This window comes from Netta rufina, assembly GCF_964035555.1.
Source record: "Netta rufina genome assembly, chromosome: 2".
NCBI lineage: Eukaryota > Metazoa > Chordata > Aves > Anseriformes > Anatidae > Netta > Netta rufina.
Genome location: NC_140124.1, coordinates 31,661,340 through 32,231,505, shown reverse-complemented (window position 1 = coordinate 32,231,505; position 570,166 = coordinate 31,661,340). Strand labels below are relative to the sequence as shown.

At 37.9% G+C, this 570,166-nt stretch overlaps 3 protein-coding genes across 8 annotated transcripts in view; 1 reads left to right on the top strand and 2 right to left on the bottom strand.

Moving 5' to 3' along the window:
* The window catches only part of LOC311207152 (histone deacetylase 4-like), a gene marked incomplete at both ends in the record, with an annotated part of 105,794 nt that extends 94,323 nt beyond the window's left edge, over nucleotides 1–11,471 (bottom strand). Inside the window, 2 exons of the mRNA XM_084283053.1 lie at nucleotides 164–219; nucleotides 11,415–11,471. Of these exons, the coding sequence (XP_084139179.1) occupies nucleotides 164–219; nucleotides 11,415–11,471 (113 nt within the window). The remainder of the gene's footprint in view (nucleotides 1–163; nucleotides 220–11,414) is intronic.
* Nucleotides 11,472–82,806: 71,335 nt separating this feature from the next.
* On the bottom strand, nucleotides 82,807–376,783 carry HDAC9 (histone deacetylase 9). 4 transcript variants are annotated; one of them, XM_084282895.1, is made up of 13 exons: nucleotides 376,548–376,783; nucleotides 344,951–345,066; nucleotides 178,616–178,678; nucleotides 128,113–128,354; nucleotides 127,014–127,164; nucleotides 124,469–124,595; nucleotides 122,380–122,501; nucleotides 105,985–106,116; nucleotides 103,139–103,254; nucleotides 97,122–97,244; nucleotides 94,555–94,765; nucleotides 93,964–94,181; nucleotides 82,807–85,335 (listed from the first exon to the last, which is right to left on the bottom strand). In XM_084282895.1, exons 2-13 carry the CDS (start codon nucleotides 344,970–344,972, stop codon nucleotides 85,015–85,017), a joined length of 1,848 nt encoding a protein of 615 aa, XP_084139021.1. In that variant the 5' UTR covers nucleotides 344,973–345,066; nucleotides 376,548–376,783; the 3' UTR covers nucleotides 82,807–85,014. The 4 variants fall into 4 exon arrangements, with proteins under 4 accessions (XP_084139021.1, XP_084139022.1, XP_084139023.1 ...); XM_084282896.1 differs by having other exon boundaries at nucleotides 124,475–124,595; XM_084282897.1 differs by having other exon boundaries at nucleotides 127,014–127,155.
* A 51,456-nt stretch (nucleotides 376,784–428,239) lies between these two features.
* SNX13 (sorting nexin 13) lies at nucleotides 428,240–495,663 on the top strand. 3 transcript variants are annotated; one of them, XR_014619358.1, is made up of 26 exons: nucleotides 428,240–428,334; nucleotides 449,258–449,370; nucleotides 454,159–454,261; nucleotides 458,828–458,917; nucleotides 459,316–459,437; nucleotides 461,614–461,735; nucleotides 461,885–461,986; nucleotides 462,640–462,728; nucleotides 463,097–463,180; nucleotides 465,858–465,996; nucleotides 466,722–466,810; nucleotides 467,923–468,022; nucleotides 468,979–469,172; nucleotides 470,740–470,844; nucleotides 472,184–472,316; nucleotides 474,819–474,856; nucleotides 478,471–478,540; nucleotides 481,042–481,214; nucleotides 482,994–483,101; nucleotides 484,002–484,112; nucleotides 484,816–484,977; nucleotides 486,134–486,205; nucleotides 488,354–488,499; nucleotides 490,238–490,306; nucleotides 491,424–491,553; nucleotides 492,073–492,212. XR_014619358.1 is itself a non-coding variant. In XM_084306844.1 (26 exons), the coding sequence occupies exons 1-26, from the start codon at nucleotides 428,323–428,325 to the stop codon at nucleotides 492,318–492,320; spliced, it is 2,874 nt and encodes a 957-aa protein (XP_084162970.1). In that variant the 5' UTR covers nucleotides 428,240–428,322; the 3' UTR covers nucleotides 492,321–495,663. The 3 variants fall into 3 exon arrangements, 2 of the variants coding, with proteins under 2 accessions (XP_084162970.1, XP_084162969.1); XM_084306844.1 differs by having other exon boundaries at nucleotides 481,075–481,214; nucleotides 491,441–491,553; nucleotides 492,073–495,663; XM_084306843.1 differs by having other exon boundaries at nucleotides 491,441–491,553; nucleotides 492,073–495,663.
* The last annotated feature ends 74,503 nt before the right edge of the window (nucleotides 495,664–570,166 follow it).

The following is a 570,166-nucleotide window of genomic DNA, read 5'->3' as shown; positions in this document are numbered from 1 at the left end:
AAAAAGCTATATGATCTCTGAGGCCATAAATCTGCTTCTGGGAGTACCTAGAAAGCCTTTTCAGTCATCTGCTAACAATTACAGTTCTTCAGAGACATGCACAACACAGGTGATTGCCAGTAACCTTAGTGCTCCAAGATGGGCAATATTCCCTGGTACTTACATGGCTGTTGATTCTTCAGCATGATGGCCTGGGGGCCTTACAACAGCAAAACCATTCTGTAAGAACAAGATAGGTTTTCAATTATCAGCTTAAAAAAACATTTGACTCAGTGCAAAACAGAGCAGCAGGCAGACTGGACTGAAATGTATTTGAGGCTCTTAAGCACTTTTTCTGTCCAATCACCCTTTCATAGTATTTTGTCAGAAATAATATTTTTGAGAATAGTGGCATATAATCTTATATAAATATGCACATGTGCATACATACACACGCACACACACAACACAACCTAAACAGGAGGAAAAGAAAGCTGTTGTTGTCAATTCCGAAGTCAAGAATTCAAATTTAAACATGAGCAGAGAGGACCAACCCATTCTTGATCTAAATTCATGTAACCTTACATTGTTTGAGATTGAGAAATTTGAACTAAAAGCAGCTTGAGGTATAAATTTTAAATGATTACTGTGTTGACCCTACTTCCTATATGGACTAAATGATAAATTCAGACACACACACACACATACAAATCCTAACAGTAGAAAAAGGACGGCAATGAATATCCCATATTTCTGCAGACTATGAATTAAACTTGGGAACTTGCCAGTCTCACAAGCTTAATACATTCCCTAAAGTCAATTTCTAATACACGTTCTGAAATTGTATAGAAATGTTTATAAAAGACAGTAGTAGGATTAGTGATGATCAATATTTTTTTTGCTACTGGAGATAAAAGAAAAATGAACTCTTCCCACTTCGTGGTGCAGTAAGGTAAGGGGCAAATGTAGAAATACTGGTAAAGTAGCTCTGTTCAGAAAGTTAGATTATATATTCAGGAAGCAGTGCATCATAAGGTGTGTATTATCAAATTTCTCTTTAAAAAGCCAGATTCAGAAGTAACAACATTACTTCATCAAATTTGCTCTTTATTTCAACTAGTCAAGACTGTTAATCTCTTCTATTCAGCTAAGGTGAAATATAAATTGGTTATAAAATATAAGGTGAAATATAAATTGTTTATAGATCAAACACAGCATCAATAAAAAAGGCATTGTGGTTTGCACTAGTCTTCAGAATCAAACCAGCTTTACACTCAGCTAAAATGCTGATCCTCCTGAGTTGCTTTTTACATAAAATATGACTTAGAGAAGAATTCTGTAAAGATGTCTCTTCTAGCATTTATGAAAAATAAAGTATGTGTATGCTGAGGAATGTACAGATGAATAAGTGAAAGAACACTCAGAGAAGAGGGCATTAGTGGAAAGAGCTCTATGCTACCCGTACTTTGTTCTCTCAGTACAGCTGCCCCTCAGCTCACAGATCATTATTGTCTAACTTTATCAGCAACCCCAAAAGATCTATATAATTAAGATTGTTGTATCTGGGAGAATTTTATGGGGGAAAATGCAAACACAAAAAAAAAATTGACACTGCTCTTTTTGACATAACATTTACTCTTTAGACCTCTCTTCTATTTCCTTATTTTGACAACACTGTTTGGAAGTATTGTTTAGTTATAGCTGGTTTATTTTCTTCTACCAGAGTTTAAGTAAGCTATTCTGGTTCTCCATGGGCATCTAGAACATTTACTTTAGTGTTGCGAACATTTATTATGGTGTTTTTGTTGATTTTTTTAATGTTGCAGTAAGTTCACTATTCACATTTAGATACAATGCATACATTACATTGATAAGGCATATAAGGTAATCAAATTCTACCAAACACTGAAAACTAGTTACCATACAGTTTTAACAGCAACTTTCGTGCAATTGATAAAACACTTCGTTTCTTCTACTTTTAAGATTTGCACAAACACACCATGTATTCGCACAAGAGAACATGAATTCATTTAGTTAGGCAATATTTAAATACCAGACAGTGAGCTCAGAACAGTAGACAGAAAGGCAAAAATCTGCTTTAAAGATAGAAAGATTAACACAGAGGAATATGTTGAAAATGAAGCCAACACACATAAATTCAAAGCATTTTTGTACAGAGCCTTATTTATACTAGGATACAGACACCTTATATGTAGACAGAACATTAAACTGACTGACAGACATGAACATTAGAAAAAGGATTCATGTCTGTATTATGTGCTTACCTCTAGTAAAATTTGAGGGTAAAGAGTAAAGCCTGAATAGTCATATTCTAAAATCTGTACATATTTGAACAACGAACAAAGGGAAACCTGCTGAAACTCAGTTTATAAATTGCAATAAATAAATAAATAAACAAATAAATAAATAATAAAATCACAAAGATATTGCAATATATTGCAGAATTAGATCTTAAATAAAAACTAAGAAAAAATATTAGACTTTTTCCAGTCTCCTTATTCCAGAGTCTCTTGGCTTCCAAAGAAAAAAGGTGTACATTGCCATACTGTGGTCTCATTTTATTTGGTGATACAGTTGATTATTTCTGTAGCATGCTGGGTCAGAACATTGAGCCGCATCATGCTTGGGCACCTACTATACCTCTTCCTGGACCTTGACAAAACAAGCACTCAAAACAACACAATAACACAGTTGGTTGCTCCACAGTTTGGACTATCTACAGCAGAGCTCCTCTGGTGTTTCTGTGACAAAAGGAGATAAAACCAAAGCTAGGAACTTTTTCCCTAGAGCAACACGTGGTGACTATGGCAAGGTGTGAATCACTCTTCTCCTGTCTGGACAATGGGAGCTTACTCTGCCCAGATTCCAAGTGGACCAAAAGCCACCCAGCCAATGGGGCACTCCGGGCATGTTGAGAGACAGGCTGGAACTACTGTAGACCATATGACCTTCACAGGTCCTTTCTAACTTCAACCACTCTGTGATTCTACTTAGAAGTTCACAACTACATACCTTTGAAAAGAAAACTGTCAGGAAAATACCTTGCACTAGCTGATTGTAGCTACACGTTACCAAGGACAGCTTTCTCAGGAACCTCTGTTTATTTCATATGGAGACCAGGTACCTAATTCAGAACCACACTAGAAGCTCTACATTCTCCAAAATCAGGTGTTAAAGTCTCTTATTTTCTACATGTCTACATGTAAATCCCTTAACAAATACAACCCACAGGTCTTAAAATTAGCAGTGCTTTTACGTGGCATTCATAGCCACTTGTTTTTCATGGAAGGGTTTATTTTTGTTTCACTGTGCACAAGCATTAGAGTCAGGAGTGAATGAAACTAATACTTCATTTTTTTGTTGAAACTGCTTTAGTTATTATACAGAAATGTATCCATTCCTTCTGTCACAATTGATATTCCTTATGTTTATATGTGTATATATATATGTACATATATATATATATGAAATGGTGTCATTATAAAGTTATATAGAATGGCATTTCTTTAAATGTAAAAGGTACTCCATAGAGTATACCTGACAGGATGCAAACCCTGAAGTGGCCTTAGTGCCATCTTTAACCTTCTTACTATCTCTGACTCAGTTAACTCCTACAATAACAAACATCAGGGCTGCTTTCAACCCCAGCTGCCTACAAAACTCCCTTGAAATGGTACCCTGAAGAAGATAACCATATTCTTACCAGGTCACTTCTGCTGTAACATGATCCCAAGCTATGCCATCCAGCAGGGAGGGTAAGAATAAGAATGGTGTAAGAGCGAGGCAATCCTCAGGTACCTGTTTGGGACAATTTTACAAGCTATTCATACTGCCAGAGCAGGAGCCAGTATCTGGCCCTGGGGGTCTACGAATGCAGTGAACAAGAACCCATGATTTAACACAGCAGTGTTAGCAGCATGTAGATTTGCCAAGAAAACAGTAATGGACATGAGGGAATACCATTTTGTCTTGCAGAGGAAGCTAGCAGAGGCCAAGAACACAAAAATGGACATTAAATGTTTAACTCTGATGGAAACAAAGAGTTCCCTGTTTGCTTTCCTGCAGGTCTAAAAGGATTGCACTGGAGAATATATATGAAAAGTTGGTGCTTGCAGGCTGACATATATACAACTGTGACAGCCTCTTTAGCCACAACTAGTGTGAACTATATTGGGAAAAAATGCAGACAAACAGTTTTAACAACAGAGTGGTCATGGAGATAGGTTGCATACCACACATATAATTAAAGTTGTACTACTATATGAAATAATAATAGTAATTCAGATATAAATATAACCATAATTGCTGGGATAAAGTTTCTAAGAGATAGTTCCATATAAAATTTTGTAATTTGGTAACTTTGTAAAAGCAAAGAATATAAAGTACTATCTAAAAAACTCTGTTGGTAACTTTGATGGTTGTTATCAATCGTATCTCTAAAATAAACATTCATTTATGACTGTTCTTCCATGCTACACATTGTTAAAAATTCTGAGTCTGAGTAGCAGGAAAAAAAAAAAAAAAAAAAAAAAAAAAAAAAAAAAAAAAGCTTCCCTTTGTAGCTGCTACAAATTGCTTAGAATTTTTTGTAAGGCAGAGGGAGAGTGTTACAGAGCAGAACGTGAGACAAGGAGGTAGAAATCTGACCCGATGATCTCTTGAGTTCCCTTCCAACCCCTACAGTTCTGTGAGTCTGTGATTCTGTGAAATGAAGGTAGGGCAGAACGTGCACGAGAGCTGTCTAGGAGCCACCTGAGCAGAGGGCAACTCCCAGGAAAGGAGATTTTCCTACATAACCAGAAGAGTTATGTGGTATTTGCTGTTGTTCCAGCATGAATGGAAATTTGCTGGCCTGAAATACTACCAGAGGAAGGACACTGTAGGACTAGGAGGACACTTCTCACCCCTTTTCTTTTGTTATGTCTTTAGAAAGGTAGTTCATTGTAATTTTGGTCTAATAAAAGCAGTAGAGCTGGGAAAAAGGAATGAGTGACTTTTACATGGAATACTATAAAGACTAGAAAATTATGAGGTGGGGGGTATTAATTAAGCTAATCCTGTTTATTCACTAGACTAGTACAATTTACCTTATGATTCTTCCATAGCCTTGTGTAACAAAGACCTTGAAGTCAGTAATAACCAAGCACATTTGGAATGAGAGTTTCAGGTTCAAGTTATTCAGGAATCACAAAGACAGCAGAGTAACAATGACCAAATGCAGGAGATTTATTTTGGTATTGATTCAACCTGACATATCAGAAAGAACCATTCCAGGAATGTATCAGATTCTGGTTCGGAGGAAACTCATTTCAATTGCTTTTATTCTGTTAAATGACCCCTGACTACCAACAGGGCAACCCTACACATGTGTGTGCTTGCACTTGCACTTGCACACACACGATAAGGAAGAAAAGGAACTTGTACTTCTCTTGATTCAGCTGAAATAGATGCAAGATCTCTCTTAATTTATGTCTTTTTTCTTGAGTGCTTTTTTTGCAGAATTGCTTCTTAATTCATTCAAACTTTTTTTTTTTTTTTTTTTTTTTTTTTTTTTTTAAGGAATAACCATATGAAATCTACCAGCTCTTGACAGTTTACTATGTAGGTCTTTTCTGTTTCAAATTTGTCAAATTAAAAATATATGGCACTTATGTGTTTCTATCACAGAAAAGAGTGTTGCCATCACCAATGTTGACATATTTAAAGGATATTCAAAGTAAACTATAGAATAATCCTTATTATGGGTACTGTATTTAAAATAATTAATTCCAGCTTGTAGTAGTACTGAATAGGAACATCTGAAACTGGAGAAAAAAAACACCAGAAATGCTCCTTTTGGATTTTCACTAGTACCACAGTCTGCTCTGGGACTGAGTTGCCCATTCTGATGAAAATTAATTTCCCAGTGCATAGGGTGGTTCTTATTGGATGTATACTTTTTAAATTACATTCCTCACTGATATCTTTTCTTTTATTTTATTATCTGCTAGTCAACTGTAAGATATAAAGCAACAGACAAAGAAATGCAAATTTTGTTACCAAAAAAGAAGATGCATTTAATATTCACAAAACAGACCACAATAAAACAACTGTTATAAGAACAAATAATATTTTGAAGGACATTAGACAGCAAAGTACAATTATTACAAAATTATCATACTAACATAATCACTTATTTGACTTTTGACTTCTTAGTAGTATTAGATGCACCTTAGAAGTACCTGCTGCACAGGGTTGGGGAGAGTTTCTTTGTGCATAGATGCTTATGAGTGAAGTAGCACACTGGGCAGGAGGTGAGGTGTGGTGAGGTGAGGTGTGGTGAGGTGAGGTGAGGTGAGGTGAGGCGAGGCGAGGCGAGGCGAGGCGAGGTGAGCATCAGAGCTGATGTATGGGAAGCAGGAGGGGGCCTGAAAAAAAAATGGGAGGGCAGGGAAGGATGGCATCTCCCAGTGCCGCCAAACCATTAGGCCACATGGTCCTCAAATCTGCTTAGTTATTGTCGGGCATTGACTGGGACACTGTGAAGTGAAGCGCTGCCTTCATGTCCTACAGAAGGTTTGTATAGCCTGAGTCTCCATATGCACCATTTCCTTCTCCTTTTCTAGCACATCTCTATTGTGGCCATGCAAGAGAGGAAGGAGATCCTTAAAAGACAACCCTCCTGTTATTTTCCATAATGACTTCAGAAAAAAAACGCTCTCTCTGCAGATGGAGATTTTTAGGACTCTCTTTCTGAAGTAACTGACCTTAGTTAGAGACTAGAGACAAATATTTCCAAGTTCAAAAGCCATACCATGTGCAAGAAATCATATGCAGGGCACTACCTGTATTACTTCCCAAATCCCAAGAAATATATCATAAGACTTCTCTTGTGTGTTGAAATTATTTATTAGGTATATCTAATGTCTACATTGGAACTACAGTCACCCAGTTCCACGTACTCCACTCTACTAAAGGTGGTTAGCCAGCATAATAGCAAAAATCATCTACACAAATCTCTTTGGGAAATGGGAAAGGAGCAAAGGCAGATAGAGCAAAATCAGTTAGATGGGAGAGCTGTGACAGTGATGACATAAAATATAAATACCCCATCAGCCATCACCAGGTTTCCTCACTTATAAAAAGCTTGAAAAAGGGCAACCTTCATGTAATCTTTAAGCTCATCTCATCATATGGTAATATTGTTAATATGGCATCCATCAAACATGCAAATAAACTCATGAAAAAAGGAAAAACATAGCATGTGGCTCAGTAAAACATCACTTTTATCATACTACATATTTCACTGGTGTGATTCTTTATTCTCTATTAAAATTATCTCAAAGGAGTATCAAATTGATCTCAATGAATGCTCATTATATTATTAAACAAACCCAAAAAATCCTTAATTTTGATAGGTGATTTTACCTACCTGATATAATCAAATTAAAAACATCCTGAATTAAGTCTCCCCAGAGAAGGGGATTGTCTTGATTAACAATAAATAAATAAATAAAAACAAAATAATAATAATAATAGAAAAACCAGCCTCCCCCTCTAACCAATTTACTTTTACAGCAGCAGCAGAATTTCAGTAAACCCTATTGTTTTACATCCTTAGCACTGTCATATTGATGCTTTTGCCATTTGTCAGGAAGATCAAAGAAACCTGATGTCTCACAAGAGGTTTGAACTATGGTGGAGAGAACTCTAACTCTTGGCAAGTTTTTGAACACTGTCCAAATCAGATGAACAAAATGTTGCTGTTCTGAAGAGACCTATGTGAAATGGGACTGGCAGTCTCAGGAAATTCAGAATAAAGTAGAGAACCTTTTGCCTTGTGTACTACTTTGACTCACGTCCGACGGTGCAGTGACAATTGCTCTCAGTTGCTCTGTAGGCTCACAATTGATTTTGTAGACTTACTATTTTTCTTAGCAGCACATACTTACAGCATAGAGCTACTACTATCACTTTATGCAAGCAATGTCAGCAGAGACTTGAGTAAGCATGGAAATTGAAAAGTTGTTTCCTTCCTAAAATGGAGTTTAAATGTCAGATGCCAGTCAGTATGGGACAGTCTATGTTATTTTCTGTACTCCAGGCAGTGAGGAGGACATTTGTCTCCAGTACTGTAAATCCTGTGGTGGTTTGTTTGTTTGTTTTTCTAAATTGACTGCATACATACCCATAAAATAAAATATTATATTCACTTTTATTTTAGGAAAACCTTGTTAGACTTTACAAAAATACATGCATTGATTCATCAAGCTGTAAGAAATGTTTGAGCAGCTTATACCCAGCTACACTGACAAATTTGGCAATTCTTACATCTAAACAGCACTTAAACAAATTACTTCAATGTCTCATTCCCGAGGCTTCTTGTCTCAAACTTTGTCTATGCTATAAAGTTTTACTCTAAGGTTACCCTTATGTCTCCAGAACTGTTTCAGAGGAAGACACCTATGCTGGGCCTGCACCAAGCCTGTTGGAGTTTAAGAAGCATTTGGACTGTGCACTTAGTCACATGGTCTGAATTTTTGGGTTGACCTGTGTGGTGCCAGGAGTTGGACTTAATGATCCTTGTGGGTCACTTTCAACTCGGGATATTCTATGATTCTATGATTCTTTCTCCATTGCACTGGGTAGATAATCCACTGCCTCTTCTGCTGCAGTCTGAATCACTGCCCTGTGGGAATTCCCTGCTCTGTATTTTAAGTCTGCCACTGTGAACTGCAGGACATGCAGCTCTTCTCAGGCAACTGTGGGATTTCAGAACAAATCTGTGTGTCCTGTCTCATAATTTAGTATTTTTCTTTAGATGACATCAAACTGACAGTGCACCATCTGATAACAATCCATACTATAAACTGCCAGGGAAAAATTACAGCATGTTTCCTTACTTGCTCTCATCTTGCTGTTTACATGCTGCAGAGCTGTTATAGCTTATGCACAATTCTGGAAGGCCTTTTTTGTCATCCAAAGATTCTGAAGCTGTGGCAGACCTTTCCAGATTCCCATCACAGCTTAATCCTCCCACTCAGGGCTCACAGTACAGGCCCCAGATGGTTACTTCACATGCATATTTGCTCAATGAATGAACATGAAAGTGGTCAGCTTCACTTACTTCCTCTCAGATCTTTACAAGTATGTTACAGAATTGGCATTTTACCTGTACTAGAAACAGCTGATCAGTGCAACACGTATGTTTCTAGAGGAAGAATTGCAGCAAGATCGAAAAGCAATATATAAAGTCATCATAAATGTAGACTGACACATACAGATCTGTAGGGCTAAAATCTCACAGCTACCTAAATTCTCATGTGAACACCATGTAGAATGCCTCAGAATACACTGCAAAAAATCCCTTGATACAATTTACTATATAAGAGTATTGAGCAAAATCCAGGTTTGTATGCAGTGACAAAGTAAACATTCGAGGATTCTGCCCAAAAATATCAGGATCAGTTTATTTCCAGAACTTCTGCTAGCATGTTTTTCTTCTGTCAGCCAGGCCTTAATAACTTTTCCATGGGTTTCTTTCATTCTAAATTATAAACACCACATGCAGATTGTTAGTTCATACAGTCAGCATAGTGGCACGTAAGCCACTGGACTTCATGCTGGAAGTACAGTAGCAGGTTAAACGCGTATTGGGAATGGCATGAGTATTGCTGATTCGCTTTCACAGCAAATGTTTTCCATTCCTACTTTCCTCATGATTTGGGGTAAACCAGTGACTTGGCACATGTTTTGAACAATTACCTATGTCTCAGCTGGAGGAGGAATGAGATTGTTCCAGTCCTCTCCACTGCAGATGAAGATTCTATTTAGGATCAACAATAATTTTACAGTAAACTACAAATTAGTATTAAATTTAAAGTATTTATTTACAGTTTGTTGCAACTCCAGCAGCAAACAAGGTCTCACAGTGGATGATGTTTGATTCTTTCCATCTGTCCATCACACAGATAAATAATCAAGCACAATCACACCTTGGAAAGACACCACAAAAGCACAAAGATAAACAGCATAGATTCTCAGCAGACACTGCTTAGGCTAACTGTGCACAGGGCATATCTCACTATTCTTATCAAAATTTGCTTGCATATCATCTTAAAGACTGACTTATGTCCTACAGTCACCAAAGGCAAAAAAAAAAAAAAAAAAAAAAAAGGGTAAAAAGCCCTACTTCCCTTTCATTAGTCTCGTTGTGTGGGAATAATGTTTAGTGAGTTGTGTATTGAATCCTACCGAACCCTGAAAGCTGAAGTGCCCATCAGAAAAGATCTGCGAGATCCCATATGGACATGCCTCTCCCTGATTTGAGATTTCAAAAATTATAGCGTCTTGGTGTAGCACCTGGCTGATGATTTCAGTATCTGAACGCAAAAGTTTAGTAATCACATTTGACTGGGTCAGAGATATAATACTGTATTTTAACTGAATGCTCCTTTACATACCTATATATTTTATACCTCTTTATATATATATATGTACACATAAACATATGTACTCTTCACCTAATATGTAGCTAATGTATTTTGACTGAAATAAGACAGATATAGAGGAAGAAAATTCCCAAGTTCCATTACATTTTGGAATTTTTGGGGAAAAAAAAAAATCATTGTATAATGTTAATTCTAAAATATTTATTCCTATCTTGATTTTGCAAACAGGACTGAATCCATTAGTGTTTGGACTGGAAAGAGTATAAACAGTTTCATTAAGGAGACGTGTTAGCTCCAACAATGTTTATTGGGGCAAGACTGCATCCAGGCTGCATATGGTGTACCTTTAAATAGGGCTGTTAAAATACCAAATAAAATGTCAAAGTCCGTCAGGTCTGGAACTTTTATAAATTGTTTAGACTGGGGATAATTTGGGTTTTGTACATCATTCTTTGCGGATCGTGCAGAAAGGAGATAGGGAAGAAAAGCTGTCCAGGAAGAACAATGAGGGACAGTCAGTGTGGAGCTGCCGACGGGAAGGTGTATTCTGGATCATTACTCCCCTCATCAACAGCGTCCCTCTTCCCTGACAACCTGTTTGCCCACCGATTGCCTCCCCTCTCTCTGGGTGGTATCATGAGGTCATGCACGTGACTAAATCATATTAAAAAGAAAAAAAAAAAACAACACACACTTCAAAAGGCAGTTCCACAGCAACTTGCCAGCTACATGCACGCAACAAGTAACTTCACCTCAGGCTGTAGCACTCTGAAGAAAACAGCACTACTTCAGAGCATCAATGGCAAACCTGTCTCCTGTGAGGCTCAGTGGCCACCTCGAGGAGCCAATGGGGCTGCCACACCTTGGTGGCCATCCTCCCTCTTCCCCTCCCGCCACCCAGCAGTGCGGAGCGGGCGAACAAGGCCTGCCTTCAGCCCCCCTGGACCTCCCTGCCTCCCACCCACCGCGTGGCCCGGACCTCACCTTCAGCTCCCGGGAGGCCACGCGGGCCGCCAGCTCGATGACACAGCCCACCGCCATGCGTGCCGCCCCAGCTGAGTGCAGCTCGTTCCAAACGGTGTCACTGTCCACCTGAGCAAACAGCCGGCCCCAAGAGAAGGGCAAGGGAGAGAGGGAGAGGGAAAGGGAGAGGGAGAGCATGAGAGAAAACAAACCCGTGAGGGAGGGCTGGCAGCGTGACAGCCCGTGTACAATAACATCAGTCTTCCGTCCGGGCCAGCTGAAAGGCCTTCTGGACATGGCTTTACTTATGCTTTTTCTCTGCACGGGCTTCTCCAATGGAAACACATTCCTGTCATGCCTCGCTGCCATTCCCTGTTTAGATTTCTCATTACAAACAGCATTACATCGGCCAGGCTGGGCCTGCTCACCGGCCAGTGGACGCCCTGCACCGGGTCCTTACATTGGTGGAGATGGGGGGCTGCCAGCGAGGGACATAAGGTCCCACAGGAGAAGCCACTGCTGTCCCAAAAAAGCATGCCGACAGAAACTGACCAGCAGCCCAGATCATGATGTGTTTTAAAATTAGCAGTAAAAGCTTTTCTTTCTTACCCAGGCAGGCATCATTTTTAAACGACTGAAATCACAATGATTCACTGTTTAGCTTAATTTCACTACTTACCATTGCCATAGACAAAAAAATAAAATGAAATAAATTGAAGTACCACCCTTGCTGTATCTCCAGTTTTGATGGACTGCTAAGTTTTGACTGAAAGGCTTTAGATCACTCTTTATAACAGCTTAAACATTATATGAAAATATAAATATAAAGATAAAATAAAGATATTTTAATTGTAAAATATAAATAAAATATTATAAAGACAGCTAAGCAGTACTGTTCTACAGCTTCAATCAGTAACCCAATATTTTACTTTTGAAATATATTTTTAGTAACTATTTATTTGCAGAAACAAACAACATAGTATAGATGAAATGTTGCATATCCCTTTTATGCTACTATGCCAAGCAGACATGCTGGTGTGAAACAGTCTGAAAAAAACATCTAGAGAGACAGCCAGACTTCCTTGATGCTCCATGGGAAGTGCATTTAGTAGTATCATACTGCACAAATTTATCATGAAAAGAGAAACGTTTAGGGATAGACAAAATACTGTGGCAGATGCTATTTGGATAACTTCCAAGTACACTGAGACATAAGTTTGAACCAGAAGCTTCTGTTCCTAATTTCTTAAGAAAGAGAGAAAGAGAGAAAGAGAGAAAGAGAGAAAGAGAGAAAGAGAGAAAGAGAGAAAGAGAGAAAGAGAGAAAGAGAGAAAGAGAGAAGGAAGGAAGGAAGGAAGGAAGGAAGGAAGGAAGGAAGGAAGGAAGGAAGGAAGGAAGGAAGGGAGGGAGGGAGGGAGGGAGGGAGGGAGGGAGGGAGGAAGGAAGAAAAAGAAAGAAAGAAAAGAGAAAGAAAAAAGAAAGAAATTAAATAATTGAAAATGGATGCAAATGCTGCTCGACTGTGGAAGTTCTGAGGAATTCTCTGATTAGTCATTTGAAACAGAAAGAAGCTTGATCTTCTCTCTACACCTGTCAAATGTCTTCACCATTACTGTTACAATAATATTATATTTCAAGCTACTAAAATGATCATGTTTTTCAGTTTGCTGGACCTGAATTTTCTATCATTTTGATCAGTTTTGTGTTCATGCAGCAGAACTAATGAAAATAATTCCTATTCACAATAGGCCTGAATAAAAAGCATAGACTGTTCTTGCAAAGTTCAGAATAACAATAATAACACATTTTGTTTTCATCTGAGAATCTGAAAAAGTTGTCTAAACACAATTAAGCATCATCAGCTTGATACAGGATGATTTATTAAATTTGTTTTGCAGACTGGTAGCCTGAGACACAAATCAGTAGGTAGCTCAGGAAATTACAGAAAGAAACCAGAAAGAAACCAAGTAGTAAAAATATCATGACGTATTTAACATTAGGCAGAACTTCAGGTTCTCTCTCTGCTGCTTTAAAGCAACTGTGAATCAATTTTATTTTTAAAACAAATAAGGAAATAAATAAGTAGAGGTCATTGGTTAAATCAATTTAATCAAACCATAATAAAGTTTGAAAAATACACTGCAGTACTTTAAATAAAGAAGTATCAACAAGAGGGCTGGGAGGGAGTACTTTCTTGCCATTTTTATGGCTAGCAAATTAAGGATAACATGAAGGAGTGGCTGATGAAAATGATTCAGTGGCAGCTGCTCGGTACACCAGGGCACAAGCAGGAGTCTGCATCCTCAAAGGGACTATGATTCATTTCCAGGAAGGCCGATTAAGTTAAAATTGTAACCACAGCTTGAGAGTACCCACCCTTCAAGACAGTTGTCTGCTCTGACACATGAGACGGCAGTTTCTCCAACTGCTGAACACCGAGTATTGGCCAGAATACGGCATTTATCATTTTCCGCTTTCAGCTAAGTGTGAGGAGACTGAACCAGGACAATGAGACCAAATATCTTCTACTACAATATTCCCTTCATTACAGAATTGTACCTGGACTGGATGTAAATGGGCAATCAGGAGACAAAATAGCATTTCTCAAGGAATTTTTAGAAATGACCCCCTAAAAGTACACAGGAAATTCAGGATATTTTAGCTGATCTCTTGGGGAATATTGTAGTTGATCTTCTTCGCATAGTACATACAACAAACTGCAAATTCTTAAAGCCAGAGTTAGCCAACTGAAGCTGCATATCTTAGTACAGAGTTATTATAAGAAAACTAACATACTGATATGAATATAATTACCCTGAAAAGGTAAAGTATTATAAATTTGGATGTTAAAATCTGCTCCATAGTCATGCAAAATTCAGACTGAATTTTTGAGGAATATCTCTTGAAGAACAACCTAGAAAACTTTCATCCTACAGCCAAAACTTTAGCTGTCACAACTAGAAAATATCCATATGCCATTCCATTTTATCTCTCTATTAATGCAATATATTACCTTAAATATTACAGGTGCTTAAACAGAGATTTTTTTTTTTTTTCGTGTTATTCGATTTTTTTGTTTGCAACTTGCTGTTGTAATACAGTGATATAAGTGGCAAATCTGTTAAAATTACAGCTACTATCTGGCCTAGTTGTCATGCTGTATATGAAATACAACTATGTAAAATCCTACTGGATGTGCTTTTTATTCCTGTGAGATGAAATGATTGGATTTTATATGAGTAAAGAGTATAGCATTATGATTTCTGGTTCTCTTTCAGGTATAGATCGAATTTATCTGACAGTCATCTAGGTGCTAAGTATGCATAACCTTGTGACAAATGTAATAGCTTCTAAATCACAGTCTATGATAAAGTCAGATGGAATTTAATAAACTTTTTTTACTTTTTAGTTTGTCTTTTTCTTTTACTTTTGTTCTGTAAGTGCTTTGGAGTAGCCTAAGAATTTAATAAAAACTCAATTGATTTTGGATTTTTTTTAGAGGAAGTTAAAAAATTACAGAAAATATAGATTTGTAGTTTGGTTCTAACAGAGAAATTCTGCTTAGTTACATGCATTATTTTAATTCAAGAATCCTTTCAAAAATTGTCAGTGTAGGAAAGCATTTGGAATATCTAACCAAAATGAAAAAGAATGGTTTTTCAAAGCCTCAAAATGTCAGAGGTAAACTATGAGCATACCACACATTTCGTTATCAAAAAGCCTATCACTACTGCAGCTCTTCAAAGAAGGATTGTGCATGATAACAGCTAGAGCCAGAAAACACAAGCCCTATCTGAATACTAAACTTTTAAACACACATATGGATTTACTTCAGTCTGAGTTTCCTGAATAAGCAGTGTAGGCTGTAGACTTTTTCAAGCACATCTAGTATAGCTCAATCATTGGCATGTGTAGCAAAGCTAATACTCTGTAAAGCTACAGATGATAGAAATTAAGCTACCTGTCCCTGAAGTGGATGTGGAGGCATTAAAGAGGAAAGGAATGACTTAAGTGAAAAGAAATGTAGGTAACTTTTCCTGAGTGAATGCTACTAATGTTTCAAGTGCTGTGTGCAGAAATACCCTGCTTTACACAAAAGAGAGAAAGAGAGAAAGAGAAAAAGAGAGAGAGAGAGAAAGAGAAGAAAGAGAATAGAAAGAGAGAGAAAGAAAGAGAGAGAGAAAGAGAGAGAAAGAGAGAAAGAGAGAGAAAGAGAGAAAGAGAGAAAGAGAGAAAGAGAGAAAGAGAGAAAGAAAGAAAGAAAGAAAGAAAGAAAGAAAGAAAGAAAGAAAGAAAGAAAGAAAGAAAGAAAGAAAGAAAAAAGAAAGAAAAAAGAGAGAAAGAGAGAAAGAGAGAAAGAAAGATAGAAAGAAAAAGAAAATGAAAGAATATGAATAATATGAATGTTTCCTGCAAGAAGTACCAATGTGATAACTTGAATTTCACAATGAAGACTTTAAGCATACTGAAAACAAGCTAAGAAACAGCAGAGATGTAGCAGATAGAAACCTTGTACTGTACCACTTTCAGGGCTAGAATATTTCATGTTAAGATAGACTGACTATAAATTTGAAAGTTACCAACTCCTTATGCCTTCATCAGGTAGTGGTATGTGTGTGTGTGAAAATGGAGAGGAAAGACATGGAAAGGCTTCTGAGAGGGAGACTGTTTACATAAGGTCCTTTCTGAAATCCCCGTATTTGCTAAAACTGGAAAAGCTACATGTCCTGCTACCTATAATATCTAATCTAGTAATATCTATCTAGAACCTCAGAGAGGCAAAAAGTGGCATAATAATTCATCGGCATTCTTATAATATATTTATAACTGTCTTTTTTTTTTTTTTTAACTTGTCCTTTCCCCTGCACTCCTCATCCTCAGTTGTCCTTCCTCCAGAAGTGTCACAGGATCTGCCTAATGGTCACTGGATCACAGTTCTGCTGACCAGATATATTGCTGGCAGTCTGACAAACCCTGCTACTTTTCACACCCTGTGTGGTTTATTCATTTGTATGAGTTATTTCCCTTCCTTGAATAATTAACTGTGAGTTCTGAAGTTGTCTTAAATACACATTCACTGATAACTAGGTGGCAATATAAAAGAGAGCCAAAGCTATTGCTCTACGATACATTCTGACAAGGCATCCTAGAGTTTCATTTCTCTCTCTGTCACACACACATGTACACACACACACACTTTGTTATTCAACACAAATGGAGCTTCCACAATGGAATTCTGATTTCATTCCTAAAAGGAATTGAAAATATACTAAATCTCACATCCTGTTCTGAATTCTCTGCACAGTTGTTGCCATCATAAAAATCAAAACCAGTCCTCCAAGAGTTACCACATGTCCCTGTCAGAGATATTCTACTTATTCTCTGAGAACAGTTCAAAAACACAATCTGTCATTTACCTGTTTATGGAAATTTTGGCCAGTGATAGCAGTGCTATGTGTACACTAACCTGCACAACAAGCTAAAAAGAAGCAGTTATTCATAGCAGTTTAAAAATATTGTTTCACCTCTCAAAGAGCAGAGGTAGGGCTCAACTATTCTTAGATGGAAGTTAATTCAGTATGCATTTCTGTTGCGATATTTCAACACGAATCTGGAAAAACTACTATATAAAAAAAATGCTGTCCTTAGATATAAATGCTTATAAAACTGTGAAGTAAATAAAACCTAGTTAGCTAACAACATTGTAGCTATTTGCAGTAAACAAACTGATTAAGCCCTCTGCAAGGAATAATATGTGAGGGTACAGAGCTATTTAGTGATACCACAATTGAATAAAACTTGTGTATTGCAGAGCAAATTCCTTTGTTTTAGTTTTAAAAGCATTCAGTCTCACACTCTTCCACTCATGCCAGAGCAAACATGTTTCCATCACTGAGTTTTTTCATTTCCCTGGCATGAAAATAGAAATGAAATGTTTTCCTGAAGTGTTGCAACCTCTAAAACTTGCGTGTGGCATTTTGCTCTTATTTCCAGAAACAAGTCTGCCATTCTTGGAGAGAGTTAGTGCCAGTGAATGCCAGTATATAAGTCTGGAATATGTTGCTCGTGACCACGAGCAGTGCAGTTTCCCAGGTGCTACGCTCACAGCTCTCACTTCCCACTCCTACAGATGTACTCATGGTCATTCATCACCTCTGTGATTTCCACTAAGAAGCAAAAGGTCCTCAGCGTGCTTCTCAGCTGCTGTTTCATCTCACCATGACTAAAGAAGCGAAGGTGCGCACATCATCTCTGAGGAACAACCTCTAATGAATGGCCTGTCAGCCACATCACTCAGTAAGGAACAAAGGAGAAAAGGCTGACGTCTCTTCCATAAATCCCCCACAGAGGAAGTTTGTGAAAGTGGGCTACTTTAGGAAAAATATGTACCAAGAGCTTCCTTTATTTTTACTGTTACTTTACAGCTGTATCAGAGACTTGTTTTGTCAAAGGCCTTTCCAACTGCTTTAATCCAAAATGCCTGCCATAGGGAGTACCCAGAATATCAATTTTTCATACTTTCAGTATGATTTACAAACAAATTGTGAAAGGGATGCAATCTTTAGACTCCACTGGGATGAATAGTTCAAAGGATCTTCACAGATCATTGCTTGAACAAAAAAAGGTGGAATTCACTTGGTTTGCATTGGCTTCTCTGCTGTGTTTGAGTTGTAGAAGAATTGTTGTTTGAGTTGCAGAAGAATTTACCATCTACAATAGTCATGGAAATGGACTTTTAAAAAGAATTTTAGCAGCTATTAATTCTGACCTCAAAAGCCTCTTACAGTGCAATAAGGAATGTTGACAGTACCTCTACCTTCTACATGTAGGATATATAACATTTTCAAGTGTTACCTGCCAATAATGATCTAACTTGTACAGCTATTATAAAACAAAATCGATTTTCAGAAAATACTAACAAAACATTTCTAAGCAGAAAATAAAAATTGAATCCCTACCATAGTTATTGATGGAGGTGGTCCACCTCAGATAAATAAGTGCAGCACCCCTATTTCCTTACAAAGGGAGTTCACATGGAGGTTTGTAAAAAATCAAGTAAATATATGATGTCTGTATTTAAAAACAAATCTATTTGTATTCAAAATGAGAATAAGAATAGAATCAGCCTAAATCAAGCTGAAAGCTGAACACAACAATATCTTCTGAAGTAGTTTTATTCATTGACTCTCCTAAACTTCCTTTTATGACAAGCATTTAGAATCTCTGGGTCTTAGAAAGCATGCATTAAACACCCAAAAGGATCTCAAAACTTTAATGAAACAGCAATGTGTGGATCATTGGTAGGGGGAATGGAGGGAGGATGGCATGGATTAGATGTGGATTATAACTTGTTTTTAGACAAAACTCATAAATAAAACACTTAGGCCCAGATTCAAGTCTCAGATATGTGGCATATATCACCAGATGCTTGTAAAAATGTTACTGCACTTACAGACCTAGCTCTGAGTACTCTATTAATTTAACTTGACATTTGTTTTAGGTTTTAATGGATTAGTGTGTGAAAATGCTTGTGCAACTGCCTTCTTACGTTTGATCATGCAGTTTCCAAGGGTTCATGAGCAAACAGATAAAACAATGTGTAGCTGGTTGTAATGCACACAATTACAGGAAAACAAGTTTTATATGACTTATTTTTTTTTAAATTGGCAATTTGTTGCTGAAAAAAAATTAGCAATACATAGCACTTTAGCTTTCTTCTTGGCTGTAGATATGATCTTTCTGTCATGGGATGCTATGGAGCTCTTCTAGAACCTGTGTTTATTCAGACAAGTAGCATATCAACATCTCCTCTTCAGAGATTTTTTCTGTCCATCTTGGAGGCTAAATTCTGTCAATAAAGATGTGATGTGCTTTTAAAGAGCACATGTGAATTCTCCTTTCTTTACTGAATTCCCATCAAATTTAATTGCATATATGGAGAGTGAATTTGTATACAATACTTTTGTATATAACACTATTCCACTATTTACACTTAACATAAATACATATATGTTTAGTATATATATATATGTTTAATATCCTAGGAAATAAGAGAGCTTCTTTGCATATTGCTGGCCTTATGTAACACAGTAATTAAAAAAAAAAAACACACACATGCAAAATGAGGTAAGATTTTAAAAGGATTGATTTTATGATAGCTCATTAGCTTCAAAATAATTTTATTTCTTCTATGTCATGTGTCTTTGTTTACAATTTGAATCTGGTCTACTACCAAGCAAAAATGCTCCTCTGTTAAAAACTGGAAAATAAATAAATAAATAAATAAATAAATAGACACACAAATTAAAAACACAAATTTTCTAAGGGACCAAATTCTGCAGATGACAGGATTACCTTTAGCACCCAAGTTAGCAGATTACCACTCTTGAGCTTTCTATCTTCACCTGCTCCAATTTAAAGCAGACTGAGACATTTCTAAAATAGGCCTGCCTGCAGTGATGTCAGGAACTATGTCTCTCAGATGAACAGTTTTGCTTCTCGTTAAACATCATGACCTGTGGTATATGACACCAGGCCACCTCTGTGCCACGACTGGACAAGAACAGGACAAAGTATCTGCCTTTCAGTCTGAAGAAATTGTTTCCTTTTGTTGTGGGCACCATATTCATATGCTAAATACAGCATCCCCACTCTACTAGAGGTGAGATACCATTGCATGTTCCAGATCTGCAGATGAAGTCTCTGCACCTTGCTAATGGAGGAATATCCAATTATTTCTTCTTCTGATCATCCAGATTTGCATTATCATACTTCCTTTTTTTTTTTCTAAAACTAATGTGCCTAAAATTAGGAACTTAGTTGCTTAAAGTCCCTATCAATGGAGGGAATCAAGTACTTCCAGACAGTTCCTCAGATCTTAGATGGACTGAGTTCTGCTCTAATGGTGCACATGTCTCTCTAATGGCTACACAAATAAGCAAGGATAGCCAGGCTCTTGCTTTGGGTGTTTCAGTAGCACATCTAATAATGCCTGTGTAAGAGAGCCTCAGTAAAGTGAGAAATGGTTCATTCCTCCAAAACATGGTCCAGTCAGTTCTAAGCTGACCTGAACTGTCACAAATGACAGGGGTATGACACCTAAAAGAGTGCTTGCTAGAGCAACTGGGAGTACATTATACCCTCATTCCCCCATCCTGTAGATAGCCTATATAAGTTTGTCTGGAAATGCATTGAGTCTCCCATGCAGACCCCTGCATGCTCCGGGCTGACAAACCTCCAGTCCCATGCCTACTGGCCTTGCATCGCACTGTGGGGTGGCATCAGGATGACTGTTTTCACCACATATTTTGATTACCTCTGCAGAAAACGTCACAGAGTCAGAGCTGTGTAACCCTGAGTCCTGAATAGTCATGCAAAATACCTTAATGAAAGTACAATGCTGTTGTGAATTTGTGTTGATTAAACCTTGGAATTTTTTAGGGATGATGGAGCCAGGGAGGCTTAGGAGATAAGTCTTTTATTCACAAAAATCTCCTGCAATCTTCTCCAAATTGTTACAACTGGAAAATATCAGGAGGTTAATAAGGCCATCAACACATGCTATATCGATGATTTCAGAGTGGGAGATTTCACACTGGGTAGCTGAGCTTCTAGGAATTACTTTCACCAAACAAGGAAACAGACTTAATTTTGGTTGATATTGTGACAGGATTATGCCTGTGGAAGGACACAATTTAATTGTAACACCTATGTGGAGGTGATGTTTAGTTTGAGTGCACAAACCATACTGAGTCTGATTTCATTACAGCCAGATTTAGATATCAGGAGAGACCTGCAGAACATCTAGGATCCTAAAATCTGCAACAAAGACACAGTGTTATCAACAATACCTTCTTAATTTTTACACCATGGTACCAGGTTGATACCATTCATTCTTATAAGAGGAGCACTAATTTGTAAAAAGTAAAGTCTGAAAATTCTTGCTGCACACAGACTGGTGCGATCAAGAGAAGGAGAAGCAGCAGAAAACAATTTGTTTCCTGGTTGACTTACTAAATATGTGCACTAGTGAGATATTGCCTTTCCTCTTGCATTCTTCGTGTGTGGTCAGGACAAAAAGAAGTACTGTCCACCTATCACAACATGGAACGCTAGGGAGAAACTCCACATTCAGAAGATTTAGAAAGATGCTACGAATATTTTGTAGGATTTGGAAAAAACATGGAGAGATTGTATAGCTTCATATTTCTTTTTTGATTGTTACAAGCCAAATTCTTTTCTGGTATAAAAGATCTAAGTTATATTCCAGTTAATGAAACAAGACCAGCTTATCCCAGAAGAAAAACTCATTCCTGTTCTGCCACAACAGCAAAATTAGAGAAAATGCAATGGACTTTCCCAGTATGTAGAAGCCATTCTTAGCTACTCAGATGGCTCAGCAGTTAGTGCATGAGCCACTCTGTTCAGCTTTCTAAAGATTTATTCTGCAAAAGTCTAATTTCTTGCAGGGTGCTGTTCTCCCATAGCTCCTCCTCTTGCAGTTTAGAGTTCTGACTTTACACATTACAGGTTTGGAGCAGTGTCTTTGAGGGGGAAAGAGCAGGGGGGGATTGGATAACTGCCCAATTTTATATGATAAAAGTGAAATTCTCTTCTGTCTGCAGGGCAATCCCCAGGGAACAACGTATGAAACCCACACTTAAATAAAATCATATCCTGTTTGCAAACATCATATTCCCTTTGCTTCTCAAGTAATCTGGACCCATAAACCCCAGCACAGCTTGAGAGCCCATTCCTCATCTAAACAAATGCCATAAGCCCCTTTATACTTTTACAACCATGTCAGAAAATAATATTGACTGCCAATAGTGATGTGATTGGAGTTGCCTCCTCTGAGCCATAAAAGAAGCAGTCTGTTATCAATTTCTCTAAATGCATCAAGGGAATTATGGGTCGGTTCAGTTCCAAGTTATAAATGACAATTCAAAAGCCGCAGAAGTGTTTGAAGCTGGGAGCCGATGATGACATTATCATAAAAGCCTGCTCTTCTTTACTTTTGTGGTTTTTTTTTTTTTTTTTGCCTATCAACTAGGCAAAAAAATATGGCTGAGAAATGACTTCAAGATTTCTTCACACAGCAGCAGGTCAAACAGGCAGGAAAACAATCACTATTTTTAGTGACAGACTGAGGCAAGGAGATGAAACTTGCTCACATTAAAAGTAGATTTCTGCTTTTTTTTTTTTTAATTATTTTATCATTTTCACAGCAGAACAGAAGGGGAGGAATCGCAATAGATGCATGCAATGATTAAATGATCAGTTATATCTCCAGTGGCTATTCACAGAAGAGAAATTGTGGAATTGTCTGATAATTTGCAGAACCAAAAATAATTTGTGATTATTCTCCCCATTTGGCCATTTCACCTGCAATCTACTTACCTCCTGGAAAACTTTTCTCATTCCAAACCTCTGACCAGCTGCAAGAAACCATCTCTTATTATTAAAACCACTGGACATAGACCTGCTAATCTCTCTCCAGCACAAGGAATTACACCCCTACAGTATTAGAACTTTTTAACCATAGTTGGTCCAGGTACAATGTTCAACTTGAAAAAAGAATAAAAACTACTATTGAAAGACAGAGGTCCCATACTTCAGTAGATGTTATGTTGCTGAATCTGGATAGTCCTCTGATTAAAAAAAAAATATATATATATATATATATATGATTTATGCAAGAAATACTGTTATGGACAAATTTAGGTTAGATAAAGCCTTTTTCTTCTCCCTCTGTGAAACCTGCTCAGTTTGGTTGCCAGTATGAGTCACCTTAGGGCTGTTAGATAGGGAGATATTTATTAGCTGTGTAGTTTCTTAGTTTCTTATTCTTTATTTTTCTTCTGAAAGCCTGGCATATACTTATCCAAATTCAACAATAACCCTGATTTAAGTAGTCACTATCACTGCTTGAAAGCAAATTAAAATGCTTACAAAATCAGTAAACAGTAGCTTTACATGTATTTTGTATTGAAGCATAAGATTCAGAGCTGTGATGAAAAAGGATCAGAGAATATTGGAACTTTGTTAGGGACACTTCCTCTTGTTTACTTTGCAAGATGCTTGAAAGAGCTTTCTTTTACTACAGTCACTGTGATATTGAAAGAAGAGGATCCCTCATCTTGACTGCAGCTTATTGGTGCTGTTGGGACAGAGATAACAACAAAATCAATAATACAGCAGAATTCAGGGTTACAGAGATTGGTTGGATCTTTAAGTCCTGTGGGAACAATGCAAGCCATCCCAAACTCATGCCAATAATCTTAACAGCCCATCAGCTCACCATGTCTGCAATGCCTATGAAGTCTATATTTCAGTCCTTACTCCAAGAGTAGTTTACATTTTGTCCAGTGATTCTTTCATGTGAAATATATAAGCTTTGTGGAACAGAGGCTTGGAGCTAGGACTTGACATTATTTATGCTAGGTAAATTGTACATTTAGATATACCACCCTTACTCCTTGCTCTGTCTTAATGGCCCGGTGCTCTTTCCAACAGTGGCACAGCTTCAGTGTGTGGCATGAGGGTCCCAAACCAGAACCAGACTATGATTTCCACATTGATAACAGCATCGCTTAAGAAATGGGAACTTTGATATTAAATCCAGCCTGGCAGTGAAGAAGAAGAAGCCTAGGTGTGACCATTGCCTGTGTGAGTAGTTTAACTACTAATGTATTTAATAACAGAAAGGCTGAAAAATAACTGCCAGCAAGGTCCGCATGTGGTTAGAAGACAGTAGAATAAAAGATCTCAGAAAACCATCATTCAGGAGAGAGCCATAAAATCTTTAAAGTCTTCTGCAAGAACTGATGTCTCTTTTTTTTTTTTTTTAATATTTTTTCTCCCTGGATTCTTTAGTGAACAAGTAACCAATTAAGCGAGCAAGAAATTAAATAAAATGTAAGAAAAAAAATAAATTTTAATTATTTTCACAGTCTTTTCATGAACTATGTCCTGATCTTACTGTTTTACATTGATTACTGCTTCATACTATTCAATTAATTTAAAATCTACAAAGTACCAATGCTTCTTTCTTTCTACCATCTTTTTTGAAAGTAAATATAGGAATTGCTTTCCAGACAGTTTGAAGTAGCTTTTCCCAGAGCTCATCCTAACCAATAGACAGCCAAATATCACTGAAAGTGAGTTCCTAATCTGATTATTTACCTTGAAAAAGGTCACAACCCATTCCCTTAGAAGAGCCCTACAGCAAGCCTGACAATAATATGTAGAAAGGGAAACCCAACTAGAAAAAAATAAATAAAGTATAGATTTCTACAACATGTTCTTTAATCCAATTTCCATGATTCCAAATCAGAAATAAAGCAAATAGACCCAAGAATGTACAGATAAATTTAAGTATTTAAAAAGGTAAGTTATACTGAGCATTTCTGACTTATGTTAACTTTAGAATTGACAGCATACTTTTATTATTGAAAGTATTTAAAAGGATTTCAAAGCCTATATCTATTTATGATTTTAACACTAACTTTAACACAAACTAATGCCTGAATAACATGTTTAATAGAAAAATATTTTATTTAATTTTCAAAGCCCACCATGGTCATATTTACTTTCCAAAGATCACAGAAAGAATTGTCAAGGAATTCTGCATCACCTCCTCTTTGCTCAGAAGTCTGAACAACATTCTTTCACAACTTCATTCATCTCTTGTTCAACTCTCCATAAACTTCTTGATAAAATTCAATAACTGTGAGAAACTACCTTAATAACAATTGATTTCACCTTTTTATATAGAAAAGTGTGTATGCATAGGCATGTGTGAATATGTACACACAGATGTGCATTTGCAAGTGCATGTCTGCATGTCTATGTGTAACATTAGCCGGTCCATATACAGAAATGATCCCCAAGTTTCAAATACAGCAAGTTGCTAATCACTAAGTTCCAAATTTTAGGCAGAATCCTCAACAAGTGTAAATAGTAGGGGAGCTTGAATGATTACCACTTCTCGATGCTTTGTTCCTTAACTCATAGTTCATAAATCCTCCAAAATTACTAAATTCTGAAAGTTAAATTGAAATTATTATCTTTCTGTGTTAAGTTCCTACAACACATGTTTTGTTTTTCAGGGATATAAAAATAATAATAAACAAACAACTATAAAGAAGACTACTGTGGCATAGAACTTATCCTTTGTAGAGGATAATAGTAAATAAAACATTAGAAGTTTGCATTGGAAGTTGACCTATAGTTCTAATTGCACTCCAGAGATTGTGGCTTTATTTCTGTATAGGGAACATAAGGGAACAAGGGAACTTAAACTTATGTGCATCATCTAGGCAGCCCATCCATATCTAGTAATATCAGCATTTTGATATTGCTAACATTAAAATAATAGTAAATAATGGGTGCAGCTGGACCAGATATGTAGAATACTGCTATGTAGGAAAACAAAAACAAAATCAAAACCAAAACTAAAACCACCTATGCATGATGCCAGAATCAGTAGATATGCTCCATTCTAAATGTTTTTCAATAATGTGGATGAATTCATTACCTAGTATTGCAGTGCATTTTTATGCATTTTTTTAATGCATTTTATGCATATTACAGATTTTTTTCCACTGAGTTCTAATACTCACTTGCAAGATTATTTCAGAATAAATCTGTTTCAAAACAGGCCATAAAAAATGCTTAATTAATTTATTAGTTTAACAGAACCCAAGGAATTTTCTAGCAACTAGTGAACAGTTCTCATCATGCTAAATGTTAGTGTTGATAATTTTTTCTCCTCTCTGAATAATGCAAAGCTATATTTATTTTCACTTCTTCAAAGTTCATTCTGTTACTTTTCTCAAAAATAGATCCCATAAAAAAAAAAAAAAAGGACAACTAAGAAATGTACGTTTTCACAAAATATGTTCCTGTCTAACTGCTCTATATGCTTATCACAATGTATTTTTTCTATGTCTTTGAGAATGGTATGATAGTGTCTCAGATTTTATCTCAAGATTCATCATCAACTTCTCATGACTTTGAACTGATACAGCAACAGTGCTATGGAGCTCATGAATATATGTGCCGTGTGCTTTCCCTCTTGCAAAATAAATAAATAAAACTCTACTTACCCCAAGTCCCCCACAAGGCAACAAGGAAAAGAGTTTTTGAGACACGTTTCCTATATATTAAAGAAAAAAAGAAACAATAAGCATTAGTTATCAAAATTTCATTTAAATACTGGAACAATAATCCCTCTAATATAATTCTGATTTCTGAATTTTGGTATCACACAGTGAAAATACCATGTATTCAAACAAATAATATCAATAACACTTAGAAAGCAAATCAGCCATGTTGCATTGAAATTACTCTTTTTCAACAGTGACAAATCTTAAGATTGGTAAATGATAGTTTCAAAGGAGTGTATAAGTAATGCTCCAAACTCCACAGATAGTCACTGTACTACAGCTAGTAATTAACCCATTATCTTTAGTCGCTGAAAAGATAAGCAGCTTGTCTAAGTTAGTCATCTCAGCTTCTTCTACAGCCAGTGGAGTAAGATAGGCACCTCTGCCCAGCCTAGATGACTGAGGGGATGAATTACACTTGAGAAGTGCCTGCTTCTTTTCACTGACAACAGAGGGAACCTCATTAAGCTTTACGTGTAACTGATGAGTAATTTTTAAACTTCAGCTCTCCTAAATGTTTCTGCTTTTAAATTTGCAGTCTTCATCTTCTACTTTGGCAAAAAAATCTTGCCATTTACATTCCATCAATGAACAAGTTAACATTTTAAAACATAAAATGAAATACTAGTTGGTTCTGTACTACTCAGAAAATGTATTATACTAAACGGAAAAAGTACTTAATAGATTTTAGAATCTGTTTTCTAGCTTAGGATTTACTTCAATATTTAGAATTGCTTTTTATTAGTTCATGTTGCTTGTTTTGTTGTTGCAGTTGTTTTGGTGATGGTGGTTATGTTTTTTGTTGTTGTTTGTTTGTTTGTTTTTGTACCACTAAACTAATTGTTTGTCTTAATAAGGACAATACTGAAACCGGGTAAGGATCTCAGGATTTGATGCAGTTCCTATTGAAGTATGTAAACTGATCCTAAGGCAGCTGTGGAAGAGAACATACGCTCTTCCCCCACAGTATCACAGAACTGGCTTTGTGACTTTGCCATATGGAGGAAGCATTAGATAGTGAATCACTCAGGTTACCTAGAGGAGCCACCCATTGTTATGGAAGGGGCAAACGCTGCAGATACTCATATTCAGCAGGTGCCAATGAAATGTACAAAGACAATTATAAGCCATCATCTTTGGAGTATGAGAGATCGGACTGCAAGATCTGAGATGAAGAAAGTGCTTTACCCTTTGAGTAAAATCCAAGATGCATTTTTAACCGACCAGTGGCCTTTGATCATTTTGCACAGTGTGTGAGAGAAGCCAAACAAAACCTCCTGTGGAGCTACCAGGGGAAATGCAGGTGCAGCAGCTATGCAGAGCATTCTCATACTGTGAGTCCTAATGGCCCCAGACATGCAAGGAAATGTTCGTTGATGAAGACCGTCAGAGCAGAGGTATGGGAGGAGTTTCCAGATCCCTTGCTAAGCAGATCCAGGGACCAATGTGAACAGCTATTTTTCACTTTTTACTGTGGGGAAGATCAAAAAGTCTTGAGCAGCTAACTAAAAAATTAATGCTGTTAAAGTGTCAGGAGACATTAATGGAAACATAAGCTGAAATCTGAGATAAAAGAAGGCATTTTTAGAATATTGAATGACTAGACCTTTTTCTTAAATTCCATTGCATAAGAGAGAACAGATGAATTCTCATTTATCTCCGTGCAACCAGGCACATTGTACATGGTAAACACTATTTAAAACAACAAACACAAAGTGAAAACAGAAAAGCAGATGGTGAGGAAGGACACTAAAATCAATCAACAGATAGTACTAAAGCAGGGAAAAAAACAAGCACAAATCCTTTTCAGTGTATCAAGCAACTTGCCAGGATATTCACTTCTATTGCACAAGAGTCAAAAAAGAAGAAGAAGACAGACATTGCAGAAGAAAAACATCAAGATTTCATGAAAACATTGGGAAAGATTCCTCTAAGAGAGTGAGACCAAAATTTAGCTACCATCACATAAAGTAAAGAGCTCATAACACTCCTCCATAAATGAAAATCAGCAGGAAAAAAAGCAAAGCCTGAAAATGAATTATGAGAATTTCCCATTATGTTTAGAGATGATGCCTCAGCAGAATTTGTTAAATAGCAGATATTTCCCAGCATCACCCTTCCTCACCCCGAGACACTTCCAGAGTAAAATAATAAAAGAAAATCTATATTGGAATACTTCAACTAAGATGAAAGACAAATGGCTTTGCATCAGGACAGAATTTGCAATAATCAACAAATTGCTTTAGAAAAAAGGTCTTTTAGAGAAGATTCACCCCAAAAATGTGCAGATAAAGTTATAAAAATTATCTAAGATTTGTACTCTGAAATGTAAAGCCACAAAGGCAGTAGCAGTTGTTAGTCAAATTGTGTGATGAGGCACCCACCACTGAAGTCAGGAGGCCCCTATGGAAGTCAATAAAGCTGTTTAGGAGATTGGCAACTGGAGGCTGGGACTCTGATGAGCAAGAAAAGTGTTGGGCAAAAAGCTGTCTTTAAAAAAAAAAAAAAAAAAAAAAAAAAAAAAAAAAAGCGTTCACTCGTGAAAAGGCACCATTCAGTAAAAAGCAAAGTCAGTTTGAGAAACATGATTGTTTTCAGTGTCACCCCTTGAGAATGAAGCCATTTCTTCTAAGTTGTCATTTTTTGACTGACTTGAAATTACAATTGCACAGACACTCTGTAAATGCATCCTTTAGTATTTTAAATGCTGCCTCACTGTCAGGGATGTGTTGACAGTATATTTCTCACTTTTAAAAACTTGTAATCATTGGAAACTTACTTTTTAGAAACACTTCCTTAATTATTGTTGTAGAGGTAAAAAGCAAACAAATTTGTAAGAGCTGCTTGGTAAATGTTCTGCCCTTGAGCTTATTCAGAGAGGTTTGAAAGGTTGTATTCTGTCACATGAAACCATAATGTGATGTGACACACAGTCTCCATATTAGTTTCCTTCATGTCAAGAAAATGTAATGCAACATAACATGTTGCTTAACACACCACAGTGAAATACGATCAGTCAAAAGCTTAGCTGCACAATAGTGTAAAAATAGAAGTGATCATTTGCAATAGCTGTGTTTGTAAGACCTGTTTTGGGGAAAATCAAGCCAAGAGTTCAAGCTAGTTTATACTCTGAAAGCATTAAGAATATTCATAATATCTGTGTACATAATTCTCACTGATTTCAGTAGTTCACAACCATTTTGCTTTGCAGCCTTCCAGAACAAAGTAGGTTACCTGAACATGGAAATAGACTTTTATTGACAGATAGCACATTTCTAGTTTTAGTCGTACTTAATTTCATTCCTTCAAGTGCTTCTTTTCTGTTTGAAAGATACAGAAACTGCTTGTTAGCAAGGAAAGACCTTCAGACAATGTAGATGTAGTCTTCTGAACAGCAAAAAAAAGGAACAAACACTTTTCTGAGGCTTAAGAGTGGAGAACAAAGTGTGCCTCTGTCTTTTTGGGTAGGTAGAAGAGTAAGGGAAGGAATGAAACTCTTTTCATTAAGATGCAAAGCCATAATCCGATGAAACAATTTCTGCAGGAAAAAAGATGAAAAGGAGGAAGGAAGGAAGGAAGGAAGGAAGGAAGGAAGGAAGGAAGGAAGGAAGGAAGGAAGGAAGGAAGGAAGGAAGGAAGGAAGGAAGGAAGGAAGGAAGGAAGGAAGGAAGAAAACTTCCACTGAAAATAGGACTGTTTTATGAGATGATGTTATTGATGACAATTTTTATGAGAAACATTTCCTTTAGATTTTTCTCCTTTGCTACACATCATTTTGAATTTTTATGCTATACCAAGATGTTAATTTTAATGTCAGCATTGGTTAGGTTCAACCTCACAGAACTGGGGACAATGAAAGGTGGAACAGTCACACTGCATTTTGGAAAAATTTAAAAGATAATTAGGTTCTTTTATACAAGAGTATGAAAGCTCAAATGATCAGAGCTTCCAGCCAACAGAAAGAAAAAAAAAAAAAAGGCACATGCAAAAGCATGTGGGAAGGGTGTTTCGTTGACTGTTGTCTCAGTAAAAGGCCATGCGAGAGGCAGCAAGAAAACATCCTACAGAGACAGACGAGGGCATTAAGCCAAGGATACACTCAGAATATATGCTAGGATTGTGATTTTGATATAAACTCAGAAAGTAAATGTTTTGGACTGAGTGCCAAATGAAAAAGGCAAGGAGTGTTGAGTAAAGAACAGTGGGCAAATAAATGGTTTTCTAAGACTAGGTAAACAAAGTCTTCTGCATTCTTTATACACAGGCAGAAACATAGCAAGAATATATGGGTACATTATTTTTTTCACCTCATTACTGATACTACACACTGCATCCCATATGCTAGTCAACCACTGAGATACAAAATGGGAACAAGATTTCATATAAATGTATGTTATATTAAATAATGTAGAAGTTAAAATGAAATGAATCAAAACTGTCACAAGCTAAATGAAATGCTGGACTTCATCAAAATGTAATATTTTGACAATGTTGATAATCCCAAATCAAAATGTTTCCAGTTTTTAATGTTGCAGGAATTTAGTGCTTTTTCTTTAAAAAAAAATAAAGATGAGGATTTCCTACTTTGAAAACTCCATCTTCTGAGAATCTAACATATTTCAGCTTGAAGAAGGTGCATAAACTTAGATAACATTGTGATCAAGACATTTTTCTTATCTACTTTTATGATTCACTGAAGCAACAGTATGCATTATAGAAGGAACTCTTTCTAAAGCAAGATAATTGCTATGTATTACTAGAACTGTGACAGCAATTTCTTTTGATGGCTAGTATTGTTTTTGTTTGGGTTGGGTTTTATTACATTTAGGAAAATCTCTATATCTTAAAGTGCTATAAAAATAGCTGAGAATGTGTGTTCCATCTAGTGTGCTGGGATTTAGGGGCAAGATTTCACTCACACATTATTTCTAAAATGCACTATTTGTGTTTCATTTCAAATCCTCTGTAGCAGGTGTGACAAGATGCTCTGCTTCATGCTCCAGTCATGACAGAGCTCAATTTAACCCTGCTTTGCTACTATGAAAGTGAATGTACATACACTTTGGCTGTGTATGAAGATATTTGATAAGAAAATCTTGTCAGTTTTATGCCATTCTGTATATCCATGGGTCCATTTAATATTTTAATGTCTTTTCCTGGTTATTCAGAAAGATATTGTATTCTGCATAATGGCAAAGCATTAAAATAAAGTTCACTCGGTAGCAAGACTCAGACATGGTATCTGCAATCAGCAAGGCTGAAATCATTGAAATAAAGCAAATGAGAACAACAAACAAGCAATTCTGACAAGCAAGTGTATCTTAAACTCCCATTTTCAAAGCAAAGAACACAAGGAGATCAAAGACCACCGTGTTCAAAATTGCCATCAACCTCTGATGGAGAGCAAATTACAATAATGGGTTAACACTTCGACGGTTTCGAAGCAAATGAGGAGAAACTTCTATTGCTGCTTTCCAGTCTGTGCATTTTGCTAATCTATATTTGGCTTCCATTGTAACATTCTCCTTCCACACAGCAATGCATTTGGAAAAAGTGAATTTTTGTCACACTGCTTGCCAAGTATTTTAAACTGACACCAGCTATGACTAATGACAGTGCTGGAATGTGCTGTTCTCAGTAGAATAGAGGCCTGTACAGACCTAGGAGTTTCCTGGGGTCCAGCTTCTGTCTGTTCAGGGGGCTGGTGCCATACAGCAGTGAATGATGTTCAGAGTGAACCAGCTGTATTTCCTCCAGACTGGCTTTTCGACCTCGAATTCGCTGAAAGAAAACAGCAGAGGCCTACAATATTCCACTGACAATATTTAGGGGAAAAAAAAAAAAAAATAAAGGTCCAAAATAACATTTAGTATGATTAATAATGGGTTGAAATTGCGTCATGCAGGAATGTGACACTGATTTGTTTATTAAAGTAATGCTATATGAAAAACAAATGCGTGTGTGGTTTATCACAAATGCTTCTCTTAAGTCTTAGCAGAGTTAACTTAATACAGGGTTTCACATACAAGGGAAAGAAAAGATTCTGACTTTTTCTACATTATTTTATGAAATGTGAACCAAAAGTAAGATATTTTTTAAGTCAGAGAGTTGGCTAGAAAACTTCTAGTTTAAAAAACAAAACTTTATTCACACTTGTAATCTGCAGATGTGTTTTGAGTATGGATTAATGTTTTTTGTGTTATTAAAATACCTGCAATTTATGCTGCTGGGAGAGCATGATTACAGTGAGGAGAGCCAGAGAGAGGAAGAAAATTAAAGTGTAAGCTCTTCAATAAAATATTTCCATATCTTTTTTTTTTTTTTTTTGGAATATGTTTGATCTCCCAGGATCATTTTTTTGTTGCAGATACTGACTCACTTGCTTTATTATGTTTTTGCATGTGGAGTTTGTCTCTTTAACTGTTTCACCAGCTTGTACTCTCCCCACTTAAATCAGTGTTAAAAAGGGACTATTTCTAAAGGGACTATCAATTCTATAAATTTAATCAGTTTAGATAAATAAGGCAGATAGGAAAGAAGGAAGAAAAGATAAAACTAAAACTTTCTTATTCACCAGGTCTGTTCCTTGTATGTATTAGGAGTTACAGAGTGTCATGGAAATATTTACTTCTCTGCCTGTGTTAGTGCTTTTGCAAACACAGCAACATGAAGCAGATTTTGTTCAGGTTTGGGCATAATAAACAGCACTGTCAACAAAGTTCAGGTCCCAAGATCATCTTTCCTGTTCATAACACAAAGAGAAAATGGACTGTTTTTAACGTCTTAGACTCTGTTTGCAGAGCTGGTCATTATGAACATCTGGGGCAAAACCTCTCACAGGTTTGACTGTGGATCTGCCTGACTGTAAAGGTCTACAAATAAACAGGTACAGGAGTTATCTAAATAGAGTGACCTAGTTTTACTAGACTGATTAACCTGTTACAGAAATATTGGTCACATCTAGTTTTTTTAGAGTTTAAGTTGTCATTCTTATTATATCCATCACCTACTCATGCACATCCAGAAGCAGCAACCTCTTCACTAGGAGAAGAAAGCGATTTCATAAATATTAAAGAGAATGTGAGGACAAAAAGAGCTTCTGGGGGATGGGTGTGGGGATGTTAGGAGAGAACCAAGCACAGTTTATACTGAGTTAGGCAGTAGCAATTTTTTCTAAATAATCAGGCAAAATGTCCTAAGAGTTAGATCTAGATGACTGGGAACAAGCTCCCCTCCAGGGAAATGGTGGAAGCCCTATTTCTTGTAGTGTTTAGAACTGGACTGAATACAACAATGGAAAAAACATTTTAAGGAATGATCCAAGAACTAAATGACTTAATAAACCCTTTTTTCATCACTACTTTCTTCAGGCCTCTCCCAGTCTCACATGAGAATTTGTAGCAGTGCACTCACATCCTTTTAACACACAGTTGCACAATCAAAATCAGCACATTATGTTACTTCATGGAGTCAGTGCACTCTATAATAGTTCTTCTGGGTCAGATGAAGTATTTTTCTTCACAGGCGAGGTGACTGGTAACATTTATTCATTCATCCATTCTTATTAATGTCTATGTTTCTGATCAGCTGCTTAAAATCTTTATATCCAGCTTTCAACAGCAAAACAGGGAAGGAGAGTTAGTGTCTAGGACAGCTAAAACAAATGTGTAAGAAAAGTATAGGGGTACTTTATGAAGGTGACATCAAAAAGTCATATATTTATATAACATATACTCTGGTCATATATTTTCTACAAGTTACACAAAAGCTCTATAGGACATGCCTAAGACAGTTAACTGTCTCTCTCTTTTTAAGTGCTGTTAAATGCTGTACCATTTTAACTACGAGAAGACCCACAGCCAGACACCATTCTTATAACGGGGAGCTCTGTGGTATTCTATAGTTCTACACTAACTGGGTAGGGTCTCTAAATGAACCCCAGAATGAACCAGAGTGGACAGTATTTTGCTGAGGAGCCTCCTGTTACCCAATATTGCTAGCCAGATTCTCTAGGAAGACAGAGGCTGTGTAGAAAAAAGCTTGTTGAAGAAACCAAATAGCATCTAACAGCCTACTTCAGGCTACTCCTGACAGTAAGGTCCTCAAGGTGCAGCCAACAGCCAAGCTGCCCTTTCTCCAAGGCTTCTCCAGCTACAACATTGAACATTAGCAAGCACGTTTCATTCACACAGTAAATGGCAGGAGGAAAGGGAAATGTAAAGAGTGCACATCTGCACTGTTTCTGCATTCACACCTCCTCATTTATTGTTCCTTTCATCCCACCTTTGCTGTATCTCTGCAGGTCAATCCATTTTGAATAGAATTAAAATTCTAACTATCTAAGTTTCCACACACACAAACACACACACAAAAAGTGATACTAAAATGCCCTGTAATAATAAGAACAATTATTCTTACACAATGATGTCAGGATTTAGCTGATTTATAAAAGCACATGCCATAAGTCTATTACCAGAGTCTGGAATCATATAACTTCAGTTATGTAAAGCAAGTTTCTGTCTCTTGCTGGCATGAGCTATTAGACAACGTAACATATGCATCTGTATAGCTTTATACGTACATTTTTATCCACATCTTTTTTATTTTAATATGTCCTTTTTCATTTTCTTTGCCCTTAGTAACATCAAAAGACTAAAGTGTACTAGAAAGCAGAAAAATGACACAAAGCTGATGAAAAAGGTGAAATAGCATAGGAGAACTTTTGGACCATATTTGTTTCATTTGGGGAACTTGAAAGGGCTTGTTTGGTCATACATCCATAGTAGAAAGGCAAGTCATTCTTTTCTAATGTACATGGCAATCTGTGTGTTGGCTCCCACCTCTGCCATATGCAGGTCCCCTCATCAGCACACACATTTGCACATCTCAGAAGAGCAAAATGCACCTAAGCACTTCAAAAAACCAGTCCAGAACCAGAAAGCTATTCTCCCCACAACAGGAAAATGTTTTCACCTTTCATAGAATTTAAGGTCAAAGAGGACTGTCTAGTCTGGTCTCCTGATTAAAATATATCATTAAAGTTTCACATAGATAACCTCTGTTAACCTAGGGATTTTGGTTAGACTTTCAGCAGACTAAACTCTTGCATAGTTAGAGATTCAAAAAGACAAAGGTGACACCGCCTATCTCTCTCTGCTAAACTAACAGGAATTGTTGACATAGCTTAAGCAATATTTCTCACTCAGGTCTCTCAATGTATGATGACCAATGCCTTTACTGCAGCTATTTGTATGGAGACAGTGTCTCAGAGATTCTCTCAGGTTACTCAGTTTGTAAAGAAGGTCTTCAGAGTGTTTCTTACTTTTCTGGGATTTCTCATAATTGTTAAATTCTCTCTTATTTTGAAAAAAATACACAGAGATAACATGGATATTTTGCCAGTCAGTACACTCTCTCTCTTCTCTCTCATCTCTCATTCTTCTCATCTCTCATCTCATTCTCATCTCATTCTCATCACTCTTTCTCTTCTTTATGAGGAAATTGCAGGTATATCATTCATACACACACAGTTATTATCTTCATGTGTTTTGGGCTTCCAGTGCCTAACCTGAGTATGTTCAACACTGCAAAGGATTTTGCTCTTAAAGTGTCTTTATAGACTTTCCTGTGTTATTTCTTCTTTAGTGGTAAACTGAGGCTCAGGGGATGAATTTTTTTTATATATATTTTGGTCCATGTGATCTGGCAGACTCAAAGGTTTGTAAAACTTTTAATTCTTTCATTCAGTCCCCTTTGGTCCATGAGATGCGGACAGCAGAAGGTGTAAAATTACCCATATTCATATCAAATTCCACTCTGAAAAGGAAAATATTGCTGGACCACCATAGGAAGGAGAGGTGAGAGCATGAAGTGGGACCTTGTCTACTTTTCTTTTCTCTTTCCTTTCCTTTCCTTTCCTTTCCTTTCCTTTCCTTTCCTTTCCTTTCCTTTCCTTTCCTTTCCTTTCCTTTCCTTTCCTTTCCTTTCCTTTCCTCTCCTCTCCTCTCCTCTCCTCTCCTCTCCTCTCCTCTCCTCTCCTCTCCTCTCCTCTCCTCTCCTCTCCTCTCCTCTCCTCTCCTCTCCTCTCCTCTCCTCTCCTCTCCTCTCCTCTCCTCTCCTCTCCTCTCCTCTCCTCTCCTCTCCTCTCCTCTCCTTTCCTTTCCTTTCCTTTCCTTTCCTTTCCTTTCCTTTCCTTTCCTTTCCTTTCCTTTCCTTTCCTTTCCTTTCCTTTCCTTTCCTTTCCTTTCCTTTCCTTTCCTCTCCTCTCCTCTCCTCTCCTCTCCTCTCCTCTCCTCTCCTCTCCTCTCCTCTCCTCTCCTCTCCTCTCCTCTCCTCTCCTCTCCTCTCCTCTCCTCTCCTCTCCTCTCCTCTCCTTTCCTTTCCTTTCCTTTCCTTTCCTTTCCTTTCCTTTCCTTTCCTTTTCCTTTCCTTTCCTTTCCTTTCCTTTCCTTTCCTTTCCTTTCCTTTCCTTTCCTTTCCTTTCCTTTCCTTTCCTTTCCTTTCCTTTCCTTTCCTTTCCTTTCCCTCCCCTCCCCTCCCCTCCCCTCCCCTCCCCTCCCCTCCTTTCTAAAACTGTGTTGATCAGTATAACCTAATACCAGTCATGTGCATGTAAATTATGGCCCCACAGGAGCTACGTAAATACTTCCTCTCCATAGAACAAGTAGAAAGCAGACACCACTACCAAAACATAACTCAGTCTTTCTTTTGTCCCAAAGGTAAGGCAGCTATGCTTTGTTCTTTACAAAGAGAAAATTCCATCATCATCATCATCATCATCATCATCATCATCATCATCATCATAAACTTAATGGTTGTTTTTATGCCAGTCTTTTTAGCTGCCCTGTTCTAGGGCTGTATTTCACAGCTGTCTGTTCTACATTGGTCAACTTTTACCAAACACAGAACAGATATCTCAGAAACATGCACAACACTGCTAACCTAATGAAAAAATATTATAGCCAAACTGTACTTTCCCAATACATTTCTTAAATACCAAGACTATAAAAAAGTCCAGAACAGAGGGTAATGACTGCACCTTCTTGCCCTGGGCTCAGTCAGGGACTGGTGTCTCAGGTCCCACTCTCTAGGGCTGGCTGTGATCTGAATGTTTTTCTCTTTCAACTTGGGAAAAACAATGGGGGAAGTAATCTATCCATTTGGAAAAATTATAGTATTTTAAACAAAACAAAACAAAAATAATAAAATAAAATATTCCAAAAGCTAGAACTTGATTCTTGATTTAGCAAGAATCCTGTTAACATTGTTTGAATAATTCTAGAGCTCAAATGTCTATGGCTAGGAAGACAAAATACAGTCTGGAGAAACAGGTCCTTTTGGCTATATATGCAGCAGTAAATTAAGCAGTGTCAGGAAACATTCCCAGGCAGAGGAACACAATCATCTGTACTATTAAATTGCTAAAGTGGTCCTTCACACCGTTTTGGCAGAGCAGCAACTAACACTCTCCCAAAAACCTTGCAGACATGGCTGGGGCGCTGGCATGGGCCAGGGAGCATTCCTGATAGTATGAACATGGGCTTTTCTATGCCAGTTGGCCACAGTGGTGAAGAACAGTCCCCGGCACATTTTATTTTGTAGTGAAGATACAGTTTTGAATAGCCTAGTCAAATGTTGTTATGAATTTACCAAGCTATATTTTAAATTTGCTATATATGAGGGCAATGTGAGCAATATATACAGTTAGTGGGTAAAGTCTATATTAAACTATCTAGATTAATCTATTAACTTCAAAGAGTCCAGTGTCAGCCCAGTATGTATGACTTCCATTATCCCATGCTCAGCTGGCAATGCCTGGCTTCTCTGTGCTCTTCATCTCTCCAGGACCAGAGATATGAGGTGCATGAGAGAGGTTAATCCACATTACACGGTTTAGAGACCATGTTTTGTTCCCTGACAGAGATAAAAAGATCATATAGACATAGATTTTTCATTTATGTAAAGGTTTCTTGCTAGAATAAGAAAATAGGCAGGCCACCCCCCAGCACACTTCTGTGACTAAGGATGCACATGTTGCAAGGTAAGAGATCTGTGCTATACCTGACTGAGCTGGATTTGATCCTGGAACTTCTCATCAAGCAAAAGTGGAACTGCAGTCCATTTGTGGGATACTTTTTTAATTAAAAAAAAAAAAAAAAAAAAAAAAAGTTTACAGTTGCTGTAGAGAGTTTGCTGACTGGCTGTTGCAGGTTGCTGTTCCTAAGCTGTCCTTCAGACTTGGTGCATGAGACACTACATGTGGTAAAACATCCCCCCATCCCCGCACTCCTTCTGACAGAAACTCTGGGAAACTATATTGAGAAATTATATTAAGAAATACTAGTGTCCATGAGGGAGTATTCGGAAGTCAGGAAAAGAGACAGTGCAGTTCAAGTGATGCTTTGGCTCTGCAACCTCAACTTGGTGTATTCCAGAACACAGTTTAATGGTATTAACTCACTATTTCTTGAATAATGCAATAACCACTCCTTTAGTGACATGAGTCACATATTCAGCTGAATAACTTTTCTAAAGAATCCAAGTACTGTTGAACCAAATTGCTTCAACCCTTCTATATTTTTAAAAGTGAGCAGGTTTAAGGATGTGCTTGATATCAAGCAAATGGTAGAGAATTCAGTGAAGCAAAGGATGGATTACATCATCAGATATAATCCTGCCTTTCACTACATAACAGGATCAAGATAAACACCAGTTCTATGCATGAACTTCACACAGAAGTTCCCAAGATTTTATCATCACAGTTTACATTTTGACAGCTCATTTCACATTCCAGCTTCATTTCAAAGCACACAATGGGAGTCAAAGTCAACTGAATGCCATTCAACATGAAATTATTTATTTCGTTTCTGCCCATTCTCTGGATTTTGTAAGACCTAATGGGCTATAATTCAATTTTTGAAATTGCAGAATTGCAAGGGAAAGCCGTAAGTCTTCCAAGAAACTAGCCTGCACCTCAGAACTAATCTATACTACGTTACCAATTTACCTTTTCGAGACCTATACAATTTATTATTCAGCAAAATCTGTTTATTGATAAAGAAAACAATACATAGTGGCACGTTGCATTTTACCTGTTTGTCCTCTTTTGTCTTTTCTGTATAGTATGGGTCCTGAGTCAATAAGGTATCTAGGCTTTCATTTAGTAAAGCACTCAACTGGGTGTTTAACTTACTCAAGTATGTGATCCCGTCAATGAAACCACTTGTGTGATATGTGGCCTTAAGGACCTTGCTGAAAGAATGTCTTCTTGAAGATTAAAAAAAATTATCCAAGCTAAAAAAGAACAACAGTAGCCTGTTAGAGTGCTGCCACCTAGTTAAATGATTGTATACAACAAATCCTTTTCTAGTCCTTGCAATGTCTCCCTGCCCAGTATACTAGGCAAAATACTCTTTGTGTACAGCCACTAATAACTAAAAAAAAAACAGGGGGTGGGGGGGGGAGCTATTATACCTGTTCCACTGGGTTTGTAAAAACCTAAGTATTTAAAGAAAAGTAACTAAAAAAAAAATCAAAATAAATAAATAAATATATAAATAAATATCAAAACCAAAAAGAGAGTATATGAACCCTGACAATTTGGAGATCCTGAAAACGTAAGCAGACTTCTGTTGAACTTTGTTGACTTGTGCTGCAGTGCCATAAGCACCCTCATTTGCCACAGGTTTCTGCAGAAGTTGACAGTGCTGCACAACTGGCAGGAAGCCGTGAGCGGTAGGAAAAGTTGTTTTTCAGTAACCCAAGACATATATTAACCTGAGAGCCCATGTTTGCTTTAAGCATGATATTTTAATACATGATTTTTTGAGGGAAATCAAAATAGAAGAAAGCTTTGCTGTTGCTTTGATGTTATCTAGAAGATTGCACTTGAATGCTTTGTTTTTTTTTGACTTGGCACCCATTGTATTCCAGAAAAATTACAATGCTTTTGAAAACAGTTTGTAGCCTGAAATAAGACAAGATTCAATGTGTTTATGGAGTGATAGAAAGTACATGTAAACAAGCAGTGCTCTATACTACTACAGAAGTAAAATTGTTAGTTGCTTCAAGAAATCGGGGACTGTTCTATTGAAAGTTCTGCAGTTGCCATTTGATTCTGTCATTCTAAATTTCTATATCAAGGTGAGGAGCAGGGTTACACCTGAGTTTTAGGTTTTTATGCATATGGATATGACTTCTATGGCGCAAATTATTTGTTTTCTGCTTGGAAAGTGTGCTTTCTGAAAATGTGCTATTTTAATATCACCAGATAAATCCAAATAATTTGATGTTAATTCACTCTATTCTTACAGAATTAAGACAGATTTAGGACTTAATAATTTTTCCATTTACTTTAAAAAGTCAAGTATCTGGTCTTTATCTTTTATTACCTCACACTTGTTTAGCAACCCAGTTTCTTGCAGCCTTGACCAGATGCTTTGGATCCTTCCAGCATGCTCGGGGTGATTAGCGTAGTTGCCACACATACACTGGTGCTTCAGCATCAGACTGTCATATACAACACCTTCAGTACAAAGACAACACAATAAGAAACAGTGAGTAAAACAAATGCAAGTTATATAGTCTCATGTCACGCATACTCCAGCACATCTAGATTTTATTTGTCAGTTGGAGAAAGATGAAAATTCTGGATCTTAAATGCTATTTTCTTTGAGAGACTGTGAATGTTGACTTAAAAATTGTATCTGTCATAGTATAGTATAGTGTACATACATATAAAAATAGTGTTCAAGAAACTATACTAAAAACACAACTGTCAAGAAGAAAGGAAATTGGGTGGTGCCTTGTTAAATCTTTTATGTCTAGAAAAAAATGACTAATGTTACTGAATCAGTTATTTTCTCTTTATTTAGTGGATAAAGCCAGTTAAGGTTGTTAATCAACCTCTGTACAAGAAAGTATTATTTATTCATAGCAGTCTGAGGAAAACCACTCAGAAAAACAACTTTTAAAATAATTTTTACAATGACAGTGCTACTTTGTATTTGTAGTGCTTAACTGACACTATATTAAGTCAAAAGCATATCAGGTGGAAATTTCAGAGAGATGCAACAGTGGCAGCCAGAGTCATTTTTCATTAAAAAGAAAACTTCCACTCACTACACAATTAAGACCAAATCCTGTTGTTAGACTGCAATGCAAAGTTCCTTTGGAATTTTCTATGCTCATTTATCCAAGGACAGAACAACTTTATACCGCAGAGGTATCAATATCACATTGCTCTGTAGCTGTGTGTTAAGAGCAAGAGAGAAATTATAGAGAGTAGGCTTGAAAAGTAAGCTTCAGTTTTCAAGGCTCTTAAACAAAGTCTAGGACACTGAAAAATAATGCTATTTATTTACTTATTGTTTGCATGTCCCTCAGAAATGTCTGGAACAAAAAATACCCCCGTGAACCATTTTCATTTGGGAAATATTTGGATTTTTCTTCCCCTTACAATTGAAAAGGACTCAAATCAACAACTTCTTCAAGCTGCAAAACTTGGCACTCAAAACTTCTTTCTTATGTGCCATCACTGCTGGGATGCCAACACAGTTCTGGGAAAATTGTTTTAGCCTGCTACTGAAAAGTCAGCCAGTGAAGAAAATACAAAATTAAAGTCCAGATTCAACAACATGCTCAATACCACCCTTACTCAGCAAAGTTCTTGAATGGATATTGAACTTTATTAAAGTGTTTAAAAATTCTGCTGAATAGGAGCCTGTATACATTGTGGGTAATGCAAAGTTAAGGTTCTGAGAAAATTCAATTAGAAGCCAGAATTTTTAAATTATGCTGCTCTAGAAATATTTATGCTGTCATATTACTTAGCTCATGCACTTTAGAACTGATCCTTTGGGATTTTGCTATTTAAGTCAAAATGATAATATGACAATCATGTTTAGCATAAGGAGAACACAAAAATAATACCTACATGTAGCATGACTGGTTTTATGCTAAACGGTTATCCAACAAAAAAAAATAGTGCATTGGCAATGAAATCTTGTACTTATTTTTTTGGTTTGTTTTCTTTTAAACAATAAAAAAGAACCAGTGAAAATCTGGAACTAATAAACTAATGCAGCTTAAAATCTCTGCTGGCATTGCCAAAGCAGTTAATAATTTCTTTTCTCTGCAGTTATTTGCGCTGCACAGTTTATAAGCTTTGCTGCTCTATCATCAGGTCTTATAAGTTATTTGAAACACCAAGTGTGCATGCAAATAGATGCATGTTTACATATCTAGCTTTCCTTTTCTTGGCACCCAGAGCTTTAACTTCTACTGTCTATTGCATACCCAGATTTTACAATTGGCAGTGGTCATTATAATATTAACTAAGAAAACCTTCCCTCCCATCCCCCTTACAGGGGAGATGTTTAGATGCTAAATGGACATGCATTAGGATTTCCAGAAGCACTTAGGCAAAGCAGGCACTTATATGCAATGGACTTTGATGGAAACACTTGTTGTTAAATGTTGACAAGAGTAGTTCGAAGTTGAAAGTATCTCTTGTCTGCCACTCTTTCAGCCATCATATTATTCTAATTATGAGTGTTCCCTATACACTTAGATTTGCATAGTCCAAACTGCAGTTAATAAAAATAAAAAATATATGTTTTATTATGTTAGTATTATACAGAATCAAGAAATTATATAATAATGACACTTTTTGAATACTATATCAGGGGTGAAACCAAACAGCGGTTTTGAAGTGAAATGCAGAATGCTTACGATGATATAGACATAGGTATACATGTATGATATAGGTATAGATAGATGGATGATAGAGATAGATATAGATTAGATGATATAGGCATAGTATAGATGATATAGATATAGATGATATAGATGATAGATTAGATATAGATATAGATGATATAGATGATAGATAAGATATAGATACAGACAGACATAGATAGACATAGACATAGACATAGACATAGACATAGACATAGACATAGACATAGACATAGACATAGACATAGACATAGACATAGACATAGACATAGACATAGACATAGATAGATATAGGCATCCCTTCCTTAATGCATTAATATTTTTACCCAAATAGAAAATAAATGAAAATGTAATTTTGTTGTATGTGAATTACCTTGTCCAAATGAAAAATCAGTTTAACTGGTCAGGTCAGTATTACATGGTAGAAATTTATATTCCAAACTTTTAAATAGCAAGATATTCACACCAGAAAGTGCAAGAAATTATTTCTAAACAAGATTATTTGACTTAAGAAAAGACTGAGATATATGTTTTCATTTATTGCAAGCATCTACATTGATTTAGGATGTGCAAGTAATTCTGATGTATGGCTGCTGGTCATACAGCACATGTGCTTGGTACAATACCACAATGCAGCAGTAGAGCTTACTGCTAAAAATAGCCTGTAGGATTTCCCTAACAGGATTCAGCCAATAATCTCCCCACCCCCACAAAAGAAAGAGAGGGAGAGGGAGAGACAACTGTTTTCAATTGCAGACTGCTGTGAAATATTAATAAAAGATGGTTATTCTGTCTCTCTAGAAGAAATGCCTACAGCCAGATTCTGCTCTCGGATTCCTTGTGTAAATTTGAGCAGCTCCACTGAGACTGATGGATTTATTCTGGATTTACACCAATATTATTGAGGTCAGAATGTGGCCCTGATGACAGACTGGAATGGTGGCACCACTGAACCATATTATGATAGAGGACACAGGACAAAATAAATTGAATTTGCATTAAGTTAGAAAAATCAAGATCTCCCTAGTGAGGAAGCCCAAACACTCATTTTTCACCAAAATTCTTTATTTGGGTCAACTTCTTTTAATAATATTCTGAACAAAGGGGAGATCAGGAGACCTGAAAATTTGTTGGCTAACAGAATGCTTTCAAGAAAGTAAAAAATCCTGGAGAACTGTAGTATCAATAAGAAAATCCAAGGGAAAAACATCTAATTAACTTCAGAAGAATAATCTGAACTAAGTAATATCAAATATTGTTTAAATCATCTAGGTGAGCATCAAGAACATTTTATATTTTTTCCATCTTTAACTTACTATTTGCACACATACTGCATATATATTGTACACATCTCTCACAACCATCACCTTTCTGATTCTCTTCAGATATTTGGCCAAGAACATTTTCTCTCATAACTAATAATAATACAGGCTTATTTTGATGCTGGTGTAATGTTTTGCAACAGCAGTTTTCCTTTTACCTTTTTTACTCTTCTAAGCATATTTGTCCTTAAATAGGAAAAGATGCAATATGAAATAATTAAAATCATGGAGGTGTTTTTATTTTAATTTCTAAGACCAGAATTTGACCTCACTTTGTGATATAAGAGAATTTTCACCCTTTCTACCCACCCAGTCCTTCTTTGCAGTTTTAAAAAGGGTAGTGTAGCAATTGCTGTAGGTAATGGCTGGTTTCATTTCGTGCTCTCTTAATGGAGCAAATCATAGAACCATAGCTCAGACTGGAAGAGGTCCCTAGTCCAACCCTGTGCTCAAAGCAGGTCAGCGCTGTGACCAGTCCAGGTTGCTCAGGGCTTTCATCCCAATGCAATTAGGAAAGTCTGTAAAATAATAGATAAAAACCCTGTCTCCTTTTCGTTTTTTCCACTGAGTAAAGAATATGTGCTAGGACACCACCCAGACTCAGGAGAAATGATTCACAAATGAAGCTATTCTGTAAAATATCGTACCATATCATACCATAATACATCATGTGTTGATACTTTATATATATAACTCTTCACAGAAACTGTATTGGTGTTGCAAGGCCTCTGTACAATGTCAATCCAAAAATGATACTCTTATAGTACAAAACTATCTTCAACATACTCAGAAACTGCACTGATAAAGGTTATATATGTCTGTAAGTCTGAAGAGTGTTAGAGAAAGGGATTTTCTTCCAAGAAAAGTAATGCTTCGTTGTGAATCCAGCAGTTGTAGGCACTGTTGGATTAGCAGACTGGTCATTCAGCCAGGAGGTATACATGTAGGCTGGCCAGTTAGCATAGGCACAGTCTGGAAGCAGGTATAGCACTGAACTATGTTGTCCTCAGCCAGTACATGGGGGATATAAACAAGAAGTGAAAGAACAGACAGCAGAGAAGCATAATTGCTATGAAAGGAATGAAGTCGTAGGGAGTGTGGGAATGGGAGGATTTTCACTTTAATAAGAGGTGACTATTTTGAAAAAGAGGTGGAAGGAGAAAAGAGACTTAGCAAAAGAAAAAAACAAGGATTCAACAAAAAGTTGTTTCCTATTTAGAGAAAGACGCTCAATGAAGTATTGAGAATCTCAGGTGGAATTAAGCAATACTGGTTCTCTCTTTTTCTTTCCAGTGCTGTGGTTCATACAGCAATGATTTACTAAAAGAACAAGGTTAAATTGCCTGCCTGATCTTAATATGCCTTGACTCTGCATATGCACTGTCTGTATTTCCATTGTAGAACCCCATCAGGCTCCCTTTTGCTGAATTGAGCCATTTGTGCCTGGTATGTCGCACTTCCCAAAACCATCTGCACTCAGTGTCTGTCCTACATCATTTCATTTCCTCTATTACTCTCCATCTGAAATTCACATTTTCTCATTTAAACAGTTCCACTGGTGATGCCACAAATCCCTGGATATATGTTACCTGCCTGGCCCTGCTCCCCTATCTGGGGATTTATAACAGGAGGTGTCAATAAACTTTAGCAATCAGACTCAAACAGCAGCCTTTAAATTTGCAACCCTATTCAACTTTTCCAGTGAAATTGCAGATTTCTGAACGGGACTTTGAAGACTATACACACTGAGCTTGCTTTTGTTCTCTTATGTGAGTCTTTCAGAATGAGTTTACAATGTCTTGGGGATTCTATGAACCACAAGAAAAACAGTGGCCTGGCCTAATAATACTGTCTCTACACAGCTGGTCTTTTTGCAGAAACTCATGGAAAGTGAATTAGCAGGTTTCTATCTGTACTGTCCAAACGTTTCTTATCCAACAAGTGAAATTCCTAAATTGACTGTATACGTTCAGAAGAAATTCTCTTTCATTTTTGAATGTCACCTTGCACCCATTCACCAATGCTTTTGGGACATCTCTTTTTATTTTGTTTTTGTTTGTTTGTTTTTTTTTGTTTTTTTCTTTAAGATAATAATCTTTTGCTTTCCATGTTCACATTCTAATTTGAGAGGCAAGAAAGCACACTGTCTCACACAGACACATACAGTGCCCATTGAGGACTCCATCCTATATCAGTCCATGGTCATGTCCTCAAGAACTGTTAGGTTTTAAAGCATGGCAAATTCTGCCAACCAATGCAAAGGAATAACTACTTCCAAAAATAAAAACCTGAATAAACAGTATCTCCAAGTACTATTTTCTCTTGTGCACTCTTGTGCACAGAGTAAGTGAAACTTTACTTCTAACCATATTTTAACATAACATAACCATGTTGTGCTGATATGCAGGCTCTTAAAAAGATGGCATATCTTGCAAGGTTAGGTTACCTACGAAAATGACTTTTTTTGTCATCATTTTTCTTCCTTTCACTGATTATTTTGAAGGTCCTAACCCCTCTGCTTCAGACAGTCTAGGCCAGACAGATAGCAGGTGCTCCCTAAGTGATTGGATTACGTTGGGCCTGACCAGAAAACCTGACTCTGTAGAAACTCCACACAAATGCTGAAAGACACCAAAGCTGTAGTCAACATCACTTTCCAGTCAGTGCTACGGTTTTTCTCTTTCTGTAGGGAAACCATCCTTGCAGTGTAGACTGACTTGTCAAATGAAGACGTTGAGAATTACACTGCAGCTTTCCTACTTACTGGTGGTCTTTCTTCAACTTATTGGTGGTCTCTTTATGAAACAGAACATGAAGAAAAGAGCCAGAGGATGGGGAAATGAAAGAAAAATCTATAAATGACTTAAAGGCACAAAAAATGCACCTGTTGCTATATTGCCAGAGCCAGTCAATGATAATAATTTATGACTGTGTGAATATTAACCCTGTGATTTATCAGCTGCACTGGTTGACTTGATGCCAGTACAGCATCATAAAACCAAGGAACAGTAGGGCTAGAACTGAATGCATTGCTGCAGGAGTTATTCAAGGCATTTAAATCTGTTGATCCCACATGAACAAACGCATTTGCCCTGCCTATTAAAAATAGTCTTTAGGGAATCCTACCAGTCGTGTAGACATGCTGGCTGGGCTGGTCCATGGCTGGGTGAGGTAATGTGGAGTCAGTGGGGGAAGGTGGGGTCCTGGACACTGGCCGATGTTTATCTAATCCCACCATGCCAACTGTAGCCATCTGAGCCTGGTAGATTTGCAACTGGTGGACACGCCGATGCGCCAGGAACTCCTGTTGCCAAGAAAACAGCACAGTAGAAAGAAATGTGAGATGGGATCAAGTAAGACACTGAGGGAAACATGTCAACAAATTAAGTTCATTAGGTCAGGGCTGTAATAAACGGTGTGGAGAGAAAAAAAAAAAAAAGAAAAAAGAAAAAAAAAGCACACCTAAGACCTAGTCAATAAATCCATTCAACAGATGTTTTCACACTGACATTGTGGGCTGCTGTCTTTGCTGGAGAGGAGGTGATGGCAGGCAACCTGTCAGTTCTCCCTGACAGAGGAAAACAGAGTTTCACATGCGGAGTTATAAAAGACCAAGTTTTTTCTAAGATCTTGAATATATAACATGGTGTTAGACTATGCACTTTATGATCCTATACAAACAAATTAAAATCAAATCTTCTTAGAGCACTGAAAGCAAAGAGCAGTGTCCGTATTACCCAGTACCAAATTCGCTGAGGAACCGTGAGGCAAGTTTTGACAGAGGGCTTGGTTCCCAGAACTGCCTGGAAAACAGGAACATTTTGAACATCGGTATTCACGAATAATTTAGAAATCCAAAGATTTTTAAGAAAGATCACACTTCAGGACTTTTTTTTTTTTGGTCATAACTGCTTTTGTCAGTAGGCAGTGCCAAACACTTCAGTGAAAGGAAGGCAGGAATGAAAAGACTGAGACAGAGCAGAAAGGCAGATGTCAACCTTCATCTTGTTTGTCAATAGATGACAACTTCAGCTGACATGACAAAGGTTGAAATGCTGGCCCTGCTAAGTCAGTAGGAACCTCGGCATTCAATCACTCCACAGAACAGGATTGCTTCCCAAGCCCCGTTTTTTTTTCCCCCAGTTTCTATTTTTTTGTGCATATGGTCCTAGAACCTCAACAGAAAGCAAATGCAGGAAAGAGATTTCCAAGCCAGTTTGCAATATAAATCCAGTTGAAGTTCACACTTCCATCTTAGATTTACAGACACTACTTATCCTCACCCAGGCCTAGTACATATATAAACACAGGAATATATACATGGTACATATGGATTTTTATTATTATTATTATTATTATTTTAAACCCAGTAACAATTAGTGGTGCCAAAAGCTGCCATTCTGGGGCAGATGAGGCTGCCATCGTTGGGCGCTGGGAGAGGCAAAGCAGAGGTTGTATAGGAAGGCAGGCAGGAGCACCCTAGGCCTACCCCAACCCACCACCAGCTGCAGACTGAATCCACAGCATGTGGGGTGCGAGAATGTCTGCCCTTCATGCAAGGAAAGAGGCCTTTACGAAAATGAATGCTCATCAGAAACAGCTGAAACTGGGAAAAATGCTTTACAATTCAGCCTCAAAACCCACATTAATACTGAGGGTCGCCACTTCAGTGGAAAGACAAGGTCATGGGAAGGGTAAATCACCTGAGACCTTGTCAAAAGTGACTGAATAAAGAAAGAAAATATGAGTAAACAGAAGAGGTTTTACAAGAAGTGTCTTGGTCTGGGGTCATGAACCATTTCCCTTTCTTTAAATACAGTCCCCAACTATTTTTTATTTTTAAGTGTATGATGACAGGATGGTGTTATATATTCCAGAAAATATCTGGAGACATCTGAACAGGTCTGTGTATTCCCTTTCCTTAAGAACATAACAGAACATTCGGGAATTCTTTCTTGAAATACCTAAGTGCCTTATTTTCTTTACTTTGCTTCACTAATTATTTTCAGAGGGGACTTTTTTGATCTCTGAGGTATATACATCTTTTGTGAAGTTTGTTATGGGTGCATGCAATTGGAAAGGAGAAGTGAAGAACACATGAATGGTCACGTGTTGAATATTTTCACTGTGGAGAACAGAAGTAGATAAATTCCTTTGTGAGGATTTACCATTTACTTTCCTCAATGCTGTGTGAGTGCTCAGCAGTGAAGGCGCAAGAAGCCCTTTACTTCGTGTGGCAAAATTGCTTCCTGCACCTCAGCGTAAAGTGGTGACAGCAGCATTGTCCCTGATGCAACTGTATCCACCAGCTCTTGACTACTTTTCCAAAGCATGAGAGCTAGCCAAGCAGTTTGGAAGAAGCCATGCTCCTACCAAACTGCAGAGACCCCTCTTCACACACAGTTTTACTACCATATGTGAAATCAGCAAAGTGTTTGTTATTTCTGGTGCTCTCCTAGACCTCATAAGTTAAATTCACTACATTTATTAAATAGATGATATCTGGTAGTTCTTCAGTCTAAGGGGTTTTTGAAGCTATCTTTCAGTGTTTACACTAACTAATGACAATTCATTAATTAAGCCCACAGTTCTGATAATTACTACAGTATAGAAGACACTAGTAATTTTTCCCTATTGAAATGTTCTTCAAGCTAGTAAGGGTGCATCTGTGCCTTCTGGCAGTTTGCACTAAGCAGTGTTATTTAAATATACTTCTGAAGTAAATCTTCTTGGAAATTCATCTATCACTGGGGGTTCATACCGAGCACAGAGATTTCTGTTTAGACTTTCCTCAGTGCTGATAGACTCAGAGCTCCAAGCCTTGTCTGCATTCTTTTTACTTTCAGAACTGAACTTCACTTGTATGCTGCCTGCAAAATTATATCCAGTGAAGCTGTAAGTTAGGTATTCAATCAATGTCTAAAGTCTAATATATTCAGGTGGCTGACTTTAAGAAACTGAAATAAGTAGTTTTATTATTTATTTATTTATCTATTTATTTGGCATCCTGAAGAAGGGGAAACCAATGTTTTGGAATACCAAATGTAAATAAGTCATGAAAATGTTGCTTCTTTCACTTATAAAAAGATTAGGTATTTTTTTCTATATAATCAATAAAAATAACACTATTTTCTCAGGGATATGAACAAATGAGGGTAATTTTTTTAAATAGTAATCAACCTTTGTGAACAATACCTAAAGGCCAGCCAACTATACATTTTCGCAATTTGTCAAAGACCAAAAGGAGAGCCTGTTCCTGTTCTCTTGCTTTTTTTCTGATGAACTGTGTTTTGCTTATATCATTCCACCCTTCTCAAATGAAAGCAGACACATACACAAAATTTACACGTGTTTACCAGCATTATCAGCCCAGGGAAGGACAAGAAATTTCTGGATGGTTAGGTAGAAGGCTCCATAACACCTGCTTTAATTTTGGAGGTTACAGAAAATGGTTTGCCTGGGAAAAATTTTTAAAAATTGTTAAAAGCATAGTAGTTTATCTCACAAGGCTTACAATGAGGTTTGCTTACATCCTCAGGTGACTTCCACATTCTTTAACTGTAATTTTAAAAATGCTAGACATCATCAGAGTTTAGACTTTAGACAGAGTTTAGACAGTGTTTTAGCCAAAGTTTTAGCCTAACTTCCTGATTTGGTTTCATTTTACAGATAACAGGCATTCACATACATATTTTCCAGCCATCTATATATTTATTCTGTGAATGTCTGTGATACTCTGTGTCACAAGTGGATTAATGCAAAGAGTAATGTGGATAATCAACACGCTTATCTGGCTCCCCAAATGCCCACCTGGCCTTTGGAAGGGATTAGTGCCACACAATGAATTCATCTTTGGGTTTTATGTGCTACAGCACCGCAAACACATGTCCACCTCTCCAGCAATATGACAAAAGCAGTATTTGCACATCTGCAGGGTTAGTGATTTCTGTGAATATGTTTGGAGCATTTCTTAGGTAACCTGAGCTGTGCCTGCCCGGCATGAAGCCTGCTAGTTCCAGGTGTCTGAGATTAGTTCATTAGTAGAGGCAAGCAATTAGGGCCTCGGCTGGAGCAAATGGAGGGCCTTTCTTCATCTTCCCAAGGAACTAGCTGAGGCCTCAGTAATTATTTTGAGGAGGATATTTAGAATCAGTATCTAAAGAGAGGATGACCTTTTCAGTGGTATGGGAGGTAAATATTTGTTATTCTCTTTGTTTTGCTATTTGTTTTCTAGGAGGACCTGGAAGTCATTAGGATTGGTGTGAATGCTCCTTATGCATAGACACGACTTCTATGTTTTAGTGCTTAAGGATGTGTGCGTTTGGAGGATTTTAATAAAAGTTACTTTCTTGTTTTACTGGCTCTGAGAACTGGTGACCTGCAAGTGTATTTGGTTGGACTGTTAGATGGTCTATGTTGGGTTTTAAAGTATGGCTGAGTTATCTATGATTCAGTGCCCTTTTGAAATATGTCTTGTGCAGAAAAAAAAAAAAAAAAAAAAAAAAAAAATCACTCCTAATTTATTTTGCTGCTCTGTTTTTTTTTTTTTTTTTTATTCTATGTAATTTAGTTTGATATGCTTATGTGTAGCTTAACTGCTGTTAATTGTCCCAGAATTATGGTATAGGCATAAAAAATCCTAAGTATGTATGGATATCTACACGTTTCTCTTCAGGACTTATGCTTTTGCTTTTTTTCCTTGCAATAGAAAACTTCACTCAATAAGTTCAACATCTGTAATTCCTAATAGCAAACTTAATGCTTATAGAGTCCCATATATTTGTGGCCAGGCTTATAGCTCTCTATTGCTGTGCCTCTAATGGCACTCTGCTAGGTATGAAATGTGTACTGATGTATAGTAACTGCTAAAAGTCATTCACACACTACCTGTCCTCTCCAGTCCCCCCTAAAACCTTCAATATTACTAAACTTACGATGCTTTTTCCTCTCAAAATGTTTCTTTGAATCTGTTCTCTAAGGTTATTTTCCCCTATAATTTCCGTGTTGTCTCCTGAAAATTACCCAAAGGTCCAATTATTACTGAAGAGGAAAAATGCATTTGTGCTGCAGGAAGTTTTGCCCTAAGTGAAGATGAAAATAAAACTTCCTTAGCAGGAAGACCTGCTGCCTTCCAAGCACTTCTCCTTCCTGCTTCTTCTTCTGAAGGATATTTCTGGCATCTAATCTTCTACTTTGTCTCATCCAGCAGCTCCTGTTGGAGTCCCTTTTCCTTAGCCTCTGTCCAGATCCCCTGTAGCACCATGGGATCAGAGTAGCTTCAGGTCCTGCCACCCTCAGTACTGCCTGCCTTCCTTCCCAGTGTTGTTGTAGCTGAACGCATCCAGCCAGACAGCCTGTACTTGCAGCAAATGGCACTCAGCCCTGCTTTAAGGTGCCCACGATGGCAGCTTGTGACCCAAATCACCGTATCATCATTCAAAGTCTGATTCAGTCAGAAATTGTGAGTGCCTAAGAACTTCTCATGCAGTTCAGGGGTAGGTAGTTGACAGTGCTTCAGAAAGTATGGACTTCATGAAAATATTAGTAGGGCTAACTTTGGTGGAGGAAAAAATGAAGAGACTGATGACTTACTAAGCAAAGAGTATTGGGACAAAAGGAGTTCTAGGTCAGCAGAAGCTGTAGTTCTTTTGACCCAGTAGTTCTGTGAATTACTGTGCTGCCTGCTCTCCTCAAAAAAAAGTTGCCCTCAAAAATGAGGAAAAAGTAGCCCATGAGATCATCTGAAAATATTTGTATGTACAAATGTGAAAGTGCAGGAATTACTTATCTCTGTCACACTAGACAACTTAAATATGTATAGGTGGAGGTCTTCCTTTAAATTGCTCTATCGCTTAGGTAGAACACATGACCAAGAAAGCCTACCCATACTATTTTTGACAAAACCACATGTAAAGCCACAGACTTTCATAGTCATCACTTTCAATAAAACTTAAAAAAGATATTGCCATCTGAAATATTGTCAGCCGCAAATTCAGAATCAGCATATTTATGAAAAATAAATAGCAAGTACAGACAGATTGAATAGGTAGAAACTGATTTAGAACAAACAGAAGAATAGACAGGAAGACATATGGCAGCTAACCTTGAGACAGGGTTATACTGGCTCACAAGTGGTCAGGATTTTTACAGCAAGAGAAAACCCAACTCTATAAACTAAGAACACAGTGTTGACTATGAAACGGTTAAACAGAGACAAAGTCCTATCAAATGAGTTTTGGGTGCAGATACAAAACAGTGGAATGAAATCCCATACCTAGGCAAAGAAAATTAGCCTTGGCATAAGGTTGCTGCATAGAATAAAACAGCCACATTGGCTTCTGCCTTTCCTTGCATTCCTGAAGACTGGGGAAAGGCTTAGTCCAGCTGTTGCCAAGGCAGAGCTTAGGAAAAGGGGTGTCCCTACTGCAGTGACTGCTTAGGGCACGGTCACCACTCACCAATGGCTTTTTTTTCCTTGCTGTTTCTGGGGCAGTAAAGCTGCTGCTGCAGAGTTCCTTGCCCCTTCCCTGCCATCCTTCCCTTCTAGGGAAGGAGCACTTCTGGGTTGGCAAAACACATCATTAAAACGTCAACACTTTTGTCTTGTGGGACAAGGAGGAGGAGAAGAGCCAATACTACTAATGTAGTGACAAGAGTGTGCTCCTGCATTAAGTCATGTGGGAGAGGACATCCCTGCCTCACGTTATGTGACAAAATGCATGTTTGAGGGCTGGTGTCACATCCCTTGCCTTTGTTTTTAGGACATAATAGCAGGGTCAGGACTCTATCCCTTACTCTTACTGTTGCACTGGGAGATGGGTGGGTTGCTGACCTATGGTCTCAGAGGGACAATAAAGGTTACTTTCCCTAGATAGGGAGCTTCCAAAAATCTGAGCATTTATCTAAGTGAGAAATTGATGTGGCTATGTGGACTGAGGTGTTATCCCTGTGAAGAAATGCAAGCCAGGAAGTTGAAGCATGGCATGATTAAGAGGAAGGGACTGATGGGAAATCGTATCTGGGAGTGACAATGAGATGGATCATGAAAGCTGAATACTTTCTGCTGGTGAGAAATCCAGGTGAGCTTTTGTTTTTTCTCCCAGTTCTAGCTCCTGTGAGACCTGCCTTCACTCCTGACATTGGAAGGTACTTGACTTCTGTCACTTCTGCTAAGTGACTCTGTTGTGTGTGCAGCACATACCCAAAGTAAATGCAGCATCTCCTCAAAAACTCACACTTCTGGGTGAATCTTGTCTTAACCCTCTGACTCTCACAGAGATCTAAAATTAATACATAAATGATTGGGGGTTACAATGAAGGGGAGAAAGGGGTGATCTGAATATCTTGTGCACTTTTTTTTTTTTTTTTCAAATCTCTTTAGAGGATTCTTGTTTCTTTATTTACTATAAATAGCACAAGGCTTTCCTGAAGTCATTTGGTACTTTCTATAAAAGAATACAGAGAAGTGCAGAAATGAATACCAATGAGAAAATACTGTTGTCAACATCTTGCGCTAACTTTCATTATTAACAAGTGTGTTTTTCTTTCACACTGAGGTGAAGAATAAATAGCCTTCATATTCTTAGCAATTAACTGTTACTGCCACCTAATTTTAGTGGCTTTCCAACAGTCATTCAATTAAACTGTTAGTTGGCCAAAACTAATTAATGAAAAAAACACCTGTCCAACCTGTTTCATTGTTCCAGGAAATGTAGACCAACTCTCATCAATGGTATCAGCAAGTCAGCTTGGTGTTCCTTTATGCAAATCATTTCAACCATTTTTCTGTTGTTTATGGGAACCATGTTTCTTAGCAGACTGTATGTTTTCTTTTTAAGTGAAATATTATTATTATGGCCTGCATGCAGAGAAATAGTGGCTTCCAGGCTAAACTCAGCAGCAGCCCTGCTGAAGATCTGTGTTTTCTACATACTTAAGCAGATTTTGCTTTGGTCTAACAGACGACTCTGCTGACTTCAGGTTTTATTGTAGAATAAATTGAAGTTATTTAGGTATAATATAAAGAAAAAAGCATGGAAACCCTTGTCATTCAATATACAACACGTATGCACCAATGCAGAGATGTATAAGAATATCACAGGGACATATAAAAACCCTCTGCAGGTATCTTTTCACTTTTATGGGTGTACATGAAGTCAGAAAGGGAAGCATCAACTGACCCTGTGGCCAGCAAGAGTAGCCAAGGTGTTTTATCAACTCTGTTCTCTCTTCATAGACCACATTCATAGATGTTGCGTCGTCACATTGCCCGCAACACAAGCTCTTCTGTACAATCCATCCATTTCTGCTGCCACCTGTGTGACATCAGGGTTGTAACCTAGTGAACACCAGGTTCCAGTCCTTTACTGGAGGACTTCTACATCTCTGAAGATTTCAGAGGGAAAGATTGCCAAATATCACACAGTGTGGTAAAAACATCAGCATACTTCCATTCTCCAATATGTTTGTAGTAAGAATCACAGTTTCTTGAAAATATACACACCTTTGAAAATATCCCCATTTCAAAAATACCTTTTACTCTGCAATACTTATCTCATCACTTCATTGATTCTGACATGCAGAAATTTTGGTGTATAGTGAAATGGTGATATAACTTGAAACTTGACAAAGTATAGGAATTGAATATAGGAAGGATGCTACAGATGAAAATGAGATACTATGTATTTTTCAGATCTATGTACTTAGAGTAATATATATTTATTCCATAAATATAAGGGATGTTCTGTAAATATTTTCTGCAATCAACAGGTACAGTCCGCTCTATTTTTAATATAGAACAAGACCAAATTACAAGTAATTAGAAGAAAAACATACTAAGCACCTAAAGATTACTTTTAAACATTTCTTGAAACTAGGGACTTTCCAACTAAATCCTTCTCAGCATAGGTTTTACTTTTTTTTAACAAGGGTTAGAACGGCCAGATGGGCAATTTGAAAATGGGGGAGAAGCCCTTATGTTTGCTGATTTAGGAACAACCAGAGGATTAAAAAGAAATGTGGAACATAATATGTGCTAACACAGCACTAATTCTATAATGCAGACTGCAAAATAAATTCTCCAGATTCTCACTCCTTAAGAAAATTTTGGCTCTCAAAATGCAAAGTACAATTCAAAAAGACCATAATGCTTATTATATTTCATGGGAAAAATGAATGAATTGATTTGAACTATGAACTTGCTTCATCACAATGTACTTCAAAGATGTGTCATCTAAAAAAGAACTTAGGGGCTAGACTGCTGGCACAAGGGGGTACGTAAAGGTCTCGGTACACCTAAAAAGAAGAGAGGGGTAGCAGTATTACAGAATCCAGAGGGCTGAATATCATAAGCTGTGATCACTTCTGTTCTCTCCTTACCCTGTCATCTTTGTGATAACACTCTACTTTTTTTTCTGGTGTTTAAAATTTGAAAGCTATTTTGCTTGTATGGTCAACTATCTTCCATGTTCCTTTTTGCCTTTATTCATTTTCCAGCGGAAGTGGAGTCTTTCATGAACTCATGTAATCAGAATCCTTGTCCATCGTAAGATATAAAAACTGCAAGAGCAAAAATCACAAGACTACAAAAAAAAAAAAAAATCTAACGAGAGAAGAGAAATGGGGAGAAATAATATTTGTCCCAGTACAGCCCTTCTGGGTCTTAGTTCACTGATTTGATCATGCTACATAATGATCTTTCCACTGCATTAGCCAAGATGGTATTTTTCTCTATCAAGAAGAGATCTCTATTCAAAGCATACAGGATTCACCTGCAGGAAAATAAGTTTGCATGTTTAAGAGATCAGAGGACAAAAATTAGAGACCAGGGGTGTATATTCCTCATCTGGGCCCTGTTACTCCTTACTATGATTTTCATCCTTTCTGAGACAAGAGAAAACACAGAAGTCTAGGTATATTGAGTAAAATATTCAGGACTGCCTAAATATGAAACAAAAATCATGTTCTATTTAAAAAAAAAAAAAAAAGAAAAAGAAAAAGTCATTTTTTCAGGGGATGTCTGCTAAGTATTCAGAAGCACAATCTTTGGTTTAAAGGCCAGCTAAGATAGTGGTATCTCAATTTGTATATATAGGAAGGTCATCTCCGTTTCTGGTGCAGTCCCTAAAGCACATCCCTGAGCATAGCTCTACAGAAGGGCATCCACATGCCAGAGATGTTCTTGGAGTCAGTGGATGAGCAAGAAGAGCACAAGCAGTCAGGAAGGGGCAAGTGAGCCAGCTGGGAAGCCTAAATCCAGCATCCTATCTGTGTGGGTGCAGTCAAAGAGCAGAGGTCTTCCAGTAATTCTCAAAAGAAAGGACCTGACAGCCAGCGGAGAAGGTCATCTCTTTCACTAGAAGGTCATAATTATATGACTACATGCATTGTAGCTCCATTTTTGTGGCCAGACTGGATTATTTATGCAGGTCTAAGTCTACGTAGACTAAAGGACAACCAAGAAACTTATTCTGTGTTTTCACTGGGATATCTGAGAGGAGGCTTTGGCACTTCAATAGCTGCTTCTTAAAGCAATGCCCACAAAGAAGAGAGAGTCTTTTTGCAGCTACACAATTCTGGGAAAAAAAAAATGTACTGGAAAATATTGCAGAAAATCAATAACCACGGATTTAACTACATCGCATGAAACATCGGAGGAGGGAGAGGAGTAATCCAGGGAACCAGTCAAAGCAGAATGTTAATTCTAATTGTTGTATTTAGTTGGCCTTGTCTTGTGACAAGTTTGTTATTATGCAGATTTCCTACCTGCCACCTTCCATGGGAGGATTTTGCAAAGTGAAGTTATGCAGGCAATTCCCCTTGCTTCTTACCTCTTTATTCCTAATTATGTTGGTCCTGTGTTCACTCAAGATAACATTATAGCTGTCCCCAAATACCTCTATATCTGGGACCTGTGACAAATGAAATCATTTGGTGCTTGGAAATATTTGTTTCTGTGTTGCAGGACTGTAGCTGTGCTTCCTTATTTGCCAGTGGTTTATTAGCTTTTAAATCTTTTTTTCAGGCATAATTTCTTAGGATTGTTTGTTGTTGTTGTTTTTATATTTGTGTGGTTTTTTATTTATTTTTTTTGTCTTCAGATAGATATATAATGTTACATGAGATGTATTTTTTTTTCTTTTGAAATACATATATTATTATACTTCTTGCCTCTTTCCTTCTTTCTTCCTCTATAGTAACTTTTGTGTATATGCATGCAAATGTATTGCTTACTTGACTCAAACTTATAAAAGGCTAACCTATGAAAATAAATTCTAATTCATCTACTACATAGAGAATATTTTATGTGTCAGAAAACCAAGGTGTAGAAAGACTGAATTATGAATCCAAAGTGAACTGTGATTACATATCCTGAATTCTAAGTCCTTCCTTTAACAATTACATCTCTAATAATTGCATTACATCAAGAATAGTCTCTATTTCTGGTTGTTTTAACTTGGAAATATTGTAGCACTGTGGTTTTCAGGGTTTCTTATTGTGACAGGTAGTAGTAGAGGTACAGTCAGAAGTTGTTTTGTTTGTGATGGATTTGGAAAAGGGTAGGAGAAAAGTCAGAGCAATGGAAACTATAAAAAATATTATAGCTGTTAAGCACTGAACTGTTACAAATTAGTGCATCCCTGCTCCATAGCTTTAGGTGGATGCAAAAAAAAAACTATTAAGCAATTAAACACTTAATAGTAACATTTACAAAGGGGAAAAAAATTGTTAGGTTGTGGCTGAGCTTCTGACTTCCAGTGACAGGTTTTAAAAATATCCCTGGTTTTCATCAAAGGTCAGATTCACACATCCAAATAACTATTGGACGTTGAAATGTACTATACACGTGGATATAATTTAATTCAGAAGAATCTGACTGCTGCTACCTGGCCTTTTTTGCTTATTCTTAGTCAGTCTATGGAGAATTTAGAAGCCATTTACTTTATGGTTGGAAATAAGAGACAGGGTTGTTTTTTGGTTTTCCTCATGTATGTGATGGAGCATCCATCTGAGCTATGATCCAGCTCTATTATTTTTCCCTCTCTAGCCTGGTTTTAAGCCTTGATGATTGTTGCTGTCATACAGCAAGACTCCTCACTATCGTAATACACTACATTCTATACGTTACATCCTGACCATTTGGGGGGGGGGGGGGGGGGGAGAGGGTATTCATTGTTTTAGGGAGCGGGTTCTTGAAGTCTCAAGATTTCTAATGAATTTTTTACAAGCATGTTAATAAGCTGGAGAAGGCTTCTGAATGGAGTGACCATTGCTCACACTTGATGTCTAAACCTGAGACGTGAGTTGCATCACCTAATATTTGTATTTTAATGAGAACAAAGAGAGTGAGAAGTCCTGAGCAGGGTGTGATAGCTGGCTCCCTCTGGCTTTGAGAAGTTTGTGACCCTGGTGGCTGCCCTTCCCCTAAGGGAGAAAGTGGCCAGAATAGCCTCTCCTTTTCATTTAGTAAAGGGTTACAGAGCCATGCTGCTGAAAGAGTTGCACTAGAGTCTGAAAGCTCTGAATAAGTTTTGGGTCAAGTTAGGTTGTTTTGGGAGGATTTGGATCTCTGAAGATGTTTTGTTTCCATTCTTTGAATTAAAATTTAAGTAATTCAAATGCATAATCCATCTCTGAAGAATGTTCTCTTAATCTTGTCTCTTAAAAGAAAAAAATTTTCAAATTTTATCTGTTACTTATCAGCTGTATGAGCTTACACCAGTCTTCTAACATCTCTAAGCCTTTGTGTCACGTTATCTCTTCCTGGCTTTATCTAGCCCAGCTACTGAATTTTCAAGTAGTTTATCCTTTGCAGCATGAGGGTTCAGTGCTCAGCACTAAGGGTGCATAACTGCAGTTGTAGATCTAAGGCCAGAATACACTCAAAAAATGAATGGGAGTGGGGAGAGAATATTAAAATAATATTAAGAATAATATTAAAAGAATATTAAAGGCCATTCCTTCCCCCCAAAAGCTATGAGTTTCATTTAGTTTATTCTAGCATTTTAACTACCAGTATAGGTCCAATTGCATTTCATATTTATTTAAAAAATAAAAAGGAGGGGAGATACAAGAAACCAGAGCAAAAAATTAAATGGAATGGGGGTCTGGGTGGTGGGGCTATACGGAGAATCCAGCTTTAACAGAGACAAATCACACAGGCTTAGTAACAGAATTTGGATCCAGCCACTGACTGTCACGGCCTAGAAATGGTCAGAGCAGCACAACTGTGACTTTTTAGACATTTATACAGAGTTAGGTTCTGTTGAGTGATTCTGTAGGTCTCCCTGCAATGAGAGGGAGGGACCCTTTACTTGATTAAAAGCTTCTAAACTTTGGACTTCACTTTTGTTGTAATATTAAGGCTTCCGAACCTGTGCTTATTTTGGAGGGTTTCTGTTTACTGCTGTATTTGCTATAAAACAGTGTGTGCCCTCTTTATGTGTTGTCTTTCAAAAAACACGGTAATTAGTTGCTGCAGAGTAATGATGCTTGTGGTAGCCCAATGGCCGGGCAGAATCTGCTGAGAAAGCAGGGCTGACTGCGCACCAGTGGTGGCACCCGCCCACCACTGACCACGGTCACCTTTTGGCAAAAAGTCACTTCCATCAGGCAGGCCACTACAGGGCACTGGCCGCGAGGCAGTAAAACACTGCTTGGAATAATTCTTTGCAGATGCCAGGAACCGGAAGTTTCAGGGAGAAAAATGAAAGCCATTCACTCTTCCAATGACACGAGCCTTTGATACCACAAAGTCATTTGGACAGAGAGCTCCAAGGTCAGGAAGGCACGTAAAGATTGGTGATTAGAGAAATACTATATCAGCAAAGTGTGGCAAGCTATTAAAAGAAACTGTAGCTTTTATGATTGTGTTGCTGGAGCTTCCCCAGGGCTATTTGTATTAGATATTGAATTAAGCATAACTTATTTAGTCCCAGCATTCCAGAAAACATTTTGATGTCAGCTACTGAAGGAAAGTAAACACAAGGAGGAAGAAACAGTTCTGATCCCAAACAGATAAAAAATATTGTAATTTAATTTTGTGAACCCAAGCATGTTAGAGCATTAAGAAAGAGGAATTTTTAAAAGGTTGATTTAACTTAAAATACTTGGTTGATAAAGGTATTTAGTCACTGTGCAGCTGGGGGAGGGAGAGAGGAGAAATGGATGATTTATCACCTTGAGTATATGCTAAACCTTGACAAAGCATGAATGCAGTTTTCTTTAGACATTTTCTTCTAGAGCACATTTTATGCACATGTGTGATTCTCATCTAACGCTGTCAGCTTGTGTGTATGTTAGACCAAACTGTTTGCTTAGCTGGGCCGTTTGCCCAGTGGATGTTCTGATGGCTGGTGACAGGGCTTTGCCTGCCCTGTACTGAGCAATTAGGAGTTTTGGGGACTGTAATTCAGGAATGGCAATATGGCTGTGGATTTTTGATTACCAAGTGAAGAGTTCATACTCTTATCTAGCGGCTGATTGTCAGCACAGAACTGGTCTCATAGCTCAGCTGCTCTGGTGTAGGAGTCATGTTTGTTTATTTCTGTAAGAAGAAGGCAATAAATCCATCAAGGAATTCTGCTAAAGGGTCTCTATTCTCTCAGGATAACATTGCAGACCTAAAGAAATCACAGGTATAAATGTAAGGTCAGGTGTGGTTTTCTTTGATTTGCCAGAAACTACTGTTTATTTAAGAGAGGGGAAGTATGAGAACCTAAACCTCAAAGTCAAGTACAGCTAAACCCCCCTAACACACAGGGGAGACATCTCAAGAATAGCTCCTTGGATAGTTTTTTTTCATGTCATTGTGGTTGTTCTTCAGTTATTAGATATGTTGGCTATTTTTTTTTAGGTCATTTTTAGGTGGGGGGTTTCACACATGTAAGCTTGTTTGTTTAAGTGGTGCAGAAAAAAGGACAAGGAACATAGCAGAACTAGCATAGTGTTACAGATACCACTTTGTAGATATTATCTGTCCATAGATATTGTCCAGGAAACAATCTGTACTGCCTACTACCTTGCTTTGACCAGATATATGAATGTCACTTCATTTTGGGCACTTCTTTTGATTAGCATAGGTACAGTTCAGTGCTCCCATACTGCTGCTAAAATAAAACTTTTTTTTTTTTTTTTCCTGAAATGATGAAATTCTGTGTTTCTGTGTTCAGAATCGGAAAGCTCTTCAGTGTGAGATGAAGAGTAAGAAAACTTTATCTCCTTGCTATGCATATTCTTTCTAATCTTTTCAATACAAAGAAATTGTTCAGTGTCACTGGAATATCCCAGCTCTGCAGGTTACATGTTAATGCCCACTTCTCCCAGACAGAGGATCATATTCCATTTAGGAGTACAAATGTTATGATTGCTAGTTACCAAACATGCCATGTAGGACTTGGCAACTAAGAATTTCTTCATGTGTCTCCTCACACATGAAACATAAGAGTTAATAAAAAGATTTGCCACAGATTTTTCATTTTACTTTGATTACTCAGTTTTACATACCTGTCCTAATTTTTGACATATTTAATAAGATGATTCCAGACTAAATTCTCTACCTTGTAATTTGTAAATTAACACTTTTAATCCATTGCTAAGACAGCCTAAAATTCTCAGGAATATAGCTACTGCATTTTGCATGTAGTGTAGGCAGATTTTAAACTTTTTTGGAAGACATAGCTAAGAAAGAAAAGGACTTGTTTTGTTGACAGCTTGTCTTGAGGAGACTAATTCATAGCTTACGAAAAAGAAAACAGAAATGAGCTTTACCCTGAAGCTAGACAGAAAAAAAAAAATACATAAATTTAATAGAAGAATCTAAGTTTGGCTATGACTGAAGCACTAGATACAGCCAAATCAGATTTTTAGATCAGACCGGCCCATTGAGCTGAATGCTGTCTCAGACCATGGCAACAGGGGATGCTATTTAATTCAAGTGCATGAGCTTGAATTGGCTGCAATTCATTCCCCCCATACTCTCCTAGCATCTTGAATTTTTGTTCTGTAGATGTCAGAGACACATCCCTGCCTTTTCCCTTTACTATCTATGATCCTATTGTCCATGTATTTGTCTTCTACTGTTTTGAACTGCTGGCAGCTCCACAATCTCCTGTGGCAACAAATTCCACGAGTTCACTACTCATGGTGCAAATTAAAATTCTTGTCTGCTTTAAACTTCTGTCCTTGTAATTTCAGCAAAAGCTCCCCAGATCTAGTATTGCAGGATTTGGAGAACAACCATTCTTCCTCTGTTTTGTCTGATGTTCTTATGACTTTGTAGGCATCTCTCTTAGGGAAGATTATCTGTAGCAGAATTAGGGATGCTTACACAGGTGAGTTTGTGCATATTTTCAGCCTTCCACAAATTACCTGTCTGCTCAGCATTTTCAAAAATGCTGCTTTAATTGATGTTCATACTGCACTTGGCCTGGTGGCTCACCTGTGGAGCAGGGTGGGGACACTGCTGGGTCCTTCCCAGTCCCAGCATGCCCCACATCTGCCCCATGCTCTCAGGGTGAAGGAGAGCCTGGCAGCCAGCCAGGGAAATCTTATTGTGTAGGTGGTATTCATTGGGGGATCACTTGTGAGGTTCATTTTAGATTTATTTGAATGTTCTGGTTTATACTGCCATGGACTTGTATGTATGAAAGCCCCACATTTAATAGTAATGTGTGAACTTTTCAAATGTTTTCTCTACACGTCTACTCTAAACTTTCAATTTTCTCTTTTTCACCTTTTTTTTTTTTTTTCCCCCATTGTATTTTCTGATTATACCCATTGGGAGACTGTGATGTCTCCTTGCACAAGACATTAGGGTGTCTGCACTACTACTTTCAAGCTGTATGCAGTACAGCTTGCAACTATAATGCAGAGTAGTCAAAAAAAAAAAAAAAAAAAGAAAGAAAGAAAAAACAAAGGTAGAGACTGGCACTAAAGCTAGGGGGTCTATATTATATATTATGCAATATTAAATATTGCATCCTTTTCTCTCTAATATTTTCAAGTAGGAAATAAGTCTCCTTTCTGTTGAAAGATAGTTCTGCCTTTGAAGACAGAATAACGTTTACATAAATGGTAAGGTCTTCTTTAATGTAGCTTTCATTATCTCCTATGTTCCCCCTTTCTCTGAAGGTCCAAGTGACTGATGTCAAGATCAAGGGAGTCAATCAATGTAGATACACTCCAGGACCCAGATAGCACATAAATCACCCTTAGTCCTAACCACAGTAGACACCTAACTGAAGGACAAGAGTTTACATATTTGCTGTTCTTGTGGGGGAGGCTAAATTTCCCAGCCACTTACCTCACGGGAACCCCTCATTCATTAACCAATTGGGGTGCTTAGTATCACTTATCAAATAGGCTAATCAAAGTTTGAGAGAAACCAGCTCTTGACCACTTCTTGCCCTCTAAGCACTCCAGGGCCACCTCCCACCCCTGGACTTTTATCTAATTAAAGTTAAAGAGGGGAAAATTAATCCATGGAAGAAAATGAGATAACAGCTACCATAGCAGACCATCCCAGAGTCTGGTTTGCCTTTCATCTATTGCTACCTGACAATTAACTCTTCAGCAACACAGGAACCCCATTTAATGGGAGCAGAATCCGTTCCTTCACGCAGTGTTGGGCATTGTTCTTATTCTTATTTTCATGTTCAGTATTCACTGCTCCATGTTGGAGCTCCTCTACTTGTACTGGGTGCGGGTGGATTAGAAAGGTCATCCTTTACTCTCCTTCTCTCAGGCTTGACTTAGTGCTGTTTTCACTCGCAGAATACAAAAGTGAAAACTGTAATTTATTACAGTACTAGCAATTCAAGATGTTTTGCTTGGATCCTGTCTTTGCAAATGGTTACCAACATTCCAACCTTTCTTGCTTTTGTTGGCTACTAGTTTATAATCCTCAATTTCATTCTCTAAATCTGTGTTTAAAAAGACATTTCACAACACAGGGTATTTTGTTTTATTTTGCTTTTTTTTCTTGTCTTTTTCTTGGAAAAAGTGTGGAGTGTCCCCTTTGCAAATTCACTGTGATGTTTTGGACAACTTTTTTCCTGTTTGGTGCTCTTTTGTTTTAAAATCTTTGCTACTTTTCTTAAACCTCCTGATTGTAAAATTTCTGGAACCCAAAGGATCTTCCTTTATGATCACTTGAATTTTTCAGCAGCTGAAGCTTTGGCACTGTGAATCGCAGAAATGAATTGACTCCAGTAAGGCAGCAGCAGTTGGCTACACTGCCAACACTGCTACGACTTGCACTTTATGGGGTACTTGTGAGTCCCCGATGGAGACCATGCAGGATAACATGGGAGGTGACAGCAAGCCCCAGCAGCACCTGCCGGGCACTAAGTAGCTGTGTGCAGGGCAGCACCACCACACCACCCTCCTCTGGCTTGCAGGCTTTGGTGCGCTGAGGGAGCAAGCAGCGCTCAGTGTTCTTTCTAAAAATACTCTGATTTCAAGGCTGCATTTGTATTTCCAGCATCTTTAGCAGGAAACGTTGGATTTTAAAGGCTGTGGGATAGGCACATGTGGCCAAAATTAGGAGTGTTGAGGAAATCCCACTTAGAGTCCACACTGTCTGTGTTGTAACTTGCACCTTCAGGCACTCAAAGGTGGATGAGTTAAAGTAGACCCACTTGGGCTTTTGTCTAGAGACTTAAAAATGGTTTAAGTTATGACATATTTATATTATTTTGAAACTGGCCATTGCTATTAGCATATTGTGGAGTGTCATTAAATACCTTACATGAGTAACATTAATATTGTCAGTATGCAGTTCCTAGCACTTAATAACATGTATCCTGCAACATAGTTAATTACTTGCAAATGGAAGTTGTAAAGGATAATAGTGTTCAAACCTTTTAATTTAAATCAAAAAGAAGCTCCAAGCATGCCTTTCTGTACTGATCTCTTCCAAACTTTGGGAATATTTTAGTCCATATCAATGTCTGAACTAATATCTGGCCTTTCCTTTAGCTACCTGAACTAATCCATCAGACCTACAATTTAGAACTATGACCTGCAGCTGTTTGGTTATGGAAAGGACACTGGTAGGACTTTTAAAGCGGGATAAGTGAGGCAGTGAAAATGAGACTCAGTAATCCCCCTGTATTATAAGGTATTTTGCACAGGGTGGGAAGAAGCTGGGACTTTGGCGTGCTCCCGGACCCCAGGCAGCTCAGTGCCGCCTGTGGATGCAGGCAGCAGTGAAGTGCCTGCAGACCCCTCCTAGCCCTCCAGTGCCAGGGCAGGGACCCAGTTTAACTTGGATATCAATTAATACCAGCTGCTTTGCCTTGCAATGTGGACCTACTAGGAACTGGTAATAGCCATAATCAGGAAATGCTCTAGAGAGAATGATTCTGCCCTGTGAGGGGGACAGGCTGTGAACTGCAACAGGTCGTTTCAATCTCTAATTTCTGCATATTTCATTTATACAGGGCACTGAAAACTTGAATTGTAGCTAGCTTTGGGCATTATTCACAAGAGACAGATTTGATCCAGTGACCCAAAGGCGAAAGGTTCTGTATTCGATTAGCAGCCCCCTACCAGTGCAGTCCCTCACCGAGGTTTTTATGTCAATAACTAAATACCACTAACCTTTACAAGCTACATGGTAACGTTTCAGTCTCCTAATTCTGAATCATTTCACAAGCAAAGGGAAGTTCAGGTTTGCGTTAAAAATGGAACTTCTTTGACAGCTTGTTATTAGATATTTAGGAGCAGAATTATTTTTGAAAGAGAGGGAGAAGAAAATCAGTAGATTACGACTCAGTGGGTTTAGGAGTGTCTAAAAGGCACTGCCCTCAGAGAATATATCAGGCACTGCTCCTACACTGCTTTTCCCACCCTCTCCTGTGACTGATTGCTGCAGAAAATTCTTCTCTCCCCCTTACTGGCAATTTTACATCTTCTACTATATTACCCACTGGAATGTCCCTTGGAATTCCACCCAGGATCCAGAAGTTAAGAGAGTCTTGATCTTGATACTACTGAAACTTGTAAGTAAGATAAAAAGCATTTCTGCATGTATTTTTTGAGCATGCACAAAAATGTGTACAGGCTAAGACGATAGAATGCTATTTCCAGCTTCTATTAACAGTAAAAATGTGGAAATAACCAAAAATAAGTTACATAAAATAGCATTTGGAGATCAGTATTCCTGTTGGAGGAGGTCTTGATATATTTTTTTCTTTTTTTCCTTTACCTACAAGCCAAACATCACTAAGCCAGAAACCACCAACCAGTACAGTCTCACAGTAACAAGATATTAATAGCCCATGGAAAAATCAACATATAATTTTATATTATGGTGCTTACTACAGTCCCTGTATTTTATTATTCATTTATTTATTATTTTTTTAGTTCTGACCTAACTGTAACACAAGAAAAGGTGGTAGAATGACATACATAAGTGTGTGTTCCTTTTAATTTGTAATATATTCAAAATATGGTTGGAAATTTCCTATATGATTTGTTTTAAGGAACATTCATTTCAATCTTTTATTACAGCAAGCTAGGAATTTCACATACAAATGTAGTTGTTGCTTTCCACTTGAACAAGCCTATCATCCTTTAATATAGAAAAAGCATGTAATAATCCTGAACTGAAACATCTTGCCCCTCATGAGGGGGCTGTCTGTGGGCCTGCTTTTTCCATCTTTAGTTATACGGGCTCCTCTCGCACATGAGCTCCTCTTTATTGTTGTTGTTCGTGCATACGTAAGTAAACACACAACAGTTTTCATTAGATATCAGAGAACACACTTGCATTTTACTTGTATTGATCTTTAAGGAAGACACCCACATACATACAGGTAAGTAGGCATTGTCAGAATAGATGCCTAAGCACATCAGTGCTTTTACTTTAAGGTTAAAATGACAGCAGAGATATTCATATAGATCGTAGCAGCCAATGACCTGAACTGGGTTGAAGCATACCTAATGACTGTCTGGTCCTTCTTTATTTCTATGCATGCTCTACTGTTTCTACTGATCTTACTTGTTGTCCCTTCTTGTGCAAGTTCCTTTTGACATCAGTGACTTGGACCTGCCTATTGCCACATTTCCTAATGCATTTGATATTTCTTGATATTTCTTTATCCTCACGCACAGGCCACAGAATACTTTTGAATGGCATTGAACAATCTCTTGATGTCAAAATGCCAAATCCAGGAACTTGCTTGTTAACAATTTAATGAGAGCCTAATCTGGATTCCACTATGCCCATCTCCTCCTTGTAGCAGTATGCAATCAGATTAGCAAACTTTCAGCATCTCTCAGCCATTCCCTCTGAAGCTGGTTCAGAAGTGCAAAGCTCTTCCCTGATTTCAGGAGTGTTAAAATAGCAGAAAAATCATCAAGCACAAGAGAAGGAATGCAGACACAGCGCCTCCAAAACTTGCCTTCTAGCAATAAAAAGCAAGCTTGAAAGGAAGAGTTCATCCAGCAAGAGGGGTCTTTAGGATAAGGTGCTACACATATAACACCATTGTCTCAGGCAAGCCAAGAGCTGTGCTCAGTGTGCAAAGGAAAAGCTTTCAGTCAGAGCAGGACTTTCAAAGAATTCTAGAAATTCGAAGTGATGCTGAGGAGCCTGAGGAAACAAAAAGGCTGGTGGAGCTGAATTGCAGGCTTGCTCTTAGGACTCCTTGGATCTTAAGGATGCTTTGCTCATGTTTGTATTCTGATCCCAAGGCGAGATTAGACACTTGGGAAAACACTGTGTTAATCTACTCCACGGTGATTCACGCTGGTCACCAGACTGGAGTGAAGTCCCGCTGAAAAGTTTTAAAGCTAAGCAACAATATGGGAAGCAGAGCCAAACCAGCAGTGTTATTTCTAAGGCTCTGTTCCAAAACTACTGTCTCGTCTTCAAAAGAGTTCAATTTAATACTAAAAATTACCAAGATGTGGGGTCAATAAATCTTTTTTAAAGTGATAAACCACAAAGTGCCCCATGAATTGATCTACTTCATGCTGCCATCTTCCTTTTTTTTTTTTTTTCCATATACCCAAGTACTTCATTCTGTTCTCTCCTTGAAAATTGGAGGATTTGGGTTTCTCCCTCTCCCAAGATAGTTATCATTGGCCAGTGCATCAAACAACTTCTAGTGAACCCCAGCCACAGAACAAATATACCACCTACCAAACCAAAGGCGCCCTATTCAAATCACAGGCCCATTTGGCAGCAGCTCCTCTCATACCATTATATCCAGAGCAAACCATAAATCTTTTGTCTTGGACACTACTTGCTACCTCAGGCGTGTAAAACTAGCTATTACAACAATTTTAGTAAAATGATCAGCTGCTAGAAAGGCATTGTGTTGTATGTAGGTGTAAAACATTTCACTAGGTTAGTTTCATATAGGTCTATCTTTCATTTTTCACAATTCAAGTCCTTCCTTCTAGTAAGCTTGAAGCCTTTTTTTTTTTTTTTTTTTTTTTTGTATCTGCTGGTCATGTTTCCTGTTTGTTTGGCTTTAAGTTTTCTGTTAGACTCTTTTCATTTTGTTTTGTTTGTCTTTTAGTATGTTTTCCTTTTGCCTGTGTGGTCTCTTGCATTCCTTGTGAGCTCAGAAACATGTCTTACAGGACATTTGCAGGAACTATCACTGCACGTGATTCAATGTGAGGAAGAAACTCCCCATTACTGCCTTAGCTAAAATGTAGGTTTGAAAATGCAAGAGCAAATTTGTATCTATCAAAATCAGATTGAATTGTTATAGGACATGTTTTAAACCTAACTGGTTTAATGGAATTTAGCATAGTCTGTAATATGGTAGATTATTCTAATACATATTCTAGTTTAGCACACAAGCAGAAGTTTTAAGAAGGCACTTAAAATGCTAATCCAAACAGAGTGATTTTGGAGTATATGCAGAGAGCTTTCATGGCAACTGTCAAAAGGCACATATGTGTCCTAGGCAGACCTGAAGTCTGGATGCTGGCTGGTTGGTTGTTCTCTCAGTCACCTTTTGTACCACTCCTAAATTCTTGCTAATGCTGCCTCAGTAATGCATGGGAGTAAGAGAGGAAAGAAGAGTTTGAAGTATTTGTTTACCTCCAGGTAAACAAAACCTCCGGCTTTACCTCCAGGGCTGTACAAAGCTGCATATGTTACTTTCCACCTTCTGAACTTGGTTCAGATCCATTTGATTGCTCAGGTGCTTTGTCCGTTGAGGCAGTTTTGCTGCCTTTCAAGTTTCTTGGGGAAAGATTTTTTTTATTTATTTTTTCTTCTGCTGCCATCTCTGATCCAGCTAACTAGGAATGCTACAGAGCGAGTGTGAAATGCCATTAGGTCATAATTTCTCATCCATAAGTGTAACAGGTTTAACCAAGCTCCTTTCTTCCTAAGGTTCACAGCCCAGAGAAGAGGCTAGCTCTGAATGATATAACATCATATAACATTGAAGTCCTTATGTCAGAGGACTTTAAAAGTGATTTAGCCCTCCCCCCCCCCCCCCACCCCTTTCCATTCAAAAGCAATGTATAACCTCACATGGTGTGCTTCTACAATGAGACTGAGAAGGGAATTTGCCCTGCACAGGTAGTTTATGAACCAACAGGATATTTTTAGCACAGTGTGTCATGGACTCAGGTCTGAAGATATGCTGCTTGTTTTGCAAGATATTTCTTGTCTTGCCTGATTTTGAATACTCCAGCTAACCTTCCTGGAGCCCATGCTTAGCCACAAAAAGAAGAGAGCTTGTTCCTTTCCTAAACAGTCTTTGGAGGGAGGCTCAAGGGTGTTTACTGACAAATTTAAGAAACTGCAGGAAATCAGTGAAACAGAAGAAATTTGCATAAAACTCCCATCTAAAATGAAATATAAGAGCACAAAATTTGTAGAGGAAATCCAAGTCTGAAAAGTAATTGCACTTGTTTAGATTAAATACAAGACAGCATTTTAATAAGAAAGCAAAACCTCTGGCTAAAGTGTTATTTTCCAGCCTTTCTCTTATTTTATGTTTAAAATTAGGTGGATTCTCCTCAGATCCACAATCCCCAATAAATTAACCTGTCCAAATAACACATGCACAGGATAAAACTATATCTTTGATTTTGATTGCATTGCTTATGGTTGCAATTTAGGTGGTCTTGATTCCAAACGTTTTTGTTCCTGGGGACTTGGACACCCTTAAAGTGCTGAGAAAATCTCTGTTCTTACATGGATCTAGTGAAGTTGTTGGTTGCAAATATATAAACATGTTTCTTTTTGCTGATAAATGATAATTTTTCAAATATGGTTCTATGTCTATGGAGTATCACTGTTCTTTTATAGGGACTATGGACTTGCACTCTTGTAACCTAGAATTTAGTTTTGAATGGGACAGATTTTATCTGTAAATATAATTCCTAAATATCCAACAGAACTACAGGAAGTGTTAACTGAACTGTGACATACATACAAATAAACTGACATAATTAAGGCAATATAATTTCTTAAAGTCTTACAAATCAGCAATTGAGTTTGTATCTCATGGCCAACTTGATATAACAAAAATAGTTTATTAACAGAAGTACCTTGCTTCCTGCTCTAGAGCTATGTTAGCATTGTGTTGACTTCACATTACATGACTTTACCAGATCTTAGTAGCAGTGCTTGGAATTAAAATAGAAGAAATTATGCTAAAATAAAAGGTTGCAATAGGATGTGACATTTAAACAGAGCAGCACATCCTGTTGGACAAGGAGGCTTACCCTCCTTGCTTGCAGGTTCCCTTCAACATGAATATGGAAGTACTTGGCTAATGTGAAAGAGAATGAACCAATAGTGCCACAGTCACTGGGGATCTGGTTTTAAACAACTGCATAATGATGAAGTGGGTTTGTTTGGTTTTTCCCAATATAGATTACTGAACTAAAAGATAATTCTTAATTTGCTTTGAGTATGGATAGTACCTTATCACACTACTAGAGAACAGACAGATTTTAAAGACTTTTTACTATGGCCGTATACGATACTCCTTAAATTAAGTATATCACAGGTTGCATGTATATATAGTTAGAGCACATGAGCAAATGTATTATAAATCTTCAAGACAAATCTTAATAGAGCAAGATAGGCATAGGCTATTTTGCTGACATAGGCAAAAATGAAAGTTAATTGGAAAGTGCTATCACTCCACTTGCATATCCTAATGCCCTTCTGCATTATGTTACATTTAGCATAATTCCAACCTCATCCATTCTGTGATTCTGTGATTTGGAGGAACTGTGATTCTGTGATTTTTAGAGTCCCACTTTTAGAAATGACTCTTTCCACAAAAAAACTCTTTCCACACACCCTTATGGAATGTTCATCGTTCCTAACTTAAAAACTGCAGCAGCCTTATGGATATGCATGACAGTGCTTCTGTGTCTATTTCTCCTCACAGTTTTTCATTTTTGGACTTTAGTACACCTGACTCTTCTATTTTTTTCTCTATGCCCAGTCTTTACAGGATCACACTACAGATGCCTTGTAGTATCTTAGCACTTTTTTCTTTTCAAGGCACTGGGGGTGGCAGGCAGGGAGGGGAGGAAGGGGGAATGTTCTTCGCAAAACTCCAACCTATTAAGTTCTTCTTCAGTTTCTTCTTCTTCTTTTTTTTTCTTTTTTCTTTTTCTTCATTTTTTTTTTTTAAGTAGAGCTATCACCAACTTGATAAATTACAACACCCTAAAGGTGAGCTACAATCCATGTTTTCTATAGATCATGCAAAGACATGCGTACACACTGCTAAAGACATATACAAAATACAAGATCCATCAAAATATATAGTGGTGAAGGCAATTCCTGTATAACATTTTTTTAGTTGTTTTTTATATTCTTCGAGTGAGAAACAAAAATATATATGAACTGTTATACGGGAAGATTGGAGCATATGCTCACACCTGTTCAGTAAGTGGGAAGTAGTGTCATCTAGTGGTTAGCTCAAAGCTAAATGGGACAGGAGCTGTAATTCTGTATATAGTAACAAAAGTTTAATTCATGCGTTGCTATACTGTGTAACTTAAAGGAAATTATTTCTGTCTCAATGATTCAGCCAGGAAACAAGGAAAAAGTAAAGCCAAGTGGAAATCATACACAGAAATATCAGAAATATATCAGTTCTGTCCCATTCTGTTCAAATGTATGCTTTTTCTTTTTTTTTTTTTTTATTGCATCCTATCCCATCCCTTACAATGTTCTCCTCTGATGGTGCAGACCTACTGAGACAATTTGACAGACCTTCTGTCTAACCTCTTCCATGCAATATAGGTTGAGAGCTACTTTGGCAGGGCACCAGTACATTACCATATATAAAGATAAGTACGTTTATGTTGAAACTTACAGTAACTGAAGTTAGTTCAGTCTTCAGAAACAGAAGAATAAACAACTCTATTTATGCATAGAAAAGCTTTATAAGATGGAACTAGCTTCATTTCAAAGCTGCTTCTTATTGTTTCTTCTTACAACACGATTGTTAGAAATCGTGTAGACTACAGTAGTCCTTAGTATCACTGCTGGGTGCAGGAAAACATGGACTTGAGCACGTGCTTACAGCTGAAAGAAATGGTAGTGTTAAACACATACTTAAAGCTAAGTGTGTGATTAATTTCTCTCTTCTCTCCACATTTGGGGTTTCTAATATGAACAAAGTATTCTCTGCTTTTAATTTTTAATGTCAAAAGACTTAAAGTTCTAATTTACAGCTACTTCGTATATAAAAATCACTGTAGGGTGTTAACATAAAAGCCAACTTGGACCTGGATGCAATGTTATTAGCATGATTACTTGCTATGAAATCTTAATGAGAGCTTCATCCATTACAGTTTCATCTATTAAAATTAAAGAAACTAAACATCTACTGAAATAGTTGAATGAAACATGTTAAAATGGAGCAATTATAAACAGGACTTTTCCAGCTGCCCTTGCTAACAGGCAACTCTAAAATAACAGCAATGCATGTCTTAAGTTTCTGCTAACAAAGCTGATTTCTGACCAGAAGGCTAGAGTATTCTTTTTCATCTATTAAGGCCTAAAAGTGACAGTTCTTCGTCATATCCCTAATATTTCCTTTTCAGCTCACCGAGGCCAAAATGTCATCTTTTCTTGTAAAACAAAAAATCAAAGCCAAATGGTTAAAATGCAAAGTTTTGGTTAAACAAACAGTCAGTATTTCAGTGGTTTTATCTGCAGCCTGCAGAGCAACTAAACAAAGCCAAGATATTGTCCATCTCTTTGACAGACAAAGAGCCTCAGAGGTCCAGAATGACATGCCCGGGGCTGGCACGTGATTAGAGTAATTAAATTAAATAGCAGGAAACATGTTTTCCATATGCCATTGCCTGGCCACACACAAACTGTAACAGTAAATCTTTTATATTACATTGGTTCAGGGAAATGTATAACCATCTTAAAAATGTGTGATGCCCACAAAAATAAAGTTAAAGGGAATATAGTAGCATATTCAACTGGCTCCCTGGCTTTGGTCATTGGCTTGAAATGTCGAACAAGTTCATTCCTTATTTATTTATTTTTAAAGGCACAGCTCAAAATGCTCTGAGCATGTGAACATCCAGGAAGCATTGCTGGGTTTACACCGGCGGGTAGTGCTGGTGCTCTGATTCAAAGGAAAAAGAGTCTCCAAGTAAAGTTAAGAGAAACATCTCGGGTACCTTACAACGTGAGGTTCTAACACATTTCTCTCAGGCTTTTGCAATAATCAGGCCCTCCAAATGTGTATTAAAAAAGATTTTTTTAAGTTGTTTTCCACAGCAACATGATCTCAAATTATTTTGTTTTCATGGGCAGTTTTTAGGAAAGACAGCATGTTTATCCATGCCATAATACAGTCAGAGTTGCCAGTCAGTGGCATCAAGTGTCATTGCTCAATTTACTTGTAGTTGACCTGTTAAGATCACCTAGAACATTTACTAATCTCTTTTCAATTCATCTTTCAGTGGTTGATGGTGCCAAATTAAATAATTGTTATTTTTATTATTTTGCACAATAAGAACAAGGTTGCAAATCATTTTAGAAGGAACTTTTAAACAGTGATGTCACTGTTGTGTACTTGATGTCATTGTGTACTTAGACCTATGAACCAGTTCTTGAGGTTTTTGGGAGGTGACACACAGGAACATTTACTGTAAATGATAAATTCTGTAGACTGCATAATACTCTTGACATGAAGAGAATTAAGAATTTGGGGAAAACCATTTCAGCACACAAAAAAGCTGTCCTTTAAATTAAATTTTAAAGGAAAAAAAAAAAAAAACGCTTTCTAGTCCAGTATGTATTGGATAATTTCATAATATTTTTAGGTATTCCATCTACACTTTATGCATTTCCTTAACCAAGAATGCTCAGATAAGCAGTCAGTTTCTGATACTAGGTTCAGAACTGAATTGGAGTGCTAGGTTTAATAATTGATAATAATTCAATGAAATTAAAATACAGACTTTGATCTGGAAAAATAAATGTAAACTTATGTTTAAAAGGTAGGATAACAATGATGATAGAAAACTGATGCTCTTGACTCAATCTTTACTTACTACAGTATTTCTCAAATTATTGAAAGTTATTGATTCAAGTTGTAATAGGTATGAACAATTAGGAATTGGAACTTTTGTTCTTATACACCTGTGAATGCTTTCTTTACTAACTAATCTCATTTATTTGATCTGGAAAAGATCTGGCCAGGAAGAGATGGACCTGTTCTCTGAGATGAGGAGGGCTCTTAAGCCTAACTTTGAGAGCTGCTGTTGGATGTTTTATTGTCTCTTCTTCCTGTCCTCATCCTCTCCCCACCATTGCTTCCCACAGAAGTGCCAGAACAAGGAAGATGCCTTATCATCTGCCTGCTTTCCTGCTCTGTGGCTGGACATGGCCTCCTGCCACTGTCCCTTCCCTGCCACAGAAGTCAGGTCCCTCCACAAGAGACCCCAGCACATTTGTGAAGCAGCAGTTACTGAAGGTGATTGTGGCCTTTCTGGAGATAATCTCATTTTTGCTAGACCCCTGTGGCCTTAAGAAGGCAAATTCAAAGAGGTCTGCAAAGGGTCTGATGCACCTGAGGATGCCTGCAGGTCTGCCCTTGGGCTATGGGTGGGAGAAGGGGCTGGGGAAGGCTGTGGTGAGGAGTAATTTACTGAAGGAGAGTAACAGAGGGGTAGCTTTGTTTGCACCTGTTCTTGTCCTGCAAAATGTGTTCTTGGAAAGCAGCTCTGATTTTCAGGCTCTGGTGCTTCCTCAACACTACCTGTTCAGCCAAGTGCTGGGAGAAGCCACTTTCCCTATGGCCCTCCACAACTGTTTCAGTGGCACAGAGAGAACTTAATCCAAGGAGTGAAGTTAGTAGCATTTCTTTGTCCTTGTAATGCCATTGTGTACTTAGACCTATGAAGCCAAGTGAAAATGTGGTCCAGCAGCTCCTGTCAGTGTTAACAAAACTGACTTAGTTTTGTCCTCAGTGAATTGTTCAGACCAAAGAATTTGGACAGCTGTGTGGGTTTTTTGTTGTTGCTGTTTTTCCTCTGCCCTGGTCTCTCAAATTATCCACCCTATTCCTCATTCCCAAGACCTGTTATAAACCCCAAGGACCTCCTCTAGCACAGCTTCCCACATGCTAAAGGCAGGGACCGAGCACAGCGGCTGTTTCCCGTGGCAGCAACTGGGCAGGTAGTGTCTCACCAGTGATGGTGCAGCCCTGTAACAGTGACCTTGGGGGATGGGAGGGGGGGAACTATCAGTACATGAATAAGAGCTTGCTGTGTGTCAAGCATTAAGCGTTCTTTCTTGTGACTTCCTTAACTCTGAGCTGAAGCTATCAATCATGCTGTCAGAGTATGTAGAGACAGTAGAGCTGATCCTGGTAAGATGTAAAGAGCTTAGAAAAATCTTCCTTCTCTGTTAATATACCTACCGATTTTTGACTATCTGTCTGTAAGTTAATATTCAGCCTCTCGCAATGACACTAAATGCGTTGTGTGGCCATGACAGCAAGGAGAAGCAAACACTGATCCCTTTCTATAACCGACCAGTTGAGTTCACAGTATCGCAAAGGTTAATGCTGCATGCATTTTGACCAAGGTCTGCAGAATCCATGACAAGCCCTACTTTTTACAGAAGCAGCCATGGCAGAACTATTCAAGTAAGATATCCCTGGGCTGAACCTGTGGTGATAGCACCTGTATTCAGTGCTGCAATTTGTTTTTCTGTCAGAAACACTACCAGAGACTGATTTGAAGTCCTCTGCATAAAATCAGTAGCTTCATAAAACTAAAACTTACAGAAGCTAATGCAAAACTATGATAAAAGACCTGCACAAATGCAGGTAAATGGAGAACAAAAACATTCTATAAAGAAAAGAAAGGAAGATGTCAAAGGATGTGCTGTTGGCACCTACAATGCCCTAAGGCGAGGTGTCAAAATGGACAGAACAAGAGAGAACTGAGGGAACCCTGATGACCACCTGTTCCTGTGTGCAGTCAGGTGGCTGAGTGAATGAGTTCTCTGTGTGTGGTGACTTTTAAGCTTGTATTTTCAGTAGAGGAAGATCTAGAAAAGCAAGCTTAGGAACAGCTGTTCTCTATAGCTATTCTTCTGTTCATAGGAAAGAGCATTTTCCAACAACATTTCTGCCTAGTGCTACTTTTGGCTTCGCTCAGTAACAGAAATCAGCTTTAAAATCTGCAAACTGCCACCTAAAAGTATCCCAGCACCCTTCTCAATGGGTGTAAAAGGAAAAGATTAAAGCATTGGAGACCAATACAAATGCTTTAGCTGAGCAGTACCTTGCTAAACCCTCACCATTGCTGCACTCTTGTAGCTGTAATTTTCACAAGCTTCTTTGCTGAGGAAATGCAGGCCGTCTGAGCAGAAAGACCTCGGCTTCCTGGAGATCCAAAGGTCACAGGCCAGGCCATGAGAGGAGACAGATTATGAACTGCCTTCTGCATTAGAGCACCTATGTCTCCAAGGCATTCAGGCTGAGCTGCTCTTCCAGGGTGTTAACCAACAGATCTTTATTAAGACTTAGTCAGCAGTGTGCTGAGGAGTGCATGTATTTACTGTCATATTTTAAGGGAAGGAAAAAATGAAAACTTGTGTGTGTGCATGCGCCTGTCTGTCAGGGAGAGAGAAAAACATTTGGAGGTCAAAACAGAGCTCTTCCAAACACAAAGCATTTAAAGAAGTAGCTTTCCAAGAACACATAATCCTCTTCAATGAGAATAATAATAATAATAAAAAAACATGCTGTCTGATACAGGAAATGATAAATTGCCCATTGGTATGAAAGTAATATCATCTGACTGTCAAAATGTGAAGTGATAATTATTGGGATCTGCACTTAACAGGCTTTTGATTCACGCTACTTATGTACCCCCAGTTAAGTAATTTTGTGTGGTGTTGCCCCAGCAGTCTTCTTATGTGCTGCTTTCACTGACAGAAGTGGGCAGTACCAGCAGTACCAAAGTACTATACGTAAGCATCTGAAGAAGGAAAAGAAGCATGCATAATTTTGGATCAAAAAATATAAGCACTATCGACATTATTCTGAGCTGCTATCATTAAAATGAAAAACTTTGCTAATTTGTAATATACTGATAAAACATTTGCCATATGGTTGTTCAGACATCTCAGTTCTCAATTTAGTTATGCGATAAAATAAGTCTTATTGTCTTCTGTAACTGCAGTGTACAATAGCCAAGACAAACAAAAATAGCAATCATCTCCTTGGCATTAAGTAGATTTGATACTTCCTGGAAAAAAAAAAATCATTTTCACATTCAACTGGGAGAGGCAAATTACTTGTAGAAATTCTTATTATTATGCCTTTTCATATAGAATTAGCATTAAAAATAATGAATTATTCTTCCTGTAGCATTTGATAATGAACAGTTAAAAACTTTGTGGACAGACCCTTAAGAGCAAAGAAGACACAAAGCTGGCTAAATATTCAAAGGCTTCATGTAAATGAATGAAAAAATTTCACAAAGCAAATCCAACACCACAGTTCTCTCCCTCCAACCTCCCTAGTTCTCTGGGATAGTCAAGGCTCAGGTATGAATCAAGTAATCATAATGCTAGCTTGTGTTATTTGGGGGTTGTACTGGGCCTGTGCACTCACAGAACTGAGGAAGGATATTACGGTACAAGGCTAGTGTTTCTCTTACTGGATGGACAGTTGCAGGAGATGACTAAGGTAGCCTAAGGAAAAGAAAAAAAAATGAATTAAGCTAGTACAGATCAGAATGACTTGTGGTTACAAAATCATTTAGGGAGGGTAGAAGGGAGCAGAGAAGGTGGAAGGTCTCTTTAGAAGTCTGACATTATTCAAAAGTTACATTTCCATTTCTCATTTCCCTTCTGGGTCTTCACAGCACTTATCAAGGTCAAAAATGCTGCAACTTGCCATCAACATGTAAGAACCAAGTGTGCAGCCAACTTCCCTTATGATTCAGGGCTATGTACTGTTAGAGTCAACAGAGTTACTTCACAGCAACTATGGAAAAGTAAAACCAAAGCCACAAAGGTGCCAAGCTAGATTCAAACCATCTCATTTAATCAGCTAATTAAGGCACTGAATTGGTTACAAGTAAGTATCTGGTCTGTCAAAGCAATTGTAGTTATTAAGGGCCCCGTGTAGTCACGTCAGAGAACTAGGCACCGCTGAAGTATGATTTCAAGTTAGTGAGCTAGTACCCTTTAACTTTCAGCTGCTGCTGAACCAACCCTTGGGGTCTCTAATAGTTGTGTGTGCCTACATGTAGCCATTTGCTACCAGCATGTAAAGCCAAAGTCAGCCCATATGGGCTATATGAGGTATGGGGCCAGCTAAGCAACAGGAGCACGACATCTGAGTCCAGCGGACCAGAAAGCAGGACGCATGTAGAAGATACCCCTTCCCAGCTCTGCTTGTGCAGCAGAATGAGTGAGCATGGCTGGGAAGCCCAGAGCATCCCCCATTCCACCTTGCAACTGTCTATGTGTTTTGGGATGGTGTTTGCTTTTTCGTTGTTGTTGTTTGTTTGTTTATTTTCTTTTTTTTTTTTCCTTCCTTTTTATTCTAATTCTAAAGTAGGCTGAGTTAAAAGAGGGAAAAAAATGCAAAGTGCAAAATCTACTAAATGCAAAGCACGGAGTCTATCAGTTGCAGTTATGAAATGCCACAAAAAAATCAACAGGATTCCACTAGAGCAATGCAGAAGATAAAATTATGATACTTGCCTTTTGTTTGCCTGAACAGTAATTTAGCATATAATGTTTTACACTATATTCTTCTGTTGAGAAACCAGGTACAGAAGCACTGCTACCACCCAGATGATGGGAACTGCATAAGGAAATCAGAAACTAAACAAATAATTGAAAAGCAAACAAACATCTCTTAAGTGGATAAGTAGGACGTGCTGCTAGTGGGACAGAATACAAGAAGGAAATTGCCTTAGCTAATTTTGGTTTCAAATTGTGAAGTATTCATAAGGGGGAGAAATAAGTAAACATTTTTAGATTGGTGCTTGGAACTAATGTTTATAGATAATACCTCAGAATGCCAGTGAAGACAAAAACAGGGTATAGTTAGCTTAAATAATATACAGAAGTCTTAGTGATCTTGATGATAACAAAGATGGAATGAAGATGGTGCATGAATGAATTGCTGAATAGAGAGGAGGAGTAGTGGTAGTGTCTGGAGTCCTCCTGTTTTGCAGAGGCATTCAACTTTTAATCCTCTTTTGTTAACATCAGAAGATGAAAAAGGCTAACATCCAGTAACCCATGTTTTTATTGAGTTTATAAATATTATGAAGCATTTTCCCTTGTTTGGTAGTAATTATGTCTAAACTGGCATCTACAAACTGGCTTTATTTTTGTGGACAACAGGACAGACTAAGCAGCTACTGTTCAAAAAAAAATAAAAATAAAAGAGATGCACATTATCCTGGGAAAAAAAAAAAAAGTCCTATGGATTATATTACATTTTGATTGTTTTTTACATTATGGGTGCTTTGATGTGTGGTAAACAAATAATTTAGAAAAAAATGTAGGTGTAGCCTCCAAACCAGGAATGCTGTCAACTGAAAGCATTTAAGACTGCTCTTCTAATTTTGACGAGTATTTAAACAAATGGCATCTCGGTAAAATCACTGTCAAAAGCAAGATCTACTTGCAGGCACAAGATTCAAAATACATAATAATCGACAGGGCAAGCAGTATATTGTTATTCTGTTAATGCTACTTAAGATTTCTTAAGCTGAAACTTTATTTTCTTACCAGTTTTTTAATGTATTACTGATAAAACATTACTTTGCTGTTGGATCACTTAAATAATTACATTTGAATTATGAAAATATTTATTCTCACATCCTTAGGTTCCTGAAAACATTACATTTTAGTTAAAATTCTACCAGAATCAAAGCAGCTAAAAGCTTTTCCTATTTAAATGAACAGTTGAAGAAGTTTGAAGGCAATGATTTTCCATACTCTTTTGATAGTAATATTCATGTACTTTAGCAACAGAGATAGTTACGTAGTACAAAATGTTTTTCTCGGCAGATCTGAAGTAAAGTTCAGGAAATGTCACCAAGCAGTAAAGCATTTAATGTCTTTAAGGAAGTGATTAGCTGTTTCTCTGCTGTAGGACTTCACTTTCTCCCACAATTGCTTGAAAGTCATCAAGTTTGTGGATTCCCTTTTTCCCCACTCTATTTACAGATGGATTCTAGTTTTGCAATGGTCTTGAGGAGTCTCAAAAAGGTGATTATAAACTCGGTTTCAACATTTTTATGGTCATAGAAATTATTTCAGTTTGTCCAGATTTTGGATAATTAGGGGCAAATAAACTGGACTTTCCCTTTTCAATATGATACTACATATGATCACATGTTCAAGACAAATGCCATGATGGGAAAATGAGCATGCATCGATACTATTTCCACATTCACTAGAATTTATAATGGCCGATGTACGATAAAACAAGAGACTAAAAGGAAGACTTTGTGTAATCATTGTAAGAATAGTGTAATAAAAACCTTGCTCCTGAAAGCTTCAATTGTTTCAACAATGTGTAGCAAACATATTTGGTTATACAAAGCAAAAGCACAACTAAGTTATCAACTTTACACAAAGTCAGATATCTGAAAGGGGATCTTTTAAAAAAAACTTTATTTGAGAAAGGAAGAGACTTATATCAGAAGGCAAAAAAAGGGAACATACAAACAGAATATATTTACAACACAAAACAAGAGATCACCTCTAAGGGTGTAAATTATAATAAATACAGTAGATTTAAAATGTTAGAGACAATTATCAATTAGAAATCTCTGTTTTTTTAAACCCAGTTTTCCTTTTCACTGGTTCCAGGTAGTTTCTCTATTTTAAATTTTATCCAAATTTGAAAGATTCTGAAATTAAAGCCCACTAATGTATTGTGGTTTCTCACCTGAATGACATTATAAAAATATCTTCTGTCCTTTGTGAATACATGTTTTTGAAATGATATTGTACAAAAATCTTCTCATTGCAAGTTTCTCCCCAAATAAAATGTATTTTAAAAGATGCACTATCCCTTTTGATGAAGCCGAAGTTAGGTTTCAAAGAAAATTAAAACTATATGGAATGGGAAAAACATAAAATTTCATTTTTATATAGTTCACTTTTTGAATGTGAATGTGATTTTTTCATCCAAGACGGTGGAAGATTTATGTTCAAATATAAAGCACAAATAAAAATAACCTATATTTTGTCAATTAATTAATATATCATTCCTATCTAAGATGATCTTTATGGTTTGGGAGGCCTTTCATTATATAGCAGCTATTTAGTCATTTGTTTGGAGATCTTCTAGGAAAAAGGATAATGTATCTTTATAAGTTGCAACATTTTGTAAGAGATTTAATAGTATTAGAGCATAATGTAAACAACACATGCTAATAACATTTCAGAACAATTTCTACATTTGGCAAAACAGCTATCTCTTTTGAAACAGGATACTGCACCTTAAAATACCTTAGCTTTAGAAATATAAATATTTTTAATAGAAAAAAAAACTGACAAGGATTCCAGGTCAGTTTGGGATTATCCATATTAAAGGGGATCTTAATACAATGAATCTTTAACTAGCTTAACAAAAGTAAACCTATAAAACAAGGTAAACATATCAAAAGGGAATATGAAGGAAATGTTTCACTGGAAAGCTTCCTTAACAATTTCCCTACTCGCTTTGTTATTTTCTTTGACAATAAATCAATTCATAGAGCGCCTTTAAAAACAGAGAGAACACTACCCCGTTTCCCCCTGCCTTACATTCCTCAGCACATGAATCACTTGGGCTTCCTGTTTCCATAAGGCATTTCCTGCTCCCCCTCTCAGAATCACTTTTCTGCAGGAGAACAGCAGGGACCTGACAAAGTCTTGACTTAAATAAACAGTGCCTGCCATTGCATCCAGCACTGCTCTGTCTGATTTTATAGCAACAAAAGGGACACCAGCTCTCTGAAAGCACAGACTGCACAAATGTGCTTTGCTCTTCAGCGTTTGTAAAATACTGTCAGATAATTTGAAGTTTCCTCCTGCTGAGTTGGCATTTTTACACTGACCTTATTTTAGGATTTGTCCGTAAGACCTAATAATAAAGTTAATGCCATATTGTATGATTAGTCTTTATTAAAAAAATAAACAAGTGATTGGATATCAGACAATAATGATAACAGTTCTGTGCTTTTCCTGCAATACCGTAGTATCTGATTGAAACCTAATGCTGTGTTTTCCTTCTTGACAGTATTTGCATCTGCTTCATTTAAGAATGTCTCTGCAGACAGTATCATCAAATACAACAAAATGAAAAATCAGGCAGTGCAAAAACTGAAAACAATGCAATATTTAAACAGTGCCTTGCCTGGCATCTTTACATCCTTCTTGTGCACTTCTCTAACTTACAATTTGTACTCCAGCCTGGGACCGCTTATATAGCAGTCAGTACCTGTCTACTGGGGGAAAAAATACCCTATTGTTAACAGTGTTCAAGACTACATTATGATACATTATATACAGATAGCTGAAAGCAAAAGTCAGAGGATTCAAAATCAGAGAAGAATGTTTCATCAATCAGGTCTGGAAAATAATTCCAGCAGTAGCTGATCTCAACAAGCTAGGTGATAACAAGTTCTCTTGCACTAAGAGTAATGTAATCCTGGGTTAATACAAATTCTATCGTCTATTATGCAGTTATGTAGAGCAATTGACTGCAACAGGTATTTTCTCCATTAGTGGCCATAAGGATGAGCTCCACTATGTCTTTAAATGTGCATACAACACCTCTTCCTTTGTTAAATTCTTTGAATGGTAAATCAGAATTTGCTAGATCAGTGAATCAAAACACAATCGCTTATCAATGGCTAAAAAAATGCACATGATGTTCAGATAATAACCTTAATTACAAATCCTGGAGCTAAATCTTTGCCTATTACCTGTTGCATAAAAGCAGCTTGCTCCCCAGATTCCATTTGCTGGGTCTGAATATCCTCATCACTGTCCGGTGGCTCCTCTTTGACCTTCACAGCCCCAACCTGCTGTCCTATTCTGTCATCCACACCAGCACTGCTGCTCTCAGCCCTAATGCTGGCACCGCTAGCGGCAGCTCGCTCCTCCTGCATCGAGTGGTCTCCATGAAGCTCTTCTTCAGCTTCCTCCAGGTGACTGCCAGGCTGCTTGAGCTGCTCAATGGACTTAGAGAGCATCTGGAAAAAGAAGGAGGGGGAATGGTTACTGACTGTTTTTACCAATGCCAAACACTGGGAATCACCTGATTTGCACCAGCAAAATTACAGCTTCTGCAACAAAGATGCATCACTAAAACATTAATTTACAGGTGAAAAAAAGAACCAACATTCCTAAGTGAAAGGTCACTTGTTATTCTGCAGTTGAAAATATCATTTATGTAACAAGTGCTATACGGTAATGCTAATTAAAAATAAGGCGGACTAATTAAAACATTACTACATGTCTGTTGCATTGTTGCAGCTGGTAATCAAAAGCAATTAGTCTCCCTTTGTACTCTTTCTGAAACAAAAAATGGGTAAATTTATATAAATACACATTACAGTTAATTTTTCCCAACATAAAATAATAAAGGAACTCTTTAAGAGAGAAGAAAATTAGTATCTTGGTTAATATTTTGCTACAAGCAAATTAGGGAATGCTCACCGAGGCTTCTCTATCATTTGCTGCATGAAGATCCACAGAGGAGCAGTGACAAACAAACGGTGTCAGTCACCTCTCCTGTGGCACAAGGAGACAACAAGGATGCCTGTCCCTGACTGGAAGGACTGCAGCTTTTGTCATGTATGGTACAGGTGTCCTTGTTTCAGCAGTGACGATATAACACAGCTACCCAGGCAATACTGTTTTTACACCATTAACTGCTACTGTAAAGCTTTACTGAAATGTCAGATGCCTGAGTGTCATAACCAAATATAGTTTATTCTTTATGCTTTCTTGTTTAAGATGTCACAAATATATTCCAAAAAAAAAATCCAAATGTAATCCAAAAGCCAAACTGGAAATAATAATAAATAAATAATAATAATAAATAATAAAGAAGCCTTGTTGGAAGAGGCATAAATCAGACAGATAAGTAAGTATCTACATGACCAAATGAGTAATTATCATTTATTCAGCTGGCCCACTTGATTTTAAGCAAATACTGATTTGTATCACCAAGGCCAAATATACTTAGAAGAACAAAACACTATACCTTCCTCCCTTCTCCCATCTGTCTGCCCCTTCCACAGATATCAAGTCTTTCAAACTGAGTTTTTGCTGGGTTTATATGCTGAGTAACTGTATGGCTTCAGTACAGATATTTTGTTACAATTGACTCTGGTCTAGTTCTTTCATTCTGCTCACTTATGCATATAGAAAAATGCCACCACAGGGAAGGGCAGCATTGTCATGTGAACTATGATCGAGAAGCTACAGCTGGACTCAAGAAACTCACACAAAGGTAGCGATGATATCTGAACGATTTGTTTTTGCTGTCCCAGTGATGCTCTGACACATACACCTCACATCAATGGAGAAAAAAAATCCACAGTGGAAGTCTACAGGCTGTAATCACAGCAAACCTTCATTTTTATTTTTTTGGGTGGGGTGGGGGTAATGGGAACATAATGGTTTACTAAAAAGAAACAAACAAAAATCCCTTTTCATTGCTCTTGAAACTGCAAAATCACAACACATGTATCCTTCATGCTGCAGGTGGCATGCTCTGAGCTGAGGAGTTTTCATTACTGCAGCTAATGCAAATTTTCTCCTTTTATTAAGAAGAATCTTGACAATTTATCAGATGAAACCCATAAATCTTTTCCAGTTGTTTGCCAGGGGATGACACCAACCAGGAAGGCACTGAAGCTCACTGCATATATTCAGATTGGGTATACTACTCCATTGCTTACTTAAACATCTGCATATGATCCCTGTCCATTCCTCAAGCAAAAAGAAAAAGGGAAGGCTGACTGGCCAGTAAGCAAGTACAAGCTGAAACATCTGTGCGACAGATAATCACATACAGCCAGGAGAGTCACTAGTGCTGATCCATCTGTAAAGCATCCCATGTGCCAGTTACTTGACATCAGGTGGGTTATTCTGGATGGAAAGCCAACAGAAAAGGACTGCATGTTGACAGTGAAGTTAAGACATATTTAGCTCATTACTGCTCTCCTTTTATTTTTTATTTTTTCACTTTAATGTCAGGCTCTTCTTCATGCTGCTGCATGGCACAGATCTTCAGTGCTGCTGAGCTTTCTGATGTAACACATTATGACCTGCAGTATATAATCTATATGTGGAACGCTGCAAATGCTTTTTGCATGCAATCAGCAGGGAGATACAAGCACATATAAGGGAACTGTGAAGAATCGTGTAGTATTTGCATGTATTTCAATTTGCAGTGTGCCTGTCTTAGCACCCACTCCCACACCATGGAAGTCAGGAGGAGATTTGCTCCAGGCTATGGTGACAGGAGGAGCTAAACAAATCTTCTAAAACTTGGTGGAATTGTCTTTTTTTTTTTTCCCTCTTTTTTTTTTTACAATAAAATTTACAAAGTACATAAATATTGTCATCTTTCATGCAAAGTCTTATTAAAAACATCCTTTACATTGTGACTTGATGGCAGAATTGAGAATGAAACTAAGCCATAGGTAAGGAAGCACTGGAATCATGTCCTCTCACATGACTGAGCCTGACAAAATGGGTGGACCGCCTTGGGGGCAAAACCTGAAGAAACGCTCCTGCTGCTCAGTCTGCTAAGCCATATCACCACCATGCTTTCACAGTTGTTAATGTGGTTTTTAAAGACAGCCCCATCTTATCCCAGTAATTACATTAGTATCGTTATCAGGAGACTGTTCAATTCTCCTAAGTCAGAAACATCTTCTTTTATACTATATAATACTATGTATACTCCTAGCACTACTGCAGAAATTACATATCTGGAGACATGAAAAGATAACAATTTAGGATCAATATTTCTATCTTACATCTCTGCCTAAAGCAGAGAGTAAACCCTGAATGGAACACTGCTCAAGTTCTTTCACAATGCAGCTGGATCCTTCTGCTTACACTTAACATTTAAATCTTTCTCTTTAAATCTCCACTCACATTTATTTATTTTTTTTAATTCTGAATTTATCTGTAGATACATGAAGAACTTTTTCCTGGTTTTAATGTACATTTTTCATTCTGAGAATGTGATTGCTTAATCTGAGCTTTAGTAAGACTATGTTTAAAAATAATAACTAAAGAGTGGTTTATATTTAATGAATAAATTAGTTGTACATATTGTTCTTCTTGAACCAATACACATTCTTGTAATTGGTATTCCAAGTAAAAGAGTTACTCAAAAAATGGCTTCTTTCTAATGTAACCTATATTTTTTCCCCTTTTATTTTCAGGAAATTAAACTGTAAGGGATATTCATGAGCCAAAGTAAATAGTGGCAGCAGGAGAGGAAGCATTTACAGACATCAGCTCTATTGTATAGCTGCAAGAGTCCGAAAAAAGACATCAAAAACAATCAAACTTTCTTGGCTGTACCGAAAAATGGAAGACAAAGCACAAATAATCTGGACACTGCAACAACCACTTTACAGGGCCTTTAGTTGCAGCCACTTTCTTTGTCTCCTCTGTAATAACAAGCTCTTGTAAAATGGACTATTTTAAATAAAATGTGTTTACAAAGAGACAAAGCACAACATTCTGATGCACCCACCACATACATTTCTTTCATTGATTAATTGTTCTTTTTAAATAAATGGCTGTCGTTTCTAGGAACTCATTTACATACTTATGGAAAACACTTTTCTCCTTCTGTGCTGTAGCTATCAGATTACATTGACCAGCTATGTAAGCTGTTAGGCATACTAAAATGACTTGGCACCTGCTTACTGTTTTGTTACCCATGCAGTACATTCCTAAGGGATGCATTTAAACCTTCAAGATCATTTTTCTGAATTATGTCTTAAACATTAGTTCTCAAGAAAGGAGAAAATTCTCTGGGCATTTCTAATTGTTGCTGCAGTCTTGTCCACATAATCCCCCACTATAAGCAATATTTGAAAGAAGAGGCGTGCTACCTCTCTCACTTTCAGAAGATGCTAGTCAGAAAGGTAAGCTGGAAAGCCAAAATCTTAAATTATAATCTATTTAATGAAACTAATGAAACTAATTTATTCAAGTTCAATCTGATCAAAACAGTCTTTCTTATTTCATTAAATATCAGATGAGTGAATGATGAATCTGTGGTTAACTGTCTCTTTTCAATATTCCTATTGATGATAAATAATCTTAATTTTTCTGTTAACTAATCAATAGAAACCTCCGTATTATTTTTCATTTTTTATTAACAGACAGGTCAGTTATGCTAACCTTCCAAAGCACTATTGACCTTTAACTTCTTATAGATTTTTTATCATCTGCTTTTTACTTCACAGTCTTGCCCAGTCACTGTTTATACAAAGATGCTTTAAACCTGTTAATACCCTGGAATGAAAACTGAAATTCAGGCACTCCTTATTTAACCTTTAACATTGTCCATACTGCTTCTGCACTTTAGTGCACATTTAAAACTGGCCCACTATTTTAACCTTCATTACTCCAATATAAAGGAGGACTCTAACATTGACAAATAATTGTGTATAGTCAAAATGCTATCACCACATTTTTTAAAGAACACTTGTGGAGGTCATTTGAAGTGAATGAAGTTAATTCACTGATCAAATGAAATCTTGGTCCCAGTGAAGACAGTGTTAGTTTAGCTTTAGCAGGGGCAGGACTTTATCCATAATACACAATTGGTTTTGTTTGTTTGTTTGTTTGTTTGTTTGTTTTTCGTGTTTGTTTGTTTGTTTTTAAAAAAAGAACAAAAAAGAAAAAACAACCAAAAATCCCACCTTTTAAAGGTAGAGGGCTTTGTTCACATGCTGTTTACATTAAAATTTCTGATTTTATAGAACTCAGACTTACTCTATTGGTTTTGCACTTGTATTATCTCAAAATCTTTTTTTTTTTTTTTTTTTCCTGCAAGTGGCAGCATAAAAGCTTTTTAGATACAGATATGCACAAATAAAAACAAGATTTTAGGATTTTTATTGTAGTAGCAGTTTTTCAGTACTCAACTGCAATAATTTTAGCTGGAAGTTTCAGACTTTGGACTCCCTTTATTGAGCAGAATGAAGTTCTACAATAGTGATCAAAGGGTCTTATGAGGAAATAAGCTGTCATTTGAACTGAAGTGTATTAAAGCTGACAACAGCAAAGTCGAGCTTCCCAAAGACAAGAGGAGTTCAGGTTACTGCACATTCATTATCATTTTTTCTCCAGAAAGCTGGGACGAGCGTTTCTACCTATTTTTGGATGTGATGTCAACTTTTGCAGCATGTTTTTAGAAGGTCAGCATACTAGATCCCGCAGGTATAAATGTCAGGCTTCAGCGCAGACGTATACCATTTCCCACATCAAAAGCCTGGCATATGACAGCTGACCAGAAATAATCCATAGGGGATCTTCTCTTTGTTATTAAGGACAGAGGCACACCTCTTGGCAATGATTTGTTTCTTTTCAGAATGGAAATGATCCAGGGGAATTCTTTACCTCTGACCTATGTCAGATTTTGCTTGTTATCACCCTCACAACAACACAGGCTTGAAGCACTTGCTGCTGAAGTATATTCTTTTATCAAAGAAAATAAATCACTTTTTAACACAAGATAAATAAAAGATCTATGGGGTGGGGAGAAACTGTTGCTTTCTTCCTCTTTTTGCTGTTATAGCAAGATTTGCCTATTTGTCCACCAAGAAGATCTGACCAAAATCACTTTTCAGGGATTGCTGACACATGCCATATCATCACATTTCAAGGCAAAAATTCAAATAGCTGGTTCAGTTGAAATATATGACAGCCTTAAGTACTTACAGGGTCCTAAACATAAGGGGAAAAAGGAAAAAGAAATGGAAATTAAATAGAATGTATTAACTTGTTCTAAACTCTTGATCAATTGGGATTTCATAGTCCTGTCAGCTTAAAATGGTTCTCACCTTTCTAACCAATTTTTTTAAGAGAATGTTTGAGTACTCCTAATTAAAACATTTTTTCAAGACTGAAAAGGAGGGAATCTGTGCAGATATGTGTTTCATTATATGGCCTATGTTCAGAACAGTGAGGAAAGAGGAGTGGAAAATAAAAACATGTATTCACCTGATACATGCTCAGACTTGTCCTAAGAAATGCAAAGATGTCTTTGCTACATGGTGTAGAACATCTCATTCTACGGTTCAGGTAAGCCTCCTTTGCAGAGTTTACATTTGATTGTAAGAGCCACACAAAGCTGTTAGCTTAAATAACAAACAAAAAACTGCAAATAAAGGTAAGGTAAGGTAAGAACAAAGTATATCCCATCCTGCTGGCGGAGTTAAAAAACCTTATGCCAGCACAGATGTTCAATCCAAACCTTTAAATTTAATGGGTTAAAAAATATAATTTTGAATTCAGTACTTAACAGCCACTCCCTCATTTGATCATTTCTCACTTCCTTCAATAATGGCTACCATTAAATGCCAGTTTTTAAAAATCACATTTATTCTGTTAATTACGTAAGAGAACACCTGGCTTTCCATATACTTGCAGAAGACAGATGTATGATTGGAGCACGGTCATTTTCAGTGGTATTCATCAGAACAGTTCTTCTGGGAATAGTATGGTAGAAGAATCTCTTTGCTACAGACAGTAAAAAAAGTCTGATAAACCACCCACATCCTCACATAATCCACTGCTTCTGTGGATGCAGCATGATCCTATCCCTCCTTAGGTGTTTGCTGCTCTGATGAGTTACTGTGCTCCTGATGAAAGCTAGCTGCTTGGGGAGTAGAGATAAGGGAGACTGAGCTATCTGGGCAAAGGAAGTAAGCTAAAGACCCTGGGATAAAGATAAATTTCTACTACCTACATTCGCATATAGCCTATACTGTAGAGAATAAAAGCTAGGTTCATTAAGTTTTAAGAGAAGCAATTGTTTTGTCTCTTTATTACAAATACCCATGTGAGAATGAATGGGGATGTCAACTATGTTTTGGGAGGGACTTGTTCTCAATATTTAGTTTCATAAAAGTTTAACAGGAAAAAAAAATGTTATTGAAACAACCATCATCACAGGCCAACCTCACTCTTTTTAGTTCTTTTCCAGTCTGAATCTTGTGAGGTGCAATGTATCCTAGTAAAATGTGACTCAAGTTTAATTTTGACATTCAGGAAAAATGGTCCTGTCCTGTAAGTCACAGTGCATATCCCCAAATGCTATGGTAGAATGTATGCAGATAAGTGTGACCTAACACAAACATGTCAATGTGGTTCTTTGCTTTGTGAAGAATGCATGAACAGTAACTGATCAGTTTGCAGTGGATACCCACAAACAGCATAAAGACTCAGTACTTTACTGGTAAAGATTCTTTTCAAACAGTTGAGGGCAGGTGAAATATTTTCAAAACCTGAGGCTACAAGATATGCCATCTTGATTAAACATATGGAATGCATACTCAAAGAAAAGCCAACTGGAGTCCTAGTTGAGTAATCAAAACACCCAAGCTGAGAGGGGTTAACATGCAAGGATCAGCTCTGAACTTTGAAGTTTTCTGGTCTTCATTTTTTCTAATTAAGACAAGATTTAATAACCAAACCACTGTACAAACTATGTACTTAAACTCTAGGTTTGTTTCTAATTTTGTTGGGAATTCTTAGTAGATTCCAAAGAATCAGTACCCCCTGGGAAGTTCACCCTTGTAAGATGGACTGACTTTTTTTTTTTTTTTCTTTTCACATAGGTACAAAGACCAAATACTCTGCTTTTCATCTTTTCTTCTTTGCCACTAGCTCTTCTATATAGTTATCACATAACTTAAACAAAACAAGAGAAGTAAAGATGTGTGATATTTGAATTATTCAAGGAGCTCCAACAAACAACTTTTGGAAGGCTATGCAGTAAGTGAAGAAAAATGTTCTTCAGAGAAAAGCATTTAATTACTTGAATATCTTCATTTTAGAGCAGGGAACGGCATCACATTTGTTGTAGAAGCATTAGCCCCTGATAAATCTACCTAGATATTGCTGTACTTTGTTTATTAGTGAATGGTCCCTTTTCTTCTTTCTTTCTCCTCAGAAAAATGTGTTACTATACAGGGAAACAGGGACACAGTTCAACTTGTATCTGATATTAGTAATAGCAAATTCTTCTCTTTCTCCTTCACTGGCATTTTTTTATCATATAGCTAACAAACCATTATGTTATTCATGAATTTACATTGAAGAAGCTGATTTGATAAAAGATGATTACAAATTTATTCAGATTGTCAATATATTTCTAACACAAAAAAGATCAATTTCATCAGCTGGTTGACTTCAAATGAGTTATATATTTATTCCACATAATATTCCACAACAAATGAGCTTAAAATATGATTCAAAGGCAGCTGAACTGAATGATTTCTGAAACTGGAAATGACAAATAAAAAAAAAAGCTGGATAGACAGCCAGTAATCTTTATGGCATAATTTACCATTTGGCAGGAAAGCATCTGTAAATAAAACTGAAAGATGCTTTGATACCTATTTCATTGAACTGTATTCTTATTGGTGTCAACAAGCATATCAAAAGCTGAAAATGAGGACCTATATAAAAGTACACTAACTATGCATAAGCAAGGTAATCCTGCAAGAACCTGTCTATTCTCATCTACCACATGGCACTGACATCTATTATGTTCCTTATTAGTTTTCAACATTCATGTTCATTAGAAATTCCTTACTTTGGGAACTCACCTTATTCATGTGGATCTGTTGCTGGTACTGTTTCTGCTTCTCCAAAAACTGTTGATGTTGCTGCTGGATGACCAGCTGGGCCAAAGTACTTTGAGGAAGAGGAGCTGACTGGGTTCGATTCAGTGGCCTGTGACGAGGCAGTTTGTGGGCAGCTCTTATGCCAGGTGAGACTCTTTCCTTCGCTGCTAAAGGAGACTGTGCATGAAGAGGAACTGCTCCTGCAAAAGAGTGACATTTCACTCCAGTGTAAAGAAAAACAAACTACTGGTTCTAATAGAAGAGAAATCTCTCAGTAAGAAGAGCGGTGTATGTTGCAGAACTTAGCATTAGCACTGATGCAGTGGGACGTGTACCACATGCCTAGCCATGCTGGGAAGTTCAGCAGCTGCAAAAGAATGTGATGAAGTAATCATTTTCTCTTTTCTGTAATCATGGAATTCTTTCAGGCTAACGAACTCAAGCAGAATCACTAACGTGGGAAAAAAATATCTATGCTTTTCTCTCCCACCCTTCTACTTTTCACAACAGTCAGAATACAAACGTCATTAAAAATATCTAAAATGATTGTTGTGTTGAAGCTTTGATCATTACCAGTCACAAGAAGTTTTTGCTGTCTCATTTGTTCTTTCAGTAACAGATGTTGCAAGAGAGCCTGGTGGCTGCTATTTGGCTTTCCCTCCAAAGCAACATGAGGATGAGCTGAAGAAGGAGGAATGCTCCCCCCATACTGTCCAGCCAAGGCCACTCCTTGTCTGAGCGTCTGGGTCTCTCCCTTCTGCTTTTCTTTGAATGATGATGAAGCCTGTCAAAAAACAATGACACTCGTAACTGTTTTTCATTCACCTGGCCATTTCCTGGCTATTTCCACTTGTCTTACGGTATGTTTTCTAAATGCAGAAAAAGTAGTTAAAATCCCTCTCTTACACGTTGATTCTGAGATGAAAAGGGAGGGGGAAGAAGCCTGTTAAATGTAGCACTGCAAGAAACTAAATAACTAAAGCACTTGGAAAAATTCAGTAATGAAAGCCAAAGCACAAGGAACTACTAGTCAGAACATTATTAATGAAAAGACGGGACCTATCCTTAAAATTCCTAAAGGCCTTTCCCAGCCTCGTGCAGAGGAAAAAAGGGAATCAGAGGAAATAGTTTCCACTGAGCTTGGAATAGGCAAGGCTTGGTTTTCACATAACTTTCCATCAGACAGCAAGCCAATCAGCAAAACAAAATAATTACCTGTAGTAGTGGTAAGCTATTACTTTTCCTGAAGCATTCCCTGACTCCCTGAAGGACAGCTCAAAACTTTCACCATTTGCAAAGTAAATGTGTACAGTTAAACTCTGGTCTACTGAATTATCAAGAGCTGTTGTGTGTGTGTGGCCTTTTAAAGTACCCTTATAAATTGCACAGTTATTGATTTCAAGCTTTTTGTAAACTTTGGCCGTTCAGGATTGCAAATACTTTAGATTTCTTTGTTCCTAATAAAAATCTAGTTTTAACAAAATGTATTTCAAGGGTAGTCAAGCTTGAGTAGTAATTTTTACAGTTAGAATAATTAACAGAAATAAGTGTGTTGAGGCTTGCTCACTTATGGTATGTCACGGTAAAATAACATCTCTCTGATAATCTGAATTTCGCATATTGTAACAAGGCAAACCAAAGTTTATACAAATTTTTTGGGGGTGTATGCTTACTTTACCCTCTGTCATTATCCTTCCCTGAAAAACGAACACCTAAATAAACTTTACATTCAATTTGCAACTACTTAGTCTGGTAACAGACATAAACAATACATGCATAAATTAACCCCTTTATTTTTTCAAATGCCAAAAGTAATATTTGGTGCAAGCTGGTAACATCAAAAGTTCTCATCATTTGAGTGAGAAAATTAAAGATGTTTTCATTTCCCTTTTCAACGTTATAAAATTTATTTGAAGCTAGTTATATTTATGTGAAATAGCTAGGAAATTTTTGATGATATAGTCTGGAAAAGTAAGCACTACTTTTCATGTTCAGTTCAAGTTTTCCATCCCTTAAAAACAATAACTTGCTTATAAATATTTCATGAAAGACTTCAAGAGCAGTGATTTAAAGCTTGCACAATTTTACACACAAAGTTCTATCTAACGTTAAAATGTTGGACTGCAATAATATGCTATTGGTGAGACATGAAATAAAATGTAAAAGCCATAAAATGACATGAAACTTTAACCTGCAACTAAGTTTAGCACTGGAATTAAGTAGTACTTCTAATAAACCATAGTAGACTGTACATATATATGCTTTTTATATTCTGGAAATCTAGAATATTTCTATTTTACCAATTCATGTTCTGTCAAATATGAATTGCTAGAATTTCTTCAGAATTTATACAGTGTTGTAATAGAACCATAATATACTTATATTAGAATTTTTACAGGAAATCAGGAAGGAAAAGTTTTGACCGGTAGCAAAGTTTTCAGTTATTTTACTGAGTCTCAGATTTCACCTACAGATTACTGTAACTTTGGCTAGATCTAAAGATCTTTATCCATCAACATGGATTTCCATACATATTGTATCTGTTTTCTTATACATTTCACATACTAATTTAACATTGAGCTCTAAATAAAGTTGATTGCTACAGACTGAACAAAGGGCATATGAATATAACTAGTCATTAAATGTTGTTTATATATCCACAGATTTAATTTATATGATTGATAGTACACCCCTTATAAAACAAACCCACTTGCAGGAATACAGGGTTCTTCCACTACCACACTTCAGCCCAGCTTATGTTCCTGTTAGCATCTCATTATAAAAAGTTACAGGTGCTGTACTTTACCAGGTAGGAGTGATCATATAATTTGAACATTTATACTAAATTGTCTCCTCATGTTTTTCTCACCATGTCTGAAATCTGTTATCAGATTTGCAGATATAAATGCAATATATATGGCCTATATTTAGCTAAGCTCCACACTGGCACTTACTTGTGATTAAGAATGACTATTGCTTTCAAGTTGTGCCCTTAAATTTTCAGAAGTTGCCCAATGCAAAGAAAGGTCTGTCTCCTACTATCAATTGCTTATGTTACAAAATGCTAAAAAAGAGAATAGGCAGAAAGTAGGCTTTCTGGGAGCAAAAGTAGACAGTAAGGCTTTGGACTGGTCACTTACAGTGATTTGAGTTTGTACTGCTGGAAGTCCCAAGGTAATGTTGGGCAGAGAAGGGGACGTGTACAGACTCAACAAGTTCACTGATTCATCCTGAATCAAAAGGCGTTGCTGTGAAACCAGATGCTGGAATAAAGAGAAAAAAAACAAAGTATGTATAGTCTCGAGGCTTTTTATCTTGGCTATTTTATTCTGATTGTGCATTGATAGCCAGTTATGTATCATGCATTGGTTTGCATCCCAATGGGGTTCCAGATAAGTACTGTCCCTGTAAAAAAGCTATTGATATTTCCTTCCTTAGGAAAACAACTGAAATACATCTGGGATTATACCTTGGTTAGTAAATCAAATTCCTACTCCATCCCAGAATCTTGAGGATTCTTAGACCTTCTCTTCTCTTGTCAACTGCACTTTCACTATTAGAAATTCAGTGAATTTCACTATCAGAAATTCATTGGCTAAATTAATTCATTGGCTAAATTTCTGAATGTCTTTATCTAGCCAAACCAAAGGTGTCATGATTATGGATGTATTAGATGTCTACATTGTTACGGTTCTTAAAGTTTTGTGGTAAGGTATGAAACGTATCCTACCTGGTTTATGTGTTAATTTACCCATATTGTGATATGAGGATGTTTCAGGCACATTATTTACTTCCATTGACATGGGAATCTTGGGTAGAAAGTGAGCCACATTGTCACATCTGATGTTTAAAAAAATATACTCTCTCTCTGCATATACACAAGAACAGTGTCCCATCATTCTCTGATGATGATGATGATGGTGAACCTTCTCACAGCCTTTCTAACTCCTTTAAAGTTAAGATCTTTAACACTTGCTTTGAATCCTTGTGATATAATTTTAAAGGATGTGGAATTGCTGATATATTTTTAATTACTGTCAAGTAAAAACAGACATTCTACAAAGATCACCCTCTGTCTTTCCATTTTAGATTCATTGGGAAGAAACATAAAAAAATTGCATTACCGCAACAGGAATCTTTTTGATGCCTTTGCCTTTTTACTTTAACAGTCATGTTTTTCAACATGTGGTCTAGTATAGTTGCTTGAATTATATTTTCTGTTTAACTCTTGCTTCCCTCCCAGAACTTTAACACAATAAGACCTACAAAGGTCTTATTAGACTTAGGAACTCTGGCATGATATGGTCCCCAAGGGAACAACATCCTTGAAAAGGAATACCCTGTGTAACAGTATGACACAGTGACTGCTTTCTTCCCAAACAAAAAGCATATGGGACTCCAATAATAGACCACCTCCAAGAGGGATACTGCACACTCGGGCTTTGACTAAAGTAAATATAATAACTTGTCAAGCATGTTGTGGGGAGCTGTAGATTTTCCCCTGGACAAACCTGGAATATCAATTAACTCTGTAAAATACTTTGTGCTAATACAATGCAACTTCAGACCATCAATGAAAAGTGGTTAGGCACAAAAACACAGGATGTTATTGCAAAACATAACCTTCCTCATATAGTTTGTTTGGAGGTATGACCTATCACTGAGACAATAACAGTAGAAGTCTATCTCTGTAATTTTCTTTTGGTACCTAGGGAATCTCAACAGATAGCATACGAAACAAAGAAGCTTCACTTGTATATTACATTAAATCTTGGCTAACAGTGTCTTGCCTTGATAACATCCAACTTTGACTATGATTAAAACCAAATATGTCAAGACTGTGGAGATATAATTGAGGAAGACTACAATGATTTAACTGGAAAAAGAAACCCACAGCACCTCTGATGTGCTTTTTAGAAGATCATCATCAAATTTGTACCCACTGCAGTATGTACACAGAGACACTTCAAAATGCATGTTTCCTTTCTGGTTTTCAGTACGCCACCATTACCTTCTACGATTTGAACTAACACAACTGTGACAGTGTTTTTGACAGTAAAACATATTCCCACACTAAGATCAGGCATGACTGTTACACAAGGCAGAATCAATCATGTTATACATGTACACCATGGGAGGTTAATGTTGAAAACAGGAACTTATTAGTTAAGACTACTTCTGTCAAATTTTTAATACCTCTAATAATCAATCATTTTAATTTTGGTAACTTTGTTTTTTTAATAGTTTCAATAAAAATTAGCCTAAATGCCAGTAAAACCTCATCTCCCAACGTAAGTTTAGCAGCCCACCTGCATGGATTAGAGTCCAGTACATGCTGCAATACAATTACATGACCCCAGCTGCAAATTCTCTTTACACAGTTGACAATACCCTGAGATGGTGGCACAAACTGGAGTTGCCAGCAGTGTCGCTTTGCAGAACAACGGCTAAGTCATGGTCCTCCTTCTCCGTGCAGACTTGATGGTTTGGACTGGCACCCAAATTATCCCCAAAACAACTGCCTTACTTGCTCCTCCATATACATACTCTCTGGGCCCATGGATCCTGCTCCCTGATGCTTAAAATAGCCTGTCAGCCTACTTACTGTCTTTCTTAAAATAGAGGTATGATAACAAAATGTAACAGTGCAGGATGATCAACAAGTACCCATATTTAGTTATCATACTTCTATTTTGCTGCCAGTGCCTGCAGAGAAGCAGGAACACCAACTTTGTGTGTACATGTTTATATGCACATCTAGACATTAGATGGGGAAGGGGAAATGGTTTGGCTTTAATACTTGTAAATTGTGAAGCTAGACTAAGTTTTTTCATAGCTTTGAATATTCACTATTACATTCTTATTTCTTATTTTGCTAATTAGACTCTCTTCATGTACAGTTGAAACAAACCTCACCAGCTGGTCAGAAACGCAGACAATTTGCCTCTAGCCACTTGCGAAGCGTGCCATATTGAGCTGAGAATTACAAACACAGGGCTGTGGGCTTGCACAGATCAACTATACATTTACCTGCCATGTATGTCATTTATGCCTCCAGTATAAAGTGATATTCTAGAAAATGCTGCTCTCCAATGAGCAAATGAAAGAGAAAGAAAACTATCTGGAGCCCACTGACACCATGTGGAAGTCTGTCATTGCCTTCAATGGCTTTTGACCAGGCTGTGTATGCCCAAAATTAATAATTTCTCGTGTCTATGGCAGGTTGTCCCTCTGAACACAAGGGACGTGGCTGTGCAGGGGATCAATCCTGCTTGCATTTCTCATGCAAGTACGATTTAGCCCCAGCACAGCAGGTGACCTGAAAATGTACAGCACGCTACATGAGACAAATAGCTACTGCGGTGAACCTTGATGCTGCTGGAGAGAAGTGGGCCTAATAAAAATAGCATTTTATTTCTAAGGCGCAATTAAAATCTTGAGTTTAACTTTCAAGTTTCATATAATGAGACCAGTGTTTTAACAAATGGTACTGAAAGTATCATTAGGGGAACTATGATAGTAAAAGATTATCTGCAAAAATGTACCGTTTGCAGTGCACCTTTATGCATTCAAAAAAATGTAAATGTCTGCTCACCAGACTGTCTGCTCCAGAGGGTAAACCATTTAGAGGTCTAGCTATTCAAATGGATATGTCAAGAAGACTTTAAAAATCTGTTTCATTACTGATAATGCTCTAATTCTGTCTATGCACTGGAGTGTAATCATTTACGGTATTGACTCATGTTTTACTGGTAAATGGCTCTGTCATAGCAACCTGTTTTTCCCCAGCAAAAAGTGTTTTATTTGCTGCCATGAAAACCACGGCTATCCACCCACTCAGATATGAGCACAACACTTACTGCAAATGTCACAACAACGATTATGAAACAACAGCAATGTGAGTCATGCAGAATTACAGCAAAACAAGTGATACTTTGGGTGATTTTGGAACACTTATCCTATTATTAGAAACTTCTGTACTTTATGTAACTGATGAAAAATGAATTAGATATATAACCTTGGAGAGCTGGCAGCTAATGCTAAGCTAGCAAAGCAATATGTAGCAGTTTGGTTGCTGTTAAACTACCAAGGAAAATCCCACTGAAAACAAAATGCACTGAAATTGAGATTTATGGAAAAATGTTAGAGCCCACAGGACCACAGTATTAACAGTCAAGTAACCAGAGAGGTAAAGAAATCCCTGACTAGATCCAGAAATGGAAGTCAGTAGTTTCAGTTTTTTAGCCCACTTCCAGCTAGCTAAGTGACTGACACATTAATTTCCAGCACATGGAAATTAACTTTAAAAGGAACTTTTTAGGCTCATTTGAAATTCTGGATTGTGTGGAACTAAACCTACAGATGTCTGGCACAGTAATGGCAACTGATGTGCAACAAAGTTTTGTATTAATAAACAGAGTATAACTTTGTTGGTTCTTGGTACAGCCTTTCCAAATCTCCCCAGATTGCCAGTCTGACTGGGTTGTATGCTTGTCTTTACAGTAGTTCAACACTGTGGGCAAGTGTCGAGAAACTAAAACGTGCAAAGTAACAAGCACTGTAAGCCAGTCTGCGTCATTATTCCCCTTACATTTTGTAGTATTCTCAAATCAACACAAGATCCAATTGAGTAGGTTTTCCTGTTTTATACAGCATTAACATCTGTATATGCCAAACTTCTAACTACAACATTCCCAATATTAAAATATACCATTTAATTCTATAGAACTAGGATCTGATCTTATCTGAATGATGGATCTTGCTCTGCATCATTTACATTTTTTTGCAATCACATACAGAGGGGCTATGAGGCAAGACCACATGTTAGCCATCAATGCCATTTTTTTTCTTTTTGGTTACGGGCCAAAGAGAGGCTACTAATCAGTGTGCAGAGGTCACCCACCTGCCCCCTGGATCATAGTTCACACACACAATTAATTCATTATGGGGAAAAGTCACTGCTGGAGGTTGAACTGCCCATTCTTTTTTTTTTTTTTTTCTTTTTTTTTTTTTCTTTTTTTGAGGTGAGTGTCCTGCCACTGACCTGGAGAAATAGCTCCATTAGCTAAAACTCTGTTAAATCACGTTTTCTTATGCAATTTTTTCTAACACATTGTATAAACCAATGATTAATAGAAAATTTTACCACCAAAGCAAGAATTGCTATATGTAGGGGCACTGGACACAGGATGTTTCTGAATTTCTTTCTCTCTTAGTTGTATTAATTTATTGTCCCTTTACAATATTGCCATGGAAAGCATGACTTAGGCCTGATGTCTATGGTAAATGAGGTTTATCACAACTGATTTACCATCTGCATTCCTGTCGTTATAGGCACGTAAGTATGAAACACAATAATGAGTAGTTAAGATTCCTTCCATGTACAATCTAGCTTCACAAAAGAAGTGTCAAAGACTCCTAGCAAATCAGTTACATTGGTAAGCACTGAACAGATAAAGAAACTGAGGTACAGCAAAGGCAGATGTGAAAAAAGACTTAGTCACTTAACACTGATACTGTACCTAAACAAATCTACTTCAACAGCATCTGAACCTCGGATTGCCTTATCTCTTACGTGTTAGAGTCAGCAATGATGAAGTCAGTCTTTCACATGTGAAAGTTCTTCATTAGCATTCACCACTGTGCACTTCTTCAAATTATCCCAGAAGGTAAGCCAGATTTCCTCCCACCCACAGCAATATGAGATCCTGAAAACAGGTAAAGCATTGCTTTTTTGCCTCATCCAGGAAGAGGGCTGCAGTGACACTGTAAACACTGCAGTGATTGTTCATCTCATGTTCAACTGTTGTTGCCTCATTAGTTCTTCATCCCCTTGCTCCCCAATATCTTTCCTAATATTCTGCAACACAGATGCTTCCTAATTCCTTCCATAGCCTTCTCCAACTTCTTTGGTAGCATCACAGCTGCTTTTGTTTAGGCTTCTGTTACAGAAGAGTCTCTTTATTTGCTGGCCTCCTTTCTGAACACATATGTCATATAAAACATACTCTCCTGTAAGCCTGCAGTGTCCTAGTATCTCTGATGATTATAGCTTCTGCAATTATTTTGCTTGTACGTATCATCAAACTGGAGTTTCAAATCTCTTCAATCTTGCCATCTGAGCAGTCAACTACCCAATAAAGAGAAAGAGTCTTACCTCAGCTTGAATGCTAGATGGCAAAACTGAGGTTTCACTTTCTGTTATACTGCTGGTCGGACCATTGCTTGGGGAACTGGGACCTGATCCAGGGGAGCTGCTACTGACTGAGGATTCTGGAAAACAGATGAAGCATACATGAATTCATGGTTCACACCAAAAAACACAACACTTCAATTAACTGGATACACTTAATGGCACAGGGTGTTTTCTTTTGCTGTTGAAAAATATCTACCAATTATGAATGGGCTATTTACTTACACTAAAGTTTTTTAACTCACTCTCCTTTTCCTTTGTTTTACAGTGCTAACAAGGAAAAATACTCTTGGTCTTTCTCTTTCTGACCCATCTGCTTTACAAAGGGTGAATTTAATTATTTAATCATTTTCACAAAGATGGTATGATGCTCAGTATCATGCAAGGATAGACACACAGAACTTGTAAAGAGTGAAAAGGAAATAAAGTATTTTATTTTTAATTGAGTCCTGCTTCTGTAAGAGATCAAAATGACAGAGATAGTAGGCTTGCAAAGGTCATGATAACATACCATCAATTCATGAGGCCTACTGCCATCCCCTTAGTCTTTAAAAAGGGTGCTGTTGTAGCCAAATTTTTACATATGCAAGTAATAATGACAGAATATACACCACTTTCACTGCATCTTTAGTACAAATACGAAGGAATATTTACCACATACAATAATCTTAAAATGGCATTTTAAAGGCTATATGTTATCTTGATTTAATATTTCCCAAGTTCTTTTAAAGATAACGGGGAAGAGTCTAATTGTGTGTTGCTGCATTCAGTCATTCTAATCCTATACTGATATAAATGAAAGTTCTGCACATGGGAACAACTAACAAGGATAAAGATGAAAGAATGTGGCATTAGTAGAGATAAGGCTATTTCAGGTGATAACCTTCAAATGCAAATCTTCAGGAAGTTAAAATAATGAACAACTAAGTGTGGCAGTAAATATTCTAAGGCCAGTTCTTTGCTTCTTTGCTCTTTCTCAGTTAACTTGCAAAAATACATCCTCATTTTGACCAAAAGTAACAGGAGATTTCTTTTGACCAAAAGTAACAGGTAGTTTCTTGGACCTGTTGCTGTTTCTTGCTAAAGCTGATTTCAATTTACTGAAGTGAATCAGTACCAAGCTACAGTAGCTGGTAAGGTAAAGTTCTTTCCCTGTTTTCTCACTACTTTTCATAGAGCAGTAGAAACTTTTTTTCTTTTCTCAGTTTTTGAATAATTATAATAGTTCTTTTATATAAATAAAGGGCTACTTTTAGTTAAAAGAATTTTAAAAAGGAGAAAAAAGCTTCAGCCAAATGCTGCATCAGGGAAGCTCTGTTTATGAAAGGTAAAAAGTGTCACATAACAGATATTGTTAATTACAATTACAATCTGTAATGCTGAGAATTATTGTCAGATCCAGAAAGAGAATACTTTTTTTTTTTTTTTTTCCCTCCAGGTTTCTGTTTTGTCAATGGCTGCAGGAAAAGAATATTCTGCGTCAAACATTTTACTTTATACTTTTCTTGCAAGTGTACAAAATATAAAGAAATCATCTAAAATCACCTTTCATTATAAGATAGTGGAGATCAAGAAGCTCATAACAGCATCAGCAAATGGAAATAGTACATTAGTTGTAAAAATTCTAATGAATAAGAATTTCATTTATGAGGACATCGAAATGAATTCATTCATTATGCTTTATACTTCCTTCTTGTTGTGTCATAATTCTGATATACCAAATGAATTAAGTCACGTTTGACAGTTCAGAAACATTTCATTGTATAAGCATACAGCCTGATTGTAGTAACACTTGAACAAGCCATGAAGGTACCAAATACTAATGTGAAGTCAAAGTAAGAAACCTCAAATGTTCTTCTCTTTCAAATCAACAATTAAGGTCTTGACTCATTCTAGTCCTGAGCACCAAAATGAGAGAATTTTAGACTGTTTAGCAGCTGGGGTGCAATTCTGCAAAATAATATATGTGACAAAGTTATGACTCTATAATGTCAAACAGGTGAAAGAAAGCCTTGGCATCCACTGTCAAGGGTAGGAAAAATATTGAAAGAAATACTACTTTATGACAAATTTTTATTTTGCTTTTTTTCCCTCTATCCCTTTATATTCAGAATCCTATATCTTTACACGCTAAAAGTTTCCTTTCAATTACCAAGAATACTATCAGCTGTGGCCAAAAATACGTCACTCAGTATTTAAACATTTCAACTTGTGCTACTGAAAAAATAGCTTAGTGAGCCCTTACATCAAAATGAACTGATTGACATTTTCAAGCAAGAGAAACCAGCAGGATAGGACCAAACACAAGATTCCAAAATGGTCTGCGATTAACCTAAGTAACATCAGACAGGTGTGTTTGTGCCTGCTAGTAACATCTACATTTTCCACAGGAGACAAGAAGTGGGACATGCAAAACTCCAAATGCTCTCCATGTACAGAAGACACAAATTAGGGGAAGATGCTATTGTTTTCTCATTTAATATCCCATACCATCAACAGTTTACCGATTATTTGTTCTACCTGTTTCCCAAGCACTGTTTTCCAAACTGGCTGGAAAGGTTGGCTTTCAAATAGACAATGTCTTTTTAGTAAGTGGTAGAAAGCTGAAGATTACAAGTTATTCATACATGGCAATTTCTTTAATATGCTTTTCTTGTCAGCAGCAGGAAAGATTAAAAGAAAAAAAAAAAAGACGATGCATACTTTTGTTTAGTAAACAATTTAAATTCCAATATACCACTTTTAGGAGTATTTTATATATGCCTACAAGCAGTCACAGTTATGACATAATTTCTCTATTCTGACATTACCTGTCACCTCAAAGAGTCGCTTCTTGAATGAACTGACAACGTTTCCATCCTTTCTCCTGAGTAAAGGACTGCTTCTCCTTTCCGTCACCTTTTGTTTTAACCTTGAACGTACCTTCAAATTGGGCTCTGAGGCTGCAGATGAAGAGAAGAAAATGAATGATTATAAAACAAATTATTACTTTACCCAGACATCATTGGCATTCCCTATAGGACCTCATCTGGTCCAAGGAGAGCTCAGAGGCAGAGATTTTACTGCCCATTATCTCCAGTCATTCTGCTGATCCTCATACAACTCCATCTCAGGCTGAAGGCTCAGAAAGAGAGGAAAGAGGCCAAAAAGCTTTGAATTCCAGTATTGTTACCACTTTCAACTTCACCTCCATTTTGCCCACCCCTAGTCCTCTCTTCCAAAACAAGTTCAAAATAAACATGTATTGATGAGAATGCCTCTATTTCCCGCCTGCCTATGAGACAACAGCAGAGAAGAGAGGAGAGAATTGTATTTTTATGTCATTTCTTTAACATCCTTAACATTAAAGCAAAATAACAATTTAAAATAAAATAAAATAAAATAAAATAAAATAAAATAAAATAAAATAAAATAAAATAAAATATAAAATAAAATAAAGCCTGTATTTAACATGTAGTTTATGCAGTAAATTCTGATTTCTTCTCTTTTCTGCCTCTAAACATTTTTGATTCCTCATATATTCATGAATTTAAGGCACAGACACTAAGCTATTAAAGCAAAATATTTCAGTGGATATGCTGAAAAAGGCAGAAAAGAATTTTAATTATAACACATTGAATTAACTTCTTTTCCTCCCTAAAGAACTAGCCATTACTTTTTTTCTCATTCCATTTCAACTCTAAAGTTACCCATTAATTATCATTAATATCATTAGTATTAATTAGAGATGACTGAAACTTGTGTTCTACACCATTTTAATCTCTCTTGAAGGTGAAAACTTGGATGGAAATACACCTTGGAACTTGGAACATTATAATTGGATTATGGCCTGATGACAGAAATAGAAAGAAACCTCCACTGCTGCCTTTTGATTTCTGTTAGAAATATAAATTATGACAAGACTTGCTGGCAGAACATTTCTTGGTCAGCAATTTTAGGCCCAGATCTTCAATGTTTTCTCAGTAACACACCAAACAACTAGATTTATTACAGTGTCCTAGGAACATTTACACAGAAAAGCATACGGTCTGAAAATGAAGAAGTAGGATTGCTTCCCAGAAAACCTAGGATTACATTTAATGCACCTTGGGCAGGTTCCACCTTTGTTTCCCAAATGGACACAGTCTTTACATGCTGAGACCAGAGATGAAGTTCAGCTATGCTTCTTATTTTGTGATATTTTTAGCATGATGTTTCATGTACTCATTTATCTGTTCTTATAAGTAAACCCTCTATCAAACAGACTGTTAAGAGCTAGTGAAAGATAATCGTGGAATAGACTTTGTTTGTGTTTCCCCTTCTGGAACTGAGGCTTGGCTAAGCAGTATCTCAAAACAAAGAGAGCTGAAACTGGAATCAGTTCTCTCTCCTATGCACCAACATAAATTCAGCCCCAAAGAAGGAGCAGGAGTTAGCAGAAAAACTAAATAAATGAAATCTTCACTCAATTCAACATTTTACCGCTTGTCATTCTGGGACAGGAACTCACAGAATCACAGAACTTCTAGGTTGGAAGAGACCTCAAGATCATCAAGTCCAACCTCTGACCTAACACTAACAGTCCCCACTAAACCATATCCCTAAGCTCTACATCTAAACGTCTTTTAAAGACCTTCAGGGATGGTAACTCCACCACTTCCCTGGGCAGCCTGTTCCAATGCCTCACAACCCTCTCAGTAAGGAAGTTCTTCCTAACATCCAACCTAAAACTCCCCTGGCGCAACTTCAGCCCATTCCCCCTCGTCCTGTCACCAGGCACGTGGGAGAATAGACCAACCCTCACCTCGCTACAGCCTCCTTTAAGGTACCTGTAGAGAGCAATAAGGTTGCCCCTGAGCCTCCTTTTCTCCAGGCTGAACAAGCCCATCTCCCTCAGCCGCTCCTCGTAGGACTTGTTCTCCATACCCCTCACCAGCTTTGTCACCCTTCTCTGGTGCTCGCTCAAGCACCTTGATGTCCTTCTTGCAGCGAGGGGCCCAAAACTGAACACAGTACCCGAGGTGCGGCCTCATCAGAGACGAGTACAGGGGGACAATCACTTCCCTAGCCCTGCTGGCCATGCTGCTTCTTATGCAAGCCAGGATGCTGTTGGCCTTCTTGGCCACCTGAGCACACTGCTGGCTCATATTCAGCCAACTATCAACCAATATTCCCAGGTCCTTCTCCACCTGGCAGCTTTCCAACCAATCCTCTCCCAGTCTGTAGCTCTGCTTGGGGTTATTGCGCCCCAGGTGCAGGACCCGGCACTTGGCCTTGTTGAACTTCATATAGTTGACCTCAGCCCATCGGTCCAGCCTATCCAGATCCTCCTGCAGAGCCTTCCTACCCTCGAGCAGATTGACACACGCACCTAACTTGGTGTCATCTGCAAACTTACTGAGGGTGCACTCAATGCCCTCGTCCAGATTATTGATGAAGATATTAAAGAGGACCAGCCCCAGCACCAAGCCCTGGGGAATGCCACTAGTGACTGGCCTCCAACTGGATTTGACTCCATTCACCATGACTCTTTGGGCCCGGATATCCAGCCAGTTTCTAACCCAATGAAGCGTACGCCAGTCCAAGCCACAAGCAGACAGTTTCTAGAGGAGAATGCTATGGGAAACAGTGTCAAAAGCCTTGCTGAAGTCAAGGTAGACCACATCCACAGCCTTTCCCTCATCCACCCAGCGCATCACTTTGTCATAGAAGGAGATCAGGTTCGTTAAGCAGGACCTGTCTTTCATAAACCCATGCTGACTGGGCCTGATCGCCTGCTTGCCCTGCAAGTGCTGCGTGATGACTCTCAGGAGGATCTGCTCGATGAGCTTCCCTAGCACTGAGGTCAAACTGACAGGCCTATAGTTCCCCGGGTTCCTTCTTGTAGATAGGCATCATGTTTGCAAGCCACCAGTCAACTGGGACCTAAAACTCAAACGTATGCTTCTAATTCCAATCCTTGCCCAGTATGTAAGATCATGAGTTTGTTTCCTGCTGTCCTGCTCATTCCCTCAGTGATGAGGACATGAGAAATGTTCATGTGGGACCAAAAGGAACTGCACCTCTGCCAGAGTGCTGCTGTGACCTGCAGTTCCCACAGCCACTTGCTCCCTTCACCAGATACTCTGTCACTCTTGGCCAGCTCTCCCTTTAAATATCTTATGAATTGAATACATTTCAGACAAAGATACATAGGCTAGAAAAATCATGGAAATCTTTAATAATAAAAACATTAACAAGAAATCTTGATTTTATCTGTTACTACCATAATTAAGACCAATGGTTCTTGTACCAGAGACTTGTTTGCTAAGACACCATTTGGTATTAAACTGAAAATATAACAGTGGGCTAAGTTTACACTACATGCTTTCATCACAGGTCTCATCCAAGTATGATGACATTTTAAGAAAAGGTGCTGACCCCACTTGCACTTATGGTTATTTTCATTTGTACTATTCCACAGTCTTAATATTTAGAAAATATTTCTATATCCATGCCAGAGTAATATACAAACCCTCTGCAACATTTACTGGGGAGGTAATCCACTCACACATGAATGTTTCATGCTCACAGTGCCTTTGTGTTTATACCACACTCCCATCATAATTCTGCATCCCAATCAATAATAGGAATAAGAGGAAGCAGACTTTGTTCTCAGTGTCTGAATTTATGAGGCAGCTGAGAAGACAGACTTTGTATGAAATATGACATATTATTTTAAAGTGGAAATAACCAATCTTAAAGTGAAAATGGATGAAGAGTGACTTTTAAATTATACAATAAACCTTCCAAGACAAAGCTAAGGGTTAAGGATTGCGTGCTTCAAATGGGAGCCAGTCTCCCATGAGAAACTGCCAGCTGCTAAGACAGTACCAGCTAGGACTCAAGGGCTGGCAATAAGTATTCAGATTTCAGTGTGCTCAGTATATTTAACCAATTTGAGAATGTCTGGACAAAGTGTAGAACTGGAAATTGGGTTCTTGATATCTGTCAGTGGCTGGGCCATTGGCTTGGTGTATGCACGTAAAGACGACTAGACCATCATGCCCCACTGAAGCTGAAGCAAGCTATTGCTGGCTGCAATGGGTACCGATCACTACAGCAATCCTATGTGCTTCAGTGTGTTCCTACATTCCTACTGTAATAACACATCTATAATTGTCAACTCTCTGATGATTGCTAAAAACACAAAATTAAGTATTTTAAGCCTCAAGAATATAGCTATGGATAAAAAATATAAAGATACACATACGTGTATACATGTATACATATACTAGCCCAAAGCTTATACATGAGATTATTTCTAAATGACTAATCCTTTTAAATCTGAAATGCAAACAAGTGAGCGAAGTGAAAAAATATATATTTAAAAAAATTAAAAAACATTTTAAAAACAAATTTTAAAAGTGTATTTTAAACATTTTTTTAATTTAATTGTTCCCCTAATATTTGCAAGGCACTTGGAAAGACTTAGCTGTGAATGCTGAATAATAATAATTAAACTGACTTATGTTTTAAATGACTATTTGGTTTGATACTTGAACTCATAGTTCTTAGAACTGGTCTTCAGAGGGAACTGTTTAAAATAACTTACTTGCATTAGCCACCCCATGTGTATTTCTACTGCACGTATTAGCACCTTTGCTCAGTTTAATTAATCCACTGTCAAAGCTGACTATGTTCATCACCCAAAGGCATTCTCAGTGTAGAACAGGAGTGTCACAAGGGGAGCCAGCACCAAATAACTTCTGAGGCTTAAACTTTACTCACCAGTTTGCCACAGAACAGCTTCCTCAGGGAGATACAAGCCCTTAAGCCCTAAAGAATTAACTTTTTTTTTTTTTTTTCCCCTCCATTAATACCACAAAATCATTGAAAAGCCCTTCATGAAGTCTATGACTTTATGTGGTAATAGGACCTCTCTGAAGTGCTAGAGGTGCTGAAGGCAGTGGGGTTTGTTGGGTTAGATTTCTGCCACTACAGTGGTAGAAAACCAAGAAGACAGAACGCCAGAGATGAGAGAAAAATGGGAGCACACAGCTGGGAGCGGGGCAGGTGGGGAAAACAGGGCTGTACCTTCTATGGCCATAGGCCAATAGATTGGGCCACTTATCTAAAATCCTGCTAAAAGCCAGCATACATCTGATGTAGGTCTAATTGGTCATTATTAGCCTAACCTCTTCACTCTGCAAATCTTTGCACTTCTACTACATTTAGCATTTTGGGACAACTAATAATTTGTTCCCACTTTGGGAAAGGAAAAATATATTAATTGAGAGTGTTTTGTAGGAAAGCAAACAAAACAATACAGTGATTTTCTCTGAAGGTTGCCAAAGCCCATCTCATGGACTTGATGGAAATCAGCTGATATCCATTTGAGTGATTCACTCATGTGGATTTCAAGAAAGACAAGCCTGAGAACGACTTAGTTTATGCAACTCTGTAGCACAATTTGGAATAATAAGATGTGACAGTAATATGGCTTGTTCAGAGTTTCTTTACTATTACATGGCTTAACATCTCTTTTTAGTGCTAGTAATAATGAATCGATATTTCTCTTTAAATGACTTCAAGTGGACAACAGCTATGAAAGATGCAGAAAGTATCAAACAACAACAGAAGATATAGGCAATACAAGAATCAATTACCTAACTCCTTGTCATGCATGACTTGTAGTTATATCTACAGAACTAATAATTTTGATAATTCTTCCTAGGTGAAGATGAAAGATAGCATCTTCATGATTTTTGTCATTTTTTATGGTGGCTTGAAATAGCAGAAAAGAAGTATTTCCATTTTAACTGTTTTGTTAAAATGGAAAATATACAGGCTCCTGTATGGCCACATACTAATTTAATTACAACAACCATCATTGCTCAGGTGAAAGAAAACTATTATCTCCTGAGTAACGTGATACTGAAACACAAGCATGAGAGATATGAAAATGATTCAGTATAGTCATTATGTCATATACTGCACTTTGCTTAATATTAGCAATTTGCAGATACTAGCATTAAAGAATACAGCCTGGGGCTAGGGTGCTCCCAGACAAGCTGAGGTTTTCTTTTTAAACGGGGCTTTGCTTCACCATTGTATTTTTTGTTGTTGTTGTTTTTTGTTTGTTTGCTTAATTAAATAAACACAACACACACATATTTAAGAACAAGCAATAAAAATCCTTTCTGTGCTTGGGGAGAGTACATATATATATGAAGGGAATGTGAAAGATAATAACATGCTACTTTCTGATGGTTCCAGGAACACAGTACTACTTTTGTATCAGAAAAGCGTGTGCCAACTTCAAATCAGCATTTAATGAACCCAGGCAGGAAATGGGGGATGGGAGAGGGTGTATAGTGAGCAGGTCCTCATCTTAGTTGAAAGCCATATATAGGAAACCTGAAGAACAGAAAGTGAGCTTTTGTCCAGGCTTCCAAAGGCTCTAAAGTGAAAGCATTTCCTTTTCTTAGCTGGTAGGCTGGCTTGAAAAAGCTGTGGGGCAGTTGAGGTAAATGATACTAAATTTGGCTACAAAGAGTTCAACCACAGCACAAGCAGAGTCAAAATTCCCATTTTACTTGAGAAAGATGAATTGTTCCCTATTGCCCAGGCTCCAACTGTTATCACTAAGATCATTTGGAAACAATAACACTGACTTCTCTAAAGTATTTAAGTCAACAGAAACAACTATGAAACAAATACTTCATGATTTTGAAGTAATTCTAGCTCTTCACTGGTATTCTCTGTATCTTTAGTTATCATTTTTAAGGTGTGAAGGGTCATATATTAAATTGATTCAAATATATTCTGTGCTATACTTCATGCAGAAGTTATCCCTGACTTTTTCCTGCCTTATATCTACCAAGTGCCAGTAAAGGAATACTGTCAAGAAATCTTTCCTTTCCCCTTTCCCTTTCCTCTCCCCTCCCCTCTCCTCTTTTATGCTATTCTGTTAGAGACCCATGCACAGATGAACATTATGTACTTTACAACACACAACCATGACAAGTCTGTGCCTGAGAAAACTTAAAGTGTAAATTACAGAAGAAAAAAAAATGGATTGTGTATGGGTATAGATCTTTGGAGGTACAAGAGAAAATAATGAGATGATACTGGTTAGCATGATGACTGGCATTGCCAGCATACCAGTGGCTTAACCTTTGTCAAGATTCTTTCTAGCACTGAGACAAATGAGAATTTTCTAGAAGATGCTGAATGTGAATAATGAAATAAATTTGAGATCTCTGTGGTGATTTCCTTTTAAGCAGGAGGAGCAGAATGGGAGAAAACATACTGTGAAAGTATCTTTATTTTGTGGGTTCACTGCATAACAGAATGGGTTCCTTGTTCATACTATGGGTTCCCCTTCACCTTGGTAATATACACCAATAACAAAGCAGCCTGCCTTTCTGTGCTGTGCCAGGGCCTGGAGATCAAGGAAGAAGTCAAATCCCCTTCACTACTGCAGCAAGAACAGCCAAAAGAGGCATATCTAAGTTCCTAAGATCTTAGTCTGAGAGCAGCGGGTTAGTGAGAAATTTCTCAGTTTCCCCATCAGTGATATAGGCACTGTGAAAGGCACAAGAAACTTTTCATGACATCAGAAAGGCTAAATGAGGAGATAGTCTGGGCTTCGTCACCAAAACTATGAATGCAAGCAATTTCAGACAGAAAGCTGGAGAGGGAGAGAACACAGGTGAGGGACCAAAATTGCTTCCAGCTTCCCTAGCTGCTCTGTGGAGAGCTGTGAATGAGTTTGTCCTTCTGAGGGCCCTGATGGTCTCCCAGCCTTTCCCCTGCACCACGTGATTCTAGCAGACATGTAAATGTTCTCTGTTCTGCATGGAGTTTCAGACATGTGCTCTGACTTCCCGTAGGCAGCCACAGACTGTTTCAACCACCTCCACATGGCTGAATATACTAGACATAGGCAAGATGACCAGTGACTTTTTGTTTTCTACATGACCGACTGACTTTTGCTGTAGGAAGCCACATTCCAGTACAAAACAATACCAGACAATAAACACATAGGGCATTCTTCTCTAGGAGTGGATTGTGAGATACCAGTCTGTAGTATAGTTTTCTAGACTCAATGGCTTCTAAATTCTGGTCATTTAAAAACACATTTCTGAAAGAGCTTTAAATTAGATTCATGAGACAAAAAGCCATTTACATAACCTCTCTAAAGCTCTTCCAAGAGCTACATGGACCTGACCGCTGGGTGGTCCCAACCGCCAGTGCACCAGATACAGAGGTATAGGACGGAGACACTTTGTTTTTCTGGCTTGCGTCACCTAATGTGTTTTCAGCCTATACAGAAACTGTTTCCTGTACAACCATTTGCTTTAAGGGGAATGTTGGTCATATGTGAAACCCTTTAGTCCTTTGCTTTATTTTACTTTTGTAAAAGGTAGAACACTTTATTTATTCAGCCTAAGTTAAATATCCATTCCCCAAATAAAAAAACAGCTTCAGTGAAACACATGGTAAAACAGCTAATTAGATTAGAGGGGATCTCTTGACTCTTCAGCTCTCTTCAGGCTAAGGAAGCCAATTTAACGAGATTAGCAATTTTTCATTGATTTCCTAAAGAAGGTTCAAAAATGCAATATACCCTGAAGCCATTTTGAATATCTAACTTTTCCTTCTTATTCACTGTAGTATTTATGGAAACAGAAAATTGCTGTTTCATTATCCATACAAACAAGAATTATCTTTCTAGTAATGCTTTATTGAGTTAGGTGTAGGAATTAGAGCTGGATGCATTTAGCCATTTAGCATTTAGCTCATTTGAACACCCAGATTTAGTTATGTATGATCAGCAGTCCTGCTGGTTCGGTCTTGATTATTGGGATTATCAAATCCAGTCGATTATTCTTGTCTCCACTTCTGACCATATACACCTGCAAATATTGCAAATTGCACTCTTCATCCTAAATCCTCCTCTGAGGATCAAACCTCTAATTCTTCCGAAGGAAAAATTACTTTCTCCAGTGAAGAAGTGTCAGAAATAATCCTCTAAGTGTAACAGTCCAGACTTTTACAGGACCACAGTTTGACCCCTAGATACTAGATGCATGATGTATTTCTTATAAAATAATTATGTTCACTACTAAGTTGTTCCCCAGGCCCCATTAAAAAAAAAAAAAAAAAAAGTTAATAGGGTGATTAAATCCCACGGACTTAAATCTATGAAAATATCCATCAGTGATAGCTCAGTGATGGCAGATAGAGAGTGTAATGTAATATTTTGTCAGCCTTCAGAAATTCCTGATTAAGCCCCATCATCTTCTCCCCTACATGTATTTTCAGAGGACACCAATTTCATCCATAGATAAGAGTGGGACAGGACTAGATTGCTGAAGCATACTCTTAAGGGTTGTCCAAAGGCAGAGCAGAGTATCAGCAGAGGGACTCCGCTACAACAGTACTGGATGCCAAGATAATGACAGCACCAAAAGGCAGTGCATATTGTTTTCCTAACAGATGAAAACTCTGGCCACATTCAGCTCAAAGGTAGGAAGGCACAACTACACTGAAGACAAATGAAGCTAAATTTGGCCCAAAAGTTGTCTGGAGTTTAAAAGCATGTTTGTCTAGCTTCTGCAAGCAAAGCTGACTTTGTGAAACCATGTCTCCAAAAAAAAAAACCCACCTGTTTAAAATCTTAATTAGACATTGATATTGCACCTTAACAATGAAACTGAATTAAAACAAGTTTACTTTTAGATAAGTTCTTTATGCTCTGGGATATAATTCCAGTCCCCTACAACTTAATTAGCTAAATATACAATGTAACCTTCCATCTGGTAGAGTAATTTAACAGGAATAATTGTGCACCACCATAACTCAACGAGACACTGAGGAAAACCATTGAAATGCTATTTCCTTTCCTTTGGAAGAGAATTATGTACAATTTCAGCATGCTTTGCATTTCTAACAGTTAAAGCCAACAGGGAGGTATCACTCTCATTTATATTACTTTCCCATGAGAAAATCAAAAGCAAAGTACAAAGCTTATGCCGTTGTTCATGAATGGCTCTGTAATACTTACTTGGCTTTAGCCAGAACATGTTATTTGGCAGCTAAAACCTTTAATTAGAATTGTGGGTTTGAACAGATTTTTCAGTGAAACTATGTTTTGCAGGAGTTTGGAGAAGTGCAATCTTTACTAACCAACGTATTCTATTTTGGATGATATGATACCATGTGATTTCCACTTTTTGCTTCTCTCTCTGTTTCTCTTTTTGCCATCTTTTAGATGTTCTTGTTTATTTTTCTGAAAGTTTTCAATTGTCCCTGTCCTAGACACAGTAGAAGAAAAAAAACTTTGAAGTCAGTAGCAAACAGTCCTGTTTGATTTGTGTGGAACAAAGTGCTTCAAATTTTATGTATAAGATTTTGTAACTTATTTATCCAGAAGGAATAGACTTTCAAATACCATTAAAATCATTCCACTTCATTTTCAATGGACACTGTACTCTTAAAATCCTTCGTATTTTAGGACTGCTTTTTTATTTAAGCTATGTTTCCATTAGGTTCAAAAGTAAAAAAGGTGTCTAGTATTGGATTACCTACTTACCAAAAACATTATGCAAGCTACTTGTTAATGCTGATTTATAAAGTGTTTCTGAAAACATACATAGTTTGTGTAAGAAAACCTTTAGGTAAACACATGATGGAGAACTTTGCAATTCAATTTTGGCTACCCATTGAGCAGCAAAAGAATTTGGACAGCATTTAGAGCAGGACTATATAATTAGATAAGCCATCAAGAAAATTCAGAATTTAGCACAACAGAGCAATTAATATCAAGGGAGAAGGTGACATATATACAAGTAGCAGGATTTGTGCTAAAACAAAAACAGAATGAAAAATCTTTATCCAGGCCATCTTGAAATTGAGTAAGAATAATCACCAATGTGCAATACCTTGTTTTCCTGCAATTAAAACTAAGTACTAAATGAAGTATCCTAGAGGAACTAACTTGTGCTAATGGAAAGACGGTGATGGTCTTTATGGGAATCATAATAGAGATGACTCCTGTTGAATCCTGGTGAGGCCTTGGCAGGCATACCAAAGCACACCAATGCAAGCTCTGTATTCTCTGACAGTGTCATTCAACCTACCCTAGCATTCATCTGTATTTTGTTTTAAGCTATCTCAGAATATTTTCCCTGCCACTCAAGCCAGAGTGACACAGTACTGCTTCTCACCCCCATTGTACAGAACTCTGAGGGACCTAGGACGATGGCTGCAGCACGGTGCGGTAGCTACAACAGTATTACATTTCCTTAGAACTGTTGGCTTCCAAGGGCTGAACTCAACTTTGGTCTATCCATTATACGAATCCAGAAGAAGCTGCTAGCAACAGTTTACTTCAAATTCACTCTTCAACTATGAGTGAAAGTTGCTTTCAACTTATTGATAGTGAATTTAGTGAATTATATGGGAACAGAAGTCAAAAAAGAAGGGCTAACAATCAGGATACCTCTTCTTTTGTATCTTACACTGTGGTAAGTGCTGGTGATTTTCTTCAGTCAAATCACCTAGCCCAAATTTTTCAAGACTGCTCATTAACTAAGGAAACCAAGGACTGCAGGAAACAGGAATGCTTAGCATCTCTGAAAAGAAGAATAAAATGAGGAAAATTATATCATGTTTGCCTTCTTTCCCTGCTTCAATGAAGAAAGTGCCTCTCCCATTTGTTGTGCTTGCTCATAAACTAAGAGAAAAATAATGACTCTCTCTACTGAGCTTGACTTCTTCATTTTGGCAGACAGGATAATTGAGGGTTTGTGATCCTCTATGCCTATTTTTTTGTACTGGAGACCAAAAGAAATCTAGCTTTTTCATATGCTCTTACTTCACAGGAGAGTGTTTTCCTAGAAAAGGCAAACAGAAATGAAATTTGGTGTCATGAAAGGGAAGAGGAGAAAACCATTTCACATGTTCTTCCCAGTTTCAACTGCTCCAGTAAATTACTGAGTCACTAAGTGCAGAAAGAATGATGGTAAGGAAATATTCGAATTAATTTCTTCTTTGAAACAAAACAAAACTAAACTAAACTAATCAAAAACCTACATGTACCGAGTTCTCATTCAGAAATCTTTCACTCTTATTACACAACAGCTATGCTGTTATTCTACGGCCTAATCAGGTTAACCTAACGTGGTTTTTACAAAGTGATCTTGATGACTGTGCAGCACAGCCTTCTTACTCCCTTTCATCACGATATTAAGCAATCCTTCATCTCCTCTTCTTTCCTGTATGAAATTACCTATTTTTCCCCCTCTAAGCTAGAACTTTGTACTATTTGCTATTTAAAAATAAAAAAAAATAAAAAATAAAAAAGTTCTACATTTCCATTGAGCATGCTTCCAATTTTTGGAAAGTGAGCCACAAACATCTCAAATAGTGCTATTGTGAGTGTTCCTCAGATCCCTGAGCAAAATGCGAGATGTAAGCTTACAAGGTCCATAAGCAAAGAAAGATTCGACAGGCATAAAACCAAAACAAATAGAAATAGTGATTCCCATTCCCATTCATGATTGTACTAAACTCATGAAAGAAAAAAAAAAAAGTTTATATGCTGTATGTATATGACATAAAAGTTTATATGCTGGAAATTTCTTCCACCAAGAGACAAAATGTGAGGCAAAATACAGAAATTCTACCACTAGCAACATTTTAGAAAAGCATGCATCTTTGGTTAGGGAGCTAACCTTTATTGTCATTTACTGGCCTTTGCTGGTTTGCATCAACACTTGCATACAGAAAATGAAATGCTACAGATTAAAGAAAATGCAAATATTATGGCCACTTGCCAGAATTTCTGCATTTATTTCAAAAAGGTTAAAAACAAACAAACAAACAAACAAAAGTTTTGCTAGCTTTACAGAAACCTCTTCAAGCAGGTATTTTCCCAGATAGATAGACAATTGAATGATGGAGTTCAGCAATCAAAAGTTCCCTATATTAAATGATCAGGTTTTCAAAGTGCACAGCTCCCATTAGAGATCTTATAGCAGTCAGTATGAATTTCAAAAGTGTTCAGTAGCTGGGAGGAATTTTCAAACCTCTCTGGGTAATTTAGACACATTAGTCTCATTGAAAGTTAATGAGCCATGTGCTGCTCAGGCTTTTGGGTGCTTTGCAGAAAACTTACATGTTACAACAGGTATCCATGGTGAAGTCCTGGGCATTTTAAAGCTTTGCTCTTACACTACTTGGGCCAAATTCTGCTCTCAGCTACAGATATGTAGCTTCTCGTAATAACATATTTATCTGTTCAATGAAGCAATAGCTTCCCTTGCTCTGCTCTTTTTGGAAGTCTGTCAGCACAGAGCATCAGATTGCAGCTGTGCAAAGCTACATGTCCTGGTATCGAGCCCCTAGGACAGCCCCAGTTCTCCATGCAGCAAAGCTCTGTGAAGCCTGCTGCTGACAAGTTCTGCTGCATCCTGGAAAGAAAGGATGAGAGGTACAGAGTAACCACAGCCACTGCACTAGGATGTTAACCCTGGTACCTCACTGTAAACATAGACAGCAAGATTGTTATGCTCTTCCCTAGTTACCTATGTGTCCTATTAATCTAGATGTTAGAAGAATAAAAACTGGACAGAATACTTTCCTCTTAACCATGGCCTATCTACATCCATTTCAAAAAGATTAATAAGGAGATGCCACTTCAGGACTAATTAAGCCAAGGTTAAATAGATTACTGAGTAATTAAGCAAGAAAATCTGAGGATTTGCAATGCCTGTGTGAGACTCAGTGTTCCCCTGGTAGTGAATAACATATCAGGATGTCAGAAAAGAAGCATTCAGCTTTGTTTCTCATTAATCTGATCTTAGAGCAATCAATCCAATCAGACTTATCTTCCAAGGGCATTACATCAAAGTTGAAGAAGAGAAAGATACCTCTATATTCTGGATTATGCTTACAAAAAAAAAAAAAGAGAGAGAGAGAGAGAAGCAAACCAAAACTGTGATTAAAGCCTTAACATATATATTCCTTTCCAAAGACTGAAAAGAATGTGAGGTTTACTTTCACATGAATCACTGACTTCATGCAGGTTCAGCACCATAGAGGGTTTACCAGGAGCCAGTGGCAATAAGTGTTCATAGCCCAAAGGAAAGGAAAAGAGGTTCACCCCTTGTGGCAAAGGTCAGATTTCTGCAGGCTTATAGCCTGTCCATATATGAGTGTTCGTGGGACATCTTTGTCTAGTAAGGTCCCATGAGGATGACACAGGCTCCAGGATGTCCCCTCTGCCTGGAGGATGGCCCTATAACCACTCAGATAAGTTTAGGGTCATTTGATTTGTGTCAATCTGGTTCCTGTTGCTTTTACTCTCAACCTGATGAACAATCATTGGAACATTTGTGGGGATGTTGCTGAAGGCTGGAATTACAACTCCAGGATAGAGAGAGACTGAACTTGTAAACAGGACATTTAACAGTTGCTACTTTCATGGTTGCAGAGAGCTATCAAATACATACCCTTGCTAACATACAATATGCTGGACACTACATTTCTATTTGCTTATCAAATTCACTATGTAAATGACATAAAAATGGTTAGGCTAATGATTATATTAGTATTTGTCTATTTATTCTGTAGATATCTTTTCAGAGAGTCATCAAGTCCTTTATCCAATTTTGTAACTGATGCACTGCATGCCCAAATATTTGGAATAACGTATAGAAAACATCTGGATTTAATTATATTATAGTCCTCTTATGCAGACAATGGGAATTGAATTAAGGAATATTTTGAAACCCCCACAGAGATATAAAAGTATTAGCAGCTGCACGAGAACTTTACTATTACAGTGTTTGAAAATGTTTTGTTTTACAGATCAACAGTCTGACACATCATAAACATCAATCATAACATTTAAGATATATAAACATGGAAGAAAAATTAAAACTTGCATTTCAAAAACATGTAGATAAATTCACAGCATTTAAAAGATGTAGAGTGTATTGTTTTGTTTAAAAAATGAAAATGTATTGCCTATTGGCACAGAACATATATGTTGTACAGTAGTATTAAGCAGAGAGACATATAAGGGCTTATTGTGACCAAATTGCCTGAATCACATTTTTATAGAATCTTGTTATATTACCACATATTGTACAAAGATCACATTAAATAATTCACCCAGAATAAATTAGCATTTTGCTTGTCATTCTTTTGAAAATATTTGGGGATATAACATGAGCTTAGAGAGTCTGCCCCAAAGTATTAGATGCAGACTGAGTTTTCTTTCTGAATGCATACTGCTTCCAAATGCTGCTTCTTTTCAAGTCAATACCAGTTTTGCAGTGAGTTTTCAGTCTCCCAGTGGCTAAATCACATTCAAAGGCTATTAGCACAGTAGGGGGTCAGACTTTCCCTCTGAATGTAACTATATCACTCAACAGCAGACTCATGCAATAAGCGATCTAATGTTTTCTTTTCTTTCTCTTTTTTCCCCTCTTAGTGTATCCCTGCATTCCTGGATACCGGTCACTGCACCAAGAACCTGAGGCAATAGCCACATGGACTCCACCATCATCCTTCTAGCTTTATGATGCAGAAAAAGACAAGTCTACAGTTCACCTGCTGTCAAGAAAAACAGTTCATTTGCTAAATCCTTTGAAACATTCTGAAACGTTCAAATGAACATTCTATTGTAAATTATTATACATTCCTATGTGTAAAAAACACATACAAATGTGTGCATGTATATGTGTGTGTATGTAGATACACATACAAACTTTGGCAATCAAGGTGACAAAATATATTATTCCAATTCCACCTCTTTCCATGAATTCCCCTCACAATGTCCTGAAAAACTTTGTCTAAAGGCACCATACCATCTGAAGACAGATACTGTATCTACCATGCAAAAGAGAGACAGTTATTAAACCCAGAAGTTATACTCAGATAAAGAAAATAATATCATAAAGATCCGTGAAATGATGGTTTGATTAGAAACTACACTTATCAGGACTGAAGCTTGCACTAGCTGTTAGTGTTGGGAAATACTGACTCTTGATACCGTGTGGTCAATCCAACCTTGTAAAGATACAGTCAGGATCTTTGAACTTACCCTTAGTATCATCCTGAACAGGCTTTGTGGATTATAATATATGCCTTGCTGGTGGATAGCCTGGTTAAAATAAAGGGTGGGAGAATTACTGGGTAAGAGGATCGAATAAACTACTCTAACTCACCCGTTTTACGGAGTGGAAAATCATCCTTGGCATCCTGTGCTCCTGGTAAAGTGTATTTGTACGGTGGCGAGGCCCCACTCAGGGGTGGAGAGCTTTGATCCAGTGAGGTATGGTGGGCAGCCCTGCAGCAGACACAGAGGGGTCACAAATTAGCAGTCGCTGAGGTGACCAGCAGTAACTATCTACACATGTTGTACACATGTCTCAGCTGTGTTTATGTTCTTGTTCCTCTAAGTGTGCACAAACCACAGGCTCATGTAACCAATTTCACTTTTACAGTAAGTTATGGAACTCCTCGGGATTCCCAAGAATGTGCTTTTTGCACTCATTATAAAACTCACATCGGATAAGAGTCATGTTGACCTACAGACAGGATCTGTCACCAGTTTGGGGAATTGACCATTTTAGATTGTTGCATTTTAATATGAACCATCTGAAGCACAGCACAAGCCATTTAAGTCTTGTTTATTACGTACAAATAGATGTGTATTGACCCAGCCTTTTCTAACAAAACGTGGGTGGATTTTCAGGGTGGGATGTGTGTGTGTGTGAGGGTGGAAGGTGCTGTTGGTATGTAAAACAGAAAAGAATAATGAGTTACTACTATCTGTTGAAAAAAAATGCAAACTATTTAGACAAGAGGAGACGGGGAAGCTAAATCCTTGCACTTAATTTCATTTTGGAAGTTTTCTGAGTACACCACTGCAGCACATAGCACTCACATCAGCAGAGAAGCTCCAAACTGAAGAACACTTGCTGACAATTGCTGAATGAAGGAAATAGTGTGGGCAGATCTTTCTGGATGTGGAAACAGCAAATTGCAAAGAAATTGCATCATTTGGCCTAGAGACAGGTTTTTATTTTTGGTTGATATTTTTATTTAGAGGGAAAGAGGGGAAAAGGAGGGAAACTTTCATACTTTGTATTTATCTAAACCTCATTTTACTTGGCCTCTTACAGAGCCTCTCCCTTTGTTTTCAATGTAATGTGGCTAATCCAGTAATACTATGTCTCTGTCAAAGAGAGTCACTACTGAAATGAGGCACTACTTTCCCTAGTGTAGCAGAAGACATCCCTCTGTAGAGCTTCTAGTTCTCACCCATCTGAAGACTCAGAACTAAGCTCACACTATTAGTCCAGAAATCTTACTCAAGAGAATTTTCACATTACTTGGAAGAAATTATTTATTCTATCTCCACCAGAAACAATGTAACTGTGTATTAAATCATGTTACCACAATGTTCTGATTAGCTCCAAATGGGAACTCCTTCAGTAATTCTTTTTAAAAAGAACAAGTACTAGAAAAAATTCTAATGTACTATATGCATTTCTGTTTGTCCTACTGAAGGCCAGCTTGGGGATAATGTTGAAATCTTTTGGAAATGCAGTCAGATATTTTTATTATTATTTTATTTAATGACTTAAAAGAATGTGTCTGTTGTAATCAGGAAGTTAGTAAGGAATTAATTAGTTAAAAATAAAGAAAATAAATTAACTCTTAGAATAGTAGTATATGCATTACAGGACCCAACAAAATCACTTGTTTCAGTGGCCTAAGCAGGTTCTTATCAATGCTAAGCCATTGTCAGAATATGTAGTTTTGGACACTGAAATCCATCAGAGTTAGAGAAGTTAAAAAAAACACTATCCTTCTCAAAATCCTTGTGACTTACTTACATCATACAAATAACTTCACTGGAAGCCATCTCTTCATGAAGAAACAAGTTTTGTCACTGATTCAAAATCCAAGCAGATCAAATACAAATTGTTTTAAGTACAAAAATTGAAGAGACTTGGGAAAATATCAAGTGTAATTGGAAAATCGTGATGGCATCAAGAGATGAAGCAGTTCAAATAAAAGGTTTATACAAATTTCTGACACCATTGTGTTCTGTACAGCTGTCATATTATCACTGCCCACTTAGTACTCTTCAGTTCAACAAGATATGTCAAACTTTTTGCTAACTTCTTGGCTGAATTTTCATCTTGTTCTAGAGTTAAACTCTTAGCATCCCTGCTGGAGGATCTTTCTGACTAGTTTAAGTTGATACCTCAACATGGGAAGGAAATAGCCTAACACTGAACATACGTGTACCAGAGCTTGGGGTGGCGGTTCATGGAATGATTCTTCCCATTTGCTGGAGAGTCTTTTGTTGCCGATTTACTCAACAGGAACTCTTGAAGTTTCTGCTTCACTTCTGTACTGGCCACTGCCCCTATGACACACAGAATTAAACATATCTAATTTTTACTTTAAAAATTACATTTTTAAAGAAAACAAAAATTCTATCACAAAACAAACAAAAAACAAAACAAACAAACAAAAAAAAACAGTCCATATCCTTGCTGCTGAAAGTGCTGTAAATTAAAAAAATATTGGTGGAAATCAGTCAAAATGAGATAACATTTGGATTAGTGTTTCTCTATAGATGACTGAAGTTGGTCGTAACCCAAAAATCCAGTGAAGTCATAAAAGAATCTTTCATCAGTAGATGAGGCCAGTTATCCAAGACCAGATATATCTAAAGAATTTAGAGCATTTCCTAATTCCCAAATCCAAAATCAATGACAGAACTAAAAAGATAGGAACAAAAGGACATTTTGAGTAAGCAGTGAAGACTGTTTTTTCTTTTTGTAAAAAGATAGTAATAGCACAGCAAATCTGCCCTTTGAACAGTTTGATTATGAGCAGAATTCTGTAAAAAGAGCCAAAAATGAGCCTTTTTATTCATGCCACTCAAGAGCCTCTACCTGTGATGTCTGAAAGATGGACTACAGAAACATGTTGCAGTTGATAACTCTACTCTTATGTCACAAAAATGACAGAAAGACAACGTAACAGAAGACATACTGCATTTTGACCTCTCTCAGTCACTAGCTCAAAAGAGCAAAATCAGCAGGGCACGTCAGTGTCAGGTTAAACTATTGATTCCTACTTCCAGCATGGGGCAGGCTTCTTTACTCAGTCATAATATTCTTTGAAAAAAGGACATAAAAAAGGAAACAAAAATTATTTCAGTTTTCCCCAAACAGTGATAAAAAAGGGAAGAAAAAAATGCTTCTTTGAAAGTAGTAGCACCAGGAAATACTGATACTCTAAGTATTTGGTTACCCAACAGCACAGCTAGCTGGTGAGCATGTCCCCCAATGACCTTGTTCCCATAAAATATCTCTGCTACCCCTCAGTTTCAGATCCTAACTCCACTTTTTGTGTGTTTCTTCCCTCCTCTACTCGTTAAGTAGATCAGCAGCATCATATGCCGGGGCTGGGCTTGGGGGTCACAAGTGCTGCAAGAAATCAAACTGTAAAGGGAACCATGGAGTTCACGCTGCTGCCCATCCTCTGGCATGTAAGTGTAAATGAAGTCCAACTGTTTGTATGGATGCTGATTTTCACACTATCTATAGGATCCTTGGGGCTTCTTCCACCCTTGCCATTCTGGGTCATTAGGCTGGTGGTTTGAAAATTACTAATGTTGCAGAGAGCAAGGAACCCGACTAGACCAGGTTGAAGAGGATAGAGGAACAACTTCAGATTGCTAATGCTCCACCAAAAAAGCTTTCTGCAGACAGAGGAACAGATCTACCCCTCGCTTTTCCCCAAAGAATGTGAAAATAACACCACCACTGCCACCTAAACAAGAATTATTTGAAAGCTCTGTTTGACAGCGATATAATGCTTTCAGGGATTCATTGTTTACCAAAGTAATGTAAGACCATGGACACCTTAATTTCTAGTCTACAGTATGGTATACCCACAGCTGTTGAACTAATACAGTTTTCCACCCAAGAAAAAAAGGCAAGAGTGTACGATCCCCCTGAGCATTATGTACAACACTTTTCTCGTTTTGTCTCTGTTAGTTAATATATTTTGCTCAACTAGGAGGCCAAATAACAGTGTCTCCTTGTGGCATCTTCATTTTAAATACATTCACAATCTATTTTTGCAACATAATTTTTAAGCTGACCTGACAAAAAAGAATTATTTGTATCTGTCTCCCTCTAGTGAACACCAAATTCCAACAGCATCCTTTTTATCTGTCATTTACCTTACAGATATGTATTAGGTAGAAATAACTCTTTGCTGGGTCTCATGAAATGGTATCAAAACCAAACACAAGGCAGTTTGAAAACATTGGTCTTATAACTCAGGCAGAAGTATTCAGATGTCTCAGTTGAAGGTATTCTTAAACACTTTGTTATATTTTCAGACTTGAAAGACATTCAGACAATGCTCAAATTACTTGATCAGTAACATGGCGTGCTGTTTGGTAGTGATTTCTGTATCTAGAAATAAGCTCTTCAGAGAGAAATTCTCAAGTGAAGCTTTATGCTTTCAAATTCCTTCTGATTTTATAAAAAGAGCTAGCTACTTGAGAGGCATATATGCAGGTCTGCCAAGAAGGTGCTTTCCTGAAGTTCTGCAAATCTGCACACAAAAGAGCAGTGTGTTTTTGTGGGTGCAACAGGTGGCTCTGCCTTTCTGCAAGCACAGCATTGACTACTCTGTAGTTGCATATTTCATACAATAATAGAATTGCTTCAGATCCCTGTTCATTGTCCACTGCAGCTGCAAGAAGATATAAGGGAATATATTAATTTCATATTAGGGTTCACGGTACATTGGTGCTTACTTTCTCGACCTCTTTCTTTGCCTCTGAGAGGAGGAAGCTGCTGTTCCCTGCGATGCCTCTCCAGCTCCTGCTCTTGTCTCTGCTGCTCCAGTTTCTGCTCTTTTTCAAGAAGTTCTTGCTGTTGTTTAATGGCTAGGAGTTCCTGTTGTAGCTTGCACAGAACAAAAAGACATGAGAAAATGCAGTTTTCAGTGTTTTCTAGGTCAATTCTGGCCAAAATAACCCCCTTAAATAACTAAGTATTAGTGCTTTTCTGTGTGCTTACACTTCTTTTTACCTCCTAACTGCCTTTCCAGTCTTTTTAGCAGCATAGTGCATTACCAGCTGTCACTAAAATGAACTCTACTATCAGGTAGCAGCTGGCTGCTGTAGTTACTCATCTTCCTCTTTTGGCAAAAATGCATGGAAACTGCATAACGCACTTTGCCAGTGTGTCACCAAATCCTGGCTGCTGTGCTCAGCTGCATTTGTCAGCTTTGTCCAGTGGAAATTTAGCACGGTAATATAACAGCAAGTAGATCAGAAGAAAAAAAAAGTATAAATAAAAAGAAAGGCAAGATCATAAATTCACAGCCAAAATCCATTATTGCAGTCCTACCACTGCACAAATCTTTTTTTTTTTTTTTTTTTTTTTTAATGTCATGTGAGGTAGCTAAGAGAAGGGTGAAAACACAAAGTTTGCTTGGCCTACCTCTGTTTTACAAATACAAATGTTATGTACTTGTCTATTGATATGATTTGTGGGCATAAATTCAGACAGCAGCCAAAAAAGCAGTCTTTTAATATACTCAAAATTGCTCACACTGAAAAGACAGCCATATTGAAGTCAGGCTGAAAAATTAACATTGTGAAATTGGTAGTTTGATTTTTTGTGGATTTACAGGCTTCATGAGTTTGGGGAGTGTTATAATACAACTTTGATCTGCTGGGAACAACTTGCTGGCAGTTATTTTGCTTGAACATGCTTCTGTTACCCAAACAGAGAGGAAAAAGCACTCACACTCCATCTCATAGATACAGGAACACTCCCTTTAGCTGAGTCTGTCTCAGCATATTCAGTTTGCAAATATACTGAGGGAAAAATTGAAAATGTTGCTACCTTTATGTGCTCCTGCAGCTGGGCCTGATGCTGGCGGGTCAGGTTTTCATGCTGCTTCTGAAACTCTGCAATCAGCAGTTGTTTCTGAATTTGCTGCTGCTGCTGGATCAGAAGTAGCTCCTGCTGTAGCTGCTTTTCACGCATAATTGGGTCCACCATGGGAACCATCATCCTGAGATCGGTTCGCAAGTCTAATGGTGAGATAGGCTCTAATCCCACAGGAACCTCCGACTTCACATCCACTGAGAAAGGAAAACAACAAAATATATACATGTTAAATATAACTGGAGAAGCAGAATAGAGATTATTCTTACTGGGTAAAAGAACAATTTCACTCAAAGACTCCTTCAATGTACAGAGCCAACATTTATGAAAACTATACAGTATGCAAACTTCTAATATTTCTACTAGCAACCAGAGATTTTCCAAACCATTTTATCATTTTCCAGAAAATGTCTGGAAAGAATATTCCTGGATTAATATTCTGCTGAATAGATTAACAACCAATTCACTTCTAAAACCATGTCTCAGCCTTCAGGAGCATTATTTAGTGAGAACCTCCCAGACTCTAAGAATGCTTAACAACAAAGTGTTCTGGGCACTTCTTCAGCTTGATGTGAAGGCCTGTAGTTCTTTCTGGGTTGAAAGACATTTTCTAAAAGAGAAAGCTAGCATGTAGATTATCCAAAGATGGTGTTACAGACAGATAGCTATTGCATATAATATACCTGGTTTTGTAGCAAACCCACAGGAGTAACACACATGAAAATACAGGAAAATATTGGACACACAATATGAGAAGGATTAATACAGCTTTTTGGAAAATCACCACTGTGCTTGGAGTAGATTAGACACCGTACTCTATGCATGTCTTGCAAGAAAATTAAAACACGTTAGATTATTTCAATTTGCAGCCATAATGTTATATATTATTAATCCATCATTAAAGTGAAGAATGAAGAAGCCTGTGGGCTTCCATCTCCTGATTTAAACAGAAAGAACGGAAAATCAGCAGAAGAGAGAGAGATTTGATGATTTTCAGTATAATAATTTTAAAGCTCATGTTTTCATATTACGAGATGAGACAGAGCATAACTTTACCTGTTAAAAAAGAACAAAAAAACTAGCAAGTATCATTTTTACAAGAGGAAAACAGCACAGGTCTGCGACAGTGCTTAGCAGTTCTGATTCCATCCACTAGAGGACAGTGGAATACAAACACATTAACTGCAATTCCTGCTACTCAACCAGAAAAATACGATTGTTAACTAGAAACAAACATGACGTCAGGAAATGACCAGACTACACGTTTTTCTCATTTTATTCTGTTATACCTGTATTTGTATTCCACGAGAAAACCAAAGGGAAGCAGTGAAAAAATCTAGCAAACAGGAGCAATAAAGCTGCAGAAGTCGAAACTGTAGCAAACAGACAGAACTGAACTCTACTGCACAATAACACCTACTGGCATAAAATATACAAACATACAACATATTTTTACAAAAAAATGTGAGGCACTGGATTTGTTTTACTGACCGTATTCTCTCATGGTCAATATTCTGGAAACATTTCCTAGGTGTTTCTTTTTCTTTTTCTTTTCTTTCTTCTTTTTTTTTTTTTTTTTTTTTTTTTTTTTTAATCCTAGCAACTGTGATTGTAAACCTCAGAGCATAATTTGTCTTCTTAACCTGTTACCCCAATAGAAAGATTGTGTCTAAGTGCTTACTTTTGTTCTGAGACTAATCACTAAATTATAAAAAATCACCTTTAACTTACAAAAACTACTCTTGATTATAAATAATTGCCCCAGACCAAGAGAAACGGACAGGCAAAGCCCCAGCCTTTCATCCCATTTATTCAGCAGCAATCCACATTCCATTTGTCTAGACTAAATATAGCTGCGTTTATACAAGAAATCAATAGTGCTTGCAGAGAGCAGAGCAAAGACATGAATATTTCATCAAACTCTGAGAGAAATGGCAATCAGCGAACTGACAGTGCTGTGCAGGCTCACTGCCCCTCCAGATAAGTCTCCGGCACTTGGACAATGGCTTGCTGCCTGCAAGTCACAATCTTATCATAGGCGCTCTGCTATTTTTAACATTAATTGCAATGTAGGTGACAAAGACTTATCATGTTTAAAGTAGAGAGATGGACTTTCTTACAGCTTCTGTGACAGGATAATAAGCCTTACTTGGAGCAATAATAGTAACCGGAGCCGTGCAAACCCTGCAGGGTTTGGTTTGCAATAGTGTTTGCAAACTGAACCCTGCAGTTGATTTTGCAGATACTGGCTACAAATCAACCCCTACAAGTCCTCATGGCGAGTCAGTCTGATTACACCTCCTACTCCTGCTGAGCATCCCACCTCTTCATTCTAAGAGCTCTTCTCTGTAACTGTGAGGGGAAGACTTGAGACTTTTCTAACAATGGAAATTTCCTTCCACAATTTGTAAAATGGAGAATTGAAAGCTGGGTTTGATCAGATACAGATTTTCAAGAATTTTTACACACTCAAATAATAAATCTAATACTGGAACACCTAATTCATCAGATTCAACTTTAACTCGTGTGTTAACACAAGAGAAAATAAACATTAAAGTATTCCTAGAAACTTGAATACATAGAAATCTATATAAAATCTTTCATGTCATTTAAAAGCCAATGTTTACTGACAAATAAAGACAAGCAGTATTTCCTGTCATAAATATTGCTAACATTAAGTTTACCTCCAATTCTACTAATAACTGTTGACACAGCAGCTATTGGCTTTTGGTGGTAATTGCTGTCTTAAAACTCTAACAGTTAATAGTGACATTGATAATAGTTAACCTCCTCAGCCAGATGATTCTCAACAAGTAGCCATAAAGCTACCAAACAATACTGTGTTATCGCCTGCTACATGGGCCTGATGCCACAGGCCATTTACATTCTTCTAACTTGTTATCAGCTGACAAGGAAGAGACAAAGAAGCCCTGTGGAGTTACATCAGTGTGAAAAATGTGTAATGGAGCAGAGAATCAGAATCAGTGTCTTTAACAGCTTTGAATTTTAGCTGAAGCATCTTCTCCCCACCACCCTGATACAACTGTAACACTAGACAGACCAAAGGTGATGCAGAATGTTTATTCTCAACAAGGAAGTGTGTACGTGTATTTCACCCCATCCACACTGGGATAAATGTATTTTTGGGGTAGAAAAAGAAATGGCCTAATCACCACGCTCCACTTTCAAGAACTTTTCACAAGAAGCAGTGGGATGTAGAACTTCCAACAACTGATGCATCAAGCTGTTAGCCAAAGAAGGAAAAAGATGGGTAAGGAAAGAAATATATGTAATAGGTTCATAAAGACCACCTCCACTTGAAGGAGCCCTGTTTTGCAGGATTCCTGGTGCCACCAGTGCAGCGAGGTCCTAGTGGGTACAATTCAGGGTGGGACACTGCCCTGTTCTCTCTCTGCTGTGGTCTGGAGATGATCCTTCCCAACATCTCTGCTGACTACAGGGCAAGCCCAGGGAGTCCCCTCTACAGATAACTAAGGTCAGACTCTCTTCTGAGCTCAAGTTAGCTGTGGTGAATATGACAGAAGTCTGCCGAATATAAACTAAAAATGAAATGTTAGTGTCAGCAATTCCAGGAAAAACGTTAAAATTTTAGCAGAAAAATACTTAATTTTCAGCTATAAGTAACTGCAAAGGCTTCTCCCCCCCCTTCTTTTTGTATAAAAACTCAGTGGCCTTTATCTTGAAATGTAACAACAAAAATAGTCTCGGGAAAACTTCCATATCAATTATATTCCATAGTTGCATTTCCTGCAGTGCTTTTGATATTCTGTGTAAAGAAAATAAGATACTTGGAAAACGTCATGCTTGTTGAGTATATTTAAAGACTTGTAGCATATTTAAAAAGAGATAAAAGAGCTTGTTTTAACCCTGGTGCCTTGTTTTTTGAAACAATTTCTTAAAACGGGAATCACTGAAAAACGGTAAGTCTTTCACTAAGAGATAGCATTTCAAGCTTGTTTCTAGTGACTAGCTTCAATTTCTGCACACTGGTATATTAAAATACATGAGTCTTATGAATCACAAGTGCTAAAAGAAAATACCAGGAAATAAAGCAGCCCACTTCTTTTTTGTTGGCAATTACCTGTCTTGGCAGACATTTATGCCATCTTTAAAAACAGGAACCTAAAGAAGGGCTGCTGCAATCAGTTGAATTGTTGTCATTCTTCATTTGAGATGTAATGAAGAGTTCTAGTAGACTTCCTACCAGAATACATTGAGTGCATTTTTGATTCTTACATTAGGAGAACTGTGTTAATTTGCAGGGACTGCAGGGACTCAAATTAACCCTTTCACAGTGGAATTTCTCACACATCTGACTATGCTGTTGGGCTAGGAGAGGGAGGCAGACAGGAGAGAAGAACAGGGAATTAAGCTGGTTAGACTCTTGTTCCTGCTTATTCATCCAAGGCAGCATTTTACTTGAGAAGCAGTTAAGGTTTATGAAGTGAGCAAGGAGGCCTACAAAAGTTGGAATGCTAAACTAAAATTACATGTGACAAGAGACAGAAGACAAGCTCCTCCAACTAACAATTTCAGTATTAGGCAATAAAAGTGTATTCCTGAAAACAGACAAAAACAAGTAAAATTTTGAAGAGTAATCCTGCCAAGAAATGAGCACACCACATCCCAAACATCAACTCAGTGAAGTATTACAAAGAAAAGAGAATGTGAGAGCAGTTTATACTAGTGCTACTCCTTTGAACTCTCTTCTACAAAACAGAACCCACCAGAAGTGCTTATTAAGTTATATAGTACTTTGCATAGTTTTCATATGCTTTTCATAAAATAAAAACAAACCAGAATAGTTTTGCACATTTTAGTGTAAAAGAGACTGCCTCCATTTGACCTCTTCATTCAGAGAAAGTGAAAACCCCTCCTGTTTCAGGATTAGCCACCAGTAAATCATGACGTAATCAGAAGGCTAAGGAATTTACAGAAAATAGGTTGAAATAGTGGAAAGATGGAAGATCCACTGCAAATGAAGACAATGCATTATATTTGCGTTCCAGTTTAAACACAGAATTCTCTAGATTTATGTACCACATCATTCAGGACTTGAAAAGCACTGATATCTGGAAAGCCATAAGACACCAGTAATGAAGCAGAGAAGGGGCACAAAGAAAGGATTTAAAATTTCTGAGTACATTGGGGCAGAGCTTTCCCTGTTGAAAAGCAGTGTTACAGGAACATTGCTCACTCTGTAATCTAAGAGCAGTCCTGGCATAACGATAAGGCACTGCTTGCCATCACAGCCAGTGTAAATAAAGAGCTAATAGAGCAATGTGTCAGCTGTGGGCATACTGGAAAATTAAGTGAGCAACTTGGTTTTGAACAGCCATGACTAAAGAGGATGGAGTCTGGCATGAAAACCACTATAGCAATTGCTTAACATACTAATTTGCAGAAAATTTTCCTAATTTGGAGCCTACTTCCCACAAGTCACAACTTTCTGATGGAAGCTGTGCCACTACAAGACCTTCACTACAGAATGCAGGAGCTAGAAGTTGAAATTTTAAGAATAACCAGTACAGAATCAGAAGTCAGATGTTCAATAAACTGTGAAAGGTTAGGTTACCTCCCATGGTATGCTTTTATCATTCCAGCTTTGGTGACTAAATTCTTGTACATCAATTCTCAGCTGGTATAATCTGTCATCCCTCTGTTGACTTCAATATAGGCGAAGCTTCTTTATGCCACCCGAGAAGCTTGATCCAGAATCTCTCTCACGAGTATAGGGGTGAAGAAAGATGACCTTGAGAGCATCTCATTTTAATATCCTTAATGTGACAAAAGCATCTGGATTTTGGATGGCAGTTGGATTTTGCAATATATATATTTTTTCCAATATTTAAAATCAACAGGTTTTTTTCTCCATTCTCAAAATTAAGCTAAGGGGTCCACCCAAATAAAAAATAGTGCCATTTATATTTCACTCAATGTTATTAAATATTTTTGATTAATTACACTTCTTTAATCACAGTCTGGATTTTGGTTGTCACAGGCAAGGGAAACAGAAAGGAGACAGTAAATACAAACGGAAGACTTTTTTTCAAAGGCAGCACAATGCATTTTTATGGCAGTTAAGTACCCAACTGCAATCTGTACTTTTAAAACTTCCTCACTTGGAAGGGAAAAACACAAGAAATTAACATATATTGCAGATCAGAGAAAATATTTTATGGTTATTTTCTTGGATTATACTTAAGGACTCAGTAATCATTTTAGCAGCACTATCACAGAATTAGAAGTATAAATGAACTGTCAAATCTGATGAGACACTCAACTGACTTTATGTTATTAAGGAGAAGTGTAATAAATTAGACTAGAAATGCATTCCCTTTTGTTCTATAAAAGGCATCTTATCATGATTATACCTTTTCCCCATTTCTTTTAAGTGTTTGCATACATGTCATAATGAGAAGTAAAATAAATGCAAACAGTGATCTGGGCTTTGATTTACCATTCTCTTATTTCCCCAGGGCCTGGAAAGGAAGCTCAAACAACCACAAACTTCTAAAATATCAGTGAGAGGCCTTGAAATACCAACACTGAAGTTACAGCTAGCTGGCTTTTGTAAAAAATCAAAGGCTTTATTATATTGATTTACTAAAATCAGATTCCTTCTCTGCAAATACGCTTTTGAGTCAAACAGTCATAGCAAACACAAACATAAATGCCATCTAATTTGTTATAGCCAAGAAGTTTTTTTTAATGTTAGTGTTTGCTGTTTCTTCTACAGTGAATACATGAGTGAAAGTTCCATTTATTAGCCTGCCAGAGTTCATGCAAATATCAGGCCAACCACTTCTGTCGGAGGAGAAAAAGCAAATGTGCCCAGTAAATCACATCAGAATGTGAAACACTTTTAAACTCAAACCTGAGATGATCTGTTATCAAGAAATCCAAGCTGAGCTATATTTGGGTTTCTGAGTTACTTTATATTTCATCTGAAGAACTGTTACACATGCATTCTCTGCACTCATCAGCACAAAGTCCCATGTTCACTTTCCGGAGAACGCTCTTTGGATATATGCAAGGAATCTGAATATCCTGAACTCTGGATACTTCTGCTGCAGGCAAGAGAAGAACAGGACAAAGACAAATGCATGCGTAGTTAAAAATGTAGAATTTCTACATAGCTTTCTTCCAAAATCTGTGGCATACTAGTAGTATTATTAAAACCACAATACATTGGTGTTAATGATGCTGTTAGTACATGGTATGGAGTTAATCTATTTGACCATAATGTGTCCACACCTGTGACGAGGGTACACAAGAAAAGATAGGGAAGATTACAAAATAGCATTGCTTTAGCTGTGTATCTTCTACACATGGATCAGTACCACCCCCAACCAGATCATACTGAGGATGATAAACAAGGTTTGATTTGCAGTAACACTGCTTTGCAGTTGCAGAACATAGTAGGTACAATCCGTGTCCAAATCAACAGGTGCCAGCTTATCTGCTAGTCACTTCATTAAATCATTACAATTAATTATCAATAATAATTAATTAATAATCAATTAATAATCAATTGATTAAAATGCAAGCATGTGTGATACGAAGCTGTGGGCATGCACTTGCATACATACACAATTCTTGCATCATATCCTAAAATGCTCAGAAAAAGCAAAGAGCAGACATGACACAAAAGATACTTCTCACCTCCTTTTTCAAACCAGATGCTACATACACAAGAAAAAGGTGATATGCTTTTAGTTGTATCAGTATTACTATACATTAAAAGATGGAGTACGAACCCCTCCAGGATGCTAAAGATGACTGAAAGAGCACCATCAGATTTTCTAGAGACCTGTTACCATCTTTTCCTGATGTCCTATTCAGAGACAATATAAGGCTTTTGCAGGTGGTACCAAATACATCCAGAACATAGATTTCCACTTACTCTGCTTACATCTCATCTAGACTTGTGAATGGTGCAGACATTCTGCTCCCCTTCATACCACCTTGCCCTGGACTGCAGCATAGTCAGGGGAGTCTCTCCTCCTCTGCTAATATAATACTTGCACAAATAAAATGAATAAATAATATTAGATCACTGACTTGCCATTTTTTATAAGTGCAGCTGTTGGAATACTGATACCTAGGAGCAGAGATTACAGCATGCACAGAGAAAAAAAAGAAAAAAAAAAAAACACTACAAGGAAAGCAGGGAAAATGAAAGGTAAAGAACAAAATCATAATGGTAATGTAAAGCAAACCAGGTAGTTTGTTAGGCTGCAGAATTGAATTAGGAGTGGCAGAAGATGAAAAAGGACATAAAAACAATGGCAGTACAGCTGATGGGAATATTATGCAGCTGTTGAGACACAAAGTTGGATGGATTAAGATATCAATAGACAGCAAAGATGGGCTGCTCTAAAGAATGTAAAGGGGGGTTCTGGAGGAATATTCATCTTAGCTTGATGAAAGGGTTGTGAAGGTTTTAAAGGTCTTGATTTAATCTATTTTTTTTGCTGCAGACAGAGCATATCTTTCAGAGAACAACCTTGACTACCATGCAGATGGCCGCATTTCCATTACTAAGACATTACATAAGGCAGGCTCTCCAGTAAAAGAGATTACATAAAATATACAAAAAGCATTATGAACTCATAATCAAGGAAATGCCAGTCTTCCAGGATGCTTACTTATGTTTTTGGCTTATTAATGTGAAGACAGTTTTGATTTTATAGTGTATAGATTCTAACCATAACTATTTGCAGAAAATAATAACAAAAAAGAAGTGTCTCTCTCTCCCATTCTGTCAGTTGGGATTTGGAGGAATCACTTGAAAAAAGGAGACAGACATCTCAGGTTCACAGCTGTAATCTAAATATTATAAAAATCTTCCATTTTATAACAAAACGGTATCTTGGCCGAATGATGATGAGGATGATGATAATAAATTAGCTGTTTACTTCTAAGATCCAATAATTTTCATGAGCTGAAGAAAATCCCAAACTAGAGATGTAATATCTAGTTCTTGTACTTTTGTGACACACGATCATCAATATTACTCTGCTTATCTCAATTCCTCCTTTCCTATTTCGACTCTTCTCACCACAGTAAATGATTCCAATCCTACTGTGCCCAAAGTGTTAGCTCACTTTGACAATATACTTGGGTTCCTTGGAACCATGTGATGTAAATATCCTCCAGGATTTCCAAAGCTTTCAGATGGCAAAAGTACCACCAACACTGCACTCTGTATGACAGAAAGAAAAAATATTGCTATTTTCTATAATAATGTAACACTAAACATAAAATAGTATACATGGGCTGTACTGTCCAGACTGAAAAGATCTCTGGAAAACATTCTCCGGAATGTAAAGGCCTGATTTCAGCCACCAGAGGGAGTCAATCTTATTTTCCAAGTCAATCAGAACATTACAATGAACCGAAAAAGCACTGTGAAAGGTAGAAATTACTAATAGCAAAGTTTATATCCATGTATACTTGGATACGAAACATTATGAAAGTAAAGCTTAACTGGGATTTAGTTTATTGATATATAAGATCACTCTTTTTCTTTAAATGTTCATTAACAAAATTCCTATTAGTACATGACTTTGGACTAATTAGATTTTAAGGATTCAAATACTAATATTTGACATCATTAGAATGATGCATCATACTTCCATCAAACTTACTATTCTTTCTTTATTTGACTTCAAGTCACTACCATGCTTTTAACTTGGTTTCAGACATATGCTGTCTTGACCCAAAAGTGCAAATACAGCAGTATGTCTTCAATTTCTTTACAGTTAAGTCATCTTAATCAGCAGGTAGAATTGTGGACTTATGATGGCGAGTATAGGAAAGAAATTGACATTTCTATTTACTCTTACAAACAATTGTATTTGTAATTTTTGAGCAGTGGAAAACCAACCTATAGGGATCATTATGATAGTACTGTTATTTTGCCTGGATACATTTTCCATGATTATTATTCTAAACAAATACCAAGTAATAGTTTTGCATTCTGTAATATTCCAGAAAGTAATGCAACAAGACATTGCTAAGAAATACGCCTCTGTTCTGTCAAAAGAAACAACAGTAACAGAAAAAATCTACACAATTTTGATGCAACTTAGTAAGTACACAGTTAAGAAAAAGGGAAATACAAAAGTTATTACCCAGTTTTCTTTTCCCACATATCAGTATTTCCATTTCTTACTAGTGGGTTGGTTGTTTCTTTCTTCATCTCAACTCATCTGAGAAGCAGACCAGTCAAGCCAATGGGTATTTCTTCATTCTCAAATGAAAGATTCTTTCCTAAGCAAGTTTTCCCAGAAATTAAATTTTATAATAAGAAGTCTAAAAAAATCGGAGGGAACTCTACTCAAATTTTAGAAATTTGCAGACCAGGCGTGGAACATGCATACTAAAATGACTGCTTAAATGGAGTCAAGCATTCAAAATTACTCTTCAAGAAACACTTTGGGTCCTTTGAGAATCTCAGCCTAAATCATTTAAATAAAACCTAGTCATATTGAAACCTCCACCTCCCAACTTAACACATTAATCATTCAGAATAGAAATTCCATCTCATCAGAATTAAGACAAAAAAAAATAATCTTAGCTCACTGCAGTTTAGTTCTGTTGACTGAGCCTTTGAACCTGGCTTTAAATGTCATCACAAACTGAGATTCTGCAATACAAAAAGCAACACGAAAGTAGATGCTCTGTTTCTGTACTTTAAGCAGAATGTTTTGCAATCAGTGAGACAGAATTAACAATATGTTATGGAATTACTGCATCAGGGCATTGCATATTAGGATTTGGAGAAAGCAGCACAACTCATTTAAGTTTTGCCATGGAAATAACCTGTCATGCTGACTGCAAATCATTGAGACAGCTTGGTACCATATAGAAATCCAACATGTTCACTTTATAAGAGAAAAACTGGAATAGTCTGAGACTTCATCAGTGCACTGCAGAAGGCTGGATCCTTAAATTTTCATCAGTGCATCTTAGTTGCAGCAGCAGTGTTCCTTACTAGGCTCTTCTGTTCAGTATCATTTATTTTCTTTCTCAGAAATGTGCATATGGCCTTTCAATCTTTGCTTCGTTTCCATAAGGAATTACATCTGATACATTTGGGAAATGTTTTTGTTGTTGTTGTTGTTTTGTTTGTTTGTTTTTTTCCTCTTCCTTTACGCATTTGACAAATTAGGTGTTTACTAAACAAACTATTAAAAGCTTCTATTCTAAGGGAACTATTTTCTTTTGTGAATATTATACTCCACAAAGCAATTTTAAAATAACAAAATTGAGCAAGAATACAAGTATATAACAGAAGTCAATAAATGTTACTGTGAAGCACTTCCAACACTCTTAGCCAAACAAAGACCTTGACTTAATCCTATCCATATTTTTAAAATTCTTCCTGGCTGCAGTAATCAGCCTGGTTTTGAGTTTTCTTCTCTCTTACTCAGAGTGTTTCAAAAGTTCCCAGGAAGTTATTTTCAATAGTTTTAGTACATAGAAAACACTATAGAGTATATTAAAAGAAGTAGGAATAAAATGCAAATAACTTCTGATGTGTCCAGAAAGTACAGCTTCACTTTCTATGGCTTTTATATTTATGTCATGCACATTTATATTTCTCAGAATTACAATGCTAAGAAATGGGAAATTATTTTGGCTAATAAGGTTATTTACACTAATTTTTAGATATGCTTGTGTTTGGTATTCTTCCCTGAATTAGTATCTGATGGTAAACACATGAACTGAAATTTCTACTGTTATGGATTTCCCTGTAGACAACCCTAGCCCAGAACTCTCTGTTAACAATAATGTTTAATTAATTGAATGTATGCTGAGACCATGGTAGTATATCCATAAACCATGTTTAATGAAATGTCATAGGAACTGAAGCTGAAGAATATATTGCATGAAGCAGACTTCCCCCTGTTCACCAACATAAAACACCATTTCCTAAAACTACCACAAAAGCTACACCACCAGCAGCTCCTCCTCGTTGCAGACAGAAGCACCTCTTCAGAAAGCACAGGCCTAGACATGGCATAAATATTTAGAGAATTACTAATAGTCATGAAGAAAAGGAGGGTCTAGTGGTGTCACTGATTTCACTTACTCCAAGTATGTGAATGCTACTCTGACAATTCAGAGCTATGCACCTGATGAAACACCACAAAGCAAAGCCGATACCCGATACTATTACTTTTCACTTTCTCCACAACTCAAGAGTCCCAAAGTGACAAACTGATCAGATCTTGGCTTAGAAAGAGCTCACTTATACATCCATAAAATTCCATTTAATTTCCAATCATAACTACATCTGCCAGAGGAAAAACAAAATTAAATTGATAGTCAATACACACGGAACAGGGTTTTTCAAGTATTTACCTTAAATGCTTTTTGAATATAGGTAAAATGAATGGCTTACCTTCCAAGACAAAAACCATAAAAAACTAGCAGATGACCTTTTTAAAAAAAAAAAAAGGGAAATGACCAAACGTCACTGTCTACCTACCTTTTAATTCACCTACCTCCAGAACTTGCACTTTTTTTTATACACTTTTGTTAGCTTGCTTCACCTCACCTTAGAGGTCACTCGTAAAGAGGCTAATTTCAGACTGCTATGAAGTTGCTGAAATCCCACTACTAATTACAAGAAGGCTGACTTCAGACAGTGTCACACGATAGTTATCAGCTACCTCTACAAAGGCCACAAATGAAATGCCATAATGCTGCATGACTTCTGGTCACAAGGCTGAACAACTGTAGATCCTGAACTCCTTGGAACAAGAAGATCAAGGATTCTTTGTTTGTCAACAGTGACATATATGACCTAATATATATGACAACATTTTGTGCAAATACGTTTATACTGACAGCATATTATTGTGATATAAGGAACAGACCACCAACACTACTAGGTGGGATGACCCCTTCCATTGACATTGGCAAGCTATTACAGTGAACTGTTTACAAGTAAATCATTAGGAATCATTTGACGTCCTTTTGTTGAATCATCTTACATCATTTTTGCTGCCAACCATTTAAATTAAGCTTCCTGAAAAGTTTAACTTTTGACTGGAAATTACAATCTACAACAGCATCTTCAGCTTTTGAAGCCCAAACACAAGCCAAAGGACCCAGTGATATAACCACATACACAGTTTAATATCACAATAAATGCAGTACAAAAATCAGTATTTAAAGTCCCTTCTGCCATTAAAACCTCCACATTAAACCCACTGAAACAGAGCCTCTTGACTATCATCAAATAATAACCTTTCAGAATCATCTGAAAACACACACAAAACCTTGCCAGTCACTCTGAAATCTGGCTGAAGACCCCAAAGCTCCAAAACTGAGTGAAAATACTCAATGCTAATCTGGAATAGTCCAAATATTCTGAGAAAGCACCTGTGTGTAAACTACATGAAAGATTCTTCAGAATTTAGTCAGTTCCTGAAAAATGGCTGTCCACATTGAGCTACTCCAGAGCACGGCACAGCAGGTAGAAACTGGTGCTCACTTCAGTTATTTCTGCATGAGATCTTCAAGCGATATTCATCTTCTTCAAACCTATCTTGTACCTTTCCATTTTGGACTGGCTATTCACCTTTCTCTCAAATAAGAGACTAGATGGAAGTTTACCCACTAAACCTTCCAGCCCCTTAAATAAAGTCCTCTGCTGAAAATTTACAGTGCATCTTTTCCTCTTGTGTGTGTTTGGTTCCACGTGTTTCTGAGTTCAAAACATTTCTACAACATCAAGATTATTCTGATAATGTCAAGCAGGCTCACATGACACAAATTTCAATGCAGCATCCACCCAAGCTTAAAACTCTGCTGGCTCTTCTAATTCTGATATCAAGCTAATGGATACATTAAATAGCTATCAAAGAGACTTCTACAACCTCCCATATGCAGAAACTGCTATAGCAAATTTTCCCATTATCATTATTACAAAGACAGAGAAAAAATAACTTACTTGTAAAGCAAAAGCCATTCTGATCTGAGAAGTATGTCTTTTTCTGAAATAAACGTTACTCGGTTCTAAGAATTCGCACAATTCATTTCCTTTGCTCTTCCTTGACAATAGCTATTTAGAAGAGATCTATTTATTCCCTAGCATATTTCACAGTTCCTGTTTCTAAATGAGAATCATATTAACAAAGGGTAGAAAGACACAAACATGTCTCAAAAAAGCAAGACTGATTTCTATAATGCTCACTGTTGTCTCCACAGGAAAAAAAAAAAAAAAAAAAAAAAAAGCAGCACCTTCAAAGACAAGCATTAACGCAGTTAACCTTTCAAGGGCTACTGATCTTGCCATGAACTTGCCAAAACAGAGAGAAGAAAGTAAAAAGGTGAAATGAATAATAAAAAATAATTATTTAGTGTATTATGTACTATATTTACTGTGTATCTACTATGTATTTACTGTGTATCTGCGATATACTATATTTACTGTGTATCTACTATGCATTATTTACTGTATTATACTATAAACCACTTCTAATTTCCAGAGGAAATTAGGCCTTATTTTGACATAAGGAAATGTCAAACAAAGAAACAGATTTGGAACTATTACATGATAGATGATTGTACCTTTCCTTCACCTATTATCGTTATATTAGATTAAAAGTGCTTCTTCCTTCTTGTAATACAGTGGACTCCATGGTAGAATATTTTCAAGATGCTATATTGTACTTTCAAAAAAATAAAAAAATAAAAAATGTGGCAGAGTGAAGGGAATTTACTTCCCAGAAATCCACTCAGTGCACAGTTATTACTTGTCTCATTATGAAAGTTTGCTATTTTCTGCTTCAGCTAAACCACTTATGTTCTATTTCATACTTCAATATTTACAGAAAAAAAAATCATATAAATAAAGATAAAACTTCTGAAACAATAAAGAGGACCACAACACAGACAGCAAAAAGAACAAGAAAAATAAATGAATAAATAAATAGGTGGATCATGAAATTCAATGCATTTTTTTGGTGCTTTTTAAACAGGTACTATATATGTTGCTCCCTTCCCATGGTCTTCATAAGCTCTTTGCCACCACCTCCAGGTATTACTTTTGACTATGTAACCTTCACTGGCACCTCCCACGGTGAAACTTTACTGGTCATGGCCACTGAATTGGTGGTGTATGTTGGCATGCACATGCAGAACTGTTTTAATCCCTTCCCTGTGGTTTCCTTTTCCACAGTAGGCTCCCCAATATTCCAAGGCACAGTCTGAAGCAGTATAAACTTCCTGCTAAATGACTGTGGTTCAAGTTCTCAGCCCAACCTTGGGCAACAGGGACTGAACCACAGTCTCCTGAGTACAGAAGTATCAACATGCTACTGGAGTTTTTGAGTATAGTGGTTAGTGCATTGAAATACCTGTATTTTCTAGCACGGTACATTCTTAATGGTTTTCTTAGGCTTTTTGAATCTGTAGCTTGCACAACCATAAAAGAATAAAATAAAAACACAAGCCCACTGAAAGATTCTTCTCAAAACATGGTTTAGCCACAGTATAAACTCTACTGCATCTTCGTATGCCATTAAAATAAGTAATTTGCTTGAAAGTAAAACGATTTGAAATATATCCCCAAAAGTGAAATTCTTGATTTTTAATTTATATTTTATGAATATGCATATAATTTTATATTCATGTTATTTTTAATATCATCTATTTTACCATTAAAACATGCCACACACAAACACACACAAAAAACTCAGTCAAAAGCTACAGAAACATTGGCATCAGTGCTATCCCAAAACAATCAACAAAAGGAAGAGCAACTGACAACAATGGTGACATCAGATTGCTCATTTCTGCTTACTGAAAACTTTTAGCCTCAAAATCCATATACGTGCACAACTGATATACTCAACTTTATTTGAGTAGTTAGTTTAATATCTATATATAGATATACACAAAGCTGGATTAAGAATTGGACACCATAAAGCGATGCCAAGAGCTGCAAAACAAAGAATCAGTTATCATACAAGAATAGAGGCTCTTCTTGCACAATGTTCCAGTTAATGGTTAGTATGGAGAGCTAAAGAAAAATGGCTCAAATAAAATTATTATTCCTAAATCTGAAATGAGCATAAAATTACTCCTTGTGGAGTTAAGCTACTCCATACTGTGTGTAAGATCCCCAGAAGTCCTTGCCAGCCCTCCCAAGCTTGGTTAAACAATACCAGATCTGGTGTCGTAATTTTCTCTGTGAAGAAAAGGAGGAGCTCCCTGTTCTTTTTTTTTATGAAAGGAGGCAGGAGGCTTGCTAAAGTCATTCTGTGTGGGGTGTGTGTCACAATGACAGCAACGTGTGGTATGTCCAGTGATGGTCCAGGTTGTCTTAATAAACCAATCTGCTTTATTAGAGCCTGCAACCAAGCGTGAGCACTGTCAAATAACCAGGAGATGTGTAAGCAGGCAGTGCATGGAGTTATTTCTTCAGGGATGAGGATGTCTCCTACATCGCTCACTTCGCTAGTCAGGGGCAACCTTATCGCTCTCTACAGGTACCTTAAAGGAGGCTGTAGTGAGGTGGGGGTTGGTCTGTTCTCCCACGTGCCTGGTGACAGGATGAGGGGGAATGGGCTAAAGTTGCGCCAGGGGAGTTTTAGGTTGGATCTTAGGAAGAACTTCTTTACCGAAAGGGTTGTTAGACATTGGAACAGGCTGCCTCATTTGCCTGGTGACTCCACCAGGGAAGTGGTGGAGTCACCATCCCTGGAAGTCTTTAAAAGATGTTTAGATGTAGAGCTTAGGGATATGGTTTAGTGGGGACTGTTAGCATTAGGTCAGAGGTTGGACTCGATGATCTTGAGGTCTCTTCCAACCTAGAAATTCTGTGATTCTGTAAAACATAATCTCGTATTTAATGCAATCAAGCCAATTAACACCATATGAGCTTTATTTTAAAACATGTTGAGTTCGGTAGCCTCGGGAGCAGCCTTCATTCAGCAGTGATAAAACCACTCATACATTGGACAGAACTCTTACAGCACAGTAGCACCACTTGAGATCAAAAAATAGCCAGTGTTAAATGATGTTGACAACCTCTAGTAGCATCCTCCCAGCCACTTCAGTGACCGTTTCTGCAGCCTGTGAAAGACAGAGACACCAACAAGAAGCTAGTTTCAATCTAAGTAAAGAAAACCATCTGGCAAGAACTCTCTGTCATCCCACCACCAGGCTGTTAAACGGCTGCACTGAGGCCGACAGCTCCTGGGGTTGCGTACTGGGGGTGGTGGGGTGAGGAGAGGGCTGCACACACATCCGTTACCACTTCCCTCACCTCATTGCCAGACAAACCTCTGTTCCCCCTCTGAAATCCAGAGCTCCCTTTGTACCCTCTTTCTGCATTTCCCTGCTGGATTAGTTGACATGGCACAGAGTCGGCACGTTTGGGTAAGGACAGAGCCATGGCAGTTGTGTTGGTAACTCTTAATCTTTCTAAGATTCTGTTTGGGGTCCCCTACAAACATTTTCTTGCTTAGCTGGCTTTATGGCACCAGCACACCTGGTAAGGCAGGAGAATAACCACAATGTCTTCCTTTGTGAACCATAAGGGGCACAGAAGTGAGTCGTAGAAGGGACAGAGCACAAGAAATGGTAAGGATTTACTGTGACAGAGCAATGGAAAAGGACTCCAAACTGCTTATGTAAGTCCCATGGCTCTAATGGACTCCCACGGTGAGGTATACTTTAAAGTTTGGGTAAACTGGACTGAAATGATCCACATGTACCCGATGCTTATCTACACTGATGAGCCAGTGTGCTTTTTCTGATGCGATAGATACATATTTAAGGGACAATTAATTTTAAGTCTCTCTCTTCAGCCTGAAGATGTAAATGAGGAAGACAAGTAAATATGTATTGCTTTCACTTGAAATTCCTGCAGATGTTGCTCGCAGCTGGCCATTAAACCTTACGAGAGTACCCACCTGTAGAACATGTCTCTTATTAGACCAATGGCCATCTCACACTATTTTGCTGATCTATGATTCTACTAGGAGAGTTATATTTTCATATGGCATATCATTTCTTCTGAGAGAAAAGCTTCAACGGGTGAAAAGGCACTGAGGGAAGTCATGCGTTTAACCCCATCTCAAGCAAAAATGGGTTGGGCCTTCAGTCAAACAGATGCGCAAAGATCTAAAAAAAATTATAGCATTTATGGAGAAAAAAGCCATCTGAAAGAAAATCTGTGCCTTTCATGTTAATTCCTAACCCTTCTCCTGCCCCCTTTGACCCATGCCTTGAGCAAAGGATTCTGCTTAGAGTCAGTCTGCCAATGCTTTCCAGGCAGGCCCCTGAAAGCAATGCTACCCTGTGTGCTCAGAAAAGGCAGACTAGCGTATAGCACATGGCCAAGATACAGACGCTTTTCTGCTCCCCCTCTCTCTGCAGGGACAGAACAGGGAAACAATGGCAGTGATAAATCTACTGGCAGATGCCACATTTATTCACACTGAGAGTGTAATTTCCCTCATATGGGCATTTTGCAATCTCTGTCTTATATGGGCAGATATGTTTGCACATACGCAAACTAAAATCTGATTGATCACAATGGAAATTTCCCTGCTACTGTATCTTAATACTTGGATTGATAAACAATAATTTGTGGTCTCTGGAAATGATCTTATGAAATGCCTGTCTAGGCTTTAAACTGCAACTTTCAATTACCAGTTTAATCTGATACCAGTTTAATGTGATACTTCAGCAGATTTTGCAACTATTCTTTAGTCAGAAATGCTATCACTTTATGTTACATAGATGTAGGTTTGCTCTAATGCCAGTTTCCCTTCTGAAAACCACCATGTGATTTGCTTTTCAGATCATATTAATTAATCCTTCATTGGATTAAACTGCTGGGGTTTGTTATTTGTTATGCTGTTAGAAAACAGCTGGGTTTTACTAACTTCAGTGTAGTTTGCATGCAACTTAATATTACATCCATTACAAAACCCTTTTAAAGTTTAAAAAATGGTCTGTAATCTGAACGTCCTGTTGCATGGCATATTTAATTTATAAGCACTTTCATCTGTAGACAGTTTTTCCCATCACGTTTTTGTTTCCAGTTTTGATGGCAAACTACAGATAACAGAGCAGTCAGCTCTACTGTGAAAGCAAAGATACAGAGTAGATACCATTTGCTCAGGCAGGTATGCAGAACACAGCAGAAGCTACAAACAGTTCTGAGCACAACAGCTCCTTGTGGATAAAAGATAAAAGACATGACTTCTTCCAGTGAGTAGTAACTGTACATGACAAATAGCTGCACCATTATTTCAAGAAAATACCACAAAATAGGGAGCGATACATGGCTGTTGTCCACACTTCTCTTTGTGACCATTTCAGTGGTGTTTCTATAAATACTGCACATAAGCAGCTATAAAGAGAAAGACTTTAAAAATAGGTCATAGGCATTAGGAGCAGATTATACAGCACAGGTGGGAAACAATGATTTCTGGCACAAGTACAAATTGTGTCTGTGTGCAACATGTGGGAAGCCTCCATCAACACAAATCAGCTGCCACCAGTACTGAATGAACTCAAGTAATTTCAGAGCACAGCATGCATCTTTGACACAGTTCTGTTGTCTTCGATAACATATTTCTATATCTCAAGGGAGTAAAAAATCAGAAAAGAAAAATCATTTTTAATGTGGGTTGTGTGAATAGTCCTGTGAGGTGTGCCCATTATGAGACTGCACATCCATCACTGCTAGAGGTACTGGCTAAGAGAATAAAGAGAATTCCACTGAAAAGAGACTTACCATTCCTAGAAAACACGGTCAGAGCTGGGACAGGTCATGTAAACAGTGCCTCTAAGGCTAATTTCCTCAGGGAAACCTAGCTTGTGAACACTGAATAGTACAACTGGTACAACTGGATGCTCATGAGAACCTCAGCTGCATAGCCTTTGCTCATCCATCCATAGTGGGATGTACACTAGATAAATGATGGCCACCTCATTTTACAACAGAGAATCCTAAATGCTTTCTTAAAAGGCATAAAATAAGAACTGTCCTGTCTGTCTGCCTCCTCCCAAGATGCATCTTTTGGACACATCATTCTTCTGTCTTTGTTCTCTTGTTTAGCCTGTTCTCTTTAAAGGAAGCATAAGAAAGGAGAGCATGGCCCCAAATAAACAAGAAGCCAAATATTGCCACTCTTCTTGTGGGTGACAGATGACACTACCTTCCAGTATTGTCTCATGAGCATGCTGGAAATACTTCAGTAAAATTTACCATTTATAAAGTTCGATACATTTAGTATCAAGAAAAATATGACATATATCAAACCCTTACTCATATAGTTTTGAATTAGCAGCTTTTCCTTTACAGCTAGAAACTTATTTCTCATTCCTTCTGCTTTTGCTTTCCACCCTGTCCATAAGGCAGAAGGGAGAAAAGTCAACAATGTGTAAAAAGAGCATTTGCCACCATTCTAATACGTCCAATGTGAGTATCCACAGACAGATTTACAGAGGAGAAGCTGAAACTCAAATTAAGACTCAAAGAATAACATAACTTAATTCCCCATTCCCCTCTGGTCATTTTATTTGTTTGTTTGTTTTGTGTTTGTGGTTTTGTTATTGTTTTTGTCATTGTTTTTTTTTTTAAGGAAGAATATACTGGGAGAGTATGCAGAACACAAAAAAAGAGTGTTTTGTGGAAAACCAAATCTCACGCATGTTTGTATACAGCCAAAATTGTTAACAGTTGAAATCAGTTTGAGATTGATCACCATGCCTAAAGACACATATGCAATAGTCCCCTTAAGACACACCTCTTAAAGGAGTAGAAAGATTCCTCACATTGTGTTTAGTCACTGACCAGGATGCCATGGCCATGGTCTTTGGCAGGAAACCATGTAGAGGAATACAAAAACCACAAATATTAGCAGATCAATTGCCAGGTGAAAACTGTTGCAGAGACGACCTATTCCTTAAAAAATGTTTGTTCAATCAGAATACAACTGATGTGTTTTAAAAGCTTTTTCCTGAATGGATCTCTTTGACATCTATAAAAATTTAATTTAATGCAATATATTGGCTATTTTGGCTGTTGCTACAAGAACTCAGTTAAGCTAACTGTGTTAATATTTTGTTCCATAAGAAGACAACCGGTCTAAAAACTTAAGAGAAAATATTAATCAACTGCATTGAACAGGAAAAAGTAGTTTTACGGCTGTTAGTCTATATCAAATATTGAATCACAAACGGTTGTTTTCTATAGGGCATTTTCTTCTCATCTGTTCCTCAGCTCCCAGCCACATTGCCTGCACTCAGCCAGCTTCTAATTCTCAATTTCTAACATTCAACAGTACCTCGGTGTTCCAGTTTATGCTGTCAGGTTTGTGTCTTTCCTACCCAAGAAAAGCAGGAAAAAAATTGAGCATAGGAATGACAGATGTCCCACTGGTACTTGGATCCAGGTCCAGATACAGCCCACAGCAGCCAAGAATCAAACTGTTGGGCTCTGAAATGGAGCTCATTCAGTACAGATGAAATCTACAATTATCTACATAGCTCTACTACTTGCATCACACAGAAACTGTAATTTTACCAAGGGTCCTGTATCAGCCAGATATTTACAAAAATAAATACAATGCATTTCTTTAATATTTTATATATTTTACTCTATTTTTTTTTTCTAATATTTTATATAACTTTTAACATATCATATAAAATACCATGAACTTTTGCTCTTAAATACGTACAACTACGTACTCCTAAAGATCAGCAAACTTTTCAATGTGAGCATCACACATGAGCCACAGCAGCAAAGTACCTGCTGGGCATAATCCTTGCCAGGTTGACATACCTGTAGTTAAGCAGCTATAAAAGTCATTCAGCTTCAGGAACTAAATATCTGTGAGACTGCACATGAAACCCCACTGAGTGCCAGTGACTACATAGGCCTGACACTTGACTTTCTGCATTTTTATTTTCAAGCTACTCTCCCTCAAAAACTTCATCTGGAACCAAAAAATTGCTAGGCTGTACCATCACTAGTCTTGTACATTATAGTCAAAGAAGCACATGCCACACACCCATGAACTCTGAATTTAGAAAATCTGGGGAAAATTCTGACTGCACTGAAGTGAATATAAAATCTCACATTTACTTCAGCAAGGATGAATTTAACACATGCTCAGAATAACTGGAGAATATAGTTCAGATGTCACAGAGATTTCAATTTGGCAATGATGGAGTTTACAAAACAAAATTCATCAAGTTCAGTGAAATTCTTTCACTAGGGGAAATGAATTACGCAGTAGGGCAAGATATGAAAACCTGAAAAAAACATACTAGATTTTTTTTCAGAATTTGGTAATTGTTACATGGAGGTAGATGTGTTTAATTCAGATGAAAATCTGATTTGCATGATTCCTGAAAGTTTCAAGAAATATACTTTGATTTATTCTTTGGGCAAATCTTTGACATTAGTTGAAAAAAACAAACAAACAAACAAAACCTTATTTCTGTGTGATTTAGAGAAACACAATACAATATGTTTGAAATCTCAATGTATATTCTCCATTAAAAAATCATTTATTTTGGAACTAATTAAGAAGGCAATTAAATCCTTCAAAAATCATCAGCTAAAAAAAAAAAGTTTTTTATTTTTCTTCTAAAAGCATTAACACTAAAAAAATTACAGAGGATTTTATTGGTAATACGATTCAAGCAATGCTGCAGTTAAAAACATTTACAGGCTGCAGATATAACAGTTGATACAAGGCACTTTAAGTTATTAAATCTTCTCACACAGTCTTGCTTCTAAGAATGAAATGCTTGGCAGTGTATGATGCCAAAGTTCTCATTTTTCTACTGAGAATTTAGCTGGCATGTATCTTTGGAATTGGCCTATATCAGTTGAAATTTAGCTGCACTAGTACTTTTCATTGCAAGACATTCACAGTGGAAGAGATTGTACTTCAGCAGGTTATCAGTAAACCCTTCCTGCACGGTTTTCTATTCAGAAAACTATGCTTTATGAATAGACTAAACTTAGTTTCCTCCTGTCTACTGTGTATGGGGTCTAAATAATACTGCATGTAAAAGACATGTCATAAAAATGCCACCTGGCCTTTCTGGACAAAAAAGAGTTCTGTAGCTGTTCTGTAAAAGACGTGCACAATTATTTAGTTGGGAAAAAAAAAAAATTACTTGGGAAAACTAACAGCAGTCAGCAGACTGACTGCTGAAATGGAAACTATGTGAACAGTGTGGCTGGGATGGTGATTCCACCCTTTCAGTCTCAGGGATGCGCATCCCTGCCATCTCATTCTTTAGCAATTTAGCCTTGAACAATAATGCATCCTCAGGTGATCAGATCCAGACATAGAGAAATGTAGAGGTTTCATATTTCTTGATGGTTCTAGATAATCTAATGATGACAAAACACACCAAATATTTCATTAATTTTCCCTTTTCTTTTATTGAAAGCCTAATACTTACTTAGTCCACTGTCATGTTACAGCTTGATACACTAATTGAGAGAAGCAAGGAACGTGGTATTCCCCATGCTATCTGCTAGCTTCCCTGAAAAGAAGTCTGAGCAAGTCTACAGAAGGTACATCACCATGCCCATTCAATTCTTTATTTTTTTCATGTGCCAACTGCAGGTTCGGGATGTTTTTCCAAGGATATTAGAAGGTCATTTCACAGAGATCAATAACAAGGACAATGTATTTTGACTGGCATCAACAACCTGGTTAAATTCAAACTGGTGCTCTAGAGATGAAGATCTCAAGATTACTACCAATCCCCTGAGCTAACCAGCATTCCTCTAAAATGAACTTGTTAATTCTGCCTTAAACTCATTTGCATTGCTCACTTCTCCCACTGCTTTCACCAGTGTTTGACATTCTAAGCAACCTCTCCTACAGAAATTCTTCCTTGATGTCTTATTGACAAGACAGCACACCTGTATAAACTCAGTCCAAGTCTTTGCATTAGTTACAATCTTAAACTGCTGACTATCAGAGATCCCATTGCTTTCCTTTGAGAGTGCTATATGCAGGGTACCTCTTTAAGTTCTGTTTAGCCTCCTTTCTTTTAAGCTATGTAGGCCGTTCATGTCCTTTGTACTACAAATAGAACTGATACAGTTAATTGAAGGCATCCCTGCTGCTGAATTTAGCCTGCTAGTCCGGTAGTCTGAAACTTCAGAGGAAGTTCCTCTAACACGGAATGAAAGGCTACTTTAATTTCCTCTGACCCTGTTATGGGCCAAAACTTTTTGACAGAAAGGATTTATTTTTTTTTTTGATTCACTAGGAAGAAGCAGTTTTACCCTTCCAGCAATGTTTTATGCTTCCAGCGTTCACATCAAGCAGAAGGTGCATAACTTACTAGCATACAAACACCAGCATACATGTATCCGATCAGAATGCAGAAAACGTATGCCTGTACATCTAGAGGAGAGATTCCTATAATCTTCTGCTTCCACGGGGATTGTTAAAAGGTGGCATAGTTACGATTCTTTTGTGAGTGCTCAGATTACACTGCAAACGTGCAGCATGATACTCATTCCAAAACTGGAAAAAAATGTCAGCAGTCTCTTTCCCTCTTCATTTATGTGTAGGCAACATTTACCAGATCAAACTATACTATCAAATATGGTTGTTCTTTCCTAAGGAAACAGGAGGTAGTGCTAGTGAACGTGCTTGTACACATAACCAGAAAAATAACTTAAAATCTGCAGAAAAAGATGCAATTTGCTTCACAACACTTGAAACTACTTTTCTTGAAAAGCATACTTTAATTCTGCTATTAAGTAACTCAATATTTTTTAAGTAGGAGTGCATTCAGAAGCCTGTGATTCTGGCAACACTGTTTCCATTTTAAACTATTCAGAATTTCTAGGGCTGTGATATTTTGCTCCAAAATAATACTGAGTTTGGAGGTCTTGACCCCATCTTCTCAATTGCTTTTGCTAATTTAACAGAAAAGGTTTTGAGGTTAGGACTGTAAATACCTAGCTGCTTTATTATCCTGGATTATTTTCTTTTGCTCCTATCATTTAATATGTCTGCATTTCTGGAAATATTTTTTTCGAGGTCAAACTGTAAAATGCAGTGGTTGCTGTCAGTAATTGGGGGTGAGAGGGTGTAATTATGCATGACCAAGTTGTTTGATTTATAAATACACTTTCTCTGAATTTCCATTAATTACTTCCCATTGAAATTTCCTAAGAATTACAATATAGAGAGCATCTGTATGGGGAAGTTTGAGTAAAGTTGATGAATGTAAGCCATTTTATGTAAACTGGCCTCAAAAAGGATTTATGCTAACCACTAAGCCTTTTCCAATGCAAGCTTTCCTCTGCAGGGCTGAGTTGTGGAAATTTTTGAGAGAAGAGGGTAAACCCAACTACCTACAGCACACTGCAAATGAATGACAGCAGAGCACTCTCCATAAAATATTCTCTTTTCCTGTTGGCACCATATAAAGTTGGGTCCCAATTTGAGGACTTAAAAAAGAAAATCACAAAACAAATGCCCAACAACCCTTTAGTAGGTAATCTTACTCCAACCAGAAATGTGCAGAGGAGAGGGGCTATAAAGCAAAGCCCTTAATTTCAGATGAAACATGGATAATTCTGTGAGTTGTTCTTCCTTTCTGGATAACCAGATAAAAGCAGTTGCATAACACCTTGAACACCTCGAAGCTGGAGGGGTTTGTTGCCTATCACCCTGCAACACCACAGTGTCAGCCTTGGATGTCTTGGTCTGAGGAAAGCAAACCCCAGAAAAAGCCAGAGCAAACCACCAAGACGCCCTGAATATTTCCACTGGGCCATGACACCAGAGTAGGGGGGTGGGTATGTTTTGTTTTAATGAGGGCTGAATATGAGTCACATTTTTGCATGTTGCTCAACACTGTGGATAATGTTGATAAACAGGATGATTACTGCACTAAAAGGACATTTATAGAAAAATTAGCACAGATGGGGTGAAATTATAAATATGTTGTCTGGACATCTGTGTCATTTATACAGAAAAAAAACTGAAGTGACTGGTAATTACCCACATTTAGTGGAGCAAATAAGGAAAGCTTATTCAATATGAAAATAATATAGTACGCCTTTGGCCCCCATCCAGCAAAACTATATAGGCAACAAACCTTTAGGCTCAGACTGGATACTGTCTGAGTCTTGCACAGGCACAAACTAGCACTGGCTTTCTCCCATGGTGAATCTACAAGCTGAGAAGTATCAACTGACCAGCTCATTGACTAGCTTCTCCATATTACATATACTCATCCGTAAGCTCAATAGGCTAAAAGACAAAGCTTTTAGAAATCACAAATAATTGGAAAAGGTTTACCAAAATTATATAATGTGAAAAGAAACCACAGAGAAGAGCTGAAGGACCTTTAGATAACATTAGCTTCCCTACAACATCTAAACTCTAAGTTATACATCTTTCTTCAATTCACTATTGCTGCTCCCAAAACTGCCTCTTTTTTTTTTTTTTTTTAAATGAGGGTGGCCATGATTTTTCTGGTGTTATTTACTTTCTTGAAGAATTTTTTGCTACTGTAAATTTCCACAATACTCAGAAGATGATAGAAAGACTTCTCTAGGACTTTTAAATTGATGTTAAGGATTGATTTTGGATGTACTTTCAGTCACAAACATTTTATTTATCATTTAGGGTGATGTGTCCTTTGAGCACAACTGTTTATTTCAGAAATGGCAATAAGAAAAATGAGAGGTGGAATCCATTTCAAACATAACTCTCTCCCTCTAAGACATCAGTTTTCCAAGGGATGCTGTGTAGCATCCATTATATTTAAAATGGCTTCTTCTCCTCTAATTGGATTCCAGATGATTATTTTTGCCAAAAAACAAAGGTTTTCTATGTTCATAAAATAATTAGGCCTGATTGCAAATCAAATTATCCAATTTCAAAGGCTTGTTTCCCTCTCTGAAATGCCTGTTACAGACAGACTACAGATGACTAAGCCTTGTGTCATCTTGTGGCTTTATTAGGAGAATGTTCTAAGTCCTTCACTTTCTCTGTAATCAGAACTATAATTTCTTCAGGTTATTTTAAGATCGAGTTATAGCTAAAGCAGGAAACTCAATTTTATTCTGAGCTCCAGACATGTCGACACAGCAAAGCAGGGCTCCAGTTTTATAGGCTATCTCCTTACATAAAACCAGCCTAACACTGGTATTAAATTTGAGTTCTCTACAAGATGCACCATGCTGACTACTATCAGATAGCTCTGTATTCGTGGAATGAAGAGTGGCACAAATGTTTGTTTTCATAATCTGTTTATAAGCTGCCCTTGTAGAAACAATATAGGCTCAGTATGGTCACTTCTTTCTCTCTTGCCTATTTTTACACAAATAAGGAAAAACAACCCTGTACCCAAATGAAAGAGAAGAGATAAAACAGCAAATATATGCCCTCAAACTACCTAAAGACAAGCTCAGAACATGTGTTTCCATTTAGCTCCTCAGCTTTGTTAGTGGCATTTTTTTCAGTAAAATCCCAGTAATTTATAGAATTCTTTCTACTGAGGCAGGCTATGTGCTCCTAATTCTGCTAAGATACTTAATCATGATGTAAGCTATTATATGTAAGCTGTTATATAGTATAAAGAAGGGACAATTGCCCTTCAAGGCTATCTATCTTTAAAATGTAAAAGCATCTAACAAAAGCTTTAAGAAAACATACAATGAGCTTTAGAAATCAAATGTGTGATGAAATGTAAAAGCAAATTAGCAGCGACACTGCAGCCATGAGGTTTTCTTGGGGCTGTGGAAAAAATAGAACATGGTTAGTACTCCACTACTTTTCAACAGCCTAAAGTGGGCCTCACAGCTAAAATGTCATCTCACATTTGATTTTCTATTGCCAGGCTACAATTTAATTAACTCTTTGTTGTCAGTATGCTATTTGCAACTCAATAAAATATCATTCCTCTTTCTGCTGACTTCTCACCACCACCAGAAGAGCCTGAAGTTGGTCACAGTATTAACAAGTTATTTCCATCTACACCCACTACTTTCTGCAATTTTCTTCTCTCTGCTTCCCCTTTTTCATTATTTCCCTGCCCTTTTCCCCCATGTTGTAAAATCTGTCTCCAAATTCTTGTTTTATATGCTTATCCTTGATGTCGTTCATAATCTCTTTCTGTTCTGCACTGTGTATTAAAAGTACACAAAAAGGAACTCATGCTAACGAAGGAACTACTCACTGCTCCAGGAATAAAATGCTGTTCTGGAACAAGACTTCCCAGCGGGAATCCAAATATGCTTTTTGCCTTTCTATCTCGCTTTCACGTCTACGGCTTATTACCACTGGGTGAAGGAACATAGCTGAAATTTGTTATTTATCACTATTACTGTTGTTGCAGTTATTATTGTTGTTATTACTATTAATACAATGTTGCCTATTCATAAAGCTTTAGACTAAAAACTAGAATATGTCCCTAGTGGGAGCTACCTGAACATGAAAGAGAGGGAAAACAGAAAAATAGAGCTCCTTGCTCTCTGTATCCCTTCCCCTTCCTTTGTTGCTCAGAAGCTGTAGGCACTATAAGAAATCACAACTGTAGTTCACATTATGAATTCAAATCAGCGTTCTCAGTTCCAATACTTTCTTTAAAACTACATAAATCATAAACTTACAAAATGAAAAATATTACATCTAATGAGCCCAGGTATAAAGATATGAACGGATTCCACAAATCTTGAATGATTCCAACTCCAGCTTACAAAAAGGGATCTAAATCCATATGAAAACTTTGCTTTAGAAGTGTAGCATGCTTCATAAATGAAGCTGACCTATATAAGGCTATGAGATAACCTTCAAAAGGTAGTCCAAGTGTCAGGAGGACACTTCAGTACATGGACTGCAAAATTGCTTATCTGCATGTCTAATTTAGAAATATGATTACATATAGTACAGATTCCAGAATTGTTATCTAGAATAGCAATTCTTATCTCACTCATATTATGGGAATCCCTATGCCAATGCAAATGTTTCAGGGATGATCAAGTAGAGTCAAAGCTCATTCACGTATCAGCAAATGATATATTTAGTTAACCAGAGGCCTTATTTCACTTAATTTGGTTAACGCTTTTAGTAGTTGAGCACAGAATTGAGAGGGGTGAATTTAATCAAGGAACTTCACTGCATGGTTTGTTTTAATTCAGAAAGTGAAGCAGCTCTGAACAGTGACCACAACAGAGAAAGTACTGCTAGAAAGCAAATGGAATCGGCAGTCCCTGACATGAGCATTACCAATAGCAAACACTTCATTGAGTTTTCACTGACTCAAGCTCATTCAAATGGGTACATTCCTGCCTCCAGGTAAACCGTGTATAAGCCCAAAGCTTCAATGTTCTGCATGAGAAGATAAGTACTGAAGGTAATGAAAAAATTGGTCATTCTGCTTCCTAAACAGAAAGCATGGAGACAGAACAGTAGTTCAAAAGAAACAGCTAAACAAAATGTTGATGTGTCTGTCTTTACCCTTACCTCTCCTTAATAAAGTAACACTTACACATGCAAGACTAAACGTACATTCTGGCTGCTTGAAAGCCTAACCTCACCATGCAGCTCAGTGAAAGATGAGCAGCAAAATGTCACCTCAGCATGTTTTACAGGAGCACTGAAGCATTCAAAGTTCCTCCACCCTCCCTCGCTAGAAACTAACGCTATAAAAATGACTGCGCAGTGTAAGAGGAAGATCTCAAGAGGGGCCAATTTCCATTAATTAGGCATTCCAAATAAGAAGTGCAAACAGTAACTATATTTTCTCTTTAGAATGCAGGCAGCTGCTAATTAATTTACTAAAGAACACAAACATTCTTCTGCCTGTCAGTACCGATAGTGAACCACTGTTCCTCTGTTTTCCTGACTATTAGCAACATGAACCTGGTATGGTTTAGGACACAATCAAATCTGCATCCAAAACCATGCTGATTAACTGGAGAGAGGCTGACAGTAAATCATTTTCTCATGACTGTTTGGAAGTTTTCATTAACAGATTCCCAGGAGAACATTTCAGCTTCCTCTTTCTCCTTTCCTTCCTTCCTCATCCATACCACATCAGAATTACCCTGTTCATTACAGCTCTCTTCAGGTTATTGGAGTCAGCTGGAGAGATATTATACTTAAGCTGCCGCCCTAACTTAAGAAGGCAACACAAAGTGCTATTAAGAGGCTGGAATGCTGGTAGTTTCAGGGTTCTTGTGCTACCATGGTCACCTCAAAAACACAGGAAAGGACAGGACAGGACCCTGTTATCCTGAGGCAGCGGGTTTGGAACAAGCCTATGGTCATTACATAGCTTCAAAGAAATTGTGATGAAAGTAGAAAGCGTTTCCCAAATGGAAAAATCATAGTAAGTGTTTTCTTTACTTTATATAACCTCTAGGTGTTCCCCAGAACAATTATATGATTTATAACTACCTGAACAAGTGGCTTAATTCTGCCAGACCCTTAGTTCTCAATTCTGCAATGTTTAATACCTGGAAAAACACTTTTTGGGTGCTTTTACTGCTATTGCCAGCTAATTATGGAACCAAAGGAAACATATCCATAAATATTTTAATAATATACCGAGAATTAATCCAAAACAATAGAAAACATGTTAATGAATAAAGAGGGATAATACTTGTTTCCATGATTTTTCTGAAATCGTTACGAGTGAACCAACAAAATAATGGCTTGCATGTTGTAGAAAAGCCACTGGAAACAAAAACAGTTCAACAAGAACTGATAGTATTTCTTAGAAATATTATCCTATGCACTTGTTTTGTATCAGTTGCTTACTCTCAACAATTCTTACCCAAACAGGCTTTAGCAAAATTCAAAGCAATGATACATTGAAAGAAAATGTTAAAACTCCCAGAAACCATATATGACATTTTGATGAAGCAGAGCAGAAAGCTCAGCTAATTGTTCCTTGCTTGTAGTGAAGCTCACTTCACCCTATATAAAGATAAATCATTTTTTGCCTCACATAAACGTTTGTTTTTTTAAAGATGAAGAGTCATTTTTTATATTAACTATGGTAATAGAATTCTACTCATACTGCATTAAGATCTCCTGTTCTGCCTTAAATAATAGTACTACACAATGTAAGCATGTTGAAACCTCAGGCCCTTACCTGTTTAAAGAGGGCACCAAGTATTCATGAACACTTGGTATTTTGTACACTCTGGTTCCCATCCATAACACAGCAACAACAATCCCCCACATTTCACAAAAAAGGTGCCATGTGAATATATGAAAACTTAAGGAGAGTTGCAAAAAGTGACCTCATGAAGAAATTAATAAATTTTGCATGCTGAATAGGATACACATGTAGTGAATTTAGTAACTCCTGTTGTCAGGCATGAAAAAATGAAGTTATAGCAACACTTTTATCTTTCATTCACTCTGAACGTAAGTAAGGCAGAGGTCCAACAGGAAAAATATTGATGTAATTACGTGGTCCTTATTCCTACTGGCTTCTTGCACTGTTGTCCCTTCTTGGGTTCTCCATTCACTGTTTAGCACCTCAGTCTTACCTCCTGCTGCTGCTTCTATCATCACTCATTCAGTCCCCCCCACTTCCTACTATGCCCTGGCTTCTCAAGTAGTTGAGTCCTCAACCAGAGCTAGTTTCCTTGGCTGACCAGTTGTTTCACCCCATTCACAGTTTGCTTTTCTCACCTTTTCTCCCTTATGCTTTCAGTTTCCAACTGGTCTTTCATCAGAATCTACTCCCTACCATGTTTTGTGATTGAAGTAGAGTAGGCTCAAGGTACCCCAGGCTCCTGCCTTTGTTCAGGTGCCTGTGATTGGATCAGGGCTGCTTTCCATTGCCTGGTGATGAATAACAAGACTGCTAAAAAGGACAACACAACATGCTAATTGGAGACAGAATATCTTGACATTTTATCAGCAACATGATAGCAAAACTTCTACAATTTACATACAGCCATCAATAATAGATTTTCACAAAGTTGCATTTTGGCCACAAACATGCCAAGTTTGATTTAAAGCCCAGAGAATACCAGAATCTTTTACTCCAGAATACTGATGGAATTTTTGAAGGCCAGATAATTCATTTTTGTCTAACTCCTTCTTCAAAAATGCTTGAAACATTTTGGCCAAAAATAATGGGTGAGGGACAGCCACATTTTAGCAGACAGCAGAACGGCACCTTTAAAAGTCTCACAAATATTTCATTTCATTCAAAACTAAAAAAAAAAAAATGTTCTAATAAACATTCTAACAAATGTTAGTAGCAAATCACACTAGTCCGAAAATCTCAAAGGCTGTTTACAAGTAAATCTCATCATTTTTGACCACAAGTACAATAACTATTCTGTTCTAATAAAAAATGTGTTTTTTCATTCACAAAAACAAACAAAAAAAAAAAAAAAAACAACAATACACTGATAAACTCAACTGTAAGAATGAAATTGATGCTGAAAGGAAAGACTTATCAGTACTTTCCTGTTAACAGATGGCTAAAAATAAAGTGTAACAGATGTAATGCATGGCGTATGGTAATCTTGCCACCTTGCTGTCCCAAAATGCATTTTCCCTTGGCTGTTGAAAAGTTCAGGCAATATAATTCAGGTAACTGACAGTTCATCCATCCATTTTAAGACCTCATATAAACTTGTATCCTAAGGAATTAAATTCATTCACCTACAAGTTCTTTGTAACCATGAAACTAGAAATTATTTTCTTCTCCATACAGAGGTACTTCCTCAAAATATATGCTTCTGGTTAAAGGAGTGTTATTTCTACAAAGCCCTTTCAAAGATCGAAACCAGTTTAAGATGACAATGAACATCCAACCAAGTCAGCAATGCCACTAGAAAAAATCATTTGAAAAAAAATAATAATTATGAATAAATTTATATTATTTTGAACTTTACATATGTTATTACTCCTACAGGTTACAAACAGATTTCTATGGAATTTGTGTTAATATAGTATCTAAAACAACATACACCAAATTGCTGAAAGTTGCTGTTGAACTGATTGCATGTATAGCAGATCTTACAAAATCTGTTCCATTTTGAGTTATAACTGAGATCAAGACTCATTTAAGGAAGAAGTTCTCAGTACTTGGGACTTCTGCTTTCTGTTCGAGCAAAGATCTGGTGTCGTTTTCAATGAGAGCAGAAAGTATATGACTTCATCATTTTATTATAGTATTGTAATCATTCTTAGCATGTAATCAATACAAACTCTTTATACAGTCTTTTAATTTAACCTAATTCTTTAAAGGGATCTTTTCTTGACCAGACATTTTCAGAATCAGTCAACCAAAGGTTTTCTATGCAAAAGCCTTGTGGAGTGAGTCTATGTATAATACATACCATTTCAGATTGATGAAGAATTGAAAGGGTCTCTAAACATGTAGTGCTAACTAGGCATAACTATTTTATTCATAACTTTATTTATCAAGAATTTATTTGCACACTCCCAAAAAAATAAAGAATAAACTACGGCTCTTACCCTACAATGAGCCTGGAGTTCTTCCCAATGGCATGACCACAGTGTAGTAATAAAACAGGGACAAACCTTTCATTTACTTCACTGCTTACCTGTAGCAAGGTAACTTCAGCAGCAGGGAGCTCAGCTTAGCCTAACCGCCTATCTAATTTCCTTACTTCTCAAGCAGAAATAGCTGCAGTGTAGACATAGGTGCCAAAAGAAATGCATAAGAATATGGAGCACAGGCTCCAGGCTCAGCCATGCATGCCAGCCCTGAGGTCTCAGTTCTACAGATAAAATATTTCCTGAAAGACTGAAAAAACATCCCCATGTGATTTTGTTCTTTCTAGAATAAGTAAGAATAATATTAAATTTTATACTTTCCTTTTCAAGTTAGGAGAAGTACATAAACCTTCACACATGCACATTTGCTTTTGGCCTACGTTCAAGCAAATGAAATTTTGAATCAGAGGGTAACTTTTTCCTGAATATTTTTCTGTAGATAAAGACAGACAATTGAAAAAAGATGGTAATTTAATCCCAGGCTTGACCAGCAGCCAGCGGCCATAACCTAAGAGCATTAATTTTGGAAACACAATCATTTTTTTTAGATTTTTGACCAGTTAGATATCTATTCATATCCCTGTGAATAATTGATCAACATCCTTCATCATTTAGAGACAGTCACAAAATGAAGTGGACAGGAACTCATCCCCAACTACTGGACAGATAGTCTTTCTGTATATCATATCAAGCAAGCAAACATGTCCTAAATGAGTCTGCTAGAATGCTGAAAGTGACTGTTATCAGCATAACTGGGAGCTATTTCTATTTTGTGATTGCAAATCATCCAGTATGAATGAATTCTACAAACTATGTAGATAGGCAAAATGCAAGCAGGACTTCTGTTTATTTGTTAGTTTTGTTTTCCAAATTATACACGCTTTTTTAAACTCTTTAGATTTTCTTAGCTAGCAATTTTCCCCCTACAAGGATGGGTTTCATTGTACCAAAGCAGCGTCCAAGCTTCACAAAGGTGTTACAATTAACTCTGTAGCTTTGCATGAATAGAAAAAGAATATGGGAAAAATACCAATAAAAAGAAAATTAAAGAAAAAATTTGACTCCCTCTTCTTTAACTTTGGGAAAGGTCAATATGAAAAAAGGATATTATCAGTCAAGAAGGTGAAATGAATAAACAAAGTGATAAGGACTTTTACAGTGTAAGGCAGATGCCTCCTGGCAGATGAACACATTAAAATATTTATGGACAGCTCATTCAAAATAAAACAAACATTAAGCACTGAGATGTGCCACTATGCATGCCAACTTCTCATCTTAATCTATTTTCACTTACTGAAAATTTGATGGGCTGCAGATTTATTTTTTTTTATTCTTTGATCTGAAAAGTCATAGTAAACATGCAAGTACCATATTAATATCCTTGGGAAATAAACAGTTACTTTTTAAAATTAAATTTAGCAAATTTGAATTTCCAGCATGCCCCAAGGTTTTCTTTTCTCTTTTAATGCATAAACACCTCATACCTAACATAAATAAACTTTACACGTGTATGACATCCTCCAAACCAAAGAATCCCAAGCCAGATTATAAACATCTTCATCTTATTTCCTCAGTGATAGGAGAAGTACATTTGTGTGTATCTGGACCACTGCATAGCCACTAGGATGTTTACCATCTTCATCTTTCTCTGCTAATGTAAAGTCACAATTCAGGGAATCCCAAGAACAGACATCAGTAAACTTTGCTATATACTATATGGGTCATTCCAAAAAGAAACATGAGAAAGCTCTTCTATAGCACATGAGACACAACCTTCCCAGCTTAGAAGAAAACAGATGAAGAAGTGACAGAGGAAAAGATTGTGGTGAGCCCTGTGAAGAAAGAAAGAATACGAAATGCTGTGCTTTATATAGGATGCAAGCATACAGCTCTATACATGAAGTTTACATAAATTAAACCAGAACTCGCATTTCCTAGCAGTCAAATCTCCTAAAGGCTGGAGCTTTCCCAAACTGCATTTGTTTCATCTGAGTGAAATTAGCAGTACCCAGAAAATTGTCAATATTTTGACACCAAGATGTAAGATTTGAAGACAGTGGAGTGAAATGAGGCAAATTACTCCAGGAGGTAGCCAGGGATGATAGGCAGTTACTGCTGATTTTCAAAGCTACAACCAGCAGTCTTCTAAGAGCTTATCTCAAATCCAGGGGGGGCAGAGGTATCCAGTCTATGTAACAGCACATCACCAGTCCTGCCCACCATGTGGGGTACTCCTTTTCCAAAGGGTGGCCACTGAGTGGAAAAAGATACTCTTCCAGTGTTGCCATCTGACAGAATAGAAAATGTGCTTTTGAGAGTGCAGCCAAGAACGGATGAAAAAAGAGGTGGCAAGTATGAAATCAAATTCCTACCCCTGTTGCCTTTCACTACACAGTATTTTATTTCATTTTTTTCTCTATTACCCACATGATATAATATTATAAACTATTTCATTAAGACAGAGATTTTTAAAAGCTGAGAAAACTTACAGCTAGGGCACATAGAAAAAAGAGTAGGCAAAAGAACTAAGTATTAACTAAACATGGTGAAAATGGCTGAGAGATTAAAGGCCTATGCTCTGAGCTATTGAACAGTGGATCCAATCCACTGCTAGTTAGAAATCTCAGGCTCAGGTGTGTCCAAAAGCCTCTAATTCAAGGGCAGATCCTGCCTGACTTAACAGCAGTGGAAAGTTGTGATGGGGCTAACAGCTTGAGTGTGTAAAGCTACTGAGCATGAAATCTTGGGCAGAAATGAACATTAATTATGTTCCTTTCCCTAAATAAATAGACATACAGTCCTTGAAGCAACACAACACAAACAGTTCTACATGATCTGGTCAATGTTAACTAAAACATATTTATTATGGATATAGATTACTACAACTAAAGCCAAAAGAAAGTTCCTCAAAACTGCCACTGAGAAATGAATTACACATTAGACAAGGCAAGACAACACAGTTGTATTGCTTCCATGCTGTAACATTCACATTGGCATAATGCAACATTTTGTCTGCTTTCATGACCCCTAAGAAGTACAAGAATACTTGAAAAGTCATTCATCTACTGAATGATCAAGTAAGTGGTATGTTGTTTGTAAACATCCAAACATCTCTCTACAGTTTTCCACCTTTTCTCAGGTGATTCTTCCCTCTGTCTCAACACCCAAATGATGTATCATACACCACTTCTTGAAAGAACCCTGTGGTCTTCCAGGCCCTTATCCGTGGATCAGATGGAGTGGTGCAATTTTAAATTGCAAAGTGAAGTTTCCAGAATTAGGAAGCTCCACGGACACTGAGTTAAAGAATGAACAATGCAGAGCACGTACTGTAATGACCTGTACTGGAACTGCTATTGTCCAGAGAGGTCCACAGCTGGGGTGGCTGCCACACCAACGAAGAGCTGACTTGCATCAGTTCTCTCTCCTTTTCCTTCTCTCATGGCCATATGTATTAGGGTTCAATTTAAAGCAGGCCAGCATTCCACTTACGGAAGTCTTTTCATTCTAGTGAAATCAGCAGTGCGCAGCACACCGCCAGTTTTCTGATATCAACATGTAAGATTCAAAAGCTACCACCCCATCTGGGGACTGAATAGAGAAGGACTTCTTTCTTCTTACTAGAACAAATAATAGCAGATGACCATGATTTGGATTAAAATAACATCATTTTCTAATCCCACTATGAAATGAGGTTATGACTGATCAGCTATACTTGACTAATAGTGGTATTTTTTACCCTTTATCTGGTTAAAGCTGCACAATAATCTTAGAATGAATGATGTATACGTGCTGTCTTCATGGGAAATTAATACATTCCATGAAATCTGGGTGTTATAAAACATAACAGGTAAGAAAAAATATGTTTGCATCACTAAGTATAATCCTGTGAATTTTGTAACACGACTCCATCTACAAGCAATTTTAATCTGTAGCTAAATAGCTGTAGTTGGTGCTTTAGGTACCACTTCAGCCTCCTACCTTAGTTATTTATGTCTCTGCTCTCAACAGATCTTACTGCTAGAAAAAAGTTCTAACATCTAACCTAAACTTTTCTATTCTTTGCTTCAGGCTATTATTCCACATTTTACCATCTTTTGAGAACAAATAATTCCCTTCCTTCATTTATATTGTTACCTTGAAGTTATTTATAGCCTGTGCCCATGTCCCTCAAGCTCCCTCTGTTATAGACTATAAATATAGCTCCCTTAATCCCTCCTCATATGTTTTATCCTCTGGTATTTGTATGAGATTTGTAATCTTTATATTTTTTCTTGATTTTAAACTTTCTGGACCACAACTAGACACAGTATTGCAAATAAGTGGTGAAACAAATGCATTGCGTTCATTGTAAATACGATCTCCTTATACCACTATAATTGTGAACACGTCAGCCAGGTTGAAATGCATATGCTATTGTAATTGCTTTCATCTCTTGATATTTTTAAAACAAGTTGTTTTAAATTTAAAATTTCTAAACGTTTTGTCTGAGCTTACTGATTAATCTCACAAAAGATCTAGCAAGAATTATTTTAGCCAAACAAGAGTAATGTTTAAAAAGAAGAAAGGGAAAGGGAAAGGGATATTCTTTCCCCATATGTTCTTTCAGAAACTATATCCTCTGTTAACAGCAACAGCTGAGCCAATTTTTGTTTAAATTTTAATCTCACAGGCATTTAGGGAACAAATCAAGACTGATGCAAACTGACTTTGTAGGATGCAGTTATGAGCTTTGAATTTTAATTGCATGCATATTTTGAGACAAGAAAGCAAAACAAATTCTTTCAAAGGGTTAACAAAATGGGGACTAAAAAAGGGCCTGGTCTTCAGTGGGACTGTGACACTTTGTACCAGACAAGGATCTGTTCCACAGACTGAACTGGACTTTCAGGATGTCCTTAACAGGGTGCCTCACAGGAGTTTGTGCTGGGCCTTGCACAAAGTTACAAGAATTCGATCACTGATCAGAACCAGTTTTAAAGATAAAAATCAGAGGGAAAATAAATATTCTGTTTGAATTAGGAGAAGGTTGATAGTGCAGTGAGGTTACAGTATTTTTTTTTTTCAATAGAGGCCTGGAAAGAAGAATAATGGAAAAAAGATTGATTGGGTTAAACCTGCAGATGAAACAAATCTCTTTAGGATACTTCATGGAAGGCCCTGAGGAATGCCAGAGGTCCTCATAAAACTTTGTGAGTGGGAAGCAAAATAAAGGAGTTCATTTTTTTTTTTTTTTGGATGTGCACAGCAATTTCTTTTGGGAGGAATGAGTGGAATATACCTTAGAACTGCTTTATTAACCTTAATATAACCTTAAAAACAGACGGTTGTCATTGTAGACAGCTGGGTGACAACATGCAGTCACTGTAAATCAACACTCAAAACTGAAAATAGGAAGCACAGAAAGTAGGATAAAAGTAAGTTTTCATATTCCTCAATGAGGATTTGTCATCAGGAATATTCCAGTTTGGCTATCCTATCTCAAAGGGAGCCATGTCAGAAACAGGAAAAGGCTAATTGGATTTAAGATGATTAAGAGCTTGGAAAGACTTCCCTAAGAAGAAAGAGTCCGATTTGCACTTCAATGCTTTTTTCTTTTTGCATGGAACACATACTATTTATATCCACTTTAGCATCCATCCATCTGTATTGAAACAGGAAAACCATATTATAAATGAGAATATTTGCATAACTATGGGCCTTCTGGGGAGTGCAAGTAAGGGTTATATAATGCCAAAGTAGACTTAGTGAAGAAATGTAAAATTAATCTATACAGCCTTTTTCTTTTGCAAAAAGCAGCTACTGTCTTCTGGGTAGACTTTATAATTGTATCCATAATCTTGAAGTTCAAACATCTGAAAACGTGATCTATAAGGAAAGCTGAATTTTCTACTCTCTACTGGTATTTTGGACAATCAATTCTAATGCCAAGTTCTGTCAGCTGACCACAGCACATTATCTCTTACATAAATGTTAGTAAGCAATATTTCTGGGTTAAAATTCTGTCCCACCTGCAACACAATTTGTGGCTGTCCCCAATTCAGGGGCACAGACCTTCACAGCAACAGCCATGAAATCTCCCTCTGCTTTCAGATTGTGTGCTTTGTGCGTGACTGTGAAGATCACAACCATTTTGAAGAATTCTGATCCAAAAGATGCATGGTGCAGCTGGGCTATAGACAGCCCAGTGCCAGGCCTGAGAACCTAACTGTGCATCAAACCCGAAATTATACTCAGTAAGAAATGAACAGTAAGAACTGCAACAATTATAAGGTTCTTTTGTACTAAGTTTGCTAGAACGTCACCATCAGTTAGAGATATGGTATGGTTTTGGTTTACAGAGATCCTGGTATCGAATGCCAAGTATGCAGCAACCAGGTAACAGCATCAAAAGAAGGCAATTTTTCCTCCCATAGCTTGAATTCTACTGATTTCCAGGTTGTCTTGGAAGGATAAGTGCATACTGGAGCATTCTTGGGTTACAAAAATAAGGGAGGATAGGGAGGATTACGGATGGAGAATGTCTGGCAAAATATTTTCTCCTCAGAGAGAGGAGTAAAAAAGAGAGTGAAGCAGAAATTGCATGCCATGTAGGCTTTCCTGGAGAAAGCTGTTTACATGGCACTGCAGCCGAGCTGATGCAGTTTGGGGATGCAGATGGCCTCCATAAAACTCCATCTTGGTGCAGGTTGCTCAAGTCAGCACAGATGTCATTTTCTACTTAATTCTTAGCAATGCAGGGCATTTTCCTTTCATGCTAACATATGAAATGTGCCCTATAGATGAGTAGAGGTAATTACCAGCTGCTTCACAGGGACAGCATTAACATACATTCCACTCAATGACAAAGTGCTATGTAGTTAACCAGAGTTTAACAAGGTGTTAATTGGGCGTGAAATGTTAGCCCCTGTCCTTTAAATGTTGAGAGGAGCGAGGGGCTTATTTTCCAAACACTGAAGACTTCTGAGACAGCAGTTTCACATGGAAGTATAGATGAAGTTGATCAAGACTGTTCTGCCCTCCTTCCTCCCCCCATGGCCCCTCCAGCCCCAAGGATGGCCTTCTCCTTCCTCACAGACAAGCAGACTCCCTAGCTACCAGTCACTGCCAGAATAAAACCAACAGCACTAATTCCTCGAGGGAATAACAGAAGTGGGACCTTCAGAAGGAGCTCCTCAAGTCTTTGGGACTACATGTTGCTGCTGAAGACCTCTGGACACCTGCAGCTGGAGAATGGCAAACAGCTTACAATGTCTGTGGGGTGCAAGTCCCCCTCCTGTGGGCTGCTAGGTGTGCTGGGTGAGGCAAAGCACTGCCTGAGGCACTCGTTTGAGCTCACATGAAATAACCTGTGGAACTCAAGAGTTCCTAATTTTTTTGTCAAATTTTACTATAGCCATATGTCTAAATGTTTCCAGTGATGGAGGAAGGAGTAAGAATGGTGGTAAGCCTATGTACATCTTACGTAATTGTATATGCCTATCAGTGACAGGAGAGAGGCATTCTCTCTTACACAAGTGTTTAGAAGTATAGCCTAGGGTAATTTTTTTTTCAAATAATATTCCTATTTCTAACCATATATTTTCTGAACAAAATAGTTGTGTCGGTATTAGCATCCTTCATTCACAGCATCATTGTTACTTAATTCAGTTACATTAGTATTCCTTGCTTATTTCTTTGCCTATAGCCCTTTGATGTGGTCATTTGTAATTTCCCTTCTTTCCCTAGTAAATTCTCCAGCTGCCCCATTATCATTCTGTGTGAATTGCATGAGAGGGTAAAACAAAATAAAATAAAATAAAATAAAATAAAATAAAATAGCACAAAACTCAGAAATCTGCCTACAATGGTGATTTATTGCAAAAGCTCTGGTGAGATTGCTCTGCAGGTTCTCTAGAAAAGCTGAGCTATATTTGGGGGGTGGGATCTAGGATGGTGAGATGGAGCAGAATTTGTAGCATGTGCATAAACAGATTCAGTGTCCCACATCTCTCCCTCTCCCAAACAATTTACTTATTCTCAGACCAAAAAAAAAAAACCCTGAAGAATAGTCTTTATGATGGTTTGGAAAATCCCTGAATACCAGCCTACTGCGTGCCTACATACAAGAGTAAAGTGCTCTTAAGTTGTTTTTAACAACTGGAAAAAACAGTTTTATGGAAATGTCTCTCATTTCTATTAAAGCTCATTGTTTTCTTAACTGTTTTTAACTTTTTTTTTTTTCTTTCTACTGGTTTCATTGATAGTGCACGTGCTTCAGTGCTTCATTCTCCCCTCATTTCCTCATTTCTTCCTCCTACATAGCTCCCTTACATCTCCATTCATTCTCCAGCCTCCCTCACAACAGCATTTTAATATAGGAAGTACTTGTATAGCTAATCTCTGCACTGCTGCTCTATTTATAACATTCTTTGATATTTCCTTCAAATCACTTTCCTTTCTGCCAGTCCTTCCCTCATGCAACTTGAAGAAACATAGGCAATCAAGAAGAACTCCTTCTATGATAATTGATAATAGTATCAATTCTTCAAAGAAATGATAGAACAAAACTTTGCTCTTCTTCTGAAACAGATCCTGCAGGAAAATCAGTGACAGCAAATAAAAGGATGCCAACTTTCTGAAGTGTGTGTGGGAACAAGGAGATCTGTATTCTGAGCCTGGAACGCTGTTGAGCATATGCACAGCATGGGCTGGCGAGCATCTACTGGACTCCCAAGGTGAATTTAGGTCCCATGAGATTTCAGCAGCTGCTGTACAAGGATTTTTAAGATGAGAATTTTAAAGCATCTATGGAATTTCTATACAGTCCTTTAACAAGATATATCTACACGTAAAAGCACGTATGCTCATATAAACACACATACTCATAATTTTCCTTCTGCTATTTCTTACAATGTTTTGTGCCTAAAAATACTAACATTCCCACTATTTATTTCAGCAATAAATCCCCACAAAGTAGGGATTTTATTTCATGATTCTTGGTGAGACTGCCAGATGCACATTCTTTTATGCATTTTATAACTTCAATGTCAGATTCAAATCAGAATATCAAAAAGTTTAAAGTCCAGGAGTTACTTCTTTTGTGTTTGTAGGAAAAAAAAAAAAAAAAAAGAGAAGGCTTGGTAAAAACACATGTTCTTCAATAAAGATGTTGGTTTAGAGATCAAGCAAATTGATCTAAGAGAGTTGATCAAGAGAATTAAGAACTTATGTTCTCCACAAGGGAGTTGTGAACAGGTAAATAAAAAGCCATCACTAATACATTTTACCACAGTTGCACAGGAGGGGCAAACACCAGAAAGAGTCTCCCTAGAAGATGAAGAACTAACAGCCTGCGTTCCCTACTTCCCCTCACATTGTTACTCTGCAACGCCAACAGGGTGGTGGCCTTGGGCACCAAGACAGAAAAAGGAAATTTGGATTAAGAACAGAACAATGGGAGGAAAATATTAAATTAACATTAAGCTTTCTCTTTATTCCATTCCGGGCTTCATAGAAATTGAGTAGCTGTTATCCCTCCCTCAGCACACATACCTTCAACCACAGGGATCACGAAATAGGACAATAATCTCTGATTGTAAAAACATGATTAATAAAATTGGCATTTTAAAAGAATTCATTCCACCCTTTCTCTCGTCTCTCTTTGATGACACTCAGTGTCATTACTAGAAGGAATGAGTTACCATTAGCACAGAGCATCCTGCATTTCAAGCACATTCATCAACAAAGGGCTTGAATTCTTGGAGCTCTTGTCATGTTAGTACACTCCAGAAGCAGAAAGGAGCTTACAACCAGGAGACACAAAACTTATAAAACAGATGTGCTGATTAGACTAAATGCCAAAGTACCTTTATAGTTACATATGGAACTGCAAGTCTGAAAAAAAAAAATTAAGAAGTTGCTTATTATGTAATGGGAGAGCTAAACCAGTACCACACTATTCAACCACATAAAGGCTCATACTGCCTTTGCAAACCTTCTGACACCAGTGACATTTTGAAACAGGATGGATTAGCTGCACTTTGATTATACCCAGAATGTACACAGAGGTAGAAACACACTGCTCGTTTAGAGCAGAAAGGTGCAGAAGAAAAGATGGAGTTCATCAGTTTATTATAATCCATTAACATTTCACTGTTTGATTAACTGCCAGCTTCCTGAGCAACAACTGCACTCGGAGGCTGCACCAACACCCAGCTGAAGATCTGCCACTTTATTATTTTTGTTGCTTTTTATCAAACTGTCAGCAAAAACTGTCTCCTAGTTAAACGTACACAGACACAAAAATCCCAGTGAACGTCCTGAGGGGACAATGTGCCTTACTGCGCTTTTGAATGACAGCCCTGCTTCAGGATTAAGGTTTTCCAGTAAGCAGATGTGTTTGTGAAGCAGCCATGAAGAATGGTTTGCTAAAAATGTGCCAATTTGCTGAAGCTTCCTGTTAGTTCTGTGAAATGTATTTAGGAGGCTAATTAAACAGCAGGCATTGCTTTTATGTAACAAAATGAGAAGGGTCCATTTTGGAGGAGCTGTGCGCGTATGTGACATATTCACGCTGAACATGGAGCTTGACAGTGCCAGTCCCTAAAAATAGATCCTGGATATCCTTGTTCTCATCACCGACCACAAGCCCGTCCCCTTGGCGGCTGGGTGCATGGAGCTGGCACCCCATTCCCTCCTCCAGTGGAGACAGGAGTGCTACCCCGAGGTGCCTCTTTTTTAGATGAAGTGGAGAAGATAAAAAGGATGTTGCATCTGCTGCACACACACGTTTGAAACAATATCCTTGCCCCTTAGCAGGCAGTTATCATGTTGTTTTGGCAGCAGGAAGGAATCTGTGGTTTTTCTTGAATGTTGCTCTTCTTTATTTAAACTACCAGAAATAAAGCAAAAATGACAGAATGCTCTGTCTATAAATAATCATTCCGGTGTACAGTTATATTAGGAGGTAACTCAGATGGCATGATAACGCCTAACAGGCTAATCTTAGACCTATAATGCCATAAGATGAAAATAACTAGGCTAAGAATAACTGACCCAGAGGAGTCAGGCTGTTAAAGAGATCCACTGAACAGGGCACTTTAGATTTTCATGCATTTAACAATAATATCTGCCAGCTAGTTTCCCTATAATATTTTGGATTGTACCCACTGTATAACAACAACACAGTATTTGGGAAAGGTTAAAGTGCAGTCACACCTGAAACCTTGCCCACCTTCTACACCAAACCCTGAAATTAACCTGCATATACACATATGTGCAAATACACACAGGAGGAGTGAGTAATGTTTGCAGACTAGCTAGCTCAGTGCTCTGCTTTCTCACAGCTCTTGCTTTCTCTGCAAAGACTGTGCAGAAAAAAGGGGCTGGGCAGTTGATACAGAAATAGAAGTCTGATGAAAGCTCTGGTAGTAGGAGCAGTTACAAGTGTTCCTCATATCCAAAACTAATCTTAATGAACTAAATGGCTTCTATAAGCCATTTTACACAAGGAAAGACTGGATGAAACCACGTTCCTTTGAGCACTGTGTAAACAACTACATGTAAGAAAGCTGAACAGTTAAAAAAATAATCAGCTAACGTAAAAAACTCTTTCACAAGAAAATGATTAAGCTCAACAGACCAAGAGAGGGGAGCTGCTGTTCCAGTGCCAGGGCTAGTGAACCTTTGTATCTCATGTAAAGTTTAATGATATCAGGAAAGGAAAGAAGCTCAAAGAGGTTTTAAAAACAATTGCAGAACAATTTTATTTACTTTCCAGAATTTGTAGCTTGCTATTCTTGTAATTCTTGTACTTTGAAATTCTTGCTTTAGTTCTTTTCCACAATCTATAAATATATCTTCTAATGCAAAGTAAGATTGTCAGGTAATCATCACTTGATTCCAGAAGCTGGGACTTAAGGGAAAAGAGGGGGAGGAGGGAAAAAAAGCAACACTACAGTGTTAGAAAACACACAAAGTTAGCAACATTGGTTCGCATTCAATCTTTTTCCAAGTAATGTAAAGCAGAAAAAGCAGCCTCATTCCATTTTACCACACTCTTCTCCAAGTGAATTGATAATCAAAGTCTTGTCCAGCACCTGATGGAGCAAAGCCTACACCCCATGTCAGTACGACTGTCACTACAAAAGGACTGTGGGTTGGCATTTCTCTTCTCGTAGTATTAATTAAGGCTAAGCCATGCTCTTCTATAATGAAGAATTCAAATATTCAAGCTTCTATAAAGAACTAGCTCCTTTCCTGCCTCGCATATTTGAGAGGCATTGAAAACAGTCTCTCTTAACTGCTGCTGCCTAGAACTTCCCTGAACCGAGCTGTTTCACACACTGTTTTTTCATTACCCCGAAGAGAATCACAAAGTAAAAGATCTGCATATCCTCTGCTATTCTCACTCGCTCTGAAGAGTTATTGCCTGAAATAACACATGCATAAGATTTTTTTTTTAATCCGTAAAAGTTCTCATTACCTGATTCAAATATGCAAATATTCCAAGTTATTCATGTCTACCAGAGCAAGCCTTTGTAGGAATTTGCTTTTTGCAATCTCTTGACGGGAACTGTTGAACAGATGAAAATTTTATTTGGACAGAAAATAAAACAGGACAACAAATATAAAATATTCCCTGAAAGCAATATAAACGCACACATACAAAGGTGTATGCATGGTCTTGCAGCCACACCATAGATACCACATGAGATAAATTTTGTACATTTCACTGTGGGAAGACATCTAAAAAGGACCTGTCAGCCCACATATGACATGATGCATGTAGCACCTATTCTGTCATTTATATTCAAGAGTCACAGCTGGAATTTCCTGATCAGTGCAGAGAATAAAATACTCTAACTACGTTCACTTACTACATTTGCAAAATCGCAGGTAATTTGCAAGCCTGTAGGTACACTAAGTCAATCAAATTAATCATTGCAAATTATTATATTCCCTTTAGAACAGTTTTGCTCTATAGATCCCTGAGCCTGACAGGTATTATTTTCCTTACTTCACAGAAGGGGAAGCTGACGTAAGCAGGATTACGTAACTTGTTCAGGTCACCCATCAATTCGGTGACAAGCCAAGGCTTTAAGCTCCAAATCTCCTTGAACTCTTGATTTTTCAACACTGCTGCTTTGGGCAGGAAGCAGAGCATGCCTTATCCAATAAAAGCTGAGGTAGAATTTAGGAAGGCCAGTGCAAGGGTATATGTCAAAATATGGCTAGCAAAGCAAATGTAGCAACCTTACCCTTTGGAAAAACAGCACGGTATACTTAACCACCAGAGGTTAATAATCTTGGCATTGCTTCTTAAAGTCACACAACTACAGATGCCATGGCTGGGTAGGTTGTTTCCTCTTCTTCATAAAACTGAAGTCTACCTGATTAATGCAGTCCTGTATTAGTTATTTATTTGCCACACGTGAGTGATTCTTCTTGCCATGGACTATGCTGCACCAAAGGCTTTTTTTCAAGGGGTTACAGTTTCTTATCCATGTGGTAGGATAAGAGGCCAGCTGAATGCTAGATACCATTGCAGTATTTCACATACAAGGAAGCTGAGACTTTTTGTGCAAAATAAAAGCAATAACATAGTTAAATGGTACCATCTAAATAAGAAACTTAAGACTCCAGATCTTTTTGTTTTTGTTTTTTTTTAATCTTGAAACTAAAATAATTGCAGTATTAAATAAGAATGTATCAGCATCATTTTCTTAAATAACAATGAACCATACTTACTGCTGCATTTTAGAGCAACAGTACCATATGGGAGAATCTAGTTCAGTCTTCTCAAGATAGCTGAAACTGCTCTCTGCAGTGAGGTGTAGGTGTCTGCAAATTACACAGCTTCTTGAGTCAGTGCCGATCTGGATTGCCCCATTCATAATTAGACTTTTGATTGGTACCTATCCAGATCATCTCATTCATAGTATGATTTACAAGCAGGGATGGAGACAGACAGGCAAAGCAGTAATTGAGGGAATACCAGAAGAACTGCTTTCACATGACAGAAGTATTTCCTACACCTGCTATTGTCAGAAATTCCTTAGACAGTTTGCTTTGCAAATATGTATCCACTGCCCATTGAATCTGTCCTCTTTGGGGATGACTCCAGTCCACTTAAAATTAGAGCTGAATAATACATGCCCATTGCATCTGGAAACTAGCAAAGCTAAAGATCCATTGAGAGCTTAAGTTGTGCTTGTTCCAAGACTTCAAGAACATTAAGAGTGCATGCTGTAACTGTTCAGGGATCTTTCTTAAATATGTGCAACTTTTTAATCCATGCAATGCATATAAGTGAAGATAACTTTAAAGTAAATTGACAAAATTAAGGTGACTGATTTTAGCTACTCCAATCACTAGAGCACATTGTTATAGTCTGCATAATCTTTTCTCTCCTATACACAGCACAGGCACAATACATAAAATGTTAACAGGCCTGATCCTGCAAGACCCTGAACTCAAAGGAACTGAAGGTAACAGACAGCAGCACCAGACTTTGTGGTTTCATGTGACATGAATTAAACTGCAGACTATGTACATAATATCAACTACTTGTGGTCTAGCTGCGTATCTTAAAAGCCAATAGAAACACCGTAGAATATTTTGTGTTTTACAGAGTATGTATTTAAACATATTTTACCTTGATAATGTTCTTGACTACATTAAAAAAAAAAAAAAAAAAAGCCCTACTCGGTGCTACAGAGGAAAATGTATACGTTATATGGACCTAAGGTAATATCAGATGAAAATCAAATGTTACATGATATTCTTGTCTCCAGTGTAGAAAAGCAGAAAAACTTACAGTAAATTACCTCCTTTTCTTATGTCTCAAATAAGGAAATTGCTATTACTCGAGAAAAATTAGTAGGTGGTTACAAGGTACCATAGTGAGCTTCAAAAAAAAAAAAAAAAAGTTTTTACTATGTCAAATTAAAGAACAGGTTTTCACTTGTACACACAGATAACAGATACACAGACAACTTTAATTTGACATAGTATATATAGTGTTTAAAAAACAGGAGGGAGGGGGAAGTGGTCAGTCTAATCTCTGTGATCAATACAAAAGCACTGGACACCTGCTGAGCTGTCCAGGAAAAGCAACGATTCTTGAACAATACATCAACACTGAAGTTTGCAGAACTATAACACTTTCAGAGAACATTCTGCTTTTATGCACTGTCTTAGCTAGAGTTTTCTTGATCATATTGGTAAACGACTCTTTCACCTGATTTCTGTCCTTGACAAAAAAACTGCAATCAGTGTTCAAAATCTATTCTAAAAAGTTAAAGAAATAGCAAATTCTCTGAGAGATCCGAAAAGAAAGAAACCAACCGAGCTGCTTTATAAATGAAGAGAAAAATCACCAATCTTAAACATTACCAGTTGGAAGTCTCCAGTCCCCTTAGGTACTCTCATTATTTTAACATGCACTTCATGCCTCTTCAATGTCTCATTTGCTCCTTCAGCCTGTCATTATTATGAGGTTTTATGACTTTCTGAATTGAAAAACACAAATTATAAGGTTAAGACACATCTAACTCTTTCCTAAGAGGAAAGATATTGCCATTTGACACAATCTCTCACAATTTATTTTAATATCTGAAACCGTAACCCTGCTCTTCAGTTGCATGTAAGAAAGAAACATGAGTAAAAGTTCAAGTTCTTCTGTAAAGCAGGAAAAGAAACTGTTTCCAAAAACAAACAAACATGGACTCAACAGGTGTACCAAAACAGGGAATACCTGAAAAGACCTGTGGTATACACTGTATTTGTGCTTAGAAGTGGGAAGCACTGACAAGTTTTGTTAAAAAAAAATAAATTAATTAAAAAAAAAAAAAAAAGAGAGAGAGAGAGAGGGAAAGAGAGAGGGAGAGAGACTAAGACTAAAGTACCTGTAAACAATTCACACTACAGTTTACTTACAGGTACTCTATAAAGACAACTTGATGAATAACAAAGTGGGAAAACCTATTACTGAAAAAATATAAAGCAAGTAATATTGTACCTCAGTCCAATGAGAACAGAACTGTAATAGAGTTAAAGAGAGAAGTTGAAAAAGTAACCTGAAATTTTGACTTTTTCAGACTGTCTAAAATTATGTTTCATCTGAATGGCTACAATTCTTCTGGATTAATCCATTTACAAGGCACCACTTGCAGGTCTCAAACACAGCTAACAGACAAACTAGAAAATCAAGGGACAGCTTCAAATACAAGAAGAATTGTTCAATTTTCCATCACAGCAGCTTTGAAATACCTTCATTAAAAATACATCCAATTTACATTTCAGTGAGTCATTACTTCTGACTACCATTGTCAGGTTCCAAAATATTTTTAAAGTAACAAAATAAGCCATGCATATGGAAGAGACTGCTTTAGCATTCTTTTAAAGTAACCCTGTAATGAAAGCAGAATAGGATTGATATAAAAACCTCCTTGTGTGTAAACTTGAGAAAATGAAACTCACAAAAAGACGAAATCCTGTTTACAAAATCACATATGAAGAGAATTGCCTGTGACGGGCTCTAACTGCAGCCTCCTGATCCGGTCTGTCTGATGAAGCCTCTCTCTGAATAAGCCCATACCACAAGCCCCATTTTGCAGTCACACAACAAAACAAACTGAACAAAAAAGGAAATCCCAACTATATTTCAGTTGTTAGCATTTTGTTCTTGCTGGAAAGCAGCACACTGAAAGAGGCGAACTCCCACAAAAGCAGCAGCTGATATCTAACATATCGTGGTAGAGATAATTATTTAACAACAACTTACATAAAGCCCACAAAAATAAAGTCAGCTCTTTATAGGAGGGGAGTTTTCTTGTTGTGATGGGCTGTATTTTATCGGTAAGCCACGGTGCGGGCAGGGGAGGCAGGGGTACTGAGCTGTCTCTTACCTGAGCTGATCATACTGTGCATTCTTTGCTGAGCCAAGAGCTGTTCGCGTCCAGAAACCCCATCTGAGGAAAAACACGATTCACTCTCGTAAATTGTCTGCAGCATATTCCAACCAGTCTGCACTTCAGCTACATGAGAGAGTCATCACTGCACTTGTACAGGGGCGTCAGGCACGACCCTCTGCTGTCCTACCTCCTCCAGCCAGGCTTGTCAGACAGCACACTTCGGTAATTAGCAATGTGTAAGCATTTGTACAAGTATCTACTAAGAGAGAAAAGACAAAATCCACTTTACACAGCTGCGAGAGGGCAGGAAGCACACGCTGGACTGTGCACCCTGAGTTTGAGCACTTGTGCTCTGGAAGCCAACAGCAGGTGGAAGAAGAAATGCAGAAGAAATATCTCGGTGCTTCAGGCTTTCTCGTGTGTGTGTGTACGTGTGTGTGTGTGTGTGTGTGCGGGGGGGAAGGCAGCCTCTCGCAAAGCACACCCAACGAGCACGTTTCCAGGGCTGCCGGCCCCACCAGGTTCAGTTCTAGTCACCCCACTGTCACGAGTGCCTCTCTCCCCCGGCCGCCCCTCGGCCCGGCTGGTGGAGTTGGCCGGGGCAGTGACAACTCATTTGCATTCAAATCAACAACAGCGTGGCCCAGCGGCGGCAGAAATAGAACAATGGCTGGCCTGAGCCAAAAATAGGTCAAGCGCGGCCGGGTGATTGGAGCCTGCATTAATGCGTTTAAAAATACCACAGCAAACACAGCTGTCCAGTCTCTGTCTTTCAAACTGCAATCCTCCCTCATCCTCAAGCATAATTAACCCTTTCCTGCTGCCAAGCCTATTCCTGTGACAAAAAGCAAGGGTGGGTGGGAGAGCGCCCAGTCGGCAGCGCTCCTCGCCCCCCACCCTCCCCTCACCCGGCAGCATTGGGTGAGAAGCGAGCAAAAAGAAGAAAAAAAAAAAAAAAAAAGAAAAAGAAAAAGAAAAAAAGGCCTCTGTATCGCTTCCAAAACAACGCTGGGAGCTCTTGCTCGCAGCGTGGTTTCTGCCGCGCCCACGCACAGCAATCCCGCGGTGCTATTTTTGCTGCCCGCTTCCCGGGCTCCGCGGCCTGCAGGCGGCCGGCGGGCTGGGCAGGCCAGAGGCGCAGGCCCATGGTGACGGGGCAGCTGGGCTGCTGCTCACGGCTATAAGCAGTGCTTCCATATTTAGCACGCCTGGTACAGCGCTTATAGTCCAGCACCAGTTGTGGCACGGCATATTCGACATGCCTGCCTACTGTGCGGCGCTCTGCTGGCATACTGAAATGTGGTTCGCGTTTATCTTCAGCAGCGTTAGGCAATTTGTACTGCGCCTCTCTCAGTTTGACGAGGCGATGTGGTTTCAGAATGGCAGCGTCTGACTACAGATCAGAGCAAAGCACCATGCTGCTCTATGTCCTGGCAGGCTTCACGCATGCTCTGTTAAGTTCATTTTTTATAAAGACATTTCAAAAGTTGCATAGCTTTTTTGCTGATTAATATACCCACATGTAGGTAAGGAAAGTTTCAGTTCACTGTTACCAGTGATACTTTACCTCCTTGGCATCCTGCTCTGCAATATGCTGTTTGCTACACAGGTGACCAACGCCTGTCCCTACCTACCTATACAACTCCTGGCCACACACACACCAAAAATTCTGAGTCCCTTTCCCTGTCCTGGCCATGGGGAACTGACGGTGGCAACAGGAACGTGAATACTCACTGGGATCAGGAAACCATTGCAAAGGTTGTCTCGGAGACTTCTAGAGATCCACCAAATCCTGAACTACCCCAAGCACCTGTGCTTGAAGATGCAAGGACAGTGCATAACACCTGAAGCTCAGTTCTGCCTTTCAGCCAAGAATTGGCTGTCTGCTGTTCAGCTAACACAACAGATTGCAGTGAAGGGCAATATTTTTTTTTTTTAACTTGTCACAATTCTGCTATCAAAGAAAAGATTTTCAATAGCAAGGTACTGTGACATCACTAGATGATATTTGGAGATGTAGGACATCTGGGAGCTGTGAAGCTCAAGGCTGCTCCCTTCATCCCAAACCTTCTCTTACTCCATGTGCCAAACAATCTAGACCTGCTGAGGGCTGGGATCTGTTCCTTGGACAAATGGAGACTGCAACAGCTGACAATGGGATTTTCCCTGTGGGATCCTTAAGTTAGCACCTTACACTGCTCAACACCCCCCTCTCCTCATCTTTCCTCTTCACCCAGCTTACTACATACACACATGAACTTTACTTTCCTTTACTGTACTTTTCCTTTACTTTTCCTTTTTCTGTAAAGAGGAAGAGTCCTCCCAGACAAAAGGCAAAGAGGAGAGGAGTACTTCTGTGGAAGCAGAAAAGCTCTGCTGACAGCATAAACCCAGCTCTGCAAAGGGGCATCAACACAGGCAGGATGCTACAGTGCAAGCCAGAGGATGAGCAGCACATGCATTAGGTCATATTGACAACTTGGTATCACGAACACTTGAAGTAATACTCATAGCACTCTCAGGGCCTGTGCTATAAAGTTATCTGGGATTCAGACTACTCAGTAATTGATGATTCCAGTTGGTCCCCAGAAAGGCTGGGTCTCTCTGCTTCATCCATGGTGCCCCAGGGGTTCCAGGTCTTGGTGCTGCTCCCACAAAGCTCCAGGAGACCTGCTTAAACCCCTGCAACCCCATTGATGCTGGAGCCATTTCAGCCTCTAATAATGTTAGGAAGTGGATAACCTGAACTGAGAAAGCTGAAAAAGCAAATGTTCATTTATATCTTGAGAGAAAAAAAATCAAAATGTTTTGTGGGAAATACAAGGCACTTGCATGGTGCAGGGCAGATGTCTAACAAGGGTGCAGGGGGAATCACCAATCTTTCAGCAATCTTTCCTAACACAGAAAAAGCTTTTTATAGACAGAAGTAAATAAAAAAAAAATGGAATTGCTTATGCCCTTGAGCCAACAAGAACATGACCCTGTTTAGTGATTCAATGCCTCAAAATAATTGAGTCTCGTATTACAGGGAAACACTGCAGGAATAAGTTAAAAACAGGTCATAACACAGAAAATTCTGGAGTGTGGGATCCTGGTATTAGATACCCATATGTGTTTTTAAGTCCTTGTATATGTGGCTGCATTTTTTAAGACAGAAATCACAGCTCTGACTGATTAAAAAAAAAAAAACAAAAACAAAAACAAAAAACTATTTTCAAGAGTAGAAAATGTACATTCAGATGTTTATCTGCAAGCATTCTTAATTTTGGTATATATATTTTAAAATGACAGATAAATTATGCTGCTAGCTAATTCACAGACCATAATGACTACTGCATCATGTTTTATATTTGAGATTACATATAAATATATATATATATAAATATTTTAATTATGATGTCAGTCATCCCAAAGGTAGGGCATTTACAGTTCCTCCAGCTTGGGATCTTATGGGCCTTCTTCAGAAAATCACTTTGGTACATGCTTAGCTTTAAAACACTTGCATAAATCCATGCCTTTTCAACATAATATTTAAGCACATGCTTAAATTCTATGGATTGCGATAGAATTTAAACATGTAGTTAAACGCTTTGCTGAGTCAGCCCAGTCCCTAACTATATGACCGTATGGTTTTAAATAGCTCCTTTAAAGTCCCACAGGGGAAGGAGAAAGGCTTCATGCCTGGAGAAAACCTGGTTTTTATTTTTTGAAGCTATGCATGTTATAAGGTGGCATTTTAATACAGGAACATGAGGTTTTTTTCTTCCTTATTTTTTCAAACACATTTCCTAAACTTGGAGAACTTTAATGACACTAGAGGTAAGAGTAAACTGTTGAAATGATTTAGCACTGCTGAGGTGACTCTAAATACAATCAGCAACTTTATGGAAAATATAAGGTATGTTAGTAGCACTAAGATCTCATTACAGAGGGTTCACAATGTGTTTCTCTTGTTTTCCTTCTGAGTTGCTAAAAACAAATAAATATAAGGAAATTAAACTGGGAAACAGCATTACTGAAACATTAAGACTGAGAAATCAAGTGCCCAAATTAGAAAGAGCTAAGATTTCTACTGCATTATTAACTCAGCACCACAATAATTAAGTAGCACTTTTCTGTTCCTACTTTCCTTGTTAAGTGCAAACAATATATTACTGTTTGTTTTTAGCATATCCCATTTATCACTCATGTTCTTCTGAAGCTTGGTTTCTGGAGAGCGTGGAAGATAGCTTCCTGACGCAGCTGGTTAGTGAACCTACCAGGGGTGGTGCCCCACTAGACCTTCTCTTCACAAACAGAGAAGGACTGGTGGAGGACGTGATCGTCGGGAGCTGTCTTGGGCAGAGTGACCACGCAATGGTGGAGTTCACTATTCTTGGCGAGGCCAGGAAGGGGACCAGTAAAACCGCTGTATTGGACTTTCGAAGGGCTGACTTTGAGCTGCTCAGGACACTGGTTGGTGGAGTCCCTTGGGAGGTGGTTCTGAAGGGCAGAGGGGTCCAGGAAGGCTGGGCGCTCTTCAAGAGGGAAGTCTTAATGGCGCAGGAACGGTCTGTCCCCACGTGCCCAAAGACGAGCTGGCGGGGAAGAAGACCGGCCTGGCTCAACAGAGAATTGTGGCTTGATCTTAGGAGGAAAAAGAGGGTTTATAAGCTTTGGAAAAGTGGGCAGGCCACTAAGGAGGACTTTAAAGAAGTAGCGAGGCTGTGCAGGGACAAAATTAGGAAGGCCAAAGCTCATCTGGAGCTCAATCTGGCTACTGCCGTTAAAGATAACAAAAAACGTTTCTATAAATACATCAACACAAAAAGGAGGACTAAGGAGAATCTCCATCCTTTACTGGATGCGGGGGGAAACTTAGTTACAAGAGATGGGGAAAAGGCGGAGGTGCTCAATGCCTTCTTTGCCTCAGTCTTTAGCGGCAATACCGGATGTTCTCTGGATACTCAGTACCCTGAGCTGGTGGAAGGCGATGGGGAGCAGGATGTGGCCCTCATTATCCATGAAGAACTGGTTGGTGACCTGCTACGGCACTTAGATGTGCACAAGTCGATGGGGCCGGATGGGATCCACCCAAGGGTACTGAGGGAACTGGCACAAGAGCTGGCCAAGCCGCTTTCCATCATTTATCAACAGTCCTGGCTATCAGGGGAGGTTCCAATCGACTGGCGGCTAGCAAACGTGACGCCCATCTACAAGAAGGGCCGGAGGGCAGACCCGGGAAACTACAGGCCTGTCAGTTTGACCTCAGTGCCAGGAAAGCTCATGGAGCAGATCCTCCTGAGAGTCATCATGCAGCAATTGCAGGGGAAGCAGGCGATCAGGCCCAGTCAGCATGGCTTTATGAAAGGCAGGTCATGCCTGACGAACCTGATCTCCTTCTATGACAGAGTGACGCGCTGGGTAGATGAGGGAAAGGCTGTGGATGTGGTCTACCTTGACTTCAGCAAGGCTTTTGACACCGTCTCCCACAGCATTCTCCTCAAGAAACTGTCTGCTCTTGGCTTGGACTGGCGCACGCTTCGCTGGGTTAGAAACTGGCTGGATATCCGGGCCCAAAGAGTCGTGGTGAATGGAGCCAAGTCCAGTTGGAGGCCAGTCACTAGTGGCGTCCCCCAGGGCTCGGTGCTGGGGCCGGTCCTCTTTAATATCTTCATTGATGATCTGGACGAGGGCATTGAGTGCACCCTCAGTAAGTTCGCAGATGACACCAAGTTAGGTGCGTGTGTCGATCTGCTCGAGGGTAGGAAAGCCCTGCAGGAGGATCTGGATAGGCTGCACCGATGGGCTGAGGTCAACTGCATGAAGTTCAACAAGGCCAAGTGCCGGGTCCTGCACCTGGGGCGCAATAACCCCAAGCAGAGCTACAGACTGGGAGAGGAATGGTTGGAGAGCTGCCAGGCAGAGAAGGACCTGGGAGTGATGGTGGATAGTCAGCTGAATATGAGCCAGCAGTGTGCTCAGGTGGCCAAGAAGGCCAACGGCATCCTGGCTTGTATCAGGAACAGCGTGACCAGCAGGGCGAGGGAGGTGATCGTCCCCCTGTACTCAGCTCTGGTGAGGCCGCACCTCGAGTACTGTGTTCAGTTTTGGGCCCCTCGCTACAAGAAGGACATCGAGGTGCTTGAGCGGGTTCAGAGAAGGGCGACGAAGCTGGTGAGGGGCCTGGAGAACAAGTCCTACGAGGAGCGGCTGAGGGAGCTGGGCTTGTTCAGCCTGGAGAAGAGGAGGCTCAGGGGCGACCTTATCGCTCTCTATAGGTACCTCAAGGGAGGCTGTAGCGAGGTGGGGGTTGGCCTGTTCTCCCACGTGCCTGGTGACAGGACGAGGGGGAATGGGCTTAAGTTGAGCCAGGGGAGTTTTAGGTTAGATGTTAGGAAGAATTTCTTCACTGAAAGGGTTGTGAGGCACTGGAACAGGCTGCCCAGGGAAGTGGTGGAGTCACCATCCCTGGAAGTCTTCAAAAGACGTTTAGATGTAGAGCTTAGGGATATGGTTTAGTGGAGGGCTGTTAGCGTTAGGTTGGAGGTTGGACTCGATGACCTTGAGGTCTCTTCCAACCTAGAAATTCTGTGTGATTCTGTGTGATTAGCCTTCATTAATATTAATACTATACTTTCAACTTTGGCAGTTTTCTTACCTGTAAATGAATTCTTACATAGACTCTTCTGCCAGATTGCTTCATTGTATCATATAAATATTACATACAAATTAAATAAAGAGATGCTATGGAGTTTTTAGTTAAATGCTTAAGTTATGGTACTGCAAATCTTACAGGTGTCCCATACAACCTTCCTTCAGTCACTTTTTCATCAGGCCAGCATTCTGTGAAAAAACATCACATAATACCATGCACCAATTTGAAACTAGTGCATAAACTAGTGGGAGCTAAATTAAGTTTGTGTAGGTAATACTAAATCTGGACTACTACAGTACCGAAGTTTTGAGTTCTATTCTCTGCAACCAAAACAGCTCCTAACTATATTTTGTACATCTAATTACCAGGATAAAAATAATAATAAAAAAAAAAAAGACCTATTGCAAAGAACAGATGTTTCTGCAGCCACAGTTCATTAGGTATCATAAGTACCATGTGAAACCCAAGCATCCAGCGTAAATTACTACAGCTTATGCTAGAGGATTAACTACATTAATGAACAGCAGAAGACTATTACCACAGAGCAGCAGACAGTTTGGGAGCAGAAAGAAAGCAGTGAAGATGCTCAAGCACCCTGGGTTTGCTCCCTCCTGGAGCACATTCCAGGCCCTCGGGGAGTAAAGATGGATAGTTTGATCCATGTGTTCTGCTTGGAAAGATGTGGTAGTGCAGGGACATCACTTAGGTTTGTGTGCAGCAGCTTCTTGGCATTGCCTGTGCAGGCATACATGCTGCTTTTTCTTCACAGTACCCTGAACCCACATGATGTGCATTTTTCAACTGAGGAGAAAACTTTAGTTCTAAACACGTTTAAGCTCAATTCAAGCTTCAAAGGAATTTCCTGGGACAAAGAAAAGCATATCAATAGCTTCAGGGGATTTTATGACAAACAATGGGAGGATAAAACTTCACAAAGTTTTGAGAATAAGGAGTGATGCACTAGGTAAATGAATGGGTCTCTATCATTGCTTTATATGACAATACAGAGAGCTGCTCAGCTTTCTCATGTAAATGAGCTAAGGGCTTTTGGAACTAGCTCTCCTGGTTGCTGATTACTTATCACTTCGTTTTCCTCTGAAAATATGCCTTTCCTTTCACATAAATAAGTCTTCTGAAAATGAAGTCCTAGATTCAGGACAAGACCTCAGCAACACATGCTTGACTATAAGCACAAGGCTAAAGTTAGGCACATGCTTAAGTGCTTCATAAATTCAAGGGTACTTTCCTGCATCAAAAAGCTCAACTAATTTAACATACACAGACAGAGATCAAGTAAACAAATAACATTTTGGATAGGAAATGCAGACACAATTCAATTATGCTACTGACACAGTTATTTAACGGGTTGGAACTAAAATCTAAATCTTTTGCAAGAAGGCTGAGGTATATTGCATATAAGCAATACAATCCCCATAGCCAAAAGCAATGTCAGGTATTGACAAATAAATGCCTCAGACCAACAAAGCATTTTGCCTCTTCCATGCCATAAATGAAGCAAGCAGAGCCATGAGCAACACAAGATTTACCAAGTGTTCCATGATTACATCCAGCTTTCTTAGACAGACACGTGTGTGTATGTGCAGTGAGGCTGGCATGTCTAGCTGCTCTCAACACACCTGGATGGACACACATAAAGTAGCCCTGGAGCACACAGCCTATGGCAGCCTGCAATACATTCAGCCTACCTCAGGCATTTCAAGCTTGTTGCACACACACTGAGCAAATAATCTGTGCCTCCACTGAGCATTTTGCACAGGTCAGCTCAACAAATCTGGACACTTATTTCTGGACTGCAGGCTGAAGTTCTTATGGCTGGAGAACCAAGATGCATCTTAGCTCATAATACATGTATATACATGGATGTAAGTGCTTTTTTGGTTTTAAGCCAAGAAACGTAGACCATACTTGCTGCCCAGAGAACTGTACTGTGAAAATCAATGGCTATGCAAAGGATTTAGGATCACAGCAGAAGATAGCCAACTGAATATGACCTCGTAGGATTACACCATGACCAAAAAGGTTAATAAAATCCATGGATATAGAAAGTAGGCTATATTGAGTTAACAGCATTGAGGTGATATGCATATACCAAAGAGAATACATGTATTTTAGGGATATTGTAACTTGTTCCAGTATAGGTACTGAAAAAAGATTGCTGAAAAATTGAGGATGGATAGATACACTACAAGAATAAGATAGGTTTATAAAACCATTGGAAATCAGAAACTCTAAGATACTAAGTCCAGAGGTGTAGTAAAATGTTCTCTATTTTATGAAACAAGGGTTTTATGAAAAATCCATCAGTTAGAAAAAATCAAGCCAGGAGTGGACACATATTTTAAACATACATTTTACCACTGCAGCAGCTTTCACATGAGCTTTATATCAAGAGTGGCCACAGCTCTGGAAAGAAAGCCCTAGTACCTCTGTAAAGCAAACTTTAGGTAGGTTTTGCTGTAGAATTCTAAGTTATACAGATCAGAGCTGGTGATCATGGGGGTACCTACCAAGAGTAAGTACGAATTATTGCTTAAGTGATAGGAATAAGAAGACCTATATAGAATACTTTTTCCTACATCAGAAACTTTTATTCTTTTAAATCACACTCTACTGAAAAGAAGAGGTATGTTCTTAAAAAAAAAAATCCCAAATAATTCTCTTCCTATGAAATTTGATGATTTTTACAAGAGTATCATAATGGAGTTCATTGTAAACATCTTGAAACAAAAATGTGTCTGAAAAAAAAAAAAATTAAAAAAAATCAACAAAACAAACAAACAAACAAAAAAGCATTTGCTTTGGTTTTGTATTCAAAGTTGCCTTTTAAGTCATATAATGAAATGTCAAAAGAAGGATCTTCCACATCCAGGCTAGGATTCACTGAGGAACAAGGTAGCTTTTACATAATGTGCTACAACCACACCACGAAGCTACCTATGTAGCTGGGACAACAATTTCTCTGTTAAATTTTGAAGCAAGTCAGAGTGCGTTTTTGTTAAGTATCAAACAATTTATGTTGTCAGAGAACTGAAACTGCAAATCACTGGAAGCTTAGCCTAGAAAAAAATATTTTACATAAAAGACCAAAAAGTGTCTTTGCTGTGGAGCAGGTCTGAGATGCCAGGCTGGGCTGCTCAGATCTTGTTCTCCTCCCAGCTCATCCACCCTTCACTTGGGAGCACTGAAGCACATGGAGATGCAGTGTTATAGGCACAAACATGCCTCTGAGAGCTGTAACAAACTGGCTGCTTCTGTGCTATGAAAAGGTCACATCACATACCGGTCAATAATGTTGTTATGAAACCACATGCAACCCTTCTGGGTAGTTGGACCAGGGCAGAAGCTAAGCCCAGTTCTGGATCCAGTTTTCATCTAACCTCCTTCCTCATCATGAATTCTGATTAGGAACAGACCTGCAGTGTATACTTTACCAAAATGTTATTGATATGCCTGCTTAGGAGTTGTTCTTACTGTCCCAGTGAATTTAGGTCACTGCAAAAAGGATGAAACCGTGACTTCAGTGGGTGAACTGTAGTTGTTTTGCCTCACTTCAATAGAACCAGGATTTCTCCCGAGGAGCAAGATGATCTTAATTTTCCTTGTGAAATCAAGAAATGTATGAGACACAAAACAGAAAATAAATCAAAATATAATTGAACACAAGATTTCATCATTTTGAAAGGAAAAATACCTCACACTTCAACTAAATATAGCCTCTTCTTCCAACTACGTAAAGCCCTTTGAAAATTTTAATGCAGCTACTTACTGTAACTGAAGATACCTTCATAATATCCCACGGTACTGCCACAGCATGTTACAAGCCTGAGTATCTTTACGATTTTTGTAAATACACATAATCCAACTGGTTGTTCTAAGGCCAAAATCAGCCCCAAGAAGGCTGATTTCGAGTTCATTTATCCAAACAACTCAATCTAAAATCTGCTAGGCAGTCTGTTCCAGAGAGGGGCCAACACAAACGGCCTTCATCTGCCCCTCTCTGGCCCCAGGCTGGGAGCAAGAAGCAAGTGCTTATGCTCTCTAGGACAAAGGGACGAGGCTGGTTCCAAGTCCCAATTTCCTCGGAAAGAAAACTGTTCACTAAATCTGCTGAATTGATTGGAGCCTCAGAGCACTATGCAATGGCTAAAAAAAGCACAGGGCAGAATTAATTATTTCCAGTGAAAGCATGGGTTATCTGGAATAACATATATTGAATCCACATTCAGACAACACTCTCATTCTAATCAACTCTGATCAGGTGTACTTCCAAGAGCCTGGGGAGGTGCAGCTCCTATATTTCACTTCAATCCAAATAGCTTTTGGGAAAAGGCAGTCCAAAAATGAATGAATTAACAAAAAAATAGCTTGCAAAAGCTGAAAGCTGAATGGCACAAGCAGAGATTGTAGACTATTCGAGAGGAGCTTAAGCTTCTGAGTGGTCAAAATGTAGAATCAAACTTGGACTTGTGGCCTTCCTAAAAATAGCACAGTTTTATGAAAGTTGTCTGTGCAGCACTTCATTTTCTGTTGGTTGGTACTCAAGAGAACAGGACAGCAGGACATTTGATAATGGCAGGAAAACAAACAAACAAACAAAAACAATGCAATCAACTAATCAGATATTTTAAACTCTCACAGAAGTCAGGGCTCATGTAAATGATCAGTCATAGGTGAGCTGGCCTGTCCATGCCATTACTGCAGTTCGTTTCTAGCCCCTTGCTAAAGCAGCTGAAGGAAGTAAACAGCTAAGGACAATTTCCATGAGATGTGTAATATGTTTTTTCATTTTTAAACTGGAGTTAATGCAATCAAAGTGTTATCATAAGTCTATGAAAAATGGAGTATGTTTTTAGCAGCCTTCAAAAGGCTGTTGTAAACAGGGTGACAGTTCCAGCTATAAGTAACCAGAGACAAAAGCTAGACTTTTCAAGGTAGTATGCATCACTTGTGGACTATGCCCAGAGGAAAAACAAAACAAAATGAAAACAATACCTAGCTTTCCTAGTGTATCTTTAGCCTTAATAGTGTTCTCAAGCTCCTCTCCTTACCTCTGGCAGAATTCCAGTGAAAAATAAAAGCTAGGAAAATGAAGGACAAAAACTTGGACATCTAAAAGTGCACACACAGTTGGCAAATATTTTATTTGCCATAAGGAAGACTTCTATGTCTCAGAACATAAAAGAAAACAACTGAAGGTATTAGCCTGGTTTTATGTAATCTGATAAATGACTGCAGAAGATCTGGGCACCACCTTAACCAAAAATAGATATATTGTAATAATAAGGCTGAAAAAAAATCCATGTAAGTAAATTGCAAGTGTGATGAAAAAGGCTTAAGTTTGGTCAAACTTTAATTTTCCCTTTTTAATTGCCAGTAAGAATGCTTCTAAAAATATCATACTTTTGCTTTACAACATTAATTTGCTTGCTATTCTGAACAAATGCATTTCTACATTTTTGGACTCTAGATTAATTTTACATTTAAGAAATAATTTATTTGAAATTATATAGAATAGAGTTTTATTTCGAGAGCTTCAAAGAAAATGTTACTATAAGCTATATAATCACAGCATTCTCTTTCAATCAGTATTTACAGGTATACAAAGTATATTTTTCTCAACAGGCCTTACATGTACAAATCTTGTGTGTGGGGTATAAAAATATAAACAGATTAAGAATACACTTTAAGCCATTGGTATCACACACTGCAGCTCAAATACTAAAGTGAACATACACTGACACAAACAGAAGATTAAAGCTGAAAGGTATATAAGCAAATGTCAAGCTTAAAACATGTGATGATTAAGTATTTTATCGACTTGGGACCTAAGTCATTACATTCACTTTTGCTCATTTAGTGTCCTCTCAGCTACAGCTTAAAGCCTCCAGCAATTCAGACAGGCAGTATGTTATTCCGAGACCCATCAGAAAATGAATGAGTTGGGGAGTTGAGCAACTAACTATATTTGCAAAGGGAAATCTCCAAGGCATACCTACCAACAAGAACTACTCTAGGATGGTTGCCAACAGAAATATTTCATCCGTCAGTCTTTTATAGTACTGTGGCTTCCATCTAGGGTGTTTTTTTTGCCAAGTTATTTAGCCCTGCAGACAACAGCAACCAACAAGTTTGGTAACTGCCTTCGTTTCTCATGCTCTTTTTGTGGCACTCAGCTGTTTTGTGATACTCTGTCTTCTGATCCAAAGATCTTGAGCTTGGCACAGGATGCTAAGGGGTTTTTATGTGTCTTATTGTGGTGGGAGGATTGAAAGAAGGTATAGTATACAGGTGGTCAGTAGACCCTTGCTAGCGACTAATACCCCCTGCACAGTGACCTGCAGCTGTGGAGGGCTGGACTGAATGATCTTAGTGCAGTGCAGGAGTCAGAGAGTAGTCATTTCTCCAGCACAAATGCTCTGATTTAGGACATGTGTGCTATTAAATCCATCAAGGGAAAGACTAAACCAAACCCGCTCCTGCAGTCTCAGTACACTGCTGATCATTCAAAGGATGATATTTGCCTGGATGGGACAAGGGTTTCACTGGTGACACCACATTAAGGACTTCTCTACGTGCTCCTGCTCTGCTTCTTTCCTTGTCCGGAACGGCAAGGTTTCATGTTGATTTACTTGCTCATTCTAAAAGAAAGCAAATCGGTTTTCCAATGCAGCCTCAAACCCACAAGCAATAAAAGAAAGATCCCAAAGGTACTAGCAAGAAAAGCAAGAGCTCTTCATTGTCACCAGTTCATCCATGTCATCAAGCCACAAGTACAGTAAGTGTAGTTCAAAGTATTTCCAATAGGGCTATACTGTCCTTTCTGTCCCAGAGCTCTATTCACAAGTGGCATGACAGGCATTTAAGAGGATTTGCATCTTAAAGAGAGAGATAACTCACAGACCATCTATGCATCCAAGCAAATATATATGATCAACATAATTGACTACCCAAACTCACAAACTCACCATCATTTAAAGACAGGAACAAGGTCAACAGAAGATGTATTTTGAAACTATAGAAGAAAAAAAAAAAAAGCCATAAAGCTTTAAAAAAACTTCAAGTTTCTAACAAATTTTATTTATGATGGTAAAGATCTATATTACATTATTCTGTAAATAAAGGTCTCCTTTGTCTTGTAATAAAGGTCTCCTTTGGAAAGAACAGCATTATTCAATTAATTTCTACATAGTACAAACTCTCCACTTTCTGGTCATGTAGAATATGGAATATCAGTCTCAGTAACATCTACAACTTCTGCATTTGCTCATGCCTTTACTTTTCCTAAGTTTTCAGACTAAATTCAGGCCAACTTAAGGCTAAGTCTTGACTCCCCAGTCTAGCCAACAGACTGTTTCCTCCATATCTTCCAATGTGCACATGCAAATCTCCCCCACCTGTTCGTAATTTTCTTGTCCTAGAGAAGGCAGCAATCAGAGCGTACCATTGTAATCAAGAGGACAAAGGGACGTTCCAGACTGTGCTGGCGTCATCGGAAAGGCTGATAAACAATCTATATCACTTGGCCACCCTGTTTGCTAACTATCATCTGTGCAAGAGAAAGATGATAAACAACAATGTTTATTATATGTTATTCTGCTTGACACACAGACTTGAAGTGAACTGATTTTGCTCATCTTTACATTCAATAAATCAGTTCTCAGAAATTAATTTTGGATACAAGATATGATAATATTCTATCCAATCAGAAAGAAGATTGAACCCATGTTCTGTTTGAAAGCATGGTGTCACACAAAATAAAACAAATCAGCCTGAACACATCTTGTGCTGTTCATCATCACATGGAGCCAATAATCTATTTCTGACTAGCGTGGACCATATTTGTTTCCATATTTGACAAGTCAACATTAGTCTCTTTACCTGAAGCAATGCAATTCTTCACTGGCAGAAAGTGACATCTGCATCAGTCTTCATATGGCAGTACTGAGAAGGAAATTTGCATTTAATTTGCATACAGAAAGGAAACACTCGCTAAATACATACTATACCCTAGTGATTTTTTTCATTTGGTTTGAGATTCCAGACACTCTTGGTGTTTCTGGTCCCCCTCTGTCAACCAGGAACAAAGAACAACGCATTTCACATTTCTACCTGGAGGACAAGCAACTTAAAGGTGCTCAAACATTGCAGAAGCAGAGAACATATATATTCTTTAGGCCAAAGTATTTGTGCCAAAATCCCTCTATAGCACCCTGTCAGTTAGGAACTGGAAAACTGCATTTTTCCACAGGGAACTGCCAAGGCTCTGTTTACGTCCTATGACTGACAATGCTTTTAAAGCCTATGTTTTTTCAGATAGCTGATTATTACCATAATAAAAATGCATGTGATTTCCCAAAACCACAAGAGGAGCTGTTTTTTCCTCAAAAGTTAGAGACAAACAGGCTCATGCTTTCTTTCATAGTAGAAAAGCTTTTTGTTTTTATTTATTTTGTTAACCTGCCCTTCTCTTCAGAAGATTTGAAGTGGTTCTGTAAGCAGAACACTTCAACTTGCAAAAATTCATGGCTAAAGAAAGAAGTTTCTGCTGTCTCTCTAGGTTCTCAGGTTTACAACCTGTAGATATTTCCATTCACAAAGAGAAACAAGACAGCTTAGCAGGTTGTGGCAAGCCATCTCACTGATGTACATAACAAATGCCTGATGTGAAAGATAAAATGTTTAATTTAGTTCAAAATAAGAGCTTTAAAAACAAACAACAAAGTTTGGACAAACATTTCTGTCTTTGATCCCGTTGTACATAAATAAATTACTGATATCATCTGAAGGACTTTTTTCTCCATTCAGCTGAAGCTGTGCTCACACACACCTGCTCCGTTTGCTTCGTCTCCAGCACAGAGCTGGCGCAGTCAGTTCATTTGCGTCCTATTTTTGGCACGAGGATATTTGAACAATGATTGACCAGGATAAGCTGCCTCTGCTCTACTAACCATTAAACTAGCCGGTCCTCTTTGTACCCTTCCTATGGTTTTGAAAACCTAGGAGTAAATATTTCTGTTGGATTTGCCTTTTTAAATGGATGGGAAAAACTGTTTTGCTGTGGGCCCTATCTTTATAAATGTAATCTGTTCCTTCTGTGTTTAATACTCCCACCACAAAAGGATGCTGTTTTTCAAGAGAAAATTAGTAACTGATGACCTTTTTTCCTACATCTTTCCTTTTTTACCATTTTTTTTTCTTTAATTAGTGCAGATGCACAACTGCCCCGCACTCCTCTTTTAATCCCATCTTTTATTCAGTACTGAAATACTGATTCCCTCCATGTTTCACTTACTAAAATCTCAGACAAAACATACTGCTGAGGTTTCCCCATGCTATTCAGATCAGATTGATCAGATTCGAATCAAAAGATCGAATCACTGAGACAACAAGGCAATACTTTTCTTCCACACCTGAATGTGCACAGAAATTACACAGACATACATAGTATTTCCACCCAGGCTGAGAAAATGATTTGGAAGAGCCTTCTTTGTTGTGCTGATCTGCATCTAGTTCCCCCCTCCACCAGAAAAACGAAGAGGCTAGGGCTCTTTGCTGTAGTTGTTTTGCCACTGAGACTGCTACCACCTCCGTGCTACTTTCCTCTCCTAGAGTCCCTGAGGCAGTCTCCCCGCCTGCCTGCTCCTGCAACAAAAGCTCTTCCAGTGACCTGCTACCAGTTAAGAAAACACCCCGCAATCATTAGAAGTCATATTTATTCCAAACCCATTAATTCAGACTTCATTTCACAGGGTTTTGACTGCCATAATCGCGGCGTGCTGAACTCAAACAGCAAATGCAAAGCGCTCCTCAAACAGCTAACGTCAACTGTTTATCAGGTCTCCCATTCTTTCCAAGCATAAATAAATGTCTCTCTTTTGCTGTTTTCTCTCTTGTATTTGCTTTCTATACTTTTTATAAAGAGCTCTCTACAATCTCTCCTCCCAGAAGCTTCTGATCACTAATTCTCTGTTTTAATCTTCTTCTGTCTATATTTATCACTATATTTCACGACTTAGTCTGTTACTCTTTGATCCTGTAATACACATCATACCCTGCAATTTCTTTATTCCTCTTATTCACAGCCTGAACATTCTGCATCAAATACAATTCAAAACATGTTCCTTACCACTTATTTTCTTATTGTACTTGCAGACTTTCATCTTTCCTCAGTCCAAAGAGATGCTTCAGAATTGTTTTCTCAACTACTGAAAGTCTTCTTTTCAGTTCCAATATTCAAAGAAAACTTCAATCGCAGCCACTTTTGCCACGTCTCATTCCATTTTTTTTGGAGAGGACAATGGTGGTTACAAGCATTCTTAAATCATCTCAACAACATGCTTTAAATTTTGTTGCTGCTAGCATCTTGTCTCTTGCCTCCTGAAAGTTTCCAGCTTTTTATATGCTAATGAAAAGGGAGAGACCTTTCCAGTTTTGCCACCTATTCAAACAGCAGAAGCAACTCTTGCTTCAACCTTTTTATTTTATAAATTGATGCAATACCAGTGAATAGGCAACAGAAAGAATCCAAAAAGCATCATTTTCCAATGATTATGAAGACTCAACATTTCAACACTGATAAAAATGCACTGACAACATACTATGAGCCTTGTATACTTAAAATTCATCACTTGCAATCATCTCTCCAGAGCCAGTTTTATCCTTTGTTGTACAGAAAACAGAGAGGTATGAAGCCCTATTTTTGGCCAACATGAAACAAAGATATGTTTTTTTTTTTTTATTCCATGTGAGAAAACACTGTTTTCCCACAGTGCAACATAAAGGGAGCTGCATCATGAATAGAAAAGGAGGAGGAGTGGGGAGGTGGAGGCAGAAGATGGGTAGTAACTATGGAACTTGGAAGTTTGCTAGAAAAACAAACACAGAAAAATGGCAGTTTGGGAAAAACCACATTGTTTATCAGTCTGAGACTGACCAAGATACAATGACTTGAAAGCATATGATCAACCTCACCAAACAAGATGAGCTTGCAAAGCATACAGCAAAGCTTTGTGAATACATCTAGGATCTATTTTAAAAAAAATTCTTTTTCTCTTCAGTATTTCTTCAGCTTTCTATGGATACTTTTCTACCTTAAAGCATGATCAAGGCAACCAAGGCAGTAACACTGCTCATGGAGCCAATTCAGCATGTCTCTGGGCTATCGCCAGGCCAGTGTCAGCAAATTCACCACCACCCTTCCACTATTTCTCATTTGCCCCTCAGCCTGCACCATGCTGTACAGATCCCATGCATTTCAGTCACATTCTTCCTGTTTTGGCACTCTTACACACCAAAAGTGATCTACTAAATTTGGTCTACTAGGTTTTCATTTCAAATGTCTGTTCACTTGGGGGATGTGTCATACTCCCCATTTTAAGGAACAATGCACATGGTTGGTGCTACAGGAACAAGGAAACCATTCTGAAGCCTCTAACAGACTTGCTTGGGCTTACGTTCACATAGGATTGAACCGATCTCACAAAATTCATCATTTCAGTGTCTGCAAGAATGGCACCTGTCCTCCTTTATTAGCTGAACATTGATAACCATCAAGCATTATGCCAAACAGTAGAAAGCTAAGCTACTCAAAAGGAAGGTATAACAGCAGCACAGAAATTTTTAAAAAAGCTCACGTCAGTGACTCAGTTTGTTTTCATGATGGAACAAACTTTCTAGAAGCGACAATAACACAAGTGAGGTCTGTCATTCTACCAAGACATTCTACCCCCAGTGTTTACAGGTGCTTTATACCAATTAAGCAAAAAATAGAAAAGAAATTACTAGGTTATATTATAAGAAAAGCTTAAAATAACCACTGTGAGCTAATGTTAGAGGCATGCAATGAACTAGGTTAGGTCACACCTACAACATATTATTGCCTTCGGCTCTGACATGTCCTTTATGAGTTCTACAAATACAGTGGTAGAGCTGGTGAGAGGAGCATCAGCTGTAAACCTTGCATCTAGCCAGCCATTTCTTTTCTCCCTCCTTGTTTTCCATATTTGATAAACATTAAAAAATACTATATCAATTTTCTACTCCATCCTTATTTAAAGAAAATTCTGACACTACAGCTGCAGAAGTTCTTGGATTGATATTTTCTTACTTATGTGAATAAGAAGTCAGGATTCCAGCAAAGTCATCCCATCACCTCTGTTGCTTTTATATTAAACACATGACTAAAGATATGACTGTTGTCCTAACCCCTTCCTCACAAACATGGTCACATCATGTCATAAAAGATGGTGTCACACCTAAAATTAGAAGCAAATCTCATCTGTGATGATTTTAACACTGAGCCTAACCTTGAGAAATGTTGAGTGCCTTCCAAGAGGTACAGGAATATGGATTCAAGGGTTCTCAGCAGCATACAGATTTTGATCATTGAATGGCCAATCAAAAGACAACAGTAAAATGAGAAGAAAGAGAGAGAGAGAAATAGAGATTTAGAATAGGTACTTCAGGAAAAGACTTATACAAGACTGATATCCATTTATATATAATACTTGGTTATTGTTTTTATGAAGACTAATATGCTCTTTAATTTTTAAGGTTTGGTTTAAAATCTAAACTAGTGGCTGACAGGCCCAAACCTGCTCAAATTATATTAAGCCCTGAAGGTCTGTGGGCCATTTGACCCACAGAAAAAATAATGGCATTGCATATTATAGATAAATTTTAAATGACCCTACTTCAGTGTATCATGTGACAGGCTCAATAGAATCATTAGCTATTTCTGAATTACACCAGAGCACAAAAGTATGGAAAAAAATTATATTAGAACATGGAAAACTAACAAAGGCAGAACTATGAAGATGCCTACCAATTCCTACTACTTTGCAATTCATCAAATGACACTTCACATTCTTTTCTTTGTCTTGTCTTGTCTCTTCGTTGTCTTTCCACTTCAAGTGCAAACTTTCTGCACAGCTCAGTATCTAAAGCCATCTGTAAATTACTCAGTACAGTCAGTATACCAGATTAAAAATGATTATAATCATTTATAGCAATGATGTCACAAATCAAGGAAGATTGGTATAACATTCTAAATTTAATCATTCATGGTATCAATTTTTATGCAAATCACCTCAAGTACAGCTATTTGTAATACAATTTTATTTCTCTTGAAGAAATAAATTCAAAGAATTTCTAGGTTGGAAGAGACCTCAAGATCATCGAGTCCAACCTCTGACCTAACGCTAACAGTCCCCACTAAACCATATCCCTAAGCTCTACATCTAAACATCTTTTAAAGACTTCCAGGGATGGTGACTCCACCACTTCCCTGGTGGAGTCACCAGGCAAATGAGGCAGCCTGTTCCAATGTCTAACAACCCTTTTGGTAAAGAAGTTCTTCCTAAGATCCAACCTAAAACTCCCCTGGCGCAACTTTAGCCCATTCCCCCTCGTCCTGTCACCAGGCACGTGGGAGAATAGACCAACCCCCACCTCGCTACAACCTCCTTTAAGGTATCTGTAGAGTGCAATAAGGTCGCCCGTGAGCCTCCACTTCTCCAGGATAAGGTCACCCCTGAGCCTCCTCTTCTCCAGGAGGAGAAACAGCATCTGGGTAGAAACAGCTGCTTGTGTCAGGTATAATCGTTTCCTTACCAAAAGAGCATAAATGTGAGCCACAATGCTCCTTTGTTGTATGAAACAAGTACTTTTGCAAATATGTATTATTTTCTTAAAATAATATTCATAATTTTCTGCAGTATTGCCTCAAGTCGTAGAGAAATATCAACATCTACATCAGTGTATTGGAGAGTGCTTTTCATTAGTTGGCATGGAATTAGTACTGAACTTAGAATTTTAACCTTTGTATCCCATCTATAACCAGTTACTTATGCAATCTAAAATTAACCTAATGAGTATATTTTAGTATTTTGACCTAACAGATTTTTATTTATTTATTTATTTACTTTTGGTATAAAATGTCATAATGCTGGTTTTGTAATTGAAACCATACTGCTTTACAAACGTTAAGCCACTTCATTTTGTATTTTTTTCTTAGCTCTAAGAACAATGCAATAAGAGTCTGATTTTGCTTTAATGGAGTAAACATATGCAGGTGTCATGTCCCTAAAGCACTCATGATCCAGCATTTACTTTGCCTGTGTAATAGTGTTACCAAGCAAGAAGTGCCAGCCTGGCCTTTGTAAGGAGAGCACAAAGCTCAATTATCAAGCAGCCAAAATGACTGGAGGTAGCTTTATCCTACTGGGAACTGTGGTACCCACTCAGGTGAAAAGACCTGCAGCCTTGAATTAAAGGCTAGGTACAGCTGTATTGGTAGGTGTATGAGCAATATGAGATGGTAGCCAAGGAGTCACCCATAGCCACTAACCAATCCTCAAGGTCAAATGTTCAGTATCAGGTGGAGGCAAAGACCTAGAGGTCCTGACGAACAGCAGAACTAGATTTTCTTTCTATTATTGCAATGCAGTCCCTAGTTCCATAAAAAACTTTTAGCACATGCCAACCACACACAAGGACCCCTAAAACCAAGTAGTAGATGCACTGATTGCTCACTATTTGGCACATCCATTTCATTGTCTATGGCATGCTTTTTATTGTCACAGTCAATAAAGATATCTTAGTCATTTGACCTCACTATTTTCTGGTTTTCTATCTTCCAACAAAAAGCAACTTAATTGTTTGCTAAATTAAAATAAATGAATGCTTTACTTGCTGTAAACTGTTGAATTTCATGCCTTCCTCTATCCCTAACAACACTATGAATCAAATAATCTCTTTCTAGCATTTCTTGTTTATTTTCTCAGTTTTGCGTAGCAAGCACCATCGCCAGGCGTGTCAGGTAGGTGCTGGTGTTGCACTGTTTTAACTGCTGATGGAAGAAAGCCATCTTTCATTGGAGTCATCTAAAATTTTACCTCCCATAAAATGTCTCACTGCAGCTTACACATACCAACTGTTTCACTGCAGGGAAGTCCCTTGTTGAACACCATGCAAGGACATTATGAACTTGTATATATAAAAAGTTGTGGCTTTTACAAACACAGAAGCAGAAACTGTGAAACACCAGAACCCCACAAAAGAGATGCAACTACAAATGGCAATTGCCTGACCTGAACTGTCAGGTCCTAACTGGACGTGGTCCAGTGACACTACTGCCAAAAGCAACAAGGCAGATTTCTGTTTTTTCTCTCTCTTTGTTTACTTTTAACATTGTGTTTAAGTTAAGGTATAAGAACTAAATAGCACTACATCATCAGAAAAAACATAGAGATTGTGTGGAAAAACACCAGGCTGAAAACACAGTACCAATGAATCTCACCTAGTTAGGAAAGCTTGAGAACAAGACAATATCCTTCAAAATACTGACATTGTACCCAAAAGAAATTTATAGAAAGGATCGTAAACCCTAGTCAATTAAATACAGGAACACTATAAAGACTAATCCCACCCTAAAAGCATAAAGAACAGGTAGCATAAACACCAGTAATTACAACCACAAACACACGAGGTGTAAAATGACTGTCAGTGAGCCTCTGTAGTCCTAGTTAACATTCAAGATATGACAACAGCATCCAAAGATACTGCTATTGCAGCAAGGTGAAATGAAATCTTTGCATGCCCAGTGAACATGGGCTCACTTACAATCAGGGATAAGTAGTGAAATGGTAAAGACTGCTAATGCTAGCAAGCAATTTGGGATAGTAAAGACAAGAGCTAAAAGACAGGACTGCAAAAAAGAAACTGAATGGGCAATAAAATGGCAAATGAACTCAAAGTATGTAAAGAGAAAGTGATGCGCACAAGAAAAGCAAACCGAGCTTCACATATAAAATGACATTTTACAACCACAACCACTCAGGAGTGAAATCTTAGATTTGCAAATCCTTCCACAAGATAACATCTGCTGAGTGCTCAGAAGTCAGAAAAAGAACATCAAAAAATCTAAAGTGGTACTAGAAAAGGAACGGGAAATAAAATTGTCAACATCACAGCACCAAACAAATCCACAGCATACCTTGACACCTCGTACAGTTTGGGTCCCCTCATCTTGGAAAGCATATAGGTGGAATGGTAATTGTTCACAGATGGGCAGCAAGGATATAAAATAATGTCTGCATGAGGAACTACTAATAGAGAATTCTCCAGGCTTGGTAAAAAAAAAAAGGGTGATTTAGGAAGGATATGATAGAAGTCCGCAAAATCTTGAGTAGCATAGAGATAGCAGACAGGAACCAATTGTTCATTGTCTTTATTTAAAAGCACTATGTGTCATCAAAAGAAACTCATAGAAAATGGGCTAAAATGAAGCAAAATGATGCAGTTTTTTTCCCCAGACTAGATCCAGACCCAGGGAACTCCTTGAAAAATGATGTTATGAATACCAAAACAAGTCCTCTGAGGTGAAAACAGCTGGAAGTTGTGAGATTACTGAAGAGTAATGTTCACCCCTGACATCTATTCACAGCTAGTTCTGGAGACAGGACACTCAGGTCTTCACGGTAGTGTATCACAACAGCACAGTAAGGAACCTGTCTACAACACTGCAGCAGGACACTTTCCAACACCATTTTCAAGAGTACAATCATGAAGACAGCATTCTGACAGTTTGATGGGTGCCATCACTCAGATAAGAGAATTACACATTCAAATGCCTTCAGCCAAAGCCACCTTAAGGTTGAAAGAACCGTGCTGAAGGAGAGGTGGAGTTTATTGTTCTTGTATTTAGTCAAAAATAAGCAGAATTCTTATCTTCCTCACAAGGCCTATTTTTGCTTGTCTGCTTCAATGTCTGAGAGGGACCAGTGAAAGCCACGACACAGATGCATCACAGCACCTCACAACATATAACTGCTCTGTCAGAAACTCTCCACTCCCACCTGCCATTTTCCTGCACTGTTCCCAGGCAGGCTTTGGGTTCTGGACAGGCCTAAATGCAGTAAAAGCTGCTGGAACCAAGCAAACCCAAGGACACATAAACATTATAGCTGAGATTGATGGCTATAGAAACTAGCACATGTAATGCATAGAACAAGACTGCACAAACACTCTCAGTCCAGACATATGGCTGTAAAGACAAGTCTGCTGCTGAAAAAAAAAAAAAAAAAAAGCATCTGGACTGCTAAGATAGAGTATCTGTGTATCACTTCTGTGTGACAGAGCATGAGAGTAATCAACAAAGAATGACTAAAAAATTGTGCTGACTTCTTGGGAAGAGGCAGTGAGTAAGTGTCCATGGACGGCTATAAGCAATCAGGTTTCAGGTACAGTTTTATCATAGTAGAAATGACCTCATGTTTACAGTGTGATAAAAAAAATATATTGTACACTAAGGAAAAAATATATATTTTTGAAATTCAACTACATTTGATATTATTCAACCTATTTATAAATGTTTGTAAATCCTCAAGAGATCCTAAACCTCACGAATACAATAAATGCAGTGCAATCTGGATCAAATGCCTGCAATGTCATCTTTCAAACAAGCTGTGCCTTAAGACACACTAAGGTAATGGTTAACACACAAGTTTTGCTAAGCTAGCCATCCTCATTCATTTAATAGCATCTCCAGCCGTTTATGGCAACAGAAATATGTTCCCATAACTCTGCACTAATAATTAACTGTGATGCCATTAAAGTCCTATGCTTAGGGCTCCAGAGGGACGATGAATCATGTATTCACATTTTAGCCAGGAAAATAGTTGCCTGGTTGCAGGGATGCTCATACCTACTGCAAAATAATTGTAGGGAAAGCATTAAAAAGCAGAGAAAACCAAAAAATGTCATACACCCATAACATAATTAAGGAACTTGCTGGATTACCACAGAACTACAGTTAAGAATTACTTCAATTTTTTGTTGCAAAGTATTAGCATGCTTACTAATATGCTGAGGAGATATGATTGCAGATTATAATAGAAGAACATATGAGTACAGATCATTACAGAGAAACCATTTGTTTTCATTCTGCTTACTAGCTGTACTAGTGAGTTTTTTAAAGTTAAACTATGCTTCTATGCATCTATAAATAATAAAATATAAGAAATATGCAAGTAAACAAAACTCTTCTCTGTGACTGACGTTCACGAAATTGCACTGCATTATTGAATCTACAGTGGAGACAGATAATTTCCACAGAAAGTCCCATCACAAATAATCTGCAAGCGAAATAATTTCATCTGTCTATGTCTTTTGGCCTAGGAATATGGAATTGTACCCATCATGCAGTATGCAACTCATCATACATGCACAGACCCTGTGTGCATTACTACTGTTTTTCTCTATCTGAATTCAACAGTTAAAATTTTAATTAAGAATTTAAATTTTCATATATACACAACATGCATGTATATATAAATAAAAATGGAAATGAAAGTGCTTATAAAACTTATGTTACATGTATATATATGTAAGTATTTTTATCCCACAAGGTTCAAATGAAAGCTTGAGGACATGACAAACACTCAGACTGAAAATAAAAATAAAAATAAAAATAAAAATAAAAATAAAAGCAGAAGGGGAACATAAGACTTTTTGAAAGATACTTAAACAATATATAATTATTCAGTTACTAGCTTCTGAGCTGACTGATTTTTGAGGACTGACTCATGGCTTTTATTCTGGGTGGGCAGCAAAGCCGCACTGTCTCTCACACATTTCCTTAACCGGACTATGAAGTCAGAGCTGAGCAATGTAAGATACTCTCATACTTTTCCAGGAATGAAGAGTGAGGGCTGGCAAAAGAGGCACAATTTCCTGCCATGTAGTGCAGACTTTCACCAATGGGTAAACCTAAATGAAATAAGCACTTTTTTTTCCCTCTTGTTTTTATATAGTCAACAAGAATAAGACAGAGACTGTTTTGTGTTCATCAGAGTATGTAGATTATTTTGACTTGATCACATACATGTACATGTACTTTGAAATACCAAGTCCTTGTCCTCTAAGCAGAATTTAGGTAAACACACATTGGTCTGCTTAATTACCTAGCAGCTGCTTAAAAGGGACAACCTACTATCAGGCCACAGAGTTCATGCCACACGCTGGCTCAGCTGCAGAGCCCACAAAGCAACGAAGTAGCACGCATGGTACACTGCTGTCCATCTAAGTGTTTTTGCTCATGAGAAGATCTGTGTTTCATACAAATTCAATTGTCATGGTCCATCCAGAACTAGCACAACCCAGCTTTATGGACACGCAAAATAAAAACTTCCCCTCACCTCAGACTTCTCCACTCAGGGTCTATCTGGGGCTGAACTAGATGATCTCCAGAGGTATTCTCCTACCTCAAAGATTTTCTGAATCTGTGATTATTTCCAAACATTGAAAATATATCTTTGCAGAAATCAGAACTTACAGAGACCAGGTCCAGCAGCATACCATGCATGAACAGCCCTTTTTTCTCACAGAGAGAGCCTCCATCTTTTGTGGTGCACCACATGAGTGGAGAGACCACCTGAATGCCTCTCAAAGGAGGACTTACACCTTAGATGTGTACTTAAAAGTTCATGGGTATTATACCCCATTTATTTATTTTGTAAGTAATATATGATGGTGGGCCAAGCATGGACAGGTTTATTTCAGTTTTAAAGCAGCCTATTTTAGTTAATTTAAACACATAGCCTATAAATTCAAGCAATGAATAGACCGCCTGCTCCAGACCTAGCTGTGCTGTTTTAAAATGCTAGCACTCCCATTGCAATCCAGCAGCTGGAGGCCATCACCTGCAAAACTCTGCTAGCAGAAGATATTTTATATTTCCTTTTTTTCACTCAAGGAGAACACCAGCCAGATGACCCCTCAGGATGTTTCAGATGATTTTGCCTTTAGTGAAGAAGTTGCACAAGCCTTTATTCTGGCAAAGTTCTGGAAATAACAAGCCCTAGATGGACAGCAACCAGCACCTGGCAAGGACAACAAAGCCTTCAACAGCACCACCTCTGGTAGAGTAGACACAGCCATCAGCTGAACCAAAATAAGCTCAATTTAAACCAAACAATCTGTCAGAGGCTTAAATTCAGACTTAGTTCTTTTTGAAGTACAGGCTTAACTCTATTGACATAAAAACCATTCAGTGCAAAACTTTTCACACAGATAATCACAGATAGTCACTTTCCTTGATCTGAGTGGAAGAATGATCTTATAAACCATCTGTGGGGCAACCCTATTACAATAACAATCAGGGCTTCCTATCTTTCTCGATCAATGTACAACTGCATAAAAACTGGAGAAAAAAAAGTTTGGTGTTTTTCTGAACTGATTCAGGGTACCTGCTTTCACAATTCACAAGCAGTACAGACCCTTACTTACAGAAGTGTTGGAACCAACATTTTCAAATGTTGAAATGTTTGTAGAGCTTAGGGATATGGTTTAGTGGAGGGCTGTTAGCGTTAGGTTGGAGGTTGGACTCGATGACCTTGAGGTCTCTTCCAACCTAGAAAATTCTGTGATTCTGTGATTCTGTGAAATGTAAAGTGGAACTTACTTTGAGGGAGAAAAACATCAGTGACATATTTTAAAATTTGGTTTGGATCTTCTGTTTACATTTCCACCTTGGGAAGAGAAAATTAGCTGTTTTATTATAAGTCTGTATTTTTTTAAAATAAATTTTATATGGCAAATATTTACTATAGTTATGTTAAAAGCCTAAAAATTACTTTGATTTATTTACTTTACATCATTACATCACCTAGGGATAAATTATGCTCATGCTGCCAGGACTACAAATCAATGCAAAATGGTTAAGGGGAGATGGATGAGATGAAAGCTGGGAGGAGACTGAAAGCACCACTACTGCGGTCATGCCCCTCGGCCCCCCACACCCCTTCAGTGTCAGAGCTGGCTGCTCTCACCCCGTCACAGCTGAGTTATGCAAGGCCCTGGCTCCACTAAGCACAGGGATCTTGACTTTGCTCCAGAGCCAGCAGAGCCGGAGGGCCTGGAGCTGCTCTCCATCCCCAGCATAGCGCTGGCAGCGGACGCATCTATTCAGATTCCACTCATTGGGATTAGAGTCTTGGGATTCCACTTGGAGGCTAACACGCACACTGCAGCACCAAAGATAGCAAAGCTGCCTTCATCACTGCTGTGGACTGCCAAAGACTGGCAGGGAGAGCACATCCCATAGCCTACTCCCAGGCCTTTCATGCAGCTTTGTGAAGACCACGCTGTGGCCTTCATGCTGCACCATGGTGGTTCCTCCAGGCCAGACCAGGCCTTGCGTCCTGCAGGTGGTGTGCCTGGTGGACAACGGCAGCCATACTAGTCAGCCTGTTGGTGCTGCTTCACCTGCTCCCTGTTAAAGAGCTAAGACGTTAACTGATGAGTTCAAGTACAAACGCATGACCTCACCGCATGAATGAACTCATAAGACAGCACATATATTTTTAGGACAGAATATTTGGAAACATTCGGCACTGGTCTAATTCTGTTCCCACTGATTCCAATTCTACTCTTCCAGACACTCTACTGCCAGGACATTGCTTACAAAAAGAACCTGGAAGAAGTCTACATACACTCAGGCTGTGTCATCTTGATTTTTTTATTTATTTATTTATTAACATTTTAAAAATTAAATTAGTTCATATTTTAATAAAACCTATATTTGAGAATAAATTACTTTCCTCCCTTGTCTTTTAAACCTCTTCTGCTACAAGTGCAGATGTGAGTATTACTGAATTTGGAAGGTCATGGAGTCATGATAGTTTACACAAATTGGAAGCCTGCTTCAAAATACATCATATGATTAATCATGATACCAGACTTCACTTTAATGAGAGTCATGAACTTTTCAGCAGCAAAATCAGCATCTGAATTAGTATATGAACACTTCATTTTAATCATACAAATAAGTAAGCTGAAGAAAAAGATAACTCATCAACAATTGAATTATAAATATCCTCTCCAGTTCACCAAAACCTTTGTGGACAACAATGAAGTATTAAGTAAAGCAACTTATGGTAATTAGATTTAGATTGCTACTTAAAGAAAGTTGTGACTCAACACTAATAACTAATTTTACCTTCTGTGATTAGTGAAAGCTGATTAGTATTAAGTATGTTATCTGCTGGCTCTGACATGATTATTGTCTTTACAAAAAAATGCCTTATTAATTTTGCTGCAGCTACATATTTCTCTTCTACAAATATGCTCATCAATGCAGTAAGTATTCCATAACCCTTATGTTATTAAGCTCTCCTATAACCTGCAAAACTCATGGGTGATCCTGTGTAGAGTTCAGGAGCTAAAAAAGAACATAGAAAACAATCATATATAAATTCACTTCCTTCTTCAAATTTTTAAACCTTAGAGTTAACAACTTATTTATGGAGACCTTAGCAGCAGTATAAAATCATACAATTCTTTTCAGCTCTCGGTGCAAGCGGGTGTAATTCCTTTCTCTTCAACGGCGTTTAGTCTTTAACAGTGGTTGTTTGAGGTCCCTAGGAGAATTAGAAAGGTAGAGTTGCTCTGATATGTCTTCTTACAGTAGCTCAGAATTTCTCAAGGACAAACATTTAAACTTTGCTCTGGAATTAAGGCATAAAGAAATTTCCCTGGGCAGGGAGTGTCTACCAGTGAAACGCTGCTCTAGACCCTTATGTTGCTTTGCAAAGGGAGATCCTTAGCATCCAGGGAGCTCAACGAGAAAGGGGAGACTCATCGAGGCTGTAAATTCCCCCCCATACCCAACAAATGTTCATGTCCCTTCTAGAAAACATGATGGAAGCAATTGTTGCAATATTATGATACTTCTCCCTCTTTGTGTTCCCCTCTTTAATGCCTCTTCAGGTTAAGTTTCTGTGAATTCAACCCCCACTTCACTACCAGCATGTTCACACCTACGCCTATACTGTTCTTTGCACAGCTGAGAGAGTTGTAGTTCTCACTCAGATGAGCACAGACTATAATGCAAAACCATTCTGGAAGAGGAAAAATCCAGCTGTTGCAGCGTGCTTCTCTATGACTTACCTAGGGCTGCACATGGCTTATTATTTTTTGTAACATTTTCTTACTTATCTAGAGATTTCTACTGCTGCTTTATTGAGTGTTCTATTGGATTACACAGGTGATGTCCATCCAAACTGAGTCTCTTGATAAAGTGTATGGACTATGTCAGTTTTACTATTTCGGGTTTACAGTGATGTAAATGAGAACACAGGCAGACCTTGGCTTCTACCTACAAACATAAGAAACCTTAACATTTATGCCTCTTTTATGATGTATTTTAGAGTTAGAGAACAGAACTGTCCCCATAGGTTGCGTTCCCCTCAGGCACCAATTCTAAAATCAATGACTGAATTTACAGGGAAGGAAAAAAGCAAGAGAAAAGGAAAAAAAAAAAAAAAAAAAAAAAAGACCTTTGTAATCTTTTCAGATCCCCAGTGGGCAACCTCTATTAGAGCACGTTTTATTTTCACAGACTAAGGTCCAACAACCATGACGGGCATGTGAGCCCCCATAAACTGTACACACTGGTTCCACTTCAGTGAAACCGAGTGAAGTGAAACTGGCAGGTTTTCTGAAGCTCAAATAAAACTTATGTTCTTGTACTAATTTAACTGAGTACCTGAAAACTTAACCTATTCAAAGCCTGCCTCCTCTGCCATCTGCTGGAGCCCTACAATATAAACTCTGACATACCCTACTATAACATATAAAATCTGCCACAAGGAACCCATTATTGTGATATAAGAGAAATTGAGTGCATGATCTGATTATCAAGAATACTATACAAAATTTAAGCAAGCTTTCATCTTGGAAACAGCAGTTAGGTGAGCATCCCAAATCAAATAAAAAGTATCCTTCCAAGCACTTCAAATTAATGAGTATTAAAGAGAAAGCCATGGGTCAAACCTCTAGTCTTTTTCACTATATATAGCCCATTACTCTACTGTAGTTCATAAAGTTACCTGAGATGTACCCATCTGTAATTGAGTCCAGACTGTTACATTATTTTCTGCTGTGTTTTTAAAACAAATGTCAAAACCAAGTTTTAGAGTATAAGCTGCATATTACCCATATGCCTTGCAGACCCCTGTAAAAGAGCCTGTATGCACTGGTGTCATGTGGAAAATGCATTCCAAGCCATACATTTCAGAATCATTTTCACAGGCATGACACAGATTGTGCTAAATCAAAACAAACCTCTCCTTTAACAAACGTGCCAATGTGTCATTCCTGATGCCCAGCCAGACTCACTGCTGAATTGTTACTGGCAGCACTAGAAAAGGCAAAAATGGACAGGACTTCTGCATAGGCAACTTGACCTCCTCAACCATAGCACGCCAGACCTCCCAGAGCAAAGCTACATTGAGGAAGAAAAGCTGGAGGGAGGCAATTCTTGGTCCCGAGCTGAGCCTACAATGTCCCTGGCATCACAGGAGAACCTCCCTACTGCTGTTGGTCTTGTTTGAGAAACAGGGTGCCTTTTTTGTTGTTGTTGTTGTTGTTGTTGTTTTCTAAAACATTTCAGAAATGATCCTGTATCAACAGAGAGGCTTCAGCGCCTTCAGCTCCCAATGGTTTTAACAGAGCTTTTATCTCCAATTAAACCATGGTTTTCCACATTGCAAAATAGGGACTGAGAATGTAAAGAAGCCACAGTTCAAGTTGCCCAATGGGTTCATTATATTATCCTGTATTTGGCTCCTTAGAGTTGTAAAAGAACTTAATCGTTTCCCTATGCAGCTGTTTGCCTCCAGTTATTTTCAAGGTGTAGCAGAGCAAAGTTGCAGCTAAAACAGCTAAAACAGCTGTTTGGTGAATAAATCTGTGTGGAGGGAAAAATTGTTTTGCCCATGAAAAAGTTCCTGCCACTAACACTTCCAGCATTTTAGAATCCACAGTTCCACAGTCTTAGAAATAGGTATCAGAATTTGCCAGAGAAGATATCACTCATCCAGAGAGGTCTTTTACTGTTCCCGCCTAATATATATGTATTTTTTTCTTAAATTACAGGTCTGAAAAGCACTTTTTGAACACTGTGAAAGAAAAAAGGCTTTCTGGAGACCAATAAGAATTTTTTTTTGTTGATCATATAACTAAGGTAGACCCAATTTAAGCAGGGTATTAGGCCAGATGACCTCTAGAGGTCTCTTCCAACTTATATTTTTCCTTGTTTCTGTGATCTGAAAAAGGGCAATCCATCTGAGACCGGGTTTACTATTTGGCAATGCCAGAAACTTATGCCAGAAATGTGAACCAGACCATGAGAATGTCTGCTGGCTACTGGCTGTCAACTGGAGGAACTGGTAAATTGATGTTGTAGAGGGGTTTGACCCTGCCAAGGTCAAGTCTAAAGCAAGCACAGTCTAAAGCAAGGGCATTGTGCCAGACAGGATTTTTCTTTTCCCAGTTCAACATTATGCATGCTCAGCTTGAAGACTGTTTCTCCAGCAAAGCACTACTCAGTACACTACAACGTGGCCTTTGCCCAGGGCTGCAGCTCCTGCCCACCCCAGGACGCCCTATGGGGCTTTCATACCCCTTCCTCATGGCATACCATCTGTACCCTGCCTATACAGATGGTTTTTGGCTCTGATATGCCAAACACAACCTGCCCGTGGGCACTGGTTATGCCAGACCCAAGGCAGAAATGGGAAGGTAATCATACTGTAATTTAGAAATCTGAGTGTCCTAAATAACAGCAAGGATTGTGAGTGGAGTAAGAGCTACATGGGACTCTTACAGACTGGAGGCATGGTATGTAGAAAGGGCATGACATGAAGGGATGATGAGAGAATGGCAGGTTTAAAATGAATCATGAGAAGATAGAAGTGTGGCCATAAGGGGTAGGGCAAAAGTATTTAGCCACAACTCAAGATACTGTAGCAGAATGTTTTCATTCAGGAATTACAGACAACTCTGAATCTCTTGGAAAAGATCAGTCTTGCTGGCATCCAGTTCTTGGCTTGCAAATAGGAATAACATAAAACCAGTTTCTCAGAAAGACAGTGATTTCCATACTCATCCTAATGGTCACAATCATGGTGTTTACTGTTGGGTGGGTACCTACACCATGACAGATGTCTTTTTTTTTTCCAAATGTACTCTTAGAAAATGTAGGGAGTTACAGAAAAAAATGCAAAGAAAGTTAAATACCCCAGTGCTACGATGTGTAGCAACCTTTAATCACAAGGTGATTAACTTGTTTTTTCTTTCACATGAAACATTTTCCCTTCCTGTGAAAGCCTAGTGACATATTCAAACTGCATGTTTGGCCCATGGTTGGTGAGCCACCTCTGTGCTGCCTCAGTGCAGCCTTCTGGTTGACAGAGAAGGCTGAGAGAAATTTCCTGTCTAGAGGGCACAGGCAAGCAAAAAAGCCTTCAGTTCCCTTTACAGGGGAATGACACTGGCTGGAGCAAAAGGCTAATGCAACATGCAGTAGCCTCTAGCTAAGAGCTGATAATCACCCCCTCTGCTATCTCTCAGGTGATGGCACCACCAGCACCTCTCCTCACACAGAATCACAGAATTTCTAGGTTGGAAGAGACCTCAAGATCATCGAGTCCAACCTCTCCTCCATCCCAAAATGGAAAGGGAGCTTACCCTCCCCTCCCTTAGAAGAAATTCTAGGCGGTTTTAGCTAGCTGTTTGCACAGCCATTAACACACAGCAAGAAGGGAGCAGCCAGCAGTACTGCCTCTGAGCTGTTAATTGTCATGGTTTCTGTTTGGTTTATTATCCACATTGCTTGCAGGCAAGGAGCTCCTGTTTCCCAGAAAGCTGCTGCTCCACGATGTAAAGGCACATACCACTCTCTCCCAGTGGCCGCACTGTGAAAGAACAGCGGCCTCTTCGCAGTCCCATGACAGGCAGAGCCTAGCGACGTATCTTCATGCTAGGGATGCCCAGTGGGTGCAGGCAGGCTCCAAAACCCCTTGAGTAAGGTGTTAATGCAGCAGAAAGGAACAGCACTTTGCAAATCTGCCCTTGGGATCTCTTACTGGGTGGCTGGGAGCAGCTCTTCACAGACCTTTCTGCTCTGCAGGGACTGTTCTGGGACTCCCACGTCTCCCCGAGGTAACAGACAGCTTGTGCACCCTGCATCCTACCGCAGGACCCCAGGAGTTGATGCAGTAAGTAGCAGGACTTACTGCAAAAAGGACCTTTCTGGGATATGGCATGTAATCTAAATTTGTCCCTAGTGGCTCTTGTGTCTTCACTGGTTTATAACTGAATGAGCTGGAAGGGTTGGCCTGGGGTTCCATGCTGATTTTCTGCTAGAGAGTTATAACTGGAACTGACATCAAATGGATCTTATCCGATACAAACAGCTATAATACTGTTAAGTGCTTTGGGAAACAGATACTTTAAAGTTGCATAGTTATATTGCTATTTTAGCTGGCCTCTGAGGCTATGTCTAAACAGCACAACGCTGTGCAATTCAGAGATACCCCGTCTTAATATAGCACAACCACAGTGCTTCGCTCAGGCTAATTTGGGAAGCACAATGCAGAACATCTTATTGTATAGCTTCTGGTAGGCTATTTAGCTCAACCAGAACTTGCTGAAGTAATGCAACACAGTTTGAGTTTCCTAGTTATAAAAACAACACCATCTTATCTTTTAGGGACATTTTGAGAACAAATTCATCTGTGAAAAACTTGGCCAGAATGGGCAATATGCACCATCAACAAATCCTACATGTCACCCAATTCTGTATCCAGTGCTGGGCTGGAGGGTAGGTGATAAATAAAGTTAGAACTTTACTGAACAAAGAAGCAATAAAAGATACTTGCAAAAACAATCTATGCAGCTAGGCAATCTATCAAGAATTCCCAAACAAGCCAGAGTCTGCAGGAAAAAATGAAAGTCGCAATAATGAAAGTTAAATGGCTATGTTTAAGACAAAAGGAGGAAAATGAAGGGTACCTGGACAATCAAATTGCTGCTTAAATCTTCTGTTTTAGCATTTGACTATTTCACTTCTCTTTCTCTCCCACTTTTTTCCTGGTTTCACATGGCTATCTCACACACATACATAACTACATCATATTTTCTAACTAAGTATATCCCCTCAACCTGACCAGAAAACAGAAGAAGGCTGTTGTTTTCAAATTTTATAGTGCACTCTTTTTTTAAATCTACATTGATACACAAGGTTTCTAAAATTAAACCGAATAAAATCTCTATTTCCTCTTTGGGGATATTACAGTCTTATTTATTAGTACTAGTGCTTTATTCTTCTACAACATTACGTCTGGCTCTGAAACAGTTACACAGAGATGGTTATCTATAGATCAGGGAAGCACAACCTTTCCTCCCACCTCCCCCAGTACAGGGGTCACAGAGTCCTCACCTGGCACTGGATTTAACATGACAGGTGATAACAGAAGTAAAAATAACTTGTCAGTATTCCCTTCACAGACAGACAATTACTAGTTTAAACACAGGGATGATCTGTTCTTAATCACAGAAGATTTAAATGCAAGAGAATACAAACACATGCATAAGTATACCCCAACAGATACACATATATATACAAATGCACGTACACACACACACATTACTTAGAAAAGATTATTTTGGTCAGAAATCCATGTTGAAGTTGGGGCTAACATCAGCTTTAATTAAAATCAGCTCAGTAAACCTGATACTGGATTTCCAGTACTAAATGGAGGTTTACAGGGCTTTAATTAGGATATAAAGGCTCTGTTCCCAGTGGAACAGATCCTCAGTAAACCCCTCTGCTGTTGCATTATCCCCAGCCCAGCATGCGTCATTAGGTGCCTCTGTCTATTTTAGCCATATTAATGTGTTTAGGCATATAAATCAGTGAATTAGCACAAACTGCTCCAAGGCTTCAAGATGACGGAGACAGCCGTTTCCAACACATCAGCTTTACCTCTCACCTTGCAGAAAAATAAATACTGCAAACCAACCTTGCTAGTTTCCTATAACAACATACTGCATTTCAACAAGTTTATAAAGCAAACAGAAATATTCTTTTAGATGGCATCCACAGACCAAAATCAACTGCTTAGGCTGTGATTCACAAGACAGACCTGCTCTCGAGACCGAGTATACTCCACCCTTGCAAACAAAGAAGTTCAAGAAAATACTTTTCAAGCATCCTGTACTCTTGCACCTATAATTCTAAAGGGAAAATAAAATGATAAATCTAGATAGAAGAATCCTTTAAAGAACTATTGCTATTTAACCATTTTCCTTGTTCAGTGTTCTTCTAAAATGGGCATTATTAAGTTTTATTACTGCTGACAGATACTTTTCACCCAGAGTGCCCTGTTTTGACAATATCCTAAATCAGAAAATGTTATGTCACCAAAAATCACTGTGTTCTGTAAAATGCCAGGTAGCATTCAAACTTCACAAAATATTTCAAAACCACTTGGAATTCATAACAGGACAAAACTTACTTTGGCTTCACTCCAAATATTTATTTCCAAATGGGTAAAATACAAGGAGGTAATAAATATAAGGTAAATATCAATCATCAAGTCTAAACATGTTACTTTTGATATGGCCTGTCACAATAATACTTTAGGGGAATTATATACAACTCAGTCGTAGTACATAGACAACATGTTGATTGAGAAATTCCTTAAATCTGTTTGTAGCCATAGAAAATCAAGACCTTACAAAAGCAATGGGAAGAGAAAACAGTGATAGCTCAAGCTCATTACTTGTGCACCGCTGTTCTGTAGGCCTCCAGAGGTTTTGGGGTCACTGCTCTGGACATCCATACCTAGTAGTCTCTGCTGTAACCACGGCACAATACAGCACTAACATCACCAATTTAGGGACTAATCAAAAGCCAGTTCTTAATCTATACAGAAAATGGTTGATTAGTCACTGAGCTAATTAGCCTGAGTTGGGTCCTACACTGTTACATACAGTCCACTGCTTCAAACCTAAATTGGTTACTTACGTGAGTACTTCAAACTGGTCATATAAATTGTTTTTTAGCACACTTAACAAAGACTGTTTTGAGAGCCTTTAAGACTCAAACACACATTAGATTCTCCATCACTTCCCCTTTGTAGAGGATGGAGAACTATGCCCTGAGATTTTATTAGCACCGTTCCCTTGTTACAAAGTAGAAAAGTGTTGTGGCTGTTCTCTTCCACTCTTCAAACCTGTAGTAAATCACTGCCTTTCGTTAGTCCACATCTTCTTATTCCATATCGGACCTCTGTTACATCCAATAGCTTAGAGTGATCCTCCTCACTTGCCAAAATGAAGGTCACCACGGCTAGGGGTGCTGGTGCATCCCATAGCTAGGATACGTAAAGAAGATGCTCAGTGAGGCCTTTGTCTTCTTTTGCACTTCCATTGTCATAAAAAAGCAACCATGCAAAAATCTGCCAGTATGTAACCCCTTTTTATTTATTTAATCTCAGAGAAAGGAGCTTATACTGATGTTAATACACCTGCCTTGAATATGTTACTGTCACCTGATCAAGTAAGAGTTGATCAAATAGAATATATGGGATACTACTCAGTTTTGATTAATCTTGGATGCTTTTTAATAGAAATTGTATACATATAAATATATATCCGCAACAACTACGATAATTATTGGGTGAGATTTGTAGAACACGGGTAAGCACAACATATCAGAGTGCCAGTAACTTAAAATGAAAACCAGCTGCAGAGGTTATTCTAGCGAGGCCTACTGATCCTGGAAACAAGACGGGGTTGTAGGGTTAGGATTCTGTGTGCACCTACTGTCACAAAGGTATTTGTTTGCTTTTCTACTTATGACACAAGTTACAGTTCATGGCATAAACTCTAGTACCTTATTCTGAATGATGTTACGTGATGTCACACGTTTGGCAGATAGGAAACCTTCTGGTTCATAAGTAATTACTCCTATTTTAGCCTCATGACCATGTTTTACACTACTCAATTTAAAGATATTAATAGAAATCAAGATCGTTTAAACTCTTTAACATACCCTGGAATGTGCAGCTGTATAAAAAAATCTGCATATTGACTGTTGCCTGACTGCTGTTGCCTCTGCCACTAAAACTTAATGCTTTAGGGCTAAATTATATGCATTTCACTAATAAAAGTTCAGAGCCTAAATCTAAAAAGAAAAGAAAGATAAGGGGTAAGAGACATACTTAAAGCACATAAGGGTAGAATCACTTTTTCAAGACCACTTAGCGAAGAGGAGGAAATGCAAATGAAGTCAGGTGATTCTGATTTAGAGTCTCCTGTTCTATTCATTGGATAATAGGTTTTCCAAACTGCTTTTCCATAGATATACTTTCCATAGTATATCCTATGCATAATTAGCTGAAATACCAGCTAGAATCTTAAAGGATCATTAATGACCTCATAAAGGAAGCAAATAACAAAAAAGAAAATGAGCAACATTATTTTAACATATGTCTCAATCATATTAGCAACTTTTTAATTTCATTAGTACTTGATAAGAACTCCATTCTTCTGGTAAAAACATAAATTGAGTACGGATTTAAATATCCATCAGGAAGCTATGGAGCTTTCTGCCAATTGAGCTTTGTAAGTTTATAAATTCAGAAAGGAACACTCAAAGTATTCAGACAGGAAAAAACAACAATAACTAAAACACTCTAGCTACAGTTAACACTTGGAAGCATGGTTTGAGTATTTGATATATCAAAATAATGTAAATATTCTATTTACTAGTGTGAAGTAGTCATGAAAAATGCTGTGAACATTTAATTGCTACCAAGCATATAGAGAATCTAAGATATTAATTTAAAATATTCAATTACCTATTGAACAAAAATCTATTAGGATGCTGTTGTGAGTGTAGCGGCTGCTTGTTAACTCTCCGGCATGGCAATAAAACTTGGGCAATGAATGTAATTGTACCAGGGATCAAAGAGCTGAGCTCCTACTGAGAAGCAAGTGTATACACTGCCAATATTTCATCATTCAGAGTCACTTTCGTTCCTCTACCTAATATGAAAGCTATAAAAACAAAACAAAAAAAAACTCTCGAACTGTTATTGTTAAAGCCAAAAACTAATTAGTCATTGCTTTCCAAAGTGTTATGTGAAAAGTTTCTAGAAATAATGGGCTGCATTCTCGAATTTTATAGGTTTACCGAGTCTAGTGTTCTCTGGTATTTCCTGTTTCCCTTGCTAGGGAAGATTGAGTCAAGTTTACAAGTCATCTTGAATAACATACAAGCCTTTCAATAAAGGAAATAATTTGTAGATTCATAAAGTATATGCTTGAAATAAAGACAAGGGTGGTAAACAAAGGGAATAGCAAAACTTTTTGCTATTCTTTTCAGAACTAAAAATCCCACTATTTTAAACCTTCTAACACCATACAATTTTCTATTTCTGCAGGGTTAGGTGATGCACTCTTATTTTTCCAGTGAAAATATCTGACCTTGACAGCAGTAACATATGAGATTCCAGTGGATATAAATCCACTTAAGTCTAAAATACAATTTATATATGTTAATGGTCACATTAATGCACACATACAGCATTTATAGGTTACTAATAATACGGAGAACTATAAACAGCTTTCTACCTCCCTTGTGCGACATTTCAACCAAAGATCTCAAAGCACGATGACACATAGAAAGACTTCAATGCAATCCATGAAACACCTACATAAGGTACCTTTACCTTCTTTCTTGGCAGCTATCTGCGATGGAAACAGGATTAAATGTCATGACTTCATCAAAACCCTGAGCTGCTGATTCAGACCCCTGACCTCACACTGTTAATGGGACTCAACTTTAATTGACTTTATGCTAGGATTTCAACTTTTCAGATCATTTGACTGTCCCAGTTGTTGATCACCTTGTTTCCATTTTTTAACATAGCTGAAAGCACCTCTAGAAGAACTGCAGCAAGAACACTGTTATCAAACACTACTTCAGTGTTTGATAACAGTGTTTGATAACACTACTTCAGTGTTTGATAACACTCAGAGAGAAAAATACCATCTTTGATAAAAACAGTTCCTAAATCAGACAACACAACCTGAGTTGTGTTTTGAGCTACACTCAAAACAGACAACCTGAGTTGGTGCACAATCACAAGCCAAATTCACTAATGAGATCTAGCAGCATCACAGCCCGAGTGTACAGCTGTCATCAACTGCATTTCACTTTACCTTACCTATAGTTTACATAGTAATTATGAAAATAAACTGATTAAGAAAATGCTCTTTGAACATGAGATATGTTAAAGCTCTGTCTATATCCATGTACAAGTTCATCTGCCAGCTTGCCAGTATTTTCTGTTCTTCATTGTGTTAGCAAAAAGCCACAAATTCTCCAAGGACTGCATTCAAGGAGAATGGCTTTTGATTTTACTTAATAAAGAAAATACATGTAGGTGCATCTGTATTCACTTGCATAACTAGAAACTACACAGTAAAGATGATGATAATAATAATAAGCATAAATTATTAACATAACTTTTCCCCCCTTAAAATTGTGTATTCAACTCTCAGAGGCTTAAGCCTGAACCCAGCTCCACTTTAGTCTAATAGACTCTACTGCCTCTTATGCCAACATGATAGAAGTAGCAGGATTGGTTCCAAAGGGGAAAAAAAAAAAAAAAAAAAAAAAAAAAAAAGTAGGTGAAAAAAAGACAGCAAACAGGGCAGTTGGGCTGATAAAAACTCAAAATAGATTGGTTAGTGATCCAAACATTTAGGCTCATGATTTGTATTTCTAATAGATGCTTTTGTATTTGCAGACTAGTAAACTACCCAGAAAGTACCCAGAAGTGTATCAAACTCGTAATACTTTGGGTAAAATCAAGTTTTTCTGCAGAAAATCTCTACATCACAAAAATGTCTTCATCCTCTAATGTAAGCTCCAATGTCATTTTTACCAAACTAATCTTGTCCTTAGGAAGAACCCACTTGGTTTTACTGTGTCATACATCTTGTGTTTTACGTACCTGACTCTCTTCAGTGAGTTCATAAAAACAACAGCTCTAAATTTATTTCTGGCTGATGTACATTCAGACATGTTCACATCTGCATGCAAAGGAGGGGCATCACGAGCTCCTCACACTTTGTACATAGCTCTGCAAAGACCAGCTCCTACAGACGTAGAAGCATTTGGTCCATGAGCTCCTCACCAGAACTGCCTCCATTTGGTGATCTGGCACAACACGGGCAGTCTTACAATATGTGACAAAAAGTGAGAAATCCATAAAATGTCTATGCTTTGTTTTTAGCACACAGTGCCTCTAGGTTTTAAATGTTCATAAAAAATATCAAAATATTTTTAGAAATGAAATCCAAGATACCTGTTTTGAATAAACTGCTGTGTTCTGAGGTAACTGGATTGTAAAAACAAATATAAGTATTAATAAAAATGTTCCAGCAGCTTAAATCTGTTGTAATTTAGTAAATTACTGTACACCCACCCAGTAGTTTTGTGCTATAAAGTTATTTTGGATTTTACACCAATGTATTTCTAGCAGCAAATCTCCACTGCAGACCATTTATTTGACCTCTTTCTAGCACAGATCATGTTATAATACTGAAATTCTTTATGCTCCTAAAAATAGCAGTGCACAGATTCTGAAATGATTAATGACAGTTAAGACTGTTGTAGAAAAATAAAATAGTGTATACATCCATCCATCTACTGAAACCTGCAAGATTATTTTTCCTGTTCTTGGGTGAGGATATTAAATTTCATAAGAACTCTGCCCTTCCAAGATTGTCAGAATGTCAATAGCTTTATACAACATTTGTTCTAACATTTAATATAATACATAACTGCCTAGAGGTACTAAAATACAGACAGTGCTTTAAGAGTGGTTTTGTAAAGGTATAAAGAGGAATGTCAGACATGAGTTTATTGTGAAAGTCTTGAACTCAGAGATTCAGGACTGAGATTTCTGCCTTTTTCACAGCAGAACACAGTTCAATCTGCTTGAAAAAAAATCTTAAGTATCTAGCACTGCTAGGGTGGATGCTTAGAATTTTACTTTTTTTTTTTTTTCTTTTTCTTTTTTTTTTTCATATAAGTGCCAATTCATGGTACAGAATTAAAACACTGATCTCTAGAGTTGGTATCCAGAGATCTCTTATGCAGGTAACAAAGAACCACATATTGTCAGAAAATTAAGAAGATGAAAGCATATCATAGGACAATTGCTATGCTATGAGAGCATAGAGAAATTACAGTGATATTAACAGAGAATTACACAGAAATGCTGTATACTGAAAGGAAAAACTTAAAGCTGATCATATGCCTCCACCTGAATCTGCAGAAATGCAGTGAAGGTAGGCACCCACTGACTACCAGATTCAACTGATTAGTGAAGAAAAACATAATGCAGTACCCTGGAGTATATGCCTAATTCTGAGGTGGACAAAGCGATGTGATACAACGTGCACTCTATGCATCTTAACACCACTTCTTTCTTGATTCACTCTTCTGATTCAGAAAATGGACATTATCACTGCTCAGGCATATTCTGCTTCCTAACCATGTTAGAAAACAAAACTGGCCTGATGAGAAGTCAAGATGCCTAAAAGGAGAAATACATGTTCAGCTCGCTAAGACCAAGACTACCTCAGTGACACGAGCTGGATGTCAGCTGTGATTTAAGTGACCACCTATTCCAGTTTCTATCAAAGAAAATGAGAATTGTGGCCCTCCATTTTCCAGACACAGACCACAGCCCTCCACTTCTTGTCTAAAATGAAATGTGCTCTAAAGAGACAGAGGTTAGGGAAGGATGCATGCAGCTATCCCATGGCTTTACAGATCCATCAGCATAAACCCAAGACCAGCCTTTTTGCTGTTATTTTTAACAGCTATTTTGCTACCTTCTAATGGACAGCTACACCTCAGAAGAGTGGAATAGTGGGGAGCATGGAAGTAATATGGCCCTAGACCAAATCATGCACATTTGGTGTATGGACCAGCAGATAGATGTATAAGAGATGCACAACTGGGAAAATCCTCACATAGCTCACATAGCAAGACATAACTGAGTAGACAGAAAACACCGATGACCATCGTTATTTTTCCTCTGATTCCCTTGTATTGTACTCCACTGTTCAGAAATTCTGTGATTCTCTGAAATGTTATTGTTCATTGAGAACAGGACGGAATAACACAACCTAAATGCATAGCATTGAGATGTGAAACAACAGCAGTCCTTTCTGTATGGCTAGGAGGAAACAGAGTGTTAGGAACTTGATGGTGAAAAGTTAAACAGCAAAACAAAGCAGGGAAACAAACCAGGATCATTGACGTGCACATGAAGTTCTCCTTCATTACAAACTTGCTTGCTGTTCATTGCTGGTAATGTGCAGATGACATTACACTTGACTAAGAGCTTTTTTGTAACGAAGGACTGATTTTACAAAGTATTAAAATTATAATGTTGCTGCAGGGAATCTGAAAGACAACAAGCTGAAAGCCATTAATGGAAGAACAAGTTCTGAATTCATTCACTCTTCATATCACACACAGCCATTTAGCATTTGAGGAGCAAATTTTACTGCTTAAATAATAGAATTTATATGGACCCTAGATTTTTTACTTCCATTTCAACACCAGCCATACCTGCAAGCCTCAGAATTTCTTTTGCAGGCCTTATGGTTTCAACTCAAATTAACTGAAAATGAGCATACATTGAACATGTTTCTTTTAGTAGATCCTGGATTTTATAAGAAATAACTAGTTTTAAAGGAGGGGAAAATGAAGTCTTATATTAAACCTGGTGAAACTCTTGCAAATAACAAAGATAATACACAATAATTAGTAATTATTTAAATATCAATGTAACGTTAATGCAAAATCTGATTTATAACAATGGAATTGCATCAATAATTATTTAATCAAGCTAGGTAAGCTTTAGGTGCATTTACATGGCTTTTATTACAGGAATTTGAAACTGATTTAATTAAACTCTTGCAACTTTCCAAATATAGCAATAGCACATACAATTCTTCTTGGAAACACTGTTGCCTATAAGCACCTTTAATGCACATAAGCAGTGCCTCTGAGTGCTATTCATGGAAGTGTTTTCTGAAATGAGGCCCTATGGAATAAATGTAAAAAGTAGTACTCTATTTTCTAGTATTAAATATAGCTGAGAAGCGTGCAGTTTCTGAATAGACATTTTATTCTGTGTCTGAAAGCTAGTGCTTTGTTGGTGGCACACTTTGAAATTTCTGGAATCCATTCATGTAATACTGGGAGTTGTTCTCATTTCCATGCCATGAAACGTATAATGTTTCCTACTGAAGGAAAACGAATATGCTCAGTGAAGAAATATATATCTTTGGGGACCATCCTTTCAACTTACCTTTTTGTTTCAAGATGATAATTCTGAGTATTTTTTTTCTATCTTCACAGTTGTTTAGACGTATATTATTCTGTAGTGAGGTGTTGGTTTTCTACCTTAAATCTTTGTATTTTTTTTAACCATATTCCAAGCAGTTGCTTTTCGGAAGTTCTATGAAGATCACAAAATAAGAAATAATATGAAGCTATGTTTTATATAAACTCATGATAACACCTGAGAACTTATATTTTCTTCCAGGATGGTGATAGCATACAAATACACTTTACACAATCTTTAGCTTTTTGTTTCATAGCCACTGAATTTAAAATGACTAAGCAACATTTAAAGGACGAATGCAAGATGTTAATCCTTCATTTGAATTGTATTAGAGAAAGCTATACCTTAATAAATAGCTTTAGCAATTTATAAATGTAAATGTTCTTTTGTTTGTCTGTTTTCAAAGTACAAGTGGAGACATACAGTTTAAGTTCTTGCCATATTTGTAATAATAAAAGTTAAAAGCAGAGAAAAATCAGAATCTTTCCAACAACCAAAATATATTGCTATGTAACTGATCACCTAAAAAAAAAAAAAAAAAAACACCTTTCTCAGAAAATCTCATATACTAAGGTAACAAGAAGGAAATATGTCATAACAGGCTTTCTGTGATTTTGTATAAAAAGGACTTAAATACTTCTAGCACACTGAGTATTTCTGTTTAGGTTCTAGCAGTAATAGACTCACTGCCAACTTGTGCATTGATCCTCACTAGAACACAACTTATGTTATAAGAAACGTGCACTGTAAATTTAAGGAAGGCTTAGGAAGACAGGTTTGTTCGTTTGTTTTTAATCTGTATAGGTCAGTTTTACTGCATGCATGGTTGTTTATGTACCTTGAAACCTCCTTAAGTGCTACTATAACAAAATTATAAATAAAACTAATAAAACACATGTTAAAGTGTACAGCTTGATATAATTCAATTATTTTCACACCCAAAAGTGTGTCAAGAAATCATTCTTGGAGACAAAATAAATCTAACATTATCAGTGAAGGAGATATTTTACTCATTATTCAAACTTTGTGATCATTGGGTTGTTCTGTAGTTCAGCAGAAGTCAATATGTTTTTCAGAGACTGCAGCCACAAGAACAGAAGATTTGTGAAATATTTTGCACTCATCTGGAGCTCCAATTCTGATGATGAACTAAGATATGTCTTACACATACCTTTTGTCCTTAGTAATCTAAAGATTTCCACATTATGCAGGTGGACTTATTGAAGTTCTGGTAATTCTCAATATCATTATTTTTTGTTAAAGTTATCAGGGGAAGGAATTATATTGGGCCAGTGACCAAATATAAAACTGGCGCACAGCCTAACCTTATGACAGTAGCTTAATTTAAAAATAATTTGGCTGTAGTCACCGGTATTACAGTGACTGGTGTTACGTAGACTAAGAAGAAAATTGGGTCCTATGCACCCAGAATCTATAATAAAGAGAAATTTATTATATTAAATGGAAAGGAAAAAAAAAAAAAAAAAAGAGGAGGGGGGCAGATTAAATATACTAATGGCCTCTTGTAATTATAGAGAAACAAGCTGTATAAACTGGAGAGTTCAAAGACGAGCCAATAAGGAATTCAAAAGTACTAAAAAACTGCAACGCAGTGCTTTCATATAGCCTTTGTCATACCATGGGCAGCCTGACAGAGCTGCAGAATCTGAGGCACGCAAGCAGTTCGAACATGCTCATTCCCTTATTTTCTATTAAATATTTTTATTAAATGTCTAAGTATTTTTTTCTCTAATTCTTGAATTGCCATGCTTCACACTCCAGGTTCCCTCCTAGCTGTTCCAAATCAATAATCAGCATTAGAGTTTGAGCACAGACAAGAAGGAACAGATCAGATTTCACAGCTGCCCAGGGAGGTAAAAATCTTCCCAGTAAGAAACTTCCAGTAACAGTATCTCTCAAGTGAGCAGAAAAGTGAATTCATTTACAGAAGCACACAAGCAGAAATATCCTGCATTCTGCACAAGAGGCTGTGAAGTTCCAGCACCAACACAACCGAGTAAGAATGTGCTAAACTTCAACCATAAACCTCTTTAGCCTTTGCCTTTAACCACCCACCTTTCCTCTGAAAGCTAATTAGAAAGGCGCTTGTGGCTTTTGTAAACCATTACAAACAATTCTCTGCATGGTTTGCTGCTGGTTTTGATCCATGTATCAAAGTGATTATTAGGAAAAAAATAAAAGCAAGTCTCTCATAAAAAATAAATAAATTAAAAATTAAGAATGGGGGATATTTCTCACTAAATATGTATGATACATAATAGAAGAAATATCTTTAAGGATGTTTACCTTACATGAGAATGAAATCTACCACTCATACTAGGTAAGATGGAAGCGTGGATGGAAAAATATTTACATTAAGTACTTGAAGGCCTTTGTTTTATCTTAATGAGTCATTACATCTGACAATGTCACTATTTTGAACTGACAAATACACACTAAATGAATTCAACATGGCACAACCGACCCAACGCTATCTCTAAACAGGAAAGCACCCTTATTAAAAAGTATTAACAAGCAACATTTTATTTGGAAGAGGGTCTAGTTATTTCAAATGCTGTTCAATATTTTTATCCTTCATTTAACACTGCAAACAATGTAAAATCTGAATGACAAAGATGAATGAAGTGTTAATCGCATCCATTTCAAACAGAATAAAATGGATTTTAAAACAATCAGTTGAAGAAGTAGATGAGGCCTTCTTAAGACACCTAAAGAAGTCTCAAACTCACACATCCTGATACTCAAGCAGGAAGACCTAAACCACCCACTGTCTGCTGGAGGGACAGCACAGCAGGGCACGAGCAAGCCAGGAGGTGTCTGGAGAGCAGTGGTGGTTACTTCCTGACACAGGCAATGGAGGAGCAAACAAAGGCAGGTGCTCGGCTGGATGTCATACTGACAAACAAGAAGCAACTGGTCTGGGATATGAAGGCCGCGGGCAGCCTTGGCTGCAGTGACCAGGACATTGTGGAATTCAGCATCCTGAGGAAGGAACAAAACAAACAAGCAAACAAACAAGCAGAACTGCTATTCTGGACTTCAAGAGAAGAGGCTTTGGACTGGTCAGGGTGTTGCTTGGAAGAGTCCCATTGGACATGGTCCCAGAGAGGAGTCTAAGAGCTGGCTGATTTTCAGGTATCACTTACTTCCAAGCTCAGGAACAGTCCGGCTGAAGAGCAAGAGGTCAAGTAAAGCAAGAGGACAGTAGGAGACCTACATCAATGAACAGAGAGAGCCTGACAAAACTCAAACGTTAGAAGGAAGCATAAAAGTAGAAGCCAGAATGGAAAACCCTGGAGGAATACAGTGACATTATCCAAGGACACGCAGATGGGTTGAAGAAAGCCAAAGGCGATCTGGAGTCCAATCTTGCAAGCCACATGTAGGGCAATGAGGTCTTCTACAGAGATGTGAGCTACTAAAGAAAGATTTGGGAAAATGAAGGCCTCTTAAAAAACGGAACATGGGGCCTGATGACAAAGGACATAGAAAAGGCCCAGGTACTCAAAGCCTTTTTCACAACTCTGTCTAAGATTTCTCCACAGGAATCCCAGGCCCCCAAGAAAACTGGGAAAGGCTGGAGCAATGCTGGCTGACTACCTGCATAAGAGGATCAGGTTAGGGAACATTTAAGCTAACTGGCCATACAAAAGCTCTGATGGGATGCAACCAGCAGTTCTGAGGCAGCTGGACAGTGTTGAGGGAGGTGATTTTTCCCCTCTGCTCTGCACTGGTGAGACACATCTGCCTCCAGTTCTGGGGATGAATCTCCCAGTATAGGAGAGGTACGGACATAGTGGAGCAAGTCCAGCAAAGGGACACAAGGATAATGAAGGGACAAGAGCATCTCTCATATGAGAGGCTGAGAGAGGTGGGAGTGTAAGGGACAGCTCAGGAGAGTCTTATCAATGTGTACAAATGTCTGACTGTGGGTGGGCTGTAAAGAAGGTGGAGCCAGACTCTTCTCAGTAGTATTGGTGAGAGGACAAGAGGCAATAGGTACAAACTGAAGCACAGGAAGTTCCATTTAAACATAAGAAAAGACTTTTTTCACTGTGAGGGTGGTCAAACACTGTTACAGGCTGCCCACTGAGGCTGTGGAGTCTCCACCTCTGGAGATACTCAAAACCTGACTGAAGTTGGCCCAGACCAACCTTCTGTATCTAAACCAAGCTGCCTTGAGCAGGGGGATGAGGTTATATGATCTCCAGAGGTCCTTTCTAAACTCAACAACTCTGCAATTCTGTGACTCTCAAATTCACTGTAGCATTTTATTGCAGTTGGAGCAGGCAACAGTCCTACCCTTTCACTTCCTATGCTCGATCATGCCAGGATTTAGAAAAATGGCCAAACCATCAGCAGAATTTTGTGCAAAAGGACAAACTTAAGCTCAAAACGAATCATCATATTTAATACCACACTGCTTTTGTTAAACCAAAGGAGGCACCACAGAGCCTAATTATTTTTGCCATTCTTATCCATAAGCATTACATTTGTCAGTGTTCACAGAGAAAATCTTTAATGAGATCCATAAAGATTCTTTAATCAGCTTATATTGTGAAAAAGTATTAAGGTCTCCACTTTCACAACAGGCACATGAAATATATAGTTTTATGATATATTACTAGCACAAGAACTCACCTCCCCCTTTTCCCTGAACCACCTGCAATTTTTAATAGTCATATATCGCCAGGGTACCAGAAACCCATAAAAGTTTAACCTGCCAATTAACAACTAGGTGAAGTTCCAGCCTTGTACACAGTATTTTGATTGCTTCCAAGAGCTTTTCACAAAATACAGAAGATATCGCTACAAAATTACTAGCCAGAGTTTTGATCTATCTATTTAAAAAAAAAAAAAATAAAAATAATTAAAAAAAAAGTGAGTAGGAAGAGAAAAATATAAATGAATTATGTATTAAAAAAGCAATCTTTTTATTTATTTATACAGGACAGTAGACCCACCGAAACAAACTCTAGATAAAAAGTACTTAGAGGAAAGGGGATTAAAAAAAAAAAAAAAAAAAAAAAGGAAAGAAGGCTTTTATTCTAACATTGCCTCTCAAATTCAATATAGAAAGCAAGGGCAGAGTTTAGGTATTTGATGTAAGTTAATTGAGATATTAGGTATGCTGCTAGAGTTTTCAAGTTATTTCATGATACTGCATTAAAGAAATAATGAAATCAAATAACATCTTAGTTGTCAGTAGTTCTCTAAAAACTAATCAAGAATGTATAAGCTTTCAACTATTTTTATGGAAATAAATGTAATTGGAAAAAAAAAATATATATATATATTAGTTAAATCTGGGCTATATGTCCTTTCTCTGGTGCAAGCTTTAATAGACCTAGTTTGTGGTAGGGGGTTGATTAAAGAGATGGAAAAATATTAGGAGAGGCCCACAGAATAATACATTCAAACAATACTCAACTATTTAAAACTTATTTAACATTATAGCAGTTTTCCCAGAAAAGGTAGCCTAGGAGCGATAGCATTATCAGACTGTGTTCCAAGATGCACCAAAGTGTAAATTGTTTTGGTGTTACCATTGGTAATCATGGGTCTTAAGTACTGACCAACACTCAGGTTAAGGCTATGCAATAAAAATATATCCACCTCTGAAAGCTAAGATTTAACAGTAAAGAAAGGAATTTTAATGTATTCTAATGAAAGTAAGTTATTTGGAGAGATGTGCAAGGATGAGAACACATGAGAATGAGGAAGATAAGAGCAAGAGAAGTGATAAATTGCTTAGGACATAACTGGAAGGACTTGAAGAAAAAATGGAGCAGCAATGGGATGAAACTGGATGATGGGTGGAAAAGAATTTGGGTTTATGGGACATCTTTCTACCACAGAGACGCAGGTACATAACTAAGTCCATGGAACTACAGGGTTACAACTGAACACTTGGCAGCACTGACAGGGGACCTCCAAAGCACAGTGCAATTCAACTGCTGCAGTTACCCGTTGCCTTTAGGTCAAAAATGATTTGAATCTGGGAAGTCAAAACCACCAATATTATGGAAAATGAGTGTACACAATTTACAGAAGCTAAATGAATAGCCCTGGACAAGTCCTAGAAGCACTCTGAATGCAGGTGCAGGTCCTTTCTAATGCTCCACTTGATGAAGATAAGGGTGCACTGCACCCAGAGACAAGAATTTTTATTTTCTATCAGCATCATTGATTATAAAAAAGAAACAAACAAACAAAAACACACCAAAAACAAACAAACAAAAAAAAGTAATATCTTTGTGATAAAACAAGAGCAAACTTTTCTACCAAGAAATCCAGTGACAGGACAAGGGTAAGCATCTTTCTGGGAGTTGAACTGATTCTACTATACAGGATTCTCAACATGGTTTTCTTCCCCTCTTCATATCCCTTTTTTCCATTATTCTGTCTTTGCAACAAGTAATGAAGAGCTTTAAAACTTGAAGAGTGTTAGGCAGTGATGAACTACCTAGCAATTTTAAAGAATCATTATTAGCACTTTTCAAACTGCTGTGATTTTTGTCAGACCATGTCACAATTTAGGTTTACTGTGCAATATCTTTTAAAAGATCACTTTTTTTTTTTTTTTGTCAAAAGACAGCCATCCATTACCACTGGACACCTTGTGAAAATAAATATCAACTGAAATAATGCCCAGCAACTAATTTGAAATAGCTATGAAATCTGTGATGTACTCAAAGTTTCTTCCAGTACATTAAAACAAAAAATCTAGATTCTGTTTCATCAATAAATTTTCTTAGTAAATGCTTGGTGTCTCTTTTTGTGTGAATTACCATAAAATCAATATTTGTAGGAGTCAGGGTAGAAAGGATGCAGTTATCATACTGAAAAAAGAAACAAACCAAACAAAATGAAATCTCATAGGCCAAAGGTTTTTAGACACATTCTATAAACCCTAACCGGAAATATTCAGACTTCATGTTATTTTTATCTACTCTCATTTTCATTATTATAAAAAAGGGGGTAAAAATAATTTACAAGTACAGACTAAAACAATATTTTATAACAGAAAAGCAAAGATGTGACTTTCTGATAATATCTAATTACCATTCACTTCGTTCTAGATTTAAGTTTTTAGTTTTTAGAGGTACATACGCTATTACTAGTCATCAATCCCATTCACAATCCAATTTAAAAAAAATAATAATACCAGTTTATGTTTATATTTTGGAGAAACAGCATTTCAAGAATAATCTCTTAGAGAAACTCCTAGCATCTTAGGAAAGGGTTATCAGAAGAATGATGAAAAGGAACAAGAAATACCATTTGTTTTCCTTATCTAGATGTTCAATAGCAGTTTTAATTCATAACTTCTGTGAATGTTCAAGACATTTTAGATAACTTTTGCCAAGTTTTAAGGACTTGGCATACTTTATTATGTCTCATCTATAAGCACTGTAATTTTACATACAAAACACTATTTTTATTATTATTATTACTGTTATTAGTAGTAGTATACAGTGCCAGTATATAACATATGCTTGATTCAAGTCCTCCCAAGTTTAATCTAAAAAATCCCAATGGTTCCTAAATAATAATTTGTCAAATACATTTTTTTCTGAAATATAACTTAGATAAGACCAACATCATATATGAAACACAACAGTGGACAAAAGAAACAAAGCTCACAACTTAATATCCTTATTTCATCAGGCAAGTATCATGAAGGTTAGATTGATTACCAGGCACAGAAACTGTCTACATGAATTCTGCTTTGATTTGTGGAAGCTCTTGATGTCACTTTAATTGAGGCACAATGATGACAAGAAACACAGCTCTCATCACACCACTGCAAATGAAGAAAGCGAGACCAATCTATCCTTGGTATAGGGCACTCTGGGTGAACAATTTGCACAAAAGGTAGCACAGTCTACATTTACGTGTTTCTTCTGTTTTATAGAAGATGGGAATTCTGTTTTGATATATGTATCTTAGATAATTTATTTCATTTCACGTTCAAGAAAGAAAATGGATTATTCAGCTTAACCATAGCATTCTTCTCACTGCCAGCTGAAGAACTGCAGAAATTAGCTCTGCCACACACCAGTGACCTGCCTAGTCATTTTTCAGCTTCATAAACAAGTCAAAGGGAAAGGAAATCTATTTTTTATTAACCAGCTTCTAAAACTAAGCCATTTATGCTTCACTCTGCTGAGACCCCTAGTCAAAGGAAAAGAAAGCCAACTGCAATAAGTTTACCAGTAGGTTGCTTTATTAAAATCTATAAGGTGAAATTTTTCAACGCAATCAAATCATCATAAAATATGTTATGTATTTATGATAAATTAAACCATTATTACACCCCTTTTCACTATAACACCACTCTTGGGAGTAAGGGATATTGTAGGTTCCAAATATGTGTTATTGTAAGGTGCTGTTCTACTTAAGGTTAAGTTGCATTTTCCATTATAAAACCCCATTTCCAGGGGTTTATTACTCAGCCGTAAAAATATGCTTGGGGCTGAAATATGGTATGTAAAGACTCAGCTCAGAAGCAATTTTTTCAATGAACTCTCAAGAAAAAGAAAAAAAAGACACATAGTCAGTTTAGCCAATTTTGAATTTTAGAAGTGACAGAAATTCAAAGAAAACCTATACCTGCAAAGTTTTGAGTCTAGACCTGAAGTATTGAGCCCCAAAAGCTAAAAATCATCTCTTAGTTGAGATCACAATTCAGCTGCTCTGCCTAACCAATCCCAGTATCCCCCATAGCAAAGCAGAGCAGCACTATAATACCTGCACATAATACCTGCAGCACTATGTACAAAGGATGCTTTGTCTGTCCTCTTCCACAAATATTTGAATTCTCTCTCAAATCTTTTTCCTTTCACATTCATCTTTTTCAAAAATGCAATAAAATTTAAACAATTTTTTCATTTGAATTTTGAAGAGGAAATGCAAGATGCTCCACTTAGGCAAGCACAAATAATGACTTTGTCAGGGCATTTTTTTAAGGTATTAGTAGTGGTGGCATTAAGACTTAAAAAAAAAAAAAAAAAAAAAAACCACAAAAAAAAAAAACAGGCAGTTAATTTGCCTTTATTTACTTTGCATTATTAAGGTGACAGAGGAATGGATGTCCTGGGCACCACTACAGGTTCAGTCTTATTCAGCAATTCATGAGTAGATATCTAGGAAAGAGTAAGAACAGAACAGATGCACTCTTTTTCCAAACCCCGACTGTTCTCCACTCAACAACATCTTGAGCCAGATGTGCCCTGTGATGTATTTAAAACATTGCAAGAGAAAAAAATTCATGGTGTCAGTGTACATAAAGATTCTGCATATTTCTCTGGAGATTCTGAGTCTGGGAGTATTCTCTATTTTTAGTACATAAAACACTAATGATTTATAGCAATTCAATCTGCAATATAAAGTCAGATACACCTGCACACCAGTGTGTGACCACACGTTTGCAGCAACTCAAATGAACATAAACAGGCCTGATTAAAAAGGCAGGAAATACCAGAGTAATCTTGATGGCACAACTCTCGTTCTAATGCCCTTGCATATGGGTATAAATATTGCACATCTTTAGCCATACCTTTGCATACTGTTTTTTTCCCACAGAACTTATGACACATTTGCTTACAGTAAATGCTGCTCTATTACATATTTAACTCTTTCCTCTTTGATCTCCAGATAGTCTTTATTCACACCTTACTCTTCAGATTAAGATGTAAAGTTTCTCTTTACAAGCTTGTTACATTTCCTTACAGGCTGCAGTTCTGTGATTCACACTGCAGCTACACGCTAGATCTGGAGTTTTGCCAAGCTTGGTGATATGCGTGGAAGATCACAGATTGAACAAAGCAAAAAGGAGCCACTCCTTGTGTTCACCAGTCTGCAACACCCATAATGCTACCTCTGCCCTGAAGCAGCAGGGAGCATTTATACAGCACTAACAGCGCCAAGCACAGCTGCTGCACCCTTCACCTGCACTGCAACTCTTCAGCACTTCTCCAGGTAGCACAGGCAACTCGGGATGGGCGCCAGAAGACACTGCAGCTGGCACAGTGGTTTCTGTAATGCTGCCTGGGTGCCTGCCGTGACAGCAGCAGGGACAGGGCCCGACTGACTTCTCAGCCTGCATCACTCACCGGCATCATTCTGAAACCTCTGCATGTGTGGGCTACCACAGGCACCACAGCTACCTGAACTAATGAAGTAAGGGCAGCAGAAGCAGATGAGGCTTCCCGAGGAGGATGAGCTGGCCACCTCTTGCCTGTTGCTCCCTCTGATATTTGCTGACAGAAAATGTGGCAGCACACAGATAGTCTGGTTTCTGGTTCTGGCTGTGAAGCAGATTTCTGCCTGTTTTACTCTACTTGCTGCTCCCCATTTCTGTGCTCTGAGCCATCTTTGTTCCAGTTTTCTCAGACAAGCTTATCTCCTGTCCAAGTCTACTCATCTAGCCAGTCCCAAGTGTTCATCCTACAGCTTCTAATTGCAGTGTCAGCGTCCCTGCCCAGGCAACCATGAGTATACCTCCACCACGTGTATCCCCTCCTTTAGATGCCTTGCCACTTCCAGCTATCTCAGTTTCTCGATGTTCACAGAGAGGCCTGTTGATTTTCCCTGCTCCAGGCTCTTTTCCTAAACTGTCCCAGTGTGCTCCATAAACACAAGTTTTTCTCTTTTTTTCTACCTGCAAACCTCCAGCATCAGTTCTGATCCCTGTCTCGATATATTTTTCTTTTTCCTCCTGAGCCTTGTCCCTCAGGAGATGGAAAGACCTTCAGCCAGCAAAGCAAAATGGAGGTGTAATGCTCAGAGGTCACATACAGCTTTTATACACCGAAGTTTAAGATGCCTTTACTAAAGTAAACTTTTAAATATAGACAAATTGTAAAGGGACAGCTTATACCACTTAAAACTGTATTTACACTTGTCAGTTCATCTGCTACAGGTTTCAAATTAACCAAGTGTCACTGCAGACAAAACCTTTCTGTCACCATTTTTAAGCGTACATGTTGCCCCCAGTGACACATAGCCCATGTTGATTTAACCGGAGCTGCATTTCAGTGAGCAAGTCTTTCCCACCCTGCAACACACAAACACATACCTGTCACTCTGAGACAAAACGCGATGTCAATGTAAGTTCTTAAAGATTACAAGGCCCCTTGTGAACGGTTAAGCGGAGATTATTTAAAAGACTTAAATACACAGAAACCTGACACAGTCTTTTTTAATGGGCAGGCAGACTGTTGTTTATTTAGGTTTTGAAATCTAGTCTAAATTAGGCTTTGAGAAAGAAGAAAGTAGCCTAAATTTCAATTAACAGATTGTCTTCCACTACTCAAGGGATAATTTGAGCTTTAGAGAAACACATGCATAAAGTAAAACCTAAAGCATAAGCACTTCCTCATACTGTATGTATTGTTTTGCATCTTGTGGTTCATCACCGGTATTAGAAATTTACTTGTCTAATTCCATTTTAAGTATATCTATATAAAGATATGACCTTACTACAGTATCATACATCAACTCTTTCAGCACTGTCTAGCTTATCAGCAATTAGAAAAACCCTCATACAATGAGGCACAGGAAACAAGGAAGCCTCCACAGGGATATAGTGCAGCACAAGAAGTATGCCAGTTGCTAGCAATATGAGAGAGAGTGACACTACTGAGTAATATCAGTACTGAATTTGGAAATGTTTTGGCTGCAATTATGCAAATCTGTGACTGGGACAGTCTCTTTAGATGTATTGGGATAGTTTTATGACAAAAACGTTGTGTGGAATGCCCATTTTCTTAAAAAATACATGAGTTGGTTTATAATAACAAAGTAAGATTTCAAGAGGATCTTTGTTTCAAATTTTTCATTCATAATGACATTAACTTCTCACAGACTGAGGTACTGCACTGCATCAGCAAAAAATACCTAAATAATGCTAGTTAAGAAGAAAAACAACACCATATTATGGATAAGAATAAGGAGTGTTTAAAACTGAATTAAAAACTAGACATACAATAGTGATTTGATATTCAAATAAACTAAAGCCTAGTCAGAAGAAGTTAAGTATTTTTTCCTCTTTAATGATTAGCATGAAAGAGCATCTGCACACCAACCTTAATAGCAGAAAGTAGCAGGAGAGAATCTTCCCAGGCACAAAAAATTAATTCAGGTTTTTAACTAATACGGATGTCTGAGTTTGCTGTGTACCTCAGAGACAACAGAGGGCAAGATGTCTCTCTACCAAAGACTTGAGAAAGCAAACCAACTGAATTAATACTGTCTTCGTATATACAACTCCTTACAATATTTCTTTTCTTTTAAAACATACATATTCCCAACACTGTATGCAGAGTCCCTACTTACAAGAAAAAAATATATATTCATAAATATATAAAATCCATATATATGCATATAATTTCAAATTTGTTTCTATTCTAGTTGAACCAAACAACTACTACCAAAACACATACTACTTTGATTTGTGTGTATCTATGTATCTCAGGAATGCAGGCCAAAAGTCCAGAATTTAAAACCGTAATTTGGTTGTCATACAAATCTTGACATTTAAGGATTACAGGTTTTTAAGCTTTGTGGCACATTTCTGCTACCATTTGGGAAAACAGATTTTTTTATTTTTTTTTTAATTTCATATACAGTGCATATTCAACTTACTATTTTTCTTCACTTTTAGGTTACACTTCATTAAACACTTCACTACTTCAATGCTCTAAACTGTTGTACATCCATTTTAAAGCTCCATTACTCTTGTGAAATCGTATTATTCTATCTAAAAAGGAAAGCAAAGAGCTATGGATGATACGGTACCTCAGCTAAATTAGTAGAAGTTTAACAGAAGCCAGTGGAAACCAGAATTCTTCGACCCTGAAGCTTGCAAGTGCACACAGTTGTGTGGGATTAAGCAACAAATCAAAAGGGAGTTAGATTTGATTGGTGAATTAAGTCTGGAAAAAAGATGGTTAAATTAAAATATATTTATTTTGCTAGTCTTTCATTTATTTACTGATAATAAAAATATATATTGATAATAAAACATACACAAAACATATACTGATAATAAAAACAAGGTCATCATTATGGTGCCATGCCATTTTTCACCACATCTTTCAAAAGGCTGCTCTATTAAATATGATTTCCACTGGTAAAAAGGCAACCTGCAATCGTCAGTATGCTCTGAAATGAGTAAGTACCCAGCAAGTAGGAGAAGCAAATTTTAAAAAGTCGACGTGTGCAGAAATACTTCAATAAAACTGTCCACCTTGTCATGCTGAACCTCTGCTTCTGTAGTAAGCAAGTGTAATTCTGCTCCCCAACTCTGCCTTAACAAGAAACAAGCTGGTACTGATGGGAGGCTCTCCTAAGGGGAAAGCAGGAAAAGTCTAGGGGACATGTTCAGAGTGCCGGTAACCCTTCTCTTTTGGACCAGCACGTGCAAAGAACATGCAAGGTCCCACCCAAGCTCCGTTCCAGGAGTTCCAGGCCAGTACCAACCAGGAGTCCTGTGACGTGGATGGGAAAGGCCATGCCCTCCTTACCCAGGCAAGGACAGAGCCCATCTGTCTGCCTTACATTATCCATCCCATTTGTTGGGCTCCCCACGGAAAGCCCTGCTCACGGGTAGAATTTTTTACTTGATGGATCGCTCTGTAGAGTTCAACCAAAACCCTACATATTTTTAACTTGCTGCCTTGCCCCATCTATTCAAAGCTTGCTGGAAATTCCCCCAGGGTGTTCTTGAGCATGCGAGCTGCCCTGGGCAGCTGCCATCATTACATGGCTGACAACGGGGGCCTTCAGGGATCATTGATACAGACTCAAGCCCCATCCACGAGCGGCCAGCAGTGGTAGCCTGCCCTGCTTGTGTCCCTTGGCTTGGCACAGCAGTCCCCATACCATATCAGTCACTGTTCCATCACTCGGTGTTTGTCAAAAACACCAAAACAATTGGCCACCTAACAACTCATACTGTCCACACAGTCCAAGACTGAATACTGAAAACAGAAACTGCGTGGACAATAAGAAAAAATAAAATACAAAAAATAACAATATGTTTAACATACCATATTTTCATATTTACTCCAGAAGCTCTGTTTTTAAAGGAAAGGAGACTTCTGCAAAACATGCATTGCAACGCTACAGAACTCAATGAATTCACAGCAGAAAGGTCTCAGACTACATGTGGCTTATAGTTATTGCCATAAATTTTGATTAAATGTTTATGAGTCAGTTGAAATATTAGAGACGGGATCTTTTTGCACTACAGGGTGCACAGATATAGTATAAAATGCTCTAGAAATAATGGGGATTGTGTGTTTAAAACATGATTATTTATTGTTACATCGATTTATTATGGCAATGGTTAGGCAACCAACTGAGATGGGAACACCATCAAGTGAGGCTCTAGCAAAACAGAGGGGGAATAAAAAAACACCAACTTAAGGCTCTTAAGGGTGGAGACAAAACTGATGTGAAAGTCAAAGGGGAAAATCAGCATATTAGCTCTGTGATATTTAAAAAAAAAAAGAAAAAAAAAAAAAAGAACTGAAACACTGAGATGAGATGACTTGTCTAAAGTAATACTATGCGCCTGTGGTGGGCAGAGAGGCACTTACACCAAGGGACAGCCCAAGTCTGAAACTACTGTCACTGAAAGGGAAGCTTGGTCTAGAAGCGGACAACATTATCCTCCTGTTTTAATTGGAATATTGCACTCAGTAACTTTCACTTTCCAATCCCCTTTAATCAAACATCATATTATGGTGCCACAGACAGCAAGATGCTGTTTCAGAAAAATGACTTTTACAGCTATTTAAAAACTTCCCTTGTGGTAAAGTTTGCCGATTATCAGGGTAAATGAAGGGAAGTCCAAATTCCAAATGTCCAAATGCAAGCTACTATGAAAACAAGAGTTGCAATGACTTTAGGATTTCTGTTTTTTACAGTTTCCATTGCTGCTGACTAGATGCTTTTTGAATCAGAATATCTTACAAGTATGGGTTTGATCTAATGAACTCATGGCTGGTTCATCTAACTATCCTATAAAACCCAGCCTGCTGAAACCAGCTTCGAGAGATATTCCTCTCTCCTGTAATTCTCAATTGTGCACATACAATATAGTGGTTATATTAAATACATGTTTCATAAGTTTGCTCTGTAATTATTTGCTTGTGCAGGAACAGCTTGGAAAGTTTACGTTGTTAATTATGAGTCCATTTCTAGATATTTATGTAAGTGAAATTACCAGGATTTCCACACATCTGTAAGTTCTGTATGTTCCTCTGCACTCTGAACAGAACAGCGTTTCTCTGGAAAACTTAGGGTGTAGCTATGCATTTAAAGACCAATCTAATAAACATATATAGGGTTCTGCAAGCTACTGAAAATGTGCATATCCCCAGTTTGCATGCATGACTTCACAATGCATACAGTACAATTTTAAAGCAGAAAAATTGTGTAAGAATGCTTTTTCAGAAATAATAGGAAAAAACAATGTTGTCTTGTGTAGCCATGTTGTGTAGCCCCACCCCATCAAACACCATCAGCTGAACAAAGAACCATTACTGAGACCTTCAGCACAGCAAGGTACCTTGCTGCGCCACCAAGCAGCAGCACTGCTCCTGCACCCAAAACTGTTATGTGGCCAGGCCAGGAGAATGCACCACTGTTATACCATGCTGGATTTGAAGGCACAATTAGCAGGAAGCCTATTATGGCTTTCTGTTCACATCCAGTAATCAGTAGAGTTCATTCCCCCTGCGCTCCTCTACATGGAGAGGCAGACCACCAACGTGCCCAGGTACTGAGGTTAGTCACAGAGGTGGGGTTTTGGCTGCCCTTCCCTTCCCTTGAGCATTGCTGCAGCTCTGAGCTCCCTAACTTTTCTTATGTTGCCTTCCTACTGCTCTTTCTGCTACTGCTCAAGCAGTTTGGGCTTCAGCTCCTGGAAAGCTCGTATGCAATTATTATTTAATCAATCACCCAAAGTTTTCCCCAGCCTTACAGTTGGTAAAAAACAAGTGGCAATTTTTAATACTGTATAGTTCCAATAAGGCTAAAAAAAAAAAAAAAAAAAAAAAAAAAAAAAAAAAAAGAATCTTTGCATCTGGCACAGTTTAAAGCATCTTATAAGCAAAGGAAGTATACAAGCTTCTCAAAGTAAAAACCTAAGAATTGAATTGTTCATCATGGGAAAAACTGGGAAACCTAACAGATGTAGCAACCAGTTGAATCTAGAATTGCAGATATAAAAACATGTGCATCTACATAGGCATGCAGAAATGTGTAATCGTATTTAGATATTTTTTTTTTTAATATACCTGATGCTAAATTGAAAATAAGCAGTCCCTGGAGAAAATATGCAAATAAATAAATCCCTTATTAGCTAAGTGTCAGCAACAGTGTTAGTGAAATCCTTGCAAGTGACCCAAATTCATTTCAATTTCTCTCCCCCCACACACTTTTTTTTTTTTTTTTTTTTAAAAAAAAAAAAGCAGTGGGGGAAAAAATAAATCATTTAGTAAATAGTACCTGGATCCCATAAGCTCTTTCATACTATCATGTCTGTATTAAAAATATTTTTGGAAATCCTTGAGTACATTTCCAGTATATCAGAAGTAAAGAAGACTGTCAGATACTCTTATTAGTCAGTTGGAAAAGCCAAAGCAGCCCAGCAGGAGGGAGAAATGTTATACTGATATGATTATGAGTCATTGCAGTTTTGGTTGAATCAGGGCCATTTATTTGAAAATCTGCTGCCCCAAAATGTTTCCTAATTTGCAACCTTCCCCCCATCCTCTCCCCCCCCCCCCTTTTTTTTTTAACTGGATATCTTATATATAAATTTGTTTCCATCACTTTATGCTCAGGAATTTTCTGTTGGCCCTTGTCTAGCATGATGCCTATAACATCCAAAACAGAGGGCTCCAGGATGTCTGCCATAAGAAAATATACTGGCTTGCTTTATTTTTAAACATTAATACAGTTGGCAACCATGCGGACATGAATGACATGATTTACAAGTTTGTGGGCCAGACAAAGAAGGATCAAAAGATTATCTGCAAGCAAAGAGTCAACATTTCAAACTGAGGAAATAGGAACAGAAAAGGCTCATCTGTACACGGACCAAATCTTTTCAACAGCCCAAGGTAGGGGAGAAGAGAGAGCAGGAACTCTTCTACACCAGCTCCCTCTGCAGGGGTTGGGCTGCAATCCCGGTGAGTGTATTTCACCATCAGAGCTTATTTCATGTAATTTCTGTGTCTGGTTGGGAAACAAATGCACGACTGGGCAGATGACTTCTAATGGCTGGAAATGAAATCTAAGAGGAGTATCTTTATTTTTTTAATATAGGTAAAAACACATGAACTCAAGTGTCTACAGATTGAGTGCCTATGGCTGTTGCTCAGACCCTTGCCGTCAAGAAGTAGTACATCGAGATGTATCGGTACTCTGAAACAAAGGTCACTGCTCTGACTATGGCAGGAGCAGTTTTTGACTGAATAAATTAAGCTACCTACAGCAGCACCCCTGAAAAGCAGTTAGCCATTTTTTACTTGGTGGCATGAACCTGGTGAGGCACGTCTCATGCATTTAGAAGCATACATGTACCTTAGTTATTTCTCCAGGGCTTCTTCCAGACCTGCCATCAAACCATAGTATACACTAGAAACACAGCACTAGAGAGGGAACTGAGCAAGAGTTTTATATTATATGTTCTGAACAGTGATGTCACTTGGTCATTTTCTCCTGGCTTCCAGGTCTTCGTAAAAGACATCAGGCTCTTCTTTGTGGTGAAGATCCTACAAACTCACAGAAATTGCCAGGAACAAGCAGATGGGGACAAAACCACATAACGTATCTACTGGTAAGCTACAGACCACAGTCTGGAGAACTCAAAAAGCATCAATTACTTTGACTTTGAAAGACTCTTTGAGAGACATTTCTGACTCCTTCCTGTACTGGCCCCGAGGGAAGAAACAATTCTGTCATTCTGCTCTTAGCCCAGCACAGGAAGTGAGAGACTGCTTCACTTACACCATCCAGCAGGGAAAAGGAAAAGAGAGAAAGCACAACCTGAACCAGGATGGGAGCCGAGAAGGATACTGCTGCCAAATCAAACACTTCCCAAATGCTGGAACAGAGCACAAGCCTAAATACAAATGAACCCTGCTGATTTTATGATTTGCACAATGAAGATTATCAAGGTATCACTTCAAGGCTACATACCACTTATAAACACAGCACTGAAGCCTTTACAAAGCCCTGGCAATTCTAGATAAATTTATGTTATTAAATCACTTCTTCCCAAGGATTAAGTTGTTGCTGTTTGCAGCTGATCATCAGAGATTCTTGCTCGTGCTTCCCAGTTTCTCCTTTTCTGTACCCAAATAATTATTCTCTGACACAGGAACTGGAAAAATTGGTCTCTTCACTCAAGCATTTAAACAGTCAGGTCTCTAGGGAAAAGTAATAAAGGAAAACAATATTAACTGGATGGAGTGAACTCCAACCAACAGCTCCCTCTGTCAGCAAATTTGAAGACAATCAAGAAAAGCAAAAAGTGAAGTTGTTTTGGATCCAAAGGCACTGTGAACTAAAAGATGAATTTTCCAGTGGTAGCAGAAAAAAAAAAAACAATACAAGTGCAGAGACATGAGCTTTGAGTTTATGATGACAAAGAATATTATAACACACAAAATGTCTCAACAGAGTGTATCTTCTTGGCTTACAAGTCATTGAAAAAATACTGTACTCAATTGTAATACAACACTCACACCAACAAGAAAAAGGAGTTTGTATTTGTTTTATAAAATAAGAGATAAATTTAACTATGGTTGCATCTGAAGGACTGTCATCATCATCTTCTGCAGTATGTAATGGCACACATTTGTAGCAGAGTTTGACTAATTTTACTGCTAGAATCACACATTTGCGGAAACATCCAGGTTCATAGGGACATCTCTAGTCCAACCTCCTGCTCTGCAGGGTCAACTCCAAATTTCGATCACATTGTTTAGGGCTTGATCCCACTTGGCACTGAAAACATCCAAGGGTGGAGGATCCACAACCTCTCCAAGTTTGCTTAATTATCCTTGGAGATATTTACATTCCTTACATCCAGCTGGAACTTCCCCCGTGTCAGTTCATGACAACTGTTTCTTGTTCTTTTGCTAAGCACCTCAGTAAAAAACCTAGCTCCATCTTTATGGTAACCTCCTCTTAGATGTATCAGAAAGCTGCTATTCCCACTTTCATCCACACCTTTGCGAAAACCATTTAACCAACAGTAAGTCTCATTGGCAACTTACAACAATGAGTTTATTTTATTTTATATTTTATTTTATTTTATTTTTTGACATATAACTTACATTGTTTGCATTCATTTACACACAGAAAATAAACATATTTACCATGAGGCTATGTGATTCATCACACAGACATCTCCAAACATCTGAGTTGGCTTGTGCATGTTACATACTACATAGACACATAGACAAATCTACCTACCCCATGCACATGATCTAGACAGCATAGTGATTGGGCACCTTGCATTTTGAAAGCATTTCACCTGAGACCTGAGCAGACCTTTTCAGTTCTGAAGCAGCTTTCAACATTCTGGAATAAGGAGCAACTTCAAATACCCATTTGCTTTTTTTTTTTTTTTTTTTTTTTTTTTTTTTTTTTTTAAACAAACAAACAGTAAACCAACATCAGAAATGTTTAATCAAAATATTTTCCTCTGCTTTCAACCGTTTCCTTTATCCACCCACATATGGCTATATCTCTTGACTCCAAAGGATAACATTAGTAATATAGTGTAACAGCAGCAGGCCTAGAGCATGATTTTCTCATTTTAAAATGTGAGATTCTAAAACTTACCAGTGAAACACGCATACATATTTTTAACACTTTGGAAGATCCACTATGTTGATCCAAAAAGTTGTGATATGATTCAGAAATCTATTTTGGTTCATTTAGGATTATGTTTATGACACTCTCTAAGCCCTACCTTTGAACTAAGGTACTTATACCTTATATAAGCACAAAAAATAATACCTCTAATACCATTTAAAGCCCTCTAAAATGTTTATTGGTTTCCCTAATACTTGGTGAGTATATAAAATACTCAATTGTGAAATTGAATGATTTAAGGCTTTTAATAGCTCTCCAGAAGGAAAAAAATAATAAAAATAAAAAATTGTATAATTTGTCTGTTGCATTTCCTCTTGTAAAAAAACATACCTATCCATTTTTCATGCAGATGTACCCTGTACTCTGAAACAACTCTTGTATACACTGTGTGTAGATTCTGGATTCACATTTACAGCTGCATATTCTCACACGTGCCATTTTTACACAGCCTGTACTAACACATAATTAGAATCCTAAAGAAACCAATTTACAGGTTCCATGTATGTGCAGGGCACCACCACCTTCACAAGTACATCTCTTCACAGGAACGGCACAAACACAAAGTTCAACTCTGCGCTCACAGAGAGAATGAACAGCCAAATAGATCCCATTTTTACTGTTTATTTTTCTTTCTTGAAGAACAACATATTGCAGCATGCTCGTGAAGCTGCATGTTAGAAACTTTCCCTAAGTGTAACTTACATTTCTTATTCAACCTGCACAATACTTTTGATTGTTATGTGCCCAAAACCACACAATCTGAAAATCTCCAATTTTAAGTGTAGTTAAAAAGAACCTTTTCCTCATTGACATAAGTGAATCACTGATATATGCCCCAGCTCAGCTCTTCCAGGCACAAAAGACACTCTACCACAACCTATTGCACTTTGACTTATGTGCCTAAAGTGTCCAAATGCAGGACTTCAAACTGACAGCTCTGATTACCATGATGATCTTCATTAATTCATGAATATTATCAACCATACTAGGAAAGTATTATACACACCTGCAAATATTTATTTGGCCACGCATCTGTAGATAGATGCAATTTACTGTTTCTTTCAGCAAACTCCGTTTTGGGGAATAAACATCAACAGAATTTTTCTATTCTGATTAGACACCCCTTTATTCTACTTGCTCCTGAAATCTTTAAACAAAAAGAAAAGTTCTCCATCATTTTTGTTTTGTATTTTTCCTTTATGAAACCCATGCAGAATTAAACAGAAGAAATAACATTTTTGCATACACACATATTACTGCATGTGTGCTATTATTTACACAAGAAAGTCACATGCTTATTCAGGCATCTCAGGAATGCTGTACGAAACCCTGTGCACGGTCTCAAGCACCCAGTCTACAAGAGAGGAAACCTGTGTTTGCTTTCATAATAGTAAATCAACTTGTGAGGGACATGGCAAAATTCTTTCTTACTGGTCACCTGTTAGCTACTTCTATACATTAAGCATACAGAAGATATATTGTTTTTAAGAGTACCATTATATTTTTAACCCTTCCAAACACTAAATATGAACCAGCCGCAGCACAAACACTCAAAACCCTACAGACAGCAGCAATGCTGCCAGCCCAGGTAACAAAATGATGGTGGATTCATTCTGCAGTCTGGTCACTCAAGGCCCTTTCTATCAAACCATGAGCATCCAGGAGATTGGTGCTAGCCACCATGACCTCAGGGCCTTGGAAAGAAGAGGCCGGGTGGTGCTGGGGCTCTGGCCTGGAGCTTCCCAGGGTTGGCACCCGCTGGGAACGGGGCGTTAGGGCAGCACAGCCTGCACGTGTAATGACTGGCGGCCTGCTGGCAGGTGACAAACTCCTTTTATGCCCTTTTCCCTCTGTCTTCCTGTGCTTCTTCCTCCCTGATCCACCTTCATCCCTCCCCAGGGATCATCCCTAGGGATTAGTCCGGTTTGGCGAGGGGATGGCTTTTTAATTAGCGGGATTACAAATAGCAAAGACTGGTGGATATTCAACATAAACACGCTCCCAAATGCACAGAAACCCAGTACCCCAGCAAGACACCAGCAGGGGCATAGCAAAGACGTGTCAAAAACATATTAGAAACAATGGCAAGTTTATTAATGATTTAGATTTTGACAAAACTGTTTTCATACACAAGAGCTATTTTAATAGGCAAGCATCATGGACTTAACACTTTTGTCATACACTCCTCATGACAGAGGCTTGGCACTTGTCACCAGCTTATTTACTACGATTATGTCACAAGCAGACTAAAATAGAAGGCAAAAAACTAATACATCTAAAATACATTCAAACTATGGGCCTTTATTTTAATGAAATTAGGACTTTGGATTAAATACTTAATTGCCTAGGGGAAAATCTAGTCTAATAAACACTGAACTCAGTGGCATGTTGAGGATCTAATTTGGTATGCAACAGCAGCTGAGAGCAGGCTTTTAGTGATAAGAGCTGTAACACAGAGACAGAACAGAGAACTCTGCAGCATCAAGTCTGCCAAAACCTTTCATTTTGTTAACTGAAAGGTTTGGATTTTATATCAGATTTTAACTATTCAACACAATTTTCATTCTAAGGATAAGAGAGGACCCCATACAAGAAAGTGTCATAAATTCCAGGATGTTTTTCATACTTTTTTTTTTTTTTTTTCTTTTTAAGAAAAATAAATACCCTCCCAAAACGTTACCCGGTAGATCTCAGCAGAAAACAGTAAGCAAGGGTATAAATATGTTAACAGTTTAAAAGTTTATTTGCAAGCTCCATAGTCCTAAAATAGAAACAATATATTTCTTAACTTCCTCACCCATAGATAAGTAGAATTGCAAGGAACAGCTGAGGAATGTTAATGATCAATAAAATAGATTTACTTGAACAGTTCAAAGTTTGGGAGGGGTACTGAGTACATACATCCCTTTCAGAACTAATTTTGCTTAAGTGATTTAGATTATTGAAGCGTCATTTATAGGACGCCAATTCTCTCTCACATCTCACTTTTGAGAGAACTAGCGTGACACAAAACTGACATTTCAAATACTGCAGCAACAGTTTATTTCATAAGCAATCATATAATGCACTGATCTACTCGAAGAAGTAACAAAGAAGGCTCACAGCACAAGGAAAAGAAATGCAAATTTGGTGCCAAATTCAGTCTTGTCATGAAATTTCTCAACAAATACTGGAACCTGAACATCATATAAATCATTCGTTCCTGTCCTTCTCTATTCCTAAAGCTGAATATATACTCTGAAACTCCCAGGCTGGTACACCATCATCCTTCCAAAGTAAGTCTAGATATTGGCAATGCTGCTGTTAGTTAATATAATAACTAATTCCATTTACAGACAACCATTCTGGTTCCTTCTTCCTTAATCCTGTTCCTTTGAGAAAACGGAAGGCAATTTGTTGTGCCTTTCACTATCTTTCAAGCAGCTTAGCTATACAGAAAGGGGAAGTTGATCTAACACAGTTGGTTCCACTCCACACCTTGAATAAATACAAGTTATAATAAATATAATACATTTCAAGATTAGAAAAGAATGTGAACATTTCAAAACCTACAGATCTCTTATTCAATTGTTTTGCTTTATACTTACTTGTAACAAGGATTTCCAAGACCTTGACGTTACTTTTAGGGTGAGTCCACTACCCTCACACACACTCTGCTCAATTTAATACTGGATCCTAAAGAAGACCAATTCTGAGTTCAAATACAGTCTCAAAACTGTACTGAGATTAATGGGATTGCACAAATTTTATCTGAATGTAAAATGTCACCATCTAGATTTTACTTGAATTTAAACTGGAAGTATTGTTTTTACTACAGAATTGCATTTCACCATGTCTATCTGCATTATTGAGTACTACCTGCATTTCCAAATTCATGTTAGTATTGGTGTCAGCCACAGAGAAATCCTTAATCCACTGGAAAAAATAACATATCCTATTTCTGTAATAAATAAATAAATAAAAAGGGAAAAAAAAGTGGTGGTGGGGAGTAGAGTAGAGGATTGCTAATTGAATTACACAACATATTTTAGGTATCATAAGAATTTTGCATAGATATATTTTCAGTTTGGGGTACAAGTAATCCTACCAATTCATACACAAATATTCATATTAACATATAGTGCATGCCTCGATGAATTGTTGAATATTGAACAACAGACATATGAAGCAGCATTCTCACTTCTAAGAAAGCAAAATAGTCAGATGTGTTTAATAAGCCTGTTCTATTTGTTTCTGCACATGAATTCAGGAAAAACAAACCTTCAGAACTACAGTAGCTTCCTGAGTGGATTCAGTTCCTTACAAATGCATTTAGTTCATTTATTTATTCCCTCTAACAAATTTTCCAGGCGTCTTAATACTATATATATATAATATATATACATATATATATTAGATACATAGTATAGTATATATATAGTATATGTATACTGTACTGTATATAGTATATATACAGCATATATATAGTATATGTATACTATACTGTGTATATGTATATGTGTGTATATACACACACATACATATAGACAGAGAACTATGGCTAACACTGATTAAAAAATACAGACAATTCAAAAATACGAAGTATCACATAAGAATAGAGAAAACTGGCTACAGAAAGAGAATTGGAATATTTTACATAAGTTGAAGAAAGCCAACAAAGATCACCTCTTACTAAAGGGTAAGGAAAAGATTGTAGCTTAAATTAAAGATAGCCATTGGAAAAAGACCAGCCAAGAGGCTGAAGTGAAATCATCTCATTCCACAGCAGTGAGCTGCTTGTGACTCAGAAGCTTTCTGCAGCTCCTTGTCTAATCCTTTTTGTGCCTCGAGCTCCTGAGGGTCCCTGAGCCTTAATATTGCACTCTCTGCTTCCTCACATGTGTATGGTCCACAAGTGTTTTCACAGCAACACAATACTAGCATTAGCCCAATACAAAAACACCCAAGTAGAAAAGTGTTTAAGTCTGGAGCTGTATTAAGTTAAAATGTAATACAAGTAAACGTCTCAGTGAATAAAAGGTCTCTGTAATAACTGTTAATCATCACGCATTAAATTTACATTTATCATAATAATATTCATTACAATGAATAAGCTGATTTGTTAATAATGCGGATGTCACATGCACTTCAACAGGTTTCCTTTATTCACTAATAACACGGCCGTTATTTTAAAGTGTTTCCAAAAACATTAATGCACAACGTTAATCTGAAATCCATACCTCAGTTATTTTCACGAAGCAACTGGCAAGGTTTGTTTAGGAAATTTCATGCCAAGCTTCAGAAGTGTGCACTCTAACCTTCTTCAACACATAACTCAAGACAAACACTTTCTTCATGACAGACGCTTCAAGAGATCAAGGAATTGAACAAAGGCAGGGAGTGACATGAAGCACAAGTTCTGGACCATTAAGATGAATGGACAGATTAGCTGGAAAATTCATAATGACATGTTGGGCTAGCTGAAGGGGCTCTGTTTATGTAATTACAGCTTTGGTGCTTAAATGACAGGAAGCTCCGAACAAGCACTTTGCATTAGCACCCCTGCAGGAGCGCTTCGGCAGGGTTTCTGCATGCCCTTCCATCAGTGCCCACCAGTACAATTCACCTGACATCTCATTAAAGGCTTGAAAGTGTCACCTACCAGAGGACAAATGGCTCATTAGGCACACCGATCTGCGCCAAATGAAATCTTTATGCAAAACATTCCAAGCAACATCCCCGTATATTGCCAGCAAGGGCTAAATAAAAGTCAAACAAAGCAACTCCAAGGGAATGCACTCTAACGCACCACAGGCAGCTGCTCAGTCCACGTGTGTGATTTACGACAGATTGCAAGACAAAATGTTCTGCCTGCTTTAAAGGAGCGCTCTATCCAGTGTATCTGAGATATAAAAACAGAGCACAAGTTCTTTGCTCTGAAAAGAAAAATCAAAGCTTCTCTGCATGCAGAAAAAGCCCCCTGCACTGAAGCCTACCTTCTCAATTAATGTTTGCAGCAACATTAAGAACACAGTGCCAGGAATTAAAACCTGACTGAGATTTCTCATTTAGTAATGTCACATCACGTTCTAACAGGCATGACACAGACTGACTCACTGAGTTACTACAAGAGGAAAATTATCTATGTCAGCTTGGCAAAACTAACTCAATCAGAACACCAGAATCAAGGAAAAGAAAGATCTTTCGAATTTGAGCACAGGTGCAAAGCTTGTTCAGAAAAAGGTGAAGCTGGCTCAGAAAAACTAAAATATATTTCAAAAGTTAAGAATACCCTAGTCCAAGATTTGCTGAGTACAGATTGCTGCAGGACTGCTGTGTAAAATGAAGCTACTCAGAGATTTTCCATGTTCATCTTCTCCTTCTAAAATCGTGAATAATGTACTGACAGAGAGCATCCAACGAAACAGAACACCTGTCCACATCCTACTGATTACCTCTGTTTCTGTTTCACAGTCACATAATTTCCTTACAGCAAAACCAGCATTAGCTCATGATGAAAGGTAATATGTGCACAATATGTGCAGAAAATGATAGGAATGTTGGAGAAAATGCCTTAGAGCAACATTTATCGATTCTCATATTTCTGCAGTAACATCTGATGATCAGTTTGCCCCTGCTAGTCTTAAATTCCATGAAGCTACAAAAAATGAAGAACTGAACAAAAATATCCCAAATATTAGCATTAATCTAAGCTGCATTAATTATGAAGCACATTCTCAACTTTGTAGCTGCAGTTCCTGTAGATGATGCCTTTGTAAGGGACATTACATCATGGAGAGACTGAGCACAGGCACTCACGCCCACATCGATAGACCAGCCACTTATGAGTTAAGAGACTACATGGTACTTCAGGATGTATTTGCACAAGTCATTTTCCTGCACAACACACTGAACCCAATACTCCGTCATATCACAGATCAGATCTAAATCAGAATACAGATAGCTGTTTGTGTTTTTTTTTTTTGTTTGTTTGATTGTTTGTTTTCCAAACTCTAAAGCCCTACAAAAGATTTTTCAGAACTCCCATACAGCTTAAGAAGCCCTGACCAAAACTCACCCAGCACTTTGCTTCAGATCTGAGGATGCTGTAGGTGCCCAAAGGTGTCTCTCCACAGAAAATACCTCTCCCCGGCCCAAGCTGTGCAGCGCTTTCATTAAGCCTAATCCCTGACTGGCCCCTAAACTAAGCAGAACAGCACCCAAATCACCCTAACAGTTAGGCATGCTCTGTATAACCAGCAGACAACAAAATTAAGCTCCACTCAAAAACGCAGTCATAATGGCTTTCTTTTAAAAATACATCTGTCACAAAAACAGAGTTTTGCTTCCAGATTTCAGCCAACTTTCACATGAAAGTCCAGTTCAAGCAGAAGTGGGAGACCCATGTTCAGTTTGCTCCTCCTGGCTTTAGCTGAGCGGTGAGGGAAGATCTAGGTTCTGATGTCTACTCATATGGTTATTCTCAGTTTTACTACTTCACATGAAGTTCAAAAGCAGACAGAGTTGCAGCCCTGCTGCAGTTTTATTTATTTATTTAATAAATTAAAACACACATTTAAAGTCTTCAGTTGTATCATACCTCTTTTGAGCATGTGTTAGGATTCTGGGCACTGAAACTTTGGTTGCTATAAAATCTTAACACTTAAGGAAGCTGATAAATATAGCTTGCAATGTGATTATACTGAAACAGTTTGTTCCAGTCAAATGGGACTCTTGACTTGACATTCCAATTAAAAAAAGAAAGTGACAGAAGAAACATTTCAGTGCCACACTTTGGTATTAAGTCAAGGATGAGCAGAATTTTCTCTTTTTAAGACAAAGTAATTAGAAGAACCAACATTTTATCTATGGCAGTTCCTTGTGTTTTCTATGATTTCCTTTTATTTCTAGATTAAATTAGACAAAAGCTTCCCAAATAGATAAAAATAAACTCTTTGTCATTTCAATGACTACACAGCCCAGCATCAAGTTCACTGTATTTTCTGTTGGTGTTTTTAAAAAGGAAAAAAAAATACATTTTAAAAAATCTTGAAATAGAAAAAGACCAGCACTTCTCACACAGCAATAATAATGCTTGAAGAGAGCTGATAAAGCTGAGGTTAGTGCATAGCAATACCAAGTTACTTCTCATAATGAACTCTTCCATGACCTTCACAATTCTTTTCTGATAGGAACGATCATTCCACTTTGTTGGTCAGGGTCTTGAGAAACAGGCACTTGGCCTGATGCACATTGCTCGCAAAGCTGGGCAGTCCAGATCATCTGGACAGCTTAACAAAACAGGCTGCTTTCTCACCATCAAAGTGCATCAGACTGAAGGAGCTATGGGTCCTCTGGGACTTGCCTGCAGCGCCGGTTGCACTCCTCGGGTCGGATCCCGTAAAGGCAAAATGCATTCCAGCAAGCAGCAGTCCGCCAGTGCTGAGCTAGCATTTGTACTTGGAGCAAAGCAGCTGGGGAAGGGAATCGGTCTTTCAGGAAAAAGAGAAGTTGGCTAGGAGCTCTCCTGGTGAAGGACTGGCATGCACACACACACAACTCCTCTCTCTGCATAGCAGAGGAAATGGCACATTAAAATCCCTATGTGAAACACAGGTAATTAAAAGTCCTGGAGGCAGTATATCTTTTAGTATCTTGAGCAAATTCTAGTGCCCTAATAACAAACAAAACCCAGCCATAAAGCAAAAAGAACTTAACTTATTATGAACCTGGAGCTCTCTGACCTCACCTCGGTCGCTGCCAGGCAGGCTAGGCCAGAAACAACACGCGGTTTCCTCTTCCCAGTTGAAGGAATCTGAATTAAGAGCTTGCAAAAGGTATAGGAGGAAGCGTCTCATGCTTGCACATCCTGAGCTTAGGGATGCAGGTTAAATTTGCTGCCGTTACACACAAAAAAAGGAGCTGTGAGGCATCAATTCAACACCTGAGGACTCTGGCTAAACACTCATCAGTGCCAGGCTATCCCAGGACAGGCTGCCAGTGCCCAAGCCACTGGCATGCAGAGGACAAGGCTGGCTTGTGAAACTTTCCATTAACTGACAAACAATCTAACTTCCCATTAGCTAACAAACAATCTGCTCTCCACCACTTGGGCACTCTGAGTGATGCCATCAATTCAGTTCCCTATGCATTTATTTGTTTCTAATTAGGGGCTCTTTAGTGTATGGCACTGCAACAAGAGCTTACTGAAAAGAAAGCAGTAACAGGACTAATTCCCCTTAATTTGTCATCTGCACCATTTGAAAGTGAATGTAAGAGACAGCCATCCACTTTGCTATCATTTTGTCCTAATGCAAATGCATGCAGATGGTTCAGGTTAATGAATAACTGGCTTTTAAAGATGCCACAAATATTTGTCTGAAAGCATATGATGATGAACATGTAATTCCACCGCTCTCCCCTCCAAACCATTACTCCTATTCAAGAAGATGGGAACCGATACAAACTTTTCAACAAATTATTCTCATCGTATCTGGCTCATCACATGAGCAAGCGTGCCCACAGGAATGCCTACGTTCAGTTCAGTTCTGCTCCCAAGAGGCAGTTCCCATTAAATGCTGATTTCAGTTACCAAAAAACTTCACATCCACACCACTTAATACTGCTGCACTACATTGGGTAGCTTTTTTGTCTCATCTTTCACTGTTGCTCCCTTAAAAGACTGAATTGTGAGACTGCTACCAAGGACAAGACATGTGGCTTAACCATCTGCAGCAGCTACCAATGACCTTTACCTCTTCTGTGTTACGGTACCACCAAATTGAAAAATCAATCAGAAGAGTGCCAGCAGGTAGACAATGCCATCAAACACCTGTTTATACCATACTGTGGAAAACAGCTCCATGTAAATTATCTTGTGGACATGTTCAAAATTTACTTTTTAGAGAAACTTTTTTCTATGTGTCTGGATGGGGCCCTCAAAAATGCCTTAAAAATCTAATAAGGAGCCAGGAATTCTTGTGGTTTCGTTTCAATTCTGCTACTGACTAGTTGTGTGGTCTTGGAAAAGGCACTTATCCTTTCCCTGGGTTTTATTTCTCACATATGGTGATATTAATATGCAATAGAAACTAAGAGCGTATCGTATGCGAAGCTGAGAAAACAAGTTAACATACACAGGGAAAAAAAAAAGCTGCTATATATTCATCAACATAAATTCAATTTTAGCACTATCTGAGATTACTGTTTGTTGGCAGATGAAACCATTACTGTGAATAACACAGGGCACGGGAGAGAAACCCAACAGCTGCCCCGGGCTGCTCACCTGCACACGCACTCTGACCCACCTGCGGCTTGACATGCACCTTCTTGCTGTTGCCAGCCGGGCAAGGGGCTCGCCACCAGCAGTCACCAGGGAGGAGGCGATGCGTTGCAAGATGATTTATGCCGCAGTGCTCACAGCCTGTGGTGCCTTTTGCACATGCCATTCATAACCACAGCTCCCACTGCCCAGCCCTTCCTTGAGGAGATAGCACCATGAGTAAGGAAGAGTAGTCTGCGTTTCACTACCCTTGCTGTGTTTCACTACCCTTACGGTCAGCAAACTGCGTTACCCCAGGGATCAGCAAAGACTTTCTGACTTTGCAGGCCAGAAAACCAGGCTGTGGTATTCATGTGGAAAGCATGTGCACATCTCTCATTTCTCATTTCTGCATTTTACTGTAGATAGTACTAATTTAAAATATCAGTTGAACACACATGCTGATTTTTTATCTCAGTAAAACTTAGTACAATGTGCTGATACCACGCCTAAGTTTCCCACTCTTGATTCTGAAAAAAAAAATAAAATATATATATATATATATTTTGTGGAGAGCTGGAACAGTAAGTGACCTAAAGACTGAGAGAGAAGCAACATCGTCTACATGCAGCATACTATTAATTTCTGAGACTGAGACGAAGTGACATAGTACAGGTCTGAGGCTTGGCAGAAAAGCTTCTGATCCTTACCGAATCCTACCAGATGCTGCTGAGGAAAGGGCTCTGGGATTCTCCCTGAAAGACAGTTCCTTTCCAAAGGAAAAGACACTTGCAGACCTTTTCCTGGGGAAAATGATGATTTTGCCATAGTGCAATAGTGGACTTCAGAAAAGCTCCCTCTCTGTCCAGGGATGAAAAGGGTGCATTTGAGACAGCCTCAAGCTGCCACGCAGCTGCACGGCTGGACAGCCAGGTGTGAGCAGGGCTGTGGCTGCCTCACAGAAAGATTTGCTACTGAATGCTCCAGGAGGTGTCAGTTCTCTTCTGGAACACATAAACCTTTCTAACCGAAGCTTTGTTTTAAGCTGGTGAAATTAATTTCACAGTAAAAAGTTTCTTTCCTGGACCCACTGAGAGCAGCTTCTGAAGCCCTGGAGGAATGTCTCCTATTAGATCTTTCAAAGGAGAGAGCAGGCAGAAAGTCATGACAACCATGCTGGGAATCACCACAGCATTTAAATACATACTGAGTAATAAGAAAATTATTTTCTAGGTACTCCACTACAGCAAAATTCATGCACAGGGCTTGATTTAAAGCACGCCTGTTTCCCTGTGAGGATTCTCTTTAACCTGCAAAGGTCAGGGACGGTCTCTAAGCTCATTAGGCTACACTGGAATATGAGCCTGAGGGAAAAAGCTTTTCTTTCTTCCCATTGTAAATTCTTTCACGCATAGATAACTAGCTATTTTTATAGAAATTGTGAAAAACAATCATATCTGAGATGTCATAATTTACCTTAAGGTCCATGAAGCCTAGAACAGCAGTGTAACAAATTTTTAAGGTAGCAAGGAGGACAAATCATATTTCACACCAGCAATTCTAAAGAGATCAATTTTATTCTGCCTAAAATATCCCTGTAGTTCCCAGGAAAGCCAGCTGTGCAAAAAGACTCATTTTATTATAATTTCCAAAAGAAGAATAGTATTCTCATCTCATTTTAGAGAAAATGAAAAATGACAGGGTTTCATTATTTCCTACAGGATTTTGCAGCCCTTAGAAACCTCTCCATTAAAGCATAAATATGAAAGAAAATGTTTTCTGATGCTGTTAGGAAAGTCTGTCACCAAAGATGTATATTATGCTGAAGAGAGTTCATACCATGTATAATGAACAGTTCTCAGGGGAAAATATGCTATTTAGCACCACATTTTCACATGAAATTCATATTCATTATCTCTGTGTTGTGAAAAAGCCTTCAAAGAACATTTAATCATTAGCTAATATTATAATGATTATAAAGTTGCAGTTATATTATAAAGGAAATATGTCCGTGCATCTAAAGACTTAAATGTTTCAAATTCGGGGTATTTGCATTTGGCCTGTTTCTTCTCCAGCTAAAACATCACTTTGGGACAGACACACTGACTTAGCACCTGCTGCTGAAAGCAATTCCCTAGACTCTCAGAGGTGTTCCCAGTCACCACTGCAGAGACAGCACGGCACAAGAGATAATACATTTATGTTGCCTGAGAGGAACAGACCATAACGTTCCGGTCCTGTTTATAAAAGTACTCTGCAAATGTTAGCATCTTTCCTAAACACACCTACATGTTTGTATCTGTAAGTAGATATAAATATCATGGTGCACCTGATATTAGCGACCTGCACATGTGCCGTGGACTGCATGGACTGCCTTGAGATTCCATGCCACTAAAACCCATGAATAAAAAAAAATCAGTTATTTTTGTATAAATATGTATGTATGCCTGGGTGCTTCTGTTTTCAAAATGTCATTATGCACTGTGACTTACTGCCTATTACATCATTTGTTGGAATAAAAAAACAATTCAAAAGATTTGGTTCTTCTTTCTAACCAAACAGATAAGATTTTTGCATACAGAAGGATGAGAACAGGAAATAGCAATTTAATTTATCAGGGATACCTATGATCACTGTTCAAGTGACAGGCTAGGCACTCTATTTCTAAAACTAAATTTACGTCTTGCTTCAAAAAAGAGCTGTAACATACAGCAGAAGCTATACAGTCACCTTACTGCACCATGGATGTATCGTGACCAGAGGGTTAAAGTGTGATACCACCACGCAGGCCACACACAATCAAAATTAATAAAATCAAGCCTAGTCTATGCCAAGGCCACTGCATTTTCAGCAACTGTTTAAATGAAAAAGGTTCATTTCACTCTCTTTTTAAATTTATATTGCAACTGAGCTTTCTTAGCATTAAATCTTGTGCTGGAGACGTTTGCTGGGCGAACGGGCGAACTCATCTCATTCAGAAACGCCACCAGCAGCCGACCTAACACGACGCACCGGCCGCCTCTGACACCAGCCCCAGCTCTGCTCTTAGACTCCTGCCTGCTCCCAATGCTCCTTTCCCCTGGCTTGCCACTAGCATGAAGGAAAGTTTCATAAACAGTGACATGTGTTAATTCAAACTAAATACAGGACAGCAGTTCTTTTTAGGCAGTAAAGTCCCGTCTGCATATTTTCGCTGTTGCATAATTGTTACCTTTAGCTCATAAACTTCAAGGTCAATTCAAGGCCAAGATTAGGTGTTTAGCACATGGAGCTAAGAAATGCTGCTCTAAGTAGCAGACTTTATGAATCACAGCATTTTGTTCTCGTTTGGGCTTTTTGTTTTGCCTTGGCTTTATTCTTACTATCTGGCAGTTTTTAATCCAGCTTCACAAAATGTACTGTTATATGGTACTGTCAAGCTAAAAGTACAGTTTATATACTTGGAATGCAAGGCTAACATATTTCTGTCCTCCAAATTCTACTATTTCCCCTCTAATAATCACATCAAACCTTCAAAGTTGGTTTGCTGAAGAGCAGAAACCCAGCCACCAAAAGAAAGCAGTATTTATTCAGAGCTGGTATCAAACATTGCAGAAATTTATGCAGAGTAAGAACTTTAGTTACAAAGATTACACCAAATTGTACCTTCATACAGAAAGCCATGATAAAGTTTGTGATACGATTCCAACAAAATACACATTAATTCACATTGCTCTGTCTCACTTCTAAATGTTAACTGCATCACAGCACTAGAAGCAAACTGCTAGAGGAACTTTTTCTTCTGCTCACATCATGAATATTTTACTTTGTGCAGGACAGAAGCACACTGTGTAACATTAGGAAAGACACACTAAGGTAATGAGAAGAATACTAAGAAACTACAAGGGAGCTCACAAACTAAACAACTCCTTAAATCTTTTCCGAATCTCCACACAAAGGTAGTTTAGAGTGGTGAGTGGTACTCCACTGCCTCCTGTGTGCATGCTCTTGATACCCAAGATGCAGCAAATAATGTCATCAATTTCCTTCAATTACCTTGCAAAGGATTAATTTGCACTCAGGGAATAAAAGGTTGCGACAGCAGCTTTTGGATCACTCAACAACAGAGTCCAGCACTTACAGCCAGACTCAGAAGCTCATGGCAGAAGGGAAAAAATTCATTTGCTTGGCGCTCTTTAATTCTTTGTGCTCTAATGAGAGACCATTGTGATTTACGACTAAATAGCACATATATTTTGCTCAGGAGAAAAGCCTTTCATAACCTGCTCAGTTCTGTGGAACTCAGGCGCTATGAGATCTAAGTCTGCTCATAAACCTGGTGTCCTGCTGAAAGCAATTTGCTAGCCTTTCAATTAAAAGTGGTTCTGTGTGCTGCTGTGCTTTCAAACTACAGGGCAAAGTGCTAAATAGTGCATTAAATGCAGATTAAAAAAATATAAGAAAGGAAACGAAAAAGCAATAATGATGGTGCACAAAAGTAATTAGTAAGTAGTTAGTAGTTGTTTTTTAAAATGGGGTCATTTACAGTTAATTAAGCATTCTTTTCCTGATTTGATTACATAAAGAGTTGGTCTGCAATACTATAGCAAATGAAGGTCACTGTGGCTACAGGAGAAACCCTATATGCTGTGACAAATCCAATAACCATCAGGGTATTTGGTTCATAGAAATAAAGCATTTCTTAAGATATTTTGCTGATTTGCTAAGGTATGGGGAGACATTTTGCTGACTGCGAAGCCTGACATTCCCAGAAGGAGATCTATTATATAGTGAAGTTCTCACCAGATTTGCTTATGGGATGGGAGTCTGGTGCTTAGGAAGCGAAGGATGCATGGACAGGTTACAGGGATTACGGTTCTAAGAAGTGAAGAGGAACAGAGGAGAGAAGCAGAAGGATGAAACTTCTTTCCATTCTCCGCTTCTACTTGTTGAACAAAAAAAAAAAAAAAAAAGGTGAAAAAAAGGTGAAAAGTAGGATTTTTCCTTATGGCTAGATAAACTGCAAATATAAAAATTACCTTCAGAAATTGTAATTATAGGTGGAAAAGAGACTGTTGTCTGTAGTGTGTCTGCTGTAGTGTGTTTAAACCTCAAGGTAATAAAATAGGAAAAAAAAAACGTATCAGAAGTAAAAAGTTAAATTTACTCTAAGAAATAGTTCAAACTCGATGTAAAAGTTTATCATTGCAGCTGTAAAGAAAGACTTCGAGCTCCCCCTAGGGGTTTCTACTTGCTCCTTCACAAATACTTTTTTTTTTTTAAACATATCCCATATCCATTAACACATTTTTACAACTGGGGAAGATACTTTTTGTTTGTTTGTTTTTCTTTTCCTGTGTGAAAAAGGTACTAGGTATAATAAGCCGTCCTTTTCTTTACCCTGAGAGCAAAAAATTGCTCTTATGCATTTGATCTTAAATCACAACCACCTCCTAATTATTTGTGAGAAAACTTACTGAACCAAAGCAATTATGTCTTTGTCTTTAGAATTAATAATCTCATAGCTGAACATTGATGTGAACCACTACTAATTAATTTTTCTTCAAGCAGTAACACCCGTCATATAATGCACTTCTAGTGTTTTGTTTTGTTTTGTTTTCCTGTACAATTGCTCCAAATAGCGCTAAAACACCATTAGGTCTTGATTTAAAATTACTACCTTTATTTGTGTTTGAATCCTATCAAACCATACCGAGGAAATGAATGAAGGACTTGGCTGTAGATCCTATTCTAAAGATTGCTGTCTAGTTACATTATCTAATACAGATGACAGCACACTGATAGTACACCAGGAGGAAGTTCATGGCCCTAAATTATGGAAAACAGTAACTAATTGTAATGTGTTATAAAATATTTCTTCTCTCTACAGTTAGGAAAAACAAGGTAACAAGGCCTGAAATTCAGGGTGCCTCTTTCTACTGCCTCTCACAGGCCACAGAGCACGCAGGGCATGCACATTCTGCCTCTTACAGAGCGCAGGTAGGACAAGGCAACAATGCCTCACCAAAGATGCTCTGAAGAGATGTTATCAAGCCCTCTGAAATGACTGCAGGCAGGTCTCAGAAATGTCAGCACAGGCTCATTTCTCTGAAGTGCGTGTGTGTGGATACAGCCTGGACCATTTGTGCGAATCTGTGAAATCGATCACGTTAATTTTGGGCACAGCACCAGCTGCAGGGTAAAAGGTTAGGAAGTACTTCCAGTACGAGTATAAAAGTGAACTGAACAAAACCAAGCAAGCTAACAAGTGCAGTGAGAATAAAAGAATAACAGCAACACGATTCCATCCCACTGTACTGCCAAACGTCTGTAGCTTACTGAACTCAAACCCAAGGAGAAGTGCTGAAGGCCATGCAGGGAAGACAGGGCAGGCTCTCAGAGCTGAGCAGCAGCAGCACGGCAACAACAAAGCCATTGCATGCATGCCCGCTTCACTTTGGGGGATTAGTGGGGGGTCAGGCTCCCAGGGCCGCACCTGCAAAGCTCAACACTATGACATTAGCTAATATCCTGCATAAATCATATTCCTTCTGTTTTAAAAGCAAATAAATAGCTGTGCACGTGTCCTTTGACCTCCATTGCTGGGAAACCCATGCAGTTTATCTTTATGGCAACAGAGTGCATTCACTGAGCCGCTGCTGGCAGGGCAGCAAAAATTAAATTCAAAGCACTTGTACGCATAAAGATATACATATTTAATCCTTAAGAAGTGGCAGTGTTTTTAAGAAGTGTGAAATAAGGAAATTTAAAAATATATAGTGGACCATATATGTGGACTACACAGTGAGAAAGACAATAACAAAACTCCTCGTAAGACATTCACGGTATATCAAAAAGAAGTGATCCAAACCATACATCTAGTTCAGGAGTTATATGAGACTTCGATCTTCTTTCATAATATGAGGACAGAGGTGAATCAACTTCTCCCTGCCACAGCTTCTGTAGTATACATAACCATAATATTTCATTTAAATCCAGGCTTGGTTCCCAATTAAAGGTTCAGTCTATACGCAAAACACTATAAAAACTGTTATTTGTTCTTTATCAGAAACTTGCAAATACCAAATATAGATGTATATTTGCAAAATATTTGTGTTTTTAATATACGGAATAATATTTACCAGAACTAAAAACAAAACCAGAGACAAAAACGAAAACAAAATAACTACTCGCTGTTTAGTGTAGTGATACAGTTCAATACCCTAACTCATTTTAGAACTCTTTTATAAGAGCTTTTAAACTTCTCAGATAGCAAAGTATTTCTCATTTGGCTTGCAAGTATATGCAAAGACTCAGAAATCAGTCAGGAAAATAGGACAGAACATGAGCTGCAGCTTTAGGAAAGCTCTAGAAGTCATTGTACAAAAAAAAAATAAAAGCAGAGCTGAAATTAAGAAAACAAAATTAAGAAGGAAATGTCATTCATATACCTTCCTTTCACATTCAAACTAAATACCTAACCTGCTTAGGTGCATTGGAAAAGCACAATGGGGACCTACACATGCATCCACACATGCTGAGAGATTCTGGTAATCAGTCAGGTAGGGAAAGAAAAAAATCCAGTAATTGTAGTAATTAATTCTATTGATGTGTAATAAGTGCATAATATGTTTTGATGAAAGTGTGCATCTCATATTGCCAGAGCATTTATGGCAATATAATTTATATAACAGAAAGTAATATGTTATTTTAAGTAACAAAGTGATATATTAGGTAGTAGAATCCAATTATTTTCAGAATTAGAAACAATGTCTGCTTTATAAGTTTAATTCTCTTTTTTTTTCCAACTCACAAAAATCTCTGCTAAGTAAACAAGAATTATCATTTATATTTTTCAATATAAAGGATTAGCCATTGAATAAGCTATATAATTACATTTTAAAAAAAAGTGCGTAAGATACACAAAGTAACACCAAGGTCAGAGTAGCATTACCGTAATTAATTTCAAAGTCAATGCATTTGACCAGCCATGCTGACCAACGAGAACCCAGCCTGCTTATGAAAACAGAGCCGTGAAACAAGATTAGAATAAAATATATCCAGGTTTCTTTTTTGTATGGGATTCAATTCCACTTTGAAGTTAAATAATCTGCATTGTACTCCAAGATTACCAAAGCTCCTTTGCATGGTGCCTTGGTTCAGAGCAGCAGCAGGCAGTGCAGGGCTTACAGGAAGGGAGCAGTTCCTCCCTGCAGACAGAGAGAAAGAGGGGAGCACAGTCCTGAGTATGATGCAGAAGGCCAAGAGTTCAGCACGAAGGGGTTGAACAATTTGTCTAAGATCCCACCGGACAGCAGCATTCTTAGGACTGTAAATACGATTTGGGGATTTAAACACCACAGCATGGTTTTTCTCTCTATTTTATTAGATAAATCAACAGCATACGTAAAATATGACCTTCTGTTACATCACTACAACTTACTTTGCTCAATCAAAATCAATTTAATGTCATCAGCTTCTTTCTTTCTACTTTTTTTCTTCCCCTCTCCATAATTTCCTTTAAATTAGATTGAAAGCAAAGACTTGATACAAAAATCTGTTTGAGCACAATGAAAAGCACAATGATATCTGATAACCTGAAAATCTCAAGCTAGCTTCAGGCATGAGTGGGCTTTAATCAGAATTTGGCAACTGAAACGAATTTGCAGCAGTCTATATGAATCAGCCCAGATGGTGGGTTCAGTGATAAAAACAGAAATAGCAATAGACACGCAAAAGGTTCTCTGAGGCGAAAGCAATGGGACTGAGTACTGGATTTTTTTCTGAAGATAAATCTGTGGAATTCCCTCACCCTAATTAGTTAGAAATATATATATATATATATATATATATTCTGGAATATGTTTCTTGTTTAGAACTTAATTTGCTGACTAAAGCACATTCCCAAACTAAATTCAGATAACTAATAAATGAAACTAGAAGATAGGCAGAAAATCTGAGATGACTTCTTGTCCCTAAAGTACAAATCAATTTTAATTCAGTACTGCTTAGGGACAGAGCTTACACGAGCTCATTTGGTTCAAGACTATGGATTTGATGGATAAGGCCTTCTGCTTGTTCAGCTGTAGAAAAGAGGAATGCAATCCAGGCTGATGGTGAAAAAAGAGTAAAGAAAACTCCATAAACTGAAGCTTGAGGAATTTATGACACCCTCTGCAGAGATAAACTTGGGGGGAAAAAAAGAAAAATGAGAAGCATTATGACTCCTGAACTGAGATACAAGTCAATAAATCAATTAAATTATCATCAATATAAAAACAAAAGTAAAACACAAAAAGAAAATAAAAGAAAAAGAAAAAGAAACACACAAAAACCTGCCAGAAACACTACAGATTGCATACTGTGTTTTTTTCATCTTGAGAATTGAATTAAGAGAGTCCCAACCATCTCTGCCACAAACGGTTTGTGCATTCACACAGGCAAACATGATAATCTCATGCTATAATAAACAATAATTCAAAAATATTTATTTATTTTTTTCCTCCTAAATGGCAGAGAAACTGATTTGGAGTGCTTTGAGAAAGCTGCACCTTCTGTCAGGCCCAAGAGCCAGTGTGTCAGCAGGGCCGCCCATCTCTCTGTGGACACCTCCATCCCCTTGCCAGCCCACACACTCAGGCTCTGCTGCTGCTGCCTCACCCTCAGAAGAAGCTCCACGACTGTCACAAAGGCAGGGCTGGGGTGCAGGCTGCATTTGGTCTCATTCATCTGCGGTAAGGCACAGACCAGCAGCATTTTTTGCAAATGCTCAGTCCAGGAATAAGACCAGCAGAGGGACCTGTATGGCTGCTCAGTGCTGCAGTCCCATGCAGTGCCCGATCCAGAGAGCAGGCCGGGGATGGTTCCAGGCTGAGCACGGCCTGGGATCTTTTTGTGCCCTTTCTGTTGGTACTATCCTATCAGAAGAGGCTCTCTCCTTCTCCCCTGGACGCCGGAAGCCTCAGCTGCCTCACCGCGGAGCAGCCTGCTCCCCAAATGATCAGCAGCACTTTAGGAAACAAGAAGGCACAGAAAGCAGCCAAAGACTTACCGTGCCTGTCAAGCCAAAGCAGCAACTAATCAGATCAAGCTATTAAGGCATCCTGGTACACATTAGGAAGATGTATCTCAATGCTTCCTTACCATATTACAACAAAAGTCAATAACCCATGCTTCCAGCTCCGCTGTCAGGCCTGTCACCACACCACCATAAATTCAGCACAAGGCTTTAGGTACATAAATTCAGCACAAGGCTTTTTTTTTGATTCTGTTCTCAGTTTGGACCCCTAAGAAGTTACCACGTGCCTTAATCTTACAGCCTGTACCACTATACTTTCTCCAAGTCAGGCTCAACATTGCCCCCTGTATTTGCAACTCGGATCAAACAAACATGCAGCTCTTACCAGGCAATCATAGCCACAATGCTGCGGGCCAGAAAAATGGTGCTTCGTAACATGTCAATCCCCAGAATTATCAGGGAAGTAAGGAAACCATCTCAGTGCTAAAATAAAGCACTTGAATCCTGACACAGTCAATAAATAGAGTAATTCACCTGAACATGGGGAATTACCCTAACAGCCATGCAGAAAGTGCTTCAGATGGGCCCTCCGAACAGCACCCCAGCAGCTAGTCACTGGGATTTTGCATTACAGGGACCCGCTACAGAAAACTGACCTTTTGTGCAAATGAAGGATAAATGACAAAGAGAGGGCAGCAATGATGGCTACTACGTGATTTTGACCTGTTGAAACCGACTTGTAATTTGCTCTTACCGTTCTTACTGTCATTAGCATTATTGGAGTTTAATACTAAATATGTCCTGGTACAGTCCTGCTTAATAAATATCTTAATATCTTTTTAAAGCACCACAGACAATTTGGAGATGAATTCATATATATATATATATTTCTGTAACAACTAGCTGGTTGTGTTAAATCACCTGATCCCTGTCAGAAATTTCAGTTTAGATTCTCCCCCCCCAGTAACACCACTACGAGTTCTAGCAACTAACCACCAGATCCTTGCTCAGCACTCAGCATACATTGGATAAAGCAAATTTAGACAAGATACAATCCATGTGTCTTTGACATAAAACTAAAGAAAGTTCCAGACATCTGCCTCAACAGGATTTTGTTCAAAAAAGCACTCCTACGTACCAGTTATAAATATACAGAAGGTTATATATATTTATGCTAGAAACATGTATTCGATAAAGATGACCTTCTCTGCAGACTGAAATTGGAAAAGGCTGGTGTGGGAACGTGAACTGTGGAAATGAGAAGGGGAGCAGACAGCATTTTGTCAGATCAGGACTTGCGTTCAACGCAAGGACTACACCAGTGCAAACCAACTAGAAGGATCTGGCTTCTTTCTCCCTTGTACATTTAATAAAGCACAGAACCATGCTGCCTGTAGCTTAACTACCTATGGTGATGCCCCAGCCATCAGCTGCTCACTATGCATACTCCAGTGACACCTCAGCCCCGTGGATCCCTCCCGCCATGGAGCCAGGCCAGCCGCATGCCAGGTCCCATGCCAGCCAGGAGGCAGCGCCCATGGTGCCTATCCACCGTCGTGGTCCAAGCTTGGTACCAACAGAAATACAATACTAAAGAAAATAAAAATACAAAAAAAAATAAAATAATAATAATTAAAAAAAAAAAAAACACTAAAAAATACTAAAAAACAAAAGTTAAAAATACATTTTAAAGTTTTAAATAAACAAAAAACAAAACAGCATTTTCCAACCTTCCAGTATTTATAACTATACCAAAGCATTACATTTGTGGTTACCAAAAGTTAACCAAAGTTACCAAAAGTTCAACAAGGCCAAGTGCCAGGTCCTGCACCTGGGGCGCAATAACCCCAAGCAGAGCTACAGGTTGGGAGAGGAATGGTTGGAGAGCTGCCAGGCAGAGAAGGACCTGGGAGTGATGGTGGATAGTCGGCTCAATATGGCCACCTGAGCACACTGCTGGCTCAAGAAGGCCAGCGGCATCCTGGCTTGTATCAGAAACAGTGTGACCAGCAGGGCTAGGGAGGTGATCGTCCCCCTGTACTCAGCTCTGGTGAGGCCGCACCTCGAGTACTGTGTTCAGTTTTGGGCCCCTCGCTACAAGAAGGACATCGAGGTGCTTGAGCGGGTGCAGAGAAGGGCGACGAAGCTGGTGAGGGGCCTGGAGAACAAGTCCTACGAGGAGCGGCTGAGGGAGCTGGGCTTGTTCAGCCTGGAGAAGAGGAGGCTCAGGGGCGACCTTATTGCTCTCTATAGGTACCTCAAAGGAGGCTGTAGTGAGGTGGGGGTTGGCCTGTTCTCCCACGTGCCTGGTGACAGGACGAGGGGGAATGGGCTGAAGTTGAGCCAGGGGAGTTTTAAGTTAGATGTTAGGAAGAACTTCTTTACTGAAAGGGTTGTTAGGCATTGGAACAGGCTGCCCAGGGAAGTGGTGGAGTCACCATCCCTGGAAGTCTTTAAAAGACGTTTAGACATAGAGCTTACGGATATGGTTTAGTGGGGATTGTTAGCGTTAGGTAGAGGTTGGACTTGATGATCTTGAGGTCTCTTCCAACCTAGAAATTCTGTGATTCTGTGAAAATGCACTACAGGAAAACTACGGTTATTAATTCAGCTGTACGAATGGGAATTAAACTTAACAAGATTTGCTACTCTTATGGCAATCTATGACAGGTAACTAAATATGGCAGCAATTTTACCTGTTGCCTTCCTAGCATCTAGTGCACAAGCAAAGATTTTTTTTAATTATTTTTATATTATTATTATTATTATATTACGTTATTATATTTAAATAAATAAATAAATAAATAAAAAGAACATTATGTTTCCTCCCTTTTCTCTTTTATTTTCTTTTGAGTGGATAGGTTCCTCTGAACACAACCTTTTCAGACTGGCCAAACAGCGCTGGGAATTCTCCTGGGGCTGTGGCATCCCTTCTCTGGAAGAAGGGCTGCAAAAGGTTCAGCTGGCAGTGCCATGGCCCTACTGCCAGGGAGGTGGCAGAGGGGACAGATCTGTATCTAAAATGCTCTTCTTGAAAAGAATCATCACCGATAAGCATTTCCATTCAGTATTACTTAGGGCATTTTCCCAGATTTGGGGCTGCATCTAACCCATATTCTTTTGGAGGAAACACAGGTACAATTATCAAACACAAATAATATGTGTAGGGACTATCCAATGAAAGTTTGAAAAATTAAGGGGAGGAAAAAAATCAAAAATATTGCACGTATTAGAATGAGTTCCAAAAGAGTTCTGACACCATCAGAAACAAAGCAGGGCAAAAGAGTAAGCAAAGGAAAGGCTTTTGGCACTATTACAAGACCTGCCTTAGAAGAAGCTATGGCACAGCTGGAGTCTGCATCAAAAGAGGTTTTGAAGACTTGGGGGGGGGGAGGCAGGGGAAGCCAACGCTGTGGTATTTGCCATAGATCTAGTGAAACAAATGACAAGTGAAGGAAGATGAGAACGTAGCCATTGGAATAACAGAGAAATCCTTTGAGGAGGACAGTATTTTGCTTTGTTTTACTTTTGTATACAGAAATCTTGAGTGATGCCTGTCAATAAATGGCTGAAGAAAAGAAAAGAGAAAAAGGAAGCTGAGGAGAGGGAGGCAGTTCAGGCTGGGCTACAAAGAGGTGAAGTAAGTAAGGGATGAAGTTTAGGCCACAGGGGAGCAGCTGGAAATCAGTTTAGAGAAGATCTTCCAAAGTGCCTGGAAAGAAAAGACACGTGGAAAGAAAAACTTAACAGAGGGATAAACAAAGACTGGAACTCATCTGCCTTTAAAGATACTGAGACCTTGGCAGAGGATAAAAACTTAACAACGGAAATAAAAACAGGGAATAAGCAGTCAGCTGCAAGGCCTGATGAGCTGTCCTTTTGCAAGTATTCTCCAAAATTAGCAGCAAGAAATCATACGCTCTGCTCCCATGATATCTTTGCTTGTCTTCTTGAAATGGTGCCTACCACTTCAGCATCATCCCACTGCAGGTCAAGCAGCCAGAGCCCCACAGGCAAACCCAGCATGGGTACTCTGGAGGCTTTGGCACAAAATGTTGGAAACAGCACAAGGGCTGACACTAACCCTCCGTCCTACAAGCCAAGGAGAGGAAAATAGTAGATACATGCACATATAATACCTTGGTATCGGTAGAATTGGGTTTCTGGAAGCTGATCTTCAGAAAAACTAGGGAACTCATCTTCCTTTCAACACTTTAATGCAGCAAACATTTTTCAGATGTAAATATGCTGATACATACAGTTTCATTAACAGGCATTTTCTTAATTTATTACAGCAACTTTAGGACTTAACTTGCAAAGGGATTTAAAAGTTGCTAAAACAGTCTTTACAAAAACTCAGACTTTTTTTCTTTCTTCCGTTTCTTTTTCATCCAAGGCTTTTTAAACAAAGCAAGATAGGATACTCTAAGACCTGATATCCACAGTAGTTACTTTGGAGGGAACCTAGATTTCAATAGGATATGAGAAGCTCCTTAGAAAGAGAAATGTGTGTGTTAATTTTCTCAGGAGGGGAGAAAATAAGACAGTTGTTTAGTTTACCATATCAAAAATAAACTGTATCTTTGATTACAGTTCACTGTGGGCTTAAAACTAAGCAGGAGGGATCCTAGTTAGTAAACATCACCTCGCTCACTCTTAAGAAGCTTAAGAAATGCCATCACGAAAATACTTGAGTAAGTCTATCAGAATAAGTGAGATAACGTATGCATGCTAAACTCATGCTATAAGAAAGACTAATCAGAAAACTGTTTTTAAACATTTGAAATCAAAGCAGTCCTTCTGCAATGGACATTTGCTAAGTCTCGCCTTTGGACCATCTGTTTAGATACTGTTACACAGGAAAAAAAGGAAATTCTCTTTTTGTAATTTTGCAGATTTTAGGTGATAATGATGAGCCTAGAAAATAATCTTAGTGCTCCAGATTTTTTCAGTGTCATTTCAATACAACTTAAAGTACCATCTGTAGGTTTTTCTCTGTTATTTGATGATTTTGCTGAAGGCTAAAGAAGAATAATTTCCCAATCAGTCCTCTACACATCTCTTTTATGGTGGTTTTACCCTGCTGGGCAGGTGAACTCCACCATAGCTGCTCTCTCCCTCCCCTTCCTCAAAGGGAAAAAGGAAAAAAATACAATGGAAAGGGCTCAAGGGTTGAGATAAGCGCAGGGAGATCACTCACCAATTATGGTCATTGACAAAACAGACTCAGCATAGGGAGATTAATATAATTTATTGCCTATCACTAGTGGACTAGAACAGTGAGAAACTAAAAGCAAACTAAAACCACTTTCCTCCCCTTCTCCCTCATCCCCCTGAACAGTGAAGGGGAACAGGGCATAGGAGTTGTGGTCAGTCTCCACCACTCCTTCACAGTCACTCTCTGCCCCTGCTCCCCATGGGGTCCTTCCCACGGGATGCCACCCTTCCCAAACTGAGCCTGCAGAGGCTGCCCACAGGCAGCAGCTCTTCAGGAACTGCTCCCACATGGCTCCGTACCATGGGGTCCGTTTGTCAGGAGCAAACTGCCCCAGCACGGGTCCCCCACAGGTGGGTGGCAGCTCCCCCTGGACCCCCTGCTCCTGCATGGGCTCCTCTCCACGGGCTGCAGCTCTGGCCCGGGGCCTGCTCCACCAGGGGCTCCTCCATGGGCTGCAGCGTGGAGATCTGCTCAGGACCCATGGGCTGCAGGGGGACAGCCTGCTCCACCAGGGGCCTCTCCACAGGCTGCAGGGGAACTGCTGCTGGCTGCCTGGAGCACCTCCTGCCCTCCTGCTGCACTGACCTTGGGGGCTGTAGGGCTGGTTCTCACCCTTCTCTTCCAGCTGCAGTTGTGCAGCAGTTATTTCCCTTCCTTAACTCTGCTCTCCCAAAGGCCCACCCAGCGTTGTTCCCTGTCTCGACTCTGGGCAGTGGCAGGTCCCTTTTTGGAGCTGTCTGGATCTGTCTCTGACCTGACATGGGGCAGCTCCTGGGCTCTGCTCACAGAGGCCACCCTTGCACTGGTGTCAATCATTGGAGATTTGGGATAAAGTGCTAATTTCTCAGATCAGACTTAACTTACATACCTACATACTCCAAATAAGAATTGAGACATTACTGCTTTGACATCCCAGCAAGTTCAATGGGACCTTGATATGCCATTGAAACAAAAATGAAAGAATATATTGTTGGGAAAGAGAAAAACGGGCAAATGACATGATGGGTGTAGAAATGATTCGTTTGCCCCCAAAAACTATTACAGTCAAAAGGAATAGTCTGTTCTCATGATCACAGCTCTTATGCAGGATGAGAAAGCCACTTTTGTGCAAGTAAAAATGATAGAATGCCTTTAGGAGGAACCAATATAACAAATCATAACCAATACAATAAGCAATCTAAAGAACCAATATTACAAAGCACTTTCACATAAACCGCTTGCTCTCAGATAATGCAGTTACTCAGACTGGGGTAGCTTCACAGTACCCTAAAACACTGAATTAGATAATACCTATTCTTCTGTGGACTATTCTTTTCTAATAAACATGCCTTTACAACAAAGTAACACATTCAGCTAAATCTAGAAAGAACTGTAATGAAAACAAAAAGACTTAAGCACAGTTAGAAAGCAGAAAAAAATGGCCCTGAGGTGGGTATGGGCATTACCAGTAGCAACCACCAGCAAAGGAATGAGTGAAAAACAATTTTATAAATACCTTGTAGAAATGTGAGGAAAGGACACTTGAAAAGTTGGCTGTGTTAACAGCTCATCTTCAAAATTTGCACAGTGTCATCTGGAAAAAATCTGAAGATGTGTAATTTTTTTTCATGGCCACAGTTCAAGACTCAAAAATATGTATTTATTCATTCTTCAAGTTCCACTTTTATGTTAATGCTGTGCACCTTGAAATCACATTAGATTCAAAAGAGCAAGGTGACTTTTCTATTTGAAAAAACACTTAATTGCAATGGCTACCCTGTTAAAGAGTTTGGAAGCATCCAAGGGGACTGCTTTGAACCCAGCTTTGCACTGCCCCACAGAACTGCAGCTGGCACCCAGGCTGGGCTTAGGCTGTAGCCCTCCACCAGTACCATCGCAGAGCCCCATTTCCAAGTGGGCCAAGTTTCACCTACACATCTCTGTACAGAATGCAAGCAGGAATTTTTAACCTCACTCCAAGTGACACTTGCCTATGGATGTACTGTCAATAATAAGCAAAGGTTCAACAGTGCTAGTATACATGTGATTCATACACACAAGTACCTTTTGCTAATATTCCCTAAAGGCCTTTCAAATTGCAAAACACTGGTGTCTATAGAGGGGCCTTTGTAAAAATAATAAAATAAAATAAAATAAAATAAAATAAAATAAAATAAAATAAAATAAAATAAAATAAAATAAAATAAAATAAAATAAAATAAAATAAAATAAAATAAAATAAAATAAAATAAAGATAAAAAACAAAACAAAGCAAAAAAGCTAAAAAGTGTGGTCGGAACAAAAGTTTCTAATTACTTACAGGTCAAGACATGACAAGTGACTAACTTGCATTTCTGAAAGTTGGATTGTTTCATTCAAAGCAGCTAGATAATTGCATGAAGTTTTCCAGAAGACTTGCTCTGAACTAGCCAAATACCCTTTTTAAACTCATAAGTGCATTCTTCATAGAAAACAATAACGCATCTGCAAGTGTAAAGAACAGTCTGCACAAAATACTTGGCTTCCATATACACCACATATATACAGTCCATTCGGGTGCTACATGCCGTTCTTTTCAAAACCTGGCCCGTAACATAATTGTGTGTTTCACTTTTATGCGGAAGCATCACTTTTATCCTTGATGAACGAAACAAGTGCACTGCATGTTGTAATTAGTCTGTACTCAGCAGGTTTCATTGTTAGAAAATAGATCACAGAAAAGATGGAGCTCTGTTTATTTTGAGCTGTGGAATTTAAGCTATAATTGCCTAATTAGATTTCAAAGCCCGCTGACAAGCATGATCAAACAGCATTTGAATATTTAATACAGGCATGGAAATGACCCCTATATCAGATGCCCACATCTTTAGTGATGAACAATTAGGAAATATAAAACTTGAAAAGTTTTAATAAACACAGCCAACATTATGATCACTACAACAGCTGTTGTGTTTTTAGGATTTATATTTCCTACATGTGGTTACTTGTGGACAAGTAACTCCTACAATACAGACCAGATTTTCTACAGTGGGGGGAAAAAAAAAGGAGGGGGGAGCAGTAATGTAGCCCTTTCCTTCCTTTTTTGAAAAAAATCTTGAAAATGAAAAGCCTTCAATCTCTGATATTTAATGTAGCATCTTCTTTGTGATTTAACTTCACACACGCATTTCAGAAGACACAGATAAATTCAAGGACTGACTCAAAAAAAGTTGTTAATGGTGTAACAGCTAACTTGTGTCTGGTAAGCAGACTCAAATGCAAAATATAATGATAAATACTGCTCTCATTACAGGGCATGGAAAAATTAGTCACCTCTGAGGGCAAACCACCAAACCACGGTGGAGTCAGAAACAGCGTGAAGCTAAGAGCCACCTAAGATGAACAGACACTGCCTGGGTTACTTTGTCCAGTCCTTCTCAATTAAAAAGATCAACTGAACATTAGTTTAATTCCAGTAGGTGCTCACCAAAACTCCCTACCAGTCTGCTAGAGCATCACAAGCCAGGAAAGTATTTGCGATGAATGTCAGATTACATGCAACAGATCACAAGCCTCAAAAGCAGCAGTGTGGTAGAGTAGACAAAGAAAAAAAAAAAAAAAGAAAAAAAAAAAAAAGAGGGGGAGAGAGAAAGAGAGAGAGGAAGAAAAAAGAAGCAGCAGAGATGCTGCCAGTATCCTTGTAGAAAATTTATTACATGAAACATGCCTGATGATCCTTGTGAATGAACAATGCTCTATGCTGTAAAGGAAGGAAAATGAACCACATTCACTCCTGCCAATATGACTCAGAGGAAAATTCCTTCCTACCCTAAAAAATCAAACCACGAGGCTGACCTGAACACACGCACACAACGTGCCCCTCAGCCAAGCCTCTGCAGAACACAGCCTTTGCTCTACCTGCCTGCTTTGGCAAAGCACATCAGCAGAATGGCCTGTGGGCCTCACACCACCACCGCCAGGTATCAGGTGGTTTACACCATCCTGCAGCCCAGCACAAAGCCCATACGGTAACATCCACACTCCAGCTGTGAGTCCTTGCAGCAACAAAGGAAGTGTGACGGCCAAGGTCAGAGCATGGAAGGGACAACAGAGCAAAAAAATTACAAACTCTTTGCAATTACATTGGCTTGAAGACACAAACTTTATTCCCATCTTTATATTCCTACTTTAAAAACACAACACAACTCATTTTATTCATTCTGAACACAGGAAGGTGCTTTGCTGTCCGCTGTTCACCCTGAGGTGCTCATGTGGAAATCAATGCAACAGAAGAACGCTACACAAAATCCCACACTTGGGTGCGACTCCACACAAAATCCCACACTAACCTCACTGCCCCATATGAAAGTATACCACCGCTGTCCTTTCAGCAACATGGCTTCCTAAATTTTTCAATGAAATATCCATTGAAAAGGGAGAAAACAATATTGTAAAAGCAACTGCCATTTACTACTAGCATCTCCCACCACTGCCACTTTGGTTTACTTGAAGAACCAGAAGAGTTCTGTCCTCTGCTGTGGCTTTTAGCAGTACTATATTATTCTTCAGAAACTAAGAGAAGTTGATAAAATGCAGAAAAGGAAAAGCTCAACACCCTATAAATTGGCAAACAATGCTGGGGACAAGAATTAGTTCCAACTACACACACAGGGCATGAATTATAGAATGTTACTCTTTTACTTTGTAATCTTGTTCGTCCTAAGAGCTTTTACAAGCTATTTATAGTTACAATTAAACGTGTGTGGTGTCTCAATGTCCTCTAGAATAATTCTACTAACAATTTAATTACTAAAAATTCTTTTTGTCATTATGCTGTTAACATCTGAGACAGATAACAAAAGCATGGGATAATTAGATGGGGATATTTAAACCAAATGGAATTCATGCATTTATTACACACTTGGATGCCTGTCTAAAATTAGGTAACTAATCTGAGTATGAATGATGGAATATAACAATGATGAAAAACAATTAAAAAACAATACAGAGATAAACGCAATGAGTTTTTCCTTTTTAGTCATAAGTGCCATTTCTATTCCTGATTATAAAAGCAGCCTAATCTGATTTCCTGTTTGGTTTATGACTACAGGCTGGCAGCAAAGCACATCGTTAATTGATCAGAAGAAAATATTTCATTTCTTCTAGTTTATGTTGAGGCTTTGATCTTAATTTCTCTTGCGATTTCTGCCAGGATTGTTTGTCATACTTTAGCAAAATCCATGAGCCACATAGGAGATGCTAAGCTTATATCTAGGCATTTGCTTATGAATAATCTTCCTATAGTCTAATTTACATAATTTTATTGTTTAGTGGCTTCTTCCTGTGCAGATATATTACTGCCAATGCAACTGTACTTAAACTGGTGTCAACGGAGTCTGCTTCTGAGAGTCATGGTTTGCATGTAAAAACCTACCCTGAGCTAAAATACGGCATGTATCACAAAGCAACGCCTCAGAGGTAATTCATTTCACAGAATGTCAGGGGGAAAAATCAGTTTGGCTATATTAACCTGCAGGAATGGAAAACAAGAAATAGAAGCTGGAGATTCCTAGAGCATTTCTTATGTCTTCAGAACCTGTTGTTTTGTTTATTTTTAGGGTGGTAATGCATGCAAAATTCTGCCTTTGTGCTTACGATACTTAAGAAATAACGATTGAAATTGATAATTAATATTATGTTAGCTTTCAGCGTCAAACTGAATATAATGGGAAAAGAAATCACTATGTGTTTTTGTTTTGTTTTGTTTTTTTAAATAACTGAGCTTTTTTTTGTAGGATTTTGTCCATCCTAAAAACTTACTGTTTTTCAGAGCTGTCGATGCAAACATCACCTGTTAATGAGAATACAAAATATAAAATATTATCTGCATCACAGGAATGCTTTCTGACCTCATTGCCCAATAATGCCCAGAAAAGAAAGTACCTATAGATTTTGCTTATCTATTGTTATCTGCTACCATCTTTCAGAATTATCTGCATATGCCTCAGTGTTTAAAAATGTTTCTTCAACGTTAAACACCAGGGAAACTGAGACACAATACACAGAGCAAATGACTCGCACTTGCTAAAACACCAAACCCCTTTTGTTGGCCTGGTTTAAGTGACAAGTTCTTGGTCAACCTCCAAATGCCTTGGAATCTAAGAAACTGGTCCAAGCTGATCCCAGGGCAGTGCTGCCACTGAAGGGAATAGGCTTGAATAAAGAAGAAAGGCCCACGAAGGCTACTTGAGAACCAACCAACCTCACCTTCCTCTCACATCTTAACAACATTTCTAGATTCATTCACACGCCTCAGGACTGGACAAGAGCATTATCAAAACTGGCACTGAGATGAGGCAGCCAAGCACCAGGAGAGGGCATTGTGCTTAGGGCCCTGAAATTTTCTGTCACTTAGACTAACTGAAATACTTACTGTCCCTTAAACTTGAGGATGCAAAGTTAAATTTTGCTTGTTCTCATAGGCTTTGAACTAGTTCTTCATCTAAAGCAAAACAGAAAATAAATGTGCTTTAATTACTGATTTTGTTGCAGGAAAAAAGAAGTGGGAAAGCTGAAAGAAATAAGCTATGCATATAATTCAGATATTTCAATTCGCACATTAAGAACATATAAGCAAAATCTTATGAAGATACAACTGTCTTAGGGTACATCCACATGGCAAACTATGGACAAGCCTGTCTCTTGCCCTGCTTTTGAACTGCTTAGGTGTGATGTTAACCCTGAGTTATTAACTGTGACTTTTCAACACAGCACGTTACTTCAAATTTGGCAAGCAAATTTGCCAACTTGGAGATTTGAAATGCAGTTCCCAAATCCTTTGCAAAGAGCCTTTGCACCAGCAACAACTGGTTAAAGATGGTTTTTTTTCTTTTTTACTTAACTTAATGTTAAAAGTGTGAAAAACATAGTAGAAAGTTATTTAACAGCAAAAGTTGAGTGTATTGAGCATAATAAATGAAGCACTGTAAAGAAAGAAATTCGTCATCTCACCCCATTGAGACCAGCTAATGGAAGTTATATGATTCTTTGAGGAACAGGTAATTGTATGTACTTTGGCAGCACAATACAGTAGGAAAAAGCTTTAGATACTAAATACATTTTCTGGCTATTCATAGTTGAAGCTAAACTTTTAAATCAGTATTGCACCACTCTCTTCCTTTGTATTTCCTACTGCAGACATTTTTTTAATGTTTGTTTCCATGCTTTGGTGTATTTCAGGTTTATTGACAATTTTTTTTCTCACAAAGGACTCTTTCTTCCTTTTGTTTGTACAAGTGAACCACTTGGTAGGATTTCCACCTCGATGGAGATTCTCTGTTTTGAAGACAGAATTTTAATTCTTCATACCAAACAAAAGCTCTGTTGGAAACAAACAAACAAAAGTGACAAAACAGACCTGTATAACACCCACCTGGCTCTCAAGAGATACCTCTTTGTATAATGAGAACAACTCTGTCTAGTAGCTTCATACAGCACAACCATATGTCTTCCTTGGTTTATCTAATGTTACAACAGATATTCAGACAAGTGAAGGCTAAATTTCATGCTTTCACGTTCTCATACACCCTTTATTTAAATTATCAAATGAATCCATGCAAACAGATAAAGAAAAAAAAAAAAGTGAGTACTCACAGATAAATCATATAACACTCTTGATATTAGAGCTAAATATTCCTGGCTCACGTGGAGCACAAAACATCCTCAGCCTAAATGTTTACATGCAAACTCATGTACAGACCCAGCAGTATACTGGCTTTTTTTTTTTTTCCCTTCATTTTTCTCCATCCTGCCTCTCTGGAAATCTAACAAGACATGGGAAAGCCTCAGGCCAGAAAGATTAAGATGAAACATCCACGGGAAAATTCTCCAGTTCCAAATGGCACAAAGGAGTTGCCATTTTCTGGGTAGTCAGATATAAGTGCACACCACAGCAGGTTAAGCTAGGCTGCACATTTACAGATTTCTGAATATACTGCTTAGCCACTGTTACTGTGATAACTAGCACAGAAAGGTTCCCTAGAGCCTTTCAAAAACAGTGGGCTTAGGTCTTCTCACAGACAAGTGAATGCCTTTATCTACTCACTTGTAAAATTGCATGTATAAAACAAAATCCTGATAAAAACTTTGAACTGACAAAGTCTAAAAGTTTTGAATACTATTAAAAAGTTCAGGGAGACATGATACAGGCTACTTTGCAAGAGTGAACTCAACTGAAGTCTTAGGGAAAAAAATAAAAATTAAAATTAAAACTAAAATGCAAACAAAGCATAACCTCTCTCAGTATGGCACTACACCTGGGCACCATGTTTATAAACAAGACAGAAAGTGACAAAAAACAAGCAACTGTGACTCTCCTGGATTTGCTTTTGTGCAAGAGTTACACCAACATCCAAAGGAAGGATCCCTAAAACCCTACAATGCAAGAAATTACCTATTAAAGCAACACTAATGTTTAGGTCCTGTTTCCAGTACAGCCTCAGGAAGAGAATTACAGTTCTGGAGGATTTTTGGAAGCAATCTGGTACACTGACTCTAATTTTAAAATGCATGAAGACAGAATATATCATCTGAGCATTACTAATGCTATAGAACATACAATTTAGTTTTCTTTCCTCTTAGTATTTAAAATGCTCAGGTTAAGTTATGAAACGTTTATTCATACTGATACTCCTAATATTAGAAATATCTTTAAAACAAAGCTTGAAAATGTTTCCTTTTACTAATTAACTTGCTTTTTCTTCTGTATTTTTAAGTGTGCCAGAACTTTATAAATATGTTTTTCTTATGGACCCAAATGATGCACAATATTTTATGATCTTTTAAATAATGTTTATTATACTTTTTGCCTAGTCCTTAATCCTCATTTCAATAAAATAAAATAAAATAAAATAAAATAAAATAAAATAAAATAAAATAAAATAAAATAAAAAAGAAAAATAAAATAAAAATTACAAGTATGTAAAATTATCCTAATATTGATGAACTAGTAAATTACAGAAACTGCCTTTTGGTTTCTGATTCCATGTGAGCACACAGAATCTTTATCCTACAAGCAATGTAATTTGACAGAATAATAATGCAAAAAAAGTTATATGGGTTTCCAGCATAAAGCTGTAACAACTTCAAGATGATTAATTTTGCTGAGTTAATTTAAGCCAAATGAAAAAACCTGACCTTCAGAAAAGATAAATAATCTCTTGGTGAAAGTTGGAACTAAAGGTTGACAGCGTTCTGAGGTTAGTGAACAATTGTAAGCTGTGTGGCAATTTGTTTCTGCATAATGCAGAAATGAACACAGAAACTTGATGTAACTTCATCACATTTTACTGTAGGGCATTTATATGTTAAATTGTACCCTCTGATAAAATACAGAAAAAACTGCTGAAGGAAATTAAAGATTAAATATAATCCTGTCTGCAATTTCCTATCTTAATAATAATAATAATAATAATAATAATAATAATAATAATAATAATAATAATAATAATAGAGAAAGCACATCAAGATGATCTTTCCAGTCTTCATTTCCTAAACCAAATTTCATTTTTTATTCTAATATTCTACTTTCCCAGTTAACAGATCTCCCTATCAACTTCTTATCTCTCTCTTAAAACTCCTAATATACTATTTTCTATTACTATGAAGACTCCCATGACTACCACATTATTTCTACAGTACCCATTAGAGGCAGTGACGCATGCAGTAGCATTCTTTCTTCCGAGAACATGCCTGCCTTTTGACAGCACTGAGTGTTTATGAGTTATGACTACTAAATCAACAAAATACATTTAAGAAAATTCTAGTCTTCTTTCAGCTAAAAAAGCATTCAAAACAGATCTGGAATAAAAATGTGATTTTTTTAAACACTTCTTTAATATAGTACAACACAAATGGAGTCTGACACATTACAAGTCCCAAGGCACTTCACAATTTTCAGCAAAAGCTGACAAAACTATCTAGTGAGATGTGACATAGAAAACAGATTTTATTTTTTTTTTTAACTATTATCTCATTTCTTAGCATAGCTGCTGAAACTCAAAACAAAGAATAAAGCAAGTTATAGAATACAGCAGCTATTGGTACTGAAATTCAGAGAACTATTGAATTCAGGGTTAGAAGTTGGCAAAAATCTCCCTTCAGGGCAAAAGCAATTTACTCAAAGACAATATTACAATCCATCTTTTGTTACATGAACTGATTTCTTACAGAACATTGTTAAAATCCACGTACTACATAAATAGATAGCTTTAACAACAGAAGCTGTATACCAAATACATGCAGAAACTAACCTGATTTCCATAGGGACAACTGTGTGAGTAGCAAGGGCACTTTTTTTCTATCTGGTCTATACATGTGTCCTCAACAATGTGAAATATTTCTTCTACACCTACAACCTATATTTCTTCAGAGAGAGACATCCTTTTGTTTCAACATTCCTTGTAGAATAAGAACAACAAAAAAGTTGAAATTTAATAATAGCATCTTCATTCACATACATACATACATATATATATATAATTTTTGCAAGTATTTGGGACATGAAGGTAAATAGTGAAAAAGTCACCACCACCAAAGAAGTTATAACGAGAAACAGTTTCTAGTCCCAGATATTCCCATGTCTGTCTGTCTCTTCCTCTGCTACACAGAGCAAGTCAATGTAAAGCTGAGACCTGGATGGGTAAAAATTTATTTCACCTTTATTACTCCAAATATTTTACTAGTTGATACGCAGAGGAATTTTTTCATGTAATATCAAAATACTTCTTCCTCTGAAAAAGTAGCACTGGACAAACCAGTATAGAAGTGAACGTGTCTGTGTATCTGAAAAGTCATTGTTAATTGCTGATTGTCTGACACTTAAATATGGCACCAAAAATAAGACATGTTTTGAATAACATTCAAGTTAGACATAGAGATATTTGAGTGTTACACAGTGTATCCACTGTTGACATCCCAAAACACACTTTTCTTGTGTTTGTTCTGCAAGTTAGCTCAACTGCAAATTGGTTTGTTACATCTTAGTTATCCCACCTTAGTAACTAGAGACTCAAATTCCAAATGGAAGACCAAGAGTGCAAAACTGTCTTTGAATGTCATCTAATACCTACTGAATTATTCACTTGCTGGAGGATATTCATTTGGGCTGGTGTACATCACACATGAACATCTGTTACTATTCCCAGACCTTCTAGGCCACAGAAAAATGAGTGTTGTAGCTCTAAGACTTTCATATCGTATTCATTAAGATATAACAAGAGCCCTGCTCTTGCTTAAAGGTAGTGATAGAAAGGGATACAAATAAGGATTTCTCACTGCTTTTGTCATTTCAGAGGTATGCAGAAGAAGCATCCCATACAGAGTAGGACTCTTCCGTCTCTTGTTCTCTGAGGAAGGAAAAATTTAGCACTGCTGAGCCCTTCTGCTTCTAGCAAAATTCCAGTACACATCCTAAAATGTTCTTGTGTAGAGGGACAACAAGAAACTTTGGTTTACTCCAGCTATTTTTTCCACACATAAATGAGAAGCGTATATACATAATGGAAAGTATGGATTGTTTTCACTTCAGTGTTTGACCATGTGTCTAGCATGAAAGATAAAGGTGCAGACATAACAACTATTTACACAGCAAATATGTGCAAGAAACACATTAAATATTTTTATTGAAGAGCAGCAGTGCATTTATACCACCTTCAGATTTCTTGCACTGGACTACAGCAAATGTTAGTAGCCAGAAAAGTTGACAACAAGGTAATACCACCCCTTACAAACTTGTGTGGCCCAGAGGTGTTTACAAAGCTTCATTTCTGTGTTCACTTAACATCATGCATAATCATACCCTGGCTTGTGATTGAAACCCTTAGGTACAACTGCAATATAGCTTACAACCACCACCTGCATGCTTGTTTAATTATAATGAACTGCCTATAATTAGGCAGAAAAATGGCTGAAGATTTACCGCTGAGCCAGCTCTTTAAGATGCTTAGTCTGGGGTTTGGTTTTTGTTTGTCTGTTTTGTTTTTTAATTTTCTTGCTACCATGAAAGCATCTCTTTGTTTAATGAAAGTTGATCATTTTGGTAATTAAAACCAAGTAGGTGCCTTGCAATTCTTAAACGCACTCCACAAAGCCGGAAGTTAGATGCTGTTTTCAAACAAAAACTTAAAATAAAAATTGTAGCCTCTGATGAAGTTCACAAACACGTACATAATCTTACATGCTGGGAATGTTGAATTCCTCCTTAAAAACTAGGCTAATACCTCTTGGAAACAGAAGTTTCCATACATACCCTACTTTTTGATGATTCCTACATAAAAGGAGATTCAAAACTGAAAAAAAAAATACATCAGTGTTTTTCTTTTTACTAATAAACTTTCAATCTAAAATGGGGTGGGAAGGGAGTTGAATCTTAGGTCAAGAGGTTTTTTAGACACGTTCCTTTACTTGTCTTTGTACTTCTAAAATCACAAAAGGTACTTTAACAAAGCTTATTTTTATTCATCCCTTAAAACCAGCCTTCTGCAATGCCTCCTTGCCCAGCACAGGACCCCTTCCCATGAGAACACAGGTGTGGAGGGGAGGCGCAGGGGGAGGAGGCCTGTGCCTCACAGCTAGGCCCACATACGCCTGGTGACGTATGTGTGTTGTGTCTTTGCCAGCACTTGCAATGTGGCCCATTTGCTGGCCAGTCACCATATGGCAGTATTGCTAATTGACAGAGAGAGAACATTTCGCCACAAGCTCATGCATTCGCAAGGATCTTAAGTCATGTTAAGTTTCTGAAGTCTCCTAATATGACAAAATACTGATAGCTCCACATGTGGTATGGGGGGGAGGGAGAAATGTATACAGTGTATACAAAACCAATTAGTGCATAGGATAATCTAATGCATGTATCAGAAATAGCTGCAAAATAAACAATGGGAATAAAAGAGTCCAAAAATAAGCATTTTTAAAAATTCCATTTTCCTCAAAATTTGTCTTTTATTCAGTTGTTACTACCAGTAACTACTACTGTCATTACATGTTTAGTATGTTCTCACAACTAAATGTCATTTCCACCGCTTTACAATAAAGCGGTGGAGAAGGAACTAGAGTTTATCCATTCTGAAGTTGGATACAGAATGGGTAAAAAACAATCTAAACCAGAAGTGTCCTGGACAACCCTACCTCAGACACCCTCTTGTGACTCCAAATGAAAATGTTACAAAAATGCTTCTGAAGAAGAGCTCCTGGAGAACAGTAGGACAGGTTAGGTAACTGGTGGCAGGCTTAGTTTAGGCTTGGCTGGCTCCAGAGAAGTTTCAGAGCAGGTCTCAATCATCATTAAATTCGGAAGTACCTGATCCTGTCTAAGGACACAGAGTGTGGTCAAACAGGGAGGAAGAGGGGGGCAAAAACTGCTTGAAATGAAAAGCAATCTGTTTAATGTAGATGACTTCTTTATTGTTTTTTGGTGTAAGACAGTCTTTTCATTCAGGAAAGAGTACAGCATATGAAGCAGATATTACAAAGATGTTCATTACTGAAGATCACTGAATAGGTTTTCATTTGAGGAAGTGGTAATCTGAGAACCTCAACATCTCAAGAGTCTTACAATATCACACTTAGATCTGCACCCTGAACTCAAGCTGAATGTCTTCTAGAAAGATGATAGTCTCACTTCATTTCTTCCATTGTTCATAACAGTAAGTGAAGAGTCTCCTCATAATTCTAATCCACATTGATTCAGAATCAGAATTGGTGCATTTCCAGATTAAATTAAGAAACATTTACTCTTTAAAAAAATGAGAGTGCATTTTGCTGCCTTCTGCACCAACACTCCTTAGGCATCCAGGCCAGCCATCATCCCAGGTGGAACCATCCATTTTACAAGGCTTATTTTAGCACCTTGCAGCACGAAAAGCTGTGAAGCGATAACTAGGCAACAACGTGACCCTCTGATAAAGAGAAGTATTTATTCAGCAGTCTTGTACTATCTACCTTTCACAAGCAGGAAGCCCAGTCTGTCTACAACAGCATGTTCCACAAATAGACACAGGCTTTGTGCCTCTTCTGACGTTGTTTTCGCTATGTGGTTGAATACAGCTCCCACCTGAGAAAAGATCTCTAACTTACAGACACTAGTGAAATGCCACACACACCGAGGGCTTTGCTTCAAGCAATGCTAAAGCAAATCAAAGTTTATGCACCCTGTAGCATTTCTTCCTAAATTTGTCACAGAGCTACAGAGCTTTCACTGCACAAATTTTTTAGTATCAGACCAAAAAAATAAAATAAAATAAAATCAGAAGCTTTATTAATCTATGGAGTCTGAACATCATCTTTTCAGATTATTTTATATGAACTGAAGATCAAGTTTTTAGATACATCTGACAACAACACCGGCTTCAAGTTTTGGATTCTAAGCCACTGCACTAAGAGTTTCCTCCTTCACATGACACAACTACCCCTTGAGTCATTTTGCTTGAGAAAAATAAACCCACTTAAGGATTCATAAAGTGGTGTTTACTGAGGTTTTTCAGCATAGCCTACCCTTTTACCTTGTGCTCTGGTACTTGCCAGATCCATCTGGTTAATACAATCTGGTGAACTTGCAAAAAATAATTCCATTCTTTGGCTCAGCTGGTTTTCTGCCAGTGTTGTAGAAGGGACTGCCTCACTGAGAAGTCAACTGAACAGAGACAGTGCAGAGCACAAGGGGGCAAAGGGTGGCAGGACTGGGACTCCCTGCCCAGTGGGACAGAGATGTTCTGCTCCTTCTGGCAATGGGTGAAGTTCTCAGTCAGAAGAGCTGGTCCGTACTGAAACTCTCTCACCTTCCATTTTATCCAGTTAAATCACTACTTAAAGGTCTCTCTCCAAACTCCTCGGGGCATGCTGCCAGTCATTCCAAAGCCCAGACAGAACCAGACACCACTGCCCAAGCCTGACAAAGACCTCAGCAAAGAGAACTAAACAAAAAAAGATAAAATGAGATCATTTGTTATTAAGGGAAGTCTCCCAGGGCTTGAAGATTCCATGACATTTGGCTCCTGTCAATGTTACACCACACCATCATGATGGATTATCCCTAGAGCAGAGCATTTTTGTTGAGGGAAAGTTTGGCAGGTTCCAATTGGAATGAAAGAAAAGCAGCAGGATTCCTCTGACAGCAAAGGAAGCAGCAAAGTGATCTGACTGGAACATGACCTGTCTCCTCCAGAAAGTGCTAGCAGGTCAGTCCCCCTGCAACTTTGGCAAGAAGTTAAAACTGCCTCCTATAGCAGAAAGCCTATAGGTAGCATGAGTGAAAACATTTCCTGCCCAAGTTTTTATCATTCTCAGCATGAAAAAGTACTGAGGAGCAGATCTAGACTACTGTCCCCCAGTACTGAAACTCAGATATCCAGATCATACAGTGTGGGTATTCCTCACGACAAGTTTCTCCATGCATGGCCACTTTTTGTTTCCTGTTTCTAACCATTTCTTAGATGTTTGCTAAATGCATTTCATCTTTAAAGAACTCTAATTCTAGTCTCCTGTCTGCCCTTCTCCATTATTTTCTCTAAAAACACCTGTCATACATGTTTTAGGCTTTGAAGCATGTATACAGACCTCAGGTTCTAAGGCACATATTTCTGACTGATTTCACTCACAGTAAAAGGCAGGGCCACCATTTTCCTCAGGCATGGTTTGCACCTGGGGACAGAAACCCTGCCCAGCGAAGACTCCTCAAAATACTGTGTATGAGCAGAGAAAACTTCCAAGTTAAAGGCCAAAACTTGTTTTAGGTTTGCTCAGCTGAGTTGTCCTGTTTGTCCAGTAACCAGGAAAAAGCAGCCTGGTTAAAAGGCCGTCACGGAAGTGGCACAGGTACACATTGCCCAGAGCTGGACTACTTAAATTATACTTAATACTATACTTAAATTATACTTCCTGAACTACTTAAATTATAAATCAGAAATTGTCAATATCATCCTGAACCAGATGATCAGTTGGCACAACTCTACGTCTGTTATAAGCCAACAGAAACCCTGTAACTAATAGCTATACAACTAACTTCATGTTGGCACCACTTAACACACAAACAGATTTTGTGGTTAAGATAAACTGATAAGAGAATATTCCTATAATATTGGAACCAGCACAAAGAACAAACTTGCAAAGTGAAATACAGGCCACCATAGAATGAAAGTTTCTTCAGAAAATAAATTAAAAAAAAAAAAGAGAGAGAGAAAAGGGAAAAGTGTGTCAAAAGGAGCATAGAAACTGGCTACTCAAGCAGTAGGAAACACAACTGAGGTCAGGCAATCGCACCTGGGCACCTGCCTGTGCAGAGCCCAGCACTGGGATCTGTGTTACTTCTCCCTGTGGGAGGAAGGCAGGCAGATCTCCTGCACATGTTCACAGCCCAGCTGGGGTCCACTGACACTGCTGCCAAGCCTACTGCTGTTGTACAGTTCTCCTACTTCCTACAAGGGGATGATACCAAAACTAAATTTAAGAGTTCCAAGTTGCACATAACTCATTTTCTACTTTAATTCATTTCTCTCTGTAACGATACCCCCAGCCATTTCAAAATCGCAAATGGTGAACATCAATTCCTTTTACCCAAATGGGCACCTTAGATAAAGTGCATCATAAATTCATCCAAAAAGCACTCAAAATAATTAAATCAAGACTGGTTGCACTGACAATCAGGTTTACATAAAACAAACAGACTGTAACAGATCACAGGTATAAAACATACTGGAGCATGATATTTAGAATTATGGAAGATGTATAAAATAGTGTAAGATAGCTATTATTAGCTAATAAAAAGACAGAACAGTTATTTTGAACCCAATAAGTGGGCTTCTTAACAAAGCATCCCCATTGTGTACCTTTCATATAGTTGTTTCAATCTCTAATTACGCTCAAGATTCAGAAGACTGAACTCAGACTGAGAACAATCTTTCTGTAATACAAGGTGATGCGTTTTTATCATGATCAGGAGTCCATTTCTTACATATATTGAGAATAGTGCTCACATTAGTAACTCAGAAAACACACAAATCTTACAACATTATACTCCAGGAAGAAAATAGTATTCGTTAAAAAAATATGTTCAGATTCATCCAAAAACATACTGTGAGCACTTATGCCATTTAAATTTTTAAAAGATTTATCACTGTTTACTGTTCATTTTTTTTGTTTGTTTTGTGTTTTTTGTTGTTGTTGTTTTCCACATGTAGATGCAGAGAAGCCCATATGGTATATGTCCTCTTCCCACACATTCATACTAAAAAATTGCATTCCACGTGCAACTGACTTGTGGCACAAATTATGGTACTGATGGGAAAACCTTAAGGAAGGTTAGAGGATAGCAAGCTTCTGCTAACATACACTTAGCATAAATAATTGTCTTTTGACGGATAAAACCAGACACAACTACATGAAAGATAAAAGCAGGAATATTTAGTTCACTCTTCCTCTCTTTCAGGTGTGAGTTCATCATCTTTAAGAATTTGTTTCCATATTCAATATTTACTTAAACGTAGTTTTCTCTGTACTTTTCAAGACTAGAACTAACACTGTCTTTTGAAGTCAATTCATCCTTTAAAGAAATGTAGAATCATAGAATATAAATTTCTATTAAAATCCTTTGATTTGATTCAGACAATCAAACCATAAAAACTGTCATAGCAAGAGTTTCACTACCTTGCAGAACATTGGCTAGCATAGGCACTGCTTAGTGTTTGGAAGAAAAATTGCAGAAAGACACTTGCACTTGTAGAAATATTGTTGTTACATTATGTGGGCATGCACCCATGTACATAGACACAAGGAGGAGTCAATCTTGTTTCCATGTCAGCCTTCCAGTGACAACATCCATCTTATCTATGGTATCATCTGGGCTCTGAAATACAATGTTTAAAAGACCCGTATTTCTTCATGTTCAAAAACCTATCTCATTAAGAAGGGTTAAAACTTAAAGGCTTTGATTCTGCTGCATGTTCCTTTTGCAAACTCAACCTGTCCATACAAAATATATAAATCTATGCTTATTACAATTCCAATTAAATTAATATGTTGCAGTTAAGATCAATTTGAATCTATTCTTTCTGAATATAAACTGTACATCATTTGAAGCTTTAAATATATTTTCCATCCATAAAATAACTGATCTGCACACAACAAAACACATCATGAACATGAAAAAACAGAATACATTTCTCATCTCTGTGCAGGCTACTACTTCCTTCTAATTTCTCAAAAGCATTTGTATGGGTCCTTAGATACAATCATAATTCTGAAAACAAAACTAACAAAAATGGTCTGTGGAAGGTGCTTTAGACATCCCTAAAGAAATCTCATGCACAAATTCAGCATGGTTTTCATTGGTGGTGCATTACAACAATATACTGTTGTAAAGCAGTTACCACTACTGGAACAAATATTTGGCAGCTGTAAAAGAGTGGGCACTACAGCGTGCACAGAGTCCACAAAAACAGCATCACTAACCTGTACTATGCTATTTGTTAGAACAGAAAATCCTGGAGCCCAGCTCCAAAAATCAATTTCCCAATGTATTTTGAATGTTTTTTTCAGTACTTTGGGGTGGGGAAAGTAAAGGAGGGAGAGTTTGGAGAAGAGCAAGTTTTTTTCTGTAAAGCCATGCTTCATCCACCTGCACATTACATCAGGAATGCACCTACATTTAGGACTCTTTAACAAAAAAAAAAGTGTCATCTATAATTAATATGCACACGAGAATGGGACTTCTAGGTTAATACTTTGCTACCTACCTCAATTAACATAAAAGCAAATACAAAGGCATTACATAGAACAATGAGTATCCTGGATTTTATAAATCCTGAAGTTGTTCACACAGATGTATTTTTTTTCAAAATACTTTTCATTCTCCCTTTTTAAATTATCCTGAATAAATGAAGTATGCCTGTAACACAATGAGCATATCAAGTCCTAGCTCCAGTTCATTCAAGTATTAAAGAAGTCTGAATGTGATATTTTTGAAGACAATGTTATCTTTAAGTCTTTCAAATTTTTTATTACTTTGAAATACTTTTCTGAGATTGAAGCAGTTTCTCCCATCTGTCAAAATATTGCCAGCAGAATAAAGCTGGTAGTAATTTGTCAAAATATTTAATTACAGAAACTATCTTAAAATCAAAAACTATCTTTAAAAAGCCCAACTCCTTGAGCTACTTAGAATAAGCTGTCAAAGAGACAAAATGTTTTCAGAAGAGTTTGAAGGATTTTGCTATATTCGTGATAAAAGTGTTTAAGCAAAAGACTAATACAAGTAGTAAAATATATAGACAGCGAAAATTGAGTTTCCATTACTTTCCTACAGCCACAGTTTACCATATATACCTTACATAATGAAACTTGGAAGAACAGGTGCTCCAGTGAGATATATATATACCACTATGCATACTTATCTCCTCTTTTACCTCTCCCTAGCAAAAACAAAACACAAACAAACAAAACACTTCTCCATGAAGACTTTCAACATTAAACCACCAAGAAAATGCAAACATCAGAAATGCTCGTTTTCATGACTCCACTATCGAGCCTTTGACATGCATATTTTATGAACAAAAAACGCTTGAAGACAATTAAAGCTATAAGATTAAACATTCCAAAATTACTAAACTTTGTATTAGGATTGTCTTCAACATCTTAATTTGGCTGTTTTATTTATATTCCTTACTGTACAAAAAAAATGAAAAATAAAAAATAATTCATTAAGTATTCACATGCTACTTCAGATCCTTGTATCAGGGATGAACGTTACTCACTTAGCAAACACCTTTTACGAATCTTGTTTCCTATTCAGTGATTAAGGTTCCAAACAGAGGGTATGGAACACTACTTAAAACCTCCTTTGAAACCAAAATTATGCATATCACTCTAAAATACATCATGCGTTTGCATCATCCCTACAACATGAGAGAAACCTCTATACTACAGGTGCTGAGTGGAGTCAACAGCTTCATTTTCGGCCCAGTTGTCTCCCAGTCTGGCCATCTGCAGCAAGTCCCCCTCACACCTACTCGGCCAGTTTCACCACTCTGCTCCCTGTCCCAGTCTCCTTGCCCAGCCAGCACCACTACCAGCCCAACTCTCAGACCTAACATCCCTAATAACGTGTCTGGTATTGTTTCAGTTCCCAGTGGGCGCTTCTCCTAGAGTCTACTCTCATGGACCCTTAACAAGTACTTGCTTCCTCTACCTTTATGTGAAGCGCAGTTGTTTTTCGAGCCACCTCTCACACTCAGTACGCCTTTTAGACTTTAACAAATGTGTTTGCTCAAAAGCATTGGCACTTGGCATGCTTTGAAAGAAAGGGAAGCTTTTCCTGAAATTTCAGCTTGATTTTTTCCAGGCTGCACAAAGGTGCCTGACTTGAAATTAGAGTCAAAGGCTTTTACAAGTTTGACAAAATATTTCAAAATAAGCAGAAGAAAATACTTCAGCTCTGCTGTAGGCAACAGCCAAAGCATTTGGCTTCAAATTGGGAGTATCTACAGCAAAAAGCTAGCATGGAAATTTCATCCCACACAGGTAAAGTGGGGCAAGCACATAAGCAACTGAAAAAAGAATTTCAAAATTTGCAGTGCTAGAAAATCCTGTAACTACCAGGATTGTCAACTGGTCCATCACGGACATGGTACGTGTGCAATTATGAGAAATAAATGAATCCATGCAATGGTCAAAATGGAAACTAAAACAAAACTATGCACCCACAGAAATTTTATCTAAGCTCTTCTCTATACAACATCTGCCCATTGCTATAATTTTTTTTTTTCCTGAAGTCTTAGCGCAGGAAACCACTACTGTCACAGGCAACTGGCTTTCTTGAGATTTCAGAGTTTGTTTATATACCTGATTCTCTTTAAACTACTTGAAACATTTTATAAGAAATTTACAGAAACGCAAATTCATTTTTGTGAGCTTTGGCACAGACAAAACCTCTGTATCTCACTGCACCTGTGACAAACACAAATACCCTGCTCTCCTCGCAATGGGTGAGGGGGTTCTCGCTTAATGGAAATGGCATCAGCCCTCTGTGACTTACTTTATTATTTCTTTACTCAGCCTAGACTACTGCTTCTCCAAATAGCAAGTCACTTCTGAACTGGGAAACACAACCCATTAGACCAAGAAAGAACAAAAGCCCGAAAACTGGGACGTGCCCGACTATCAGGATGCCTTATGACCTGTTCTCCTGGTTTCTCCCCTGCCTCTGTTTGCTTATCCCACGCAGGTGCTGTGGGTTTGGGCTCTGCCTGGTGACCACCGGGTACCCCCAGCTCCTGTTCATCCTTCCTCCAGGAGCACAGCTCTACACAGCACCGCAGTCTTTGAAGGTAATCCACGCAATTTATCAGTACCTCAAGAGCCTTTCCAAGCAATATTAACCTCCTCAGGTTGTTACACATTTTAGGATTACACAGAAGTCCTTTATCAGATCCTCTCTGAAACACTTTCCAGCTGTATGCCTCATTTCAGTTTACCTCAGAACTAAACCGAAGCTTGAAAAAGTCCTTGAAGAATTGCTTTTTGCTTTGTAAAAGACAAAGAAATCCTCAGCCTGGGAAAGTCTTGGCTTTCCAAAAGCGTCTACCTTGTGTCTGAGAGGCAGAGTAGACACAATTGCTATCCAGTGAACCTTCACATGGAGGGCTGCCAACTATTTCATACAATATGAGATATCTCTTACAATCTTTTTTTTTTTTTTTTTTTTTTTTTAAAGCACAGATTTTATAAATTTGCCCATATTTTCCTGCGATGGTTACATACTCAGGACTTTCTAGCAAGCTCTTTTGAAAGCACTTAAAGGATAAAGAAATACCCACCAACAAAAGAAGTGGGCTTGGCAACACACACTAGTGAGAAGCAATTATCTATTTAATGGCACTATAAAAAAAGGTCCTGGGATTACATAACTTAAGCATTACCCTACTTCAGAAGGGCATCTAATGTGTGTGACTCCACATCTCCACATGCTATGTTAAAATCTATGCCTTTTTATTTTCTTTTCAAGAAGATTTATTGGAGGATGGGGTGTTTGAAAGCCAAAACAAGGCTTAGGTAATTCACATATAATAGTTACCCTGAGAACCCTGAAGTGACAGCAGCACATGCCCCAAAGTGCCACTTTCAAGGAATAACTGCAAAAAAGCCAGAACCTGCAGTATGCAGCGTTAGGCCCACGAAAGCAGGATTTGACTTTTGAACCCATTTTGGGGGGCGGCCTTATCCCAATACATCACTATAACAGACACTTCCAGAAATTATAGCAGTTTTGCCACTAAACTATAACATTTATATTACAGCATGTTTTGGATGAAATAATTAGCTAAAGCTAATCAATTTTTGCAGCTTACAACAAATACCATTTTTCTTTTAAACCCATTCATTCTTACACATTAATTTCTAAGAATCATACTTGAGGGGTGAAGATAAAGGGAAGGTATAACTGCTTGAAGCAGTTTCCCTGAGAGCAGTCAGATTTTTAAGCTCTTGCAAAAGCTACTTATAGCTATGTATTAAAAAAAAAAAAAAAAAAAAAAAATGTGGGGGGGACTAAAACAACACATAGGTCAGGACATTTGCATCTCAGCTATATTTTCAAAGATTCTCTTTATGTAGATATTTAAACATCTTTCAAAAATCCGTATGTTGAAATTTCTGAAGACAGAGCCATATATCTGTAGTGGGTTTACGTGGCAAGGTTTTGGTAGCAGGGAGCCATAGGGGTGGTTTCTGTGAGAAAGATCTAGAAGCTGCCCCATGTTTGGGAAGGGCCCCATTGTTTTCCAGATCCGAGCCAATAAGCGATGTTGTTTTGCGCCTCTGTGAGAGCATATTTAAGACAGGGAAAAAACGCTGCGCCACACAGCAGCCGGGAGAGTGAGAGGAGTGAGGAACAGCCTTGCACCAAGGTCAGTGTAGAAGGAGGGGGAGAGGTGCTCCAGGCGCCGGAGCAGAAGTCCCCTGTGGCCTGTGGTGAGGACCATGGTGAAGCAGGATGTCCCCCTGCAGCCCATGGAGTACCACGGTGGAGCAGGGCTCCACGCTGCAGCCCATGGAGGAGACCACGGTGGAGCAGGTGGCCCTGCACCGACGGAGGCTGCCGCCTGTGGAAGACCCCTGCCGGAGCAGATTCTGGGCCGGACCTGTAGCCCGTGGAGAGGAGCCCACGCAGGAGCAGGTGATCTGGCAGGAGCTGCTGCCCGTAGGGGAGCCAGGTTGGAGCAGTTTTCTCCTGAGGGATGGACCCCGTGGTACGGACCCATATCTGGAGCAGTTCTGGAAGAGCTGCTGCCTGTGGGAAGCCCACGCCGGATCAGTTCATCAAGGACTGCATCCCGTGGGTGGGACCCCACAGCACAGGGGACGAGAGTGACCGAGAAGGAGCGGCAGAGAAGAAGTGCTGTAGACTGACCATAACCCCCATTCCCCCGTTCCCCTGCGCCGCTCGGGGGGAGGAGGTGGAAAAGGGTGGATGGGGGGGGAAGGTGCTTTTGTTTTTTTTTCTCTTTGTTTTCTCACTTCTCTCGCTTGTTAGTTGTAGGCAATAAATCTTACTATCTCCTTATGCCGAGTCTGTTTTGCCCGTTACAATAATTATTGCGTGATTTTCTCGTCCTTATCTCAATCCTTGAGCCCTTTTCACATATTTTCTCCCCATTCCTCTTTGAGGAGGGGGAGTGAGAGAGCGGCTGTGGTGGAGCTCGGCTGCCCACTCGAGCGGAACCACGACAGTCTTTTTTGGCGCCCAACGTGGGGCTCAAGGAATTTGAGATAAGGATGATAGTTAGTAGAAGTAACGGGCAAAAATATGTGCAGGATGATTGTTAGGAATGTACAAGTTGTGAAGAATTTAAGAAAGCAGTAACTGTGATATGTTAGTGTGGTGAAGGGACGAGGGGTGGTGTGTGTGTAAAATGTCCACCTTGTCGGTGCTGTGATGATGTTATGTTTATTTTGGTGTGGTGAATTCTTTTTCGTTTTGATTTAAGTGAATTTTGTGAAGGTTGTTGTGATAATTGTAAAGTAAGAGTATATTGTGAGTAATCTTAAATATGCTTTTAACAGAGGCGAGGGGTGGAATGTAGTGGGTTTACGTGGCAAGGTTTTGGTAGCAGGGAGCCATAGGGGTGGTTTCTGTGAGAAAGATCTAGAAGCTGCCCCATGTTTGGGAAGGGCCCCATTGTTTTCCAGATCCGAGCCAATAAGCGATGTTGTTTTGCGCCTCTGTGAGAGCATATTTAAGACAGGGAAAAAACGCTGCGCCACACAGCAGCCGGGAGAGTGAGAGGAGTGAGGAACAGCCTTGCACCAAGGTCAGTGTAGAAGGAGGGGGAGAGGTGCTCCAGGCGCCGGAGCAGAAGTCCCCTGTGGCCTGTGGTGAGGACCATGGTGAAGCAGGATGTCCCCCTGCAGCCCATGGAGTACCACGGTGGAGCAGGGCTCCACGCTGCAGCCCGTGGAGGAGACCACGGTGGAGCAGGTGGCCCTGCACCGACGGAGGCTGCCGCCTGTGGAAGACCCCTGCCGGAGCAGATTCTGGGCCGGACCTGTAGCCCGTGGAGAGGAGCCCACGCAGGAGCAGGTGATCTGGCAGGAGCTGCTGCCCGTAGGGGAGCCAGGTTGGAGCAGTTTTCTCCTGAGGGATGGACCCCGTGGTACGGACCCATATCTGGAGCAGTTCTGGAAGAGCTGCTGCCTGTGGGAAGCCCACGCCGGATCAGTTCATCAAGGACTGCATCCCGTGGGTGGGACCCCACAGCACAGGGGACGAGAGTGACCGAGAAGGAGCGGCAGAGAAGAAGTGCTGTAGACTGACCATAACCCCCATTCCCCCGTTCCCCTGCGCCGCTCGGGGGGAGGAGGTGGAAAAGGGTGGATGGGGGGGGAAGGTGCTTTTGTTTTTTTTTTTCTCTTTGTTTTCTCACTTCTCTCGCTTGTTAGTTGTAGGCAATAAATCTTACTATCTCCTTATGCCGAGTCTGTTTTGCCCGTTACAATAATTATTGCGTGATTTTCTCGTCCTTATCTCAATCCTTGAGCCCTTTTCACATATTTTCTCCCCATTCCTCTTTGAGGAGGGGGAGTGAGAGAGCGGCTGTGGTGGAGCTCGGCTGCCCACTCGAGCGGAACCACGACAATATCTAAACAGAGAACTGCCTAATGCAACCTATGAGGCTGTTACACCTCCTTGCTGCAAGGAGCATTGCTGGCTCCTGTTCGATGTCCTGTCCACCATGAACCCCAGGTCCTTCTCTGCAAAACTGCAGCTGGCCCCCAACCTGCATTGATGCACGGAGTTATGCCTCCCCAGGTTGAAGTTCAACAAAGACAAATGCAAAGTCCCATGATACTGCTGGTGGCCCACTTCTCCAACCTGCCACGGTGCTTAGTGAATCTGTGAAGCAGTATTAGCAACAGTTATTGACCCCTGAGGCACACAACTGACTGGCCTACAGCTGGACCTTTGGGCAGCAGGCCACAACCTTTTCAGCCTGTGAACTCCGCCAGTTTTCAGCCCACTTATCTATCTGTATTTCTCCTTTTATCTGCATAAATGTCATGAGAGACAGTTCTGAAAGCCTTGCTAACGTCAAGAGAAACATCATCCACTGCTTTACCCTCAACCATTTTCCTAAGCATTGTATTGTAGAAGGCTATATGAGGTTGGTCAAGTATGACTTCTCCTTCGTAAATAAATGCATGCTGATGACTCCCAATAACCTGCTCATCCATCACATGTTCGGAAGTGTTTTCCAGGATTATTGGTTCCACCACTTTCCCAGGGATCAAGGTGACGCTGATCAGACCACAGTTCTCCATGCTCTCCTCTTTGCCTTTCATGAAGGAATGACACTTACTTTCCTACAGTACTCAGTAACTTCTCCTAAATACCACCATCTTTCAAAGATAAGCAAGAGTGGTCTAGCAATGACATCAGCCAGCTTCACCATCACTCATGAGGGCATCCCATCAGCTCCCATGGACTTGTTTGTGTTCAGCTTAAGTGTTCCCTGATCCTTCTCTAGCCAGTGGTAGCCTTCAGGGCTCCAGACTTTCCCACTGGTCCCAGATTGGGACCTGGGATTCCTGAAGGTCAGTCTTACCAGTAAATACAGAGGGGCAGAAGGCATTGAGTATCTTGGCCTTTTCCATGTTCCATATCACCAGATCCCCCGTGTCATTCAGTAGTGAGCACACATTTTCCTTGTTTTTCCTTTTGCTGCTGATGCACCTGCAGAAGCCCTTTATCCCTCTTGTTGTTCTTATTCTAATGTCTCTTGACAGATTCGATTCCATGTGAATTCTGGCTCTTCTAATCCAGTAGCTCTGTATTCCTTCAGCCATCTGTCCCTGCTTTGACTTCTTGCATGCCCGAGTGCTGAATGTCCAAATTCTGTTAGTTTGTCTGCACATCAGGATTGATTGTTCCTGAGCTTGAAGAAGAGATCGTTGAAAAAGCAACCGGTTCTTGACCCTTCTTTCTCCCCAGGACTGTATCTGTTATGTCTACTATGTCTAATTCCCAGGGTGGTCCAGGAACTTCCCAGGTACTTATCTACAGAGATGAGGTAAAGGACTTATTTGCAACTTAAGGACTTAAGTTGCAAATACTTAAGTATTTGACTAATTACTAAAGGAACTTGCCATGCGGGAATTTGGAATGGTTCTAATGATTCCCCTGGGTAGGTCCTGCTGTGCCTTGACAAACTCATCTGCTTCCAGTGTAGATTAACATCTTGAGTGGAGTCTCTGCCCATTCCAGAGAGACATTCAGGCAGCTTCTGCAGCAGAATTAACTAAATTGTATGCAGCTAAGACACTTGAAAATAAACTGTTTCTGCAGATGTAGAAACAGCCACATACAACAACCTTTGTAGTTAAGATTTAGGAAATTATTTGTCCATAATTTGAGATACTCCACAGCAATGGATCATGTGTGTGTTACATAGGACCATGAGTCAGCTGAGCTACAAGAATTCAGTCAACCCATGGTTTGGGGAGAGTCACCAATCCAGCTGAAGACCCCATTCAAGAAGTCACCATCCAGACCAGCAACTGGGCACTCTGTTCAAGAGATCTGTTTGTTGTGGGAGTCTGTGCAACATCTACTTTGGGACACTCCAATACCATTTTTGTTTCATTTCGCTTTGCAAGCCCATGACTTGAAAAGCCATCATCAGCCATAGACACTTCGTAATTTATGCTATCTGGTTACTTACAAGTGTCAATACTTTATTGGCACCTGAAACGTCAACACAGCAAACACAATATGGCTGCTTGATATAGGAACATTTATTGTATTGCATGCTACAGGTGTAGCCAGTAAGCCAGACCAAAAAATTAATGTGATCAAAGTTTACATATACAACGAATGAATCGCATTCCGGTTCCAGAAGTAGTATTGCCCTCTGCATTATATGTTTATACTACTATGCTATTATAGTGATCTGAAAAACAAATATGACGAGATATGCATACAAAGTACTTGAAGAACACACTTAAGAGGCATACGCTTGCAAACAAACCTCATTTTCCAATGAAGGAACGTAAGCAGATCACTGCCCTTATAAAAAAAAATTACAGCTAGCCACCTACTTGGCATCTGTGTTGAGATAGGAATAATAACTTGATATGTGACTAAACAAAGAGAACAGAAAACTAGAGGAACACTGCTATCGTTACACAAGTATGTAAATAAAATGTACACAGTTCTGCAAACAATGCCTTTTATTTTATCACTGTATCTATTCAACCTTTTCCTTTCTCTACTCCTGACAATACTGACAAAAGAAAAAAAAAAAAAAAAAAAAAAAAAAAAAGAGAACAAAAGCTGTATAACAAGTAATTTTCTAAACATTCCACAGGTATTTTTAAAAATAACAGAGCACACAGATAGATTTCAACATCAGTTGCCATGGGTGGTCATTTAGACTTTCCCAGTCTATTTTTCACTTCACTTTTAATTCATTTCACTTTTAATAAGTTCTAAGTTCCTGAAAAACCTGCCATACAAAGTTTAGTTCTCTATTTCCTACCAAGAAATATATGTGTAATAAATTAGTTTATGAAAGAATCAAGGATAGTGTTTTCAGAATAATATATTTTTTGGTAATTTTACTAAGTTCAATGAAGTGATTTGGCATCAATTCTGCATTCTTTTACAAACCTGAACCCAAAGAAATAATAGAAAGGAAAAACAATTTTAAAAATTTTAAAAATTTAAAAATCACAGAGAACAAAAATGGCTTCACACACAGTGAACTCAGAGATAAATTCCAACATCTTTATCTGCTTCCACCACAATCTCAATCTTGTACTACACAACTACAGAGTAAATTAAAAATAAGTGGTTTTGACAGCAATAAAACTGTTCTTACCATATTTCAACTTTCCTTCAGTCATGTAACTCACATTATGAAATTGCAACTGAATATTGAAATAGCATTATAAGAAGTAATTACGGAATTTTTATATTTTTTGCTTTTTAAAAAATTCAATACATGGATGGATACACAATTGAAAAAATCTCTACCTACAGCTTGAAAATATTTTTTTCCTCTGCTAAGGCCTATTACTTAGACATTTATTACTGGAGATGATTTTACAAAGTAACCATCCCGGTTAAATCCAGGAAATAGTTGAATTTTTCAGAATATTTTCATAACATAAAAATGATGTAATATTATTTTCATTGCTTAGGTTATGGGCTAAAGTTGCACCAGGGGAGTTTTAGGTTGGATGTTAGGAAGAACTTCTTTGCCGAAAGGGTCGTTAGACATTGGAATGGGCTGCCCAGGGAAGTGGTGGAGTCACCATCCCTGGAGGCCTTTAAAAGACGTTTAGATGTAGAGCTTAGCGATATGGTTTAGTGGAGGGCTGTTAGCGTTAGGTCAGAGGTTGGACTCGATGATCTTGAGGTCTCTTCCAACCTAGAAATTCTGTGATTCTGTATTCTGTCCATTTACTTCTCCAACCATATATATTTTTTTTGCACCCTGTCAAGTTTATGAACTATGAATTCCTATTAAAGGCAATTAGACTGGGAAGGAAAACTTAACTAGTTATGCCCAAAATGGCATTTTTAAATACAGTAAAAATTAAAACGAATTGAAATAATGCAGAAGAACTCTATTTGAAAAAAAAGCATCTCATTTATTGTCATTACCAAAAGCACTGAACTTGGACTGCAGTGTGAATAACTGAATTTGTAACACTGGGCTGTGATTTCAGAGTCAAAATAAAATGCAGTACAGAGAAGTATTCGTCAAACAATGTCACATATTAAATGTACAAATAACTGTAATCCAGTACTGCATTCCTTATCTATAATAATACATGAAGATGAATGAGGCAGAAAGAGAACAAACAAAAAAAGAAATCTTTCTCCAGAGGCTTACGGTCATCCTGTGTGATTAGACAGCTCTCCTAAGGACTGACAGTATGCACCCCAAATATGTTTTGACTCAGTTTACTGTAGTACAAGAACCAACTTTGAGGAAAAAATGCAAAATGTATCTAAGTATGATCACCATCAAACACCTTGAAAAAAAAAAATGAAATTCAGAAAGTGGGGTGGGAGCCTCTAAAGCCAAAAGATCATGTTTAATTACAAAAGGCAAACTCAAGAATTTATTATATAGATCTTTATGAGTCTTTACCTAATCCACCCCCAAACTGGGAGTTAGCCATTCTCATCTTAGGCAAATTACGGTGATGACAGACAGGTCTTTACCACCAATGCCCACAGATAAATTCTAGGTGAAGCAATGCAGAAGACCTCTATAAGATGTTCTTCCTCTTCAACTCTAAATGTGCCATTTCTTACTCCTCAATATATCTTAGGGAAGGACTGTCTTTTCCAGAACCATTTGCAGCTATTAACTATTTTGAAAGAGAAGTAATTAGGAACTCTCTCAACAATTCCCAGGTAATGCACAATATCCTGTTCTGTCCATCCCATTAACAAATGCTCATCATGGGACGGCAGATAAATAAAGAAATGGGAACTGTAGAGTCCTTTCCAAACCATTCTGGTCCCTCTGCAGTCTAGCTGGAGGGCATGGTGCTCTGTGTTCACTTGTGTTCCACTTGCCTCCAGGTTTTTCCTAACTAGAAGTCACCTTTGCCTTTTGGGGACACAGCTGTTTATACCCTGCTTGCTATGTAGTTCTTTATAGAACTCTAAAAATGAGAAATAATCAAAAGCTTAATTTCATAACAAACAACTTGTTAGGCTCTATTTGTGCCATCTGACTTCAAAGGGAGGGATTCTTTTTAATCAACCAAGGAAGAAAAGAATTTGTATGCAAACAAAATTAAGCTCTTGGTAAAGCATGGCAGTTGAATGTGGATTCATTAAACAGAGAGCTGCATCTGAGGACTAAATTAGGCACAGAGAATAGAAAGGAAAAAAAAAAATCTATATCTTAAAATGTGATAGGGTCCATTTACGCTCCTAGATGAGATTACTTTTCTCCACAATACATTACCCAAAGGCACTTCTAAACTGAGGGAGTATATTACACGGTCCTAATCAGAACTTTTTTTCTAAGTAGGTCACAAATATTGAAAGAAAATCTGGAAATCGTATGCACTGTTAAAAAAAAAAAAAAAAAAATCCTGAAAGCAGTATAGCCAAGGTGCTAATCACTTTCTAAAATATAAAAAACCTTCTGCATAAACATTAAATGTAGCACTTTAAAATGCACAGTCATACACCTGAGGCTGTTCTTTCACTGTCATTTTAATTCCGTTTTTAATAACCAACTGAATTTTAATTAGAGGAATGACTTTATTTGCATATATAGTTGTTTAACTTCACAAAGACAGACTTGTTTAACATTCAATTTTTTTTCTGACATCAAAACATCCCCACTTCCAAATGGTAAGGCATATTTAGACTTTAGGAATACATTCTTTGTTTAAAAGAAAATGAGGAAACCAGGATAGTTCTTTTCCTGTTTTTATTTACAATAGGCAAATTATATCTTTCAATAGCTTTGACTGAGAATGAGACATCACAGGGAAAAACAGTGAGGGTACCAGCACAACTGAAAGAGAAATGGCTTTCCTAACAAAACTTCATAAAAGATTGTTTTGACTTCAGGTTTCTACTGGGTTTATGTGGCATGGTTTTGATAACACGCAGGCTGCAGGGATGGCCTCTGTGAGCAAAGCCCAGCAGCTGCCCCATGTCAGGTCAGAGCCAGCTCCAAAAGGGACCTGCCACTGGCCAGAGCCCAGCCAGGGAGCGACACTGGGTGGGCCTTTAGGAGAGCAGAGTTAAGGAAGGGGGAAAGAAACAAAACAAACAAACAAAAAAATATATGTCTGAGAGCAGGAGGTGCTCCAGACATGCAGCAGCACTTCCCCTGCAGCCTGTGGAGGAGCCCCTGGTGGAGCAGGTGGATATGGCCTGGAGAAGGCCACGACCCATGGAGAGCCCCTGCAGGAACAGGCCCTGGGCCAGAGCTGCAGCCTGTGGAGAGGAGCCCATGCAGGAGCAGGGGATCTGGGGAGAGCTGCTGCCCATGGGGAACCTGTGCTGGAGCAGTTTGCTCCTGGGGGATGGACCCTGTGGATGGAGCCATGTGGGAGCAGCTCTTGAAGAGCTGCTGCCTGTGGGAAGCCCACTCAGGATCAGTTTGGGAAGGGTGGCATCCCGTGGGAGGGACCCCATGGGGAGCAGGGGCAGTGAGTGGCCATGAAAGAGTGGTGGAGACTGACCACAGCCCCCATGCCCTGTTCCCCTTCACTGTTCAGGGGGATGAGGGAGAAGGGGAGGAAAGTGGTTTTAGTTTGCTTTTAGTTTCTCACTGTTCTAGTCCACTAGTGATAGGCAATAAATTATATTAATCTCCCTATGCTGAGTCTGTTTTGTCAATGACCATAATTGGTGAGTGATCTCCCTGCGCTTATCTCAACCCTTGAGCCCTTTCCATTGTATTTTTTCCCCCTTTCTCCTTGAGAAGGGGGAGTGAGAGAGTGGTTGTGGTAAAGTTCACCTGCCCAACAGGGTATAACCACCACAAGGCTCCAAGCATACAGCAGTTACATACTGTCCCATATGTACTGTTCTATACTGCACCTAACTGCAAATTCCCTCAAAAACAAAAAATCTCTTTACTAGAGTATGTCTTCTAGTCATTATTCTAGATCCTAACTGAAGATCATCCATTGTTATCTTCATGTCTTCTTTCAAACTATGGAGTCAAAGTGTATACATGTTCATGGACAGGCACAGAAGGGAAGAGTTGCCATGGATTTAAATGGAAATACTATTAACATCTTTGCAGGAATATGCAGTAAAGCTGACTGCCTCCTGGGCTTACTGAAAGCTGTTTAACTTCAATCAGGACAGCACTAAACGCTAGCTGCTAAGAAGTTCTAGTTTGGGCATAGAACCAGCACAGCTCACTGTAAGCTTGGGATGCAGGCAGGATGATCTTCCAGCTGTCTGCCACATGGAAACAGCAAACTCACATCTGGCTAAGAAGGATGTGCTGACCTACTGATGTTATAGCTATGAGAACACAATCAGGATTATGAATTTTGCTATGGTAAAACTGATGAGGGAATGATGACGGGAAGCAGCTGAATCAATTCTGAAACAGATTTAGTATTTGAAACATGGCTAATTTTCATAAAAATGGGTTAGAAAGATAACTTTCGGGGACAGTATACTGCTGTACTTTGGACTTGAAAATAGAGCCAAAGTAGCTCCCTGAACTAGGTGAGATTTAGAAAGGCCCAAGGGAAAGTTGCAGCTTTGCCACCCAAGAAAGTAGCATAGTCATGTAATGGATACAAACTGCTGAAAACTCTATTCCACAAAAATGAAAGATAAATATATTTCTTTAATTGTTTGTGGGTTTTGTCTCATTAAGAAATAAAGATAAATTTGGACAAGGAATAGTGTGTCGAGGTAATTTACTGTATCTCACAGAAAATGTAATAAAATACTACACTTACATGCATATAGTCTGCATCCCTGTTATGGTAATTCTTCGCAAATAGGACAGTAGATAACCAAGATCCTCATCTAATTCCATAAAACCGAAGAGAGTCTAGAATGCTGTCTTGCAGAAGGAACAGATTATCACAGTGAAGAGCACAAGAAGCAAGAAATATGAGTGGATCCTACCTACATACACAACACAACATCACCATGCAAGTACATGCTTAGTTTATTTTCCTCAAATACATAACCTGCAGGCTATCCATGACTTTTGGTTTTATGTTTAAGAACCACACATAAATAACAGAAAATGTAATTTTTAAGCCTGAATCAGATTCTAGAACGATTCTGTATCTCTGCCATGTAATTAACTTACTGTGAATCAATTCAAAGCACTAGAGATGCTTTTGTGAAATAGTATATTTCCACACATTTGTTCTGGTCTACACATGTGTTCAAGTATGATAAATACCCTACATTAATTAGCAAATAATTAACTTAAGATATAATACTCCTCAGCTGACATACTCCAAGTTTTGCCATGCCTTCATGGAAAATAAAGCAGTTCTCCTAATTCCATCTCCACACTAGGTACGTAAGAAAGATGTGCATGATATTAGAGAGAAAATGGTTGGGTTATAAACAACAAATATTCACTACGGAAATATTGCATGGCATTTTCAGACAAACACATGCCTAGGAAAAATATATTCTTCAGAATTTTTGCCGAATTATTATTAAACAAGGTTCAGCTGCATGTTGAATTCAGAGTACAAAAAAGGATAAACCTGGTTCTCACAGTCAAGTCTTCTCCACGTTCTGGTAAAACACAACAGAGGGGGAAAAATACAAGAAAAAACTTCATCTGTCAGTCAAAAATTCAACTGGCATAACTTTACTCCCACTTTGCCGCATATTTTCATATAAAAGTTCATCCTTCCAAGTTATCATGTTAGTAATCTTGCTAAAATATTGGCAAACAGAAATCTATAAGATAGTTAAAAAATAAACTAATAATAAAGTCACAATCTCTAAAACATGCTTATGACCTCACATCTTAAAATTCGTAACATTTCTTAAATGATGTTGTCACCTGCCTAAAATAATCTGTTTCTTTTCTTTACCTTCTCCCTATGAAGACATCCACGAAAGGAGGTGGAAGCATAATACCAAGGATTAAACTAATAATGCTGATCACTGTTACTCAACAAACTGTACTGTTTATCTCCTCAGTGAGTATTTTCTACTGTATTAAAACGATGTCCAGCAATCTTTGCCTTAGTACAAAATGCATAGAATTTGTAAATAGATCTTATAAGAAACAAAAGAACCCTCGTGAATCGTACAATCTCTTAAATAAATAGAAGCAATACAATTTCTTATATGAAAAAGACTTGACAAACTATAAAAAAATTAATGAAAATACACAATTACCAGGATTACAAACTACAGAATCAGCAGCAGGATTGTTTTCATTAATGAAGCCAAAATTAATTATAAAAGAAATAGGAGAGCTCTAGTAACAGCCTTGGTTAAGAGTATCAAATTAATAAGCGTATTTTTTTGAAAAAGTAACAGCACTAAGGAGAGGTCAGAGTGATAGCAATTATCAGCATCTGTTATTTCATATTTGCTATATTAAATCCAACTGTAAATATGGAGCTTTTTACGCTTTCTCACCGAGTTGTATACTCTCCTGCTTCCTCTACTTTCAAACAGATTGCAATTACGCCTCCTACCAGAATATTTGACAAAAGTTATGATTAAGAATAAAAATGACTTATCAACATTTATGACACAAGAGACATCATTACAAACAGAAGCCCAAATAGGACAAATGTTTTCCAGCCTCCATTAAAATATTCTCAAGTGGTTACTTGAGGATTTTAACTCTGTTCCTACAGAACTTGTTGATACAATTACAACTATTGCTGTTTCACTTCATCTTCCACCAACACTTGGTAGATAACTGAATCAACAAACTCCTCTGATGCATCATAATATTCAGTGAACTGTATTATTTAAAATTATCTAGTAACTCTCAAAAGTTGTACTGCCAGACCTGCACTGACGTTATCTGAGTTCTAGAGGAAGCAGCTTGGAGAAACAGAGAAGCTTTAAAATGCTGCTACTTCCTACAAGCTACAAACCCTCCAAATCTGACTAATTTGGGCTTCATAACCACAGTCTTCCTTTTGGATTTAAAAAAAAAAAATGTACTTAGAACTATAAAAGCCCACTTTTATTCTAAACATGATTGAAATTATCTTTTTATCAGCACAGGAGCACTGGTACTGAAGATTAGAGTGCACCTTGGAAATGATATAAAATCCTAATCATGGCTCCTGCATTACCTGCTCTCCACGGTAACTGCAGAAGACCACAAATACAGTATGGACCTTTTAAGTACCTGTGATGGGGAGTGACACATGAAACAAAGGAATGTGTATTTGCCACAGAGACATTCAGATGGATCTCCTGCGTACCTCATCCTATAAACCATGAAATTCTGGACAGCTTCATTTCTTTCACATGCCTTCAGAAACAACTGCACAGATTGAGTGCATTAAAGACCCCACCACCGCCATTCCCCCCATCTACAGAAGTACTATGCCATCAGATTTTAGAACCATTACTTAAAGTACCCCAGGTGCCATCCCACTCTGAGGAGTGGTAATATACAAGATGTCATCACAGAACCACTGAATAGCCCAAGCTGGAAGGAACCCACAAGGATCATTGAGTCCAGCTCCTGGCTCCACACAGGAGCACACACACACACGCACAGAAAAAAAAAAAAAAAAAAAAGAAATCAAACCATACACCTAAGAGCATTGCCCAAACCTATTTTGTACTACGTTTATTGTTTGAAAAACAAACTGCAAAAGAATAGGAACTAGAGGAGAAAAATCCTCTACCAGCAAGCTGTACCTGGAGACAGATTTCAAAAAGTGGCTTTCCTGGCTTGAAGGAATTTTCTCCCCTTCCCATCCTCAAATACTCAGAGCTCAATGAAATTCATTCATTTCAGTGACAGTTAATCAAACAGTTAATATGAACACTAAGACAAGCACACTTGTTAAGACTATTAATGCCACAAATATTGGGATGGATAACATAGGAATCACTTTCTAGGAAATTTCTGAGACAAAATGCTGGATTGGAAACAGTGGTCTTACACACAGGAAAGCTTCTGGGTCCCAAAGGTTAGGCTCTGGTAACACAAACAATAAAATATTCAGACTTCTAAGCCACGAAGTCTGTTTCTAATACCAAAAAGAGAGAGCCTCAGGAACAGCTGTAAGCATGTCTGAATGCCAGAGAGAAGAGGAAAAAATGTTGACAACTCAGTAGCTTAAAAGATAAGCAACAGGTCCTCCACACCATTTGGCTAAAATGTCCTGTTTTTAAAAACAATTGCTTTTTGCTTCCCATTTCTCAAGAAACTTGGTACTAACATTATAAAATTTTCCTCTACATACAGAAGAGCTAGGAACTTATTTTTAGCCTGGTTTCCTACGGAAATGAAACTTATCCGTTAAGCCCTCATCACAATAACTTCTGAATTCACAGAATGATTTCTGCCAAGCCTGACACGGTCCAAAACATACTACGTTCCCAAAAATGGCAGCTGGGAGAGGAAAGAGATTTTATTAGTGATCCTTCTGTGGGGTTTACATCTAGGGAGGACAGACACTTCCCTCAACACACAGGAAACCAGCCTGCTTCAGCTCTGTCACTTGGGAGTCTAGGTGAAGGGGGAGAGGATCAGGCTGTTTGCTTCACTGGCTTTTGGCTCTAATGAACACTGGGATGACCACACATCTCCATAATTCGGGCATGGCGACAAATGGAAACAGCATTGACCAAGCCCTTTGCTTTGTGTATCTTGTCATAGGTGCACCAAAGCTCTAAAGAACAGTGCAGATTTGCTGAGGGTCTGGCATTGAACACTGCAACACAGAAAGCTCTTAGGTGCCAAAAATTTTTTTAACGATGTGAATGAAGGGAAGTTGAAGAATTGCAGGAGGACCCCACATTGCGGGCAACTGGGGATTAATAATATTAACTTCAGTGTTAAAGCAGAGGGAAATATTTAGGGTTAAGATCTCTGCAAAGCGAGCTTATTTTGTTTGTCACTTAAGTAAGAAGAAATGGCTTGCTAGCTGTACTCATTTTGTTCAGATGGCCAATACGGGTGACTTCGAAAATCAACACATGCTTCAGCCATTACTACCCCTATAACTTGTGTGCTGTTTAGATTTTTTTTCCCTCTCCTTACAAGACTTACTGGATGCTTTGCTTATGGCTCTCCAAAAACATTGATATTAACAATAGGTTAGGTGAAAGCCCTTTTATTACAGTAAAGCCACGTTCTAGGTCAAGTGCGGCTGGCTAACTCAAGGTTGTTCTGAGCTGAATCTTCAGGAAATGGTCCATCCTTTCCTCCTGTGCAAGATTCAAAGGGAATCGCTTCTACTCCTCTACAGCAAGAGAATAGAAACTGAGGTGTAGTAATTTCAAAAGCTTATTTATAAACCTCATGAAATTCCCAAAATATTTGGCTTAATCTTTTTGTCTTTCAGAGCGAATATCCAAATGTGATCAGAAAACATAGAAGACATTTTGAAAGTACCTGTTGCAGAAATTGTTGAGCATTAATGGGAATAGAGAGCTTGCAATAAGGTAATTATTAGTTCAGGCTTTGAATGAAGAACCTAAAAAAAATACTGGCACCTTTTAAAATGATGCATTCCATCGAAAAAACACCTGGCTTTTTTTTTTTTTTTGGTTGGTTGGTTGATGTTGTCTTTTTTTTTTTTTTTTTTGGGGGGGGGGTTGTTTGTTTGTTTGTTTTTGATTTATGAGGACAGGTATATCATTTTAAAGCTGACAATACATTTCACATAAATCTATTGAGTAAATAAATATACTGAAACACAAGCTATCGCATCCCACTAAATGAACAGTGCTAAAATAGAGTATGAACTATTATGTCCTTCCCTAGTTTTGGGGTATATTTAGCCACTTCACAGATACATTGCAGATAAGACAAAAAGAAATAACTGTTACAGCTGAAACTCCAGTTAGAGCTTTTTGCTCAGTACTGAGAATCCAACCGAATTCCCATTCGGACCAGTAAAAACAGGCTAAAGCCTTAACTATAGCTCTCTTGAGACACTAGGCTTTTACTTCTTACAGTTTGTATCATCGACTGACAATTCCATGAGCACAGCAAGATTAAAAACAAAATTCATTTCAGTCTTAAATATCACATCAGGTTATTTAGTCTTATTTCTAAATATACGACTGAACAGCATTTGTTTATTTTAATGTATCATATATATGAAATATACATAAATATACCTAACAGGCACAGTCCAAAAAGAGCATCTACACCTGTGCTTTAGTCTAATATTTAGGATTTTTAACTATGATAATTACTACTAATAGGACCCACAACAGAAACCACAAAACAGGAATTTTCCAACTACCGAGTAGTAATAGCAACCAGCATACATGACTGCAGCTCATGAAAGAACAGCACAGAACAGCACACAGTACTTGAGAGAGACATGGAAGCTCATTTTACACTCATTCAAAAAAGTCATTTAAACCACCTTTCTGACCTTACAGGCTTGCATTGTTTTTTTTTCAACTGTTATTATTACTTCAGTAGTAAGTTTGTAACTTACCAAGGGATACACCCTTCTGACCCTGCATGAAGAAAATCTGCTGTTAAGGCAGGAACTTAACCGCCTAGATTTGTTTACTACAAACAACACCACATTGTACCATATTCTTTGTGATTATGGAAAACATAAAGCAATACATCTTAATTCAGATTTAAATCACTGAGGATCAATTCCAATTCTAGTTTCAGTTTAGATCTTAAAGGAAAGGAACTTACCAGCAAGAGCGTACATTGTCTCATTTTTGTAACTCATGGTGGTTTAGAAAGCTAGCAAGGCTGTTCTAATATTAAAAGCAACAATGAAGGGAAGTGGTTAGTCAACTAACTGGTTCTGTTATTCCCTCCCACTTCTTATAGCAGCAGCACCTAACTATGTGGGCTCATAATTCAGCTTACCATCCCAGTTCCTCCTTTCATTTTTTATTTTTTTAAAAAAACAAAAGTCATACCAGTTTTGTAGGATTAGTGCTGTGTTTAAAACCAGATGTAAAGATGTTTAATACTCAGAGCCACAATAAAACACTAGATACAATATCCAAGCATACTTGGGGGGGGGGGGGGGGTTGGGGGAGGGTGTGTAGAAAAAATATCTCATGTACTTTTTTCTCATTGCTGCTTTGAAATGAAGCTAATAAAACACAGACCATTCTGCATTAGTGGGGATGGAGGAATAAATTATCTGTATGTATCATTAGTCAATTTACCTAACAGAACTGATCCAGCTGACTTTGGAGTCTACGAACAGCAATTTTTAATGTAAACTACAAGCCAGAATGTATTACACAACAGAGTACCATGGCATATTGAGGGAAAAACAAAACAAAACAAAAAACCACCAAGCTCTTGGCACCCTTCCCAAACACAAAATTAAACAAGAGGGTTCAGATTCAGTTCTGCAAACCTCTTCCTTAGCCAGACAGGTCAGTGTTCAGCAATAAGAATGACTCTCCCTCAACCTGTGAGTAGCACCGCTGCATTTACCTTGGGCTCAGTTCCCAGAAGGTATTCAGTGCTCTACACAAGTTCCTGCTGACTCCCACAGCTCTCCTCTCCTTTGGGAATCACTTGCTGATTACTCTGATAGCACATCACTGACTGAATTGTACTAGTTAAATCCCAGGCTAGAAAGCACAGACCCATCAACTTCTCAAAAGCAATGCTTCCCCAGAGGAGAAGAGGGTGAGATCCTCACAGTCTTGTGTTTCAACCACTGAACAGGTGTTTATACACCTGTACATGAAAATCAGATGCTATCTAACAAAATAGTGGTATTTTATAATCACTTCTTATAGGTAAAAGTGACCAAGGGTAACAAGAGACAGAAAACAACTAAAAAGGACACCCTTATGTTTGAATTAATAAGATGATTTTTGTCTTAAAGCTCCACCTTATATGTATTTTCATGCCTGCACTGTATGCTTCTTAATTCCAGGTAACAATCTGGTTCTTTGGAATTCACTTCAAATTCTGATTTCACTGCTGAGCCATGATTTTTTCTAAAATACAGAGCTTAACACCACATGCAAAAGGAACTCTGAAAGAATTAACACAACCTCTGTGTCCTGATTTAGTAAGCTCCTTTAAACACTGTGAAAGAATTTCTACTTTTAGCAACTGTATTTGAAAACAAAAAAAAAACAAAAAACAACAACAACAAAAAAGACATCTTCCTTTGTTTTTGTGCATTACAATAATGTAAAACAGCTAAACACAAGCTGGTTAAAGCTAAGCCACAGAAATAGCCCTAGTTTATTTTTACATTTTGTGGTCTAGTGTTTTACTCAATGCCTTCCTTCGGCGTTTCTAAAGCACATCAAAGATTCAGTGCTGAAACAATCCAGTTTTTCAGGGTTTTGAGTATTTGAGATAAATCACAAGCTAGATCAACACTCAACCTTTCTCCCCACTACACAACATACATGTACCAAAAAACAGCACTTGAGCAAGCCACAAGGACTGCACCTTCTGTGCCTCCTTCCCCTGGCATCACAGGCACTATCCCAGCCAGCAGCCTACAGAAGCTCTCTGGCTTTTCTAGAAAGAACAACCTCACAAACACCCAGCACAGGCTCTATCGTACTTCCCCTGCCTCTCACATTTCCCTTCTCTCACCCATAGCTAGGGATTGCTCAGCTAGCATGCTGGAGAAGCTGTATTTCAAAAGAACTTTCATCGTGCCCAACTGAAGTGTGTTCTGCACACATCGTTACTCTCTTTCACAGCAGGACACTCACCATAGCGTTTTAGTTTCATCTTGCCAGCAACAGCATTTAGCTAGGTATTGCCAAGCACCATTTCCTGTAGCTTGACAATGCAAACGACCTTACAATATCTAAGAAATTAATAGAGCTATTTACTTGCTAACCAACCTCTGTGGAACCATTTTCCCTCTCCTGAGAGGACAAAGCAAGGTCCGGACAGACTGAGACTCTCCACAACCTGGAGAAAATGCAACTTGTAGAGGTTATGGGACAGCACTTTGCTCAGGAGGAGTAAGAATGTGGACCAGGTGATGTCTACTGTTCCTGACAGTTTCCTGGTATAGTAAGCAAGTATTTCACACTCATAACTGCTAGGGGTCTCCCCTTCTCCCTATTAAGACTGTCCCAGAGTTTCACTTTGATGGTAAAAGCCACGTATGGCATGTATTTATTCCAACATGCATTCACTCACAGCTTGGCTGTTACCATTGTTAACACTAAAGATGTCCTTTGGCTTAAGCACAGCTTCTCTCTCCCTCCTAATGGGTGCACTGATGCAAAGAAATCTGAGCCTGATAGATTCGGAGCAATTTTGAGGGCTTTCCACCACACTCATTCAGGGAAATTGAGGGTGGGTTGCTGTATCTTTAGCCACATGCCAAGAAAACGTCTTCTCTTAAGGCTTTTTAAACATTCCTTTTCACTTGTGAAATAATTACTACATTGGCTCATCCAAACTCAAGGTTATTTACATATTTTTAGCATCTACTGCAATATCCACGTGTCGTGCACATTATGCTAAATGATCATTAACACGCGATCAATTTTCTCCTTTACTCCCTCAGATATACATCTTTTTTGACAGTCCACTGAAGAGGAGAATTAACCCCCCTCTTCACTTTACAGGATTTCTGTCAAGCTACTTCTTTAAAATATATGAATATATATATTTGAATTTCTTAAGTTACTGAATGCAAGTAACTCCTAATACAGGAGATTTTCACATCAACATTTAAAAGTACACTAAATACAAATGACACATTATTTATGTTATTCCAATGGATAATTATTTTTCCCTTTTATCTCCTTTACCCAGGAGGCATTGCCTTATTTTCCAAGTGTTTGTCATTCCTACTGCACAGACACTTGTCTTCAAGTCAAATACTCAACCAGTGGTGCTTCATTTACCTCAAAGGCTTAAAACAATAACAAAAATAAATAAATAAACACACACATGCTGTGGAAGGTGACAGCTGCACAACATTGTATTTAAAATATAGTTTAAAAAAAAAAAAAAAGAGTATTACTGAGTGGTGGACAGCTATGCTAACAGCATAGCCCCAAGGATTCTATACTTGGATTTTCTACTACTGGTTAACTCATGGTGCAATGCTACTACTAACATTATAATATGAAAAAGGGTTATTGACTTCAAATAATGCCACATCATCTAGGCATCTTTACATTTTTCCCTGGTTTTCTAGCTGTTGGTGATCCAGAAATTTCAATTGTAATGTGCGACAAAGTAGTCTGTAGTAAAATCTAGAACAGAATTTAGATTACCCAAAGGATAAGACCCCCAGCTGGAGTACACATATATGTACTCCTTTACTGACTTCAATTGAACTGTGCTCATTCAGCCTCATCAAAGAGGGAAAGGGAAGGATGACTGCATATAGGTCTTTCATCTACTCCATAGTCAGTGTAATATTTGGTAGCTTACAGAATACACCTCGTTTAAATCAAAATAGCATAGATGGAGTAAAATAGAATAGAACAGTCCTGTTGGAAGGGACCTTCAGAGATCCTCTAGTCCAACTGCCTGACCACTTCAGGGCTAACTGCAAGTTAAAGCATACTATTGAAGGCATTGTCCAAATGCGTCCTGAACACTGACGGGCATGGGGCATCAACCACCTCTCTAGGAAGCCTGTTCCACTGTTTGACCACCCTCACGGTAATTTATTTTTTTTTCCTCTAAACTATCCATTACTTCTGAATTTACCTTTTTCCATCTAAGCTTTTGCATAAAGGTCTCCCTGAATAGGGAGCTTGGACTAGAGGTTTAAAGGTCCCTTCCAACCCAAACCATTCTGTGAATCTACCTACCATCACTACCTGCACACTTTGAAGATATGCTTTCAAACAAGTCTATTCAAACACTCAACATTCCTGTAAACACAAAAGGGAAACGGTGCTTTATGTATGCTAACTATACCTCAAAACAACAAAACTACACTTAAAATTGCCCCACAAAAGTAGCTGTCAGATTCTCTCTCTAGTTACTAAATCAGTAAATTGTCTTTCAAATCCCCATGAAAAGCTTTCAGTACTTTCCCTGAAGATACACAAATCTGGGGTCTTTGGAACTCATAAGAGAAGCAGAGCTGGCAATCCTATTAGTATGCCCTGCACACAACTCCTCTCTGTATCTGCTTCTGCCTTTCTACAGATTATAAGAATCACAGCACAAGATAAAGCAGTTGCTTAAATCACAAGAACAGGTCGAAATTACTAATGCTATGTATGGATTGCATCACATGAAGTGGATACTCTTGTCTCTAGAAAAATCAATACAAAAATCCTTTCATTATCTGCTGAAATCTCAGCATTCATTTGCAAACTAGCTTATTGAGTAAGCTTTAAAACAGATATAAAATATTCTAGGTAGAACAGTAACATACAGCTTTCTTCATTAGTCACAATATATACATGTATATAGCTAATATATATGCCACATGGCAAACATGCCATACACCAAGGGCACATTACACATTTTGGTGCAGTTAACTATGGCGTCTACTACTAATCCATTCCACTTCGAAATGTGCAAACACTGCTGTGTTTGCTCACATTTCTACATTAACACCACTGCAACACAAAAAAATAGCTATGTTTTTCATTTTGAAAAAACACATCATAAAATAGGCAAAGCTTTGTTTTACATATTAAATATCTATTAGTTAACAGTTACACCGGAAGACAATGTAAATATCAAGCCATTTCCTAAAAAATCATCCTTGCTCTCTGAAGAAATCATTACAGTTCTTCTTCCCATTTTAAATAAAAACAAATAAAGATATCTAAACTGTTCCAATCCCCATTTAGACCAACTGTTATACATTGCTGAAATTCCTTGAGGAAGTGCAACTTTTACAAATTTGGACAGCTTGTTTCATTTCCCTAAGCTGTTTCTTTATAATGTTTGCCGAAAGGGTGGAGAGAAAAGAGAGGAAGAAAAAAAAAAAAAAAAAGATTCTACAAAAAGGTGTCCATGGGGACAAGACAGAAATGTTATAATTTTTAAAACTGACCTTTTACTACTAAACAAAGTTACAGTCAATTCAACAGACTGGAAAAGGGTCCTAATTCAGTTCCCCAATGTCACTGTTGCACATCATAATATGTGTGATACGTGCTATGATGTAGCCCTCAGACAGTCACAGAACTTTATATTCTATAAAAGTTCTGGGGGGTAAAAAATAAAAATTAAAAAAAAATAGTTTTCCTATTCTCAAGGTCCATGCAGCACTGCGTGCAGTAGCTCTTCTTGAGGTTGAGAACTCCTTCAGAGGAAACCTCCAGAATTACTGATGTTACAGCTGAATCATCCCCAGCTGTACTTTTCAGGACTACCTTGAGGCTTCTCTAACATTCAAATAATCCTAGCCTTCTCCTACAATGAGGCTAAATAAGCACTAGATTAGATGAAGACCTTCTTTGTTCTGTTTCACGTTACTCAAGTTGAAAATTTAGTTTAGAAAAATAACAGCGTATTTTCGGAGTGTAGAAGACAAACCTAACTCGTGTCTTGATCATGTAAGGATGGGCCCCTCAAGCTGTTCCAGGATGGAGTTGCTCCAAGATGGTTGAGTGCTGCCCCCTCAATGAGTGATAGTCACAAACAAGTGTCTCTCTACCTTCTTATGTTGTTTATGTTCCACTGCCAGAAGAGAAGACATATTTTGTAGGTATTTGTTCTTATATCACAGATTCTCACTACATGATAAGACTCTAAGGATGCCAGAACTTCTAAACCTATTTTAGAACAAGTTAATTTTCCCAGATAATGTTTTCCGTTATGATCCAACTCCCTGTTACCTCCGGTAATACAATCAGGGCCATTCCCCACAAGTAGGTCTTAAAAAAATAGTAATAACAGATGACCAAAGCAACGTATGTCAAGCTATCACAAAGAATTACATGTTGAAACTTTTGAAGGGAGGTAACTACTCATTTTAAATCATACCATTTTCAGAAACTGAGGTTTACCTATCAAAACACATAGAATTAAGCACCTTACGCACAAGGCCAAATCATTAATAACAAAAGCATAATGGTTTCTGTTTAATACTCAGTGATGTTTCATTTGCCAAATGCTTATGCAATGCAAAATCATCAGTTTTACATCTGTGCAGAGTTATTTTGAGTGTGAAATGGTAATACCACCTTTTGTAACACTACTATTAACAACTCTGATCTGCTAGATGTTTGCACGCACTCAACTTCATAATATGTTCTAGATGCTTCCTTTATTCTCAGTGTGAAAGAAGACAAATCAAGCATTAAAGGCTGTTTATGATCCCATAGCTAAAAATGACCGTCACAGGATGCTAAGAGTGAAACAACATTAAACAAGATTAGATCAGACAGGATGAGATATTTTGCCCTCTTATTCTGCACATTTCAGAGTATGCAGCAACTCTGGAAATCAGCCAAAATACTAGAATGTAAAAGTTACATGGGATATAATTTCTCACTCGAGACTACACCATTTAAGCTGTGTCAAAAATATTCAAGTTGGCTTCTGGGACCTTTTAAAAGTTTCCTTTAACTCCTAGATGACAAACTGAAAGTATGAAAAATGGCATAAAACATGTTACAGAGCTGGTATACAACATAGCTGCAGCAGTACTTCAAAAAACTCAAAGTGATGTTTTATATTCACCTTCAGTTGCTGTTAAGGTTTCAATTTTTGGATTACTTATTCCAGATACACCACTCCAGTGCTTTAAAGAACCTAAAAATAGGTCCTCAAATTGTGAGTCACAAAACCAAGAAAAATAAAATAAAATTAAAATCCCTGGTCAGTTTGGAGAGCATTGACCTGGTACATCTGGAAAATCAGCATTCACAGGAGGAAAAAGCAGTGCAGAGGATAACAGACTCCAAGTCTGTTATTTCAGTGTGGGTGGGGAGGGAGATAAAGGACAAGTGTTGCTGCACAGATTCTACAACTACTCTTCCCCATGTTTTTAACATATGGCATGGATGCACAAAGCTCCAAATGAGGAGCGTTTTGGATAGAGCTTTTCTTAAATCACAAGAATAAACAAGTAAAATAGAGTACTAGCAATATCCCTATAGAGGAAACACACCATGGAAAACACTTTGCTTCCCCCCCCCCCGCCTTATCATAGAAAAGGCTTTTCCACCTTCTCTCCAAAGGGTCAGAGAGCATACTCCTATGGCTCATTTTAGCCAAAAGTGTTCAATAGGACAACTCCATAACTGTCCAGATTTCTCAGCTGGCTGAGGCAGATAGTGATATTTTTGTGTTCTCCTGCCTTTTTGCCAATAATTTGCTTATTTTTAAGTTCCCAGACTGCATCTGAACTCTGTATTAGGCTGAGGTCCAGACATCCATCAGCTATTCCTCTGCACGCTTATTTTCACAGGAAATAAAACTGAGTATGTAGCCCAGCCAGGAAATGTAGCACGTACCAAAAGCACCTACAGAACAGATCCTGGATATAAAGAAAAATCACTAAATCTTTATTCATTTACCTACTTATTTTACTTTATCTTTTACAATTTGAAGACAACTCCAGTAACCAGACAGACACTTCTGCATTAGAGCACTAACATTAGAGCACCTTACCTCCCATGCTTCCCTTTTTTGGCACTACTTTAACTGCAGCGATCACTACGAGCTCCTAGGAAACTGGCCTCTCTTTTTCAGGGAATTGTAAATGCAAGAGCTAAAGTTACTAAATTTACTAGTCTCTCATACTTTCAGCATTACAGAGAAAACATCTGAAAAAAACAGAAGAGGAAAATCCCTTACAGATTTTTTTTTTTCCCTTCTTTTCTCCCAGTTTCTCTGTAATTTTCTGTGTCACTGTTGGAATTTTCCTTTACTCCTTGTTTCTCCTCAGCAACACAGGTAGTTTATACAGACACTAATCAGATCAGGCTGATTACTAAGAGAAAGAGGATAGATGTGAAAACAAATTTTAAACTATTCGGAGATGATATACCTAATGCCAGCTGAATTCTTTAACCTTGCCTTGGCTTTTTCTCCTAAATCCTGTGCTGCTCTCCTTTGCATTTCTTCCTCTTCTGAAAGAGAAGTACTGCACAAATCCATCTTGCTTAGGGATGGCAAACGACAGCAAGTTGGCATTTAGAATTTTTGAAGTGTAAGTGGTTCAGAAAAGAAGGAAAAAATTTAGTGACAAATCAAATGAGAACTAATTTTTGATGTGCAGAGACTTTCATAAGGTCTAATATTTTTAAACTTACCTCCTGCAAAGTTAAAATTTAACAATAAAGATTATATTGTACATAATCACTCTCCAGCTTTCAAAAAAAGAGTTTTACACTGACCACATAGAACTTAAGTGGCTCTATGCAGATTTTATTGGCAGTGCTTTAGGTTCTAGCTTTCCAAATCTAATTACAACTTAATCTAATCTCTTTTTCTGCTCATCAGTAGGATTTTTATGTATGCCGATCTCTAATCATTTAAGGAGAAACTAGGAAAAATAAAAAACATTCAGAAGTAGCAATTTTGACTGTCAACTTGCACTGTGTTCATTTTTTATTTTTTTTGTAAAGAAACTAATCAATTCCATGAAATAAAGTGACTTCTGTGGAGGAAAATTTTAAGCCTCAGAGAAGTACCTCAGAGCTTTTTTTTTCTCCGTCTTAAAAAAAAAAAAAAAATGCACAAAAAAAAATCTGCCATTATCTGCTGAAGCGTGGTATACACTATATTTTACAAGCTGAAGTTGTTTTCCTGTGTCTAAGCACATATAGCTAAATGCCTTCTCAAGTAACCTGTGAGTCTGTTCCAATGTTTTCTTCATTTTGAATTCTAACAGGAGATAGCTGCATTTGGCTGTCAGTGTCTTTAAATAGTAAGCAAATAGTATGTGGTTCTGCAATGTACCTTTCCTGTAAGTAAAAAAAAAAAAAAAAAGCGTGCAATTATTGCTGTACGGTACCCTGTATATCAGTGTGCAGTCTAATATAGAAGTGCCTATTATCTGTACCGTTACAGACTACAAAATGTGCGCCTTTAAGGCAGTGCAGCAATTTATCAATGATGATGCATCTTTAAATAACTATGATAGAAGAATGAGCATTAAACAACTTTTAATGGCTGTATACACAGAAGACTGTGTGGCACTAAGCCACAGATCTTTCTCATCTGAAATTTATATTTAGATCCATAATTTCTTTTATCTGTATACCAATTTCTCATTGTTATAGAACATATGCTCTTCCTCAAAATAACTTGCTATTTTTGTACTATTACTCAGCCGCATACTTCCACAAAGCTGCAAGTGTTACTTCAGATAAACTTAGAGACTTTTTGGCCAGTTTCCACATTACTTTAATGACAGAAAAAGAGTACCTAATGAAGCATGCTCCTATACCTCTCCACCAAACTTAAGTTTATTTTAAGTGAGGGCACCAAAACCCGTTTTTTAATCAGTTCCCAATCAACTGGTGGGGACAGCTGAGAGGAAAAAGGACGAAGTTTTACACGTTTTCCCTCTGGTCGACGTCTGTCAAACAGGAACGGTCTCATATCCTATCTCCTAGTAACTCTAATTACTTTTTCTGCTATTGTAAATGTTTCTGAATGGAAAACAGTAGTGTCCCAAGTTGTAAGATTACCTCACTAAAGGGTGGGTGAAAAAGAATGCTAAACATCCACAAGATCTAAAAACCATTCACAAACCTGGTAAGCATTTTTCTAAATCTTTGATCCCATCATACTCAGTGACAGCAAGTTAAACTTCTCATGTCTGAGGCAAATTCAAACACTAATATCTGCATAGCATCTGAATAGCAATTAGTTAAGCAATGGTAATTTGAAAGCCCTAGTATTTACTTACTCTTTTTTCCTACAGGATTTGAAAAATAATTTGACCGTCTCCCTCCCCATTTTTAATCATCACAATAATTTTGAATTTGTACAGATATTAATAAATAGGAATTTCGCGTGACATAACTAGCTAAAGTATAATACTATTTTCCATTCTAGATATGCATACATAGCTTACCCCCACTGTGTTTTCTTGTCTATTTAGAGAACATTGTGTGGAACTTAATCATATGAAGTAAGTAGTATCACTTGTTCAACCATATCGATTGTACATGTTCTACCCGATACAACTAACAACTACAGAACAAGAAATTTATTATACAGATATGTAAATATCTTCTAAAGTGCATAAATATATACATGAAAAACTAATTTTGACAAAGTAATTTATTTGCTCCTGATTTTATAAGGTTCAGTCTAAAAAGGGCTCACTAAACCAAATAACTGGACTATTGACTTTCTGAAGCTCCTCTATGAGCAAGCTACTAATCACTGTCTTGATAGAGCTCCTACATGTTTTACCAGCCTTCAAATACCAAGAAAGTTTTCATTTGTTTAGGGATGTTGAGAGGACACATGCTACTTTTAAGAATTCCTTAAAACTTCAGCAGAAGAGATTTTGGACACAAGAATTCTGAAAATCGGTTGCAAATGGTTTCACTTTACCACATGGTGACTGCCTCAAATGCTAGTTGCACAACTCCAGTCCAGCAGAGCCCTTGTTCTTAGAGCAGTTTCTGGACATTACACATGAACAAATAATTTATGAAACTTTGTGCACTTACCTTCCCTTGTGCGTGTCTTCACACCTTTTAACTTCAATGTTTTTAATCTATTTTCCCACAGTCCTCAAAGCCAATAATCATTATCCAAGGAAAAGTTATTTACATGTACTTAACAACAATGGAACTATTCTTTCACAAATATATTTCTACTAGCACTGCCCTCTCAATACCACCTATCCCATACACTACTCTCGTAGGATTTTCTGTATTCAGAAAATGACGCCTGCTACAAACTAGCCCACTCTATGCAACCCACCAGGGTGTGAAAAACTCTGACGGGGGAAGTTGGCTCTGTTTGCCCAGTGGCATGGAGGGAGCCCCCAGCCACACACTGACCTGTGGTGGTTTCCACTCTTCCATGTTTAGCTTAGGGATATGGTTTAGTGGGGACTGCTAGCGTTAGGTTGGAGGTTGGACTCGATGACCTTGAGGTCTCTTCCAACCTAGAAATTCTGTGATTCTGTGATTCTGTGATGTTCTTCTCCACTACACACACCACTGTCAAGTAAATTCCCTTACTTACATAAACTAGCAGAACAAAAGCAAAACATGTAATTGCCATGCTGTTTTAGCCATCAGAAATACTCCCTCTTACAATGATAAACTCTACGTTTATCTCCATAGTTTATGTACCTGCAAGTCAGATTACTGCCTCACCTCACAACCTAGCCGGGTCATTAGCATTTAATAATTGTCATTAATCCACCTGCAGCTGCACAGACCCAACCAATCTACAGCATTCTTTGCTGCCTGTACCCCACTACTTCACCTTGGAAGCTAGTATGTTCTGTTTCTACAGAAGAATAATAGTTATAAACTGAAAACTAAAGTCAACACTACATGAGGTATTTTTTCTGCTTTAGTACTGTTGGCTACCAGAATAGATTTTCAATATTAGATGCTAATGGATAGTTACGAAAAACAATTTATTTAACAGCATAGAGTCTTTGCAGGGCATATTCCTGTGAACAATTCTTTTACTAAGCAAAAGGGAACTCCAACAAAAACACAACTACCACTAAGACAGAAGACCATTGTCTACATACACCTGAAGCATCTCACAGTCCTAAATGGGTCCAACTGTGAATTAGTAATATTATATGTATATATAAAATAATAATATAATATAACATATATATTATATTATTATAAACATACATGTATACATATAAACAATTCTAATATGTAAGTATATATATGAACAGCGTAAAGAGCTAATATTCAGTTATTGTAACTATTCATTACTCAAAAGTAATAATGCTAGACATCTAAAAGAGCCTTCGAACTACTTGGTACTGTTTTCACAGTTTCTTCCATTAAGTGATGAAGACATGGACTTGTGTTCTCATTTTTTTTCTTTTTAAACAGGAATGATCTATAAAAAGCTTAGTTTAAAACTGGGAAAACAACAAAGATAATATGCAACAACAATTGTTTGTTAGATCATGTATAAGATAAGGTCAATATCTTATCTTTATCAATATTCATAAGCAGACGTCTAGGGAAAAGTAAAAATGGGATGTGTATGATACTCTTCTGGATACTCTTCCAGACTCCAAATACCTTCTACTTAAGGATCTTTCTGAGGCTAATATGATCTCTGAATATTGTGTAACCATGCATTTCTCACCATGTAGTTGTCCAGACTTCGCTTCAACACAGATAAATAATTTTAGCTCCAGCAATATCCTCAGCAAGGCTTTCCACCTCTGTTGACTAGGAAGAATAAATCTGTTTATTTCAAACCTGCCTCCTATTCATTTGATGAAGAAACAGAGAAAACTAAACCATATCAACCTTCTCCCATGCTATCTATGACTTTGCAGGCTTATACCAAGGACTACTAAATTTCTTATTTCCTTATACAGAAAGCTCTTCCATAACAGATCATTGTCTTTTTGTACTAAAATTCTTTCTACCAAATTCTTTCCGAGATGAAAGAAACAAAGCTGCACACTGTACCATTGTCTAGGAAAACCTTAAATTTATATACTGGTATAACAATGTATTCAGGCTTGTATTTTTTATTTCTTTCCTAATAATTCTAAGTACTTAACTCACTTTACTGAGTACTACTCATTAGATATTTTCATGGGAATATTAAAATCTCATGACTTAAAATCACTCCTTAGTGATTGCACTATTTTTGGAGCCCAACACATCATACACAATATTACAATAACCGTTCCTCATGTACATTGCTTCCCATTCATCCACACTGAATTTTATTTGCTACTTCACTGCTCAAATCCAAACTGTTTTTCTCCAATTCTTTACAACTGCCTCTCATCTTTAATTACTAAATGGCTTCACGTTACCAGCATAATTTCCTGCTTTAGAGCTCAGCCCCTTCTGGGGTTAATTAGAAACTGCTGAACAACATAGGTCCCAGCTGATACCCCTCCAGAACATACTTTGTAACCTTTATTTCTGCCCATGTCCTACCTTTATCCACTTTCTCAGCCTATCTGCCTCAGTAGCAAAGAATTTTCCCTCATATACCAGTTCAGATCACGTTTCCTTAAAAACCTTCACTACCGTCTCTCACAAAAAACTCTTGAAAACCCAAATAGACCATACCGCCCAAATCCCCTTCACCTACATGACTGTTGAACCCTTCAAAAGGATTTAAGCTTTTATTACAGTGAAGCTCTTTTTCTACTGTTGTTCCTAAGTGCATCTTTTTTTATTCCACTCTTCCTTACAGTCCCTGCTGTCTTGTCCAGGACAGGGAAGACTTTTCTACCAAGTTTTGTAGGATCTATTTCTTCACTGAGGTGAAGATGGACTGGTCTTAGCAAACCATGCTGCTGTGCTTATTTGTGCTAACTGAAAACCTGAAATCTTCCATCTGAAATGTTAGTTTGGTCAGTACCAAGCTGCAAAGTACCTCAGGAGCTAACTCATACCATGCATTTAAATTATCAGAAAGGACTACTACATGTATATTTGAATCATTCCAAGTTAAACACCTGAAAATGCCAATGCATCTCTTATGTCTTAAAAAATAATAATAAATAAATACCACCAAAAACATATTCCATTGCTTCTGTATATTTTAAAAGAACATATAATTTAAAAGTACTTCAGGAAATTAATATTGCTTATTGCTTTCTCACAGTTGTATATTTGCAATGAAATAACACAGAACTTCTCAACTACAAACAGTTCAGTAGATACTGGAAAGATACTGATTTGAAATGCAAATAAGTATTAGGAGTTTAAATAACACACATTGGTAAAATGTGAATATTTTAAGTGAATATTTTTACATTACATACAGATACTGTTTTCCACTTACAAGAAAGCTATTTTTTTTCTAAATTCATACTCAGCCTGCTGCTGAATAATCCTGATCACTGTTGTTAGCTTGTGCAAGTCCTGCATTTTTTGTAATTATACTTTCTATCAACAAAGTATGATAGAGAGACAAAATCCACAATTTTGAGTTGTCATTAGGAATATTATCAAAGAATTTAAAAAGTAGTTTTATCTCTTCAAGCACACAGAGGATATGCTGGAGGCATGTATAGGAAGTATTTGCATTTCTTTTACCTTTCACTTGTTAACTTTTTCAGTAGATCAGAATACAAGTATACAGGAACTGAAAAATAGGAAAGTCAAGTTCTATTAAGCCATTTTCAACAAAGTTATTTTAATTTACTCACAATAGAATTGCAAATAAATATTTCGAACGCATACTGGGCACAGAAGATTGGCATGAGACAACTAAAATTATGACTTGGAGGTGGGGTTGAGAGAAGTATCAGTGTGGCAACTTAGGAAAAAGTCATCCTAAGGATCCACGGATCAGATAAGCACTGACAAGGGTCAAACTGCTGTTAAGTCAAGCGGTAGCATCAATAGTTTTCAAACTAATATTAGAATCTTCTGTAAAATGATACGACTCTTTCATCCAAAAGGCCAATATGCAAAAATATAGCATCATTTTAAAAAATGTAAGGAAGATGAGAACCGTTAGGATATGTTACTGTTACAAGGCTGAGATGGCCTTGGATCATCACAGTTAATGAAATTACCTAGATACCCACCAAAATAAAAAATACTGAAAAATTAACTCTTTAGCATATATAAGAAAAGACCCAGAAAGAGATAATCTTTTCCTTTTCCATTTCTGTCACCATCATAAACCCTAAATCCTCAGAGATAAAGAAATAACATGCACTCATTTCTTTTGAAATTTTATTATTTAAAAAATTTGACACTACTAAAAGATATGAAGAAAATGTTTTTTATATAACTTAACAAGTATATTTGAAGAACAGTCACAAAAAAAATCTCTCAAAATTGGTTTAAAATACAGGTAACCAAAAAAAAACAAAAACAAAAACAAAATACATTTAAACAGATGGGACAAGTTCCAATCGATGAAAACTTCTAGAGCCTCTTCTACTACATCTGCTAACAAAAAGAACAGTAACATGGAACACCTACAATAGCTACAGCTTTCTAGGCATACATAGCATAAACAACTCAAGTAACTGTAAAGCTGACAGTTAAGAAGAGGGTTGTATTCTTATCTTATATAAATTCTTAAACCTTATATTGGTTTTCCAATTGAGCAATCAACTTTAATACAGATTATGAAATTGATAGATACCAGGGTGAGGGAAAAACAAGAGGGTCTAACCCTGAAGTGGTTCCAGCCTAGCTTTCAAGGACACTCTTCCAACGAATGTGGAAAAAAAAAAAAAAAAAAAAGTTCAGTGAAATCAAAAGAGGATGACCGTGCAATTCAAACAAGGCCTCTTTTAGGTAATGGAAAAGAAATAGCCAGATCTCACATAGTCCTAATGAAACAAGCACCTCAAGAAAGCCCAAATATTCCCAGGGCTGTGCTGGGTCTATTAAGACAGTGAAGAATGCTTTTTTCTGAGCACTTTGGTTTGACTTCCTCTCAACAAAACATGGAAAAACTCAGCAGCTCTTAATTGTAGTTACAGACTGTTCTGTAATTTATTCAAATTATGAACTACAAATAACCAATTCAAGTGACTTGAGCCAATTCTGTAGTCATAGCATGACACAGAGTAATTTTTCTGGTTTCAGTGTGATGTTAATGTGGATCTCCTGAGGCAGTAAGAACCAAACATGGGTGAGTAAAGGGTTATGCTTATTGTAACACTGTGAATTTAAAACAGGAAAAAAAAAAAAAAAAACATACACAATAGCAATTCTTTGAAATTTCATCTTAAATGAAGAAGACTTTCTGATGAACATGAAATGCATTAAAACAATCCAGATTTCCTTTTAAAGAAGAGTGGTTAGACCAACTAAACTCTATTATGGATACTCTTTCAGGATTAAATTAATTCAGTGTAGCTTAGTTCACATCCAAAATAAATTAAGATAAATTAAATTATGGAACTCTAATTTTGAATGCATGCTGAACAAGGTTTTAATACAATTTAACTACCCACTTCGATTTATAATTCTAGTTACTGTAGATTAATTTTTTGGAGTGTTCTTGTGTAAACAAGCCCAAAGATCTCAGAAATGGTATGCAGAAAAGATTGGATAGTTTTAAAAGCATACACTACAGTTATGTAAGACCCCTTATAAAAAGCATTAGCCTTTACAGTTTTCTCATTTTTTTTCTGTTTTAAAAAGAGGCATTTGCATTTAAATTATTAGGTTTGGAATAAAGAATTTCTCCTTTCTGGTGGTAGTGTTAAAAGAAGGACAAAGCTGTATTTTTAGACTCACACTAAAAGTAATCTCAGAGGGAGATTTCCAGCTAAATCTGGAAACAATCATAATAGCCATGTAAAATTATTTTTATATAGGAAATTAATTTAGCATTTTCCAAAACAACATTTTTTTCCCTTAGAATCTGAAATGAAGTAACGCAGAAGTACATACAGTGAAATCTGTGGTCACTTTGCTATTTTCACTGCTTAGCCATCTTCTTCTTATCTATATACAGGCATAAACTCATCCTAAACATAAGAAAGCAATATGTGAGATTTGTTTTCATGTACAAACTCAGGTAAGTAAAATAGTCTAAAATTACCCATTGCTCACAGGAAATGCCAAGCCTATGTTGCTTATAATAATTCTCAGGCTGTGCACTGCAACTAGGAAGGAAGGAATTCTGACCTAAAGATGGAGGTCAATGGACATGACCTGGCTGCCGAGGATGCGGCCCAGTCCTCGCAACCTTCCCTTACTCTGCTGAGGCCACGTCTGAAAAATACTAAAGTGTCATGATTAAAAAAAGGAAGAAGCCTGAAGGGGTAACTCAACACCTGAAGATATTCAGTATGGGTTTCCTTACTGAGAAATAATTTCTTAAATTTGGAAATGAGCTCGTTTAATTCAATTAACAAGAAATCTTGCAAAACCACTAATAAACCAATATTTAAACTATTGGTGTAAGCTGATTGCTGTAACAACCTAGGGTGCATGCCACTATGCTCAGGGATTTCTAGCACAGAAAAACAAGCCCTGAACTGAAGACTAGTAAGAGAAAGCAACCTCTCCTACTACAAGGCTTCCTGCTGAAGGCCCCTCAGTCTACATCTTAGCATGGTCAGTGGTAGACCTGGATTTAAACAGAAAAACTTAACATGTTTCAAACAACTGAGAATCAGTTCAACCAAAAGTTATTTCCAAACTTTAATGAAATTCAGTTGAAATTCAGAAAAGAAAAAAAAAAAAAAAAAAGCATGCTAAAAACATGAGAATGAGTAAATTTTGCATTGCAATGCCTTTTATATGCGGCATTTGAGAAGAAGGTTAATTGAGTTAACCAAGTTAACTGAGTTTTAAAAAGTTAGAGTAAAATCACCAGATCAGAAGTAAATGATTTGCTCTAAATTGGTCCAAAGGTTTCCTCTTTTGCTCTTCCCAACCCTAAAAGCAACCTACTCCTACAGAACAGTTTACTGCAAAGTAAGTCTACTGAGACAGCAGGCTTCTTTGCTTGTACCCAGTCAGATCTGCTGAGCAGCACAGTCAGTGGAAAGCTAATTCTATGTCTAACCTTAACCTTTCCATCAGATAAGTGGGAAAGGGAGTACTAGATATGCAATGTGTTATTTCTCTCCTCTAACAGGTTCTTAATAAAGGAAATGCTGAAATCTCAACAATGAGCTCAAGGGAACTCATTTCCCCTTCCTCTCTAGCTCTCCTGTTTAGGAGTGGGTCATATTTATCCTATGGTAAATAAGACTGGGAACCATTTCTAGGTCACTGACAAAACACTGAAGTGCGAAAGCCTGGAGCGATCAAATCATCACAGAGCTTTTCCTACAGCTGGGATGATCTAAATCCAGACATTCATCAGTTTAAGATTGCATGTCATGTATACAGCTACTTAAAAATTCATCTGCACAGCTTTATCACTTCTCCTGTCAAAAACTAGTAAATTCCTATAATTTGATTTCAACCTAAAACATCTTAGAACCTGACTGTAAGTGTTACTATTTTAAGATCCACTTGTAAAATGAATTTGCAATCATGTTCAACCAAGGACAGATTTGCAAGTTCTTAAATCACTATTTGTTTCAGCCAATGATCAAACAGACCAAACAAGTGCAATTAAAAAAATATATGTAAATTAACCTATTTTCAAAGCACTTTTTAAAGTTATTTTCATATTGAAATGTTTCCAGAAAGCTTGTAACCTAAAATTCTGCCTGACATCAATTAGAATAATAAAGTACAGGCCACACAAAAAAGGATTAATCTATTTACCACAGTTCATAAAAAAAAGATAAATCTCATGATTCATGAGCATGACAGGTGCAAAAGAATTAAATGGCAAGAATGCCACACTACCAATTTCAGATAGCTTTGCATTGTAGATACATTTAATTATAAATATTTGGGGGTGGGGGGGAACTTATGTTGCCCAACCATCACTGAGCTAGTCCAGGTTGCTAGTGCTGTCTTCACAGACAAGCTGGAATTTTTGTGTGGTTTCTCATAGGAGCCTTAAGTTTATGAAATTATGACAATTTGTGTGGTAGACACTGAAGTTGAGGAATTCCAGGAGATCAGATGAAGCGGGGAAAGAGAAGTTCTTACTGAATGTAAAGGAAAATTTATGGAGGAAAAAGCATTTCACTCAGAAAATGTAAGTATGTTAAAAAAGCATTAAAAAACAATCAATCAAACAAACAAACAAACAAGAAAAACTAAAACATCAATAGAACATCCAGGTCTTAAGTAAATCCAGTTATTATGGAAAACATAAAAAACTGATGTGAGAAGAATAGGGGGATATTTAATCATTAAATATGACTGCTTCAAGCTAGCTGTAGGTAATTTGTGTCAACTGCCTGAGAAATAGGCACCTTAACCAATTCTGGTTTTCAGAGGCCTTACTTATACCACAACTCATTTCTGGATCTCTGCACTTTGGGATCTTCTGTCCTCATCTGCTAAAAAAAAAACTGATCACTACTTTCCAGCTTTGTACAGCCTGGCTTTTGTTACAACAACTCCCAATAGAGGCTGCTTCTTGAAATGCATTCTATTTCCTTTGCCCAGGTTTTCATATAAACATAATGTAAGCCTAGTCTGACAAATCCTATGCTGAATAGCAATATAGCAAAGTAGGCTATGCTTCTTCCACATTGCGCTCCCCCAGCTGCAGATTAGTAGACCTTGTACACAGAGTTAGGATGCTACAGCAGGGCATGATATTCACATTCAAGCCCCTCATGCAAAGCAGAATTTCCTCCCCTAGATTGTTGCATGTCAAATAAAGCAGACTTGAGCTTTGGTTTCTCATTTCCTAGACAAGTAACTTGTCCCCCAGAGCAGGCAAGCAAACTGTGGAAACTGGCAAGCCTTGGAATAGGTTTTGATTTATTTATTTTTTTTCCATCAGTTAAGCAAAAATACTGCAATGAACCCTGCCTGAAATAACAGAGGCTGTTTTTTTGACGTACACTTGCCAGGTATCACTATGACATGCTTACATTTTGTGTAATGCTTTACTCCTACAAAGTTACACCACACAAGTCCCACTAATCATTAGGCCATTGATTTGATTTTAGCCATTCTCCCATTGGTTTCAGTGGGATTGTTCCCAGAGTAAAGTGCTGTTGTACAAAGATGCACAGTCATAATCTGGTCCCTATCAAATACAGCTGTGAGCAGCTATTGTGCATGCCTTTGAATTTAGTATTATGTAACCTTCCTTTGGCTTACCCATGTGGAGAAATATTAAAATAAATTAACATTTTACTGGTTCTCTAATTGGAAGTGTCTGTTCGAAACAAATATGTTTATCAAACAGTTTGACTGGGAAAATACATTACTGTAGCTGTAGTTACCCAAATTACATGCTGTCTAAAGCAAAAAGGGCAAAAGCCATCTGGCTCATATAACTTACATTTTCTAGACAGCTTGCAGCTGGTTCTGATTAAGCAGCATCTCAGTACTCCCAGCAATCTATTTTTAACTCTGCTAGTTTATTTTTAGGGCTCACACATCCAAGGCACATGGTGTTTACATTAATAAATGAACAACCACCTACAGTTAAGAAAAGCTTTGTGCAATTCTTGTGGCACAGTCACTGTGCGACATGGGTGGATGATTGAATAAAACATCATGTGCACTAATTAAAGAGACCTTGCTCACCTCTGGGCTCTTTGCAGGACTGCAGAAAGCATCTCTAGAGAGCCTGAACGGCAGGAAGGAGAAGAAAGTGCTAGACAACAGGCTGATTTAATACAGAAATAACAAGCTCCTAGCATGTCCTAGTGGTAGAGTACCTGCACCCTGGTCCAAATGCTCAAAAAAATATATATATTTTTTTCTAATTCGATTCTATAGATTACCTGGACAGCTCAACTCTGTATGTTATGCAGTCATTTGTGTTAGGTAGCATACTGTCCCTGCCATCTAAGAAAATTAATACTGGACAGGAAAACAATGCATAATTGTTCCTACTAAAGCCCTGAAACTGTCAGAACAGAGGATGTTGCAAGTCCAAGAAGTACTGGCAGACCAATTTGCAGATTTACATATAAACACACATACATACACACACACATATACATACATATATACAACATCATCGTTTGACGGGGGAAAAAATGATCACTATCTATCTATAAAGAAAGTAAACATAACTAAAACTAAAACTAATCCACATTGTATTTTTTTAACACTGATTCTGTTTTGCATGCACTTGCAACCTATTTTATTGCCCAGAATATCATGCATAGTACCTGCAGCCTCCTCCACCTCTGATCCCTAACCATGGGAACATAAGCGGACAGCTTGAGGTGACAAAGGAAGCTCAGAGGGAGTGCTCCCAGAGGCAGGCTCTAGACGGAGTTATTCAGAAAGCACTCTCGGTCTGGAAAGTTTAAGGTTTCCGTTGTTTCCAGAAATACTTCCCAGAGGTATGAAAATAAAAAGATAAAGTAATCCATGTATCCCTTTAGCAAGCAATTAAAGGAATTTGCTCTTACAGTCTACATCCATTGAGCTACCTCGGCAATATAATGGACTTAGGAACTAATGCTAACAAATACATTCCAATCCCATCAGTGGGAATGGTTTCAGCACCATAAAGTACTGACTAGCTGTAAAGTGCTAGCCAACTTTTAAATGAACCTCAATTTCAGCAGCACAGGCATGCTCAACACCAGAGAATTGTCCAAGTTCCCTCACAACACCCAGGACCGATGGCAAAAGGAAGTGAGGCTATTTCCCAAGGAAGCTCTTTAAAAAAAAAAACACTACTCCTTACTTACACTTTAGACACACCTATTCTCATGCATTCTCACGTTTCTGTGTGTTTTTTCTCTGTACCCTTTTTCTTATGACCTTGTCCCTACTCTTTTAGCCAAATCCAGTGTTCACCTCTCCTCTATGACATCTTTTAGGGTTTCCACTCTTAACTTTTTTTCCCTTCCCCGTGCTGCTTTCTTTTTTAACCCCTTTGTCAACATCTTTCTTCCTAATCCTACTCTACATGCAAATTCTGATTTTAGTTCATTATTCAGTTGACTGGCTGGTGCTTTCTTACTATTGCTGAAAGAAGTATACTGCTAACTTCCCTTGCAGACGGATCTGCACCCCAAAGACAGCTACTGCAGCCATCTATTAGTGTCTCCCTGACAGAGAATGCATGGTGCCTCTATAAGGCTATAGGTACTCCCAGTCAGCCCATTGAAATCAAAATGTTACTGGTCATTTGTCACAGCTTCCTTGGATGCTAATGAATTAAAGTGATTCTCAGAGGAATAAGCTTTCTTGCATTTTTGGTGTGGGGGAACAAGTAGACCCCTCAAGTGCATCCAAGAACACAGTGCAAAAGGCATATTCTAATGTACCAGTTTGAAAAGGTAAACAGAAATAACACAGGGAAAACGCGATGTAGTAATTTCATATAGGTACACTAAATTTTGAGTTCCTCTCTCTGCTTCTAGGCTTTGTGAGAAAGATGAACAGAAGAGACAAAGCACTCAGTGGCTATTTCAGGATTACCCTGTCTTTGTTTACTCTTACTTTTGTGGAATATGTCCACAAAACCTTGTCTAGGGCAACAGCTGAATGTTTTGACACAAGAAAATGAGATTCACCAGGACCTGAGACAGCTTTTGAGCAATACCAGAGTGCTGTCTGCACCCACAGCAACTACTGAAATCTGAGTTGGGGATATCTAAATGAGCTGTATTCAGTTGACCTCACTAAAGATATACTTCAAGGCTTAAGGAACAACACAAGCACCCTAGGGGAAGGTGTGAAAAATATCTCATGTCTGTTTTCTTCATGTAGCTTGAAGTGTGTATGTTGTGCACTGGCCTTTATTGCAGGGTATTGCCTCAAAATACTACTGTCTCAAAACACAGACTAGCTGCAATTTTTATTTATTTATTTATTTATTTATTTATTTTAAAGCAGGGGTTCTGCTCAGCTTTTATTAAATAGCTTCTGTAGAAATACACTCCTGGCATCATTATTCAGATTCAACTCCCTCTATTCTTAACAAGGAGACCCTGGTTAAATGAAAACAGCATGTAGGCCGTATGTTCTAGTAAGACAAAGGATTGCCAGTGCTGTTCCAGAGTCAGCAAGCTGTTTGTTGACATGGTTAACAGCTTTTTTTGCCCCTCTGATTAGGGAGTGATGTGATTCACAGGACACTGAGAATAACTAACAGCTCTGCACGCATACAGAAAACACCTTTTTCATCTACCATGCCCCAGCTCAGTAAACTTTCATGAATTTGCCACTCAGATCACTCTCCATTACCAAGCAGAGCAATAAATACAGACAACATGAAACATCTATACGCGGATGATACGGACATTCAGTTTTGAAAAGCCTTTAAATTCATCTCTGCAGAGAACAGATGTAGCCTTAAATAGCCATATGTGGGGGAAGCCAGATGTGAGCAGCTGCCACCTGCACCACTCATGCCACAGCAATGTCCTAATTATCTAATTCTAATTCTAATTATCTTAATAAACTGGGGGGACTCACAGAATAAATAAGATAAAATGCAAAGGCAAGAATAAAAGAATACATTTTGTGTAGAGGCAAAAATAAAAACTCATGAACAAAAATAAGATCCATCAAATAAATCCCAGAAAAATAAACCAATAAATACAACAGTGGGTAATAGTAACCCTGATCCTCCTTCTGTAGTAAAGTGCTCTAAAAGTTAACTGACTCAGCAGGAGAAACTATTCAAAGAGCAGGCAACTCTCCAAAACACCGGTAAAAATGGAAGAAGATACAGGAGATGCAAGGTAAATATTTCTGATACTTCAGTATCACCACCTGGAAAAAGGTGCCACACTTTCAGGTGGCAAATGAAGAATCTAAGACAGAAAACTGAAAAAGAGTACAAGACTTAGCAGTATGGTTTATGAGAAATGGTTAAAGACATTGATTTGGACAATCTAGTAAAGAAGAAAATAAAAGAAAACCTCAACCTAGGAAAAGAACGCTGAATAAATGCAGGAGGACAAGGAAGGCAGTGATCAATAGTTCTCAGGTCTGCTGATCAACCAGCACTTAATGAAAATTTGTAACAAAGGGCACTTTAGGTGGGAGCTGGGAAACACTAAAATGACTCAGTGCTTTGTTTTGCCAGAAACTGCCAACGTGTCGAGCCAAAAACTCGTAACATCCTATATTCACTGACGGGAGTTTTGACAAATCATGTCAGGTTGCCTTCCTTTCTGCCCAAACTCCCAGCCAGAGGCCGTCACCTCCATGACCAGCATGCACCACAGCCCCAATGACTACAGGCCTCACCGAAATCAGGCGTTCCCCTAAGAATATAGATGGCTGCTTAGAAAAACCATTCCTATCAGGCTCTGGCAGCCCTCCCCAACACTCTCGCACACTCACACACACCCTCTGGCACTCTCTCCCTCCCCCTCAATCTCTCACTCTCTCTCACACCCATACGCACACACTCACACTCCAACTCACACTCTCACTCATTCTCACACACACTCTCATTCATATTCCACTTACACTCCAGTCCATGCGCACGCACAACCACAGTCCTCTCAGTCACCCACTCCACTCACATTCCAGTCACACTCATACTCTGCTCACACTCACACTCCACTCAGACTCCTCTCATACTCCCACCCCTCTCATACTCACACACACATACTCCACTCATATTCCATTCACACTCTCACTCCACACACCTTCATACTCCATTCCCAAACTCACTCCACTCACATTCCCATTCATATTCCACTCACACTCTACATAAGTTCCACTCACTCACTCCACTCTTACTCCCACCAGGCACTATTGAGGGATTACATGATTGCAAAATCCTCTCCTCCAAATTTAAGCAGCAGTCCAAAATAAGATTTTTGTGTGTGCTGATCTATTTCAGACCACAACAAACTTTCAAAAAACTTCTCAGGGCTTACAAAGCATGCATGTCTAAACTGCAATGTTAAACAGACATAACTAGTAAAAATATAAAGAATCTTATGTTTGTAAGTATAATTGCACATAGAAACCAGTCATCAAGGGGGACTCTGGAATCCATGCTACTGATAATTTTTAAGACAGGTGTTTGCCCAGCTTGCCCAGAGAGGATCAATGGTTTTTAAAATATGCCTTGAGACAGGTTCAAACCACAAAGTCTATTATTTCAGCAGAGCTTGGATCCAACCCACAAAACGCACAGCACAAAACAGTCTTAAGTAAAGCTTGGTTCCCCAAAACTAAATCATATTTCATTGTTCCGTTAGACCTTCAGTTTCTATATGGTACAAAGCAGTATTTAATTTCTCAATTAAGATATTCCCTACACTATAACATTTCAGAGTTTCTAATGAAGTTTTGAAATTATCACCAGCTTCAAAATTAAGATGCTACAAAATAGTCCTGCTTGTTATGAGTTACCGGATTTGCAAACTACCTGTTATAAGCGTTACAATTATCACTGCAGAAACACTTATTCTGCAGAAACACATCTGGGCTGCTAGAGACAAAATTAGGAGGTGGTGTGTGGGTGGGAAAAAAATAAAGTTGGCAAACACCTTTTTAGGGTGCTCAGTATAATCAACATCTATACAGCTTATCTAATGAGTGAAGAAACTAAAAGAAAGTTTGAAGGCTTAACATCTTGAGGCTTTATGTTATCTGTTGTGTCTTATCTAACTTTCTGTATAATACAAAATTTTATATTTTAGAAACAGATCATTACAAAAATGTTATAAATTCATGCAGGAGAATATTACCTGCATAATCTTTCATAGAATCACAGAATGGTTTGGGTTGGAAGCAACCCTAAAGATCACCCAGATTCAATCCCCCTGCCATGGGCAGGGACAACTCCCACTATACCAGGCTGCCCAAAGCTCCATCCAGCCTGGCCTTGAACACTTCCAGGGCTGAGGCATTTCAACATAACAAGTTTCACATACTTCTAACTGCTTGTGTTGCTTAAGTCCTAATGAATATTAAATGCCTGATGGCCGGATACTGAAATATCACTTAAAAAGCGGTACACTGACAATGTAAACTTGTTGGTCATTTGAGCTGAAGGATAGAAAGGGTCCAATGAGCCTCCAAATTGTGCATGGACAGAACTGGCATCTTTAACATCCGGAAACCAGAATGACCAGTAAAGTGAGGATGTATTAAGAAGTTATTTGTACTGCTCTCCAGCTTTACCTAGGCCTAAGTCATTTTACAGTTCTGGAGGCTGGTCATGCTTCTTTTTCCTGCTCAAAAATCACAAAAATCATTTCTTTCAAAGGTAGTGCACGAGCTGCCTTCCCTCTTCCTTCCTTACCTTGCCAACAATATTGTTTCTGTGGCTATGTAGTAAACCACAATGTATAACCAATCCAGGCTGAAAAATACCTTTTTTGTCTGTCCTCGGGAGCTGAGCTGAGCCTGGATCAGTTCCCAAATCCGGTTCACTGTGGCTGCATGAATAAATACACCTGGCATGACTGAACAGTCAATGAGAAGAGTGAGGACAACTGGCTGGCAGTCACTAGAGCTGCCTGTTCTAGCACTACCATTGAGAAAGTCCTTTCTTAAAACATAACCTCCCCTTGGTGGCTTCCAGAATCACAGTTTCCTTGCTCAAAGCCTCCTTGCTGCAGGTCTCTCCTACACTAGAGGGGAATGAGTGCTGTCTTCTCCCTCCATCTCCTTCTCCCCACACTAAGACGCACAATGGCTCATGACACCAAATCATTTAGTACTCACTGAAGTGAATCAGCGACCTAATGAGTGAAATCACCCAGGAGTAAAATAAGTTTGGAGCTGTGCAGGGAACCATGAGCATCTCCCACGCTACTTGTGTTCTCAAATGTAAGAGCTTTAAGAGCATTCCAAGCTAAGAATGACATAAAAAATATATATATATTTTGTTGTTTACCTAGATGCTCTAAAAGCAGTTCCCCAAATCTACACCTTACAGTTCTGAGGGCATTTTCTGAGCCTCCTTCAGGTCTCAGACTTAATTTCACGGACAGCAGAGCAGGCTCCTGTGATGGACCTGCATGGCTCTCAGCCCAGAAGTGACCGTGAGTCCGACCCCAGCGGGCTGGCTGCCAGAGGTGCAGCCCCACCAGTCCCTGGGCCACCAGAGGCAGGCAGTGCCCAGTAGGGCACTTCCCTGAGGAGAAGGCCAGAGTACAAGGCTTACATAGGAGCTTCTATGCTCCAGGCTCCTCCATTTAAACCCAGTTACCACAAGCACCTTGACACCTGAAGCACCCTGGTCAAGCCCAGGCATTTGGCAAGCCTGTAAGAAGACCGCTGTTCCTTCAAAGGCTGTGAACAGGAAAAAGCTGTTGACTGCACTGAGTTCCCTTCCAAGAATACAAGAGGTAGGACTGGTCCCACAAACCTGGGCATTAGGATTTCCCATACTTAACACAGCGTGAAGAACACTTTTTCTGTATGACAGTCCACCTCAGTAAGTTAGGAAGTCCAAAGATGGTAGTGACAAAAAAGAAAATCTAGGCCTTCAGCCTTCTGGAATTGGATTACAGCATTATACGTGACACTTGACAAAATTAAGCGTGGCACAGTCATTTTCTGAGGTGAATGTTGTCACATCCTGACACAACTTCCACCCCACCCCCAGAAAAAAATCATATGCTTAGGGAAGGTCTTACAGCTTAAGTTAAAGACGTTGCATCAAGTGAAGCCAAACTTCACTTGTATAAGTTTCCTGCTACCACAGAACAGTTGAAGGGAGGTTACAGGCAGTAAAGAAGCAGAGGTAGTTAAATATCTCCTAGCTTTCCAAATTCGTTTTGTATGATGACAGAGTTCTCTTCAGCAAAAACACATGGATATTTTGTCATTTATTCAGTACAATTGAAGCAACTTTTAGGTGACTGTTGGGATTTCAAGACTGTAAAGACGGGCCACATAAAGAATTAGGCCCCCATCGTTATCCAGCATATTCCAATGGTTAATTACCAAGACTGCTGAAAAAAAGTGGAAAAATTTCTAAACTGAATTTGTCTAGCTTCATCTTCCAGCCCCAAGATCTCATTAAACCTTCCTCTGTAAGATTAAACATCTTATGTACCAGAAATCTTTTGCACATAAGTACTTCTATATATATATTTTTTTATATCGCAGTCTCTCAACATTCAGAAAAGAAGACAGACTGAATTCCTGTGGCTTCTTTCAATAACGTATGTTTTCCAGACCCAGTATTATTTTGAAAAATCTTTTTGAAAGCCCTTTTTAAGTGTTCCTATCAGAATTAGAACCAGTACTCTAAGAATAGGTTTGTGCACTTAGTCTAAAGGGAGGCTGAAGGAAAAGTTTAGCTTGACCTTAACCACATCTCTTCTTTGTGTTGAAAAGAAAACTAAGACATATTCACTGCTGTTTAATCCAAAGCTTATTTCCACTCCCTCCCCAACACCAGACGCAAAAGCATTAGTCTTCACATTTGGCTCTCATGTCATAACAAAGTCCACATGCGTCATTGGCTACCACTGTAGGAGCTTCATGTTTTGTGATTTGGGGTGTTTATCATGACTAACAAGTCATAATAAAGCATCCATCTGTACAGATAGACAGTGAAACATTGATAGTGGAGGACTATCACGTCAGGGACCGATGAGAAGAAGCTGAGGAAGCAAACCTTGTTTAGTTTGGTGAGAAGATGAAGAAGAGCAGCCTGGAACTACGTGAGGGGAGACGAACATCACAGAGTCACGTTTTTCTCACTAGCGTTAGATGACAGTAAAAGGCTCAATGGCCACAAATTCTAACTTGGAGGCTCAGGCTTCTTCCCAGGAAGACAGCATGGTACTGGATCAAAACGCCTAGGGAAGCTCTGCACATCTCCAGCCCTTGAGGTTTTCATCACTCATCTAGCCAACACTGTGACTAACCTGATCGAGAGTTGGCAACAGTCTCACAAGGCTTCTAATGACTATTTGATGATTCTGCTCTTAAGTGCTATATTCTTTCCTTCTTTCATTTGATGATAATCCGTATTTTTTGAAAAGAATCTACTTTATCAAATAGGGTTATAACACCTTATATAAGCAAGTTTATTGCAGTATAATTTTAGCTTTACCAGAATTTTATTTTTTTTTCTCTAGATAATTGATAAAATATTGAATAATGTTAAAATAATAATAAATTCCTACAGAAATCTCCTCGGAAAACCTCCAGGGGATGACAATTTTCCCCATGCACAATGCTTTCTGAAATCTGTTAGCCAGTCTTTATTTCATTTAATGCTGTAATGATTTTGGATAGTGTTATTTTAAACAGATTGTCACTTACCACAGAAGTCTAATTATATTCCTCAACAATTATCTTATATCAAGCAAGCTTTCTACCACCAAAAAAATTAACCATTTGTTTGATTTTTTTTCCCCAGAGCCATGTTAGCTGACATTAGTTACAGTACCGTATTTTCCTTCTCTATACAATGGAATCTTCTGAATTGCCTTTCCTAAGGTCACTCAAAAATATATATAATTACCTTTAAGTATATGTATGTGTATTTAAAGCAAAATATATTCCTAGATTTATTTTATAGCGTTCTGAGATCTGTTTTAGAACATTTAAAAACCTGTTTAGACAATTGTAATAATATTATTTTAAGTTACCTATTTGTCTGGTTAGAATTAGCATCTGATTTTCAATATTTGAGTATTGAAGTACAATTTTTTTCATTACTCTGAGAGAAAAAAAAAAAAAAAGTAACCTCCCCAGCTGACATAGAAGTATTTATTGCCTCTTCCACACTTCAAACACCTTTACGCAGTGAACATCACCACAGCAGGCCAAATCTATTGAAAAGACACCACTAGGAATAAATGATTTCACTTAGAGTAATTCTTTTACTCTGGAACTGTCCCATTGTACAGTTTGCCCCCTGCCCATGTGGGACCAGATCCTTTCCCATAACAGCTGTACCCTGATACTTAGCAAAACCCTGCAAAATCCCAGATTACATACACTGAAGATACATCCATCAGAAAGAAGTAAAAACTGAGACATGGGGAATGTTTTACAGAATATTTCAGTGGATTTGAACGCTATTTCTAGAGGTGTGTATGTTGTGTCTAAGTGAGCACTAAGAATAAATTATATACTTAAAAGTGAGAAGTTCAAATGTGTAATAAAAAAAAATCTGAAATCTTTACAAGCTTTAGAAACCATATTGAAATTAAAAGTTAAAAACTTATTAAAAAACTTTCAAGTTTTATTCCCAGAGAGATTATTTAGCCGTTAAAGTGCTACTGCTCTAAAAAGTAAGGCCTGTGCTTTGGCTGCACAGACTGAAAAAAACATTTATTTTGAAAGACAAAATCCCAGAGAAAAACACTTGTTGGCCAATATTAACAACCAATTCCTGAAAAGAAAAGGCAATACAATTTTAATTTTCAAGCATATTGTCCATTTGAAGAGACTGGAATTTATCATGTATGCATACACTAACATTTGTGCACATATATCATGCTAATGGCATATTATATCGTAAAGAATGATATATACACAAGGTTATATAAAAAATTCTCCAGATGTGTAGCTAAACTTAATTTGCAGAAAGCAGCAACTACAATATAGTGTCTACAAAACTTCTGTTGTCATTTACTTAAAAATGAATAGTTAGCACACAAAACCCAGACCTCTTAAGACCCAGACATGCACAGGTGTAAATGTAAAAATGAAAGCAGAACCATGTGACTTTAATTATTACTTTTAATAGTACATGTCATAAATTACTTCTAAGAGAGAAACAAGGAAGTAGCACAATGTATTTACGAACTTTAGAAACTAGATAGTAAACAAGACTTTTTTTTTTTTTTTTTTAATCTAATGCATATACAGAACATTTATTCATTTGGTTGTCTTCTGCATAGATTCCAACTACAAAACAGATTTTGGATTCAAAAAATTTTGCACCCAGGTTTATAAGTTATTCAGATTTTTATCTGGAAGCATCTGGATAAGGACATTAGGCTGAAACTAATATGGAAATTAAAGTATAGAAAGACATAGCAATTCTACAAACAGCAACTTCTTTTGGATTTCATAAGAGGACAAGTAAGATTTTATATAAGGCTGAAGCTGTTTTGAAACTGTAAGGAGACTGAAGATTTCAAAGCCTCTGAGCTGCACATCTGGGTTGTGATTTCCATTGAAAGGTTAAAAAAATAGGGAATGCAGTAGTGTAAGAATCCTTCTTTTACGCTTTTCATAAAGGCTGGGTTTTTATTCTTTTCTGATATATTAAAAAGCTGCAGTACTCTGTCACTCATTTTTTTGTGGCATAACTTCACAACAGTGTAGGTAACATATCAATTAAAAGATAACGTATCTATTAATCCTGAAAGTTATCAGACTATATTCAGTGAATTCTGGTGAATTCACCTAAAATACATTTAACTCAGCTTTTACATACATGGTTTGTTGTTGTTGTTTTTTTGTAAAAAAAGAAAAAGAAACAAGGATGCATTCGATTGCATATGCATTTGATTCCTTATGCCTGTAGTCAGAGCCCAGAAAAACATTTATGTACTCAGCTTCAGTGGAATGTAAACACTTACACCCTTTTCTGTATGAAGAAGAGGTTTGTCTTGTTATTTCATTAACTTTTTTTTTCTTTTTTTTTTTTTTTGAATCAAAGGTCTCTTAAATCTTTTTGTAAAAAGACTGACAAAATATATTTTACAGTAACTACATACACAACCACTCATCAAAATATTCTTTATCTGTTCAATGGCATCCACTGCTGGTTCAGAAATGCTTAGTGGACATGAGTGTAAATTTTCACTGTGTTTCATGTAGTAGTGGAAATACCAATTTGGAGTGTTTTTTGTATGTAGTCTTCAGGAATATAAAATCACAGAATCACAAAATATTCTTTGTTGGAAGGGATCCACGAGGATCACTGAGTCCAACACAAGAGCATGCAAAAATCAAACCATATGTCTGAGAGCATTGTCCAAACTCTTCTTGAACTCCAGCAGCTCGGTGCTGTAACCGCTTCCCTGGGGAGCCTGTCCCAGTGCCCCTCCCACCCTCTGGGTGCAGAACCTTTCCCTAACACCCAGCCTGACTCTCCCCTGTCCCAGCTCCATGCCGTTCCCTCGACATGCCTCCCTAGACAGCAGAGCTCAGCACCTGCCCCTACACTGCCCTCATGAGGGAGCTGCAGGCTGCCATGAGGCCTCCCCTCAGCCTGCTCTGCTCTGAGCTGGACAAACCAAAGGACCTCAGACACTCCTCATATGTCTTGCATTCCAGACCCTTCACCATCTTTGTCATCCTCCTTTGGGCACTCTGTAATGGTTTTATGTCCTTCCTATATTGTGGCACCCAAAACGCACACAGCACTTGAGGTGAGATTGCACCAGCGCAGAGCAGGGCAGGAGAATCCCTTTCTTCGATGGGACAGTAGTGCTGTGCCTGATGCACCCCAGGATATGCTTGGCCCTCCTGGCTGCCAGGGCACACTGCTGGCTCATGTTCAGCTTGCTGTTGACCATAACTCCTAGACCCCTTTCTGTGGGGCTGCTCTCTAGCCTCTCATCCCCCAGTCTGTGCTCCTATCCAAGATTGCCCTGTCCCAGATGCAGAATCCAGCATTGTTCTTGTTGAATTTCATATTGTTGGGTGACTGTCCAGCTCTCCAATTTGTCAAGATCTCTCTGCAAGGCCTCTGTACCCTTGAGGGATTAAACAACTCCCAGTTTAATGTTGACTAAGTACACCTTCAAGTTCTGTGTCCCAGTCATTTATGAAAGTATTGAAGAGAACTGGGCCTACAATGGAGCGCTGCAGAACCCCATTGGTGACTGGCTGCCAGCCCAACATAACCCCAATTGCTATAATCCTTTGAGCCCAACTCAACAGCCAAGTGTTCACCCACCATATAACATTTATATATCTGTATGCTGGACATTTTGTCCAGAAGGATACTGTGAAAAACAATATTGAAAGCCTTGCTGAAACTCAAAAAGGTTACATCAACTGTCTTTCCTTGGTCAAACAGGGGGATGATCTTGTAATAAAAGGAAACTAAGTTAATTAAACAGGACTTTCCCCTCATGAATCCATGCTGGCCATGGCCAATGACAGTATTGTTTTTCAACCACTCCCAGAATAGTATTCTACATAATTTTACATGGTACTGAAGTGAGACTGATAGGCCTATAATCACCAGGGTCTTCTGTCTTGCCCTTCTTGAAAACCGGAACAATGTTTGCCAGCTTCCAGTCAACTGGGACCTCCTCAGATTCCCAATACCATACTTGAGAGAGGTCTCACAATGTCATCAGCCAGCTCTTTGAATACCCCATAGATGTATATGCAGCCAGGTGGAGTAGCAAATTCTGTACAAGTTCACAATTATATGCAGTCAGATGGAGCAGCAAATCCCACAGAATATGAGGAAAAAGACTTATGAAAAAGCAGAGAAAAGCAGAAGAAAATAGGGGGAGTCAATTCTGCAGAGGAAGAAACAAACACTTATTAAAGAAACTTCAAATTAAAATGTCAGAAAAGTTATGCAAAAGCAGGAACTGGCAGAATTCAGTACGCAGCTCCTCTCTGTTCTTCCCCTCCTTCCCCCACTCAGTTCATGAAGAAAAGTAAAATAATTTCAGATTGACTACAGCAACAAGCAGGTCTTACAAAACACTAAAGACATGGAAAAATAAGTAACGTTGTTGAAGAGCAGAAAGAAGTGTGAACAGTCATTTCCAATATATTAAACATCAATAATATGTCAGACTTTGATTTTAACTCCATTATTACAGATATAGTAAAGAGGTAATTTCATCTTAGTTGCAAATAAGTTTTACACATTTTGAACATGCTATCTTTAGCAGCAAGCCTACATTGATATGCTTTTGAAAACCAGCAAGATCCCAGGGACACTGAAAAACTCTCTTGTTCCAACTAATGGTTAGCTTTCCACAACATCACACATCCTATTTAACAATAGTTTGCAGTAACTAGAAAACTGCTGGACAGTGCAGAGTTCTAGGTCTTTTCTTCATCATCTATTAATATTACTCTTCATCACCTCTATTAATATTACTTACCTCTCGTTCCCAACAGAAATGATTTTATGCCAAGTAATTCCATGAACAACTGTAGGGTTTCTGGTTTTGTTGTTAATGGAATAGATTTCATTTAAATATTCCAATATTGCTTTTAATTTCACAGTGAAAAGCAAAGCACAAAATCAGAAATCCCTGGACTTATTCCCTTTCTCAGGAAAAAAAAAAAAAAAAAAAAAAAAAAGATTCTCATACCCCATGATCTTTATCTTTACATAAATATTTATAGTCCACCTAATAGGTGCAGTTATTATTTTTTAAAAATCTGGGTAAGAAGTGCTATATTAAGTCAACTTTAAATGATCTATTCAGAAATTAAGCAACCTTTGCAAGGGTTAGACTCCTTAGAAACTACGCTGGTATTTACATAACAGAAACAAGCCCCAGCCACACAACGATGTTAATGGAAGATATTTCAAAGCATTAGACAGAAGTAAATAACTGCAAAATACATCCATGAGTATTAATTCACCACTCAGATAGTATTTAGTATTAAAGAAAAATAAGTCTCAAAACAACAGGTTAGCTATTCCCTTTAAAAACAAATAAATATTTTCTTTGTCTGTCTAATGATTTTTATACACACAGATCAGTTCAGAAAATGCAATGGCAACAGGATGTAAACATTTCCTTAATGATCTTACAATTTATAACAAGCAAAGCAAACAACCAAACATCAGTACCTTCCCCTGTTGGGATTCAGCATTTACTTTATAGCTCTACAGATTAGCAAGAGCCTGGTCCCTTAAGGTTCAAAGAGTTTAGATCAATTTAACAGGTTACAGTGCTGTTGCAAGTCAATGTTGCTACACAGGAGACCTATTCATTGCATCATCATACAACCTAAGGAAATACTTATGTGCACTGGTACTGCAAACAAATCCTATCTAAAGGGGTTTGTCAGATAGTATTTGAATAAAATGTGTAATGCTTACATATGCCACATCAGGTCTTTCAATGGTCTTTCTGACAATTTAAGTATCAAGGGAAAGCAATTCTCAATAAATATTTCCTGTACTTACTGCACCACAGCACAGAGCTTCTAGTAATAGAAATGCCTCAAGGACTTACAGATCATGTTGTAAAAATGCAGAGAAATTTAGTATAATACACAGTACTTGAAGCTTCCTATAGCATTTCAGAATTTTTCACTCCCAGAACAGGCCATCTGTGAAGTTGACTGACCTATAACATTCAGTCACAGTAGCACTGCTTTACTGTTTCGCCTCTCCCTTTTTTTTTTTTTTTTTTAAAAAAAAGGTATATTTATCTTCCGTGTAAACAATATTTATATGAACATATATAAACTATCTATATGCACGCTAGATAAACTGTAGATTAAAAAGTAGAACTACCATGCTGTTGTAATCTGCCATGACTTAAAGTATTGATGTTTACAATATGTTAGAAACAATTTAACTGGCCTTATACTGAAGGCACACAGATTGGTATTTAGATGTAGCACAACAGAAAAAGTGTTTTTAAATACCACCTATTTAACAGTTGACACACTGTTTTTCAGAAGGACCTGTAATGTTCAATACACATTCAATACTTGGTACACCCTTAATGAAACGTACTTAATATTCTTATGTTCAGCGTATTGCCCATTCTCTTATTTGTGCACTACTATTTAGAGCAGACTTTGGGGATGGAAGTTTTAATTTTTCTGTGAGCTATTGTATCCTGCTCACAGCTCTGCTGTCACTTCCTGGACTGCAGTGAGAAGTCAGAAGATTGTTATTTTGCAGTGGGAAGATGAGCTAAGGAGTAATTAGGATTTTTAAAATAAAATAATAATTGGATGCCCAGTGTGAGATTCTAGTGGCTTTGCATTATAAGGGAACTTCTGTACCATGTCATGCTTGAGGTTTAGCCATCTAATGTGAAAAATCATTACTTAATAGCTTGTGTATAGCCCCTTAATAATTCAAAGTGCAGATTTGTTCCTGTAGAAGCAGTGCATAGTCTGCCATGTTCATATGCCATTCTACCTCTTAAGAACTGTAGAAAAACTAAGATGTATAAGAGAGATTTGCTACTAACTTTTTTTGCAGCTAATAACTGTCAGAAAAAGACAGAATATCAACTTATAAAAATGATTTAGAATGGACGTATACAATTCATGTATGTTTCACATACGTGGACAAATAAAAATAAGAAAGCATAAAAACACTACTTGTAGTAAAAGGTAAAAGCAATACAAATTCACTCCAATTACATTCTGTGCAAGCTTACCAACAAGTTCTTTTTAAAATCTGATGTACCTGAAAGGGCTAACCTAGCATGCAATAATTTTTTATTCAAAATTGGCAACTCACTATGTTGCTTATGCTGTTGATCAGTGTTTCAGCTATTTCTTAATCTACCACATTCCATCAGCAGGAAAGATAAAACCATGATCACTAATTCTGAAATTATTCCAAAATATTTCTATTCTGCAGGAGAATGCTCTAAGTATGGCCAATGAAACATAAGTGGTAGATTCATTAAGCAATCTTTAAAGCTATAAAATTTAGGAAAATCTTATCATCTGGTGTGTGTCACAAGATTAGCATGCTTTGTTTTGTTTTGTGTTTTTTCTTTTCCACTTTCAGGTCAATCACTGGCTTAATTTTCCACAGACCCTTTTGTGTGTCAAAAATAGTGAACCTGTTTTCACACTTAATTAATTAAAACAAATAAGACTCAATATGATGCACACTAAAGCAATGTCAAAATTGCTGATGTAACTCAGTTAGGGATGTTGGATACTGAAAGTCTAGGAAGAGAGACCCCTAAAGGCTAGATTTAAAGATATTTAGGCATCTAATCTCTACTAAAAACAATGTTTCTGAGCTGTCTAAACATAAGTAACTTGGGTATAGTGAATTTTTCTCCTTTATTCAATTTAAAATGACAACAGACAGGAATACATATTTGCAATATGTTTCTTCAAGGGATGAGAATATTGGAAAATTTACTTCCTTCTTCTGAAAGCTAATTTCACTTCTGGCTATTGTTTCCACAGACCATCTACTGCAAGAAAAGAATCATTAAAAAGATGCTAAATCAACTGGAGTATCTTGGAATTTTGGGAAATTTAGGAAAGTTCAAAATTATTTCATATCAGCCACCAGTGGGATACATCAAAAATAAAGATATGCCTTTCTACTGAATGCCCCATGCTGCTTTCTATGGATAATTCACTGCCTGAACCACACTGCACTATAAGAAAAAGAGGCCTAGTATGAAACCCAGCTGTTTACTCAACGTAAGAGCAATTACTGCCAATTTGCCAATTTTCAACTCTACAATCAACAGTTCTCCAAGAAACCCCAACAAATTACATTTCTATGAGATAGGACATGTAGCAGATAAATACAGCTTACTATTACAGTGTTTTCCCCAATGCTTTTATAAGCTGTTTGAACAAAACCAAAGCAGTCATAAAATAAGCCACCTGTAAAGGGTTATTTTACCAACTGTACTAGAAATAGATACTTGAAGTGTGGGTGAATGAAGTGCGAACCATATGCGACGTTGCACAGATTTGAGATGGGGACTCTCACTCCTCAAAAGGACTTAAGTCAAAGCATGTTCCATATGCAACATTCTTCTTTGGAAGTTCGAGCATTGGCTACAGATAATAATGGTTCACTTTCTACTGCAGGTTCACCTGCAGTAACTCACTTTTGAAGCATGAGATAAAGATCATTCAGAAACCATTGTTAATTATGCATCTATAAATGAGGAGGCTCTGCAGAAAATGCCCAATGTGTGCAAATACAGCTTTAGAGCTAGAAATGAAAACAGAATACCATCTGCACTCTTTCTTTAAAGAAGGCAACTGTGCAAATAATCCTTTAATGATTAAACACAAGTATTAAGAATTAAAAATGTTAAGATGCTTATTCACGTCCAGAGGCAATTTTTCAGTTTATTAATAACATTTACAAAAATATTTAGACAGCACCATAGAATTATGCCAGCTTTAAAATTTATCTGAGATAAGGTACCCCCCAAAATAGCCTTTTCTTCATGAACAGCCTTCATCTTGTTTTATAGGACAGTGATGTCCTATAAAGTGCAGCTGGCATATCAGTCACTTGCCAAATCCATTCCATCAACACAAAAGTTCTGCACATCCTAATGCAGGACAGTGTTCCGCAGGAGTGAGATATAAAAATAAAGAAGCAAACTGACCTGGTTGTGTTGTGGAGCTCATTGCTCTTGATGGAATGATAACTTGTTAACGCTGTAAAGTCAAACTGTGGCAGAAGTTGTTCAGATTTTGAGATTTTGCCTGAAGTGGAGTGAATCTGTATAAAATAAAGAAAAAAAATTTTTGACCTATATGTTAACAATATGCTATTTTAAGGGATAATAATTATGTCAGCCACACTTAAACAGAACATCTGAAATATTTTTCAAATCTACATGTTCTTTCATATACATTTTTGCTCTAAATTCTAAAGCAAGGGACCACTGAAAATAAGACTAAAGCTAGTATTTTTCAAGCTTCAGGTTAGTCTAGATACAAATTTCTACTATAGTTCATCTGCAGTCACACAAAAATGTAAGAAAGTAAAGGTTGAATTGGTTGTTTATTTTTTCAGTAAGATCAGGGAATTTTAAAACCTGTAAAGTTTGAAAGATTGAGGAAGAAGAGGGAATACATCTTTGCAGCTAAGCAGCAGCCAATTCATAGTTTTACTGCAGACATTTGCAGTCAGCCTTGAAATGTGAATGTGCAGAATCAGATCAGTATTCAAAAGTCTTTCTGGAAAATGTACTACTTCCTTTATCTCCAATGTTTATATAGTTTAGAATTTGTTAAAGTAATTAGCATAGTTGAATGGATCTCCCACTTACTAGCTAATGACATCTCTTGACACCACCAAGATAGTTGCTAATAGTGTGGGCTGCTCAAGAGTAGGGCAAGGAATTTTTTGCAATTTCTCTGAATCTTCTCACAGTCCTACTGCATTCTCAGTTCAATGCAGAAGCAGAGGCAATAATGTTCCTCTAATATTTCCTTCTGCTGAAAGTTTAAAGCTGCAAAGAGGAGGCTTTCAGGAAACTAAAATATATTTTCATTCAAGCATGATATACGCAGCATAATGGCAGAGAGGAGAAGGGTGTAGTGCATTACGATGACTGTGACTACCCTATTCAGCCACTGCTCCTGAAGCATCGAAGCAGTCAAAGATATTCTTAGTACTGAATATCTTAGCAGCTTTTGTCACTTTTTTAAACCACCAACTGCACATTTAGTTTCAAGCTGAGCTCAGCCAAATTTTTAGATTGTATATTGTATTTTACAATATAATTATAATATAACCAATTTTAATCATTTAAGTATAGCATCACTATCATTTGAGAAAGGGAAAAAATCACACATTTAGATACATAACTTCTGCTTTCGTGTCCACTAAAGTAGCCTGTTCAAACAGTCATGTTATTTGGACACATCCAATGTTCCAGGAGACAGCATCTGGAAAACGTAAGATTCATGATACTTCATGGAAATGCTGAGTCTTTTTCTTTGCTTACCTTGTGCATCAAGTTTCATGAAACATCAGATGCAACCACTATTAAACTGAACAGACTCCACTGTTAATCTAATCCAAAACCTCTATTTGTGCATATCTTTACGCTGACTGAGGCAGGCAAGTTACTTCCCCATCTAGCTCCAGGAAATGTCAGTGAGTACAAGTGCATAATTTAGGCCAGCAGAGTTCCAGGATCATTATTTAATTTCATAGAGCTCATTATTAACTTAGCAGCTACACAGATAATGAAGAACATTGTCCATGAACCCAACAGCCATTTATTCAGTATCCAGACTCAGTTGTTGACTATGTGGTACCTCACAGAAAGTAGACCTCACAGGAAGTGTATATTGATGTTTAACTGTGGCCTTTAGAATGAGTTTTCAGTAGAGATTTAAACTAAACATAATAGAGTCTGAACATCACATTTTGACAACATTCTAATGAAAATGCTTCTATGATCACCGTAACTAAAACTACTCTAACTTTAATTCACTTAGACCCTCACAGATATTCAGATAATATCAGATATTTTGAGCTAGTATGAACAGAGATTAAGCAGTCAGTTCAAACAGGATTCTCAAGCAGCTAAACTTTCACTTCACATTAACAAATCTTCACTTTTTCCCCCAGTAAAAATAACTGCATGTACTTTGCAATACCTGTACAAGACAGCAAGATATCAGTAGACATGCCTAGCATGTTCCTGTCAGTGCGGATGCTCCACACTCCCTCAACACAACAATGCCACCCATCCTGAACTCTGCATTAGGGATACCAGTTTTGCTAAAACTACAGAAAAAAAAGCTGCTTTATAGGTCTCCCATACCTTTCTAGGGCAAGAGCATTTATTCCTGGTGGAGAAAGATGAGGTTAGGGAAGACTTAAACAAGGCAGACATAGATAAATCTACGCAAGCTGATGAGACGGATGCTCCCATGAGTGCTGAGGGAGGTGGCTAATGCCACTGCAAGCCCACTCTCATATTACCTTGAAGTCACTGCCATCAAGAAAGGTTCATGAAGACTGTTAAAAAGCAAGTATTACTCCTGTCTTCAGGAAGGGCAATGAGGAGAATATGGAGAACTACAGACCAGTCAGCCTCACCTCAATTCCTGGGAGCAAATAATCAAAGAAACTATTTCCAAATACCTGAAGGAAAAGACAGCGATGGGAAGTAGTCAACATGTATTTATGAAAGAGAATCATGCTTGGCCAGCCTTATAACAATCCAGATTAGGTGAGAGCAGTGTCTGTGGTTTATTTTGACTTCAGCAAGGCTTTCAACTCTGTCTCCCATACCATTCTCACAGAAAAGTCAGTGAAATACAGATAGGTAAGTGGACAGCAAGGTGGGGTGAAAACCAGCTGAGCTGCCAGACTGTGAGCTGCAGCCCAAAGTCCAGCTAGATAGCACTCTAGTGAGTACCCCAGGGACAGATACTGGTGCCAGCAGTTTTTCACCAAGGACCTGGCTGATGGTTCAGATCATATACTCAGCAAGCCTACCGGTTACTCAAAACTGGAAGTTTGACAGAGCAGATGCTTGTGCAGCCATTCAGAGGGACTTCAATGAGCTTCAAAGGGATGAGGGGGCAGGCTACTTGGGCGGTGTCTGTGGGAGAAGGTAAAGGGCTGCCACATACTGCTCACAGCTACTCCAGCCAGACCTGCAGCGGCCCCACTGCAGGCCAAAGCCAAGCCTCTCACTGAAGTTTGTGGAGCCTCTGTTTAATCATACTTAAGGGCAGAAACTGTCATCCAAAGAGAGAAGGGGTGGGAGGCAGCAAAACAGTGAGACACAGGGGGAACACCAAGGCCAGCAGAGTAGGAGGTGCTCCATAGCAGAGCAGATAATCCCTGCAGCCCATGGAGGACTCACAGAGAAACAGACACTGCTGAAGGAACTGCAGCTTGTGGAGAACCCACACCAGAATAGAATGAGAGAAAAGGAGCAGAGAGAAGCTGCTGCACCCTAAGCACAGCCACCCCCTCCTCACCGCCTCCCTGAAGGGACAGAGAGCAATTTGTGGTGATAACAAGGGTGGGCAAAGAGGCACAGGGAGTGAAGTTAAGCCTGGGAAAGGGGAAGGAAAGGTGTTTTCCCTAAGCATGCAAATGTTTGGAGGTTGTAGTGCTTGTTTCTCAATACTTAGTCAGCACTCACACATTTGTATTAACTGGCAATAAATTTGTCCAAACTGAGTCTGTTTTGCCCACAATGATAGTTGAAGAGTGACCTCCCTATCTTTATCTTGACCTACAAGCTCTCTTGTCCCTGTTCTTCCTATCCTCTCTCCCATCCTGCTTTGGGGACTAAGCGAGCAGCTGGGTGGGAGTGTGACTGCCAGCTGGGGGCAACCCACCACAGTGGGCCAAGAGAAATTTCAATGGAAAGTGCCAAGTCCTACAACCCAGGGAGGAATAACCACACACACTGCTACACACTGGGGGCCAACCAGCTGATGGGCCCTGGGGAGAAGTTCAACAGGGCCCAGTAACATGCTCTTGCAGCAAAGCCCAGCCACATCCTGAGCTGCACTATGTGGTGTCACCAGCAGGCCAAGGGCAGTGATCCTTCCCTTCTAGTCAGCTCTGCCAAGATGGTTTCTGGAGCTGTCCAGATGCATGTCCAGCTCTGGGCTCCCCAGGACCAGAGTCACACAGAAATACTGGAGTGAGGAAACACTGATGATACTGAAGGCACTGGAACATCTCTCTCATGAGAAGAGGCTGAGAGCTGGGACTGTTTAGAGTGGAGAAGAGAAGCTCTCAGGGAGAGCTTATTAATGGGTATAAATGCCTGATGAGGTGAGCATAAAGACAGAGACAGGTTCTTCTCATAGACACACAGTGACAGAACAAGAGGCAACATGCACAACCTGAAGTATGGGGAATTCCATCTAAACATCAGGAAACATGTTTTCCGCTCTCAGTGAGGCCAAACACCTCTGTGACAGGCTGCCCAAATTGTTTGTGGAGTGTCCATCCTTGGAGATCTTCAAATCTGACTGTACACCATCTGGAGCAGCTTGCTGTAGTTGACCTAGCTTTGAGGATGTTGTTGGACAACATATCTCCAGAGGTCCCTTACAACCTCAGCTACTCTGCCATTCCATGATGTGGAAGTTCAGAAATTTTCCCTTCCAAGACCACCATGGACAGCACCACCAAATATTCATTGAGGTTAAACCTGCTGAGAATAACTCCCACATAATAAAGCATTCTGCTGGGATCCCCATAAAAAGATTTCTGCTAATGAATTTTGTGAATTCAACTACATCAGTAGTCTTATATTTTATGAAGTGATGTTGGCATCCTGCCCAATACTCTTCATATAGTTCCTGTAAATCCAAAGCTTTCATTAAGCCAAGTGCTGTTGTTCAGGTTCAGCTTTAACAACTCCTTGCAACTATGATACAAAGTTCATGTGACAAAGCTCACATTTAGAACCCTGAAAAATTCAACATCATCATGTGCAGAATTATACCACAACAGACACTCTTATTCAAATGCACTTCTGCTGATAAGCTGACATGCTTCATTTCTTTCCTTTTACGGAGGGAATGTCATACTGTAAATGAGACAGCATGAACCACAGTGCCACATACTTTTTAATGTTAGCACTGAACCAAAGGAAAAAAAAAATAGTGCTGGCCACAGTAGATTTAAATTCTATGTGGGATACTACAGCCCATGGGAGATGCATTTATACTTTACTTCTACCCACAAAAAAAGAAACAGCATACAGCTCCCGATCTGTCAAATCATGTAGATAAGTAAGTGGTTCCAGGATTCAGTATAGATTATCCGCATTCCCTAAAGCAATCCACTTTAACTAGATGATAATTCATCTCTTACTTTTTTAGCCAAAATAGAATCACCTAGGTTGGAAAACACCTTCAAAATCAATCCAACCACTGACTTAACCTACTGAGTCCCATCACTAAATTATGTCCCTTACGCCACAACTTGGCCATAGCCAATACACAACAAATTAACTTCTACCTTCATATGTGTCACTGGAGGTAATGTGCATGTGACTTGGATGCACTCACCTAGGAACAATGATCCTGCTCCTATTCCTTCAAAAGGAATTAACTTAGTAGTTTGTGTACTCCAAGGACTGATGCAGCTTTGAAATTGCTACAGAAGAATGCTATGAAACAGAATTTTGATCTTCATGCCCAGTGGCCACCATAAAGCTTACGTTTCCTATGGCTATAAATAGATGCAACGTTTTCAAACAGAAATAAGCATATCAAGTTAATACCATTCATTTAAACTGTCATCTTTCACTGTGCTATCCCAAGACTATATTCACTGACTACCTTTCTTCTACCTCATGCCTATACTTCAAAATTCTTTTGGGAACTGGGTTTCTGAAACAGAATACACTGAAAACAAAGCAACAGAATTCAGATAAAATAGATATTTCCACTTCCCTCTTCCCCAAGATTAATTTTTCACATACACTTTTGAAATAGTTTCATAGGCACATAGTTTTCAAGACTACCTCCCAATGACATCTTCCAGATCTTTCTCTTCCAGCAGGGTTCTCTATCCCACTCATGTCTATTTGTAAAGAGATTTAGAAAATCAGTGTACAAAACCTTGCAGATAAAAATACAGAATGTTACATTTCATTAGGTTTTGAACATGACAGGTTCCCTAGTAATCTAATTGATTCTCTGCTGGATATACTGTTTTAAAATAGCTTTCAATTAATTATTCCCAAAATTGTTGTCTCATATTTGTGATAAAAATGCTGTAGGTCATTCACCTCAAGGATCACAAGAAAAGCACAGTAGTCACTTCTTCTCACAACAGCTTGTGTGTTAAAAAACTAAGCATCTACAACAGCTGTGAGAATTAATACAAACCCTGTTGTCCATTGAGCAGTTTAGCAAAACACATGATTTTAAAAAATCTGAAAGAAAAAAAAAAAAAACAAACAACAAAAAAAAAACCAGCTGATCTCTACAGGGCATGAGTAACGTAATGGTTAAAAAAGAACACTGCTTCCAAGTGACAGTTTTGTTTTATTTTGCACAAAAAGAATTTTGAATAATATTCCTACTATACATAGTGAAAATAAGAAATTAAAAATAATCAACCTATACATCTCATAAAAGGTACTGCATAACAATATAAAGACTGAAAGACAAATTACAGTAAACTAGCACTAAATTCACCCACATAAACCAAATGCAGAGTACCAAAATTCAACCCTTCTAACTTCATATGAACCTTCAAAGTTTGATGGGAAAGTGAGCTGGTGTATGGAAAAGGAGAAAATTAGGGTCAACCTTGTCTATAATTCACACCACCATTTCTTAATACAAAGCCCTTAAAAGCATCACATCAAACAGGGAATTTGTTACTGATGGCTGTATCTTCTGTTATTTCATTTTTACATTTGGTTTATAAATATAATGTAAGAATAAGGTAGAGTAAAGCCATGACTATATGCAGCATAAGATGATTGGGTAGTGACCTTTACGGCCAACTATAGTACCGATTTCTTAGCAGCATTATCAAAGTCTAGTCCAAGAGATACTGGGGTATATAAGCCCTTTCAGTGGGAATTTAAGGCTGCTGTAGAACAAAGTTTTCAGTATCCAGAGCTCAGTACAGGATTAAATATTTTACAATAAGGTATTCAGGTACCTTACTCTTAATTAAGTATCTGCTTCAAAACTTTTTGAAGTCAATAGCAACTACATATGTCGACAGGTTTGGTATTAAAGAACTACTCCAGCAGCAAGTTCTGGACTGTCAGACTTTTACTTCCCTATTAAAATCATGTTTGGCATGTAATGAATGCCTAGCAAAGTAGGTTTTTTTTGTTTTGTTTTAAACAGAGCCTGTACAGAATTCACAACTAGACTACCATATAGCCAGTTGTAAATCACAAACATGTAAATATACTGGGTGGCAGGTGATGCACCATGTTGCGCAGAAGGGCAATTAGGACCATACAGTCCCTTCCTCTCCTACCAAGAACATGCAGCATATGCAGGAACATGTAGATGCCGATGAACAAGAACATGATGGTGATGTGTCTCAGTGCACATCAGCTGCATGCCCACAAAGCCACCAACCTCTCCTCCTACCCATTGGAACTGGGCTGTCTTTGCTGGATGTGGAAGTCAAAGTGCCAGGAAATTCACATTATTTCTTCTGAAATATGATATAACTGTACTTTTCCAGTATGCATGTACAATATCACACCTCACATGCTGTGAGCATACTGCTCATGTGGTTTTCAGTGGGAAGCCTCAAACTTCCAAGAAGACAAATTCTGCTTTCTGAAGTCCTCTCAAGCTAGCAAGAGAACCACACAAGCCATTTGGTCAAGCTTTTTTTGTGTTCACCATTCACAGATGAAGCAAGAAAGATTTCCGAACAGCAAGATGTGATGCTGCCTTCCACCAGAAATGAGCCTTAGGCCTCCATCATCAGGATCAAATAGCATGCTGCTAAGCAGCTGGCTTGACACCACAACATATTGGTACCAGCATCTGCTCGGTTTCCCAGTGAAGACAGTTGGCAATAGGATCTGTCTGTGAAAGCAACCTTTTTTTTTTTTTCAGAGACTTGCACAAGCAGTGTGAGCTCTGCACCAACACCGACACTTTAGTCAGGAGATATTTGAGGGAGGCAGGACTTCAATAATCAATGATTTATTATCAATTATGATCAATAATTTATTCATCCACTGATAACTCCCCCCCCCAAAAAAAAAAAATCTCTAAAAATGCATGAGAATAAATGTAATCATAAACTATGAGAATTTTTAATATCTGGTTATACTAGAATACAGAAAGGAAAGAAGGAAAGGTCATGGCCTGTTTATTCTAGGTACTCATACACACAGAATAAACCATAGACTTTCCCTTCTAGATAACTCAGATAAACCTAAAACATAATAAAGTAGATGCTACTTTGCCCTTTACTTGCAAAGACAGAGTAAATAAAGAATAGGGGAAAATGTCTTTACCTGAAGGTCCTCATCTACAGTTACCTGAGAGGCACAGTACCTGAATATGAGACATATCAGAGCACCAATACTTCATACAGAAACACACATTTGCATTTCTGCAACATATTTATTTAGAATAACAGGCTAAAACTCATGAAACAACAATTATTCACATACGTATGTGAGTCTGTGTCTCAGACAAACTCTATAGGAAGAAACCATTATCTAGAAGAGGAAGCCTCCAAAGGGAGTCTCAGACAATTGCCCTCTATATGAATCACTCTCACTCAGATCTTTTAAAAAAATATTCTCTTAAAGTGATAAATTCAGATTAACAAGAGAAAACACAGGATAGGGGCTATAGGCACATAAGAGATGTTAGTGAGCTTAGTAGGAAATAGAGGCCACTTGTACGTGTTTGTTTTTTTTTTCATAACTGTGATGCATTACAAGAGACATCCAATGTTATTTAATATGTTAAAGCAGCCAAGTCAAAATTTTCCATTTAAAATATATAGAGAAGTAAATTTATCTGCTTAGAAGCATCAAGCTGATTGTTGGTTTTAAGTTATAAAGAATCCTCTGTTTTTTGTTGCTTAATAGCCAAGGATTTTTCAGTTCATTGAAAAATTTTCAGTCAAATTTTCCACGGGTAAAGCATACGGATAACCGGACATTCTCTAAGTTTTTAATATATAAACTTCTGATGAAATTTTATATTTGCTGTCAATGAATTTTATCAAAGTGTGGAACTATTTTTATACTAGTTTCTACATATATTAGGCTTCAATTTTGACTTCCTGATGTCTAAACATTTCACTAATGCTATGCTTTTAAGAACTTGTCCTTTAGTGGTGGATTTCTTTACAGTAGAGCTTTGCTTTTCTTCATAAGATAAATTTACAACTAAAACTGATGTAACAGTATGGTTCAGCAGGGACTAAGCAACACATGGAAGTTTGATCAATACTTTGGCATTTCCCGCAGTTAAATGCAAGCCAAGAAAACAGACTTTCTCCATCGGGTAGTTAAACCAGATCTCAAGCAGAAGTTATTTTTATGCAGAATTGGTTTTCTATGATTTCACCAATGTCACTGAAAAAATAATAATAATCAAACATTATATTTGCTTGTTTATAATTTGATAACATGACATAACTTTCATATAGGAACTTACCAGCCACAGTACAAAAGAATTATTAGTGCACCCAACTGATGAACTGAACTCATAAAGCAAAGCTTAGGAGAAAATCCTGACCTCTGCTGCAAGCCCACACTGCAAAAAAACATTTTTAAGTTTCATGGAAACTAAGTCTTCTTCAGAATGGTTATAAAAAAAAACATTCTAACCAAGTTCTTGTCAACTCTCTCTCACTGTCTGAAGTTTGAAAAAAAAAAAAAAAAAGACACCAAACTTGTCAAATCAACTGCCCCCAGCCTTTCCCTCATCAGATACTGTGGGCGTACACAGTGTCACAGATGTTTTAATGCAAATATTTACGTACATCCGGTTAATCACACACAAGCTTACAAATTCATGTATCTCAGACATGTTTGTCAGTTCCAAGAAAAATGTTTTAAAAACATATCTAATGATAAGCTACAGGCAAATCTCACTTATGAAAACAGGTCTCTATCCATTTTCTTTTGCACATAGTTACATACATAAAAAAGAATTAATTTTCTTCTTATCAAGTGACTCAGTTTCCCTTCTTTTTGCAGTTATAACTATAGCAAGTATTTTAGTTTGAAAGATTTCACACACGCGGTCATTTCAGTTTCAACCACGTGGACTTGTTCTTTCAGTGCTAGAACTTGATTTTGAATTGCATATTTAATATACTCGAAACCTCAAGAAATATCACAGCTGAAACCACTAGGTCTCGCAAAGACTTCAGAAAAAAAAATTTGAAAAGAAAAACATCATGCTGCACAGCAACTACAACAAAAGAGCATGTAAATGCAATAAAACCTCATTCAATTCAGGTGAAAAGAAAAACACAAGCATATCTGAGGCTCAAAAAGCTCAGCACTTATTCTCACTCAAACATAAGCAATCCTGACTGCATGAAAACAGTTTGAATTAAAATGAAGTTTTGGCAAATACATCAGGAGGTGCACTGCAAAATACTGCATCTGTCATTAAAAGAGAGAGAGAGAGAGAGAGAGAAAATGCATAAAGATGTTTAAACACATCAAAATTTTATTTTTTTTCTTTCTATTCTGCTATGAAAAACAACAACCCAAATACCCATGGAACAGAAAACATCTTCAAACAGATACACTAAATTCAGTTGTTGGCCCCCAGGTTTTGTTAAGTTTGTTATTTCAGAGCTCTTAAATGTGAAAGGAGGAGTTTGGTGTTTCTTTTTTATTTGTTAGGAATGAACAGGTAGGAGATATCAACCAGTTAACCAAGCACCAAATTCATTTTATGCTTCAATGAGACTGTATCCCCCTTGCTTTTGTCTCTAATAGATAAAACAAACAGCAAAAGGACTATCTCCTTGTTAAAAATAATAATGAGTGTTCAGCCCTGTCTTAACTGATAGGTTATATAGCACTGTCTGTGACTTATCCAAATCTATCATAGGCAGGTTTTTGGTTGTTCCTCCCACCATTAATCACAGGCATTAGATAATATAATGATTCTAATTACTGCTACAAAGCCTTGAGAGGCCAATAGCATCTGAAACTGATGGGGAAATATGTCAGTTTAAAACAAAACAAAACAAAACAAAACAAACAAAGATTTTCAGGTTGCAGAAGCAACTTTAAATCAAACCATCACCTGTCAAAGTAATGTAAACAAAGATAATGTCAAACAAAATAGGACATTTCTTAAGCCTTTGGGATTTGAACAAAAGTGCACGTACAGATTAGCGGAGGTACAGAGGCAGGAAGGGGACACAATAGATGGTGGAGGTGGAAACACAGTGTGGTTTCCAGCATATGTTTTTTTTTGGGGGGAGAAAACACAGCAAACAACTTTTCTCCTGTAGCTCACAGAGAGATGGATGTTCCATCCATCCAAAGAAATCCAAAACTGCAGTCACAGTCTGTAACTCCTAGCACACATATTGCTCCATTCTGAAAGAACTGGAATTAAGAGAAAAACACAGATGTAAGGTTTGTGAATATGCCAGGGAGGAAGATGGTTTTAGCATTTTACAAGATATTCAATACAGAATTTAACAGTCCAGTTTTCAGAAAGATCAGGTTTCTAACTGATAGAAATACAGTTTCTACCTACCCTCCGTCCCCTTCCTTTAAAAAATAAAAAAAATTACCTGGGTATCCAAATGAACCATCGCCTGCCCTTCAAGCATAAATCACTTTGGTAACTGCATTTCTATAGAAAAGGAGAACTTAATGAAAGTGGCCAGGGATTTTTTTTCACAACAGGCAGGAAGCATAAGAAAAAATAATTAAAATTATAGCATTATATTTGGATTTACTGCCAAACCCATGTAGCAAGTAAATCCAGATGCACAAACAGGAATAGATTTTATGTCCTTCTGCTGGCAGAGCTCCAACAACCTGTCCTCAGCCCCTGACAGCTCGTACAGCTGCAGATTTCCTGCCTCAGCCTCTTGACGGCAGGCACTTTGCTGCAGTTTTTGTTAGCACACCTACCAGACAGCAAATTCAACTAGAAATGAGCCTCGCCAGAAGCTTCATCATAATGTTCAAAGACATTATGCATGCCATACGGCGGACTTAAAGAGCAAATAAATATCCCATTAAGTATTTTCCAGTATATCCAGATTTTTTCAACTTTTTTTTTTTTTTTTTAATTTTTATTTTTAAATAGCACAGTAATTAAATTTGTCCTGAGCTATGGGCAACTTCACGTTCAGATTTGCCTAAACAAAGTTACTTTAAACTAAAACCTAACAAAAATATGAAAGCAAGAACAGAAAAGAGATACCTAAAGGAAAATGCCTAACCTATTTCATCACAAAATAATGAAAATTATTTAATAAAGACATTTGCTTAAATAAAGGCATAGACATTCACACTGAAAAAGTCCTTTATTTGACTTCAGCTATGGCTGTACTTATTGGCAGTATAGAGTTTGAGCTTAAAACTAGTAATTATAGAACAACCACACAGTCCCACAACTAGAAGAAGCTGCTTTCCTCATGAATGTAAACATCCCTAACCATAGACCTGTGGCTAAAAGATCCTGCATAAAACCGGATGAGGTCTCCTGAGAAATGACTTCAGTGACGCCATCTCCTTTCAAAACCCACTCAAATTTCCAAGTGAGCCAAATCTCAGGTCATTTCAGGCTCACAAAACAAGAACCGGGCTCATGTGGCATGAGCCTTCTTTTAACTCAGGATTGAGTGTAACCACGATGCGCTATGAAGGATTTGTGACTAAAGATGTTTCTGATTAATAAATTAACTGTAAAAATTAAGAAAATATATGACCTAGTTAAGTGACCAAAATAAAATAAAATAAAATAGTAACCTTCTATTTGCCCACAGAAAGACATTTGAGTATTCTGCTAGTTCAGTGCAAAACACCAACCTGGCTTCCTGGTAAAATTAAGAACTGTTTTCATGGAATTGATACTATCTTGGACAAGTACGTTCAGTTCACATTTAGTATGCTTCTAATTTGAGTAATCTAAAAGAAAGATTAGTTGATGCATCTGCTAAAATTTTAAAGTTTATAGATGCTGTGAGGTTTAACACTGACGAAGCAGCTACTAGTGTGAAATCAAGAGAAGCCTCGGTGATTTACAGTACTCCTAGCACTATCACACACAAAAAAAAAATCCATAAGAAATAAAAGAGTAAGCACAGAATTGACCCTATGCTGACAGAAGTCAACAGCACACAGGCTTTTCAGGACTAAGAAGTAGGCCTGCAGATGCTGCAGCTGCACGTGCATTTTATTAGCACATTAACTGTTCTAACCATTTGATCACCTAACAAAGTTGCATTTATTGTTTTTTTTTTTCCTCCTCTTTCCTGCTTCTCCTCAAATCCCCAGAAGATAGAAGAGATCACTGACAAAACTGTCTAAGGCTGGCTAACTCCATCATCAACATCACTTCTTTCTCCCTTCTCCCCGTCTGTCTCTCTTCTCTGCCTCTCTCCCCATTCTTCTCTATGTGTCTTCGTCTCCCTCTGCCTCTCTCCCCCTCCCTCTTCTCCCTCTTCTTCTTCTTTTTGATATAAGTAGGAAGAAACTTTGTTTCTCAAAGGCAGGTAGAAAGACCTGCGGATACCCAAGAATAAAAAACAACCCCAAAGCTGAGAATCAGCAGGAAACAGAAGAGGACATGGAAGAGGTTATAAGAATTTGCTGGGCTGCCAGAAGATGATGTTTGATCTTGAATGACATTTCTGAGTTTCATCCCAAAACTCGCCTTCAGCTAAAGCAGTCGATTATGATAAAAGGACAAGGAAAAGAAGCAGTAAGTGAAAGTATAATGGTGTTCAAAAAATGCAGAATCTTCATCCAGCAATAAATGGAAGTATGACAGCATCTGCTGAGGAGAAAACAAGGGAAATAAAGGAGGTGCAAGGCAACTCGTGTGGTAGGCAAGTCAAAGAAGCCCCATTTCCATGTACTTTTTCAGTGGTTAAGTAGAGAAAGACAGCAAACATCTCCGTTTCAGTAGGGGGAAAGCATTTTCAGGGGACGTGAAAATTTATATTAATCCAATAAGAAGAATCTGATCCTTCTGAAGTCTATAGCAATGATCCAATGTGCTACTCATTTAATGTTGTAACAAATATTTATTGGCATAGTTCCAGTTTGGGACAATAAATAAGACACTTTTCTGGTGTCTACTGCTTCTCTCAATGTTTCATGCTTCTTTTCTTCTTACTTTGACAAAAATAAAAGATCTTCACATGAAGACAAAAAAGCAAACATGAAGAACTCATGAAGAAGTACATTGGCTTTGCTCTTTTTCTAGTCTCATGACTAGAAAAAAAACTGTGGCAGGGAAAAGTAACATGCTGATAACTCACCAAAAAAGCTTGTTCATGATGCACTCCATATAGCAAGAGAAATAAGTAATAGGGTCAGAAACAAAATTATAGGCTTTTCTCCCATGGTACAGAAACTTTCCCACGTCAGGGATATCTGCTACTACTATAAGTGAAAAAGACACCTCTTCCTCAGGAAGGAGGGACTTCAGTGACCTATGTTTAGGCAAGGAAGTCATAACTAACTGTGAGAATTTGCCAAAGAAAATGCATTACAAACTACAGCGGCTGTTCTGATGAAAAATATGCACTATTACTGTTTCCCTGCCACAGCCAAACCTCAGTTAGAGAGAGAGGGATTGAAAGCTGAAAATCTGTTCTTTCAAAATGAGATGTCAGTCCCATAATAAACACAACATAGAATTGTAGATCTTATTTCGCTGATGGAAATGTTATTTCCACTATTAATGTTTAGGATATTAAGAGTAAGAAATAAACCCTTTCATTTTGATTCTATTACAACATACACTTTTGAAATAATTTGGCTGTTGTCATTATCTCTGGACAGCTCCCTCTGTCAAGGAACAGCACTGTTCAGAATGCATTTTGCATCTTATCTTACATCAAGCTATAGGCCTTGAATACATCCCCTCTGTATTCTGAAGAGATAAAAGTAACACATTTTTTCAGGTAGATCTTTACAAAGATTCTCATCATGTTCTCCCTCCTCAATCATTTTGTAAGCAAGGTGCTTCTCACCCTCACCCCAACAATTGTGTTTAAGGGGAATTAACAGATGCACAGCTGCCTGCATCCTACTGCAGATTTCCAGAGTGCAAGGCTTGAACCCCAGCAATATACACTGACGCAAACTAAGCACCACAAAAAGCTTGTTACTTTTAATCACTTTGATGGAAAAAGCATTATAAACGTCCATTCACCTCCTGGTAAAAGAAAAATCAGAAAAAGCTATCTTTCAACAGCACAGATCGTCTCCTTCCTTTCATCTTCTCCTCCATACCACTTACCAGGACAAGAGCCTACTTTTGACGCCTATACAAAAGCAGAAGGAGCTACGATAGCAATTCTACACAGCAGTTATGCACTGTCCAATGAGCGTTTGCACTGGTCTGCATCTTTCACATTTTAATTTTTCTTCACTATTTTCACGCAGTCAGAGAGCACAGGTATCAGCAATGAAATCAAAAAGCTGTGTTTATACACACTTTTAGGTGCATTTCACAAAATAGCAAGAATAAGAATTGTTGTAAGGGCCTGGCTTGCAAAATAAGAATATGCAATTCCAGTGACCACGTTGCTGGGGGTGGACAGTTTCCCCTGCCTTGGAAATCCAGTCCACACACTGCATCAGAACTGATCTGCCATCTCTATTATTATTATTATCTATTATTGATTGTACTAGAAAAACATTACTATGTAGTATTTAAGAGAGAAAGAATTAAGATATAAAAAATAACCATCAAATACATCTTAGTATTTCACAGATTAAAGTATACCACCCTTATTTTTTGTCTTATTTGAAATTAATGAGCACCATACCTTATTCACGTCTAGCCAAGGTTTCACAGAGACTATTTGAGACCACTGTTAAAAATGTTGGAAGCAGAAGAAAAGAACGGAAAAAAAACCTCTTCTAGTATTTTTTTAAGAAGTCTGATCACGTCCATAAGCAGAATCCTCCAGCTATGGAAGAAAACAGAACGGTAGAGTTTGCTGGCAGGCAACAGAGAGCGTGCAAGCTAGCTGCACGCTCCCTCCAAATCACTTGTATCTCCACTCGATCTCCAATCCTCTTCATTTATCCCTTGTCTCCTAGTCTCATTTAACAGCCATTAGTCTCATGTTAACACCCTACAGTCACAGCCCTCTTCCAACTTCCAATTCTTTTTAAAAAGTCACCTAGAAATCCTGATTTTTATTTAAGCAACTGAATGTCAGCCCTAGTCTTCTCCTTAGACTATTTATAAATAGTTAACCTCAATTTTCAGCAGCAAGAGCAGAACCAGGCTGACATGACTTACATTCCTCTCAACTCAGTGATGAAAGTTAAACGCAAACCCCAAGTATTTTTTGAAAATACTACCAAAAACATTTTAGAGATAAGGAAAGGTCAGATAGGACAGGTCTTAAAGGTCAGAACTTTTAAGGACTGTAAGCTCTGATGACCAAGGCTCCCTCCTTTTCACTACCTGAAGGAGTCTTCCCCTCAAGCTTGGGAACAACTCACAAGAATCTGATTTAAATCTCATATTGACTTAGTTTTTGGTATCTTACAGATTGACTTCATGGTACTGATCATTATACATTAGAGACAGGACTGAGATATTTTGATGTTAATAATTATTACTATAATTATTAATATTTATATTTTATTATAAATTGATTAATAATATTTCAATGTTAATTATTACTTTTTGTTTACAGTACTTTTGCCTCACTAATTTATAGAAGAGTTTGCTAATAATTTTATTACTGTCTTGCCCTTAAGAATTCATGTCTAGCCCTTTATATGAAAATTATATGCATCTTTTAATTGAGTTAAAGTAGTTTTAATTGGAAACAATAATAAGGGTTCTTCTCTTTCCTACTTGCCTACATTTGTGCATTATTTTCTACCTCAGAGGTAAAGCTCAAAGTTAATAAATTGACATGGCTCACTTACAGGAATTATTGATCCTGAACAATAGAAGTAGTTTTTATAATCATACATCTGAAGACTGCAATATGCCATCAGGAATATTTGGTGAAGTATCTGCACAACTATGACTAAAGAGTAGCTTATAGACATCTTTCGGGTCCTTTTGCTGGCCACAACATGTGCTCCAGAAGTCAGAGCTATTAGCAATGCTCCAAGGGGTAGCTGGCACCTTGGTGACTGTTACCAACAGTTCCAAGGCCTTTTTCAACACCACTTCTTCCAGCGATCAAACTCAACTCTGCCCATGGCTGACATATCATTCACTTGAACACTGGATTTCCCATATGGATTGCTTTGATTGTGGCAGAACAGTAGACAGTCTAACATCGTATCAGAAGCACAAACAGCGCAGCACCTCCAAACAAAATAAAATGTACTCTGGTTCTCTTGTTCAGACATGCTGAATCCATTTTTCAAACATTTCTGGTTAATTGCATTATTCTTACAAGCTCCCATCATTTGGAGCAAAGTGAGTTAAGCTCTCCCTATTTTTATATTCCATGTTCCTGTCTCTCAAATTTTCCCTACTATGCACACTGCCTGATGTGTTGACTTACTATAGTCCTTTAAAGGAGTTTGCCTAATAATAATTAAAACTTGACTGATTTTTGGAAAGGGTCAATGTAATCATTACACGTTGTTCTATTCATAGTGCTGTGGTCTTTATCTGCCCCTTGGGACTCACTACCTGCATTTATGCAACTGTGAACACATTTACAATGTGCATTCTTTATGAGACTTAAAGCCTTGATCAAACAAGGACAAACTTTGTTCCAAGTCATCCAAATAACAATCACTGAAACTAAATATGAACATGACGTTAGGCGTATACCTAACTCTCCTCCTCTTCCCCCCAAAGAATACAGCATAATCCCAGAACCAAAGAAAAAAACAACAACAACAACAACAACAAAAATTTATTCAATTACAGAACAATATTTGAGCCCCATTTTGCCCTTAACTGCCTCTAAGAAAGAAAAGAAATGCAATTGCTGGCATAACTGTGTTATATAATAAAAGGAACAGCAAGTTTATTACCTGAAAGGGACTAGCTAACTATACCAACAAAGGAATTGATTTATTCTCTTAAGGGGTAACATACTTAAATGCAATTACATCTTGCTGGAACTTAGAACAATAGTAAAAAACAGAGAAAATTACATCTAAAAAAAAAGGAGGGGCAACTGTTCACAGAATAGTACCATAATCAAGTTGAGTTGAAAATATCAAAAATAAAAAAGCATCTTTACAGTACTACTTATACAGCACACTGAAGCCTAGTATCTGTCATAGACACTTTGAAAAGTGTCAGTTCTTGGTTTCGCTTGAAGTACTTGAGTGTATAATGTTCTGCAGGACCAACTTCTAAATTATGAAATCTGACTTTGAAAGGAACAAACTTCAAAGTAAAAGACCAGATTTAACAAACACACGTATTTCTGAAAACATCAAATCACAGTGTGGATTTACACATGAAGTTTGGTTGCTGACTACATTTGTTCACTGCATTTTATATTCCATTTGCGGTGTGTGACACCTTCCCTTTATGTTAGTTAGCATTTACATTAAGTGTGAAAATAAATGAAAAATGAATTTGACAGACAAGAACTCAAGTTCTACAACAACACAATGAGGTCTCACCATCAGTGGTATACAACCCTGATGAGTTGTTTTTTAAAATTGATACAAATACTGGATGATACTAGACCATCCTTAGCAAGAGTTATTTTCTCTACAGAGAATATCCACAAACTAAAGATCATGGAAAAAAAAATAAAAAGAATTTAATTCAGAGCAATCTACCTTATAAAAAGAAAATCATATTGTACGTATGTACAATATATCATATTCAATAATATTTCGTGTATGTATAGTAACAATGCATTGAGATCTTTTCACAAAATTGTTGCAACAGATGCTTTAATAAATAGCTGCTTCAAATTTTCATTTAGCAAATGTGCATTTGCTGAAACCTGTTGTAGCTATATTTTACTACTTTAATATACTTTCGACTACAGTAATTTTGTTTTAGAAATATATGAAATTTTAAAAAGAAAGAAATTCAGCTTAAAGACCTGCAAAATAAAGCAAATGAAAAATGCTGAAATATTCAAAATTGCAGATATTTTAATATTTTTTACAAAAAATGGTGCATTAATGAGTTCTAAGACAAAAATTTTTCAAAACTCATAGAAGCACTTGGGAGAGAAAAGTAAAATCTCTAAGAATTTCAGCCCTAAACACTGATTCACCAGAGGCTATGACTGGGACAAAACACAGTATGAACTGCTCCAGGGAGAAGTGACCCCGGGATGAATGCTTTTACAATCCTTTCAGGAAATGGAGAAGGAGAAACTATGTGGGAGAAAGAGAAGAATTTACAAAACAGGTAGCTTGAAAGATTAATTTGAAAGACAAAGTTGTATTTTTTGAAAAAGCATTAATCCAGGAAAATTAAAAGCTTGCTTGGAAGAAAGGCGTAAAGAGCCATTTATTTTTTCATTTGGTTGCTTGCTTACTAGTATTTTTCATAGCAACTGGAGGTGAATATGTGAAACCAGTTAATACAAACCATTGATTACAGGTGCTTTTTTAAAGAGTAATAAATAATTTAGAAGCCTAAACCTGACTCAAGCTTGGGTTCTCACATACCGATCAATTTAAAAAACTGAATCAAGGTGTTTTTTCACATTATAGCCTGTCTTCATGTCTACATTTCCGGGTATATCTAATCTAAATGGGATCTGACAGAAGATGCCACAAATCAGAAGATGCACATCAATGCCACAAAAGAAATGATAAATTGTTACAGTCCCTCTAAACAGAGAAAATAAGTGATATGTTCAGGGGATAGCACTATACAATAAAAGGTTTGCTGCCGCATTGCCAAGCCATCTTATCTTACCTTCCCCTTAGCAAGCCTCTACTCAATGTTATGTATGAAAATCTGAAGCAGCCACTTCATTTCTAAAAGAATTGAAGACTTGGCTCAAGTCAGGAAGATACAGAATTTATAGCAATAACCAAAAACGTGGGAACCACATTTGGAAGCTACTGGTAAAATTTCATGTTCATACACCAGGACCATGAACAATGTCAGGCAATCCAGAACAAGGGACCATTCTAAATTGCAATTTTAAAAAGTTCAACATCTTTAATAGCCAGAATTTTGACCACCTCATCTGTTTCACACCACATCTGCTCCTTCCGCGAAGCCCTATATGAAATGTTCAGAGGCTGCCAGCAGTGTGTCCTACAGCATCATCAGGTATCTTCATAATCTCCAGACACAATCTCCTCCTGCCCCAGGGCATTCTCTAGGATCCACACTAGAGGCCCAGCCTACAAACAAGTTCTAGGTCCTCAGGCCTCTCAGACAAGTGCCCTGAATCTCATTGACTTCCACTGAGGATGAACTATATTAAGTTTGTGTCTCTAGCTTCTAATTTTGTCAGCTGGGTGGAAAGGAAGTTCAAGGATAAAGCTTAGTCAGCTCTGCCTAGAGGTCGGGGCTGTTTTAGGTATTTGCCAGACAAGCTGCCCAAACAGCTATGCCATGGGAGCTGAGACCCCAAGAAGTCAGAGTTGGTCCTTTCCCTGCCACCACCTTCCCGAGTCCCACTGTGAGGCCTGGAGGCTCTAGAAACACCAGTTCTCCCGGCACTCTGCTGGAACTGCCTGTCTGCGGCTCAGCAGGCATCAAACTGCTTCAGAAATGCAAAACAGTAAAACTTCTTATACAGCAAGGCCTCCAGGCTTGATTTCAGACCAAACACAGCTGTCACACTTGAGGCACTGCTATGTCAGCTCCCTCCTGCCTGGGTCTGGCTGGGACAGATCATCAAACGAAGCAGCTTTGCCATAAATAGAGAGAGTAACTACTGGGAGTTTCAAGTGTCCACTCCAGTCTGAAGGAGGGAGGCTTGAATCAAGAGTGTCTGGGCCCACTTAGCATTCAGCTCAGTCTAGAAAGGCGTGAAACAAAGACGTGGCCTTATGGCACTGCTTCAAATCTGCTGTTGACCTCCTGTCGCTAGGTTCCTATCCAGGATGTGTTTCACAGCCTTCAAAGTCGAAGATCACAACTGACCCGAGACACCTGTGTCCCCTGTGTCTGAAATATACCAGCCATCATTTAAACCTACTCTCATGGCCACGAGAAAGGAAAGGATCAGAATCATGTGGGAAGTTACAGACATGCAGAACAGAGGCACAGGGAGCAGACTGTAATGCAAAACTGCTTTTGAATGTGTTATATGAGTGGGACCTGGTCAAATCTGGGTAACATGCTTCCCTGCCTCATGGATCATTGGGCAATACTGCCAGCACCTTGCATGCTTGGGTATCTCAAGGAGTCTACAGAGCTGCAATAGCTTAGAAGGCAGGCCTGAGCAACCAGAGGACAAAGCTGTATATACAGGGAAATTAGTCCTATAATCAAGAGCAATTTCATCACAACTAAATTCAGACTCAAAGTTTTTGGAGTGGTGTCAAACTTTTCTCTGGGCAGGAAGATGAATCCCAGCCTTCATGAGCAGTCACAGATGAAACTCTACGTGCTTAGACACAGTCACAACATCCCGCTTGATCTCAATAGTATTTGGGCCTACTGCACAAAGTAATTAGAGGGTTATTGAAATTTGAATAAAATTATAAAGAAACAAACATTCTTTTTGCATGAGTAACACAGAAAATGTCCTCCTCCACTACTGCAAGAACAGATTCAGATTAACTGCATTTAACCATATTGTAAAGAGGAAAGTAGAGTTTATCACTTTTTCTTAGAGGTCAGGCCACAGTTTCTTCAAAGCTAAAAAAGTACTGAAAGTGTCCTTCAGCTTCGATTATGTAGCTGACTTCAAATTGTCTTCAGTGCTTATGCATTCAAAATTATAATTGCCTTCTGGGTTAATATGAGAAAAGGGAAAATACATCCCATCCTATAACAAAATAGAAGATTTTACAGCCTTATACAGAATGGAGGGCTCTTTTGTTGATTCCTTTTTTGTCTCAGGAATTATGCATTGAATATTAAATAAATTCTATTATATTATTAACTTGAGTTTATTTCCATTGGGGCTTGAAAGATGACTCTTTCCAATTAAAAGCTCAAGATCAAAATGGAGTGGGCCTTCAGAAATTCCAGGATCAGGCTTTGCTATTATGTGATGCCATTGCCTATCTAGGTATAAGGTACTCAACTCTGTACATCTTAAACATTTGCAGCATATGATGGGAATATGGTTATTTTCCCAGTGACCTGATTTAGCTGGTTAGCAATGATCCCAATTTATCTGACTTGCTACGTATCTGTGAAAGGTTCTTTTTCCACCTGCAGTACGTAAGGTATTGCTATGACTCTTGACCAAGCAAAAAATCTAAAAAAAAAAAGAAACTCTGGAACAGACCCAAAATGTTGTGCAGTGAAGAACAGTTCCATAGAGACCTCTTCTTACAGTTTCTAGAGTGAGGTTAGAGGCAGGATGGAGATGAAGAGTTCTTTGATTGCATATTCACTTCCTGTTCTTCCAAGGTGATACCTCCCTGGCAGTAACGTTGGTTGGCTCCGAGTATTTTCTAGTTGTCACCAACCACTCTGATCTAGATTAATCTAGTCGGTTGTTGCAGCCTTTATATCCAATTCCAAAGCCTCCATTTTCTTCCAGGAAACATTCACTCCCATTCAAATAGTTAAGATTTTACTGTTTTTATTCTTACATACGATTCTTAGAACAAAACTTGTTTTCTCCCTTTACTACAGAATTGCAATAAAATCAGTAAAACTTCTATTAATTTTGGGATGCATTGCAAAAGAAAAAAAATATATCAATCAATGTTAAGTGAAATGACAGCTTTCCAATTTATTACCATCAGGAAATGGGAACCACAGCACTAAACAAACTTGCAGTTACTAAAACAAAGAGCTTCCTCATCTATTCCAGAGGATAAAAATAAAATATTTTTCATTCTCTAAAACTTCCTTTTATTTCTTCTGGCATCATTACTCTTAGTTTGTAAGCAATAAATTTTGTAAAGATGGATGCAGAACGAAACATATCTGGTTTCAAGTACCATTTGTTATGTAGCATTAATGCTTACTGCCTTAAATTTTATGTTTATAATTCTAGTGATGGCACAGCCAACACTACGCTATCCAACAGTAAATCTACAGAATTCAGATGTAGATCATACTTCACAACAGAAACACTATGATTAGTATTTTTCATAACAAAAGGTGAAGCTTCTGTACTCAAGTATTATGTTTTGTAATACATAATAAAACGGGTGGAAAACCTAAAGTTACACACTGATTATTCACACTAATCAATTAACCAAGTCTTTATTAATAGTTTCTGACAAAAGCTCTCTGATGAAAAAGGGAAATTTTATTTAAACAGTGCTTATTTTCCAGAAACTTAAAACTTTACAGGAAAATTTCCACCAAATTTACATTATGCTTCAGATTTTTACAATTACACAAAGTATGAGAATCCAATTACTATTAGAATTCTGAGGTCTGGATGACTACAAGGAATTAGATTGAATTTAGTATAATTAGACTGAATCTCTAGCTAACACATTTTCAACCTGATACAAGTCAAATTCTGACTTTTATTTACCTTGATGTGTGTCAGTAATATTAACTCCATTAATATCAGTATAGTTAATTATTCCTTTGCTCAACTGAAACAACAATATTAGTGGAAAAAGTCTGCAGACATGAGAATAATTGCTTGCATAAGAAAATCTGTTTTCAAGATGAAAAGTGCCTTTGCTTTGATTTGTATGGGCATAGTGCATCATTCACATCGCTTCCTGATGTAAAACTTTAACAAAAGGGGGAAAAAAAAGGCAACTATGAACAAAATAAATTAAATAGATTAGACTTCAGTTCTGGCCTTGGCAATCTGTATATGCAGTTCCCCTTCACTTTAGAATGTGACTATACTCCATAAATGACAAATTTTGGTTCTTTTATTATCATGATTTTAACACATCTAGAGCAGGAAGCTATGTAGTGTTCTCTTTCACAAAGAAGAACAATATAAAATCACAGTATACATGTAACAGCAACAGGGACCCAAAGTGAAATACTTTAGCTTACAAATCACATAGCTAACCAATTTCATGCAAGAAAATCATCCTCCATCAGAGTAAGCAAGGAGAATTTAAAGTATTTTTTCATCTTGCTTCCTTCTCCTTTGATTATATTTCTGTAGCCTTAAAATATGAAAAATAAGCCTTAACATTTTATCTCCTGAAATATTTACACTGAAAACTCTACAAAGGATACTTTTATTTTTTTTTCTAAATAAATTGATTACTTTGCTTCATTATCTATACAGAAATGCATTTTGATCTTTCTGACATTTCTATGCACAAATCTTAAGTTATGGTCCAAACGTCACCTGAAAAAGGAAGAGGCTCAGTTTTGCCTCCTGTCCCTTCTCCAAGCACAGACAGTGATACAAACATTCCACAACAATGAAAGGAGCGATGAGAAATGATGCGTGCAGATTTCACAGGGAAAAGAACATCCCAGCAATGCTCGCCAGAAGTATAGATGGACATTCTGAGGATATGTAAGTGGAGAGGGTCCATTGCAAATGACAAGGGTCAGAAATGAAACCCGATTTTTCACTACAAAGTCAATCAGTGCTTTCACGTTTCTCATATGCAATTTAAACAGACTGCATAAAAACTGCAGTGAATTCTGGAAGCAGTTGTTTTGCTACTTTACAGCCTGGGGAAAAAAAAAAAAGGGGTTAATTTGTCAAGTCTCCCATGAATACCAGCACACCCAACTTGCATGTAATCCGAACACACTGGAGAAGCCACAAGCTTGTGTTCAGGCAACAATAAGGAAAAGTAGTGACGGAACCAGCAGAAGCATGTATACATATTGATGTAGGGAAAACGGTCTTAAGAGTGCATGCCAAAATCCTTCACCACTATTTGAAGGTAGTAACTGACAAAAGATAGGAAAGACCAATCATTAATTATTTTTATATGTTTTTGTAGCTCACAGAATCACAGAATGGACAAGGTTGGAAGGGACCTCTGAAGATCATCTAATCCAGCCCCCAACCCCACTGCTTTGGTGGTCTAAATTAAATCATTTAGACATTAAATCACTTAGCTAATGACTATATCAGCACTTAACTACTACTAGCTTCAATCCCAGCTTTCGTGTTCCCTGCCATTTCTGCTGCCAGTTGGGAAAGAGATGACCACACTCCAGCCTTAAGTCAGTCTCAACCACGAACAGGGCTTTCAACAAGCTCTCTGTATTATCTTACCTGTTTCTCCCCATACAAATACCCTAAGAAAGATGAAAATTTTATGTGCAAAGGTGACATCCTGACCTCATTATAGTCAGTGGCAAAACTCCTCACCGGTAAGTAAAATCCTTGCCCTTTATAATCAAAGTCCTAAGTCTGCCATGTCCTGCTTAGCAAATCGTTTAGAAGATACCCCTTCCTATCAACCTCTTTTGTAATGTGCATTTACCTTGTGACCTGAATCAGTATCAATGACATACATTAGCATATAGGAAAAAGAAAAAGATTGGCTTATCAGCTCTAAGAAGTGCTAAAAGAAGTCTCATCACAGTAAAAGGCTGGTACTGCTCCAGCCATGAGCACCTCACTGAAATGCAGTAAAAACCTAGGCTTACACACCAATTCATCACATTAACCCTGCAGCTTTTTCAGTAGTTTCTGATGAAAGCTTCTTGACCAAAAAAGCAAATATTGACCTCATTTTCTAATCAAAGGGAAGCTCTGCACTCTCATTCCAAACAATTAAAAGGTAACAAACAGCATTTTCTTACCAGGACTCTTAACTTATTTCTTTCATGAAAAAAAAAAAAAAAAAAAAAAAAAAAAGGTATAGCCATTCAGAGTGGGAGACAAGGCATGTATGATGGCACACAATAAACACAGACCCTTTATGTTCTTTCAAGCAACTTTGTGTAAGAAACCTGGATTTACTGAGAGCAGCTGAATATTCCCTTTGATGTTTACGTCACTCACAGATCTTATTAAGAAACTAATGTCTGAAATAGGAGAACTAACACCTCTAAAGGGTTTTACTCAGCTTTTCTTCATCGCATTACGTTCAGCAGTGCTCTGTATTATGTGCAAATCATCCACCTTCCAGCGACGAATGAGCACATGCAAGAGGAACAGACTGTTATGCTGCTACCGCAGGCTGTATCCATTTACAAACGGAAATACCTTCCTCTGGCTTGGACCTTCATTTGGACTCCTATCCAAGTACTGACTGTCAGCTCTTCAGCCCAAAGGTTCAGGGTCCCAAATCGACGTCTTCACTCTGTTCCTGTTGATGAGATTGAACTCCAGGTGCCCTCTGTTCCCTACCTACTCAGATTTTTAAGCTAAGGAAAACCAGGTATGCAAAGGCAACATCTAGCTGGAAACCTCCAGCTAAATCCCTGGTGAGGATGATGCAGGTCAGCTGAACAGACCTAAACCACATTAGAGGACTTTATAAAATGGAACTACCATTCCTCACAAAGGTCCTGTAACGATTATGTTGTGATATGCAGATACTTGCAGTACAGAGTAAGGAATTGTTTCATTATCTCAAATAGGTTGCTGAATTATTTAATGCTTGTGTTTTTGCTGTTTAGAGTTTGCAGTGATACACTTATCACTCCCAGATGGTATGTTCTGTCTTAAAACATTTTAGGGGGGACTTGGAAAGATTACACCAGCTGCACTTTGAAAATTAACAAATTCTTTCCTGCCTCTTCTATTATTTTCTACTGAATATGATAAAACTCACTATTCTAATACCAGCTCCTACTCCTTAAGAGGGCAAAACCCTAGACTCCATGTGTCAAAACACTGGGAAGCAAGCTGCAGCTCCTGGCATGGACACTTTTCTTTCCCTGATCACGACTGCAGCAGCTTTCCTACCTTGTCTTCAGTTATGTTTGCAACAATAAATACATGTAAAAACGACACAAACATCCATGCAGTTTTAGCTGTTGAATATTATTTCATTTCATCTTGCTGATCTTCCCATTTATAATACACTTTCATGAAATTATATACCATATGTATTTATATCCTAAATAAAACAGCTTAGGTTATTAAAGCTTATTAATCAATAGGTTATCAATCAATATTGATTATACTGTCTATCAAAAGAGGAAACATGAAAGGTTAAAGTTGTACCTGTACCTATTGTATGTTGTCAGCAGTATGTACCGTCCATTTTTAAGCTATGAACAACTAAACAGCTATAAATCAGGCAAAATGCCAATAAGTTGTACACTTTAAACACAAAATATAGTTACTATGTGCATGCTGCTTAATTTCCATTTGGAATTTAGTGTTTCAAAGTTTTGCCTTGGAAATCTTACTTTCATGCCAACAGTTCACCCACCTCTTGTTAAAGCAAGGTTTCAGCTCAATATTTAGGCACACTAGAGACTTAATAATAAAGGTCAAAAACTCAAGTAATTAGAGTTTTGTATAATTGAAACCCTAGACATAGGCTGTTAATGTCATTTTCTTCATATGTGGCTATAAAAGAAAAATTTTAATACATGAAAAGTATGTTAGAGTAAAATTCCAATGTCACATTACTAAAATAACATGATTCAGGAACTTTTCTGATAAGAACTGTCAAATAAACTGTTTCTACTATGTAAGGTGCAATAACAATTTCTTCAAAGCACATAATCGCTTTTATTAATTTTATGGTCTCAAGACAGTAGAATTCTGCTCTGTGCCTTATTTGTACATTTTCAAAATCTTGTGCTATTTAGCAATTGGTACATTTACCACCTTGGAGTTTTAGGAGTCCCCTTTACTCAAGCACTACACCTTATCTGGAATACTGCCCCCAGTTTTAGTGCTCCCAGTAAAAGACAGATGCTGGAGTTCAGCATAAGCCACCACAATAGTCAGGGGCTGGAGCAGCTGCCCTGTGAGGAGATGCTGAGGGAACTGTGTTTGTTCAGCATGGGGAAGAGATGGCTTTGGGAGGACCTATGAGCAGCTTGACAGTGCCTATTAGGTTACTGAGAACATGGAGCCACGCTCTTCATAGATGTGCACAACAGAAGAACATGAGACAACAATCGTAAGACTTCAGAATATTTGCAGGTTAGGGACAATGTGATCAAGAACTGTTATTGCTGTTCTTTCTAACCCCCGCTGTTTTTCTTCTATGATTTTTTCTAAATAGCTTTTGAACTCATGTTAACTGCATAGATTTCCTCACAATCTTTTCAATTTCCCATGAAACTATACAAATTTCCTCCTGATCTGTTCAAATTCCCTACTGCCTGTACCCACACATAATGCTATATAAAAATGTTATATAGCATTTCCATGTTATATAAAAATGGAAAAAGTTTGGATACGTGCACACAGGGAAGTTAGATCATACCTTAGAGTGGAAAGAAGTTTAAGCCAGACTCAAGGTATTAAAACAGTATTTTTGTACAGAAGTTAAGCACTACCTCATTTCAATTTTTAAGTTGCTTGAAGAGGAAGATACAGAGTAACATGTATTTACTTCATAATATTACCAATGTTGCTATAATAAAGTCAACACTAGAACAGTCCTAGCCAGCATGGGCCAAAGTTCACAATATAATGCATTCATTCCAGGTAAGTTACCCCAATCAGGAGACAAATTTTTCCATCTCATATGATTATACTAATCCACAAACTCAAAACCAAATGGAATAAATGAAAGGTGATTTCATCAATAGACGTTAGCTCTAAAAATGCCTTACTTACATATCAATTCCAGTAAACAGTCTAACCTTAAGTGATTCAGTAATGCAACCTTCTCCGAGAAAATGCTTACTCCTTCGGAAATCATTACTGAAACTTCAAAGCATGACAATATATTTTATCATGGAATAGTCCAATGTTCTGTCTCTAAGTGTGAGTTATCTTTTTTTATTTTTAATATAATTCATTGAATGTAATATGTGCCTTCCTACTTAAATGCAGCAACAGACAGAACATTTTCTTGTACAGACTTGGAGATATTGGAAAACTCTGATACATACTGATTCTTTTAACTTGAATTTCTATTGAAATTCACGTACACCGTATGCATATAGGGAATAGCATAAAATTCTCAGCAAATCCAGCCCAAACCTCTTCTCTAAAAGGGAGAAAACCCTCACTTCTGAGAAACAATAAGCTCACTCAGCTTCATGATTCAGCCATGACTGTAAACCAGACGTACTTTGTATTGCAGCTTGTATACGCAGACCCAAGATAGCTTTAAATTAGCTAGTTTGAATGCTGAGGAATATAAAACAATGGTAGTCTGCTAGGATGTCTGGTCAATCCGTGCTTAACTTACCATTTTGGAGATCACTCGGCCACATTCCAACTTTTTTGTCATTTCTCGTCAGTTGTAATAGTTCACATACAACAAGATTTGCTTATTTTCAAAACTACGTCTCTCCTACTAAGCATTAGGCAAATATGAAGAACCTACATTTAGTCACTCTCTGTATTCATGGTAATTCATACCAGGATTCATATCATTTTCATGATGGAAAAATCTGAATTTGATCAATATTTTCAGTGTCCAAACTATATTTTAACAGCAACTTCCATGGGAATATCTAGGGTAGTGAGACAAACAGCTGAAAATTATTTTCTGCTTTAAATGTCTTCTAGAAAGTAGACAGGTTTTATGACATAATCTCTTTTTAATGTTTTTCATAATAGAAGATATACCATTCTATTATAGTATTATTATTTTCTTGGGCGTTTTGTTTGTTTGTTTGTTTGTTTTTTCAAAGAGAAATGGCTGCACAAAATTAAGCATGTGTTGGGACTTTAGTAGTCGGGACAGTATTTCACTTTTGTATTTGAACTGCTCTCAACACAGGAAGAGAATGCCAAGCAGAAGACACACAACAGCTTACAAACTACTTGTCCAGTTTCAGCACGCATACTGTTCTTCATTTGTGGGGAAAAAAAAAAAAAAAGGTTAATGGAAAACCAAACACCACTGGTTTGAAAACTGGCATTTTAATGTCAGGTTGAAAATAGTTGTGTGTATTAAACACAGACTTTGATACCAAAATGAAAAGCAATCTGACACTGAGAGCGGTGTTTTGGGTAGGCTTAACTAACTATGGTGTTGCATTTGCATGAACTTGGTCACCATCAAGCATAATGGCATGGTTTCCTCTTTTAGGAATTCCCAGCTGACAATGCCAATTTCATACAAAGCAGAGCTATTGCAATATTTATATGAAGAAGCTGGCACCAGCGCTAGGTAAATATGACTGACTAGCTTTCCTCTGGGGCCATGACATGTTTTTTTCCTAACATTTTGGGTCAGATCTCTGCCAACATAATGAAAAAGAGGTGTCAAAATAGTGCATAATTGTATCGTTGACTGTGGAAAGCTATATATAGTTGAGATTTATATACGTTATACATATAATGATGCAACTGGAGTAGTATGAGGGGATGGAACTGCCTTCCAAGAGCGCTCTGGTCCTATGACAGAGAACAAGCCCTCATTTCTCTCTGAACAAAGTGGGCGTTCTGGGTACAAAACAAACGTGGGCTGAGGCCACTGATCCAGGAATGCACTGGACACTAGGGAAGAATTTAGAAACAATAAATAAAAAAATAATTTAGAGTATCGAAAGATCTAGGGAAGCTGTTGGGGATCGGTGAGGGGGGAAGACGGAGATGAGGGAGGGGAGATGGCAGAGGGAGTCAGGAGAGGGCGTCTGAAAAACCTTAATGTTGAAATACCTTCCTTTTTTGTTCATGGAGTTCTCGGCAAAGCACACAGGCCTTTGTGTGCCTGCAAATTATACCCCGAGTAACTGTCACAAAACTATTCTTCTGTCACAGCGACGAAATGTCACGGAACTAGAGCTGACAATGTGGAAAGACAAATATGCTTTAAATTCCTTGCTATCCGTGCCCGTGCTTATTCCGTGCTGTTTATGACAAAGATTCTCAACAGCTTTGGGGTTAGAAAAGCACATTCACGCATTTTCACATGTCAAAAGGTCGCCACGATTCGCCTCAGCACTTCATGCTCCGCATCAGGCTTGTTTTAAACACTTCTTCCCTGTTTCACCCCCGTGCAGTTTAAGGATGTTCTCAGACCTCCTCAGAGCACTCCGAACTGCAAACTGCAGCGGGCTCGGGGGGAGTCTCTCAAAGACGAGCACACATTCTGTGTGGTGTAAGGAGCGTATTTCTATTTCCCTACAGTGCCGATAAGCACAACCGATTAACTAACGCTGTGTTCCACCGCTGACTAACCCCAGCCACCTCAGCACCAGAGACCCCCCGACCGCCCCCCGACCACCCACCCCTAGCGGCTCCGGGGGGCACCGAGGGGCTGAGGGGAGCCGGGGCAGCCCCGCTCCCCGCCCGGCTCCGGCCCCTCACGGCCAGGGCTGCCCGAGGAGACCGGCCCCGGCCGCGGCCCCGCCGGGGGAAGGAGTCAGCCCGGGCACGGGGAGCCTCGCAACTTCCCCAAAGCTGCCCGAAGCGCCGCGGGCAAAGCCGGGGGGCGCCGGCCGGGGGATCCCGGTGCCACTCACCTTCCCGCGCCGCCTCCTTCCTTATCTCTTCGCTCGCGGGCTGCAACTTCCAGCGCTTCCCCCTGCTGCCATCTTCTAGGGGGGAAAGGCCGGCGAGGAAAAGTTGGCGGCGGCGGTGGGGTCAGGGGGACATCGCCGTGCCGTGCTGTGCCGTGCTGTGCCGGGGCAGGCAGGCAGGCAGGCAGGCAGGCAGGCGGGGCGGCGGCGGCAGCTGGCGAGGGGCTGCGCGCTGCGATGGCAGCCCCGTGGCGACACGGGGAGGATCGGCTAAAAATAGCCGCCCGGCAGCCGGAGGGGGGAGCCCGCCGGGATGCGCCGCGATCCCCAGCGCCGCCGCTGGGGGGGCCGGCGGGCTGGGCTGGGATAACACCGCGGGGAGCCGGCGGTGGGGGCAGCGACCCGGCTCCGGGGGTACCGGGAGGCGCCCGGGCACCAAGCCGGGGAAGGCGCGCTGTGGGGCGGCTGCACGGGGCGGGCGGGGTCCGGCCCCGCTAGGGCGGCGGAGGAGGAGGATGCGGCCGGGCTCCGCCTGGGCCCTGCTCCCCCCTGAGCCCCGGGGCTTCTGTGTCCTCCCGCTGAGGCTGTGACTGGCTCTGGGAGGTCTCTCGGTATCTCATGCCTCTCGCCAGCCTGCCCTTCCTGTCCGTACCTGCACCTACGCCTCGCCCTGTGGCCTCGGCCCTCCTGTCAGGCATGGCAGAGGTGTGCAGGGAAGGGTGACGAGGCATGGTGGCATGGCTCTGGGCTGCCATCGTCTGCTGTCTCCACCGTGACATTTGCCATGTGGCATTTGCCAAGTTGGCATGTGTAGGCCTGGTGTGGTGGGTTTCAGCCCCTCGGGCAGTCATAAACTGAGAACATTGCACGTTTCTGCAGTGCCGCTCAACTGTATTCTGATTGACCTCTTGCTTTTAGGTCTTTTTGCCGGTCTTGATGTTTCTTGATGTCTTCTACTCATGATGAGGATCCTCATCTTTCTGAGCCCACATTAGATCTCTTTTATGGTAATGACTGACAGTCTTCAGAATTCCCTTTTCCTAATAATATTTCATATGGCATTTGAAGCGCTTTAGTCTATTGCGTATTACCTGCATTTATTTTTAATCTATATTTATGGATGGATGTATCTTGGTGAGAGATAGGAATGTCTCCATTTATTTGTCCCCTTCTAGGAAAAAGTTAGCTTCAACACAGTTTAGTTTTTGGAAACCTAAGCAAACCAAAAATTTCTTAGCTATCTTCTGCCTAGAGGCTTTGGAATTTGTATTTGTATTTATATACTTCCACTTGCTACTATAGAAATTTCACAGTGTTTTACATAATATTTTCAATTTTTTAAGACTGACTACATATTCTTTCCAATACAGTGCAATGTTAAGTACAATGTCAGATGTTAGGTTTTCTGAAACAAATGCTTTAAACTGTTGTTTCCAAGAGTAGTGAAAAACTAGCTAAGACTAAAAGATAAAGCTGGTAACTAAAGGGGATTTGGAATTTGGGCCTGAATGTTATCAATTGCTCAAGGAACATAACAGGTGAAAACTCCAATGTGGACAGCAGTGCCTTTTGTGACCCTCAAAATAAGTCTCAGTTCTCAAAATTAGAAATAAGTCTGCGACTATACGTGTTTCATCTTGGAGATGAATCTCATTATTTTCCTTTGATTTGCATTTGAGCTTGAGGATCAGTTTTAAAGGTATTGCTAGATGTTGAGTCATGGAGCACCACATGGCAGGTCTGGGTCCATACTGGCTGATGAAATCACACCACACTGTCTCTCTGACAAATAGATGCTCTTCAACCTGATACGTACATTTGTTTCATTATGTACTCTTGTCCTCTCTCTACTCAAAGCAAGCATAGGCATTATAATTATATTCTAGAGGAGTAGTCACTATTTTAACGCTTCATTGGAAACTCATGAGCTCAGGCTGGAAATGACAGGTTTCTCTGAGACACCTTCAAGTTTTGGTGACTGATGCGCTCACCCTACTCAGTTCCACTCAGTGCTAAGTAATATAATGAAGTGTTGCACGGTAATATTCAGGCAGCCTTTATCTTACTTTTGCTAGATCCAGAATTCCTATGCCATTCCTCCATTATCAACTCCTAATCCTACTGACCAAAAATGATTTATGGGTTTGACTGATTTGCTGGAGTGGATATGTGTATCCGTTTTTTTTATATGTAGTGTTCCCAATTTTATCACTGTCTTTCTGAGATATTGCAAACATTTACTGGAAGTCAAAGGGGTGAGAAAAGGATGTGGCAAGCCTGCATTATAATTTGTAAGTTTAATTTATAAAACCCAAGGTGAGGTACTGAATTCCTTAGAACATTCTCATCCCTAAAATGAGACTTACATCATTCTTTTAGCTTCATCCCCACTGTATTGTGAACTGGTGTCTGCTGACCATTAGAGCCTTGATGACCATCATGTCCACCTTAATTTACAGTAACTGGGATTTGGGATGGAAAAAGCTTATATATTTTTCACATGAAAGATGAGTAAGGTAATTTTTAAGAGGGCCACAAAGGTTTTGGAAACCACACAGAAGTAGAAAATTATCTTCCTCATGGTTCCTCATGAGATCTGAATACTTCTATATGGGACAGTGAGAGAAAATCCATAATAAAAACTTTACAATTCATCTAACATTCAGTTTTATGTTCTATCCAACTACTTCCTCACATGAAAAGTTTGAAAGGCCTATGAGGAGAAAAAAAAAACAACAACACTTTTTTTCAGTCAATTAGAAACATTGAAAATATTGAAAACAACGGAAAAGCTAATGTATACAAAATTCTGTAACATTCAGTAAATCATTTCTCACATTGATTTTTTAGTGTTGTTAGTACTATGGAAAAAATAGCTTTCTGAAGTTCCATGACTTCACTGGAAACTTAGTTATTAAACCTTAGGTATTAAAAAAACACTGAGGTACAACACTCATGAAGCAGTACTTAAAACCAGGAGAGAGATGACAAGCTAGTCTGACTCATTTATCTGATGTTGTATGCCAGCTCTTTGCTGAAATAATTACTCCTTTTTCATGTGTTTCTGTTACTCAACTGTCGGACAGCAGATCATTTTCGTTATCTCTGGCAGTCAACAATTTTCAGTCATTTTTCCCATGGTGCAGTCTTGCAACACACCTATGTTGCTAGTCACATCCAGAGCAGACTGTCAAGACATACTTTAGAGAGATGACTTAAATTCATCTTTAAGTTCAAAGAAGCAACCACATACTTTCTGCGTAAGACAAGTAAGTACCTCAGACTTAGCTGATGTTCAGCCTTTAAGTTCCTGTCAAGTTTTAAATGGAACTCATGGCTCTCTGCTTTTTGTCTTCAGAGTCCTGAGAAGTTCAATTCATACTGCTCTCCTCTGTAGAAATCAATACCAGCTGCCTCTCATCTGGCCCCTTTTCAGCTGTATCAGTCGGATGCTTCAGGTCACTTTTTTTTTTTTTTTTTTTTTTTTTTCCAAAGGGATTTCAGTACCTAACCAAAAGAAATCAACGGGTACCTCACATTTTGTGAAGAACATCCATGCACCATGTGCCTAAAGTATGTGGTCCCTTCTAACCATCATTGTGCAATTCTCTCTATATGCTTAATATATATATACACTAATGCTTACAAGAGTGTCTATTGTTGCAATTATTTGTATTTTACTAGAAATGTTTACATTCATTTTCTAAAACATCAAGATTTCCTTTCTTCTCTAATAAAAATATTGGAATTTTGCTGGGGTTTAACTTATTTGTTAGATCTGTTAGTGTGTCTGAGAATTAAATGTCTTCTTTTGGGTAAGACTGCTTTCCTTTTAGTAAGTATCTTGCTCAGTGGGTCATAAAGATGAAAATCTTAGGTGTTTCAGATCGGGTATACTTGTCGATTTCGTTTACAGAAAGTGTTTGCTCTTTTCCTGAAAAAAAGAACAGTGGTTTGGCTGATCAGGCACTTTTACGTAGTTTGTAAATAACCACTCAACTGCTACAGAAGTAGGCAATGTAAAGAAATCAATGCAGACACCAACATTCTAAATATAATAGAGATTTTTGTACTATTATTAAAAATAATAGTTTTATGTATACTTAGATATCTTTAAAAATACATTTATTGCGCACTGGAGATAATTTAATGTGCGATTAGCTCTTTCAGTGCCTGGGCTTTCAGGAATGTATACACATACCTACATTCGATAGGACTATTCAGGTGGTTAAAATTAAACATGTTATTACCCTTTTTTTAGTGCCAGTGGTTAGCCAGTATTTGGAAATTTGTGGGTTGTTTCTTAGAAACATGATAGAGTCATGTATTTTTTGATCCAGACCTATTTGTATGCAGAGAATATAAACAAATCTTGTCTCCTTGGATGTATTAAGTATGAAATGAATGACAAGACCCAGCTACTTGCTCAGAATGCCAAGCCCTTACACTGCCTTTGCAGAGCAGCACTGTGCCCCAAAACTGTTTCTTTCATTCCCATTAAGTAAAGGTTTTTAAGTCCCCCCTAATGCTGTGGGGAACTGCATAAAAAGAGGATCCAAGTCAAAGGCTTGGATGTCTGTTCAAAGATTTCCTGGTAGCTTTAGACTAACCAGAGCTGAGACTTTTCCTTGCTTTTCTAGGCTGTCCTTCATTCTTGATCCCGAATCCTCTGTGTCCTACCTGCGTAAGCCGGTATTTTCTTGTTGTTCTAATTATTGTTCTAATTGTCTACTTAATTTTCTGATGTCCGTGCTTCCTGCTAGCAAAGAATGTACAGAATCACAGAATCGTCTAGGTTGGAAGAGACTTCAAGATCATTGAGTCCAACCTCTGACCTAACACTAACAAGTCCTCCACTAAACCATATCTCTAAGTTCAACATCTAAACGTCTTTTAAAGACCTCCAGGGATGGTGACTCCACCACTTCCCTGGGAAGCCCATTCCAATGCCTCACAACCTGCTCAGTAAAGAAGTTCTTCCTAATATCCAACCTAAAACACCCCTGGCACAACTTTAGCCCGTTCCTCCTTGTCCTGTCCCCAGGCACGTGGGAGAATAGACCAACCCCCACCTCGCTACAGCCTCCTTTAAGGTACTTATAAAGAGCGATATGGTCACCCCTGAGCCTCCTCTTCTCCAGGCTGAACAAACCCAGCTCCCTCAACTGCTCCTCGTAGGACCTGTTCTCCAGGCCCCTCACCAGCTTCATTGCCCTTCTCCAGACTTGCTCGAGCACCTCGATGTCCTTGTAGTGAGGGGCCCAAAACTTAACACAGTACTCGAGGTGCAGCCTCACCAGAGCTGAGTACAGGGGGACAATCACTTCCCTAGACCTGCTGGCCACACTGCTTCTTATACAAGCCAGGATGCTGTTGGCCTTCTTGGCCAGCTGAGCACACTGCTGGCTCATATTCAGCTGACTATCAACCAATACTCCCAGGTCCTTCTCCACCAGGCAGCTTTCCAACCACTCCTCTCCCAGTCTGTAGCTCTGCTTGGGGTTATTGCGCCCCAGGTGCAGGACCTGGCACTTGGCCTTGTTGAACTTCATACAGTTGACCTCAGCCCATCGGTCCAGCCTATCCAGATCCTCCTGCAGAGCCTTCCTACCCTCGAGCAGATCGACACACGCACCTAACTTGGTGTCATCTGCGAATTTACTGAGGGTGCACTCGATGCCCTCGTCCAGATCATCGATAGATATTAAAGAGGATCGGCCCCAGTACCAAGCCCTGGGGAGCACCACTAGTGACTGGCCTCCAACTGGATTTGACTCCATTCACCACAACTCTTTGGGCCCAGCTATCCAGCTAGTTTCTAACCCAATGAAGCGTACGCCAGTCCAAGCCACAAGCAGTTACTTGAGGAGAATGCTGTGGGAAACTGTGTCAAAAGCCTTGCTGAAGTCAAGGTAGACCACATCCATAGCCTTTCCCTCATCCACCAAGCGCATCACTTTGTCATAGAAGGAGATCAGGTTGGCCAAGCAGGACCTGTCTTTCATAAACCCATGCTGACTGGGCCTGATCGCCTGCTTGTCCTACAAGTGCCACGTGATGACACTCAAGATAACCTGCTCCATGAGTTTCCCTGGCACTGAGGTCAAACTGACAGGCCTGTAGTTTCCCGGGTCTACCCTCCGGCCCTTCTTGTAGATGGGCATCAAGTTTGCTAGCCATCAGTCAACTGGGACCTCCCCCAATAGCCAGGACTGTTGATAAATGATGGTAAGCGGCTTGGCCAGTTCCTCTGCCAGTTCTCAGTATCCTTGGGTGGATCCCATCTGGCACCATCGACTTGCATATATCCAAGTGCCGCAGCAGGTCGCCAACCATTTCTTCATGGATAGTGAGGGCCACATTCTGCTCCCCATCCCCTTCTACCAGTTCAGGGTACCAGGTATCCAGAGAGCAGCTGGTTTTGCCACTGAAGACTGAGGCAAAGAAGGCATTAAGCACCTCTGCCTTTTCCTCATCTTTTGTAACTAAGTTCCCCCCCACATCCATAAAGGCTGGAGATTCTCCTTAGTCCTCCGTTTTGCACTGATGTATTTGTAAAAACATTTTTTGTTGTCTTTAATGGCAGTAGCCAGATTGAGCTCCAGATGAGTTTAGGCCTTTCTAATTTTGTCCCTGCACTGCCTCGCAACATCTTTATAGTCTTCCCAAGTGTCCCACCCTCTTTTCCAAAGATCGTAAACCCTCTTTTTCCTGCTAAGCTCAAGCCACAATTCTCTGTTCAGCCAGGCCAATCTTCTTCCCTGCCTTATCATTCCCAGCCTCAAGTTCCATGACATCCAAACTCTCTCTGATATAGAGAGCCACATCACCACCCCTTCCATGCTGCCTGTCCCTTCTGAAGAGCCTATAGCCAGACATTGCAGCACTCCATTCATGAGAATGGTCCCACCATGTTTCCGTGATGGAAACCAAGTCATAGCCTGCCTGCCACACAATGGCTTCCAGCTCCTCATGATTGTTACCCATGCTGCATGCATTAGTGTAGATGCACTTCAGCTGGGCCATTGCCTTCTCTCTCAGCCTTGCCATTGTTACCCCTGGCACAGCTTTAACAAGCCTTGTTTCAGCCCCATCCCCTTTCTCACCTAGTTTAAAGCCCTCTCAATGAGCCCTGCCAGCTCCTGGCCTAGGATCCATTTTCCCCTTAGAGATAGGGACCCGTCTGCAGCCATCAGGCCGGGTGCCGAGCAAAGCGCCCCATGGTCAAAAAAAACAAAATTTCTGTGTTGGTACCAGCCTCTGAGCCACGTGTTTATCAGGTGGGCTTTCCATGTCCTCTCTGTACCCCTCCCTGCCACCGTAGGGATGGATGAAAACACCACCTGTACTCCCGCGCCATCCACTAACCGTCTCAGTCCCCTAAAGTCCCATTTGATGGTCTTCAGGCTTCTGTCTTCAATGTCATCACTGCCAGCCTGGACTATTAAAAGAGGATAAAGTCAGAGGGGCGAACCAGGTTGGGAAGCTTTCTGGCAATGTCCCTGACCCTGGCCCCAGGGAGGCAGCAGACTTCCCTACGCTAGGGTCAGGCCGACAAATAGGTCCCTCTGTTCCCCTGAGAAGGGGGTCGCCCACAACAATCACCCTCCTTTCTGTCCTGGTGGAGGCTGTCCTGAGGCCTGGAGTCGACTTCCTCGCCCTAGGCATCCTCCTGGGTAGACTTTCTACCTCTTCCTCAGCTACTTCTGGAGAACAAGTCCTACGAGGAGCGGCTGAGGGAGCTGGGCTTGTTCAGCCTGGAGAGGAGGAGGCTCAGGGGCGACCTTATCGCTCTCTATGGGTACCTCAAGGGAGGCTGTAGCGAGGTGGGGGTTGGCCTGTTCTCCCACGTGCCTGGTGACAGGACGAGGGGGAATGGGCTTAAGTTGAGCCAGGGGAGTTTTAGGTTAGATGTTAGGAAGAACTTCTTCACTGAAAGGGTTGTGAGGCACTGGAACAGGCTTCCCAGGGAAGTGGTGGAGTCACCATCCCTGGAAGTCTTCAAAAGACGTTTAGATGTAGAGCTTAGGGAAATGGTTTAGTGGGGACTGTTAGCGTTAGGTCAGAGGTTGGACTCGATGATCTTGAGGTCTCTTCCAACCTAGAAAATTCTGTGTGATTCTGTGTGATACTGGTCTCTCAAGCTCCAGGGCCTCAAACCTGTTGTGTAAGGGCACCTGGGAAGGTGGGGCCGGTAGGGGGAGGGCATCGCCTGGGATGTCGAGCAGGGACCTGTTTCCATTCCTCCTCGACTTCTAGGTGCCCTCCCTCTGCCCGACAGCAACAGGGCAGGGGGTCCACCCCCGTTTGGGGTGTCTCCCTCCGGTACCTGTCCTTCAAGCTGTGCTCCACAAGTCTTATCTCCTGCTCACACTCCCTGATATCCCTCAACCTCTCGGCCTCCTTGAGTTCTGCCACGAGGTGGATCAGGTCGTCCACCTGCTTGCACCTCACGCATACAGCCTCTTTGCCCCCCGCAGGTGGTAGCAACAGGCTCAGGCACCCTGCACCCCGACTCCCTGCACTCAGAGACCTGAACTGCCGCAGTTTTGAGCGGACAGTCGGTCTGGGTGTGTACAGACTTCCTAGAGAGAGCACTGTGCCTGGTGTACACCAATGCAGCTGAGCTAGTGGTAGACCGCCGTTAGAGAAGGCGTTTGTATGGGCGGGGGGTAATGCTCTGCCCTGCCTGCTCGCACTGCCTACACCAACTGCCACGCCAACTGCCGCGCCACTCCCTTCTGAGGCGCCACGCCCTGTTTGCCCGTCCTGGTCACCGCGCTCCCTAGGGGCAGCTTTTGAATGGCCGGGGAGGGGGCGCTGCTGGCTCCGCCTACGCCTCGTTCTCGCCTCGTTCACCTCCCTCATGAGGGCTGCCAGGTCCTGGTAGCTCCCTCGAGTGGGCTCGGTGCTGGAAAAATGAGCCCCGCCTGTCCGATCCACCGCTCCGCTGCAAAACGCGTCTGCCCCAGAGCCGATCGCCTCGGCAAGTACAGTTCCAACAAAGGAGTGTGTCTGTATTCACACCTAATTGTACAAATCTTAGTTTACAGATCTGAGCACCCACTTCAGCCTTGCCATGACTATCCACAATTTGGAAGGCAGTTTCTATTCTTTCTGCCATTACTAAGCTAGCAGGCATTAAAATAGTCCTTCATTTACCCTGAATAGAAAATGGATTTTATCTGAACAGGGATAGACTGTAACTATATCAAGAACTGCCCACAGCTCATAAATATATCTAGCTTAAAAAATTCCAGTATTCATCAGTCTTTGTGAAAATGCTAAATAAGTAAAAAAATAAAAATGCTTGGCCTTTGTACTTGGTATGTCTTATTTGTTGCTTCATAATCATTGTTAGAAGACAACGAATGTTGTAAGTGAATATCTTTAGTTCCTAACTGAACTAGTTTTTTAAAAAACAAGCTGTATTTAATTTGAGAAGAGGAGCTCTGAGGAACACGTTAAAACTGACCTGATCATGCTGTTTGGGGTGGACAATTACGTCTGTTTTTGTCATGCGCTTATTACAGTTAACAGCGTTAGCAGATATAATAGGTTGAAGGAATGAATGAGCCTGAGATTACACAGACCTTTCTTACTGTAGTGATTCATCAGGTAGGATTTGTTTCAGCTTTCTGCTGTATCATTATTTTTTTATTATCCCACGCTCTATAGTGATGACAGAGAGGTGATGGAGAACAGGTGGAAGTTACTACTGGGAGTCTGTGTCAATAAGCTTTGTGCATGATGGTGACTCACTGATCTTCAAGCACATCAAACAGCTGCATGTGAATATCTGAGTGAGTCTTCCACCATTCCGAGTGAGGGGAACAAAACAATTCAGTGACATTATTACTTCTTGCTGTGGTTTCTTACCTCTTGTTCTGAAATGCCAATAGTAGTTTTTCTTTCCCAAGATCCCATAGCTCAGCCATGAGGGCAATATGAACCAGGATGTCCATGGAAAGAGAACTTTTACTGCACAGTTCTCAGCTATGAAGAAGGATTATCGTTGACATGGTTTTGGCTTTTCCAGCTGGGGTAGGTGAACAGTGCTGTAGATGTTTCTGTTGTCTTGGTTGACTTAAACATTGTTGTGGCATTAAATTATGTATTTCATATTTCATAAACATTAAAGTATGTATTTCATATTACTGGTTGACTTCCATGGCTATGGAAGACTGTTAATGGAATAAAAATTGCCCCGTAACTCCTAGGCAGGTGGTGATGAAAGAGAGGGGCTTAGTTATCTGTTACGAACTTTTACAAATGCAGTGTATGCTCCCCTCCCAGGTATTGCTGTCAGGCTGTGCAGCTCCCCTTTCAATTTAAGATAGGGATGCAGGCAGCCTGCTGTTATCAGTTTCTACCTGGTGATAACCTTGTCAGCTCCCTTTTGGTATTCACATATTATCAACCAAATAACACTGGTTTCTGAAAATGACCAGTTCCACTTACATTACATGATGTGTTGAAGGGAAAAACGTTTGTGACTGAGTAAGAGAAGGAAGGAGCTGTCAACCCTGTTTTGTGATTACTGCCCACAAATGTTCTCACATTTTACTTCAAAAAAGTGTTCTGACAAAAATATTAGCACTAATAGTACAGTATGCATATGCTCTCAGCGTATAAATAGTGCAGCTTCATCTGATGAGATAGCTGAAGGCTCTATCCAATGACTTTAATGAGATGTGAGGTTGCTCAGCGCCACACGGCAGGCACTCGGCACGCGTGAGGAAGGCAACATGCTACACTTACAATCACATGAGGTACGGAGCACCATCAGTTCTTGTCAAAACCAACTAGTCACAGAGCCTCGCTGCCTGCAGCACTGAGTCTTTCCTTCTCCAACGGACGTCAAGAAATGTTTCTTTATCACACTGTCTCAGCATCCTCCAACAGACACATCCTACAAACAGCAATCTGGATCAGCATCTTGCTTTCACACAAGAGCTGGAACTCATTTGGCCTCACTTAGATGACTGCATTACCCAAGGCTCCCTGTTCAGGCAGCAGAGAGAGATACCTCAGCAGAGCAACGCTTCATTCAATTATAGGTGCCCAAAATGAGGTGAGGTGGATCCCACCTGAGGTGTCTACTGCTTTTATTCATTCCTTACAAGGTTTGGTTTTATTACATGAAGGCTTACAGGAGAATTTTTATCAGCCAGGTTGACAGGAGATAGCCCTTCTCATTCATAGGTTGTCAAGGAGAGACATCTCTACTATGATTCTGGATTTCTAAAGTTAATATCCAATTAAAAATGCATATGCCATCAAGGCAATGCATTGTGTTCAAGACTATCAAATGGATACTCTTTCTATAATTGCAGCATTTTGCAATTTTAACACTACAGTATGGACGCTGACAATACTAATGCATTTGATTTTACAACATTGACAGTCTCCTGATGAATCTAAATGGCCTAAGTTATTTCAGTGAAAAGACAAGGGGTGTCTTTTACATGCAAAACAACTCCCATTAGTGATTAGCCTATTTTAAATATCCCAGTCTATTTTTTTTTGTGTGTGTGTGTGTTTACTATTGTGTATCGTTCTTTTATTTTTGGTTGTTTGCCACAATTACTGTTTCTCAGCTAAAGAAATCCGAGAAGTAGTGCTGATGAGAGACCCACATTTATCTTTTATCAGCCTACCATTTCTTTCACACATAGTCGAATAACTTTGTAGAGGTCACATGTACTTGCTGTACTGCATGAATGCCCAGTTTCTGAAAGATTTCACACAATGTATTTTACCCTGAAGAGAAAAACGTACTTGCTCCCTGAATACCACCTATTCCGTAGAGGTAAAACATTCAGGGGGTTGGAGGTTTAGTTATTCTTTTGTGCTAATGATTATTAAAGAGAATATTTATAAATTGTGCTGTGTAGCATCTTACAAGATTTGTGTCACATATATACATAAATTTATATCATATCCATATGATCTGCATCGTAGAGGTATATTTCGTATATGTATGTATGTATCATATTTATACATGAGTATAAATAACATGCACATACATATTCCAGGTTACAGCTGAGAGTTGGAAAGCGTGCATGTCTCTGTACGAAGTGAGAATTTTTATCTCAACCTACTGTGGCCTTTTTCCTGGAAAAAGGAATTTAGGAGTATAATAAAACTCACCTGTACATAACCTCTGTAACTCCTCCTATTCCACTGAGGTACAGTACTAGAATTACAGAAGCAGAAGAAAATAGAGAAAGCCTGTTCTTTCTGTATTTGTCTTTTGTATGTAAGGCAAAGGAGCTATGATTTCTGCACTAAGCCTTTTCTGCATGCAGTGTAGCTACTGGAGAATATTCAGGTCTGTTTGGAAATAAGGCCAATGAAATAGCAATAGCATTATTTGTTACAGAACTCATTTTGCATATACATCTATTTTCATAACCTTGTTTGAATGTAAGAAATGTTATGTTTTGTTCATGAGGAATACAACTGTGCAATTTAAGTAGTCACTCCAACTAAAACTCCAGAAAATCTTAAGCTCACCTGTAAAGTTTTATATTAACCAAAGATTTCTTGATTGGAAAGTTTCTATTCGTTTACTGTTATTTGTAAATAAATAAATATAAAAATATTTGTCTATGTGAAAAAGAGAAAGTGATCAATAATAGTCCCTGTAAAAATATGCAGAATATGCCTGGTCTGCTTGTGACTCCTCAGACACTGACTGAAAAGAACAGGGTTCACTCTGACAACCATGAGGTCTGATTAGTTTGTGAGATTTTTTTTTTTCCCTGCTGTTCTGTCTAAAACGAAACTCCACAAATACATTTTTCCTGTGTTTTCTCTATTGCTCTTTATTGCACTGAGATCACCAAGCATCTTGATAAATTTAAGATGTCATCCTGTCACAGCAAACTGCAAAGATAAGCAATGGCTATTATGTTTTCATCCAGAGCCTGTAGACTAACACGCAACTCTTCAAAATTTGATTGCATACTGGGCATGAATATCCTCCAGCCATGCTGCGCATTTTTGGGCCCATACTGTGGGTAGCAGTGGAGAAGAAGATTGTATTTACCAGCAATTGCAGGTAGTTTTTAATGGTAGGCTGAGAAGCTGAAATACAAAGCATCCTCCTAATCCAGCTGTGGGCAGCTGGACTGTAAAGAGTTTTATAGTAATTTCTTCACTATTGAGTGCTTCTCTTGTGGTTTACACCAAATCCTTTCAAATATAGGTTCACAGAATTAATTATCCAAATCTACAGTATAGTAACGTGTTTTTCCTCCTGATCTCAATGAAATACATCAAGTTTCGATAAGACCTTTTTTGCTCTTGGTTTCACAATGCAAACCATGTAGGACTTGCTGAGGAGCAGATATGAATGCTGGAGATGTGATCCCTCATGCTGCCAATTCCATTCAGATTCCTTCACCTAATGGATGGCAAAACCCAACCCAGAGGGCTGGCATGGGGTCCTGGGCAGGGTGAGGGAACTGGGGGAGGGAGGCAGGGGCAGTATAGCTCAGGGTCCTGACAATGCAAAAGGGCTTCCAGACATCTGCGCCTTCACCTGCTTTAGCACTGACATCAAGGAATGAACTAGAGGGGTTAAACTTCCCCTTCTCATTGAATGCCTTTTTGACCCAGGTGGCCTCTGCCACCACCCTGGCACTAGGAGCAGAAATAGTGACAGAATGGCATTGTAGCCTTTCCTTTCCCCAGCATCAAAGGCAGTGCCATCAGCTAGGACTTGTAAGTCTTTTTAATATGACAATTTGGCAGTCAAGATTTTGAACAGGTTGGGCATAGAAATACTGATATCCCTGGGCCTTAAAAGATCTATCTGCCCCGAAGGACAGACATTTATTGAAAGAAGGCTTAAAGTGCATCCATCTAAAGATGAATATTTTGCTATTGCATTTTAGTTTTTGTCAAGTTCAATTAATGGATCCATTACAAATATTATCCAAGAATGTGTTGCTTATCTTTATGGAGGATATCTTTCTTTATTATTTTTTTTCTGTAATTAGAAATGCATGAATACAAATAACAGAACAAGTCTGACAAAGCCTCAAATAATTATAATTCTAAAAATTAGTTTCCTGAACCCTAAAAGGGGCTGAAATTGCTGGTATTTCTAATTTTCTGAGAGTCACTATCACAATCAGGATTATTGCATAAAACTGTAAAATTAGATGGTGTGAAATCAATTACTTAAAGATTACCTTTTGAAGTAACAAACTCTTTTTTATTCTGAATGCATACATGCAAATATGACATTTCCTTGAAGGTGAAAATACTCCAAAATACTTCTCAAATAGGCAAACTTTTTGTAATATTATCAAAAAGGTTTCACCGGTCAAGTGAGTGAGGAGAGAGACTGTCAGGTAGAATTTATTCACACACAGTAAGTTAACCTCTGAAATCAAGGGGAGACCTAAGAAGTCATCTCAGTTAGGAATTGAACAAATCAAAAAAAAAAGCTGTGGCTATCTTACTTTTTAGCAGCTTATGAGTAAATTAATTATGTATACCTGAGGCATCCTGTAATCTTTTGACCCTTTGTATTTTTTAGTCAAGTGAGTAGAAGGGAGGATGCCTAGAAGCATATGGCCCTGTTCATGAAGATCTCTGAGATGCAAGACACAGGTCCCTGTCTCAAAACAGTATTCGTGTAGAGTATAAATGAGCCAAATAAGTCTGTTGTTTTCCCAAATGAGGCAATAAATGCTGATGTCTTGAAGCACAGAAACAGTACATTTATTTTCACATTTGTGCTATCGCAAGCTTTTATTTGGATGCATGTCATTAGGCCTAAGTGAATGGTCTGTAACTGGAAAGAAACAGGAGAGCTACCCATTCAGGATTCAAGGGCTTAAGCTGTGTTACTCGAGGCAGACTTCCACAAATATTTCTGAGTATTTTATGATCTTTTGGAATGAGCACAAGTTCATCTATCTCTTGGTTACATAATACTGCCACTCTTATGAAAATAGAAAGTAGAAAAACTTCAGCTCTGCAAAAGGTATAGCTGCCCACAGTGTTCCAGTTTATGGGCTCAGTCCTCCAACGCAACGAGCACTTTGGTCCCAGTCCAGCAATCTCAAGTAGCTGCCTTGCAGTATGCACGTGAATAATTCTGCCATTCTACACTGCTATAGCTAAATGGAAGAGTCACAAGGTCCTGATACCGTAGATGACATTTCTTCTTTACTATCTCTCAGAAACGTTAGAATCACACTTAACGAATTCACTGGTATTTTATACGCCATCATTCATAAAAATTAGTCTACAGCCTACCATATTCAAGTGTGGGAGGACTACAAAATGGGCAAACAGATTTTTTCCTCTTACCAGTTTCTTGCAGGAGGAGGAGATGCTGCCAGAAGCTTCAAAGGATTATTAGAATTTGGAGCGGGGGCTAAAGGAGGTATAGTTCCCCTCTCTACTAGCTGCACATAGCGTAGCATACGCCGTATGTCACCTAGCTGGGAAATGCTGCCTAGCCCTTTCCTATCTCTTTATTGGGCTTTGCAGAAAGGGTGCATGCAAAGCTTGTCAATGTCAATGCCGGTTAGCAGAGTGAGGCTGGTGCCGTCAAAAAGGCTTATGCTGCACTTAGAAAATGTGACATTTAGGCTGCTCCAGCACGCTCTCCATAGGAGCTTCTGAAAAAGTTCTGTCTGACCCTGCCAGGACTCTTCCATGGCTCTGGGATTTCTCCTCTCTTTCTTCTCCCCATGCCATTGGAGCTGTTAACATCAGAAACACTTCAAAATCCATGTCAGGCTTGGCTTTAATGACACCCGTGTAGTCTATCATCATATGAATTGTGCTTTGTGATGCACATTATTATTACAAATACATCATCAACATTTTATACATCTCATGATAAATGTGGACTTCTGCATTATCCCATTTTCTGCATGCATCATGAAGTGGCTCCCTTCAATCATTATTGTTACCATCTATGTTATTTGCTTTCTTACTATCTATCCATCCATGTATAATATGACACATTTCCAACAGTAATCTCAGTATGAAAACACCGAGAGCTTTAAAAATTTCATACATCTCCAGAGCACTGAAGGTTACATTTTACCTAAAACAATGTTCAGATGGCTGTCAAAAAGGAAAGTTAAAGTGAAATGTCAAAAGCTGTAAGGATGAAAAGCTGCACATGGTAGATACAAGATTCAGTGCACGGTAACTCCCTCTTAATAAACAAGCAAAGATCTATTGGAAGGAAAATTTCCTTGCATTTGAAATTTAACTGCCAACCATCCACATCCTACACATAACTGTCATAAAGGATGTCTAAATCTGTCCTCATTTATAACATGTGTTGTGACAAGATTTGACAGTCTCTGAAAGAGCTATAATTGCCACCTAAACATCCAGCATTTTGTCAACTGCGATCATGTTTAGGGAAAGCATTTATTTCACTTAAAAAAAAAAAAAAAGCATTTTTTCTTTCTGAATGAGATGACAGATTTTTTTTTCTCTTTTCTCATTAGGGGTTGCAAGTCAGATTTAAGGATTTTTGTTGTTGTTATTCCTTTTTTCTTTTCAGTATTTTTCCAGTGACAGAAGTTGGAACTTTTCAGACTAAGAGAATGATGATTAGCTTGAGGAAACCAACAGCAATTGAACAGAAATATTGTAAGCACATCTATAAAGATACTGACACTACTGAAAATTTCAGAATGTCAAGCTGATGTTGACGGGCACTCAGCTGAACCAAGGTGAAAAAGAGGAAAGAGGATCCAAAAGGATCCTAGTATTTTCTGTTTTGTTACCCTGAAGAAATACTATGTAATTTTTGTCCACTGCATATAGTCTTTCTGAGGCACACACAAACATAACTGCAGGATGGAGACAGGAGCTGTTGGTCTAAGAGCAGAAAGCAAGCTTTGGATGAAGGAAATGTGATGCTTTGGGGGCATTAACAGCCTGTACAGGAGGGGCTGCAACTAAAACACAGCCTAAACTCTTACCAGGCCAGAGTTTGTGTCTTAATTGCTTTCCTGAAGTACTGAGCACTCAAAGTCACCACTACCACAGCAAACACTCCCCAGCAGCATTGTTTTCACTCACTTTGGCAGCACTCACGGTTCTCTTGTGTTTGTTTTCCTAAAACAATCCAGCAGTCCAATTTGATTCACAGGAACGCTCACAAAAAATAAACAGTGAGCTGTGCTTTTGTGAGCACTGGTACCAGAGCTGGTAGTTTTTCACATGCGATTTATGTTGTGGTGACACAGAAGCAGGACTACATGCAAAGAGGTGTCCCCAAACCCTACATCTAGCCTTGCTTGCCTGGCCTGCCCTTACCAAGTGTGCTGGCACTAAGAAATGCGTGCTATGTGGCCTGATCGTACCGTACTGCGATGGGGTTTTAAGGACATGCGGGGCAAGCTCTTCTTCTGCTGGCTGCAGGGGTCAACAAATGTACTAAATCTTTCCTCCTGACCGGAGCTTGACTTAGAAGCGTACTGGGAAGTCAAAAGAAAAAGACATGCTGTTTTGCTGTTGGCTTTACATCTGTCTCAGATTATATATTCTGCATTTATGAAGAACTTTCCAGTGTTCTTGTTTCAGTGGTGTTGTGTGCTTAGCACAGCCCGTCTCCTACCTATATGCTATTGCAGATAACACAGTGGAACTTTTGACTTCTATCCTTAGGTAGCTACTGGGCTCAGTGGAAAGTGGAAGAGAAAACATTAGCAATATAGGACAGAAGCAAGTGCTGACACTGTGGTCAGATATCCAGCAGCTTCAGGTGTCTGTAACTGAAGATAGACGAATGCCTCAATTATTTGCCAATTAGTAACACCTTCTGAGAAACAAGGGTTTCCTCATCTGGCTATTGATTTGCACTATGCAGTTTTTAAGCATTAGCATCCTGAATGACCTAGAACCACATTATTGGTAGAGGAAATCTGGAAAATAGAGAGTAGCGCAAGAAGAGGGACTGAAAGGACTTTCTGGGGCAGCGAGAATAAGGAAGAAAAACCCAGAACACATGGAAGAACCTTGGCAGGGAAACAAAAGGGATATCAGGCTGGGATTCTGGGAAAAAGGGTGGGGAGTTCTTGACAGGGCAGTGGACAGAAGGAAGCAGATTTCAGGAGACCTTTAAAATGGATGGGAACAAAAAATGTCATGCAAGGATACGAGGAGTCTCTGATAAATAAATGCTCAGCACCTACTGCAACTGGAAAGTGAATGACAATACCCTTTTGATCTTAGAATTCAACCATTCAGGTTTGATCATCATACTTATTGCCAACAAGTACCTATAAGGAGAATTGGTTAAAAAATTGAAAGATATTTTTTGTATTCTAAACAGGTTGCCTTTCTCTGGAAGAGAAAGAATATTTCTGCCCTTTACTGGTAAACAACGAGCAATTTAAAAATATTATTTGAGTTTACATTTTTAAACAAGTGTAACAGCTGTGCAGTTATTAAACAAAACATTGTTTCTTTCCCCGTCTTTTTGTTTTTTATGATTCCTTGCATTATCTATTTTTTCAGGTAGAATCTCACTCTGTAATGGGAACAAATCCAGGAGACAACAGCTAGCAGAAGCAATTTTTGTGAAGTCCCTTCTGAGAGCATTTCCCACATGACTCTGTCAAGGTATGCAATTAATATAAAAACATAGGTCATATTTCCAGCCTTTCTAGATAATCTGGCATTCTCCCTGGGGTACGTGTGTCTGGTTAGCTGAGTAGGGAGGAAGAGAAAGTCTTTGATGTGCAAACCTGTGCAGCCAGGTCAAGGAACACAGTTAAAAGAAATCCTGCTTGTGCTAAAACAATATCCTAATGACAGCTAAATAAAGGCTTTTGAACTTGTAATGGGAGCTTCCATTAAAAGAAAACTTAAAAAAAAAAATACATGGAAAATTCCATTCTGTACTCTGGTAGAGTTTTAATGGCTGAAGCCTTCACAGTGACAGAGGGTAAACTCTGTTCCAATGCTAATGTTTGTGTGCTTATTATTCCACTGTGAGAGACTGGTAATCACTATTTGCATTTAGCTTTCTGGATCGGAAGCATATTATGCCATTTCATCTGAGTGCACCTTTTTCCTAATACTGAACAGCAAGCATTTGGTTGTAAGAATAAGACTAAAATAGCTGTTTTGACGCTTAAATGGATGAAGTTGTGCAGCTCTGAATGCTAATCAGCTGCAGGTAAAAAATGTTTCCTCTTGTGAGAGTTTGCTAAATGTGCTAGCTTGAGCTAAAAATAACCAGCTGACCTGCCCTCATCACAATCACCTTGCAGAACTTGTTTCTCCTTGCATGACTGAAGAGCAGGTGATATAGTCATAATTTTAAGGCAGAAAGAGGTCATTTTGCTCATCTAGAAATGGGATTAATACTAGCACACATTTCTTTACCTGATATGGAAAACCTGCTTTGTGAATCAGCATTTGCACATAAAAATCATTCTAGTGCAAGAGCCGATTGAGGAATTCTCTGATTGTTCTTTGTAACAAACCACCACTGTATTAGTATACGTGCTTAGCATTCTTGTATGTTGCTATGATACATAGATGCTAACTTGAGGCAAAATGGTGCCAGCAGGCTACTGACCATCCGAGCAGCAGAGGGCCTGACATTCGCTATCTGCTAGGAAGCGATGGGAAGGAGTTTTGGGTCTTTGCCAGAGGCATCAGCTAAGTGTCCCTGCAACCAAGGCTTCTCCATGTGAGATAAAAGCTGGTCTTGATGGAAATGGAAAGACAGAGGCTTGCTCACAAAGGTGCTGCAGAAAGGGAAAAGAATTGGGAAATACATAACATACAATCAGTAAGATTGTCAGATTCAGACATATACACACTAGAATGGGCCAATAATGGCTTAACAAAGAAGAAATTGCATTTAAACTAGAAAAAAAGGTTATCTGAAATCCGTCTGTTTCTCGAGTACATTTGCCCCCCTTTCATCCCCTTATTACAGGATGACTTAGCTGCTATTTGAAAAAAGTTTCACTTTCTGTTTGCCTGTTCTGTTGCAGGGAATGCAGCTGTAGTTGTTTATTGCTCTTAAATACAGTGGGGATTGCACTTTGTGACTAGAAAGATGACTACACAAGAACACTGGCAACAAATTTGTTTTGAATCCTGCTCTGCAAATGATCTCTGTAAGGTGAAATTGCATTTCATTGAAAAATAGTGTCATGGATACAGGAGTACAGTTTGTCTTTATCATGTTCTTTTTTTATGTGAAACTTGATAAACTTGGAAGTGAATATTTTCATACGCATGTCAACAATATTAAGTGGAATGCAATTTCTTTTCAGTAAAATGCTGTGGGTGCTGGATTTTAGGAAGTAAAAGATACGATCTCAAAAACAGGGCTTCAAGAACCTCAAGATGTTATCTAGCCCATGCTCCTATTTTAGATCCACTTTGCCTTAGCATTGTTGAGAGAGGTTTTGCCTTGCTTTGCTCTCAGAAACATCTAATCACGATGGTTACACAACCTCTTATGACATCTGTTTGATTACTTGATGACGTCTGTTTGATCCATACACCTAGAGTGGACTGGCCTAATTGAAGCTTTCCTCTGATGCCTTGCAGAAAGGCCTATTCAGTTAGGAGACGTGCTGCAGCCTACAAGACGGCCACTGCCCTACACCAAGCAGAAATATCTCAAAGCCCCTATCTGATAATCTAGCCTCCATGAGCTTCTGGGAATTATCAGTGAATGCTGGGCAGATCCTCATCTTACAAAGCAAAACTTCTACAGCTTAATCCGTCCAGAACGCCAGCACCCCATTTATATACTAATGTTCTATCTTTGCAAAGACATAACACAAACAGTGTACTGCTTGCAACGCAAGCCACCCACCATGTTACACAAAAAGAGACAAAGCTGATGGTAAAACCATTTAAATAATCACGTACCATTTTTAAGGAAATTGAGACTCAGACTGTGGTTTGAAGGACTGAAAATGAAAAAAAAATTGCATGTAAAATAAATAAAAAAATAGAACTGACCATAAACTTGAGATGAAATACTCTCCTATATTTGTCTTTTTGATTTCTGCATATTTCTCTGCATCACGAACAATCCTAACAGAATATTCTTTTGGAAAGCTGGATGTATGTATTTCATCGCTTTCCTCAAGTAACTTCTTTTTTTCTAGATTCTTTCTCTCTGCTCTACATGCAGACATACAGAATGGAGACTCCCAATTCCCACTTTTCATAATGTTTTGGATTCAGTCAAGTTCTCAGAACAAATCTTAATGTTCTTTGATGTACTTAATATTCCACATATTAAATACTATAGGAAATATTAATTACAGATACATCTAATTAAGTCTGTCATCTCCGGTGTATTCTTTGCTAGAGAACAAACAGGTCTTGTTTGGATCCTCTGTGACGAAGGGTATCAGAAAAAGAGGCTTTGTCCAGACATAATTGTGAAGAGATGCTCCTCTTTCCCCTGTCTTTCAGGTACATACATGTTCATGAGAGGTTCCTCTCCTACATTTTAAGCCCCAAACTTCTTGTCCAGTCACCAGTGCATTAATAATGCATTATTTCCTCTCCGTGAGTCTTCTACATCTTTGCAGTTAAGTGTCAGTGTATAAGCTTGTGGAGCACAACGATATCTGAACTCTTCCTATTTCTTTGCAAGTTTTAATAATTCTTAGACGTTTTTCCCCATAAGAGACCCTGAACCTGTTAGAGATCACATTCCCTAAAATCAAGTGTCTTGAACAGAGCAGCTGTTGAGTCTCTAAATACAAATCCCATGTAGACATAAACCCTCCTTCATATTTTATAGAATTTTACCTGCTTCACAGAAAACTGCAAATTTTGATTAAAAAATACAAGTTTCCTTAAGTTTGAAATTTCTGTTTTTCCAAGAGTGTTTCTGTACTCTTTTGAAGTTTGGGATTAAAGTTACTGGCATTTTCATTTTTAAAATTATAAAGGCAAATGACAGTCCTGACCTCTCAGTGGACATAACCTGTACTCCTTGATCCCTTCAGACTCAATATTGGTTGCCTGTTGTCAAAGTTATTTTAGATTTCTTAGAAGAAATTTGGTACATAGCTTTGTTCAAGTGTGAACCTTTCCAGGAAAAAAGTCATATAATTCCCAGACCCAAACAGAAGCTTTCTGCAAACATGGCAAGTGTTAAAGAGATTGAATGGAAGAAAATAAAGGGCTGAAGATTTTGCAGTTCAAATTATAATTTATTGAAAGACAAGGGCACCAGTCTTGAAAGTTCCACAGTCAGACACAATGGTGGTTCACATACAATGTGGGGCTTACCATGCTTTGATTTATTTCTGTGAAGAGAAACATTTTTAAAAGCTGTAAACAAGTAGCATGATAGACTAATTAGTCATGCAGTACAGCACTGCTCTTCTGTAGTTTATTTTCAACAGTAATATTAATCCCTACAGAGCAGATGTATTAAAGGTGACCTGAGGTTAAAACAGAGAATACAAAATAATGAAGTAGAGCAGTAGCTGATAACCTGGAGAACTTCCTGATTTATAATTCTGAGAGAGGTTGTTGTGGGTTTCTGCATCAACTTCACACAAGTCTGTTTCCCCTTTCATCAGACACTCTCTGATCATGGTGATGTTTACTTTGCATTAATTTTATCTGCCTTTGGAGGTAATGTAACTCTGATAAGAGCCAATTAGTTTTGCACCATCAAGAAAAACAATGAATTGTGACTTGGCAAAACAAAGATAAAATTAACCATTTGCCTAAATGGTACTTTCTCTTTGTTGTTTTCTCATAAGGCTAGCTCTGTAACGTTCAGCTCCATGAACAAAATAGCTCAGGATATGCAAGTTTACCTAAAGTAAAACATGTTCTGAAAGGAACACTACACTAATGTAGCACCACTGCCCAGTAATTCAATGCTAATTTTCCACAAGCCATTAGATCTGTCTACAGATTGTGTTTCACACACATGAATAAATGATGCAGTGAGAAATAAGCTAGCATTTCAGTTCTCGTGGCTAAAGCTTTTTAACTAAGAAGTAAAAGGAGTTTGCTGGGAGATGCTTTTTCCACACGAATGTAACAATACTATCTTTTACAAAAATATTGTTGCAAGTCTTTTGCAGGGGAGTAAGTCAAATTGCATGCTGGAGTGAAGCAAACGCAAATCAATGGACAGAAAAGTTTGCAAACATTTTTGCAAAAACAACATTTATGGAGGAATCCAATATGCAACTAGCTTCTCAGAATTATAACCACAGCTTTAATACAGGTAAGCTGTTATTCATATTTACAAGAACTATGAAAAGAACTATGCATTTTAGATGTTAGTTTAGGGTAGTGCCATATTTATAAATGGCATTGGGGGAGACATACAGCAAAACACAGATTTCCTAGCAACCTATTGGAATGTGTGTCAAGTTTTTGTTTGTTTGTTTGTTTTTAATACAGAAAATGGAGAAGACAGGTAAAGGGAGATTCTCCCAAATGTAATTAGGAGCAGTAAAGGGTAACTAGTAAGAATAGCAAGGTTTCTGTCCTTGTCAAGTTGGATGAAAAAGGTGAAACTGAAGAGTTCACAATCCTTAGAAAGTGAAGATGGAAATTAACAACAGGTACACTTCAGCAGACGCAGAGATTTGGTTGATACAATCATAGTGACATAAGGAAATCTAAGGAAAAAAAGATCAACCTAAGGAATAAGTAAATAAATAAATAATATAAAAAGACCCTGGGGGGCGGGGGAAAGGAAAAAAAAATGTAAGCAGAAGAGGTACTTACTCAGATAAATGACATTAAACAAAAATAGCACACATATACATTATCCCAAAGTAGAGGAAATATAGTAAGGGTAGAAAGAAACATACCAGCCTAAATAACAAATTCCTCAAAAAAATCAAAAATTTGAAGGGAACATATGATGAAAGAAAGGGAGAAATTAGAAACTGGGTTAACTTGTAATTATCAGAATAAAAGAACACAGACGGGCAGGGCAAAAAAATAAATAAAAATAAAAATAAAAGAAAAACCAAAGGTAACAAGAAATAATTTAATAAGCAATAATAAGGTGATGAGCAAGCAAAATACTGGTCTGCTATTGAACAAAGAAGGTCAACATGTTTTAAGTCTTCTTTAATTAAATGTCTTTACTAAGACAACCAACTGATAGCAAAGGCCTCGAAAATTAATATCAGGAACAGAGGAGTAAGTTTTCAATTTTAGATGAACTTCACCATCAAATACATAAAAACCTGATCAACACAACTGCAAAACTTATCAAGTATATTTAGAAATTCATGAATGACAAAGAGACATTTCTAAGTGACTGGAAAACAAAAAGTATACATAATGCCTATGTTCAAAATACAATAATGAAAAGGGCTGATAAAGTCTAGAACTGTTATTAACTTTACTGTTCAGAATAATTATGATATAAAGCAAAAGATCAATCTTTAGGATACAGAACTGAATTTTAAGAAACAAACACAAACTGCAGACAACTTGACGTTTTTACAAAGACTTATGTCAAACTCACTTATTTTCCTTTATAAAAGGCCTTGCTCTTAGGAAAATATATAGATTTCCTAAAACTTGGTGTAATGAAGAAATCCCACTGACCAGCACTATTTTACATGGAAGCAGGGCAAATGTGGTCCAGGTGAAACTGCCATAAACGGGTGCAAACTGTTTGTGTAATATATCATAAAAGACATATTTTTCACTGGCAAAATGAAGGGACATAACAAATGTAACGGTGGCCTATCTCACATTCTCATCAATGCTTTGTGCAGCCTGGATGGTTGAATAGAGAGTTATACAGCAAACTACTGTACCTGAGGAAAAGACAGTCCTAGAAGGAACTGCCTGAAGAACAAGATCAGAACTCAGAAGGTGTTGACAAATTACCAGGAAAACCTGAAAAAAATGTGAAATACAGTAGTGAAAGTGAAAACATCACACTTGGGCAAAAAGAGTGCAAAAATACGCGATGTTTAGATAATGTTACTTTGAAGTGGGAGCTTAGAGATATATGCTATTAAAAGGTGAGCATGAGTTAGCAATATCACTGCTGCTATGAAAAGGCCAAACATCACATTGAAATCAATTAACAGCAACAGACTGCAGACCTGGCATAACATTCCTACTCTGCTCTGATAGATCGATTAACCTACCTCCCAAGGTTGCATCTACTCCTATTTATATCAGTACTACCAAGTACTACCAAGTACTCTGTTATAATATTTTCTTTACTTCATCAGAACAACTATCCTTGTGAATCCTTGTGGTGTTGATTTAAGGCCAAAATTCTGAGAAAGGCCTAAATTATCCAACTACTGCTGAATTCAAACAGGTTTGTGTGCTGATGGTTTCAGAGAAGTTCCTGGAATGCTGCTGCTTTGTATATCAAGAACCCAGTGGAACCACAACTCAACAACAACAACAAAGTCACTTTTGAAAGTATCAAAATATTTTAGTAATTAATACTTGCATTAGCAAGGTTTTTTTATTATTATTTTGCTTAATTACTTCTGTTTGTGGTATATTCCTATAGCCCAATTCACAGTTCAGACTTTTTTTCATTTGGGAATCTCCTTTTGTGTAACAATTACTACATTTTGGTCTCATTTTTGTTTCATTAAAGCCTGTGTTTCTCTGATACATGGCACTGCTTCAATGAGACATTTCCTTACCTTTATCTTCTGTATTTGTAACAAGAGTTTAGAAATGGCCAAGTCCATCATTATTAGAAGAGCCATTGTCTCTCATTTTTTGTGTGTTATTTTTCAAAAAAATATATTGGAATTAAACTTATTTTTCACATGTTCTTTGAATTTTTATGTATTAGAAACTTTCATATCTTCAAAACAGTCCTGAGACCAGTAATAGCCTAAACTGGTAAAGAAAAGTTACATTGCGTAGCAATTATTGAATACAACTAATTAATTCACTTTAGAAATGGTACCTAAAAAAATGCAAAATTCACCCACAAAACTATGACAGGCTTTATTTTGACATTAAATATTTCCATTTAATAGGCAAATTAGGTCTCTTACAGTTCCTTACTTCCATAATAGAGAACAGAGGGTTACACGGAATAGCCTAAGTAGTGATCTGGGCAGAAGATAATGGTTTCAGAGAAGTTTTTCCATACTGAAGTTTCAGCATGAGAAGAGAAAGCTGTTCTTCTAGAACACAGAGTAATTTTATTTTTTTTTAATTTTTTCCTAAATTTCAATCAGAGCCATGGAAAATGAGTCTGCTCAAACAATGAAGCTTTTTATTAGCACATCTGTAAATCTATTTGAAGATGTGTGCCTCTTGAGGAAATCTGCAGTACGGGAAAAGGTAAGTACACAGGGAGAAAAGGGGAAACCCATTTTGTTGATCTGAGCTTATTTACCTTTTTGATGATTTCTGAGTATCGATGACAAGTTCCTAACACTTCCTAGAATCATTCTAGTGTGAAGTCAGGGAGTTTACATGTTAACAGAATGACATTTAGGGGGAAAAGCAAGACAGAGGAAAAAACACAGTAGTATTTAAAGTAACTTGGTAGTTATTTTTAAACAATTAGCTTGTTCTGTGGATGTTTGAGCCTTCTCTAGCTAACTTAGTTTTAAAAAAATATCACGCTGTTCTTCATGTAGTAGAGAATATACTGCAACTTCATCTGTGGAACCAGTAGAGTGTCATGTTGTTTTGAGGAGTAATTGTAGTGACAGAACAAAAAGAGTTGTTATTAATATTAATGCTTAAAATAGTTACAACCAGTAACTGGAGTGCTTTATAATGAGAGTGCCTTAAACTACGGAGTCACCGTTCCTGGGGGTGTTCAAGGAGAGGTTGGATGTGGTGCTTAGGGACATTGTTTAGTTGGTGGTAGGGGGATGGTTGGACCAGGTGATCTTGGAGGTCTTTTGAACCTTAATGGTTCTATGAGAGGGCATTCGTGTAAGGGAATAACTAACTTTCTGAATCAGGAAAAGAGATGTTAGAAATGCTGGTAATGAGGCCCTTTTGAGCCAGAAACCTGTGAGTTCAGGATTTTGAAATTTTTGAGGCAAAACCAAACAAACAAAGAAACGAGAGCAGCAAGTGGACTCAGGGGTGTGCTATTCTATATGGAAAGTCTTTAAAATGTACTGGAACCAAACTTGCCAACCTTCAGATTCCTCATGTTTTACAACACCACTGCAAAAGCCCGCAGCACTGAGTATGTAGTATGATAGAGAACTGCCTCTGTGATTACTCTTGTTGTCCTCGAAGTCTAATAGTTTAGTTGGTTGTAATGAAAAAACAGAATCTTGAAGAGAAAGATGTTTCATGATTGCATATAAGGAGTTAAGGATAAAAGTAGATTGTATAGCCTGACTTGACTTCAATTTTCTTAAGTGAGGAAAAAGATAGGAAAGCCAAGCTTGCCTTAGGCCAACTTGGTGGAAGACTCACCTCTTGGAGAAGATGTCTTTTCCCTTAACAATCTTGTTTGAGACACGGTACATTTACATGCATTCTTAAGAACTGTTATGTGCTTATAATGAGTAAAGAAAGACCATTTTTAAGCATTCACAGCTTAAGAATAAGGAGAATAGAGCATATTTTACAGACCTGTCTGAATTTAGGCATCAATCCCCCCCTGACCAGACTTTGGTAATGGAATACATCTAGCTAAGATTTACAGAAACATCAAAAACTACTTAAGATTTTAGGTACCTAATGTGTTAGCTTGGTGCTCATGTTCCAGTAGTCCATGTAGATTGTGTACAGTCCACTAGGCCTTTTTCAAAAAGAGTAATAATTTAAGTTAAAGCACATATTACTGTATTACCTTATTAAATAGAGAATGTCCTTACTTTATTTAAAGCATTTAGATTCTGCGCCTGAGATTTGAGGATTTCAGTGGTCATCCACAGAGAATTTCTAACTCAAAATGGAAAAAAAATCATGTACATGTAAATGGCTTGGGCTACTTGTATTCTCTTGGTCCTTGCATCAATCTGTAATATTCCTTAGAGTCATCATGAATCTCAGTTAGACAAAGGTTTTGAGTTAGATACACAACACTGCATTTTGAAATGACAGATACAGCTTTCTCAAAAGTAGTCTTATGAAGATTACTTAAGTGAAAAAAAGAAAAGAAAATCCAAGATTGTCAGTATTATCGGCAAAAAAAAAAAAAACGTCATGTAAAAGGATTGGACGCAATTGCAATGGAGATGGTGACACAGTTTCTTAGACTCTCAGCTAATCCCCTAAACACTTAGTTCCTTCTGAAAGCAATATTAAGCTTTCAAATATATAGCTGTTTTTAGCAATACTGAACATCATTCAAAGTATATTAAGTCTGAATTACTGTCCCAAAAGGAGTCTACTAGTTGTGGCAAGTATCAGGCAAGTATCCCTCAAGCTTTTGGTGGTACTTTATCATCAAATTAATCTTCATCTCTATAAACACAGCATACAGGAGTTCTTTCAAACTTTGTGACTGTCATGTATACTGATGCTCAGCTTTTATGTTTGCATAAAAATGTTGACATTACTCTTTTTCTGCAAATACTTTTATTAGATATGGTCACGTTCAAACAAACAAAGAAAAAAAAACCACAACACTTTCATTAGGCTGCCTCCAAGTAAAACAATGCTCATGTTTTATTAGTTACTAACCAGAGCTCTGCCTTAGCTTCAGTAGAATATGCTGAGTACTTTGATGTAACCAAAAGTAAAGTGACAGTAATTCAATATCAAAAGTTATCCATACTGTCATCTGGGCTCACAGAGGAACTCTCAATTGAGATCTTTAGCATCAACAGTAAAAACACTCCAGCAGGTGGAAAACACTGCACAAGGAGAATGGTAAGCATGAAAATGACATTTAAGACTAAGCTGGGGACTTTTTCCAATCAACTCTAAACCAAACAGCTAGCATATGGTATACCCTGCATATGGATTAGACAGAGCATACAGACATCTGTTCCCACCTCACTTACAGGTGCTGGAGTTAGTGAGCCTGATCTGGCCACAGCTGAAGTCACTGAATGTGTTTTCACAGCCATTGAGTACAGCAGGATGGGATTGTTTGCTATTGAATCAATTAAAAGCAACATTAAAAGTTTACAGTTTCCTTCTTTTTAATTCCTTCTCTAGTGTCTGCTTTCAAAGTATAGTAAGTTAATACTCTTCAACCTAACTTTGAACATTTTCTTTTAGTTCTGCTTCTTGCCTTTCTATTCACTTGTATTTCTCTGCCACATGCTTTGCATTTCTTATTTTCCCTCAGATATCATCTACTTAGATTATTTCATAGAGTCACAGAGTAACAGAATGGTTTGGGTTGGAAGGGAACTCAAAGATTATCCAGTTCCACCCCCCTGTCATGGGCAGGACATCTCCACCAGACCAGGTTGCCCAAAGCCCCATCCAGTCTGGCCTTGAACACCTCCAGGGATGGGGCACCCACAGCTTCTCTGGGCAGCCTGTTCCAGTGCCTCACCACAGTGAAGAATTTCTTCCTTATATCTGATCTACATCTACCCTCTTTTAGTTTAAAGCCATTACTCCTTGTCCTATCCCCACACCCCCTGACCATGAACCCCTCGCCAGCTTTCCTGTAGGCCCCCTTTAGGTACTGGAAGGCCACTGGGAGGTCTCCCTTGAGCCTTCCCTTCTCCAAGCTAAACAACCCCAACTCCCTCAGCTTGTCCTTACAGGATGGGTGCTGCAGCCCTTTGATCATCTTTGCAGCCCTCCTGTGGACTTGTTCTAATAGGCCCACATCCTTCTTGTGCTGGGGGCCCCAAACCTGAACACAGTGCTCCAGGTGGGGTCTCCAGAATAAACTCCAGAGCTCCAGAATAAATTGGAGTATAGCTTTCAACTAACATGTTAGAGTACTAGTAGTGGTTATCTAATGATAGCATCCTAGCATCCTCTACCTGATTGTATATAGGCTGCAAGGACTTTGTTAAATGACAGCTGGTCATCATTGCCCTGCACAATCAAAAGGCAAAGAGCAAAACTGAAAGATCCAAAATTGTGCTTAAAACCCCATTATCTTTTGCAATTCTAGTGATAGATAATAACTTTTCTAAGGATCAGTCTTAGCTGCTCCAAAAGCTTATCTACTTTTTCACATAATATGAGCATCAAACTTCCATAAAACAGATTTGATCAGAGTTGCTGGAGAACTGCATTGGCTTATCCATATTTGGGACCAATGCAGCGTTACTACACCATCACTCACCCCTTACTAATTGTTTATAAATCCTCTGTATTGTGTCTGATTTATTTTTCAAGTCTATGGGGATGTCATATCCTTAAAAAGGAAGCAGTTTTACAAAGAGTTCAGCAAGTGCAAACAGATAAGTCAGTTTGCTGTGTACACATTCTTGTTGGTGCAATTGGCTTGCAGAAAGCCAGAAGAAAAGGTTGCACTAGAACAGCAAATATCCTAGCAAGGGGCTGCAAAAACATGTGCAGGTTGCTCAGGAGCAGCAACCAACATCAAGTACTTGAAGCAGGAGCAGAAAGAATATTAGAGGTTTTCAGTAACTACCAACTGGTTTGAGCCTATATTTGGTTAAACAAAAAACAAAAAACCAAACAAAACAAACAAACGAAAAAAAAAAAAGTGGCAGAGTCTTTAGAATCATGATCAGGCCATTCCCAGTCATCTCAGATTTATAGGAAAATCTTCAGAAAACATTTGCAAGTCATACCCTCTAAAACCCATTACTCAGTGACCTGATTCTGGGAAAGAATATATAAAAATCAGGAGAGCTGTTTTGACTCTTTGACTTGCTTTTTCTTTCCCTGTTTATAGTGTTGCATTTAAGAAAGCTTGCTAATCAATATGCTGTCGCTAAACCTAACATTTAAAAAAAAATGATGGAATAAACTGCCACCTAGAGTTAAAGCCTTGATATTAATGCTGGTTATATTTATATTCAAGATAGAAGCTTTAGTATTTCAATATTCAGGACCTATGTACCTCTAATCAACATAGTCTTTGAACACTTCCAAAATGGGTACAGATTTGTCACAGATTACAAGCTGAATGGGATGATGTGCATGATTTCTTGACAGAAAACAATCTATTTAAAAATCACTAAGGAACTACAGATCATTATTAGCATGTTATTCTCACGCTATTTGACAGGAATATTCTAAATAATAATGGAGATCAATAGAATGAACAAGTGTTATTGAAAATAAGGTGCTATTCTTTATTTTTTGACACACTTTCAGTCTGTTGGGACATATCATTATCACATATCATTAAGTTTCTATAATTTCATCAGCTGGTTTATTTGACCATCAAGACATTTTAAACCCAAGAAATATCTACTGCCCTTTATATTCTGAGTTGCATTTTGACATTTATAAACTAAACTATTACATAAGTATCTTACATGCTGAAAAATTGCATTAACCTGTAGAAAAGTAATCTCTACATTAGAGCAGTTGTGACAGCCAAGGACAGCAGGTAATCTTGCTAGTGAATGTTGTCCAAACAATGCAGAGTCCTAAGTGAACAAGTTTTCTCGTGGTTGGAGGTGCAGTAAGTACATTAGAGGCATACAAGCCTGTGGCAGAAATCAAAATGGAACTTGGATCACTTTGATACCTTCCCTCACACTAACTCTTGTCCCTTTGTAAGACAGGCTTATTACATACTACCCTTTCTAGACTAGTTTTCTGATGCAGTAAGGTTGACCAAGTCATGCTGCATGCCCACAAGTCTGGAAGCCTGTCTCTCAGGAAGACCAGAACCCACTGGCCTCTACAAACTGAACTGGAAAGAAGATAGTTCAATGCCTGCAAGCTTTGTAGAAATCTAAGATTGAGTTGAGGGGAGAAACCTAAGTTAATAGCCACTTCTTTAGGAAAAACTAACAAAAACTAGTTAGTTTGTTTGTTTGTTTTTTCCTCCTCTTTCACACCCAAATGATCAGCTTTTGCATAACTCCAAATAAGAGCTAGTATGAGATGCTTAACTCTAATCTGATTTGCTGTATGGACAGTGAGTTTCAAAAGAATGCAAGAGTACTGGGGCTATTGCAGCAGAGGGAGGCATTAGGAATAAAACACAAACCCATAAAAAACTAGAGAGCTTTCTTTCTGCCCTCAGCAGGATTTTTTTTGCTAGTTATTTCCTAATCCTTACCTTCTTTTTAGTTAAGAGATTGTCACCACTCAAATGGCCTATTAAAATGAAATCCAATCAATAAAATAGTTGTAAATTATAGAAAATACCTTGAAAAATTGTGTGCACAATATTTTTCTAAATGAATAAAAATCCAATAGTTATCTATAAATAGTTCACTTCAACAGAAAAAAAAATCCAGAAATATTGCACCAAAAATTAATGTTTCAACTAAAGATCTGAAGTGCTTTTTGCATGTAATCAAAGCATGTAATCAAAGGCTGAAAAAACAGCCAAGATTGTTTTGACATTGTAGAGATAGCCTCTGAGAGCTCATTCCTAGCAAAGACAGGTTGGTATGCACCTAGGCTTGACAGCTGAGCTGCAGTTATTGATGCATGGGTCAACAACTGGTTGTGCAGCTAATGCTCATGACAGGGATTCTGCATTTATGATAAGCACATTGGCTGAAGTGACCATGACATTAAAAAAAAAAGAAGAAGAAGAGGAAGAGGAAGAGGAAGAGGGAGAGGGAGAGGAAGAGGAAGAGGAAGAGGAAGAGGAAGAGGAAGAGGAAGAGGAAGAGGAAGAGGAAGAGGAAGAGGAAGAGGAAGAGGAAGAGGAGGAAAGACAAAGCCCATCTGGAGTTGAATCTTGCAAAGCACATGCGGCATATAGAGGGCAACAAGGTCTTCTACAGAGGTATGAGCCACAAAAGAAAGATTTGGAGAAATGTGGGCCTCCTGCTGAAAGGAGCAGGGACCTGATGACAAAGGACATGGAAAAGGCCCAGGTACTCAAAGCCTTTCTCACAACATTGTCTTTGCTGCTAAGATTTATCCACAGGAATCCCAGGTCCCTGAGACCAGTGGGAAAGTCTGGAGAAATGATGGTTGGCCATCTGTACAGGAGGAGTAGAGGAGGATCGGTTTAGGGAACATTTCTGCAAATTGGACATTCACAAGTCCACAGAACCTGAAGAGATTAACTCAGGAGGGCTGAGGCAGCTGGACAGTGCTGAGGGGGGTGATCCTTCCCCTCTGCTTTGCCCTGGTGAGACATGTCTGCCTCTAGTCCCGAGGATAAATCTCCCAGTACATTTCATGTGAGAGGCTGAGACAACTGGGACAGTTCAGCTTGGAGAAGAGAAAGGTCATGCGAAGAATCTCATTGGCACGTACTCTTGCTTAAAGGACTAATGGGAGTTAAACTCATTTGTTTCTTTATAAAGGTGGTAGTTTAAGGTCTTAACGTGCATTTAAATAAGCAGCAATGTACAGAGGCAGGGCTGTAGGAAGTGTAGTAAAGAAGCCTTAACTTTGTTGGCCTGTTCTATCTTACTGGTAAAGACAGCCTACTACATTATTGTTAACTATCCCATTAATAAGCCTATTACACTTACCATAATCAGGCAGAGGGTCCAAAATAATTATGTCACTTCTTCTAATTAGCAAGTTTTACTTTTTTGAATCTTCTCCATGAAGAAGATTACTTTTTGAATCTTCTCCATGTCTTTGGGTCTCAAAAAAAAATCAAGTTTGAGTGAGTACTCTTGTGCAAGTCTGCTGGCATGTGATTTTACCATATCTGACTGGAACAGAAGTTTTCAAGGTTTTATTAGTTTCAGTAAGAACACCTAAGATTTTTCAGAACTGATCTATTTGGAATGAATTTTATATTCAAACTTAGTGAATTTGGCCTTTAGTCCACCATCCAAATTGAAATACAAGCAGCAGTTATGTCATTGAAAACACTTTTTCCTCATATAAAAGTCTGTCAGTCTAATGTATTGCTATAGGAGACATTGATTTTTTATTTTTTTAAAGGAAAAATAAAAAACATTCATTTAGAAGCTTTCATGTTCATATTGCAGAAGCATCTAACAGCCTTCCTCTAAATTGCCACTAGGTATAAGCTACACAGACAAAATAATATGATCCCTTTCTCAAATATATTTATTTTTTTCCCTCCAGCCTCTTCTGAAGTCTGCTAAGTTCTGTCTCACTGTCTGTACCACTCCTTAGCACCTATAAACCTGACTAGCATTATACGTTCCCCCTTCAACAATGGGAGTTAAACCACAGGAAGTTTGTTTCTATGGTTGGATAGCAATAGCTATTAACTACTTCAAAGTAAGTTAATTTGTGCATATCCACTGTATGGTCACTGTATGCTGGAAGCACATCTTTCCTCTGTAATGGCTTACAGAGAACCTCAAAGCCACTTGTAAACTATTTCACACAGTAGATGACTTGTTGTAACTGTGTTAGTTCCTGTTAGAAAGCAGTTGTGCAGCATTATGTCTGTCACCAGCATGTCAGAAGCACTTGCATAAGACATGCTGTCACTGCTGCTGTATCAGTGATCATTGTTTGTGAAGACTTGTCATGTAATCAATATTAAAGCAGTAAAAAGAATGTACCAAGTTCACTACAAGCCCTTAGATGTCCAAAAAGTTGCATCTGCTTTCACAGTTGAAGGGAAACAGCATAGGGAAACTTGTTCAACCTATGTCACGTAATTATTGTTTATCAAGCTGTAGTTACACAGTAATAACGGATGGCTTCTCTACTTTAGGCCCACTCTGCTTTTAAGCATTTTCTGCTCATACACATTCCTTTCCTTTCAGTCCTCTTAATTTTGTGTTAATCTGGTAACATTGAATAGACTTAGACACATGCTAGCAGGTAGTCGTTTTCACACATTTGGAAGTGTTTGCTGGGTTTCATTATCACTACTATTTATTTATTTATTTAGTAAATAGAGACGCAGGATTAGCTCCAGTAAAGTCCTTGCTTAAGGGCAGAGGTTCATCTGTCTGGCTTCACAAGCCCAGCTCTGCTTCTCCAGGCACCAGTCAACAAGGTGTACTCGACTTCAGCGTTATCACCAGACAAAGCTGACCCCGTGCTGGGGGAGCAGAGGGCCGCAGGACCTAAGCCTCGGAGCCCGGCTGCGAAGCACAGGCCTGAGGCCGGGCCCCCGCGGTCTCTCTGCGCCTCGGCGCTAGGTGGTGCTAACGGAGGCCGCAGGCCTGCCTCGGCTGGCAGCCGGGAGCGCGGCCCTTAAGGAGGGTGTTTAGCAGTAATTAAGATAGTTAGGAACGGAGCAATCGTGTCTCCCGGCCCTCGCCTGGCATTTCATGTGTTCAGAATCGTTCCACAAATAAAACACTGTGATCCGGACTTTCACGCTTCAGTGGAGATCAGATGCATAAAGCACCTTTTAGCTATACTTCTTGGACATGCAGCTGCATTTCTCGGCTGCTCCCCATGAAGTAATTCCTTCCACATTTCCCAGGTCTTTTAAATTTAAGTTTCACGCTGGAGTGACCCTTCTTTGATAGGAATTAGTTTTGCTAACCCAAAATATCCTTGGCACCCATGAGGCCCTTGCACAGGAAGCAGCGCTCCACTCAGACAATTAGGTTCAGCCATTTCAGTTGCTTTACTGAAATGGAAAATTCATTGTGTGTTCTAGCATATTCCACAACAAAACAGTGCCCTGTGTTTTCCAGCACTTCATGCTGAATTCCACATTGTAAACAAATCATCAGTACGATTCACAGCCACAGTATAAAGCCAACATCATTTGTCAATGAGTGACAAAACACCCAAGACCTTTTAAAACACAAAGAAGTATATCTAGTAACTTCGATTCTTCTAGCAAGGCAAGCTCTTGCTTATTTTACTCACACTGCTCCCTCCCCCCCAGCTTTCTTGCATGCTACTGTGGAAATTTAGATCAGGCAATAAATTAGTCGCAGACTTCTAGGTAGGGAATTTGTTTTATTAGCTCTGCTCTGAGGTGTCAGGCAAGAAGGCTTCAGGAGAAATGGTTTGGTAGCATGCGGGGAGAACTGATGTTTTTGGCATAACTCTGCATCCATTACAGTCAGTGGCACAGGACTTAATTTTCAAATAAGAGACAAGACAAAGTTATGCCAAGTTTTTCCTTCAGTGTTATACACTTAATAAAATCAGCAGGCCAAAATGAACATTTGTTGTTTCTGGCATATAGAAGTTGTACATTATGTAATACCTCCACTGCCAAATACTTTCCAGTTTGTTCAATATAATAGGCTTGAAAAAAAAGCAAAGCTCAGATTTAATATTAAGCGGATTCTTAAATAAAAAGATGACTAATTGTTACTAAGTCAGGAAAGAGAAGTAATTGGCTAAGTCTACTAAGACTTCATTATATATCAGAAACTTCTCAGATAAGCAGAAAACTCCCAATACTCTTCCAGAATTAGAAGCATGCCCCTCTTCCTATTTTTAAGTGGTATGATGAAACCTAAAAAGACTTACTACCTTCTCCTTTTATAGGTGGAATTTTTATTCTAATAAAGAATAAAATCCAAGCCAGGAAGTTATGGTAGTCAGCAGACTGAGCTGTAAGCTGTCAAAGAGCAACAATAGCAGGGCTGCATCAGGAGCAAGGGGAGCTGGGGAAGAGTACAGCACAGGCAGGGCTTCAACCACAGGGCTCGTTCCCACCACACCACAGCAAGGCAAGCAGAGCAGTAAAAACAAACAAACACTACCTCAACAAACAGGGCTGAAAACAAGTATACTTGCAGTATAGCTCAGGCAGAGAAATCAATACCGTAGGCCAGAGCTGAAATGGTGGTCTAGGCCAGGAGCAGTGGCCATGTGTATGAAGGTCCCAGGCAAAGTCTCATGTGGCAATTGCACCTCTTAGGGCTCCCAGGGCCCAGGCATGGAGCTTCTGTCTACATTCTCCAGGAGAACTGCTCTGGTTGCTGAATTACAGTTATCTTGCTGAAAAAAAGTGTAACTAAAACTATTCCCTTGAAATGCTTAACTGATATGATTAAAGAACCAGAGAGCCTGTGACATCCTTTCAGGAAGAGAACTATCCTAAAAAGATAATTGAACATAGGTATATTTGTAAACATTAGCAAGACCAGCTGGGACAAAGACTGTAGAGAAAATATCACATCTTTCCTGTTAGTTATTATCTGTCTTGAAGCAGAGAATGCAATTTTCAGGCTTTAAGAGAGTTCTTACCAAGCAATTCTAGTAACTAATAAAAGATATCAGTCTTGAAAACACTTTGTCACAAAATTTATAATAACTGTGTTATTTGGCCATTGTTATCTGTTTAACTGCAACTCTACTAGGTATACTTTCTGACTTTTAAATAATCTTGTGAATTTATACACTTATTAGAAGCTTCCACAGTTGATTGCACAGGTTTTTATTTTTAATTTTTAGTCAGTTCCTAAGCTAAGCATAAAGGTAGAGCCGTCACTGTGGAAGATATAATGTATTAAATTAGGTCTCCTGGGGGTTGTATGGGAAAGAGAAAGAAGATAATGAAAGAAGAAAGGACATTCAGATGGATTGTTATAAAGTTGGCAAAGTAAAGAATCTTAAGGTATTTCTGCACTAATGTTAGAAGATTGGGAGAGCTGCAGAAAACACTACAGATTTTCATGAATAAACATAATTATAATTGGATGACAGAGACAATGTAGAATGAGCCTCGCAAGTGAAATGCTCCTCACTGACACCCTGTACTCTAAATCCAGGCCCTGCATTACTGTGGAAAAAGCAAGCCTATTGTATTACATCCTTGGAGCCATACATTAATGGGTCATCCCAGAATACATATCCAGGGAATATGATCTGACTTCACATTAGAAATATTGATTCAGAGGCTTATTCTTCTTCAGCATTTGTTGGTCTTCCAATTTTGTACTAATTCAGAATCATAAAAGTAACCTGGTATCACTTTGGGAACCAGCACATTAAGCTAAAATGAATGGGCTTTAAATAAAATATGCTTAGAATTACTTGGATATAATTGTTTGTGTTTTCTATATAAAACAGCATGAGAAAATGCTGAAGAGAGTCAAAAGGTAACTTGACTTTTTTAAACTTAACTTTGCCTCTTTCTTTTATGCTTTCCTCAGAAAAGGAGGGTTATGAAATTGTCCTGCTTCTGTAAGCTCCCCTTCTGGTAATTTGCATCTAGCAGCAGCAACTACAGCAAAAGCACTGAGGTTTCACAGTTGGTGTATGTACTCAAGTTTAGTGGGAAAAAAAAAAAAAAAAGACACCTAGAGAGAGAAGACAAATGCTAGTAATGATTCTTTAAAGAGAAAATAAGAAGATGTGAAGAATGCAGACATTTTTCCTATGTAACAGAAGCTGCTTGGCTGATCTGTCAGGATCAGTCAGAACACGTGTAACTGTGCTTGTCATACCATGCGCTTCATCTGGTACAGTACCTAAATGCTAGTCTGCATAGCCAGCAGGTAAAATAAGAGAGATTAAGGTTATGCTGGGTGTTTGGTTTACATTTGCAAATGATGGTGGATTTTGTGTGATATTGCTACAGAAGAGGTTAGCAAAGGTCTTGGAGAAGACCAGAGCTATGCAGTGGGTGCCCTATAGGATACTAGGGCAACATGAGCTTACTGAGAGAATATAATATGCAGGACTAGATCATAAATCCAGAAGAAACCAAACATTTTCATTTCCACTGCTTTTAAGGCAGCTTATTTTGCTTCTTATAACTATGGTTTGAAAGGTGTTCTTTATCATAAGAACATCAAGAATATTAAGTTTTGTGATTCAAAGTTTTTAAGACTCCCCATAACTCCATAGAAGTTTTAAAATTCTTATATAGGTACATGACTATAGGCACAAAAGTGCCTATCTACTTATTTTTGACTGCAGTTTACCTTTAAAGTGACATTTTGGTACAGGGATGATGATTATTTCCTAAAATGTCCTCCATAATAAATGTAAAAGAGGCATATAGTTAGTCCTATCTTTTCTTAGTCCTTTAGAACCTGGAAAATCTATTGCTAAATCAAATGCTTGTCAATTAAAATTAGAACAACAATAAACCAAACTCTTTTCCTAGTTCTTACACTAAATAGTTTCACAGTGAAGAAAATTTTATTTCTTCATCACACATCCTGAATGTATTTGTATACAGAATAACTAGAAAAGGCCACATTACAATTTAAAACATATTTTTACTGTAGAGTTATTACAAGAATATCCTAATATATACCTTTCATAGGCTACAGGAAACAAAAATATGTAAAAGTAGCATGTAACGGTATTACTGCCATTCCTGTGGGTGTTCTGCGTGCACCTTTTGACTTCTTTTTCCAGATAAGATACTGGACAATATTAATATGCAAGGACAATACAAGGACATTCAAATTCATGAGTCAAAATCATAAGACTGGTCTACAATCTGAGATTTTTTGTGTTTTCCTTTTTTATTTCCTTTGATTTGCTTCCTGGTCATTGTATCACATTTTCAAGGTTTTATCTTCAGTCACAAAATTAAGAAGCTTATATCTTTTTTTTCGTTTTTTTTTTTTTTTTTTTTTTTTTTAAAGTATAAGTCTTCTGTATTCTTCACATAAGTAAATTTAAGATCTTTGACAAAAGTTCCTGAGACTTGTGAGATTCATGAGACAGAATATACTTTTATAGTGCTATATAATATTTTGGTTTGAAGTGTCAGACAAATTAAAAAAAAAAAAAAAGATGTAAAATATCAGGTGGAGCACGTCCTGTAGAGTTTGATGCACTTTCAGTTCCTGTAAACTTTGCACTCTGGTGCATTTGGGACTTCTGAAGGCAGCACTAGGTCTCTGCTAGTCCATGTAGATTGGCCTGTGACTTCACAGTTGAAAATGGGGTGAGAAGCAAATCTTTCTGGTGACAAAGAGCTACACAGGCTGGATGCAAGCACCAGGTATCCTTTAAAACTCTTCAACAAGTAGTTTTGTGAAGTTGAGTACTCTAAGGACCTAGGTCTCTAACATAAAAAGCTGCATCTGAATGGAGGACTCAGAAGTACTCCAAAATACTTCTAGAGTTGCTAAAGAAAGAAAACAGAAAACCAGGCAGCTGTGACCATTGACTGTATCACAATGTGCACCATACTGTTTAGACATAGACCAAGAAACTGCCCTTTTCCCAACATCTGAGACATTTATACGGGTTGTCCTCCAGGAAGATTCTCTACCTTTGAATAATGTATGCAGTACAACCTTTCTTTTCATCAGGACACTGGTGAGATTTTCTTCTTTACCTGGCCATTTTCCAAGCCTTGTAGAAACATATTTATTTTTAGAACTCTAGTCCTAAATTAATTTGGTTGGAATTAGCCAAAGGGCTCAAAGGTATTAATGAAAAACAGAGGGATAAACATGCATGTGTGCATGCGTGCATACTCATACAAAGGTGTGTATATGGGTATGTGTACATCCCATTTGTGTGTACATCTGTACACACACCTTTGGTATCATATAAAAATCAATCTAAAAATACAATTTAAAACAAACCCTTCATAAGTAATCTGCATGCTATACATCAGCAGGAACATAAAGAACAGCTTACTATTTGGTCTGGAAAAATTCCCTGCAGCTTATGAGAAACAAAGTTGAAATATAGCATTAAGCTTATATAGGAAAAAAAATTATTTTACAGTCCTAGTAAGATGGTTTGATTATGTGCAAGTCCTAGCACAATAAAAGATTCCTTGTTTGCCAGGTAACATCATGGTGGTCTGTAATAAACACTAACATGATACAGCATGTCAGGGATCAAAGCCTCATGGAATAACTCGTGGAATCATAATTACTGCTTTGATTCAATCCAAGAAGTTAATCTAAAGCATTTTTAAAGACATTCAAGCATTTCAAAGTAAATATTTTCTGAAAGCAACACAGGAGGTCATCTGGTTCCTTGTCCTTCGTCCTTTACTTTGTGGCACACCTATTTTTTATATTGGATAAGAAGCACGTATACAACATACCAATCCCCTCATCACAGTTTACCTTCAGTACTACTATCAGCTGTATCGTATTTTAGTGGAAATACACTTATTTTTCATCAGCATCCTGTTTTGCCCTTAGTATCTTGTACATGATTATAGTTACAACATGTTTAAAATGTGCAGTCTTTTAAAATGCCAGAGTTGAACTGACAGTTTTGCAGAATGAGGTCATGGTTATGCCATCAGTTTAACATGATGAAATGCCAGCTGCTGTCAAAAAGGTGGCCTGCACTCCCAAACTTGCCTGACTGCACCCTGTTAAAAGCCTCAGTGGTTATAGCAGCACAAGGAAGACAATGAAAGTGAGCACTTGGGTGCACAGGAAGACAGTGTCAGTTTAATGTGAGTGTGTAGCCATCACTGCAGGCCTCTTATTTGCGGGGTGTTAGCAATAGAGATATAGTTTCACTTGTTTCTGTGAAATATTTCATACAGTTGGGGTACTTTTAAAAGTTGTATTTTCCTTGTAACAGATTTCTTTTTACTAACTAAACAACTTAAAAATACTTATCATGATGAAAGTACATTGTATTATTCTGACCAGTGGATTTTAATGAGAAAACTGTCAAATCAGTGCTGATGCCTACAAACCTTGACACTGACCTCAAGACAATTTATGATCTGCATAAAAAGTTGTGTTTTCCCTTCTTCTTCTTCAAGGGAAAGACCTATCCCAAATATCTATGAAGTCAGTGAAGAGCTAAAACCTACAGCCTCTTCAATAATCTATACATATATAAAAACTGTACCTGAATAATTTGGGGGTTGTGTCACTCACAGCAGTAAGCATTGTCTTACACATTAAAACTGGGAGCAGTTAGCCTGCTCTGTGCCCAAACTCCTGAAAATTATAGTTGGCAATCACAGGAGTAGGCGCATATGCAGCTGAGCCAACAAAATGTTATCTTAAAAACAGTTCAACTCTGAAAATTAAATGTCATTCCTAATTGGAAAACAAATCACAAAGTGCCACTCAAACTATTTCATTCTGTATGTTTAAAAAGATTTTTTCCACGTCCCTTTTGCAATCTTTTAATCAGCACCTGTGTACTTTACATACATGATGAGAATAATAAGTACAAAGAGAAAAGAAAAAAAAAGTTCTGCAGGAGCAGATATAATTCTGCTCTCTCTAGCTAGTGTGCAGCAATCCAATTCATTCCAGACTCATTCCAATTCATTGTAATTCATTCCACAATTGAACTCTACCTAATGCAAAGATTTCAAAAGGGGGTTACAAAAATACAACAGCTTCTGTATAACTATCGCAATATCAGCTATGTGCATCCCTATGAATTAATGCAACTCTATTCACAATTCTTACCTGAGGTAAGACAAGACAGGTATCTTTATTATCTCAGAAATAAATTTCTTGTGGGAGCACAGCTCTGTGTATGTATTGTTGGTTTTGGGTACAGAATGCTGAAGTAATAAAGAAGACTTCTGGAAGACTTCTGGAAATCTCCAGATTTCTCAGAAGAATACTGATGGCTTGTCCTTTCAAATACCAATGTGCTTGTGGAGCACTGTTGGGAATAGAGCTATCCAATCCCGATCAATAGGAAGATGATGTATAAATATGTTTTTGTCACAATCCTACAGACACTTAAGCACATCTCCTTTAGTTCTGCATGGAAAACAATTGCAGCATTTATTCCAGTGGTAAGTTTAACAGATAACAAAGGTTTTGAAAACTAAAAGCTTTAGGAGTAGCAAAGAGATTTTTTTTTTCAAAGGCTTTGAACCAGGGAGTTTCTGTATCATGAAACAGAGATGTATCTTCTGACCTTCCCTGGTTTCCTACAGCTTTAGGATTCACATGAGTAAGCAATTCTGTGTCAAGAGGAAGGAAGAAAACTTGCTTGCCTAAAGCAGAATCTTTTGTCAGTGCACAGCTTAGACACATGACTCCACAGACGGTGGCTTTAGGTACAAAAAGAAAACCAACCACAGGACCTGCTGTAGTGATGAAGTGTGTCATATATTTGGCATTTCTAATTAAAGCTACTTCATATTATGAAAAAGCTATACAGGTTAAAGATACAGAGATGGCATTTACTGACTCCATTAGCAAGAACGACTGACATATTAGATCCAGCAGTGCTTTGGGTAGCTAGCATAAGCCTTATCCCAGAGTGCCTCTCCTCAAAGATAGAAGCTCTTTGGCTTGAAGGAGAGGCAGAAGATGGACGAGGCCTGGCAGTTTGCTCGCTCCCCTGGGATGGTTCCCTCCCCAGGAGCCAAGCAAGAGTCATGAGCCTGGATTCATACTCAATGGGGGAAATGGGAGGTATTTCTGGAAGGAATACGGAGACATTGCTGCACGGGAGGAGACATAGGAAGGAAGCATATTACCAGTATGAAAAGGGAGGAATAGAAGTAAAGAGAGCTTAAGTAATGGTGAAGAAATCACAGGGTGAAGAACAAAAAAATGACAGTGGGTGAGCAGAGAGCGTATGGATGGATGAAGGTGAATACCAGGAGACTTTGTAGTCCAGCTGTTTATTTTCCACAGCTGGACATAGAGGGACTGTGTTTAAAATAAAAAATCTTAAAATTGTGTTGTATTATTCTAACTTGGTTTTGTTTCTTTCTCCTGAGATTTTTTTTTCCTAAATGTGTTTATAGGGCTGCTCCTGAAAAGTGAAAAAAAAAAATGTAGTGCAGCTGATTTATGTTTTGTAACTGGAAATTCTCTGTTCCAACCTTGCTCTTTGTCATTGTTGTCAGATACTTTGGAGCTTTAATTAGAGAACTAGCTGCTGTTTGGGTTTTAAATCTGGAAACACTTACATATATTAAGTAAGTTCTTAACTGCCTCTTGTATTGAGGAAAAACTTCAAGTAACTAATGTTTTTCTGAACTGGCAAATTTTTAGTTGAACAGATGAAAAAATTCAAACTAACAGTGTTAAGACATCAGTCACAGAGTAGGACAGAACACATTTTTTATTTTTATTTTTTAATTTGTCTTCTGAGTTTTTCTCTCTTTCTTTCCTTATTCTTCTGAGTTTGGAGTAAAATGGGCTTTTTTTTTTTTTTTTTTTTTTTTTTTTTTTTTCTGGCAACAACTATTTCATCTCTCAAAAGTGAAATTGTGATCCTTGTAGGAATCTAGCAAAAACAGGTTTGTAGAAAGCTGTTAATCAATCTGTATCATTCCAACATCTCTTATCAGTATGATGACTAAGCAGATCTGAATTTCAACGCAACACTGCATTGCAGACTCCTGTGCACAGCTGCTTAAATGAATTTAGCTTAGTCTGTAACATTGCAATCTCAACTTTGACTCCAGAGTAGTCTGGGTCAAGTTATGTTTATATTCAGTGTTTCCAAATAAAATCTATGTGATCATATGGTAAGTTTAACACAACACTATACTCTGACTGCAGCATCTGTACTGTTTGTAACATAAGGCAGAACTGTGTCCTTAGCCTGAAAAAAATGAGATAGCCTTTGTTAAACTAACTGACGTCATGGAGGAAAGGAAAGAGGAAACATATTTTAGGCTTACAAATCCTTTTTCAAGTTGGCATTTCAAGAGGATCTATTTCAAGAGAGACTGGAAATTATCAAGAAATTTTGGGATTTAATATGGAGAATTTTACTGTTCTACTTCAGGATATGCCTTTGCTGCAAGGATTAATATTTGAACCACTGTAAAAGCTCAGATTATGTTCTTAACTTCATGACCTTAGGTGTATTGCTGAAGTCATGGCAGCAGCAGTGGAATTGTTTGTTCCAATTCTTTCACAATAGACAGTGGGTAAACCTGTCTCTCTTTCTGGGAACTGGATGTAAATTATGAGAATGGACAAGTGGCAATTAGCCTTCATAGTAAAGTGAAGGAGAAACCCACACAGAAAAGAAGGCTTCACATCACACCTCCCTAAGGTGGCTCAGGTTGATAGATGAGACACTTGATTTATTAGAGTTGAATAGAGTGTCTATTTATTAGAGTTTATATAGAACTTTAAATGGAAAGGAAATAATGGCAACATTTGAGTAAGAGTTGAAGATAACAACTCTTTGGTTTTTATTTAATTCTTAGTAGCTTGCAGTGGCCTTGCAGAATGTCTACTAACTTGTAGAGGGATTGATACAATCAAAAGTAATGGTAAAATAAATAAAATAAATAAACATCTTGTGAAAATCTCAAGGAGAAAAACATGATCTCAGTGATAAAACAAACAAACCGTAGTACTACTGAGAGGTGTAAGATCTTTAGTCAAGGGCACATTTTGTATATAAAATACAGCCAGTGGAAGATCCTTCAGAGTGGCCTCTCTGACTATGCGTGTAACTATGAGGGAGAGGAGTGCCCAAGGAACAGGTTTTTCTGGTGAAGGAGGGACCTAGTAGTCCTGGTACCACATGAAAAACCATTTGGAGTTGACGTAGGACCAGTTTTCAACTCTCCTTCAGGGGAACAGCAACCAACTTGTGGTGTGAATTACATAGGAGAAAATATTCTGGGTCTAACTTTAACTAAACTGAGGGAAATGCTGTCATTCAAATAAGTAATGACGGTACTCCTTGGTATTGTCCTTTTGCTAATGTATTACCAGCAGCATTTCAATTTCAGGAATCTGGACTTCCTGAGGCTCTTTTTGATGATTAAATTAAATCTCTGCATTTTGTGGTATTTTTTGCATCAGTCTTTGTTATGAAGAAACTGCCATAAGTGTGCAGAAAAACAAAAAACTAGAAGAATGAAGCCAATCTGCAAAGTGACCTCAAGGGTCCGAGCAGCGAGAGCGTCAGCTGTGAGAGCATTCACAATACTAATAAACTCCTTCACCCGGAGAGAAGACACAAATAGCAGTGATGCACGATGGAAAGAAAGTCTGATAAGCCCTCGAGTATCCTCATGGTATTTGCCAAGTCCTACAAATTTATCAAAACTTACAATATTTAGCTTCTCTCTTTGAGTTTGTGGAGCCATGTTATTAAATGCAAGTAGAAATAACCTTTAAAAGAGTTTGTAGCCTTTATGATTGCAAAGCAAACTCTGAAAATATGACTTGACTGCTTCTTAAATGTTCAGGAAACAGGGAAAATATAAACAACTTTAATTTCCATTGTCATGATTCTTCAAGCCTGGCTCTGAACACCTAGGGTTGTGAGGCAATGCTCAGAAAACACCTCTTAAAGTAAAAAAGTATAAAGTTTAAAGTATAAAGTATAGACAGTTCTAAACCCCTTATTTCGGAAGCCTTCTGTTTGTGTGCACTGTTGTCACAGAACATCAATGGCCAGAAGCTAAGCAGCTGATGACTAAGTTCTATATTAAATTCTGAGATGATTCTAGGCCTGTCATTACAGACTTCTGAAAGAGACACCAGTATAATTTTGAGACTGTTTCCTTTATATTAAGAAATATTGTTTATCTTTATTCTAACAATTGCTTAGACAATTAGAACTGTTAAGGAAAACAGTGTCTGATTTAGTTAGAGACAACTGCTGGAATAGCAGAAAGTTCACTACAGTGAAGGAATGTAGGCTAGCAAAGGCTTTAAAATAAATTTCAGACCCCAATAAACAACTCTAAGAACCTGAACAATGGGTAGATATTGCAAAAGAAGAAGCAGGAACTACATGTGATGCTTCTTCAGTAATTATTTATTTACTGCCCAATATTCACATACTATTGTTTAGATTGGCCCTTTTGCACACGCCTGTGCATTTTCTGTCTGTGCTGCACCTTGGCGAATGCTGATAAACCAGAAAGTGTACAAAATCTTCGACTGGAGGTTGTAGAGCTCTGAGCCTGATCAGAACCTTATCTGAACTTCTGGCAGCTCACACCAAAAAGCTTAGAACAGGCAACATCCTGCAATAACAGAATATTCAAATTTCACGCATCAAAGACACTCTGAATTCCCCCTTCAATCATGTTTCTGTGTAGTCATTTGCTCTTACAGAATTCAACCATAAAGCAGAACTGTAAAGCATTTAAAAACAGCACTGCTTTTAAACAATGGGACTGAACACCTGAAATGTTTGATGACAAAAAACTACTCTTCAGACCTCCTGTGTCCTACCTTCTCTCCCCTCAAAAAACAATCACAAACCAAAAAACCCAAAGCAAATGCCAACCATTCTGCCAGGCTAAACTATGTGAGGCCAAAATTTGGTTTACATTAGTTGATTGTGGATAATGAAAGCTAATTTATAGTATATGGAAATGATGCTGTGAAAAATCTATTGTGGACTTTAGCAAAAGATGTGAAACTTTAGGATTACTAATGAACCTAGAATAGTCTTGTAACCACTTTAATGAAGCTGCTTAGTAAAGCAAAATTGGTCTGTTCATGCAGTCTGTCCCTCCCCCAGTGCTGGCTATTGTTTCCCCTTTCCTTGGTCTTCATTTGTCTTCTAGTATAAAACAAGAGGACGTATCCTTTTGCCCTCCAAATGCAGGTTACTGCTGTTTCAGAGGGTATCTTAATGGCAATTAGGTCATTGATTTCATTTTTCATTAGCTGGCGAGCTAACAGTTATTTAGGTTGTGGGACTGCCCTCCTTTTAGTAGTGCAAAATAATTTGTGTTCTTTTGTGCTTCTCTGCAAGTCAGCAGAGTTGCTCTTTTATTTCTAAATCTTGCCTGTGCCCCTTCTGTGTATGTTAAATCCGCCCCCTCACAATTATATTTTTGTCTCCAAGCTTGCCTTTCAACTTAGTGAACTCGCTATGTTACACTTTACAAAAATCTTCATAAACTTCTAGCTGGAGAGCCTGTCAGTGGTATCCCTATCTCCTTCCATTGTATTTCTGATTTTAATTCTGCATTCACACATAGTTTTGGTAGATAAACGTGCAGTTTCCAGTGTCTGCAGTGGGATTTCAAAATGTGGATCCAGAACATCACAACAACTAGCTGGGCTTATAGTCAGTGAAAACTGTAATCATGTAAAGAACACCGAGAAGTTTGGCAACAGGTAGGAGCTGTTTTATAAATATGAAACCCTTTATAGTCATTAGCCTTAAGGTACAACTGTATCTGACTCCTTCCTCGAATTAAGCATTTATAGTCCTATGAGAAAGAAAATTCTCTGAATACTTTAAGGAGTGACTGGGAGCACAGTCTTTCTGCCAGGTTTGTATTTGATCAGAAATATACTTGCCATAACACACTTCTTTGCAGAGTGCTTGCAGGTTTGTGGAAGTGACAATAAAAATAATGAGTGCACCGCTCTGCCTGGATGAGCACAGTACTCGTGTGGCTACAAACCTTCCGGTAAGTATGCAAGGTCATTGCAATGCTGATCCCATGGTATATCTGTAAAGAATGCACAAGGATAAAACATAAGGAATACGGCTCTTAAGGATGACTCATCAAGTTTAATAGCAGTATTGTCACTTGAAGATAGTCTCAGGAAAACAAGTAAGTGGTCAAGTGTTCCTGGCCCACCAAGTATGACTGATAATCCTTTAAATCATCACTGAAGCCTTGTTTTCAGACCTTCTCATACTAATTTAGAAACACTCTCCTCCCCAGAAGAAAATAATTCATAACTATGTTATTTCAGTTTATTCCAAGAATGGAAGTAGACAATGTAACTCTTTAATGCCTCAGTGTTGGGCAGCTTCCTTTTCTCGTGCTCCTTTTTTCTACTCCCAGCAGACTACTCTCTCAAGAAATGCTTCGTATCCTCTTTCCAAGCTGCTGCTGTCAGCTCTCCTCTTCTGCCTCAAGTCTACCTTTGTGTGGTTCTGTCCTTCTTCACAGCCTCATTCCTGCTGTTGCAATTACGCTACCTTTCCCTTTTGAAATTGAGTTGGTGTTAACCTAAAGTGAAAACAATGGACTATACCACTAAGAACTATTTTGCAACAATATTAAGGCTACGCCAACACGTGTAAAAACAGGAAATAGTTTTCAGTACCACTATAGGTAGTTTTTTTCCCGTAACACATGAATGGAAGGTGCTTCCCTGACTAGTATGCTTTTGGGCTGCTAAATAGCAAGCAGAAGTAGCTGTGAATTCAAATTCAAGTACAAAGTATTAATTATGACTACATCTTCGTCAGAAAAAAAATATAAAGATTTTTTTTTTTTTTAAAAAAAAAAGATAGTGGTGGATGTAAAACTGTGATCTGGAATTCTATTTTTGGGGGGTGTAGGGGTAAAGGGTGCTGCTAAAGGGAAGGGATGGGATGTGACCCAGGCTTGAAACTGATGTTGAAGGGATGCTGATGCCTCTATGAGGAAAGGAAATGTCTTGAAGGACCTCACAGAAATTGTGAATGATGTTATACCAGAACTTAACAGCATGGTTAGGCTGAAATAGGTCTCTTCCTATAAACTGATAGGCCTTTTTAAAAGTATGTTTGTAAGGGAGTAGAAAGACCTTTGAGATATAAGGATTTTCTTAGTCCCTTCCCCCAAAACTGTTTGAAATAACAGCATCAGAATTTACAGATTAACAAAGTACATGCTACATGCAACAATATAATTCCTATTATTTGTTCTTAGCTTGTAACCTTTAGAAGAACAAACAGTAACATTTTTGTAAGGTTTGCATAAGACTGTCCTCTTCCAGCATCTACCACACTTAGGATATATACAGTTTTGCAGTAAGTTGTAAAAGGGGATTAAGTTCCTTCTGAATAACTCACCTTATGTGCTTAAACATACAAGGTAAGAGACATTTTGTTTTGCTAGACCATCATCCTGGTTCAACTCCAGAAAAGCTGTCTTTTATTTATATTCATGTTAAGTCATGAGACTTTCACATCCTGTTTACCCCTTACATTTTATAAGCTAGGTAATTTATCTTATCACTGTTCCTTGCCCAGAGAATGCAGTTATGACTAAGTGACATAGCAAACAGTGTTTTAAGTATTTTAATTCTATTTGTACCTAAACGTGGTTTTGCATAATTACACAACTGATGATTTACTGAGCACTCTGCTATATTATGAGTCCCTTTGGGGTTTCCTCTACCACAGACCAGAGCACAGGGCATTATTTGGCTGAACTGGAGTGTGATGAAAGCTGTGATTAGAGAACCATAGTTATATACGTGTCTTCCAAATAAACATCTACAGCATGCTTTATTTCTGCATGTAAATAAGTGCTAGGGGTCTAAAGCAATAAAGTAGATATTTCATAACTCTCGTTGCTCAATGGTTTTGAACAATTTTTAATTTATCAAGATGGTGAAATACCATACGCAAGGCCACTGCATGGTTCTGTTATTGTTAAACATATTCTTGAAAAGAGATTTCTGTGTGCTGTGAGATTTGGATTTTCTCTAAGGAATACACTTGAAGAAGAGTAATGCTAACAACAAACATTCAAACATGCAGAAGAATTTCAGAAGTACATAGCTTAAAAAATACTTTAAAAGGTTAATATTTTGGATTATTTAGAAAAGGCAATGAATATATGAATATACCACAATGAATATCAGGAGACTTTTTTTTTTTTCTTTCTTTTTTTTTTTTTTGAAAGTTCAATTCACATGACTAACAGCTGGGTCTCTGCAGGGGAAAAACACTTGTATGAGTAAAACTGAAACTTGGTAATACTCATGAATAAAAGCAAGAAGTGGGCAACCTTGAGCTGCTAAGTATTTAAAACCCCCTGTGAAAACTTTTACAAAGCCCAGCAGCCATAAGAGCACCCTGTCCCCCTTTCCACCTCTGCAATAAACAACACAGGGCCTTTGCTTTTTTGCTTTTACTTGGTGAGAAAAGCAACTGTAATTGATTTTGTTTGTTTGTTTGTTTTTGTTTTTCCTTCTTCTTTCCCACATTAGAGTAGTGTTGTTGCTTTTCTTTCATCCTTTCTGGTAATCATTACTATTTGTTTTGTATGCATTTTCTCTTACTGGCAATGCAGAAGAAATCAAACACGTATCTCATTTGTATTCCTATCAAGCTAGTGCACCTGAGATTAGCTTAGCAACTCTGAAACCTAGTTAAACAAAACCAGAAAGACCATCAGAACAGTGTTTAATGGAAAAGCTACAGATTTCACGCAGTAACCTTCCTTCACATGTATTTGAATACCGAGCTGCGAGAGTGTGCTCTCACAGGAGCAGAAGGAACTATGCTGGCAGTACGTGAGGCGCAGGTTCTGCTGTGTTTCAGTTCCACAATTTTTGTCGCTACTTAACGATAACATCGGTAGCAAACATATAGAGGTTTATTTTGTAACATCTAGTGCAGGGAAAGGACATGCAATGCCGCATGCCCTAATGGAGTGCTGTTTGGTCAGAAATGTGAAAGAGCGTTTTAATTGGTGACTGATGCTTGGCACCGAAGAGCTCAGAGGAAAAGTAGAACCGCTTCTCGTCGGGGACGGGGCACAAAAACTGCAAAGCGCTTTTGGAAACAACGCCTCAAGTTCTGCTGCCCTCAACTTCTCCCTTGGGCTGCCGACTACTTGAGGCCGGAGCAGCCGAGGCCGGGCTCCCACCGCCGCGGAGGCGCTGCCCGCCCCGCGCCCTCCCCGGCCCCGCATTCACCGGCTTGCCCCGGTGCCTGGCGGCGGAGCCGGGCTGCCCATGGCCCCCCCGGCCCAGGTAGGGACAGCAGCGGGCCGGGGACGGAGGAGAGGAGGGAAGGGAGGAGGGACCGGGCCCGGCCGGGGGCGGCCCCCATGGGCGGGCGGCGGCGGCGCACGGAGCCCTCTCAAGATGGCGGCCGCTCGGGGCCGAGCTACCGGGGCGGCTGCGGGGCTGGGGGCGGCGGGCGGCCGCTGAGGGAGGCGGCCGGGGGCTCGCCTGGCCGCAGGGTGGGGGGAGCTTTCCGCGCGGCCGCCGGCCTTCACCATGCTGCGGGGCTAGAGCCGCGGGGACGCCGCAGCGGGGTAATAATGTTAGCAGAGGTAAGAGCCCTGCCCCGGCCCGCCGGGGCGCGGGGGGGACGGGAGGGCAGGGAGCGGCTCTCCGCGCGGCTGGGCGGGTAGCACCGCGCCGCGGCCCCCGGGGGACGAGGGGCTGCTGTCGGCCGGGGCCTCTGCTGCTCGAACCGGGCAGCGCCGGGCCCCTCTTAACACCCTGCCTCCGCCCCTCTCCTCCGCCTGGAGCCGGCGGGGCCCTCCCGGGCCCCTTCACCCTGCCCGGCGAGAGGCCGCGGGGCGGCGGCTCGGGCAGGGAGAGCCGCACCTGGCCGGGAGGCCTGCCTAGGCCGCGCCGGGGGATGCGCCGCCCGGCCCCCGCCGAAGCCCCTGCGACCCGCCCCGCTGCGGTGGCTTTGCTTAGTCAAGGCTCCGCGTTTGCTTTCCCCTTCCAAAGGCTGAAGCCGAGCAGTGCTGCCCTGGCTGGAGTTCCTGGCTGTAGGCAGTGGGTGGAAGTGAGCTGCCTCTCCCTGCTCGGGGGTCTCAGCCCCAGATCAGACAGACAGATATGAGACAAGTCTGTATCTGAGGGTCTGCGTGGGTCAGGAGGGGCTCCCGTGCCAAAAGGGAGGCTCGCGTTTCATGTCAGTCTCATTATGTGAGACTCACCTCTGTACTTGGTTTTCTCTCCAAAGACGGATTGATTTTCTATTTTTAATCAGTCAACAAGGTGTCTGGCACACAGACGCCTCCCAAACGTGATGACTGCGTTACGTGTGTTATGTGTTTTGTAATTTATCGCTTGATCCTGCGGTGAAGGTTATTTGTCCAAAAATAAATTGTCTTAAAACTTAAGCATCTTACAGGATGAAGACTTGCCTTCTGACACCTGGAAAATTTAGCTTTGCTTTCCTCAGCGATAGCTAAGGAAGTACACTGAAGCTTTGAACGTGCATCAGAGTTTCAGGGCATTAGAAATGTGGCTCTGTGGAGTGATGAGCTCTCAAATCTCCCCAGGAGGGTAACATCTGCCAAGTGACTTAAACATGTAAAAATACATGACCTATTTTTGCATGCGGGGTATGTGGTGGGTAGTCAGGGTTAATGGTCTGCATGAAATAGTGCTGGTAGGGATGATGTGTACAAGCATTAATACTTGTAATTTAGATTATTTTAAGGGTGTCATAGAATGTTCTGGGTTGGTGCCTCACACCTGACTTTTTGTTCTGTTTGGTGATGGCCTATTTCAGGACACTTTATTGCCTTGGGTTTGAAAAATCTTGTTTAATATCACCCATGCTGCTATACCAGTGCCACTTATTCCATTGGCTTTTGGAGGTAAAACCTGAAGCTTGTGTGTGTTATGACCGATTAGGATACTTAGCCTTGGTATCTGGAGGACTGGGTTCTGTTGTGTTCTACTTCTTGTTCTCATTACAAAATCTTTGTAGACAAGATGTTTTGAAGCATTGCAGGCTTGGTGTCTTCCAAGAAAACAAATTTTTAAAATTTTGGGGGCGTCTAGCAAAGTTGTAGGCAGGCTTTGATTGCTTGCCTGAACAGCAGTCATGGGGAGGAGTTCTTTAAACAACCAGACAGCTCTGGAATGGCAACAGCAGTGTTTGCAATTTAGAAGCAAACGAGAAAACTCTTCTGACATACAAACTGGAAGGAGTCCTTCTCAGTGTGCTTTTTTTGGCTGCTCTGATGGTGACTTGAGTGACTTGGTAACTAAATCACCTTGTGAAAACTGTGTGCACGCCTGCGAGCTGTTTCACACTTGGCAGGAAGATGCAGATTGCCTCAAGCCTACTGATGCATATACAGTTTTCTATAAACACTTAAGTATCCTTTTTAAAAAAAAAAAAACAAAAACACTTTATTAGTGAAAAGTTAATTGGAATATATGGTGGACTGGCATTAGAGTAGGACAGTAGGGACAACTGCATGCATCTTTAGGCTGCCAAAATTTATCTTAATATCTGGGTGCAATATTTCCTAAAATACGAAGGCTGTACTAACTAACTTTAGGGAGGGTGAATGCCAGACAGCCAGTAGGTCTTTTTTTCTGTCACAGAGTAACTGTTTATTTAAAAGCATACAGTGAAGTGAGATGAGAAAAAGATTTAAAAAAAAAAAGCTAATTTGGTGGATTTTTGTGGACGTGGGTAGTTTGCTACTGCCTAAAATGGCCAAGATCACCGTCGATTTTTGGGTCATTAAAAACTTGGAAAAAAATCCTGCTAGAGCTGCTACTTTTATGAATTCAATATAATTAAGCAAAATATTTAAGTTTGCATTTTTAAGTGTGAAGAAGAGGCAGGATCTGGTTCTGCATGTGCTGTTATCGTACGGTTAAAATGTAACTTAGTTTCTCAGAATCAGCTTCCTGCATCCTTTGACTGTATATGCAGACTGCAGCAGATTCAGGCCAGTTCTGATGCGGTTAGAATTAGGGCCTTGTAATCAGTAATTTCAGGGGAAGATCGTGCTTCCTGTCAGGAAAAAAATGCTGGGTAGTTGGTTGGATTTTTTTTCCCTTACTGCAGGTCTTATTTTAGTTGCATCACAGATCATATTGTTGGGTGCCAGACACATGCTTATTTACCTACCTAGCAAAGGCTGTTCCCCAACTTTTTGTCGTCTTTTTGGGCATTGGAACTCACTTCTGCGGTCGTGTCAATGCGTTCTGTCTGTAGGTGTTCAGAGTGCTGCTGCAACAGCTGTTTCTCTGGTTGACCTTTCTGTGTCTTTTCACTTGTTCCCTTTTTCTTGCTCATCAGATGTCTCCTTTGCCATTCAAGACTCAGCGTGGCCTGTTCCCACGCGACTTACTGCTTCAGCACTCAGCACTGGTTTTCTCCTCTGATGAAGCCGTGATGGACATGAGTTGCCCTTGTCCATCCCTGTGTTTTCAGGTGGCTGCCTTCACCGTTCTTGACTTCTGTGCAGTGGCAACTGTACAGCCCTTGGCACAGCAAGGCAGCAGGTGTTTAACAACTGTGGCTTATGCTGCTTAATTTTATCTTAAATTCAAATGGGGGCAAAATAGGATTTCAGTGAGACTTAATTTATGAGAAGTTTCAGAGCTTGTTTAAAACTGACAACCTGCAACTGAGTTTGCAGTCAGTATTGCCTCCCTGGAAGCATAAGCATGCTCCTCAGTTTTTCTACAGCTTCTTCTCCAATGTTTTTCTTATTAAACTGGTTTGAGATTCTTAGTGATGGCATCCTTCTGAATTTATCAGCAGCTAAATTTTCAACAGTTTAGTTCTCATTTTAGCAGAGAGACTTTGCAGTCACTAGCTAGTGACAGTTGAGAAGCTTTCTGAAATTTGACAAAGTAGGAAAAGTTACTTTTTCTTGTCTGCAACTGAAAATAAGCAATATAAAATGAGCTCTGATTTGTTAGTATTTATTGCAACCAGACAAGATAATTCATTAACTACAGGTAAGCGATAACGATAGTTAAACTACTTTATAAATAAAAAGTATGTATAACAAACTTTTATTGTTGTTGGATTTTGATGGGTACTAACCACAGAGAGCTGTTTTTGGGGAAAACCAAGGAAATTAGCCTGACTTTAAGAATAAAGATTGACTTAGCAGCTTGTTTTAACTTGCTTTAGAATAATAATGAATTAGCCTTACTGAAACAGTAGCACATTGTAATGTATATGTTCATCCAGCCCTGAAAGATGCAGGACACAGTTAACTGCTAAACAGCTAAAGGCTGTTAACATCTAAACCCTTTGGACTTCATAGCGGCCTTCTGGTACCTAAAGGGGGCCTACAGGAAAGCTGGGGAGGGACTCTTTGTCAGGGAGTGTAAGAATAGGACAAGGCTAATGGCTTTAAACTGAAAGAGGGTAGATGTAGATCATATATAAGAAGGAAATTCTTCAATGAGTGGTGAGGCACTGGAACAGGCTGCCCAGAGAAGCTGTGGATGCCCCATCCCTGGAGGTGTTCAAGGCCAGGCTGGATGGGGCCTTGGGCAACCTGGTCTGGTGCGAGGTGTCCCTGCCCATGGTAGGGGGTTGGAATTAGGTGGTCTTTAAGGCCCCTTCCAACCCAAACCATTCTGTGATTCTATGGCTATTCTTACATAGGTGGTCATAAAGTGATTAGGTTTAATGGAGTTTTGCATCAGTTCTAAAATGTCATTCTGTGCAATTCCCCAAAACAGTGTGGAAGAGGAAAAGTGTGAAGCTCCTTAATTCAGTAAAAATTGTAATGGTTTGCCTGGTTAGATAGCTTAAGGAGCTTAAAAGTTGATTTCCTCTGTTTGGTAGTGCTCTAGGGAATTATCTCTGGTTTAAATATGTTTGTCCCTTTATCCCCACCCTTATGGAGATGACGAAGCAGGTTTTCATCTGAACTAACATGAGGAGCATTGCTATTATTAGAAATGAGAAACCATTGGAGTTGTGTGCAGGCTATTGGCAACACTTTTAAGAACTAATATTTTCAAGTCCCATTAACACCTTTCACTGTCACTTGGCTGAAAGCACTAAGGCTAGAATAATAGAAAAATCAATTGTAATTGGCACTTTCAGTTACATGAGGGAGAAACTTCAAGAAGCGCAGGACATCATGATCTTGGGCTTAATTGCTTGTTCTCTTTTTTTAATTATTATTCCATAAGTAATCAGTAATCTTTCATTTCTGAACTGAAAAAATGGGGCACTATTTCATGATGTAACCATATTGGAATATTTTGACAAGATCACTAACCTTGTTTACATGATTTCTATTGTATTATACTTTAACTGTGTAATTTTGATTATGGGTATGAGATGAAGTAGACATTGGCTTATAACGTGAGTAAGCATGGTTGGTGGGTATGTTCAGCTAGGTGACTTCTTTTATAACTGTTATTTATTTTGGAAATAAAGCAATTTCTATCCTGCTAGAGTTCAGTAGTATCTGTCAAGCATTTTACTCTTGCTCAGAAGCAGAAATAGCTCTGAAATCTTTAGAGAAGAGAAGTAGATTTCTGAAGGACTTAGCGTTGCTTGGTGTTTTAGATATTGCAGGGAATGTGATCTCAGTGAAAGCTCTATAAGACAACTTTACTTGTGAATTGAATCAATTGGCATTTTAAAAGCTCCACAAATTTTCAACGGGGTTTGTTCAAGGAGGATTTTCTAAAAGTGCTTCATAAAACAGAATACAAGTTTGACTGCAGTGGTTACTTCAGTAGTATTTTAGTCTGAGGTCATTTCATCAGTGGCCCTGAAACTTCTAGACTCTTGCAGGTTTGCATAGTTTCTCAGACAGTGAGCATGAGATTTAAGACCCGTTTGAACCTCAGTAGGAGTCAGTCTGCCTTGCTCAAGTCGGTTCTGCTTGCTCACTTTCCATTGAAGGCCCTTCTTGCATCAGATGGCAAACGTGATGCATATACTGCAGCTTGGCTTGGCTAGAAGAACTCTTGGTATTTCGAACTATTATCTACCAAGAACTGATCTTTGTTTCATGGGTGGGAGTAGTGCTATGATTTTTTTTTTTTTTTTTTTTTTTTTCCAAGAGAAGGGTGATATGGCCTAGCTAAAGGTTCACCGGTACCTGTTGATAACACTGGTGTCTAGAGCATTCAGTTAAGTATTTCAATCTAAGTTTTGGGTCAGAAGATGAGCTACAAATGTTTTCTTTCCAAGAATATTCATGAATTTGGGGTCTGGATTTGTACAGAATTAGCTGCTTTTATTACCATGTGATTCATATTTATCGCAGCTCTTCCTCAGCCTTTCTTGCCTCAGTTCTGTGTTTCTGAGAGGAATGGTATGGTCTGAGTTCCATTTTGTCCAAATCTGTTGGTGTCAAAATGTTATTATTTCATAAATATTGCTATTTTAGGATCATGTGTTTCTGACCATCCATATATGTTTGCAACCCTGAGAGCTAGCTTTGCTCTGCACTTCTGCTGGTGCCATATAAGGCACTCTAGGTTAGGCTCGAGCAGGAAGTTTGCATTGCTACACATCCTGTGGGATGCTCCACGCTTCCACTCTTCCTGCTGATGCTGTCAGGCAAGGGCCAAGCCGAAAATACTCTTGAAGTTCATCGTGAGATTCTTGTTACAGCTAACCAACTGGTTATGAAACAGTGCCTCAGACTTGGCATAGCTTCTGTCATAGCTCTTAATCAGCACTGAAGGCATGGGAAGAACGTGCCTGATGTTCCTGGTCATCCTATGGTCAGAATCTGGCACCCCAGACCACAGGCATGAGCTGAAAATCTGGTGCTCGAGGAAAGAAGTATCCAGCCTGTGTAACTGTAGAAAGAGTGTTTGTTTTAAAGTATTGCTGATCATAAAAATGATCTTGGGACTGTTTGACTTAAGGGCACAGTGAAACCTTGCTCATTGCTGTTCAAGGAACAGCTGCTTCAGGCTGACCAGAGATATCTGAGTCGCCTTGGGTCCTTTCTTCTTTGTGAGGCTGACACCTCTTCACTTACACCTCTGTATTTCATTATAACAAGTCCAGACTTTGTTTATTTTCAGAGTTTTCTTGAGTGTTGTATTATGGCATCATATAGCATCTTTTCTGAAGCATATCTAATGATTTTTGTGATGTCTTGAAAATAATATGATTGGTAATATTGCTAGTTCGTTTGGTAGATGAGGAAAGTGGATGTGCTTGAAATTGCACATGTATTTTTGTGTGCATTTTTTTCCTCTAATGCTATGCTGAGCATTTTTTCTAGCATATGTTGGCATATTTGTTAAAAATTTTTACTTTATTTTTTAATATCCCTACCTGTTTGAGGTAGCTAACTTCTTTTAACATAATTTGAAGATATATGCTCTTTATAGTATTTTGTGTATTCAAACAAGCATTTCTGATCACAGTGCTAACAAATTGGAATTTTATTCACTTATGTAAAGAAAAATCTTTTAATATGGTGATCTCAAAGCTTGGGATTTAACATCTCATTTACAGATTACATCTTAGGGTACATTGCAGAACAACTAAAAGGGGGCTTACTTACCTACTATGGTTCATCTGTTGCTTATATATAATTTTAAGATTATTGGGGAGAGATTGTTTTGTGTGAATGTAACTGTCATTGTTTTGATAGAAAGATGTGTCTTTATAATGGTAGGCTGCGGGGAGAGTAAGTCTTTATTTTAATTTTTCATTCTTTTTTTTCTAAATTGAGTACTCAGTAGTTGTGCTAGACATAATTTACTTGCACTCTTTGTGTACTAGCACTGAGTGCTTGTATAACTAGTGCCTTGTTTATGGCATGACGTTATCTCTTTTTTACCTCATGCTTGTGTTAATTTGACTTTCTTGTGTTAATGATGAAATAAGTTTTATGTATTTACACTATCTGGACTTTGGATAGTATTGGTCTTGTCTTTCAGTTGGCAATTGCCCTACTACATCTTTTTAAAGAGTTCTTGAGAAGATGATGAGTTAGAAATAGAGACCAAAGGCAAACTTTGTTTATATAAATGCTCCAAAGCTCTTCCCTACTTTATTTGAGAATATAGTAAAGGAAAAAAAATACCCAATTATTGATGGTCTTCTCTTGCCTATCAATTTCTTTTATTTTTGCTTTAGTTTACTGATACCTTCTTTTCTCTTGTTTTCTATTTGAAATCGTTTTCCTGTAATAATCTCACTATGTTGATATTTTGCTTGTGCTCTTCTTAATTTCTCTCTTGATTTCTAGAGATTCAGCCGTAACCGTGTTTTTTCTTGTTCTTCATTTTTGATGCATTATGCAAGGTATTTTTCTGATTTCCAAGGATCAAAGTAACCATGCTGCTGTTGTGTGGAGTAGTATGAGCTGGTCTGTGAGTGCTGCCACTTTGCTATCTGTGTGGCTCTTCATTTATTTATTACTTATCACTCTCATGTGTTTCCTTCCTCTTTATTTTTCTTCCTTAAATGTTTATCTGTTTTCCTGCTGATGTCACGGGACAGGGCATACATTTTTCTCTAAATGTATTGCATGCATAAAGGAATTTAAGGTACTGAGTGCCGTTTCATGTTAGAGTTGAGTGGATCTAGTCTGGGCTGCCGCTAAAGGGGGTTTTCCCAGTCCCACCTGGTCCAGCTGGTGTGATGCTGCTTCTTGTGTCAGGTCTAGCAGCTGTGCAGGAACCACGTGAGGAATTTTTCATCAGCCAAATGAGGAGTCAATGGGAACACAGATATTGACTCCCCAATCAACAGCTGTGTGATCCAGTGCAAGTGAAGTGCATTGTGTGCACACAGTGCCTTCCTGCATTTACTTCTATTTAGATCTAAAATACAACTAATACCCAAAATAATTCCCGTCTTTTTGAAAATGGGGATCATCCTTGTTCCTTCTGTGACTTCTGAAAACATCTGTGCCTCTAACATAATTACGAGTGAGGTGAGCTACATCCACTTTAGCAAGAATTTTTATTATTATTTTTTTTTAGTGTTCTTGATGTTGATAATGGCTGAGGTTTTTAGATCTCTTCCGTAAGCTTGCACCAAGAGCTGGATACTCAAATTACTCGATTTCATCTGTTGGAAATATTCCATGCTCAGGTACTGGAAATGCTTGTTTGAGAATGAAGTGTTCCAGGGAGTTCATAAAACTATCCATCTGTAAATTTTATTTACAGATATTCATGCTTGCTGTCCCCTTCAGTGCCACAGTGGGCAGTGTGTGCACCATGGAGCTGTCCAGGATGTAGCTGGCACAGTAACTCTGGGCCCAGATTGTGCCTGAGAAAGGAGAGGAGGCTGCTGAGGCTGAAATATTTTTCAGGATACTCAGGCTCTGTGCGTACATAGAGGCCAAGTGGACAGAGGCAGAGACTCAGAAGAAATTATAGGAGGTTTCTGTCTGCTTACACGTACCTTGGTTTCTGAGCTACGCACCGCAGCCCACCAGCAGTGTTAAGTAGCAAATCAGTAAGCTGAACCCTGCGAAGTTTAAGCACTTCAGATGCGGTGGGCAAAATGGGTCTGTTGATAACAGTCAGCACTCAGGAAAAAGTGAAAAGTGCACAGAAGACCAGGGAAGAAATGCTGAAAGTAACCACATTTACCAAAAGGAATGGTGAATTGAGTGGGACTTAGAAGTCAGTGGGTAAAGCAGGCAAGCCATAAGGACTGAAGGAGGGATTGGGAAAGGGGATTTTAAACACAGGAGGAGGAAAGATTAGGAATATTTGTAATCGATATTTCCCTTACATTTATCCCACTGATAAAGGCCATAGGATTCAACAATTCTTTTCCCACTGTTAAATAGGGACTTTTTTTTTTTTTTTTTTTTTTGGTCAGGCACTGTCCATTCTGCAAAGAATTAGACATCAGCTGCTGCTTAAAGAAATTGGAATCTTTTGATGTTGGACTACTGGATAATTTGGACATGCTGATCTCATTTTTTATTTTACTTTTTTTAATGCAGCTGGATGGTATTCTGTCCAGAAAAATAGTTGCAATGAACTGGAAGTTTAGAGGATTGCTGTAGCTTTGTAAAGGTTTTTGTCATTTTGTATAACATCATTTTTCATGTTTGTCTTCATCTAGAAGCATTCTTTGTATAAAATTTGGCTTTATGAGAGCTCAGATGTAATGACTAGTGAGAACTTGTAGTGAAAGTGTTTGTATCAGTTTATTTTTGGTATCTTGGCAAGAAAACAGTGCATTTAAAGAACTGAAGTAAGTTTAAACATAAGAAGGGAATAGTGGAGTAGCAGCATAATAGTCAGAGAAAGGTTCTAGTATTCCTTTAGTGAATTTGAGCTGCTGCTTACGATGCACTACATTTGCAGCCTGGATCTGTTAATTGGCTACCGGAAACTGCTTCTTTGAGGTTCGTCTTTTCACATCCATTTAGTTTTGTAGTTGAAGCTAATTATCATCGTGTTTAAAAAGTACTACACATTAAAAAAGAAAAAATCGTTTAGCTTGGAAAAGACCTCTAAGATCATCGAGTCCAACCGTTAACCTAGCAATGCCAAGTCTACCACCAAACCATGTCCCTAAGCACCACATGTACATGTCTTTTGAATACCTCCAGGGATGGTGACTCAACTACTTCCCTGGGCAGCCTTTTCCCATGGCTCACAACCCTTTCAGTGAAGAAAATTTTCCTAATACCCAACCTAAACCTCCTCTGGCGCAACTTGAGGCCTCTTGTCCTATCACTTGAGAACTTCTTGTCCTATTACTTCTTGCTCGGGAAAAGAGAGTGACCCCCATCCCCACTATAAACCTCCTTTGGCGTACTTGTAGAGAGCAATAAGGTCTCCCCTGAGCCGCCTTTTCTCTAGGCTAAACAACTCCAGTTCCCTCAGCTGCTTCTCATAAGAGTTGTTTTCTAGATCCTTCACAAACTTAATTGCCTTTCCTTGGGCACATCCCAGCACCTCAATGTAACTTCTTGTAGTGTGGGGTCCAAAGCTGAACACAATATTTGAGGTTTGGCCTCACTGAAGCCGACTACAGAAGGACAATTGCGTCCCTGGTCCTGCTGGCTACACTATTTCTGATACAAGTCAGGACACTGTTGGCCTTCTTGGCCACCTGAGCACACTGCTGGCTCATATTCAGCCAGCTATGGACCAATACGCCCAGGTTCCTTTGTGCCAGGCAGCTTTCCAGCCACTCTTCCCCCAGCCTGTAGCATTGCATTGTGTTGTTGTGCCCCAGGTGCAGGACCCGACACTCAGCCTTGTTGAGCGTCATACAGTTGGCCTCAGCCCATCGGTCCAGCCTATCCAGATCCCTCTGCAAAGCCCTTCTACACTTGACCAGGTCAATACTTGTGCCCAACTTTGTGTTGTCTGCAAACTTACGGAGGGTGCACTTGATCCCTTTGTCTAGATCACTGTTTGAAGAGAACTGGCCCCAATACTGAGCCCTGGGGGATTCCACTACTGGCCGGCCTCCGTCTGGGTTTAACTCCAGTCACCACAACTCTTTGGCCCAGACCATGCAGACAGATTTTTACCCGTGAAACGTACCCCTGTACACGCCTTGAGCAGCCAGCTTCTTCAGGAGAATGCTGTGGGAAGCCTTACTGGGTCAAAAGCCCTATTGAAGTCTAGGGAGACCACATCCACAGCCCCTGTCCACTGAGTGCATCACCTTGTCGTAGAAGGAGATCAGGTTCATCAAGCAGGACCTGCCTTTGATAAACCCTTGCTGACTGGGCCTGATCACCTGGTTGCCCTGTAGGTGCCATGTGATGGCACTCAAATATTGGGGGACTGTTAGTAATTTTTGGGGAACAGCAATTAGACATAGTGAAGGGGAGATCATCGCAAGCAGAAGTCCAAACTGAAACTAGATTCGGTACTTTCAAAGGTTGTATTACTTCCCAGTCATACAAATAGGGGTCAGAATATTAATTAGGATCACCAATAAACTTTTAAATCTACCAATCCCATGATGGTAGAGCGAGTATATGGCTTCAGTACATGGATGTACTTTGTTTTGGCAGAAAATCCCTTATGGTTGAATTAAATATTGTGTGTTGGTTTCCAGGTTAATTTGTATTGTAATGGAGAGGCCAAAATAGTACAGAGTACTCCAGATGTGATCTCATGTTGAGATAGAGGATCTTTTCCCTGGACCTGCTGGCAGCACTTCTGCTGATAAAAGGCAGGATTCTGTTGGCTTTTTTTTTTTTCCATAAGGGCTGTCTGCCAACTTGCGTTACTGTCCGCAAGGACCCCTGGATCCCATTCTGCAGAGCTGCTTCCCAGAGGGCTGGCCCGAGGCCTGTATTATGGCATGGGGTTATTTCATCCCAGCAAGCCTACAGTTGTTTTTGTTGAATGTTATCAGGCTTTGTCAACCCATTTCTCTAGCCTGTCAACATCTCTCTGAATGGCAGCTGTGCTCTCGTCTGGTGTTGTATGCAGACTTACCGAGAGAGTACCCTGTCCCATCATCCAGGTAGTTAATGAGGATATCAAACAGTGGTGGTTCCTGTATTGGTCCCTGAAGGTCCCTGCATAGTTACTGGCTGCCCACTGAACTTGGCACCACTGATGAAGTTTTTGCATCCCATCATCCAGTCTTTTTTTTTTTTTTTCCTTTGCTTATCATCCACTTATCAACCCATAGCTCACCAGTTAGGTGATAAGGAGACTGAGGTATTATGCCTTGCTAAAGGGAAGATGCACAACATTTGAGGCCCTTTCCTTGTTCCCTGCATCATAAAAAGGAATGGAGTTGTCAGGCATGATCTGCCCTTGCTAAATCCATGTTGGTTGCTTGCAGCCTTCCCGGGGACCGTGATGAGGATGATGGACCTATATCTTCTCTCTTGTCCTGGACGGACCTTCTTGAAGATGCCCTTTTGCTGCCAATATAATTTGAGAGAGTGTCTGTGTTGGCCTTCAGCTGAGCTCTGACTTTCCTGATCCAGTACTGCCTGTAGTTAAGGTGCAGTTTGACATCACAGCTCAGAAACTCAAAGGTTTCTTTTCTGAGCCCTACATTATTGTTTATAGTTTTCTTCCTTTTTAATAAAGGAAAAATGACTTTTTTTGTAATGGTGGTGGAGTGTCTTTTAACCACAAAATAAGTCCACAAAGATGTGACGTGAATGGCAATAGTTAGAGATGACAGACTTGACCACTAGGGACAATGTGGAAATTAATATTTGGTCTCATTGAGGTGTCTATTTCAAGAGGAACCCTTCTGGCAATTATGGTAGCTAATGTGAATTAGCTTTTTTTTTGCTTATATTCCTTCACATCTATAGCCTGACCCACTAAGGCAATTAGAGTATCTTATTATATTTAGCCCAGTCTCAGGTAAAATACTGTGAAGTTACACTGCTAATTTAATATTTTAAAGTAACTTTTTATCTAGATAAGGAGTGTTGATTATTTGGGAACCATTAGATTGTGTTATGTAACTTTAAAGTTAAGAAAGAACACAACTGGACGGTGAAATACTACAGTGCATCCAGAGCAGCTTCATCTTACAGTAAGAGTTGTAAATGAGTGTAGTTCAGGGGACTCTTGACAATTGTGCTGCAAGTATCAAATAACAGATTTAATATATTACCAGCAGGTTAAAGAAACAAACAAAAAACTTGGGTGACTAATTTTATAGTCAGAGTCCTAATAACTAAACCATTCTGGATTGTGTGTGTGTGTATACAAATATATGTGTATATATATGTTATATATACAATTTATTGGTTAAAATCATACATATCTACAGATAGGTCATTAAAACATGGTTTATTAGTGATCTACTTGTTGTATGGGGTTTGCTTGAGAATAATTATATTGCTTAAAGATGCTTCTGCAAAATTGAAGGTATTGTCCATGCTGTGTTTCACACTTGATGTTTTTAGGACATTTTTCAGGAGTTATTTAGGAATGAGCAAAACAGAAAAAGCACAGTTGGTGCTGTGGTGTATAGTTCTAAAAAGTTCATCATCTTATGGAATTGAGCTTATTTTCTCCTTCTGTGTTGTTGACAAATTCTGCATTTGTGGTGAAAAAAAACACTTTCACTTTGTTTTGCTTCCTGTTTTTATGGGCTATTGTTTATAAAGTTTTTGAGGTTTCCTGAAGTATCAATTGCATATAAACTTTTTGAAGCCAATTTTGTCTAAGATTATGCAAAATAGTTTCATGTAAGCACTGTTGTGAAACCGTGATAATTCTAGGGAAGAAATACTGGATTTATTTTAAGAAAAAAAAATTAGTGTTCATTAGATCTCTTATAATCAGTTTCTTTCCACTTTCTTCTCCATTTCTAAAGATCTCAGACAAGAATGGCCTTTGAACATAAAGCCACATCCTGTGTCATTTTTGTATTTAAAAAATTATTGAATGTTACTTGATAAGAGATTCCAGTTCTCCCTCTTTTTCTTCTCCAGAGTTTTGCACTAGCAAGACCTGAAATAGATGTAATCTGTTTATCCAGAGGCTGAACGTAAAACAGTGTAGATTATCTCACTGGTTTGAATTCAAGCTTGCGTTAGAGGGATTACTTTGTTCTCATGTTGGATCACCTAAGGTGATCGTGTCAAGCAATAAGCCTGGTCCTGTTTGTCTGGTCCTGTTGGATCCTTCCTGTCTGTTTTCCTTCTGGCCAAACTAAGCTAGATACAAGTCAGTAAGGATCACTTTTTGGAAATCAAACTAAAAATGACTTCGTGTATGTCGTTTCTTCTTAGATTTAAGAAACTGTCTGAAAGTGGGCTTGCATCTCCTATTTCTCATCATTATCCAAGATGCTGAATTGCGTCTTCTAACCTGTTATTCCGTGTCCTTTTGGATTAGAATGTGGTTTAGAATTAGGTTTTTACTGCAAGCCTGTGATCAGAAAGTGTGTGTCTGTGTGTGTGAAGGTGGCCTCTTGGTTTTCCTAGTTACATGATAAATATTCTACTTTCAAAATTGGATTGTGTGAAACAAGGCTTTCTGTCCTTTGTAGTTATTTCTGCTTAGATAAAGTAGCTGTTAGCCCAGAGAATAAATGTTAGAGAAATGAAGGTTGGTTCAATTAAAATAATTAAAAAAATCCACTTCCTAATTTCATGTTGTCATCAGAAATGCTGGTAGAGCAGGTGTGAGAAAACAAACAAACAAAAAAACAATAAAGCCCCTTGACTCATTAATCCAGGCTGTTTCACTTTGATTTTTCACTTTAAAATGAAGTTTTGGGATAAATATTTATTCTTTCTGGTAGAAGCAGTGTTAATCAGAAGACTGTTCTTTTTCTTCATCGTCTTACACGCACAAATTTAATCAAAACATACAACATTATTTTGCTATTTTAACCAGTAATATTCAGCAAGAAGCCAGTTTTTATTTTATTTTATTTTATTATTTTTTTCTGATAAAAATGAATCGCAATAACATACATGATAGCTTTTAAACTTTTTATTACACACTGTGTTTCTGTTGTATAGTTGTGTACTTCAAGGTGATGTTAACATATATTTTCATTTAAAGGTTTGCACTTTTGAAAATGAATGTCACAAATCACGGAATGAGCGCAGTGATTGTGGTTTTAGGATGCAGCAGAAGTTATTACCTGTCCTGGAGTGCTTTGCTAGACCAACTGGTGTAGCTGGGGGGACAGGTAGGGGAACACGATCCCCAAAGCTTTCCTGGCTCAGGCATTGTGAGAAGCAGCAGGAAAATCTGAGCTAAACAGAGCTAGACATGGCTGCTCTTGGATTAATCCAACTGTTAACCAATTAAACCATTTGACATAAAAAGCATGCCGTAAGCAGAACAGGATGAGCTGAGGTGGAGCAGGGACAGATGGACTCCTGCTTAGTACAGAAGAAGGGAGTTTCCAGCCTGCGTAACCAGGAGGGATCAGCAAGAGTACTGCACTTACCCAGAAGATATTTTTATGGGCCTAATTTTCCAAAACTTAACATTGTGTAATGTTCTTTATTTAAAAGATGATTTGTTTATATTTACATCCTCTAATATTTTAGGCTTACTTGGGGGAGGGAGAGGAAAAAAATAAACCTGGATCAACAAAAGGAGAACAGAGTATATGAAAATCCTTCCCTTCAAAATTTTCCCAAGAGTTTTCTTCTGAGTACTGCAGCAGTAAAGTGTTGTATAGATTTCACTGTAATTTTTATGTAGTCTGAGAAAGCCTTTTGGCTTAAGGCAGGAAAGGGCAAAGGGATGACACAGAAGAGATTAAAAGAAGAGACCTTTAGTGATGTTAGGAAATAGGGATATGCAGACCTCTTTTCAAAACCCCACTTGACATGTCTTTCACTTTGATTGCTGTAGATTTGGCATGTATTAGGAATGTAACTACAAAGTTATTAATGGTTTATTTTGCACTTGTTAAATGTTTCTCCTGGTAGTATAACATAACAATTTCACTGCAGATGAAATTGGTACTCCAGTTGGTACTGCTTTCCAATTCTACTTGTCATGCTTGTGAAGACACAGTAATTTGAATCCTAAAATAATGTTTTTAATCACTTGACAAAAATGACACTTGCCTTAATTATAGAAAGGTTTATACATGAACACATTCCATTTACACTTAAAATGGAAGTTGAGTGAAAACGCAGATGTGGAGAATTAACAGAAAATTAAACTTGACATCTACTGTATATGCAGTCTTTGACATTTTTTTAATGTGAGCCCACAGGTGGCGTTGAATACATTTGGCAAATCATCATATTGAAAAAGTACTAAAATAGCAAAGACTAGTTTGCTTATCTAGCTAGGTACTTGTCACCTACTGCCATTTAAAAAACACTAATCGGATATACACAGATATAATCAGATATACACAGTAAAAGAATTGCAAGGAAGTGTTTTTGTTTTTAAATGACCATGTTCTTTCAAAGGTCAGACTATTCTGTTGCAAGCCTTCAATTTGAAAGCACTCACAGGGGCAATCAGCAGTGGTACAGGCCTTTTGGATGCTACAGCTGTGCCGTATGAGTAGTCTTCTGCCAAAGCTGTAGATGGACAAGTAGGTGTTTCCCGAGCCCAGCCTTTCCAGCCATTTTGTCTGTCTGTTCTGAAAGACACAAAAGTGTCTGCTGCTTGGTGGCAAAGGGGAAGGCGAGAAGAAAGGAGCATCTGTCCACTGGACATCTGGAGCTGTTTTTGCATGAAAGAAGCAGCACTTAGGTATCTGTCAGTTGCAGTTGCAGACAAAAATTGACGGCACCAGTTTAAATGCAAAATGAGCACAGCTGTACTTTCCTCAGCAAATATTCAGTGAAAGCTGTATCAGGGCTGAGGGTTTTGCTTAAAGGTGGGTTAGAAGCAAAGCTCTGAAAGCTTGTCTACTGGACTGAATGAACAAGAAACCCACTGAAGCTACTTTAAAGTATAGTTTAAAAAAAAAAAAAGCATAGTAGTTACGTATGCTGTTGTAGTAACTCATTGCTGTTGTGGCTGGTACATTAAAACCTTGCCATGCTTCTGCTTGACTTGCTTGCAAAATAATCTAGCTAATTCGTAAGTAGTGGACTATCATGTGCATAACTACTTGCATACTAAATTACAATGGGATATTTCTTCTCTTAAACTGTTTTTTTTAAGACTGTCTAGTCTATAAATTGTACATAATTTCTAGGCAGTGAATCTTATGGATATACACAAAGTCCTGCATGGATGGTGACATAGTCAGTCTGGGCTCAGTTGTATCAGCTGTAGGTGTGCAACAGGAGCCATCAAAATGCTGCGTTAATTTGAAAGCAGAAGCCAAACAGAGGAAAAGCAGAGGTATATAAGAAAGCAAGTTTAAGTACTTGTTTTAGTAGGTATCTGAATTTTTTTTGTTTTTTTTTTTGGGGGGGGGGTACATTGAGTGGGGAAAAATGAACAAAGCTTAGTCCAAAAAAAGCCATGTGTCATTGATAGTGTTGTCATCTGCATTGCCTGAATCAAGGTTGTGAATATTCACCTGACTTGTAACTAACGAGGCTTTCTGGTGGACAGTTTTTGACTTGCAGACAGCCCTTTACTGCATTTGATGTTTATTTTGCTGAAGCAATTCCAGTCCATGGAAGAAGACGACTGTATCTTCTGTGGTGCTGCATTAGCTCCTCATGGGTATGACCTTACAAATACGCTGCAGAAGTCTTTCTTTGTAAGAGTTAAGACACACAAGAGAGGGAGCTGCGATGGTGGGGTGAACATATGGCATCTTGTAGGGATGGTAAACCAGTGCATGTCCAGCTGATGAGGTGGAAGCATTGTTCATCTGGAACAAAGAGTCTTTGTCTACGTGTGCCTGTGCGCTCACACAGTGTGCACACGTATGTGCATCCCACAGGATTAAGGCCGATACTATCTCTTCAGCCCTAGGCAGTTGACCAGAGTTGCGTGAAATGCAGTAGCTGAAACTTTGACAGTTTGGTTTGGAAGGGTATGCTCCCAGCAGGGGACACTTCTGCTTCTTTTAAGGGGTTTTGGGGAGCTGCTACTTAAATGCCAGTGTTATGGCATCTTCATGAGATTGGTGTACTCTTTCTGTTGAGAGTGACAAATACCTTACAGCTAGCTTCAGTAGGACTAGACAAAGCTTCATTCAATTTGTTATTTTTTTTTATATATATATATTTTTTATAAATACAGCTTATTTGGAAAGAAGTTCTACGTATGGGGGTATGACTTTTTATTTTTTTAATACCCCAGCTAGTTTCACCTTACTTTCTACTAAGGTAGTACCAGCTGCATAGTCATATTTGAGTAATATTAGGACTTTCTTTGCTTTTCATAGTTGCTTCTGATGTGGTAAAGGAAATTTAGATTTCAATTTTCTTTGGGAGTCATGCTGCTAATGGCCCTTTAAGAAGTGTGAGGTTACAGGAACCTTTATTTGCAGTCAGCCTGAATGGAACCTTTCTCATCGCTGCATCCTTTTGTGGATTTCTGAGAGAGACATTCAAGACTATACACCACGTGTCTAAAGTGCATAAGAATTGGGCCAGTATCTGTTGTACTTACTGCAGTGTACTGAGTTGTACGAGTTTTAAGAAATCCTATTAAAATACCAAATGAGATTTGAATCTCTGTAGCCATATGCTAAATTGCAAAGCTAGGGTGTAGGACAAAAGGTCACTGTTCTATCTATTAGAGTTAGAGAACTTTCTTTGTTAATTATGCATTCATCCAGCCCTGAATATGCACCCTGCTATCTAGTTTAATTAAGTTTTGTTAAGTCATTTAGAGTGCTTATCCCATATTTGGTACTTCAACTTTTTTGAATAATGCCATTAAGCATACTGATATTATGATATAAAAAAAATCGTGATTAAATGTTATCTTCTCCATGCATATCTTCCTGTGGTGGGTAGTGCTCTGTGGAAGTTTTAGGATGTATGTATTTCTGAGGGCATCAATTGGAGGAATCGTCTTTGTGTATTAGAATGTAGATGAATAATGAGAATGTATGATGAGAGCTCATGGCACTTCTATTGTGTTTGCCATTTTTTTTGTATTGGTGTCTCTTTTGTTTTCTTTATCTTCTCAAAATACTGCTGTATTTACTTCTTAGAAGTTGAAAGAGTCTTCTACTCAGCTGTGGCCAAAATTTTTTTTTTTATTTTATTGTAACGCTGTTCTTCAGCGTTTTAGCTGTTTGAATTGGATGGTTAATATCACTTAAAAAAGGCATTGCACTTTTTCAGCCGAAAGAGAATTGAATTTCAATTCAGTTTTTGAGCTGCAACACTTTAATTTAAACAAATAAGTAAGTAGGTGAGTGTAGTATTTTTCCAGCCCCAAATTCCAAACAAAAAGCCAATATAACTTCTCCATCTCTTGCTAAAAAGCTTTAACTAGGAAGAAAACAGAATCCAATCTCAACTTCCTATTAAACTCGTAATAAAACAGGAAGAATTAGATAATTCTGGTGATTACTGTGTATATCCGTGAAACAATCTGTCTGTAGAGCTATGATTTTGCTTTTGGGCAGCCCGATGTCTTCCTTTCAGAAAAGAACTGAGACTGCTTTATGTAGGAACCTTATTTTTTTATTACTGTTCATTGTTTATAGGATTCCAAAAACTTTTGTGTGTGTGTGTGTCAGGAAGTTGTTTTTTTCTGAATTCTGTGCCTAAGAAGGAAAGGTGAAATCTAAATAGTCTTAGGAGAAATAAGAAATGTAGGCAAGCACCCCTCATCCCTCCTCTTAAAAGCTTTAAAAAAGGGCTCTCTGCAAATCTGGTGTTCAATTTCTGCTTGTTTTCTAAATGTCAAACTGCAAGACGAGTTTATTTAAGTGCTTTCTTAGTGTTACTTGTTGACATAGCAGTTGTCTGAGTTTCCATCAGGGTGTCATTTGATCACGGGTAGGAAAGGCGTAAATTAGACACCAGCAAAAAAAGAAAAGTTGAGAACCATAGAGCTGGAACAGTTTTGGTGGCCTATAAATACTTGTCATCATCAGTTTCACACTTCTGAGCCTTGGCTGAAACATGCTTTCCATACTGAACTGTAGACTAGGCTGAATTAAGTTTATACACTCTCCGGCTACATTGCAGCACTGTGAGGGTCCAAAGCCGTTGTAGCTCCGCGCAGTTGGTTTTCGCTACCTTGAGTTTTGGACGTATACACGCACATGCATACATGTTTTTACAGGTATACATCTATATGTATAGAGAGAGAGAGATTAAGTGTGTGCATATACGTATGTATGTGCATGTGCTTGCACAATGTCCCACATCTCACTGCAGGGTGAGTTTTGTCTGCGGAGTTATGGCAGGCATCAGCCCTAAGAAACCACCAAATCCACAGCTGCTCTTGTGGTTGACTCCAGCTGCACTGGGTGCTTTCAAAACAGCTTTTGTCTACCCCCGGTGCCAAAGAATCTGTCCTGCCATGGGGTCTCTCTTCTTTTTTGTATTAAATTTCACTATTTTAAAGCAAAATCCTTTTTAGATACTAGAGAATTGTTTGAATGCTCTTGATTTCTCTGCTAACAAGAATTGTCAGTATAATAATCAGTTTAAGTTTCCTTCTCTCTTTTCAAGAAAAAAGTAAGTTTATACCCAATATTTGATGCACTGGCTGACCAGTGCATCATCTAATGAAGATACAGCATTGCTTGGCTGTGAAAATTACACGTTTAGTCATGTTAATGTGATTGTATTGATATTTTCCTCTTCTGTTGTCAAGTCTGTATTTTTCTTGGAAGTAGTGGAGAATTTCACATGAAGAAAGTATTTCAAGAAACAAGTGTGTAAAAAATAAATGTAGAGAAGAAAGTTGACACTTTATGGGTAATAGTTGCATGTGAAGTGAGAGATGCCCAACAGTAGATAATGGAAAAAGGCTCTAATGTTGGCTAAAGCAGACTGCTGGCTCGCAATGTAAGTTGGTAGCAATATGCACTTCTTACTTAGTGTTTTCATTTTATCAAGCAAAGTGTCATTTCCTACACAATTAAAATGTATCAAGTTTTTAATAAACTACAAATATTGCTCTGGAGACTTTAAAGTTGTAAAAAATATTAATAATACTTTTTCTATGTGTTCTTGTTTACAGACCAGTCTTTCCATATGGGGATGGGGAAGTCTTGGTGTTGTGCTTTTTCTAATAACTTTTGGACCCTTTGCTATATTTTACTTTGCATTTTATATCCTCTGCTTCGTGGGTGGGTAAGTAGACTACTTACTGCTTTTTTATAAGTGAGATTAAATTTTAATGCATGTATTAGCAGTTTGCTCTGAAAATCTGTAGTGACTTCTATGTAATCACATCCACATTTAAGCATCTCTTTGTGACACAAGTTGTTTTTCTTGATCTTAAATTTTACCCTCGATTTTTTTTCCTGTAGAATATTGCTTATGATACATTTGCCAAGGCAGAAAAGGTGACTAATTTAAAATAATAATAATAAAAATAAAAAAAAAAAAAAGCAAAAGAGCTATATATAAGAGATGTTAAGAGGACAAATATTGACTTAACACCACTGTTATTTCATTCATGAGGACAGTGAGTGGGTGTTTTTCTGGGTTTATTGACATGTCTTGCAACACTTTCATCAAGTAAATCAGATTAGTAACCGTAGATACTTTATCCTATGGACAGGAAGGGAGCAAACAGAATGTATTTTTATTGTCCTTAGCACTATTTTTACATTGTATATGTCTGTCTTATAACCTTTATTTTTAATACCAGGTCTAAATGAGAGGTGAGATATTCCTCCGTCCTCTCATTCATCCGTCTCTTCTGCAGGACAGCAATATTTCTTGGTTTTCCACAACCTGCTTGACTTCTAATGAGAGTGTTTGGGCTATCTTTTTTTTTTTTTTCTCCTCTTTGAAACACCCTTTTAGCTTTCTTATTTGATACGGTAAATAATATTAGTACACTTCTCTGTCATTCCAAAAAGTGCAATACAGTTTAGTGTCTAGAATTGGAGATGCTATGCTTGGGTTTTGAACTTGGGTTAAACTTGGAATTCCCTGTCTGAGAATGCAGAGTAGTCAGTTTACAAGATTGGTGAGTTAAATTAGTTTTTAAGTAAATGCTTTTGTCTTCTCTAATCTTGATACATGTATGACTGGCATATTTTGCTGGCTGTTTGTCCATCAATGCAATTTGGTTCATTTTTGTAGCTAGTTACTGAACATTGATTTTAAAACTAAAATCATCTTGTGGTACTGTTAAATTTTGTTAAAGCAAAATTTGTATCCATTTTCCTATTACATGTTTATGTACGTAGACAGATGTGAAGTCTTAGCCCTTCTAGTAGAGGTTTAGCTTAAAATGCATGTCTTCTCGGCTAAGGCTGTAGTCTGGTCCTTTTTTTACACTGTTAATCTTGTCAGATGTGTGACGCATCCTGTAACAGTCAACATACAGAATCAGGAGTACCAACTAGGTCAAATAGATTTATTTTAAAGGTATTCTTGCCTGCTTTTCTTTGTGAGTTAATTCCCATGCAAAGTTATGCAAAACACTTGGTCCTATTCCTCTTACTTTATAACATTAATATTTGTTTATAGCTTTTTCACCTATGATTAGCAATGATATAACGTCAGTTATGTAAATTAAGAAAATAAAAATCTAATTTTGGTTCATGTTTAGCATGAGCATTAAGGAAACTACTATACCCTTATGTGGAGCAAAGTAACAATTTTGGATGTGGCTTTTCATACTGTAACTTTATCTTAATACTTTGAATTGTTATCCTGTTTGGCACACAGTTTTCTAGCTGGTTACACTTGTTCACAAATGGTGGCTTATATCAATGGTTTCAGACTTACACTAGCTGGGAGCCTACTTTTGTCCCATTTTGCAGTTCAAACAGGAGACATTGAACTCTAGTTGGTTGCATCCTTAATAATGACCTTAATGTTTATACTGTGTGCCAGTGAGTTGTGAAGGAAAACGATGATGCCACAGCTGTATCAATGTTATCTGTTTCTACTGTTTCACTTCTTTTGTGTGCTATCTAGTTTTTTTTTTTTTTTTTTTTTAATATGTGTATTTTCTGCTGCACAGTTAGCCTGTAGTAAGCATGCAACTGTGTTTGTATGCATAGAAGGATACTTGTGTGTCTATACAAAAGCTTTAAATCAAAAGTCTTCTTTGTTTAATTTTGTTTTGCTTTAGGATTGATTTACAAAAGATAACAAAAAAGCTAAAGTTTGGGGTATGATAACTCATCACTAAGGCAATTGGGATCTTTCCACCCCAAACAGGAGGCAAGAGATAGATACCGTTTCTTTAACCTGTATAGCCAAGACTATTACAAGGTGTTAAGCTTCATAAAATATTTGTTGCCTCTACTTCAAGTATAGATGCAAATCTGTTAACCTGATGCTGGGCCTGTCTTTTACCCATCTTTTCTTTGTACCATGTATGTTTCATGTGTGTTTCTTACCTTACTCTCTCTACTTCCCTCTTTGCATCCTAAAGAAGTAAAATAGAAATTATGTGATCTGTGGCTCTGCCAGCAGCTTTAAGCTTCTGATACTGTCATAACTAACATTTATTGGACCAGCAATCACTATGACATTTAAGGAATTTGCTCCATTGTGTTAAGTATTGATAATTACATTTATTTATTTATTTATTTATTTTAATAATATCCATGTATATGTGTCTGGCTGCCTACATTGATTATTCTAATTCCTACCAGACTGGTTCTGAAGCTAGCTGCTTATTGACTTCCACAAAGCCATTCAGCTGACATTGTTACTTTTCAGACTTGATAGGAAAAAGATAAATCTGTAGGTCCTCACTTTTCTGCCTTTCACCATTGTTCTGTTGTTAATCCATCCCTGTGAAAAGCTGGTCTTCCAATAATCTGGAAAAAAATAACTTTAAATAAATTAGTCTTGTTCTTTTTCTGTTCTATTCAATTTTAGAAAAGACTATGCTGATTTTTCATTTACTGGATTGAATATCCTCTTGATGAATTGGATAAGCATTTGCACTGGAAGCTTCTGATTAACTAACAGCTATACTGAATGGTCATAGTCTACAGCTAGTTACTTGCAAGGTTTTGATCCTTTTGAATTAAAGGAAGTACTTCTCCCCTCCTTTCTCCTACAAGTTACTACTATATGGTTGAAGTTAAAAACATTTTTTTGGGGGGGAAAAAAAAAAGCATTTTGGGAGTACTGTCTTCTTTAAAAGCAGACTGAGATTTCTAATGGAAAAATGATAGGTTATAAATAAAACAAACCCAAACATTTAAATTAAAAAAAAAAAAAATACAATATTAGTTTCACTATGCTAAGTTTTTAAGTTTTAAAACACGCTTTTGTCCTTGAACTGGATTATGATGCTAAAAGCAATGTTGGTGTTACGATTTTAAAGCAATCTGGAAGCATCTGGAGCAGAAAAGCAATTACAGCTTTTAATTATTATTTCTTTTTAATTTGTTGTCCTTCATTCACATGTAGATGTAGAAAGTATTTGGGATTGGTATATAAAGATGGTGCTGTAGGCTGTAAGGGAGTCAGAATATCAAGTGAAATTTTCTTCTACATTATCAAATTACCCATAATAATTTATTTATTTATTTTTTTCCCCCCGTCCTGGAGTTGTTACAATATAAATGACCACTTCCCTACTTCTGAATTATTGAGCACTAGAGTACTTGAAAAGAGTGGTTCCCAGCTTGGGAATTAAAACTTTCAAATGGAATACATCTGGTGAATTCAGATGCGTTGGTTAGGAACTAGATTCTTATCATAAGAGTAAGAATATAATTTATCAAGAGCAACCTATATTAAAAGAAAGTGTGATTTCAGCATGTTCTAGCCTGGAACAGCCTTGTGAGATCCTGTGGCCACGAGCATTGGTCAGTTGTCCTTTAAATGGAATACTTTTGATATTTGCTTGCTGTGCGTGTTTAGCCATTCCAAGACTAGTCTTGAGCAACAGTGGCTTCTCATTGTTTTTCATGCTCAGCTTTTCAAAGGCTCCCTCCTTCAGTTATGCTATAATTGGCACAGCCTTTAGGTTTTCATCCATTTCTTCCTAAAACTAGCTTTGTTTTTGTTTTTGTTCCCTGTGTCATAAGCCATAAATTATTCCTGTTGCAGAAAAATTGAGCTTCTTAGAGTGGTTGTTTTCCATCGTGCTTTCATTATATTACAAAGAAAACAATAATAAAAGTGGCTGCTGTCCTGTTACAAGTCATAACTTAAATAGTATTGAGGAATTGTGAGGGGGGGAAAGGTAATGAATTTCTAATATAACATTTTTTTTTTTAAATAAATGGCCCAGGAGTATGCTTGTTTTTAGAATTTATACACTGAATTAAATAACAAAACCTCAATACTTTGTGTTTAACTTACTTTTTCTTCTAGGAGAACTTTGCCTCTCTGTTCTTAGGTAGCTTGATAGGACTATTGATTTTTACTTTATTTTTCAGCTTAATATGAATTCCAGATCGAAAACTTTATACCTCTCATTTAAATATATGTATTAATATATGTAATCAGTAGTTACTTTCTACACTTACTACATCAGTTTCTTTCTGGTGCTTTTGTGACTATTACCACAATGTCATGGTCTAAATACCTCTGTAAAGACATTATTTCTGCACAGTGTTGAAGTAAAAGCATCTTTGTACAAATGCAACCAGAGTAGCCTGTACATGTACCCCTTTTTCACTCTTCTAATATTTGGGAGCATAGGCAGCATGCGCTAAAAGGTTCTTCTTAGGTAGCAGGCTCTGTAGTATAGACTATAAATATTTGCTAAGTGATAACATGATGTTAAGAATGCGAACAGAAGACTGGAAAACTTCATACTGTATTGTGTCAGTTAATTTGAGTAGCATACTACACTGAAAGAGCCCTGTCCTATGGTAGTCAATGGTGAGAGTCAAGTATTGGCATTTTGTACCTCACTGTGCAATGTTTTCTAAAGGGTGGGGATTGGAAAGATCATTCTAGCTTGTCTTTCTTTTTCAATTTTAGGGGTTTTGTGGTTACTCTTTTATTTGGAAAAAGCAACTCAGAAAGATACCTTGAGCAGTGTGAACATTCATTTCTTCCCTGTACATCAGTTGGGATCCCTAAGGTAAGGAGACTTTACTGACCTTAACTTGTAAATCAGTCTTTATAGCTTTGAAACTTAGATTCAAACTGATTAGCAGTGTTATTCTAAAAATTAAAAATGTACCCATTTCCCAAAATAAATGATCCTGCTTTTATGTTTTGATTCAGCTATTAAACTGTGTATGAAATTGCAATGCATGATTTTTCCTTTTCGAAATATAGGCTTTTAAAGCATTTATAGAAAGTTTGTTTCAATTATTGTTACTCATTATGCAAAAAGAGTAAGGTGCAACTGTCTAATGCTATATGTTAGAAATTACTATTATTTTCTAGACTTTTTTTTTTTTTTGGGGGGGGGGGGGGGGGGGAGGTGGTGGCTCCTTCCAGATTTTTCTTGCAAGATTGTTGTGACTACTTATGATTCTTCCATCCTTGGGTCTGTAGTTTTGACAATTTTGATTCTTTGTGGTCAGTGAGTTCCTTGATAAAGTCCAGATTTAGAGTACTTAAGGGAGGGAGAAGCTCTTATCTTTGACCAACGTTTTATGTAAGGCCAAGCAAAAATCATGGAAATGCATACACAAATGGAGGAGCAGCGTGATCCACTTTCCAACTTTGTCATCTTCTTTTCTGAAATGTTACCAGGTAGATAGACCTAAATTCAGGCATCCTAATTGGCTTAATCTGCATCTCTGTAGTATAGAATGAGCTCCTAATAGCCAAGATGTGGAATTCGTAGCAATTCCTGGTTTATGAATCTATATGTCTTGGCAGGTGGATCTTGGCCTAATTGGTTTGAACTCATTAGTATAGAGAAAACAAACCTAAAAATTGCTAGTTACACTAAGATGTTTAATCTCACAAATATTTTGTTGAAACATCTTTCAGCTGTCAGACAGTTGGTCACTACACTTCATGTTGTCTGTGATGAGGTTTCAACTTTCTTATCAGCAGCACGTGTAAAGAAATGTGCTTTGTGATTCAGCAGTATGTTTTCTAATCACAATTTGTGTGTGCATGTAACTGAGATGTCTGGGACTGAAGTATATTGAAAGCTGAGAGTAAATTTATTGGTCTAAATGAAAAATTTAAGACTTTATTGCCACTGTTGAGAAAGGAGTCAGCAAACTAATGATTTGGTTCCATTAATGAAACCTGATTTTAGGAGACTAAAGTTCTTGGTGCTATATGGCTTACAATGCTTATAGTGACTGTGAAGTGTTGCTTATGTCTAACGTTTTTAGAGAGTAGATTTACGAACAGTTTTTTTCTGTCTTTTAGACTTTGTGTCTGAATCTTTTTCAATGATTTTTGATCCCTATATGTATGTATGCTCTAGTTGCTTTATGAAAGAATAAAATGTCTTTTTTTTTTTTTTTTTTTTTTTGTACAATGGTTGCAGATTTAGTACTTCTGGTTTTGAGTGTGGATTATTGGTGCACGTATGTCACTTTTATTATGCTACCAATACTGACCGATCTATGGAATTTTTGTAGTAAGTCAGAAAAAAACAGAAACAGAAAAAAAACAAACCTTCATACTAAATGCTATTTGAAATTGTCCTCCAGTTAATATTTACTTATCTTCTACAGTAGCGTTCTGCATCTCTTTTTTTGTCACTGTTAATACAGCATTAGCTATTTTAGTTGAGCTTTTCAGTTGGAAGAGTAATCTGAAGATGTGGATTCTTTATAGGAAGCTCTTTTTCTCAAAGGCAGTCAGGAAGGCTTTCAGCACTGTCTCCCATAACATCCTCATAGACAAGCTCAGGAAGTGTGGGACGGATGAGTGGACAGTGAGGAGGATTGAGAATTGGCTGGATGGCAGAGCTCAGAGGGTTGTGCTCAGCAGCACAGAGTCTAGTTGGAGGCCTGAAGCTAGTGGTGTCCCCCAAGGGTCAGTACTAGGTCCAGTCCTGTTCAATTTATTCATCACTGACCTGGAGGATGAAATTCAGTGCACCCTCATCAAGTTTGCTGATGACACAAAACTGGGAGGAATGGCTGATACCCCGAGGGCTGTGCTGCCATTCAGAGGGACCTCAACAGGCTGGAGGATTGGGCCGCGAAGAACCTCACGAAGTTCAACAAGGGCCCTGCACCTAGTGAGGAATATCCCCAAGCACCAGTACAGGTTGGGGGCTGACCTGCTGGAGAGCAGCTCTGTGGAGAGGGACCTGTGAGTCCTGGTGGACAGAAGGCTGACCATGAGCCAGCAATGTACCCTTGTGGCGAAGAAGGCCAACGGTATCCTGGGGTGCATTCGGAAGAGAGTTGCTAGCCGGTCAAGGGAGATGAATCTGCCCCTCTACTCAGCCCTGGTGAAGCCACACCTGAAGTATTGTGCCCAGTTCTGGGCTCCCCAGTACAAGAGGGACATGAAGCTACTGGAGCAAGTCCAGAGGAGGGCTATGAAGGTGATCAGGGGGCAGGAGCACCTGTCATATGAGGACAGACTGAAAGAACTGGGCCCATTTATCCTGGAAAAGAGAAGACTGAGGGGAGACCTCATCAATGTGTATAAATATCTGAGGGGAGGGTGTCAAGAGGATGGAACCGGTCTCTTTTCAGTTTTTCCCAGTGACAGGACGGGAGGCAATGGGCACAAACCGAAGCACAGGAAGTTCCGGATGAATTTGAGGGGGCACTTCTCTACTGTGAGGGTGACAGAGCACTGGCACAGGTTGCCCAGAGAGGCTGTGGAGTCTCCTTCTCTGGAGATATTCAAAACCCACCTGGATGCCATCCTGTGCAACATGTGCTAGGTGACCGAGCTTGGCAGGTGGGTTGGACTAGATGACCTTCAGAAGTCCTTTCCAACCTCAACCATTCTGTGATTCTATGATTTTGGTGCTGTTTTTCTTTTGTTCTGTTTTGTTTTTCTTTAATTGAAAATAAATGTTCAAATGCTTTATTTTAAAGAAAAGGGTTACAATTCAGAGCACCAAAATGTGAATAAAGTAATGTGTAGAGTGCAGCAAGCTCTAGAGAACTTACAACACAGGATTTAGTACAGATATGTTTGCATGGATGTTGCTTGTTATATATATAATGAATGCTGTGCATTAAGGGGAAATTATGTAAGTTTGATGGAAGATTATTTACTTAGTATTGCAAATACATAAAACTTTCACTGGAGAAAAAGGAATGTGTAAGAATGGTCTAACCTTGTTGTTGGCTCTGGTTTGAGCAGAAGGTTGGACAAGATGAATTTTGGAGGACAAGACCCAAACATGAATCTTAAGCGCCTATAAGCATTCAGATTTTACCAACTAACCTTGCATATTCTATTTCTCTCTTTTTTTCTCTTTCTTTGTGGCTTTTTTTTTTTTTTCCCTCTGTTTTCCAAATGTGGTTTTGTGCATGCAATCCTCAAATTTCAGACTTCACTTTTTAAACTATTTTGGCAGTTTTAACCATTTAGCAATATATAATCATTCCATTCTGCACTGTTTTGGCATTTTTGATACTGTCAAGACAAAAATGTTTTGCAAATTCATAAATATATAGCTGGAATATTGTTTGAATATGAGTCAACTTTTTACATATTGAAGTAGTGTCAAACTGTTCCCTTGCCCTTAAAAGTACGTAGAACTTTGCAACAGCAAATACTTCCTTGTTAGTTGAAAACAGAAACGTTTTCTGGCCTTGTATTTCACCACCATTCACTGAATGTGAACTTGTTTGAATGAGAGATACTTAGGAGAAATCAAGTAGAATAGAAACACTGGGTGTATTGTTTATCATTTTTACGTTTATGTTTTTTTTGTTAATTCTATGTCCCAATACAGCCATAACTCACTCTGTTCTCTAGAGAAAATGGGGAAAAAAAAAAAAGAAAACTTTTTTTTTTTTCTTTGAACAGTAATGTAGGTTGTTGTGTTGTTATTTTCCAGAAAATAAAGGGGCTAATTGCAGGTTTCACCCGAAGTTTATAGAAGCACACCATATTAGTCCACTCAATGAAATACTGTCAACAAGTATTTCTTTCAGTATGTTGCTTGCTGCAAGTTGGCTCTGATGAAGTAATACCTGGAGTTAACTGCTCTAAGTTGCAAGTCCTTCTATAAAGCAATTTTTTACATCCTCATCAATTACTTTTCTAAGACTTGCCTGTCCAGTCGTGATGGTACCAAAGAGTAGTTCCTCTACAGGCATATATAATAACCTGAGATGTATAAAGAAACAAAAGGGATAGGGGGGACATCCTGTACAATTACTTGCCAGAGGCTGCACAGGAAGCTCATCATAAAGTATCAAGATGGAGTCTTACCCATAAATTATCTTGTGCTGCTGTTCTTCGTTGCCCTTTTACTGCCATTTGAGTTTTATTTCCTTCTGATCTGTTATTTTAGCAAACCTGCTTCTAAACAGTAAGCAGGAAGTAATGCAGGTCATTTTTTTTTTGTCGTTATTTACCATATAAAGAAATGTGGATATTAGATCTTGTGCACTACATAGATTAGAATCAAAAAGTTTTACAGATTTACTATTGGAAATAGTAAATCTGTAAAGTATCATGAGAAGCTATACTTAGAATCCAGCTCTACTTAAATCTGCAAAGTTAAAATTTCCTAATCTCTTTCAAGTGCATAGAAGAAATGAAACGTGAAGCCAGACCTATTAAGATTGACAGAAGACTGACAGGTGCAAATATAATTGATGAGCCTTTGCAACAGGTAAGTTATAACTAGGACTATTTAATTTATTATTTTTATTTTTCCAAGTATTGAATGTGTAATAGCTAAGTAGTTGTGAGACAAAAAGAAGTTGAGAAATTACAGTTGAGAGTGGTAAGTGAAAAACGTCCAGGATGGACTAGGATATTGGGCAATACTTGTCCGTTTTCTGTATCTTGCAGTTACTCAGCATAGCAGTAGTGAATTCACAGGAATCAATATGAGAGAGGTTTTAGCATGGGAGTTTTTATTGTTTCACTCCCAATTTTGTAATGGTAGAGTTCACTATGTGAACCTTTTAAGAAGACTACTGTTGCATTACTAGGCAGAAGAAGCTGTTTTGTATTTTGTTCTGTTTTGTTCATTAGTTTGTCTTTATTTTCCCTGTTCAATTTCAGGTAATCCAGTTTTCCCTGAGAGACTATGTGCAGTATTGGTATTACACACTAAGTGATGATGAATCGTTTCTTCTGGAAATCAGGCAGGCTCTTCAGTATGCACTTGTTCAGTTTTCTGCCAGGTAAGTTTATTTGTATTTTTATCAATACACTGACTAAACAAGTGGACAGTTATCTCTGTTGGTTGTATGGTAATAGCTAAACAATTTTTAATTTTTCTGTTGGTACAGTTCACTGTATTTTACAGAAAGAACATTAATGTACTTTAAGGTTATAATCCAAGAGAGCTGCAGTCTTGTTGATCCCTTAAGGAATAAAAGGAGGTGAAGTTTATAGTCATGGTCTTTTCAAAATAGTCTTTTCAAGATTTCGATCAATGCCTAAGATTAGCAAATAGTATTTTTCTGCAGTTTAGGCACTGAGCTGCATGAGTCATCACCTTTTTCTGTGCAGGTCTGTTTCATATAAACAGCAGAGCAATTCCCAAGACAAATCAGTTTGAAAACCTTAATTCAAATATCTGTATCAACTCAGGTAACTTTTAAAAAATGGTGTTGCTCCTCAATATGTAAGAGCAATGAGTATTTCCAGAGGGGTAGCAATCTGGGGAATTAAAATATTGATTTCATGTAATTTTTCTTTAAAGAATGAGCTTACATGGTTCAGAACAAATGGATAGTTTGTTAATTGTCCAATATATTTCAGTTGTTGCTTAATCAAGTAGCAGGAAATTTAGGAAATTGTTTATGTTCATCATGCCTGATTTCTCAGCCTAGGAAACCATGTGTACTTAGTAAAGAAGTATATGGGTATAAGCAATGATTTCAAGCATTCATCCCACTGTAGTGATCATCTGTTTTCTCTTGAGAAGCGGTTGTGGGTAACCTAAATAATAATAATAAACTTCTTAGCAAGTTTTCAAGTGTTGTCATCCCCTTCTTCTGACCTTGAAAATGTAGATTAGTGTGCTTTTCTGGCAAAAAAAGATCAAAGATATAGAGCTAGGTTTAATGCTAGGAGAAGTATGTGATAACAAAATCTTACTGACTGTTTCCTAGGTTTTCCATTATGTCATAAACTTGGAAATCAGAAAAGATAGGCTGAATAATACCATATGGGAAGCAATACTGTGCTTACCTGAAATTGATTTGGCTGTTCAGTTGCAATGTTTTTGTCTGTTTCATGAAGTTAATTTTGTTGAACGTTTTCAAACACTGGTTTTGTGTCAAAGCGGGACAAGTTATAACTAACTTATTTTTTTTTCCTCCGGTATTACAGCTCTTCAAAAATAGCCACTATTCCTGTGCAATTGTTTTTTCTTCCTGTACAAATCATATCACTTCCATTGACCTGCAGTAACTTATTATTATTATTGAGGGAAAATGATATAGTGCATTTAAAATGACTGCAATTGGTTATAGCTGTAATAGTCTTAGATTAGTTCCATAATCTCTAATTTCATCTAGTGTGTGAATTTCTATAGAGAACGAGTACTGCAGGTTTTTCTTTTTTCTTTTGGAGTTCCTCTTACGGAAGAATGCTGCAAGGCTGCCACCTAGTGTTTTTGTGTGATTTGTTTGTTGTGCGGGTTGTGGATCTGGATTGTCGATGATTAACGGGTTTTGAGACAGGCCTTTTGAGACAGCTTTGCTTAGGAAAGCATGGACAACACATCAGTATATCTGCATCTTTCTTAGACCAATAATTAAATGGTTTTATGCAAATCTAACGGTGACTATTTTCCAATACTGTGCACTGTTGATTTAGAGATTCATGCCAACTACTTCTCACATAAGCTATGGAATCAATTACTGATAATATTAGGTTGTTGGTAGTTTCAAATGAAACGTGTGTTTTCTTACTTGTGCATATCCTGCAAATTTGGAATAAAATGATTTTATGTGCCTTCCAAAATGACAGAAACTATGGGAGAAAAAGACCTGGGGAGCATTTAGGTTGTAGATGCTTGTAGACAGTTTGTGTGAGTTTTTTTATTTTATTATTATTATTTTCACGGATATTTTAAACTAATGATGAGAATCAGAATACAATACTGGATATCAGTGTTAACTTTTTAAAGTAATTCAAACATAAATAATGTGTAAATGTGAGTTTTAAAATGGTATTTCACAACGTTTGATTTGTTTTCAGTGAATAGATCAGGAGGCTTTTTTCTCTTTGTTTCTCCATGTTTACTATCACTCTGGCTCTTGGCAGGGAGAAGTAAGTAGAAATTTATAATTGCTTTTGGTATTCAGGATAAACTAATTAATTTGCATGTCACCCCTTTTCTGATAGGTCAAAGGAAACAGACTGGCAGCCTTATTTCACTACACGACTTGTTGATGACTTTGGCACTCATCTTCGAGTTTTCAGAAAAGCTCAGCAAAGAATAGCAGAGAAAGGTGATCAGATGAAAGGTAACATAATGATGGAAATATATTTTTACTTTGAGTATTAAGTTGGCAAGCATCTTACGTGTGTGAAATATTTGGCTTTTTTATTAATCGTTTACTCTCAAATTTCTGATCTTTACATAAAAATTTTTCTTTTATTTTCTTTTGTGTAGACCAAGCTGAGGAACTTGTAGATACATTCTTTGAGGTTGAAGTTGAAATGGAAAAAGAAGTCTGTCGTGACCTAGTCTGCACTTCTCCCAAAGATGAAGAAGGTCTTTCAATATTCTTCTGAAGCTATTTTAGTATAGCAGACTGAATTAAAATACTATGAAGTTACAAATATGAATAAATACTGAAGCCTTAGCATGTGACTTTCAAAGCATGATTATTTACAATGTCTTATTTCCTCTGATTTGTGCATATTAGTATTTTAAGTGTGTATATATGGAGCTATCCATCTTTTCATTACAAAAAAATACTTTCAAACTGTTTTCTGACAGGGAAGGGTGGCTTTGAAGATATTTGTTTTGCTTTTTTTTTTTTTTTTTGTTCGATATCTCATCCATTTTACCACTCCATAATCTTAATTTCATGGGAAATCAGTTTATTGGCAAAGTATGCAGGACGGAAAAACAATCTATATATGTTAATGAAAGAAAGTATATTGGAATTCCTTGTAATATGGCTCTTTTTTCTTGGCTTTATGACTCTGTAGAACTGCCTCAGTTTGATTTTATGTCAGTGCTGCTTATATTCAGTCTGAAAGGTGTAACTATAATGCTTGGACTATATAGCTGTATGTTTGAATTTTATTTTAAGGATTTATCAGTTGGTATTTATGTTATCAGGTAGGATGAAAAACAATATAATGCACAATTATGCTGAGAATTTTGTGTTTGTTTTTTGTTTTGTTCTCCCTCACTAGGATTCCTAAGGGATCTGTGTGAGGTTTTACTGTATATATTGCTACCTCCTGGAGACTTCCAGAACAAGATCATGCGATACTTTGTCAGGGTAAATAGTCATCCTAATTCTTTGCTTTAATGCCATAAGAATTTTTAAAGCTGCTCATTTTTTACTTTATTTTTTAATTGTTTTAAGTTAACATTAGATTATTTTAAGTGAACAATTTTGAAAAGTATTTAATAGCAGGGAACAGTTTGCCTGATATGTTTCCCAAGTTTTTTTCAGCTCTAGCAACACTAGAAAAGCATGTAAAAATGTATGTTGTTTTTCTTGAGGTATTAATATCTTCCCATTAAATGATAATTGCTATTACATGCTTTTTCTTTAGCATTGGTAACAGTGATTTTTAGATTGTCGCACTTAGTAATTTTATGAGTAAATACATTAAAGTGATTAATTATATTTTTTTTTTTCAGGAAATCCTCTCCCGAGGGATTCTTCTTCCATTAATAAACCAGCTCAGTGATCCTGATTATATTAATCAGTATGTCATATGGATGGTAAGATTTATCATGACTTCATATTTCCAGAATATTTTTATATAAGCCTTTACTTACGTTGTTCCCTGTGATCATGGCAGGTATTATTATTATCCTTAATTATTAATAATTTAACTGAATGGGAAGAAACTAAATCTTTACTTTGACATCTCTCTAAATAGACCTGCAGAAAAAAAGTATATACTAAAATAATGTAAATAGAGCATTTACATTTTAATTAATGTTATTGTCTGATAATGCAAGTTAAAACTTGCACTTAAAATTCATTGTCCCTTGTTATGTCACTAGTCAAGTTTTTTTTTTTTAACTTTCTGCAAGATCTCTGTACTTTTATTTGTGTATCTTACTCTTAATGTGTGCATTCAGTAACTATGCTGAAAACACCTCTGGATTTCAGACTAAAAATTCTTAACTTGAAATTGCTTCAGGTGTACATGTACAATGTTCCTTCAGTCTGGCCGCCTCTGTTTTATGTAAAAGTTTTCACGTTGCTTCTGCAGGAACGTGAAATGGAAAAATTACCGCTGCTCATGTGCACCAAGCATTTCAATTTTTGTTTCCCCTATCCTCCTACACATATTCTTTTTTTGTAACTTGTCCTCTTTCTTTATTTACTGAGCACTGCCCCCGACTGTATCCAAAGATAGAATTCTGAAGCTTTTATAAAGTTTTTCTGTTATGATGATGGCCCAAATATTACTTTTCATAATTTCTTTGAGATGGGGAAGTAAATACTCAGGGAATAAAAGGAAGAATAAACACTTCCAAAAATTTAGTACAAGCCTTACAGAATGAAGATGATTGCAGAAAATTAAGGTCAGGAGTTGATATGACTGAAATTCTAATTCATATGGGAACTTTTGACATAAAATCAGACTCAAATAAAAAAAAATATTATTGAGAATGAGATGTTTAATACTACATTTCTATGCGTACCATACATAGTCTGATACTATTTCTCTTAAAAACAAACAAACATAAAACTTTAATATTAGAAGTTAAATACAAGTTCTCTTTGTCATTATATTCATTAAAAAAATAATGTTTAAAGTTCTACTATTTGTACTGTTACTTTAGAAAAAAAAATATTTCTTAGAAGTTTTTCCATTAACTTAAACCAAAGGTATCTGCACTACATTCTCTTTTCTCTGTGCAGCTCATGTCAATGCACTTTGGTAGTGCAGACCAGGTGCAATGTTTCCATACCAAAATGAGCATTTATGAAAGATGGGTAATGTGATTTCAGCCACTCCTCTTTAGATACTAAAGGCAGCATTAGACTTCAGCCCTCTCCACCTGCATATGCATGCTGTAAAGCTGCCAGCCATCCTGAGATCCCCATGCTGCATTCATAAGGCAGTTTCCAATGATGTGAGCAGCGCAGCAGGCTTCCTGCACTTCCACAAATTCCTGAGAGTCCCTAGAGCAGGCTAGGTTCATCTTATGCCAATTCTAGGACTGCAATCCTGGATATGATAGTATGCATTAAAATAGCTTAATAGTATTTATAAGGGTATCAGAATTAGGGTTTCTGAGGGGATGTTAGTTCAGACATTTCCCAATTTTTATTCCACTAGGTTGTGGTTACATAGTAGAATGTTTTAATTGCTTTTGTAATTCTGTATCTTAAGAAACCCTTACATGGGGAACGCATACAGTTGCAGGGGCCCTTGGCAAAGTTGAAACCTTTTCAGTGTTCTGGTCAATTTCTGCCTACTTTTTTTTTTTTTTTTTTTTTTTTAAATGGGAGATGGGAAATAGCAGAAGAAGGTTAATGGGTTTGGGGCAGATCTTTAAGTACAATGACGCTTTCCAGGTGGCTTTGCTGTACCTCTTGAAAATGAGAGGAGTGAAACAGATTTGGACTGTATGCATGTTTCTTCTTTCTTGGTCCATTTATTCTACCAAGCATGATTCTTTTGCCCTGTTCCTTCTAATTTATCCCTACCTTGCCAACATTTTTATCGTGTCCTTGACGACCTTTATTTCATTCTTTTTTTTCCAATTCCTTTTTACATTCTTTACTGGTCCATCAATTTTAAAAAGCAGCTTTCCTTTGAGTCATGGAAAAAAGTGAAGCAGGTTACATTCAAGCTTTTACACTGTTTAATGGGAAGGCTCTGAATTGAATCCTGCTTTGAGCAGGACTTAGATGTCTGCCAGAGATAACTTCAAGCTGATTTTTTTTAATATTCTGATAACTTTTTTCTGTGTATTGGGAAAAAGCAGTCAGGTGCCTAGGTGATTGTATCCTAAAACTGGTTACAGAACAGCGGAATGAAGGGCATGTGAGGTTTGGGATCGTATTATGTAGTGCAGGAGGGAGTCATCTAGTGGTGCTGACTCTCACTTAGAGGCAGTTTGGTTGTGTTTGCAAGGCAGGGGTGCTCTGTGAGACAGAATGATAACCATGGACCCACAAATGTAGAGAGTAAAAATATGTAGATAGCTTACAGATGTCCAGTCTCATTTATCATTTGAACTTATGAAAAAATTGTGCTTCTCTCAGAGTTTATCTAATTTTGAAATATATAAAATTTTAGCACCAAAGGAAGATTTAGAAGCATCAAAATGTCTTCAAAATTCCACTTTGCAGTGTTGCACTGAAATAATTTATAATGTTAATGTTGTGCTTTCACCGGCTTTACATTATTCACACTGATTTTTTTTTTTCCAGATTCGTGATTCCAACTGTAACTATGAGGCCTTTATGAATATTATTAAATTAAGTGATAATATAGGAGAGTTGGAAGCAGTGAAAGATAAAGCAAGTGAAGAACTGCAATATCTTCGATCTCTAGATACAGCGGGAGATGGTTAGTACTGTATTATTTAACAAAATATTGAGTGTGTTTACCAGTGTGAACCCTGAAGAATATTCCAAAATTTCAGAAAATGCAAACTGATAAAATATAGTATAAAATAGTTCGTTGTTAAATTGTTTTATATATATGTATATATATAAAAGTGGTAAACCTTGGATGGTATGTGTTTAAAAATAGGTCTCTTACCATCTGGATTTTATTTTTGTAGGAAGGAATTAGCTAGTACCTATTTTTTTTTTCTTTTTTCTTTTTTTAATGTAGTTATAAATTAGTTAAATTAGTTATATGTATACTTCTGCTGAATTAAAACTTACAGTTAGTTCTAAATTTCAGTAATACTTTGGTTATTAATGGGTAGTCACTTAACAGTTAATCTGAAAATGGGAAGAGAAGAATTCTTGTTCATTTCTATTGGTAGAATAGTTAAACTGAAAAACTTTCTCTGCAAAGCTGACGTGTTTCGTATGTGGTGTCATTGCTCTGATTTTTTTTAAAGTAGGATCATAGAATCACAGAATGGTTTGGGTTGGAAGAGACCCTTATGTATCATCTAGTTCCAGCCCTCCTACCATGGTCAGGGACACCTTCCACTAGGCCAGGTTTCTTGAAGCCCCAGCCTGAATTTTAAGTATTTTATGAAAGTATTTTAAGTATTTCAGGACAAGAGTTTGCATACTCATCTGCATTACTTTTTTTTTTTTTTTTTTTTTTTTCAGATATCAACACTATAAAAAATCAAATAAACAGTTTATTATATGTTATTAAAGTATGTGATTCAAGAATTCAGAGGTTGCAGTCAGGAAAAGTAAGTATTTTAGAATGATTTTTGATTCTGAAAGAGTGATGTTGCAGATGACTTACCAGTTCAGTCTGGCTTTTTGCTTTTGGATTCCTGCTTTTTGAGACATGGCTTGAAGCATGCAATTACAGGCATACATTGTAAAACTCACTTTTTTTTTTGGATTTGCAATTTTAACATGGAGACATTTTCTAAAGGTTCACATGTTTAGAGAGTTTTAGATTCTGGATTTAGTAGTTTAGATATGCCATTACAAATTATATTATTCCCATATATTCAGTATAAGAGATGAACTGAAATGGTGTATAGATGGTAAATCTTTGTATTTCTACACCTATATTTAGTTCTTTTTTGCTGCTTCAGTGCATACCTATTGTGTCTCAAGTTTAGTCTCTGGCAAAGTTCTCTTGTTGATAAAGGTACCACTTGGTGATTATTTTGTGGTGCCTTATTACGTATTGTATTTTGTCATACTTGGAATATTTTATGAGAATTGGATGTCAAATTTCAGAACCTGATCTTGTTCTGCTTACTTGTTTGTTTTGTTTTGTATTTATTACAGAGTCGGTATGTTTGACTTTACCTAGTTTATTGACTCTCTTAATTGGACCTCAGTGTGGCTCTGTGATAATGTAATCTTGTGCATATTGACTGTTAAAATGTTTAAAATATTTTATGGTTGGACCCTGAAGTGCTACTGCAATACCAAGAAATGTCTAATTAGCAGAAGAAAGTTGGACAGAGATGAGTTTAAGTTGTGGTGACCTGCACCCCATCAAATTCTGATATTAATTAATCTCAGTTCATTTTCATTCTACCGTAACCAGTAGGGAGATATTTGGGGTTAATTTGACTTGTATATACATGTATTCATGTAACATTCATGAATGTTACATGAATGTGTTAAAAGCCAGCCCCTCATACAGCAGCAATCTTCCATGTTTGAATTATGAGAAGTAAAATAGTTACGAGAAGATGACCTTCTTATTAGTGACTGTAAAAATAATTAAGCTTTGAGAGGCTGCTTTATTGTCTACAACATAAATAAGTTTTTTATTATGTCTGATTTATGGTAACCTAATTTAAAAACAATGAACATGCTGAACTGTGTCTTACAGGAAATAGATACTGTGAAACTGGCAGCAAACTTTGGAAAACTTTGCACAGTCCCTCTGGACCATATTCTGGTAGACAATGTTGCACTACAATTTTTTATGGGTAAGTATTAATTTTTTTTCTGATTTTTCTGTTTAGAAAGACTATCCTAGCTCACAGGTTTGTTTACTTGTACCTAAGTATCTACTGAAAGCTATATGTAAGACAGAGGAAACACAAAACCTTTTTTGCAAATGGTTCTATAATTATCTGTTCAGAGCACCATACTTAGTGCTTCTGAATACTTCCACGAAGCTCATTTCAATACTAATCTCTCCTTAAGACTGATCTGCAATCGTTCTTGGTCTGTTAGTGAAGAAGTTTGTTCTGTTTAGAGAAGAATCATTGCAAGAATTGCTCAGTTTCATATTTGGAATGACTCTGAATCTTAATTGCTATTTTTTGCCTTTCACTGGCCTCAGCGAAACTAATGGAACTAATGACAAGACTGAAGTTAAATTACTGCTGTATTTTAAGTTCTCAGAGAACTCAGTAGCCTTGTAATCAATGTACTTTTTAACCATATAAAAAAGAAATTTGATAGATGGCTTAAAGGTTGTGTAATTCATATTTATTATTTTGTAGTGCTTGATGCTTTTCTCTAAATGAATAATGCTACTAATTGTCATTGCTGAGAGTGTCAATTGTCTTTTTTTGTTGCTGATAGTTCTTTTAATGTAGTAGATGTATGTGATTGATCAGAATTCCAGTTTGAATTTCCTCTCAACTCCTGTCATGCTGTACAAGCCTGTTATATCCACATGGTAGCGATCGATTCAGTTTTTACTTGTGCATTTTAAGATTAGCTGCTTAGTTCTAGACTCTGTTCCCATTTTTTTTTAATTATTATCACCAATATCATCTATATAGTAGTTTCTGTTTTTTTCACTCCAGATGACAACTATTCTAGATGTATAACCAGATCCTGGAGAACTTAGTTCACATCTTAGAGAATTTTTCCTTTAAGGTGTGAAATTATAACTATGCTTGTATGTTGCCTGTTTTCTGTGTTCGTGTAGATTACATGCAGCAGACTGGTGGCCAAGCACATCTGTTTTTCTGGATGACAGTGGAAGGATACAGGGTTACAGCACAGCAACAGCTGGAGGTACTTCAAAGCCGGCAAAAAGATGGAAAGCATCAAACTAATCAAACCAAGGGTCTATTAAGAGCAGCTGCGGTTGGAGTTTATGAGCAATATTTATCAGAAAAGGTAGGAATAATGTATTTCTAAATTGTTTGAAACTTTTTGTACAAATAGTTGTCTGGCTACATTAATGTGAAATGGATTTGATGTAGTAGTTTCTTTACAAACTAACACTTAAGGTGTTACCTGCATATCTTCTCTTTTGTTATGTCAAGCGGTCAAAGTTCTCCTTTTTTTGGCTATCTTATAAATGCATTGTATTCTAGAAAGTATGCTTTTGAGGGACAATATAGAGGAAAAACTAAAGAAAGTGTGAAGACAAAAAAGAAGATAAATTCCCATAGTGTATGTTTCCCTTTTTCCCTTCCTTTTACACTGCCTTCTCTCTCACCCTGCTGCCCCCATTTTCCCTAGATTAAGAAAAAATAAATAAATAAAAGAAATAAAACAAAAGCCATTTCATATGTGTACAAACACAGATTCAGGTTGGGCTTTGAAACAAAATAAATTCCTGTGCCTCTGCAAATACCTGTATATGTTGCACAAATATCACCCTGTTAAAAACCTTTTGATAGGCAAAGCTTTAATGTTCCCAATGAAGTGTTCAGTGGAATAAAACACTTGTCAACTTCTATGAACAAAGCATCTTTTTTCTGAATTTGTGTATGCATAAAAATCACTATTCAGCTCATTTTAGAAGCTTCCCTCAGCAAATTATCCCTCAAATCTGTTGTAATGTTTCCCTTTCTGCATCTTTTCTTTCACTTTGTTTTTTCACCTCAATAGAATATCAGCAGGGTCTTCTATGGACTATCCAGAGCTTGCTCTACTGTTTTTGTGAGCTCACTGAACACATACCAGTTCAAAGTCAGAAGTTCCTAATCCCAGAGTTGATTCTAAAGCCAACAAACTTGGCCTCTCAGGTGTGCTAAATAGATCAAGTGAGCAGCTAGCTATGTTGGGTCTGGTTCAGTGTTGGCTTCTGTGTCTGTTGCAGAAAATGAGAAAGTATGTGAGCTTGGGCCTACCTGAATGAATGCTCAGTAGGCACTAGTGTGAAATGTGTCATATCAAAGGACGACTGTGAATCTGATGGATGCTAATACGTTGTCTCTTCTGGTAGCTGTAATACAGTCTGTATAAGAAGCTACTGTGCTTACTGTTCCTAGTAGTCTGCAGGAATTAGTAGAACTGGCAAGCTGTTAGTTTTTCCTTAGACTCTTTAGGACTTCATCCATTTACTTTTTTTTTTTTTTTTTTTTCTCTGGGTTGTTCTTCATTTCTGAATCTGGATCTTTCTGATCATGAATAAATAGAACTTGTGTTTAAGTCTGAGTAAATCTAGTTGGGATATTGCTTTGAACAATTGGGATGCACAGCTGGGATGTGCATAAATTGGTTTTTGAAATGTTTGTTAGTACTCTTAAAGTTCTGAGTTTCAACACACAGTCCGAATTTCATCTTTTTTTAATTCTGACTCCTGTTTTGTGTTCTAGACAGTTCATGACCTGGATATACTCATCAAGCAGAAATGCATTTTGCCTAGAGAATTGCAGAATTGCATTGGATTTTATTTGGGGGGGAAAAAATGCTTATTTTTATTCTGTGAAAGTTGATTTAGATCTCTTGACAGGCATCTCCAAGAGTTAATATTGATGACAACTTAGTAGCAAAACTGGCAGAAACACTGAACCATGAGGATCCAACACCTGAAATCTTTGATGACATTCAAAGAAAGGTATACTCTATTTATCCTGTATTTCATAGGAGTTGTTAAGGCTATAATGCATTAAACTTCACTACAGCCATTCAAGAGGATCAAGAAACTCAACGTCATCAGAAACCTAAAACCTGTTTAACTACTTTCATATTCTATAAAATAATATTCTAAATTGTCATCTTTTGCTTGGCCTTATGTAGCCTGTGATTTTCAAAGTAATGGGCGGGTTAAAAATTATGGGTTGATTTGTGTTTATGCACCACTCTAAGAAAATGTGCCTATGCAGAATAATGGCTAAGTGGTACAATTTTGGTCTGCTTTGAAAAAGCTTTCTTTTTCAAAGGGGGTATAAGTGTATTACTGTATTTAGTTTTATTTCTTTTAAGAAATTTGACTGCTCTGTTTCTGCCAGGCTGCACAGTTTAACACTCAGAAACAGCAGCAAGTATTGAAGATAAAATCTTATCAATACCTTCATGCACTGACTTTATCACTCAAGTCTAATATATATAGATATTAACAAGTAAATAATTGATGTTCTTTCAGTAAATTACATATCCAGTCTTGAGAGGTTTTTACGATTTTTAGGTCATTAACTTCATATACTCATTTCTATTAAAAATTAACGATATGAGCTGTAGAACTTAGAATCACTTTGTACTTCATTTAATAATAATGAAAACGTTGTTAAAACTACATTGCTCAAAGTAGATTATTATAAGGGCCTTGCATGTGGTATCTGCTGAAGAGAACGTAAAATTTTCATGTAATACAAAATTGACATCCTCAAACCCGCATGATTTTTTTTTGGCATTCTTACCAGGTGATTGGACTTGTACAAATTTGTTCCTACCATGCACAAATATTTCTGTATATGTGTATATATATATACATTGAGTGCTGCAAAGTACTGCTTAAAAAATAGCGAGTGAAGATCATAGTCACTGAAGACAATTTTGTAGGGGATTAAGATATCATGTTCTATGTATTTCTCCTTTTGAAATTCATATGTACTTAAATTGCTAGTTATCTTCATGATAAAGGTTGTTTTTGTAACTGGTTGGGTAGGTAGTTGGGGGATTGGATATCATGACACTGAAAAAAAAAAAACATGTCAATATAGCAGGAAAGCAGTATGTTACTGTTCAGGCTACACAGACAAATTTTTGAGATGATGTGATTAAATATTTGTGATGTAGATTAAATCTTTGTGATTACACAGTGTTGGCTGAACTGGAAATCTTCAGGAAAGTAATGTGTTATGCCTTTCCTGTATTATTGATGAAAGCTTGTCTAATTAAAAATATATATATAAAATACATATATATATTTCTAATGTTATTTTTATTTCAATAAGGTTTACGAATTGATGCTGCGAGATGAAAGATTCTATCCTTCATTCAAACAGAATGTATTGTATGTGCGCATGTTAGCTGAGCTGGATATGCTGAAGGATCCTAGTTTCAGAGGATCAGATGACGGGGAAGGAGGTGAGCTGTCTACCTGTAAGGGAGATTTTCTGGGTGTATTCTTTTTTCTCCTTTAAAATCAAATGAAGAACATTGTCCACACTGTTTTTGATAAAATCAAAAGGTTTGTACAGGATTTTAAATTAGTGTTGTTTTTTTTTTTGGTTTGTGTTTTTATGTAAATTGTTCTGGGAGTTAAACAAGTTTTTCTTAACTTTATTAACTTTGTGTAATTTTTTTTTTCCAAGTTTTAGTCATGAGTGTGTCACTAAAATAAGTGTGCAACTCTTTCACTTGCAATTTTCTCAAAAAAAATTTTTATATTCTTCACCGGGAAATAGAAATAAGAAGTACATAGGAGATGTGGATTTTTAAAGCTTTCTGGAAAACTGAAAGTCAGTGAAGTCTTTTTGTTGTTAAGAATCAAGCTTGAAACTTCAAGATGTGTGGTTGTGATGTTGTTCTCTATCATCTCCCCGCCCCCTTGGAACTAAGGAGCCTTCACTTTTGGAAGTTTCATTTTATACATTTTTCTCCATGATTTTTTATCAGCTCCTCTGAAATTTCTTATTTTAAGAACTTTCCTTCTTTTTTACTCACTTAAAGTAACATTGTGCATCAAGAGTAATTTTAACACAGAACCCTTTATAAATGTTTATTTCCTCTTTAAAGCACAGTTATATATGAACTTAATTATTCTTAATAACAATTTAGAAGATGGAAGGAGGATTGTGTTCTTTACTACGCTCTAGCGATACGTTTTGTTAACACCTGAAGAATTAGAACTGTGAAGATCAGCTTTGTTCTTCTCACTTAAATTACTTTCAATATAATGTGTATTTACTACACCATATTCTTTAAGTTTTGAAACAGTCCTGTTAATGGAACTGCCTCTGCAAAACCTACATTAATATACAAAATATCTAATAACACTTCTACAACCTGCTTTATTTGTTCCCAAGTTATTCTTATCTGCTTGTTCTTTTGCCTTCTTTTTGTTTAGTGGTTTTATTCTCTGTAGTTATTTTAAGCAACTTTTGTGAATATAACTATTAATTTTCATGTGTTAGTTTTGTTCCATAATGTTTAATTTCTTCCTGTAATGTTGGGATTTTTTTGGTCTTCTAAGTTCTTTAACAAATCCCAGAGAACTCTGACAAAATCTGTCTTGGATCAGATACAGGTCAGGTTATTCACAAATTAATACCTTTGAATGTGTAATTTAATGAAGTAGCTAATATATTGGATGCAGTCCTGCTACTAGAAACAAGAAGCTGTATAAATTGTATAACGGAATAAAAAACTAATTCACTCTAAGAGTGAGTAGGGATGAAAGGATGAAAGCAGATTTTCCCTGCATCTGTCCATCAGAGAGCATGGGAATTTTATTTATTTATTTATTTATTTTTTGAGATTAGGCAAACTGCATGATGAATTAAAGAAAACATACATGCTGCCTGGTAGTATTTTGGAATTTGCTGCTAGCATCATTTACCAGCATTTGGTTGCTTGCTAGTAATCTTAAGTGCACTGCTGACAACACAAACCACTATCTTTAGCTATTTTTTGTCCTGTTAGGGTGAGAGTGATAGAAATACTAGCTCTATTTCACTTTGAGAATGTTAACATGGCTTGTCCTTTCTATCCATATTATCCTGGAAGGGGAGAAGAGTTTTTCTTTAAGTTTGTTGTTGTTAAGGTCAGGTATCCTCATTTTCTCAAAAGTTTCTGTGTCTTTTTAGTATGCTGTCTGTTTTTATTAGACATAGTGGACAAAACAGAGAATGCATCCTTTCTGAGCAAATTATTTAGCAGTCTTATGTTAATTAAATTGTTTTTGTATATCTTGTTACTACAGTTAGCTTAACTCTTGACCTTTTTTTGTTCTATTTCCTTAAGCACTCTCAAGTCTTAGTGCTTTTTCTTATGAACACTTTTGGGTCAAATTGCTACCAGGTTACAGTGCGTATTGAATCGAAGTACGTTTTTTTTTTTTTTCTATTTTAAAAATCAGTTCAATTGAAGAACATTTTAATATCCAGCATGAATTATTACTGTTTTTTAAATCTGATTTCTAACAAAGCTAGGAACCATTTTGTCACTCCAGACTTCTTTTTAGTGGCGGTAGGGAGTATTTGAGTGTAGTGTGGTCCCAAAGAAGTCAGCAACTAAAATAGTTTTTTCATTAACTGAAACATCAATCTGATGGAAAACGTTCAGCTATTACACTGACTCCTTAGTGAAGCAATTTCATGTGGTGATACAAGCTTAAAGTGAAAAAGAAACACTCCAGAGAACATTTATTTCATATCTATAGTTGTATAAACTTCCATACATCTCCATTTAGATGTCATTTTGGGAAACTGAAGGTATTTATATGTCAGGTACAACTGTTGTACACTTGTTTAATTTTCCGTAAGGTTTTGGCTTCACATTTTTATTTTTTCTATATGGGCCCTGTATTGGAGAAAATTTTCTAACCTGTTTTCACTTTTTTTTTCTCCCCTTCCTCACTGTTCCTAGAATCCTTTAATGGGTCTCCTACTGGCAGCATAAATCTGGTACGTACTTTTTTTCCTCTTCCCAATAGTAGAGAAAGTGTTATAAAATAGTTTAAATTATGTTACTATTAGGGGGGTTACTTTGTTGCAGTTTGTTTTCTGAAAAAATTTGCCTTGCTCTTGAATCAAATTGAAAGACACATAAGGGATCACTTAATCCATAAGATAAAACTGTCCTCTTTGTACTTTTCCCTGGATTTAATGAATTTCTTACATAGTTTCTCACAGAATGAATGTATCAGTAGACTACAGTAAACTTAAGCAAAACGTACTTCCTTATTCTTTTTATAAATAGACATGAATTTTAGAGTTGGGTAATAATAGGTGAAAACAAATCCTTTAATATTGAAATCTCAAAGGATTAAATTCCAATAGACCCTAAAACAAGACATTTAATTGCATTTTTAATAATTTTTTGAATTAGGACTTGATTTGGAAACATCCAAGTATCTGGATTTTACCTATTCAAAATATGAATCTTTGTTTCCTATTCTGACCATTTTCAAGTTCGCATTTTGGTATTAATTTTTTAAACATTTTTTTAAGCGTTTCCTTCCCTCCCTCTTACTTGTTTCTTCTTAACTGAGACACAAGATAAGCAAGGCTCGATGGTGCATGTGAGAGTATTTTTGAAAGTCTTATAGTTTTAGAAAGGCTTGCAATCTGCATGCAATTTCCTGGCTCATGTAATTCGTAGGTTCTTCTAATTCGTTCTTGGAGGATTATGTAGCTCCTTAAGAGTTCCTGTGTATTAGCCAGATCATGCTTAGCATGCAGAGGAATATAATTAATTTTGTAATACAGTTTGAATACATTTACTCTCAATCTAAACATGTTTCCATGTAGTTTTTTTTTTTTTTTTTTTTTAAGCTGGGATATTTTCTATTGTTTTTCTCTTTTTATTTCAAAAACACAAACAAGATAAGATTCAGCAGATGGAACTTACACAAAATCCTCTTGATGCAGAAATAAAACTTATGTTTTTTTAAATTTTTATAAATTTGCATACAATGCTGATAACATTTCAGAAGAGATTCTTTCAATGGACTGTTCTCTTAAAAAGATCTTTAAAACGTCTCAAGTATTTTTTCTAGAACTAGCCTGACATATCAGAATGCTATATTATGGGGTAGGGCTTTCTTTGTTATAGCACATCTAGCAAGCGCTTATGTCCTGCTTAATTTTTTGGCTTTTCCAAACTAAACTAGAAAGTCTTAAAGCCTTTATCAAGTACTGTTGCAATATAAGTAGGTATTTGCATAAGATGCTTGTCCAAGTCTTGATTTTTGTTGTTATTGTTCTGAAAAGTATAGTTGCCTAATACAACATTTACTATTTTTATAAAGAGTGAAAAACATTCTAGCAGAAGTGCCTAACGAAGCCCTGTTTATGCAGAACTTTTGCTTTCTGTAGTCCTTATTATTTAGGGCTGTTTGGGGTTTTCAGTGCTTTTACAGGTGTTTGAATACTGGTAGATTAGTTTTTCCTGGCTCAATTCCACATCAAAAGTAAACTTCTGTATAAATAGTATAGCTCCCTTGTGTTAGTTAGTTACATGAAGAAAAATAGACCTTGGAAAGGTTACTTTAAAGGTCAGGGAATGTCTGTACTTTCACCTAATGACAATGCATTAAAAAAGATTAGGTTGTGGTGTGATATTTTTGCATTTTAATTTAATTTGTGTGCGTTTAATATATGTGCATTTTTAATTGTTCCTGCAAATGTACCTCATGTCAAAGATATTGGGGCACACTAAATGCAATCTGTCTGTTGCTTTATCTCAAAAAAAAAGTCTCAACCATTTCAATTATTTGCAGAAATTTCTTCTGTATAATACTTTGCTACAGAAGTTGAGTGTTTGCTAAAGTTTCCATTTTAAAATTTATCTCCTGTACCTTCATTTAGGAATGCATTTGAAAGAGGCTGTTTTGAGGAAAAAAGTTTAAAAGTTTAAAAAAAAAAGTTTAAAAGTTTAAAAATTTAAAAATTATACCTTAATTTTTGCCTTTAATTTGACACATTCATCTACTAAACTAGACTAGTAGGGCATACTGTGGTATAAAACAATTGTAGAATATTTGCTCTTGCAGATTTCATCTAAATGCATCCATAATGTGAACTTTATATATTCTTTGTGCATTGAACAAATAGAAGCAATTACACAGGTATTACACCCAAGACCCTGAATGGCAGCAGAAATGTCTGGGTTGAGCTTCTGGAGATCATTAATTAGCTTGAACCCTATGCAGTTTTAAGGAAAAAAAAGTTGGGTTGGTAATGTAGGGAGGCAGGAAAACAATAATCAATGATGCTTTAAAAACAAAACAAAACCATATAAAAGTAGTTTAACGTTAATATTTCATAGCAAACAAAGTATTAGAGCAGTTGACTATTATTTACCTTCTGTAATAACTCCTCCATCTTATAGAGTCATAGAATTATCTAGGTTGGAAAAACATGTGAGATCGTCACATCCAACTGTCAACCTGACCTACCAAGTCCCACCACTAAACCATGTCCCTTAGTGCAATATCCACATGTCTCTTAAAAACCTCCACGGATGGGTGCTCCACCACTTCCCTGGGCTGCCCACTCTCTGTGAAGAAATTCTTTGTAATATCCAATTGAAACCTCCGTTGTTGCAAGTTGAGACAGTTTCCTTGTGTCCTTTCATTTTTCTTCTGAGAACAGACAGACACTGTCCTCATTGCAATCTCCTTTCAAGCAGCTGTAGAGAGTGAAGAGGCCTCAGGCTCCTTTTTTTTTTAAAGACTAAACTCCAGTGCCCTCAGCTGCTCCTTGTAAGTGTTGTTTTCTAGTCCCTTCACAAGGTTTGTTGCTCTCTTCTGCATGTGCTTGAGCAACTCAATATCCTTCTTGTAGTGAGAGGCCTAAAACTGAACGCAATATTCAATGTGTGGTCTCACCAGTGCTGAGTCCTGAGGGACAACATTTCCCTAGTCCTTCTGGCCATACTATTTCTGATGCAGACCAGGATGACATTGGCCTTCTTGGCCTCGTGGGCACACAAATAATTGCTGAACAGGGAGACAGATGTTAACCTAAGGGTGTGCCTGTTTATTTGTCACATGGGAAAATATTCCTGAGGAAACCGTTGTTTTTTACATAGAGTAGAGAAATTTTTAAACTTCTACTGCACTGTAGCTTTTGTGTAATTTGAAAGAAACAGAACAGTATAAAGATAAAACCAAAAGATCTGTTATAACACATTTGTATCCCTCTAGCTGTTCTTTTTTGCATTTTTTTTTATGAAATTTTCAATGAAAGACTGTTTGTGTCTGTACTTCTATTAAAACTGAGATATCAAGTGAAAGTAGAAATATATTAGAGTGGTCCGCAAACTACATGAAACTGAGGAGTGAGGGAAATGAAGGGCCCTATTGGCTGTGGGGAAAAAAAAAAAAACGGTTTGGTAGCCAGGTAATAAAAACTTAGCTTCATTATTACAGGGCATTAAGTTATTAGTGTATGCTGAACTGAAAGTTTGAAAATTGATTAAAATGATCAAAAAACATCTCTCAAATGAGATGTGTCCATGATCTTATTCTCTCTTGACCATTTCTTCCTTCTCCCCTCTCTCCCCCACCATGCAGTCCTTAGATGACCTATCAAATGTCTCTTCTGATGAGACAGTTCAACTCCATGCATACATCTCAGATACTGGTAAGTTAATCCATTACAATGTCTGCTTTTTTCCAACATTTATTTTGAGTTTTTTTAGTATTACAGGCCCTTGAAATCTGAAACTTTTTTTCTTAACATCATAAAACATTTGAATTCATATTTCCCTTTAGGTCCATGTAATGGAACTCCATACAGAATTAGTATGTTTAGCTCGTAGATGGTATATCCATACCTAAAATGTGATTTAATTCTTACTGTTTGTAGCATTATTATTTTTCCTGTTTGTGAATAATTGTTAAATTTAATATTGAGTAGTATTTATTTTTACAGTTATTTAAAGAACAAATTCTAAAAGTGAACTCCTTTTCTAGTCACATCATCTGAATTGTTGACTGTTTTTACTTCTCTTGCTATGTCACCCCATAATTCTCTCTTATTTGTGAGTGACTTAGCTTAATTTTAGGTAGTGGTGGCACTTTTGGTTTTAGCAAACTTTTGCTTAGAATTAAGTTAAAAAATGTATTACATGAGAGCAAATAATAAACATCAGGTATTATTTACAAATATTCTACTTCAACAAGATTCCACTAGGAAATTAATTTGTCGGTTCAGATATTTGTTTTGTGGAGTTTTTTATGCAATAGACTTTTAAAACTTTGCATTTATATAGTGGACATAAGCTGTGAATTCAACTCATTGACATTTTAATTAAACTCTATTATTCAAACCCAGTGCAAGAACATGGTACAATCCATGCAGTGTAGTCAGCCCTCAGAAAAGGGGAAAAAATATTTTAAAAGTTAAGAATCACAAATTTTTATTTTTTTTGCAATTGCAAACATTACTTATTTTCTGAATTAAACTTAAAAGTTTCATTGTTTTGATCTTAAAAAAAAAAAAAAAAAAAAAAAAAGATAACCTAACCCCACAGAAATTATTTAAAATTTATTATCTGCTAGCAGCACATACTGATAACTATCAGCCTTACTGTCAGTCCATAATACTCCAGTTGAACTGTGGGTTTTGTACATGTGCATACTGTAAGATAGGATTAAAGTGGATGTCTCCTTTCTCTTCACCTTATATTTGAGCAAGAAAGAAGTCTTTGCCTTCTGGATGTTACAGGCAGCACTCATATGCTGTTCACTACCTTTCACTGTGCTTGTTGGTAGTACGTGAGATCTTCTCCTTAATTTTTGAGCATTCAGTTTGCTTTGTGCTGTAAAATAAGTACTGGTTTAGAAGAAACAATGTAGGGGCTTCTCAGAGCTGCTTCTTTCTTTTTCTACCACTCCTGGCTTTGCAGTGTCCCTGAGCTGTGGTGTGGTGGCTGCATGGCAGAGTGGTCAGTGTAAGCTTAGAAGATAAGGTTTGCTCAGTGCTTATGGGGCCGTGGCTTATCTCTTTTCTCTTGGGTTTCAGTACTCATCATTCTTCTAGAGGGTAGATACCAAAGAAAAGGCTGATGATGCTACATTACTGGTTTCCATTTTGTTAACATGTAACTCTTGCATTGTCAGCAGCTGCCCCTACTCTAGGGATACTCACTGGCTGCTTAGGCATCAGCCTTGCTTTTCAAAGATGTCACGAGGTTAGAGTTGACGATTTGGCAGAAAAGTGTATGGAGCACAAATGCATTAACAAACTCACAGAACTTAATCAAGAAGTATTTTCAACGAGCTTATGGCTCAATAATTAGAGTTACAGCACATTAATTTAAATGTGTGCAGTGTATGCAGTATTTGTTTTAAGTTAGTCTGTAGTTTAAATTGAAGTTTTTGAAAAATTCTGTATGGGGATGGGAGGAATGTGGGAGAGAATTTAAATACTCAATGAGGAAAAAAAGATGTTTCTTTCTATTTCAGATAAGGGTCTCTTTCAATTTATTTTATGGAGAAATCAAATTGAGTGCTCATGTGTACACATACACAGAGTACATATATGTACGCATACATGCAGAAGGCATGCATTTGTGTATATTTGTGTGTATATAGTTCCTTTTGACTGAGAAATAGCGTAGGGAGGTTATTTTCTATCTTGTAGCTAATAACTGCTGATGTTAGTAACAGAACTGAATGCTTACGGTGTTAGTACATTCTTTCTGTATTTGCAGGCTTTAAAAAAATATAATTAGCGAGTACTTTGCAGACTGGAATTTCATTTGGTTTCATAGTTGTCTTTCACCTGTACCTTGAATTCTTTAGGTTAAAATTATTTTTAAAAGATTTGTTCTCGATTCTTTAGTGTTGAAACCTTTCCTGTTCTTTTATTTTCTTTTTTTCTTTTTTTCATGTTTTGCATGTGATAGACAAGCTCCAATCTTTAAGGCTACTTAATGTCTATAAATTAAACTTAAGTTTCTGGAGGGGTACCACTTATGCGGTGTTTTGAATAAAGGGATGGCTTACTCTTCTGCTTGCACGTCCATTTTAGTCTCTCAAGTCTGTCATTTCAGACATTTCTTTACTTCACGTTTGTGTCCTCTCGTCTTCCTTCTTTCTGTTTGTTCCTTTTTTTTGTTTTTGTTTTCAAACTACTAGTCTATGCTGACTATGACCCATATGCTGTGGCAGGCGTGTGTAATGACCATGGCAAGACATACGCACTGTATGCTATCACAGTCCATCGGCGAAATCAAAACAGTGAAGAGACATGGAAGACATATCGGCGTTACAGTGACTTTCACGACTTTCATATGAGGATCACTGAGCAGGTAATCTGTCTCACAGAAATCCTTGAAGGTTTCTTTGAAAGGTGTTTCTGTTTTTTTTTTTTTTTTTTTTTTTTTCCTGTGTGATGGTATGGCATAAGTATTGGCTTTCTCAAAGTGAGTTAAGATCAAGAGTTCCAGCTCTACATTATTTTTGCATTAAGGTATACTTTTAAGTCATTAATATAATAAGTTATTTGTACAAAGCAGTTTACAGGTGCACCTGTTTAGTTCCTGATGCTGAGGCATTAGATTGCTTTAATAAAAGGATATGGTACTAAATAAACTTGGTTTTTTTCTTCCCTTTCCTAAGTTTTACTGTGAAATGTTTGTGCTATTGGTCTGGAACAGTGGCACAGTTCATCTGTTATATTTGTCACAGAGATTAAGAAATAAAAACTCAGCTTGGAAAATACATATTTAGGTTTTAAGCAAAATGTTAAGGGTTGGTGGGTTTCAGAAGGGACAGATGTTGGCATTTCAGTGTACTGCTAGACATTCTTTTATTTGATATACGTGTATGCTCATGTTCTTAACTTATCCTTAAATAAAAGAAAAAAAATGTGCAAGATGCTTGTAATTCACTGAAGTACAAAGTAAAACCTAAGATTTTGTATTTCTCTTGATTTTTTTTTTCAAAATTGAATTAAAATTAATAGTAATCCCTGACCTGGTGAAACAGGTATGGGTTACCTGATCTTATTTTTGTGCTTCATTGTAGCATCTCCGAAACTCCCAACAGTATTGCTTTGTTTTGAAAGTAAAATCGAATTTCTTATTGAGTTTGCAGACACAACAATGTCACCAGTATGTTGAACTTTCTTGTGTGCATGTCTGAGGTACTTTTATTGACATCTTATGGATAAATGTTAGAATTTTTTATATAAAATTAATAGAAAGGGCAGGAATTATTATTTTTTTTTTTGTGGGGTGAGAAATAGGCACCCAATCCAAAATTAAATTGAAGTTGTCATTTTTTTTTAAAGTACTGAATTCCCAGAATCATAGAATGACTTGAATTAGAAAGGACCTTAAAGATCACCTAGTTCCAACCCCCCTGCCATGGTGGTGTCTCTACACTTGATCAGATTGCCCAGGTCCTTGTCCAACGTGGCCTTGAACACCTCCAGGGATGGGGCATCTGCAGTTTCTTTGGGCAGCCTGTTCCAGTGCCTCACCACCCTCTCAGTGAAGAATTTCCTCCAAACACCTAATCTAAATCTCCACTCTTTTAGTTTAAAACCATTCCCCCTTGTCCAGTCACCATCTGCCTGAGCAAAAAGTTGCTCATCATCTTTTTTATAAGCCACCTTTTAGTATTGAAAAGCTCCAATGAAGACTCACTGGAGATCTTTTAGGAAGATGTACAAGTTATCTTGATGTATAGTCATAACCTTACCAACTTCTGCCCAAATAATAATGATAATCTTGAATCCGGTGTTTTTGAGCAGGTGTGATGACATATGAATAACTTGTAGACTAATCTAGCATATGTCTGTATTTCGAAGCTCAATATCACTTGGTATGTTTGGAAATTAAATTTTGCACTTGACTGTCCCAAGAGTTTGCAAGTACTTGTTCTTGACAGCCTACCTTCATTTTGGCATCTCCAGGGTGCCTGAGTTCTGGTCTTGATGCAGAAATTATTTGCCAGGTATTATATGGTGGATGAGAACAGGTGATGTGAAATAATGACTCCTATAATTTCTGAGGTTACATGGTGATTAGAACCTCCTTTGAACACAGAATGAAAATCTTTATCTTTTTTTTTTTTTTTTCTAGTTTGAAAATCTGGCAAATATACTGAAACTTCCTGGCAAAAAGACATTTAACAATATGGACAGAGAATTCTTGGAAAAGAGGAAAAAAGATTTAAATGCATATTTGCAGGTAAGCTGTTACGTCTTTTGGTTGACATTCTTTTCTTTTTTTTTTTTTTTTCCCTAAGGTAGATAACTTGCTAGCATTTTTTGTTGGTGGTGTGTGGTTTTTTTTTGTTTTTTTTTTAAAGCACGAAACAAAATGCTGTTGTAAGTGTTCCAGCTGAAACTAAATGCCAAATTTAATTTTGAATAAACAGAAATTTCATAGAAACGTCATAAGTACTTCCTAATATTAGTACAGGAAGGTTCAGGAGTTCAGTTTTGAGCTAATGCTATCTAAAAATTCAGATAGTTTTCTAACAGAATTAATCCAAATAAATCATGGAGATAAATACTCAACAGTATAACATGAGAAGTTTAAACTTATTATTATCTAGTCAGTTGGCCATCTCTGTGCTCTTTTGGTTTATTCTCAGCTGTTTCTGCCCTCATTCCCCTTGAGCTGTGTTGTGTGGTGTGTGTTTTTTTTGGTTTTTTTTTGAGCACTACACCACTTAACTTTCTTTCATTGCACTCATTTCTGTGGTTACTTTCTCCTGTGCCATTGCGTAGGATAGGCACAGCACCCACTCTGCGCAGTAGCAGAAACACACAACTTCTTCATTCAGATAAGGCCTAGCTATGACTTCACAGGGACTTTCTGTTGACTGACTTGATGGACATGTTAATAAATAATGAAAATGTATTTTTCTGTGAGATGTAATAATTAACATATAAGTTAAAATTATAGAAATTACCAGGCAGCAGATTGAATTTCATTCCAACACTACTCTAAAGATTAAAACAGAGAATAAATGAAAAAATACATTGCAAGATATGGTGTTTTTAGGCATGGTAAACTTTTACTAAACGGCATGACCTTTTTCATAATTAACTAAAAAGTGCCCTTCAACAATATTTTACTCAGCTCCTGTTAAATCCTGAAATGATGAAAGCTTCTCCAGCTCTAGCCCATTATGTGTATGACTTCCTGGAGAATAAAGCCTACAGCAAAGGGAAGGGAGATTTTGCACGGAAGGTAAGAATGTTTTGCACTATTAGGGAAACTTTAGTAGAGCATTTATTAGTGTGATGACTGTATTAAATGGAGATATTTAACCAATATTAAGCAGCTTTATAGAACTTTCAAAAAAGATTTCAAGTGAGCTGTTTCAGTATTTGTGATTAATGTAGTATTTCAGGGTACACAGAACCAAAAATGTACCATTTCTATAGCAGGTACATTTATTTGTATGACAACAAAATCAAAATTTTGAATTGGGGACCATGTATTGCACTAAGAGTTTATAAAACATGTTTTTGTTGCAAATTACTTTGTCAGTGACATCTGTGATTTTTTTTGTTAGTCTCATTCCTTCTAATATCCTTTTTCAAATCTTTGCTCTGTATTTGCTGTTGTTACCATGCTGTCCACTCTTCAGCCGAAAAGATGAAATGCATTTCCCTTCAGAAGCAGCTGCTGTGTGTTTAATTGTAAACATTCAGAGCCATTGATCATATTCAGAGCTCTGAGCTGTCCATCCTTTTTGTTAAGCTACCAGAAATGTTCAGAGAACTGTTGGCTAGTCTCTGCATTTTGCTGCATTTTGTAATGAACTTAAGCAACTGGAGTTGTTCCTTATTTTATTGTTCTCTAGAACAATGTGATACTTCTCATAGTGTATTAATTTACTAGTGTCCTCACACATTATACTATTCTGGTTAAACATCTTCCCCTTCAGATGGACACATTTGTAAACCCACTGCGTAACTCTATGAGAAATGTATCAAATGCAGTCAAGTCTCTCCCTGACAGCCTGGCAGAGGGAATGACTAAAATGTCAGACAACATGGGTAAAATGTCAGAGAGATTGGGACAAGACATAAAGCAATCATTTTTCAAGGTAAGAAAATATTTGGTAGTTAATGCGTACTAGTGAATTAATAGGAGACTAGCTATCAAGTCATTTGAACTCACGTTGTGTGCTATAATGAAAAGTTACATCAATAGACAGGAAAGTAATCTGTTTTATACCTATGCACTTCTAATAAGGTTCAGCAGTCATTATAACACAAATGTAGAGTTCTCTTTGGTATTATGTAACATATTTGAAGATGAAATTTATGCAGGGACCCTTTAATTCAGGACAAGAATAATGTTGGTAAAAACTGAATACTCCTCCATTCTCATAAGACTAGGTTGCGGCATTTGCCTCTTTCAATAGCAAAAGAACATATGTATTGAAACTTAGAATAAGGAGAGAGCTTCTTTTCTGCTTATTCCTTGCTGAACTCTGTTTTTAATCAAATTTTCTTTCTGCCTGTCCTGTCATCTACAGCTGTTATCTTTTCTTACCTGTGTATTCCTTAAATACAACACCTTAATGGTGTGGAGTAGTAGCAAGGCATGCTATCCAGAAGTCCTGTAAAGTAGTAATCTTGCCCTCTTTTCCCTTACCCTTTTACTTGTCTTGCTCTAAGGTCCTGTGGTCAGGACATTTTTATATTAATAAAACAGTTATTTATGGTAGATATAGAACTGTAACCAAGATGAGTTAACCCTTACACCATCAAAGGGAAGAACAAATCTGTGTTGTATGGTTTTGTTGTTTTTGTTTTTTTGTTTGTTTGTTTTTTTTAAATGTTATATGTGAGAGAATGACCGCCTCTGGACTTTCTCATTGCTGGTAGCTTCCCTGGTGTGCACATCTGCAGATATACTCAATGGGAATTCTTGTGATAAAGAGGAATTATCTAAAGAAGCGTCAGTCTCATATGGATTTATAGATGTTTTTCAGTTGAAGCGCTAGGCACTTGGGAAAATATGTGGACTGTCTGAATGGTATTGATAACTTCAGCAGCTACTGGGGAATACATGCAAGACTTGATTTGTTGGAAGACAAAAGGTCTGCTTTATGTTTATCCATTTGAGTATATAACTGACTTTTGGCCAGTTTGGTTTTCATTATCATAATTGTTTTGGTTAGAATAGCAATAAATCAGATTTATTTTCATACAGTATTTTCCTTCATAAACATTACATTTTTGATTTCATTGCAGGTGCCTCCTTTGATCCAGAAAACCTATTCAGATCCTGACCACTGCCGTGTTGCAGCACCAATTGATGACAATGTGAGTCTGACACTTGTCCCTTCAATGATAAGTCTTCTAAAACCAAATTAAAGATTTAGTTACTTTGTTAAGCAATGTATTTATCTTCAGATAAATAAACACTTAAAAACTACTTATTTTTTACAAAAGAAACTGATATGCTCCCTTTTAAAATTATCATTTTTTAGTACTAAAATAGCTTTCATGACAGTGCAGTAACTTAAAATTCACATGACGCTGCTTTGGTGTTTTGTATTTTTATTTTTATATATATATGCTTTTTTTTGTTATTCTTCAAGTTTCTTTCAGTTCAATGGTAGTATGATACCAAACTGTTATGTTATGTTACATTATTTCAGTTGTCTTTTTATAGGGTCTGATTTCTGAGGTGACCTTTTAGGGAGCATTCATTTAATGGATCAGAAGTAGTGTTTGGTATGTTTTGAAGAGAGGGGAGAAAAAAAAAAAAAAAAGACTTAATATATTCCTGAATAATAAACTTTCAGTATGTGATACTTTGAATGTATGAGGTAATAATATTAGGAAACTTGATGGTGAAGTCTAAGCTCTTGATGTTATCATAACTATGGTATTTTGCTATTGTTTTGATTGAAACATTGATCATATATGTGAAAACAATTGGAGAGAAAAAAAAAAAAGAAACCTTCATCTTTAAGTAGGACAGAAAGGCCATAAGATTACCAGTGATTATATGCAATTTGCTATGGTCATATGTCTGCACCTGTTCTGCCTTTCATGTTTCATGTTTTTTAGTCACATCAAAGCATTCCAGTTTGTCTTCCTGTGCATAACTGCTATGATGGCTTGGTAGATGTATTTTTACTCAAATAACGTAGATTTGTTCTTCTAGGCTTTCTTTCTACTTTACTGTTTTTCATTGTATCAGAGTATTTATCTGTAAATCTGTAATTACAAATGTGTATCTTCTAATGCTCCTGAAGCTGCTATTTTTGCATGGGAAAAAATAACATAGTTCAAATATATGAGCAGCATTTCCGCAAATATTTCATTGATCTTCTGTAAAGTGAATAGGAGCTTCGATTCTTAATAGCTTCTAAGTTAACATATCATGTGTTTCTGAAAGGCAGATTTCAAATGTTTTAAAACCTTTCAGTTCTGAACTGCTATGAATTCTACACAAACTACAGTCAGTAAATCAGACGAAAATATGTCAATTTGAATAGGATTTTACATTTCTTATTTTTTAAGCTAGGGGAAACAATACTGTAAAAGTGAGGTGTGGATCCGTGGCACCTCTAGCTGAATGAATGATGAATCCACTGTGTTCCATTTGTATATAAAAATGTTCTTGGTACTCTTAACCACAGTTCCAGCCTTAGAAACTCACTCTGAAGTGAGATGTACCTGTGTAGCCCACCAAGTAAAATAAAAATTCTCTGGTAGTAGTGAGGTCTTGCTAATTCTTCAATGGTAGCATTAAGAATGTAGTGCAAACACAAGTAAAGTACAGGTGAAGTTGCACCGCTTGCTGAAACCAGTCTTCCAGTTAGAGCATTTCAGATTTAAAACAGTACATGAAACCATGAAGGTTATATGTGGAATGTAAAAATCCTAATCCAAAACCACAGAAAAGGTATTGAGTCTTTGTTTTTCTGAGGATGTAAAATAATTTTAATTTTTAATTTGCTATTCTATAAAGTTTTAATAATGAATATAAAGTTTAGGTAATGACTGAGCCAAAAAATCACATTCATTGTATTTGAGATAAACAACTGTGGTCTTTTGTGTAGTACTGTGCAATACATTAACTCCAAATGCTATATTTTTATCTAATGGTTTAAGATATTCTATTAACATAAAGTTTAGATTGCTGTAGTTTGGCATATAAGCAGGCTTTGTTGCTAGCAGCTAATATTAGCAGCTACTGTAGGATAAAACGTAATAACGGAGGAAAAATTAATACTCTTACTAAAATTGAGTAAACTTCCTCAAACTTTAATATTTTAAAAATAATGTAGATGTTGACTGTTCCTGCAAATGTACACTATCCATCTTTAAAAACAATTTCACATAGTTATTGAAATCCTAATATAGGGGACTCAGTATTTTTTTTGTCCCATGAAAAAAAAAAGTACCTTTCTTGAGCTGAAATGAGTTTACTGATTGATCCTGTTTTTACTCGGTCAGGTGGATGACAATATCCCACTTAGAGTAATGCTCCTCCTGATGGATGAAGTCTTTGATTTAAAGGAAAGGAATCAGTGGTTAAGAAGAAATATAAAAAATCTGCTTCAACAGCTTATTAGAGCAACATACGGTGACACAATTAACAGGTACTGTTTTTCTTTTAGAGAGCTATTGTGTAAGTAAAGCTATGTAGAATGTGTCTAGAAATCCTTTTTGGTATTGCTCAACTACTGTGTTTTATATCTTCTTGCCTTCCCCTTTAAAGAGGATTGGCAAAGGAAGTGCAAATGTGCTGTAAAAAGGTGATACATACAATGTTGCTGAAAGACCCGTTCTGGTCACTCTTACATGCCAGAGTACTTACACAAAAGTTTTCACATGGAGTTCATGGCTTTTGTGAATGCAACTTAATACTGATGGTATACATTTTTTTTTCACCCGTGTTTTAACATTATACTTTTTGCTGTTAATACTCTTCATTACTTTCTGCCCCGTTTCTGGTTTCATCTGTTCGGTGCTACAAATGATACACTAGCATTATCAAGTTGGGTGAACTTGTACTTAGTTTGGTATGTTAATATTTTCCTCTCACTTTAAAAGATGGAGGAGAGAAAAGTAAAACAATGCTGTGGGATCCCATGATTGTGTCTCTGTAATTCAGACATACCCCTTTCATTCACATGCTATTAGTAGTGCTAAATAATTAATGTTTATTGTTAATATACAAACATAGAATTCTACTGCTTCCACGTTTCCCATTCTAATCATTTGTTTCTGAAAAGTAAGTAAAAATAAAGAACAAAGTCTTCTGGAAACAATTTAATTGACATTAAATTGTTGATTTGGTGTGGGGCCATAAATTAAGACTTTGATTTCTGTCAGTGAAAAGTAGCTTTCTATTATGATGAGGAAATTACTGAAAGAGTACTTTGTACCATTCATGAGTATATTTTTCATTATCACTATTTCATATAGTTTTCATGGTACCAGTAGTGGTGATGCATTGTAATAATATAGCACTGGATTGCTTTCAAATACTTCCTAGTGGGAAGATGATAATTATCTTGAGACCTGTGCTTCCAAAATCATTCTACCTTATTGAACAGCTCTGTGAACAATTTTGCTGCTTTCAGATTGTGATATAACAAACTAGCTGAGTTTGTACACAGACGGCAGCTTTCTTAGTGCAGAGATGTGTGCATTTGGGACTGTTCCAGATGCTTACAGCTTCTTCTGGTTCAGCAGTCAGACCTTGTGTTTGCAGATCCTTAAAGTGTAATGGCATTCTGCAACAAAGTTCTGCTTTTACTTTTGTTTAAAAAACAAATTTTGTTTAGGAAATCAGTCCTGGGATGCACAGATGTTTATAGCATTTCTGTAAATGTGCAAAATCTGAATATTGAGCTGTGTGTATATGTTGGTGAAGGAAGGTCAAATTTCGTGATCAGTAAATGTGTATTCAAGATTATAAAGTAACTTCATACGTAAGTAGGATAATTTGAAATTTTAAGTAAGTTCTTTGCATAGAGAAACAGAATTTGAAGAACACTTCATGAAGAGAACTCTGCAAGCAGAACATTTATATAACACTGAAGATGTAATGTCAGTTTTCCAACCTCCTTAGTCATCACGTATTTGCTCAAATGGAAAAAGGCTTTAATTTTAGCAGTGTTCAAAGAGTGATCAGTGAGCTCTAGATTTTTATCTTGAGAATTGGTGTTTGCCTTCCTGATGTGCAGCTTTATAGAACCTATGTATGGAGTTGGAGAAAAGCTGAAGTTATGCTTGGTTTGCACCAGAATGCTTATCAAAATGCTATGCTTTTTTTTTTTTTTTTTTTCTCTGTTGTAACAACAAAATGAGACTTTGTTGCTTTGATTTTAGGAAAATAGTTGATCATGTTGACTGGATGACATCTCCTGAACAAGTAGCAGATGCTGTAAAACGCTTCAGGTACGTCTTTTATGACATATGTTAAATATAAAATGCTTGTCAATTGATATCTAATATCTGTGTATCCCTTCCATTTGTTTTGTGTGAGGAAATTACTGTACAGAAATACAGTTTGAGTAAGTCCTGCTTCTTAATTGTTTTAAGTGAGTGAAAGTATTTGTCATGTGGAGAAAAATGTTTTACAGTTTTCTCCTTTTCCTTAAAATTCTTTGTTAACTGGCCCTGAACAGCTGTGATATAGTTATGTCTCTGAATTCAGGATATGACTGGATGAAGTGTCTTGTTTACCTTGATGAAGGCATGTGCATACCCAGTCTTAAAAGGCAAGCAGTTGTTACTACTAAAAACCCTAGATCTATGCTAATACATGTTCCATACAAGATGGAACAATTGAACTAAAGTCTGACTTTGAATTTGTCAGAGATCTTCATAGAACAATCTGTATGTTACATCATATTCTTTCTAGAAGTTTTAATGGCTTCTGCAAAATCTGTTGAGCAATAGCACCCCTCCCCTTGCCTTTTTCTTGGGGTGTGGGGTGGGGTGAAAGATGTACAGTAGGATAACCTATTAGCCAAAGGGTCATACTTTAGAGATACTCTGTTATTCTTTAATAAAGTTGAGTAAAAACACGTGTGTCTTACTCAGAAAAAGAATGTGTCATTCACTGAGGGAAAAAATAGCTTTTCAGACAGAGGTATGTGTTTTGCATGGGGCATTACAGTATAATGAAATGACCTCATCTCAGAGTTAGCGTGTTCATAGGCTAACTTCTGTCAGAGATCTGTTGAAACAGTTAATAGACCTAAGGCTACAGTTTGTCAGTGGCAATGGAGACTGATTGGTAAAAGCAAATTTTACATATATTTTATGCAACAAGTATGTGGTATTTGGATGTTCCTGTGCTGAAAGTAGCATGAAGTTAACCACAATTAGATTGAGTGTATCATACTTCCTACTTTGGATTATTCCTTTTTCACTTTTCTTCTTCCTGCTCTGATATTTAAAGTGTATGAAGTTCTGTATAAATTACTTTCTTGTATTTATTTTATGAGATAGCTTGGAAGGGATTAAAAAGAACCTTTCACTTGATTAAAATGTTAATGTATTTTGACAGATTTGCTTTTGTTACAGAGATGCTTTTTGGCCCAATGGCATTTTAGCAGAGACTGTTCCGCGGAGAGACAAAGCTATTAGAATGAGAACAAGAGTAGCAGGGAAGACCAAATTACTGGAGGTAATGCCAGGTAAGTGGGTTTGTGTTTGAAGCTAAATAGTCCTTACCATCTAGTGGTAGTGGTGTTAATGTTAGTGTTCTTGTTGATTTACTGAAATGTTGATTTAAAACCACCAAATGAAAGTGGTTTTAATTGTTAATGCACTGAAAATCTTCACATGTGGTACCTTTGCAACTGTAGTTCTTAGAACCAACCCTGTACTTAGTTTCACTAGAGAATTTAAGCTTAGTACATTAAAAATATGTATTCCAATGCAGCATTATTTCACTATAAAAAAGCATACATATTTTTTGCATATTTTCCACATATACAGTGTGAAAGAAGTAATTTTTGGAGATCATTTCGGCTATAAGAGAACTTTTAGTATTTTCATGCTATTTATAACAGAGGTACTGTCACTTCAAAATTCAAGCGACATAATTTTTGAAAAATCCAGACAAATTACTCAAAAGACTTAACATTCAGTTTAAATTTGTTGTTAACAGGTAGAATTTGATTTGAACTTATGTGTAATTTTTATTTTTGTAGATGAGCTGAAGCACATCATAGGCGCTGAGACAACTCGAAAAGGCATTCTTCGGGTCTTTGAAATGTTCCAGCACACTCAACTGAATAAGAGAATGGTGTATGTCTTTCTGGAGAGATTCTTAGAAACCTTATTTCCACAAAATAAGTTCCATGAGCTCTTCAACAAACTGCATTCACGGTCAAAGCAGATGCAGAGGTACAAACAGAGACTACACACTACTCAAGCGCCTTCCTTGCAGAAAAGGTGACACTTCAAACCTATTAAGCTGGTGTATGTTTGTCCAGGACTAATTACTTGGGCAGATTCTCTGGGGCTTCAAACTCACATGCTGTTACTTCTGCACCAGTCTTTTAGTGTCACATATTAGATTATTAATGCATCTGTAAGACCTGTGGATCTTCTCATCTTCACTTGTAATTCAACCACTACCAGAAGGGTTCGTGTGTCTTAAATGATTTGGTGCGTCTTCATGCAACATTGAGAAGAATACTGGCCCATTGTATAAGAATGCTGATTCCTTCCGTTCCTGAGTTGATGTTTGCCAGCAATGAAAAGTGCCAGACTGTCTCAGTGAAGCACAACAGCTATGGCGATACAGTGGAGGAAAATAATATTTTGGCACTGGGAGATAGTGCAATGTGTGAAAATCAGGTGGAATTGTTCTACCTTATGGCTGTTGAGACTCCGTAGGGCTTATTTAACATTCCTGTAAAGGCTGAGCTAACATGAAAAGCTGTCTCTGGAACAGCAGGTTCATAGGGGAGGGGAGATATAGTTACGCCCCCATCATAAAAGTATATTTATTAAAGAAAAGTTGAGGTAATGTGGTTTTTATGCCACATAAAGTTTACCTTTTATGTTTTGAAAAATAAACTAACATCTATCCGGGGGTTTAGTAAAGGCAGAGGTGCAGTAGAAATAAACCCTTTATTTTGATTATTCTGTAGCTCTGAGGGCCATGCTCTGCTCTTACAGCACCTGGCATACATTTTGCATGTGACTTCAGTGGAGAAGGGGCATCATATTTATGTTCAATTGGTGTATTTGAACATATGTCAAGATGATAGTTGTAGAAGGAAGGGGGTACATGTTTCAAAGAGGATAGACATCTCATGTTAAAAGATGAGGAAATGGCATGAAGAAGCAATTCTCACACAACTCCCCTCTTAAAATCTGAAACACTTTGGGTGTAAAAGACTGTCCTACCCACTTGAAGGATTCCTTACCTTTGGGTGTGCAAGCCTCATGGAAAAATGTTAGAATTAGTTGGTTCCTTACAGATAAAAGATTTCACTAGTCATATGCAAACATTTGGAAATTCCTGAATGCATCTCAGTGTATATATGAAAATAAAAAGGAGATAAAACTACAATATTTTTTTAAATATTTTTTTTATTTTTTTGCATAGTGTAAAATTTTAATAAAAATTTGACATCAAGGCCCCACATCCATCTGTTTAGTTTCATCAAATAATTTATGTCCAACTAAAAATAAAGTAACATGAGTAATCCTGTTTGGCTACAGCATTTCTCAGTTTGTGTTTTCTTTTTCATAGTCCCCTGCTGTTTATGAGCACCACTATTCAGGTGAATAGAAAGATCCTGCAGAGTCCATTTTTTTTCTGAACACTAAATACAGGGTAAGATATAGCTATTGATCAAGGATCTTTATAGCAATTTGTCTCGAAATGGGAACAAATGATCCTTTTATGCAAGGAGGGAACACAGACTTTTTATGGAAGTGTTCTAAGAGAAGATAGAAAGCTCTTAAAGGACCTAGTTAAATTGACTGAAGCCTCTATATAGACATTTTTTTCTTATGGACTCTATTCACACAATGTAGCCTTTTATCATACTACTTAATGGTGATCGTATTGTACTGTTAACATTCTCATACAGTATGCATGGGCTCAAGTGCACTTGTTTTTTTCTTTATTGCAGAACTAAATACTGTAAATTAAATCCCTTTCTTTTATAATTTCTAGGAAGACAAGTTGGAAAATATGTATGAATCCTTCCCCCTTCCTCTCTGCAGGTTTTGTAGAAGTGTGATGATTAAGTGCTGTTGAATTTAACAAAATTCTTGAGTTCTTGTGTGAAGTAATCAACATAGCCAGCTACTATTGTTTACATGCCTGTATCTTCCTCTGATGTCAGGGTATGCTCTGTTATACCTGATATCTGACTGATAAAGATCATTCAGCAATTGTTCTTGGTGATATAGTAAATATATCATTGATACTACCAAACCTAATTTATATCTTTTAAATCACTGAATTAGTTATACAGTATGAAAATGGGAAGTTTAAATACTGTTTTGTCAAATCTGTGGAGCCTCTTTTCTGTCTGCAGGTACCATGAAAAAAATGAAGAGAATAGCGATCGTGTGCAAATTTGGGATTTTCTTAATTGTCTGGTACATTTCTGTACAAAAAAATAAAATAATATCTTTAGGAATGTGAACTGAACATAATACAATGTGTTTGTTAGTCATTTTACTTAATGAATTTATTACATATATATACTTACACACACATTTATATACATGCGTGTGCATATGTATATATGTACTAAAGTTTTGTCTTCTGTATTTAATTACAGAATGTGGCTTCCTAATTCAGTGGTGCCTGTTAGCTGGCAAGAATGATCAGAAATGAATACATTTTGTTTAAAAGTTAGTATGCATCTTTATTTAAGTGGTTTTCCTGTTGAGGATTTAAAATACCTGCCCTGTCAACCCATGCAGCCTGTTATCCTATAAAGTCTCCAAAACTGAATGTTAATATACAGCACTTAAGTTTATGGGTGTATCTTCTGGCCTTTGGGTGCTGTGACTGGCCGCTGAAAATTGTGCCATTGTCAACAAATGCACTTGTTTTAGCCTTAATTACTTTTAAGAGAAAATGAGCAATTCAATTTTTCATTTGGTTCATCCTCAAGCTTGTGCTGCTGGTGTTTGCTAGAACTAAACAGTAAATTTTAAGTGCTACCAGAATGTGTACCAAAATAAAAATATATGAATTCCACAATCTAAATTTTAATTTTGTGCAATATTTTCATTAAATGCATGTGTATTTGAATAACTGTAAAATAAATGAATTTTTAATGTTTTGAAGTCTAGGTTAAAAATGTCTTCTCAGCTAAACAATTTTGCATTCTGTTGTTGCGTTAGTTTATTTAAAGACTTGTTTTAAAAGTCTTATTTGTTACTCCTCTGTTAATTCCCTTGTTCTTAATGATCATTGCTCATGTGAGCATAGCTCATACATTACAAGGGAAAAATCTGAAGAGCACATCTCATGAATATAGCTGTTATAAATTACTTGTGCATATCATTGTACAGTAAGTGTCAGCTGTGTGCCTAATTGTTCTATTGATGCTTTTTCCCTCCCTTCCCCATCCTCTCATTTCCGTAACAAAGAATGAACGTGAAACAGACTGCCAGGGTCACTTGTACTAGAAGGCTGAGGACTCTGATTTTTTTTTTTTTTTTTTTTTTTTTTTTTGGAGTTTGCATTTATGTTCTGTCCAAAGCTAAAAAAATAAAAATAAAAAATAAAAAAAAAATACACTAATAAAGTATTAACAGGATTATTTTGAGTCTCACTGTTTATTTGAAAAAAAACAAACAAACAAAAAAACACAACAAAAACATAACTTTCTCACTAGCAGGTATGAATGTTTCTCGGATCTAGAAGAAAAAATCACTGACGATAAATATTGCTGTTACGTGCTGCTTAAAAAAAAAAAAAGTAATTTCTTGATTTTAAAATGCTTTATAAACTGGTTTTACTTTTAACAAATGTATCACTACACTAATTTTCAATCAGCATTTCCAGTGTCCTGTATTCTAAAAGAATATATACAGAAACTGTGTAATTATATGGGGCATGCTTTTTTTTTTTTTTTTTTTTTTTTTTTTTTTTAACTATTTGGCTTTTTTTCCCTTCTGGGTTTATTTTTGCAGCAGCTGGATCTACCATGGGAGAGCACAATTGTTACCCTTGATATATTTATTCCAGCTGTTTCACATTCATCAAAAAGATGTCCTGAGCTACAGAGATGTTAGTTCTTTGACCCTAGGGTAAAGTGTTTACTGTTTTCACTAATTTGCACAATGTTGCTACAGGATATAGACACATGTCAAGAATTTCATTAACTGGTTGCAAATTCATATTTATTGAGGCTGTTATCCTAGGATAATCTCATGGCAGGAAACTCACTCCATTATATTATTTTTTTTTTTTTATGAATTCTTAGAAGTATCTGCCATTTGTTAAATGTGGGTCATATGTGCCTGTGGCTCTGTGGCTTATTTAATTCTCCAGTCTATCACATTATCTGGTTTATATTGTTTGTGGTGTTTAGTGTATGTGTGAGGATTGCTGAAGATTTTATAATGTTTGATAATCAGCATCACTCTACATTTGATTTATTTAACTACAATTTTCATGTTTTTTTCTCTTGGAAGTAAGGAAATTATATAATGGAAACAACAAGTTTACTTCTGTTAAGGATTTAAAAAGAAATTAAGCTTTCTTTTCATGAACACTTTGAAACATTTATGCCACTGCAATTCCCCCACCATGGACACAGCAATATGCTGGAATATTTCTGTATGTAAGTATTTCTGTGTAAGTATCTCACGTAACTGTTTCCCATGCTGTGTCTCTTTAAATTACTCTGGCATGTTGGGGTTGGGATGGGGGAAATCTGCATGTTAAATCATTTGACATTTAGTTTAGAAAGAGCTGACTGGAATTCTTGTTTGACATTTTAAAACTGAGCTGGTACATAAGTTAATTCTGAGGTTGGGTTTAACTACAGAACTAGATTATTCTGAATTTACTGGAAATCAAGAGCTATTTATTGGGAGGAAGGAATATAGTTTTCAAAAATGTCCTTGGTCTTTCTTAGCGTAGCACTTTTAAAAGGCAAATTCCAAGTAATCTTTTCAGTCACTGTGTCCTGGATTTTCTCAGCTTGAGGTTGAGAAATGCGGTAATTCTGCATTGAATTAGTAGACACAGAATTTTCAATTAGCACTGGAATCTTAGGAGCTTCTGAGAAACTTGTGGGAATTGGGAACATTTGTTCATTCAGAACATGTGGAAGATTGTTGTGCGAGTGAGCCAGTTATTCCATGTACAAAATAGCTAGGACTTGAAAAACTTGTTCTTTTTACCAGTACTAGGATAAGTACAAAGCTTCCTTTGCACAAGCCACCTCATGTTAGCAAGCTATAGGTTTCTTATTTTTCAGTTTGAAAGTGAAGTTAAGGTGGATTATGAAGGAAAACATTTTCCTCTTGGTTTTCAAGGACTTCATACAAAACATTTCAAACAAACTAACATAAGAACATTAAGAGGTATTTGGGGGAGAAAAGGATAGGAGTGCAGAACTGTTCTGCAGTCTTGGGTAATCACATCAATGCAATGTGGAACTTCAGTATCACTCAGCTTGGAGTTCATTAATTTTGCTGACATTCTGCAGTGCTGGGAAAGGAAACATGGATCCAGATTCTCCTGTATATCACATATTTAAAAAAAAAAAAAAAAAAAAAAAAAAAACAAACCACCAAAGTTATTTTTATGTGTAGGTTCTAAGTGCTGCTGAGGCTTCCAGTTAACAGCTGTGTTAAATGTCTTTTAAATACATCCTTACTTATCAGGACAGGATATAAATACAGCTTGCAAAGCTGAATTTCAATGATAAGGATGCTTTAGGACCAAGATGCATGCTTGTTCTCGTACCAGAAAAAAATCTTGCTGAAGTACCTGAGCTATTAAAAATGATTCCATGTATTAACATTTGTGCTAACTTCTTCACTTGCTACAGAATCCATGCTGTTTTTTTTCCCCCTCGAGACTACTGAGACTACCAAGAATGTATTCTCTAAAGGATGTTATCTTGAACTGCATGAAGCACACTAATAATCAGTAGATAGCTGTTTGGACTCTTTCAGCTGCTGGTATCGGGAACAAAACTAAAATTCATGGGTGATACCATGTAGGATATTAAGTTGTCTTTCCAACTAATCCAGTAATTTATTAAACTAAGAATATTAAATAGAATGATTTGAGCAGTCATTTGGTTTCTCAAGTTTAATTTTTGATGTTACAGTACTTCATATCTTCTGTGTCTTCATCCAACTCACCAAAACAAAGAAAAACTACCAACAACAACAAAACTGATTAAGGGAGGTACATAAAGAGGTGCCACTGTCAAAAATCTGAATCTTCATATCAAAAAAAAATTTCTTGGTTCTGTAGCTGCCAATATTGATTGAGCAATGCTTAAAATGATTTGGTGTTTACTAGCTAATTGGAAGAGTGAACAGAAAAAGACTACTTGAAGTCTAATTCACTACCATTTCTAGAATTTTTATGTAAAACTGTTCTCAATAGTTTTCTTTACAACTGCCCTTGAAGTATGGACAATGTAAACACCTTTGTGGTTAAGTGGTGGTGTGGATTCATCCATTTCTCAAACAGCACTGGCCTGGCTTCAAGGCAGAGGGGTTGTGTCTGTGGAGAAGGTGTGAGCAAGGAATCCTGTGCTGTTGGAATTGCAGATGTTTAGAGCACGGAAACATCCAAGTGTGGTTTTTTATTTTTATTTTTAAGAAAAAAAGAACAGTAACAAAAGCTTTTTATTTATAAATTAAGGTAAGGACATGGAATGAAACCTTGGTTAACAGAAGTTGGAACAAAATGCCAATGCAAATGCTAAATTAGTAAGTTTGCTGTCTTTGAAGCTGATTTGACCATGTGTGCTTTTCCCTCCTGCATCGTAGCAGTTTCTCTATAATTTGAGGAAAAAATCACATTTAGGACTCTTATTTCTGGATCTGTGTTTTGTGGGCCAGGAATAATATAATTTAAAAGAAACTTCTCTTTGCTACCAACAGTTCCCCATACAAGATCAATTCCATTCTTAACATTAGTAGTCTGCTGCATCTTTTGAGTCTTTAATTCATAAGACCTAAGAAGAAAATCTTACAAAGATAATTACCTGAGGTATTTTCAACATTTGCTTAATATATCATGTTTAAGGAAAAATGCTATTGATTCTCTTTTTTTTTTTTTTTTTTAATTATTTTTAAGTAGTGTTTGAAGTAGAGCAGTCATAGTCTTGTTCGTGCTTAGTAGGTTTTTCTTCATCAGCTATTCTTTAGTCAGTGTAGGAATATTCATGAGACTGTTTTTTTTTTTTTTTTAAACTTGCAATAAAAAACAGTTACAAATTCTAACAGTTCATTTAAATCAGATCCAAATGTTATTTAGAATATGTTCTCTTTCAGTTATAAAGCCAATATTTAACCATTTCTTATTTCTTGGGTTGCTTTGTTACAAGCACAATATAGGTAACGTGCTTCTAAAAGCAAATATATTTTGAAGGAGATTGCAAATTGCGGGTGTTGGGGGGTTGAATGACACGTGGGATAAGGTACCCAGGGACCGGCTGTGAAGGTACTGAGAGCAAAGAGAAGCTGAATCTCCTAATGTACCTCGCCCCTTCTGCAGTTCTAATAGCAGGGTTAAGAAAGAAGCCAGGCAGGAGATCCTGGATCTGCACCCTCCCATCCATCCTTGCTACTCCCTACAGAGGGTTTGGTTTATGGTTTATGGCTTCAAAACTCAAGGAGTGCACCTATTGGCTTGGTTTGCTGCTGACATTTCACAGCAAGAGTTGGTCATATGAGACAAAAACAAATACCTCAGAAATATTTATGAATTTTGATCCAAAACTTGATGACAGAGTTCCAGAACTCTGTTCTCATTTAATCTAATCCTGAATCACATCCACGGACTACATTCCTCTCATAAAAAAAAACAGCACATAAAATGCTTTGTGATCAGCGTGATGGGCCAGCACTGCCTGAGATCTGTTTGGTACAAAGAAGGTGATGGAGTGTGTTGGTCTCGGCAGTGCCTTGTGGTGACATGGCTGTGATAACGGGGAACTGACACACAGCAGGTGTGCAAGAAATAAGCAAAAACATTTTATTATGTGAATGATCATGAAACTGAAGGCCAGAGAATGTGAACTATTTCTAAGGCCCCTGACGTTTTTCAAGTGGTCTTATGGTATGTGCTTGCCATCATGTGTTCAGCTGTGGGGAGTGCTGAGGAAAAGATGTTAATGAAATGCTTCTGTAGTTAAGAGCCCAAAACTTCATGTTATTGTGTAAAAGTTACCTTAAAAAATTAAAATGAGTGAAAGGTGTAGCTTGAAGTATTTTCCACTGAAGTATTTAGGATCTATGCATCATAGTATACTTGGGGTTGTGTGGGGGTGGTTTATGTTTTATAGTTGGGTTCAGGGGTGAATGTGGGACTGAGCCCTGCAGGATGGGGCTGAATTTATGCTGCAAGCCAGTTCTTGGATGGTATATCCTTATGTTGGTGATGGAAAGCAACATCAAAATAATTTCTTCTGATAATTCTGGTGGTTTTGGGGAAGAGGGAAATGCCTGCTTTGAAAGTTGTTCTGTGACCACAGACCGAGCCTAACAGATGTGTAGATCCCTTTCTTTCAATGGAACTTCTCTGAAATTACTGGGGTGGGGATATGCAAGGAGATCACCCTGGCTTCAATAGGTAGGCCTGGCTGTGATCTTTTACATCACATCATCCCCCTAGAAGGGCTTGTTGAGCCAGGGACTTCCTTGGCATCTATGCCAGGTCGTTTAGAGAAGGGCGTTTTGTTTGCACATCTATTTGCTGACAGCAACCTCCTCAGCCCCAGCTCAGGCCTCTCACTCACAGAACCCCGCATGGAGCTGACAGGAGACAGCAATCCTGCTCGCAGAGGAACAGGATCATCATGGGGCTCCTTGGGGATTAGTGGCTCATCAAATGTCACTGCTGTCCTCAAGGGCTACATCAGGACTGCACCCAAAGGTTTCAGCTTGTTCTCCAAGTGAGAGCTACTAAGATGGGCTTGAATGATAACTAAATCCATTAGTATGCCAGTCTGGTGCCACTTTTAAGCACTGTGTTTACTGCTGCTTATTGCTTGGACTAATTTAAAATATAAAATATTAAAATATAAAAAATAATAATTCAAATTTACTCTGATTATGGTCCCCCAAGTGTTTGGGTTGAACTGCATTACCCTGGGGCTATGGAAAGCATAGCAGCATTGTCAGAGGTCCCATGGGAAGGTTATGCTGACAGCTTGTACCTCCATCATATTTAGGCTATTAGACTGCATTTCTAAATATTTACCAACCTACCACTATATTTAATATTTGTTATTTGTCCTTTTTATCTTGAACATTTGCCTTTTTACATTATGCTGAGATTTAGTAATGACTACTCAGAGAAAAATGACTGGCAGATTTTGCCCTTAACGTGTCAGTCCTGCCAACCCAGCTCTGCAGTAGTTGGGCACTTTTACCCCTTAGCAAAAAAAAAAAAAAAAAAAAAAAAAATTTAGCTACAGGTGTTTTTCTTTTTCTGTATGGGGGTTCTGGAAGGTCACAGAAGCATGAAATCTATCCTAATTCGGTTTAGCTGCTAATCACATATAGAGAAAGGAAAGTGTGACTGAGTATTGAGTAAATGTCAGTTGGCACCTGTTTTCACAATCTCAATTTGTTTTTCTTCTCACAGCATATTACACCTCCTAATTTAATTTGTGGCTGCCCTTTTCTCCTCCCAGCTGTCTGTCCGGGGCTGCAGAGCACACGTTCCAGCTGGTGTTATCGGGGCTTAGCTCGGTCTGAGGACCGAGCCCAGCAAATCACTGGGTCCGGGGGACGTGCAGGGTCTCAGCACTCTCTTGCTGCCTTATCTCACTTACAAGCTGGTAATTTGATTCTCGGGACCTGAAATGGGGTATGCATATTTCAAATACTTTTAAAATGTCTCCCATCCTAACTATGTTGTTTTGGGATTAGAACAGACTTTTGGTAACAGAGTGGCCCATTCAGCAGCGTTACAATAATTACAATGCTAATGTTGATTTAAGTTTGTTTTTTGAGCAAAGAAGTTCCTAATGGTATTTGCAGAAGGGCAGGCTGCCTGGCAATCATGCTGTGGATGTGTCACGTGTCGGGGTTGCGTTCTCCTTCCCTCCAGTGTGCAGACACACAAAAACAGCGGGTCTGGAGAAATCCAACATCCCCACCCCTGTGCCCCAGAAAAGTTTAAGGCAGTCCCCAAGTGACGTTCAGTGAAGTAGCAAATTTAATTTCTTGAACCTCAAGCTATGATAGCTTAATCCTTCCTCTCCTTAACAGCTATCTTCAAAAAGAAGATGCATGGCTGTCTGGCAAAGTTAACAGACAGACTGGAGGATGATGAATTTGAAAGATACAGAAGCAAAGTGTTATCTCCAGAGCTTCCCTTGGAGAGGATCTGGGTGTTCCAGGTCAAAAAAGAAAATTGCCCAACCCTGTTCTCCCTGAGCAAATGTTTCATCTCTTCTGTCAGCTCTATGAATTTCTAAAAATGACAGAATTCATATGTAGTGGTGCATGTTATGAAATAGGCTGTTAATTTATTCTACAGAAGCTAATCTAAATTACCAGCTCTGACTACCACTGAGACCTGCAAACTCAACATATTTCCATCCTGATAAACTCACTGTTCAGCATCACTATTACTAGTGTGCTATTATTATTGCAAAGGTATGACTTCTGTTACCAAATTTTGCAGTTTTAATTTGGGAAAAGCCCTGTATCATAGTGTATTTCCTACATTAAATGATAGTTTACTTTCCTGTCCATACTTTCCATAAAGTGTTCCAGGGAGTGAATGTTAGCAGTTGTCTTGTTGTCTTTGAATAATAAATCAGATTATATCAGATCGAAAACATATTTCTGAAAATGAATCCTACTAAACTGAGGAGTGTTTTTAGTTGTTTTGTTGTCTTCTTTAATTTATTATTTTTTGGTGTGTATGCCTTCGTGGGAAAATATTTTGTTTGAAAAACATTTTGTTCAGAAGCAGTTCTGGTCAATGTGCTCTGTGGTTGCAGATGGTGTTGGCAGAGCAGGCATCAGGCACAGGGTCTTGTAGCTGGGAGGTCAAAGTCCTGACAAAGCTGTGGCTGATCTGTCAGTTCTGCTGGGTCTCAGGGGTATACAGAGGTTTTGGAAACTTTTTCTACCCTCCAAAACTGTGTATTGTTCCTTCTTGCTCTTCTCTATAGGTTTCTTGTTTCCACATTTCTTTAAAAGCTTCTGGTGTGCTAGAGAGCTGATGTATTAGAATGTTACCCTCTCCCTGCATGTACTCCATGGCTGTGGGACAGTTGTTTGAGAAGAAACAGCCATGTAATCTTTAGGTCTTGGTTTGTATACGGCTTACACGTGATGATGAAAGAGGAATCTTTAGAAAAGTCAGTCTTGTCACAGCCAGCTATTGCTCGAAGCTCGAACCTTACCTCATTGCAAGGTTATCACTGTATAGGTTACTGTAGCTTGCTTTTTCTCCAGGTCTTGGTAAGTGTAATCTTATCTCTTCAGAGTGCTGTCACAAAGAACATATTTTTGACTTAAGCTATTATCATTCTGCTTTCATGCCATGGCTGCTTTCACAATACATGCTCAGAACTTGTAGAAACAGTAACCCTAACAGGAAAAATTAAACTACAGAGAGATCTCTTAACAAAGTCCAAAAAGTCATCTTTGCCAGTTTTGGCATATATTAGGAGAATCACTTACTCATTTTGATTTGCAGGAGACTTTTTTAAGGGTGTCTCCTTGAAAGGGTCTCTCCCAGCTGTACTTCTTTATAATTCTCTTAGATCTACTATCTATATACAGCAAATTCTCCTCTTGGCAAGCCCATCTGTTGCTGCTGGTGAGGGACCTGGTGCTGTCTTCCTGGGCTCCCCAGGGTGCTGTGACAGGTCCATCTGCCATGTGAGAAAGGCTTGTTTTGCTGGCATCTGCTTTACATGTAGCCCCTGGTATTTGACAAAAATATTTTAAAAAAGGAAGTTTCTGCATTTTGAATCTCAATCTTTTTCTTATCTCCTGCTCTTGCAGGTATGCCACTGTAGAATTATTAGTTGACTTATTTATTTTCTTGTATTTCCACACACTTTGCGCTGATTGCCACAATACTGAGTCAAAAATGTGCTCGTGATAGGGCTCTATCTTGAAAGATTTTCAGTTAACTCAGAAAGTGGAAGGTTTACATAAAAAGTTGGAGCAAGCACGGGAACTGCTGGCAGCCTTCCTTCTCCCTTGCCTCGCCTTTCCATGTTTATTTCAACCCTCACGTTGAACCCTGTCCCTTCAGAAAGGTATCGCAGGGCTGACACAGTAAATACTTATTGTACTTGATAGCCTAATAGTGATGACAGGAATGTCTGGTAGAACTCCCATATGAGAGGATTCATCTGTGCAGGCAGTTGAATTTCTCTTCCATTCGATCTCATAGAGGATGGCGCAGACTAAGATTGTCACACTGAGATACAAGAAATAAAAATGAAGCTTGGAAGGAAAATAAACACTTGGGAAATCAGCACTGGTGAGAGCTGGATGGATTGAATGTCCAAAGATCATTCTGTCTACTGATGAACTTTTGTTTTTCAAAGTGCAGAGAAATTCTGTAACACAAATAAAAAAGGAAAGAAAAAAACTAAGACATTCGGCTCAAAAGTAAGACCACTTGAAAATAAGTCTTCTCCCTTTCCTGCAGTAAAAGAGAAGTTGCTATCCTGAGTATTTCATCCCCAGCACATCTTGAAAATTCATGAGGGGTAACGTCCAAACAAAGTTTGTCATGAGAAGCAGTGCATCCTCTTCCTGGCATCCTCTTCCTGTGCGGGAGGGGGAGGAAGAGAAATTTGGTGGAACATTCCTCTTGACCAGAGCCAAACAGCTTCGGTCAAGAGAAGCAAGAAAGTTTCATAGTTGAAAATGCATCGAGATTTCATACAGAAAAAAAAAAAAAAAAAGACGTTCTACCAACTAGGAATAATTTACGCAAATAAATCAATAAAATGAGGCTTGTAAAAGAACAGCCTCTCTGTTACAGAATATCCATACTATATAGGTACTTCAATGTCAATATATAAATGTGTGTGTGTGTGTGTATATATATATATATATATATGTATTTCTGCCTGAGATGAACAACTCCTTCCCTGTGTTTCCTAAATTGCTCACACAGCTCCACTGCCCACCCCAGCATGGTGGGAGAAACACTCAGTAGAGCTTTCCAGAGCTGCAAAATTATCTTAGGTCTCTGCTGCTGAGCAGTTAGCAGTTCGACAGTCAAGACAAGGAGACAACACAGGCGCCACATGCCTGGGGTTCTATTCTGCCAGCAGGTCAGAGAGCAGGGTGAGAGCTCCTCAGGGCTGCCCTTGTCGTGACTGTCTGTCAATGTCCACTTGGACCTTTCTGCACGGCTGAGAAATAAAATCAATGTTGAAGGTCCTTCAATGACTGCAACTGCCAACTGTTGTTTGTTCAAGCTGTCTTTGCTAAAGCTGCCTTGCAAAAGACAGTTAAAGATGCTCAACTTTCAGGCTGGCCCTCCTAACAAAGGGGGCTGGAGCACCAGCAGTGCCATTTCTTCTCCTAGTGGATTACTGGATCCTGGTTACTGCTTATACTCAGGGTAAAATTAAACAGCTTAGATCAGATGTGCTTCATTACCAGATCTTCTACTTGTTAAAAGCAACTTTGTTGTCTGAAGTGCCTTAGCTTAAAGGCATACACGTTTCCCTGGAAGTGCTTTTCCAGAGTGATCCTGACTTTATCCACCAGCTCCTGCAGCACTACCATGGAGTATAAAAGAGACAGGAAATAGGTGCCTGTATTTGTTGCCTCTCTTGTACCTACCTGCCCTTGTTACTGGTGAGCATTCAGACAAATGTAAAGTTCAGATAAATGCGTTTCTCCCAGTATTCACTGCCAAATCAGGGAGCTCAAGTAACCGATAACGTTTGGGTGCCTTAGGACATAAACCTGTTCTCTCTTTGTTCAGATAAAAGTGCTATTAATAACCACAAGTGCACTTATTAATAAGTTAATATTTTATGTAAAGAACTTCTTAAATAAGTAATACTTAAACTAACAGATATCTAGCATTTAGTGAAAAGAGGGCTGAGGCTTTCCAGGCACAACTTTGCCTAATGTTAAGCCACTGGAATATGATGCAGTAATACTATTTTTCACATTAGAAACACACACACATTATGTTCCCAAACTATAAGGTTGTGAAATGCCTTGATATATGACTACCATGCAGATCTCATTTTAAAGATGAAATACTTTTTTTTTTTTTTTTTTTTTTTTCCCCAAGGATTTGTGTGGCTGCTTACTTTGGTCTATTCACTCTTTCATAATGCAATACCTTTGCTCTGGTGCACCTCTATGCCCCAGGGTTAAGGGAATATCACAAAAAAAGTGTTATCTTCACGAAACTTTGCAAGAAACATATGCTGATACCATATATTATATTCTAGGTCACACTTTTACTCTTCCTTCTCCCTACTTTATCTAAGGGCCAGATTAGGCTTGGGTCTGTGGCTGGCAGTGGTCTGTGCTTAGTCCACACGGCAGCAGATCTTCACTTCAGATGTGTGCTGTAATCCCACAGTGAGCAAAAGATACAGAAGGGAGAAGTCGTTCTCATCTTTAGAAACATCTCTGCGGTTTGCTTTAAACTCCTCCATAATGTCAGTCAGGCTGGAAGAAAGTTTTCTCCATCCCCTCCCCGGTGCCCATAATGCAGTGCTTGTCCTGTAGCAGCAGCACAGCTGCTGCCCCATGCTGATGTGCTGCACTCCTCAGTGATGTTCTCCCCTCCACAACTCATCAGATACCTTGTTAGTCAAATAACAAATGTTATTTTATTTGTTTTAATTTTCTAAGTGATGTAATGTGAATTCAAAGGAAGACTTTTTGTTTGCTTATTTGGAAAATCTGGTATGGTGGTGGTGTCCCTACACAATTCTCTGTGCAGAGGCATAGCTGTAGAGCTTTCTGGCTATGCAGAAAGCAGTATGATCTTTATTCCTTTTTTTTTTTTTTTTTTTTTTTTTTTTTTTTTTTTTCTTTTTGGTATTTACTGAGAGGGAGGAGTTCAAGCAGCAAGGGTAACAAACTTCAGTGGAGGGTATTTCCCAACGAGCTGACGACTGACTGGTTTAAATGACCCTCAGCTTTCCTCTGGGTCATTAACTCTCCTAGGTAGTTATTAATCCTCAGGAAATGTCCTCGGTCTCAGTGTTCAGTGCTTACAGACAAGACAGTCTCTTGCAGATATTTTTCCTACAAAGCATCCAAAACATACATTCAACTATTTTTTTTTCCTGTCCAGATGTTCCCATATTTTTCAGTCTCCTGCAGAAGTCTTCTCTTATCTTAGTGATTTATTTTGGCCCTATGTTGAGATGGGTGGTTGCTGCTGTTACATGTCTGCAGGAGATTGAATGTTTCCACACCCTTTGGTCTTGGGCCTTCTCTCTCGCTTCATTAAGCTGACTGTGAATGTCTGTGTGTAACATAATGATTGTTGTGTTTTGGCACACAGGAGTTTTGGCCTTATACTTGCTTTCAATCCTTTACAGTTATCATGCTGTACTGATGCCCACAACCACTCACAGCCAATGGAGAGCTTGATACTCTAACAGACGCCAGCGTAAACATGTCCTCTACATGTCAACAACTAATCCAGTATTGTCAGAGCCAGGGGATGAAGGCTTCTCTGATTGAAGAGCATGGCTTGAATGGGCGATGCCTTAAAGGACAAGAAATATTGTAATTTTACTTTTGTATGCTCTTATTTCCTTTAAGATACCATTTCTTAAAGTATCAGAAAGAAGCGGGGGGGACACTGAAAAAAATTATGTGTTAGTGAAAAAGCTTCTACCACAAGGGCTGGGTCTTGGAGAAAACAGCCTGCCTCACTCCTGAAGGACAGAAGTGCACCAGCACACTGAAGATCGAGCTGGGTCTGCAGTGCAGCAATGGGAAGTCTGGCAGTGGGTGTATTGTTGGATGCTCTTTAGGAACCAGACCAGAAGCAGGTGACTTCTGGTGTTTGTGGATAAACACTTCGTCTAAAGTAAAAACTTTGAAGTCTCTAAAATGTTAAATATTTAATTACTATCTGATTAGATATTTGTAGAGAATGATCTTGGCTTTATATGCAAATTGCAGAAGGGAGTTCTTTTTTTTTTTTTTTTTTCCAAGAGGTCCTCTGTTTGGAGAAGATTTCTGTGGTGCAAAATACCAAATTAAATATTAAATGCATTGTCCTTCCAAGGAGCATTCAGATTGGTAAAAGTCATAGCCAGGCATGTGGCTGTGGCTCCTGCAAGAGTTCCCCTTTCAACTCTTTTCTGTGCCTCACTTCTGTGTGCACAGTGTGCCTCTGCCTGTATCTGTATCTGACTGTGGAAGGATAGAATGGCCAAATTATCATGAGACACAAAGGAAAGGCCTGATACATGAAATATAATCATGGACGTGCGTTACCTCCTGTTCAAAAGGGATCACAGACTTTGCTATGGTAAATCTCCCATTTACGTCATGAAGTTTTCCTCAGAGCAATGTATTGCAGGTTGGATTAGGCCTTCCACAAGAAATGGCTCCTTCTTCTCAGTCATGGGAATTATATATAATAATATCTATCTGTCTATATTTTTTTCTCTGAAACCAGGGCCACTTTGCTTTGCAGTGTGCTCATTTTTCAAATACCTATCCAAACAACTTTTTGTGTGCTCAGACACCTGTTATTCTTGTGTTACTCTAGGCTCTTTCAGGAAGCAAAATGTATGGAGTCATTCCCATACAAAGTTCCTTTGCACTACTTTTTTTTTTTTTTTTTTTTAAATAAAAACACACCTTTGATAAAGAAATAAAAACTTTTCATTACACAAGCTTAAAATGCTCTCCCTATAAAAATAGGGCTACGTTCAGATTTTCGGTCCTGAATAGTAGCTATAAATAAAAGCAATGTTGTAAAATAATTCTACCAAACAAGAAAAATTTTTAAAGATGCAGTTTTCAGTGAGGAAGCTCACCTGTGTAATTTTTTTGTCACTAGAGATGAGAATTTTTCTTTTCATTTTCTTTTGATTTTGTGCCTACAACAAGCCTGTAGCTGCCAATTTTACATCCGCTGGTTTTTTTCTTGCCTGCTGCAAGTCAGGGCAGAAACAGCACAAACATGAAACAAGATTGCCACCATCTGGTAAGGCCTTGGAAAAGCAGCCGAGATGAGCAAGTTGCATTACAGGTGGGATATTTTAAAATCAGATTTAAGTATTTGGCTGACAGTATTAATGTCTGCTTTTCCAGCAAAGGGCGGTCGGCTCCAACATTCAGGTCCGGGATGGGGTGTCCGCACTGCCAGTCCCTGGTACTCCAGGAGAGAAGCCACTGTGACTGTGGTGTGGATGGATGTTCACTGTGGTCAGCTCTGCGTCCCCTTGAAAGCTCTTGAATACCAGGGGCATATAGAATAAATAAAAGCTTATTACCTGTTGTCTTCTACAGCTTGAATGCCACCTGAAATGGCAATTTTGCTATACCATCATAATGCAAAATTATTCAGAGTAAATAATTTTCACTCTTTTCTTCAAGTGTAAGGGAAGAGCAGGCAGGCTGTATGGAAGCTGCATAATCATCCAAACAAACTAAGGAGATAGCTTATCCTATTCAGCCATTTCTCATATGCTTAGGATATCCTTCAAAAAAAACCATGCAAATTCCATTTACCTTAGCTGACCTTTGAATATGTTAATGATGTTGTATTTTATTTTTCTTTCATGTATTTATTTGGCATCAGTTCAAATAATTATATATGATTGTAGGTTACAATACTTCAGGTCAAGCCAACTGAATTCAAATTTTCTACATAAAACTGACTGATGTCCTCTTCTCATGCTACCCTTCAATAAGGAAAGCTGCAGAAGTGAAGCTGTTCATGACAGAAATCTTTTCAATGTATTTTTTCCTAATGGAACCCAGAAAGTAAAGGTAGACATAATACTGAGAGTGACCATTACTTACTGCCTATTGGTGAAAGACAAAATGAAAATTCTCAGTCTTTTGGAAACTGGATGCCTCCTGTGCTCACAGGTGACTCTGTTTTTGTCTAGTGTTGTTTTTGAAAACAGAAAACCTCCTGTGGTACACAAAACTTGGAAGGTTCTGGCTATGTGCTCACTGAAGATGTCATTGGTGTTGAAGAGATCAAGCACGATACTCTAAAATGTGTTTAACTATGTAAATCAGTTTTAAAATGTTACTTTGAAAGACACTGTGGTTAGAACCATTTGAGCTAATTGTTCATTGCAGATACTACTTATATTAAAGAAAAAGTCTCCATCTTCCTGTTTTGGGTGATTATGCATTTGGCTGAGGTGATGCAATGAGCCCCTAGCACTGCAAGAAGCACAGCACGAGTTCCCCAGGCTCTGTGTTTGATGAGCCGAGTGCCATGTCAGACTGTTGGTGCTCTCCAGTGGCTGGTCTGCTGGTGGCACCCAGGTGCTCAGCGGCCTCAGGGTCATGCTTACAGGGTTAATCTCACCTTGCTCACTTACACACAGCTTCTTTTGTCTAACCACAGAAGGATGAGGCTCATATACAGCATTTCCTTCCCAAATTCTGGGCCAAATAGCTGAAGGGTAGATATATCTGCGGTTATTTATCTACCAGGAGCTGGACACAACCGACAGGGTCATTTAGCTGAGGTCATTAGTGGCTTTTTGCAGCTGTCTCAATTACATCACTGAAGGGAAGACTTCAGACTCTCAGCCATGAAGAACTTGTAAAGTAATGCATTAACTCCTATTAAACCCAATGTTTGCTCTCCTTTTTACAGGATTTGCTTGGTGAAACAGCAAAATGAAAGTGTTCGCCTGGAGACAGACCTATAACACCAAGCATTACTGCTGAAAATTTGCAGAGAGCTGCCAACTAATTAACACATCCGAGCAGCTCAGCTCTCCTGCTGAGTTACAGCTGCAGAGAGACTATTCAGAGAGTTGGTTGCAAGCACTGTGGTGCTCTGTGTCTTTTTCTAAACTTCTGATATGTGAGCAAGTGACAAAAATGGAAGAAGGAAAACATTCAAATAAATACTTTTAAAGGACCTCGGAAATTACTTAAAAGCAACTGTTCCTCTGAATGTTAATATCTGACTCAATAAAAAATGACTCCACATGAAACTGCTGGAAAGACTGAAGAGATGATTCAGCAGGGGTTTTCTGCTTTAATATTTATTACTCTGACACTTTCATCTAGTCAGATTTATCACATCTCCTGTTTCATCACTTGTGGTCCAGATTTTCAGAAGTAACTGGTAAGTGCCTTCAAAAACATGATCCTAAAGACTCCTTGGCCATTCAGAAACGTGGTACACAATTTGCTCTCTGAGCAAGGGTGGAGTTTGTCCTCTGGGGAGTCTGGGACGCATGTCTGAATGTACTTTTCTGTAGCACAATTAGATGTGAATCCTGGCCTTCACAAGTACTTGCAAATGCTTGTGCACCTCCTCCCTAGGTGCTGGACACTTGACAGATCTGCCCTGCCGGCCTGGCCTCTCCTCATCACGTCTCACATACAGCAGCCCTGGTTGTGAGCTGTCTTTGTGCCAAGACCACAGAACAACTCTTAAAAACTGTTCTTTGTGCATATAGCCCCCTGTAAGCAAGAGTTTTGACATCTGGCCACCAGCTACCCCTCCTCAAGCCCCTTTTCTTCTGCCACATCCCTGAAGGACAGGTGCCAGAGGAGCTGCATCCAACAGGACACCAGCACACTTGCCCCATTTAATGATCCTCTTAGATGGGTACTTTAGAGTTTTCTCCACCTTTGCTAAAGGCTCTGGCTAAATATGACTTGAAACTCAGCTGCATGATAATGTTGGGCATTGGATGTGATGTTTGTGTGCTTGGAGATGGGTGTGTGTTGGCTGGATAGGAAGGCTGTGGAAAGCTGCCCAGGTAGGGTCTACACAAGATTTTGCATCTGGGCTGCTATGAGGTCTATGCTGACCCCTTTGTTCTGGCAACTCATTGCTTTCTCCATTAGGAACGGAAAAAAATACCAGAACCTGCCTGTGACCTTTGCATTGAGAAGACTCCCACAGGGAATGAGTACTGATCTTTCAGGGGAAACCACTGGCCTTTGTTTGGAGTTAGCAGCACCACAGCTATTTCTTATTTTAGCCTTTATTTGGCTTTTCCTACACCACGGATTGGTGCTGGGAAAAGACCGTGACATCTCCTGACTCTGCTCCCACCATGCCTTTGGCCCAGAGACAAGCTGTGGGGGTCCCCAGGAAAAGTAATCCACTAAGCACATTCAAGAAATAGCACACGCATACAGTAGAGTCTAAAAATGAGCTTTTTTTTTTTTTTTTTTTTTTTTTTTTTTTTTAGCCTTCAAAGCAAAACCAGCTTCTTCTTTCTGCCTTTTTTTTTTTTTTTTTTTTCAAATCAGCATTGTGAATCGTTGATTTACTGACCCAACCAATGCCGGAGTTCATAGCAGGGTTTCAGAACATTTTACTGCATGTTCAGTCTCGCTGCTCTCCTTGATGGGAAGTGCTTTGGCTGACACAGCTGCCCTACGCGGTAGTTTACTGTGTTCGGTGGAAAGTGCAGCGAGCTGCAGTCCTGCACTATTAAGTGATGCAGATCAAGAAAAGGCAGACTCTAAATTTCAGGTCCCTTGCTTTTCACATAGTTTTTTCAGTGAAGACCAGGAAACCTCTGTTATATGGTCAATTGAATTAAGCTTAAGTAAGCAACAACCAAATGGCTAGAAATAAACTATGCATCATATATCATTATTATAGCTCAGGATCCATAAATGAACATCTAGAAGTGGTAAAACTTTCTGGTGGCTCAGCATTTCAGATTTCTGTTTTTCTTCCCCCCCCCCCCCAACTTTATTTTTTTTCTCCCTCTCTCTTTTTTATTTATTTATTTATTTATTTATTTTTCTCCCCAATATTTTCTCCATGGAAAATTTAAGTATAAGTCATTAAAGTCAAACTTCAGATACACATTAGTTGTTTCTCCCCTCCACCATGCTAGATCTTTTATGTGGTTACATCACCATTCAAGTCATCATAAATATAATATATGATGCGTATTGAGGTTTTAACTCATAGTCTTTTGAAAAACTGTTCTCATGCTGAAGATGACAAAACACGCTATTAAAACCCAGAATAACTCTTAAAAAAGGCTTAAAAACATAACGTTGTTTTTCAGACAGACATCTGCACCACGTACAGGAGTAAATGCCGATGGGCTTTAATTTCATTAGCAAATGAAGGACGGGCTAATAGTGCCACCTAGTGAATGAGGCTGAATGCTCTCTATGTGTATAGGGAGAGCATATGCATTTCATGCTGGTCCTGAATGATATTTTCACTGCCAGGATTTAAGGCTATGACAACAGGAAATCAAGTACAGCTGGACTTTTTTTTTTTTTTTTTTTTTTTTTTTTTTTTATTTGTTTGCTTACTTTTACTGAGGAACAGGAACTTTAAATTTTCAAATTTTGATTTGAAATATGAACCTATATGTTTTATCTGTCATCTCCGTGGTGATCTGAGGGGCTGCTTTCTGTTTCTAGAGGGACTGCTTTTCAACTTGGTGACTTTTAACAAGTCCTAATGACTTCATGCACTGTCTTGTCTACTAACTACATGCTCAGCTGGTAGGTTACACAGAAACTGAGTTTTCCTGTCACAGCCTGATATTTGCACAGAGATGTGGACTGTGTCCACTACAAAACATTAGGTCTTACACACAGGCAGAAGGTATATACAGAATATTCAGTGTTTTGCCTTGTACATCACAATTGGCATGAATGCAAATGATCTTTGGAGGTGTTTGTTTTAAAATACACACTCACACAAAGGATGACTCAGGTAACATGAAAGAAAAAGCAGGGAAAAATGATTGTTTGTCTGTATTTGGCAGGAGATTTTTAGCTTCTTTTAAAATTTATTTATTTATTTATATGCTATTTAAGCCATCTGAAGAGCATATTTGAGATGAAAATAGTTACTGGAAAATAGAATAGTTGCCATCAATAACCCTGATGCGTCACACTGCTTGCTTCCTGCTCTTATGTATTTGTCTCTAGTGAGAAGAGATTTTTTTTTTCTTTGTCACTTTACTGTTTGCCAAATTATTTAGAAAATAATTTTATTTCTTTTTCTTGCAGTTTTTGTTGATTTAGGTAGGAATTTTTATCTTTCCTTTTGTACACTCTTGTTCATAAATTAAGAGCTTGCTGCCTGTAGTCAAGAGCAAACAAAGAGCAAAGCGCTGGGCTTGTCGCCCAGCATATGCTGACTAGACCCTGAGATGGCTCTGATTTTGTTGTGTTTTACTACTGTTCCTTCCCCCCACCCCACTGTGAATGGATCCCTTTGGTTAATTTCGCTGGGATGTGAAGATCTGTGATTGCTCTGCTTGGCAGGTCTGTGCCAGCCAGAAATAATGGAACAGACTCTGTCCCTGAGTGCCTCAGAAAGCACTTCCAGCCTGGGTGAGCCCCTTCTTGAATGGGGCCATGGCGGCTTGTTCTGAAAAGGAAATGCAATTAGGGAAACATCAGCCCGAGCGTTTAGATATGAGACCTCAGGAAGACCAACCAACAACAGATGCACAGTCTATTTCTGACCTCTGAGGTCAAAAACTTGCACAATTTAAGAGAAAAAAGCTTTGGTGACTAATGGAGCCCTTTAAGTAACATCCTTTCCCAGCCCAGGAGAGTGGCCATTTCAGCTTCGTCAGAAAACTGCCTCTGAATGTACCCTTGATAACTAACCCACTCAGAGTACAAACAAATTCTAAAGCCCTCCAATGTTCTCTGATGTCTCTGATGTTCTATCATTGTTCTTACTGTGCTGTGGATGAGAGAGCATGTACACTCTGGACATGGTAGGACTAGAGAGAGAGATCTCGTATTGGTGCAGTGTGCTGGTGGATATCTCTTTCAAGAGTTTGTTCTGTTTAATGCACTAAATCATACTACTGCCAGGCTAAACCTCAGATACAAAGTCCCAAAGTGCGAATGTAGAGTTCAGGTACCTTGTAGTTACCTTAATTATACTTCCTTACTCTGCATTTGGTTCAGCAGCAGGATCTTTCATGGCACAACAGTGTAATGCCTGCTAGTCTGACCCACTAATATGTATTATGGATTGTCCCCTCATATAACTTTTCCCAGTGTGCTTAGGGTGATATGAGAAGACAGTGGGCTAGAAAATTTAAGATTTATTCAGAGTTTCAAAATGAATAAAGCATTTTTCTTTAACATTTTAACAACTCCTTTATAAAATCTCAGATTCTTGTCCCCAGAAATCTGCTGGAAGATAAGCAATTTAGAAAATGGTGAGGATCCCAGGTTGGGATAAGATTTGGGCATCCACCACTTACAGACACAGTATAGAACAGGCAGCTCCAAGAGGACAAAGAGAATTGACTTTCTTTCTTCCAGGAGAGTCCATCCTGAAGGAGCAAATTCACTGGGACTTCTCACAGATTGACTTTTTAAGCTGGGTCTGCAAAAAAAATCTCTTCATGCAAAAAAAGAACATCAAAAAGGAACCCTGTAAAGTTAAGTGAGAACTAACTATGAACGTGTTATAATGCTCTAGTGTGTTTTGCTAGCTTTGATATTTTTGGTGTTACCAGTAACTTCAGAGGCTTTGGCTTTCAATTTCTGTTTGATTGGCCATGGATAGGCTGTCTTTTTGGAAGGCAAAGGAGAAAGACTCCCAATTTACTTTCTTCAGGCCGTCTGATTTTGTCCTTTCTAATTGAGAAAGCTTCCTTTGATCTTAAATGACTGAAATCAGGGCTACTTGTGACTGCATCCATTCTTTGCTATGAAAAACATATTTAGGGTCACGTATGTGCATCCAGGCTACTCTAGTCATCCTGCTTTAGTACAGTTTACGGGGCAAAAATCAGAAGCCTAAATTTTCAAATGCAATGTAGATTGGTATAGATATTGACGATGTATAGCCACAAATAGTCACTTATGCTGATGCAATTGCAAGGAAAAGCCATCTTGTTTCCTTAACTTTGAATTCTTTGCTAGCTAAAGTTGAGTTTTTTGTGTCTTTCTTGTCTGTATGCAGTCTGTGATTCTTTTCTGAGTGAACGAACATGACTATGTTTTTGTAGTATTGCATTTACTTGTTTGCTTTGTTGAAGATGTTAATGGTGGAAACACCTGTAGATTAGACTGACTTTCCTAAGCAACTCTTATCAATCTGTGCTTATACTTTGGTCTCCATTAAGTCCTTTCATGCATGACATCTGTAATAATTCTCAGCAACTCTTGAGTGTTATAACTCCCGAGAGTTATTCCTACCCTACCAGGATCTGCAGCCAGGAACACTGGCTGCCTGATACCATGGCTGTGCTGATGCCACGGCTGCACATGCCTTCACCATCTGATGGCTGAATCATGAATCAGTGATCACTCCTTTTCCACTGCTAGATGGCATTGTGTCTTAAGGAAGGAAATTGCTATCTGATTGTGCTCAGTTTTAACAGCACATCTTCTCATTATGTTCTACAGCTGTCTTTTTTTTTTTTTTTTTTTTTTTTTTTTTTTTTTTTCCCTGTTTGGAACCTATATATATATATTTGACACAGAATTCCTATTCAGTGTTATTACTATACTTCACAATGTGGAGGAAGTCATATCTCAGATGTTTTATTTATAATCACTGCTTTGTTGCTTTGCAAGGATAACTTGCTGCCTTATGTTTGAAACTTGGCTATCTAATGACATGGTAATGGATGGAGCTGTATTTTTGAAAAAAATTCATTCTATTGCAGAACAGTTCAAAAAAGATGTCTTACTGAGATATTTTCTGGCTGGAAAATATGTTTTTTGTACTAGAACATGTACATTCAAAGTGAAGCCACCCATTCACACATCTTAGTAAGCTCTTGCAGGTTAATCTAGAGCATCTAGTTCCAGTCTAACCTTACTTCATTTGGGAGTGTGTGTGGAAGAAAGAAAATGTTACACTAGGAGCAAAGAAGAAAATTTATGCCTTCAACTGACAGAGGCTTGGCACAGTAGGCTAACTTCAAAGTGTGCTAATACTCTCCAGAGATCAGTAAACATGATTAATATATAGTCTGTGGGATTTTTTTTTTTTTTATTTTTTGTTTTGGTGTGTGTGTGTGTGTGAAGTTACATAGACTTCTAAAAGCAAAAACAACTTTTGTATTTAATGTCTAATGCATTCCATCTGGTGGAGTGTGTATCAATATGTTCCTATTAAGGGCCAGATTAGGGACATAATGCACATGCTGAATAGTAATTCAGTCTGCAAATAGTGCAATAGTGCTATTCTAGTGAGAAAATCAGTGTATGATTTTCAATCTCCCATATCAGTATGTTTAGAAAAGCAGCACCATGCTGCTCGGGGTTTTCTTTCCTGCACCATACCTATTGGGATCCTTTAGGAGGCAGCCTGGGGAATGGGAGCTCTGATACTGATTTTTTTCTGTCGTAAGTCTGCTTTGTATCAGACTACGTGATCTGTGCTGTTCATGCTAGTGTGGCTTTACTGGAAATTCCTTCCTAGAAGCCACTCCTCCTGTGTGCATCTTAATTTAGCTTAATGGGTGATACATCTCCTCAGCAGATGCTATGGGCATAGAGAACTACTGATGGGTCTTGCTCAGCTTCATAACTGTGCCCTGAGTCAGGTGTCCTGAATCATCTGTTTGTATGTCTTTGTTTTCTTTAAATACCAGAGTTTCTGGGCTTTGTTTATTTGTATTTTGTAGACTTCAAAGAGACTCCTCTGGATATTTGTAGGAAGTTAAACTGCAGTCCCTGCCCCAGCTAGCAAATGGCTTGATCTGTGCTGTTCTGTTGTCTTTCAGCTGGTGTAGGAACCTCATGTTTGTAAGTGACCGTGTCATTTTCCTGCAGGTCTTTTATTTCCTTATAAAATAAGGAGGAGGGCAATGTGGTTAATGTATTTTCTTCCTCTCTGCATTTCCTTCTGAACTTATTTGTACAAAGCTATACGCTGTTCAATTGTAAAGTTTCTCTGTTCCTCCTCCTCCTCCCCGCAGCCGCTGAACAGTTGGCAGCCAGCTGTAGCATAAAAGGAGGGCTTTGAAGGGGTGAAGGCTGCTCTGCTGGCATCGCTGCCAGCTCTCCTGCAGTCCTGCTTGGGTTTGCTGGGCTTTGTACAGTGTGCATGTGCTGCCTCTGCCCTCCCTGCTGTGAGCCTGGAGATCTCAGCCCTCTCCTCTGTGCTATCAGCTACCTTGGCCAGCCCATGTCAGCTGTCTTTTTGTGCATGATCATTACCTGGCACAGCCTGTGAGTGAATGCAGTGAAGAGTGGCTTTAGTTTTATTTGTTCAAATTCCTACTAATTCAGAAAGTGTACAGCATAAATTTGTAAAAATGAAACAGTAAAATACTGTGTGTTTCAACCCAAAGTCTACAAAATGCTCAGTTAGGTGGTATGGATTCTCCTTTCCATCTTAAAAGGCAAGGTAAAATTTCATACTTCCTGACAGGAATGTGGTATGGTTTGTGGCTACGTCAGCAGCAAAAGCACAATGCCTTTCTGAGAGGAGAAGAGGTGGTTTTAGCTCAGGGAGAATGAATGATCAGTGACACAGCATCCCTCCACAGTTATGTTCTTCCTCTCTGTGGCCTGCTTCAGGGACTAGCTCCAAACATTCAGTACTAAAACCCAGTAACAGACGTGGTTGCAGTGGTGCCAATGGTACTAAATTGGGGATGAAATGAGTAATAAGGATAGTGACTTCTTCCTTTTATTTCATGGTGCTGCCAGGTAGCAGTACTAGGCACACTTAGCACATTTGTCCCAGGTCAAAGACAGCCCTGCAGGGTTCAGCTCTGTGGCAGCCCATTATTGCAGCAGGTAACAAAAAGGCAAGGTCACTGTCTGCCTGTTTCCAATGCATGCTAACAGTCTGTAACAGACATCCTAAAATAGCAAACGTAACTGTTGCCTCAAGACATAGTAGGAAGCATCAGGTAAAGTGGAAATTTTTATTTTAATTATTTTTTAAACTCAGACATGTGATTTCCTTAACAGGCAGGTTTGTTTTCCACACCTACTGGCTCTTCACAGCCTAATTTGTGGGATGGAAACAAATCTCAAGTGGTCTGATTTTAGGAAGGTGATGACAATGCTGATTTCCAAATGGTGACAACAGGGTCCTCTAAGTCCTACTGGATTTGTACTCTCTGCACTAGCCATGCGAAGGTGGCAGTGTGAAATTCCTGGTATGATCCCAGAGTCCAGCTGCCATGGGAGCTGTGAAGACTCACCTGGGGAGGGTGTTTTTACTATGGCTATTCACAGGTATTTGGAAGTAGGAGTGGATGTACAGTTTTAGCATTAATGCTCTGCTGCCATATCCCGTCATCACAGAAGAGATATGGGAAGGCACACAGGCTTAATTTCTGGAGGCAAACCCCTGTTCATCATGCTGAAGTGTGGGATTGCTGTGGAGCATGGCTTTCTTAGAAGATGGAGAGAAATGACTTTGGGTGATTCCAACACTGTAGTGTTACCTGTATTCTTCGTGAGGATTTAACCAATGTTATGTATTTAACCAATGTCCCAGTATTATATTGGGATTTTTTCTTCTGATGCATGGCATGTAGTCAGAATAACAGAAGTACTAAGCACTTGCAAAGATTTAGTTTTGCTACAGCTGATTTCATTTTTAGCCAAGCTATGAAATTTGCAATTATATTTTTAAAATGTGATTTTATTGTCATGCAATTTCACAGAATATAATAGTAATTAAACCCTGTTAGGCAAACGTGCTTGGCAGCAAGTTTGCATTGGTAGTCTGTCTAAGCTCCATTCAGTATGCTGAAATCCTATGAAAGTTAGGTGCTTTCCTCAATAACAACTGACAATTCAAAAACATATATGCAACCTTTTCAAACCAGTTGCCTTGTTTTGGATTGCACAAGCAATGGAATGCATCGAGATTTGGCTTAATATGCTGTGTGACCAAGGTGTGCAGAATGCAAATATTTAAGGATTCCACCGGGGACACTGAGCTCTAACAAGGAAACACTAATCCTTTCTGAAGGCTGATGTAATTCGTATTCTGTCGAAAGCAAAGGGATTAGGCATACAATATTTGTACGATCAACAGCTTCTTGTTTGATGGAATTCTTCTCTTGAGGATTATATTAAAAGCCTCAAGACTATTGAATGGGGAGAGAGCATGTACTGCATGTAGTGCTCCTGACAGCTCCACAGCTGTCAGGAATCTGTTAGATCAAAATCCACTCACCTTTGCCATTGGCTATAATAATACTGGTTTGAAATGCCTTATATTGTTACAGGTTGCAAAGAGTTAAATATTAGGACATTCTCATTAAGTATTTCCCCCCTTTGGATTTCACAGTGCTCTATCAAAGAGAAATACTACAATGGACTAAATATTTTGGAAGATATTTCTCCTCTGGGAGAGAGACATTTACAGAAATTCCGGTCATGAAAATGTCAAATGTTACTCATCCCCTCTGTGGCTTTTTATTCCTTTTTGAAGTATGTTTGCTTCCACTTGGTAGCTGAGGGTGTCACTGCTTGTTATTTGATACATGGAACTGGGGTACACAAAAGGATGACTAATCCCATTTACTGGAATTTTACAGTTTTCATCAAGGCCACAGTTTCCATTTCAAGCTTTATAGTAAAAACAAAACACCGACTGGCAAACTGACTTCTGTTATTGTTGTGGTAAATTAATATGGATTGCTATTACAGTAAACGAGTCCTTCCTTAAGATTACTACTTGAATGGGAAAGAAACTTGCATCTAAATATTTTACGAGGGGCAGTATATAGTAACTATATATACAGTATAGAAAGCTTACTGTCCTTTCCCGAGCGATACCAGCTGGCATATCGTGCCCTTTTGCAAATACACATGCTCTGTATTTCTCTTCATCATTCTTCCTCCCTCTCTCTTTAATTTTGTGGTTTCAAGACCAGTAGATTAGATATCAGCCAAAATAATTTCTTGTTATAGCCATGTGACTCTCAGAGTTATTGGTGAAAACTGCATGCATCCATAGCATCTTGAATAGTTTTTGTTTTCAGTGGATCTCAAGGAAAAAAGAAACACCCGTATTCACTGTCTTAGGCTGATCTTTAAAAAAACCTTTTTGTACAGTTTCTCCAACATTTCTAGTGAGGTGGTGTTTCTAGAATCTCAATGAGGGCAGCTATAGCAAGTCCTCAAAAAATGGTTTGAGCTTATTGTGACAAATCTGATTGTATTGTATTATATTGTATTGTATTGTATTGTATTGTATTGTATTGTATTGTATTGTATTGTATTGTATTACGAAAATCTAATTCTAAGATAGCCATCTGTTTGCATTCCAGCCCTAAGCCCCTTTTACTAAAATCATTGTGCTAGTCTCTTGCCCGGTCTTAGATCATTCCTGCTACTTTTCCCTCTTTCCCATTTTTGCTCCGGTGAGTTACAGTGAGTAATTGTCAGATTACATTTGTATAGATATAAAACCAAGGTTGCAAACTCTTTGTTTTATTGCAAATCCTACAGTACCTGTTATTTTGGACTCTCCAGTTTCTGGTCTGTCACCTGAGCACCTCACCTTCTGGACAAGGCTGTAAGACCTAGCTAAATGAGTTCTGGTGGTTGGAAATAAGAAGTCTGGTAATTTCAGGATTTTTAGACTCTGTGATCAACCCTAGTTATATGGGATCTTTTTTATTGCTTTACAGATTTTTGCCTTCTTGTCTTCTGGAACATGTGTCTGCATAGCAGTTTACCCTACTCCTTTTTGTAAGGTAAGTAGAATAAGTAGAATTTATTTTAGGGACCTGAAGTCCTCTCTCAGATGGAATCAGAAGCACAAAGTACCAAAACGCTGAGGATAATGGGAACTTTTGGAAAAGAGTAATTGGGGGTAAGCAGCCCAACTGGGAAGATCTCTATTGTGAAATTAGTAGACTCTTGGGGATGGAAGTCTCCTGTTGCTGGTAACACTGGGGTGATTTTCAGTTTCTTGAGACTGAATGAAGGTTTTAACCATGTTCTGGCTCCACATTGGGTAAGACCAGATGGGCCAACTGTGCAGCCTGAATGGCTCTGGAGACCAGAAGTCTGGGATGTCTTCGTGGTGTACATCTGGGCACAGGCTATTTACCTAGATGGAGCAAGTCAAGGTTTGTCACACTGTACTGCCAGCCTGCCTCATCTCTCAGGGGCACAACACTCGATGTGTTGTGTTTTGGGCTGAGTGAGTGCCAGTCAGCTTGGTAGGTTTGGGCATAGGGTTCAGATGCTACACATTTAGCTGAGGTCACCTGATGAAGGTTTTGTTTTTATAGTTGTAATGGCTCTTTTCCATATAATAGTTTCCTCTCTAACATGATTCTGTGTCCAAACTAAAGGTCAGTCCCTCATCTGGTTTAAATCAGTATGGCTGTGCTGATTTCATGCTTACGTATACTAACTAATAAGCTGGAAATTTACAGGCAGTATTGTTATACAAATGCATGTAGACTCATGGCACTGGGGGTCACCACTGACAGCATGGTTACGAATGCTGAGCCATTTTGGAGTGACCATTTGTGATGTTCACATCTGAGAATGTGGAAAATCACAGTGCTGTACTATTGGGGGGGGGGGCAGTACTCTGCTTTCAGTTAGATTTCAGCTTCTTATAGTACACCGTATTTGCCCCTATGCTATTTTGACAGAAGCTATTCTTTAGAGTATCACTGCTAACAAAAAGGATGCCACTATCCCAGGATCCCAGAGCTTACTTGTAAAACTTTTATTTTCTTCAATAGCAACCAACTTCAAAGCCTTCTTGTTTGTGAATCTAGCAAGACACAACAGAGCCACTCTTGCAACAGTGTATTGCGAGTGGCCTAAGAAACTACTGTTGCTGCTGGCATAACTTCTTTCTGAGTTAATACTGAGGGAGCATCAGATGAAACTGGGAGCTGTGCCATGGCAGTGGATTGTCAGCAGCTGAAGTGCAGTCCAGAAATGGAAAATGTATTTTTATATCTTCTGCTATACTCTTCTAAGGCACTTTGATTTTATTTTTTTTTTCCTGTTTTGCTTGCCAACCTAGCTAGAAGTGTACATATTCTTAAATTATTATTCTATGTTAAAGAATTTTAGTATTAACACATGCCCCTTTCAAAACAGAGCAATATTCTGAGTAAGGATTTGAAAGGGAAGAATATTTTATCCATTAAAAATGTATTTTTTTCCTATTTGTTTGCTTACTTTTACTTCCATGAGACTCTAAGCAACATGTGATACTACTGCCACCCTATATTTGAGTATTATTTTATAGAGAGCATGAATATAGACAGGATAATTGTTTTGTGGTAGATTCTTTTTCTTAAAGAGTGTTGAAGCCATAAGCAATGAAGCCATGTGCCACAAAAAGAGCTGAAACAATTGCGTGGCTCTAACACTGCTCTGTACAGGTGTTTTAACATCAGAAGCCTGCCAGGAATTAGGACTCCAAAACTGTCTCAATGCATAGTCTCCCCCACTCTGTTCCTCTACTGAGCAGCTCTTCTCTCCCCTCTTTTCCAGAAGGTGTCACTGTAAGGCAATGGTGGTCAAAAAGCCTGTAGATTTAAAAATAAACGTGAAAAGGACTTCATGTCTCTTTTTTCTTGCAGTGATTATTTAACTCGTAATAAATCAATATCAACAGCATAAAACATTAGAACGGGAACAAGAAATGGGAGCATCAAAGTTTCTCCTTAATTTGAATTTACAGCCTGAGAACATTTCATCCCAAAGAAAATTCAGTTTCTCAGACCACTAGCTTAATAGTTGTGAGTGTGAAATCAGCAAAATGACCATGCAGTTTTAAAGCCCACACTTTTAATGCTAATATTCTGGTCACGCAGGCACACATCTGAGAAGCACGTGCATACCACTGGATGCAACTTCATAAAGAAAAGCTGCAAACAAAAACATTTATTTTTTCAGGTATTCAGTGAGATTTGATTTGTTTTCAGACTTCATCTTGCATTGTGCTGTGGGTCTCAACACAACACATCAGAGGCTATTATGACATGAATGGGTGTCAGATTTGGAAAATATTGCTTATATGGGTAAAGATTGGAAAGCAATGCCACAAAGGTGGATGAGTGTGAGGCCTCCAGCTCTCTGAAAGGGATGTGAATACTAAAATGAAATGCTAATACTTGGATATAGGAACAATAAGCCAGAAGTGCATTAGTAGGCAACAAGTGAATGGAAGAAAGCTCAAGTTATGAAAGTAGACTAATGAGCTGCAGCTATGCTGTCATTGTAAAATGTAAGTATGGCCTCGAATAAAACAGGAGAGGTGTTTCTTGTGAAGCCAGAAGAGCTTTAGCACCTCTGACCTGAGGCTGTCTGAGCACTCACCTGGAAGGCTGCACCCAGCTCTGGTTGTTCACCTTCAGAGGCGGTGAGCATAGGTTGGAAGTGGAAAAGCACTGTCACGCTTGGGGAAGCCAACTGCAGCATGGGAGAAACATTACTCAAGATGTAGGTAAGTGACAGCACAGAACCAGTAGGGGGGAAGTGGTCATTGAAATATGAACTAGAGAGATGGAGTTTGGGGGCAGAATTCCCACTTTGTACCATAACTACAGAATATACATGTGATGTGGTTAATGCCCTTAATTATAACACAAGACTAGAGTTAACAGTTCAGTAGGGCCTGTGTCCGACCTGTGTTTCTATGCAATGAGATAGTCATATGCAAATGTTGGATGATTCATTTATTTCTCGTCTGCACTCTGCATGGGGTGGGTGCAGTCCCAGAAATGATGCTACATGACATATCCTCTGTGTCATAATACTAGGAGGATAAACCACCACATAATGTTCTTGGGGAACAGGGAGAGGAGAGCAGCCTTACCACTGCAAGCACTGCACTGGTGCAGTGCTGGTTTCCCAGTAAGGAGACAAAGCCCCTCCAGGCCTCAGGACTCCTTCAGCTGGTGATGCCCAAGGAAGTTGTGGCTGCCTCCTCCCTGGAAGTGTTCAAGGCCAGACTGGATGGGGCTTTGGGCAACCTGGTCTGGTGTAAAGGTGTCCCTGCCCATGGCAGGGGGGGTTGGAACCAGGCAGTTCCGACTTTATGGTTCCTTCCAACACAAACCAAATTCTCTTTTTTTTTTTTTTTTTTTTTTTTTGATCTGGTCATGGTAGCCTTCATAGAAGAGCTCTGTCATGTGTGAGAAACCCCTCTGGCAAGAGAAGTTCTGGAGCCTCAATGGCTCCTGTAATCCAGTGGGGAGTGGGATCCCTGTGAGAAGCATGGTACCCACAGCAGTCCTGTTTTCACTTTAGAGGGACCTGGTTTGTGGGCCATTGGAGTGAAGGGACAACCCAAAAGAAGGGGCACAAACATATAATATGATTTTTGCTTCTCTGGGACAGCCATCAGAGACGAGAGAGGAGGGGCAAGCAGGAGGGAACAAGGCAAACATCTGAGGTATGTCCCTGAAGGACCCTACTGGGGCAGAATTTCAAGCACTCATTTTTCCAGCGCATTCTTTGCAACAAATTTTCTATTTAGCCAACGTGTTGACAAATCAATCCTGATCTGAATTTGTATGTTGCTTTGATTCTTCAGGCAAGTATTGAATATGTAGCTGGATTCTTAACATAGAAGCAACTGGAAATAGGTCACTTCCGCCTTTCAAATGCCATTAAAAATCTCCACTTATGCTATGGAGGAAAAGAAAAAGTTTTCCGTCTCTTTTCATCTTCCTAGGTTTCTGTGGCACAAGGTGCTCTATGAAAATAAATTGACGTCAAATAAAAATCATTACTTCCTTTTTCTTTTGATTTGACTCTTTATCAGGACAATTTTAATGAAATCCGTCTATTAACTTTGTGGGATTCTAGTAACATACCTTCTTATTATTCCATAAATAATGGCAAAGTAAAAATCTTATGACTATTACTTTTAAATCAGAATTATGGGTTTTATAATGGATTCCATAATACAGATTTCAAAGTTTACAGTAGTTTAACCATAGACAAACATTGTATCCTTCCCTCCTTTGTAATTCAGCTGCTCTTTATTTTCTTTTTCAGCTTTATATGGTTTTAACATCTGGGCTTTCTGAGTCGTTCCATGCCTGCTCGCCTTATTAGAGGGTTTGGTGCTGGAGTTCTCCGACTGAATGCCAGAGACCTTCCCTTTGTTTTTCTCAGTGACGTACACAAGAACTTTGAGGTGGTGTAAGAACAGAGGGATTCGTGGCTAATAAATACTTCATCTAAATGGGTGAGTGTTTGAGCTGGGCTGTTAGCTTAATTCTAACCATAAGGAGCTACAACCGCGGCATACTTTGGGTGGGAGAAGACATCAATCACTGTCACTTTTCAGCAGAGGAAAACGAGCAGTGATGGGAGAAGCTAGGGTGGATTTTAGCTTTTGGAAGCTAGGACGTAAGCTTTTCATCCAAGCTAATTCTTTTCTGGGTTGCTGGTGTTCCTAAACACCGTCTCACATGTTTTATTTCAGTGATAAAGTTACTCCTGTTACTCAATAAAATTGGATGATTAATATATGCATTCTGACAAAGGCTGGCTACAGATACATTATTTAATTGTACTAGATCATAGTAAGACCCTCACCCATATTGGCCCCTGGATGTAACTTCCTTGATATACCAGGACTGACATACTGGTGCTGTGCTCTGAAATTTATTTTAAATCTCTCAGTTTAGGGAGAAGTAACTTCTGTCACAAGTTAACATGCTGTCATTATCAAGCTCTCTATAATTTAAGACACTTCTTTTTCATTGTTCCTTTAAGTTTCATTTACATTGTTATTAGCAGGCAATAAGAAGATTTGCTTTTAAATCATCATATAAGGTTTATTGAGGATACTGATTTCTTGATGAAATTCTTTCTGATGTGGAAATGATTTGCTTCCTGTAGTAAGTTGAATTCACTGTTTTTTAAGAAATAGAACTGGGGCAAATGTGCCATGCCTCTCAGAAATGAGAATATCTTAGGAGAACAGTTTTTGTTATGAGCAGCCATTATGAGCAGCCTGGTTGAGCTCTGCAGTCAGCACAACTCTCTCCCTTTTGTTTTACACATTGAGGGCAAGATTCTGCCCCAAAGATGCCAGGGGAAGTTTTGTCCTTGACTGCAGCAATTCAAGACATCAGCTTTAGTCTTCAGTGCAGCCTGTACCCCCCCCACCCCTGCTTTCTATCTTCCCTGACAGCCTCTTCAGTGTTCCTATGTTCTTAAAAAAACTCACTGATGCTGTCCCTTCCTATTTGCTTTTTGGATACTGGGTACATCCAAAGAAATCTCATCTTCATCAGCAGCATCACTACTGTCACTAGCATGGGGAAGGGGCAACTCTGCTCTGCAGTGCTGTCTGTGCCCATTACCAACATGGGAAAGAGAGCTCCTGTCTGTCTTATCCATTTAGATGGAAGGCTTTTTCAGTTGCAGAGCAACTGAAATACGTACTGTCTCCTAACTGTATTCACCATAGGTGCTTCTTCTTGCAGATACATTCTGCCACTTTGAAACAGCTGAGCTTTTGTAAACAAAATGGATTTTCCTCTTTAATCTAGGAAACTGCTGTCATTCAGATAACTTCTCTTAAATCTCTCCCACTGCCTAATTTCTTTGAGAGCCAGCTGACTCATAACAATACAAAATGAGAATGAAATTAGATGGGCATTTGCTCTCTATTTTCTCCTAATCATTATTACTCCATACATGTCAACTTCAAATTTACACTAGAGACAATTTTGAAGTAGAAGCAAAACTGGCACAATCTATCAGGATCTCCTCATTTTATTTTTTATTTTTTTTTCAATCTGTTCCTTCTGAATGAAAAAAATGAATGAAAAAAGATGAACATTTTTTTTTCAAATGTTCCTTCTGAAAAGCATAAATGACATTCCTGTACTACAATGGTTACAGTTTTGCCATTCACTTCAGTGAAGTTAAGAATTCATTTTATTTTATTTTATTTTATTTTATTTTATTTTATTTTATTTTATTTTATTTTATTTTATTTTATTTTATTTTATTTTATTTTATTTTATTTTATTTTATTTTTCCATGAACGGGAAAACTTTAATACCATTTGATAGTGCTTTTTATTCACAAAAACAAAACAAACAAACAAACAAAACCAACCAAACAAAAACCTACATCTAAAGGAAATAAAAAGTAAAAGTAAACAGTTTTATAATGTTTTTTTTTTTTTTTTTTTTTTTTTTCCCAAGAGAAGCATTTTCTAAGTAGGACTTTTAATTTAAAAAGGGCTTTTTACTTCTGATTTTAGTCTGAGTGTTTGAAGTGTCATTAATCAAATGGTTTCAAACATCTTACTGTATTTTTTTCCCCACTGATACTTCTTCAAATCTTTCTTCTATTTTCAGTTTGGCTGAGGTTCATTTTATCTTATTGAGTTTAAGCAGTCTTTTGACTAATAGCCAGAAGTCAGAGAACAGAAAATGGGTGATTTAGATCCTAAGCAGTTTTCAATTCAAAAGCATTTTAACATTGCTCATGCAAAAGGGACAATCGGCACTCAGAAGAATGCTCTAGTGATTTCCTCCAAGGTATCCTGATACAGGCTGTGCTTTTCTATAGGAGGTGTTTTGCTTTGTGCAAGTAATCTAAGTACTTATTGAACCACAGAAAAGCAACTTAACAGCATACAAATTAAGTCTGTCACCTGGGGAAATGGGAAAACAGACTTCCAATCTGTGATTATTTCTAATTATTACTTCAGGTTTTAATATGAAGTGGGGAAAAGCGAAGAGAGACTGAGCAAATGCTCTTTAATACCAGCCTACAGCTTGGCTATTCAAATCTTTTTTAAGGGACTAGGTGATGTAGATTTAAAATTCTTTAACAAATGGGACCAAATTCTTTATATGTGTAGGGATAAATTTATTTGTTAAGTTATTAGAGGAATCTCTGATTATTCTTAAATCTAGATTTTCTTTCTTTGTCTCTTACTACAAATACTTGGAAGGAAATTCTCTCTCTAAACAAAACATAACTTTCAGTCAGTGATGCCCTCTTTGTAAAAGTCTTTTTTTTTCAAGAACAACATTTTTATTTCTGACCATGCTACACTGTTTTATTCTCCTTGTCAGACACCAAACTGAGTAAAAAAAATATTTTAACATTTCTGCTTACCTACTAAAATAATTCACTTCTTATTATGGCAAGTAAACTGAGGACTAATTTGAAAAAATGTATGCCTTTCCTCTGGCATACAAAATGGAAGTGACTTACCAGAATACCTGCTCTAACTGTTGAAACAGCCCTGGACTAGGAACATTCAGCAAAGAGTTGTTGCAGTGTCAAAGCATTTGCCACTGAAGAATAAATATCTCCATGCCTATACTTTAAAGAGATGTTCTCCCTCCCTCAGCTGCTCAGGTCCCCTAATGAATGTTACTGCTGACTGGTGTCAACAAAACAAACCACTGTTGAGACAAGTCATTGATTATACCAAAGGAGGAATCCATACCATACACCTAAATGTTGCCTGCAACCATTCTTTGATATGTCAGCAAACCTGAAGTTTACTTGCTTTGGCATGTCTCCTATAAGTGACCATCCTGCACCCTTTCAAACTAATTTAATAACAGTTTGGCAGGATAATCTTGACTGTATTTCAATTCAGTGTCATTAGTTTCAGAAGCACCTCTTTCCTTACAATAATGAGGAAATTGATCCTGGCACACAAATTACTTTTGCCTATTCCACACTGGATCTCTTCAAGTGATTACTTCAACTAATTCTCTTGTAATTCATGTGAGTTACTGCATATCTTTTAATCCTGTTAAGAAGAGAATAGTGATTATTTAGTTAAGGAGCTCATTGGAAAAATGATCTAAAGTGTGCTCTGAATCATTAAACAAAGCCCATAATTGAATTATGTAACACTTGGGAGAAATTTCTCTGCTTGTACTGCTCCAGAGGGTCAGCCATGGATATCAGTTTCTAATGTACATGTATTTAACTCTGACCATGAACACAAAGAAGAATGTTTTGCTTTGTCTATGTTCCTTATTTTTCACCATGTTACCAAATAATTGATTTAGAAGTTTGGGACTGGATGGTTTCTATAAAAAAGTTGTTGCCCAGTTGTAATTCTTTTGAACAAAGTGAAATATCAGACAACTCATCCTGATGAAACAGCCGGACTGTTGACCTGCTGATCAGATGTAGTGTACATGTATATGAAAATCAAATTTTTATTGTGTTTTTCTTTTCAATGTATACATTTCATTGGTTTTGGATATATAAAATGATTTACTGTTGCTCTCTCAAGACCCATTCTCCTCAGCTCTCAAAAGAGATTGGTTGTTCTGTTATAAAGCCTGGCTGACTTTTCACCAAGCATTCAGCAAAAGTCAAGATACCTCAGGAACATTTCAGAAAAAAGGGATATCTGAAGTGCAGTGGTGAGTGTGTCTCTTGAAAACATCTGTCCAGTCTTGCAGTAAGAGTATCTACCTATTTATCTGGTAACAAGTTACAAATCAAACCCTGCTTTTAATTTTGGTCTTCTTTGAGTAAGAATATTGCACCACTAAGTCATAGGACTGAACATGATGACTGGATCTCTAAATGACTTAAATGGCTATTTTCAACACTGTGAAGGTAGTGTTTTTGTTTGTTTGTTTGTTTGTTTTTGTTTTGTTTTGTTTTGTTTGCTTGTTTTTTTTTTTTTTGTTTTTTTTTCCCTATTTGTTAATTATGAAAATTTTATTTCCAGAACATTGAGCCCTCTACTGCACTTTACCTTGATAGGCAAAAGGGAAACTGAAACCTACTGTTACTATTGTAGCTGATGTTTAGCTATGCATCTTCATCAATATTACATTAGGTATATGAAAGCCAGTGTTCAAACTAGCAAAAACTGTAAAAAAAATATATATTCAACACCTCCTCCCCCCTCCTTTATACTTTGAAAGAACAATTTCATAAATCTGAAAACAATTAAGAGCTAAATCTTTTGGGAGAAAACTTTTGAACAGAAAAATGTGAACGATAATTGGGAGCTGCTTAGGAATATTTTACCGAATGCCCCAAAAGCCACAATTGAGAGCCAAGGCCACATTGGTTTAAAAACAAAAACAAAAATACCCAAACAAACAAAATAAAACCCTGACTCAAAGGAAAAATGGAAACAGAATTAAAAAAAAAAAAAAGTGGATTTATATAAGAATGGAAGAAAAGGAAATTTGATAGTAGTACAAGTTAGAAGGCAGGACTTGTCCAGCACTTGTTAAGAAAGAGAAAAAAAAAACACACACAGAACTCTGGGTAACTTCTAGAGAGTCAGAAGGAAGTTTTGAAATATATTGAGAAGATATCTAAGGATTATATTGGTCTATTGCTAAAAGAAACTGGTAGAATTGTTTATGATGATACAAAGGGGTAGTATCATATAATTGTAGTATTATATGTATTATATATAGTATTACATGTAGTATTATACAGTGTGATATAATTGTATATAATGATACAAAGCGGTAGTACTACTTAGTAAATAGTCATGTCCTGAGTACAGAGAAAGGAAATATAGTTACAGCAGTCATACAGTATTTAAGAAGGACATTTAGCACTGTTATTCAAACTACTTAATTTTAAATTGGCTAGCTTGATAAATCTCAATCTAAATATTTGTTGTCATCTAGAGCTGGGAATAAATTAATCCAGCACCAATATTTTAAAAGAGTAAGAAGATGATCCCAATGGCTGGAAGAATTGTGGTATTTTTCTACGTGAAAAATAGAAGGGTCTGATTTTCAGCATCAGTCTACAAAAAACACTAACAAAACAGCTTTTGATATCTTATCTTTTAAAAATTGAGATAAATTTGTTGCTAAGGACCGTGGCACTAGAGTACTTGACATTTGGCATTCTGGTCAAGGAATGAAAGGGGCAAATGGTAGTATGGTATAGTTTAAAACCTCAGTAAGAGGTCTCAAATTGTAAACATCTCAGGGAACTGGCAATAGGAGAACATAATTCCAGAGGAAGGGCTGCTCTTGACCTATACATCTTCATCATTGATATAAAAGAAGAAAATTGATGAGGTTTTCAAGAGTGTGCTAAGACTGGATAGGAAGAAAAGTATGCTAAGTAAATAATCTCAGAGTACTGATGCAAAGAGAGAGGATAATCTATTTTCATGTCTCTAAATGGAAGGTCATTTACCTAAGAATAAAAAATAACAGCAATACAACACAGGAGCTAATGGCTGTGAAAAATCAGTGGTAATCCTTCAATTAGTCTCAGAAGACGGCTCTTCTTTCCAAATACACAGGGCCCATAAAGAAGAAGATCAGGAGGTCAGGTCTGAGGACTTTATTCCTGAAAAGGCTGAAGGACCAACAGATCCCCTAGTGAGTGGTCCCAAGTAGCAGAATGCATGATACCATGCACCTGGGTGGGAGGTCTGCTGCTCTCCTGGTTCCTCTGTCATGTCTGCTACTGCTGCTCAGCATCATGAAAATGATGGAAAAGTGGAGTTTATGGCAGAAGCTATTTAAATTATTGCAGACAAGAATAAATTGGAACTTGGTTGCACCCAGCAAACACATATGTGTGGAAAAGAAGTTTTAGAAGAAATCGTTTTGCAATCTAGCAACAGAAAGATCAATAGTACAGATAGCAAGTACCGATATGGGTTGTCTACTGGTGCCAATTCAAGGCAAGCCTGTTTTGGGAACTAATTTTAGGAAGTCATGCAGTCTCTGAGGTGGTCAGGTCCCTTAGAATCTATGAAGCTGTAAAGATAGAAGTGTCCATCCAACCCAGGAAACCCACAGGGGGAGGGGAAGAGATCTACCCAGGTCTGAACATATTGCTGCAGATGTCACAACTCACATAACATTTGGAGAGTTTTACGCTAATGTAATCCATCTCTGCAAAAATGACACATCTGTTTCCACTTTCTCTTCCTTATATTATCTTTGTAACATCACTGTAGACTCCATCTGGAACTGAAATTCTCTTTAATTTTTTTAAAGAAGCGTTCCTGATAAAATCTGGCATTACAATGATTTGGAGGCAAGGATAAGTTTGGAAAATGGAACATTTTCTATTTCCTGCCCATGTAACTATGGTCCTTCCCTCTCCGAAGACACACACATGGTACAGATATATACAAATATGAATTCATTTATAGTGCATGTATACTGTGAAGAAAAAAACAAATAGACTAAAAGGATAGATCCTTCTTTGTAGTAATAATATGCATACTAATCCTAAAACCAAATTAAAATATGCATTTGGAGAATTAATGTAAATATTAATAAATGTGATTTCTAACTTTTTAGTATTAATAGTTGTTTTTCTGCTCCTTATTTTTATTACTTATGTTTTAAAATATCTCTTGGCTTTGTAGTGAATCCAGGCTGTTGGGTCTTGGTTTTGTTTTACTGCAGTGTAAAAGAATTTTGCTATTGACTCAGTAAGAGCCAGCTCTACTTTTACTTTTGCTTTTCATCCTCTTTTGATTTCCTTTACAGTATGCATTAGACTAATGCAGGTAATACTGTTGATTCTGTTATGTAAAGGTCCTTTTTACATGTTGGTACTTAACCATTTCAGTAGAAGTGTGAATTAGGTTTTTTTTTGGTGTATGTTTCAATGATTAATACTGAGGGGAACTATTAAACTATATACTTAAGCTGTTTTATTATGCATTTAATTGGAGAAAATATATTTAGAAATATAAAAATATTATTGGTTAATAATGAGTTATCATCATTGTGTCTTACTGCACTAGCAAGAATAAATATGATTACTGGAAAACCTGTTTAGGCTCATATTATGTTTCCCCTAGAGATCTTGGGACAAAGCCTTCTGGAAGCCTGGAGTGAAAATATTCTTTTAGTGTCTTTAGTTTAGCAATAACACTGACTTATTAATCTTGATTCAGTTGCTAGTCTAGGCTGGATATCTTTCCAGGAAAAAATGAGGATTTTTATTTTATTTTATTTTATTTTATTTTTTTTTCTCAGGGAAAAGGAGGAAAAGAAAAGCATTTTTTAAACATTATATTTTAAAGCAATAAATCTGTTAATTTCCCTTTAAAATCAGAGAAAGTTAATCTAGAAGGCTTTCTCAAATTTGCCAGTCTTTACTGGCTGGTTAGTCAGGCACTTCAGGCTTTTTGCTTGGCAGGAGAGGAAAGATTAGGTAATACGAATCATGTGTCAAAAGTCTGAACAGAGTAAAAGAGGGCAACTTTTTTTTTTTTTTTTTTTTTTTCACAAGGAGGAGTGAAGTCCTCTTTCTTGTCCAGGTTCATAGCTCAATTTAATGTAGATATTTTTATGGAAGAAGAGAAGGGAAGTACTTTGCAGTGTCACATGTGGTTATAATGGAACTATCTCTGGACTTCTGCTGCTTCTTTTGTTCCCTTGTGCTTCTGTTTCCTGTCTCAGGTTTGGGAAGGAAATGCGTTGCAGCTCCAACACAATGACTTAGTCCTTCACAGTGTGCATGAAAGGTCTGAGAACTTGTTAATGGCAATGGACTGGCAGTAGCCTTTTTTTCCTTATGAAAGCTGGCAGTGCAGAACTCATTCTTATGACTTAATTCATGCCTTTTCTCAGTAATTTATGTGTGTGATGACAATATTCAATAGGCTCTTAGTCTGGTAAACGCTATCTAGGATCTTGAAGCCATGGTCATTCTTCAACCTTTCTATCAAAGAAAGAGATTTCTAAAAGATTTTCTTGTGACTGAAAATCTTCTCTAAACTGCTTAACCAATAATAATGCCCTTAATCCATCCAGTCTGTCTAGGACTATAATATTGTTACAGAGGTTAAATTTTCTGACCTTTGAAATTGGTGCTTCTTGTCCTCATAATGAAATAAGTCTCTTTTTATTTATTTATTTATTTTTTTTCTTCCCCCTTTTTTTCTTTCCCTTCCTTTCTGCTAGATATCAACTTGTCTAATCTGGATAGCTATCTATCTGTCTAACCTAGATAGACTGATAAATAACAAAGAAAATAAAATCACAAGAGCATCTATTTTACCAGCTCTTGAAACATAATATATCAGTTCATGCTACAGTTTGTGGGGCTATTTAACCCCTAAAAAACCTGTTAGTTGGGGAATTCTAAGCATAGAAGATAAAGTCTTCATTAATTTATAATGGAAATTAGGAAGCAATCCTTTAAAGCATGGGAAGATTAATGTTGCCATTAGAGGACACTAGATCAGCTCTCTTGCTGCATTATGCAGCCTTGGCTGTCAGTGATACTAGTAAGTAGTTATAATGGGGCTGAAGATTTCTCAAGTGAACCAGGTGAAGTGGGTGTGTATGTGTGCGTGGAGCAGCAATCTCATATGTTAACATGTCCTCGGTAATTAAGAATGTTGTATCATTTATTGGTAAACTGCTAGGTGTGCACACTTTATTTTTTCTTTATTATTTTATTTTAGTTTGTTTTATTTAAAATTTTTAAGAGGGCCAGGCCCTTATACTGAGTCTCCAGTAAACAAACTGTCATCATATGCAAATTTTATTTTAGCAGAAATGGGGTTTGAGTTACAGAGGAAAAAACATAAGGTTGGAATTCAGAAATAATTCTAGTCTTACAAAGATTTTTAAAAGCTTAGTGGCAAAAGAATTTCATATCCAATGATTCACTTTTTTTTTCTTTCTTTTTTTTTTTTCTTACCAATTAAATCTAGATTTAGATTGAAAACTCTGAAAGTTGTCGTCCCAAATGAAATAAACCGAGAGCACTGAGCTGTATTTCATTATTATATTTTTCACTATCATATTATTGAAAAGTTATTGCAAGCAAAAATGGCAATGTAATTTAGGTTTTGATTCACTTCACTTGATGCACCTTCCTATGACAGAGATGGATAATTAAAGTGTAGATAAATAGAAATGAACTGAGTATACCTACTTTGTGCTGTTCAAGCAAGAAAAAATTTACTCAATGTAAGTGGGAATCTGTTGTCTTTGATTGGGGTTCATGAACCTGAATTTTCTGTAAAGTTCCTTGTAATTTCTTTTGTTTAAATGAAAGAAATCTTTAAGGAATTTATCAAATTTGCTGGATGCCATTTTTAATGTGTAAAATTAAACAATCTGAAAATATTGATTTTAGGCATTGAGCAAAATTGACCCACGGAATGAGAACATGCTACTACTGTAGTGCAAAGGGTTGATACTGAACTGACCTGGGAATTATATTTAATTATGTTTGTCATATTTTTTTTGCACCATATAAATGGAACTGACAACTTTAAGTAAGATTTTCCCATTTGCAAAAATGAAAAAGGAATGGTCCACAAAGTTTGGGCATACTTTTGATTTATTTATACTTTCTTTATATATATATGTATATATATAAAAGTTTCAAATTGTAAATGCTTTCCGAGCAAAGTGCCAAAAAATGCGTACTTGTTTGAAATGTTTTGTCATATAAAACGCAATATTCCAAATCTTTTGGTTTCCTAGAAAGTGGATTCTTTGAAACAAATTCTGTCATTTGTCAAAAAAATTAATTCAATGTTAGTCTTAATTTGAACTGATATGAGCATGACAGGAGAGTTCAGCCACATGTGTCCATTTGCTCCTTCTAAAAACCTTTATGAAGAGTCCAATTGCAGCATGGTCATATCAGATTCAATATATCCACAGATCTTCTCTGATATAGTCAGTGAGAAACATTTTAAAAGTGGTGGTGTGTGGGAGCCTGCACGTGTGCTCATGCTTTGGAAGTTTTCTTTGAGGATTTGGGTTGCGATTTTGTTCGGTTTTACATAAGCCATTTAGTTTTAACGGAAGCTTTGATCATTGGTGGAAAAAAACGGCTTTCATTAATCACATTCAGAACACAGAGGATGACTTAACAGCTAAGTGTGTGCTTATGTTTGTACACATGCTTCCATCCCAGTGTGCAAATTGTCCCCCTCTATCCTCCCCCAACACTAAGTTCTGATGGAAAGATTGAAGCTGATAAGGCATGAAGAAGTCCCTTTCAATAGACATAAAACTCACAGAATCACAGTTTTTGTTACTTAATCTGACTTTGAAAATTTTCAGAAGTCCTTGGTTGTGGAAGTGGTCAAAAGAAAGAGCTGCAGCATTACAGAGAAAGTTTTCTTGTTTAACATCAATGAGAATGGTCAAGTGAGGATTGCTTTAGGAACATGCAGCTGTGGAGAGGCAGGGATTGATTACACAACTTTATAGACTTTGCAAAATGTGTTTTTACTGAAATAATAGTAGTAAATATAATAAATAAAAATAATAAATAATAAATAAACCTTAAAATAAAGCTTTTTACTAGAGTGAAATTCTTTTTGGTTGGAATGTATTCTTCCCCTTTTCCTCCAAAGCATCTGGAGAACTAGTGACTAGGAAGCCTGACATTGGTACTGGGTAAATCTAAGTAGCGTATAAAGGGGAGTTAGTAGAAACACTGTTAGGTATGTATTGGAATTGACTACCAAGAAAGTCAAATATCCAGATATTGGCACAGGAAGTTAAAAAGAAAAGAATAAAAGAAAGACCTGCTCTTAGTCCCTGTTCTGTTCTGTTAATGAACCACAATAAAATCTCAGTTCCAGTAAAATCAGTGTATTTTTGTATTTTTATACTGGATTCAGTTGATCCTGATGCTCCCCACTCCCCCATATGATGCATAAAGAACTTAAATCTACATCTTTACATACATTCATTAATGAAACAATGACAGTAGCTAACCCCTAAGGTTTATGTTAGCTTATTTCATGCATGAAAAAAAACCCACATACAAATGAAATGGAAACAAACAAACAAACAAACCAAGCCTTAAGGAGCTTGCTAAATCAGAAATTACAGTAGTAGATGGATTTCTTATAATAAACTAGGTCCACATATTCTTAAGTATACAAACATCCCAAGTGTTTTAAAAGAAGTCATTGAATATCACTGTATGGTTGGAGACTGGAGTTTCAGCCATAATTCTAAATTTCCTTTCCCTGTCTGTATACAAGACATACAGGCTGGTTTTCATAACATTCCTGTTTAACTATATTTTGTTAATAGGGTGTTTAACTATGTTTTGTACAACATACAATCAAATATAACCAGATCAGAGTGTAAGAAGATCAGTCTCTATTTCTTATATGATGTGTTGACAGGATGGGCATAGTATCAGTTTTGCCCTTTTATTTATTTATTTATTTATTTTTTCATGTTTCCTCCAGAAAGCACCGCTTTTCCTGCAGCTTTCTGAAGAAAAATGACTTGCATTTCCAAAGGTTTGGGTTTAGTACTCTTTGGCAGTGGATAGAAAACAGTATCACATATGATATTTTTATTCACAGTAGTCTTTCTGAACTCTTCAAAGTGTTTTCTTTGGAGCCTGCTGCTAATTCAGAGGAAGCCAGGCATCCAACTAAGAGCTGATTCAGTGTCTTTCGGCTGCCTTGTGCAACCAAATGTTCTTGGTTGCACTTGTACTACTATGATGCAATATGATAAGCTCTCAACAACAAATGGAACAGAAAGTATTAGTTTTCACCAGCTCTGAGCATAATATTCTTCTCTGCTGTTTTGTTTTTATTTTTTATTTTTTAATCCTTTGTTCATAAGTAACTTCAAAAAGCTTGTAAAGCTGATAGATAGGAGAGGCTTTCATTGGAGATGTATTATGTGCTTAAGCTATATACCCTCTTGCACAGGTGGTTTTGGTCATAGTGGAGAGCTTGTGCCATGCCATAGCTGCTCAGTTATTCTCAGCAATATCTTATCTGTGATCTCACACCTCCTGATCAGAAGGCACCCCTCTGATGTGACCCCAGGGTAAGTAATAGGATCAGTCCTTCCAAGGACCATTGCTGGTAATTCCTTTCCAAGGTCAGCATATCTCTTTTCTGTTAGTTATCAGGACTCTGATCTCACTACTCATTCACTAGTGAATCAGGAGAAAATCCACTGCCATAGAAGCATGTGCTTTATCATTTTAGATTATATCAGGAATTCACTTCTGAAAAGAGTCCCCTGTTATCCCCACTTTTTGCAGCTTGTTCGCTCCAAGAGCACACCACTATGTTGACCAAACTGGCTAGCTTTCAAACCATAAGATGAGATCTAGCCAGGCTTATAATGTGCTCACACAGATGTGAAAATGCAATAGAAAAGCTGTGTCTTCAGGAGTAAGTTTTCGTCTCTGAAGAGATGCTCCTATTTAATCCTAGAATCACTGCTTAATAATGTAAATACAGTCAGTATTTAGGGTTCTTATTGTGAACATATGTATACATTGATGTCTGCTGGTAACCAGTGACTAAGCAGCTTTGCAGGGTGATATACCTTTTAGCCACAGCTTTCCTCCAGATCTTGACCCCACTCTACCCACTGTTTAAGCATGGATGTTTCCCTCCTTGGCCCATTTCTCGTGACTCAGAGTGAAGGCTACAGCTTCCTTCCTGTGTGACAGCAGAGTGACCAGCTGCCACACCTCTCTGCTGATGGATTGAAGTGTTTTCAACCTGAAGTTGCGTTCCCTCCAGCTGCTACTGATGTATACAATTTTTACTAGGCAAGAATAAAGGGATTTAAGGGAAGAAAGAATAAAAGTGAATTGTCAAAGGAAATCCTGCTATTGGTTTCCACTATTTCCTTCTATTGTTGAATGTCGCAGATGCTGAAGTAAATTTCTACTGAGATGGGAATCCCACATTAACTATTGTCATCCATGTTTGGTCATGACCAGCAGTTAAATCATTCTTCCTTCTCATTTGAACAGCCAGAGTGAACAGTGGTATTTCTGACATTTTTCTGAGTAAGCATGCATAATGCTTCCCACAGGTCATTGTCCTCTGAATTGGGCCAAAAGCATTGAAATAAAAATATTAAACCTTCCATAAACTTTCTGGCAGCTCCTATGGAATCACATAGAGGAGGATGCTTGCCAAAACAAGCAACTTATTTAAGTACCATCATTTTGATTCTTTTTCCTTCCCTAGCTATTTAGATTAATTTGAATGGAACATAATTTAATTCCTCTATGATACTGTTGATTTTGTCCCTGATGAGTTGTCTAGGAATTTTCTAAGAATCTCTTCCAACCCTGAAATGGTTCTGAAATTACTAACCCCTAAAGACATAAATTCTGAGAATGGGACAATCCTTGTTTTTTAAATTTACTGATTAAAAGAGGGTTTGAAATGCTCATTGTGAATTAGTTCTAGCACTGCTATGTCTGCAAAGGGACTTCACAGTCCTCCTGCATTGATGAGACATGACATTATCCTTGCAGGCTTGACTGTATTTTCTTTGCGTGAGCATGAACAGCCTTCACTGGGTCAGCGTATGTCCAGAATGTTTGCTCTGATCTGCAGCTCTGCTTGCAAGGCACAAAAATGATCCCAGAGAGAAATCACCCAAAGAAAGAATCCAACTAATGGGACTAGCAGTTAGTACTTGTTAATACACTGCAGATGCAATGGGTGGAAGAGTAGAAAGCCGATGACTCAGCTGGTGAAGTGATATAACAGGCAGTGTCTTTAGTAACTGTGTTACTTAAGAGAGGGAAAGAGTCTAAAAACTGTCTCAACATGACCCATAGAGATTTCCTTTAGAGGACAGACTTCTAGCTGTGGCAGATCTGTTGGTCTTCTCCACCCCACCACTCCCTGCCTTCCGCCGTAAGCGGCATGGGGACATGCAGGGGTCCCAGCTGTGAGAGGACACGCCGTGAGCGGCTCCAGGCTCCACCTATGCTGGTCTTAGCCCTGTGGTTGAAATTACTCAAGATGTTGGCATTGCTGGAAAAGCTGGCTTCAGAAGTTTCCAGTCTCCTCCTCTGCCCTGGTGGCTTTCACCCCTCATGCTAGTGTTTGCCTCAGGTTGCACTTCTGTGGCAAATTAAGCCAATCTGTGTCAGCATAGCCATGGTCTCATCTTAATACTTTGCTTTGGCTCCCCCACTGCCTCTCTTGTACTAGCTCTGAAACTCTACAGAAAGCCCTGATGGGTTTCTGCTAAGTGCTTTGAACCAGATCCAAGTCACTGGGAGCCATCAGTGCCAGCGTAAGAGGAATGGAGAATGTGAGAGAAAGGGAGGGAAGATTGTGGTAAAGCCAGTATAGATTGGTTTAATCTGTTGAGAAACCTCATCCTCATTGCACAAAAACAACAGCATGTGGGGCTGCTCAGTAAGCTTAATTACTGAAATTTTTCTATTAACAACAACAACAAAAAAAGGCAAAAATGCCATTCTCATAAAGACTTGCATTGGTATGTCTGAGGGGACAGCAAACTGCAGCAGAGTTTCTGTGTGGTCACCATGGCTCTTAGTCTATCCCATAAATTTTCTCCAGAACCAAACAGTGAAGACCACATGCAAATTCAGGAAAAAATAAAGTTATTTTTTATTTTTATTTATTTATTTTTATATATATATATATATATATATATATATTTACTGAAAGTGCTAGATTCTGGTTTGGGTTGGAGGTACTTAATTGGAATAACCTATTTAAATAACTCATTTTATTATATTGAACATAAGTATAGATATTCTGCATCTCAAGTCTGTCAATGCAAGCTGCTGTGCCCTTCAGGAAAGATAATTAAGTCTCTTAAGTATGTTTGCCAGAAATATTGGGGTATAAATCATCACAACAGGGTGGTTCGAACAAATTAAAACCAGTCTGATAGACTGACAACATGCTTACTTAACTAGAGATACAGTAATGAGCTCTTTGATGTCATTCTAATTGAAGCAGCTTCCCCAAATAATTTTCTTTTTCATTTGAATGCCTTCAGTTATGTTTTTGTTTCTCATTGAAATGAAATAGCATTTATTTTTATTTTTAGATGAAGCATCACCTGCCTTGAAACATTTTTATATAAAATATTTATAATTTTGACAGAATTCAGGCACATGATGTTTATTTATTCATGTGAAGGAAGGCAGAGCTTTCTTCCTCATTGAGCATACAGATAATTTGAATGGCTGAATAAATGTTTCCTTCATTTTTCTATCTAAACATGTCTGTATGAGCTTTATGCATTAAAAAGCTGTGTCAGTAGTTAAATGGATTTAACTACTTGCCAGGACAGGGAATGTAGTAGGGTCATGTGCTGCATCTTGTCCTCCTGCTGCTCATCAAAGAAGGATGTTAGGAGACAGCAACCAGCCTTCTGGGTGCTTCTTTATGGACTAAACTCCTGGTTGTTCAGGATCTGTACATCTCTCCTAGTCTCAATTGTTCTGCTCCATGAGTATCCACACCACATGATTTGGGTTTAATTTCCATAACACTCCAGAGAATCTCTGGGGCATAAAACTACTACAGTCCCTGACCTTTAGCTATGCATTCTTGGTTGGTTTGCATGTCATTATTTCTTTAGTACAGCAATGCCTTTGTGTTCCTGTATGTAGACTTTAAAGGAGAGTTGCCTTTCTTTCATGGGACAGTATCATCATAAATACTCTACTTCCAATGGAGCTGACAGCAGTGTTTTAGAGGTGTGGACATGAAATTGTTTCATGCCTTGCACCTTTTTCTTTAGGGAAAAAAAAAAAAAAAAAAAAAAAGCAAGATACTCAGAATAGATCACTCAAGACATTAGTAATATCTTCAAACGAATGAGTGCTAAAGTGAACAGAAGAGTAATGTGACTGGTTTCCACACTCTGTGAGGATACTTTCAGAGTTCTGAAAAAATGGGTTTCATCACAGGACACAGCTATGTCCCAGATCTGCTCAGATGACTTCAAAGAAACCAAGAAAATGCAAAAGTCAGCCTTGTGGCACATTAAGTTGTAGTTGATGCCTTCTACTGAGATTTATGACTATATCTGGGAAAAAAAGAAGTCTTTCTGTTCTCTGTCCTAAATGAAGCAACAGCCGCCCTTATAGACAAGCTCCTAAAAAGGCTGTGGGTGCTGGCTCAACAGTTATACTTTCTTGGGTAGGGAAAAACAGAAAAAAGAAACCCTTAGTGGAGGTGAGGGAGAACATGAGTATTTTGGTGTTTTGTGTTACATAGTTCTGTTTCTTGTCAAATCCTCCTCATTTCTGTACTATTCATAGACTACTTTACAGGAAAACAAACTGTAATGGTTAGCATCTGAGGAATCCATAGGCAAAAAAGACTTTAAAGGTTCCCTTGGCCAACCCCAAAATGCACAACTTATTACACTAATTTGAATTAATGAACTTTGTCAACAAGATTCAGAATTGCAACAGCTTAACTGACTTAAATAACAGAGGATTGTTTTCAGAGATTCTGAACTTCTGCTGTTCCCAGTGAATTCAGCAAGAAAATAGAGCACTAGAGAAAGATTTTTCCTGTACCCCTCAGCAGTTAATACTTGGGAGCATAAAAATCCCCATAGATGAAATCACAGTATGTGCTTTAATCTTTTAAAATGTTGGATAGAACTCACACTAAATTAGCTAAACTACCAAAGCTTCAGGACAATTTCTTAGCAGGCAGCTGGGTAGATCTAAAACCTAGAAATTTATCTTGCTTGTATCAGGGGTCTGTAGCTGTCAACAGCTACAGATAGATACATATAGATAACTTGTCAGATGACAAAGAGGGACCTTTCCAGAGAACAGTGCTATGGAAAGGCAGTGCCCAGCCAGAAGTGGATAACCATCGGTTTATCTTACCTTCCTTCATTATTGCAATATTAAACAGGATCATCATTATCTCTTTAATGTGTATTTTCTGTGGCCAAGTATAACATGTCTAGTTATAGACATGTTATAGTTATATAACATGTACATATATATATAGTTATAGACACCTAATGCAGAGGTGCCAGTTCCTACAGTAGTCCTTAAATGCATATACTTCCTGAGAAGTATCCTTATGCTGTTTGACATTAAATTTTCACTCCTAGTATTTGCAATATTAGAGTTATGAGTTATTAAGAATGTAGATAATATATTTTTCAAAGTTTCTGCTGCCTTGGAACATAAAGTAGTAATAAGAAATTCATTTCTATTGAAATTTATCTTAATGCACAATAACATATACTTCCTTTTATACAGCTGTATTCTGCTTTTAAATCATACTTGCTCACAGTCCTAGAGATTTATTTGGGGGTTTACTTATTATTATTATTATTATTATTATTATTATTATTATTATTATTATTATTATTATTATTATTATTATTATTATTATTATTATTATTATTATTATTATCAATGAGCATGCCCACTATGGCTCAGAGTATTGATTGCAATGAAAAAAGGTACCTCAAGACTCAAACAACAGATTTTTAGATGAAGAGGAGCAATAGATTAAAAGCAACTATGACAAGTTGGTAGCACTCAGTCTCACAATGCAGAGCAAAAGCAGTACCAGCCACAGCTGTGTGAGCATTTCCAGATTGTTTTTAAGGTGCTTGAGAGTAGACAGAGAACATTGTAGCCACTGAAGTTCAACACGATAGGAAGATGTGTGAACCCAAATTCCTTACATCACTTGTGAACTCAGAGATTAACACACAGAAAGACACTGTTGAAAAGCTCAGTAAAAGGAAATTTGCAGCAGTACTCTTTGAGACTTTGTTGTGTATCAATATATACTGTTGTGTATCCATGTACAAGAACATGCCCTATTATATGGGTCAATATTTGGAAATAATCTTCAAATATACCACTCTTTATGATTCTTAAATATTGTAAAATCAAGCTGACCATATTTTCTGTCTGCAGTTATAATCCAGCCAGGTTTGAAGGGAAGAAGCAGTGTGTTTCCTGTGGTGTTTTTGGCCCTGAGGACTCTGCTCCATCTTTGGCTGATGCTGACCAAACCTCACTGCTAATTGTGATGTATTAACTTCCATAAAGGGGTCAAAATCTGTTCTCTAAAAACTAGCAGATAAATCTCCTGGACTAAACTATTCGTTTTTTTATTGACCTTGAGCTGGAGTTGTATTTTCTAAAAAGCCCTTGCCAGAGAATGTATATATCAAAATGTACGCATATATATTTCACATTCTGAGTTTTGCTCTCTGGAGTGCAGCATATGTTTTCCTCCAGAGGAGGAGTAGGATAGTTTCTGATGTTTAGATGTTTAGAAGATTAGCTGCCAAACTCTGTTTTCAGTTAAGCCACTAATAAAGGAATTCTTTCTAGATTTTCCAGTGAAGTGTTTTGGAGTGAGTAGCCAGAAGGCACTGTAACTAAAAATTAAAAAATATATAATAGAAAAAACATATTAAAAAAAATAATCATCTATTCTTTTTTGTTGAGGTTGCAAAAACCAACAGGTCCTTGAGATACTCAGTTGCAGCAATACCACTGTATCCCAAAACTCCGTGTATCCTATGGTTCCTATGGTTGGCACTAGTAGCAAATGTAAAACGACTGGTTTTTGATAAGTGATTTTTTGCCAGAAAAAAATAAAGCAGAGCTTGTTAATATTACTAAGTATCTACTGCCAAAGACAATATAAAGCAACACCTAACATTCAGTGGATTATTCTTGATATCAAAAAAGCTTATGTTAACATTAACACATGACTGTGTAAAAGATCAAAGCAGCAGTGATAATCCACCAATTAAAAAAATACTTATTACTAAAAAAATAGGTATGTGATTTTTTTGAATGCCCTTCATATCTGGGAAGAAAAAAGCATTAAGATATTATGTTGAGAAGTTTTATTTTTAACCAAAATTTTAATTACTTTGGTGCCTGAGTCATGAATATAATGTCTATCTTTTCTGCATGGGACTTTTTACATTTTATTGGACAATTTTCTACTTTTTTATATATGGTCTGTTACTGTATCCTTTGTTTCAGGGAGTGGTATCTAGCCATATAAATAGCTAGGATTAACTGCATGCCTAAACTCTGAAGTGGAACTACTTGCATAAGGAACTACTACTCAGTGGGAATAAAACAGAATTGGGTGTAGAATTATTTGTTTATTACTCATCAGGCAGAATTACTTGACCACCCAAATGAAGTCCCTGAGGCAGTATCTGAGAGCCAGCATTAAAAAACAAAACAAAACAAACAAAAAAAAAAACAGATCATGCTCTTACAAGTGGTCTTTACAGTGGATTTTTTTTCTTTAGTTTCAATCTGGACTTTTTTTTTTTTTTTTTTTTTTTTTTTTTACAATTATTAATGACAGGGTTAAGAGAGCATTTGAACTTAATTAATGATGTAAGATAATACATATAATTACAATATGAAGAGAAGCTAAAATATCTTGGTACATAAAAGTGGCTGTATTCATTACCACAGCAATTAACCCCCATATAAAAGGACTTCTCAAACCAAATTCTTCAAGTTAGTGACAAATTTGGATGGCTTTCTTAAACTATAAGAACCTCACTGGCGCCATCCGACTTCCTCTGAAGTCAATGGAAATTTTGGAAGTAAACAATGAGATAGTTTGGAAAACAAAATGAAAAAGTCACCATTAGTGAGTCATGAAATCTGGAAACAAACTCCAAGGGAGTCTCCACATTGTTCAGCCTCCTTGTAAGCACACAAACTAGAAATAAACCAGAAATTTTATACTTCTTTCTTTTCTAGGAGAATAATGAGATGTCCTTGGTTCAATATCAAGTCCATGTTGTACCCAGAAGGTCTGATTCTGCTTTCCAGCTTTTTAAAGCCTGATGTATCTCACCAATGTCATAGATTTGAGTATTCAAAGCCAAAGACAGAGACAGAGGTCTCGTAAGACTTATTCCTGATCATCTAAATTGTCTCTCTTTGTATCAAAAGGGCTAGGGTTTTTACAGAGCTTTTTATAAAGCTACAGTTTTTATACTGTAAATGTTTTCCTAAGGAGTTTTTTGGTAACTTGAACAAAGAAAAGCTATGACAGATAAAATTTTGAGAGCATTCCTTGGAGTGAGCATACACACAGAAGCTACGATTACAGCAATTAATGACAATGTAATCTCTCTGAATTAGAGACTCTTTGAAAGGTATAATGAGATAACATTTTCACACACAAGATCCCTTGTTACTCAAAGGGTGAAAAATGTTCACATCAGGATAGGAGACAGGAGTAAACACGACTGGCATGGATTTAAACCCACTGTGAAAGCACTACGGGAAAGGCCACTCCAATAAGTGCATAATTGTGCAAATAAGGATTTCATCCACTAGTCTGCCATGGTTTCTCAGAATACAACGACTGTTCAGTTGGAATGGAAAGTGCATAATATTGGAGTCCTGCATACTGGCTGTCAAAGCTCTCTCTTCAGACAAAGCCTTATTGTTTATTTTAATGTTTCATAAGTCATGTTGAGGGAGCAACAAACCTCTTTTCCCCACCAAAACCAGATCCTGTTCAGAGCAAAATTTAGAAGGCACGTCCCTGTTAATTTAAACTACAGAATAGCCTCTCTGTGGTCTGTGCTAAAAATCCATTTGAAGGCAATGTCCTTCCCCTAAGTTTAAATGGACCATGGTGTTTTATGTCAAAATAAAAGCATAGACTGACCCTGACCCTCTGTCTGGCCAACTCATTTTATGTCTTCAAGTAGAGGCAGATGCAGAAAGAAAGGACTTTTCATTCTCCTTTTTACTCCCTTCCCACTTTTTTTTTTCTTTTGCTCAGTATATTTTTTCTTTTTTTTCAGTATAGGTGAGGACAACCTCACACAGAGCTTTTCAGGGCTTTAGTACATTTCACTTAGCTATGTCTTCTCCAAAAAATGCTGAAGTGAGAAATATCCTTCATACTGTGGAAGTACAGCAAACACGAGCATTGTATGCCTCTTGCACTTGAGCTGCAAAGTGGATAGCAGAGATATTGTGTTCTTTTTTATTTGTTTGGGATTTCATTCCTGTGCACTGCCAGAAATGGTGAGAGAAGCTGCAGTATAGTGGTTTTAACTTGCACATTTTCTAAGTTTTATTCTCTTGAATATGATTTTGAAACCTTTAGTTTCAAGTAGAGATGTTATTTAATAAATAAGTTTTCTGTAATTACTTAGCAATGAGTCTTAGGACTATCTGTGTCATTTTGATTGCTGGAAATCCAGATTGCTGGAAGACCAGAAATCTATTAAATCATGACCCACTGACTTGTTTGCTACTTACCAAGAGAACTATAATCACCACTCCTGTCCATGGGTTAAACAGGTCACTTCCTGGTGAAGAAGTGGGACATGCATGTATAAGACCTCAGGGCAAATTATATTAGAATTTCAAATGTTACAAATATTTGCATGGTGATTAAAATAATGTATTTTTCCTGAGAAAAACTAGTTTGATCCTTGCTTTCACTGTTTTCCAGAGTTTTCTGTTCCAAAACAACTGTGGGTAGCTGGGGCTATATAATGTTATTCTGTCATTTCCTTGAGATGTCATTCCTCAAGACAATACACTTTTCATTTTTTTTTTTTTTGGGGGGGGGAGAAGGGAAAAAGAGGAAAAATAAAAATGAAATATCTCAGTGGCCCATACCATACGTTTTAGGCTGAAGTCTTAAATAAAAATATGAAGAACTGAACATATAACAATGAAGCGTGTCTTGGCTAAACAAGCAAAACAAATGGTTCTGACCTTTCTTCTAAAAAAGAATATTTTGTGTGTAAATATAAACTTGGGTTTCTCTTCTGAAAAACCTTAAACCTTAAACCTCAATGCAAGCACATTCCAAAATAACCCCTGGAGTGGACAGTCCAATGTAAACAATAATGGCCCACAAAAATCATTTTTGGACCATTGATGAGCTTTCCACTTTTCTTCAAACTGACATCCAAGGAGAACTTCTAAGTGTGGAAGTACATGCAGCATATCAATAAAGCAGGGATGATGTCAAATATCCTATCAAACTGAGAATGTAATAATGTAGGCTCCCTGGATTCACTGAAGGGGCTGTATGGAAAATGACCATCGTTGAAAGATTGACACCTCAGAACAGCTTCTTGTCCACAGTACTTTGTGTCCTTCCAGTGCCAGAAATGTGCTAGGGACTGCTTGGTAGTGTGGGAAAACAACATGCTGTGCTCCCTGGTGAAATGTCACAAGGCAAAATTGAAGATTACCTACAGCTTTTATTTATTTGATTATTTATTTATTTATTTATTTATTATTTCTCATATCTCAAAATTAAGGTCACTGTCTGCTGCTTGTTTTTATACCAAGGATCGTATGCTTTTTTGATTTAAAATCAAAATTAAAATCAATTAAAAGTTTTCACTAAAATCTTTTGGATGTGCCTTGCAGAATGCTGTTCATCTCACCAATTTTACTTTGAGGCCTGATCACCTGAACATTAAACCATCAGTGCTATGCTGAGCACTGGGTTTTGTTTTGTTGCCTTTTCTTTTTCATCTTCTTTCAGTAATATTCCAGGACAGAGGTAAGCATGTATGCATATGAACAAGTATCTGGGTAAACTGTGTGTGGGAGGGATATGGCCTCTGTGTCTCCATAGCAAAACGGTGCTTTTGGTATTAGTAGATTTGGAAACAAATAAATTTCTTTCCCACCGAGTGCCCTTCCTGCCTGGCAGACCATGACTGAACAACACTCCCCCTCACTGCCTTCGTGTGGAGGGTGCTGAGGGAGCATACCTGAAGAGATTTTGCCTTTGCTTTGTGCTTTTGAAAAAAACCTTGAGGTCTTTGCATTTGCTTGGAGATCCAGACACTACTGATACAATTCCTTCTTCCACATCATTCCCGTTTTTCTCCTGACCTTTGCCTGGCCAGAGGAAGGAGAGAAAGGGAGGGAAGAGACACTTACATGCCCAGAAAATATTTAATAAATCACCACAGCTTTGTTTTCTACATTCTGTCCACACACACATCCACAAAACTACAATCTCCTTTGCACGTAGCACTACAGGAATCTCCGAAATTTACATAGTATACAGATAAATGCAGGGGCCTCTTTAAAGGAAATTTCAGGTGCTATAAATGGATTGTTTCACAATCTTTCAAAATCTTCCCCTGGAAAAAAAATAATCTTACACAACATTTTTTTTTCTTTTTTTTTTTTTTTCTTTTTTTTTTTTTTTTTAATTTTTATTTTTAATTTAGGCATACTTGAAGAACAAAAGAAGTTTCCTGCAACTGCTCTGTTTGGCTTTCCTCTACTCATTTTCATAACAATACTGGGACCACAGAGTTGCATGGGGTATGTACTCATTATATCGTCTTCCTTGCACAGAAGGATGCTTAAGCCTGATAGCTGAGACACTGGTTTGTACAGGTGGGTAGGAAGACAAATTCTCTTTAAGTAAACTCTTCAGAAAGTTCAGGTTGAACATCCAGAGCTTGAACTTGAAGATGGTGACAGGATTTCCCCTTTTTCTATACAGTTTCCAGAAGGACAAGATATAATTCTTTCATCAAAAAGCAAAAATATGGAACTAAATTGTCATATCAGCTTCAGATTGTCTAGGCCAATTTAATCTGTAGGGAGCATATTCTTCACTGATGAAGAAGAAAACAGGCAAGGAAGAAGAGGAGCTGAAATGGGAATTTACAGGAAGAATGGAAGTGATGGATTTGCTCCTCTGTGGTTTCAGGGCTGTTTTTGTTAGTGGCAAGGGAACTTTTGCATGAAGGAAAAATGACCAGGGATGCAGATATTCTTAAACAACAAGATACGTGTATGGACTAGAGTGTACTAACAACCCCGTATTTTGGTGCAGGAAGAACCAGGAACTAGCCCATTTCTTTTGTTACTATACTGAAATCTGCTGAAGTTAAGGTACATCTAGGTACATTCTCAATAGTTATATCTGTTGTATAGTTAACAACAGAACACATCAAATTAGAGCTACTGAAGAAGTTACTGTTCTCAGTCCTCAGTAGGACTGGACTGTGCCCCTCTCCCGGTGTATATTTTACTTTAACTGGAGTAGAGGATTCAAAATGTTATGACTGGTGTCTTCCCAAACCCTGCGTTACCCACAGAGAGAAGCATATATAGAAGGTGCTATTGAAATTAGTCTTAAAAAAAAAAAGGCATTAGTGCATTCAACAAGCAACAAGAAAATAACCAAGTAAAGCTAGAGGTAATGGTCTCACTAATAAAAAAACCCTTTTATTCCTAGGTCTGTCAAGTTTTCTGAAAACTCTTTTAGGGATGGACAGAACTGATCTGTAGCTGGCTGGATTCGAGGGAGATGCTTGTTCTGTATATCTGCAAACATCTTGCTGCCAAGAAAGATTTGATTATTTGAAAGAGAAAAAGGAAAAAATAGTTTTAAGGAACCTCCTAAAATAAATTTTCTTCCTACAAAAGCTCTCTTCTGACTCCTTACTGTGAACACAGTATGGAAACATCTACCTACAACTGCCCTGCGTATAGCTTGTGTTAGCATAACTCACCCACACCCAAAGGCATACAAAACTATTTCCAAGGCTTTTGCCTTGTGCTGGCATTGTGCCATCCAGGAGTAACAGCCAAAAGGAAAAATTCCTTTCTGTGACATTCATTGACATAAGCCAGAAACAAGTTAGAAAGATATGCTTTTCCCTCTTTCGTTCTTGTGAAGTTAGAGGCAGCGCCAATTTAAACTGTGACTGAGGCTCTGCAATGATGCAAGTCTATCTTACTGCTTCAAATTAAGTGATGCAACCTGAATTTACATTAATTAACTTTCAAGGATTCAACCAATTTAAAGCTTTTGGAAAACGACAATTATTTGAAAAAAAAATCCTACAGGTTTATTTTCTTCATTTACATTTGTTTGTTATCTCCATCTCATTCAAAACAGACAGGACTGGTTTGCTTCTCTCTTCTCTGGAAATTTGCGTTAGGAACCATTGTTAGAATCAGAATCCTGATCTAAGAGTATGATGAAAAATGCTGCATTCCAAGTTGGAAATTGGAGAGGAAAATGTTCATATATGTGTAAGAATTGTACTCAAACAGCTATGTTAATCTTTTAAGGGACTGCAACCATGTTGCTAAGATGGTTAGCTATGTGTATCAGAACAGTAAGTTCTCTTACTGCAGATACATAAACATAATAATAAATAACAATAAACACCACTACGTTCATTTTCTGAGGGAAGCACTAGGAGGTCAAACCTTGAAATTCCTATCTATTGATCTAAATTTAGCTTTCAGAAGTCCTTGTATCTTATACACTTCCTTCTCCTTCTCTAGATTTAATTTTCCTGCCAATAATAATACAAAAAAAAAAAAAAATGTAGAAAAGTAGAAAAATCTGAGACAGTTGATGATTACAGAACATAAACTTAGAGTGTTTATGCAGCAAGGAGAGTTATCAAAGAAGGCCTCAAATTATTGAGTTCACCACACACATTGATTGGATGCTAGATGAATATGAGACTTCGTAGAACACAGTGCATTAAGAAGCAGTACAAGTCATTTTGTACTTTAATATACAAAACTTCCTCATTATTTGACATATGAAGCCTAACAAGATAGCAGAACATCTCTACAGAAAGATCAGCATGGCTTACAGAGAACATTTATTTTTGAATCAGTTTTTAACACTAAAAGAATTTAATACATTCTTTCCAAATACGAGGTAGAGAAGCTTATCAAAACCATGGAAGGATAAATTTTCTCACCTATTTAACAAGTTTAAATTTCAGATTACTGAAAGACATGGAGAAATGTTTCTGTGATAGGCACGAATGCTAGTTTTTAATGCTAGTTTTTCCACAAACAATAATTTTATATCCAACTAAGATTTTTTTTCTTCTTTCAAAACAGAATGACTTACAAATTGTAATGCTCATTTCTTTAAAAGTGAATGATATATACTTTCATTTCAACTACTGAGGTAGCTCGTGCTGCCATCTCTTATGGTTTAGTTTCTTTGATAATATTGATGCTGCATTTTGGCAAGACCTAATTTATAAAAGCATCCGAACATCAAAAAAGGTAACGAAGACCCAATGATTAATGTACTAACTGAGGATGTGGCTTCTCTTTCTTGAAGTAGAAATAGTGACTACAGTATCACCATATATTCCTGTAAATACTCTGTCAGCTTGTTACAAACAACACAACTTTCTTCTTTTAACACTAAAATTTGCCTAGAAGCCATGCAAGAACAGAAGCCACCAGAGAATATGATGCTATGGTCTGAATAATAAGTTTAGTCTGGAGCCATTGCAGAAGGCAGAGAAATGGTTGAATGCAGTCTTATTCCCCGTTTTTTCTCTGGGTTGCTCTTCTGGAACAAACATGCCAGGCAAAGTACAAAGAAAACTAACCACTGTGCTAATACCATTTTAGGATCTGCTTTAGATCCTAAGAGTAACAACCAAGTTACCCTGTAGGTTCTGGCGAGAAGGGAGAGCGGAAGGGTTTCAGAGAGGACTGAACTACAGTGTGTCTTGAAGTCTGTCCTAGCTATACCTTCCTGTGGTCTCTTATAATAGAAATAATCCAGAAGCAGTATGAGAGATGGAAATAGACAATGCCTGTCAAATTCAAGGAAATGCTAATTACTCTCCCGTGAGGAAATTAAAGCTGAGGTTAACTGGTACAGAGCATAAAACAGAATGTTAATTTTTGGAGGTAAAGATCACCCCACAGTTCCATCTCTTGCAGATGAAATACTGATGAGGATGTAGTCGATCTCCAGTCTGGCTTTTCAGGTGCTTCAGCAGCTAACTGGATTTTAGTGTGTTTGATGATAGACTCCCCACATCAGAAGAATGGCAAAACACTTAAACAGGGTGACAAATTGATGAGAGAGTCATTATTTTCATACAATTGGCCTAGAACGAACCATTTTTGCAGTAATTTGCTATTTACTTCTGCTTTTCCTAGTTTATGCCTCAGTTAAATCTATCCCATGATTGAGTTTAGTGATTTATATGAGTGGATGGGTATCCTGTTCCCACAGAATAGGTACCTAATCTTTCAGATATTTTTTTCTCATTACAGAATTAATGAAAGGATTACTGAATATAATACTTTTCTCAATAGTTTCATAATTGTGTCTCATTGTTTGCTTAATTTTCCTTTAAATAAAAGTCTGTAGTTCTGTAGGATATGAATGCCAAGTATATTCCAAGCGTCAAAGGAGAGATCTCAGAAAAGCAAATTTAAATAACATTAATGTCAAGAAAAGTACTTCTGATTGCTATATTCTTTATCTGTCATGACCAGAGAGATGAAAATCTATGATAGCAATGTTGCCTATAAAGTCGTTGCTTTTGTTTTGTTGTGTTTTGTTTTTAATAGGCTCTGTACAAATTTTCCTCACAGAATGACTAACAGAAATACCTTTTCTGTTACATGTGCACCTTTTGTAGTTAATTCATTAGGTCAACTCTAACCACTCTTAGGTGTCAAGTTATTTCTCTTAGCGATAAGGAGCAATTGACCTTAAATCATTGAAGCCAGGTAGATGAACCTATTCCAAAAGGTCTCTTGGCTCCACCCTTATTAAGTGAAATCTGTCAGCTGTGGATCATATGACCTTTGGTATATAGGAATCATGAGGAGGCATGGGGAGGAATTGTCTCTTTAGGGGAGTTTGGGGCTCAGGTTACCTAGGGTGCTTTTCTATTGTCATGGTGAAATAGACTCAGTGTTCCTCAGTAGGCTGCTTTTTCTCTGTGTTTTCCACCATTTCTGTGAAAGAGTTTTAGAGGCTCTATGAGCTAATTCTGTTGGTGGTGTCTTCTCAGTACAGTAAAACCCTGGTGGTACTACTTCACTGGGAAGCAGTTTTGAAGTGACTCAAGTTGAGAAGCTGGCAGGTAAGTGTTCCTGGGTTCTGCAGTTGTTTAATGTTGAGGAGTTAGAGTACTGCCTTCCCCTTGTCTGTTTTCAGTGAAGTTACTTATATTGATTCTAAGCTCCCTTCCCACCTCTTAAAAATTAAAAAAAAAATAAAAAAAATAAAAAAAATATCCGTAAGCACTTCAATTGGAGTTTTTGGTAAGCTGTACTTTGAAGATTGTTCTTAAGTATTTGTTAAGATTGAATAATAGGCTGTGTGAAAAATGTGTCTTAATGTGAATTCAAATTTTGCCTTGTGGTAAATAGAGACAGATTTGGATAGATACGGGTGGCATTATCATTACTTTCGCTAAGTGGAAACTGTGAGAACATGCTGTGCATTAAAAGAAATGCTGTTTTCACAATATACAAGTCAAAAGCACTTATATTACTAGAAGTTAGAGTTTCAAGATCACTTTAAAGAAAAAATTATTGTTGGACAGATTCCCCTGATACCTCCATATATTGGCTCTGTTAAGAAAAAGCCTGAGAGGTGTAATAAGAGTTTCTGAGATGGGGTCAGGGGAATCTATTTTTTTCCAGCTTGTTCACTCTTCCCTTCTTCTCCAGGTAAGTTATGGTAGCTTTCCAAACCTTCACATATCTTGGGATGTTCAGACCAGCAAGGTCTTATTGTTATGTCTCCTGAATGCACTTCAGGTTTTGTCTAAGTTTAAATTGATTCTTAAGGGTGTCATCCAGAGATCTGTCCTGAGTCAGGCTAGTTATGAGTGGCAGGTGGTGTGGGAGGACATGGGTAAGCATCTAGAGCAGTGGGCACCTCCAGTGCTTTGGAAATTCACCCCTGAACAACTGAGAAATCTGAAAAAAATAGCAGAGTGCTTGAAAAAGGTGTCTCATTGGTTTCATTGCTCTGGCAGTACCTGACATACACGAGTCACTGCAATGTGCTGGGGCTTGGCCTATGCTTACTGAGCTGCACTCAGTGCCAACATAACCCCGGGGACAGACCCTGCAGCCACTTCAACCCCTGAGACTGGCCCAGTGGCCCCTACAAGCCCTAAAATGAGCCCCAAGGCTGAGCCAGGGAAACGAACTCTACCAGTGTCAATTGCACCTGTAACCAAGGCAGAAAAATTGTTTTAAAAGTGGAGAAACTCCTTCTAAGACTAAGTATGGAGAAGACAAGGCCAGGCCAGAGAAACAGGAGGATGAATATCTTGTAAAAACAGGAGTAACTACCTGAAACCTACACCATAGTGATCTACAATATGTGTGGAAAGATTTTGGTGGTTTTCTATGTGAGCACCTTGTCACCTGGCTGCTCTGGTGTTGGACACGTGCCAATAGTCTAGAATTAGAGGGCAAGGAAGCCAGGTGGCTGGGGTCCCTTGCTAGAGATGCAGGCATTGGCAAAGCAATTGGAAATGGAGCACCAGGCTACAGCCTCTGGAGGCATCTCCTCTCAGCTGTGAAGGAAAGGTATCCCTTCAAGGAAGAACTTGTATGTCTACCAGGCAAGTGGACCACTATGGAGAAGGAAATCCAGTACCTGAGGGAATTAGTTATATGGGAGGTGTTTTATAGGGACCTAGACAATGAACAAATTTCTACCACATGGGTCATGTACACTTGACTTCGTCTGGATTTGTGGATATTTTTATGGAGTGCACCATCATATGCCAACTCATTGGCAGTAATGACCCGGAAAGACCATGAGGAACCCAGTGTGGATGAATTGGCTAAACAACTCTGACAGTACAAAGAAAGTCTCTGTCTGGATCTGTCCCAGATATTTATTATTTGTAAACATTTTGAAGAAAATTCCTTGTATTTGGGAAGACTTGTAAAAAAAAAAAAATAAATAAAATAATAATGCAGTGACAAATGAATATTTACTGATAAGTTTACTGAAAGAAATACATTCAACATAGCTTAAGCCTAAGAGACTTTCAGGCCATGTATGTGACAATGCAATCTGGGCATACCAAAAACTGATGAGCTGACAGAGTCCTGTATGTGTCTGAAACAAACAGCATAGAAAGCCTTCATGCCACCCTTCTCTTTTCCATTTACTGCTTTGTTCCTGATGACTGATAGTTATGACACCATTGCTTTGCCCTGCCAGGTAGCAGTCATTCCTCCTCCATACTGGTGACCATACTCATTCAAATGGAGCTCTCTGTGCTCCAGTGTAATAAATGATGACAGCTTTTCAAAAGGAATGAGGGCCTAGAGGATGGGATTGTCTATAGCATCTGACTGTTAAGCCTTTTGGCCTATTTACTCAGGATATTTTTCTCCCACCTACATATCTATCAGAGGGCTGAGTCATTCACATATGCATTTCCATATATTTTAGGTAAACAGTCTTATTAAGTTCAGTATGACAAGGCAGATATAAGTTTTCAAACTGCTTTCAAGTGTGGGATTGAAGACCTTAATTATTTGAATATGCTTTGTGACATCTATCTGTATAGCTTGTACTAGGATAAGGCTCCTGCACTGTCTGGGGCTTCCAGCTGTTACTGCAACTATCACCAGAGGGCAGACAGCATGGATGTCTCCTGCTCTGTCATAATTAAAGAGTTAAAACTCACTGTTCTACCAGCTCAGAGCTCACTTGAAATCTCATATTTGTGGGAAATGAAAATGGCTAATTATGCATCTGTCAGGGACTTATGTTCGTAACAAATGTTTTTCTTCTCAGTATATCTGTCATGAAACGTGTGGGTGTGAGCCAAGGAGGTGCCGAGTACTTTCTTCAAGGTCTGAAGCATCTCTGTGAAATGTTGAGGATAATAGTGTTGCCAGGTCTCAAAGATAATGCAAACTTAACTCATGACAGTTGGTGTCTTCCTTCAAAGTCCATCAGAAAGCATACTGGCATTCATGTAGCAGAGGACTAAGCTGCAAGTTTGTCATTTCTCTCTAGAACAGGGAGCTTCACCCTGGTTGACACTATGTTAGGCACACATAGCATTTAATTTATCTCAGTGACAGTGTTTCTGCACATCAGTTTGAAATCTGAAGTTGCTACAGTTTGGTCTCTTGTATAGAACTGTGAGAAGGGAGCTGAAAAGCATTGCAAATATTTACTATAGGCTTTACCAGTGATTAAACTTTTATATTAGACCCACTTTTCTGAACAGCATCAGATTACAGAGGGCCTAAATGTCCATTCTCCCACTGCAAGAGATATCAGCGATACAGTGTGGGTATTCCAGCACCATTTATTTTATGTGTTTACAGGATAGGACTTAGAGGTCAAGAAAGCAGATGGAGGGAATCCTGTTTTTCTCAGAAATGTCATCCTGCTTTGCAATGTCTGCCTCACAGGGGGTCTTTATCTCTCAGGTGTTAAATTCCTATTACAGGCATGAAAGCAGAAAACAAACTCCCCTGCATGCAATGGCTTTCCTAAAAGTCTGGCATCCCAAACTACAAACAAGGAAGCATTTCTTCAAGGGCTGAAATCATATCCACATGTCATAAGAAGAAAACTTTCTGTAATCTTGTGTCACATTTAATAATGGGGAAATGTTATGGGGAAAGTGTATGGTTTCTTGAGTGAAGTGAAATTTATTTCCCTAATTTTTGAAAATACATCAGCAAATCTCTGTTATGATGGCTGATAAGGATGAGGAAGAGAGCAAAATCTGGAGGAAATAAGTTTTCTATGACAATTTGGTTATCTGAGACCAAAAGCATGGTCATTTGACAAAGCTGTGGCCACATTAGCCAAAAACACAGTGTAGCTGTAAAGAAAAGCTTGTTGCACTCCCTGTTTTGAGCTACAATGAGCAAACCTGTGCTAAGTACTCTCCCAAAAACTTCTGGGGTGGGAAGAGGTGCTCTGTTGCCCTCTCCTCCTCACTGTATGGGTACAATGAAATGCCTATGCCTAAATCTTTGCACCTCATATGCAGAGGTGGACACTAAATCCATGAAATTTTGCTCCAAGGAGTCGTGTTACAGAAGATGCAGTGTCACTATTTGCTACATTCAGAGCTTTTAAACTAAGAATATATAGGGTAGCAGAGGCTTTGCTCTTGCCAAAAGTAATGTGTGTTTTTTCATGTCATCTGTCAGCTTAATTCTACCCTCTTCACCACACAAATATATTTATTAAAAGACAGATTGCCCATTCACTTTATTTAGAGTTATTCCCAGCTATCAGTGACAGAAAACCCAAATTAATTCTTGCCTAATGAAATTACAGCTGCTGCCTGGGGCATTAACATACAGATGGCTTGAATGTTCAGAAATGAAATGACACATCAGCTGCTGAGAGATCCCATTATATATATTTGGATAAAATTATTTAAGAAGTCATGCAGTAACAGAGGAATATTATTTGTAATTTCTGCTATAGTTTCTTCTCTTGAAGACCGACTTGATAGAATCTTGCTCTAAAATACTGTCTAGAAAAGCAGATTTGTTCTGTGTGGCTTATTTATAATGAGGAATGCATATCCCTATAATGATTATTTTTGGAAAGTGCTGTGTAACTTCAGTGCTCTCAGACTTCAAATATGGAAATACCAATACACTCCTGCTTCTTTGCATAAATCACAAAAAAGGAAATGAAGATGTTTCCTTACTGGTTTATATCTGTGTTAGCTTGTGAAAGTAGAAAGTGCTTAATTTTGCCCTGCTGTGTACTGGACCTGATTCTGCAGCCAGAAAGACTACATTCATATGAAATCTAAATATAAAAAACATAAAATCTCCAGTGATACCTTCAACAGGATGAAAAAATAAATTTTCTCTCAGAACAGCACTGGTACTTTCTGTTTCTAGTTCTAACATATATATATTTGCATGCTTTTGTAGACACCTAGAAGAAGGCAATTCATGCTGGGGACCAAGGATGTGCTTTGTCCAGAGAGCAGACAAAGAGAAGAAGGTTGTATAGCAGTGTTAGCACAACATGTTTATAGTGGTTGCATGCAGTTCTTCCCCACTATAACTTCAGGGATGATGTCTTCCATGCTGTGCACCATAGAGCTTAGTCTTTCAAATCATGTATGTGCGTGGGCTTACTACTGATATACAGAAACACAATTTCCCACTGTGGGGCTACACCCTATAGCACAGGCTAAGACTTCAAAATTTTAATGGCATGTCACATACTTACATTTTGAATGACTTTAAAATTAATGTCTTTGCAATGTGAACATTCCTAACAGAACAGTCAGCCAAAAAGAATCCTCAGCAAATAATACAGAAATTTTTCGTACTTACCTGTTCATATCTTCTGCCTGTCTTTCCAACATCTGCTTCTACATATAATAATATCCAGTTATAGTACTACCTGAACTGGAAAGACTTTTGTGAGAAAATACAAGTTTTGGTGCAGCAGAGAAACAAAAACCACAAGTTCACTTCAAAGAAAGCTGCTTCTTGCTTTGTATACAATGCATATCTGCTGGGGGCCTAGTACCTTTAATGATGTAAGTTTTATAGTCTAGCATTAAGATGACCTGTTTAGAAAAACATTTAATTGTCCCCAAAGTTACATGGGAGTTAGCTCAAAGACTACTGAACACCCTGGAGTTCAACAGAAAACTGACTGGACGTGGTCCTGGGCATCCTGCTCTAGGTATTCTTTCCTGAACAGGGAACCAGATGCCCTCCAGAGGTCCTTTCCAACCTCAACTGTTCCATGATTCTGTGAAGACGCAACTTGGCTGAAGAAAAAAAAATTAGAATAAATATCTATTTGCTGCTTACCCTTTTTTTTTTTTTTTTTTAACACTTCTGGTTGAAATATTTGTACTGTTATGTTCAAAGAGAAAATAATTAAGCATTTTGTAAGCTCACAGGGACAGATTTCAAAATGATGGGAAACGAGAAAAATTTTATTTGACCAGAAATTTTTGGTGAATGAAAAGTTTCAGTCTAAATTTAGCATTTCATTCAGAAGCATCCTGTTCTTCTGTAAACAGCTAAGACTATGTACACACAAGCTTTCCTGAAAGTGATGTTTATTTGCTGATGCCAAGATGTCCCTCAGACAAATAGCTAACCCAGCCTTATAAAAAGGGGATGCAAAACTTGCTCCTGCTCTCAGGGACAAGCAGCTGGCCCACATGTGTTCCAGCCACGGAGAGGTTTAGGCCTGAGAGAAGTTGAGAGACAGCACAGCCTTCCCACACTGCAAAGGCCATGGACATCTTCAAAATCCCTCTGAGAGTGACTTTGTTCAGCAATTACAGAGTTTAAAATTTGTGGTTTTGTTTGGATGTAACATGTCCATGAGGCAACTGAGTCTGAAGTGTCAGCACAGTCAGGCCATCCAATGAAAGCCCTGTTTTCAATGGTTTTCAGCACAAAAGCAAGAAGCCATTTCTTGAGTGGTGACAAAACAAAAAGCATTCAAGATCAGGACACAGAGAGCTGAGATAAGGTGCTTTTGAGGACTCTGTTTTCAAGGCATAAAAATAGGTCTGCAGCTATTTCCTCCATCTGCAGGAAATTGTCATCAGCCCTTGAGATCAGGCCCATAAGCTTTGGTGCTGTGTCTTGCACAAACAGTAAGAGAAACCTGAAAATACCGATGTCAGATTTTTTTTCTCCTTCTCTCTCTATTTTTTTAATTATAAACAAAATAAACCTCTGTGTCACTCTCACTTTTGTGATAAAATGGGTAGTTACACAACAAATTAAGGCACAGAGATGCTGGGGTTGGAAGTGCTAAAATACATTTTGTTGAGAGCCTGCTGTCAGAAGTGTCATCTGCAAAAGTGCAACAGTGACAGGGATGATCAAACCTGGGAATTCATTTGCTTCTGCTTTAAGAAAAATTCTTGCTAGTTTTAGAGCTGTAAATGTGAGGAGACGTTTAGCAAGACTGCCTTTTCAAAAATCACATACCTTCCTGAAATCTTTTCTCAGTATCACAGCATTCTGCAGTTATTTTTAATCCTGGTGCAACTGTCTAACCACAGTCTCAAACATAGTGACTTAAAGGCAGTTTTTGTCCTGTGTTATTTCCTATATTTCCCTAGATCAAACTTACTGAATTGAGCTATTCTTTGTCTATAGCAGGGTGCTTTAAGAAGAGCTCCAAAATCACTTAAGGCAATAGCACTGAATAGAAGCCATTGAAAAAAAATGAGAGGTCATGGATTTTCTGAGCTTCATGGCACTGCACAGCCATTGCAAAACCTCTGTCACTGGTGGCAGTGCAGGAGAAGGAACTTCAGTCCTGTGAAGATTTTCAATACAGTCACTTTTCAAAAAGAGGACCCTGGAAAACAGCTCCCCTGTGTATTGAAGCTGGAAGTCATAAATAAGTTTACCAGAATCTCAACTGCCAAACCCAGAAATGTCTTGCTGATAACTCCTATAAAGACTTTTTACCATACTTGAACATATTGCTCTGTAATCCAAAGAATTGAACAGTTCTCCCTACCATCGTCATAGAAATGTATTTATCTTCATGCAGTTATTCTATACATTATACTTGCTGTTTTCAGTCCTCAGAGGTCACTCAAAACCAATCCAAATCAAATCAAACAAAAAACAAAGCACAATAATACATCTGAAAAATCTAAACCATTGTTATATCAGAAAAAAAACCTTTCTTGTGAGCACTTTATGCTCACAATGCTCACAACATTCCAATGCATACTACTGACAATCATTATTATATTAACAATCTTTAACTTTTTACCTTTTTCCTTCTTTTTTGCAATTTTGCATGTTTTCAAACTTTATTTTTTTTTTTTAAGAGTGTGGAAGAAAAAAGGGGGATGGTAACTATCTTCCACTACATTGGCAATAATTACTTTTAATTTTCTATATATTGTATTCCATTTGGATGCTTGCATACAGTAAGCTGAAACAGACTTTTTCCTTTCTCTCACAGCTAATCATTTTTAGACTTCAACATTTCTCTGGCCCTTTTACAAATTTCTGACTACTCTGTTTCTTCTGTTTTTAAAATTTTACCTTTTACACACTTACTGGAACGATCTAAGATGTGTTCGAGGTTTGTCTGTACTACTTACACATTTTTCAAAGCAAGGGGAATGCTGTTTTCTGGGATCAATCCCTCTCCTAGCTGATGTTTTGCCACTCTGTCCATATCTAACACTTGTCCTACCCCCATTCCAGTTACATACAGTTTTCTTTTGGCTGCTGCACACCGTTCCATTTTTTTTGCTACACACCATCCACTTCACTTTCCCTCTGGCTGCAAAGCCAGGTATACTGAGTATATATAGCTTTGTGAGATCTACTTAATTACCAAAAACTTATTCAGTCCAGCAGTAAATGTAATATGCATTCCAGAAGACCTACAGACAAGTTTTCTTTGGCATTCACAGCAATGAAGTACGAGAATAAAATGAGTTTGTGGTCACATAACCAGACCACCAGCAGAGAGTTATGAGAAAACTAGACACATTTAATAAGGAAAAATGTAAAAACCTTACACGAGAGTCATCATTCTGGTCTTTTATGTACCACAAGCCTTAATTATGCAAACTATATGTATAAACTATGACTTTTCTTAGCCTTATTCCTGAATTTTAATGCCACTGTTTGAAACAAAAATTGAATTTGCTTGAGATTGCTCAAAATGTGTCTTCGTTACAAAAAACATTCTCCCCAAAAGACCTGCAGTTCAGAGTTGTTAATCATCATGGCCTCCTTAAAATTAAAAATTAGTCCATGTTAATTCTGTGCAGTTCTAACATCTTTCAGGTTGATTTCTGAGTAGTCAGAACTCTACAGTTTAGGAAGCAAATCCTTTTCTAAGTGGAGAAGTATGATCATTAGCTTTTCTCTGAAACAAATAAATACTGATGATTGATTTCATATTTGAATTTTATAGTGATTTTATGTTAGGGTGGACTGTTGTTTATGCTGGTTGAAGATGATTTCTTATGATGAAGGAGATGTATGCTATTTTTCAGCTAGGTAGCATGTTGCGATAAAATTTATGCTCTGGGGACTTGCCCAGATTGAATTTAATAAAAAGATTTCTACCACAGTCTCTGGGATTTGATTGCCTCAGCAAGGCTGTCTAGATTTAAAAATTCAGTGACATATTAGAAAACTTAAGCTATCTTCAAACAAGTTTGTATGCCTTTGTGGCATAGTACTGTATCTTAATCTATAAAGAGCAACCAGACTGTGGTTCAGAACTGTAGCTGAATAAACATGATGCGATGCCTGAACTAATTAGTCTAAAGACTGGGTTGTCTGGCAGTGGTAGATCCATCTTAGCTTCCACTGAAGGTGTAAAATTTTGGCCATCTGCTAGCTAACAAAACCATGGATCTGAGTTCTACAAAAGTTATACAGGAATATATATATATAAAATACAATAAAATTGAAAAACCTTTGCTAGAGTAGATTTGGTACCTGAAGTAGTGAAACTGTGGGACCTGGATTAAACCTGGAGTAGAAAACTGACTATTCTAGACAAGAGGAAACGCCAACAAAGATCCATACCAAATGGGGGGAGGGGAATGAGGTGGGGAGGGAGGAGGAGGAATGTCTTGCAATGATTGCTGTTATATTGCCTTTCGTGTTTACCCATTTCCTATGCAGTGGCCATGATGTTAGTACAATGTCCATCTTTAATCCAATGATTCAGTAATTTCAGTAATAATTCAGTATACACTGCTGTGAAAGTGAGATAACTGAATTCGTTTCCTTCTATTGGATGGGACAGAGAGGATTGGAAGTAATACATCTCTCATTAAGGTTGTTTTAATTAAATATTTGTTGTCTCATGAAAGTGACCACTGGAATAATGCTTGATGTCACGAAACTCAGAGAAAGTGGAAATGTGGATTTCATACTCTGTGTCAAAAATCACTTAGGTAGTTCTACAAAATGGCACAGCTTCAAGAGCAGGGACTGAGAAAACATCATGTAAAGACAAGTGCTATTCAGGATGCTACAGCATTTGCTCGGAAGGTATGCTTTTCTGGCAGAGTTGTGAGAGCAGCACTGTGGGTGAGTAACTTAGCCCTTTGGCTGTTGGATAAAAGACTGTTATTATCAAAGCCAGCTTTAGATACATGTTATTTGTATGTCTAAATACTGGGGAACTCAGCAGAAGCACTGGCAGTGGCAGCATAGTTTTCCACCAGAAGTGTAGTGGTAAGTCTTGTGTTTCAGCAGTGTGCTGCACCGGTGTCATAGATCCGTAATGGAAATGGCAAATAGACTGCATGTGTGAAGGCTAAATCAGGCTCAAATTCACAAACACTTTCTGGAATGGTCCAGACATCCCATATAAACTTACGGTATCCTGCCATGTGATGAGACGATTTGCTAAAGTTGTCCCAGCCCAGACTCCTCTGCTGGAGTCTGTTCAGAGTACATTTCCAGGACCAAACCCTACAGATAAGACAAATGTGACATAGAACTGGACAGGTCCAGTAAAAGCACTCATGTCTGGGGAACTTTATGAGCAGAAATGCAGATATGTGCAGACTTTTACTCCCAGGCAAGTCTGCTACTAAGACTGAGTTTTGAGCTTCTGAATGTTGGATATTGGGAGGCCTCAGGTTCAGCTGCAGGTAATACTGATTAAATATTTTAGCAACAATTTAACAGAGCTCTATGCAAGCTCTTATGGAAGGTGAAGATGGTTTTATTTAAAATTAAATCTGAAGTAAAACTGATTTGGCCCATTCATACTCATACCTTTATTCCCACATGAACACCAAGAAGTGTGAATAAAGGTGTTTTTTTCAGCATGCAAACACCTGGATGTCTGTGTCCAGATGGTACGTTTAGGACTCTTTGTGAGAATGTGGGATAAAGGTTGCCAGTTGCTGAATCCTCCTTACATCTGTTAGGTTCCCCTTGGGTTAGCAGCCGTCTCTTGCTTTAGGCTATGCTCTTCCTTTGCCTGTAGGGGCCTCATCATCCCATCCCACCTCTGTCATGAGGACTTGTTCGCTGTACTTGGTCCTCTGACCTGAAAAAGCTGTCCTGAAAAGCTGCAAGCAGACTCCAAGGCTCTTGGTGACCTACTTATCTAGGTGCCATCACAACATGTTGCTTACGTAAGATTTCTCCTCTGTCTTTTCCCTCTTGTCCTTTACATGAGTTGGATTTTTTAGAGTAACTTGGTACATTCAACAATGTGTCTGGGACCTTAATGAAGCCCCAGCTTCATGAAAAGGAAGACATGGATTTTCTCCAAATGACATTCTGAACTAAAATTTCTTGTGTCTTGCTCATGTAAATTCATTGCTGTTTGCAATTCAGATAACTGCTAAAAGCTAAGGCACTTGTTTAAGCTGTTTTTCTTGAAGTAAGTTTATAAAACATAGTGCTAATAGGAGGTGAAAAAGTGAGATCCTAAGGCACTGTTGTTTAAAAACTATCTTCTCATCATGACTAATACTTAAGTTCAATGGCAGAAAAATTCATTAATCAAGAAAATTCATGTTTATCCAATGACTGTCTCTTTCCTGTTTTTCTGTGCTTCAGGCCAAGGAACTAACATTTATTTAGAAAATAGACCTTGCTTCCTCAAGTTGTCCCTGGAAGACAGTCTCTGGAAGAGTTAGTATTTTGCATACTTCAAGTGTTTCTTAAATCTTTAATCATTTCCTTATATTTCTGTCACCGTATATGATCTGTGCCTCTACCTTTTTTTTTTTTTTTTTTTTTTTTTTTTTTTTTTTTTTGGAGGGGGTCCATTCAATTATGCAGCTTTGAGCAGTTTATACTGTATGACATTGTAGACTGACCCTAGGAAACGTCATGGAAATTATTACTCTAAAATGTACTAGCTCTGATCTTCTCTTTCAAAGATTAGTGAGTAATTCCACAAAGTCCACAAAGCTAAATATTGTTGTAGGCATTACCTGTAAGAAAAAAAAAAAGCCAAATTCTTAATTTCTAGAGCTTGCATTTCCTTTTCCATTTTATTTTTCTTCTTGACATTACAGCTGTGTCCTCAGCAGGTGTAAATTTAATTCTTTCTGTAAGGTCATAGTTAGACTAATATAGATAGCTGAGCCAATTCCTCACATTGTGCACACTTTGTGCTTCCAGCTGTGCATTCCTTAAGCAATGGCCTCCAACATCTCCCTAAAAGCAATTTAACTTTTGTAGCTTTCCTCATATCAGAATCTTTGTGGTGGAATGTCATTAGCATAATTTAGAAAAAAAAAATGTGAGACCTCCCATCTAGAAGAAACACCTTTGTGTCAAGTTTCAAACAGAACCATGTACCTCAAACTTTGTTTTCATCTTGTAAACATGGGGTCTATCAACAGTCTTGGTTTCTACCAGACTGTGGTACTATGGTCAGTAACATTAAGTTTTACTTTTACTTTTTTTGGATTACTTGGTAGTACAAATCTGATACAGACAGATGCTTTGTGAACATATCAGACTGAATCATTCAAATTCCAGGCTCTCTGCTTGCCCTCATGGCAAACTGTGGGGTACACACTGTTGTACAATGGCACTGCTTTTGGATGGCTTGCCTTTGTGGTTTGAACTTCAGCCACTACCCTGCACAGAGTTACAGATAAAATGCATGTCATTTGTAGGATAACATGATATCTGCTCATCAAAATAAAATCACTTGGATATAATTTTTAAGGTGTATTGCGGCATGGAAACTAAGAGTGCTCATCATTATGAAACACATACAAAAGAAGCAATTTTATGCATGCCCTACCAGGTGGTCCACTGCTGAATATGTGAAAATTCTGTATTCCTCTCAGTCTGGCCTACAAGAAGAGGCTGGTACAAGACATGCAAAGAAAACATGTAAAGGTAGTTTTCAGGATAGGAAAGAAGAATTAATGGATATCTGTCCAAAACTCAGTGAAGGAAGCAGACAACATAGCATGAATTGAGAAGTTTCTGAGGCTGAAAACCCAAAGTACTATTAATTTGTTGACCATCTTTTTGTGGTTAGAAAGTTAGCCAGAAAGGTATTTGAAAAGATGACATCTACCTTTGAGGAAATATATCATCCCTTTCTACCCGTGTTTGGTGAACATGCAAGAAACCACAACAGACTTTGGTTGTGTGATGTTACCACTGATAGGACAGATATTTTTCCCTCTGCCAAAGTCTTCCTTGTGTCTAGATCAGATTGGATTGGGTATCGGTCTTTAGAGCATATATTCTGCTTTATAACCACTTGTATGTTATCTGGTGTGAGTGCCAAGGTGGTGGTGTTCCAGTCTGGGGCTGGTACAGGCAAGCAGAGCCAGCCAAGTCAGCAGCCAGTGGTAGAATGGATGAATAGCCGGCCTCAGTGCTATTTCCAGAGACAGATCTCTTCATCTCACCTCTCCTCTCCGTATAAAGATAGCAGTGATATGGTATAGGTCTGCACATGTAAATTAAGCCTCCAGTCCCCTGTACTGGGCATTTGAACTAGTTATATCCTTCTTCCCCGCTGAAATAACCAGTAGAGCAAGCTCAGAGAGTAGAGATCGTGAATAACTCTGAGGCTAAGTTTTGTAATAAGTTATTTTGAAAATACTTAAAAACCCACATACAGAGAACTCTAGATTAGTCGGCTAACAATTAATAGTCTGAAGAAATATCAAAGTGTGTTGGGTAAGTTATTCATGGCTTTGAGAATAAAAATGGAAAACGCTGTCTTGTGGTAACATAACTATAATCATCTGCCATGGCTTGTCAAAAATATGCCTCTAATCTATCTGCCTATAGTCTAACCCTTTTTTTTTTTTTTTTTTTTCCCAGGAAAAATGGACCTGCAGAAATGAATAAACCTGAAACTACTTTACAGACATAAACTTCGGATCATTAGCAGACTGCATTTAGTTTAAGGAAGGTCAAAGACTTCTAGAATTGAAATATATCCTGTCCTGGTTGGAGAGGAAATGCCTTTAGCCTTTTGCTATATAACTTTTTGACTCTCATCAGTTTGAAAAAACATAATCTTAAGGGAGCTGATTAAATGTGTCAGACTGTTTCTAATTGATTTGACTCTTTCTTGTGGCTCTACAGAGACAAGCTCTGAACCCTTTCACTCATGATGATAGCTTCTTCTGTTGGAGAAAAACAAGCATGTTTGTTTGCTAGAAACTAGAAGCCAAATTGCCTTGTTCTGGTCAGATTTCAGAACAATTTGTCTGCTTTTCAAAATCATATCCATAGTCCTTTTCCCAGAGTTTGTCAAAGTCCCAGACCTTAAAAAACAATAACAATCCTTTAACTACTATAAGAGTAGTCTTATGAAACAAGGAAGTGTTTCATGCCATTTAATTTACATTCTATATTTAAATCGGAATTTCTTTCATCTTGCTTCAGATGTAGGTAGATAGGTAACCTGAGACACATCTAGGTATCCTCCTGTAGTCAGTGGCAGAAAGAGGCAAATGATATCACTTCTGGAATCAGTGGCTTCCAGATCCTATTTTAAGATGATATGAAGCCTTTGGGAGTAAAAGGTTCTTCATTGATTAGATCAGTGACTTTAGCTAAATTAAAGTGAATTTTTAAATAGTGAAAATTAGAGGGGATGAATCACATTCTCCATAGCAGGATTTGAAGGCAGAAACTCTGCAAGAATTATTTTACATGAAGTAAATGTTAAGGGAATTATAATCCCAGAGCACCATAGATTATATTCGTGTTCTTATGGAGTGTTTGCTTTTGTGTCCCTGTCCTTGCTATTCCTTTTGTTAAAGCTTTTGGGTTTTAACTTCTGCTTTCTAAAATGGAAATAACAAAATATGTAAAAATAACTTCTAATAAATTCATTTACTGTACTATTCAAGGAATCCTGTATTGCAAATGTGCTCTTCCATGACAGAGAGATGTAAAAGCAAAATAAGATTACATGACACTGTAGAATTTCAAAGTTATCAATGAGAAAAAACAGAACTATTTTAAACATTTACTTCAAACACTTCAATAACATTTAGATTGGGTATTTTATAATCCTATTTAAGGATTGGATGCTTCTTATCATTTCTTGCCAGTGATGCATAATTCCCTGTCTTCTGTGTTGAGGACAAGCTACGCAGATAGGCATGGCAAGTCTACTACACTTTTGACCTGCTGGTTGCCACTGTTTCCTGTCTACCTGCATTAATATTGGTTCATTTGCACATCTTCATGTACAATAAAATAAATATGATCTCACAGCATAGCTTCTGGCTGCTATTAAATGGAATAATTAACAAACATTTCTCCTTGATTCCTGCATATAGCTTTTACATGCAGGAGATGTTGAATAGATGTTAAAAAACAAAACAACAACAAAAAAAAAACAAAATAAAGAGTAACTCCACACGTCTCTCTGTTCTAGGCCACTTGGCTTTCAAACTCAGGCTGGCGTCTCTTGGGAAGCTCTGATGTCTTCCAGTGGAAGGCAGAAGGAAATGAAAACAACCCTATGGAAAAAGAAGAGAGGAA

Coding starts and splice junctions, on each gene's coding strand:
- SNX13 (XM_084306843.1), top strand. Junction 481,215..482,993: donor ATATGAGGATCACTGAGCAG/GTAATCTGTCTC, acceptor TTTTTTTTCTAG/TTTGAAAATCTGGCAAATAT. Junction 486,206..488,353: donor CAGCACCAATTGATGACAAT/GTGAGTCTGACA, acceptor TTACTCGGTCAG/GTGGATGACAATATCCCACT.
- HDAC9 (XM_084282895.1), bottom strand. CDS start 344,972: ATGAGCTCCACAACACAACCAG. Junction 124,596..127,013: donor CAAAGAAAGAGGTCGAGAAA/GTAAGCACCAAT, acceptor TGTGTGTCATAG/GGGCAGTGGCCAGTACAGAA. Junction 122,502..124,468: donor CACCCCAAGCTCTGGTACAC/GTATGTTCAGTG, acceptor TGTCTGCTGCAG/GGCTGCCCACCATACCTCAC.